A 562,102-nucleotide genomic window follows, 5' to 3' on the forward strand; every position below is an offset into this window, starting at 1 on the left:
GAGCGTGAGTTAGCTTGAATCAGCGTGAGTTGGCTGGTGGGCTGGTTGGCTGGCGATAAGACATTATTAACCAAACTTTGACATGATCATGAAATATCAACAAACAATTTTTCTTATAGATGTAAGTAATCATTTCATTTGTCTAATTTTTTTTTTCAGATCGTTCAAATCTGACGAATTCTCAACGCGCACATGTCATCAATGCAATGGATAGATAACTCCATAGCACAGATTTCAACCAAACTCGACATCATAATATAGCAACTTTAGCTAAATAAGTTTTGAAGATAACTTCTATAGATTTTTTTTGTAAAAATTTGTCGTGAGAATAAGTTGAATGTAAATGTTCATTTTATTCAGAAATAAATGTGATGCTGTGAAATTGTCTTTTATATAAAATACAAGTCAGTTACTAAGAATTAAACGTAGGTACTAACTTTAACCAAGTAGTTACAGGCTAGGTATATAAATTTATTATTTTTTAATGTTTTCATTACAAACGCTGACTGAACAGTAGGATATACATACTTAAATAAAATAATATAGTTCGAAAAACTTGTAAAGCGTGTTTTTAAGTTTTACAAACTACATATATTTATATTATGTAGAGCTTCACCGATTAACCAGCTAAGGACAGTTTACGAATTGTTCCTTACATCTACTAGGTACTCTTACTATACATAATTATTACCTGCATGCATGCTTATTTTTTTTCTAAATGTAATTAAAAACAAATTGTTTAAATGTTACATGGATAAAACAATTTTGAGTTTGAATATAATTAGAGCGCTTAAAGTTTCAACTCTGATTTTATTTGCAGTAGTTACATACCTGAATAAGTACCTAACTACACCATAGGTATTATGCTACTAAGAAATTAAGAAAAAATAAGAAAACTATTACTTAATGTATTGTTAATTAAAATTAACTATTTATTTCCCGAACAAAGGTACCTATTTATACATTTATATAAATTAGTACCTACCTAAATTATCATTCATAATATTATATCGCTTTCAAAATGATTTCTTTTTAAATTGAACATAGGTAGGTACTTGTGAGAATAATATTGGTTTATAGTTATAGCCAATACTTAAACGATCGTTCTAAACAAATGTTTCGTCCATAACTGACTAATTAAATTAATTTATCGCTATTAAAATCCTGAAATCAACATAAACGGGTGCATCGAACGACTTTCCCGCGCTATTCTAAAACCTAATAGCTTTCAGGAAATCACGTGATCGGAAGATTTATTATAAGTACGTACCTACTGTTTATATGACAATAAAAAGATTTTTCGATCGTCCACCGGGATACGCTGTCGTTTTCTAGAAATAAAAAATGAGGTAAGTCCCATTTTAATCGGCACGCTTTTAATTTTTAAAACGGTTTCAAAAAGATATCCTTTTAATAATGTATTAATGTGGCAATGAAAAATCTCAATTTGTTTTTTTTTAGATTGGACAGGATACTATTGATGGATAGATATGTATTAAAAATATTTTTCTCTCTTCTCTCTTGCTATCCGAGCGCTTCGCAATATAGCAATATTCTTTCGTGTATTATTTAGGTAGCATTCCTTCCCTTTATTTCTTATAAATATTGTTAATTTATTTAACCACACGTAGGCTCCTACAGTAGGTATCTACTTATTTCAAAACGAAAGGAACTTCGTTCAAATCGGGACACCTCAAACATTATTATTTTTTAATTTTCTGTCTTTTTTAAATTAATATTGTTGTACATTTGAAACGATAGATTTTTTGAAAAACTAAACTAAAACATATTATTAAATTGACATCATTAGATTTTACTATTATACTATAAAGTATAAACCATAAACCTTCTCAGGTCAGACAGTGAGGACTCCTCACTGTGACTCCTCACTGAGGAGTCACTGTATTAATTGTAATTATTGCAATGCAAAATACCATTTAAAAAATAAAATCTTTGAGCTTCCTAAAGTGGACTTACCACATTCAACTCAGTAGCCAGTTGGATCATTAGTCGGAATAAGTAGTTACGTCAATAAACACAATAACATCCTTTGGAGAGCGATGTCCGACCAAGTTTGTTTAATTTGGTTTTATATTTGGACTTAATTTATGGGAGTTCCTTAATGGCTGTGACGATTTGACATACTTCTCGTATTCAAGCTAAGATTTTTTCATGAACACTTTGTGCCGAGGCTTTCATAATCCTATAAACTTAATATAAGTACCAATATCAAAAGTAAGTACATTATCTATAGAATTCGGTATAAATATAACATATGGAAGGTGAAATTTTAATATGCAATAATAGTTGATAGTTGAATAAAAATGCATCTGCCTCTTCTCAATCAACTGTCATATTGGAATACATTTTATACCTTTATTATACCAACAAGATCACTATGCTATGGGATAACTATGGGAACCTAAAGTTGTGAACGATTCTACCTTCGATGGAAATTTATTTCATTATCATATAAACCAGTAATTAATATGATAATCATACATATATACAACACGATTCGATTTGTTAGTTCAAATAGCTACGAACAAATTACACATCCAATCCATTTATAAATTCTTTGTCCGTATATTTAAATCTCATAAATAGGTACACAACAGATACAAAACGCAATATTTTATTGAAAATAAAAAGGCTTTTATTACAAATACTAATAAAAATACGTATTATTATCACTTAGTAAGTATCGGGACCCGGAGCGATTACGTATATAAATCGTTGGCTCATATTGGATGTCCGTGTCGCAATAAATATTAAATATCGAAGCCGTTAAAAATATCCCCTTACACTTTACGAGAGCATACCCCAACATATTTACGTACGGGAGGAGGCAATCAATTCATTCCACCGCGTTTTTTACCTTCATTCTACATATTTATGTATTTTTTCTTAAGCACGCACGCTTTCTAAATATGCATAATCGTTTCCATTTGATAGACTAATTGATTGTGTTTAATTTATTGTTGAATTGCAAATTAGGGTATTTAGTAAGTAATTTGTAATACGGCCAATATAAATCTCGTATTTACACGGTCCGTTTCGGACAGACTTTAGAATTAATTTAATTAAGCAATGGCAATTTAGCATTTACAACATTTTAATAAGTAGGTACATAAACTTTGAAATCTATATTCACAATCTAGAATAATAATAATAATCTTTTAAACATTTAATGTAAAAAATGGAATAGTTGGATAATTGGTAAATTATAAAGGTTCCTATTAGCGAACATAGAATGTTACAAAATCTAAATTACCTAGTTCTATATAGGTATGTAAGTAAAGCAATAAAATTCTCTCATTTTATTATCATACCCCGGATTTCCATAGACAATCTCTATAAGAATTAAGAATTAGGCATAGAGCATACAACCCTTCACATTAATCACATTTCTCACCTCCAACTTACAGTATTGTGTTCACTAAACGGCCGCTAAGCTCATATAAATCGTCCAGCGACGCCTACGACCTCTCGAACACATATTAATATTTAATTGTAGACGCGATATCATCAAGAGCCGCATAACTAACTGTTAATAAAGTGTATTGTTGACGTGAATTATCCCCATAAGTCTGCTGAACGAGCGATCGACATGGACCACTATTCTCCAATAAAATTTTTATCTTATCTTAACGTTTTAATAAATCGTACATGTTAAATTTAATTTGTTTTAATCTTTTTGCTTTTAGCGTAGCGATGGTTTTATATTGAATCGCTACCTTTATTACCTACCTAATTAATATAGGTAAATGAAGGTTTTGATTGAATAAAACCATTATAATAATCTAGTAATAATAGTGTGTAAAGTAGGAAATAGGAAGTTGTTAAAATTGTTAAAATAACTATAAAATAAGTTTATATTGGAAAATTTATCATTATCTCTAAAACTCTTCATCATCTCCGATATCACAAGCAAAATAACATTTTTGTACAATTATTTTAACAGATTAACATTATTTTAGAATGAATACAAGCTTTTAGCTTTAAGAATGGTTATAACCAAACACATTTGACTACAATAAATATGTCGATAGTCGATACTTACTCGATACTAATGTCGAATGCGTTAGAAATAGACCCCGCGAACCTGCTGCATGTCGCCCCGGGAAAAGTTCGAATCCAATAAACGATGTAAATACTTAATATAGAATCGTGTTGTTCCCAACCACGGACACAATTGTCTACACATATATTACAACAAAAAATATACGGATAATCGTAGATCACTTTTATTACTACAAATTATGTCGGCCTTACGTTTTGATCGATTCTAATGCGCTGTTGTATTTTATTGTAATTACTTATATCGAGTTCTCGTGTGGCGCGCCCATCAAATCAAATGCTTAAACTGTTTATTAAGAACTAATCGTATTTGCATAATCGTATTCTATAACAAGCACCTAAGGAAATATAATATTAATCGCTAGTTAAACAAAAAATTAACCCAATACAGAGTTAATTATATTTTATAGAAATATGCTATCTACAAAATGACATTTACTTGTATTAATATATTTTTGATTTATATTTATTAGTTTCTGATATCCCATTATATATTTTACGAGTTTTTTATTGCAGCTTCATAATGTGAGACAGGAAATAAATGTTTATTTTGTGCCTTTTTGGCCAATATCAATAGATAAATATTCAATGAATTTTAAGCAAGTTGTCGTATCTTTTAAAATTAATATTACCAAAACATTATAAATCAATACCAACCTTCCAACTTCCAAACTACATCGTTCAAAATATAATAAAAATGGAAGTTATAAAACATTCTTAAATGTCTGGTTGGCCCATTCATGATATTGTTATTTTTTGTTTTGTTTTAATCAATTTATACTCTAATGAGGCAATTTTATGTGTCAAAACTTGCTGGAAAGGAGAAACAGGTTTGCAAACACATCGATGAATCTTTAAACTTTTCTAAATTACTAATATTACCTTCCTATAAAACAATAAACAAGAACAATAATCTACAAAAAATAGTATGTACCTACTTAATAATTGTAATAGGTAGGTATAATGAGATTCCTATTTATGTGAATGTTGCAATATCAGAGCATTCACCTAATACCTATTACCAAATTAATATTATATTCGGTTATTAATTTGATTAATATGCTTAACTAGTCTATGCGAAAACCTATATGTCGTTCTACAAGAGATCCCTGAGTCCCCGCTACCATGCTTTGGGTTTGGCCGTCGCGTCGAGGAGGTTTTAGTGGGTAAGAATCCCACATGCTCTCATTTTCCCCCACAAGAGAGTACCTACGTATCTTTTGAAGATTTCCTCCCCGTTACCAAAAAAAGAACGGTATAAGTATTAAACTATAGTTAATTGTTGTATATAAATAATATGTAGCTATAACAAGTAATGATAGCTCAGTGGTTAGAAAGTCTGTCTCTACCGTGGCCGGTGCGACAAATATGGTTTAATTATGGTTATGGTGGGAGGATTTAAAATGTGTTTCTGTCAGGAAGCCTTAATAACCTCACTTCTTCTGAACAACGGATTAATTGCATTTTATCAGAATTATAGATACCTAATAATATATTATGCAATGCGAATGCAACAGCAATAAATACGACATATACCTATATGCAACGCAACAGCCTTAAACACGACACACAAGTTACAACTAACCACCGTTACTTAAACACGAATTATTGGATATGTACATGCAAAAAAACTGTACAAAGGTTGTATGCTTATAAATCACAATAAAAGTCTCTCAAGACGCCTGTGAGGCCGGCGGAGGCTGCAGAGGAATTATGATTGCCGCGGGAAGGCTGTAAACTACGACAGGGTGCGCGATATCATTTGCAAACTTTCTTTTGTTATTGGACAGGGCCGGAACAATTAGATGATATAATTAGGTATTTTGTGATTGTGAATAACGACAGGATGTTATTATTTTCTTTCTTGTTTAAAATGGCTTGCTAAGTTTGTTCATGATTTTACGCAAAAGTAGTTTTTTACCATCAGGTTGCAATTGATTGTTAATTTCACTGTGTTCTTTAATATGTTTGGAAAATTTATATGAGTAGGTAAGAATATAAATTACGTTTATCCTTCCTAGTAGAATTTATGGTAAGTAAGTATCTAAACATAAATTTTATTTATTTATTTAGTTATTTAAATTAAATATAGATCTTTCTTTCAAAAACAACGTAAGTACATATTTTTATAAATATTGTTTTACAGATTCTTCTGTAAAAAAGAGCAAAATGTAACCAGCCAAGAAACCACAGACTATAGAAAACAATTGGCGCGCAAACGGCTCATGAGTGTACATGAGGCAGCCCTGCTAGCGTGGGGGGCGCGAGGTGTCCGGCGCGCGCAGCGTGCGATAATGCAGCCGCCGCGGGACTCCGGACCTCCAACATGGCGGAACAGATGTTGAGCTAATATGGATTATGATTGGACAAATTAAAAAAATAATCACTGATTTGACAATGTGTATTATTTTGAAACGATCATAATATTATCGACTAGCTCTACAAACATGCGTATGCAACGATTTTGCATTTTCATTTATTAATTTCTATTTTCTAGCTTTAAATCGTGTGAGCGTTAGTGTGCCGTTTTTGAAGATCGATTGTTGTGTAATGTGTTGGTAACCTCTACTAATCTACACCTTTTTAATTTTTATTTATTAAAGGATAAAAGTAATGTTTTTAGTGTTCGGTGCTGTAGGTCTATACAACGCAGAAGTCTATAGCATACTTCATACTGTAAACTGTTCATACTATAAATCATCACAGTTTTTAAACATAATCTACAGACGAATTTGTCTGGAAATCGTATCCACAAATTCTTTCGTTCATATATCTGGTGTCGGTCGCGCCGTGTAAATAATAATTAATTTTATTGTAAATGCTTATATTTTATTGCGGGATTTGTCAACAGAGTGCGCGATGTATTTTGTTGGCTGAAATATTTATTGTTAGTTTCTTAATGTTATGCCTAAATAGGATAAACGCCTATGTATGCGACCCTAAAACATACCAGTTCTTGAATAATATATGTACCTACACAAGTAAATTTGAATAAATACAGGATTGTGGCGGGAGGTGTGATGAAATATGTTCAGTTGGAAATATTAAATCATGCCAGTAACGGTAAACGGTTGCCATATTGCACAATATTACCTATTAAATTATTTGTGACACTTATCACAATTTTTTCTGAATATTAACTTTAATTTCATAAACAATAAAATAAATACAGATAGGTACAATTACTTATAAAAATATTCCTACGCGTAGTACGTAGAGTCTACGTATCAGCAGCAAGCTTGAGATCCTAATCTTTTTGTCTGAATAGTTCATATTATACAATAATTAATGCTTTTTCAGATAACTCACTATGCGATAAGTCTGAAATCACTGAAGCAGTAAAGTACAATAATCGTTAAAAGTTATGATTTAAAATATATATGTCTAACACCTATTTATTTTTGATGGAAACGGATAACCGTAGTAGGTACCTGACTATAAACTGGTAATAAAGAGGATAAACAATGTCCTCATTCAGTTAATGACAATCGTTCGACTGTAAAGTTGGCATGGCAATGAGATGTTTTACGAGGCGATTTCGTGAATTCAATTTTGTGAAGAGTGTCCCATCGTAAACCTTTGGCCTAGACCGGATGAGCCATCTACATTACATTCGGTTTATCGAATCAATAAGTATACAGTCAATATACATATATATTGCAAATGCTGAATCTAAATTTAATTATGTTAATTTATTTTTAAAATATATGTTAGACAAAAATTAGGCATAGAACTGCGTTTAATTATTATTCTATTTATAAATATTCTTGCCAACATATTTATATTTATCTCAACTCATCCGTTTCCAAATGTTTTAAAAATGTTACTTGCCATTGTAAATAAAACAGAAGCAAATATAATAACGTCAAGTTCCCACTAGCGAGAAATCGTTATTCATCACAACGCATGTGTGTACGAAACCTTATCTTAACCAACGGGGCTGAGGCCCGGTTATACTATATTTCTAAACGACGTTTACAGTTGCTATTGGTTCTTTCGGTTGGTAAACCATAGATAGTGTTATATCCGTTAATAAAGTCTGTTTTAAAAAGTTAACCTTTGCTGCTTTGTAATTATTGAAGTTTACTTCTTAAGGGGAGACTAGATCACGTCTTTTTATGCTTTATAGTTTATACATACGTATTTATTTTTTTGCGTTTTAAGCTTCGGAACTTTTCGAAGTAGGATAAATAAAAATTGTGTTTGCTTCAAAGGAATTTATTAATATCAGCTTGATTGTTTCCGATCCCTTTGTTTTAATCTAACGTTTAATAAAACTATCAAATCTACATATTTATCTTATGTAGTTAGAGCTGGTAAAATGCACAAACGAAATTGAAGATAATATTTCCAATCTTCTTGTAGCAAATTGTTGATTAAAGAAACTTGTGTACCGTAATATTAAAAAAAATCTACTAACTAATTCATCATATTTTATTGGTAAATAAGGTTTTACTAGAAAATTATTAAATATGTATAATAATACAAAAATGTAGAGTCCGGGTAGAAAGTACTTAATCATAAGTTAACATCGGTACTTCAACGCATTTGGTTCCACCGATCTATAAACAGTGGAGCTGAGGTGATGACAGACCGAACACAGATCGCCTCATTACCAAGCTCTTACAAACAAGACCGCATACTTACAACCAACCAAAATATCATAAAAACGCCACGTGTTTACACAAAAACAAACTTTAGCCACTAAAAATAGAGACCAATTTCCCGTCATAACACATTAAAGCAAATTTAAAACGGTAGGCACAATAGTATCTTTTAAATTTTAAACGAAGATACAGCTATTATTAGGTGTTAGCGTGAATATTTGACAGGTTGAAAACGTTTACAGATTGTAGGTATATTGCGGGGCAATCTGGCTTCCTGCTTTTAATGTAAACACTGTTTTGCTTGGCGTTGATTTAAAATAATAGCCTTCACATTATGTGCCGAATATTACTGCGATCAATTTTGCTCTCAACGTGCAATAAAGCACGGAAGGAATTTAGAAAATTTATACCTCCTTCATTGCATCAACACTTTCATGCAATAGAACTCCCATAATTTTCACATAATTGAAGAAATACGTAACAATATTTGAGCAGTTCTATGAACAAGTAATGAGTAAACACAGCTAATAAAAAGGCTGTTGGGCAACTAAAAATAAGAATTAAATTTATCTGAAAGTCATTAGGAAAACTGGCTTATAAATTTTAAGTTAAGACAGGCTTAGGGATTTTAAACATCAATCAATTGTTATTTTCATTCCATTTAACATAACCCTCACAGACTTGCAACAATGCTGAAAACATTTCTTCTGGCGGCAAAATCACTTCAGGTAAATTCTCCACCTCCCTCTTTCTCCGACCATATGATGCAGCGAACTGCGTTTGTGGTCGTTTTATGCCAGCATTTACAAAAATCGTCGGTTGTGGAGTTACCACGGACGTAGTATTATGTTTCGCCCTCATTGCATGTACTATCAAACATAACAAATATCCACCGAATGCCAAAAACGCCAATGTGGTCACTGACATTGAAAATATATTGCTTAGCTTACTGTTGCCTTCTTTCTTGTACAGTCCATCTTCATAGTCTGCTCTTTTTATGGGAGGAGCTCGCATGGCCATTGCTTGTGCCCCGAAATTTTCCATATAACTTGGTGTAGTCACTGTAGTATTGTAGTATTCTGTTGTCATATCCTTGAACGAATTTTTCAGTTGCAATAACTTTTCTATGGATAACTCATTCAATAATTGAACTTCTTTAGTCACTTCACTTGATATTGTTTTGCATGCTAGCAATAGTAGTAAAACAAATAACATGGTGACGTTTTTATTGTAGGACCTGGGTTGTAGAAATGAATATGCATCGTTGGTGACAAGAATTATTTTGGTCTACTGAGCACAACAGACAAACGGTCGTCTAACGGGATAGAGCTGTTATCATTCTTCATCTTTAACAGCCAGGAAGAGTGTTAACAGTTATTATTTTTTATTTTTTTGTAAAACCGTAATGTCCCTATCAATGGGTTAAGCGACTCTACATGTTTTAGCTGTACGTTGATCATATCGATCCTCATGAAATGTAATGTGTTCTTATTAACCGACTTCAAAAAAAAGGAGGAGGTTATCAATTCGGCCGGTATGTTTTTTTTATGTATGTACACCGATTACTCCGAGGTTTCTGAACCGATTTACGTGATTCTTTTTTAGTTCGATGCGGGATGGTGTCGAATTGGTCCCATAAAAATTTTAATCGGATAAGCCCAGCCCCCCTAGCCTTATATCGCAAATGCCTTCGCAAATGCCTTCGCAAATGCCTTCGCAAATGCCGTCGCAAATGCCTTCGCAAATGCCTTCGCAAATGCCTTCGCAAATGCCTTCGCAAATGCCTTCGCAAATGCATTCGCAAATGCCTTCGCAAATGCCTTCGCAAATGCCTTCGCAAATGCCTTCGAAAATGCCTTCGCAAATGCCTTCGCAAATGTCTTCGCAAATGCCTCCGCAAATGCCTTCGCAAATGCATTCGCAAATGCCTTCGCAAATGCCTTCGCAAATGCCTTCGCAAATGCATTCGCAAATGCCTTCGCAAATGCCTTCGCAAATGCCTTCGCAAATGCCTTCGCAAATGCCTTCGCAAATGCCTTCGCAAATGCCTTCGCAAATTTGAGGTTCGAAGACCTGGATATGACTTTGGGTACATATACAGTTGCTAGTTACATATTATTTTTTTATTGTTGCCCCACCTTGAGCCCATGGCTAGCTACGCCCATGATAAGACACAAAGAGTTATAAAATTACATGCATAGGTATTATTGAATGTTTATTATATTTTCTTGTGTTATGTTCAGACCTACAATTTTTTTTTCTAAAGCAATAAAAAATCATAGGTTCAATCAGATGGCGTTGCAACTTAAAGGCGTGCGCTGAGAGCACAGTTGTCTAAGTAAGTAGGTAGTGTATTATTTATGTTTTAACGTTTTAAACAATTTTAAGAAAATAAAGTAAATATGTAACATTTATATTTATCATTAGCTATTGTAGCTCTATTTTTGCCATGACAATGCGGTAGTTGCACTCAAATCTTATGTAATGAATAGGTTCCTATCTACAGTATGATTGCGAAGAAATGTGTAGTAATATTTTTTATCTTATGTTAATAATTTGTTTTCAGTCTTTATTGAGTTTTTTTTTTTATGTGTGCAGTGTGGATAAACTCAAAAACAACATTTTTACCCACATTCTTACGTAGTTAGGTACTAAACACTATCAGAATACCCATATATCTAATACTTAAGGCATACCATATCTGATTTGTTTTTGGTTCTTGGGCGTACCTGCAGGCACCATGTTTTCCATCATTGATTGGAGAAATTGTGTGTGCAGTTAAGGTGAAATGAGACTCAAAACAGACGTTTCGAGCTCACGGAGAATTATTTTTTTTTATCAAAAACTACCAATTTGATTTTTTTTATTTATGGGTTTGTTTAATATAAATATATATTGAAAAATGTATAATTTCTTTCTATGTAGGTACTACTCTACAAAAAGGATAATCGTGCTTTGGATGTAAATAAATTAAAAATTGATTAATTTATATTGAGTTTACAATAATTAGTTACATAAAATTAACTAAAATTAATATACTGCCAATTATGTAGAGACTCATTAAAAATATACACATTAACTTAAATAAATAATACCGATGAACCAATAAAAACGACGCACGTAGAAATTACTACATCATTACCCAATTCTGAATAACTAATTGAAAATTAGAGAATTTATATTATAATTTATTCAGGAATTGCATTTCATTTTAATTATGCTTCAAAACTCAATCACTCAATCATCAAACTGAAGGTAAAACTTTTGGGACCAACGCGAACGCTGTAATCAACCCGGGTCTGCTGAAAATTAGCGCTTTTGAATGGTTACAACACCTATTTACTTTTCAAGTGAAACTTCAATAGGCCCGATAAGAGTAAAATTTCAAATTTCGGTAAAATTCCAAAATCGTCATGGAGTAAGGCGACGATTTTGGTATCTTTGAATCTTCAAAGAAGTTTCACTTCTGACACGTGTGCTCGACAACATATTTTATCATTTAATATTTTGTTTCAAGACTTTTATTCGTACTATAACGTAGGTAGTTAGTGTTACTTTTTTATTAATATCAAAACATGTCGAAACTATAAAAGGCTCTTGGCTAATGTTTTTTCAGCGTACTTCTTTCTTCCCAATAATATTAGGTGTGTGCAATATTTTTGTCGGAAATACAAGTTGCACAAGCTGTCCCACAGCTGTCCTTTTGAGAAATGAATAAAAGTAGAAATTCAAACTACCTAATAGCGCCATCTGTTGTTGCGTTATAACATGTAGAGACACTTAAGATTCCTCTCAACGGTCAACCATCTCTCAAACTACTTTATTCTCAATACCAACCTAATTAAAAAAACATCTAAACCACTAATAGACTAATAATATTCTTAATTCTTTCTCAAATAAATAACAGCCTGTATTGTAATCTCTCGTTATTTTATGGTGCGATGGCTGCGCTTGCTATTAATTCAAGAATCGAAGCATGGCTGAACATCTCATTGTAATGTCGTACATTGTCTAAAGATGGCGTCGCTTGTGATATTTTTTATTATTTTTCATGTTGTATCTGGAGATCAAAATTTAAAACGTGAAAGTGTGATTGATCATTTGACTAATGGCATGAAGTTTGCTAAAGATTTTTTGGGTAAGAAAACAAAAAATGAAATAAATATAATTTTCATTATGTAGATAGGTGTAGAAACTCCCTGTAGGTAGCGCTGCTCTAGATAAGTAGAGTTATTCTTTCAATTTTAGATATTATTCAGATTAAAATCTATAAAAAAACATGTTTATAATAGTTATGTACATTTTATAAAAGTTTGTAGGTACGCTATTGTAGAGTTTATACAGTATCTTCGAATTGCTACATGCAATTAATTACCTATTCTATAGAAGGAAGACCAATAACCTATTAATACTTAATCTATTTAAGAGATAATAAACTTTAAGGTTTAATTAATTTGGTTAAATTTAATTCGAAAATTAAATGTTATTTAAATTAACAATTACAGGATCAGAATCGGTAGCAATGAAAGTGGCCGATTTCGTCGTTCGTGCATTCCAGCCTAAGAAAAATCCCACATCACAAAGAAAACATCCAATCAATGAAGAATATCCTTCTACGAGCTCTCTGCACTCAGAAGAAAATTATTCAAATGACAAATATCAGAATTATGATGTAAATGAATCCCCAAACCTTTTATCTCCATGGCGGCACTTGGTCAAGTTATTGGGCTTACAAACAAATCAAATCAGTGCTGTTGCTGTTAATGCCTTGATTTTCATCGCGCAAATGGTAAGACAATAAAATATTTAAACCATAGAAATCTTCATTTTTTACATAAAGTGTTTAGGTTTTTTTATTACTTTTTTCTCGATTTGAAATATTTCTGAATGATCCAACTTGAACTACCTAGTTACTAACGCCATCTGTCTTAAGTTCAGAAACTGAATAATGAGGCGCATGTGTTGGATTCATAGGTAAATGCTTATTTTCAAATATTTTTTTTTTTATTATATTTTAGAGAGCGAGTGCGTAATATGTTATTAGTAATATTTAAAAATTTCAGATAACGACATTTTTATCTGGTCCAAAACGTCCAAACAGACAGCAGCGTTCTGATGATTTATCAACATGGATGTTAAATAAAGACTCGAAAAAATTACAAGAGCTGCTTGCAACTGCGAAAAACGAATCATTGCCTGATTTACTAGAAGACCTTATACGGAAAGAGGAATCTGAAGATACTAGTTGCATTCAGCTATTGGTATGCAAAATAACTCCATTTGTGAACAAAATGCAAAAAACTGTGTTTGGGAACGACGAGATTGTAAACAATGAAAACGGAGGATCGACTGCATTATACCGCCATCTGCCGTCACAAGAAGAATTTAAAAGCCAGAGTCAGTTGTGTGAGAAACGGTTCAAAGAGTGCAATTTAAATGAATAACCTGTGTACTAAATTTAGTAATTCAAATATAATAAGTAATTGTGTAACTAATATAGAGCTAGATAGTAGGTCCTTTCTATCATAATGAAAACCAATCCTGCCTTGCCATCACAGACCCATACTCTGTCGATTCCTTTTTCTTTGTAATGTAGGTACAATGTTTATAAGGTTCTTTGATTTTTTTATTATTATACTGCTACCAAGCTTGATTTTGTTTTCATTCTACAATAAGCCACCGCTTCTAAAAACCAAATACTTTCATTGAATCTAACTTATGGAACATAATATGTAAGATATGATAGGTAGATAGTATGTGTAAGTTATATGTAATTTTATTTTTATATCTAAAATAAAACCTGTGAATAAAACAAATCTTTACCTTTATCTCTTTTTCTTCCTGCACCCTAGACCTCACGTAATTAAAGGCTACCACCATTCAACTAACTACTAGGTACCAAACATTCTAACTACCAAATATTCACCACAAAACCGCACGCAAGACTACAAAATTTTAGCGATACATTTTTATACATTTTACTATTAAAAAAAGCCTTCATCTATTACAAGTTCACAGATATAATTCCTTCGATCTTAGTCTAGAACCTTTAGTACAAACATGTTCCAGTTACATAAAAACAGTCAACTTTCGAATTTTACTCAGTCAACACGTACCTCTTACAAATAATGTATGTAAACGGTTATCAGTATCGAAGTTTGCCATAACGTTACATAATAAAGACCAATGACCGTGGGTGTCTAATGATTTTTTGTTATTAGTTATTACTTATTACATAAGTAATATGTCTGCGGTGTGAGACTGAGAGGCACGTGAGAAATTAGGTTTTTATTGTTAAATGTAAGGATGCTTCATGCAATTTATAGTACGTTCAGACGCGTGGCAAGCAGCCCGGCAAGCAGCCCGTGCGCTCGGTGCAAACAAACAAACACGGACGCATGCACAAACAACATGTGTACCTACATGCTTGCACCCGTGCTTGTGCTCGTTGAATGTCACTTTGAACAGAAGCATCTGAACCCACCATTACAAAGTGTGTCTTCTTGTGAAGAGAATTACTATAATCAAGTACCTATCTATAAGATTCCACTTAATATTATGGCAAATGTGATTTAGTACCTACCAAAAGGGGTATATAAAAATACCTAAAGTTAAGTTTTAATGGAACAGTTTCTGAAAGGAATTTATAGCTAAAGTACCTTCATAGGTGTACCTACATGCTTCAATAGCTACAAGAAAATTACGCATTTAACACAAATCACATAACATATCAATAGAACAACGCACTATTGTTCATTGTACATATTTTTTACACTATTGTCCATACAATATTTTTAGATAGTCACATTAATATTGTACATAAAATATTAATAGTCGACATGTAACTGTGAAACAAGTTGGACATCTAAAAACATTCAATCGCAAAAAATATTATGAGCCGATACGACAGTCAATATCACCATTTTGCATTTTTGTATAACCTGTGTTATAGCCTATCTCTAGAAAGACAGTAGTGAGATCCTTTAAAAAAAATACAATTAGGAGGCGTGATAAAACACTTAACACTATTAGATGTGATGTAGGTTTGAAGTTTTAAAATTGGGATGTTAAAGTGTATATTACCTAGAGAAGGTTTTTTGTTAACTAAGATGATGTAATAATAATTAGATAATAATAGATGGTCTACACTCTACAGACACAGAGAATGGTATTGCATAATAAAGCAAATAAGCAAAGAAAGTTCTGTCAGAATAATTCACACCTTCCTTTCATCTAGTGGAACTCACTCCGCTATTTAGGAATGGAATAGGTAAATATCAATTATTGTTGCATTGTAATTTACAATTGCCAAGAAAATACAAGAATTACATAATATTTTAGTACCCAATATTGTATAACATTTTAGAAGCAAAAATATAAGCTAGGTTCGCACGGGTTGTTAGTGGGTCCTTACTTCATCTATTCTATATTCTTTTCAGGTGATTGGACGTAATCAGTCATTATTTTTTACCTATATGTGCCATTATATTTGCTGTAGCTGTAAGTATAAAAACAATAACCATATGGTTACCTATATTAAATCCATAGGTACATTTTATTTTAACAATTAGGAAGAATTTTAAGTATAGATACGTACCTATACCTATTATAATAATACATACCTACTTTCTATAGTTTCTATGAATTCTACTTTTATTTTTAAACTTTTAATTAGTTACATTTCATAAGTAGTTAATTCGTATATCTTTATCATTATACTCAAGCAGATGTTATCATAAAAATATAATACATATTTTAATATAACAAAGTCGGACATTACGGTACCTACTTTTTGAGAAAGTAATATTTAGGTAAATATTTCCAAAAATTAACATAGTTATTAGTTAAAGCACATTTCAATCATTATACGTACATAGGATAAAAATAATTATTTAGGTACTCCGAAAAGATCGTTGACGAAAGATGGACATTTTCACGTTGGTCAAGTTCGCGGAGAAAGTGCATCTTTGTCTCACGGCAGGGCCAACCATAAAAAAAAAAACAACCGAATTTAAAACAAAAACAAGGTAGGTAACTATTACGATCATTGACCTCATGTCGCTCTCAAATTATTTAGAGACAGGTAATTTTTTTATGCAAACTTGCATTTCGATAATGTGTGTTCGATACAATGATAAAGTTTAGTGATTTTCTTAAACAACGTTTAAGTATTTATTATTTAGGAGATCGAATGTAAAAACTTACCTAGGAAGGCAATAGCATATCACCTTTCCCATGAGGGGAGTTAATACCTATCCATAGATTTTTTGGTGATACCTATCTCCCTTTTATAGATAGCTATAGATAGGTATCTGTTTTTATATAGGAATGTTACATTTAAATATTTGTCCCGAATTATTGTCTAACCGTAATAAGGCTAGGCATAAATGATAAAACTTGTAGTTTTAATATCAGACACGAATTAATGAAAGGAGAAGCGAGAGCAAAAGCATTTGTAGGCGGTTACAAATCCATTACTATAATAGCGATGAAAGCATATACCTATGCCATAAGTTTGTTTTCTTTATAATATACCTAAATACTAATGATGCGTTCTGCTTCACATTTAGATCAAGCTTTACTTTCTATACCGCGACATTGTGCCTTTTTGACAAACTTGGAGAAAATATGGCCCTTCTATATAAATTACACTTAAGATGACTAAAATGGTTGTGATTAACATATTTAATAGAGTAACTGTAATTAAATAAAATTAAAATATGTATAATAATATTTATATGTACCTACTTAGTTAGTTACAATTTACAAAAAAAAAAAATGTGTGCGTGTAACTACTAGTGTACACACGTAAGAAGTGAAACTTCTTTATGACCTTATTTTTAAAAAAATAATTTACTACTTATATGCAACTTTATAGAAATACGTCGCATCACGCGTGGTAGGGATAAGAAAAAGATGGCGCGAAACGAAAAAATAAATAAAATAAATAAATAAATATTATAGGACATTATTACACAAATCGACCTAGTCCCACAGTAAGCTCAATTAAGGCTTGTGTTGTGGGTACTAGGCGACGATAAATATAATATTTAATAAATACATATATAGATAATAACACCCAGACCCAAGAACAAATAATTGAGTTCATCACACAAATATTTGCCCTGACCGGGGATCGAACCCGGGACCGTCGGCTCAGTAGGCAGTTACTTTACCACTGCGCCAACCGTGTCGTCAAAAAATGTTACACTACTTATTTTTCCAACCCCGATAAAGAAGTTTCACTTCAAAAAAACATCATTATCTACAACTTCACCCAAAATCGAAAGGTTTAGTCATCTTTTCAATGCCCAAATATGGATTACCACCAAAAGTCGTAATGAAATGAGATTAGGTATACAAACCGACAATCCTTCACGGCCTATGACAATCGGAATGCGGCGTGTCCTTGTAGGTCGTTGTAACTCGATAACGGCCTGCCTTTGACCAGTAAAAGTTCAGCCACACAACCCATTTGATCTGGCTATCGATACAGACGAGCAAACCTCAGTATGCATGCATGTTAGCTTATATGGTGTAGTCTCAATTATTTCAATCAATCAATCGTAACGATAGATCGATCGATCACTCATCTTTAGCAATCGATGCGATGACCAGTCATATTCCTAGTTAGTATAAAAAAATATGCAATATAATTATTATACGTAACAAACGCTAAATAAGAATAAAAACTAATGATTACATAGAAAACTGAGATGATTACACAGATAACATATTTTTGATATATCTAGATAAGTATATCCTCAATCCTCATCTTCGTCGGCAAATAGTGGATGCATACCATCAGGTTTACACGATGCGTGTGGACGAACCATAATAACGAAAGCTAACATTTCGCTGCCCTACTGGCCCACTCTAACTACACACTCGATAACATTTTTGTTTACATCCATTTTTTTATTCGCAAACATATAATCTTTTAGCTGTATTATTTTGGCGGCATTTGTGTCAATTTCTCTTTCTAAACCGTTGTGGTGGAACGCTAATGTGTTTTTCAAACTTATTTTACAAAATAACGATTCAACTCGTTACTGGTTCAGTAGCTTCAGTTTGATTCTAATGAGGCAATAAAATATTGATGGATGAGCAAAAGATTCGCAGATTGTGCTAAAGTATCTATCAATTAAATGATTAACACTTAAACTTTGCGGCTTCCTATTATTATGTACTTAGATTAAAATAAAGAAATATTGTTTATAAATTATATAGAATTTAATAGCTACATAAGTACCTACATATCTATAATATTTGGCCATGCTTGCATAAGGTCCATTTTTATAACATGGCAAGCCTCTCTTTAGGTAATTTATTTGACCCTTTTGGTTTCCGTTGTAAAAAGATCAAAGCTCTTTCTAAAAGATCTTTATAAAATAAGATAAGTACGTAGGTACCTAATAATAATTATAATAATCTAATATGAGCAAGCCGATCTTGAATATTTAGAAATTATAGTTAGACTTGACACAATTCCTAAGTTCCGCTTATTATGAAATGCTTTTCTTTTAGATCCGCTATCGAGAAAATTACTGAAGAAAGTAAATATGTTTCCATTGTTATGATCTTTTACATATAACTTTCATAAGATAATAGATATTTTAAAAACAATGGGCACATTATAATTGCACATTGTAAACAATAATACATAGGTAATCATACTACGTAGGGACTGTTGGAATGTTCAATGATATATTATTAGGTATCTAATAATGTGTAACACAAGCTTCTGTCTTAAGTTTACAGTAGGTATTTAAATGTAAAATAAAAAATACCTATAAAAGGTTGCCAGGCTTTGAATAAATTTTTAGCTGGGTAACAAATGTTGATTCAAATATTGGAATTAAATTAGAACTAGAACGATAGCATAAACTACAATTTGTACAAAATCAGCAATGATGAAAGAACGTTAGTAACACAAGGGGAAAAATCAATTACTATCTCCCTGAGCAGTATCTATTGATTACATGAATCATGGACTTCGATTTTCATCCGTATTTTCTTCAAGAAAGCTGTTCACATTCCAAGTTTACAGTTACGAGCGCTATAGATGCAAATTGACAAATATATGCTGGTAGGTAGCCTGCGCTGGTTTAAAGGCAACTTCAGAGTTTGGTGTAAATTAAAGATAATTTAGAAACTTGGTATACATACCCACTAGTTCATTCTATACTCATGTGACAACAGATTATCAATACTATTATTACTATCCTACTGTAAATGAAGCAACATTGACCCGCGCTCTGTGCCCGCGCTATATGAAATGAAATGCTATGCAATATCTTCTTATATATAAAAATGAATCCCAAAATGTGTTGGTAAGCGCATAACTTGAGAACGGCTTAACTGATTTCGTTAATTCTTTTTTTATAATATTCCTTGAAGTTCGAGGATGGTTCTTATGTAGAGAAAACGTGAATATGTACCACGGGCGAAGCCGGGGTGGACCGCTAGTGTACTATAAACGAGGTGGGTTTTAAACAAAAATCTTACAATCTCTAAACTTGGTCGAAATTTAAGAGCAGTTAATGTTACATAATCAAATAATTAAAGCAAATTTTAATATTTTCCTCAATTAAAGTTATTAAACGTCGATGGGTTTTATTGCTGTAAGAGCGGAATTCCCCGAAAAGAAAGTTGTTGACTCGTGTTTGTATTATGTTGTTCTTCTCAATGCAAAAGACAGTGGTATGTAGGTATTTATATGCAACACTTGTATGTTTACTTCTATTTTAAGTACACGTATACTCTGTTGTAACTTGTAACTGTACGCGTACCTAGTAAAGTAGTATTTGTTTCAGTTTGAATAGCCTTCTGATAGGTTTTTAAGAACTATTTTTATACAAAGTTATTTTACGAATAGAAATATGAAAAAAAAAATTGTTTGTTTATTACATTACGTTTTTCTTCGTGAGTTTTTAAATACTTACATGAATATTTAGCATGCCATCTTTATCGTCGAAGACGGAAGAAGATATATGTGTAGATCCATATGTGTAGATATCGCTATCTATATACCTACATGCTATTTTAAAAAGTACATAAATATTATTCAAGTAAAACCCTAACAAGCGAAATAAAAATATTATGATAGTTGAAACAATTGGATCCCATAAAAATTAATTACTTTGTAATTAATATGAGAACTACAAGATTTATCATAGCAAAGAAATGAATCATTCTTTTGGTGGTTTAAATACTTTACTTTCGCTCAAGGCCTGTATCCTCATGAGTCATTGAAATCGCAAGTAAGCTATTATGCAACTAACAGGAGCTTATAAGTGTGCTTATAAGCCTAATCAGAATGTTCTCGACACGTCAATTTGACAGTATGAAGTGGAACAAGTGTCAATGTTCTAATACTAGAAGCTTGACTAGAAGGAAAAACTTGTTTATGTTTTACTAGCTGTGCCCCACGGTTTTACCCACAGTGCACCACTCCTGTTGGTCTAAGCGTGATGATATTTATTTTGATTATAGCCCTTCCTAAATAAATGGGCTATCTAGCCCCGAACGAATTTTTCAAATCGGACCAGTAGTTCTTGAGATTAGCACGTTCAAACAAACAAACTCTTAAGCTTTATAGTATTAAGTAGGTACCTATAGATATTGGTAATATTTTTTTATGATCATAGACATATGTGCAAGTTTCGATTTGAAATATTTGGGTATTCATAACTGGGTGTGAAAATAAAACAGTAGGTATTTTTTAAATATTGCTTTATTTTCAAGAAGACTTTGACCTACTTTGACACAGATTAGATATTATTCAAGACATGCATTTTGTATTTAAGTTAAAAAAATTTGGCAGTGTGCCTGGGCGTATTCAGGGCGGGACAAGTGGGGAAAGTTATCCCACACTATAGCATAAGTAATTTTGAACATTAATAATAATAAATTTTAAAAACTATGACGTATGAACTCAAAGAATCATAGGTTTCATTTGATTCCATTCTTAAGGTTGTCACTTGTCAGCGAGACGTGATTAAGATAGAGATTTCCTATTACTTATTTAGTATATTTATTTTTGTACACGCCTTTCAAATGCTGGATACGCCCAAGACAGCGCATACAGTGAATATCTAATAAACTAATATTTATTAATAAAAAGCTTTATAAATAATATATGTACGTAATAGGAAGTTAAAGCATTACACTTTTAATGTTCAGTTTATATGCTATGCTCTGTGTTTTGGTATTATGAAAACGTTTTAGTAATCAGTGTTAGTTTACTCACGTTTAAAAACACTCTTATCAGCTGCCAGTTCTTGAATTAGCATATTATGTAGGAAGTAGCGCGATGTATATAGTAGGTCGGTACCTGTAGATGAGAAATGCGACAGTAAAAGTTATAAATTATAATATAATATGATACCGATTGACATCTTTTTATGTATGATAAACTATTATATCACACATATTTTCATAGTTTATCATATAAAAAATGTCGATTGGTTTCGATTGTATTTTCAATAAATTATTATTAAATCTAAAGCAATTGCAATTCAAGTTTAAGTCTGACTGAATGAAACCATTCAATAAGTTAACTGTTAGATAAGTAAAAGGTATTAGATAAAGGTATCTCATATTTTACTTAAATTTAGTAGAAACAAACCCTGGAAGACATTTTCACCTCTTGAAGTTATTATGTGCGTGCTCTATCTACTTAAGAACATATAGCTTTCTTTTACCGACAGCAGAAGATCGATAACTGAGAAAAGAGTAGAAGATAACTGCGAACATAAATCTGCTTATTTGTCCTCGAAGAACGGAGACTGCTGCTCCTGCTCTACGTAGATTTTATAGTTCAGTTGAACCTAAAGAAGTTCTCATTAAAAAATATTTATGCAATCGCGTGCCCCCCAGACAGGTTATCTGAAATATGAAAAGAACTAATTATGTGAACTTGACAATGAGTCTACCTCAGTCATGGGAAACTGATGCTTTTAGGCCATTGCCTCAAGTCATCGCGTTGCTTTGATTTCCATGAGACTCAAACCATTTTCTGAGAAAAATTATAACAATACAAGCAATTGTTTAGGTTTCAGTGAAAATGCCGTAAAGTATGTTAGAAGCAAATAGATTAGCTTCTTATTTTTTTGTTGGCTGCAATCGAAACTCTAAATAAAAAGCAAATATAATTGATAACAAGTCGTAAAACAAGAGTTGATATTTGAGAAATGGGTAACATCGATAGCTAAGTGGCAACTCTATTATGTAGCTAACTAAAATAACATTTACAAGAATGAAACAAATGAAAAAGGATCACACTACTTGTACGTCTTTATGAATAATGACCTAAATTCATAAAGGATCTTCTAACTTACCTACATTGTTAGTCTCATACCGTTAGATATCTTCTAATTGCAATTGTTCAGTGATACGATGCGAGATAACTTGATTTAAGTATGTAATAATGCATTCCTTATGCATAGGAAATATCGTACATACCAGCCCCACATTCGGTCAAATTTATCGGTGTACCTGAAACAATACAAACTTCGATTAGTTATTTCATTCAAATTTCCTATTTAAACAGGACACAGGTCGATGTTAATCAGTTCTAGCGTCCTTGGCAAGGTCCAAAGGGAGCAGAGCGTCTGAACAACGGGATGCAACAGGTTGGACATGACAGACAGACCAGGTAGCACAGTTAACTATCAGTAACTGGGTCATCCTATATATAACGTGAAGTTCAAGGCGCAACACTCATTGCAAGTCAAACCTCCGCACGAGCCACACGCACTTTCACCGGTGATAGCTACCTCGTGGAAGACAAGTGTTCAGTGATTTCAGTGATAACCTAATTGGAGATAAGGTAAGATTTTTAGGAATAGCTCATTTTTCTGGGAGTGCGAGTGAAAACGTGCGAAGAAAACCCTGTGAAAGTAATCGGACGGGATGCTGAGTTATCGTGGCGTGCTCATATCCTTTCATCAGTGTTTCACTAGTGATTATTGGTGCAAACATTTGTGAATCTTATAAAATTTTTAGTTATATGTTTGTTTTTTTTTATAATAATAGGTCGCTTATCAACAAATTTGAGCTTTTAGAAGTGAAAGTTCAATGCGTTTATTTAAAAATATTTTGTGTTTATTTTACATGTATTACGTATCTATATTATTATAATAAAAATATGGAAAAGGAAATAATAAAATATGTACACGTACAGTTTTAATTATATAACAATTATTAAATTAACAACTAATTCGAAATGAAATTAATCTGCAATTACTTTAAATATAATAAGCATTTATTATAAGTAGTTTACTTTCTGAATTAATTATACATTACATTTTATTTACTAAAGTTACTAAAGTTTGGTGAACGAAGGTGAGAAGTCCTAATTAAAAATAAGATATGAGTAGGTCAACACTTGGACAATGCAAACTAAATAAATCTTATAATTTATGTTCCGAATCAGATAACCACAAGTAAAAAGAAAAAAAAAACGCAAATTTATATAGTATTCAAAATAGCGCGGAGAAAGTAAAGACCATCATCGGAGTAGGTAGGTATACGTAAATATTATCTTTTCCATCAAATTGAACAGAAGCGTATCACATGAAATTTGCCAAACAAAACGCAACTTAGTCACGAATTCTCTACAGCAATTATAGTGTCGTCAACATTCGTTCAGCTCTTCTCGCCAACATATTATGTACTCACATGTAAATGAAAACCTTCACTTTCTAAAATGTGAAAACGCATTATGGGACCCTGAATTGGATGTGGTCTTCGGTACCTACAACTAAAGATATTAACGTCCCGACAATACGTAGGTACTTACCTGTATTGTAAAATACTGAATAAGTTTTCCACAAACATATTACTAAAATTATACTTGTTAATTTATATGATAGTAATGATGGGCTATCAAAAAATATTAACGAAAGCGTACGTTCCTTTGATGCCCAATCATACGCAGCAAAGAAAATATTAAATAGGTAGGTTTCTGGCGGTGAAGCTTTGCCCACATTCGTACCCTGTTAGTTTATTAATTTTATTTATATTGATAATCAATATTAATCACAAAAAACTTAACTAGATATTAAATTGCGGTTAGTTTACAATCTTAACGGTTTACGCATACCATTAAACGATTAAACGATTCCGCAAATGGAGCAGAAGAAACATTTGATTTAGGTAAACAAAATAGTAGGTAAGTTAAAGTTTATCTAAAAATATTAATAAAAATAATTTATTAACAACACGTTATTGATGATTATTTAACATTATGAATAAAGGTTAAATATGGTTATACCTCTTTGTGAAAATCTAAGAAAAGCTTGTCGTAGCTGTAGCTAGTGAAGTTATGTCGTAAACGTCAAAAGTTAAACCCGCAAAACATTCAGAAATCAGCATGCGCATATGTGTTTGAGTAGAACTTTAATAACAATAGGTACCAGATAGTAATAATACCTATAATACATAAGCAACGTTCATTAAATTCCATTGGTTCGGAAATGCATTCAATTTCCGAGAGAAACTTCAATCTCAAATCGAAGTTCATAAATCATTTAAAGCCAATCTTATCTCGGTACCACGTTATGAATAGGTATCATTGGAGGGATTATTATGAGTCGTTTTATTAATGCCCAAAAAACTTTAAGTGAAAGTTGTGACGTTGTGAGAGGTCCAGTCATTCACCGGCCGGCGACGCGGTGTTGAGTAACCAACACCTTTCAAACAAAAATTATAGGTTATTCACTTGCATCCTGTATGAAAAAATGAAATCGAGTCCACGGTCGGTTAAAGATAATGAACTTTTGTTTGTGAAAGCTCCGCCATCATAAACGAGCTTTAAACATCACATTTTATTTGGGAAACGCGTTTGCTTTATCGTCACCAATCAATTTTTTAATATTCATTGATATACATAGGAAATGAAAAGACAAACGTGATGCATTAACTTAACGGCACGCAACTTCCAAGGCACGTGTTTACGAATTTCGCGCACGACCATACAATTTAGTTACAGCTACCGACATCGGCTGCAATAATGTCATGTATTGGAGGTAAACGGTAGTAGATTAAAACATCGATAGACCATATACATCTCGATTAACCGTTGAGTTAAAATTGAGAACATTAGAGCAATGTAACGGTTTGAATAAGAAACGCACGCATCCATGGATTGCGTTTGTGGAACATTCAATGGCATTCGTTGCATGTCGTGTAAAAACTAATGGTCCAAATAAAATAACGATACCAGTCTGTACAAATAAAATTCACGTAAAAAGTAATTCATATTATTTACATTAAGTACCTAATTTAGGCTGCACTTGCTAAAACGAAAAGTTACCTGAAAAAACTTACTAATATTTTGGATGCTTACCATCCAAGCCAATTTTGGATGCTTACCATTTATTGAAAGCGTGGTGATGGCTCGGTTATAAATAAAAAAAAGAACACAAAATATAACTTTATCGTATTGGGTATATTTATAGTATCTAAGATATTTATATAAATTGTTGTATGATGAATAAATTATTGTTTACCAAGCCCGTGCTAACATCCGCGTGCAAAACACGCATAGAAGACGGCGCGGTTTTAGAAAGCGGACTCCGATGGACCGGTCAACGAGCGAGCGAAAATAAGTCTAAAACATTTTAATAAAACTTATGCAATCCTCTTTATATAACTTAAACATTCGGCATCTAAAGATAAAACACATAATTGCATCACTCATGTGGACAATTTAAAATTTCGCGCGACGTTGGAATTTTAACACGAACTAGCGTTAAAATTCAACAGGAATGTTTCAACGAAAGTGGTGTTAACTTTTTTATATTATGTTATAGCTAAATTTGGTACGATCCATTTCTCTTCATGACGTCCATGGGCACTGCAACAACTCAACAAGTTTGCGATAATTTTTCCACGATGGTTTTCTATTGAAAGTTAAGTACAACAGGTTAGGCCCTCGCTCCGAAATTAGAAAAACGTTAACCTTGCACGGTAGTAGCACACACGCGACCGGCCGTCTTTGCTTTCACCTATCGCCATGTTTGCCTCGCCCAGCTTTGCTTACGTGTTGCATTCTGCTACACTCTTTATTATCACATAAACACGTCTATATATATAATTCATTAAGTAACTCATAAAATAAGTTTTGATTGTAATACACATTTGTGTCGGATTTGGTTGAAAATAGCTCGTCACTCCAATTTCCAGTCAAGTATTAGATGAAACAACCATTAAACTCCAATAGAACCGATTAATTAGGATAAACTACGTTTGAAGTCACGGAACACAAAGCATGTAAATTGTTTAACCGAAAGTAAAATTTGAATTCGCTATAATGAGTACACTAACGTACAAGGTTACTAGGCCAGTGGTCCGGGAGCCAGAAGCAGATTTTATGACCAAGTTCCTCTCAAGCGGTAATTAGTAAAATGCATCAAAGTATAGTATTATGAAGCCTCGTGAACGTCAGCTGGAGCTCGGTTGGGGGGGTGAGTGGTTGTAGCCTCCCACGCACGTAAGAAAAAAAAGTATATTCATTCATTTCCTCTCAGCTAAAAATTTGTCAAATTGTAGCTAACCCAATATCTCAACGAAAAATAATAATCAGCTGGTTACAGCATGGTGTATTATACGTCAGCTGGTGTCTCGAATATAACGAGACATTAACAAAATCATCGAGATACGTGGAATTCCATCAACATAAGTCCCCATAAAAGATAAGTAATAACTTTATTAATTATATATTATACTATTATTTTTTTAATAATTATAGTTAACTAATGTTTTTAGTGGGTTATTTCATATTTGTTACACTTTTAGGTAGTTATGTGAATTTGATAGTTATTTTTAAATGCAGTTTATAATATTTGTAAAAACATGTTTACCGATGTGGCTGAATGTACGTAGTACCCCGATCATGCGCACAACTAACCACCTCCAAGTATTATTACTGTCTATATTATGCTAGCGTGTGTTGCTTGAATTTTTAAAAATAACGATAATAATTTAAGATACGTCATTTCATCTCAGATGAAAATTTGTGAGCTGATTGTTAATATACTGATGCGATAAATAAAAAAATCAGCTAGCAATAATTCGAGGAAAACCTAGTCAGTTGATGCATATAAATTGGCAATAGATGCTTCTGTCTAACTCCTATGTAATAACTTTCAAAGTATCAGCTGACGGTTTTTCCACCCAGATACAGCCAGCTGACCTATATATATATCCACAGTTACATATAAGCTATCATCAGGTAAATTTTTGTTTGAGAGGAAATCACGGAAAATAATTTTATTTTTTTCATGTTCGAGACACCAGCTGACGTATAATACACCATGTTGTAACCAGCTGATTATTTTTTTTCGTTGAGATATTGGGTTAGCTACAATTTGACAAATTTTTAGCTGAGAGGAAATGAATGAATGTATTTTTTTTTCCTACGTGCGTGGGAGGCTACAACCGCTCATCCCCCCAACCGAGCGCCAGCTGACGTTCACGAGGCTTTATAATACTATACTCTGATGCGTCTGACGAATTATCTCTTGAGAGGAAATAATTAACCAAATTTGCACCTGGCTCCCTAACCACAGGCAGTTACGGCACATTAATTCAACCATAAAGCGATGTCACTTTCTTTACAAAAATGTTGACAGCTTTTACTAAAAACACAATCATCTCAAAAAATAATTATGTTTTTTAAACGCTCGTTATTTTCCGAGCCTTAGATTAGTCATTAGTTTATACTCATGCGAATGCACGATTGGGATTTTCCAATGCAATTTCCTGCTTTCTCCGGCCTACCGCTGCTACTTCGCAATGATAATAATAATTATTGGGTAAAGCATCAAAATATAGAATGGAAATTAAGCATTGTAGTTTGAGGAAAACTTCAACAAACGACAATTCTAGAAACGAGTTTATTCGTAAAGTTTGCCAGTTATGTTGTGCAGCATACATAAAACATAAGCGCATTATATGACTTGCGGCAAGTAATTTCTCCCGAGAGAATCTCGACGGCACACTGTCACCGAAGACCGGTCAAACACGAGAAACACGTCCGTAAAAAAATTCGTAAATAAAATACGCGATTAAAACATCGATATCAGAAAAGCATCGCCAAAATATTTCTGTCGTAATATGGACTAAGTATATCGGTCATAGAAAGTGTACAATCTAGGTGCAACGACCGTTACGGCTATACATTTGCGTCAATTTATATAACTTACACCTTATTAACGCAGGTGCGAGAGGTGACATCCAAACTACAGTTAGTAGAGACCGGGTCACCTGTATTCGATATTGTCGGTCAAACCGCTAACACACTTCCATACCGGATAGACTAGAAGACCGCACGCGTATCTCGTATTATAATTATAATCGATATGCACTTCTGTCCCACTTCAAATAGAAAGTTAAGTTTCTTAATTTAGTTACATAATGAAGAGACCGGCTTAACCGTCACTTTATTTAATAGTTCTACTCGGGTAATTATTTTAATTGAACGAACATCCTCTAATTAGTCTCAACATCCTCGTAAAATGTGAACGCGTCGAGAGGGGCCACTTTCTATGAGCAGCTCCAAACACAGGCAATCAATCCGCGCGAATCGCTCATCAGATCACTTTCTAATCGGCGTCCGAGTGAGAGCACAATTAAGAAAACTAGATATTTAAACAAATTATATTATTTTGACTTATTTTATTAACTTACCTTATACCTCCTTGTTCAGCAGGATGCATCAAAAGATGACCGGGTGGGCGTTTTTAGCCCTTATCAGTTCGTCGGCTATCCTTCACACGTTGGCGTATCCTCAACAACATGCACCTCTCATTTCACAAGTAAGTTAAATTTTTATAAATTTTATATAACTTGAGACATCAGTAATGTTTTATGTATAATGGTTAGTAGCTCTACTTAAAAGAGTTGGTTGAATGATAATATTAACGAAAACATAAAACTGATATTGTCAGTTTATTTTATGAAAGCGAGAAAGCATAACCGAAACTTGTTACTTTTCTCTACAAATTGAAATTTTGAAAATTGTATGTGAAAAGCGAATAATTAATAATTGAATAAATTTAATTTTCAGGCCACCAGTAATGTCAGAACACAAAATCCTCAGTATTATAGCAACTCGTTACCCCTGCCACATGAACAGATTGCTCAGGAACGAAAGTTTGCCGAAAAGCCCAACGCTCTTAAAAAAGTAGCCCTCGATGATATCGACGAAATACAGAACAATTCCATTTCCGATGGCGGATTTTCGTGGTCCAATATGTTAGGTGGGTTTTCATGTCTTACTTTCATGGACGTTTTTCCTACGTTTCATTTATATTTTATGTTTCTAGTTAAATGTTTTGTAAAATAACGGCATTTCAAAATTACAGGTATGATAATGCAAATGATTTTCAATCCTGGCACCACTGGACCCAATAAGAGCGACAACATCGATACTGAAGCCGCACCAGTATCGCCATGGGCCAATTTCATTACCATGGGTCTTAAAATTTTAACAGCTATTCTGGGTGGTGGAGCATCTAGCGACGGTATTGACAAGGTCGATAACGGATCTTCACCGATGCAGGTAAGATACATAATTACATAAAACATCAACGCATGGTTTCACACATACAGTAGTAAAATGCAAATTATAAATTTATTGTACAAAAACAACAATCATCAACACTATTATATTTACCATACTGATCCACTAACATCGTTCGTGTAGATACGCATATTATTATACCTATACTATTACGTATACGTATTTATTGGCATTCGAAACTGTAAAGCACCTCCATTTTATTCCTCACATAATTAGTAGGTTTTCCAATTCATAGCTATTAGATACCTATAACGTTATCCCACCGCACGTCAGAAGTATCTCAAAAGTAAACTTTAGCTCAATTCTTTTGAGGTAAATCTGGCTTTCAAATGTAAATAGTAAAGTTTGGTTATGGATATGGTGTCGCTTCTCGCTTGCTTCAGAGTATATTGGCTGCGGTTCTGTCGACGGTGCTCGGTGCCAAAGATCCCGACCAAGTCGCCTCCATGGCAAAGCAGGCTGGAGAGGTAGGCGCCTTCCCTTCCTACCCTTACTTAAAAATTCCGATCATATAATACAACAATCGTGTAGACTATAACATTTAGCGCTAAATATCAGCACTCAATACCGCTTCGTGTCTTTTTTATTAATATTTTGTAATTAAAAATTGATTGTTTTGTTCATACAGTTCATCAATATCGTGGTAAATCTCCTCGATGCCCTCAAGACGTCCTTCTCTCATCGATCTCTGACCGCGCGGTCCATGGGCCGTAAAGACTCGGTCAGTGACGCCGCTCTGGCTGGTATTGCCATGATGAAAACCTATGTAAGATCATTTGGAACAAATGACGACAAATGCCTACAGAAATACGTCTGCGATGCAAACAATGAATGTTCCGCTGATATCGGACCTAAGAGCGTATTTTGTCAACTGGGAACGTAAGTTATTTTTTTTTTTCAGTTAAATTATTAATTAATACGTTGAATAACATTTTATAAGTATTTATTGGAATTTGATATTTTCAGTTATGCGGCAAGCTTCGTCTTGGAAAGACAATCCAGCGGTACCTTCCAACAATTCTATGAAGCCGGACGTCGCGGTCGTTCTGGCATTGATTGCCGTGAACTTTACCTTCAATGCAACGAAGTGTAATCTCTTCTAAAATTTGAATAATTCGAAACACCACCAAATCTTATTTTTATATTCATAAAATTAGATATTCAACTTTTTTTTTAAATAATTGGTAACGTTTATGACTAAAGTATGTACTTAATTTTCTTAAAATGACAGACAAATTTCAGCAGTTAAAATAATTTGTGTCAAATATTTGCTGCGTTAGAAATTTACTCCACCTTAGGGGAGATAAAATAACATGTTCTCATAATTTATTTTAATTATTTATTTATTTAACTTATTACTAGATGTAACTTAGACATTTTAAATTCCACGAAATGTACCCCAGTGAAAACTTCCGTCCATGAATACAATAAAATTGGTAAAGAATTTATTTTGTAAATCCGCCAGTTTTTATTTTGTAATTAACGACTGATGTTATAATATTGTGTGATATGAATCTTATTTTATATCACCTCATAGATTTAGAATTGATATTGTGTATATTATTGTGATGGTATGAATGAGGACGTCCTTGTGTGATTGTGATTGTAAAATAAATATATAAAATAGAAATGTTTTTTTATTGCAATTTCCCATATGAGTGAGTGTCAACTGCGTATACCGTTAACATCATTCTTGACACATCTGAAGCACATCGAAGTAAACAGAGCGTATTAACAATGATTCTATGGGAGATGTGCAAGCGCACGTCTCAGTATTCCCTTGACATCGGTATAGTGCGTTCCAAGTGTCAGCACGATGGAAAACTTGATCCCATCCATCCCACAGATGGGTACAGTGCCGAAGCAAATGGTTGAGAGGTTAGTACTTCGATTCAGTGATGAAATCACAACAACTAAGTTTTACCTTTTAACACTTGTAATAAATGCAAATCGAACGATGCTCCTTTTCAAAGCGTTTTCTTATTACACGAAGTAATTATAATTTGTAACTTAAATAATCAACTGACTTATATGAAAATCAATTACTATTCGATTGTCTCACTTAAATTTGAGAATGCCTGGAGGATTTGGTTAATTTTGATCCAAGAATACCTATTCGTGGAAGTTAAGGGAAGGTTTGCAGTTTTAACGGGGGAACATTAATAAATAGGTGAGACAAAGTTCACCTGGCGATCTCTTTATTTAATAAATCGAATAGAGAATTATTCAGTTTTGAGCCAATATTTCTTTATTTATTATACACACCTCTGTTATTTGTTAAACATACGTAGAGTAAACTTCTGCGGAAATTTATGCAAAATCATATTTTTAACTTGAATTTATTAAAAAGGTATGCAGAATATCCCGCAACGCACGATCATCAACATTTTTACTATACATATGACCCAGCACCACATTCCCACGGACACGCATCCTCTTCCAAACAGTGAGTAAAATTAGTTTTTCTCTGTTCTGTTCAACAATTTTTTATCGAAGTTTACCGGTACCGTATTACCGTAAGATTAGTCTTTTACAATTTTTTTTTGTTACAGTGTTGGTGGCGGGTATAAGAAAAGCAACGCGGCAATGTCAGCGCTGACACTTTTAGCATTTTTGTTTTATTTACACATCCTGCAACAATGTCTTAAAGATCACATGACCGCAATGAGCACCCCGCAAGTAATGATCATGTCGAGCGGAAAAGAGGGAGACGAAAATATTGGTAAAATAACGCGTATAAAAACGGACAAATCCGGAATGACAAATACCGAGGCTGACACCGTAGAAGTAAACAAGGCAGCCGATATCATCCAAACTTCGAACGATCATGATGAATATTTAATGAAAGTAAAAACTTCGGACCACGAACCGCAAGGCAGCGCGCAGAAATTTAAAAATAATTATCAATACGATTACAAGACCTCAGGGTTCGTTAGTGCTTTTGATAAAAAGTAAACGCGTTCTTTGGTGAAGGATAAAGAAGTAAAACAAAATGTAGTTACTTTAAGTTTATTTAACGTACCAAATTGTAAGATTATAAAGACCATAACACGACTGACTCGAAAGATAATAACTTGAAAAATTTAGTTTGTTTTATTTGTAATTCCTATGTAAGTATTATACTTAGATAATTTTTAATGACATGCTTTTATATTTGTTTATATCAAAATAATGCGCAATGAATCAGGGAAAAGCCGAAAGTGATTCTAGATAATAAAATATCTAAATTCTATACTTTTATTTTAACACTAAAGTAGGCACCTATTATACACAACATTTTCGTGATGCAAAAATACATCTTTTTATTGCTTACCGTAGTACACTATGAATGAGTAATCTTACTTAAAATAACTCCAATCACATTTATAATCTAATGCCGAATATAAGGTTTGAAACAATATAAAAAAAAAACTTAAAATACCTACCTATCTACCAATATTAAATACCCTACTTTACAATCACTTTATGAAAATACATTTTTATATATTTTACGCATTCTATAATACATCGACTCAAAATTCAAAAATGTTCAGCATTTGCTTTCCACAAATGAAAAATCTGTGGACTCAACAAAGAGAGCTACCGTTCAATATAAAATTGAACGGCAATATCTTAAATGCACAATGTTGAAGTTTCAAACTTGTAAAGCGCTAACACGACTATAAAGATTTTGCGTCAACATATTCTAGAATCTTCCATCATAGAATTCACAGAACGTTCACATCAATTGCGTCTAACTCTCTCTATATATTTAGTCTGTGTGAGTGCGCTGGAGCCCAGCGTGGGGTCGGTCATACGATTCCAATCCGTTTGACCGACAACAAAACCGATGGCGCGCATCTTCTCTTGCTGTCTTCTCTCTTCGATATCAGCCCACCGTACCTGTTTTAATTACAATAGAATGAAACCGCGCATCTTTCAAAATAATGCCTCGATGACACAAAAAAGTAGCCGAGAATAAATATTTTCAAGGTAAAAACACAGATATTGAATTAAGACTTCAATAAAATCAATTGATTTTAAATCAAGAGCGATATTATTTTCGCACCGCATAATAAATATAACATGCAAGATAGAATTAACTTCTGACTCCGGTCCAAGCTCATAAATCGCTTAGAAAATGTAACAGACATGTATTTAAAATTAAATAAAAACATAATCTTCAATACATACTACCTGTTACAATGAAGTAAAACATGAGTTAAAAACTCAAGACAAAACAAATTGTAATAAGTTATGTAAAAGTAAAATTTTACCGTCTTTTTTCTTTTTTTTTTTTATCGTGTGAGTAAATCCCAAAAATGTAGAAAGTATAAGTAGTAATAAATGCTCAGTTTAAATAACGCTTATACGTACGGACGTTTAAACCGAATAAATAATGTGCGAATAAATGGTTGCGAGAATTTGTTAATGATGCGTCGTTGCATACATTTCCACAACATCACCGCAACATTCAGAGAAAGTTATAAAAATTTTAGCGCATAACCAACACACAATTTTTAGACTAAAGTAATTATTCTAATAAAAAATCAAGGCATACTAACAGTTTTCTTCCCAGGTTTAGCCTGGTTAGGAGTCCAGTCGTCTAACTGAAGGTAGTCTTCCATTGATAACTTTGACGGTCGAAGCGGTTTGCTGGTGCCGTCGAGCCGCGCTGAAACAATACGTCAAACAAATTAAAATAACGTCATTACATAGTGTTTATTATTTCCCAATCGGCTTACATTTTATGTGAGTAAATACACTAATTTATAGTTTTTAAATAAATTCGTGATAAACACCACTGCAGATAAATTAAAACACTTGATTTCTCTACAAAGTTATATCATAAACGTTATAAGTTATAACATAATTTCTGATATTGAAAACGGTAAAAAATATAAAAACATCAAACTACCCTCTATAATAGAAAAATACTTTTATATAATACATTACCTCGAAAGGACGAAATATGTATTCAATAAATTACATCAACTAATATAAAACATGGTACACAATACTTAATTACAAAATAATAATCAACCGATCCAATTAATAACCTACCTAGTTGATTCACATCGTCCATTCTCTCCCATTTCGACGTAAAACTATTTTCGACCTGTGATGGAACAGCACTTGGAAATTAAGGAACTTGGCTGAAATAGAATTCATTAACCCTATCCTATGGCAAATAAATATAGGGATTCTTAAATTGTATACACCAATAATTTAGACACTTTGATTATAATCGGCTAACACAGACAAAATAGTCGAATACAACAAAAACAAAACTCGCATGTGTATAACAGAACAAAAGAGAAACAGAATAAAATAATAAACTAAAATTTATATAAAACTAGTTATACATTACCCAGAAACTAAACATTGTTCATAACCATTGTGGAAACATTGAAAAACGGTCAACTATTTGTATTGATGCGTTTTGACGTCAAAATAACATCTATGACGTTAGCAATAAATCCCATGTTCCTTCAACCTGTAACTATCGACATCTCACCTCAATTTCTTGTGCGTCCTCCATTGCTACATCGGCATCTTCCATTTGCACTTCAGTAATAGCAGCACTTTGCAGTAATGTGGTAGGATCCACGAGGATATGATGATTTGGGGTTGGGAAAAATCTAGAGCATATCACTTCAATATCTTCCAGTTTGCGATTATGTATGTTCCTCTTGAAACATGTCTGTATGTCTAGGCTCATTGTACAAATATAAACCTAGAAATTCAATTAATAAATCAATTATTAGGCATTACACATGAATAAATATTTAATTCATTCCTTATCTTGGATATGTAAATAAATATAATTATTATTAAAATATGAAAATTTAAATATTTTCTTGATTTTCGATGCTAAAATATAATAGAATAAGTGCCTACAATTGAAGTACCAATAGGTGTGTCAAAATAATAAAAGGACATACTTGGAATCCATATTGTCGAGCATAGTTCCAAATATCTGCATAACTTTTTAATTGATCATTAACAGCATCAAATATTATAAACGAGAAATATCCATCTGTAATACTCCTCTTAAGAGCTCGCTTCAGCGACAAAGTATATGACTCTTCCAATTTTTCATCGTATTCATATTTCAAGGAAGGTTTTTTTATCTGAAAATTATTAAACATACATCGGATAAATTTTCTAAACAATTAATTTTAGTAAAACATATTATGAATTGTTAAAACAATAATTTAAAAGTGCAAAACATAAATAAAGGCCGAAAATGAAATAGAATAGCGCTAATCAGGAACTAATAAACCTATTTCAAAAATTATTTCACCATTGGAGATGTATGTATTAATTGAATGCTATAAAAAGCTATAAATTATTTAGCACGGGCAAATAACAATATATATTTAACAATATACAGAGTCACTTTTAACAAACCATCTTTCCCGTTGTAGGATCCCTCTCCTCAATTTCCCCTTCTTGCATGAAATAATCGTCAATTGACATAATTCTAACAGTGCCACCGTGTTCAGCTTCTCTGTCTCTAATCAATTTAGCTAAATACGATTTTCCACTTCCCGGAGGACCTACAAGCAAGAAAGATTATTGAGAAATATGTAGACATAATGTCTATATTTAAGAATAGCACTGCAAAAATTATAATACATACCTCTTAAGATAATTAATATTTTCTCTGGTCTCATTTCTCTACCTGGCGTTTCCAATAAATCATCAATCATGACAACATGCTTGGGTTGCTTATCATCTCCTTCTTTTTTTCTTTTACTATTTGAGGAACTACTCAATTCGCTATCTAAGCTGGTCCCACGCTTACGACTTTCCCTGTCGCGACTGTGACTACGATTTTTATCTCTTAGTCTATCTCTTTCTCTATCTCTACCTATGTCCTTTTCCCTACCAATATCTCTATCTCTACTCGAGACCCTGTCCCTTCTGTCCTTTCCTAGATCCCTATCTCTGCCTACATCTCTATAACTTCCTACATCTCTGCCCCTTCCATAATCCCTTTCCCTTCCTAAGTCTCTATCTCGACCAAAATCTCTCTCCCTATCTCGCATTACGTCTCTATCTCGCAATGAATCTCTATCTCTTATATTCCTACTCGTATCCAAATCTCTTTCTCTATAATCTTCTCGTCTATTATATCTAACTTCCCGATCATCGCGTCTATCAAATCTTTCATCTGCTCTGAGTCTTTCATCTCGATATGGGTGAGGATATTCCTCTTTCGGGGACCTTTGCCTAAACTCATCTCGTCTGTCATAATCTCTTGAATATGGATCTTTAGAATATCTTCCGCGCTCATTTTCCTTTTCATATGTTCGTGGGGCCCTTGCAAACAAGTCTTCAACTTCTTTTTCAAAATCCATCTTCTTAACATCACCATCTTTTGATTTGTGATTGTAATCAAAAGTATGAACGGGTTCTATAAAATCACGAGCTACAAATAAAAAATAATTGTCAATTTATAAATATGGTTGCTGTTCACTATCACTACAATTAATGATACATTAATACAAAAAATAAAAATAGATAATATATAAATTGTTGCTGGTTTTTTTTTGCAAGTACCTAAGCAATTCATACCAAACATTTACTTTTTCTTTACAATATCAATTTTGCTGACAAAAAATTTAAGTATTTACAATTTGCCACAAATTTTTGTATATGGATAAAATATTTTTTTTTGAGAAAAATTATTTTTAATTCTTTAAAGTTGGAGAAGGATGGCATTGACATTAATAAGTTTGTGGTTTAGTTACTTAAAAAAAGCATATCATATTGTTTAATTTTATTTTAAATACTATTTAACCTGAAACAAAGTGGATCAATTAATCAATTATCAAGGGTTAGTGTATTGCTATAGGCGTTACTTGTATGAATTACTAGGTTGAACACAATTATAAAACACTGAAAACATTTTGTAGACTATAAATTTGATACTCTGTAATGAATGTCTTAACAGTTATATCAATTACCTTTCAATCTCAAGGGCTTGTGCTCATATTCAACAATAATGGATGGGGTAAAAAGTGGTTCTTCTACCCATTTAGGTTTAGGAGGTACTAAAGGAACACTAACATTTTCTTGCAAAGGCATCCTATTAAAACCTCCTGGGTAATCTGTATTTTCTGGAATAGGATTCATGGGCCTTGGTGGTCCTGGAGGTCTGATGGGTGGTCTTCCTCCTCTGGATGGCATGTTAACATTATCAGACTGATCATAGTTATTATGAAATTGTTGTTGAGGATGATCAACAAATGGTGCATCTTTTTCATTGTAGTTTTGACCAAATCTATCCTGTGTAGGTTCAGAATATGGTTGTGGTCTCTTTACACCTTGGCCAATTGGAAAATTAACATTTTGCCTGTTAAATGGCATATTTTGTCTAGTATCAAAATTATTGGGCTGATGCCTATCTTCAAAACCAATGCTTTGTTGACTATTATCAAAATGATCATTTGGCTGACTATCATCATAGTTGCTAGGAGGCTGCCTAGTAGCAGGTTGTCTGTTATGAAAGTTACCTGGAGGCATTCTATCATCATAACTAGTAGGAGGCTGTCTATTATCAAAATTTCTAGCAGGTCTTTTCTCAAAATGAGTTGGAGGCTTCTCGAAATTACTAGGAGGATTTCTCATATCAAAGTTACTGGGAGGATTTTTCATATCAAAGTTACTGGGAGGATTTCTCATATCAAAGTTTCCGGGAGGATTTCTCATATCAAAGTTTCCGGGAGGATTTCTCATATGTGCCTGTCTCGTAGGTGCCTGTCTATTATCATAATTATTTGGTGCCTGTCTATTATCAAAGGTATTTGGCGCCTGTCTATTATCATAGTTATTTGGTGCCTGTCTATTATTATCATAGTTAGGACCTGGTGGCTGCCTTTGATCAAACTGATTATTGTAGTTATTATTTCGGTTCCAAGGAGCTGCTTGAGGAATACTACTAGGGTTACCTGCATATGGAGCACTGGTTTTTGGAAGATTATCACTCTGATTGCTCTCTATATTAGGGTCAGTAGGCTTTTGGTTCTGCACCATTGAAAGAATATTCATTATTTTCTCATCACCAAGGATGTTATTTATTCCCTTTGAAATTTTAGAATAATCAGGTGGAAGAGGACCAGCGTTTGGGCGTGGTCTCATATCCCTATTATCTTCTGTAATATCAATAACATCTCTAGCTTTTTCTGCATCAGGGACTAAATCTAAACCTGGTATTCCTTTTGAAGTCCCACTAGTAGGTAAAAAACTAGAATTATCAATATTCTCTGGTGAATAGTCTTCCATCCTTTCCTGATATGATTCAAATCTGTCTTGTGGGTCAACATTTTTATTGTTACTCCTATTATACTGCTGGTATTGTGATGTATTTTTAAGTTGATGATAATTTTGAGCAGGTTTGCTAATCTGATGGCTTTGTTTGTTTGCATTTTGTTGGCTAAAATTTGAATTCTGAAGTAGAGGAGGAATAGTTGTTGATATATTATTACCTGTGTTAGTAGTGTTGGTAGATTGTGGAGCATTATTTAACAGGCAATCTCGTTTTAACTTCATCTGTTGTCTTCTTTCTAAGAGCTGAGCACGGCAAGCTTCAAACTTCTGTTCATATTCACTATAAGCTCTTTTATCTGGATGGTTTACATTTTCTTCTTTCCACTTCTGTATTTCCTCTTCCCATTTCTGAAATTGGATATCAAAGAGACGTTCCTCCTCTGCTAATTTTCTTAACGCCTCAGTGTTAACCGAGGGTACAGGCTGGGCTGCTGCAGATGCATTGTTGCGGGTATCTGTTTTGTATGGCCAATTTTGATTGTTACCTGTATTTATGTTGGTGTTATTGTCACTGGGTTTTGTATAAACTTGGGTCTGGGAGGGTGTAGGATTTTTTGGTTCGGGATTGCCGTATAATGGTTGATCATTCTCATGTGGTGGAGGAGGTGGAGGTTTATCAGGAGGTGGGGGAGCAGGAGGTTGGACATTGTTCACCGGCGGTGGTGGAGCTATACCCATAGCTTGCATTGCTTGCATTTGCTCTGCATACTGAAAAATTAAGATTAATCATTTCAATGTATCTATTTGAACGAAGTAATACATACATAATACAATTATACATAATTCATTAAAAATCTGTATCTTATTCATTATTGTTTAATTCTTAATAACAATGAATCTATTATTTTGTGTTTACAGACATTCAGCAAATGTTATGAATTTAGATTGATGATAAATTAAACAGAAGTCATCCAGAGTCCTTAATTTATTCTAAAGATTTTATTTTACTAAATAAAAAATTAATTTCATAGTGGTAAATTATATATTATAAGGCACTACAAATTGTGCCTTTACATTGACATTATAAAAAGAGAATTACCATTTGTATTTGGAATTATAGGTAGGTCTGAAACTTAAGACAATTTATTAATTAGGTAGTCTTTGCTTTGCTCTGTAGATAGGTACTGCTGCAAAAAATATTATGAAAGACAATATTTTTCCAGCCTCTGTCATTTTCTAGGTAGGTATTCTTTTTAGTCTTGATGCTTTGAATGTTCAATTTAAGACATGTATTATCACGAAATAAGAGATTATAAAAATAGTCTTAGTAGTGTTATAATCAATTGAAGCAGTCTATTCCCAAACGCAACATGGTTGATCTGTGGTAACTAGATAGCTCGGTATTTTTACACATATTTATTTTATGTCATATACATTTTACTCATAGGTATATCGTGAACATAAAATACAAACATTATGGTAAAATGATGATGAATAATAGAAACATCAAATAATTCAGTTACCGAGTTTATAGGTTTGTATTTTGATAACGAGGCCTAGTGTGTGTGCAATAAATATTTATACATTTTTAACTGGAAATATTTTGCATTTAACTGCAATTTAAAACTTTGGGAGACTAATTAAATTCTCTCAAAGCTTTAATAAGGCTGATATTGTATTGTTAAATACTAGTCTAAAAGTAACATTTAACGGTAATCGTTTATTACTAGATAGTTTCAGGCAGATATTATTTTTGTAACTTAGGTACCTATTCAACATTGGTCTCTAATTATTATGAACACTATGAAATAAATAATTTTACCTTATCGCCGTATTGCGTTTGCCACTGAGCATACTGTTGCTGCCATTGGGACCACTGCTGCCAATTTTGCTGTTGCATTAAATTCCATTGCTCTGGGGTATATGAACCCATATTCATGCCAGGAACATCAGCAGCCACAGCAAGGCCAGGATTCCATTGACTTACATTAGGTAATTGCCAAGCCATTTGTATAATGAATCAAAAATCATTAAACCGCTAGCACTGGATTCATAAAGTGGAATTAAATAAATAACAAACAGCCAAGTTATAACTTATAACAGTCCCATTCAATCAATAAAACATGGCAGCCATTTTGATTTTTGACTATTTCACAACGCCAGCCGCCATGTTAGTTTGCTCCAGATGACAATGTGGAGTATAGTAACGTAGTGACGTGCAAATATCGATATCGTATTTTAAAATGTATTATCAAAAATAAAATTTGGCGAAATCAAATCATTGTAATTTATATAACAAAGAACATTAATATTTTGGATGATTTCAAAACAGAAAAACTTTGGTGTAGGATATGTCACAAAGACCTAAGATTTTCGGCAAAATTTAACTACGGCTCAACATCTACGAACACGTCCAAAGAACCTTAGCCAAATATGAAAGAACACAGGACATCACATCATCACTAATGCTGCAATAACACATTCGTATTCAATGTTAAGTACAAATTACCGAGATTGTCGGTAAAATAATGTAAATGATGATCACGCTGATCATGAAATGTTTTTATTTCTTAAGACCTTAAAATGAGCTATTTTTGAGGCTGAGTTATTAAAATATCACAAAATTCTCCTTAGATTTTGAGATAGGTTTTTGATGCAATACCAAATATCCCTAGATTTTGTTGATGTGTGTTTATAGAGATGCGAACAGTACCGTTAAACAAACAGTTTGCCGTCAATACCTATAGGAAAGTTCTATGAAAAACAAGTTTTTGCGTGTTTATAACGGCAAGTACCTATTTTGTAACAATTCGAGGTTTGAAAATCAGTCGCAGGGCGCTTGGCTTTTTTGTTTCAATCACAAAATCACTCCTAGCATCGGTATTAGTTGGATTATAATATCATAATGTCATCAAGAACCCCTCGGTAGTGCGGTCAAAAAATCGTTACTTATCTGATTTGTATAAAAAAAAAGATTAATATCGATTCGGGGAAATTGAAATAAAAGCGAATTTTGAAGTAAATTTCAAATATTTACTGTTCAGTCTTCGATGTATGTTTTATAATTGACTATAATCTTAAAATTATGGACTTAGTTCTATTTGAAGCATAATATATTTTTTGTCAAACCTGGGTAACGTCTAGCCTCTCGGTCTACCTTCGAGTTTCTTCAACTTTAATAATTATACATATTTTACTATTTTAGTTCTACTTTTTCGATTTTATGAGCGTAAAGGGACACCCCATTCCACATTCAATTGAGACGATAAACCAATAGGCTTGTCGTCGCTACAACATTTTTCAATGATTACGATAATAAATCGATGGAAGTGGTCTCTGTTGAATTTAATACTTATTTAGATTTTATAACATTGAATTGCTCCGGGTTGGAAAAAAGGCGAGTGTTCGAATCACGATTGATTTGTTCCTTAAAAAATTCTCAGATAATCTTTCTTTAGTATCGAAACATCTGCTCACATTTGTTTTATTTGCAAGGATGTAGTTCACACATGAGGCTTTACATCGTATTAATAATTTAAATAGTTTATTTTAATTGATAGGAATTATTCATTTTTAATTTTATCGAAATCTATTGTAATGTGGGACATCACAGTTTATCGATTTTTTATATTTAGGACATCACTAAGAGACGCCATTTTTCAGTGATTTGATAGTGACTGTTGTGTGTCGTTTGTGTAATTTTGTTAGAATTTTAATGTAAATTGAAATTTTCATTCGCATTTATGTATATTTCTCGAATGTAAAATAAAAAAGCTTTTACATATACCTATTCTTGAAAATAAAAATTGTTCACTTGTGTAAATATCGCCTGCGCGGGAAATGTGGCTATCTACGTTCTGTATTCTTCATATCTAGAAGGTTTTTTAAAGTTTAAATTAACTTGGAAAAAGCATAAAAATGATTGCAACTAAAAAACGAGAATCTAAACGAGCTAAGAGTAAATTGGCGAAGAACCTGCAAATACTTTATAGAGAAGGAAAATGCCGTGACTGTTCAGTGGTGGTAACGCGTATGGACTTTGCCAAGATACTCGGTAAATTTACAAAAGTTAAAATTCAATATGAAAGTAATTCATCGCCAAAAACTCCGAAATCCCCAGAGGTTACTAATTCCAATGTGAATACTAGACTTAAAAGCAATGAGAATGGCATGGTTCTTATTCGTAGAAATGCATACAATCCTCACCCTGCCAAAGAACTGAAAAATGCTAAAAAGAACAAAAATAATGTCACAGAAACAAAGAAATTATTAATACCTAGTTCACCCAAAAGTAACATATTAAAAGAAAGCAATAATTGCAAAAAAACAAACACAGCAAATAAAATTGTCTCAGGAAATAAATCAATACACACCGATCATAAGCAGTATGCAATTATATTTGTTAATCCTACAGTAAATGGAAATAACGAATGTAAAACAAAATTAACATTGGCTGACTTAATACCAAATATCAAAAGACACATATTACCTTCTGATGAATGGTGTATAGAATATTTTCCTCAAAGTATGGAACCAAAAGATGAAAAAATGTATAATAGAATAGCTGCAGAATTGGAGGACCTAATGTACAATAAAATAAATATTACCGAACCTTCAGAAAGCAAATGTGACGAGTTCCCTTCTATCATGGATATTCTCAATGATAACGCAGCAGAAGCTTGTACAGACACAAAAGAACAAACAAATATAGCAGAACTTAAACCAAATTTGGAATCCAGTGACGTAGAAGCAATGCTTCTAGGAAAACCTGATGAAAAAGATCTAAAAGCCATACCAATGGATGTGGACAGTTCAGATGTTAGTAAGTTAATAGAAGATGTCGTTCAATTGGCCCCTAATTCAGAAGTTGATAAGAGCCTGACTAGTGACGAAGTAGAGAATCCACACAGTCCATCAATACTTGATGAAACTTTACAAAAAGGTATTGAAGAGCATTTACCAATACCTCAACCAGAAGAACAAGACATTAGCACAAAAGAAAATGATAACACTATCAAAACAGACTCATCAAATAACAATGATATTAATCAAGTAGATATGAAATTAGAAGAAAAAACATGTGAAGGTAATGATGTAAGCAAAACTAAAGATAAACGACTACCAGTAAATTATGATGAGGTTACTGAAGTACGATTCAAAAAAATTGTAGATGGTAAATGTCCAAAGTTAGTGACATGTCTTAAAAGTTTGTGTTATAATATTAATTTAGAGGAAAAGTCTGTCGAACTTTTAGGTGCTCCAAAATATATAACTAGCATAGATGATATTCAGGTATTATTGCAGATTGTTAATGAGAGTACACTGGAGAGTTTGCATGTATTACATACAAATGTGTAAATAAAACATTAAGTTTGTATTTGGACAGATATAATATATATATATACATATAATATGCATAAAAATAATGCTTTCACATATAATTTCTGGTTAATATGGTAAAATATAACTATTGTTATATTTTTATCTTTTACTTTGATTGATTGTTTGTGACAGTTAATGTTGCCATGAATTTTAAAAAATTCCTTAGGGAATACTTTATCACTATAGCAATGGATATGTTGGGTGTAGAAAATCATATTTATCAATGACTAGCTGAAACTGTAAGAAGTAATCTGTGCTAAAAAACATACATCATTCTTACAAACTTTCATTTGATTGAATAAGTGCATATATTTGGATATGTGTAAAAATATTATCACATATTATAAAAGACCACATGCTTTATATAACATCTTATATAGCTGGAATATAACTATAGAAATTTTTTAAATCAACAATTCAGTAAATTATAGCTGAAAGCATTATCTGTTACAAAAAAATTGTAACAATACCTTGAGCTCGACCTTTGTTATACCAAATATCATTGGTAAAAAATGTTAATATTTTAATTAGCATGAGTTAATTATGATGTAAGTAATATAATCTAATAGACTTAATCTTACCCAAACAAGAAAAAGAAGTGCATTTTTATTTATGTAAATTAATTTTAATAACTACAATTTTTAAAGAGACAGAAATAAATGATAATAAAGATATTTGTTATTTTGTTTGCATAAATACTGTAATTTGACTCAGGAAAGTTTTATTTTTATTTTGAAATTTTGGCAAAAAAAAATTATTTCTATCTAGCAACACTAAAAATTCAGAAACCTCAATACCAGATATAAGTAGTACCTAGTATATATAAATTAAAAACACAAAAAGATATACGTTTTTATCACTAGATCTGTGTTTTTATCTTAATTTCGTGACATTGTGTCCTAAATTAAAAACATACTTCAAAAATTAAACTTATTTGATATTGTTATTAATGCAAAAACGAATTTTTTTTTTCAACTTTATGACTTGTTATTACATAATGTTATTACAAATCAACATTCTAATCAATACATAATCAAATTTATTGGTACTTACTACTTACTAACATAATTTTTTCGACGGTAATTAAGGGTATGTACACACGGTTTCATTTTTATAGCTCCTAGCGACGGATTTCAGAACTATATAAGTCGGCACGTTACTGTGGCGCTATGTTAAATGTGGAAGGGATTAACTTCTGCGCAGGTTCGGACCAGGGCTTAAGAAATTTGCTGCTTTAAACAAAGCCGTAACAATATTTTATAAACTACCTACATATTTTAATTTACAGTGATTCCATATTTTTCACTTATTGCCAATTGCCAGATATAATATTGTTTATCAATTTCTGTGTCTAGTCCATTGCATTGGTAATAAATATTAAAAAATAAACAATAAAAGTTGTTATAATAATTTTGTGGTAACTGAAATCATCAAAATTTTACACGCTAATAAACCGAACAATCGGATTTTGGATCATTATTCATTATATAAATTAAATACATTTTGAAGAACATTATAATATAACGAAAAATGTAGCGTTTGGAGAAAATACATCATTATAAGATCAGTTAATCAAAACGTTGATAGATAAACTTAGGTATTGATCGAAAATGATGTTGCGATCGCGATAAAGATCTCGATCTAAATTCTAAATTTTATTGAATAGGTAAAGAAAAACTAAGGGTAGGTACGAGTAATTTATAAATTTCTTTTTTTTTATATAGTAATTTTATAATGATAAGTCAATAATATAAGTGTCGTAATGTCACAGCTCACAGTAGTAGTAGAGACGTCTCATTGAAAGTTTGGGCGGCTATTTTCATAGATTTTTGAAGTGAAACTTCTTTAGGGCGCGTTGAGAGAAAAATTTGTAAGGTCTCGTCATTGCAATATCGTTACGTCGTGGAGTAAGACGACGATTTTGGTATCTTCGAATCTTGCCAAAGAAGTTTCACTTTTGACACGTGTGCTCGGCACGTACGCTCTTTTTTTATTGCTTCAATTAGATCATACTTCAGTCCACACATACACCCCTGATACACCCTTATAAATACTTGTTATTAATATTGCATAAACTAGTTGCAGTAATACTAGTGTCTGTTGGTTTAACACCTATATTATATCTGAGAATAATATATAAATCCGTAGAATACTGGAGAGCTGACTCTCTCAGGCTTACATAAGTTGTTTGCACATTTCGTAGGTTATGTTTATCCTAAGTTAATTTCTTGTAATAGATTGTTTAAGGTTTTCAAAAATAAATAAACGCTAAGATAAGATTTTAGTTTTATTTCAATTATTTCCCATTTTTTAATATATTATGAAGTTTTTAACATAATTTTACGACCTACAGAACGATGTAATTATAGTTTTCATGAAAGGTATATTTGTTGGGAAAACTTGTCTGTGTGCCTTCTATAGTAACAGATTTACTGGCAACATCACACGCAGCACCAATTATTTGATGTATGGGGCGATCCTTTTGTGTTACAAGAAAAGTTGCTAATGCTCCAACAAAAGCATCGCCAGCACCCTGTAAATTAAAAAATGAATTAAGTAGGTATTCAAAATTGTAAAAGTATTTTAATATAGTACTTATTATGATATAAAACATGGATCCACGTGAAACTATTACGACCAAAAATATACACGACGCGACGAATATAATAAAAAACATGAAGGTAGTCTCAAGTAGATATATGATATTTAACGTTTTTTTGGAACGAAATTCCTTAGCGCGCGTTGCGAAAGGGAGCTAGACGGAATTAAGACCAAAAGTTGTAAAATAAGGTTTAAAGTTAATATTTTTTTTCAAACTCCGGTATGTCCATCGACAGTGGTTTATCAAACTCAGGTAAGTCCATTTCGACCAATCACAGCGCAGTATGGCACTAAAATGGCTGCCATTTCTCTCAATTTTGTTGAAGCTAACATGTGTGACCAATGCTTAGAAATCGTTTTAATTGATAAATGATGGAAGAAAACAGTTTTACTATAGAGGTGGTGGTTCTAGACAAAGCAAGGAAAAAAACAATACCAAAAGCTAAAACAGACAAGGCTCAGAAAACAGCTAAAAGATAAATGAAACTGATGCACAGCACACGCACAGTAGTTATTTCCAGCCATGAAGCCCAGGGCCGTACTGAGATTTTTTCAACCGTTTTGATTTATTGACCCCTCTCTTTGCCCAGCAGTGGGATGATAAAGGTTAATAATAATAATAATTTGTATCTTTTAATTTACATATTTTATTTTAATGTCCTATACTTACAACGCGACAAACTATCTACCCATTTCCACCACCTCAGTACGTCCCAAAACTGAGTTCTATCAAATCCCTGTAAGTCCATTAGAGATTTTTCAAATTCCTGTAAGTCCAAGACGATGTTTTTCAAAACCCGGTAAGTTTTGCTGGTATTTATCAAACGCCTGTATGTCCAGATTTAAATCTAATTTTGTGGCATAATCATCAAGTAATACATTTCTTTTTCTTCGTAAAAATAATTCTAATGTATTATATTATATCCGTCATAAATTATAAAGCTCCAAACATATTGTTTTTTTAAGTTATTAAATACCTCGATTCCCACATTTCTGTTAGAATGGACTTACCGGAGTTTGATATGTATCGACTCAATTATTACACTTATTAAAAATGTAACTACTATTTAAAATTAAAATATTTATATAAATATTATATATAAAAAACGGCAATTTTATTAGGAATTAATAAATATACCGCACAAAATTATTTATACCGCAGTATAAATAGATTCGTACGTCTATAAAAATCATATTGTCACCCGTGTTCCAGTATACATTAGTGATTAGATTAATATAATTAAAAAGCATAATATTTAAAACCATACCGTAGTGTCAACAGGTTTTACTTTTTCACAAGGAATATGAATACATTGATTATCATCACTGCTGAAATATGCTGCTCCTTTGTCGCCCAAAGTAATAATTGCAAGTTTACACCCTGTATCTAATAATTCCTTCAGGGCTAATTTAATATTTCTGTAAAAATCAATATTTCATAATATACGAATAATAATAACATACCTTAGGATACAATAGAATAAAAACCAGTATTTACATATGTATTACTTACGATAAATTTACTTCGAAACCTACTAACTGAGAAGCTTCAGGCTCATTTACACACAACACTGTACATAACTCTAAAAGACTTTTAATATCCGTTCTCATTGGCGCTGCATTTAAAAGCTTGATCTGTAAAAAAGACGACTTATGGGTAACACTGCTCTAGAGTAAATATTAATAAATAATAATAATTATTGATATATGTATAAAAAAAAACTTACACCATTACACAGCTTAAAGGCTTGGTAAGTGGTATCGTCAGGTGTTTCTAGTTGACTAATTAAAACATCAGCATTTTTTATTAATTCTTGAGCATCTTGTATGTCTGAGTTATTAAGGTGATTATTAGCACCAGGCACAATGACAATTTGATTTTCCCCATTAGATGCAACAGATATTTGAGCAATTCCAGTCGTAATATCTCTTGTGGTCTTTGTGTGAGTGACATCAATACCGAAGCTTTTGAGATTTTCTATATACTTAACACCCCAGTCATCATCCCCCACCTACAATAGTTTTATTGTATAATCATATTATAATAGAGCAAATAATCTTTATTTTTTTTACCTCACTAAAATTTCTACTTACTCTGCATATCATATAAGTTTTGCCACCTAATTTAGCGGCTGCAACACATTGATTAGCTCCTTTACCTCCAAAACTTGTTGTAAATTTTGTACCATGAAGTGTTTCTCCAGGGTTAGGAAGTCTTGGAGCATAACTATGTAGTATAAAAAAATATTTTAGATAGGTAAATAAGAAGACTTTAAATATTTAATACTTAAGTACTTATTTCGTATCTAAATGCTGGCGTCCTTTAGGGACGGATCGGGGCGGGTCGCATTGGAACGGGCCGCAGCGCTGTTATGCTCTTGCGTCCATCTGAACGGGGCGCGACGGACCGCCTTAAGTGGATTTAATCTAACAGACGTGTTTTCGTACTTGGACTGACATCGCGCTCCGACGAATTTGGTGAATACCATCATTTGTTAACCGATTTGAAGAAAGATCCAGTCAAATTATTCGAGTATTTTCGAATGTGTTTTGGAAAATTTGAAACATTGCATAATATATTACGTGAAGATTTATAGAAAAAAAAAAACCACAAAATCCGCCTGCCTGCGTCGACTAGACGGATCGGCGGGTCGCAGCGCACCGCCGACCGAAATACGCCTGCGAAGCGATCCGCCAATGCGTTGCCGCCCGCCGCGCTCCGATCCGTCGCTAATGAACGATGTTTCATACAAAACATAGGCCGGCCTATTTTTGCGTTGCGATGCGGCCCGACCCGATCCGCCTAGTGGACGCCAGCCTTTAGATGGGTACCCAATTATTATTTATTTAGTATTTATAAATACTTTAAAGATAATTAATACTTTATCACCTATTCAGGTAAGTAAATAAATAAAAAAATAACTTGAGAGGTGTCAAGGGACTCGGATGGAACAGTTATAGAGGTCAGTGGATGGAACGAAGAATGAAATATGTGACTTGAGAGAGAGAGACAGACAGACAGACGAATACGTGCACCGGCGTCCGGCACGCAACATGGCTTACAACTGGCAAAAAGTATTGTTACAACTTTTTGTCTTAATTTTTTCCGTCTAGTCCCCTTTCACAACATGCGTATTGGAACTTCGTATGGTATTCCCGTATTCGTATCACATTATAATAATACGACATCTCTAGACTCTAAGATATAATTTAAAATATTGAATTGTGGAGTGTGTTCCCGTCCTAATGTTGCGAACAGATTGGAATTTGGAATCATTGCATGAATAGGTATTTTTTTTTTGTAAATTCGAGATTTAATTGAAATAGAAAGTGCAACACATGTACCTACTGCAATGATATTCTAAATAAAATATAATTTTAATATGTACCTAGCTCTTAAAGTAGGTACCGTTCAAAATATAAATTCATGCGGGTTATGAGCAAATTTCAGTATACATACGTAGTGAAATCGACGCAGCAGGATCCAACAACCACAATTTTTGGTAGACTTGACATGCTTGTATTGTATAATACTTTGACGACTAAAATATTTAATGAAACGTTTAGAATAGTTCAATAAAGATGACAATATACTTTATAGTTTGTATTCCTGAATAAGGATTCAGTAGTAATTATTACAAACGCGATGTTATGTAAACTGCAAATAACACAATCTACGATAAGTACCTAACTAGATAACCTACAACACGAGTTGCTTATTGCTATTGTTTAATAATAATTGCTATTCAGAATTCACATTACTGACGATATGTAATGAAAATTAATTTGACGTTATACCTACCTAAGTATATCTAACTAGGTAGTAACTATTCGAGATTATTGTTAACTTATTTGTTAAATTGAAAATGACAATTACCAAAAGTAACCAATTAGAGACCAATTAATTGAGGAAAGGTACATAACATTATTTATTTTTTCAGTGTATGGAATATCTTTTTTAACTTTTGCAAACAAGTATCTAAGTATATTTCTCATACTTATTAATAAATAATAATATAGGTACAGGAGAAAGTTTTGATTGTTTTTTTTATGATGATTTAACCGAAACACTACTCTACTGATTAAAGATATCTTGTATCTTTACCCTCTAACATGTTATGCTACCTCTATGTCTGAGTTCAACTCTGGTGAAGCCAGTACTTAGTACTATAATTGGTTAGTTAGTAGTTACTATGATTGTGTCTTATGACATTACCTATATTATGGTGGTGTTGTAATATATTATGATAGAGTGCTATTATTTACCATTTATAATTTTTACTATGGTTATTATTCACCGTCACCATAATTTTAATAAAATAATGTAAGAATAATTGTAAAGATTTATAATTATATGAAATAAAGTTTAAGTTGTATTTTTTTGTTATTACTTTCCTCTGTTCACCTTCCACTTAGAATAATTTATAATAACCATGAAATACTCTACTATTTGGTGCTCAAAGGCAAATATTATATTGCATGAATAATATGTTTAAATATTTCTCAGCTAAATATTGAATAATAAGCAAAACAATATGGTTTATAACTTAGTTGTTCTTCAGAATTTTTTTTAAATAAAAAACAAGTAATAATCTATGCAATACACTATATTCTATTACTTAAATAATAAAGATTAATCAACAAATATTGTATTAGTTTAATCTGTAGTTTTATTTTCTTTCGGCTGGTTTTCTTCAGATTTAGAAATTTTCTCTGCCATTTCAGCATACTTTGCTTGTCTGTAATCATACTTTGCTGCATCAAGAAGTACATTTTGAAGTAGTTGTCTATTGTTGGATTGTTTATTTTGTAATGATGGAAAAGGATTCCCTCGTAATTCTAAGACAGCTTTGTCTATATTTCGTCCATATGCAGGACGTGGTGCTTTTAACATCCTAGTATAAGCAGAGTTACTATTTTCAAAACGAGGAACTAGAACTTTGAATAGTTTATGAACTAATTCTTTTTCAAGTAGCCAGTAGTTAGCCATTTCCATAGTAGACTTATGACAATCCCCATGATTGATTGCTTCTGCAATTAACTGTAAATAGAATAATATTGTGTAAAATATATGATATAATATGATAAAAAAATGAATTTTACTGTGACATTAGAATAGTTATAAAATATAATATTAACTCTGGTACTGGTAATAAGATAGTATTATATATAAGTAATAAGTATACCCGTTCAGCGTACTGGCGCGCTTCATCAGCTCTATTATAATTAAGCTCAATTCTCTCATATTTAAACAATCCAGTTACAGTTTTACGAAGTTTATTTATTCTTCCCTCGGGACCCTGTGGATCACTGAGCCGGCGATGTTTAGGAGGTATCTTGATTCGTAACTTAGAAACTAATTTAGTAACATCAGCCTGGTTCATCTTTGATTATTTGTAATAAAAATAGTACAATTTTCCCAAACTTGCGTTCATTAAAAATTTAAGGTTATTTTTACGGACATTGACATTTGACAGCCTGAGTTGACAGCATATTGATTGTCGTCTGTCGAGTGTCAACTGTCAAGACTCAAGAGTTGAAGATTTTTTTAAACCAGACTATCTGAATTCCAGGCTTTTAGTAAACTTTAATAAGATGCTTATATAATTCGACAGACGGTAGAGAGCGTCGGCTTCGACCCTAATAGATCATTACAGATGTTTCAGATAGTATAGTTGTCTAATTTTTGATTATTTTAGCGGGGGCTTTCTGGGTTTTTAACTTGGAAGATTTGATCCATCCTAATAGCAACAATCTTGTCACAAAAAAAAAAAAATGTCAAATATTCTCCTGTCAGTGTCACACTGTCACATTTTTGGATTTTTTGGAATGGCCCGGAGCTGTCATTATAAATGAAAAATGAAAATAACTAAGAATAGAAAAATAGGATGAGGACGTTATTTTATCAAAAGGGCAATTAATATTTGTAAAGACTGAAGGTGCTCGTTTATAAATATAAATATCTTTATCGTTTATAAACATACGCCTGAGTAAAACCGAAAAATATGTGGTTTTGGAGTTGTGAATTGTTATTTTTAAACAACTATTTTTAACAAAAAATACAATATTAGGTATATTGTTTACAATATCTTCACAATGGATGTTTCTAAAACCACCAATCACCGCTATGAAAATGCTAGTGTTTACGAGTTACTTACAAAATTATGTGAAAAAAATGCACAAAAATATTGTCAACAAACCAGAAATTCACCTAAACAACTTGCGGCGAAAATGCGGTCCCGTTCATATGAAATAATATTAAAAGGAACTTCGTCCGAGCTTTCATTGTCTGGAGGAGATCCATTAGTTCAATTACTTTCATGTCATTTTGTAATGCTGCAAAGTGCCAAAAATGTCGTTGAATACAAACGATGTATCGAGCTTAAGAAAACTATCACTGAAATAAGGAATTTACCAGAAAATAAGGAACATATTTATGGGGTTATTAAACTCCTTGTCAAACTACATAATGCTGTGCCTGAAGATGTCTCTCAAGAAATATTTCAGGTATTTATCACGTATAATAATATTTACTTGCACTGCTGTAGATATTATACTGTCTTAGCTAAATCCAACTTAATCATTTGTCACAAGTCCATACTAATATTATAAATGCAAAAGTAACTCTGTCTGTTTGTCTGTCTGTTACTCAATCACGCCTTAACTACTGAAACAATTTGCATGAAATTGGGTATAGAGATATTCTGACACCCGAGAAAGGACATAGGATAGGTTTTATCCCGCAAATCCCACGGGAAAGGGAACTATGCGGGTTTTTCTTTGACTGCGCGGGCGATGCGGTGGGTGGAAAGCTAGTATACTATAAAGTCTAGTCAAAGCTATTGTGGCTCTTGCAAGAGTAAATCACTTTTGCTGCTGACATTTACATAAAAATATTACTTTTTTCATTTTTTATTTAAATTTAAACAAAATTCAATATCAATACAGTAGTTGTTCAATTAAATGCATATTTTTTGTGCTTTAATTAAAATTTTCCTCAATAACAAGTCACAACTTTATAGTTGAGACAATTGCTTAGAACTGTATTTTGTTTACAGAAACCATTTACATTTGGGTTACTACAAGAAATGTTACCAAAGCCAAAAAGAGAAGTTTTTGGTTCTCAACCTTATCCATATTACCCGTCATACATATTTGAATTACCATTCAAACTAAAGAATGTTGCTAACAATCTGAACAACAAACACAGCTATATGGAATATACAGTTGAAAGTTTTGATTCAAGATCATGTAAGTATAATATATTATAAGTTATATTTTGAAACTATTAATTTGTTGCTGTCACCAGAAGATAACAAGATCGCAAATTTTGCTAAGAAATTTTTAAAATAATAAATTTATAGAATTCTAAAGATTTTTAACCCCTCAGCCCCTGGAATCACAGATAGAAAATCTATTGTGTCGCGGTCTCATTAGGCCGCTCGGTGGTCAATGGGTTAAAATTGGATTATTTAATATTTTATGCCCATATTAACTCTTCTTTTGAATCCTACGAAAATTTATAAATATTCTAGCATTTTAGGAAATTTATAAAATTGTGGATCTTGGTATCTTCCTGTGTCATAACTATTAAATATTTGTGTTGAACTTTTATATTTTTGGTTTTATGGCATTCAAATGCTTTATAAATATAAATTTATAAACTTGTGTTGAACTTGTTTTTTTTTTGTATTGCTTTTCAGTGCTTCCAGATGTTTCTTCCCAGCAGGCTGTCGAGGTGAAGACGTTTCTAAGCCCCATGTCTTTATCATCAATGACATCAACTCAACTCTCTCCATACTCCGACAGCAATATTTTCAATTTGCCAAGATTGACAGCTCCAAGAGATTTGGTCATACCAAAATCTCAGTCTGCTGAACCAAAGGTATATAATATATATTATATGCAAGTTTTTTTTTTTTTTTTTTTTTTCATTTTATCTGCAATCTGTGGTTTTCGCTATGAGCGGATGTGTTGTCAGGCAAGGTTTGGCATTTAGAGCGAGCCCTCCAGTGAGGACAACTTCTCTTCAAGTAAGTAGTAAAGCTAGATTATATCTTTTCTTTTCAGTCGATTGTGGTAGGACTTTTTTATCAGTTGGCTAGCTAGTTTGTTCGGATGTTTCTCCAGTCTGGCAACATAAGACTTAGTATGTGTATTAATTTCCTCTTTTATGGAACATATGTTAGTGTGGCTATGAATTTCAGCATTAGTAGTAAACCAGGGGGCATTGCTGAGAGTTCGCAGTATAGTATTTTGCTGTCGTTGCAGTAGCGAGATAGCGGATCCAAGTGTAGCCCGAGGTAGCGGACTCTGTCAGTGTGTGGTAGTGTCTAATCTTTAAGCTTTACAGGCGGGCAATCTTCTTTTCGAAGCGTAAAGGTGACGTGTACCGATTTTGAGGGGCTCGGTTTAATTATATGCAAGTGGATAAATTTTTATTTTTAATAATAATCTAGTCGTTATTGTTTAAAAATATTTTACAGTGCTAGCTTAGCAGGGAGCTCCCTTTATTCATGAAATGTAGTTTAGAATTTTGAGATCACAGTATCTAGTAGTCACCGAATAAATTTTTAAAATTATATAAGTATACACTCTTTTGTATTATGTAATTACTTCTACTTAATCTAATAATTGTTTTTATTTTTGTTTCTCAAAATATTATCTCGCTTCTCCTTTGCATTCCCCCTAATTGCCTGACAGAAATCACTGCATAGTGATAAGGCCGCCCTTTGTGCTTTTGTTTATTGTAGAATTCTTATTTTATGTACATGGTTTATTGCACAATAAAGTGTTAAATAAATAAAGTAAGTATTTGAATGCTATAAAACTAAATATTAAATTCAGTAGTTATCTGTTCACGTAGGCAGGTTTATATTTTAATACTACATATTTCATTGTAAACAAACATTTCAGATATCTTTTGCAAGCACTGAGGTAAAGGTAGAGCCTAAAGAATCTCCTATAGTAGAAATAGATGAGATAAATATTTGGGAACTAGCGTCACAAGTTGATAAAGATGTGCCTGGTGATATCTGGGATTATGTATGTAAGTAATAATATGTATATGAAAGTGTTAATAAATAAATAATAACAATTAGTATTTTTGTATTTAAAAACTAAGCATTTTTTATAGCATTAAAATGTAAAATCTTTGCATCATTTTATTTAGTAAATTCAGTTTCGTAAATAATTCCTAATTTAACTTTTTTTTAGGTAACCAAAAAGCCGCAATGAAATTAAATTTTGATCCAGTACATTTTTTATTTTTTTTCCAACAATACTTATGACGTAAAATATTTTTTAATACAAATGATTATTTGCAGCCAAACTACCACAAGTACATGAAAGGCAACTGATAGCAACTTCTTCGAGAGAAATGATGCTCTGGAGAGAAAGTTATGGTGGTGTAATGTCAGACCTCAGTATTATATCAGAGAAGCAATTTATTAGGCATATCATGTATTTAATTGGTATGTAATAAATAATAATAATTAAATATTTATGTAAATTAACTAAGTACTTAGGGGTACTTATATATAAATAAATAAAGGGCCAATTAAACTTGCTGGTTGTGTCACTGATAGTCTGTCCCTTTTTGAAGTAACTTTTCATTATTTGTCTGAAAGTATCAGAAGTTTTTGAAATATATTATGGCTTAAATAATATTGACCGCATCCTTGGTACAATGGTTGACGCATGTGCGTAGAACCGAGGGGTCCTGGGTTCCATTCCCGATCCCGGTGGAGACAAAGAAAAAAAAATGTCTCGGTCTGGCAGGACACAGAATGCTGATCACCTACTTGTCCCTAAAGAAAATCGATGAGTGAACAAACAGATGTATGAATAATGCCCCTTTCCCCACTAGGGGACATGAGACTTCATACTTAAAGAATATTAAGTGAGTTGATTCAACTTTGTTGTATTGTTAATTGTATCATGTATCAATTTTTCAGTTGGCATAGAAACTAAATCATTTCCATACAATAAGGATACGAAATATTTCTATATAAAAGAGAATTTAGTTTTAGAATGTATATCTAAGGAACATTTGCAAGGGTATATAACTCCATTGCTGCATATAGGCACATATTATAGACGATTATATGATTTTGCATTCAATCAAAGTGTGGATGACCATTTTCATGATAAAGGGCTTGTTTTTGAGGTTTGTTCATGTTTTTTTTTACTATTTTAATTTATTTTAAGATCTGATTTAATCAAGCTTGGTTCAGGTCAATATGAAAAATAATCACGTAAAATAAATATAATGAATGAATGAAATGAATAATCTACTTTATGTAAAAAAAATTGTCTTGTTCAAACTAGGCTATCAGAAACCTGTATGCAATTAATGGATTTCTTCTACTATATTTACTATTTTATATGGAATATTTTCCACAGGCTTCAAGAGAAATTGTAAGGCGATATTTATTAGAATTTCGATTAAAAGCAACGGACATTTTTGAAGAGTTTTGTAATAACAAGTTAGATGATCTGAATTGTATGCCAACTCTACTGAAAATACGGTATCATATGGAACCATTGAAGTATGAAATTGAAACAATTGCTTCCATATACAAGCTTAATAATACTGGTATGTATTTTATCAAATAATGTGGTTAGATATAATTTAATTATTAATTTCACTATTTTAAATGCTGATGGACAGTATCATCGCGAATTATTATAATTTTAAGACATACCTATTTTTTGTTATTTTTGTATGTTTATTTTTATACTGAGTCGGTTTGTGATTGGTTTGTTAAAATAAAAAAAAATACAAGTTTATTTACAAAAAATATTAACCTTCAACCAGCAAAACAAACTTAATTATTTATGTTTCAGATGCCAAATGCACAATACCATACGGCGCTGAGTTGATGTCTTACCTCTTTAATGAAATATCACTTGTGACACACAAAACGACGGCACTCGTTCTCTACAATTCCCTTGTTACTGTATGCACAGTCTATTTTAAGTATGTATTATCTTATAAGTTACATATTTTAATTCACAATTTTATTGCAAATATAGGTATCTGTTGTTGTTTTTTTTTAAATTTAAGTACAAAATTTTCAAAAATGAAATGTGTACTAGTTTTACTGATTTTTTATATGTTTTTGTAGGTTCATCGAAAAATTTATATTCGAAGGTGAATTGGATGATCGTTTCTATGAATTTTTCATAAGAAAAGATAGCCAATATGTAAACTCTAGAACAAAAAGATATTGGGATAAGGGATTCCATATTACACTGAGCGTGGCTGTACCAGATTTTTTGAGGCCTTTAGCGAGTTTCATACTGTTGTGTGGAAAGTCTTTGAGACTCTTGAAGTTGTGTAATCCTACTGTAAGTGACTTAATTCTCTTTATTGATTTAATATTTTCAGTTTAAGTTCAGTATTATTTAAATTAAAATTATTTTCTATACATATAAAAGAACCTTGCAATTATGAGTTCTCTATAAACATAAAACACTATAAAATTAGTAAAAAAAAAATCATTTTACGAGAGCTGCAACTTCTTTTGCACACAATTTTATTAAATTACAATAAAAAAAATATCCCCCTTAATACCAAATTTAATTCACAGGATCCTCTTGTCCTTCTAATATCATCGGATCACCCCTCTGTACGATGTTGCGCTAATTTTGATGATCTAGAACGAGAACAACAAATACTAGACGTGTACAGAACTAGGTGCCTGTTCGTCAGCGGTGAGCCCGTTACGTTTGATCAGATTCTGCTCAAGAGAGAGGCGGAACGGAAAGCGTTCACTGAAATGGCGTCTGTGAAACAAGCTGAGACTATGGAGAAAATCGTTGGTAAGTATAATTTAATTATAAGAATTGGAAAAAATAATTATTTAATACAAACTTGCGGTTCGCCCCGGCTTCGCTCGTGGTACATCTTTACGTTTTCTCTCCATAAGAACCATCCTCGTACTTCAAGGAATGTTAAAAAAAAGAATTACGAAATCGGTTCAGCCGTTCTCGAGTGTATATGCGCTTACCAACACATTTTGCGATTCATTTTTATAGTATAGAAAACTTTCGTAGAATTGCCGTTCAATGCCGTATTTTCTGTCATAAACAACATTTCTTCATAAACAATTTATATTAATTCAGTGTTATTAGATTTTTATTTTAAGACTTACACCTTCATCACCTCATATTTTTTGGTCACTTATAGCTGAACGAAAACGTCTAGCGCAACTAATTATTGCTGAAAAGCAGCATTCACTTCGAGTATTAGAGGCAGCTATGGCTGAAGCCAAAGCGGCCAAAAATAAAGCGAAGCAACGAGAGAAACAACGCAATGAGTTAGAAGAAGCCGCTGAAAAAGCCACAGAAGAAGTGGACTCTAAACTAAGAGATGTTGAAAAGTAAGTAATAACCCTCATATAAAATTTCAAATGTAATTTTTGAATTTGATATTAATGTGTTTTTTTTGTAGGAATAAAATGTTAGAATATTATTCCAAACTAAACATGGAAGTAGAGAAAAGCAAAATACACACAGAATGGAAGATAAAGCGTCTTCAATTAGATCAAACACGGATGCAGTTACTTTCGACTGAAGAAAGAAATTTGAAAAGGGAAAAGTTAGAGTTGGAACATCAAAGGAATGAAGAAATTATGGCCATGTCAATACAAAGTGATTTCAAATCAGAAGATGGACTAGATGGTGATAATAGTGAAGAAAATAAAGACGTTATTTCTGAAAATGACCCTAATATGGTGGAATCAACAACTTCGCTTGATTCTGAAGATGTCGAAGCACCTGAATCTGAACATAACATAAATAGAAATAAAGCTCAGGCATCAAGTGACGTATTTAGTGCCATATGCAATGTAGCTAAAAGTATATTTGGTGTCGGGAAGAAAGACAAACTATGTGATAATGAATTAGAGCTTGACACTCAAGGAAATATTATCAGAGATTTTGAAAACAATCATCATACATCTAAAGAAACTTCAAGTGACGTTATTGGATCGAAATTAGACGAAGTTAATGATAATTTACGATTTATGGAAGCAAGGGAAGAGGCATTGAAAAATAAACAAAAAGTTATGTGCCATGAGTTTGGTCAGACTGATAATGATAATAATCAAGTCAAACATCCGATAATACGTTTAACTACAGTTGATGAAGAAAATAATATCGAAGAGACACCATTTACTGAAGCTAGGCGAAATAAAATGAAAGTCCTTGGTGCAGAGTTCAATATCGTAAAGGCAGAAGAGAAAGATAGTTTTCAAGAACCGAGAACGGAAGCGCAAAGAGAGGCGTTAATTAATAAGCAAAAAGTGTTAGGTGTAGAATATAATTTGCCATTAGATAAAGTGGCAAATCGTGAGCCAGCTAATATAGCACAGGAAGAAGCTGTGCGTAATAAGAATAAAGTGTTAGGTTCTGATTATGATGGGAGATCGGAAACAAGATTTGATTCTACGAAGAAATCTGGGCTAAGGCTGAATTTGAAGCCGTTTAGTGAACCTTCGCTGAATATAAACGCCTCGTCTAATGGTGGGGCGGTGACACCCGGTGAATTGTTTCCACGGGTAAGTCAAAGTCAAAATTACTGCATTTCTATGCTTCAATGTAATGAAAAGCTTTTATTTTTTTGTTTTTCGACATCAATGATATTTGGTAATTAATTATTAAAGATAAAATGGGTTTATTTTTTTTAAATTATCGAAAAGAAAATCAAATTTAGCGCTGTCATTTTATCGTACTACATTGAAACTGTTTTCTTATAAAATACATTAATTTATTTTCACAAAATTAATTCACAGCTTGACTTAGAAACGCCAACCACAGCAGAAATGCCGGTCGACGGTCCAATGACGAGTGACATATTTACACCTAGAAGTGAAGGCAAAGATTTAGAAACAGGACCGATCAAACCAGACAAAGAATATTTAACCTCTGAAGGATTTAACTTCTCCATAATAGTTGATGATGAAACTGCAGCTTCAGAAGTACAAACTAGCCCAGATAATTCACCTACTAAAAGTACGGATATAATAAAGAGTTATAGGAAAACCTCGGTATTTAATGTGTTAGACGGGTCCTACAGTCTCGAGAATTTCGATCCCTTTGGATTGAAGAATTGGGACGGACAGTCTAAAAATTATTTTAGCAGTCAAATGGATTTAGACGGAATTTCATCTCCATACACGCATCCAGCATTTATCATGGAGGAAGTGAAGAAGAAACCATACAATAATATTTATAATTCACGATATAGTGAAGAAGAGGTTGCCAAGGTTGATTGTGATAATATAGCAACACTAACTGCGTGTTTACAAAGATCTGTGATGTTACCATTGACATATCAATTGGAAGTAGTCAATAATTCTATTCTAACATATTTCCTCGTAAATCTCGATATGTATGAACATCTGAGGAGTTTAAAAGATTACTTCTTTTTAATGGACGGAGAATTCTCAAGGAGTATTTGCCATAATTTATTCACGAAATTAACGAAAACTTTAAATCCACAAGAGTTGTTGAATTTTTCAACTTTACATAACATTTTGGATAAGGCTCTCGGATCGTCTATTTCACGTAAGATTTATTTATTTACAAGAATTAAATAAGGTATTTAATATTAAGTGTTCTTAGCATTCAAATCTATACTAATATTATAAAGCTGAAGAGTTTGTTTGTTTGTTTGAACGCGCTAATCTCGGGAACTACTGGTCCGATTTGAAAAATTCTATCGGTGTTAGAGGAGGAGGAGGCTATATATCATCACGCTAAGACTAACAAGAGCGGGTGAAACCGCGGGGCTCAGCTAGTGTTTTATAAAACCATAAATTTTTAAAGAATAGAAGAATTTCGATCAACATGTGGGATTCCAACCTGCGTCTTTTTGCCAAACCGGGGCAACACCTAGCTTTGAACTTGAAATAGTTGTTGTGACATTATCAAATGATTTAAAGCTTTGACATTAAGTTGTATTAAAAAAAAAGAAATATTATTATACTATATTAATAAATAACATATTTTTTTTTAAATTTACAGATGTTCATAAATTCTCAGAGAACTTATCGTTTACAATAACGGAATCTCCACTGAGCTTTCAACACAGTTCCCCAGATGTTTTGCAGTGTTTATCTTTAACATACACAGTTAATTGGCCACTAAATATTATTTTATCGCAAGAAGCATTATTACGATACGCCAAAGTGTTTCAATTTTTGATCAAGATGAGAAGAATTTTTTGGGTCTTGAGCGAGGACTTTGAGGTGAGTTTTTATTAAAAATAAATCCTACTAAATACGGAAAAGTGAAAAAATAATGGTTACTTTATATCAATGCCATGATTTTTCTTATATTATTTTTAAAATTAATTAAGTAATTGATTCGTTTTTTTTTTCTTGTTTCTTGATTGCCAGTTATTTTTTGTGAAGGTTACAAAGTGATTATCGTAAAAAAGTTATTACGAACTTTTTAAATATCTAACGTTTCCTTAAATTTGTATACTTTTAAAAACACAAAAAAATTCACCACATACAAAAAATCACTTTATTTACAGTCTCTGAAACTCTCCGTGAAACTATCGCGGGAACATTCGAGAAAGATCTTACGGTCGCCGCAATACATCTCCATACAGTTGTACCGACATATAATGGCGTCTTTAATACGGGCTTTGGATAATTACATAGTGACCACGTGCATTCTAACCTCGTGGACGGAATTCGAGAAAGATCTAAAGAAAGCCAGAACTTTAGACGATTTGTACGAATGCCACGTGGTGTACATAAAAAATGTACTGTTTAGATGTTTGTTGAACAACAGATCGACGCCCGTCATGAAATTGTTGAATGATATTTTCACTGTTATTCTGAAATTTAGTCGTGTGCTGAAAGCTGGGTAAGTATAGTTAGAGCAAAATTTATGTATTCATAATGTAACTAAAAAAGCTTCCACTTTTATTTACAAATTTATTTTATTCCATCAAGACACCGTGAGATTTATGTAAAATCTATTTTTTCTATTAACAATATATTTATCAAAATTCAAATTCAATTTTTTTAAATCCTTATTCAGGGTTCACTTTTATACGCTACAAAAAAGTCTAATTTAATTTTTATTTTTTACAAATTACAGAGAATGGCAGCAAAAGGAAGCTCACGGTTATTTCACTCACTCAAGCTACCCACAACTCGAAGAACTCTACCATTTGTACGAGAAACTAGCTAAATATCTCCACAAAGTGATAACAAAACTCATGGAGTGCGGTTACCAAAGACATTTGGTGGAATTACTGACTATGGTCAATTTGAATGGGTATTATGACCCGGAAAGAACGTATGATACTAATACGAGTATAAATTAACCCTGAAATTCGAGTTAAATGCATACTGTCTGTAATTCTTTTTTTTTTATTTTTTAAGCGGGAAAACTCAGTTAAAAAAAGAATAGGTACAAAATTGCTTTATAGTGACATAATCTATTCGTCATTTTTATAAACTACCAATTAATATTATAAACAAATACATATAGATATTCAAATTGCAAGTACAAATAAAACAACTCTAATTTTTTTCTCGAATATACAAATATATATTTTTTTGGAAATGTCAAAGAGAGGATAAACATTATATTTTAACTATCCGTCCATCTTTGACATTAACATGGCTTTTTATATATGAGAAAAAAAAAAACAAATTCATGTATTTTGAAGAATGTGGTTGAATGGAAATGTAGGAATATTCGATAAAAATCTCATATCCGTTAAATTTGTGATTTTATTCTCGTTTGTGATATATTATCCCACCTGTTAAATCATGACTATTACTTAAGTTTTTATTAATAATTGCTGATATATTGTCATTGAGCTATATAATTACTACGTATAGAGGAGACACCACAAAGAAAAACTGTGCGCCAAGCGCGGCGGCGCGGGGCGGCTAGTGAGTCATAGATTAAGCGATGTCATCGACTCACCGCCATAGAGGCGAAACTAAACAAAAAAATATATAATTAATCTAAAAAATAAATTATTAATAAACTTATCAATTACTTAAAATCTTTTCAATTAACACCAATAAATGTAACAAAAAAAAAAAAATTATACGTTGGTAATTTATTTTCATATTTTCATGTTTTAACTTTTCTTCAAATAATATCCACAGTACAATATTTTCTAAATGTGTAAAATTATTATTTTCCACTATAAAAATTTACATCATGTAATATTACTAACTTAACATCTTTCATACCAAATGCCATTTCTTAAATTTTGAGTCTATGACAAATGACGCAAAATGGCGCCCGCCAAAAATTTTGGTCGAACCAAGTTTTAAAAATGATTATCTTGTTAATTACCGATGAAAAGTTATTTCTTTGCATTTTGCCGCATTACTTGAATTATTAGTGCAATATCGTAACACACTCGAGGGCATATTTGATGAGTTTCATGGTTTTTTGCTTTATAACAAACTGTGTGTGTAAAGTGACTGAGTGCAGAGAGGCCATTTGACCTATGTTGAGCGGAACATAAGTGATGTGATGTGATGGCGGTGTCGTCTCCATAGGTAGTAATAGTATCTCAATGTATGTTGTATAGATTTTTATTCGACATTTATTGCTTTTAATGTCTTCATATGGTTATTTGCTAAAATTGTAAAACTTAATGATATATATGTATTTAGATTTTAAGAATTTGTTTCTTGTGAAAGTGGCTTGTGATATGACATACTTATCCCATGGAGCCCCGAGCGGCCCGATCTGTCCACGACACAATAGATTTTGGTTGTTGTTTAATTATTATTATCAAACTCATGACATTAGATTATTAGCTAATTTATTATGTTCAATTATACGTAGACTCATAGAGCTTTTAACCCTTAAAGTTTTTTAAGCGGAAATTTTTAATCTCCATTGGTTAATTTGTTGTTTATGTATTAGCGTTTTTAATAGCGATTTGTTAATTTGCTCGTTAATGAGTTTTTATATAATATAGTCCTACCTAGAACCGAGAATTTAGATTTTTATATTTATGAAAATTGTAATTGTATTATTCAAAGAAAAAAGGTTGAGAGAGATCAAATTTCGACAGTCATCTAGTTAAAATAAAAGCTTTTAGCTTCATTAATTGCACTTTTTTGCAAATCATGTATCAAATCGCATATTAATATTATTTATCTTGAAAACATACAATGTGTTCAAATTAATCTCAGATTGTATCTAATTTTCAATTTTTTCAGTTTTTGTATGGCTAGAATGTGTTATTGGTTTGATTGCCTAAGAATTTTAATAAATTCAAATAATTTTGCATTTATTAACATTAAATATATTTATAAAATAACAACTCCTGTTTTTTATTTTTTTTTATCGAATAATTACGAATGCAATGTTTGCACTGCCTCAAAATTCGAAAGATTTTAATAACAATACATATTATTAATTTTAATAGATAAAAATTTTGCATTGATTCTATTACTAGAGAATATCTGTCTTCTTAATTATTGTAAGTAAGAAACATAAAACCTATTATATAACTAATAATCTCTCTTAATTTTCATACCTGTATAATGTATATGTTACAGTCAAAACCCTGAACCAGTCAATAACGTTATTGACCGGTAAAATCAGTTAATAAGGATATTGACTAAGGGCGTCGGTTAATATCCTTATTAACTGATTTTATCTGATTAAACCAGTTAATAACTTTATTGACTAAGGGCATCGGTCAATATCCTTATTAACTGATTTTAAGTCGAGACATCTAGTCAATATAGGTTTTAACCGACGGTGCCCAGTCAAAACTCATAAAAAGTTAAGGACGTTAGTGAAATTATACTAGAAAATCATTTAAAAAGGTTCATAAAACTTTTTAAAGTGCAATATTTAAGACTTTTATGTTTTATTAACTAATTCGGGGTATTGTTTGTAAACTGCAACCGCGCGAGAATACGTTACCCAAAATATTTTTGAAGATGGCAATTGTGTTTTAATAACAACTAGGTTTCCGCCCGCAGCTTCGCCCGCGCAGTCAAAGAAAAACCGCATAGTTCCCGTTTCCGTGGGATTTCCGGGATTGCGTTAGTTTCTGATTTGATGGAGTGACCTGCAGGTTTACTTCGAAGACTGCTACTGGATCTAATAGACGAGTAGAGCTAGGTGTGCCGAGTTTGTGCTCGTTTTATTAGTTATGTTGAGACCTTACCTCCAGACTTGATGGAGTGACCTGCAGGTGTACTTCGAAGACTGCTACTGGAACTAATAGACGAGTAGAGCTAGGTGTGCCGAGTTTGGGCTCGTTTTGTTAGTTATATCGAGACCTTACCTCCGGACTTGATGGAATGACCTGCAGGTGTACTTAGAAGACTGCTACTGGAACTAATAGACGAGTAGAGCTAGGTGTGCCGAGTTTGGACTCGTTTTGTTAGTTATGTCGAGACCTTACCTCCGGACTTGATGGAATGACCTGCAGGTGTACTTCGAAGACTGCTACTGGAACTATTATACGAGTAGAGCTAGGTGTGCCGAGTTTGGGCTCGTTTTGTTAGTTATATTGAGACCTTACCTCCGGACTTGATGGAGTGACCTGCAGGTGTACTTCGAAGACTGCTACTGGAACTAATAGACGAGTAGAGCTAGGTGTGCCGAGTTTGGACTCGTTTTGTTAGTTATGTCGAGACCTTACCTCCGGACTTGATGGAATGACCTGCAGGTGTACTTCGAAGACTGCTACTGGAACTATTATACGAGTAGAGCTAGGTGTGCCGAGTTTGGGCTCGTTTTGTTAGTTATATTGAGACCTTACCTCCGGACTTGATGGAGTGACCTGCAGGTGTACTTCAAAGACTGCTACTGGAACTAATAGACGAGTAGAGCTAGTAGAGTAGTAGTTACACCTGCAGGTCACTCCATCAAGTCAGGAGGTAAAGTCTCAACATAACTAACAAAACGAGCCCAAACTCGGCACACCTAGCTCTACTCGTATAATAGTTCCAGTAGCCGTCTTCGAAGTACACCTGCAGGTCATTCCATCAAGTCCGGAGGTAAGGTCTCGACATAACTTACAAAACGAGCCCAAACTCGGTACACCTAGCTCTACTCGTCTATTAGTTCCAGTAGCAGCCTTCGAAGTACACCTGCAGGTCACTCTATCAAGTCCGGAGGTAAGGTCTCAACATAATTAACAAAACGAGCCCAAACTCGGCACACCTAGCTCTACTCGTATAATAGTTCCAGTAGCAGTCTTCGAAGTACACCTGCAGGTTTCTCCATCAAGTCCGGAGGTAAGGTCTCGACATAAATAACAAAACGAGCCCAAACTCGGCATTCCTAGCTCTACTCGTCTATTAGATCCAGTAGCAGTCTTCGAAGTAAACCTGCAGGTCACTCCATCAAATCAGAAACTAACGCAATCCCGGAAATCCCATGGGAACGGGAACTATGCGGTTTTTCTTTGACTGCGCGGGCGAAGCTGCGGGCGGAAACCTAGTTGTTATTAAAACACAATTGCCATCTTCAAAAATATTTTAGGGCACGTATTCTCGCGCGGTTGCAGTTTACAAACAATACCCCGAATTAATTAATAAAACATAAAAGTCTTAAATATTGCACTTTAAAAAGTTTTATGAACCCATTGAGATAATATTAATATGGAGACGATACCGCCTACATCACTTATGTTCCACTCAACATACGTCATGTGGCGTAACTGCACTCAGTCGCTTGCTCGCTCATTGGCGCGAACGTCACGCTCATTTTTTATTTGTTTTAAAGTGAAACGCATCAAATATGCCTACGTGTGTGTTACGATATTGCACAAATAATACAAAGAATACGGAAAAGTGCAAAGGAATAACTTTTCATCAGTAAGTAACTAGATAATAATTTTTAAAACTTAGTTAGAGCAAAATTTTTGGCGGGCGACATTTTGTCATAGATTAAAAATTTAAGATATGACATTGGGCATGAAATAAGTGTTGTTAGTAATATTTGCTGGCGTATATTTTTATAGTATAAAATAATAATTTTACATATTTAGAAAAGCATAGACTGGGTGTTAATTGAAAAAAGGTGAAATCATGAAATATGAAAATCAATTACTCAATCACCAATTTTTTTTTGTTAATTGATTTTAATCAAGTTTTTAATTGATATTGTATAAGCTACTGCCTTGAACGTGTAATTGAATTATTATTTATTTATCTGCACTAATATTATAAAGAGGAAAACTTTGTTTGTTTGTTTGATTGTAATTAATAGGCTCATTAACTACTGGACCGATTTTGATGAAAAGAGAATGCCCATTTTTGGTACTGGTTTTTCTCATGCATCAAGACAACAATACTATTAAAAAAAATCTCGGCAATTTAGAGGCCTTCTTACCATCGGAAAATATATTTTGAACAGGGAATGTTTTGTAAAATCTAATAAGACATGTAATTGTTTAGATCCGTTATTATAGATTTAGTGTCCATTACCGGTTACCACGGTAACCAAGCGGTAACTTATTACATTTACTATGGTAAATAGCTAAATGTATTAATATCGATTATTGTTTTCATTGAATTACAAAAAAAATCAAACAACAACAGCAACAACAACATGTAAACCGAATAAAAACTCAATTGGCATTTTTTAAGTATATATTTAGGTTTTCTTGAAATCCGTCCCGGAAGATTTCTGGTGCCTACCTACACTAGCCGATGAACAGATAGACTTTTTCTGAAAGCATAAGCTCTACGCATAGATTAAATATGTTAATTGAAAAATAACCTTTGGACGATAAAATGTTACCTAAATCACACATAAACCTAACTAAATCGGGGTTATTTAAGTTTTGAGGTTATTTCACATTTTTCTCAATATCTTGAAAACCCCTGTTTTTATCACAAAAAATCAATTGGTAAAAATCTTTTGAATATCGAAGAACCCTCCAAAACCACTCTGGCATTGACGCAACACTGTACTGTGGTCCATACTTTCATGGGCATTCTCCTTTGGCACAGACAATCTTAAGACCCTGAGAAAGAACATAGGCTACATGCATTTTTATAGCGAAATATGTGCCACGGGCGAAGCCGGGTCGGACCGCTAGTTCAGAGATAAGTAATTAATATTTTTTCTATTCAAGGTTTCCATGTCTGGGCCGTGAAGAAAGGGAAAAATTATTTTTTTTTCTAAAAAAAGGCTCAATTTGTAAGGAATAAAACTTCCCATAGCCCTGACTGAACCTAAAACACGAAAAAAATTAAATTATTCCATATGACGTCACTATTTACATCATCCTATATTATATGCCAGATATTGTTAGCCCCGCGTAGTAAAGTCAGTTTATACCTAAAATAAATATTAAGTAAGTACAAAGACATCGCATAATCTATGACTGTCTAGCCGTCATTCGCGCGCCCCGCGCCGCCTCGCTTGGCGCACAGATTTTGTTCGTGGTGTCTGCTCCATATTAATATTATCTCAATGTATGAACCTTTTTAAATGATTTTCTCGTATAATTTCACTAACGTCCTTAACTTTTTATGAGTTTTGACTGGGCACGTCGGTTAAAACCTATATTGACTAGATGTCTCGACTTAAAATCAGTTAATAAGGATATTGACCGATGCCCTTAGTCAATAACGTTATTAACTGGTTTAATCAGATAAAATCAGTTAATAAGGATATTAACCGACGCCCTTAGTCAATATCCTTATTAACTGATTTTACCGGTCAATAACGTTATTGACTGGTTCAGGGTTTTGACTGTAACATATATACTACATTCTTAATACAATAATTAAAACTATATCAATTATCCCAGTTTTCTGCCATTATTATTTCTTTCATAGAGCATTTACTGTTGCTTCACTAAACTTGCCACAGAAAGGAATTTCAATATAAGTAGGTAATGTTACATTTTCCTATTTCCTCATACCTAATGTTTACAGGATACGGTAAAATATGAGCTTGGAAAATTGCAAGTCATTGATTTTCTTCAATTTATAAGAACCAAGAAGAGGCCAATTTTTTCCAAAAGACGACGCGGACGTGACCGTTCGGTCTAATTTAAATTATTATTGCACTCAAGAATCTACATAGATGTCACTTTTCTAAATATCTAAAGCGCCATCTAGTAGTGAGTAGACTGTTACTATAATTAATTTATGATGACATCTCTTGACAAGTAGAAAAGAAGAAATAAATAAAACATCTTCATTGTACACGTGGAATTGCAATATATTTTTTTATATTTATAATTTTTTTAAGCTTATTTATAAATTAATCTTTAATTAGATTTTAGTTTGGTTGCTACATTGTGCTTTATTTACGAGAGATGCAACCATAACGGTTTACAGTTCAATCCGTCGCGACAGTGGCGCCGATATTTTCCTTATAATAAGGGTGTGTTTTCACGAATACTCATTCTGCCACAATTCGTCCAAAGGTGAACATCAGGTTAACCGGTTCAAAGGCAGTGACATTGAAGTGAAAGTCAACCTTTTCCCCTGTTATCTATACGTGTATGTGACAAATAAATACTACAACTAAATAAAAATAAAATCTATTCATATCAGTTAAAGGAAATCTCTACAAAAGTGAAAGAATAAAGATTCAGTAGAACATCTATCGATCGTTGAGTGAATTTCCGCGAAACACCAAGAGTTTTGCGCGACGCATTGAATATAGTACTAAAAACGTTAAAGCTCAAGAGCCACCGTTGTCTTCGCCGAGATGGCGTTCATGATGCCAGTAATGAAGAACGATTGGGACATATACAATTCCCAGCGGTCAAGACGGGCCTCGGAATCAGCAGACAAGGCCGGCATCGGCGGTCGGATGCGCAAGGTGTCAGAGTCTCGGTCGGAGGGGCCAGTCTTCTCCCCGCGCGCGGCGGCCTTGAGCCCCCACAGGAGTGCACCGGCCATGCGCTCCGCGTCGTACGGCCGTATGCCGCCGTCGCGGGTATCGCTACGGGCGCAGGACAGCCCCAAGGGCTCGGCTAGCCCGCCCAGTGCAGGACGGGACTCGGACAAGTTTCATAGCAGGTTGGTGGAGAAGCTAAAGCGGGCGTTCAGCCGCTCGGATTCCCGAGCGGAGGAGAGGAGCTCGTGAGCTAACCGGGCGTGCTTGTGTACAGGGCGCGCGCCGACTCCCCCGAGCGAAAGTGGCACTGTACCGCCTGCATGCCCTATCTGTGAGGCGCCCGCTGCGGCTGGCCGAAGAGCAGAGCGAGGCCGCCCGCGCCGGAACACCATCTGTGATATGTACGCGATAGTGCGCAACAGTTGAGTACTTGTGAATGTGTCAGCGAACGATCCCGAAAACCTAATTTTCCATCTATTATGTTATAGTTCGGTTCGCTTTTCCTAATGATTGCATGTTTTCTGTCACATTTTATATAAATATTAGGTATAAATAAGGTGAAGTATGAGGTTGTAATAGGTCTGTATGGTGATTGATTTAAGACTGCGATTAGTTTAAGGTACCCGAGGGCTTGTTTAGGCTATGTTTACGAGCTTTTGTAGCTTTTGTATAACTTCGGGGATAGATTGTAATGGCAGTTCGTGATTGTAATACGTTTTCTGTGATTTGTTTTATGTAAGATATTTATTTTATGGAGCGGTATATATGATATTACTGTCTGCCGAAGTAAAGCAATTAAATAATATATTAAAAGTAGGTAAACAAAATTTTCCGTCTCTACGTTGTATCTGGAAATTATTTTTGAAATTGTTCCATACCAATTGAACTACCAAATGGTCAGTTTTAGTCAAATTGTAGTCATACATAGGCAGTGATAGATAAGTATATAGTTATATTATATTGTACTAAATACTTATTATTGAATATGACTGGGGCGAGTCCCGATTGTACCTAAGTATAATTATATTATGTTACATATTTTGCACGATTTTATGTGATGTTAATATTGACTGTATAAATGGACCAGCTTTAAATAAAGAAGGATGAAAGTGTCAGTGAAACTGAAATATGAATGATGGCGTGTAATCTTAAATGATTCTAAAATATATGTAGAGCATATCTGTAAGGAAAGTATTAAATGAGATGGAAAAAGTATTATTTTGTCTGGTTTTGGAACGATAAAAAGTTCCTTATTTCTTTGTTTAGAACTGCCATATTTACCTGAATATAGATTTTATTTCTGAAGCTGTATTATATAATATAATATCCTATCTTTGCGAAAATTGCAGTAGTATCTAAATGCATGTATGCCACAATGTCTGATCTGATGTTTTATCAAAATACAAGTTATGCTTATTCAATATTATATACTGTTTTATTTACCGGAAGGAAGTTAGCGCGGAAAGTTTTTTTTTTTAATTATTAATATCTCAAAAAATTGCTCCTTAAATGCTCCATCAGAATCAGTAATTGCTCCACTTCTATAATTATTAGTTGATTTATAATTAATTTAAAAAAAAATCCAAATACTGAAAACTTGATTTCCCTATAGAATGAAAAATATTCACTTTTCATAAAAAATTTTTTTGCAAAAAAATTGCTCCTTAAATGCTCCATCAGAATCAGTAATTGCTCCACTTCTATAATTATTAGTTTATTTATAATTAATTAAAAAAAAAATCCAAATACTGAAAACTTGATTTCCCTATAGAATGAAAAATATTCACTTTTCATAAAAAATTTTTTTGCAAAAAAATTGCTCCTTAAATGCTCCATCAGAATCAGTAATTGCTCCACTTCTATAATTATTAGTTTATTTATAATTAATTAAAAAAAAAATCCAAATACTGAAAACTTGATTTCCCTATAGAATGAAAAATATTCACTTTTCGTAAAAAATTTTTTTGCAAAAAAATTGCTCCTTAAATGCTCCATCAGAATCAGTAATTGCTCCACTTCTATAATTATTAGTTTATTTATAATTAATTTTTAAAAAATCCAAATACTGAAAACTTGATTTCCCTATAGAATGAAAAATATTCACTTTTCATAAAAAATTTTTTTGCAAAAAAATTGCTCCTTAAATGCTCCATCAGAATCAGTAATTGCTCCACTTCTATAATTATTAGTTTATTTATAATTAATTAAAAAAAAAATCCAAATACTGAAAACTTGATTTCCCTATAGAATGAAAAATATTCACTTTTCATAAAAAATTTTTTTTGCAAAAAAATTGCTCCTTAAATGCTCCATCAGAATCAGTAATTGCTCCACTTCTATAATTATTAGTTTATTTATAATTAATTTTTAAAAAAATCCAAATACTGAAAACTTGATTTCCCTATAGAATGAAAAATATTCACTTTTCATAAAAAAAAATTTTCCAAAAAAATTGCTCCCGATTTGCTCTATCAATTACAAAAAAAATTATTTAATTTTGATAATTTTTACAATAATTAACTGAAAAACTATGTTTGCATAGTAAACTACTGCGCTGTGACGTCATCAATTATTGTCGTTGCGACGCATAAGGGCCATATTTACATGTATCAGCACTGCAGCGATATGTATAGACCTTAATGTTTATGTTTTCTTATTTATATTATTCACTAGATTTCCGCCCGCGGCTTCGCCCGCGTTTTCAAAGGAAAACCCGCATAGGTAGTTCCCGCTAACGCAAACGATAGCAACTTGACACCGAAAGATGAAACAAACGACTGAAACACAAATTAATTGATAATTACTTGAAGTTTTAATAATACGAATAAACGTACGAGTTTAGGGATGGGTAGGGAAATGTTTATAAAAATACCTATAATAAGAATGATTTAAATAGGTACATAATAATATCTGTTCCTTGAAATTTTGCTAGATGAAAACTCAATAATTAAAATATGGCGCCTAGACATTCTTAGAGTATAATTAATAGCAACATAAGGTAAGTACTAAGTATTAAATAATAATATTATTATTCCCAGCATAAAACTTATTAATGTCATTTTAAGGTAATTATTAATTAATCATATTAAATAGTTGCTCTTTTAAAATCATGTCAATATTACATAATCTGTAACTTATATCTAACTTCATAATATATCATTTTCATCTTCCATATATTCCTTAATGCTATAATAGGCTCTCTGAACTAATATATTTTTACATGAGTTTTACCTGAATTTAGCACTACCAAACTCTTTAATACAATGTGGAATTCTGTTGTAAAAGCGTATACCTAGACCCATAAATGAATTTTTAACTTTGGCTAACCGTTAAAATGGCATTTCAATTTTATTTCTGTTCCTTGTGCCATAACAGTGTTTATCTCCTACTCTTGTGTGTAAGTCGGCGTTTTTGTGTACATGCAAAATATTATTAAATATATACTGTGATGGTACAGTAAGGATACCAGTATTCTTAAAGAGATCTCTTAGCGAGTCCCGAGCACGTAAATTATATATAGAGCGAATGGCTCTTTTCTGTAAGATAAATATAGTTTCTATATCTGCTGCCCTGCCCCATAGTAGAATTCCATAGGACATAATACTTTTTATACACCATTACAATTAATCTAATATTGATTGTGTTCATTGGTTACATTTTTAAAATCTTCGTGTTTTATAAATTTATAAAGAATAGAAAAAATTCGATCACGAGGCGGGACTCGAACCCGCATAATTTCGTGATCGAATGTTTATATTCTTTTTATTTATAAATTTATATTTATAAAGCCAAAAATATCAAATTCAATCTTCGTGTTTTGTGAATTATTTAATAAATCATTTACGTGATTCTTTTTTTGTTCGATGCGGGATGGTGTCGAATTGGTCCCATAAAAATTTTATTAGGATAGGCCCAGTATTTTATTTTATGAGCATTTTTGTCTGTATTTGTAAATGTTGCAAGTGCAAGTTTGAAGTCAGTTGTTTTTAACGCAGTTATGTCTTGTATGTAAAACCTTTTGTCAAAAATAAAATTCTTTATAATTAGCACATATTTTATTATTTATACTCTAGTGAAAAATTTTCAGGTGATTATATAAAAGTAGGGCTCAATTTTTTCGCGAACCCTACTTCTAAATAATTACCACTCTTCAATAATTTAAAACTCCTTGACTGAATCCCTTCACACCCTAAAATAAAAAGTGCCTATTAATTTTTCTTATAGTAAACAGAAATTCAAATTCAATTATAAAAATACTTATTACCGATTTAATACTTTGATGATAATTGATAGTAGAAATATTTATTACTAACCTTGATATTGTTGTGGACATGATGAAATGTCTCCATATTATGTTATATGTAATATATACGATGGTATACAAAAATTATTATCATTCGAACCTGCAATCCTAACTTGAAGACTCAATAAAACAAAAATTATAATTATTTCTTATTATTCTTATCATCAGAACCCTTTAGTTTCTGTGATCTGTGATCAGAACCAAATAATTACATGATAATAATTAATAACCTTTTAAGTAATACCATCCTACTAATCTATACTTCTATACTAATATTATAAAGAGGAAAGGTTTGTGTATGTATGGTTTTCACGCATAAACTACTATACCGATTTTGATGAAATTGGGCACAGACAATCTTTAGACCCTGAGAAAGAACATAGGCTACCTTTTATTGCGAAATATGTACCACGGGCGAAGCCGGGGCGGACCGCTAGTAATATAATAAATGCGAAAGTTTGTGAGGATGTGTGTGTGTTTGTTACTCATTCACGCAAATACTACTGAACCGATTACAATGAAATTTAGCACACATATAGACCGTAACTTGGATTAACACATAGGATAGGTTTTATCCCGGTAATCCCACGGGAACGAGAACTATGCGGGTTTTCCTATGAAAACGCGGGCGAAGCCGCGGGCGGAAATCTAGTGAATAATATAAATAAGAAAACATAAACATTAAGGTCTATACATATCGCTGCAGTGCTGATACATGTAAATATGGCCCTTATGCGTCGCAACGACAATAATTGATGACGTCACAGCGCAGTAGTTTACTACGCAAACATAGTTTTTCAGTTAATTATTGTAAAAATTATCAAAATTAAATAATTTTTTTTGTAATTGATAGAGCAAATCGGGAGCAATTTTTTTGGAAAAAAATTTTTTATGAAAAGTGAATATTTTTCATTCTATAGGGAAATCAAGTTTTCAGTATTTGGATTTTTTAAAAAATTAATTATAAATAAACTAATAATTATAGAAGTGGAGCAATTACTGATTCTGATGGAGCATTTAAGGAGCAATTTTTTGAGATATTAATAATTAAAAAAAAAAAACTTTCCGCGCTAACTTCCTTCCGGTGTTTTATTTTAACCCTTTTCATAATAATAACTCATGAATTAAAATTCAAATGTTTGTATTTTATTTTAACGTCAGTCACCACTAATAGGTTATTTTGAATTACCTACAGAAATGAATATGGCCGCAATTATTGCATCTAAAGTAGTAATAAAGGTAATTGAACAAAATTAAAACTTGAAAGGATAAATAGAAAAATGAAAACAATTTTAAAAAGTAATCTTAACATTTATTACAAATTACTAAATATTTACTACATTCTACGCACATGAGAGTGCATTTGCGTAGATAATAGCGCCGCCCGTAGGGTTCTCCCCCGTTCCCTTCAAAGGCTCTAGAACATTCGAGAACCCATGAATGGCGCTCATTGAATCAACGCGAACAGTGAATTGTAAATTATGTTCAATGAATCGCTATAAGTTATAACCCGATGACGGCAGTCTATATACCTATTACACATTTTATGAAAATATTATATTAGTGGTACAACGTCCGTTAATGACTAAGTTTCTTTAATCTCTTATTGTAATTAGCTACCTTTTATACAATTGTATTATTGTCGCGTGTTTTGCAACGAAAGATTTGATAATTTTAATCTTTTACGATTTCGTATTTTGTAGAAGTTTGGACTAAATTTAATTATGATAAAAATAGTCGACTGTATAAAACCCATTTCTATACAATAGATAAAAATGAAAAGAGCTTAAAAGATTAATTTTAGATACCTATGTACCTAATTAAATATATTTTATTTGTGGTATCTGCGTACTCGTACATTTTTTATCGGTGATAAGAATTCAGTAATGCGGTTAAGGAGATATTTAATTACTTCCTATATTTTAAATAATACATCATTTTTGTTATACCTACTTATTTATGAAACCAAATTCCCGTAAATTGATTCTAGAAAAAAATTTGCCTAGATAGTTTTAGGTTTCATAAAGTGAGCCACAAGCCAATTTTATATAATATATAAATAGATTATGACAATGTAAACAATTGATACGATTCATTCCAAAATTACTAACATCTTACTTGTAGGTACCCGTACGAACTTAAATTGCCTTGGACTCTACATAGTGTGGCGCTCTACATTTTCACCGTCCATTCTGTTCCGTAATAAACAAACAAACTCTGCTTAATTTTATTAGAAGAGATAGGTACGAAGAATTATAAAATTACATATAATAGGTTTCTAACTGTTAAGCGATTATAAATATAACTGACCAAAAAGATTTTTTCAACTAGACTAGAAATCTCATAGGTACAAAATATCAGAATATTTTTTTTTCAAGTTGAACGAAACTTTACCGGTCATCCATCACATACTTACTTGTTATCGTATAGCAATTAATAGGAATAGTCTAGACTCTAAACCCAAGGTTTTGATAAAAAAAAAAATTTACAGCGTAATTAAAAAAAGCATAGTTTTATCAGATCGATAAAATATGACACATGGCTTACGTAAAATACACGTTATCATTATTTTTATCAAAGAAGCTACTTAGCTTAGCTATGAATTGGTTTCATTATGAGGAATTTTCCATTAAGTACCCACTGCAATTAACTTGACATATAATTTTGTCTGCCAATCTAGATACTCGTTATTAGATTGATATGAGCTGTATTTTCCTGTAATTATAAAGAAATAATATGTTTATTGGTACAATACTGTATAAAAGTAATATTTGTTGAAATATACATATATACGTGTGTGTTTGTAATGATATTGATGTATCTGTACATTTTAATTTTAATTTGTAAATGTTTTTCAAGCAAATACAAATAAATTCACTATGAAAATTCAAAACACACAAAAAACGGCACGTGCTGCTTGTTTTCATACATGAAAATTGGATGCGTGTCACTTGCATGTTCTAGTCATTTGAAAAATTGAGATCACTGAAATTATAATAACTAATAATAAATATGTGAATATACAAAAAAAACTTTATAAACAAAGTTGCAAAGTTATAGCCGATAAATATTATTTCATAAATATTGAGATTTTTAACAAGGCTAAAATGTAGTGTTTAATAAACGGAACCTTACTAGAACGGAACTTACATTATTTTTCGTAATTTTGTCATTGAGCATAGGCAATTCATTATTGCCTTCCTTCTTAAAATAAGAAAAAGAGTCAATATAGGTAATAAAATTTAGCACATACAATCCAAAAAAAGAAACTACTAAGCCCTTGTTATCATCTCATTGATAAGAAAACTCGTATTATGAGTCATTATAAATACCGCTAATGTTATAAATGAATAATTAAGCTTTATCAGTATTCCTGAAATTGCTTACCTTTACATTCTATAATAGCTTTGTGGCCTAGTTATCCGCAAATAACCCCTTGGTTCTGGGAAAAACTGGTTTATTTTTATGCGTAGGTAGTAGCTAGATATTGTAGAATACGTAAATAAGGCTTCTTTAGAAAATGAAATATGTCATAGACTTATTTTAATCCTATTATGCTCTCCTTGAAAACTACTTGGAACTACACGCATAGTAAATTATAACGCTTTCGCGATTGAATTTAATCTGATATATTTACGTATTGCGTATTACGATATTGTATGAGATTTTTCATGCATACTTAATTGAGGAATTCTAATTTTGAATTTATGACAGGATAATCTCAGTGTCTATAAACATTCTCTTATATAGTATCAACATGCACTGTAATAATACAAAATAATAGATAATAATGTATGTCAAGTAGTACTTGTGAATTTAAAAACAATTCATGACGACAGTTTTCGCTTTTTACTTGTGTTCTCTGTATTGGAATATGTCAAGCCATCTAATCATAAACTAAATTTAAACAGAATCAGTTCTGTATATTTTTGTGAAGTAACTAACTACCTACAAGAGATTTATAATTCTGCTCTACATGACATTCATTAACTTTTTATATGTGGACTCGTTTGTTTAATTACAAGTAAGGATGACGAGCACTTTGGTACGTTTCCATAATATGCCGGTCATCCCTAGATATATAAGGGAAGGGCTATCAAGCTTGTATACTCTTGGCTCATATAGCTATTATTATGATACTATTACGAGGATAGTATAAACAAATGCCGACGTGTCAATAAAGAAGCTGACGTCAATTGTCATCAAGCAAATGTTATTGTTGCAAACGTTTTAATAACAATCGCTGGACCAGACTGTTTCCGTGTTGCTTTTTCTCCCAATAAACTGGTTAGAATTAATTCGTTGTAGCACTAATGTGGATTGTTTTGTTCTGTACCAATTCTTTCTGAATTGTTCTCATTGATACTTGTTTGTATAAACATAAACATCTAGCTGGAGCCCCCGGCTTTTCTTGGATGATTTAAACCGTATGGCCTATGTACTAATCCTCAGACTGCTTTGATAAGGCCGAATCTGCTGATTTCGCGTGAAAGATTGACTCATTAACATACTGGATGTACGACGTACGTTGCTCTCACATAGTTTCATGTTTATAATATTAGTACGATTCAAATGAATTATAGTAAGTATTTCTTTTTTAATATATCGTATAAAGTAGGTACTACAAGTAAATCATGAATGCTTTTAGTGAACGACTTGGAAGTGATAATGAATTTAGACTTAGTTCATGGCTTGTATATTAGTAAAGTTTTTAAGGGCCTTATGTAAATTTCATGTTTATTGATTTAGTATAATAAATAATACGCTAATGCTGGAGTCGTGTCATGTAGAGTCAAAACCATTTGACGATGGTTGTCAATTTTCCTTAGGTAATTGATTTGATTTGCAATTGTATGTTAATTTAATTTAGTTTAATAATAGGGCAACTTTACTTCTACAAGTATCCCCGCATTTTGTTTAATAGAAGAACATAATTTTTATTTCAAAGCTTTCTTCCTATTATTATCTACAGTTTTTTTTAATTATTGTTATTGTGAGGATTCGACTCTTTGACACTGCACGATTGTTATTCGTTTGTTCGAAAAAAAACCATCATTAATATTGGTTTGAATTGTACTCCAAATGAAGTTACGAGACTTCACGAGACTAGAATGGCTCTTCTATCGGAGACTGATTGCCGATTGGGCCCATTTGTAATGGAGGTATTCTGAAATCTGAACAAAGTTTATAGTCTCTTAAAATCTCTATATATAAAAATGAATCCCTATTTCCCTTGGTCACGGTTTCACGCATGAAATATTTTTTTATAATATTCCTTGAAGTACGAGAATAGTTCAGATTATGGAAAGAAAACGGAAACATGTACCACGGGTGAAACCGGGACGGACCGCTAGTTCGCTAATGTAAATGACACTAATGTAAAGTTCAACGATTATACTACTTTATAATTATTTAAGTGACCTATGGTATATATAGTAAACTAGCTGTCCACCCGCGGGATCGCCCGCGCAGTCAAAGAAAAACCCGCATAATTCCCGTTCCTGTGGGATTTCCGGGATAAAACCTATCCTATGTCCTGGGGTAAAAAGTAGCCTATGCCCTTTCTCGGGTATCAAAATATATCTCTATACCAAATTTCATGCAAATTGGTTCAGTAGTTAAGGCGTGATTGAGTAACAGACAGACAGACAGAGTTACTTTCGCATTTATAATATTAGAATGGATATAACACACCTCGGTGATGTAGTGCTCTATCTTTTTATTGCAATTTTTTTTATTTCAGTACAAACCATGCCTACCGATTTATTTCAGGCGTGAAAATCTAACAAAACAACAGACAAGCATTTTTACGTTTATAACACATATGTAAGTATTTAGTAGGTAATTAATGGTCGGAATTAATAGTTTATGTATACTTTCGCTGTTCAGTTTTTTAATAATTTTATTTTTAAACACAGTAATTGATCATAATAATATGTATATCATAACTGTTCAGCACTAATGACTGAAAATATTGCTCTTACAAAGCAAGTCTGAAAATAATTTGTTTGCGATCATACGTGTTCACTCTTAATTGAGATCTATTATTCGGTCGTCATACAAAATATTTTGCGTTCTAACTTCTCCATCACGTAACAAGTCCAACCAGTTGGCAGTTGGCACTAGATTTGACAATAATCGTTAGTAATAATTGGTTGGAGTTGAGTTACTTATTGTTATGGCAATAATGCTGCAAAAATATTATTAAAAGATGTACAAGTATGATGCTAAATCTCATAATTAATAAATACCATGAAAATAAATGTAATTTATATTTGAATCTAAGCACATTATGGGGTATTTTATCGTAATTATTTTTAGAGGGCTTGTCTAAAATACACTGAAAAAGGTTGATTCCAGTGATTAGGAATCGTTTTATTTATAGACGTTTGCCTTTGTAATGCCGTTGAAGGATCAGAAATATTCAACTAAATGTCACGCCTCTTTGTAATTAAAATATAAAACATATATATCAAAATTAAACTTTCTATATAGGTACTAAGTACGAATAAAAATTTTGCCTTAGGTATGTAAGTATGTTTTAGTACTTACAGTCTACAGATAAAAAATATAAATCGCCGAATAAATAGCACTTAGTTTTCAATGTTACAGGTATACTACCTGTGTTGTATCTAAATCAATTTAAGAAAAAGCATATAATTTAGATTTGTATAGTAACTATGTATTTGTATTTAATTCATTGTTTAAATGCTTGCATTGTAAAGTCTGTAGAAGTTATTTGAGATAAGAAATTATCGATAACATTTGACTGGTTTACACTGGTTAAGTTAAACCGAATCGAAAATTTTTTATCAAATGAGCACGTAGCTACCAAGCACTTAATCTTTAGGTATTTAATATTTATCATACTAATGTAAGAAAATAAATGGCGTTTATAATTTTATGGAATTTCACAACTAGAGTCGTAAGGTTATAATATTATACTAGCTGTTCCCCGCGGTTTCGTACCTGCATTGCTCCGCTCCTGTTATATATATGTATATATATATATATATTTATATTAAATTATTATATTTATTAAATTATATTATATTTATTTATAATAAATATTTAATATACTTATTTATATTAAATATTTATTTATTTATTTATAAATATTTATTGCTCCGCTCCTGTTGGTCTTAGGGTGATGATATATGTATAGCCTATAGCCTTCCTCGATAAATGGGCTATTTAACACCGAAAGAATTTTTCAAATCGGACCAGTAGTTCCCGAGATTAGCGCGTTCAAACAAACAAACAAACTCTTCAGCTTTATAATATTATATGTAGTATAGATTATGAGAGAGTCATAAGATTATACTATATTACGACTTTTTTATTTAGTTTTTAACACGTGATGATTAAGAGGATTTCCAGCGGTGACATACCTACACTTTTGAAAACTAGGTATACTTTATGAAACGATCACTGTCACTGCAAACGGCAAACGCTCGTAGTCGAAAGGGACGATATCCAGTTGATCCAGATTCCGCCTGAAAAAAATCTGTTCTGTTACTCATTTATAATAATATAATACTGTATGGGAGAGAACTTTATAAATATTTTGTATCATAATTACAAAGGTTGTAAAAAGTCATCGTCATGATGGCGCCTTGTGTAGGTAAAACTATATAACCGCAATAACTCTAGAAGGATTAAAGGATTATCTTACTCTTGTTATATAATCATAATTTATTACATAATATAATGCAAACAATATATTTCCCATGAGTTTACAGGCTTTTGTTTAGGTGATTGTTTTACACAAGTACCTACCACCTTTAGTACCTACTTATCTATAATTTAGAAAGACATCGAATATGGTGTTTTCTGCGTTCACAATCCTAAATTTTCTACATTAAGCTGATCAGGATTGAGGAACCCGATAATCAATAATAATATAATATCTATATTAAATAATTATAAAATTAAATTAACTAAGAACTATTTATAAAAAAAACGGAGTAAGTATATATATCTCTTTCTATTGGTTTAACGATAAACTGTAATAGGTTTTCAGCATATCACAATTCACGACGTTAACATTGTACCTACTGTTATTAACTACTGTTACTAACACTTAAGAATAATAAGTGCTAAATAAAGATAAACTCGAGTAATTAGTAGAATAATATGCCCACATTTATATGACAATTAAATTATGTATAATGTGTCACAATTCACACGTAAACGTCATTCTACAAACATGTGACATTTCACAATAAACTACGTATTTCAGTGAAGACGAACCACTCATTGTAGGTTTGGATTGATTTACATACAAAATTATGCGACGTAATAATGAATGCGTCATACCTTTCATAATTTAATATAAGAAAGTATTTTTACAGTTGCAATATAATACCTATGCACTATAACGATTTGTAGAGTCAAAAGTGTTAAAATTGTTAATATTATACTCCTAATATAATGTGTACAATAATTGTAACTTATTCAAAAGTATCGGTCCACCCCGATTTCGCCTGTAGTAAATTATAAAGAGCCATCAGGAATTACGTACATATCCAACGGTGAAAGAAGTAATGAAATCGCTTCCGTAGTTCGTGAGATTATCGCGTACCTACTACCTACAAACAAATATATTAATCTACAGCTTTGTAGATTCACGTTGATCATCATCATCACTACAAAGTCTATATCGTATAAAACAAAGTCGCTTTCTCTGTCCCTATGTCCCTTTGTATGCTTAAATCTTTAAAACTACGCAACGGATTTTGATGCGGCTTTTTTTTAATAGATAGAGTGATTCAAGAGGAAGGTTTAAGTATATAATTTATTAGGTTTTAGACAAAGCGGGCGAAGCCTCGGGCGGTAAGCTAGTGTACCTATAAACCGCGATAGTTCTTAATTTAATACCTAGCCAATAAACATAGTCTCTAAGGATATTATTAATTGTCCACCAGGTTGTCTGGAAGAGATCGCTGTCTGAGCGATAAGACCGCCTGTTGTGCTCTTTTATTAACAATGTATTGTGTCCCTACTTGTACTTTTCTCTGTGGTGCACAATAAAGTATTTTTGTTTGTTTGTTTGTTTGTTTGTATTCCACATATTTAAATTCATCAACGATTACCATAACATAATGTTCTCATAATTTTTTATTCGCTCTACGTGGCATAGATCAGGTTACCACGAAGGCAAAATAGCTAAAAAATTTCCACTGAGCTTCCACTTTGCCTTGTTATGCAGAGATCGGAAAGTAACCATTGATTACCATAGCATTGTTTATTTTGCTTAAATGGAAGCGGTTATCACTAAAGTGGTAATTTACGTCATAACGGCAACATCATTTTCCTTTGTTTCATTTATAAAAGGTGTTTATTTATTAAACCTTTTTGCTTCCTTTTTGTATGATATAGAAAATAAAGATTTTTCTCACATGACAAAAGAAATCGAGCGATTCTTATCAACTTTGAAGTTTCTGTGAATTAGTTAATTGTTTCTTTTTAACAATCGGATGATTGTTGAAATCTATACTAATATGTATTATAAAGCTGAAGAGTTTGTTTGTTTGTTTGAACGTGTTAATCTCGGGAACTACTGGTCCGATTTGAAAAATTCTTTCGGTGTTAGATAGCCCATTTACCGAGGAAGGTTATAGGCTATATATCACGCTATGACCAACAGGGGTGGAGCCACGGGGGTGAAACCGCGCGGAGCAGCTAGTATACAAATATGTAGACGTCAGTCTCGGAGCCTGACGCCTACTTTTTGTATCCTGCATTCGAAGAATCACAAAAAAAAATGTTAGATAAATATTTTGTTTTGTCGTTATATCTAAATGAAACAAAAGAAATAAAAATAATTATTGCTATAGTGTATCAGTAACTCAATTTACTTACAAACCAAAATATTATTAAAGCTTAATTAAAAATGTTATTTACCGGCGTTTGATTGTAATATTTTTATCTTATTTCTAACCAATAATGGAAACATTATTACTAAAGCTGCTTTTTATGATCTCTATCTGCATAATAAAAAGCCGAAAAAGGCACCGATACTGATAAGATAAACAATACTATTGGGTAGTAAATTACTTTTGGCATTTGTATGTTTTTTGCACTTACTATATTGGAAACAATAAATGTAACCCGTGCCATATTATAGTAAATGATACGAGGAACAAAAAATACATGAATATGAGTAAACTGACTGCTTATGCATTTAAATTAAAGTATTGTATCAATTAACAATTTATATGTAAGTTTACAATTAAAATCTTATCGGAATGCTATCACTTCAGTCTTCAATATATTTAAATAAACATGGTTCAAATCGTATCTCTATACACATACCTATACCTACATATAAAATATTATCATTATCAATTTAATAAACAATAAGAGTCAATGATTTTATAACAAGTTGTATGACGTACTTATTTTACGATATAACATAAAAAATATTTATTGTAAGTCTGATTAACGTGGCGAATATTTTATTAACCGATGTTCCCAAAAGCACGGAAGGTTCTTGAGTGTGTTTATTTTTAAAGACACCAACAAGCCATGGGCCATGGTGTGTGTTCTTTAAAATTTCATAAATAAATGTCGTTTGTACAGCTACTTTAAAAACGATGTTAAAAAAAATCTTTTTTGAACTGTAGCCTGCACTTTGTTTTGTGAAAATTCGTAGGTTTGTACTATTTGTGTTAATAATAAATATACTCAAATATATTTAGCTGAAATTTTCTCGACCCACGCATCGGCTTCATCCGACCCGAAACTTTATTAATAACACATTTTATAATCCTAAAATAAACAAGTTAAAATACATAATCTAATATTATTTCGATCTAACAAAATGTTATAAATATTTTTATACCTTTTATTTTATTTCAGGCTCATTAAATCAATAATCACGTGTTTGTGTTAGCTGCAAACATTATGCACTAAAATTTATACCCTCCATTCAAGCTGTGACGTACAAGTTATTTTAAACCTTGTTATTCATGCCAAAGCTTTTCGTATTTCGCTCCTGAAAATGACTGCCACTATTTATAGACATACTAGCGGTTCGCCCCGGCTTCGCCCGTGGTACCAACATGTTTACGTTTTTTTTCATAAAAACTATCCTATCTCTCAAGTTGGATCGAACTGCACATGGTGTGCGAATTTTATTATAATCGGTTAAGTGGTTTAGGAGTCCATTGAGGACAAACATTGTGACACGAGATTTATTATATACTAGCTGTGCCCGCGACTTCGTCCGCGTGGAATAGTGACTGCATAGTAGTTACTAATTAACTTAATTATTGAGTAAACACGTACTACCATAAATAATTAAAAGAACTGATAGTAAAATTTATTACCGAACTGTGCTAAAAAATAAAAAAAATAAATGCCTTATTAATTTTCTATGTATTTCTTTTACATTATGTCATATTATTTTTAAGCACCAGGGGGGAGGCGAGCAAATTTCTTCCTTCCTTGTATGGATGTTATTAACAATGTATCGTGCAGCAACTGATCAGCTTAATCGATACTCAGTTCTTATAAAATCCAGCACCAAATCCAAATCAGATCTTTCCTGTCTCACGCCTGTAGTAACTAAACCGTTTAGACCGTGCAATAAAAATTAAATAAAAAAAAACCCAACGCAACGAAGAAAAGTGCATAGAAAAAGGAATAAATAATTTCACAAACTTCCCGACGATCTTTAAAAATAAATACCATTTTAAATATTTATAAAAAAAACAAAGTCGTCGGGGCTGCCATGCCAACATTATCATAATATAATATCATATATACCTCTATAAATATTTTTTTTTAGAATGGTACTTAATTTTTAAGATCGTCGGGAAGTTTGAAAAATGATTTATTCCTTTATCTTCGTTGCTTTGGGATTTTTTTTTTAATTTTTAAATTTTTAAACTTCTGTTTCTTATTTTCATGTAATATTTTCAAGTGAGCGAGACCGAACTATCAAATGTACATCCATATTACATTCCTACATCATATTGATTTGGGCCGTAACCGTGCCCAAATTGTAATGGACCACAGTAGCAAAAGAAGTGGTATATTTAGGAAAAAAAAATTCCAAGGGCCAGGCCTATGTGGCTTTGAGTAGAGTTCAAAATTTCCAGGGTGTGGCTATCCTCTCGCTCCCATATCTCCTCTTCTTTCACAGATTTTTAACCCTTTCCTTTCCACCCCTAGTAAATGGCAGAACCGATTTTGATGTAAACCATATCTATACGTAATTGTACCTATATGTACATTGTACACGTCATATCCTGTCGTTTGATGCTCCATTTGGTTTATTTATACCCACTGTCGCCCCTAAAGTGCCCTAAATGTAATAAACGGATGAACCGATTTCGATAAAATATGACTAATTGTAATTCACACTTTGCCCTTTCATATGCCCCGCTTGAGTATATTATTTGACCACATTCGATTATTGTTCATTTCCACTTTTACCGCTGTAATCTGATAAATGGATTAACCGAATTGGATAAAAATATGACTAACTGTACTACCCGTTATGCACTTTCATATTTGACAATATTCGTTTTTTTCATTCCCACTTTTACCCATATATAGGTATAATAAATGGATGAACCGATTTTGATTAAATATGTCTAATTATACTTTACACGTCATGCCCTTTCATTTGATATGTCACTTGAGTATATTTGACAAAATTCATTTTTTATTACCACTTTTATACCTAGGGTAGACTGGGTACGATTGAAACAAAGGACGGTTGAAACAACACGAATATCTCGCAAACCGTTGGTGGGGGGGTTAGGGGTCCAAGGGGAAAATGAAGCGCACAACTGTTCTAAACACGAACCACAATGTTGCGTCGATCTCCGCGCGCTTCAGCTGATTTTATAAGACCCTATTGTGTTTTTATGACCAAAAGTAAGTATTTTTGCTTTGAGATTTTTCCAATTATTGGCGTTTCTATTTTAGTGACAGTATTAAGTGTGCGTTTTTGTTTGAAGTGAATCTTGTGGAATATGACATTGTGACTAGTTTTTGTGTATCATTGTTGTTACAATTACTATAACTGTATTTTACCTAAAGTAGGAGTTGGGGACGGTTGAAACATTTTTTTTGGGTACGGTTGAAACATTGTTTTAATTATTATTTGTATTTTTAAATGCCGATAGTACGTGTAAGAGAGATTTCGGGAAGATAAATAGACTTATCAAAGTACAAAGACGCATATGAGGAAGTGAAAACCGGAGATCATTGCGAAAAGTGGCAGAGAAGCACAATTATTCGCTTCTAAGGTAAATTCGAATGCGAGATGACTCTGGCGAGCAAGAAAATAAAAAAATGGGATATAATAGAGGATATAACAATAGAAGGTACAATAATAGAGGGCGAAAACTTAGGAAATCTACTATTTACACTGACACACAAGATAAGGAAGAGATAAGAAAAAAGCAAGAATTAATATTGAAACGAACTAGACCTAAGCAAGTGAAGAAGCGATCGGATAGAGGAAAAAGAAAGAAATTTGATGGAGGAAAATGTAAAAGTAACACCGAAGAAGCAAAAAATAAATAAAATACAAGAAGAGATATCATAAGAAGATGAGGAGTAGTTACTTATGTCTTGTTTCTATGTAACCATATTTAAAGAGCAGACCTTATTGTAAAAGAGTTACTTAATTATTGTTAGATTTAAAATAAACAATCAATAAAACATATTTTAATGCTATATTTTGTATTATTCGCATATTTTTCAACTGACCCCAATCACTGTTTCAACCGTCCCTGGTATGGGGACGGTTGAAACAAATCGGATTTATTTTTTTAATTTGATCTATTTTAAAAAATAATACACATGGAACTAAAATCATAGCGCCTATTAGTAGACAGATACATGCTCTTTTATTTAACGTATATTTTTCATCGCTCGGTTTATAAACAGCAAAGTTATGGTCGTTTTAAGTGAAATTGTTTCAACCGTACCCAGTCTACCCTATATCAAATAAATGGATGAACCGATTTTGATAAAATTTGACTTATTGTTACTTTCATTTGGTCCTTCACTTTCATTTCACTTTTACCCCTATATACCTAGATATAATAAATGGATGAACCTATTTTGATAAGTACACTTTATCTAAGAACCAGCGTCTGAAAATATACTGCCTAACAAAAAAAACCGCATCAAATTCGGATTACCTGTTAGCGAGCTACGGTAGCACAAATATGTAATATACACATATAGTTGTCAAACACTCATCACCCATCTTTTTGCGTCGGGAGTTAAAAATATAATACGACAATCGACATAATTTAAAGGACATTTTATGTATAAAATTTACCTAGAAAAAACATAATTCTAATTTGACCCCTTCCCCCCTACTACTTCAGCTTACCCCTCTCCCCCCACCCTTGGGGACTTTCGATATGATCACCTGGACATTTATAGGAATAACTGTAACAGATAACTTATATCGTACACTGTACAGTGTAAAATAAATAGAATGCCTTAGCAAATGTTCGCCGTGAATACTTAAATGGTTATAACTTTTTTGTTTACGAACCGATTGACATGAAATAAACACTAAATGTTAAATGAAGATTACTCCAATATATTAGTGAAAACCGCATCTAAATCGGATAAGCCGTTTCTGAGATTAGCGTGCACGAACATACAGACAAACAGACAAACAGACAAAAATTTTTTGAACTACAGTTTTGGGTTTGGGATCGATTTAGTAATAACACCTGCTAATTTTTTTTTCCATATTTTCATTGTACAGACACCGCTTTTCTAGAATTTTATTATATGTATTGATGATGATGATTATAAGAATACTGCGATCTTATTAAAAAATATAAGCAAATGTTATCCGTCTAAAAAAACACATTGTCTTCATAAAGCAACCCTAAAATAAAATATGTCTTCAGTTATATCGTAATACATACAATTTTATCTTATTGATAACTGTAGGTAAATACTTATCTACCTACAGGTAAGGTTGCACTTATAAACGAATAATTAATGTTAACATCGAAGGACAATAAAATAAGACTCTACATAATAATTCACGTTGGCAAACGTTTGTTTGTCTATAAAAATCCTTCATTGAAGCTCTGTCAAGGATACTAATTACCTGATTTTTTTTTTATTTCTGGTAGGTAAACATCTAAAAATAATCATTTAACAATGTTATTTTTTCATCGAACATAACAGTCTACAAACACAACGTGTCTTTGCAATTATTATAAACTTTGTACCTATGCAATTTCTGCAACACTGTTCACAAGAAAAACACAAAAAGTATAAAATGGATAAAGCAATTAGAATCCATATATCACCACTGCTTCATTGTTTTACCGAAATATTCCCAAAAAGATCTTTCAGTTAGTAAGTTTCCGTGTGGACAATACATTATCAAAGTCAATCTGTGCTTGTGTATAATAAAAAAGTAAACGCTCGCTGGTCAATGACCTTTGCCTTGCGTATTTTTCACGATCATTACGGAAAAATACAAGACCCCTCTAGGCTCTACTATTTATGGTGGTGATAAAAAACGCTTATCGCGAATACTAAATAAGATTTTCAAGCAAGTTGGTCATATGACTAATTGACTATGCTATTATGGAAAAGTATTATGGAAAAGTTTACGTTGTTCGCTTGTATAAACTGTTTTATCTTGTTAACTTGTTAAGTTATTCAACAAAATAAAACTACTTAACATGAAGTTGGAACTTTGGAAGCTATAATATCTTCTGCAAATTACTCAAACAGTACTAATTAGTAATTATTAATATATGGAATTAGAGTATCTCATATACAAAGTTATCATATATATACAAGACGAAATATGCAAAGTTTACGTCGGAAGTAAAAACATGGATGGGTAACTTAAGTAACTGTACCTACTCTTTGAAAGTTTGAAATATAATTTATTGTAAATTTGTGTAGTGCGACATAGAACATCCTACGCATAGAACGTTCCAGAATAGCTCTGAAAGTATTGATTTTGTTGTAACGTGAGTTCGCTTTCTCTACGAAGGATTTGACTGCTATCACTAGAATAGTAAAAGTGTTATGATTAATTATTATAAACAAGATGGTCATTAATAATGACAAAGTATAACAACTGTGGTATAACTTATTAGTTTATTTGTCAATAGTATTAAAACCACTATTATATAAAGCTCATTCGTTTTGTATCGTTAATTATACATGTAAAAATGTTCAATCGATTAGTAAAATTGACACAAATAACGTGTGACTAATTGCCAACGTGTCTTCCACGATCTTAAGAGATCTAGTCATCAACTATATTAGTTGAATGAATCATAATGTGGAAGAGAAGAGATAAGGCCAATTATCTTAAGACCTACATACCCCACACGTTGAATTATCACGTTGTCTAGCACGACGCTAATTACTAGAGTCATAAGTGTAACAAAACAAACAATTAGATTATTTATTCAGTCTCAACAATAACAAATAACAGTAGCTCACAATGATGTTCTATTTCTTATATATTCATTTAACTTAGTTTACGATTGCTGTAAAGGGCAATTGTTTTTCAAAACATTTTTAACATAGAATTACAGGTTTCAATGTTTTGTTCATTTTAATACTAAATATAGTACTGACATGAATATGTACGATAAATTTTTTAAGAAACCAACTCAATTATTGTCAAATTCGTCTAATAAAGATATAGACCGTATCTTATTATGACGTTAGAAGCAGTGGTTATTCCTGTGGGTTATTCAATGCATATAGAGTCTAAATGCGAGATGTCAAAGGACAGAAAGTTAAAGGAACATAAAAAAATAAAATAAAATAAAAAAAAAACAGTAATATTCTTTTCCTTTTAGTTTCGATAAATACTTTGTTCTGGTATGATAAGTTATCTATGGACTCTGGATTTATTTTGTTGGTTCTGGGTCACAACTCCATAAGTAGAGCTAAAGAGTAAAGGTTATCAATGCAAATCATAAGAAAAACATCCTCTTCCACGAGTCAATACAAAAATAAATGTAATCAATATATTGTAAAACGTTTTATACCTTGATAAGAAAATCCATACGTATAATACGCCTAAACTACTGAACCAATTTGCATGAAATTTGGTATGGGGATATTTTGATACCCGAGAATTCCGAGAAAGGACATAGGCTACCTTTTATTGCGAATTATGTACCACGGGCGAAGCCGGGGCGGACCACTAGTGTTAAAATAAATAAACCAGATGTTCTTAAATCGAATTACTTACATTATATCGTTAACTGTACTAAATAAAACTTGAATGAGCAAAACTATTATAATATAGTAAATTAAATGCAAATAAAATAAATGCAAAAAAGACTTTAACGAACAAGGTAAATAACAAGTATTTCCATATGTAAACAAAACATACATTTATTTTATAAAAAATCCTTCAAACAAGGCGAAAGCTACCTTATAAATATTGTTGGAAAATTTACAGTAAATGTGCAAGAAATACTAAAACTTGGTGTAACTTTAGAACATGTTATATAAGTTTTAAATAACAAAAATGAACTGGATCCTCGCCAGTTGGGGTGGCTCACCCGACCTTGACTGTGTGACCTTTGACAAACAGGTTATCAGGTCAAGGATACACGGATACGATATTTCCTCAAATTATGTATGTATTATGATATGGATTGATTGTCACTTTCGAGGTCAACTAGTGCTGTAATTAGAATATTTTTTAGGGATTACTAGCATTAAAATATGATAGTTGTTAATTACACAATAACTAGAGGATATTTCATAGTAAGTAGGTATCATGTAATGAAATAATCTATTATACATTTAAAATGAATCGGTATACAGGGTTTAAACTTACCATGGCAATCCGCAATATACATTTTAATAGGAAAATGCTTTTTATTTATTTAGACTTTAGAGTATTTTCCGGATGTGGAATAACCAAATAATACATTATACATAATATTATTTTGAAGCATTATTGATACGCACATTTGTTGAAGCTATTTTGCGTTTCTATTTTTCACACAGTCAGGAAGTGAATTCTCATATAATTTTAGCTAGTGCGGTATGTGGGTGATTACTACGTTTATATAAATAAGAGAGGTTGGCACGCTTGCCTGTCGTACATCTTTCGAGGTCCCATTCGCAAAATGGAAGACAATTTGTGTAAAAATAAACTAACTCACGTGGTTTAACGTGTGCGTTGCCCGAGCTTCGTGCCATGCCATTATCGATAGAGAAAAAGCTATCAATTGATAGTTCTATTTAAATTTGCCGCGTTTTTTACAAATTGGTTTATTGACCCAAAATATTTTGTATCTGTTCTTTGGCTGCCGTCCATCGTATAAATATTATTTAGTTGATAGTGTAGCTTGTTGGCTTACTCGAACAATGAAGACTGCACAGTATAATATTACTTACGTAAGAATGTTAAGTATTTTTAATTTATAAACATTGTATGTACAGAAACCACAAACAACATTAAATTATTATACAAATTAACGATTATAATAAAAAAAGTAAAATTAAGTACTGTCTTTTAGCAAGGCAGAAGGATTCCCTTATGTTTCCACAGCTTTCATCTAAATATCACACAGTTAATATTAAGTATGTTCTATGAAATGGAATTAAATATACGATTGAATTTACCATGTACTAACCGCACTATTATCTACCACAAGAAGGAAAAAACTGATAGCACAATAATAAACTTTGGGAACATTGAAAAAGGTAGGAAGGTTGTATATAAATATTATTATTAACTATGTTATGTAAAACTATAATTATGTCATCTTCCGGGTTTTGTTTACTTATATTTATAGAAATAGAATGAAATGCGTGATGAAAAAAACACGTGTAAGATTTATTGTGTTTGGCGCTGATGTATTATATGTGCCAACAATTTTATGTTATTTTCAGAACACGATAAAAGTTAGATTGCACAGAACTGAACGTTTCCTGTTATGGCAATCTGTGGATAGAGTAGGTAAGTAGTCTTTTAAATTTCCTGCTAAGACTATTGCTAATACTAATAATAATTCATAACAACCTCAAACTATGGTAGAATTTTCCTAATATTTTTTCAATATAAACCCAGGTAGTTAGAAGTAATATTTTATTTTCATATTAGCAGAAGCAATATCTAACTTTAAGTCCTTGTTCTATATGCGTTGCATATCGTATATTATTGATTTTCATGTCTGCTCTAGGTTCTCGCACACTAACTACGTACTATGTAGCATACATCACTCACACAACAGTAGATGGATTACGGATTATAGATATTGTACCATTGAGATATACATATGGAGACGACACCGCCTACATCACTTATGTTCCGCTCAACATACGCCATACGGCGTAACTGCACGCTCATTTTTTATTTTTTTTAAAGTGAAACGCATCAAATATGCCTTCGTGTGTGTTACGATATTGCATGTTACGATATTGTAACTTTCATCGGTAAGTACCCAACTAGATAATAATTTTTTAAACTTAGAGCAAAAAAATGGCGCACAGATTTTGTTCGTGGTGTCTCCTCCATACGTAGTAATATTATCTCAATGTATTGTACCTACCTTTTCGGGGCAGTGTTGATAACAATATTAATTCTCTATTGCAGTATATTAGTACCTACAGCTTATTTATTTTACGAATGCGCTATGGTATTCTTGTTATATTTACTAATTTGAATACAAATATAAAATCTACATTTCCATAAGGAATCTAGGAAAAAAGCGGAAGGAAGAAGGCTCTTTGTGGTTAATAAATAAACCCCTGTAATAGCCAATAGGGAAATTGAAAGAACCATTTTGACTAACATGCGTGACACATATTATTTCCTTTAATTCTACTTTATTATCTACGCTATAACGTTATTTACAAATGAAGATAATATGGAGTTAGTAGTTAGTAGTTAGTAGAGTTGGAGTTGTGAAGTTTATTGATATCCAGTATTTTATATATTATGTGTGCCTGAGATGGCATTGTTATATAGTATACTAACTGTGCACTCCGGCTTTGCCTGTGATACAATCGTTGAGTTCGTACCAGCTGATGATCAATATGCATAGTATAAGATTCTATAAAAGGCTGAAAAACAAACGTTCATTTTTATATACATACATTTTTGTATATATTATTTTTATCCCTTTTTTATGTGGAATTTCTCATTGTCAAGGAGTAGACAGACAGACAACTATATACCGAAAACATTTTTATTTGCCAACGCGCAATCTTGCAAAAAAATAAAATAAAATAAAATAAATTGTCACACCCACACTTCACATGTACCTAAAAACGTGATCAAAAACGTGCGACATTTAATTAAACGAAGCAGTAATCCTCAAAAAAACAATTGCGTTGTAACTTCGTAACTGATGCTCCAAGCTATATTACATTAATTGGCTTCGCGCGAGTGACTGCATCAACCACCGACCAAGATCCTTGAATCTATAGATTTACGTCATTATTGTTATATTGACTGCATTTTCAGGGACGGGCAAGAGTGCTACATATACTGGATGCCTTTTTATAATACGCAGTTTCAGATACCTAGCTCACAAACATCGGCTATTTATAGAGAACGCTCTCAGTCAAAACTGATTATGATGCAGAGCGCACATTTATTAGATTTTGCAATTCAATAACGCACGCTGTATTGTGCTGTTTATAATTTTATATTCAAATGGTTTCATTTCAATTTCAGCCTGATATAAATCTGTAGGCATGTTATGACTTCATATTGCATTCTAATTTATTTGCAATAAATTTTAAATGAAATATGAAGTTTCGTTAAAATCTTATTTGAAAAAATAATAAACGTTATTTATCATACGATATTTGGGCTCATTATAACAATAGTGAATTGGGTTTGTATATAAATATAAATACGATTATGGCAATAAAATGCAATTTATATAAAACTAGCTTATCGCCCGCGGCTTCGCCCGCTTTCTCTAAAACGATTTGAGATTTAAACTATCCTATCTCTCAAGTTGGATCGAACTGCACATGGTGTGCGAATTTTATTATAATCGGTTAAGTGGTTTAGGAGTCCATTGAGGACAAACATTGTGACACGAGATTTATATATATAAAAGATTGGAATAACTGGCTCATATCTTCATAAATCCAAGTAAATACTGAAAATGAACGTGCTTGAATGATACGTATGCATCCATATATGTATTTTGAAACATCATGGAGACTAAACTTAAAGTATCAAATGTACCTATTTCATATGTAATCAGATTGAGAATGGGCATCAAAGTAATCTTAAACTAAAACGTTATATTTTATTCTTTTATACCTTTATAACACGTATAGATTTTATATTTTTATCTTATAATCTAACATTGAACACACGTTCTATTGTATTTTAATGATTATGAAAATTTATCTTTACTTTTCTGTGATTTCAATTGTTATTCCCCCGGAGCAAATCAAAAAATGTACTATAATTCATGTGTGTATCTGTGTATCTGTGTCGTTGCGTTGGCCGTAGCTCGCATTGAGGGTAGAGCTACAATAAATTATTTAAATATCTAAGTGATTTCAATTTTCTCCGGTCTACTTACAAGATGAATATCTATGAACAAAATGTATCTTGTGTACTTTATGTATTGTTTTGCCCTTACGATTTGGCGCCTAGAGTCATCGTTACATTCGCTCTACCCCGACCCTGTATAGTGTATAATGTATTATATACGTAGTCGCGCGTGTGCAATTAATTCATAGAAATTTTTAAAATTATAAGATTTTTTTATAAATTAGCCAAACTATTCAAAATTTGGATGCATGTTTTTGACCTGGATAAAAAAATTGTAGCTTAAAGTTAAATATTGATGAAGGTTATTGAGTTGATAATCAAATCTTTTCTTTCATTTGTGTAGATTTATTGTAAGTTACGTTATCAGTAGGTAAGAAATAAGTACTTTAACACGCTTCAGAAGCATGATAACGGCCTTGCTGCCAATATGCGTTTCATTTAAGTTCTTTGGAATATTGTCAAAATTGTTCGATCTATTATTTCAGACGTTGTTAGCTTTTTATTATCGTATATTATTGTTTATATTTATTTACACTCGGTTCTGGCCAATGTTCTAGCTACTAAAATATTATTATGATTTATTGTTTTCATTTATTTCAGAATTAAATTATTTAAGATTATTTTTTAGTTTAAATCCTATTTGCGGGTAGGTAAGTACGTGCCAAATAAAATGTTAAATTACTTACTGCATTTGATGTTGGTTGAGGCATCGCTATTATGGTTCAGACACAAAGCAGACAATTTACATAACCGCTTACTCCAAGTAATATCATTGGTAAAAGAAAAAGTATTTAAAATATATTGATATAGAGTTCATTTTACATAATTCTCTCAAAGTACAGGTGTGTAAAGCAGTCTATTTTGCTGCATTACAGAAAATTGTCTGTCTCTTTCATTTCGTAAGATAATGAGCAGGATAGAATATAGCATTCAGTTATAATAATGCTAAGTGTGTAGGATCGACGGAATTTTTTGGATTCGACCTTGTTCACCACGTGCTTAGAAATTTTGGCGCCCTTCTAAATTATTTGCACACGATTATAGATCAGATTTTTTTTAATCCTATAAAATACCTGCAATTTTGACTTTTTGATTTTCTTTGTTGATTGAGCCCCAAGCGGCCCGATCGGTAAAAGATTCAAATACTTTTGATAAATATAGCATACTAGTGGTCCGCCCGGGCTTCGACCGTGGTACATATTTCGCAATAAAAGGTAGCCTATGTCCTTTCTCGGGTATTAAAATATCTCCATACCAAATTTCATGCAAATTGGTTCAGTAGTTTAGGCGTGATTGAGTAACAGACAGATAGACAGAGTTACTTTCGCATTTATAATATTAGTATGGATAGGTATAATACCACAGACTAATAATAATATACTACGTATACAAATAATACATATATTAACTATACTAGTAGTCAGTACTGAATGTGTTCATTTACAGACACGAGCTAGCGCAGACGAAGCCACGAAATAGAAAGCGTGTGTCAACGAACTTAGATGTGATTTGCGCGACCACGTTAGAACAAACGCTCAAAGCCATTCGGATAAGTGTAATACTTTTTCACATAAAAGTCACCTTTTAGTATTTTTATTTATATATACCTTTTTTAATATCACGCTGTTACTGAAAACAATTGGACAGGATGATTGATTCTAATTTTGCTATAAGGAAAATGAACGTAGTGTAATTAAATATTGTAGAGCAATTAGTTTCAGTTATATTTCTATTTTCTACCTAAAAAAAAAACTTTATTGGATTATGCAATGGCAATGTTGTAATTGTGCTTAAAGATTGATATAACGTTAAAGAAACAAGGAAACATTTATTGGTAAAAACAAGGAAAAAACCAATTGAATTTGACTTCCTCTATTACTCTTTAAAATCTATATGTAGGTAGTGAGTGGTTTGAAGTAAGAAGTAAAAACTTGAGGACGTTTATAATAATGTAAGTTTTACTAGGGATAGATGAATCTCTCATTTTCCCGAATAAGACCACGGAGTGGAAATAAAAATAAGGCTTTAATAAATATAGATAAGTAAATGAAGAACATGAGTATGTAATGTAATCACACCATACCGGTATATCTTGACGTCAACATTAATTATAATCAGTGATGTCGCATATGTACTTACGTCATATTGCTTTATTATGCCTTATTTAGACAATAATTCTTCATTACACTAGATACTGACCTATATCTAAAAATACTTCCCATGTAATTCTTCTGGAAGTTATTATACATTATGTAATGAACTTTATAAGCAATCGTACATTTACATCCTTTTTTTAAATATGTAGTTACATGTAATCTGACATTCGTATTTCCATAAAAAATAGTATAATGTTTTCATTATTTTCGTTTTTTATTACTAACATTTGTATATATAAAAATATACAAGGAGTGTATAAATATAACAAAAAGACATGATAGCAACGTAATTGATTTTATAATGTAACAATTTAAATAATTTTGTAACCAAGTCTCAATTATAACATACGCCTCAATGTAGAGCCATCAAAAGGAAAATATATTTAGGGGTAAAATAAATGTATGTACACATAAATATGTATATTAATTTTATATTTTTATTAAAACGAGTTTACAATAAATAGCTACATTATTATTTTTAGAAGAAGGTAATTTAATTTCCACTTTTAGTTTTCCTTATAAATTTCTGTTTTTTTTTGTAATGTTTTTTTGTCTTCTTCATATTTACACTCTGATAACAAATGTATTAGATATATCTAAACGAAGGGGCTAGATGAGTTTGACCGTTAAAGCAATTATGCAAGTTTCACGGTTGCTTGAGACGGCTGTGCGAACCACGGAGCGACACACTGCCTCTGTCTGTAGTGACGCGCTCGCGAGGTCAATGTAGTATCGATATCGATGAATAAGTTTTATTTTTGTGTGGTATTTTTTGAAGAATTGTTAAAAACTAGGTTATATACATTACTTGTGATGTATACTAATTCATTATATAGGTTATAGACGTTAGATTAAGGTATATAAAATATTAAGGAAAATCCATTAAATTATGATTAATATTAGCTTCTCTGTTTAGAATACCTTAAATACAAACAAAAAAATACTTCAAAACCCTTGTTGTGCTCCATTTTATTCTGAATTATTTTTATATAGGGTGTCCCAATAAGAACGCAAGATTTAAATTTGACATAAAACGCAGATATTAAAAAAAAAATTGTGAAAACTATATTATATCGTAAAGTAGACAAGATGAGGTTATGTTTGGAACAATACATCAGGGAGATGGATGCCGCGGCTTTGCTAGCACATACGCGATCTTTTAATGAAATTTTCAATGACCGTTTTACATAAATGCTGTGGCATTTCATTAATACAGCGTCCAATTTCGTCTTTTAAGGCTTGAGTCGTCGTCGGCTTAATTGCATAAACCATCGAATTCAAAAAAACCCCTAAATCGCATGATCTAGGTGGCCAATTATGGTCCCCAAAGCTTGAAATAACACGACCGAGAAATGACTGATGCAGCAATTGTATTGTTTCTATGGCTGTATGACATGTGGCGCCGTCTTGTTGAAACCACATCCCCTCCATCATGCAAGACGCAAATCTTTCGTCAAAATTCGCTGCATAGTGGATTCGGAAGCACCAATTTTTGGAGCTCGGTGTTGAATTAAGATGGATGGAGTTTGAGCGATATCATCACGTACTGCTGCGATATTTTCGGTTGATCGACCTGGTCGAAGGCGCGTTGTTGTCTTTACATCACTAACAGACCAGTTTCAGCAAATTTTTCCATTAATCTCTTTTTACTGATCGCAATTTCTTTGATCGCAATTTTCGTACTGTAGCCGCAAAACTTTCACTATTTTGGTAAAACAAATTTTGCAATGAGAATGCGTTGATCCTTCGTTTAGCGTTCCATTTTTACTAACCTTATACCTTCTACTAAAAAAAATTACACTTGTTGATATGTCAAACAATGACACTTCGAATGGCGCCAAATTTAAATCTTGCGTTCTTGTTGGGACACCCTATATAAGAGCGGGCACTTGAGCAGGTTATTGGCCTTATGGTAGTAAAAGTGACCACCACCGTCCATGAATGATAATCGCAGAGGTGGCCTCTCAAAATGCATTGCTCGCTTATTAGGGATAAGAAAAAGATTGTCAACGATACTGAAGAAATAAACTGAAAAGAGTAAGAGTAAGTAAATAAAGTCGTTGCAATTCGTGCGGAACGTTACGTTACAGCTGAGTTACGTAGAGACCCGGAACACATACCAAAGCAAGCTTTGAATTGGAACCCCCTGGGGAAACGAAAACGTGGCCGTCCAAAGTTAACTTGGCGTCGGACTGTCATCGCAGAGGCCAAGTCTATGGGAAAATGTTAGAGCGAAATAAAACATGCTGCCAAAAATCGGGATACATGGCGATGTACTGTGGACGCCCTTTGCCCCACCTAGGGGCCTTAGGATATTAAGTAAGTAAGTAATTCGTGCGGAAACGTGCTTGATTTCTGCATTTGAGCTCAAATCTGTATATTATAAGATTATGTCAAATCTATAACCAATTTTGAATTCTCGTTTATCGAAATATCTAGGTTGATTATTTTTATTAATAACAATACAAATAATTGCAATACAATTTATTCTTCAAAAGGCTGTTATTTCAAAAGCAGTCATGCTGCTGTATGTTAAATAATAAATTTAACTTGATTCCTGTTACTTACAACGATTTTCTATTGGATAGTATTAAAATATAATATAAAATTTAAAGTATCGACAGAAATTTCACATCACCTGTGTTCATGTTTCATTGTCGGTAGTGGAAATTTCCATCCTAAAGCATGTAACCATCTTCTTAACCGCTCAGACACGTTGCTCGGCAAGTATTTCTTTCTCTTTCTGGGTTAATCGACGCAGGCGCTCTGACCTAGCTAGTGTATACTCCTCGCACAATATGGTTTTAAATTTAGCTATCTCTTTCTACCGCGGCAAGTTATTGTTCTATTTTACGAATAGCTCTCAGCTATGTATACTTCTCAGTCGTCAGGCAAATGATTTTTGTTAGCTGTCTTTCTCTAGAGCTTGAATGAAGTAAATTTTGTTTTCTTGATGCAGAGCTACAGCTTCAAATCCTACAAAATACTATACTACGAGCACGTGCTCGTAAGGTTAACGACTGATAATGGAGATATCGTAGAATATAAATAAACAATTGCAATAATTGTGTATAAATGATTAACAAAACTCAGATTTATTCATATTAAAAATGGTTTTCTTGCACAAGTATGTACACAAAACGAAATTACATGGTTGTGATTGTTTTATGAAGTACGAATGAGTTGATTTATTGAGAGATTTACTATGATTTTTCATACTCTCTACAACTTTGTGAATAATGTAGAGTCTATATATAAATATGCAAACTTTTCCAAATTGAAATACCATTAATCCTTTCTCTTTATTTTTGTTAATACATTTTTTATATTGGTATGTCCTTGTGATTAAGAACTTTAACATTTAATTGACTATATACGCACTTTACTGGGACAAACATTCTATTACGTCAAATTTTCAATTGAGGCTCAATTGATAAAATTGTGTGACGAATTGTTCATGAAGCACAGTCAAGAAAGGATTGAATAAATATTTTCCGATATGTTTATAAACACTCGCTTTGCGATTGATTTGTTTCAATTAAAACTTACTCAGATAAATTCGTTAATTAGAACATTTAACGTTATTCGATTAAAACTATGTATATTGAAAGGATCTATACTCGTCCTGCAAATTAAATTAATATCCTTGATTCTATTGATATAGATCATATATTGATTCCCGCTATGTCAGTGATAATATTCTCTACCTAATAAAGATTTTTTATTTCATAAATAAGTTAAACCTGCACACGCGTTGAAAACATGATCTAACATGCAATCACAATGGGATTTTCCATTGTGTTTAGTACCTACGTGCTTTTCGAAACTCGACCCATGTAGAGCAAGGTATTAGCTGTTTATGAACGACTTAGGTTTTTTCCTATCTATTAGGTAGGTAGTATTTTCCGCGGTTAGTTTTGTATGTAAATCAATTTCACAATAATTTATAAGTAAGCTATTAATTATATTGTATAATTATCACTAAATGTGTATGTTCTAATTATTTAACCCGTTATATAGATGACGAAAAGGTTGAAAAAACTTTCGTGACATTGTGTAAGGAGGGCTGGCGCCTGGCGCCGGCTTGTCGCTTTAAATTTATCCATACCCCAGGAATTTCATGTCTTGTATGTATTTAGGTATTTCCATACATCGTCAACTCGCTTCAAACGATGTTTAGCACATAATTACAGAATTGATTACATAACTTATTTATAGACACAACATGCACAAGCCCTATAGTTAATAATAGGAATAGATAAATAATACCAGCTCCATTATGCAGAACGAGCTATTTTTAGACAGGCAGTGCACATATCACTTACCTACCTCACGCTTTTCAAACGAGTTGAACAAGGAAAATTAATTTCCACGCCATAATGGAAGCTGCATTATCAAAGCGTTTACTTATAATAAATAATTATTATCTTCCCGTATATCACGTACATGATTAAATCAATATACGTATATGTAAAAAATGCTATTAAAATAGTAACCCGTGACGTCAAAGCTTACGTGCGGTAACTGAAACTTGGCACGGGACTCAAATTTTGTTTATCCCGTCTACCGGCCGTGAATTTTGGCAGTGATTGTTAGAGTTCACAGTCATGTTTATTTATTTACTTAATTGAAGGATATGGAGGTTAAGGTTTATTGATTGCACTCCACTCGTTATCATTGCTGTTGAAAGATTCAGGAAATTAGGACGTAACCTATCTGTTTTATTTGTAGCTTAAAATATTCAAGTACATTAAACGATCAGAAAATTTAATAATATATTGTCAGCAATTATTAATTAAAAAAATATTTTAGTGTAAATCCCATTATTTTTTTCAGTTATTTCCTTATTTTCATCCTGAAAATATGGATGATATTGCACCTTGCCGCCATCTGTTGGTGAATAGCAATAATTAAGTACACAGTACCTTACAAATCTTTGGAAATAGTACTGCTATTCCACAATAGATGTCGTATGCCATGAAAAGAATTTTAAACAGTGTACCAACAGAGGGCGCTATACTTAATATCTGTATATATAAAGTCTGCATTGGTGGCGTAGTGGTTTAGACATCTGACAATGAATTAAAAATCCAGGGACCAGGGTTCACAGCCAAGACGGGTGTGCATAAAATTTAATATGATTTTTAAATATATTTTTTTATGATTATGACCAGAATCGCTGCGTTAATCAGTGAAGATAAATGTGTTATCATGAAAAAGGATTCTTCTAGTATCGAAGGCGTAGATTAAACAAGAACAATGCAAATTCCCGTTAAGAAAATGATTAATATTTACAAAGGTGATGGTCCAAAAATGTATGGACCAAAAACCCAGAGTCGATTTACGGATTTAGACAAATTGGGTATCAATGGCTTTATTATATTGCACAATTTACCGCACCGAAAAATTAATGCCCATATCAATGGGGTATGAGAGCTATAGGCTAACAAAGTATATATGGAAAAATCATGAGTAGCTTGTTAGTTTTACCATTTTTTACAACAGCAGTATACTATTAATCCATCCATTAGCCGAAGAACGCCCACTGCTGGACATTGGCCTCCCCCAAGGTTTTCCACTGCGATCGGTCCTGTGCCACCCGCATCCAGCGGCTTTTTTTTTTTTCGTTGGGGCGGAAAGGTCCTCGAATGGCGGCCGCGAATCGGAGGACGTAGTGTTGGTAGGCCCCCCACAAGGTGGACCGACGATCTGGTGAAGGTCGCGGGTAGCCGCTGGATACGGGTGGCGCAGGACCGATCGCGGTGGAAAACCTTGGGGGAGGCCTATGTCCAGCAGTGGACGTCCTTCGGCTGATGGATGGATTAATAGTATACTGCTGTTGTAAAAAATGGTAAAACTAACAAGTTACTCATGATTTTTCCATATATATACTTTGTTAGCCTATAACTCTCATACCCCATGGATATGGGCATTAATTTTTCGGTGCGGTAAATTGTGCAATATAATAAAGCCATTGATACCCAATTTGTCTAAATCGACTCTGGGTTTTTTTTGGACCATCACCTTTATCTTGCCAATCAGTATTTTCACACATTGCTGCAATTAGCAGCAGTTCGTAAATCTAATTATCGCCCCTAAGCCCTAACTGTAGGTATCTATTACTCCCATTTGAGCATCAATTCCCAAGACGGCGATTCCAATACGATCTATCTGTGAAGACACGTGACCCGTCACCAAAGCACGTGCTAAACGAGGGATTAATCACGCCGATTGCAAGTTAGATGAATAATTTTCCATTGTAATAATCATGTGACAAATGTTTTAAAAGACATCATAATTTGGATATTATTTCAATTTTTTTTTCGTTTAGGTATACATTTAACTTTGCAGTACAGTTCCTAAGAATATTTTAAGTGGATTAAATATATTGTGATCAATAAGTAACAATTATATATTTTGTTATGAGAATTACATGCATGTGTGAAATGTGAATTTAAAATATATCATTTAAACGTAAAAGTAAATACATTTAAAAAAATACCAAAAATACGCAAATATATATATAATAATGTAGTTAGGTACATAATTAAGAAAACAAAATAAATTCATCCCTGTTATTAATACCTCTATGGAAAAATTGAATTTCAAAAATATGTACTCTATATGTATAAGTAAATAAAAAGATTGCGTTTTTGGAGGTTTGGTTATATATAACAATGTTTAAGTACCTATTGGGTGAATAATTCACAAAAATAGTATTTTGATTTTTGATACAGTCATGTGATTTGTTTCTGTGAATTGTTTAAACATAATTAGGAATGTTATCAGGATATTTGTAACAAAATTATTGTACCTACTATAAAGAATATTATGCATACGAGTTAATGATATCTTCTACATTGATTATGATAATTATAATTTTGAAACAAATATCTCACACCTGCGTTTATTAGCGATACGTTATCGATTGACTGCATAGAGCAATTCAAGGACCGAAATTATAAATTAGTGTGGCAGCTAATACCGTGGACAACCACACGCCCCACTCGTGGGGACTCCACTTTTTTTAAATTAAATTTTAAGTGAAGCAATCAAAATGAAGGAAACCTTAACATTTCTAGCAATTGTGTGTATGTGGAGTAGTGTGTCTGCAAGATGTTCTTCTCGTGGTGAATGCGCTATAATCGGTGGTCGTGTGAAACCATGTCCCGTGGATGAAGAACCCAAACCAATTTTTGACAATCTTCCAACTGACGAAAAATTGGAATTACGTGAAATTATTGAGCGAAGGTGTCCTCATCTTTTATACGATGAAGATGGTAATAGACTCCCAGATAATCGAGTGTTGACTTGTTGTGACCCCATCCAAGTATATACGTTTTCTGACAGCTTAAACATGGCTGATAGTGTACTCGCCCGCTGTCCGGTTTGCTTGAGGAACTTCATTCGACAAATTTGTGAAATGAACTGCTCTCCCGATCAGGCAAGATTTGTTAATGTTACTACAGATGTTACTGCTGATAACATTACTTATGTGGAAGAAATAAACTATAGACTTCATCATGATTTTATGATTAATGCCCACAAATCTTGTTCCGGAGTAATGGTGCCTCAATCAGGTATGCCAGCGATAAACTTAATGTGTGGAAATGCACCCGTCTGCGATGCAGATGCCTGGTTCGGCTATACAGGTGACACAACAAACAATCCGTTTGTAGATGTGCAGGTTAATTTTATAAGAGTTCATACAACAGAAGACTCTATGAACGTAAATGCTCCTTTATGTAATGAAACTTTTGAAGGTGATATACCATGCAGTTGTTTAGATTGTGCTGCCAACTGTCCTACTAGTGAAATCGAGGTTCCATCTATGTGCACAGTACTTTCAGTTAATTGTATAAGTTTTTCAGTGGGCATTACGTTCTTTGTAATTAGTGTCATTGTATTTATTATTTTAACATTATTAGAAGTGAGACGAAAAAGACGATCATCAGGAGATACTAAAAACATTGAAGAAAAAGATAACACTAACACTATCACAAAATTTTTTCAAAGTGTATTTGAAAAAATCGGCGAATGTAGCGCTTCTAATCCAATTATGATGATTATGGTCACGTCTTGGGTTGTATTTGCTATGGTATATGGCGTTGTCAATTTAAAGCTAACGGCAAACCCATTAGAGTTATGGTCAGATCCTGATTCACTTTCTCGTCAAGAACTTAATTATTTTAATTCAAGATTTGGACCATTTTATAGAGCTGCTCAAGTTTATTTAACAATGAAAGGTTTGGAACCATTTCAAGTGGACAATGTTACATATGGCCCAGCCTTTAGATTGGAAGCTATACAAGAATTAATAAAATTAGAGGATGCAATTTTAAATATTGGGCGTGACGACGGAACCGTGAAATTAGAAAATGTATGCTATGCACCTCTACGACAATACGGGGATGAAGAAAAATTAGAAGATTGCGTTTCTATGTCTGCATCAGCTTACTTTCCTGACAGAGTAGTAAATAACAATACATATTTGAGAAACATACAGAATTGCTTAAATAATTATCTGTCACCAATTTGCTTACAACCTTGGGGTGGCGGAGCTGATCCAGAAATGAGTTTTGGAGGATTCGAAAATGGTAATATTTTGGGCGCTGAATCACTCATTATTAACTATCCAATAACTAATCATTTAAGTGAAGACGACTTAGAACCTGTTTTAGAGTGGGAATTAAAATTTTTGAATCTACTAGATGATTATGAGCGAAATTGGAAAGCAGATTTTGTTGAAGTCGCATATGGCGCTGAAAGGTCTATTGAAGATGAAATTCAGAGGATATCGGAAGCGGAAATAGTACCTATTGCTATTAGTTATTTACTAATGTTTATTTACGTAATTCTTGCCCTTGGAAACATAAGACGATGTGGAACCTTTTTACTCGATAGCAAAATTACGGTAGCTATTGGTAGTATTTTAGTTGTTCTAGCCGCATTGTTTTGTGCAATGGGAGTATTAGGCTATATAAAAGTAACAATTACCCTGCTGGCTATAAATGTAATACCATTTTTCGTTCTATCGATAGGAATAGATAATGTATTTTTAATGGTAAATTCTATACATCGCATACAATCTAATCTTGATAAGTACAGTGATTATAAGGAAGGAATGAGTTTTGATAAAAAGCGACGGTTTATATTCGGTAAGATGATGAAAAGTGAAGGACCATCTATGTTTGTGTCTTCTATAACGCAGGTCACGTGCTTCGCTGTAGGGACTATTGCAAATTTTCCAGCTGTTAGGTCTTTTGCTATATTTGCAACTATTTCTTTGGCATTTTTGTTTATATTTCAAATAACCACGGTTGTTGCCATTTTATCACTCGATTACAAACGAGGCGCTCAAAATAGATTGGATCTTTTCTGTTGTGTTCAGAAGAAAGTACTTAATGATGAAGAACCACTCCATTCAGAGATCGCTTATGAAGGTATTACGCAAAAGCTAATGGAGCCTTATTCAAAGTTTATATTAAATTGGCGTGTTAAAATTATTGTTGCCATCATTTTTCTAGCATTTATGTCAATATGTTGTATTTTGATTCCAAGTCTGGACATAGGATTAGATCAAAAACTTGCAGTTCCACAAGATTCTTATGTATACAAATATCTGGACGCCGTTGACAATATATTGCCTATAGGGCCCCCAGTGTTTTTTGTGTTAAAAAGTGGCTTGAATTTTACAAATCCTGAGCATCAAAACGTAATTTGTGGTGGTCAGTTATGTAATGATGATTCTTTAACTATGCAAATATTTTTGGCTGTACAACAAAAAGAAATAACATATTTAGCTAGAATATCAAATTCATGGTTAGATGACTTTTTCGATTGGTCTTCTTTGCCAGATTCTTGTTGTAAGTATAACAGGACCGATGGTAGTTTTTGTTCGAGCGTGTCGAATGACCCCGAGTGTGAATATTGTAACATCCCACAAGGTGAATTTGCCAACGGATTAAGGCCAAGTATTGAAGCATTCCACTACTATATACCATTTTTCTTGCAAGACTCGCCAACAGAAACATGCAATAAAGGTGGGTTAGCTAGTTATTATTCAAATGTAAATTATGTTCTTGATTCAGAAGGTCGCTCGACTGTTCACGATTCTAACTTTATGGCCTATCACACTAATTTAAGAACATCGTATGACTATATAACTGCAGTTAAGTATGCTTATGAAGTCAGCGAAAATATCACGGCTGCTATACAACGTCATACAGGTTTAGACGTAGAAGTTTTTCCATATTCGGTATTTTATGTCTACTTCACCCAATATTTGACCGTATGGGAAGATACGTTTTCATCACTTGCTTACTGTGTTTTAGGAGCTTTATTAATAAATATAGTAGTCACCGGGTTCAACTTTACCATCACCTTGGCCACAATATTCACATGTATCATGGTCGTTGTAGATATGATGGGCATAATGTACATGTGGAATATACAGCTGAACGCTGTTTCGTGTGTCAATCTGATCGTTTCGATTGGTATAACCGTAGAGTTTTGCAGTCATCTCGCCTATGCTTATGCTACTAGTAGTCGCCCTGCAAATGAAAGGGTTGCAGATGCAATCAAAAAAGTAGGGGCAATCATTATTACGGGCATTACTTTTACTAATATTCCCATAGTTGTTTTAGCTTTCTCATACACAGAAATTATAGAAATTTTCTTCTTTAGAATGTTATTCACTATGGTTATTTTAGGTTGCCTTCACGGCATGGTATTTTTCCCAGTCTTATTAAGTTATTTAAATGACTTTAAATATAAGATTTAAAAAAAATGCAAAGAGATAAATGATAAGACATGTTACACTTGAACAATTGAACATTTAATTAATAAATAACATATTACATTTCTATAATAATTTTCAAAGATAATGTACGAAAACACGAAAAGAAATAGGTACTGTATAGGTAATAATGACGAAAATAAACATAATTCATAAAATGTACAAAATAAAATTTTATATCATATAAACTAAAAGCATTTTGAATTACATAATAGTGATATAACTTTGTTACAGTTTTATCCACTGTTTTATTTAATATAATTAAGAATGTATTTATTTTTAATGTTTGTATTAATGTTTAATGTGCGAAGGAATTTGAAGTTTCTGTAATGATAATTATTATTTTAAGTAGACTGTAAATAAATAATTAAGTAATAATGGCGTATTTTGTTTTTATCCCTATGCTATCCTAAATACATAGATAACAAATAAAAAATATGAATTCGTCTCATTATAGACAGTCCGGTGTTATACAAATATGTTTGTTGAAACTAATATTATTAGGTAATATATCAAATGCGTAACTAAGAAGATGGAATCGACGTTATTATGATATATAAAACAAGTCATACCTACATATGCATATACATTATACATTTAAATCTCTTTACACATAAATAGACATTGAGATCAGCGACTAGAAATTGGTAGTAGGTAATAGTAATATTTACAAATTGTAATTTAACATATTATGAATGCTTATCGGAAGTAATTAACAACCCATATCTGATACAAAATTAAAAAAAAATCACGCATCTAGAACATGGTTTAGATATGCGATGTAACATATAGCTAAGCGGAGAATTTCAATTTTGGACAGCTTTTTATCTGGTGGTAGGGTCGGCAGAAGTCTACGAAGTGACGCGAAAGCAGCATTGAATGCTTCAACGCGAATTCTTTCTCTAGTTGCGTGTGCTGTACGATACTTGAGTGTGGCTCGTCGTCTTCTTCGCCTTTCTTCTCTGGATAAACCGGCGTATGGAGACCCGGCTCCGCTGGATAAATACGCCTCCTCGGACACCGCGCAAGGCTCTAAGGATCTGTCACTGAAACGTCAAGCAATGTTAGTCATCGAAAACTGTACTTCAATTACCTAATCATATTATAACTCAGCTTATAAAGTACATATAATATAGAAGTTTTTACTAAATGATAATAGAGTCATAAAGGAAAAAATGCAAGTAGTATACGCTAATCTAATTAATTACTTACGATTAAAGATAATAATCAGTCAAATTTTATCTTAAATTTTTTCAGTCGAACATCTCGCATTATAAAGTTAAATATATTGTGTAATATGAATATATTCATTGAAAGAAAATTAACATGAACACATATTACGTATAAAATAAATAAAAAAAACAAATACCTATAGCTGTCGTACCGTTTTCTAGGTGCCATGTTCTCACAACCTGTTATAGGAAGCAGGGCTTCACGAGTTTCAGCGAGCATGCACGGCAGTGATCCATCCTCCATACCGCTGGCTTCTAACCAGCTCTTCATAGTGAGATTGGCAGTTTATCTAAAATATGTTATAACTTTAATCCTCTATTTTAAAATAGCTAGCATAATATGTAGCATAGTCAGTAGTCACATAGTAGGTACTCGTAGCTTCCTTGGGCAGGCTTTTAGCCAGTATAAGGACATATTATGGACAGGTTAATAAAATATAAGAAGATCACCTCGCCTCGGCAGACTACAGAAAAAAACATTACATATTCCAACTCCAAGTGGAGACACATAATACCATAAAAATTATTAAAATCCATTCAGTCGTTTTTGAGCTGTGTAACTAGCATGACTTTAGTTTCCAGATAACATTATTTACTAATAATAATAAAAAGCACGTTGATAAGCTCCAACTTATCTAGGTATAATCAATTTTACCATTTGCAGGTGTTCAAATGTTGTTTAAAATGTTAAACTAATGAATCCATTAATTATTCTCATCTATTATCTTACTAATAGATACTTATATATAAGTATTTATGGTTGTTTCTTTGTATTTAAAAAATTCCCCGGTTTTTGGATTTCGCTACATACCTATACCTAGGCGTTTTCTCTTTTTATATTTATAGTTAAATTAAGGGAAGGAATAAGCTAAGAAATTGTTATATTATAAACGATAACCTTTTCATATGTGACACAGTACTCAAATAAATAAAACAAGGCAGAAGAAACAAATATACGTATATCTTTATTTACTACTGCGCCTCACGTTTCCTAAGCCACTATTTGCAAAACCCTTTCAAGCCCGAGGCATGTTTTGATTCCCGATCAAATCAAATTTGCCGGCCGCAGGGGTAAAAGTGTTTCATATTAATAATACATTCCGCGTTCACACCTCGCACTAAGCGAGCTCTTTAGGGGATAATAAATCCGTATTTATTCTTTTTATATCGTCCCTAAGTCCCTTGCAACCCTCTCGTCTAATCATGTTTGGTAACCGTATCGAATCGATTGCATCGGCTCTTCAGTTTTATACTTTATTGAGTTAATAAATGTTGTTTTGAAACAATATAATGCATTATCTAAACAGGTGGAATAGGAAAAGTTTAGATAATTATAATAAACTTATACTTGTTTATGAAAAGACACCTAATTAAAAATCCTAAGTAGGCATGAGATACATAGAACTAGGCATGGAACTTCTATTAATTTATCTATCTAGGATAATCAGATAGCCAAAAAATTTTACATACGCGATATTTCGGTAAAACGTCGGATAACATTTTTAATTTTTGTTTCAATTTTATTTTTGTACTAGTTTGTAATATTATATTCGGGGATTTATTGTGTGATTTATTGGCCATTGGATGACACTGTCAGAGGGAGGTTGCAAGTTTGCCGGCGCAAAAGTCTCCTTTGTTTCAGTTAATAAAAAAAAATCGTTTAGTCGATCTTCTAATTTTTAGTAAACTAGGTACTATTTTTTTTTTCAAATATTTGTAGTGCAAGAGTTATTAGGATATTGTAAATTTATATGGGTGGATTGAGTTATGAGATAAGTAAAAAATATTTTTAATAGGGGAAAATTAGAACCGCACTGAATAACATATTCAACGATCTGACATCAAATAGCGTAAATAAAAAGATGACGGCCGTGGCGTTTACAATTAAAATCCTTGAGAATGAGACGTGTCATTAGGTATACAGAAAATAAGTCTAATATTAGACGAAAAATCTTTTTGAAGCCTGGCGACAGCTCTCCTTGTACGATTTATTGAATTGATACAAGCTAGAAGATCGTCTCAATTCGTTTACAATTGAATTACGTACAATTCCTTTCAAAGTGACCATATAATAGGGGAGAGTCTCATCAATGTGAATCTATTACCCGTGAATTGTTCAAGAAATAGGATTTAGATGTGTTGAATTACTTTTTCAATGATACAAACTCAATTTTTATGCTTCTTTGAAATAATGTTCAAACTTCAAAGACGATATAAAAATGTAGGTATTTATTGATAGGTATGTTTTAACTATCAATAAATACCTATTAGATACACATACACAGAGCCGGTTAGGTACATATTCAAGATAGAAATATTTTAAACTAGCTTGCTGCACGTGGCTTCACCCGCTTTGTCTTAAATCTAATAAATTATAATGTAGGTACTAAACCTTCCCCTTGCCGTTGCGAAATAAGATTTAAGCATATACCTATAGAGACATAGTGATAGCTGAGAAAGCGTCTTTGTTTTATACTATGTAGTGATGTAACTATAGACAAAAATACATAAACACACGATAATTACGAACGAATGAAACGAATTACGACGATTTTTTTTAAAAACTGTATTTTTTTATAATTTAAAGATTTTCAAGAATGGTGCCTTCCTAAATTAAACTCGTAGGTATTACAGGTTATTTCAAATACTAAAAGCTAACAAACTAAAAGCTAGCAAACTTATATTTAAAAAATGAAGTTGGCATGTATATATATAAAACGTAACTCAAAAAATTGAGTTATATATGAATTAAAATATGCAATAAAATACATTTTAATGTAGGTCAGCATTTTTTACTCACTTATAGGTATAGAAATATTTTCAAAGCCACAATTAGTCATTAACGATTGATTATCTTCATAACACTTCACTAGCACAGATGTAAACTTGCAATGATAAGCAACGAGATGTGTACTGGTCCTGAAAGCAGCATCCCTCAGTTTATATGACCTCCGAGAGGGGTTGGACTCTCAGGGGGCGGTGCTAAAAGTATTCGCTATTTTAACGGGATACGCCAGATCGTAAATGTATAATAAAAATTTTATTTTTATTTTTATAAGGAATTTTATAATAAATAAAAGGGGTTTTTGGGAAATTAAGCAATATATTATCTGTGCCACGATGAATTAATTGACCATTTCCTTAATTTTACTGTACCTAAATTTTTATAATTTTGAGAATTCATCATTTATGTGATATTGATACCTCGTTGTAAGTATTTATTTTTTCAATCTGATTGTGTACGGGAAGAGATAAAAAAAGCTGAACAGATTGAGCTGAAATTTTCTATACGGTTACATAATATTATTATTTACTATTATTAATTATTATTTACTATTTACATATCCGGGTAGTGATAAAACCGCATGTAGAAGAGATAGACACCTGCTTCGTTATTACTTATTAGTTTATCTTTATAATTTCATTTTCAATGCTCATATCAGTATCATACATTCGAAATTAATATTCCCTTACTCATAATTTTATCGAGCTATAACATTTTTTTAATTAGGCACTTTATTTATTCTATAAATATGTTATCATATTGTTATGAGAACGAAATAGCGGCTTAATTTTCTTAATATAAAATACGAATTAAGATGGACAAATGTTTGTCCAATACAATACACAATATTTTATGTCCTTTGTAAATGTACAACATTTGAAATAAGTATATATTTGTTTTATTTGAAACGGAAATAAAAATCTTAACACATCTGTACAAAAACAGTTAAAAAAATCTACAAAAAATAATACTAAAATTCCAAACAGCATCTGTACCAGGGTCCGCCCATTGAAAGCCCAGCCAATACCAGAGCGACCCCGCCTATCGATCCGGGACACAGGTGCTCCCGGGTAATGAACATAGCCTTTCGAAGTACCGCATTTGGAAATCGATACAATTTTAGCATATCGAAATATAAAGAAAGAGTTTTATTTAAGAGTGTGTCAAATAATACTGATTTGTATAGGTCTGTAAGCAGGCTGGAAAGCAGGATTATGGCTGACTAGTTACGGCTCTACATTTTTATAAATCGAGACTAGCATCCAAAACGTGAAAAAAATGCTTGATATTGTGATCTAATAGTTGTATTCAACTGCAAGTTATCTAGACTGCTCCAGTCGGCGAAAGAAAGCATAATTATTACAAAAAGGTATATCCAAGAAACCAAAAAGAAATACGTCATAACATCTTCATTCATCAATTAGTATCAACTAGTAACTAATCAACTTGGCCAGACCAGATTATGTTTTTAATTCATAACACAGGGTTCAGGTTTCCTTTCAGCAGCTGTTGCTGTATTAAATATGTGATAATGAAATTTTGTTAACCTAATATGTATCACCATTCAAAAGTCAACTTTAATAACCTATAGAACGATTTGTAGCTGAAAATTCAGGTCGTTTAACGCTGACATTTGAATTGGTTATTAAGATGGAAAGCTAAATGCTATTAAAGGCTGCCAGTCAGATCAAAAACCTTCCGTTCCTTTCATTAGTATTTGACAAAAGAGACAGACAAACCTAGGTAACAACTACTAGGCCGTCTAATTCTGCATTATAGACTTTTAGAACTTGGTATCTATTTTTGTTTTGTTTATTACCTGAAAAATTATTTTATTGAAAGAACGATATTTATACACTTCTTCAGTCAAATGTGTTTTTAGGATCACCATAAAAATACGATAAGATTGATTCAAACAAGTATTAGATTATTGATGAGTTATCATTTATGAATCATAATTTTTATTGCTCTTTTTGAGAATAATGTGTAAATCAAAATATTCACGACATCTACCTGTAAAGTTTTAGAAGTCACGTAGACCATTATGATTGATGATATTGCTTTGCTATTCTTAAGTTCCCATAAAAATAATATTAATTCAATTAGAGAAAAAAGCATTACCTACTCTTGTGTACCTTTGCTTTTGTCTTAAATAATAATTTTGCAAGATAGTACAGTCTTAGTATAGCTAATAAAATTCATTTACTGATTTAGAACTTGTGGAACTGCTGAAACTAGATTTACTTTTATAACCGACTTCAAAAAAAGGAGTAGATAGGTTGTCAATTCGGCCGGTATGTTTTTTTTTATGTATGTACACCGATTACTCCGAGGTTTCTGAACCGATTTACGTGATTCTTTTTTTGTTCGATGCGGGATGGTGTCAAATTGGTCCCATAACAATTTTATTCGGTTAGGCCCACTACTTACTTACCTAACTAGCTCTGCGACCCAAACAGAGTCTTGGCTTCCGACACGAGTTAATTCGGTTAGGCCCAGTAATTTTTATTTTATGAGTATTTTTGTCTGTATTTGTAATGTTGCAAGTGCAAGTTTGAAGTCGGTTGTTTTTAACGCAGTTATCACTTGTTTCTTTAAAAGAAGGTCTCAGAATTTGAGATTCTGTTATTCACTGCCTCACTGGTATAAAATACTCTATTATTTTAAATGATTATACATGATTTTTTATTATTATTAAGCCACGATTCATAATTTAGCCTGTCACTGAAAACTAGCGTTGCTGACAGTGCCTATGCAACAAATAAAAAATAAAAAAAAAATAAATCTTTATTTCACCTTAAAATATACAATATTGATTATGAGGCTCTGGCTCTCGTGCTAGGCATAGCCTGTGTTAAGAAAGCCAGTCCCTTCCCTTAATACATTGTGGTCTAGATAAAGGTTAAAACAAAAAGAAAATTTATACAAAGGCAAAAATTAAAAATAAAAGGGGGATAGCCAACCCAATGAATGTGTGGTGTGAGTGTTTGTGTGTGTGTGTGTGTGTGTTTGTGTGTGTGTACGTGTGTGTGTATGTGCATGTATGTGAGTGAGTGTGGGTGGATGTGTGTTTGAGTTTTTGTGGGAGAGAGGAATGCTGATGTGGGGACCATTATGGTATCATTGGAGCTTTGAATTTGAATAATTATTGAATTTTCTAACTGCATTTATCTTTAGTGCAATATAAAAATGTACATATTTATAAAAACTGCGAAAGAGTGGACTTTGGAACTCCATTCAATAGTATAACCCGAACCCACTCAGATATCCGACTCTTCAAGTCCAGAATGAATATGCTTCTTCTAAGCAGATATACCTACTTTATCCTTAGTACGAAGGTAAGTAATTAGGAACGCGGAACGCCCTCCCACGGCTCACTTTCCTACGTTAAAAATGAAAAGTTTAATTATAAGTAAAATTTGAAGAAGTTTCGATAACAAAGTACAATAAATGACCATCGTATTACGCTAATCTATACTAATGTTTAGTAAATTCTAAACATCAGTATTCTTTCAATTATATAATTTATGCAAAGAAACATGTACCGGGTCGCGACGGTCCCCGTATAATAGTTCTATGTCGTGTTCCAGTATTAATGCTATAATAAACAGTTACCTATACATATACAAGTAGATAAATTTGTAGAAGGTCATGGTAATGTTAATTTAACCACTGTGACATCGCAAGTCGCAACGGAACACGCAATTAAGCGTGTCTCAGCAAAGAAAATATATCCACGACCAAGCGAACTTGATAAAATTTTCAGCAGCTACAAATGAAAGAATTGATTGAGTAAAAATTTAATTATATATATATATATATATATATATATATATATAATCACATTACACAGAGAGTTATTACAAAATAAACTAATGTTAGAAAGATTGCATGTTTTTATTGCGTATAATTTGTTGTAGTACATATTATTATAATAAAATCTTTAATTTTTAATTCATTATGCACCACTGTCCACCATACTCAGCATTTGTCCTAGTCGATTGGGTTGCCTGGCAGAGATCTCTGTCAGCGATAAGGCCGCCCGTTGTACATTGTTAATTAAGTTATTATGTGTTTTAAATTGTCCTATATGGTGTACAGTAAAGAATTTTTCATTCATTCATTTCTACATAAAATGTGAAGTATTTTGAAAATACATTATAGATAAATCTTGCACAATGACGTACATTTTTAAAAACATCTCAGGTTATGCATGCATTAGCTTAGCAGATTTCAAAACTTTCTGAAAGTGGGTAAGTAGGTATACATACAACGATACAGTCTACTTACATAAAACTAAATACTTGCTTGCATTGCTTTATAGGTAGGTAACTAAATCTGTAAGCTTTGGAAGAAGCTTAACGTAGCTGTAGCTACGTTCTACGGCGTAGGTACTATGCTAAACATTTTTTCTAGTATTTTTTGGGAAATAATAATTACTTATTTCAATAAGCAGAATAAATGTCCTTAGTATTTAAATATAGTTAAGTATATCGTTTACCTATACTTAGCAGAGGAAATGATTTCTAAATGTTTCGTAGATACAAATATAAAGGTATCTACCGTATCTATAACACCTTTTATATTTATAACTTCCCCCAGGTATCGAAGGTTTCAAAGGCTTGAAATACGGAAGAAAATAATCACCATAGCGACAGCGTCGTTGGGCCAATAGTGTTTTCCACGTTTTCCAATTTTCCACAACTTTCCGGCCAACTACAGATATGTAAACTTTAAAAATAAATTTTGACGACCTTTTGACGCATATACAAAGTTTTTGACATGTTTAAATCGATTTCGATGACGCCTGTGATATTTTTGTGTAGATTTTATACCAGATTTCGAAGCTTTAAACTTTAAAGAGTGAAACATGGCTTTTAATTTCGATAGTGGGCAGGTAAGTTACGTTATTTCTATATAGATTAGTTTCATGTAAGGAAACATTGCCTTTATGAGCTTACTTTTGTATTTCTTAGCACGTTATAATTATTTATTACTAGGTTTCCGCCCGCGGCTTCGCCTGCACAGTCAAAGAAAAACCCTCATAGTTCCCGTTCCCGTGGGATTTCCGAGATTGCGTCATTTTCCCGGGATAAAAAGTAGCCTATATCTTTTCTCGGGTATCAAAATATCTCCATACCAAATTTCATGAAAATTGGTTCAGTCGTTTAGGCGTGATTGAGTAACAGACAGACAGACAGAGTTACTTTCGCATTTATAATATTAGTATGGATGTTTGCTTTAAATTGAGAATAAATCATATCATTATTCATTTTATTTACATTTTTGTGTGCATCATTGTCCAACTGCAGGACATAAGTCTAGTTGAGCCAACATCACTAATCCCATCTATATTTTAACACTACTGCACCTGCAACACCCATTATGCTCCCCTATTCGTTTTTTGCGCGGAACATTTTTTATTTGCCAACAAATTGTAATTCCTTTAATCCAAGTTAGATACATCCAATTACATGGTAAACATATTTAGATCCTTCTTTTTTGCAAAACTATAGTCTAAGCTTTCGCAACAAGGTTCAATTTTGCTTAACACTTTATTTTTTAGTAATAGCGGATCATTGAATAGGGGCTACAATCTATTGGAGAGAGGATGATAATTTTTCACGGTTTTGTGTATGATACTAATCCCTAGTTGACGTGTGTCTGTGGTCCTTAGTTAATAGTTAGCGTTTGTCTTAAAATGTTATTTTTGTTTAGTTTTGAGGGAAAAAAGTGGTGATGTCCAGATTCATTAAACTTTTTCTATCTAGTCGCTTTTATGTAGATATAGTGTATAAAATATAAATATAATTATTAATCTAATCAATAAACTGAAAAACAACATTTTATGAATACCTATGTGGACCCTATAGTATATTAATTTGCAATTTACAAATTATTGTTGTAAATTAAACTGTAGTTTTATTTGGTTCCTTTATGAACAATTTCCAAACACCAAAAGGTCATTCAAATCATGAAATGTACAAACTGACAAAAAAGATGTTGAACGACCACTTGTTGTCACTAGTTAGGTACCTATTTACTATTTAAGTTTCTTGTGTAAAATGTGTTAATGCAATTGTCTCAACTCTACATTAATATTCGCAATTTATTCATTTTTGGCAAGTTTACATCGTTGTAGCTTTTCGAGGCTAGGCTTGCGTGACAAATCCGGAAGTTTGTCGTGAGGGCACGATGACGTGACTGAACAACTACGATCAAACCTTCAACGCATCCACTGTGGGTGACCTTTCGCTTGCATACATCTTGGAATAACAAGTAAATTGTAAAATTACACAGCGGTTGCTAGCCACTTTTCTACCCGAGTACCTAACTCTCAATCAGTTTGTTTTTCATTACGAAATGTTAAACGGTTTAAAGTTTATTTTTTCGTAGCAAATCTTGTAGCTTAGTTAAAATTATCGATTCGATACGTAACTAACTAGATAAGTAAAATTTCTTTTCTCCATCCAACTTCATATTTTCAATTTTTGTATTCTATACTTACTTTATGGTTTAGGTGTGTTTCAAATAGATTGATTGAAAATTTATTCAAAAGTAAAGTATCAATCATAAAAATAGGATAACAATTAAAAAGTAAACACAGTAACGATGCATCTGAATTCTAAAGGATGCGACATTGCTATTTTTCAAGGGGGCTTGACAAAATAATTCTAAATTATGGCCAGTATTTAAATGAAAGCAAATAGGCGTGTGACGTATATGGGGTAAATAATTATTTGCAACCCTTTGTTAACTGGGGTATGATTATTATGACGCCTGTCACAGAGAGGGGACTTCGACACCTGGATAATAGATTTTATTCCTATTCAATTTAACAATTAAAATGTTCTAGTCATTTGGTAGACTTTCAGGTGCTATAAGAAAAAGAGAGCTCCTAAGTAAATCTTGCTCTTGTAATTAAATAAGATTTAGTTTATTAGGAACCTAATTATTATTGCTTCTACGTTACGTTAATATAAAAAACGTTAACCTTAATTCGAATTTCGATCCGGTTTGTTTCTTAGACTTCTTTAAAATACCTACTGATCTATAAAGAGCAAACGCGTTAGTCGTTACCTAAATAAAAAAAAAATAAACCACGATCTTGCCACAACAATTAAAAAATACATCATTGTCACGTGTGTTGTAGTCCCTTGTCAATTCATATTTTCACCACATTCCATATGATTAAAATTTAATTCGTTGTGTTTTGGCGCGTGCGTCACAATCCCATCGCGTGCCACCCTTCATCAAGTAATAAGAACTTGTGCGGCATTTATTATTTATGACTTGACGAATTTATAACCGCACATCACAATATAATACGCCATATTTTCTTAAGATATATTGTATATAATTTTTCTGTTATTTACATTTATTCCATTTTATAAATCAACAGTACTGGTATTTTTTCAAAAAATAAAAGAATATCCTACAACCATGCTTCTACCTATTTGACAAAATCAACTAAGCATTCAGTATTGTTGTTTTCTTTTCTATATAGTTCAACAAAGAGTCGACGCCAAAACGATTAGGCAACTGGCAAGTACCGCGTTGGGCGCCAACGCGAGCGCGACCCCTCGAAATGCGTCCAGACCCGAAGCCAATTTGCGACATAAATGGACACTTCTTGCCGGGCGCTCCCAGGGGAACGTCGAGGTGCTTCGGGCATTATACCGGCACCTGGGAGCTGCCGAAGAAAATAACAAGACAAGTCGGTATGTTGGAGCAAACTATATTCAAATATGTACCTATATTTGTGATTATTAATAATTGCTTATAATAGTTGTCTCAATCATTTCATACTTCATCGAAACTATTATGTTTGAATTTGTAAAAGCCAGGTAAGGCAAGGATTATGACATAAACTACTATAACATAAGGACTGCTATATCAATGTTAGTTATGACTTCCATTTTCCAAGGGCATATGATAACAAAGTACCTTAGCCCGCGTATTTGTCAACAATGTCGTAACACATGAAAATACGTCTTCAAGAAACTTTATATCGTGTTACAGAGTAATATCACAGTAATATCGATACGTGTGTCTATATTTTGGTAATGTCAAAGCTCAATGTTCTGTAAGAAATTGCACGCAAAATACTACCTACGTCCTACATTACTATACATATAGTTGGTATATACCTGCAGGCTGTAAAGGCAACGCACGCAAATCGTAACATGTAAGGTGGAAATAATAGAAGAATATCATTTGTATTGTGATTGTTTTGTTAGCGGAGGAATTGGCGAAGGAACCTCCAGCTGGTAGATTTCCTGATTGGATAAATCTACGGGTTCAAAGGCCGAAGGTGGTTCCAGCATCGCGCGTGCGTGGAGCGAAACGCGGCAAAGCGCCAAAGGAGGACACCACAGACAAAGATGAGCAGTCTTTCAAAGTAAGTTCGTCGAGTCAAGTTCGCGCGCTATTTTACTGCTATTAGTAAGTTCTAGATAAAACAAATTTAAACATATTAGTGATCACTCCAAATACAAGATGATATTGGAATTGTGAACGTTATAGAGACAGTAAATAATTCCGTAATCGTTTCGCCTTAGATTAAAGTATTTGATAGTTGGGAGCAATCATGGTTTATGTACCTATCTGGTATACCTAATCGGAATTTAGTACCATACAAATATTTTAGGGAAATAAAATTACCTAGTTATGTAGTTATTTTTTTTAGTTATTGTCTTTATTGTTAATTAATCTCTTAAAATACTTTGTTTGTTTTGGATAAAAAAAGATAGGTAATATATATATCAATGTTTCTAAGCTATATAAGCTTAGAAACATTGATAGGTATAGGAAGGGTATAGGTAATCCTTAATTTAGTTACCTAGAAGTCCAAAGCATGAATCCGTTATTTTGATAAATTCGGCGATTAAAATTGTATACCTACTGATAGTGCACCTGCACATGCTTGATAAGATAACTACATTGTCTTTGGTATCACTGATCACAGACATTGTATTTAAAAATAAGTATATAAAAATGTAGCTTTTAGACATCGGTCACGATAATCCAATTAAATGTCACCATACAAGATAAAATGTTAAATAATTTGCATGGAAATCAACAAGACCATGCATGTTAATGTATAAATAATTTGATAACGTTTTAATGTGACCCCGTTTTTTTTACACCCAAGGAGGTTTTTGGGTTTATTTTAAAATGTTTTTAATACCTAATTGGCAAATTTTTTTTAAGAAAAATGTTTAAGTAACTGTAGAGTATAGAGACTCTCTGAATAACTAGTCTAGAACTGTAATAACTAATAATTTAACAAATTCTAATTTATAAAGATTGGATAGTAGATAGGTAGTATTTTCTAAGTAAAAACAAAATCGTAGATGTGTGATTTTTGTTTGTATGATATTGAAGTGAATCTTATTAATTCTTGTGTCAACACTCAACAGCATGTCAACAGTGCTATAAAGTCTAGGTCATGTCTAGGTATAGGTGCCATAAATTAAAACATTGAATGGAATTGAAGTCTATAGGTAAAGTCGAAGTTAGCTATACAATAGAGGGGTATCCAATTAGGTTAAACGACTATGATTACCTACCGATTAAGTTTGTATATTTTGTGCTCGTAACATACTCAGTGATTTGTATATTTGCTTTTCAACAAATCAAAGTCATGGTCGTTGTTACCGATTGTCCGATTTCTAACTGTGTCAGCTAACATAGCGTGAAAAAGTTAATTTTAAAAAATAACGTAGTCCTACCACCTACCAATTTAGTAACAAATTATTTATTTTTTAATAGAGTATGTTCTATTATAACCTGAATAGAAATGTAATAATTAGATATTAATCTTTGAATTATTTTTTCAAGTATGGAAGAAATCTTTGTCGTAAGCTTTCTATGCCGTTCAATTGTTCAGCTTGAATAGTTTTTCAAGTGATGTTATCTAATATTGATCAATATAAGATTCCATCAAATATAGTAATCTGTGATAGAAATTCCTTTTTATTGGAAAAAGACAGTTTTCACAAAAGTTGTATGAAGACTGATAAGATGATTTAGAAATACTTGCAAAATATTATAAAACCCGAATATATTATGACTAATTATATTGTACGAATGATAATATCTGCATTACTTAAATTGTACCAATATACCTAATATACTTTCCTTGCTAATTTCAGCCTAAACAATGCCCGTTCCACGATCACAAACGTAAACGCACAGTTAAAAAATGAAGGAACAAGATGTAAATTATGTATTAATTAAAAAATTCTCGTCCAAATTTTTACATGTCTGTACTTAAAGGAGGATTTAGGGCTGCATGAAGAATTAAATAGTGGGAGTAAAATAAAGGTTGATGAAGAGGATTTTCAAAACAGAGACGACGACCCATTAGAATTAAATAAAAAATTGGAGCCAGTAGACAGTGACGGACACGGACCATACATACCAGGATCTGCCACAGATCCAGATAAACGACATGATAGTTACGACCTTCTGGTAAAAGACGCAGTTGAACAACTTCATGGTCCTCAAGAAGATAGCAATGATAAATTTTGGCGAAAAGTTGCTGAAAATGCACAGAAAAATGAGCAAAATAATATTGAGAATATGAAATACGCAAAGAAAAGCGCGACACCTAAATTACCGTACGTGAACGTTGCGCAAAATTTTAATTTTGCCAAAGGTATGCATGCGGGAAATTTAGAACATCAACCCTTACCGGACACGTTGGGGTACCGAAATTTAACTAAGGTAGGAGAACACAGAGACTCTGACATCGTAGTGAAACCATATGCTATAGGTTGGAAAGGTTACGGAGCTTCTGGTCCGACTTGTTGCACAAAAATGCGAGTACATAGACCGAAAACGTGTGATCCCAAAAAAAATGAAACAGAAGCAGACCGTAAGCAACGGCCAGTGACCTCAATACAAGATTTGGGTGGTCAGTATAAGAAGCCTTTGTCACTAATGGATTTAGCTATTTGTTGGGATTTTAAAGCGGATGATCCAAGACGAGAGCCTAAACCTCCGAAACACATAGATGGATCAAATGGATCTCAAGCACCAGCAGTTTTTACAATGGTGCACACGCCTAAAGAAACATTGGAAGACAATATAGCACCGGGACACTCTCAGTCAATTTTTAACCAGAACCGTATAACTCAAGATATAGGACATCACAGTGTGCCTCATTTTGAAAAAGACATGACGAAAGAGAAACGGAAAGATACCTGTGATGTGCAGCATTGTCCCCAGCATAATCATAGGGAAAATATTTCAAGATCTAAGTCTTCAAGCAGGAAAAGTTCTGCTCAATCACCAAAAAATGGTAAATGTGACGGTGTTAACGGGTGCGGCACCCCATCGAATTCAAACTCTAGTCACGGTTCTTCGAAGGCAGAAAATTTTAAAACCATAAAAGAAGCCTGGACTAGCAATAATAAAAACAATTGTAACGGAATAAATCGTCGAAATCACAGTTTAGAATCGTACGACAAAACCCCTTTAGCGCAAGGAAAACTGCATCAAAGTTCGCCAAACGATTCTCAAATATCTCGCTCGCCAAAAGAGTCGAGTGACGCGGGTAATAACAATACGAAACATAAGCATTGCATTTCTTGCAATGGATATAAAGCAAATAAAGATGTCAAACAAAAAGAAGATTACAAATTTGCTTTCAAAGCTGGCAATCCCAATTCAGTTCAAAGCCACAGTTCTAATGAGTCGAAAAATGTTAAAATGCCGAAAATGCGTCATCCGTACACAAAGAAATCCTATACCATTCCTACTTTGGCGCCGCCGTTTAGTATTTGGCGGGATGCGAATGCCACAGGATATCCAGAGCATTGGAGATTAGCTAGCGTTTACCAACACGCATATAAGCCACCGGAGCAGCGACGTAAACCTCTCATAAATAGCGTTTTCCAATAATCAAATTTCAAGGGTAATTAATTGTAATAATGACACATCAATAAATAGAATTTCTTTTATTACATCAATTATTATCGTTTCATTTGCGAACACCTGCGTATTTATCTCACTTTCCCGCTTGATAACAACATTACCGATTAAGGTAAAAATCGTTCATATTCTAGGAAAAATGTGCACTTCTTTATAGTTTCCCAAGCTCTGTTGCAGAAATGGAACCAGCCTTTTTCCGATAGATTTGGGACGTTTGTGATTTGGTGTCTATTAACTCCTAATAGCATCCATCGCAATCGATGGGCTAATTCTTCGAAAGAAGGATGGCCTCGGTAAATTTCTTTGTTACCTAAAAATGATAAATACGTAAATGATATTTACAATGGTTAACTTCAACATCAGCATCAAATATCTATGAACTGTTTTATATCAGTGTTTTAACATTTATATTATTGAAAACTTACCGTAATCGCTATAGACTTCTGGCAAAAGGAACAAATTGATTGGTTGACCACAACTATCGACATTGTATGATTGGCTCACACTATTTACATTGAGACCATTTCTGTTGGCATCACTATATAAGTACATGCCAGAGTTTAGTTGCAGATTTGATCTTTGGAATGCTTTCCTGAAAATTTTATAACTTTGTTAAAATGTTTCATATAAGGAAGAGGCATTTTCCATGTGTATCACTCATTTATTGTGTAAACGCTTCCTATAGGTGGAAACATTTTCGATTATTTTAACATTATTCGTATCCTGTAGTTGGAAAAATTAAAAAAATCTAACAGATTAATTTAAAATCCATTTTAATATTTGAACAGTATAAATAGGTATATAAAATGTTAGACATTGTTGAATTGATAAAAATGATAAGTAATGGAGATAATAATATATATCTAGTTTTAAATTTCATTACAAAGTTCATTAAAAAATATCATTTGATAGCATATACAGGCCGATTAAGAAGAGCTGGAACGTAAACACATTCACACATTGCACATGTGTAGTGTCTATGAAGATGCGCACGGCGTGACGTCATACTGCATACGCATCATGAAAAGTCTGCCCATCTCTCTCACGCGCAGATTAGCTTATGAGAGTGAAGGGGACAATTATTGTTTTTATTTTGCAATTGTTTATAAATACAGGGTGATGTAATCAAAGACAAAGGTGTTAAGTATACTACGAACTATATTTATTTATTTATTTATTTCATTAAGGATCACCAACATGACATACACTGATACAGAGATAAGAGCATTAAAGTAATTACAATCGTAGACATAGTGCTGTCACAATTATAGGCAACCACCACTAACAAATACAACATTAAATCCAAATCTAAGACACACAGTCTGCAGCTAACTGCAGATTAGGTAAAAAATACACATATACATAATACATAAAACATAAATCCAATTTTGACGGCAAAATAATCAAATTAATGTTAAAAGAAAACTACATTTGATCAACTGGGTTTTGGCAAAGGTTCAATCGAGAGCAATTCCTTTTTAAATTTATGTACAGTATTTGAGAAAATGTCAATAGTCTTATTTTTGCCAGAAACTATATTATTATATTCTTTGGTAAGGCGAGAAATGCCTGAATAATGGCCTAGATTACTATTGTGGAATTTTGTATGGAACGGCATATTATTAGAATTTCTAGGCAATCTGACTGGAACTTTAAAGTTAAGCTGAGATACCAATGACGCACAATCGATTGACCCATTCACCAATTTATGTAAAAAGACCTGATCCAAAACCTTCCTCCTCTGATAAAGTGTTCGTATTTTAAAATAATCAAGACGTTCTGAGTAACTACGAATTTTTTTGGCTACGTTGCAACTATACGCTAGATGCCACAAAAATCTTTTTTGAATGCGTTCAATATTGTTAATATGAATCTTGTATTTTGGATTCCATATTACGCTGCAATATTCTAATTTGCTTCTGACTAGGGCATTAAAGAGGGTAATTTTTGTGAGAGGGTTTCTAAAATTTTTACAAGTTCTCAGTAAAAAGCCCAACATTTTGAAACCGTTATTAATTATATTGTTGAAGTGGGCGTGAAAATTAAGTTTTGCATCGAAATAAACAATTGATATTCGACGAGATAACTACTTGGCGGCACGCGGATTAGAAATTTTTTCTACTTTACCTAGGATAAATTATGTAACAATTTTAATAAGTTTTGTAAACTAAATGTAAACGCAGTAAGTTAAAATTTTCATACATAGCTTTTATTGTAATTTAGCCTTATCTCTTACGTGCTAGGGCAGCTAGGGTTTCGCTTGTATTGTATTGGGAGTGAGCGCATGTGTTATTTGTATTGCTTATATCGTTATTTTGAATATGACATGAAATTTAATTATTATTTGATAATTGAATGATTATCAATACTATATTACAATATAATTGATTAGGTATGAGAATAAATAATTAAGTTCATCGATTGAGTTACTTTTAAATTGTAATTTTACATATAAGTTATGAGAGCTTTCATATTATCTACAACGCACCCATTTTACAATTCAAGTCTAGGTACACTAGAATCGCATTTATTTTTGAACATACTGTATAGTAAAATTGCATAAGTGTGAGTACTGCGAACATGCCAGCTTTCCTTATTGACCATTACATATTATGTCATATTAATATCTTATAGAGAATACACATGCATGACTTTTATTAAAGGTTCAGTAAAAGAACTTAAGAACAGCTGAACAGTTTTTAATAATTTTATGTTTGATAATTGAAACTCTAGCTCTACTCTATTACATATTAATATATTCTTAAGTATGAACCTAAATTTATTTTAAAGTTTCTAAAGTCTAAACATACCTATACAGATCTTGCATAGTTTTAACACTACTGGTAGTAAAATCTTCTAATTGACATCTATTGTGAAGTAAAAGTAAGTGAGGATTACATTCTCCAGACAATGTTGATTCTGAATTGTCTTGAGTTACATTTGTGCTTGCAGACAGTGAGGGTTTTAACATCTCTGCTGTTTGAATGTACCTAGAAGACATTAAATAATTGACTATTGAAAATAATGATACACATGAAATTGAGTAGTTTTATTATTTCAGTCCCCCTGTTTGTGTCATAAATTAAAAATGCTTTTCGCCCACGAATGAAGAACTTTTTACCATTTTACCCGAAGGAAAGCATCATTGGTAGAAACGATCAAAACTGTGCGGATCGGCAACGTCGCGCTAGCATGACAAGCGACTGAAGCTTCGTTGCCGCTCGTCTTGCGTTCGCTGTGCGGCACACACAGTTAGTGCTGATTTACACAGGGTCAGTAACTGACTACAAATTCGAGGCAAATCAGTGCTGACCCGAAAAAAACCCTGTGTAAACAGATTTGAAGTCAGTACAGAGACTTGAACTCAGCGCTGAGTTGAATATTCGGACACGAATATTTTAGAGTCAGTTGGCGCCCCCCGCTACCCGCGCACCCCTGCGTCAGCCAAATAAACCCCGTGTAAACAGACAAGTCAGTGCGTGGTTAGTCACTGCCGCTGCATTATAGAGTGACCACGTTTTTTTCGCTGGCGATAAAAGTGACCCGTAAGCGAAGACGAAACCTTCAAATTGTTGCAATTATATGGCAAAAACGAGTGTCTTTGGGATATTAAATCCCTAAATCCATTTTCTTACCCATTGTCGTTTATTTTTAGTTATATCTCATTTTCTACAATTTCTATTAACTCATTCAACAGCAAAATTGATAAATTTTTCAACAAATAATTAAATCGTCGTTTCAGTTGTTTTCGCGAATTTATTTTTCCCACTGACTTCACAAACGTGTGGTCACCGTGAGAAACGCACCACTACTACTTACTTCATGTAAACAGTTAAAGTCAGTCGCAGCGCCAATTTCGGCGCCGCGACTGACTTGTCTACTGACCCTGTGTAAATCAGCACTTACATTAAACTGCTCAACTGACTTTCAAGATGCTAGTTGTAACTTTTACCAAAACTGAGACAATATGTAGCTTGATCCACGATTGCTTAAAGAAATGGGGATGTAAAAAATATGCAAAATACGCCTATCGTTATTTGTAGGTTGCATTCATTCAATCATAACATGTGACATGTCCATGGACAATCGGCTTTATAGTTTCAAATGAATGTGGAATTATACCTTTTCGCTTTTTTTGTCAACAACGCCATCTATATATGATATTTGGTTCAATAAGATGGTGGAATCAATCATAACTTTATTAACATAATTTTTGTTAATTATTACTTAGTTAAGTATTTATAAATAATCTAAATTTTCCTATTAAATTCAGAATATGTTACTAAGAAAGGAACCTTACCTTATAAAGTTATAATCAGTAAACCAATCCTGTACTGCAATTAAAACATGGCAAATTGCCATCAAATATGACGCTATTTGCAAGCAATCAACTGTGACTATATTAGCACTTCTAGAAGTTATTGTACTTATATTTGTGTCAATTAAGCATGGCGACCAAAGGGGCTGGCAGTCCAGGAGTATAACACGGTCACTTGTTACATACATATCTATACCTAAAATAGAAATACAAGAATGAGAAGTTATATTACATCAATGCACATTTCTAAAGGAATTAATTCAGTTATCTGCTGGTGAAAATAGTTAAGAGTAGAGTTAAGAGGTTTTATTTGAGCCTAACCAAAATTAAATCGTTTTCCATATAAAATATTAGCAAAATTAAAAAATGAGAAATAATACACACCCCTAGTACATTGGCTGCCCCTCTCTATTTGTTCAATGTTTTGCATATTAAATATAAACGGACTAGTATTGCTGATATTTTCCTTTTTTTCCTTTTTATCATTATCTATAAAGTTCAGATTCTCCATTTGATTTTCTACACTGTTAACATTTGACTCAAAACCTTGATTTTCTTCTGGCACTTCATGTGAATGTAAAATTTCATGACATAGGTCATCAATTGGTTTGTTCTGGTTAATAAGATTCATTATTAAAGATTTACCCACTCCTTGCATACCTAAAAAAGAAGCAAGATGAAGCATTGAAATGAAGAATTCATCATTGACAGAATATTTTTACTAGAGGTCCGCCCTCGCTTCGCCCGTGGTACAAGAAGTTCTCTCCATAAGAACCATCTTCATACTTCAAGAAATATTATAAAGAAAGAATTAACAAAATTGCTTCAGGTGTTCTCGAGATTGGCGCTTAGCAACAAATTTGGTGATTCATTTATATAATTCATTATTATAATTCATAACAAGCTAATTTGATAGTAATTATTTAATCAATCATTAATCTATGAAATAATAAAGAATGATAATATACAAAATAGCTTTTTGATACATATTGAGTCATATGAAAATGTTATGAACTTGGTAAAAAATATATATTACCAATAACACCGATAACCAAATAATTTGTATTGTTATCATTCAAAAACTCAAGTGCTGCAAGGTTGAATTCCAAGTTTTCGTCAAGTAACTTCATTGGTTCTGTCATTACTTTCAAAGGGGGACATGGTTTATGCTCTGAAAAAGATAAATTAATAACATACTTACTAATTGATTACCATTTGAGACTAAATAATCTTTGTTTAACAGTATTTGGAATAATATAAGAATATCCTTGAATAATAAATGACTAGGTTAACCCTTAATTCACTATCTGAGTCCATTGGACTCACATCGAACTTTCAAACTACTATAATTTTTTCCCCTGGTGACTTATTTCCTCCACCGTCTCAGTACCTTCCTGCAGTGACGCGGGCACCGCGGTAGCGAGAGGACGTGCGTCTGCGCTGCGTAATAGGTAAGTTATTACGTCAAGTGAGTCCCATGGACTCATACTAGTGAATTAAGTAATATTTTATTTATTTGTTACGATTCTTAAATGTTGCTTATTTGTCGTATTAATGATATAAAAATATGTAACTATTTTTATTTTTGTTGTTGTTGTAGGTTTGTAAAATGGATCTAAAACAACATAAAGTTGTAAATATGAATGAAGACCAGGCGGATTCTATTTTGGAATCATGGATCACACAAATTATGAATGATGAAGATGCGAGCCACTCTGAAACCGAAGACAAGTTACCTAGGGCAGAAAGAAAGTATTGTTATCTATGTAATTACAAAAAGAGAACAAAGACTGCACATTTATGCACTAGATGTCTGAAGCCTGTATGTTTGAGTTGCTCAAAAAAGGTATGCCGTCGTTGCCTGTAATCGGTGGTAATACCCCATTGCACGTTTTATTTTTTTGTATAGAAGCGTACATTTTTGTTGTTTATTTTCGGTTTTGTATTCCTTTAGAAGTCTTATAAAATAAATAAGAGTTATTAGTTAAAAATATTTGTTATTATTGTAGGGCTTTGAAAATAACTCTGTTTTTTAAGACTATTAGAATAAGTTTTTTTTATTTTTAAGAGTATTTCAGAAGTTTATCCAGTTTTGTTATTTTTTTGTAATGCCTTAATAAACATTTAAAAATAATAATAAAAAAAAAATAATAAAAAAAGAGTTTTATTTGAAAAAACCACGCTAAGAAAATATATGAGTCCAATGGAAAGCTGTTTATGTTAGCAAATTTCACGTAGTGAATTGAGGGTTAAACAAGTATAGACAAATCCACACAGGTATATTAATCTCATATAAGTCCGGAAGGCTGTCCTTGTACTATAGTAAACAACTTTATTTAGGTATAGAAATAGATATACAAGTACCTTTTTTCTCCTTTGATTCATTTTGTGCTATTTTGTTCGGTTGTGGTCCTTCGTCTATTGATTGTGACTTAGGACTAACTGGTCTTTCATCCTTTGGGGCACTTTGCTCACGAGTTTTTAGTATTATTGTAGGTTGTTTTTCCTTGTCCGCTTTTTCTTTTTGTTCTTTTGTTGTTTCACGATCCGATTTCAGAATTACGGGTCTTTTTGCAATAGGTGAATTTATGATTTCCTGAAAATTTTCAAAGGTGTTTAAATTGATTTGTAATAACAATTATTTTATGTGTGTGTTAAACTAATAAAAAATTGCAATAAACCTTTGTTATAATGACTTTTTTTTTCTTTTCTGCCATCTCTTTTGGTTGTTTGTATTAAATCAGCAGAAATTGATAATTATTTTAAAATTAATGTTGATTATTGTTTGTGTTTTGAACAGTTTTGAAGTTTTCCAATCTCATGTCAAATGTCAATGACATGACATTTTGAGATTATTTTTTTTAATAATTTATTCATAACCATGGATACAAGTCCTTCAGTCGCAATCTTAAAGTAGGTACATTTTGGCTGTTTTCCAATTACAGAGCATAATGCGACTCAGTGGCGCACAATGCCGAATTATGCTGATGAAGTGATGCTAATTGGAACGTGAAACGTTTTACGTTCAGTGTTGAAAAAAAAAAAATATTCATAGAGTTAGCAATAACCTCATTAATGTGTAATTGGTTGAAAACTATTTACGGTTATTTTAAGTAATTTGGATTTTGATTATTTCATTAACATTTTTTTCAATGTTTGTACCTTCATCCATACTTATATTTATTTTTTTAACACAATTTGAATTAACTTTGATTATTTCGAAAAAACTACAATGAAACGAAAGCTTTAATTTTTTTCCATCAATTAATAATTACTAACGATAAATCTTAGACGATAAATCTATTGCACGCATCAATTCACGCGCATTACTTTGAGTGCTCGTTTGTGCGAAGCGTTGTTGTAGTTGGAACTTGGAATTATACCGCATATTGCGCTCTAGTGCTGTAATTGGAAAACACGGTTTGATATTATTGAAGTAGGTATTGCTGGCTTCAATGAAAAGGCATTTGACTAACGTTGTGTTCTAGCTACTGTTAAGCATTCTTGGTTGTGGTTTAAATAATGATAAATACAAAATATATTTTCAACACCCATCATCAAGAACTTCTTGAATGACAAGAAGTTTTAGTTAATCAATCTTGCATTCATTAAAATTATATAGACATTTTATTATGGTTTTATCGTGGATGCCAAAACTAGATAAAAATGGGACCAAATTGTGGACCAAATGGATGGAACTGGTGTTTCAGATAAATGAATGTTCTAAAGTATAGGTAAACCAGAATCTGATGGCAATTAGGGAAATCAAAATTTTGAGTGTGCAACCCTAGGGAAAATGGACTGAACGATCTTGATACTGCTTATTTTTTAGTTTATATCATTAGTCACATTACATAAGTGGACAATACTGTACTTAATAATGAGATATCCACTTAATATTATGTAGGTACATACTTACATGTATAATATACATATTACTTTTACACAGGTAATACATATTATTATTTACACATACCTATATTTGTATGTTCATTATCATTATGCCATGTGAAAATATCGATGTTATATCGATAGAAAACTAGACTGCTTATAATTTTTTTAAAAATAAAATAAAAGTAAAATAAAACTATGTTTATTTTCGTAAGTATTAACAGATACACACATTATAAAATTGACTTGGACATCTTGGACTTGACGAATAGCCGTATTGGAAACTCCTGTAATAAGTTTTCATAAAATTATATTCCAATCAACAAACAATATTATAGTTACCTACATATAATATTTTTTAATTAAAAGTATCAAAGCGGGTAAGTCCAATTTACCAATAAAATCTTCTAAATTGAAAATTGTGATGTGTTTGACCCTTCTTCATCAAATATTTTTCTATACACATTATAAACAACACCTCTTGCTTGTGATCACAGCGGCTTTTTCGACATTTTCGAAGATTTTTTAGACAAAATCCTAAAAATTATTTATCAACTGCAAAAAAGACAAATAATTTGACAACCAATTTGATAGTTGTCAAATAAGTTGCCACATGAAAATCTTTTATTTCTTAAATATAAATATGCCATCAGATTCTGGTAGACCTATAGCAACTTGAAATAATTTTATATCTATTTTTAGTAACTGGTAATATTGCTAGTCGGAAATCGGAACGTCGGAAGTTCTACAAGTCATATTTGTCATTAAATTGATATTTTTGTTAATGTCACTTGCCCTTCAAGAAAGAACTAGGAAAATACCACGAAAATACTTCGGAAGTTATTTTAGACAACTCTTTGTTCCAAATTTATGAATCGCAATTAAAATAGCAATACCATAAAATCACGGCGCTTAATGATTTAGGCGTTTGTTCAGAGTTTTTATTAGCCGTCGCCGTAGTTGATGCTCGCGTGCGTAGTTAGTGAGCATATTTCTTTAAATTACAATATCATTGTGGTTTCGAAATGTCTCGGTTGGAGTACTTGTTCAGTGTAACCCTTTTTTATTTGTTGGTGATATCAAATAATGTGCACACTCAAGATGTATGTGTTAAAAAGGGTCCGTGTAAATGCGAATTTTCTAATGGCACTGGTATCGACTTAGCGGCTGCAGCGAAGGCTACATTTTACACCACTCAAACGTTTGAGCTACAAATGGGTGGTGCTGAATATGTCCTTAGTACATATTATTACCATCCTTGTTTTGATGTGACGCCCAGTGTAAATAGTTCAAAGCCCGGCACCGGTTGCGACAGTCCATTGTCGGTAAGTTGAAAATCATTGAGACGTATCTATCTACGTATGCGCAATTTCTCTAAAGATACAATTGACATCATTACTCCAGTATTCTATTTTGTATAGTTGGTTCATAAAACTTAATTTTTATATTATGTTAGATGTGTAAAATTATAACAATATGTTGAATATTATGTTATATCATCATCATCATCATCATCATCATCAGCCCATATACGTTCCCACTGCTGGGACACGGGCCTCCTATGAGGGTACAGGCCATAATCCACCACGCTGGCCAAGTGCGTGTTGGCGGATGACACATGTCGTCGAACTTTTTAATTCTTCGACATGTCGGTTTCCTCACGATGTTTTCCTTCACCGTTCAAGCAGTGGTGATGTTACAACATGCGCAGATAAATTGAAAAATCAATTTATTTCCTGCGCGCTCGCCTGGTCTTGAACCACGGACCATGTTATATAAAACTAATCATTTATTAACCACTGGTTTAAGTACTTACATGCATAATATCTTGGAAACCTGATGTATTTATGCAATCTTCATCAAGACATTATGTGTTTTTCCGTAACTGTAGGTATATAATTAATATATAACTTTTTGTTATAATCGATTTTCAATTTGGTCACAAATTATGTTCATGTCAATAAACCGTCATGTTCATATAATGCCATTGCTCAATAAATAGAAAATGCTAGGGATTTTAAGCGCTATGTCCACAATAAACTGGTTTAAAATTTTCAGCTATGCCGTCATGTGGATAGGTTCAACTATAATATAACAACCAACACATATGTCGCAGATGGCGGTATATATGAAAAAATGGGTGTTACCAATCTATCTGATTTCAGTTCTGATGGAAAATCAATCATTTATACCAATCTACCATCGTAAGTTTTATCAATATTATTTTACACATATTTAGTTAAATATATCATTATCTAAAATTATATTATTATTAACTAGCTGTTCCAACAGATGTTGTTTAGTCCCATTTCCCCTTTTTGTGTTTTCTCTCCATAAGAACCTTCCTTGTGCCTTGACAAAAACTTAAAAAAAATTGCAGAATTGTTCAAGCATTTTACGCTTAGGAACACATTTAGCGGTTTCTTTTTATAATATAAATTGAAAACTATTTTTTTTATAGAAAGACAGTGAAGTACTCGCAGCTCTAGCTTGAAATGATTTTGAATTTTTGAATAAGCACTTTTCTGTGCATATCATAATATAAAAGTAGAGCAATTTACTAGCCATCTACTAATGTATAGAAAATTTAATTAACTCCATGAAACCTTTGCGTGTCTTCTCCTAATCACCATAATTAAATTAACTTTGCAAATTAAAAAATGTGTTACTAATTTCTGGAAAACTATTTGAGTAAAAGTAAAAGACACAAACATTGATAAAAAATTGGAATTCTTTTCCTTAAATTTAGGCACATTATTTAATACTTTATTATATAATTAATCAACTTGACCAAGTCACAAAATCAAAACCAGTTTCTAAGACACTTAAAGTGGGTGAAAATAATTATTCAAACCAGTTTGGACTCAGTTTTTTGACCTTCATTCTTTATGGTTTAGAGATAAAACTATAACATGTGTGGTAACATAGTGAGGGTTTATTATAATAGTATTCAAATAATTATGGAAATGCTTAGATACACTTGAATACTATTGTAACAAAATCTTTTAATATTTAAAACTAAATTTCTTTAAAGACATATTTTAACTTTTTAGACTAATAATACATATACAAGTTAACGTTTAAATCTGTGTACATGCATTTTCTTTTCTAATCAATTGCTTTGATGAAACTTTACATCATTAGCTATGAAGCCTGGTCAAATGAAATAAAATATAATGATTAGAGAATATACTGTATACTGTAGCAGTAGATATTTTTCTCTTTGGCTCTATAGTCTTTTTACAAAACAGTTGTTTAAACATAGACATCACTCAATTTTACATTAAAATTAATTTATTATTAGTTAAGTATATATATTTTTTTAATGGTATAACCTGTTTTTCATTTTATCATAATTGGATAAAATATGGTAACTGTTGATAACACAAGTGATAACTGCGTTAAAAACAACCGACTTCAAAGTTGCACTTGCAAAATTCACAAATACCTACAGACAAAAATGCTCATAAAATAAAAACTACTGGGCCTATCCCAATAAAATTTTTATGGGACCAATTCGACACCATCCCGCATCGAACAAAAAAAGAATCACGTAAATCGGTTCAGAAACCTCGGAGTAATCGGTGTACATACATAAAAAAAAAAAAAAAAATACCGGCCGAATTGATAACCTCCTCCTTTTTTTTGAAGTCGGTTAATAAATTAAATGTTGTTTTTAATTAAGTTGCTGCTACATCTAAATGAGTACATTATATTATGTGTAATATAAATGTATGACAATTGTAGGTATTTAAAGTTGTTTAAACATGTTACATATTCATCACATGTTCCAAAAATAGAAAAACAGAGAATCAAAAGGAAACCCATGACATATGTATCTCAAGATTATATAAAAATAGATAATTTAAAAATATTTTTTTTTTCAGATCAACAATTGTTATGCTAGTCTGTGCCCAATCTGAAGGTGAACTGAATGTGTACTCGTTAGCAGAACCTAATAAAATTGTAAGTATTTATTGACATTACTAGTTTCTGTTTGTTTATGTAGTTCATGAAAAAGTTATTAATGATAAAGAAATTACTTCGAAAATATTATAGAACATTAAATGTAAACAGTAAACAATTCATTATTTATAAAAAATGTGGCGCAAAAATAACATAAGCTACAGAAGTCATAAAGATTAGGATAAGATATAAAAGCATTAATGTATTATCACTTGCACTATGTATAATGAAAAAGTACTATCATATGATCTAACATAAACTGTATTATATCAAATTATTGTACTTCTATTAAAATATCAATAATACATATTGACATATCTTGCAGGAATGCATTCACAGAGAATTTTATTTTATAGGCTTGTTAGCTATCTCAAAACGCAAATTTCGATTATTTACAGGGTGTAATCGTTAAGTGTGCACAGGCGATTCATATTTCATACTTAATGTATGGGAGGGTTTAAAGATTTTTTTTTTTATATTTCTCGAAAAATTTATTACGGCCATTTTACTCATTAGGTTAAGTACTTTCGATATCAGTTTAAAGTTTTTTGTTATCTGTAATACTTACGGAAAAATCGCCTGTGAATACTTAACGATTACACCCTGTATATGTATAATTTACCTGCTTTTTTCAGGTACTCAGCTTTTATACAAGACATGCATGTTTAACATTGATTGAAGAAATAGGGAGGTCTTTGGGGTCAACTCTGTTGATAATATTCTTCTCCTGTGTCATCTTCTACCTGGTCCTCGGAGTTTGTACCAAGAAATTCTTGATGGGAGCTACAGGTTTAGAAGTTGTGCCGAACCTTGCTTTTTGGATGGACCTACCTACCCTTGTGAAGGTAGCTATTGAACCCTATCCAAGTAATATTATATACGCGAATAAGAACTTAGTATTGCCCTCTTTCATGCAAGAACTTTGTAGCAGATTTTGATAATACTTAACTGTGACGTAGCTTATGTACCAAAATGAAATGAATAACTACTCTAGAAGTTTTTTTTTTCAAGCGGGCCGCTCACTAGTGATACCATGTGTTTGAAAAAGTGTACATCAATGCAATTAGAACAACTTATGAACTGTCCAACATTTTTATATTTTTAAGCTTGCTTTTTCTTAAGCTTTTTTAAGCTTGCATAGCTTCTATCGCGGGCCTTGAGCGCGTGGACCGAATCGAGAAATTCCGTAACGAAAAAAACCTCACGCTCCGCACTCCGACGGGCGGAGGTGTGGCTTGAAGGCATAGCATGCAATAGCTTTACCGCGGCAGTCCCCGAGTGACACACGTCGTTTTTTATTCCAACTTCTGTACAAATTGTAATTGACATTTCATTATTTTCCAGGACGGTTGGGTGTTCGCGATCAACGGTTTCAAATTGCCCACGCGTGGCGCTGGGCCCGTGACGTCACCGGACCCGAACAGCTACGACAGCATATAACATCAGGACCTCACTGAGGGCCAATTGGTACTCATCGAGTAGACTGGACTGATACCGTGTGATATGTGGTGAATATTCTTAGTATTGCACTCTGTGGAAGGGAACTATGGTCCTCGATCTTGTGTAATATGTATCAGTAGTCATTTGGCCTTTTAAATATTTTTTATATGTTTGATTTAATAGAAATGGCAGTCGATTTGTAAATTAAAGATTTTAAACGCGATATATTCATTATATTATTTTTCCGACGTTTCGCACACTTTGCACGTTCTCCCCTGACCACACTCGCTGCAGTGATAAATTCTTTAATTTCTAAATGTATAATACTCGCGTAAAATCGAACAAGAACAAATAAGAACAAGATCAAGCAATAGAGATTTTGCTTAGAAGTAATGTATGTAATAAAGATTTTTTTCCCTTCTCTGATTGAAAAGGGACAATAGTTAAGTTCCACACAAATAAATGGATTGAAAAGACATTTTTTAACTTTGTAATAGTATTAATGTTTAATATACTCGTAAAGGCCATTAACTCCATTATTAGGAAATTATTTGCTTTATCATAGCGATTTTATTTGATATTAATAAAATGTTTAAATGAACAAACAAATTGTTATAGAATTTTCAGAAAAAAGTCAATGGTTTTACAACTATACCATTGATTTTTCGTACATATTATATTTCATACTAAGGATATTTACTTTGGCTCGTTGATCAAAGTTTTTATAAGATGTTTTTGTTTGTCCACCCGTCACTAGTCTAGTTATACGTATATTAGATTATCACCTCATTATATCTATGTATAGATTTATCGTTTCACTATAGATAGGTTTAATTGTTGTCTTAGTTTATATTCAGTTTAGTGTCCATCTTGAATGCAATGCAAATGTATAATAAAACGTTAGTAATATATGACTTGTTTTTCGTAAAAATATACATAACTAAATGACAACCATATCTATATGTAAGAAGTTTTTAAAGTATGCGTGCTCTGTGGTGCGAAAATTGTAATGCACCTAAAAATAGTTTATTATTTGCTTTGAAAATAAAATGTACCGATAAAGATGGTTTTTACTGTATTTTGTAACAGTTTATTAAATCTTTGTAAATTGCCAATGTTTTGCTCAAGAATTTTTTGGTATACTTTATTTTTAAAAACGATTTATATTTTCTAAGCTTCGCATACTATGGTATTACTGGATATACATATTCTAGTTTTTAAAGAAAATTCTCGGCAAATGAACAAAAAGCTATATAAATATTAATCTGTAGATACGTAAAACAAATATATTTTATTAAATACATATTTAAATAATACCCCAGATAATATAAATTTACGTAAGGCCTTAATGTGATCTAGTTCTATATATTAATATGGTTTGTAATAATGTGAGTCACATTCCTTCAAATATAAATTGCAATTTTTTTACAAATAAAAATTATAGTAACTACGTAAAATATAAGTATAATGTTACAGTTAGGACTAATTAATAGTAACACTGTAAAATGACTTTTTGTCGCATAAGCAATTTTATTTTAATTGGTTTAAAATAACACAAAAAAATTGGTTGTCTGTAAGGTCGGTTTACTGACGATAATTGAACGTGACAACGTCCGATTGTGCTTCTTTGTCGCTCTTTCCGCGCTCTCGCTCGCACTTCAAGCCTTACATGGAACGCCTCAGATGAGTCAGAGCGAGGTAACGCCGCATGAGTCATGTTTTTTCGTGCGTGCAGCCGGCTTTATCGAATTATAAGACGTTGTCACGTCAAAAATTCTAAGTATATGCATAAAATATATACTTGCCATTTGATTTGATTATATCGAAGTATTTGTGCCAATTGAAAAGATGTATATTTTTTGGAAAACTAATATAATTTCGTTAAATAATAGCTATCTATGCATAATAAACTAAATAATTAGCTAAGTGAAAGGAGATGTTTTCACTTTGGACTTGATAATACATCTTGTTTGTAGTTTATCCCGGATCAAGATTGTACGGTAAAATTAGGTTTTACGCTTAAAGCGCTGCTATATTTGTTTTATTTATACGTGTTGCCAATTATGAAAAATTCACGGCACCAATAAAACTTTAAAACACAAAATAACATCTGTAACGAACTGCACACATTTTACCCATTTTTTATACTGTCTGCATAAATTTTTGAAACATCTCCTTTGGAAAAGTTATGTTTTACTGTTTGTCTACTATTTATCTACTACGTATATTATAACCAATAAATGTATTGTTTTTACACATATCCATTTTTTACTGTGCGTCTTTGTATTACAAAAAAATCAAGGGTGATTACATTACCAGTTGTGCAATAAGATTGATATTTTTGTTTTATTCTTGCACAAACTAGTGTGAAAATGTTGTATTGAATCTCTCCTTGAAAATAAACTGTATTGAACATATTTTAGTTTTATTTACATTTCATGTACCTACTCTTAAAATTTGATAGGGTCTCATAATTTTAATTAATTCAGTCAGAAATTAAAGACTTTTTAACGGATTTTAAACGCGATTTATTCATTATATTATTTTCCCGACGTTACGAACACTTTACAGCGAGCGTGGTCACGGGGAGACAATTAATTAATTCAGTCAGTCAATCTTAATTCCAGTATTTCGGTGGGGGAAAGCAGTAGGTACTTATATTCTTGCTTACGGTTAGACTTAGACGGAGGTCTTAGAAAATTCCTATCGGAATGAATTCCTATTGGATAATATTTCCCCTAATTAAAATGAGTCCATTTCACTAATTAGCTTCCCAGTTATCTTCAGACACAAGCATGCTATGAAATCGTTCCATTGTGATTTGAGACAGCTGTATAGCTTGAAACAGCCATCTCTCAAATCTCTACTCAAATTGTATAAACAAACGCCCTTTTGAGAGTAGGCAGCGTCACGTGACTTCTTTTTTATAGATATTAGCATTGGTCTTAAAACTATATAATGTTGCCCAATATAACGTAAGTTTACGTGAAGGTAGGGATATTAAAAATCACGTATATTTTATCGTATTTTGTATTTATTGAGTGTTTGAATTTAATAACATTAAAGGAAAAAGATTTTATGTGAGGCATTAATGATTTCTTAATGTAAATAATAAAAGCACATTTTACAAAATAATAACTGTTGGGTACATCTCGGCATTTATTGCAGTAAGAATCCATTCTGTAATTGAAAAATGAAAGTGTTAATTTCAATACTATTTTCCTATACATGTTAATTTTAAAGGAGATATTAAAATTACCTGTGCTGCGTTATTAACTAAACACGTGGCCAGAAGTGAGGCCCTCTCGCAACCTTTTTCAGCATCATTAACTGTTTCTTCATTTACTGAAACGAACACATATACTTAAAATACCTTTAGAACAATTATTGTGTTGTGAAAACTATATTTTTTTCTACTTTCCATAGCCATTAGGGGTTATTGTGTAATGTTGCCAGAAATGTTAGTGTTGCATGTTTATTGTCATTTAGTGAAACCCAAATTGCGTAGTGTTATTTACCTTTTTTACACAAGTCGTATAATTTCCTTGCATTTTTGATTTTGTCCTTATCATCAGAGAACTCTTTAAGAGATAGCTGGTAAGCGCTCTCATCGTCAAACATACCCTTGTCGTCAATCTGAAAATAATTGTGTTGCTAGGTATAAGATATAGATTATAGAGTTATCTTTTTCTTGTAGCCGCAGACCTATGAAAAATTACTTTACCGGTTTGAAATTTTAGAACGTTTTAAAAAAGACTTGCAAGCAGGTAGGTATATTGGTATCAAGTAGCCAGTAGGTGACCGATATCGGGAATAATAATTCTAAATCATGGATTCAAAATGATATGTTTAGTTCAAAAGATAGCTTACCCATCCAACTTTCTTAAAAACGCACGCAAGAAGACACTTCGCGTTGTCGCTGCTGGGAATTTTGTGATCTTTCATCATGTTAACTTCATGGCTTGTGACTGAGTGCTCTCCGCTACACTCCATAGCTTTCTCCAAGAACCATGCCTTTATATCGGCTTCAGATTTCGCCTAAATAAAGATATTATGTGGCTTAGCATAAATAGTAATGGGCTTATTTTAATAACGGTTACTTTGGTGTACTTACATAACATGCACCGATAAAACAAAAACAGAATAGAATTTGTAAATATGCCATTTTCGCAACTTCGTAACAAACACTGGTGGTTGTTTTGGTGAAATATCATTTTATACCAGATGCTTTTATCATGTAATCATTATCCGTATTACACTAATGTTTTTTAAATTCGTAAATAAATTGTTTATAATCATGATTGTAAAATAATTTTGACCTGTTTTTTACTTGGGGTTGCTTCTTGATTGTTTTAAGATTTGACGACCTTCACTGCTGTTGTTTGATTTTCACAAACAGTTTGTCAACCGTTCATTAAAATAAGGCTAGTGTAATTTTCACTTGTAGTTATTTTTTTAGCGATATGAAAATCTATAGTTACTAATAATATTATAAAGCTGAAGAGTTTCTTTGTTTGTTTGTTTGAACGCGCTAATCTCGGGAAGTACCTACTGGTCCGATTTGAATAATTCTTTCGGTGTTAGATAGCCCATTTATCTAGGAAGGTTATACTTAGGCTATATAACATCACGCTACGGTCAACAGGAGTGGAGCTACGGGGGTGAAACCGCGCGGAGCAGCTAGTAATGAATATACTTATTAAAATTACTAGGGAATTCTTTTGTAATTTACGAGTGGTTATGTTACAAAACCTCCTTTATGTGGCTTAGCTTCGACTTGAAAATTATTGTGTGAAGAACATGTATTTTTTAATTCTCGTTTTAAATTTTCAAAAACATAATGGAGTTTTGTGATAAGTTGGTATAGGTACCTTACACAGTACCTAAATTAGATGTACGAAATATTGGGGAATATTCAGGAGTACCTAAGTAGTAAGTAAGGGTTTAACAATACTTATACCTAGTAGGTAGGTACCTAAACATTTTAACTCTTTTGCTAGCTCTATCCTTTTAAAGGTCACATGGAGAGTTCGTTCCACACCAGCGGCTTTACATGAAACATCCGTTTTCCATTGATGTATCTACTGTCCACGTACCTATAATTAATTTAGATTTGATTGATATCAATTTTATTTCAACATTACATTAATTCATTAAAAATACAATAGCAATGATGGAAAGCATGTCAATATATTCTGCATTTGTAATTTCATTTACACAGATATATACGGTAGGAACGGTACGATAGGGTGGGTACGTTTATAATAATTATTATTTACCTACATTAGTGCTTTCGGCTTTGGCAGTGGTACGTATAGGGCCTATTATAGACCGTAAGGGTTCACGTACGTTTTTGAAATTGTTCCAGTAGGTACCTAGTTCTTGAAATTAACACGTCCAAACACACAAATAAACTCCTAAGTTTTATATTATTGGTAACTATTATAGACAATATGTATAAACTAACTAACCTAAAGCTGCCTTCTTACTAATTAGGAAGTCATTAAAAGTAACGCTGTTTTAATAGTGACACTACGGGTAAGTACATACTATACCTACTATAGTAAGTACTTACCCTTGAGACGTTTTTATATGATGTATTTTTTCAACAATAAAATTGCATATAATTGTTTGATATGAGAACGACAGCCATAAATCAAAGGCAAATTAGTTTCATGGCGGCGGAAAAATCTCAACTAATAGCACCTTTTTGAATAAAGTAGTTTTTCTTAGAGCGGAAATAATTATTTGGCTGAATGCCTTCCATGATCCATCATACGTGTATCATTCATGATATGTACCTAAGTTATATAAGTATACTAGCGTTTCACCCCGGCTTCGCCCGTGGTACCTACATGTATACGTTTTTTTTCATAAAAACTATCCTATCTCTCAAGTTGGATCGAACTGCACATGGTGTGCGAATTTTATTATAATCGGTTAAGTGGTTTAGGAGTCCATTGAGGACAAACATTGTGACACAAGATTTATATATATATTAAGATATTGTATACCATGATATTATATAGTAAGCAAATAATTATTACCTACGCGAATTGTAAACTGGATCCAATACAAGGGCGGATCCAGCTTTAGTGCCAGGGGGGGGTCACATAGTCGAGGTCGAGTTACAAAAGCTATATTTTGATAAATTTAATTGATGAGTAGATAGTAGATTTAAAAAAACGGCCAAGTGTGAGTCGGATTCGCGCACAAAGAGTTCCGTACAAACATGTTTTAACTTTAAATTTTTGCTTTTTTGCAATTTTTCCTTTATCAGTGCTATAAGACGTAACTTTCAATTTTTTTTATAAAATTTCAAGATTCTGTGTTTACGGGAAGTACTCTGTAGGTTTTGATTCCTGGCGACATGACACTTGCAAATGTCGAAACGATAATTTGCAGCATAAACGGCTCTATCTTTTGATTACATTGGGTTATAAGTTTGATTTTTCCCCACTTGAAGGGACCGTAGATTTAAGTACCTATTCGATATTAATTTCAGCGTAGAGGTATCTACGTGTTCCTGAGAAAAAGGGTCTTAACAGACAGACAAACTTTAAAGTTAATACCTAAATATATTTTGTTTTACATTCTAGTCATTATTTTTTTTTGCAATTATTTCTTTATCTGTGCTACAAGATGCTGCTTTGTATCGAATTTCAAGATTGTTAATTCACAGGAAGTACCCTGTAAGCTTTGAATTTTGATAAATGATAACCTTGCGAATGTCGAATGCGAAAATATTCAGCACTAGCTGCTGCGCGCGGTTTCACCCCCGTGGCTCCACCCCTGTTGGTCGTAGCGTGATGACACATAGCCTATAACCTTCCTCGATAAATGGGCTATATAACAGCGAAAGAATTTTTCAAATCGGACCAGTAGTTCCCGAGATTAGCGCGTTCAAACAAACAAACAAACATACAAACAAACAAACTCTTCAGCTTTATAATATTAGCACAGACTAATAATAATATACTACGTATACAAATATTAGTATAGATTTACGGCTGTATCTTCGTAATCAGCGTTGACATGGAAATTCAGCTTAAAGATATGAGTACATATTATAATATGTGAATATCAATTTAATAAATTTAAGCGTTCATAGTTAAAAGGTTATAAGTTTTAAATTATTTTTTTTAACATAATGTCATTAAAAATTCGTATTTTTCGTAATTACTCCTATAACTGTGTTATAAGATGTTACTTTGTACCAAATTTCGAGGCTCTGTGTTCTTGGGAAGCACCTGTAGGATTTGATTTCCTTGCGAATGTCGAAATTTTCAGAATTTACGGCTGTATCTTTTGATTGCGTTGGCTTACACATTTGATTTTTTCACAGCATCAAGAGACCGTAAACTTTATTATTCCATATAAATTTCAGCTTGATACCTCCACGCGTTCCTGATTAAAAGGGTGTTAACAGACAGACAGACATTCGCAAGGTCATCAAAACCTGCAGGGTACTTCCCGTAAACACATACTCTTGAAATTTAGTTAAAAGTATCTTCTTATAGCACAGATATAGGAATAATTGTGAAAACCCTGATTTTTTAATTACATTAAAAAATATATATTTTTAATAATTTTTGACTTACAACCCCTTCACTCAGTATTAAATTGATATTCACATCAGAACTCAGGTCTATAATAACTTTAAGCTGTTATTTAATTCCACTTCTATGTCAACGCAATCAGAAGAAATAGCAATTAAAGCCACCAATTCTGAAACTCGCAACTACTTGCAAGGGAATCAAAACCTACAAGGTACTTCCTATGAACATCGAGTCATGAAATTTGATTAAAAGCAAATTAAAAGCAACGTCTTAAAGCACAGATAATGAAAAAAAATGTTTGAAAAAAATTTTAAGATACAAGTTACAACAAAAAAATAGGTTTGCTCGGAGCTCTCGGTGCGCGAGTCCGACTCGCACTTGGCCGTATTTTTGTCCTAATTTTACTGTATTTTCTATTGTGATTTACCATTTATTCATTTATTGACCTGATAATTATATAAAATTTGGCCTTGTTTAGTTAAAAATGTTTTGCTATTTTATGTCTTATCCACGAACTGGGATATTTCGATATTTGAGGTTTTGTGAGAAAAGTGTAACAGCAAAAGTTGTAGAAAATATTTTAATTACCTACAACTTTACCATTACAATTTATTCCGCAGTTATAGCCTATAGGTTTTTTCGATAATCGAAAAACCTGTTTTTTGTCCTTAAATTCCGACCCCAAATCGACCGAAATTAACTTTTCCAAAATTTTTGTTAGGTATATTCTCTTCTGTTTGTATTTGATTTCATTGTTCTATATTACTTTTATGTTTAAAATTATGTATTAATTTGTTAATTTAAAAAGTTAATATTAAATTGGTTCACTTAGGTCGTGGACCTAGCCCAGGGGGGGGTCATGACCCCATGACCCCCCCCCTGGATCCGCGCTTGATCCAATATAATATAATTTTATACCTATTATCTTACTATTGTTATAGCCTATTATTATATAGATTCTAGGTACTTATGACTTAGAGTGTAAAGCATTTTTTCGTTGCGTTCAAAAACAAAAAAAGATTCTAGGTATGCAATGTTCTAATACTGAACAACACTGAATTCGAGTTTTCGTTAACACCAAAAGATCACGAAAGAATGCTCTTGCTCTAGCTCTAGCTCTATGTTCGTTTGAACTTTGAAGTAAATGCACCGTAATATTGCAATGATCTAAATGATGAAAAACAACTCTAAAAGAAGTAATAATTTTATTTGTAAATTCATTACGGGAAAAAAAACACACTCGGATTATGGTTGTAAATACATTTCGTTGCGTGAAATGATGCTTCGCACAGATCTTTATACGAGTCAGCTGAAACAAAGTAAATTAGTTTTTATTTAGTAGTTAGGTATGAATAGACATTTAGACTTGCATAATAAAGAACTTCTTCGAATCAGAATACTTAGTCATGTTACTATTGAATTATGGATAAAAATATGGAAAAAAATCTAGGTCGAAAATTTCAAAACATTTTCTTACGAACAAACTAATCGTAAAAAAAACTGGGTTGTAATACGGTGCTGTCCTACAAATAGGTAACCATTTAAATTTCATGTAATTCTCGAATAATAGAGACATATTATAATACATATTTACGTTTTCCGGGATAAAATATAGCCTATACGGTTTCGGAAGAATCCCTCTAAGTAATGGTAAAAGAAATTTTGAAATCGGTCCAGTAGTTTTTGAGCCTATTCAATACAAACATACAAAAATACAAAGGTGTCCTCTTTATAATATTAGTATAGAATTAAAAATCAATGAACTCTACTTACCAACTTTTCTACAAGCAGTGATGGCTGCTTTGGTGGGCTCTTTTATTTCGTCAGGTAAAAGCAAATCAGCTTGTTTCATTGCCGCTTCGTAGTTAAGTTTACCATTTTTAATCTGTGGATGAATTAGAATATTATGAACCTACTTAGGTAATTATTTAGTGATTTTTTCAAAGCTTCAAGGGATTGTGGACTTGAGTATTCAATATAAATTTCAGCTTGATGCCTCAACGCTTTTGGATCATTCGTTCGTATGTACCTAGTTCTATAATAGCTATAATTAATATCATTTTAATGTAAAAGTAAGTACGTACCGCGTTAGCCATCTTCATAATACAAGCGATGTAGCACATAACTTCTTTTTCTTCGATGAACTGACCAGTCGCGATACCATCTATTTTTTCTAAAATATAAAAAAATAAACCGAAATGATTTGCTACTGACTCAAACGAATTATTATAATTTATAATATATAATTAGTTTTTGTTCTTCCGCTTAGTATTTAGATTAACTTTTTATGCTTATCCTAAATTTTACCTAAATCGTCGTATGAATTGAGCAAAACAGATGTCTCCATTATGGTGCCAAAGTAATGATCAAGTTATCCTTACTAATATTTTAAAATATTCGTTTGTTTGTTTGCCTTTCAAGTCGAGGATTTAATGGTATTATTTATTTGTAGGTATTTAGGTTTGAAGCGCTTTCTTACCGTCCTCAACATTGTTTTTGGGTTGACAGGATTTTCTCATCATTTTCCCAGTTGATTTAATTTGTTTCATAGTCATCTGTAATTAAATGAAATCTGAAATGATTTGTAACAGATTCTTGCGCTTTTATTTATTTAATAAACAAATATAAGTGTTGAGACATCGACTCTACATGAATCAACACAAGAATTCACCTCACCCCTCACCTCACAAAATATTTCCCCTCACAAAATATTTGTGGGTTTTATCTCATTTACTCTACATAAGAAGAGCACGGGATAAATGATATTTTAATGTAGTGTTTGAAGCATTTATACATATTTATTAGATATACAAACCTACTAAGCCAGACGGAGACAAAATATACAACAAACCAAAAATCGCTCAGCAGTAGGTAATTGAGTTATAATGTTGTACTTAATCCGACTAAATTTAAAGTAAACATTCCTAGAGCCAAATAAACAATATTGTAGAACATATTTTGCTATTTTAGTAAGAAAAAGTATATTAGAGATACTTACTGCATCACAAATAATGATGGTAATCAAAAATTTAAGGATAACCAGCAAAACGGACATGGTCTTTAGTCATGAAATATTTTCACGTTGTGAAACTTATATGCGAGAGATAATTGATTAATAGCTGTCGTATTTCACACCCATTTAAACTAAGTGTGCCCACAAGTTAGTTCATATTGGAATATTGTTTCTTTTTTTGAATAGGTATTTTCATCTTTTTAATATAACGTGTGAACTTACCAAATAATATACGTCCGTTCTTTCTTGTGGAAAGTCAAATGTGCAAACATTCATTATATTTTTATATGGTAGTTAACCTTTATATGGTAGTTACCTAAAGGTATTCGTGGACCATCTCCTTTCTCCTGTGACGTAAAAGATCCGATTCAATCGATGGTTTTTTCTTCTAATTATGTATGTACCTTGATCAAATGTATCCCTTTATGTAGTAAATATGGTCATACTATTTTCACAGATCAACGTTTAACACAATTAAAGGTTCTTGTTATTAATTGCTAGTTATATCACACCTTCCTTAATTGTTTATATTTCCTGTCAATCAATTCCTCAATCGTCTTTCTTTCGTAAGAAATTTTGAAACAATTATTCTTCTATAGCTTTTTACATTTACAAAAGAGAAATTGCTCATGATTATATTAAATTGTGGGGAGTTCACATTTATATCAAGACTAAGAAAAGGATTTACAGAACACAACATAAAACTAAACTAAAATAAAACAATACCTACTTGGCTCCATGAAATGCCTTATTAAGTTATCACGTTTATGAGACAGTAATAACTTACTTTTATCCGTTAATGTATCATTTACAATGCATAAGTGGCTAATAATTCTCTATAAAACAATGAAAGGCATACAATTCAGGTTAGTTTTTTTATTTTAGCGACACGTTTTTATTTTACTATGAGTTTAGAAAGACGGTTATTTATTTTGTTTTTTTTGTTGTACGTTATTTGTCCGGCTTTTGGGGTAAGTGCTGTTTTGTAAAATCCTATTAATTGAAGCTTAATGTTGTTGTGTAAAATTTCAAGAGCAAGAGCGAGCAGAGATCTATTTCGATAAGTTTTTGGGTAAAAATAAATAAGTAAAGTATAATGATAAGTTGTATTTTTAATCGATATTTTTATTTCTTCACTTTCTATCAAATTATATCGTGTTTTGGTATTGCTATGGAATAAAACAGAAGGAAGAAGACAGTTAGGTACATGACACACGGTGGAAGTTGGTAGAAGCCTTGGACGCGCCGATTAAAAACATGTTAAAATGTATTAAAACATCAAATTGCTCGAAAATAATCGTATTTTTTTAACATTTAAACTAACGAATTGTTAAAATCGTTGGTTTAATTAAAAAAAATTAAATGGTTGGATTAAATCTCAGTTATAATTATTTTCTTAAAATTCTGCGTTCCCTTAATTTCTGTAGATGACGCGGCAACAATTGAAGAATTCTGGAAAACTTATGAAGAAGTCGTGTATGCCTAAAAATGATGTGACAGAAGGTACTGTAGTAAAATTAATTTTAGTATGGTGAATAAATTAATTTAAATTCTATACTTTTCATCAACTTAGGTACCTACTAGTTAATTGAACGTAAAATGTTTAAAAAAATGAATAGAATTTAATAGGCCTACCTATTATAGTATTATTTTACCTGTGTACTGCATAGTGCATATTATATAAGGACTTTGTTGAATCTTCCTTCTTTCCAGCAGGAAAGTATGATAATATGTTACATGAACTTCTGTTATTTAGGTGAAAAGGTGAAAAAGGACTTTCTTTCTTCTAAGTTGTTATCAATGTTTAATTTACTGTTGTGTTGTTATAGATCAAGTTGGTCAAATCGAACAAGGGAAGTTTATTGAAGAAAGAAATGTTATGTGCTACATAGCTTGCGTTTACACTATGACACAAGTTGTAAGTAAATTAAAATATCAAAACGATAATAATATACACAAAAAATTATAGGTAATGAAGATGAAGAAATTAATCAATGGAATTTAGGGCGGCCGTACACGGACCGCTTCAAGCAGTTGAGACCAACCGCTTGAAGCCGCGACCGCGCGGTGAACTATAGGCATTCATTCACTGCCGTACACGTGACGGCTCGAGCCGTCGCGACCGCTTCAAGCCGTCAACTGTATGACGAAATTCCACCGTGCCGTTGACGGCTCGCGAGCGGTCGTGAGGCATACACTGACTGCTCGAGCCGTTGACTGCGCTAGAGCCGTCGACGGTTCCCTTCCCCCCTGAAAATCAATGACTTGACTAGTCAAAAAAATCAACCGCTCGAGCGGTTGGTAGCGACGGCTCGAGCAGTTGACGCCAACCGCTCGAGCCGTCCGTGTACGTCGCTCAGCCGTTAACTGCTCGAGCGGTCCGTGTACGGCCGCCCTTAAACACACAATTGTACGATTTACTTGTCGAATTGACAGTTCTTGAATCGTTCTTTCAATATTTTCAGCTTGTAAATAGATAGATACTTAAATTATTAGATCAAATTGAAGATATCTTGGTCGCACTACTCAATCTGTATAAATTATGATACTTATAACAAAAGGTTTCTCACATTTCTCATGTTTTGATATAATATATACGTTGACATAACGAAAATAAAGCCGATTTAAACTATTAAAAATTACAATATATCGAATCAAAAGGTAAAGAACAATAAACTGAGTTACGACGCGGTAATAAAACAAGTCGACACCATGTTTCCTGCAGAGATGAGAGATGCTGTGAAAGCTTCAGCTGCAAACTGCAAAGACATTAGTAAGTGTTCTGTATGTTTGTATTTATATTTGATGTATAAAAATTTGCTAAAGGACTAATGTGCTGTCTTTTTTGTATAAAATATTAATTGTGGAATAATAACAGAGGTAAAACCTGAGCTTTTACAAACATACAAAAACGTAGAGCTCATTGGTAAATTTAATGGAAGAGTCGCTTTAAAAAATTAACGTTGCATCACAGAATACTAACTACGCTAGTTGCATGACAGTGATACAAAAACTGAACGAAATGTTGAATTTCTATTCTTCTAGTGACCAAGTACCATAAATCATACAAATAGAATATGGCACATTGAATAAAAAATATTCTCACATTAATCTGTTGCAGGTAAAAAGTATAAAGATATATGCGAAGCATCTTACTGGACCGCGAAATGTATGTACGATTATGATCCAAAAAATTTCGTGTTTCCTTAAAAAAGTTATTGTCTTCAAAAGAATCTTTCAAAAATATTAAATCATTGCGAATATTGTTTCCATGCTTTATTTAATAAAAACACATTTATTTCTTTCTATAATCTCGATATACCTACGTCTAACATACAATATATTATATTATTAAAAAAAAGTTATCTAACAGCTATTTAAAATTTTCTACCCAAAGGTAAAAATCTGATAGAGCAATATTGTATCATTAAAAATAAACTAATAGCAAATCATTCCGATTTAAATGAACTGGGTTATTCTCGAAATAGGTAGGTACCATGTTATTTCAACCGTTTAGCAAATTACAGGATCAAGAACATATAATTTTGGTGAATTTGACGATTCGTTTAAATTCTTATTAGGTATTGTAATATTGTTAACATAACTTCACTTGTAATATTAATTTTGATGTTTGCACTACAATGGGGCGGACTACTACCTTGATAGTGATTTTGTTATGTTTTTTATCCTACACGTATGGGGTGAGTAATGAGTTTTGGTAATAATTGATACGAATGTGATGCCTAAAATAATTGATATCTAAAGTGATGCCAAAAAAATGTTTTTTCTTTTCACAAATCGACAATACTCACGAATGATTTTTTAATCGTAACGTTTAATTTAAAGATGACAAGAGTACAGTTGAAAAAGACGATGACCGTTATGAAAAACCAGTGTATGCCGAAACACAAAGTTACGAATGGTAAATATATTTTATTACAAGTAAATTATATCCAAAGAGAGTTAAATAAATTAATAAGGATTTTGTTTTTTCATAGACAAAGTTGGGCAAATCGAGCAAGGAGTTTTTATTGAAGACCACGATGTTATGTGCTATATCTCTTGTGTTTATAAAGCGGCTTTAGTGGTAAGTTTTTAAACAGATAATTATTTAAAGCCTGACTCATGTCTGCTACCTTAATAAATCAAGGAATTTTCAATGTAAATTTATTATATTATGTACCAGCAAAATATCTACTAGCCGAAACAGCAAAAAAAGTTATTTCTTTTGGTATCGTTAAAGTTATGGATCTATAAAATAATGTGAATAGCGATGCCGGAATTTAACGTGTTTATATTGTAGCTTGCACGCATGATACAGAAATAATGATTCAAGTCAACCTCTATGAAAGAGATAAAATTGTTAGGAAAATAATATGTTAAAAAAAGTAAATGATTGAAAGAATAATGCGCAAGCATTCCATTTTTTAGTAAATCCATACTTATATTATAAATGCGAAAGTAACTCTGTCTGTCAGTCTGTTACTCAATCACGCCTAAACTACTGAACCAATTTGCATGTAATTTGGTATGGAGATAACTGACATTTTAAATTTAGTAGACAGACAACCTATTTGTTTGATTCTTTTAAGTGAGGAGTAGGGAAAGGGTTTTTTAAAGGGGCATACAAATTAGCACATGCTATGCATGCAAATTACTCTAATCACAATAATATAGTACCTAACTACCTACCTACTAGTAACTAGATTAATCTGGTAAACATCATCATCTCATATACTTAATGTTTTTTTTTAACAGGTAAAAAACGAAAGACTTGATAAAGATCTTATATCAAAACAAATAGATATTCTTTATCCAAAGGAACTAAGAGCTACAGTTAAAAGTGGAGTTCAAAGTTGTTGTGATGTTCGTAAGTAATATTATACGTTGTAATAAAAAGACGTGTGGCTCTCGGGGACTGCCGCGGTAAAGCTATTGCATAGCATGCCTTCAAGCCACACCTCCGAGCCCGGGGTGCCTCGGGGTGGGCAGCGTGAGTGATTCGGTCCCAGCGCTCAAGGATCGCGATAGAAGCTATATGCAATAGCTTAAAATATAATTTGTTGTATTGTATTAGCCTGTTATGTCCCAAATGCTGAGCAAAGCGCTTCCATGAATCACGATCTTGTGGTATTGTAGACCAGTCTCTATTAAATTGGTCCAGTTCATCCCGCCATATTTTCTCCTCTTTTATAAATTAAATGTAATTATATTTTATATTGTACCTATTATTTTATATTACGGAACTGCATAACATTATTGTAATATTTTTTAGTCCACGTTTGAGCACACGAGTTTCTAATTAATAACATCTTAAAAATGTCTGGATAAATTTGATTTTAAAGAAATGGAGGAAAATGTAAAAATGACTGGTATAAATTTTGTTTTAAATGACTGACTTGTTTAACATTGTTTAGGTCATCTTCTCTTTAGAAGAGACTACACTCACTCTGTGTCTTTACATTTTAATACCTAATAATCTAATGTTTGTTACAGAGAATAAGTACGACGATGGTTGTGAAGGAATTTTCCACGCCACTAAATGCTTATATGAATATGATCCAGCAAGCTTTGTTTTTCCATAAGTATCTATGAATAAATAAAATCCTTTTTCTGGCAGATTTAGTTCTATTTATTTTATTTAACTTTACTCGCAATAAATAAATAAATAAATAAAAAATCTCACCTGAAAGATGGAAGAGTTGTGAGAGAAAAATAGTATGAGTACTCACTTAGTCTTTTATGTTATAGAGTTTTTGCCTGTTCATTTAATTAATAGTTTGAGATTGACTCGAAAAAGGCGGTCACAAGAAAATGTATCTACATTCTACACCAATTATAATTTAATACCATAAAGCCTCGATATAATCCAATTTAATTTTTCAGCATATTATTCAAGCATTCAAAACTTTAAAGAGGCATTTCCATATTTTACTCTTTCTACTTTATACTAGGTAGATATTAACCTGAACTAAATAAAATTTGTGAATATGTGTTATTCGTGTATTATTAATTAATCCTATGTGAAAAGCAGCACTAGCAGTTAACAAATGAGCGCTTTTGGGTAGTGCATAAGCAGCATAAGCCTATGGCTTCTTAAATTTCTTCACCAGCACTTAACGTTAATCGACACTATACCGTGATATACTGGCAAGAGATGGCGCAGAGTCAAATGGAGGCTCTTATTGTCGGAGGCCAAGACTCACTTTGAGTCCCTGCGTCACTCTAGTAAGTAAGTAAGTATACCGTGATATAAACACACTCTTATAATAATAAGAACTTGCTATAAATACACAGCCTCGTACTTTGAGGTATTCCTCCACAATTTGCAATGAAACTTCTTAAAATGTACGCTCGGTTAATTTTTTGTATGTTTTTAACGATTTTAACTGGAAATAACGTCTTGACGGTAAGTTGTATTAAAACCACGATGTGCTAAACAAGAAACAAAATGCTAACTTAATTGTGTAATTATAGTTGACTAGACAACAGATAAAAAATTCGGGGAAGTTGCTGAAAAAAACCTGTATGCCGAAAAACAACGTTAATGAAGGTAAGTAAATTATGCACATTGGGTTGTTTATAAATATACTAGGTATGTATTTTTAGATTTGAAGCTAAAAGGTTTTTTTCAAATTTAATGCTATAATTACACACATGTTTTTATAAAAATAAAATCCAGTTTATCCAAATGATAAAGTTATCATACTTTTCTGACGCAAATACCTATTTAAATTATGCTTAATTTGTTTTTAAGATCAAGTGGGTTCTATTGATCAGGGAAACTTCATTGAGGAAAGAAATGTTATGTGTTACATCGCTTGTATTTATTCAATGGGCCAAGTTGTAAGTATGGATATTTTTTTTTTTAAATTATGTTTTTACGCACATAAATAGAATAAAATTGATATTTGGTACATTTTTAACGAAGTCGTAATTTTTTTTATCATGTTAAATCAGGTTAAAATCTTATGAAAATCTGTAAAGCACTTCCGTAGAGCATTAACAGATAATGTATCTAATATTATTATTAAGTTTCAAGTTTCAAATGATCTCAGACAAGAATGATAGGATGCAAATTATGTAAGTGTAATTTTATGTAAATTGCATTTTATTATAGACAGGTTCCCATGATACACGTCATACATAAATTTTATTTCTATATCACGTTCACTGCGGCACCTAAAATGCCAAACTTACCGTTGTTGCGGCATGTCTTCCATACTTCACATCGGCAAGTTCACCACTGTGCGTCATGAGCCATTTTTATCACATCGCACCTTCTGACTTTGAAGGTTAATAATTTCATGAAATTTCAAGATATTTCAAAAATTTTTTTCAGATAATAGTATAATATATAGTCTAGTATATACCGCATAAAAAGCTTTTAGTTTGACCCAATAGTTTAAAAGATATGAGGGAAAATGTAAACCCCTGATTTTGTGAAAAATTATTTGCCATCCCGCACTGCGTTGATACGGCATGTTTACAGTAATAGCGATGGGAAACACTGTAAAATAAAACATCGATATCGATATAAATCAATTTTGTATATTTCAGTCTGTTTGTATTAACAGATAACGAGATCGTCGATACAAAAAAAAAAAAACACATATAAAACAAGGTACTTGATAGAGTACTATCAGGAAATTGTTCAGTAACTTTTGTTTTAATTTGTTCAGTAACTTTTGTTTTAATGTTTTATATTATTTTTACAACTGTCATAACATTTTTGCATTTATGCTTCGTAATAAAAGAAAATAAAGAAACTAAAGCCTCTAATTTATCAGTCATTTAAAAATTTGATAACGACGCGTGCGGTCCTGGTACATCACTATGCGAGACTGACACGCGGCGCGCTCGCAGTACAGTGCGGCATGAGGTGCTTGTCCATGGCAAAATATTTGACATGCCGCACATAAAAGAAACGGTTTATTTTCTATGCGTTGTGTCCAATATTTTGCTATACGATTTTTAAACGAAATTGAGTCCTACTTCAAACTCTGATCACAAAAATATATTTGTCTCTTTTCTAGTCATTGATTAACATATAAAAAACCTCGCCGCACCACGGTGAAAACTGCGATTTTGGGCGCCGCACTGTGGTGTAGTCGCTGATGGCCCGATACTGGACATGCCGCAGTGAACGTGATATTTATGCTTGAACTTGACCTATTATGAATTAACTTATAATGTAAGGGGTTTTCCACAAATAAAGGCAACAATCATATTAATAATATGATGTTATATAACATCGTCATGCCAACAAGTCTGTAATCATATAGGTCCATTTAATGTAGAGATATATTTTTATTAACATTTAACGTTTCTATATAATGAATTGTATTGACTCGTGACTCGTGACAAATACATGACTAAATAGTAGTTCATCAGTAATAACTGTTGTGAAGAGAGAACATTCTAACAATAGAGGGGTGATATTGTATGCAATGCACCCCTCTATTACCTACATAATACTCTATACCTACATAATAACTAGTTAAACTTAGCGGGAGCGATTTGACTTTTTAAAAAAAAAAATAAAAAAAAATAAAATTAAAATTAAACTTATTTAATTACTTAACTATAACAAGTGGACGATTTGGAGTCACAAATGTTAATGCCAGAATTACATGCATGGTACCATCGATACAATATTGCGAAACAAATGTTTTCCATTATGTGGAAATTGGAATGCTTATGTTAAATTGCAAGAACTCTCCGGTGGTCTTGCTGAGGCCAGCGGAAGGCTATTGCTCAACCTAACACAGAGGGTTGGGGTGGATGCGTAACTCCTCCCTCCTTAAGTGCGAAATTATCGGTTTGTTCATTTTTAATAACTATCCGATGATTTCGCAGACACATTACATTTAATATCTTATAACGAAGTAAGTAAAGTAAAAATAGAATTACAAGTACAAAGATTAAAAATAGAGACGTATAGCCTAAAGTAGCACTGAATCTAAAGTTTCTTTCACTGTTGACCATTTCACTATCACTGAACACTGATTGCTTTAATATCGTTGACATATATTTAACTTCGTCCAAGTTGATTCCTCGCATATTGAGTACACGTGTACTGGATAATATTGGAGTTCTATTCACAGGTAATTGCGGCAAAACTATAACTTTTGTTGGTTCTACAGGATCATTCTCAGTAATTTCTTGGTGAGGGCGAATCGTTATATTCTGGATCTCGATGCTACATGGTTCGTCGATGGTCATTATGTATGTGCCCACGACAGGATATTTGCTGACATCACCATTGCAAATTTGAGTCAGAGTATTTCTGTACTTTGAGAAAAGTATCCAACTTATAGATGTGATTCTTTGAATTCTCACATTCTCTATATTGATTAGCTGTTGTTCGCAGTGCATTGGGTTTCCTTCAAATTTAAGCAGTTGTTCTATGCAAGTAGTTTCAGGATAAGGCGTTTGATTTTGTTCATCGCATAGAAATTGTTCTCCAGCAGCGAGCGATCGGCACGGTTTTACGATCGGTAAGTATTTCATCCCCTTTGCCAACAGGTAAGGATATTTAGGAAAAATGGAAAGGGTTTTACTATTGGAAGCACGGTACATAGGTATAGAGTATAATTTGTAATAGTTATAAGTATAATTATCTGTAATTGGAACCTCCATTATGAACGTAATCTGGTTTTGTTTAATATATGATTTAACATTAATAGTTTCTTCTAGTTTTAGTAAATTTGCCTCACTCGCTTTAAACACTAAACTTTCAGTTTGAGATATAAGAACTAAATGTTGCAACAACTCTGTAGAATTAATAATGCTTTGATGTAGTATGGATACTTTACTAAATGCTAGAGCAGTCTCTACTTCCCCTAATTTTATAAAAATAGTACGAAAGTTACTTACAAATAAATTTAAAAGGCTTACAACATAAGTAGTATAAACCCAATGATTATCCTTAGATGCTAATTCCTTAATCATAGATTCTACAATTTTTACACGCTTAAGTATCTAATATATTAGAATTTTGATTTAAGACTTCAGTAGGATTGATAAAACTATAGAGGATTTTAGATATTAAAGTAATTTTATTTCTAATGATAGTTTGATCGTTTTCAAGTTTAGCTGTAAGTTTGTCGTATCTCGTTGCGTCACTATAGTCTAAATTTATTTTTATTTTTAATAGGGACCTTAGTCTTCCTTTTACCAATCTCTATCGGTATAACGTTCCTTGAACCTTGTCCTATAAAGTTGGTTTTATGGAGTATAGGTATACCGGACGATTCTACAATATTAGCTGAATGAACTGTATCCGATTTCGACGTTACAAATTGTGACCTTCTAGGAGAACTCAGCGCCGATAGAGTTTCAGGATCGGGAATAGATATCGTCTCACTAGAATCGCGTTCTGATATAGAAATTGTACTATTGTCTCTATCGCCTATATTAATAACCATAGATTCGTTTTCGTTATCGGAATGCGTAGCGTTAACCCTAATTCTAGACAAAGCATCTGCGTTTAAATTTTGCTTTCCTTTCTTATAAACTATTTCATAGTCATAGTCTTGGAGTCGAAGTCGCCAACGAGTCAATTTACTACTTGTATCCTTTTGAGAGTTAAGCCATGATAAAGGTTTGTGATCTGTATATATCATAAATTTCTTGCCATAAAGATAAGGCCTAAAATGTTTAATAGCCCAAACAATGGCTAGACACTCGCGTTCTATGGTGCTATAGCGTGATTCGGTGTCACTTAAGGTGCGACTTGCATATGCAACGGGTTTGTCGCTTCCAATGGGGCCCTGTGATAATACTGCGCCCAACGCAACATTAGACGCATCAGTCGTTAAGATAAAAGGTTTTTCAAAGTCTGGGTATTGCAAAAGTGGTGCATTCGTTAGGAGTTCCTTACATCTATTGAATGCGTCTATGTAATTTTTATCTAAAATGATTTTATTTCGTTTTTTCAAGCAAGATGTTAAGGGTTTCGTTACATGTGCAAAATCTGTAATAAACCGTCTATAGTATCCGATAAGACCAAGAAAAGATTTGATCTCAGTAGTTGTTTTGGGTATCGGGTAATTAAGTACTGCAGTAATTTTATCGTCATTAGGTTTCAGTCCATCTTTACGCCTCGCTCGTCTCGCTCGTCTACCTCAATTTGATGATAACCGCTTGCTAAATCAAGTGTAGTGAAGTAGAGGCTCTTACCAAGTTTGTCCAGTAAGTCAGTAATATTAGGAAGTGGATAACGATCGTCAACAGTCACATCATTAAGTCTTCGATAATCAACTACCATACGCCATTTTATTAATCCGGAAGCATCGCGCTTCTTCGGAACTAAATGAACTGGAGCATTCCACGGGGAATGTGATTCTCGTATTACATTGTCTTGAAGTAATTTTTCGACTTGTCTATTAATTTCATCTGCTTGCGCAGGAGCCTGTCTATACGGTCTAACAAAAATCGGGTCTTCGTTTTTGGTATTAATTTTATGTTTAACTTCGTTTGTAAAACTTAATGGGATTTGTTCGCAATAAAATATGTCCCTATATTCGTGACATAGTGCGAATATCTTATTACGCTCTATTTCACTAGTGTGGTCAAGTCTCAGCTTTGATAAATTATTTTTGAGTAATTCGTCGTTTTCGTTGTCGTTGTGTTTGTCGTCATGCACAAAGTTACAATCAGAAAGGTCTGATGTTTCAAGAGGTTCGTTAATTTTCAGGGTCATGGGTGATTCTACGCTATTCTGGATTATTGTTGTTGCATAGCCATTAATACAGTTAACTAGTGCTGAGGGCATTCTTACTCCGGGTTTAAATTCTTTAAAGTCAATTACTGCAACACCTGAGTGAAGGTCGGTAGGAATTCTTACCTTTTGTTCACATCGGGGTGGCAAGTGGATAATATAATCTAAGTTATTATAAATGATGGGGATGTCTGTGTTCTTGGTTCTCAGTAGCAAATGTTTCAGGTCAATTATTGCGTCTATTTTTTTTAGTAGGTCATTACCTATAAGTCCGTCATAGCGTTCATCTACGTCATACAAATGAAATTTGTGGTCGTCAGGGGTATTTAACGTTGGAAAAAGCGGAATTTCTATAACTTCGTCATGTTGACTGGATGCATGGGTGCTTATAACTTTAAAGGGTTCATATTTTATAAAATTCGGAAAATATTGGTAGGCAATTCGGGGGCTGATAAATGATCGCGTGCTCCCAGTATCAATCATAAATTTGGAATTAATTTCAGGAATATAAATGTGTGGCAATTTCAGACTTGGATCGCAATTTAACTCTATGATTTTTTCTTTGTAGAGGCTTTCGTTCGAAAATTTTCTTCATCAGACGGATGCACATTAATGTCTTGGGTATCGTCAGTGGGTGTATAAATCTCACTCTCATCGTATTCGTAATTCGTATCATAAGGATTACAGCCATAGTAATTCGTATAGTCGTAAGGATTATAGTCATCGTAATAATTGTCATTATACAGTAAGTCGGTTTCGTTCACTCTAAAACCTGGCTGAGTTATATTTTGTGGTCGAGGGGGTGCTGTCCTCATGGAAACGTCAGTAGTCTCAAAGTGGTTATTTTGAGGAGGTCTTTGACCAAAATTCTGTGGCGTTATACCAAAAGTTTGAGGAGGCCTATAACCAAATTGTGGATTTTGATTGAATGAAGGCTTATACCCGAACTGTGGGTTTTTATTAAACGGTTGTTGAGGTGTAAATTTAAAACCAAATTTTGCCTGCTGTGCATTTTGAGGTACATTTGGTATCCCAAAATTAAATCTTTGTTGAGGATTATTTTGTAAAAATTGGGGCACCGTAACGTTAGGCGTTTGCCTCGGCAGCGTTGTATTATTGTGGATACGATTGCGCGATTGGTATTGCTCGTGAAAATTAACTTCTTCTAAAACGATTTCTAAAGCCTGTTCTAATGTACTAGGTGATTTCAGTCTTACAATACGCACCATGCTTTCGGGCAAATTATAAAAGAAAACGTTCAGGGCTGTATGATTATAAATCGCAATTTTCGCGCGTTTAATTTCCATATCTACCGATAAATTTACCTTCGATATTAATAATGATCGAATATTCTGTATCCTATTACAAAATTCAAGGTAACTTTCGCCGGATTTAATTTTACAGGACTCGAGAGAGATTTTTATGCAATCCTCACTACGCGGATCACCAAAATGCTGTTCTAGTAATTCCTTTAAAGCGGGCCAAGTATTAATGTCTTCGCGCTCGGATAATAACGCGGCGGCATCGCCTATTAATCTACTAGTTATGGCATGTAAAACGTAAATATTCTGTTCTTCATGCCCTCTAAATTTATTAATTATATATTCACATTTTCGAAAGAATAGATTCAAAATTCTTTTGTCTCCACCAAAAAGAGGAATAAGCTTTAACATATCACTCGGAATTGTTATTACGTTTACGCTTTCCATGTTAAATAAGTACAGAGTAATTAAAGTTCTGAAGTCTTTAACCAATTACAATAATTTCGAATTATAAAAATCACACACACACAGAAATCAATTTAAAACACAATATAATAAAAATTATTAAAATATAGCAGAATAAAAAATTATATGTTATCAATTACTATAAAAATTAAAACTTGAAGTAAAGTGAATCACATATAAAATATAAAATTTCTTTATGCAAAAATTCATTTACTTTTCTTATGTAAAACTTTTATTTAAGTTACATTCTATAGCTAATTAGTCTGTGCAGAGTTTTATGCAAGACAATTCTTAGAATTAAATACGATATTCCTTATTGTATAAGTTATAACTAATTACTGATTTAATAGAATTTCATATTAAAACCAGATCCGTTATAGTGAGAGACGTTCAATCCCAAAATAACAGTAAAAAAAATAGTTAAAAGTCAAAATTACACTCTCGTGAAAAGGATATAGGAATATATGAGAAAGGATGGCAAAAAGTTTTACTCACCAACCGATCGTCGATCCCATGTCCTTGTCGTGGTCGTTTAACAAATTTATATTTCGGTTCTTTTAGGATAGCACGGCCTTTATAGCAATGTTCTAGGGCTAATTTTGAAGACCTCTAGACATGCAGACCTTATGTGGCTATCCTACCGGCTGCGCCAGTTAAACTTAGCGGGAGCGATTTGACTTTTTAAAAAAAAAAAAAAAAAAAATAAAATTAAAATTAAACTTATTTAATTACTTAACTATAACAAGTGGACGATTTGGAGTCACAAATGTTAATGCCAGAATTACATGCATGGTACCATCGATACAATATTGCGAAACAAATGTTTTCCATTATGTGGAATGCTTATGTTAAATTGCAAGAACTCTCCGGTGGTCTTGCTGAGGCCAGCGGAAGGCTATTGCTCAACCTAACACAGAGGGTTGGGGTGGATGCGTAACTAACTACCTTATAAGAAAATAGAAAATATTTATTTTTTAACTACAATAAATAAACTGTAAAGTAATAGGCACAAATCAATCATCAATAATGCTTTATTATTTTCTAGGTTAAGAATAATAAAATAAACCATGATGCAATGATAAAGCAGGTGGATATGATGGCTCCACCCGAAATGAAAGATCCTTTGAAGGCAGCGATAGAAAAGTGCAAGGGAGTTGGTTAGTTGCATTTAGGTTAATAATAAATATATAGAGATAAACAGCCTTACTTATAAACGTCTCTCAAATTAAAGAGCCCCTCTGTTTACTCCTTTCAGCCCGGGCGATTCTATAATCTATTATTTTTCTGACCCGTCAGTAACTAGGTATAAGAAAATTGTATTGAAATCTCGAAAAAATGCACAGCTTTGAGCGAAATCAGACTGTTTCAGTTAGCTCTATATTTTTAATGAGATTGCACAACTGATGTTGTCAATTTAAGTAGTAGTTCAGGATACATCGCCCATTTTTGCAAGTGACTACTATCAAGCTAATTTTCCGTTTGTAGCTTTATTTTGATGAGACGCCCAATAATTTCGTGTACGAAAGTCTCGATTGTGGTAGCTAACAGAGATAACAAGGATAAAAATTTTTGATTTGATGGTTCTCAAATATTTATTACTAACTGAATTTTTTTTTTGTTCAATCTCAAGATAATTGCCTAAATTATTCGAAAAAATATTTGTCCTACAAAATCTATGGTTTGTTCAAAGAGTCCCCCTTTCTAAAGTGTATCGATTACGAGGTCATCATAAATGATTACTAACAAGCTGATTTTTTTGTTTTCACTTAGTTAATGTTTATATAATTCAACAGACATAATTATTGTCCTACAAATTGCGTAATTAATATTTGAGAACCATCAAATCAAAAATTTTTATCCTTGTTATCTCTGTTAGCTACCACAATCGAGAGTTTCGTACACGAAATTATTCGGTGTCATTAAAATAAAGCTACAAACGGAAAATCAGCTTGATAGTAGTCACTTGCAAAAATGGGCGATGTATCCTGAACTATAGCATCGAATTGAAAACCAAAAACATTAGATAATTAATCTGTGGATAATCTAATAGGCAACATTTAAATAAATAAATAATCAGTGTTTTACTGAGATTTTCGATTCTTAATAGTTTTATTTTATTTTCAGCGAAAAAACACAAAGATATATGCGATGCATCTTACTGGACCGCAAAGTGCTTATATGAAGCTGATCCCGTTAATTTTATATTTCCATAAAAATATGACATTCCTACTGTATTAAATGCCTATTAAATCATGTCTCCATTAATATTATATTATTTATTTAACTCTATAACTTTAAAAAGACAGAACAAGGCTTAATATTTATTCTGTCCGATCGCGAATATAATTTTATGCAGAAATCAAAATTCTCCCTTCTAGTGGGAGAAGTTCTAGTTCTTCTTTTTCGAGGTAGATACCCTTGTTTATAGATATCTTTTAGGTAAATTATGAACTGGACTTTTTTGTTAAAAAAGGCCTACTGGATACTTTAAGATTGGTACATAAATGAATAAAAATATACGAACAATAGCGTCAGTCTTGGAACTATTTTAATTGCGTCTTTAAATTAATGAAGCATCTTGAATTTTAATTAAGTACTGCAAATCTAGTGATATCTGTCTTAAGACATGTTTACTTACGCAGTTGATAACTATCTATTACCAAGTCTCATCCTATAATCAAACTTCGTTATTTGCCTTTATATTGCTGAAGGAATCAGGAAATGGACAGTGTTTGGTCAGATAGTTTTATTACGATAATGGAACAAAGAGATTTTTCGCTACTGATTATAGTTATTGTTATAGCATGCACGGATTCAGTATGTATTATACTTTATATTATTAGTTTATATAATATGTAAATGAAAAAATATATTTAGGTGTAGAATTAAATTTCAAATAAAATCTGTTTGTATATAGATATTAAATCTCAAGTGATTTTTTATTTCAAGACAAGCAATTTGTTCTTTCTATTTACATGTAGGTACATGTAAATAGAAATAACAAATTGCCAGCTAACAACAATAAACTGCAAACTATAGGTTTTTCCATTACCTAACCAATAAATCATGTAGTTCTATAAATAATGCATAATTGGAAAATTTAATGTGAGGAATAATATATAGAAATTAATTATTACATGTAATTGCGAACAGATGACTCGGCAACAAATTAAAAATGCCGCCAAACTTGTAAAGAAGAATTGCATGGGAAAGAATAATGTTACTGAAGGTAAATAAACTTTATAATAATAATCTTAATGTGACGACCCCATCGCCCACGGTTGGGATATCTATTGTTTACGTGATAATAGATATTCCACCCGTGCAATCAGTCACCCGCAGGACACCTTGTGGCGGGGTGTCGGGGAGTAGCGACCCCGCGGGAACCGAGTGCTCCCGGGGGAGGCCCCTGTCTTCATCTCCGGCTTGCCTTCACCGGCCGGTCGGAGTGAAGCCTGACGAGGACAGGACCCCCACCTCTGGCTTGCCTTAACCGGCCGGCCAGAGTGGAGTCGCGAGAGCTTTTAGCTCGAAGGGTGGATGCGAAGCGTAAGTGGCGAGTGGGCACGTGATGCTGGACCCTCAGGGAGCGCGTGATCGTCGTTTAAAGTCCAGGGACGCCTCTCCACCCTTAGCTGCTCACAATATGTTGCCCCCTTGTCGCACTATTGCAGCGGCTTATTTCGGGGGCCCATACAGTGAGAGGGCGAGTCACCACCTGCCAACATATTTTTACTTTCTTTTAGTAGAAAGGCAGGTGCCATAGTTTCCAATAGTCCCCAAATACCGGCCCATTTAACATCCCTCTCCATAGCCCAGTTTATTTTGTTTTCCATATCTCGAAATAGTCCTACATCGGCCGCGGACTTGCCTAGGATTGTATCTCTATAGTGCAGTCATGGGCAGGCTGCGGCTGGTGTCCCACAACACAGTAAAGTTCTCTGAAGGGCCTCTGCGTGTTGGATCCGTGTCCCCACGTAAGCCTTCCAAAGGACCGGGTACCTTCCTTATGATGGTACCCGAGTATTATGGAATGAGATCTTAATATCTTAACATAATATATTACCTAAAGGCGAAAGTTTGTAAGTATGGATGTATGGATGTTTGTTACTCTTTCACGTAAAAACTACTGGACCGATTACAAATTACAATGAAATTTAGCACACAATATATAGAGGGTAACTTGGATTAACACATACGATAGTTTTTATCTAGTAACTACATAAATCTTATTTTAAGTATACTTTATTTAAATAAGTTATTCCTATAGTTAACTAGTTTTTATAACTACAGCTTAGCTCTATATTTTTCACTTATTGCCAATTTTTTCATTGAAGAGATTGTATTATATAACGTCGTGCCGTTGTTAATCGTCAAAATATATTTACTAACTATCAAAAAGCAGTGTACATACTTAAATCAGTTTCAAGAAAACTCTTGCTGATTACTCGTAAAATTATTTGATCAAATACCTACTTAGTACAATAATTTCTATTTTAATAATAAGTACCTAATACTATACTTGTTCAAATAAACTTTGAATCTGTAATATGATTATTCACTTGCTTTACAGATTTGATCGGAGACATAGAAAAAGGAAAGTTTATTGAAGAGAGAAGTGTTATGTGTTATATAGCATGCGTTTATCAAATGACGCAGATTGTGAGTCGTTAAACTGCTAATTTTTATAACAATTAAAATAAAAATATTAAAATACACAATTGTAAGACGATATGAATTACAAACAAAATACACAACCTAAAAACTCCTAAAAATAGAAGCTTAAAGTTGTTTATGAATTTATATCTTAATTTATGTATATCTCACTAACGTACATGCTTATAAAATGTGATTATTTCTAAGGTAAAAAATAATAAGATCAGCTATGAAGCGTCTATAAAACAAGTGCAGATAAATTATCCTCCAGAGATGAAAGAAGCGATGTTAGTTTCTATCGAGCATTGTAAAAGTACACGTATGTATTTAACGCCTTTTATTTTGGTTTAAAATCTTGCCTAATATTTTAAAGTTGATGTGTTACGGACAATTTGATAAGTCCCGGCACTATTAATATTGGCCGATCTGTATTCATAATGCCCTACTCAATTGGGCTATGTGATTAATATAACATGAATAATCACTTTTTCCCGGTCATTATGAATAATGCCCATCGTATTATGGGCAAAGTAATAACATAGGTGAACTGGAAGTGTTTTTATAGCATAGTCGTTGGTTTGGATAAGTTTGTTGGGGTTGGTTAGGTTTTTTTTTTGTCTTTTAATTTTTAATGTGTTATGATAAAGAGCTTATTGTTTTATAATAAAATGCTTATTTTTTTTCAGCTAAGAAATATAAAGATATCTGCGAATCAGCATATTGGACAGCCAAGTGCATTTACGAAGATAACCCAGATAATTTCTTATTTGCGTAATAAAAGAAATGTATCCTTAAATTGCTTGTTTAATTTTATACATGGTCATATTTTATACCTTATTTATACTATAAATGTATGCTTCAGATATTTTTCAGTGGAACTAAGTATATATTTTTTAGCAGGATTTAGTTACAATTCACTAATATATTAAATCTACAGGTAACGCAAAAAAGAGGGAAATTATAATAGTGTACGAGCACTACAATTTCCCTCTTTTTTGCGCATTATAATATTGATTCATATTTTCTTTTTTTACATTAGAGGTTACCTTCAAAAAAGATGCAAGTTGAATAACCTTAGATAAAGTAATTTGAATTTATATTATCAAAACCTGATTTTTTTTTAATAAGTATTTATAGGGACGTCGTAGGTACTAATGCTTGGCTCATGCCAAATTGTAGACTTTATAAGAGGGCTGAGTGAAGTGTGAACACATCAGTAATAATAACTTATAGGATCACTTCGTTGTACGTCCGTCCTTCCAGACCCTCGGGAACGCGTGGAGATATCAGCCAGCAACGTCTTATATCACTGATAAAGATAAAATTGTGTAAAAAAGGTAGATACGGAAATGACATCATAATTATAGTGATAGTAGTAACTAGTTCGGTCTTATAATGCCATAATTATAAAGATAAACTTTGAAAACCAAGGAAATAATAGTAAGAAAACTATTGCATAATGGGTACTTGCAACGTGTTTTCGCAGTAATAATCCAGTAGGTAATTATATACGTTTGATGGTCAGTACTCATATCAAGGTCTCTGATATATCAGTTGGATGCATCTGCAATTAGAGCATAATGACATTGATCTTCATCTCACGATTTTACGAGCTGCTGGTAATTATTCAAAAATATTGGATGGTTTTGTTTATATAAATTACCTACTTCCATTAAATTAAGAAGCTTTTCCTTCTGTATCTTGTGGATTAGGTATTTCTTTAAAATCAAACTATTATCTAGAATTTATAATAATTTATAATGTTAAAAATAGATAAAAATTAATTCATAAGAAAGAGGATTTATCTAATAATTCAGATTTATACAACTTTGAATCCGTGGTAGCTAAAGCCAATTGCCCGTCTAATCTCAATATGCATGAAATGTTCAAGGCTAATAGGCTTTTTATTTTAGGCTTTTATCTAGGATAGGCTTTTTATTTTAGGCTTTTATCTTTTTATTAGAGCTAGCTTTTATCTTTTTATTAGGCTTTTTATCCTTGATGGATAGTGATCCTGGAGACTTTTTTCGTAAATTACAGTTTTTCCTGTAGAGTTTTTTTTTTCATTTTTCGCTTCTACTGGCCATTGGGTACCTATAGGGTATATGTATTAAACTGCCTCTTTTCCTTGATGAATGATGCATTGCTCATTACCATATTTAGTTAGATTCAAAATATTAAGGAGAATATACCTATTGATGTAATGATGTTCCATGAGTGTTCATTCAAGCACGAAAGTGAATAAAATTGAAAAAAAAAAATTGATAACTTCTTGACTCCGGCTTCGAATGAATTGAACTGAGTTTCCTTCGAACCTTAATAACTACTTATGATGTTCAGATTCTGTTTTAAAGTAATAATATAAGTGTGCATATAATAGTCTAAGGTGTGTTACAAAGTACATAAAATTTCCGTGAATAAAGATGACTCGACTGGTTAAAGTGCATAGCTATGATGATTTAGCGTTATTTAGTACTTCTTAATTTTTTTAACTTAGCCAATTATTCTTTCAAAATAACACCGACAAAAAATACTTTGTCTATGTTCACGTTTTGTAGATTAGTTCTGATCGCCTTCTTTAAACACATCCTAGTAAAGGATATAACTAAATTTTTCTCTACATTTACAATACTGTGATATTAAATTCTGCAATTTAAAAAATAGGCTAGCAATTGTCATTTTTAAGAGAGAAGTTTAGGAAGTCAGACCTTAACAATTTAACTTTTATCTAAATGAGTATAATTAATATAGGACAGAATAAGGACAGAATTTATTCGCATTAAAAATCAAATACATAAAAAATACTTAAGAAAACTAAATTTTATTACGAAAAGTATATAAGTATATAATGTATTTAACTTTATTCAATTTTATTAAGTTCATCATAGTTCGTATGCAGTATGGATCACGAAAACTAATTTTTCTCAGAAGTTAGGACATGTATAAATCAAATGCTCTAGGTATGCAAGCAGTTTTATTTATAACCTTAATGATCTAAGTATATAACCGCTTGCGCAGAATTGATCAAAACAACTGATAAAATTAGATTTTTGATCAAACCAAAGATACAATTTTTATTTAATTAATTACGAAGACCAAAGGTTTTTTGGCAATTATGAACCTCCAAACATTTTCAACCGACTTCAAAAAAGGAGTAGATTCTCAATATATCTATACCTACCTAGTACCTGTTTTTTGGGTTTGTTATGCCATAATTTTCGACTGGTAAACTGATTTTGATGATTCTTTTTTATTTGAATGCTGGCTCTATGTTTCTATGACATCAAGAGTTCGGTTTGATATAGTTAAAAATAGTTATAGAAATATAATATTATTTAACATAATATAGGCAGTCAAAATATACAAAAATAAAAGCACAGGGTTCTTAGTTAATAATTATAAGTTAAAACGTATTCGCTACGAAAGGCACTTTTGCTTCACGTATAAAAATGCCCAATATCAATTGCATCGTTTCTTTCTTGCATCAGGTTATTTTTAGAATGTATTATCTCTGATAGCGTCAGTTATTTATGCGCTATAAAACTTCACGTCGCTATAGCAATTACCAACAAACGATTAGCGCATCCTAAAGCTGTAAAAACAATACTAATGTAAAGCGCAGTTCCGTTGACAAAAATTGCTTGAACAAAAGCGAAACAATACTATGGCAATTACCTCTTTTTGCTTGTATTAGCGTACACTAAGTTAAAGATAATTATCTTAGAAAAAATTGCTTGAGCATTGACGCTAGTATATAAGATGTTATTTTATCCTCACCAACACAGGTAGATACAAAATTGGGTGGATACAAGACGCCTGTGTTTAAATATATTATTTAAATAAATAAAAGCAAAAATGTTGGGATTCCGTTTTGCCTTGTTGTGCGTTGGATTTTTGGCAGCGGCTCTCAATAGTGTGGAAGTGAGTCTTTGTTTGTTTTCTTCAAAAAAAATATGTAATTTTAGCTTTAATCTATACTTTTTTCCTAAATGTTTATTTTTATATTCATTTATAAATAACCGTTTACCCGAAAAAGTAGTAGTGAAGTCCCATGTCCCCTAGTGGGGTAAGGGGCAGGTGCATTATACATAATATGTTTCACTGATCGATTTTCTTTAGGGACAAGTAGGTGATCAGCCTTCCGTGTCCTGCCAGACCGAGACATTTTTTTTTCTTCTTCCCGGGAATTGAACCCAGGAGCCCTCGGTGTTACGCTCACGCGTCATCCACTGTACCAAGGAGGCGGTCAAACCCGAAAAAGTGCCTTCCTATAAACTATATGCGGCTGAAGGTTGGAAAATGGGAAGTTTTAGATTGCGTTAAATATTTAAATTTATGTATAGTTACTACATTCAAATACAAACTGACTGACTTAATATTGTGTAACCTAAACAAATAACTAATTTTGAACATGGCATTATGTAGTATTTTTTTTATATTAGTTAATAAGCTTACCATTATTATTATGATTATTATGATACCACCAATAATACAAATATTACCTCATGATTTCTTATCGCATCTTTTTGTGTGAATTTTACCAATTTACAATCATTATTGTGATTTTTAGTGCGAAGAATCGGTACATCCGTTCATGAGTTTATTTTTATATGATCTAACCGTTTATAACTTTTATATTATTTTTACAATTTTTGTTGGTAGGTTTAACTACCGGAAAAAATGTACAAATGTGTTTTATTTTAAACTAGCAGTCCGCCCCGGCTTCGCCCGTGGTACATATTCACGTTTTCTCTACATAAGAACCATCCTCAAACTTCAAGGAATATTATAAAAAAAGAATTAACGAAATCGGTTAAGCCGTTCTCAAGTTATGCGCTTACCAACACATTTTCGGATTCATTTTTATATTACCTATAGATAATAAAACACATTAATAAATAACATAATCTCCATGCACTAATTTAATAATGCCTAGTACCTATAGATTCTATAAGAGGTCAATTAAAATAAAGTATAGATAGCTTTGGTATAGCCGAGTCAAGGTAGGTGCTACAACGGACTATAGTCGATAGTAAACATATACCTCAATAACAATACTGCATTTACATAGCATAATGCATAAACACATCACAGATACATATCTAATTCACAACCAAGCTTATACAATCAACAGATTTCCTAGAATACACGATTTATTCTTTATCATTTATTACTTTTTCAAGGCCATAAGTCAAGCTGAAAAAATGAAGATCTATGCCGTAATGTTGCCATCGATCCAGGAGTGTAGCAAGGACTATGGGGTCAGCGAGGATGATCTGAAGAAGGCCAAGGAATCTGGTAACGTTGATAGCTTGAACCAGTGCCTGTTGGCTTGCGTCTTCAAGAAGGCTGGAGTGGTACGTATATTGTTTAGAGAAAGTATTGAGGGTTATTAAAAATGTATCGCGATAGTTAAAAGGAACCGGGTTGGCAATTGGCATACAATTAAAATTGCATAAGGAATCTTTTAATCTATGCAAAACAAACCATATTATGTTTATTTATAGACTAGCGGTCCGCCCGTGGTACATATTTCGCAATAAAAGGTAGCCTATGTTCTTTCTCAGGGTCTAAAGATTGTCTGTGCCAAATTTCATAAAAATCGGTCCAGTAGTTTATGAGCCTATTCATTACAATCAAACAAACAAACAATCAAACAAAGTTTTCCTCTTTATAATATTAGTGTAGATAATATGTCTAATTAATATTACCTAGTGTCTAATTATCTCGAAATCAACCCGGCACATAAAATTCTATGATAGTGGACGAGTGTCTAATTAGATTATTTTGAAGAAAAATAAAAATACACTGCATTTTAATTCATAGAGATATACTTACATCAATTGCAGATAAACGACGCTGGACTATTCGACGTAGACAAAACTAAAGAGCATATCCAGAAATATTTATCAGACGCCGGTGATCAAGCTAAGGCCCAGGAAATCATCGGAAAATGTGTCTCAGGTATGCAATTTTTTTTTTTGTATTTTCATCTTTATCTTACCTATAAAGGAATTTCTATTTATAATACGAAAAACACTTACTTTCTACAATGATGAGCTAAAATTTAAAATATACACCCTTATTTAATACTTGTATATTGTATAATATAAAGGTACCCGTTTTCAGCGTTGTCAAAGAGTTTTTTTTTTAGTATCAGCTATCACATACAGAGTCAATTATCGGTCATTTGTTTTAAGCTCTATCTTTGTTTTAGTCTCTATTTAGCTACTCAATCTAAATTATTAATTTATGAACTTATTTAAGAAACTAGCTGCGCTCCGCGGTTTCTCCTGCATGGTTCCGCTCTTGTTGGTTTTAGCGTGATGATTTATAGTCTATAACCTACTCGATAAATGGGCTATCTAACACCTGTGCTAACACCGAAAGAATTTTTCAAATCGGACCAGCAGCAAACAAACTCTTCAGCTTTATAATATTATATTGTATAGGAGATACATACCTACTATAATATAAAATTATTTTGGTAGGATACTATAATATTTCTTTATGTTATTTTCAGTGAACGACAGCCCCGTCAGTGACAGCGATGGATGTGAACGATCAAAGATGTTGTTCGACTGCTTGATCCCCTTCAGGAAAGAGGTATGTGTCTAAATGCCGAAACACTTTTTACAAAATCATTTATTTTTCTTATAAATAATATTAACTTCTTATTAATTAATTAATATCTTTGTTTTTTCCACGTGGAATCTGTTAGTGTAGACTGTAGAGTTTGCATACAAAACCTAAATCATCATCATCATCAGGCTATAATCCACCACGGATGTCACATGTCGTCGATTCTGCGACATGTCGGTTTCCTCACGGTGTTTTATTTCACTGTTCGAGCAGTGGTGATGCAGATAAATGTCTAACAGATGATCCATATCAACTTTTAATTTAAATTTTAAATAATAACTCATTAAAAATAAAATAAGACTGTGATTTAATCAACCCTTTTCTATTTGTTTCAGATCGACCCAACCCGTTAAACCAAAGATAACCAATTTGAGTAGACAAAATAGCTTCATTGATTTATTACCGTTGTTAGAACATTGTTGCCGTTTTTATGATATTCATTAAATAAAATATTGTATTTATCATATATTTGTTTTATTTAAATCTGAGCTTTTTATCTAAGTTTACTTGAAATAATCTTAATGTATGGAGAAATATACCTATTTATACTAAAATAAATCAAAGTTCTAGAAAAGCCTATAATACAAGATGGAAGATTTCCATAAGGGTTAAAAAAAAGTCCAGCTTAAGATGAAATGCATTTGTTAACCATTTTCTTACATACTATGACATAATGATAACGATAAGCATGATATATTTTGAAGTAACTAGTAGCCTGTATACGTAGTTAATCTTATAGTTCCAAGCCAAACTGTAACAGAAAAAAAGCAAATTATGAGTCTGTTTGTTATGAATAAATCATGTTTTAGGTATATTTGGTTTTAAAATAAATGATCACCCATAAAATAAAAAGATGAAAGATCCTTTGGATAATCTCAAGCTGGAATTTATATTTGAAGTTAAGTATTTATAGTTAGTTTGGAAGTTATAAAAACTGACACCAATATTTGAATACTTAGCTCACTTACCTTAGAAGCATTTTCCACCATACACTTGTAGGATAGCATAGCGCGTTCGCAGCCTTTCTCGCCATCACTGACCGATTCGCTGTTGACTAAGAATAAATATTTTATTAAGTATATTTATTCATAATTCAATTTTTTTTCGATTACATATACAACTGGGTAAGTTTTAAAAAAGTAAAAAAAAAACAGCTCGTTCAAAACGATGTGGAATTCTTCAATTATCGTACTTACTAATATTTTCATCTTTTAGTTAAATTACAAATGTATACATTTGAATACTTAGTTGAAAATTTGAAAAAAATTCAGGTAATTGAAAAACTTACTATGTGAGCAGGAGTGAAGATAATCAGCGATAAGTTTCAGTTCTTCCTCATCATTGAACACTGTTTTCGCCATTTCCAGAGCAGTTTCCTTTTGAAGCATGCCTTTGTCGTCCATCTATAACAGAAGTAATATATATTATTTGTATGTTAAAACTATTTATAATGTTGTTTAAGTGTTAAAACTATTTATAAGGTAAAGGCTCCTAATACGGCGGTAGTCAAAATCGCTTCCTAATACGGTGGTATTTCTATTTTCGAGTTTTATTCCTGTTTTATTAATTTTAAGTACACCAAAACGTAAACTATTTATTCCAAATTTATTACTCCATGACTTAACTAACGTTTGCAAGTATAGCACATAGACAACACAACAAGATCAATCAATCTGTGTAACGGCATCGACATGAGAGGTGTTTCCATACAAACGCGAAACAACAAAAGTAAGTACACTAATATTTATAAACTAAGTTTTTCGTATTAATAAGCCGTTCAAGTTTGTATATGTATTGTTTATTGCATTTTCCTACTATTACACTCACTATTTAAATAGCTTGTTTCATATTTGTAAGTCATTTTCTACCCAAAAAATAAGAAATAAAATACCGCCGTAATACGATACAAATTTTATAGATTAATCCTAATACGGTGGCATAACTCCGAAATAGGAAAAATACTGGGCATGTTTAATTGTTTATAACTTTCATTTTATTTACTTATTGAATTAATTCCAAGATTAGTTGGAATAATTATTAATCTGATAAATTAGAAACCATATTCTGCGGTATGTTTTCTTAATTAGAAATCCAGTTAAATATGAAAACGGTTGAGTACAAAATGTTTGTTTCTTAGAAGGGGTAAAAATAGGAAGGTGTATTTTAATGTATCACAAATCATTTATTTTGTATAACTGTTGATTTGAGTTTTACACATCTGAGCCAAAAAACTGTTATCATTTGATTAAGCATTTACATTCTCTTGTTTATCGAATTTTTGATGGGTCAGAATTAGGATTATTAAAAACACGAGTAGTTTTCCTATTACGGTGGTAGATATTTCCAGGTAACTCTGTATTAGGTTATATATGATCTCCTATTACGGCCCTATTTCATAGAACTTAAAATTACCAGATTTAGGGTTGCGTAAATAAATAAGAAGTTTTGTGTCTTTTTTTGTAGATTCTTATTTGATATGCGTGTTTTTTTCCGATAAAACTAAAAGCATAAATGAAACACATTAAAAGTGAATCAACGTAATCAAACCAATGGTTAATGAATAAAAAACTTACAATTTACTTTACTTACACATTCCTATTATTTAACAAATATTATTTGTACGGAACTTCAATGTATATAATATCTGACCCTCCGTATTAGGAGCCGCCTACCGCAGTATTAGGCTCTGACCAAAATCATACCTCCGTATTAGGGAAAATCGACATGACTATTTAAATATTTTTTTAAAATAAGAAATATCATGAAAATAAACATAGACTCAACAGCAATACAAAATTTAAGTTCCACTTTTAACGATAAAGTGGTTTGGCACCTTTAGAAAGACTTACAAATGCTTATTTTTGATACTTACTTTCAAATGTTGCGAAATACCTCCGTATTAGGTGCTTTTACCTTAATGTGTAGAAAAATAATTTTTATTTTTAAATCTGTTATAATTGAGTAATTCATTACTGCCAAAATAATACCTTTTTTCGAAGTGAAACTTCTTTAGGAGCGTTGAGAGTAAAATTATAAGGTCGCGTCGTGGCAATAAGTTTCACTTCTGACATGTGTGCTTGGCACACACGCTCTTTTTATTTTTTTAGTTTCTAACATATATTTTTAACTTTATCAGTAGACAATAGCAAATGCTGCTTTTGCTGGGGATTTCACACAGTCGTTAGTTAAAACGTTTGGCAAAAACCCAGAGTTAATAATCTCTGATATTATATGAATAATTATAACTTTATAAATTGTATTGCAAAAATATACCTTATATACTTTTTAGGGTTTCTAATAAGTACTTACTGTGCCAGTTTTCTTCAAAACACAGGCGAGGAAACATGGCGCATTTTCACCGGTGGGCAATTTCTTAGCTCTCAAGTTGTTAATATCATCCGTAGAAATCATGTTATCTTTAATACATTCAGCACCAACTTTTTCAAAATGTGCATGTATCATTGCTTTTTGATCTTCTGACATCGCCTGTGGAATAATAAATACGAAATATAATACATTATTTTTCATTTAAGCGGTTTAAGAAATTTTTGTTGCTTTCATACTGTTAATTGATTAACATTTATCACTTGAATACAAATCTATTTATTTTCGTTTAACATAATAAAACTGGCCAATTAAAAGATAACTACTGCCTTCAATTTCATACATAAGTTTGTTAACTTAACCGTTAGTTCTGACATCTACATTTTTGTAAAATTAAAATGTCTCTTTCAAAATGCATCCTAAAAAAAAGATAATTTTATAAAATTCACTTACTAGAATACCTTGCGGCATTAAACTGATAACCGAAAAGCAGAAAATTATTGCTGATTTGTGAAACATTTTTAGTTAGGTATGTGTGTTTATTTATAGAAAGGAATCTTTCACACTGATAAATTTTATCTGTCCGAGGCAGATCTTAACTCCATAATATATAAGCATTTTTCTGATAAGTCACCATAATTAATTAATGACTGTATTTGGTGAATTTCGGCTGACATTGAATATAACAAGGTCCGCAAATTACCAATTTGCGAGATTTCCTACAGAAAGGAAATTCTATGTAATTTGTTTATGACCAATCAGTACTACAATGGTAATTCGACAGATTTATCAATGCTAATTTTAGTAAGGTAGGTACTAGTTATACACAAAATATTTTATGAAAACGCGTCAACCAAAAGCAGTGAATATTACTATCTGATATTATATGAATGCTCAATGTACATTTGGAATTTTTTTTTAATCTAAGCACTCTAAGAAACTCTAAGAACTGTCTCTATCTATGGTCTCTATCGTCTCTACAATACTGAAATTGTGGAAAAGCCTGTGAGCAGAAATGTACTTAGTAAATGTTAATAAGAATTTAATAATTGCATGACTCTTGATGTGAAGTAGAGAGTGCTCTATTATCGAAATACAAGATTCCCGCCCGCGGCTTCGCCCGCGTTTGCAAAGGAAAACCCGCATAATTCCCGTTCCCGTGGGATTTCAGGGATAAAAACTATCCTATGTGTTAATCCAAGTTACCCTCTATATGTGTGCTAAATTTCATTGTAATCGGTTCAGTAGTTTTTACGTGAAAGAGTAACAAACATCCATACATCCATACAAATTTTCGCATTTATAATATTAGTAGGATTAGTTATTATATTTTTTCGCATGTTCCTGTCTACCAAAAATATGTACATATTGTAAACAAAGCAAGGGGAATAAATTACATAAATATATAACTATTTATTTTCAAATGCTGACAATATAGAGTTGCAATATATTTTATTATTACTCAATTCTTTTGTGCAATTATGATAACAAGTGCTAATAATATAGGCGCTATGTATTCAAATCTAGTACAATAAAACTTATTTTTACCTACACATAATATTATGTAGTTATAATGCGTTATTTCCTTTATATGATGCAAATGCATCTAAAAATCATTTGTAAAATATCACTTATGGGAGTATTAAAAGGAACTAAATTTCAATGAACTTTATATTCCATTCATCAGTTGTTATACAAATAATTATTATCACAGGTAGTAAGGTGTTATAAAAACATATTTTATATGACACATCACACATTTTCAGTTTTACTCGGTCAGTGAAAAGTTAATAATGTTGTTAGCGGTACTTTTTACAGTTGTATCGTTTAGTGTTTTAGTACAGGTAACCTTTTTTCAATCTTTGTTCCTTTCTTACGTTTTTCAATATATGAACTGATTTACATGAGTATTCAATTCATATTTAATAATATTTATATTGATCTACTTGTTTCTTCGAGAGGTCTGCTGTTACTTTGCTAATAATACAAAAAAAAACTTTCTTAATAAACTAATGAGTAATTATTATTGTGTTCATATCTTAAAAATACTAGATGCAATTCTGTGCCTCCAGTGAATAAGGGAATAACTCAAAAACAGCATTTTTCAGGAGAGACAAAAAACTATATATCAACAGTTAAATCTTTATAACTTCAAATTTTTAAGCTTGTATGGGTAAGATAGGATGTTAGACTTTAGTTCTACATATGAACACATATTGTAACAACCCCATAAATATACTTTTTTCGTGTTTTTTTGTAGTTGTGGCCTTATGAACGAGTACTTCATGGAATAACTCAATGTATTCACATATTTTTTTTTTGCTCTTTGCAATATAACGACTTATGCCCTAATGCACTATGTTCATAATCACATAACACGACTTATATTATTGCCAGCTTTGGTTTTATAGAAATGATGCGACTTATTATGCTTGAAATTTGTGTACTTTATGACTCAATTGAGGCCTTTTAGTGGAACAACCATGCACGTAGCTTGAAAAACGAATGAAATCAACTGATTTTTTATCGTTATTAGATATAATAAAAACAAAATAACATTTAGGTGTTTATATGCATTTAACCCTAGAAGTCCAATCTACGTAAATTTGACGTACACCGCGGCGAAATATTTGTTTTTTTCTTTTCTATATTTACCATCGAATCGCTTCGAAATCCAGAACCAACTCATTAGCCGTCGAGACCTAGCAGTACATAGTTGGTTCATCCCGGTAAATTCCGCCATTTTATAGTAAAGATGTTGTACGTCATTTTGACGTATAATAGGGCTTTTCGTATTTTTTACGATTGTTTCAAATTTTTTATTTTGTGATGAAGATGATTATATGAATATTTTTTTTTTCCAAGTCACGTTTTACATGATAGAGTATTATATACATTATATTGAGTGTAAAATAGGATCCAGAAAACTTTAATACTAGGACGAAAAACCTTCAATTTTAGTAAATGACGATTATTGTCTTCCGCTGGATTAGGACTCCAAGCAAGAGGATTAAGTAGCTAAAGATGTTGTCCGGAGAAAAACCGAATATGTATGTCATGGTGGAGGATACAAGCACTATAAAGAGATAAGAGAAGCTCGAAAACCATATTCCTGTATGTTCAGTTACCTTACAGCGAAAGTTATAGTGGCGATATTTTACGGCAAATATGGAATTTCTATATCATATAATATCAAAAATACAATGAGCCGCAAAGATTTTATGAAAAAATTAAGCACTCATTTGAAGGTGCCTTGGATGCAAATACGAGTGCAAGTGGCACGCACTTTGAAGTATCTTGACAAATACAAGACTAGAATTTTGACAATATCCCAATTTTTTCAAAATATGTGGTACCAGAGTATCGATAATATGTTAACGATAATGCAGGGCCAAAAAAGTATCGATATTGCGGATTTTTTTTCCTATAAAAAAGGCAAATCACCAAATTACAGTGGCTAAAACGCTATATGAGAGTACAATATTCATAATAATTGTCAAGACCGGTTATAAAAAAATTTTCTATGCGACTATAATAATTATAGTATTATTTTAGTTAGATTAAATTAAAAAAAAGATTAAAAACTAGTTATTTTTTATAAAACTTACCCAAATATAAGAAGAAAATATAAGTTTAACATTTTTGTTGGCTTTTTTTAGATGATTCAACTATCGTTCTGTATTTATATAAACAAAGAGTATATTAGCACTTAATGTGTTAATTAAAACTGTATTTTTAATATCTATTGCAAAAAATAGTTAATTTCCATAGAAATATTATTAGTATCCCAAGTTAACTGATAAATAAAAAAAGATTGAAAAATATTATTAAGCAAAAAGGAATAGTGTCCGTTGTTTCCGTGCAGTATTCAAATAGACCAATAGTAACACGGCATTAATGCAAAACTGTCTCATGTCGTCACTTGAACCAAACTTGAACCAATGACACTAAGAGTTGTTCCTTTATGCTCATGTTAGAAAAATGACACAACTGCGTTTATACTAAAATAGTGTTAAGCACGGATGGAACAAAATGAATTAAGTCTTTATTCAAAAAGTATAACTACACATTATGTCTTTGTGTTCGTGGGTTATTTTGACTCGAGACGAATAGTTCCTTTGCGATTGCCTAAAATGATGGATAAGGTAACTTATACCGTTTATCACACCCTACTTATACCGTTTGGGTCATTCGAAAAACTGGGTTAGGATGCAGCTAGAGATATGACCTTTTGATATGTTGTGTATTTTGACGAGCTGAATCCAATGGTGCAATAAAAACCAAAGGGAATAACTCGTCTTACTCCCTTATTCACTGGAGGCACAGAATTTATAATTCACATTTTTATCTGTATTATTATTTATTTACAGAGCAATGACAAACTGGATGAGCTTAAACAACAATATTTACAAATGATCATGGATTGTTCTGCGGCCACACCTTTGACCGAAACAGATATTGAACAGTTGAAAAATAAACAAATGCCAGACAAGGAATCGATCAAATGTCTCTTTGCATGTGCTTATACTAAAGCAGGCATTGTAAGTAGAATATTTGGAATTTTTAATTTATTGCAATTCGTAAGCTTAATATATAGTGCTAGGTAACGGTACTTAACTATATATTATTAGAGCCAGCGCGCACGAGCAACTTTGTCTCCGCAACTATTTTGTCTCCGCAACTATTTTGTCTCTCCCACCCATGGTCTAGTATGAAAGTGCGCGCACGTAGCGACGCAACTCCCCATACAAATTGATGGGAGAGACAAAATAGTTGCGGAGACAAAGTTGCTCGTGCGCGCTGGCTCTTATGGCGCAGGACAAAGACAATTTTAGTTCTTACTTGACAGTCTCAACACGACGGAGTTTATCAAGCGTAGAGTATTTTTATTTGTGTAAACAAATTTACAAAAAAAAAGGTTAAATGTTTCAAAGCGTTAGGAAGAAGAAAGGGAGAAATATAATTAAGAATTTCGTTGTTTATCAAAGGTATTTGAATGTACATATTTTGTTTTTCGACGTAAAGGTAGAGCCAAATATGTGTTACTCTTATTATGAAGCTGAAGAGTTTGTTTGTTTATTTGAATGCGCTAATCTTAAGAACTACTGGTCTGATTTGAAAAATTTCGCTGTTAGATAGTCCATTTATCGAAAAAGACTATAGGCTTATATATCAGCACGCTAAGACCAACAGAAGCGGAGCAATGCGGATAAAACCACGGAGCACAGCTAGTATACGATAAATTAAGACAAAGCTTATTATTCTATACTTAAATATCGAACAACAACCATAAACAGTTTAATTTTTTCATCGAAATCATTGATTTTGTATTAAAAAATAATATAGGTAGGTACATATCAGTTACTACATGAGCTTCATCTAGTCAATATAATATGATTACATAAAAACAAAACAAGGTCACGCAATTACTATGTTCACAGTCCCCGAACAAAGCCGATTAGGATTTCCACAAAATTATGTTTAACGACCGCGGATGCTTAATTTAGAGTTCCCTTTCAAAATTTCGAAACTTTAAAGCCTCTATGTGAAAATGGTGCTGTTTTTTGCAGCGAAATTTTTAAATAATCTATGATAAACTTTCAGAATGATTATAGGCCTATTGTTAAGATATGCAACTGCTAATTGAATAATAAAAATATTATGTGACTAATGTAGTTTGTTCTCCTTCTGAAATTAATAGGAAGAAAAAATTCATTCTTGTAAATACATCATCTATGACATCTAGCATAGATCTCTATATTTTCTAATGTTTTAATTGATGTAGTACCACAGTGTAGTACTTTTACGTGTTTCCTTTTCAGATATTATATGCCAACGAATGGTAAACTTACGCTAGCGAAAGATGAAATACATACCCAATATATTATTATGCTCATTAGATTAGTATATTTCTGTCATTTGTTCATTTTATGTCTATGTTTCATTTCAGATGAGTGAAGACGGATTTCTTTCTGTTGAAGGAACAAACAAGCTTGCCCAAACATACTTAGAAAATGATCCTGAGAGGCTAAAACAAGCGGAGCAGCTGACAGAGGCTTGTAAATTTGGTAAGTTGCTTAAAAATTAATTCTGTTTCGTACCGTAAAATACAGTTCTTTTTCATATTAGTTCTTTTTACTTTTTTAAAGAATGTTTGAATTAATTTGAGTGTTTTGTTTTAGTAAATGACGAAAATATAGATGGGAATATAGCCTGTGAGAGAGCTGCTTTAATTTTCAAATGTACCGTGGATAGGGCTGAAGAGGTAGATATGTATTGAAAAAGGGTTAATAATTGAGAATTGTTCAATTTGTATTTAGAAATATCAATTTTCACTATCTCAATAGATTTGATATTTATAAGATCACTAGCTTTCCGCACGCGGTTTCACCCGCGTTTTCAAAGAAAAACCCGATTAGTTCCCGTCCCCGTAGGATTTTCGGGATAAAACCTATCCTATGTGATAATCTAAGTTACCATCTATATGTGACCTAAATTTCATAGTAATTGGTTATATAGTCAAGCATAGAAGAGTAACAAACATACACATACACATTACACATCCATCCAGGAAGTATTCAAACACAATTATTTTAAATTCATGTTGTTTCTTTCTATTTCAGTTTGATTTCGTGTTTTAAAAAGAAGGAAGAATATTTGGTGATACCTACTTAGTCCAAGATTTATTGTTTTTTTAAATTTATGTTATAAGTTTTTGTAAAAATGTGATACGAATAGGTACTTGTATTGTCTACGAGAAATTTAAAATTGATGTATCAATCTTATTGTGTGCAACTCATGATTTTGGCCACAGAATGCAAAGTTATCTGATAACATTGTATCGGTTATACCTACATATAGTTCTGTGGGTTATACTGTATACATATTAAATTGGTTTTGAACTGTTAAATCATTCACAGTTCATGTAAATATTATGTGTTATTCAATGTTAATAATATAAGATTTTAATAATGTAAATAAAAATTTAATTTTCTAGATTCTGCATGTGTATGATAAATATTTCAAAGCGAACCCTAAAATGATATTGATTTAATCTCAATATAAATATAAAGAATACAATGAAATAAATTATAATAGTTTAATGAGATGGAAAACATTAAAGAAAATAAGTGTCCAATTCCAAAACTTATTGTGATTGTATCAAAACTTATTAATTAAACCAATGTGATTTATTATTTGAAATTATATCAATTTAGATCATTTAAACGATATATTTGATATAAAAGTGACCGGTGATACTATTCTAATCTATTCTATAACGATGAATAATAAAGGTAGTTACGTTATTTGTTTTGTGTTTTATTTTGTTCTGCAAAATGGAAACGTTTTGGGGGTAAGTTTGTATATGATATCTATTCTCTATATATCTTTATGTTTCCTAAAAAGATTTTGGTTAATTTAGGAATTTACAAAGTATTGAATTATTTTGAATCAAAAATAAGTTGCTGCTCTGTTTAATAAGCAACATAATATATCGCTAAATATGTAGATATAAGCGATATCTATCAAAGACAACTATTGCATCAAACATGAGTTTTCTTCAAACTGCACAAAGAGGTTTTGTAAGTGCTATTGTATGGACTACAATAGTACAAAAAAGCTCAGAAACTTATATTGAAGAATAAACTGATTGTGTACTTTATTAACTATGCAAATTGCAAAGTCAATAAGGTCATACACTTGTACCTACTTATGTTTGACAAATAAGAATTTATGAATTGAATTGGAATGAAAAAAAACCGCATACCTACCGCGTTCCCTGTATAAGACGTAAGCTTTTATCCCTGAAATCCCACAGGGATAAAAGCTATGTCTTATTCTGGGTCATCAGAGGTGACATACCACATTTCATTGTAATAGTATTTGCGTAAAAGAGTAACAAACATCCATCCTAAACAAACTTTCGCATTTATAATATTAGTAGGAATAGGTCGTAAGTCCAAGAGCCGTAATGATCTAAGGTCCGCGGCGACCTGACCTTCGTTATTTCATAAAAGCTGAAAGTGTTTCAGTGTATAAGATAGGTAGGCACCTATTTGTTAAAGCAAGAAGCTCAATTTTTATATTTCATAGGGACACTGTAGAAATCTCATCCATTGCCCACAACAAAATATAACTTCATAATCACTGGTCGTTCTTACCTATAAGAGACATACACACAACACAGCAAAACTTTCAGCTTTTAAAATAGGTAGACTAATAAGCACCTCTAGATTTTTTTTCTCATTTACAGGCAATGACAGATGAAGAAGCCAAAGCAGATTTTGCGAAGGCGATAATGGCATGTGCTAAAGACGCATCCGTAGATATGAGTGATATTATGTCTTTAGCCAGTCTGATTGTACCGACAGACTATAAAGTGAAATGTGTTCTCGCCTGCGCGTATCGGAAGAAAGGATCGGTAAATAATACTTAATATTCTAATGATTGCTATAAATAATTACACATGAAATACGCTCATTGCCTTGATGATTCGTGTTAAAAAATTCCAGGGTTTTCATTTATAATGATTCCTTGTTATACCTACATAAAAAATCAAAAAACAATATTCTATCACTGACAATAATACTACCAAATGGGTATAACATTTTTAAAAGGCACTAGCATAATAGCATTTGGTACATATATGCCTTGCAATTCTTTAAATCCCCATCCAAGTACTAACCTAATTTTTTTGTAGTCTGTACCCCAATGTTGCTAAAACTAGTTTAAAGATTCTTCTTATAGGTACCTACGTCCTTGTTGATTTTAGTATTTCAAAAAAGGTAATGAAATTTATTTTGCAGCTGAATGCTCAAGGCATGTATGACATCGACGGGGCATATGCACTAGCTGAAACCATGATGAAAGGCGATGAAGTACGAATAAAAAAAGGAAAGGAATTAGCAGATGTTTGCGCCGCTGGTATGCAAAATGAGAAAATGATTGAGGATATTCTTATATTAAATACCAAGTATTTCTACATTTTTAATTATTTCAGTAAACGATGAGAAAGTGAGTGACGGAGAAAAGGGGTGCGACAGAGCTGCATTGATGTTCAAATGTGGTGTTAAAAATGCTGCTAAGGTTTGTATTTTATAATGTAGGTAGTTGTTAGAACTTTCAGCTGTTTGACAATATGGTATACGTACATACCTACCAATATATCAGCAAACTTAAAAATAGAATTAGAAAACGTAGCTAATCACAATGTGTTTGCCGTTTGGTCGCTTTCGTAACAAACATCCTCCAATGTAATAAACTCTGGCATTTGTATTTATTAAAATTTAATAATAGGTATGAATTAATATAAGTAAAAGTGCTAAATTTAATTTTCCCTTTTCAGTATGGCTTCAAATTATAACCAGCTAATACCCACCATGTCCAGTGATGCTCCACATGATTATAATAAAGTTTTCATGAAATAAAAACGCTGTGTTTTTACTTTTTAATTGCTTGCCTGTTTTTTTTAATCTACAATCTTGTGCCAATAACCCCTAAAAAGTTGTATTGGTATGCAAGGATGATAAAGTAGGTCTACTATGTGAGAATGCAAATGCAGCAAATTCTTTTACAATGAAAATTAAAATCTCAAATTATCAATTATCTCACACCACTTCCTTTGGTATGAGGATATTTTTATACAAATTAATTAAAATATCTTAGACAGAATTATTCAGACATTTTTTTGTTTCTTATTAAAGCGCCATCTTCAAGTTAATATGAGAACTAGAATACTCATCAATATGAAGTTGAGGATATAGTTCAAAACTTTTTACATAGATGGCGTTGAATTAAAATTAAAAATTAGAATTTAATTAATACAAAATGACAAAATTTTAAAATAAGAATAATTAAAATGAGGTATATTAGGAAGCGTAAATTATTTATTTATAAGTAAATATTTTAATTAATCTACACATTATATAGCAGAATAAAAAATGTATAAATATTAAATACCTACAGATTATTAAAACAAAAAAAAAAAGATGAAATAGGTATCTATAATCTGTGAGATATGCAGTTTTGTATTTTGTTTACCTACCTATGTGGCTATGTATTTTGTATTTTATTTACAGCAAATAATGGCCACTTTCGCTATTTTAAATTTCATTTCATCAATTCACAAGTTAAGTACCTAATAATAATTTTAAGACTTTATTTTAATTATTCATTTAAATTTAGAATGGAAAAGAACCCTCAACACACCCTCAACTATTTGTTGACGTGTGTGTAGGCTAGCCGTCGACACGTGCTCTTCACAGCCACACTGCACACAAGCTCAAGAGCTCAGAGCGAGTTTTTCAACACCCCTGCGCACACGCACACAGCGAAAGGTCAATAGTTAACCAACTTCATTCAAAGCAGTTTCTCGACCGGCTGACTTGATAACTTACTTCACTCGTCGTTTAGTCGGTCCCATTGATGACGTTTAGTGCAAACAATTGATCGTTTACAGTTTTGTTTTGTCAATAACTGTTGTGTTGCTTACGAGCAGATGTAGTTGTGTTTAATTTGTGCTGGTTCGATCGGACCGGTATCGATTGTTGTTTAGTGAAATTGTGAGTGTTTTGTGAACTGTAGTGCCCTTTATTCGTGATATTTTAGAGGTGAGTGTCTGAAAAATTTACAATAACAAATGAAATACCTAAGTAGTAGTTTTATTGAATGAAACGACAAATACATAGAAATTAATGATCTAGGAGTAGGTAGCAAACCGGACAATCAAGTAAGTAAAATTATCTTATTAATCATCTGTATTTTCTGTATGTATTTTGATATAGTTTTCGTCAATTTCTTCATTACTCATCGATTTTGTGTTGACGTCAAACGTAGAATGTTTTCTCTTATTTGGTAAGAGTTTATTTTTTTTTTTAATTGTGTCAAATCATGACATTTGTTTTTTATTTCGGCTTTATTCTGTGTGCCATCTTCTGACCATGGTAGATCTAAGTCTGGACCAGTGATTTCTTCAGTATCTCGTCTTCTTCGTTTCCCAGTAGCAACTCCCAGTTGAAGTAGAATAGGATTTGATACTAGAGCAGCTGCAGCTCCTAAGAGAGCGATACCAGCTATAGGCCATAACACTGCTTTCGCTGCTAATGCCTAAAACAATCATTTGCTTTTAATTACAATCCTAATTAGAAATTAGCATGAATGGGAAACCTTATAAGAAATATAGGTACCTACCTACCTACCTACTTCTCTGTTTATGTTACCTATGTCATAACCGATCCGTTAATACCTAGGTAGGTACCTACCTACCTACCTAGGTAGCAATTATTCTGTGGTTACACATAATTTTTGTTAAATTTTTCAAAATTACAATCTACATACTTACTTAGTTACTTACTTATTAACGTAATATAAAAAAAAAATCATTTTATTTAAATGTTTAACTAGGTACCTACCTACAAGCGAGATAAAATCATCGAATGTTCGAATTTTAAATTAGATATTTATTATTTAACTTTGAACATGTAAAAAAACACGTGTAAACAACATAGGTACCTACCACAGGTACCTACCTACTTAACTATAATAAAATAAATTATCTATAAGATTTGTTCATATTACATGTGCGTGCTTCTTATGCGATTTATTTTATAACTTCCTGTAAAATAAACTGTAGGTAATGCTATTCTATATTACATCGCAAAAAATAAATGTTTACATTTGTATTCGGGCGATTACATTTAGTATGATTTGCATAAAACGTTCGATTTTTAACCGACTTCAAAAAAAGGAGGAGGTTATCAATTCGGCCGGTATGTTTTTTTATGTATGTACACTGATTACTCCAAGGTTTCTGAACCGATTTACGTGATTCTTTTTTTGTTCGATGCGGGATGGTGTCGAATTGGTCCCATAAAAATTTTAATCGGATAGGCCCAGTAGTTTTTATTTTATGGGCATTTTTGCAAGTGCAAGTTTGAAGTCGGTTGTTTTTAACGCAGTTATCACTTATCATATTATTATAATTCTAGCGCTATCGGCTATATTTTTTCTACCGGCGTATCAAGGTGTTATTACATGTTAACGGAGTACGTGAGATATGCATTGTACTTCTAAACAATTGACTTGATATTATAGCATACATTAAAGATGAGGTATGTACTTCGATGTATTGGTTTCATATTTTATCAACAGTATGTTGATGTCGCAGATGTATTTCTATCTATACCTACAAGTTGGAGATTTTTTGTAGCCCAAGCCCCAACTTTTTTTTTTAGCGGCGATGTGGTCTACTTGGATGCACGTCTGCCTAGAAGAAGCCTGTTCACCCTCGCTTTGAAAAGGTCCAGATTGTATTGTGCGGGAAATATGGAGCTAGGGAGAGAGTTCCATTCCATTCCAACAACAACAACAACTTGAATTCCTATTTTATCATCCTCTTTATAACGTCAGCTTTTTATCCTTTTGAATATTAAAAAATAATATTACAATACTCTAATAATATCACTAAGTACCGTTAAAATCGATTTAGGTAGGTACTCACGTGTTACAGAGATAGACTGTGGATAGACTGTACCTACCATATAGAATACATTTCATATTATGCTTTTATACCTATGACAATAAAAACTGGGGCTATACGGATACGGGCTATACCTATAATTTAGCACAGATAAATTGATCACGCTTAACAGTAAGTATTGTAATAAATACCGTGAATATTTTTTACATACCTACCTATTTAACAATTCCAACTTCTGTCGTCCGTGAAACTAAAGAAACAGAAAAAGAATACGTACATGATTGTAATGCCTGTGGTGCTCAAAATGATGTGGTTCATGCCCATGATGATGATCATAGCCATGGCCATGGTGGAACGAATGATCATATGACGGTAAGTGATATTCGTGTTCATAGCCGTAGTAGGGAATTTCTTCGTAATCATGGCCTCTGTAACCTAGATAATTTAGAAGTAAGTCTTTAATTGATTTTGAAGTGTAATCGGATATTTTATGCTTACTTTATAGTTTATTGAAAAATGTAGTGCTTACAAATGCAATAATTAGTTTGGTTTTATGTTAAAATAGTGATTTTTTTACATGTTTTGAGTGAGAACTAAGTAACAAAAACATTGAGATACATGCAAAAGTAGTACCTAATATCATTGGGGTTTCTTTATTGAAAATATCAATGAAAATTATGTGGTACATAAATATATGAATCATAAAACATAAATGCGTCTTATTTTGTGATGCTAATGCCCGATTTCACCAATAACCCCTAAACAGTCTCCTAAGTAAGGGTTCCTTAGTTTAAGGGACCCTTCAAATCACTACCAAACCTAACGATTTAGGTGACACTTATCTGTCGGTGAAAGCAAATTTTACGTTAGGTATCCCCTAAATTGACTTAGGTGACACTTAAATTTTACGGGTTGTAGGTGAAAACGGGCATAAGTGTATTCAACAATAACTGGTCAATTTCTCTTCTCCTTGTGTAAATTGATGACGAAAGCGATATGTATGCCTCAGACCTACCTTGATGGTCGTGGGGAAACCCTCTACTATAGTCCGAACTCGATACATCATTATCAGGTGTGTTCTGCAAATTGAGACGATTAAAAATCATAAGCCTTTTTAGTTATGATAGTCTTGAGACTACCATAAAACTAAAAAGGCTTAAGTACATAAAATATAAAGTATCACATTGTCCTGAGATGACTACTACATTTTATTGAGATGACGAGAAAAATACTTAATAACCACCTGGACATTCGTAAGACATATTTTTCAAACTCTTATGGGCACATTAAAACATATAGAACATCCAATGCTTAGACTGTGGAACAAATTAAAATCAATGATCAATTACACCGGAGAACCAAAGATAAAATTAATTAAAGTAACATCGTGACCAAGTATGAATGAAAAGCGATCGTTGTCTTAACTTTAATTTGTGTCGAGTCTTTTTCTTTAGTTGAAATAATTAAATTCAATTAGACCGTTGTCAAGTCATGCTTGAATGCTTTGAGTCTGGGCACTGCCCTTTTTTTCACACGGCCCTTAATGTTTCTCTTCCGATTGAAGCTCTTATGTTATAATGGAATAAAATAGATCTTCCATAGTTGGACTGAGTGCATTTAATTCCAATTCACCGGCGACCCTGGTGGAACATGAAGCATGCATTTCCCTTCTTGTATTTATCGGTTTAGATAGTTTACAAATAAAGTGATCGTCATTTAAAAGCCTTTAAAAGCTTATGGTTATGCATCCTCTTGCGGCATTGAGGCAGTAATTATGAATGCCATCTTCAAAATTAAACTAAAAATTATCATAGTCATCATTCAAATAAATACGAAAAAAATTGTATTTTACTTACGAACTTTTTGCAAAATGAGAAACAGTTATATTCATCAAATTAATTGTTGCGGTTACATACACGTTATATCAGCTCTAAAGATTTACTTGGAAAAGAAAGATTCACATCTCTACACATTTCACATTTCGCTTCCAGAAGTGTGTGAGTCACGCGAGGTGTAATTTTTTCTATCCCATTTGTACAAGTTATTACCAAGAATGGGCTTCGCATCGCCTTCCTTCTGATTTATTCACGTATTTTATCTTTAGAGATGAAACTTTGAAAGTGTTTGATAAGATTTTATTATTTTTATTGCGGTCGATTACATATTGATTATTGGTTATTGATTTATAGCTCCTTTGTTTATAGTACTAGGTCCGTACTCTTGATAGTTGATAGTAGAAATTATAAAAAATGTAAGATATGGTTTGTTAGGAGTACCGGATACGTGTAATTCCATTCCTCTTACCTTGAGTACCTACCTGTGACGATACCCTCACCTGTCCTTCACAAGGACTGCGTGTGGGAAAGCGGTAACACCACAATAAAATTAGAGTCGTCATGGGAGAAAAAGCACTCGCTATGCCGATATCATTCGAAAGCAAACTACATATCCCATAGTCCATACAATGGAGAACATTTCAGCCAATGCTGGGAATTGTATTTTATCGTTCTAATTGATATGTGGTAAAAAATAAATGTAAATGAGTATCGGCTACTGACTCACGTTTCCGTTCTGACAAGTTATCAAGAATGTGGGCCACGCTAGCGATATTCCCACCAATGGCTCACATTTCCACATTTTAACTTCATGGCGCAGTTTGAATCGTTGCAATTTTAATTGCCCTAAACCTACGCTATAATTTGTTCAGATATAATCGAGCTGTCAGATTATGCAGGACTAATTGTAGGGTCTAGGCGTGTACGTGTTTTATAGATGAAATAATAATTCTTAATAAATTTATTAATATTTGAGTGAGTTATGAATTTTGAGGTTGGTTATTGTGTTATTGCTAAGTACATATAACAAAATAAGTAAGATACTAAATTTGTACACTTCAAAGTAGCATATCTTCAAAAACATACCTTAAATCTTACAAGATTATGAACGGGACCGAAATTAGTGTTTTTGCCAATGCCGTCCTTAAGTAGCTTCTTAACATTTGTAGAATTCTGGAATATAGTTAACAAAATTATTATACAAAATGATGTTTCAAACAAAATCCCCAGGAATATAACTTACAATTTCATCCTCCTTCAAAGAAAATTCCCTGACGTGTTCGTTGAAATTGGAATTCGTAATGGGATTACATCCAACGAGATTCGAGATGGTCACTAAAATAATCCCGGATAGAATAAATAATATATGAAATCGTACACACGTGGAACACCGCATATTCATGTCACTACACCCACACAAGAATAATCAGAATCTCATGGTATATTAAGATGGTGACAGGCGATGCGGTATACTTTATAAAATTGCATTTGAGGAGGGGTTTGGATGACAATTCGTTAGAGACAATGGTCTCCGAGGTGGTCACACTTAGTTGACTGTATTGCGTAGCAATTTCATTGTTTCTGGTAATAAAATGGAAATGTTGCAAATTGGTACACCGCGGGATGCACACCGCCTTTGACGGCGTCCGCTTAACAAAACTTAGCATAGCTACAGAATAATTGGCAAGGACAACTCACGAATTAATAAAATAGAAACTATTAGACAACTTTGTTCGAAATAGACTGGGCGGTTCGGTGTAAATTTAATCTTAAGTATCTCATCTTGCGATGCCTCATCACTCATGATGATAAATTTATATTGAGTGGTCAAATGTCAATTGAATCCTTCTGTATACAGATCTAATGTGTATTTTGAACAAGTTAAACTATGCAAAAGACAAAGTATTCCTTAAATTATAGTTAGTAGGTAAAAAAACACATTTTATAAATCTATACCTGTATGGAATTGAATATGTTACAAATGGATATATTCTACTTATGCGTAAACAGCCTGTTTTATTGGTTTAAATTATTTATTTCGCAGCAACAGATTTACGATTGCCACCTCGATATATCAGCAACCCACCAATAAAATTCAATTGCCAAAGATATAAAGTGAACGTTCTCACTTTTGTTTATATTTCACACCTAATATGTATGTATAAGTATGGTAGTTTATAATATTAAAATAAATACTAATTATAATATGCGTTGGTTTTTATAGTCGTATTAAAAAAAGTGTGATGTTTTGATTCTTTGACATTTACGATACTGAACTCTGCCAAAGAATTTGAGTAATAAAAATGAATATTAGTTCGTCACCAGTAATTCTTCAGTTGCAGTGTGAAAAAATATATCGATTAAATTTATGCTTGGATTCATAAGCGAAAGGATTTAAACGTCTGAAAATAAAGTTATATAAAATTATTAAAACTTCAAAATTCAAATAGTATTAAAAAAAACTTAACTCTTCCAGTAAAACTTGTTCTTCAGTCTTTAAAATTTCAGAGACCGCCTCGCCGATACGTTTCCTCCCCTTTTATTTTACGATCTTAAATTCTTCACGGAACATAGGTAAAAAAGTATTTGGGCCCATTACAATGGTGCGTCTTAGAAAACGTTGATATTGGATGAGGGTAGATAGCAATAAAGGTGGGATTAATGTCCATAATGAATATAAGTTTATCGCGGTTGTTGAAGGTAATGGCGATAGTTTTTGTTATTACTATAAGTTATAAAGAAATAATAATAAAATATTTATAATAAGTGGGAAAGTACCGTATTATATTATTGTATAGAAATATCTGATTAACTATGCTCTAAGCTTGAAAGAAAGCCGAGAAGTAACTACCATAGGCTATGGTAAAACTAAAAGATAAGGAAACTCTAAACATAATATTACAGTTAATTTAATATTTAATTTGACTGTCTTATTTCATTTACTACGTTATTTCACTTACTACCAGCAGACCTTTTTAGGTATTCCATGTTTCATACAAAACGAAAAACCATGTACTTTAAATCAAATTCAAAGCTTCGAAAGGTGAACATCGATCAACGTCCCGAACTATCAAATCGAGTGTCGGAGGTAAAGCAGAGGCGTCACCTGAGATAGATCGTGCCCTAATCTAGTATCAATTGAGATGAGATTTGTTATTGCATTACGTGACTTTGAGTGATGCTTAGAGAAATTAACGATCGCTTGAGATATGTTCGTTTGATATTGTGTGATGGATAGCTGGTGTTAGTTAGTGCTAGATACGGTGACGTCTGAAATTAATATACGTGGAACTTGTCACGTATTGGTACGGGAGATACCAACGTTTTAAAAAAAGTCATTTTAGTATAGTTGGGTTTTTGATATGCTGTTTCTCTTGCTATTTCGGTTACAGTCTGGGCTGTCTGGCTGGCGGTAGTGGTTGCGTTTATTAGTGCGCATCTTATCTGCACAGGAAGATATACTTAACTTTAGTCATTTTTTAACGCGTAATTTTTAATCTTTTGCCTTTAGATAGATCCATCAGACATAATTTTTTTTATTGCAAGACGTTTTATTCGTTGTTAAATGGGTGCCATACGCAATTTTTTATTTAAAATAATTAAAATGTCATCGAAATAAGTGAAATTACATCAACATGAGTCCGCATAAAAGATAAGTAACTAACAACTTTATTACTTATATTATATTATCCTTTTTTAATACTTATATTAAATAATTAGTAAACTAATATTTTTAATAGATGCTTTCATATTTATTACACTTTTGGGAATTAATATGAATTTGATGATATGTATTTGGTTTTTATCAAGTTTACATTTGACGTCCTATTTGAGGTTCGTTGGGAAAAGGAGGCACCATGGTAGATTGTTGCAAAAAATATTGTAAATAGTAAAATGAATATTATATATAGTATATGTAACACAGTGATTACTTATCCTTCACGGGGACTCATGTTGATGGAATTTCACTTATTTCGATGATATTTTAATTATTTTTAAATAAAAATTGCGTCTGGCACCTATTTAACAACGAAAAAAACGTCTTGCAATAAAAAATGTATGTCTAATGGATCTATCTAAAGGCAAAAGATTAAAAATTATGCGTTAAAAAATGACTTTAAATTAAGGATATTTTCCTGTGCAGATAAGATGCGCACTAATAAACGCAACCACTGCGGCCCGCCAGACAGCCCGGACTGTAACCGAAATAGCAAGAGGAACAGCATATCAAAGAACCAACTATACTAAAATGCTCACTTGTCAACGTTGCTACCTCCTAGAATATATAGTCAAAGGCCCTTATGGTTACAACGAAGGCGCATCGAGAATTTGATATACATTTCGGGCAAATTATGGATGTTTTCATGTTAGTATCTTTAATAAGAATAACTAATCGTTTAACTCAGTTCACTGTGAAGTAAATTGCATAAATATAGCACGTATTATTTGAACAACCATATTACTTAAATTGATTACACGGTAATTTGTTTGTGTTCTTAAAAAATAAAAGAGGGATCGAATACAAAATAATGAGAGTGAGCTTTAGCTTTTCTAACTAATCACAGTATTTTTTCTTATTGGAAAAGCAAACTGAAGACCCGTCAGTCTCTATTGTTATGAAAGGCGCACCTTTATTTGCCGTAACCTTCTATTTCTTCCATTGTGACGGCAAAGCGAGGACGATTCACTAGTGTTCAATAAGAGCTCTGAAAGCCTCAATGGGCTGCATGTCTTAGATGAGGGAACTCGTATGAAAAACATAATGTCCCAACATTAATGCATCTGAATATGCGAAGGGGTGCAAACGTGGAGACGCCGAGATTTAAAATAGAAATGTGGGGTGATTCCGAGACGACATGACGTATGAATGGAATACTTCTATTAATGTAAAAGTTTATAGAAAGGCTTCTCCATTCAGGTATGCTTTAAGTTTTCTTGCTTGAATTGAATGTGACTTTATGACTTTTAAACTCTTGTGCGATGTTTATTAATTTTCTGAAGTCTTATATTAAATTTGAGGTGTATAATTTAATAACAAAATTATTTCTTTTTGGATTTTCAATAAGCATTTGTTTTTAAAAGTTACTTAGTTTTAGATGTAATTACTGACATTAATACTTATGTTTTTTTTTTAAATTTTTTACTAACAAATGGATCTAGTTACGATATCCGAATTCTATGCTAAATAAAAACAAAATAAATAAAAGTACCTGAATAAGTTAAGAATTGCTCTTTTAAAGGTGCTTGATTATTTTCATTAGTTACCATAATGTATGAGCTACTGTAATAAATGCGTTGTTTTTCATTCCATGTCACCGGTAAATAAATTTAAAAATATATGGTGTATGAGAGTACGAGAGAGATTCTCGTTTAATATTCAGACATTATTAAATTTTTAAACTACAAGCTTCCAACTAAAATACGGAGGCAAATTTGAACGCAAACAAATTACGCATGCAAAATTATTTAACACGGCGTAAAAACGTTTTGAACCGCTACGTACATATTGCAAAACCGAAAAAGGAAAGCCGGTGGTTGCAGAAAAATTACACTCGTTAGAGTTCGAGGAATTGGCGTTAATAAAAAAACGTGTAATTCGGATACCGAGGGCGTTGACAAATGAGGCTGGGGCTAATGAGCCAGGCTGTTTCACCTGTCGACAGAGTGGAACGGATCCGCCGTGTAACCAATTTTTGGTTTTAAGTAATAGAAAACAGACTGAATGAAACTGAAGTTTCTATAAGACTGATATGTTTTCGAAGTATAATATAATCACTAATTGACACGGATGGTGTACCTAATATAATTTTGAATGATATCGTAAAAATTTAAAATACAGATTAAATAATCTATATTTTTAGTTTTTACCATTGAATAGTTTATTGTAATTGGATTGTCCTGCAGATGTTTCGATCCTACAATCATAAAAAATTGTAACTTCGTCTTTTCAAAATCCTTTGAGTCCATTTTTATCACAATACGTTACAACCTCAACTTCAAATTATTGTCCTAGCTATCTATTACTGCATTAAAATTTAAAACTTGCAATTTCCATTCGGCATACATAATCAAATATGACAGTAGAAAATATACGTACAGTTTTATCCCCAAGCCCCTCTGGTAGACATTAAATCACTGTCTACACCGCGCATAGGTATTGCAGAATCCGAATAAATCGCAAACGCAAAATGACACCCGGACAATCCTATAATCCTCACCTCGGACCAGACGCGGGATTTGCAGAGGCGCTAAGATGATATTTATGAAGGCTTTTGCATGTGCACTGTGCAGGCCAGACGTGCTAATGAACGCGTTAGATAGCTCAGCATATTTGGACTTTACCCGGTAAGCTGCGTTAATACGAGGTAATTGGTGCGTACTGGAACGTCGGAACATGTTGCTCTTTTCATTTGAGTAAAATAACACCTATTATAGTTAGCAGTACTTGCAAAACGTAGATGCTGCAAAAAGGTTTGATGATTCTTATTGATATAGCAGTTATCTGTTGTTCTTTCCTCTTTATAATCTACTTATTACTAGACATAATAAAGCATTATAAAAAGTCATTAAAATCATATGAATTGTTTACAAGCTATGAGCCAGTATCACTTAAATCGTTAATTCAAAATCGCTGTTAATTAAAAGTAATTCGAACAATAGTTCAATTTTAGCTGCACCACAATACACGTTTAATTTGTAAAGCGATGTGGGATCATTCAGTGTATTATATTGAAATCGGCACGTTCCGCCCTCGCTACCTATGAACAAATCCTGCGGTATTCATTTTGGGCAGGTGTTTGGTTCCGACATTTGTATTAATTTGTATCGCAAATTGTTCAATCGTACTGATATATTTTGGTCGTATTTAATGTTTGGGCTTTACATCGTGCGTATATGAGTGGATGATGAATGTGATGTGGTTTTAATTTATTTTCAGATATTTTATAAGGCGGTTTTTATTATTGAAATTCAGCACATCCTACGCCTATCATGCAAATCGTCTATCTGATTGACTTTTTTAATTTAGTTTTAATATTTCTTGCAATACATCTTGCTCTGGCCTAAACTCGTAGTTTAGTATTACTCGTAAATCATAATATTATACTATTTTCAATGTATTTTGTTTTTTATTAATATTAATGTATCAATAACAAAGCTAAACGAACCAGATTGCTTTATGAGGAATAGATAGATAGCCAGATATATTTATGATTTATGAGGAAATAATTAAGCTTTAATTTAATTAATAACATCGAAAATTTCAGACATATCATGATACTAATTAAATTTAAATACAACCCTAAAATGTACATATTTGTCGAGAGGAATACGTATGATTTTATAATACGTAATTAAATGATTATTCAAATGTTGTGTATGTGATAATTCATTATACTTACATCAAATTTAAGTGATAAGATAACTTTGTTCAGGTTAATGGTTTTTCAGTACATTTTTTCTATTTGCCATGTTATTGTTTGGAAAAAATGATACTTAATATGAATTAAGTTGTCTTTTGATCACTTCTTTAGAATGCGATGAGCGAGCAAACGAACAAAGAAGAAACACAATATTTACGACGATAAAAACACTTTGCGTATATTTTTGTGTTCGCCAAATATAAACTTAATCCAAAATATAAAATTTGAACCAATTGAAATTGAGCATTAGCTACGTGACCGAAGTTAAGTAGCTTCGTATAATAAACGCTCATCTCTTGAAAGCTTCCATCCCTTTATGTAAATCGTCGATGTTTATGGTGAGACTACATAATTCACGCGTACATACCCTACCCTTTTTGTAAATGACACTTATTTTTGGTAAGGAAATTGCGTACTGCTAACTAGAATGCTTAAGTGAGAGCAATTTGTTTATTGCGTGAAGGGGCGTTCAGCCATCGCGATTATGGAAATATTTGTATGTGTTATGTGGCTTTGAAATGCGGTTTTAAATTGATTTTAATAATTTTAATAAATACCTAATTGATTTCACGCGTAATGCGTGACATGATGCACTTTGCTCGATTCAATCATATATTTCTTCGAGTAGGTGTATGCCTTCAATATATTCAAAAGTGATCTATCTATATATATAGTATAAACTCAAACATTTATTTATTAAATTAGACTTCTTAAAAAAGCACTTTTGAATCGTCATAACATTTTTTAACATTTACTTACCGGCTACCACTTTTATAATGAGAACTTTTGATTTGTAAACCACCATGCTTTATTTCTTTATTCAACGATAGCTGTAATATAAATTACAAGTAAAATTTCAACAGCATCTTAGGTAAGTTTATTTGATCTCGCGTCTTTTGTTTACGGGAAGCGTAATTTTAGATTCTTTAAGAAACCATAAATAATACAAAGGAATACGGAAGTTGATATCCGTTTATTTCAAAACAAGTGTGGGTGGTGTTATTTTAATCCTGGCAATATTGTAGTTGAACTTCTTGGGCAGGTTTTCTAATCATGAAGAACCGTTGTAGGGTTAATTCATCTGTCTCTTTCTTTTGTTATGAATGGTATGCGATAGCTATATGTTTACTTTTATTAATAACCAACAATATTTAAGAGATAGGTTTTATTTAATTATGATGAATATTTGAAAATGGAATCAAGCTTCAAAGATTGTTTATTTTTCTTTCTCCTCAAAACATTTAAACTTGGAATTGTATAGATTCCATTGGAGTCGATATTTATTATTGTGAGTGAGTAAGTAGGTAGACATTTGATTTGACAATGATTCTAGGTTTGGAAGCACCTAGAAAAATGACAAAATAGGGATATATTATTATTAATACTTACCTATTGTTTAAAGGTAATGTACCTATGTTCCTTTTGCAATATTCGATGTATTAAAGAACACTGATAAAACCACACGATATACTTGCATTTTGTTACCTGCAGTAATTGTATTTATTTTTGTTTCAGAGTGCAAAATGTCAAATATTTGTCAACGATACATACGAAGGCACTGCGAGGAAAGGAATGGAGGATCCTACATGAAGGTACAAATACATTTTTTTATTAAATTATGTTTTATTTAGTCCTTAAGAAATATAAATTAGGTTGTGAATTGTCAAATTGTTGCCAGATATTCAAAAATTGACCATAAAATTATAATCTGAAAATAATTATAAAGAAAATTGTGACGGGATAATAAGTATATTTTACAAATTTCATTCAGATGCAGTCTATAACTTTGTTCTATAAATTTATATTTTGTCTTTAAGTGCTATAGAACATCAGACGTTTCATAATTCATTAAATGCGTTTTATTTGTACCTAAGTGATATTTCTAAATATCTAATAGTTCAGGATACATCGCCAATTTTTGCAAGTGACTACTATCAAGCTGATTTTCCGTTTGTAGCTTTATTTTGATGAGACACCGAATAATTTCGAGTACGAAACTCTCGATTGTGGTAGCTAACAGAGATAACAAGGATAAAATTTTTTGATTTGATGGTTCTCAAATATTTATTACACACTTTGTAGGACAATATGTCTGTTGAATTATATAAACATTAACTAAGTGAAAACAAAAAAATCAGCTTGTTAGTAATCATTTATGATGACCTCGTGATCGATACACTTTGGAAAGGGGGACTCTTTGAACCAACCGTAGATTTTGTAGGACAAATATTTTTTCGAATAATTTAGGTAAGTATCTTGAGATTGAACAAAAAAGAAAAATTCAGTTAGTAATAAATATTTGAGAACCATCAAATCAAAATTTTTTATCCTTGTTATCTCTGTTAGCTACCACAATCGAGACTTTCGTACACGAAATTATTGGGCGTCTCATCAAAATAAAGCTACAAACGTAAAATTAGCTTGATAGTAGTCACTTGCAAAAATGGGCGATGTATCCTGAACTATAACTACTTCTATGAATTACTAGGATAAGTCTAGCTAATAACGTCATGTAATTCAAATGTTTAGTTGCATAATTTCGCTATTACATTCTGGAAAATAGACTTGCGTGTTTGCACGCATTAAGCTTTATTAATGTTCTTGCATATGGTTATTTATTATCACGCTTATCTTAGGAAAATGAAAATAATAATGAATCTTCTTTGAATAATGAAAAGCAGCACATTTGCTTGACTTGCTTTCTGAATAAAGTTATAAACCTGTAATTCATAAATTCCAATCTTTGCTATGGTTGTCCATCTTTGAGTATTTTGTCAATATCTCGTTATTATTCGCAAAAGTTATTTTCTTTTTTTTTCTAACTACTTAATAGGTATATTAAGTTGGAATATAATATGTAAACAATATTAATGAAAGTTGAAACTATCTAAGTAGGAATAAGCTGAAACTTTTGACTACAACATTCATGATCATAACGGGCTTCTAGCATATTATATATTTTTTGCTTACATTACTGGTACGTAAATAGCTATTATAAAACAGTAATCCATTTAGACATTTTACAACGCTAAAGACGAAAATGTTACTCTGATTAAGTCAATATATTAGTCCTTAAGTAAAGACCAATGAGGGCTTTAAATTGAGAGTGCGTTTGACATTCTCATTTCCTGCCTTGTGTGGTCCGGTTTGTGGTCATACGCGTTTAGAAATCACAGTAATGAACTCTCGATAACAGATTATTCTGGAAAATGGAATGACAAGGGTTAACTTTAAATTTATGCTCTTACTTAAGCATGTTATTTTAGTTGAGTAATACAAAGTACTTTTACTTCAGGTTCAGAGTGTTATTGATTTCATGTTGTTTAAAAATGTGATATGATGCCGTATATATAAGTTTATCTTACCTACGTCCTATACTCAAAAATGAGTTTCCTATAGCGAAAAACGTCTATTAAATGTAACAATAAGATTCAATATTGCTTGAAATATAGATCTTCCAAATAAAACTGCACTTTCAAGTTAAATTGTAAAAATGCGATGTTAAGTTTTTTTCCATCAATTCTATTTAACAACGCCTGGTATTTTATAAAAGCAAATACTTATGTAAACATTTTGCGAATAGGACAGTAGAATTTGTACCTTATCGTTCAAACTTGTTTCCATTCACAAGTAAATGTTTATTTCATACTAATTTTCACAAACAACTATTACTGCAAAGAACGCGTGGCGCCGCTTTGTGGTTGGGAAGGAAATTGAATATCGTATCGAGAGCGGGCGGTTCTAACGCCTTTGTTTATGGCCGTCTACTGCCGGCGACTGGCCTGTGGTGATTAGTTTTCAATAATTTTGCGAATAAGTATTTGGTAGCTTTGTGAATATATTTTTATTTCGATAAATACCATATTTTTAAGTGTTGTAAGTTCTGCAAGATTTATATTTAATGCATACTTAGAGCAAAACGAAAGTTATTTTCTTAGTTTGTTAAATGTTTTTAAAATTTTAATTCTGAAATAAACGTATATATCGGCTTAACATAAATATAAAATTAAATCTTTTAAGTTGTTCACTGGTGTCACAGCACTGCTTTTCTGTGGCTTTTTCATAATACTTCAGTAAAATTGTTGTTTTGTGTAGTTGCGGATATATTGTATGCTTACACTAATTGATCATAATATCTCATTAAGTTTCCTTGTTACAAAGGAAATATTGCTGTAGTAAGTAGGTATATTAATATAAGAGAGTTCTCATTATAAAGAGAGCCGTTGTACGTTGCAAAATAATAAAAAAACATTGCAAACAACAAACGACTTCCATAAAAGTCTTTGTAAGTAAAAAAGTCCCCAGCTCGGTCTGCGAAGCCTCAAAATCATCAACACCGTTAATTAGAATAGTCGCCCGTTTGTTTGTCGAGGAAATTGTTCCAGTCAGTACTTAATGGACAATTTCGACGACTGTAAGTCAAAGTTTTAATGATCATTTTGAAACTTGGAACGCTTTTAAACTTTAACTTTATTGGATTCTTGAGAATCTTTGAAAGTTCTTATTGACTTATATTAGCTTATTATTTAAAACAATGATTTTTGATATGAGTTTACGTTTAGAAGGAAGTGTGTGTCTACTTGACATGTAGAGTTTTTTAATTAAAGATTTGGTGTATTATTACAATATTCGGTTTCAGTCTTTTAACTCTTAAAAGTAGACTTAAATATTAAGCGATATTATATTAACAATTACGTTAATTAATACCTACACATAAACACAACATCATGCATATTGAGTTATTGGTTATATGCGAAGATGAATGAAAAGCGCAAGCAGAAATAAACAATCTATACAAATGCTATTGGGAAATTCAGAAAATCCCTCGTAATTAGAAAAAAATACATTGTTTTCCGTTCGTGGATTTTCTACCAGACGATTCATACAACTTTCTTAATTTATACTGTAACAATGTTCGAAACATTTTGTTTTGACTGCTGTATTGTTTAATTACTGTTTGTTGAAGGGTTTAGCTGCATTTACCTACTTTTAATCCTATTAAGCTTATTAAAAGGGAAAATTATTGTATTAAGTTAGTTTGAGATATGTACATAATATACCTAAAATCTTAAAATGGATACTAAAATATTTCAAAATTATCACGTATGAATAAATCGGTTTCAAAATGAGAAAAACGTAAAAAAATTACTTCTGAAAAATGGGTTTATTTTTTTAAAAGATTCGTTTTACTTAGTAGGTATTATTCTATAGAACTACAGTATAATGTACAAAAAGTAAGTTTGTATTAAAATAATATCCGTATTTCTGGGACAAAGATTTCTTAGCGGATTACATTGCGGAGCTCAAGAATAGATTAATGTCATTCGTTTCCATCGATCTAACAGTGGCTTGTTATGAGATATCTTTACTGATGGGAATTATATATCACCATATGAATGATTGTGTGATGTGTCGAGTAATACCATTGTTTGTATCGACTATCGTGACTGTGTGAAAATTATAGACATTATAGGTCGTATTCTATTGTAATGTTTGATTAAATATGTTGTTTCTCTATATTATTTTCATTGTTAGTCGACTTGACAATGTTTGCGAATAGTGGATACATTTTTACCTCTTCTTGTTATTTTCAAATATACAAGTGTAGGTATAGAATATGTAGGTATTAATGAATTTGTTAGGTATAATTAGATAAGTACTACAAATTTAAATTGTATTTTGGCTTTGGCATCGGGAATATTTATACATACAGATACATAATAATTTTTTGTGCAAATATGAAAGAGATATTTGATGAAAACGACGCATTTTCACAGCTGTAACGAAAAACATTATTCATAATGCGACGCGCGGGGTGTTGAGCTGAGACCCGGGGGAGAGCGGTTTAATGTCAAAATTTGCATATAGTATGTTAATACCTGACAGATGAAACATATACTATGTTGTTATAGTTCATAGAGGTTAATTTAGTAATGAATTGAGACAGTGATGTCTCTTAAACAAATAGGAAAGATAGATGTTTGTTGTGATATTGTCTGATTAAATTGTTTCCATCAAATCAAAACATTTATGTGGATGAATCAAGGGGTGAATTAATCTCATTAGAAAAATAAATAAATCCATCGATTACTTTTATAGACTAAACAGTTTTCATAAAATGAGTTTATATATTAAAAGCTAAATCGAATGAAATATCTTTTGTAAAATTAGGTACTTTAAAAATGTTGTCAATCTATCTTCATGTTTTGCTTATACCGCGAACATGAAATATCATCTCATAACATTAAATGTTGAAAAGAAATAATAAGTTGAGCGGCGTCCCCGCTCGGGGCATTACGGGACACTTCCAAACAATTAGAGCTGCCTCGTTAGCTTTATACTCGAGTGCAGAATGAAGACGTAATTTAGTGTTTAAAAGTTTACTTCATAGTAATAATGTGAGACAAAGTAAATTTAATTGTAGTGTAGGACACCTACGATGTATAGCATAGAACGGGCTGTTTAATAAGTGATGATAAATTTAATAGTGGAGATGTTAAGTTTTGTATGTATGATAGATAAATTGTATAGACACTAGAAAATTAACGAATGTGTCAGGTTTGTTCATTCGCTCTGTTGTTTGATGTACGGTGTATACTTAATAAATTAATAGAGATGCTTATTTGGTTCAGACAACCTTTCATTTGTTAGGCATTAATCAATGTTATTGAAATAAACACCATAATATTATTATGTTAAATATAAGTAAGTAGTTAAACATAGCTAGCTACTATTAAGTATTCTGTGACATAGCTAAAGAAGATAATTATGTGAAGTGAAAGTAAATTGATAATTATTTCCTGGTTGCTCCTTTGTTTTGGTTTTTGGTTTCATAGCAACTGGAGTCAAACAGGCCAGGTCATTGACCTAGTTTTCTATCATCGAATCAGGTTGAAGAACTTTATCAATAGAAAGGTTCCTTTAGTAAAGCTCTAATGAAAAACAAAACATTCCTATACTACAGGGAATACATAATTGTTATTTTTAGCCGGTGTTTTTGGTTCATTATTTATAATTTTATGTACATACTTATGTTTCATTTGTCTATTATACGTCTATATATTTATTTTCCTAACCTACAGAAAATAAACTCCATCTTAAATCCTGTAAGGCATATTACTTATACGTAATAACGAACCATTATTGACTTCTTGCTGTGTTTCTTCTTGCGAAGACCTATTTCTCATCACGAATGTTACGAAGCAGCTAATTGCCTTTTTATAAACTTTTTCTGATACAATACAATTATGATTGATCACTTTTTTATTCATGAGTATTTCGCTTTGCTTTACCTCCGATAACTTTACAATATTTTCCAACCATCGCGTCTTAAAGATTTAACAGAAACCACTACAGATAAAGCGTGTTATAGCTTAATCAAGATTAACTATGCAAATTCGACGCATTCAACATGAGCCTTGAAATTATGGTAATTTGTCGTTTTATACCGAGTGAGGGAGGTGCCGCAATAAAACTCAGAGTCAGCATAACACGTGGGGCGTCGAGCGGTTTGACGAGAGATTTTTATTTGAGAAACTTTTTATGCTACCACCCCGTCCGCGTCTGCGAACTAGGCAAATAACTAACTGAATGTACACACGGGTGTAGAGAACGTGGGATGGGGAAGGTTTTATTAAGGAAACAAACGTTTGTGAGTGTAGCAACTGTTTATTTTCGTTAAGATATAAGTCAATTGTTTTACTACGTACAATAACTACCTACACACTTGTGCTTGAGTCTCTTTTTAATACCTGAAACATGAATTTATTCAAGCGCTTATCACAAACTAGTTAGGTCCTAAATTGTATTGTTTTATATGGTTTCAACGTACAAAACTGATCGACTAACTTGCGATATAACGGTTCTATATAGACTTATTTAAATCTGGAACTTCTTCATACACATTACCAAGACGCTATTACTGTGGTGGCTCTCTGCACTTAACTGCAGTATGTTAGAACATCAAATAGCTAAACCTGAAGCTGCGGCGAACACGGTTTAACTCATTTCCGGACGTTTTCCCATATGTGCCCAGGGGTGAATAGAAATCGAAGTACGCAGACCGCTTCAATAATAGGAATTAACGCGACATTTCAAACTATCATTTCCAATATTGGTTTCATAGTGGATGAATAGATGTGTAGTTTGCAAGAGAGATATGTATTTCTTTTAATACCGATATTGGTAGATGAGCCTTCATGTATCCAGAGCGAGCAATATTCACTCATTATATGAACGATTATAGGGATATGATGACGTTTGAATAACTACTGTAGTAATTTATGGAATGATGTAAATATATTTTGTTTTTATCCCGTCATCATACTAGGGTTAAAATTAATATAGATACATGCTAGAGCTACATGTCTCGAGTAAAGTCCACAAAATATCATCAACTGATTAGTAAACATTTTAATTTGACCAATATCATCTATAATATCATATCATATTTCATATATAATAATAATTATTATTTGTTTCAGTTATTGAATACACTTTCGACGGATTTGGAGGAGATGTTGACTGAAATATGCGACGATAGAAATATAAGCAGGTATGTATGAAGAAAATTCATTCATTTAGTAAACATACATTTTCAAGATTTCAAAGAAAGTACATTCTAAATAAATTTCGTATTAAAATTTCAAAGCTTGTCGAATGAGAATAGATTTTATATTTTATAACCTGAACATTTCATGATATTAAGCATTTTGTTAAGAACGTTGCACTTTGCCGAGTTAATAAAATTATGGCCCGGCAAGGGTTCGCCTTCACTTAAAAGGTACTACAGTGTTTAATGAATACATTATACTGTCGATTAAAATTAAATTTACCGTTAAATTGTGTCTGCAGTTTTATGTCTTTGCGAGTTTTACAGTTAGGTACTCTTTAAAAAGTAGTTGAAATGTAAATTATTGCATAATTATTTATTTTTCATGTAAATTTTGAAGTTCTCGTGATATCTAATTCGTTGGTTAAACAATCGGGTTTATTAAAAATTAAGTGTTTCTTAGTTGTAATTTTGATCTGTCGTTGTCGTATGCCGTAACTTATCAAAATAAAACAGATGTTTCACGCTTGATGGTACGATTAAAATAAATTGAAAGAACAATCACATTTTTATTAACATCTATAATAATGAAAGTTATATTCGTACACAATTAAATTCTAATCCATTTATTTCGTTCAAATTCTAATGGCGCGTGATAAAATTTCACCATTGTTTTTGTTCAGTGATAGGAAAAGCACAATTGTATTACGAATCACATGTAATCGAATGCGTCACAAATCACGCTAGTTCCGTTCATTTGAACCGACAAAGAGATGAACCTAAAACAATTGTTTTGAAACTCCCGTTCCGAGTTCTGCGGGATTGAATTGGTTTATTTATGCGATCTTTATTGTTAGTGAAACTGAAAAGGATGTTCTTATTTTAGTTAATGGCATGTTTATTGCCTATGTTTTAATTCTAATTTATGAAGTTAAATATTTATTGCGCTTTTTATGATTGTCTCATTTAACCTATTAATTAAGTACTATTACTTGAATAAATCGCAGTAAGTTGTAGTACGTAGGTATTACAATTTTTGCTCAATCAACATTTCAATTTATTTAATAATAATCTGCACCTAAGGATTTAAAGTGTAGCACCCCAAGTAGACAATGAGTTGTTTAGTCATTATAATATATTGTAGGTAGTTGTAAATTGGCTTTAAGTGGTGACGTCAAAAGCTAAGCGGTACCTATTAGCATAAATTTAACGCACCTTAGCGTCGCAAAACACCCCAGATTCAAGCGCCGGCTTTTGAAATGTGATCTGAATACAAAGCGTTCATAAAAACAATATCTCGTATTTCGGTATATATTTTTACACCTCCAGTGCACATAAAATACACACACTACGCAGATTTTCATATAAAAATCTACGCAAATCTACCCGACACACCATCACATTATGCGACCGGTGTGATATTATCATAAACGTACTCGTATATCGTGACGGTGAACCAAATCGTTGGAAATCCGATTATGCTCTCCACCGTTGTTAAAGGTGGTTTTTGTGTCGCCTGATTGTATAAATTGTATAAGCAATGTTAGATATCAACCATTCTGTTGTTCGACGGATACAATATAGCGCACTATTATCGTTGTTGCTATGGCCCTATGCTTTTCCGTTCGCTATTTATTTTATTGTATCATTAAGCTCGATAGCTTCTTTTATATTACTGTAACTACTCTATTTGCAGTTATAAAATAGACTCAGTATATATTCATGTCAAAAACAACGACATATGTCCACAACAGAAAGCGAAGTTAGAAACAAAGCGGTATGAATAATGAAATACACCCAGCGAGCCTCGCAGCTCCCCAATTGAAAGTAGTACGCACTCAAAATTTGTGGTAAAATCATCTGTGGGGTGTCGCGAGTAAAAAACTGGAGTGCAAAATGTTTTTTACGGCTTTAATACGAGTTTATTAAAATATTTAAGGCGGAACTTTATCGCGAATTTCCCAAAAGACAGTGAGAAGGTCTCCGCACCCTCTCAAATATAGAAGTTTTAAAAACCGGTGTGGGAATGATAAATTAAAAGCCCGGCGAACGATATCAGAGTGAATGGTTTCATGAGATGCTTTTTCCAGTTCTTGAACAGACGGAGAGATTTTGAAGCTTCGCCTGAACTATGAAAGAATATATTAAATTGTGTTTCATGTTTCGTTCAAATAAAGTTTAATGTAATTTAAACGGGTATGTATTTTATACATTTGGTTGCTGTGATTCTTGTTTTCTGGTGCAAAGAAATTTAATTGCTCATGTACTAGATGCACTTAATAACTTTTTCTTACAAAATAACCCTTTATTAAATGAAACATTATATTGATATAATCAATAGATAATAGCTAACTAGTTAACGTAACAGTAGCTATCAATATCAGATTGACTATTAAGCGCAGACACAGGGCTTGTCCATGGCAGGGCCATTGTCCATGAGTTCACTATAGAATAGTGATTAATAATACGTCAGAATTATATTATATAATTTATAGTTGTTTACAAGTATAACTGAGAACTAAGGGCTGATTTTTCAATCCTTGGTTAAAACGAATTCAACGAATAACGTATTTAACTACCATTTCAAAAATGTATACTAATTGTCCGTATATGACAGTTTACAGGTGACATTTAAAATGTTCGGGTAATACTTTATTGGACGGATAAATTTTAACCAAGGATTGAAAAAACGGCCCTAAGTTTAATTTCATTAGAATTTTTTTATTTCAGACCAAAATAATGTGAAAAAGTATAGTTTATAAATTTTTTTTATTAATTTACCAGCAGAATAAACATTATTTAAATATATAAAAGTATGAGTAACTTTATACTCACGCGTTACTCGACTTTATTATTTATGCACAATAAGAAATAAAGTCGCTTATTTGCAAATCGATAAAAATGGAAAAGTTCTATTGATGAAAACTATGATTAAAAGCCACCATTCAATGTGCCGCTGCTGAATATACTTTTGTAATATTCCTTTCATCATGGAAGCAAAGCTACATTCCTCGTGCTCTTTGTGTTTGTAGACATTGTGACGGAGGCCTTTTGTGGTTTCCTAGCCTAGCTAGGCAGTACATTGCGCTTTTAGTTCTTAAAACCACCCCTGTTCTACCCTATTCTTAGTTGGAACTAGTGATGTATAAGTGACCTAAAAATGTATCGATTTATATAAATATATCGATACATACTTGAATTTTTATCTATCTTCAATTTGTTCCAAGAAAAATGAAGCTATTCTATAGAACTTAATAACATTGAGTACCCTTATTCCATGTACCTATTACTTATCTTACTGTTCTTTATTCTTAAAAGTTAAGATTGAATAAGAAAGATCAAAGATACCATAAATATTCGTAAGGATACCAATATTATCTGAGAATATAAGCCCTAAAACATCGATAACCACGAGAAATAATCCGTCACTATTTGATATAGTACTTTTGAGTGATTGCGAACTTCACAAACAATACCCGGCGAGTCAATCACACTGAATACATGTAGATATCGGATATTGTATGGCTTGCGCTACCATATTGTTTATTTGGAATAGGCACGCTTGATGGATTCAGTTTGAAGCAAACACGGCATGCTTTCTGCATTGTAATGACAACAAAGGGTACGGTATTAAGAGTATCACTCATGTAGACTGATATATTAATTCTACGAAACGAAAGCAAGCGCTGCGTTTGTCGGAAAAGTTTACACGCCGAGTAAACTTCAGGGTGGTTATGCTGGACGGAATAAAAAGTTTTTAGTACTTTTTACTTCGGTAAGTTGCTTCTATGTTGCTAGATGGAAGAGTATCGCACCGTTAAAGATAATAAATTTTAAACTATGAGACAAAACCCAATTTATTACCACTAGAAAGCGTTGTCGAGTAAAATATAATATGAAATATTGTATTTCATAGCAACGGAGACATAAAAAAAATGGATGTAGTTAGTTTTAATTAGCTAAAAGAGTTATTATATACTAGAGGTCCGCCCCGGCTTCGCCCGTGGTACATATTTCGCAATAAAAGGTAGCATATGTCCTTTATCGGGTATCAAAATATCTCCATACCAAATTTCATGCAAATTGGTTCAGTAGTTTAGGCGTGATTGAGTAACAGACAGACAGACAGAGTTACTTTCGCATTTATAATATTAGTATGGATTATTACCACCTGCAGTGTATTTTTTGGAAGTAGAGATTGTTGCACAAGCATCTTAATATCTCGTTCACGTAGACATTTTATCATCAAGAACGCATTAGGACGTATCAGCCGAAGTAGAAATTTTTTGTCCAGTCTCATGGGGAGAGTTGTAGGCAATAATTATTTCCAAATTAACCGGAGGGTAACCGCCGGCTGCGCTAAATTAAATCGAACGACAGCCACGATGGACACAGAGCAGACCGTTTACCCTGCGTAATGGCAACATCAAAATCTACGGCAAAAATGTGTTGCAAATGGCCCTTTGAAGGGTCGTTATTTATATTAATGGAGAAATATTTCGTGATGATGGCTCTTGTAGACACTTCAACTTTTAATATCAGCGCCGTAAAACATCTAGGAGAATATTAAAAATATTAAAAAAGGCTCCGTTCTTAATAAATCTAGGACAAGAGTTTTCATTATGCGACCGTTGCGTTGTTTAAGACGATTGTTCTGAATTGTACGGGAAGATTAATTAAAATCTAGTTGCTTGGTTTGTTTGAATGGTGATTTTGAACGTTTATGTGAAAAATAATTTCCCTGTAATATAAATAAACTTAACCAGCGATTTTTTTTTCATCTAGGAGATTTTATTAATTTTTTTTAATCAAATTAATAAAATGAATATAATTGGATAAACGAAAGATATTTATAAAGGACACTAAAAGTTTCCACGAATTCAATCCGTATGTACCTATATCATATCTAATCAAGTAAGAAAACTTTTAAATGGCTCCCCTTAGTTCTATCGTTATCTATTACAAACTAAAAAGGTAACGTGGTAATAACTATAACCATAACACTTCACAGTCTGCCCTGTTCACTGCTTTCCTGTTCTCTAGAATACAACAACCAATTTATGAGTAACTTGAATAATTTAAACTACACCTTACGACAGTGAAATAGGGTTGAAAATACAAAACACAAGTGGTGCATGTATTATTGTAAGAATCTATTTGGTTAGCGATTTCAAGAGTCTGAATGGGTTTTCCGCTGCTCGCATCTCTAATGGTTAAGGATTCACCTATTATTGTATTCCCGTACTTTGACTATTATCTCATATTTCTGAAGAAAATATATAACGGCTATGTGTTTATGTTCGCAGTTTTAAGAGATAAAGATAATACGGAAGGCTTGGAGTAGTTGCAGAGGTTTGGAAGAGTTCTATGTTATGGGGATATTTATTTTTATTTTAGCTGTTTATAGTTTTTAACCAATTCTACTTTATAATTACAATACAAAAGGAGAATGCAAGATTATTATATATTTCTTTGTAAATTAAAAAATTGAAAAAATTTTTTTATTTTGGGCGTTAATAATAATTGGCCGTAATCGAGTACAAAGTAGGCTATAAATATTAACATTTTCCTCTAAATTACAATTAATTATAATTCATAAAAAAATAATAATAAACGAAATAAAAACGTTAAATTTTGCACAACATTTAAATCCAAGAACTCCCTCTTATGTTTCAATTTGTCCAAAATAAGTAAGGAACGAATAAATAAAACGTGCTTTTCCTTATTAATCTTATGCGGGGACTTGTAAAAACAATTCCCCGGTATAACCGTGATGTATTTATATTCGTAAAGCAAACAGCGTAATCCTTACCTTATCCCGTAGCATGAAGTATGGAAATATTCTCCATTGTCGAGGAACAGAGGTTTAACTAAAATAAACATTTAAAGAAGAATACTTGGTGTATTTTAAAAGTTTACTCATAAATTTGGACCTAACAGCTGCTGTTGTAATAATCTGTTTCGGTTTGTTTTATGGTTTATATGCGAACGAAATGTGAAAGTATAAAATAATCGGGAGTATTTCAGTATGTCATTGGAGGACAAAAAACCCGAATTCAGAAACTATAATAACATAAGTGTGGCAAGACAGTTGAAATAATTTTCTTCAAATTCGGCGGAAAAGCACGATAAAAGTGTATACTATAAAGACTTTACCAGCAGCTTTAAAGACAAGTCGTGATACAGTAAAATATTCAATCATTAAAAATGCCACGAAATCCATAACCTTTTTCAATATACATCGAATGCAGACCTATAAAATATCACGTACATAACGTATCGCGTATTCAATTTAGAGAGTGGTGTTTCCTCCGATCTGGGGGCACGGTAGTGAAAAGGAAAAATAAGACTTACCCCGCCAAGACTAGCCAAAGAAGAAAGCGAAGCGCACGGGCACTACCTATCTTTTCTCGAAGCGCTTCGACGTTTTTTTGAACCCTCATAACTTGGGTTTGGATTATGCTAGATCAACAAAATTTTCGGGATATATTGTCAATAGCGGACTTATTGAACATATTAAGTTTTAATTACATTAGCTTTTATATTTCAGATTTTATTTACATCTAAAAAACGCTAATTTCGTCACTGACTCACTGATGATCATCAAAATTCTTAAGGTATTTCCTAATGTCCTAGAAAGCTGAAATTTTGTATATAAGCTAGTATTAGCACACAAACAACAAAAAAATTATAAAACTTGTAACTTTCATCCCCCAACCCTTAAACTAGGGGATGGGAGTTTGTATGAGACATGTAATTTTAAATTAAATTTTGATGACGCTAGAGGTCTAATATAATAATCTAAAACTTGGTTCCCCTAGATATATATATATATGTACTCCTTGTTAAAAAAAATATTTAAAAATTTAATCGACATATATCGAGACATATACTTCAGATCAGATCATATAAATATGAATAGCTGGGTCCACACCGGACGATCCACCGCGATCCGATCGCGCGCGGCAGGCGCGCGATCCAAAGATGCGGGCGGTGTGGACGTGCCGCGCGCGATCCATGCACGCGTTTTGGAGCGCGCGCGCGGGCTCGCCGTCTGGAGACGCGAGCGCCGCGCCGCACCCGACCGCGCCAGCCAAAAAACGGACGTGTGTGTGCGCGCGTGGATTTGTCGGTGAACTTGTCAGTCATTCGCCATATACTTAATTAATTTTATAAGTAACTAGCTGTCCGCCTGCGGCTTCGCCCGCGTTTTCAAAGAAAAACCCGCATAATTCCCGTTCCCGTGGGATTTCCTGGATAAAACCTAGCCTATGTTACTCCTGGATAATGTAGCTTTCGAATGGTGAAAGAATTTTTAAAATCGATCCAGTAGTTTCAAACTCAAACTCAAACATTTATTTATTCAATTAGACTACTTTTAGTAGCACTTTCGAATCGTCATTACTTAAGTATTTTTAACATTTACCACCGATTCGGAAAGCAGTATCTATGGAGAAGAACCGGCAAGAAACTCCATAGTTGCTCTTTTAAAATCATGTCAATATTACATAATCTGTAACTTATATCTAACTACATAATATATCATAACATATCTAACTACATAATATGTTTATGAGCCTATTCATTACAATCAATCAAACAAACAAACAAAGTTTTCCTCTTTATAATATGTATTAGTGTAGACTAGCTTTCCACCCGCAGCTTCGCCCGCGCAGTCAAAGAAAAACCCGCATAGTTCCCGTTCCCGTGGGATTGCCGGGATAAAACCTATCCTATTTCCCGGGATAAAAAGTAGCCTATGTCCTTTTTCGGGTATCAAAATATCTCTATACCAAATTTCATACAAATTGCTTTGAGTAACAGACAGACAGACAGAGTAACTTTCGCATTTATACATAATATTAAGTATGGATTAAAAGAATTCATAAATCACAACGCATTTATTTATTTATGGTGGATTCTAGAAAAAGAAAAAAGGGTTCAGTAATCAGTTCTTTAAATCAGAAAATGTTTATTATGTTAAAGAATGGTTTATTAGTAAAATCAAATATAAAAATTACTCGTATCGGTCATTATTATTATAAATATTTTAATTGAAAAAAGTTAAACAAATGTGCAGTTCTAGTTCGTTCGTTCTTTTTTTCTTCGTTGTTTCAGCTATTCCTTTGCCCACACGCGCTTTTTTTTCTGCGTTAAAAGCATTGCACCGACTACTAGAGCCAGAGAGCTTTTTTTCGTGGTAGGATAGATACTTGCAAGGCTCACCAAAGTTCACAGTCGACTGGACTGCAACTCGGCGCTCGTGTAGTGTGTGGGCGATGACGGATTTGTCCACGGATTGGTACGGCTCGGGGCTCGGCTCGCGGTGCGTGTAGTGAATGCCGGGCTTAACACTACACGCCCTAACTCTACAAGGCCTAACTTCACAAACTCTACACCTTAGTCAAAATATGTGGCTGACCGACCACCGACACAGACACCGACACCGACACAGACACAGACACAGACACCGACACCGACTACGACACAGACACAGACACCGACACCGACACCGACACCGACACCGACACAGACACAGACACAGACACCGACACAGACACAGACACAGACTCAGACACAGACACAGACACAGACGCTGACACAGACACAGACTCAGACACAGACACCAACACCGACACAGACACCGACACCGACACAGACACAGACGCTGACACAGACACAGACACCGACACAGACACAGACACAGACACCGACACCGACACAGACTCAGACACAGACACAGACTCAGACACAGACACCAACACCGACACAGACACCGACAGAGACACAGACGCTGACACAGACACAGACACCGACACAGACACAGACACCAACACCGACACAGACTCAGACACAGACACCGACACAGACACAGACGCTGACACAGACACAGACACCGACACAGACACAGACACCGACGCTGACACAGACACCGACACAGACACAGACACAGACACCGACACCGACACCGACACAGACACCGACACTGACACCGACACAGACACAGACACTGACACAGAGACAGACACAGACTCAGACACAGACTCAGACACAGACACATACACAGACACCAACACCGACACAGACACAGACGCTAACACAGACACAGACGCTGACACAGACACAGGCACAGACACCGAAACAGACACAGACGCTGACACAGACACTGACGCAGACACCGACACCGAAACCGACACAGACACAGACGCTGACACAGACACAGACGCTGACACAGACACAGACGCTGACACAGACACAGACACCGACATCGACAACAGACAGACACAGACGCTAACACAGACACAGACGCTGACACAGACACAGGCACAGACACCGACACAGACACAGACGCTGACACAGACACAGGCACAGACTCAGACACAGACACCGACACCGACACCGACACCGACACAGACACAGACACAGACACAGACACAGACGCTGACACAGACACAGACGCTGACACAGACACAGGCACAGACACAGACACCGACACCGACACCGACACAGACACAGACACAGACACAGACACCGACACCGACACCGACTACGACACAGACACAGACACCGACACCGACACCGACACCGACACAGACACAGACACCGACACAGACAGACTCAGACACAGACACAGACGCTGACACAGACACAGACTCAGACACAGACACCAACACCGACACAGACACCGACACCGACACAGACACAGACGCTGACACAGACACAGACACCGACACAGACACAGACACAGACACCGACACCGACACAGACGCTGACACAGACACAGACACAGACACCGTCGCTGACACAGACACCGACACAGACACAGACACAGGCACAGACACCGACACAGACACAGACTCAGACATAGACACAGACACAGACACAGACTCAGACACAGACTCAGACACAGACACAGACACCGACACCGACACCGACACAGACACCGACACCGACACCGACACAGACACAGACGCTGACACAGACACAGACACCGACACCGACACAGACACAGACACAGACACCAACACAGACTCAGACACAGACACAGACACAGACTCAGACACAGACTCAGACACAGACACAGACACCGACACCGACACCGACACAGACACCGACACAGACACAGACGCTGACACAGACACAGACTCAGACTCAGACACAGACACAGACACAGACGCTGACACAGACACATACTCAGACACAGACACCAACACCGACACAGACACAGACACAGGCACAGACTCAGACACAGACACCGACACCAACACCGACACAGACAGACACAGACACCGACACAGACACAGACACAGACGCTGACACAGACACCGACACCGACAACAGACAGACACAGACGCTAACACAGACACAGACGCTGACACAGACACAGGCACAGACACCGACACAGACACAGACGCTGACACAGACACAGGCACAGACTCAGACACCGACACCGACACAGACACAGACGCTGACAGACACAGACTCAGACACAGACACCGACACCAACACCGACACAGACAGGCACAGACACAGACACCGACACCAATACCGACGCAGACACAGACACAGACACCGACACAGACACAGACACCGACACCGACACAGACTCAGACACAGACACCGACACAGACACAGAAGCTGACACAGACACAGACACCGACACAGACACAGACACAGACACCGACGCTGACACAGACACCGACACAGACACAGACACAGACACCGACACCGACACAGACACAGACACCGACACTGACACCGACACAGACACAGACACTGACACAGAGACAGACACAGACTCAGACACAGACTCAGACACAGACACCGACACCGACACCGACACAGACACCGACACCGACACCGACACCGACACCGACACAGACACAGACGCTGACACAGACACATACTCAGACACAGACACCAACACCGACACAGACACAGACACAGGCACAGACTCAGACACAGACACCGACACCAACACCGACACAGACAGAAACAGACACCGACACCGACACAGACACAGACACAGACACAGACACCGACACAGACACAGACGCTGACACAGACACCGACACAGACACCGACACAGACACAGACACAGACACAGACACAGACACCGACACTGACACAGACACCGACACCGACACAGACACAGACACAGACACAGACACTGACACAGACACAGACTCAGACACGGACTCAGACACAGACACCGACACCGACACAGACACAGACGCTGACACAGACACAGACTCAGACACAGACTCAGACACAGACACAGACACAGACACAGACACCGACACAGACACAGACGCTGATACAGACACAGACGCTGACACAGACACAGGCACAGACACCGAAACAGACACAGACGCTGACACAGACACTGACACAGACACCGACACCGAAACCGACACAGACACAGACGCTGACACAGACACAGACGCTGACACAGACACAGACACCGAAACAGACACAGACGCTGACACAGACACAGACACCGACACCGACAACAGACACAGACACAGACTCAGACACAGACACCGACACCGACACCGACACCAACACCGACAGACACAGACACAGACACAGACACAGATTCAGACACAGACACAGACACAGACTCAGACACAGACACAGACTCAGACTCAGACACAGACACCGACACCGACACAGACACAGACGCTGACACAGACACAGACTCAGACTCAGACACAGACTCAGACACAGACACAGACACAGACACCGACACTGACACAGACACAGACGCTGACACAGACACAGACGCTGACACAGACACAGGCACAGACACCGAAACAGACACAGACGCTGACACAGACACTGACACAGACACCGACACCAAAACCGACACAGACACAGACGCTGACACAGACACAGACGCTGACACAGACACAGACACCGAAACAGACACAGACGCTGACACAGACACAGACACCGACAACAGACACAGACACAGACTCAGACACAGACACCGACACCGACACCAACACCGACAGACACAGACACAGACACAGACACAGACACAGATTCAGACACAGACACAGACACAGACACAGACTCAGACACAGACACAGACTCAGACTCAGACACAGACACCGACACCGACACAGACACCGACACCGACACAGACACAGACACAGACACTGACACAGACACAGACTCAGACACGGACTCAGACACAGACACCGACACAGACACAGACGCTGACACAGACACAGACTCAGACTCAGACACAGACTCAGACGCAGACACCGACACAGACACAGACGCTGACACAGACACAGACACTGACACAGACACAGGCACAGACACCGAAACAGACACAGACGCTGACACAGACACTGACACAGACACCGACACCGAAACCGACACAGACACAGACGCTGACACAGACACAGACGCTGACACAGACACAGACACCGAAACAGACACAGACGCTGACACAGACACAGACACCGACACCGACAACAGACACAGACACAGACTCAGACACAGACACCGACACCGACACCAACACCGAATGACACAGACACAGACACAGACACAGACTCAGACACAGACACAGACACAGACACACACACAGACTCAGACACAGACACAGACTCAGACACAGACACCGACACCGACATAGACACAGACGCTGACACAGACACAGACACCGACACCGACAACAGACAGACACAGACGCTAACACAGACACAGACGCTGACACAGACACAGGCACAGACACCGACACAGACACAGACGCTGACACAGACACAGGCACAGACTCAGACACCGACACCGACACAGACACAGACGCTGACACAGACACAGACTCAGACACAGACACCGACACCAACACCGACACAGACAGGCACAGACTCAGACACAGACACCGACACCAACACCGACGCAGACACAGACACAGACACAGACACAGACACCGACTCAGACACAGACACCGACACCGACACCGACACCAACACCGACAGACACAGACACAGACACAGACACCGACACAGACACAGACACAGACTCAGACACAGACACAGACGCTGACACAGACACAGACTCAGACACAGACTCAGACACAGACACCGACACCGACACAGACACAGACGCTGACACAGACGCTGACACAGACACAGGCACAGACACCGACACAGACACAGACGCTGACACAGACACAGGCACAGACACCGACACCGACAACAGACACAGACACAGACACAGACTCAGACACTGACACCGACACAGACACAGACTCAGACTCAGACACAGACTAAGACACAGACACAGACACCGACACCGACACAGACACAGACGCCACAGACACAGACTCAGACACAGACTCAGACTCAGACACAGACACAGACGCTGACACAGACACAGACTCAGACACAGACACAGACTCAGACACAGACACAGACACCGACACAGACGCTGACACAGACACAGACTCAGACACAGACACAGACACAGACGCTGACACAGACACAGAATCAGACTCAGACACAGACTCAGACACAGACACAGACACCGACACCGACAACAGACACAGACACAGACACAGACTCAGACACAGACACTGACACAGACACAGACACAGACACTGACACAGACACAGACGCTGACACAGACACAGACGCTGACACAGACACAGACACCGACACAGACACAGACACAGACTCAGACACAGACTCAGACACAGACACAGACTCAGACACAGACACAGACACCGACACAGACACAGACACAGACGCTGACACAGACACAGACGCTGACACAGACACAGGCACAGACACCGACACAGACACAGACGCTGACACAGACACAGGCACAGACACAGACACCGACAACAGACACAGACACAGACACAGACTCAGACTCAGACACAGACACAGACGCTGACACAGACACAGACTCAGACACAGACACCAACACCGAAACCAACACCGACACAGACACAGACACAGACACAGACGCAGACACAGACACAGACACAGACGCAGACGCAGACTCAGACTCAGACACAGACGCTGACACAGACACAGACGCTGTCACAGACACAGACACAGACACCGACACAGACACAGACGCTGACACAGACACAGGCACAAACACTGACACCGACAACAGACACAGACACAGACACTGACACAGACACCGACACCGACACCGACACAGACACCGACACTGACACAGACACAGACACCGACACAGACACATACACCGACACAGACACCGACACAGACACAGACACAGACTCAGACACAGACACAGACACAGCCACTGACGCTGACACAGACACAGACACAGACACAGACACAGCCGCTGACACAGACACAGACTCAGACACAGACACAGACACAGACACAGACACAGCCACAGACGCTGACACAGACACAGACTCAGACACCGACACAGACACAGACACAGACTCAGACACCGACACCGACACAGACACCGACACAGACACAGACACCGACACAGACACAGACACCGACACAGACACCGACACCGACACAGACACCGACACAGACACAGACTCAGACACAGACACAGACACAGACACAGCCACAGACGCTGACACAGACACAGACACAGACTCAGACACAGACACAGACTCAGACATAGACACAGACACAGACACCGACACAGTATACTATTATATTTTTATCTATTATAATATATTTTTATCTATTATAAACACTATCTGGGGGCACGGTAGTGCCCCCGCCAAGACGAGCCAAGCGAACAAGCACGTGCACTACCTACCTTTTCTCGAAGCGCTTCGACGTTTTTTTGAACCCTCATAACTTGGGTTTGGATTATTTTTTTTTTTTTTTTTTTTTTATTTTATTAGTTTCCAAACAGCTTATACAACAATATGACATACAAATTATAAAAGTACAATTAAAAAAGTTCTATGTATAAACCTATTATATGGATACACAAAATATGTTTAGTGTGAAAGATGTCACTTCAAAATACTGTTACCATAACAATAAAAAAATAAAAAAATACAATAAAAGAAATGCTTATAACAAGATTCGGCATAAATCCGTGTGTTTCAGGTGCTACGCAGAGCAGTAAGTATTAAGCGACGAAAACTGGCTAGACTATTTGAAAATATGTCAATTGTGTTATCTTTATTAACTATTTCGTTATAACTTCGGCATAACCTATATACTGGGTTATTATAAGAAATGCATAAGCGAGTGGCGGGTATATAGAAGGGTTTAGCGTTCCGAGTGACACGAGCGTTACAATACAAAGAGAATCTAGAAAGCATATCGGTGTGAATTAGGTTATTGATAATTTTATACATATAAGTTAAATCAATGAATTTACGTCGCATTTCAAGAGAATCCAAATTGAAATATTTAAGTCGAACGTCATAGGTAGGCAAGGATCTCCTATCGTGAACACCTGTTCACGATAGCATAGAGAACGTAGAAATCGTTTTTGTACCGATTCGAGCTTGTCGATATGTGTTTTGTAGAATGGAGACCACACTGAGGAGCCATATTCAAGGGTGCTACGGACCAGAGATTTATAAAGAATTAGGGCACTATTTTTATTTTTAAAAGATCTGGACATTCGTAATATAAAACCTAAATTTTGATTGGCTTTTTTGACAGTAGATTCGACATGATCGATAAATGATAAGCTTTTATCGAATGTCACCCCTAGATCACGTATGGATTCTTTACGACCTATGATAATATTTGAAATTTGATACGAAAAGTTAATGCTGTTTACTTTATTAGTAAATGTGACAACATGACACTTAGAGGTGTTTAATTTCATTAAATTTCTCTTACACCAGGCATGAAGAGCAATTAAGTCTTCTTGAAGCAACTGACAGTCAGCAATATTTTCGACTTTTCTATATAATTTCAGATCATCCGCATAAAGTAGACATTTACTACCTATATTAAATCGTAAGGGTGCATCATTTATAAAAACCGCGAACAAAAGAGGGCCAAGATGGGAACCTTGGGGAACACCGGAAGGAACAGAAAAGGGTTCAGATAGGTAGCCGTTGACAGCAACTATTTGAGTGCGATTTTTAATGTATGAGATGATCCAACGCAATAAGTTCCCATGTATACCACAAATCATCAGCTTTTTAATCAGGAGCTCATGGTTGACTTTATCGAAAGCCTTCTGAAAGTCGGTGTAAATGACATCCACTTGTCCTTTGTTGTCCAAAGTTTCTAGGAGATAGTCAGCGTATTCAGTTAAATTAGATGTTGTTGATTTACGCGCGACAAATCCATGTTGTTCAGAAATAAGTAAAGGTTTAACGAAATTGTAAATTTGATTGTAAATAACACGTTCAAATATTTTAGCGAAGCAATTTAGTATGCAGATGGGTCTGTAGTTACAACAGTTCGATCTATCACCGGATTTGAATATTGGAATTACGTGAGCGATCTTCCAAAAGTCAGGAAAGATACCTGAAGATAGAGATCTATTAAATATTATATACAGTGGTAAGGTGAGTTCGTTATAGCAAGATTTAACAAAATGAGATGGAATACCGTCTGGTCCAGGACCCTTGTTCGGATCTAATTGTTTAAGAAGTTTATTAACATCATGCGCTTCAATTACAACTTTGTTAAGACAATTAGGCGAGTCGTTGTGGACGGGATCCTCAATAATGGCATTATTTTCATATACAGAATGGAAATATTTAGCAAATGTTTGACAGACATCACTACCCTTAGTGGCAATAATGTTATCATATTTAACTAGTTGGGGAAAACTTGAACATTTATTTTTACTCTTTACGTAATTCCAGAATAATTTGATGTTACCTTTATGTAGACACGATTCAACATCCTTTAAATAATTGTTATAACACTCCTTCATCATCTTTTTAGACCTTTTACGCAAAAGAGAGAAAGTGTCATAATCCCGTGGGTTTTTATACATTTTAAATTTATGATGAAATTTCTCTTTTTCCCGTAGGCATTTGATTAGAGAGTTACTAAACCAAATAGGTACTGATGAATTTCTTTGTTGCTTATAAGGTGTATTATTTTTAATGATGAAATTTAGAGTGCTATAGAACTGTGTTAGATTTTCATTTATATCCGCGGAGGAAAGAAGAACCTTCCAATCAATATTCCTGAGTTCATCTTTACATTTATTTATATCACATTTTCTAAAATTTAAGATTTTATTATTCTTACATGGTTCGAGGGACGGAAAATGAATGTCATTAACACACACCTCAAAAGGTGGATGATGAACGTCTATTCTACTAAGTGCAATTGAGGGTTCAAGTGACACAGGAATCAAACGGGCAAAAAATAAATCTAGAGTGCGATTATTTTTATTTTTGATAAAATTGTACTGGTTAAGGTTGCCAAAAGTCATAAAGTCTAAAATTAAGCTGACTTTAACGTCATTAAACAAAGGTCTAGGAGTAGCAGTTTTCGTCGCGTTACAATTAATCCAATCTAAGTTGGGAGTATTGAAATCACCCAGTAAAATAAAAGAATCATCGGATCTTGACAGAATCTCAGTAGTATTATTATAGAAAGCTTTCAGTTTATCTATGGAAAGATCCGGTGGTAAGTACACTAGACATATTTTTATAATTTATAATTATGCTAGATCAACAAAATTTTCGGGATATATTGTCAATAGCGGACTTATTGAACATATTAAGTTTTAATTACATTAGCTTTTATACTTCAGATTTTATTTATATCTAAAAAAACGCTAATTTCGTCACTGACTCACTGATGATCATCAAAATTCTTAAGATATTTCCTAATGTCCTAGAAAGCTGAAATTTTGTATGTAAGCTAGTATTAGCACACAAACAACAAAAAAATTATAAAACTTGTAACTTTCATCCCCCAACCCCTTAAACTAGGGGATGGGAGTTTGTATGAGACCTGTAATTTTAAATTAAATTTTGATGACGCTAGAGGTCTAATCTAATAATCTAAAACTTGGTTCCCCTGGATATATATATGTATAGGTACTCCTTGTTAAAAAAAATTAAAACTTAAATCGACATACTTATAAAATTTTGTTACAAACAACTTACAAAAAGAAATGAAATCCCACCAAAAACATTTTCATGTAAAATGTTGCCAAGACGAGCCCATATGACTCGCACTGTCAAAAAGTTATCAGATCTCATGTAGAGCGAAGCTTCTAACACTACACGCCCTAACTCTACAAGGCCTTACTTCACAAACTCTACACCTTAGTCAAAATATGTGGCTTGGCCGTTCGTTACTACAAGAACTATTGTATAACACAAAAGTAATGCACAGTGAATTAATTTTTCACCTTACGCCGATGTGAATGTAGCGAAATGGCTAAGCCACATATTTTGACTAAGGTGTAGAGTTTGTGAAGTTAGGCCTTGTAGAGTTAGGGCGTGTAGTGTTAGAAGCTTCGCTCTACATGAGATCTGATAACTTTCTGACAGTGCGAGTCATATGGGCTCGTCTTGGCAACATTAAACATGAAAATGTTTTTGGTGGGATATTTGATGTTTTCATATGTATGAAAAAATAATGCGATCGTGTAAATGCGATCGTTCATGTTAAGTTTATTAATAAAAAATATGTATTTACTATGGATTGAAAACTCAGAATTTGTAAATTAAGTAGACAGTGCATTAAAACTTTAATATTTGGTTTAATTTCCAACTACTACGATAGCACAGTACTACAATATTTTTTTAGGAATTATTTTAATACTGTGACGATAGTATAGTAATATATTATCTGTGCTACAATTAAATTTCAAAGAACTACCTACAAAAAAAAAATATTCAACTGGAAAACCTTACCTTTCATTTTCTTTATCATCAACTTTCTCAATGCAATTCTTACCATTTAACAGCCAATACTTTTCACATACACAGCTCGGCTCAATATATACGCCGTAAACTTATAGTGTATTTTTATTGTAAACAGTAACGTTAGTAAGTGGACGGTGAAATGTTCGCGTCGTTAATCGTGTTTAGAGCTTAATGCGAGAGCTGTGTTGGAAACCGCGGAAACCACAACGCTTGCAAATAGTAATTAATCGATTTATTGGCCTATAGTACATTTTGCAAGTGACTACTATCAAGCTGATTTTCCGTTTGTAGCTTTATTTTGATGAGACACCGAATAATTTCGTGTACGAAACTCTCGATTGTGGTAGCTAACAGAGATAACAAGGATAAAAATTTTTGATTTGATGGTTCTCAAATATTTATTACGCAATTTGTAGGACAATATGTCCGTTGAATTATATAAACATTAACTAATATAAATTTATAAAGAATAGAAAAAATTCGATCACGAGGCGGGACTTGAACCCGCATCCTTTCGCGCCATTCCGGGGCGGATGGCGCGAAAGGATGCGGGTTCAAGTCCCGCCTCGTGATCGAATTTTTTCTATTCTTTATAAATTTATATTTATAAAGCATTTGAATGCCATAAAAACCAAAAAAAAAAAATAAATTCAACATTAACTAAGTGAAAACAAAAAAATCAGCTTGTTAGTAATCATTTATGATGACCTCGTTATCGATACACTTTGGAAAGGGGGACTCTTTGAACCAAGCATAGATTTTGTAGGACAAATATTTTTTCGAATAATTTAGGTAATTATCTTGAGATTGAACAAAAAAAAATTCAGTTAGTAATAAATATTTGAGAACCATCAAATCAAAAATTTTTATCCTTTTTATCTCTGTTAGCTACCACAATCGAGACTTTCGTACACGAAATTATTGGGCGTCTCATCAAAATAAAGCTACAAACGGAAAATTAGCTTGATAGTAGTCACTTGCAAAAATGGGCGATGTATCCTGAACTACTAGCTTTGTTAAATTCGTACTGAATGCTCGGTATTAGGTACTTTTGTGCATTTTATCATATTGTATGACAACTGTATTATCAAATGTTTGAATTTGATTTTTCATGTATAAAAAGTGTTTAATTTGTTTGCTGTTTTTGAAAGATAAAAATAAATCAGTGGCTTTTGTATGCTTTTATTATTATTTCCGTATTGCAGGAGTCCTTTGTTATCTTAAAAATTACGCGTACAGTGTATTCCTTTGCACATAAGTATCAAAATATAGAAAATGTATAAAAAAATGCAATGCAACAATGTATAAAGAGAACCAAATAAGTTTTGTCAAACTATATAAACTAAACGCACATATTCATGTCAAAAACTTTGTTCAAATTCTAAGTCAATCAAAGTCGCAGCCACCCTTAGGCGGCCTGAGTGCATATCCCTGTTTGACATGAGACTCCGTAACTTATTTCTCGAAACAAACGCAAGTGCCTACTGTTTCGACTCGATACACGCTCAACTTGTAATGGAACCCCTTTCAGACAGTACAGAGATCGTTAATTAATTTCGTGTAATCACACGAAATTAATTAATTAATCAGATAGCGTATTGGGTCTGTCTTTGTTAATCATGATATATTTGTAACGGAAATTTTAGCATGATTTTTTTTTATTTTCAATAAATATAATTTAATTAATTAAAATGATATATATGTCGTGGCCATATCGTAGATTTGCTCATTTCTAAAAATGGTCAACATGGTTTGATCAGATCGTTAAATCGTCAACGTTTCACGATTTGGTCATCGACATTTGGCCAGTAGGCGTAGTCTCGACACTAATCGACATCGATATCGACCGAAATCGGTCGGTAACTAACGATTATCAGTAACCAATCAGTAACTATAGTATAGACCTAAAAAAATATTCCAAGAAATTTAGCTTAGTTTTAGGGAATAGATAGTAAATTAAAATTAGTTATATTAATTTTCGCATTATTACAATTGCAATTGCATATAAAAAAAGCAAATTTTATGCACAAAAAAACATGGCAGTTAATTTAATTTTAATCAAATTCGATATTTTTTATATCAATCGTTTAATTAATGTTCTATTAATTACATATTCATGGAATCCAAAATTCCATGTATGGCAATCTCTTTATTTACTTTTTTGACATTTGACATCAATCATCAATCATGAAAATAATATTTCTATCTAAATAAATATAAATTGTGTGTTTTCAAGAGGATAATTTTTAATAATGTTCTTAAAAGTCCTATAAATCTATTGGATAACAAATATCCTAAGAAAATATCAATCTGCGTTATGTTTTTATATTATGTATAGTTAAAGCTATTAGTTTTAGTTTAGTAATATTTTGTTATTTGTGAAGTGCAATAAAATTCTAATCAAAAGACTCCAAAAGCTCAACAAGATAGGGCTCCAAAAGCTCTCAATTCGAATTCTTTTGAGAAATCTTTAAGACATCATAGAAACTGACGGAACTAAAACTAAGGACGGAACGGATAATTTGTATCACTTGTATTTTTAGCTTGTATTATTATAATATATTATGTGCATCATAGTATATTTTATTACAGTTAATAAGCAAAGGATGCAATGCAATTGATTTAGCGGTTCACGGTTAATATTATTTATGTGTTAAATATAAATATTTATCTATAAATTTTATATTTTACAGATGAACAAGTTACTAGAATTATTATGTTGGTGAGGGATGATGGTTTTGAGCCAAATTTTCAACTACGCTATTATAAACTGTTAAATTAAAATTTTCTAATAAATTTATTTCGTAATTGGATCGTTTTATTTTATTTGTATTCATCTGTATAATTTTATTATCCTAGAAGTTCAAAAAGAAATTAATCGAATATGAATGCAATAATTTAGGCTGAATAAATGCAGACAGCAGTACACTATTTTAATATTTATTTAATATAATATAAGAGGCTTCTTAACATTTTCAATAAGATTTTGAAACCATCTTAAAAATAAAACATTATTTGTTTATTTTATTTTAATTGCAATAACATTAAATAAGAGAAAAAAATATTGCGTTAAATCATAATATAGCATCGGAAGTGTGAAATATCTTCTATTTATTATAAAATTATAATAATATATAATGTTTCCGATATTATCAACCGTATCTACAAATCCACACAAACCGTAAGGCCCTTCTCCCATTTCGATACTTCTAGAATACGATACTCGAGTAGAATACTAGTTAGATATTTGCTTGCTGCCCGATGCTCGCATATTAAGCGACTGAAAAATGACTAAATTCATCATTATTGTGCCTCGTTTTTGTAGACGGACGCTATGTCGAGCGATTCCAGTGACGATGTAAAAGTAGGATGTACTGGATTCATCCATATATTGAAAGAAACATAAGTAAATTGTAGAGTTTTTATAGCCGCACGAGAACTACAACATGATGATAAGAATTTTTTATCTTTCTTCCGGAGAGATACGCGCGAAACGCGACGCAAAAACGACCACCTATACTAGTCGCGGACGTATAGGATACCGGTAGCGTAATGGGAGAAGGGCCTTCGAGATCTTGTCGAGATCAAACGTCAGTATCATAACGATTGACAATGTCAAATAATAATTTGTTTTGACAATATTCGAATGTGTTGCAAAGAAATGATTTTCCAAATCCATGAAATCTATATTTTATTTATTTTTCATATATCTACGGAATTGAAATAATGATGTTATTAATTTAGATAAAAATGCATTGCTACAAGGCTATTATTATATAAATATTTTGACGCATAAAGGAAAGTTTTGTGAAGAATAAAAATTATAAACAAATATTGTATCCATTGTATGCTTCCATCAAATTGGGGAGAGGTATTAAGCGACATCATTTTCATTGCTGAAGACGGGTCTATAAATAAGTTATCGGTAATTACCGACTAATTTGTACAGACTACAGGGGCTGATCGTATAAAATATAGGTTAGGTTAGGTTAGGTTAGACTTTAATAAACAACGCGAAGCGAATCGCTTTTTAAAAAAGAAACAAAAATGGTCGCATTTCGTGAAATGGCCATCCATGACCAATTCGTGAATCGTTGACGATTTAACGATCTGGCCAAACTAAATTGGCCATTTCATGAAATGAGCAAATATGGCCACGACATATAGATATAGCCTCTAAACAAGTTGAAAAGAAGTGAAAATGCTTGTGTACCATGTGATTTTATCGCAGTGTACTATAGTCGAATCGTATTATATTTTATAGTCTTTAGACGCAAGTTTTGTCTATATTGATGTTATTCAATTACTACTACTATTTTGTACTAACCTATCTGTGTACCTACAATAACGTCATCACTTGTACCTAAAATAACGTAAATCTTGTGCATATTAACGTTGGAATACCAAATAGTCTAGAAGACAGGAAGAGAAGAAAATGTGTATAAAATCTTTTATGATGCGCTCTTTTAGCCTCAGGCGCCTCCGTAATTATTCAGAAGGCATTCAGACACATCTGCACGGCTCCCACTGAGCTATATTTTTTGTTGTCTTAAAAGTGTACCTTGGGTAAGGCTGTGCGCATACCAAGAACATTTTCCTATATTTTATGGTGTTTAAAATTTGTTCTCGATTTTTGCTGAAAAATGACAGAAAATGTGAAATTCGTTCTATTCTAAATTATGTTACCTAGATTATATTTTCTCAAAACTAAATTTTATACGAAAATTGTGACGAGACGCGTAAATTTGATTTATAATTTTTACGCTTATCCCATATTGATTTAATATTATTGAATCTTCGAGATATATATTACAGCCATAAAATAAGTCAATATGAAATTCGTACTCTTAATCGACATAATTATGGCTAGTGATATTTCAACGACTTAAAACTGCAATTTTTTGTTTAGTATACAACGATCCTTATATTTTTGAATAAAAATCGTCTACAACACGTCCTAAAGCCCAGAGGGGATTTAATTAGACAGCTCAACCATAGTTTAATGGAGCGTAAAGATAAAGACTAAGGGAGATTTGAAATGATTCATGAAACGAAAAGCTGTACACTCGATTTTTTTCACTTTCCCTAAAATAATGGAGTTTCAAAAGAATTTTCCTGGAGATTATAGCTCTCGGCGTTAAGTTATGAGTTGGCAATAAAATTATTATTTTTGAATTCATTTTGCGGTCGGAATCCGTACAAAAAAAGTTTAATAATTATGATATCAAGGAAAATGCCTCTTGTAGGTATTTAATATTGCAGGAAAAGTTCTATTGCAAGTTGCAACATTCATACACGAGAAAAAAATCAAATAGGACGTACCTACCTATGCTTATAGTACCTGCCAGAATCAATCACAGAGCTAAACAAGATCCCTAACACACAAATTGACGAAAAAAGTGCTCATTAGCATTTCCATCGAAATCTAGGTACTAATGAGTCGGCTTGACAATGCTGACAATGTGCCGTGATTGCATGCGCCTCGTAGGCTGCGGTGTGCGGACCAGACGGGGCTGTTTTATCGGCAAACTGGTCTAGGTATGTAATTACATTAATAATTCATTAAAAACTCTTGTGACGGTTACATAATTGATTGGGTGTGAATGTGTGGTGCGTAATGTAATGCGTGCGTTTAAATTTCCGGATCACAAAAGCATGCAAAACACATTTTTTGGGTTAAATTTATGGTCACTTAAAATTTATAATTTTAACGTAAGTTTCTACTTTAATATCAATTTATCTGAAAAACGAAAACGAAAAAAAAATTCTAACAACTTGAAATAAATACAGTCGTAGCCTGAAATACATACAGTATTTTAAACTAACGCTTACATTTTTTCTCTTTTTGTCTAGTTAAATCTGAAAATGATTTTTTTCTTCACTTTTATTGAACAGACTATTCAATACAAAGATTAATTTAAGCAAGGTTAATAATCGGAGGAAGCGACAATAGGTCCTGATTGCGTCTCGCTTCAGCAGCTGTGGTTTCACTCCCTCGACCACAACCGACGCTTCTGTTCACATACATATAACTACTATATAATCAATTCTATCTAACAATATATTCTACATATAGAGGTCATATCAATGCTATATATGTATTACAAGCTATCCTTTGAGAAGATGTATCACAAGATGAATAAGTTCTTGCACACAATTTTTATTCTCTGTAATTTACATAGATGATACTATCTGCCCCATTGCAGCCGGACAATTTATTTAATAAAAGGAAATTTTCTCACACACTCCAGACTGAAAATAAACGAAATTTCAAATACGTATCTCTTGAAGAGCCAAGTTCCGCCTCAAAGGCGATTTTTTTACAGACCATTCGAGCACTGGGGCTTGTAATTTAATTTATTGCGTCTACCCTCACTGGGAGCTTCTAAGCGATAATGCTATTTGATTGAGCTACTTATTGGTTCTTTACCTTTTCGTTATGGCGGCTTAATTTCAATCGAATACTGGGAAAAAGTTCCGTGATATCGACTTGTAAGGAATGAAAGGAGTAAGCTTCCAATGATACGTATTCTACGAGTACCTATACAAAAATACAATACAAAAAGAAAATAAAATTCTATTCAAATAAAATTTTGGTAAAACAAATATTTTTTGGTATCAATTTCAACAAATATTCGTTGGAATAAATTTTGTACATAAAATACCCAATTTAAAAACTGCTGTATTGTTTATGTTATAAAAATCAAAAATTTCTCATGTTTACCGTACCAAGCGTTTTCCCAGACAAAGGAGTGAATGGGTTTTTATAAACGCATTCGTGAATTTCGTTCTTTTGAACCGTGTAAGTACTTCAACAATAAAGGGGGTGCACAATAGAAACTTCGTCTCTTGACACGTAGAAATAGCGAGTGATGAATGGAAACATTTGCCTACAAAACTTAAAGGTACTTTGGATTCTGCGGTTGGCATACAGCCCTTCATTTCAATGCGATTAAAAAAGTTATGGAAAACTTTCTGTTTTCCATGAAAAAGGTTTTTGCTGTTTGACATAAAAAGATTTGCATGCAATTTTATATTATTTAATATTTTTTTGTTTTTTTTTCTTAACTTTAGCACATACAACATAAGTCCAAATAAATTAGGTTCTATATTATGAAAAAATAATCTTCGGATTTAACATCGATTAATATATGAACGAAGTTTAATGCTTTGAGTCACGACGGTTCCATAATGCAGTTTCTCACTTCCAGAACTATTTCCAGAGACTCGTACATCTCATTTCGATGGCGATATGATTTATGTCTTCAATTATAGAGCCTCCCGCTGCGTGAAGCCTTCTTTATGTGCGCCTTTGGTGCTTTGAAAGGCGCTCAGAATTCCTAAAAGCCATATCTTAATATGAATGGGGATAAGTATTTAATTAGTTTCACATATTGAATGATATTGGTTTAAATAATGGGATGAAGTGTTTAAAATAATGATGGAAAATGTGCAGACTTATTGTTAAGACTATTAGTAATTTTCTTGTAAATTTGGAAACATTGGGACGGTCCGTAGTCGACCGTTTGAGCATAGTTCAGGCTGTAAATTTTAGTCCGATCGCTTAGTGCACAGTTTCACGTTTTAGGTTGTAAGTTGTTTTCAACGCCAATGGTTTTGTCAGTTAGACAGTAAGGGCGGCCGTACACGGACCGCTTCAAGCAGTTGAGACCGACCGCTTGAAGCCGCGACCGCGCGGTGAACTATAGGCATTCATTCACCGCCGTACACGTGACGGCTCGAGCCGTCGCGACCGCTTCAAGCCGTCAACTGCATGACGAAATTCCATCGTGCCGTTGACGGCTCGCGAGCGGTCGTGAGGCATACACTGACTGCTCGAGCCGTTGACTGCGCTAGAGCCGTCGACGGCTTCCTCTCCCCCTGAAAATCAATGACGCGACTAGTCAAAAAATCAACGGCTCGAGCGGTTGGTAGCGACGGCTCGAGCAGTCAAGAACCGACGGCTCGAGCCGTCAACGACCGACCGCTCGAGCCGTCCGTGTACGTCGCTCAGCCGTTAACTGCTCGAGCGGTCCGTGTACGGCCGCCCTTAGTTTCTTGAATTGAAATGTATTGAATAAAGTTTGAATGTGTTTGAATAAGTTTTGAGCAGATGTATTAATATTAACAAATATATAAGTTAGTCAGTGCTTCATTAGATTTAAATCAGATAAAGAGAGGAGATGAGACCTATAACTAAACTGATGATTTTTCTATATTATCATCTTTCAATTATGAACCGACAGAAAATGAGATGATAAAAGGAAATAATGAAACTATAAAAAATCTTATAACTGTTACCACAGCGCAGCGTAACTATTAATTATAGCCCCGGTCAGTGGACTGTATGTTCTTGAATAGGGTTGAGGCGCAGAGGTTCCCACTTGTTGATTAAAACTCGCAGCGATTTCCAAGGTGATTTATTTACCATACAATATTTACAAATCTTACAGCTTAAGTACATTTCTATCCTACTTAAAACTAACAGTGGGTATAATGAGCAACTTGAGCGTAAGGGCACAATACGCCCGGCCCACTCGACCCCACTACCGCGGCTCGGTGCCGTTTTCGCTGGGTATAGCGCGCATCACGTTGGCGCGCTCTCCACTGCCCGTCGCTCGGCACCGCCGTTGTCCGTGTAGTCGCCGTCCGCAACAGCCTCCCCCCGGTGAAGTCCTCGGGACGCAGCCTCTTCAACGGGAAGGACGACGACCTTTGTTACCGGTCGCTTTAACAGGTGTCCTCTTGTTTCCACGATGACGCTTCTGACTTCCCCATCAGGTCCGGGAAATATTTTCATAATTCGTCCTCGTGGCCATACATTTCTTGGAAGCGCAGCGTCGGCAACAATGACAATATCGCCGACCTTTAGCTCTTGCTCGCTTCGTCGCAGGTGGCCGCGTGGGTTGAGTGTAGGTAAGTACTCGCGTACCCACCGCCGCCAAAACTCGTTCGCTAGCGCTTGAGCTTTCTTCCATGTTCTTTTTGTTACATGTTCACATGCGCCTACTAATGGCATGTCGGAAGGGCCACCCAACAGAAAATGGTTCGGAGTGAGTGCCTCCGGGTCCTCTGGTGTCACCGGCACGTGTGTTAGCGGTCGAGCATTGATCGTGTGCTCAACCTCCGCTAACAGCGTAATTAATATCTCCTCGTGCGGTTCTTTTTGGAAAAGTACGGCGAGAAGCGAAGTCTTTACAGAACGAATAAGTCTCTCCCACGCGCCGCCTTGATGTGGTGCGCCGGGAGTGATGTACTTCCAGTTCATTCGCTGTTGTAGGCCATAGTCTTTAAGTTCACTTTCCCATACTTCAATGGCTCGACGTAACTCAGTATCGGCGCCGCGGAAATTAGTTGCGTTGTCTGAGTACATAACTCGCGGCCACCCACGTCGCGCTGCCATACGCCGCATCGCCATTATTGCAGAGTCGGTAGTGAGAGCGCCGACTAACTCTATGTGTACAGCCCGTGTTGAAAGGCAAGTAAATAGAGCCCCCCAGCGCTTCTCTCTTCGGCGTCCTATTGTGATCGTCATTGGACCGAAATAGTCGAGTCCGCAATTTGTGAATGGTCGCACGAATGCCTCGGTCCGCTCCGCAGGTAGGTCACCGAAGTTCGGCATAGTGGGCGTGGCCTTCTTTATACGACATGTCGAGCATTCCTTCGCTACGGCCTTAACTGTCGGTCTGACTCGCAATATCCAATATCGCTGCCGTAGGTCATTAACCACACGCTCATTGTTCGCGTGCAGCGCTCTTTCATGTTCTCTTCGCACTAATAGTCTTGTGAAGCGATGACCGCCGTCTAATATGACGGGAAACTTGCATACGTTCGGTATGGCTGCGTGCTTCAAGCGGCCGTTCAGTTGCAGGAGGCCGTATTCGTCTAGCACGGGGTCAAGTTTGGCTAGTCTGCTGCTTCGACATATTGACTTTTTGTTCGTCAATCTTTCTATATCTTCCTCAAACTTGTCACGTTGTGAGGCTTTTATTGCTAAGCGTTCGGCTTCTTCTAGCAAATTAGCGTCGAGCGTCGTCTTGATTTTCTTCGCTCGATTTATAAACATAAGCACATAGGCGATCGCTCGTATGTAACGCTCGTATTTTGAAAAGCGTGTTACATCCGGTACGCTCTGTCGTATGTCGGCTCGTTCTGTGGCTGTGTGATGTTCAACAGCCGCCACTTCTAGCCACGGTGCTTGTTCGGGCCATGATTCCCTCGGTTCGCGTAAGAATGCAGGGCCGGTGAACCAACGGTCGTTCTCGTTCTTTTCTTCGTTATTGATACGAGTCGCGTCGTCCGCCACATTGTCGGCGGTAGGCACCCACCGCCATTGATTTATCTTCGTTAATTCGGCTATTTCACCCAGCCTGTTCGCCACGAATGGAGTGTGACGAGCTTTATCGTTTCGAATCCACTGCAATACGGTTGTTGAGTCCGTCCAATATGTGTGACTCGCCACGGCTAGTCTATGCTCCTTTAGTATAGTGGACGCAAGACGTACGCCGATTAGTGCGGCCTGCAGCTCGAGTCTCGGTATACTTTGCGTTTTCAACGGCGCTACTCGCGCTTTAGCAGATATTAGCGCTATGCGTACGTTTCCGTTCGGCTCTTCGGAGCGCCAGTAGGCGGCGCTTGCGTACGCTTGCTCGGAGGCGTCGCAGAAAATATGAAGTTCGACTTTAACTCCCCCCGTATTGCCGTACCATCGTGGTATTCGCAGCTTGGTGATGTCATTTAATCGTTTCAGCCAGTCATCGAAGTTAGCGTAGTCTTCTGCCGGTATGGGCTCGTCCCAATCAAGCTTCAGCCTCCATAAATTTTGAAGTATTATTTTGGCCGTGATTGTATAATAGCTTATGAGTCCCAGCGGGTCGAAGATTGACATCACCGTTCCTAGCGCTTCCCTCTTTGAAGGAGGTCGACGGCGCTCTTTCACGTCGGTGTGAATCCTCGCTAAACATGTGTTGAAAGAAAGTTTATCTTCTCGCGGGATCCACACCATTCCCAATGTCTTATTCATATCGTGGTTAGTGGCCACTAGACTCGCGGTCGCCCGTGTTCGCAGGTCGAACGGCGTGTGTTGTATCACCGTGTCGCGATTACTATTCCACCCAGCTAATGTGAAGCTAGCGTGGGCGTGCACATGTATGACCTCCTTGATTGTTTGTATAGCTTCGTCTTCGGTCCTGAAGCTATCGACGAAGTCATCCATATAATGGTTTTTCGTTATCGCTTCATATGCTAGCGGATGCGATAATCGGAAATCTTCAGCGTTCTTGTTTCTAACGCTGTGTGCGATGAATGGCGAACTACGAGCTCCAAATATCATTGAAGTCATTTTAAACGTTTTCGGAGGGCTCGTTCTATCATCGCCTCGCCAAAGGAAAAGCTGCGCGCCTTGATCTTGTTTTCTAATCTTAATTTGAAGAAACATTTCTTTAACGTCGGCCGTCACTGCGACTTCATTTTCTCTATATTTGTAGAGTATTCCCGGCAGTGACTGAAGTAAGTCGGGGCCGTCTAGCAGCTCGTCATTTAAGCAGACGCCCTTATCTCTTGCGGCCGCGTCGAACACTACTCTGAGTTTTCCCGGCTTGTTTGGGTTAACGACTGCGAAGTGCGGGAGATACCATGTAGTAGTCGCCGGTAAGTCATCGTTTGTTACTGGTGCGGCGTATCCCTTGTTAATGAGATTTTGAATCTCCGCCGTGTATGCACTTTTAAATTCTTCGCATCGATCCATTTTGTTCTCAATGGATTTTAACCTTTTTCTAGCCATTTCGTAGTTTAATGGCAGCGTAGGTTTATCGGTTCGCCATGGCAGGCCTACTTCAAAACGTCCGTTAATGCGACGTGCCGTTTCTTCGAATATGCGTATAGCGCGCTCGTCGACACTCGATTTTCTTTGTGTTACTTTTATACCGAGTGCGTCGATTTCGTAGCTTTTCTTCATTAGTTTTTCCAACGATTTGTTACTAACGCAGTCATCGTCGTTTTCATACGTATGTAACACGTTTTCACGACTTAATGTTGTTTTGGGTGTGGTGCCGTGTATGACCCACCCTAGTCGTGTGAGTGACGCTACGGGTTCGCCACGTTTGCCGGTTCTCAGCTTTCTTGATATAATCAAGTCCCAGTTATCGGACCCGATTAACAACTTCGGTTTGACTTTACCGATGACGTCTTTCAAAGGCAATCCTTTTAAATGATCGTATTTCAGCGTGTTCGCGCTTATTGTTTGTCCACCTATTGCTAGGTTTGTCATTGTTCGCACACGGATCGCGTGTGTCGCTCCATTGTGTCGTCGGCTTATCTTAATTTGCACCGATCTACTGTTCATAATGTCGCTTGACGCCCCCACCCCGCTTATTCGTAGGGGTTGCGTAGGTCCGTTTAATTCAAGCTCTCGTGCGAGGTCTTCGTCGATCAATGATATTGTTGATCCCTCGTCTAATAAAGCATAAGTTTTGATTTGCTTTTCACCATCCGATTTTATATACACCGGACATACTTTTAATAAAACAGCTTGGTTGTTGCTGTTAATAGTAGTCGAGAGTACAACTTCAGTCGGTTTCTCTTCGATCGCTATTTTTTCTTCATGTAACATCGGGTGATGCGGTTTATCGCACCCGTCTATGTCGCACCTTTTATGCTTGCACCGGGATCGCAGGTGCGTGCTAACAATGCATTGAAAACAGGCTCTCGCCTTCTTCATTCGTTCCCAACGTTGACTTAGTGACATATTTGCAAATTCTTTGCACTTTGGTGTTTCATGCTCGCGCCCGCAACATAAGCAACTTATCTTTTTATCATCGTTATTAGTCGCATAAATGTTCGCGCGGCGTAGCGGTCGACTCTCTCTTTTTTCAACTGTTGTTGTCTCTGTCTTCTTACTGTAGTTGTATGTAAGTTGTAGATCCGCTTCTTTGATGAGATAATTCGACAATGTGAGAAATATGGGCTCATATGTCGTGCCATGTGCTTGACCGTAGTCCGTCCACCGTGCTTGATAGTGCAGGCTCAGTTTATTTAATATTTCTCTGACGAGCATCGTACTGTTAACGTAGCTTCTATCCTCTATGCTGTTTAACAGCCAAGCTATATTCTGTACTTTCACGGCGAATTGGTTAAGTTCTACAGCCGTCGTGCCGGGTCGCGGCAGCTTCTTAATCTCATCCATTGCACGGTCGATAATTATTTCGGGTCGACCATAGCATTGGTTAAGCGTTCTCATTATTAGCTCAGGATCGTTCGTTGTGCTTAATAGAACCGCAACAGTGTCGCGTGCGGCTCCCGTTAAACAAGCACGTAACCTGGCTAGATTTTCAATGTTTGTATATTTGTACAGTCGCGTCGTGTCCTCGTACGCGGCCTTGAAGTACAGCCATTCTGTTACGTTTCCATTGAACTGAGGTAAATCGAAGCCTTGTCTTGGAGGCGGCCTTTGTCTCGTCAGCTCCTCAAAGACTTCAGTTAGCTTTTCTATCCCGCGATCTCGGGATCTTGCTCTCGGTGTTCCGATTTTCGTTGTGTCGTGTTCTACGACGGGTGACTCATCTCTACGTTGCCCGACCGTATCTTTAGTCCACGCGACTTGCCGCGATGACTCCCCCCGTGTTGGAAAAGGGGCGTCACCGTGTCTTTGTGGCATAGCGGTCGCTTCTTGGCTGTGTCTTTTGAGCCAGTCTTGTACTCGATCTTCTGACTCTATCGGTAGCGCGTCCGTTCTGTCAACAACGCTAGCGTCGTCAGCAATTCTCGCAATGTTCGCTTCCATTTCTTTTAGTATTTGTTCTTTTTCGAGCGCTATCATTTTCTTTTCGAGCGCTAGTAGCTTGCTTCCTGCCTCTGCTTGTGCTTCCTTCATTCGCGATCTCACAGATCTCGTCGTTCTGACTGAGGCCTGTGACTGAGTGTCGTCTACTCGCGTTTCCGTTTCTGCGGGTGCTGTCGTCGTCGTTTCACGTAGCTCAGACGGTGATGCGGGCGGTCTTGTGTGTGTAACGGCCGCTGCATCCGCCTCGTCTGTCTTCTTCGGTCGGTTGCGGGTCATCATCTTCCCTAACGTCCCTAACGTCCCTAGCAGCCCTAACAGCCCACGGCAAGGTGCTGTAGCAACAGTGTTCGCTCACCGTGAGAATGGAAAAGGTGGATGAGGTAGGAAGGAACTACCCAGCAGAGGACGCAAGTGCGTGAGGTTGCTCGAGGACAAGGAGGAACACCTTGCCCCGTCAGCGTGCCTACAGTCCGGCCCTCACACGATCTCGCGCCTTACCGGCGAAGTCGAACTGTACAGTCGCGTTGGATGCGAACTGGTGACTGCGTTCGAACAGTCACTCCCGCCTTGCGGCGTTAACTGCGTGCGCCCGTTTGGCACCGTTAGGTGGGCTAACACACAGCCGCGGTAAACCGCGTTAGATAAATCAGCCTCGTAGACACGCAGCGCAGTCGTCGTTCGGCTGAGTGTCTTGTGCTTAAGACTGAAGATACGCAACGTTCGTAGCTCGGCGTATTATCTTCTTTCTTCTTAATAAGCACGTCGTCTTCGCAGTGAAGTTTGCTTCAACAAAATCCGGCGCGTCGATGGACCAGGCACTATTAATTATAGCCCCGGTCAGTGGACTGTATGTTGTTGTATAGGGTTGAGGCGCAGAGGTTCCCACTTGTTGATTAAAACTCGCAGCGATTTCCAAGGTGATTTATTTACCATACAATATTTACAAATCTTACAGCTTAAGTACATTTCTATCCTACTTAAAACTAACAGTGGGTATAATGAGCAACTTGAGCGTAAGGGCACAATACGCCCCGCCCACTCGACCCCACTACCGCGGCTCGGTGCCGTTTTCGCTGGGTATAGCGCGCATCACGTTGGCGCGCTCTCCACTGCCCGTCGCTCGGCACCGCCGTTGTCCGTGTAGTCGCCGTCCGCAACAGTAACAAAGGTGTAAATCACACAAACATCGAAAAGAGAAATGAAAAGCCTGGTCAGGGTGGTAGAACAAAACGCTGACATATCTTTAACCGTAATATTAGTGGAGCATGTGTGGCTGAATTATGTCTCAATATAGCGTGACCCCAGCACCTGCCAGTTTTTATCGTCTATTGATTCATTGTTAATAGAGTTGGCACGCGATCGCCGCAGATTTTTGTTTGTTTTCGATACAAAATGCGATAGAGGCCGTTTTAGCTTGGAGTTATGGTAGGCTATTGCCTATTGGATGTTGAGGTTTACGAGTAATTGCTTGTTTTAAATTGAACGTAGGTGGAAAGGTATTGGTTACCTATATTCCTTAACGTGTTTGCGTAGCACCATAATATTGTTTATGATTTCTCCGATAATTATTATCCATCCGCTATATCCTTAGCCATATCAGAGGAAGGATTTTTCTTGTAATTATTGTGTATGGACTTACCATTTATATACACAATTAAATTGGCATAAAACAATTTTATAACAGCCATTCCTTAACTAATTCTATCTATTTATTTATAGCTGATTTTACGGCTTTAAAACATCGCTGATTTTTGCCAACAAATCACAAACGGTCCCTATTTTTCGCTAATGAAATTTGTCTGCAAACTAACAAACTGCAACAACGCAATACATTAATATTCCGCGTGGTGGGCTCAGTCGTGGCCGTTTATTTAATCTATCGTAGCTCGCGTGTTTGTTTGTTTGTTCACGTGACCCGCCTAAGTAAGCATTGCAGGGACACGGCTGGGTTTGAGACTGAAACATATGTTTCGTAGCTGTTAGCGTGCCTCGAGTTGTTCCTGAAAACGTTTAAGGTAAATTTTATACGTAGATTTTTCTATTGACTTGGCTTACTATAAAGGTACGGAGATTTAAGTTATAGTGTTTTTGATATGTGTTAATATAAATTTGTTATTGAAAAGCTTAAGGCCGTGTACGCGGTCCGTGCGCTGTTTGGCTCAAATATGTGATTTTTCAAACCAGATTGTCCATCAACCACTTATCTTACAAACATACGAATTACTAATAATTTTAGGAAATTTTATTGTCTATATAGTTAGTTAAGAGTTTTTTTCAATTAATACAGTATTTGTGAATACCATCAAGATAACTGAGCCGATGATTACTTGATTTCGCTTTTAGTGTCAATTTCGAAGCTAAAAATATCTGAAATCGCTGACAGATCTAACACACAATTTTTTTTAACTAACTGCAAAAATCCTTATTAAAATAGTTAGTTAAAAGATTTTTTTATTTTGGACTCCTAACTTACGAAATTAAAATCCGAACAATGTGAATTTTTTTAGAAATTATAGTCGACAAAATGATTATTTTCACCAAGATATTTGACTTAGTTTAATATTATTTTTACATATTGCAATAAAAGAACGTCTTACTTATAAGATAAAATTTAAAAAATCAACTAAGGTACCTCTATTATTTTTCTACAATTTTTTTTAAAGTACTATAAAACACTGCGCGCGACCCGATTAAAATCAGTCGGCAGCGAGCCTTTCCAGAGAGAGGACATGTTGCTCGGCGCTCTCCTGTGGACTTAGCTGTTCATAGTAAAAGTATAGCGCAAGCCGCGATCTATCGTAATAGATCGCGGAGATTTTGACTTGCGTTAAATTGAATAAGCCCTCTTAATTTATTAACTAAACACTTTTAATTTGCAACTATCCAAATACATATTACGGTATGATAATTTCATAATCGTTACTTTTTATTTCAAAAGAGGCTCATAACTCTATAAAGAATTTTCCTCCAGCTTTAAAATTAGATATGGAATATGGCTCACAAAGATGCAAATCTTTTCAAACGGCCTCTTGCAGTTGAAATTATGTCATCTCAGTGCTTAACTGGGGCGTACGAGCACATTTCAATGCAGGCGTATTTATAAAAGCTGGGATAAGAACTCGTTGAAACTTTTCAAATGAAATATTGTATGCAATATCGAAATGATACGTATATTTTAATAAATAAAGGCACATTCTTTGTGCTACTAGCTTTGGAAATACAACAATAGCGAGCTTTTCGAGCGTTTTTACTTTAATTGGATTGGATTTTCAGACTGAATATTTGAAGTTTTATTCGATTTTTGATGTTGCGTGGTTGGGAAATGAATTTTCATATTTTTTGAAAACCAGCAGCGTTATAGTTTTCACTACTATTGTTTGAATATTATTTTAATCAATTTGATAGAAAAACACCGTGTATTTTTCTGCCTTAAATTGATTATTAATAGAACATATTTTATTAAAACTTTGATTAGGTATTTTATGATTTCATGCAAGATTTGTGAAAAATGTAAGTACCTACATTTCAAAAGGTTAATACAGGAGCTACATAGCAACACGATCATTACAAAATGTACGCCGTTGAAGCAATTATTCAAATCAAAACCAAAACCAATGAATGGGAGCGGTATCTCAAAAGCCTCGGAGAGAGACTAGGCGCGTCACCACGATACTCTCGTCTCGTTAATTAATTAAAACAACAAAGTTTCAAGTGACTTCTCCGTTACGTCGTTCCAGTAATTAGATTTGCTTGCTCTTGCCGTTTTGATATTGTTTGATATTTAGGTTTCTAGTTTCATAGATAGCTTATTTAACATTGCCAGTTTATTGTTGTATCATTTAATGTTCTTATCAGCAAACTAAGAGCAAAGATGGCTCATCGTTTAATTTTTCTATTGTAATGTTACAGTGCCTTTTTTATGGTCCTATTAGTTTTATTTTCTGTGTGTGTTCATACATAGATAGGCACACACATGACACAAGTGTCATGAAACAGATGCGTTACCTAAGTACCTAAAAGAACTGAAAGAATTCAGGCATCTATAGAAGGAACGCTACGGTTAAAAAATTCAAGACTTTGCCATCTCACAAAAGGCACCGCATCGTTATTTAATTCTACATTTTGTAAGCACGGTATATAAGCGAGCGTAAGTTCTTCTAACACCACCAACTTACCTTAGAAAAATTTCAGGTCAGACGGTCCAAAGTATATACATTACAAAGGCGAAAACCAAGAAGTTCACCACACAGGACCACGCTTCCCAAGATTTATGTGCGGACAGTCTTTACGAGTCATTGCTCTAACTTTCTACCAACATCTATTAAGATTTACAACGGTCCAGACCCTAAATATCTCGAATAATTTAATGACCCGCCGATACCCTGTAAATGGGTTTTATGTATTTTGTTATCGGGTGTTTACTTTTTGAGAAAATCGATTTAATATAAATATAAGACGCAAGACCACCGAGAACCAACCGATATATCGAATACATGCAATATAAGAAATAAATAAAATTTGATAAATGCTGACCCATAACTTTAAAACGCCAATTGTTGAACAATGAGATATAGGTATGGTATTTCTTGAAGTTCGCTTTGTTTTGGTAAATAATATAGTAATATTATGTTTTCTTTGGGAATATTGTACAGATTTTTCGTCCAAAAAACATAGCCCTTCATTATACTGTTCAATGTTCATCCCTTTTTACGACGCAAGTAAAATCCAAGGAACATGAGTAAAAAGAACATAAGCCTGGTTATTTTCGCTAGACAACCTTGTAAAATTCAATAAGGTTTCTTACTTGATGCCTTTATTAATGTTTACGGTCTGAGTGGATTTTCATTATGGCACTCCTGACCTGGTAGAAGCGTACACCATACTTTTAAACTACCTATTATTTATCAGACAATTATTATTTATATTAGTAATATATATATCCCTGATCTCTACTCAATTCTTAACAATTCTGAATTTTATAAAAGGCACAAGCACAGGTCTTCTCAATTGATACTTAATCTATATATTACATCCGAACGTTGTACAGCAACAAAAGAAAATCGCTATAGAAATTGTGAATTTAGTTCATAAGTTTCGTTGGTCTTTCCAAGCTAAATAAAAGTATCAAAAATATTGCTCAAAGGATTGTGCCTGTCCTTGCAACATTCTAGTTTCAATTACTTCCCAAGACGTGGTACAAGAAAAAGGCGGGTGTGATTCACATAGTTGTGACACAGCGAAATGTTTTCGGTATTACATTTTGTAAAGCCAATAGAATTTATGTACTGGCGTAACATGTAATTAATTATCTGCCTAACATTTAGAAATATTATATCAGTAAAGGTTATGTGTGATTATAAATTGTAGTCGTATAGTGTCACGGATACCTTCTTTTTGCATAAAATTTTTATTTGTATGTAAGTATATCTATAATATTAGGTATGTTCCTACCTGTAGGCTTTTTTCTTAATTCTGTTTCTGAATCAAGCTAGTATAAATGTTTTTTGCTTGGATATAATACAATTTATTGTATTACCTTTTACAATCATGATCTTTTATTAATGTGGAATCAGGGCTGCCAATATTTTACTTATCTATATTTTTTTGTTATAGTTTGGTTTTTAATACCTATTAACTATTCAAATGTAGTTTATTTTCAACATATTTAGAGTCTGAAGATTAACGGATTCTGACATGGTTATGATTAAATAATATCCTGTTTGATATAGGGTTCGTTGTGTAGACAATGAGTAATGCTAATATGTAATTGTGCGCGGCGAATAATGCACAATATACAATTACTTACGTATACGATTTTGTATATTTGGCTTTATAATTTTATATTTACCATTTGTTTGGTGTTCTTCAACATTTCTATGCAAATAAGTCAACAACACAAAGAAAAAATCATTTACAAACATTGAGATATATTCCTACGTATGGAGGAGACACCACGAACAAAATATGTGCGCCATTTTTTTGCTCTAACTAAGTTTTAAAAATTATTATCTAGTTAGGTACTTACCGATGAAAGTTATTCCTTTGCACTTTTGCGTATTATTTGTATTATTTGTGCAATATACACACGAAGGCATATTTGATGCGTTTCACTTTAAAACAAATAAAAAATGAGCGTGCAGTTAAGCTATATGGCTTATGGTGAGCGGAACATAAGTGATGTAGGCGGTGTCGTCTCCATATGTACATCTCAATGTTTACGAAAAGCTATAATGTATTTATAAGATTATGAATTTTTGTTTCAATACTACAAAATACACTTTTAAAGCCCAAACTGATGCTAAATATGATACAAATATCAAAATATTGATTATTCAATATATCAATATGTGATCGCAAAAAGTTTGCAATTAAGTGCCTTGTGGCAACCCTATGTAGAACGGTGGCGTCCATCACGTATCAGGCGTATCTCGGAAGTAATTAATCACATCAGTGAAACACAGACTGACACAAGTCGGATTTACTTATGGCTTAGCAGTTAGCACTTACTGATGTTTAAGTTATGTGGTCGCTTCGTGTGTAGCGCTATGGTAAATGTACCTAACTTTAATAATAAATATCTATATATTATTATGGTTTTAAAAATAGACGAAACAATAATTTTTCTAGTATAGAGCCAGAGCATTGCATATTTTAGAATTAGGTGCATAAAGTCTTGTAATAGGGATAAAATTTTCGACAATATTGCTACAAAAACTAAGTCTCATTTGATATGACTGTGATATTATAACACAGAAACTTATCTCTGTTTTGAGTTATGGCTACATAATATTTCCACAACAATAACATTCAAATAACGGTAATCGAGACAAACCTGTTAAAGTATGAAATCCTCCCAAATGCTTCTCGCCAAGTTTCGTATCAGTCCTGAATAAAGATGAAGGGTCTTTATTTATGAACAGAACTTGGGTAATTTGTTCTGGTCAACGATAACATGGGAAATATTTGTTCTTGGTCGTAATAATTAATAAAGGTATACCGTTGCAGGACGGGAAAAGGCTTTAGGCTGTGTATTTAATTGTTTCCGCTAATACACGTTAATATAACACGATGTTTAAATAGGATATTAATAACGGGAGGTTCATATTTAATGTCGTTTGAAATGGTGATTTAAATATATGTTTTGGTTCTATGAAGCTATAATTTCAAAGGCTGTATTAATGTTGATTTTATTATTTAACGATGTCCGTAAAACTTGTTTTTCTGTTTCGTAATATATCTTACCGTTTTTCATTTGGATAGGACTATCTAAATGCGCAAGCGGTAAGAAGCTTTACATAGAAAATACCATGTATAATTTTTATTTGTTTATTTTTAACACTGCTGTTTATAATGCATCTTGTCTTTACTAATGATACAAAGAGGCATTGTTCGTTTGTTTATATTAAACATAGTTAACTCCTATTAACAAAAGCTATTTTTATAATATAAAACCACGCTCGTGAGTGAAAAACTTGCTCAGCGTGTAAAGTTTGTTTTCGTGCATTCACCCTACCGCTTACTCCACTCAATAGCCGGATAATAAACTAATTTATCACATACCCATCCATGTGTGCTTCCCTTTATCTGTCATTTTAATTTTACTAAAGTCTATAGAACAAAGCCCATTGTGCTCGTATGGGGTGAGATAATTATCGACATGGAAATGTGAGAGGATTAAATGTGCTAATGAGATCGTTAACGAATATGCGTAATTGTTATAATATCTGTTAGCTTGAATGTATGCTAATTTGTAATAGAGCTTTCACATTATATTCAGATATATTATACGTACGTACGTGTATATTACGTACATCATATTATGTGACCATGAAACCTGATTTGACTGTCCTCTTCGAATGGGTTGAAGTGGGTTCTTCTAAGTTTTATCCTCCTTGGAGGTATGCCAGTGTAAAATAAGTAGTAAATTACTATCTAAGGCGTCGTATTAGGATATTGCGATGATAATAAAATAAACTAATAGAGTATAAACTGTTGTAATAAAACTTTTTTAGTTATCTGGTATTACGTACATACCTATTATTGAGAAAAACATACCGTGTAATAAATACTTATTTATTATTATTATAACTGTAGGTATCTACCTAATACTTGAGTATAACACAGAACGTGATAGTTATCTTCACAATAATAACTGTGTATTGAAACATAAAAGTAACTCGCTTAGAATTATTGAAATACCATTGTTATTAGTCAGCATAAATAAGTTGTACAATGCTGTATGACATAGTCAAAGAGTCTCAAACTTAAATTAAATGAATCATATTTATTGTCCTGAATCACAAATCTTATAAAATGAATCATTAGAAATGATAAAAAAAAAATAATTAATAAACCTTTTAAGTGTATTTAATAGGACCATCAAAATTTAAATTCAAGTATCATTAATTAATTTCCCTAGTTAGTGTGAGTATGTTTCAGCTAAAAGTGGGTCACAATTAAACTTTGTACATGAAATATTTATTATTAATTCAAGTAGGCTTCTCTTTGAAGCGCCTAGGTATGAATCGAAATAACTACGAAGTTACGAACTACATTACACGAATAGGAGGAAAGTGGTAGAATGTAATTTTGAAGTGAAGCTCCTTTAGACGCGTTGAGGGTAAAATTTCAATGTCGCGTCATGGAAATACCGTCACGTCATGGAGTAGGCGACGATTATGGTATATTTGAATTTTGCCAAAGAAGTTTCACTTCTGTCTTATGCTCTCGGCACAGACGAGTCGGTTAGGTACGACAAAACCTATAATTAACGTATAACGTAGAATAAATAAATAAATAAATAAATAAATGTATTAGCACACTAATGCTGTATAATTTTATTATCTGTGCTATTATACGTTAACATCAATTTTTAACCGACTTCAAAAAAAAGGAGGAGGTTATCAATTCGGCCGGTATATATATATTTTTTTTATGTATGTACAGCGATTACTCCGAGGTTTCTGAACCGATTTACGTGATTATTTTTGTGTTCGATGCGGGATAGTGTCGAATTGGTCCCATAAAAATTTTATTCGAATAGGCCCAGTAGTTTTTATTTTATGAGCATTTTTGTCTGTAGGTATTTGTAAATTTTGCAAGTGCAAGTTTGAAGTCGGTTGTTTTTAACGCAGTTATCACTTGTCCAATGCAAGGAAGGGTAAATAAGAAAAGCTGTTGAATAAATGCTGATCATCTTATTACTCGTAAAGAAAATAGCAATAACAAAGACCTAAAAAATATTTGCCATATTACAAAAATACTCAACTCTTAAAGTATAAAATTATTAGTTATAAATGCCCAAGAAATAACATTACAACTCCCAGAGTAAATGGAGTGACTTAAGCAATGCGTTGACGTAGGTAACCTTTATAGGTATAAGTATATTAAGAAGAGCTGGAACGTCAACACATTTACACATTGCACATGTTAGGCCGGGAGATACTGACACAAAATTTCGAGTCATTTGTAACAGGATGGCGGTCTAGAGGGGTCTTACTTATCCGACGAGTGTGACTTACGCCCACGCGACTAGTCCGCCGGTACCAGCGTTCTGACCATCATTTTTCTTTTTGTCATTGCGTAATAAGACCTCTGTAGAACCGCCATTCTGTTACAAATGACCCGAAATTTTGTGTCAGTATCTCCCGGCCTATGTATGTGTCATATTTTGCAATTGTTTATAAATACAGAGTGATGTTATTGGTGTAGTACGAATATCTAAAAATCTATGAAGAATTTTGTGATACAGTAAATGGAAGAATTATAGACTATTTTACAGTATTTAATAAAATCATTTAATTTTTTGTTCATTTTCATTAGAAATGTCAATTTTTCTCACCAAGGTGGAAATTTGGATGATAAGGATCTTGTTAGAAAAATATACATTTTGACTAAAATCGGCATTTTTTTTTTCAAAAATCAAATTACTAATTAATAATCAGAGTTATCACCATTTACATTAATTTACAAACGATATCGGTTGTTCTTACTTAAAATTGAATACCAATGTCTTATAGCGGTATGTGTTCTTTGGAAGTGTTCGTAAAGTTGTTGATCCGTAATTAAATTTTGCGGAAAATCTTTTAGAGCTTTTAAAACCAATAGTGTGAAAATTATACAATAAACATGTAACACGTATTTGTTAGCGCGTATTGGTAGGTATTACGTACTTACTACAAATATAATATTTCTTAGATATTTTTACTCGACCAAAGTCAGGACAAGACTGCTCCGCAACTGCAGAAGACGTCCGTCATTTAAATCATTATCAAAACAACCATCCGTGTGTTGGGACTTGGGAGTGAGCGCACGTGTTATTTGTATTGTTTTTATGACCTGAAATTTAATTATTATTTGATAATTGAATGATTATTAATACTTTTATCCAATTGATTATTTTTAGAATAAATAATTAAGTTCATCAATTGATTTACTTTTAAATTATAATTTTACAGGTAAATTATGAGAGCTTTCATAATTATATTTGCATATATTTATCTACAACGCACCCATTTTACAATTCAAGTCTAAAATGAAACTAGAGTCGCATTTATTTTTGAACATACTGTAACTCATCTGTAAGTGAAATTGCATAAGTGTGAGTACTGTGAACATGCCAGCTTTCCTTAATTGATGATATAAACTTTATTGTATGGTGTGCCTTCAGAGTGGGCATAAAGTCAGAGAATTTCTAAAGTTATGGGCCCCGCCCTAGCGCGCCATGCCGCGCGCAATCATTCTTCCATCATACACGGCTCACCGTACTTACGTAAAGTTCATCGGACGCTAAATTAAACACAATATTCTTCGCGCGTTCAACGCGTATTTTCGGTAGTTAGTATACAGTGAAGTTGAAATCATGGCAAATTATGTAATATGATAATTTATTATTATTTTTTAATTTTTATTTATAACTATTGATAATAATCTATACGTATATAATAAAACAGTAAAAAAAGTGTATACGTATGTAATATATTCAAAAAAACGATATTAGGGATAGAGCACGAATCCGTAAAAAATTCTGTCTGTTTGTTTATGTCTGTTTGTTTGTATGATTTGAATGAATGTTAAATTGTTGTGTTTATACTTTATATTATATTTATTATATACTAGCTTTCCGCCCGCGGCATCGCCCGCGCAGTCAAAGAAAAACCCGCATAATTCCCGTTCCCGTGGGATTTCCGGGATAAAACCTATCCTATGTCCTTTCTCGGGTATCAAAATATCTCTATACCAAATTTTATGCAAATTGGTTCAGTAGGCGTGATTGAGAGTTACTTTCACATTTACAATATTAGTACAATATTAGTATAATATTAGTACAAGGTAAATTAGCTTGGAGAAATATTTGCATATCTAGTGGTGTGTATATTACTCAGATCTTAGAGCGCGTTTCCACTATAACGTTCAGGCCTATACAAAAATGTTTCGATATCCTTACATTACTATTTAATTTTATACTTATTCCTAGCAACACTCTGATTTTTGTTTTCAATAAAAACAAGTTTTTATTTGAAAGAAAATGGTTTTGACTTTATAAAAAAAAAATAATTATCATTCAATTTCACGTTCTTGAGCAAACGACAAAACGACTACCGTGAAACAATAAAATATCGTGTCCATAATAATTTGTTTCGTTATTAATATTTGACCGTAATAATTACGAAACAAAACAAATAAATAAATCGTCACTTGATAGTTGAAAGTGGAAACACGCACAAAACCAGAATAAACCAGTTTACGCTGTCCGCAGGTACCACGTGCAGTCCGTGAGTCGCTTGGTACCGTTAGAACATAAAGCACACATTTCATTCAAAAGTTATAATTATTACGTAATTGTTAAATTTTGTATTTGTTGATTGTTGTTATTATTTGTTATTATTGTTATAATATTTGTTGAAGTGTTTAATTTGTGTGTAAGTGTTGTAACTTTATATTGTTAATTGTTAATGTAAAAGTTATACGTATGTTAAATGTGCAAATATTAAAATAAAGTTTCATCTTTTTCAGAGGAGAAACACATATAGTTTAATTTAAAATCCCATATACAGGGTTATTTGTAAAACACCGGCAACCTCGCAGGACAAGATAGCTAACATCATAAGTAACATTTGTTCTACGACTTTTGGCTGTTGGCATAACGAAATAAATTATTTTTAAATGATTTTTTAAGCTTTTATTGTACTCTCCTAACGTTTGTAAGTCTATGTTCTACTCATCATCGAAAGGACAACCGCGACGCGACGCCCCCTTTCCCCTCCCGTTCGCTTCTTGTTTACGTAATTTTTGTGATGCGCGTAGAGTTTATAATATTCAAACGGAAAATGAAATGAACATTTATTTTTTTATGAAAATAAAATCTAACAAAATATCAAAAGTCGTAGAACAATTATTAATGTTGTTACTTATGATCTAAGGTATCTTGTCCTGCGAGGTTGCTGGTGTTTTACAAGTAACCCTGTATATATAATAAAAACTAAAAATAAAATGTTGTTTTTTTTATTTGCTGACCATACACTACTACAAACGCAAAAATTTAGCAAAATTAGAAAATCCCCGAATTTGCATTCGCGAGTGTATTCATACTTAGGGTTGCCAAACAGTATTCTACTGTTTTTCACTAAATTATACTTTTTACTGTTTAACAAATAAAAAGTATTTATACAAAAGACTGTTTTCAGCATAAAAGTGCAAACACATAATATAGACAGTAAAATGTGTTACATTTAGACGCTCACAATTTTTTTTTATTTAGTCAGAGGGCACACACTACAATAAATACTGTTTGTTTTGCTAAAATACTGTTTAATATTTTTTTTTTACACGGTCGTAAGAGACGCCATGGACAGAGACCGGTGGAGGCAAATCATCCGCTCCAGATGCAACCCTGATGCTGACCACGATCCTCAGACATGAGGGACCGACAAGAGAGAGAGAGAGACCTGAATAATGAATATACGTACTTTATTTCTTGTAAAAAAAGTTGGCAACCCTATTCATAGTGTTTGTTTATAATATAGGAGTGGCAAGGTCGCCGTCGCGTCGCGCGCAATTGCTGCTATCACCGTCGCTTGAAACCGGCGCTCCAAAAATGGATATTCCATCTTTTGATTCACGCGCAGGACTGTCGCGAAATTTCTCTTATTGGATTTCGTATGTAGGCATTGTACTGAATGTTGTTTCATATGAGCGCAATCGAGAGCGCTCCGTTTCGCGTGTTACTTATGAATGATATAATTATGTATTTTATTTGTAACGTAGTCTCATGTAGAGAAAACGTACATATTTACGTTTTCTCTACATGAGAACCATCCTTCATCCTTCAAGGGATACAATAACAAAAGAATTATCGAAATCGGTTCAGCCGTTCACACGTGATACCGTGACAACGCGAAACGGGTTTCATTTTTATATATACAAATATTTAGATGAGTAAAGTTACTTATTTTATTTAATTTTACGATAGATTTCAAATAATGAGCAGGTATAACTTTATAATTTACTAGAGGTCCGCCCCGGCTTCGCCCGTGGTACATATGTATTTCGCAATAAAAAGTAGCCTATGTCCTTTCTCGGGTATCAAAATATCTCCATACCAAATTTCATGCAAATTGGTTCAGTAGTTTAGGCGTGATTGAGTAACAGACAGACAGACAGAGTTATATTATATATATTATAATTATTTATGGGAGTTCACTGCACCAGTGATTATTATAATACAGATTGTGAATATATTATATTATATTATATATCTACTATTCACAACCTATTTACGTTATTTACTGGAACAACCATAGGAATCTACAAATAGGTAGTAGGTAATCATAGTAGTAATGGTAATAAGTAATCAATAAAAAAATATACTAGGTACATATAAATCTTTCTTGATTTTATTGATGTAACACTATGAATGAAATATTTGTATCCATATAATATATACCTATATATAATATGTTTGTATACCTAAGATCGTCGCGTCAATACTCAGCCCACGGAAACGAATTTATGCATTTGCATAAATTCGTGTGAGTGTGATTAGATATTACATATTTATGTAATATCTAAACTCACCTGCATAAAGTTTCTGAAATGAATCGAAAGTCGTATTTTTTATTAATACATATTAATAAATAATAATTATTATTATTTATTATAAATAATAATTAGGTATTTATTAATATGATTACAATACTATACTTATCTTCGAAAATTAGTTAGATATCATTTAAATATGAATCTCTTTTAGTTCTCGTTTCTGAAGTTTCAATGTTCTTTTGTTGTTTACCATTTTCAAAAAAACAATATTGAAACAATATTATTAAAAAATCGGCGCGCGGCACAGCAATTTAAGCATGGTCTACTCGTCTCAACGGAGCGATAGCGTCTGATGTATGAAATAGAATTATGTTTGAAGCTCCTAGAACGTGCGATGCAAGATGATTTCTTGCGTAATTAAAAATATAGTAAGCGCCAAAAGTGTTTTATCGTGATTAAATCATAACAAAAAGTAATTAGACAAAAGTGGTATAACAAAGTTCTCACAAATGTTTCAATATAATTGTTTATGAAAAAAATAACATAATAGGCATAACCATGTCAAGTAAAAAACGTCAAAGTGTGAAATTTAGAGGTAACTTCGTGAATTATTTCTATCGAGTCAATTTCAATATTTTATGTTTTTGATCAAACAGGATAATCGAAAATATCATCAAGTTTTACATATATTTTATTTTTTATATTTGGTCTTGAATATTACACGTACCAACTAAATGTTGATTGGTGATTTGACTTTAGTCGCGTTCTTCATTATCGCGTATTCATATTTGTGAATGAAAGATATTATGAATAGCCAACAAAATTAAGCCCTGAATGTTTGTGACACTTGTAATTTGGACAAAACCACGATAATTTTAACTCCAAATTAATGTTATAAGACATGTGACGTACCTATAACTATAAATTTGTGGATATATAGGTAACTGTTTTCCCGTTATCTCCTAAAGCCTACTAAGCCAACTAAATTCTCCTAAAGCGTACCTACTAAAATTCTACTAAGAAACAAATGTTGTGAATAGGCCCTGTATTTTTTTCTTTCAATTGCATCTAATTAAAATAAATTACTATTCTCGAAAGAATAGGTTGGGTGACAGCATAAAAATGATACTAATTCTCTGTTCATATGAGAATGCAAAAGGAATGCAATCACAGAATGCAATCACCTGATCGTGAATATTAATTCTAATAGAGCAAACATAAACTTACCCGTGCTTCTAAATATTTAACACGTAGCAAATATATAGAACTTCGAGTTTAACCGATCTTAAAACTGTGAACGTAGGCGAGTTATTAAGTTCTGCATAATGCACCTCTTTTAAGCATTTTCTGTACCGTTTTCGTGCTTCTAAAATGCAAAACGTGTCACTGAAAGTCACCTAGATACATAATGATTCAAGTCATTTTTTGCTCGTGAATTCTTAGTCGATTTTAACGTTGAAGCTCGTTCGTTGCATAACTATATTGCATACTTGGAAAATATGAAAAATAAATGATTCTGTGAATGCAAAAAAAAAAACAACATAACATGGCAATAAGCGTAAATTTGTGATACAATATTAGGAACCTTATATTTAAGTTTTCTTAACCGATGATAATTAAAAATACTAAAAATACGCGACACAATTACGATTGATGGTTACGGATGCTTACGGTGCATTTTCCGTTCGCACCTCACCTATCATGTTTTTTGTATGGTACCTACCAATCCTACCATGATAGTTTCAAAAAGAATTCGTAAAGAACATGGTTATATTATTCATTAAATACAAATAGCGACATTAAATAGCGAAGTTTGGTAGTGTTGGCAGTATTGAAGACGATTAAAGAATTTAATGGAATTTATTTAATAGGATTAAGGACTGTAATAATCTTCGCTTGTCCCCAATCAGATGAAGCCTATATTAATTCTTTGTATTTGCTGACGCGATTTTAAAATATGAGATACCTAAATAACAGTAACAAAAAGGACCATGCCATATTTCATTGAAGCAGTTCGAACGTCCTGGACTATTATCCAAGCCATTTCCCCGTCCCACCCAATCCGCCTCCGTATATTAATAAACTCTAAACATAGGACAGATGGTAGCCAGAGACAGATCATGTCCACGATTTATATAAACAACGTTTAATTGCCAGTTCTAGGTACCTTCCGCCCACGTGCTCGTGTCACTTCGGGAAACTGGCACGCGACTTAACATTTACTTTGGTAATTAATACAACTGTTTAATTGCTCTGTGCTTATTCATTTGTTTAAATTCTTCGGTTTATGACGTTGAGGTAACGGAAGCTGTTATTGTATTCGTACGGGATTTGTGAGCTAAGATAATAAGAGTTTTTGTCAAATCAAAACGGTCTTTTAGATATTTTTGATGTCATTTTTAGTAATCAATTTTGTTTACAATTTCCAATGGTATTTAAAAAATACCACACAATTGACATGACTGAAATAATTCTCTAACCTGTTAGCAATATTAACAGTTATAAATTAATTTATTACGACAATAACTCTCTGGATATAATTTCATAAGAAAATTAATATTTTTATTGCATCTCGGTTGTTTGTAAAATTACTGAGCGGCATCTTAACCAATTACAACGTTTTAGCGATTTTACGCTCGTCTTCATGCTGAATTAATTAAAAACAATGAAGAACTAAGAACACATAGACAGCACCAATACAAAATTATTGTATGCCATAATATTCATATTTTGTGTTAGGTAGGTAAAAACCGTAAGCAAAATTTCGTGTAGGTTGCGAAATTATATTTTTCACTTTTTAATCGCTAAACTTAGATTTATATTTAATCTCGCTAATATATTTTCGGGCAATGTATCAGAATTAAAAACGAAGATTCTATTTGACTAAGTTACTAAGCCTTCACCGACCCAAATTCGAGCTAATTAACGAAAAAAGAGCATTCTATATTTAGCTAGGTCTTCGCTTAATGTCTATAGCAAAGTGAAGAGCGGTGTAGATATTAATTATGCAGAATCATTGGTATACTCTAATGCACCAATATGTATTCATAGCCAAGGCTTCATTAGTCAGTCAGGAACCCTCAGGTGCCTCAGGACTGATACAATTTTCATTAGGTGCTCTAACTAAAGAATAAAGTGATTTTATACTGTTGAGACTTTGTTCAAAATGACCCTAGAGGGCGCTGTTTCAAACTTTTTCCTAATTTGGAATTGTTTTAGGAATTAATTAATCTTTTACTTTTACATGTTTTACAACAACGAGGTTTAAGAAGAGAGAAAAATACACATCTTATGAATTCTATGCAAATCTTTTAATTCAATCATTAATTAGTAAAATAAGTAGGTATCTATTTCTGTTAAATATCTTCGTTTTAATAGCTTAAAAAATTAATATTTTTAATAACTAATATTCATAGGAAGGTAAAAAAGACTTTTGTTTTTGTTAAAATATAGAAGTTGTTACGAATGGATAAGTATCTATGCGTTACGACCACTTACGACAACATAATAATTTAACCTTTGCAGATTAAGAAACGTGAATAATGTTTAAAGCAATTTAGTTTTGCAACATCGTTAAATGTAATGTATCTCTTTTGTAGATAGAAAATTAAATCACTCAAATTGGTTATAAGAAAATACCTAATTACATAATTTGTAATATGTATATAAAATTCTCGTGTCACAGTTTTCGTTGCCATAGGTACTCCTCCGAAACGGCTTGACCGATTTTGATGAAATTTTTTGTGCATATCGGGTAAGTCTGAGAATCGGCCAACATGTATTTTTCATATATTCCACGGGCGAAGCCAGGGCGGACCGCTAGTATAGTATGTATAATTGTATAATACCTATAGTCTATACAAACAAACTTGGAACACAATAAATAAAATTAAAATAAAGTCAAATAAATGATTTCGTTAAATGCGAGATAATTACTTTAAATTCTAAAGCTGTTTAATTCTGCCAACAGTTAACGGTATAACATTCGCATAACCAACAGTCCTAATTCCCTCATTTATTGAAACACATTTCCTCTACTGAGTCTTATCTTAAGGCTATAAAGTATTTCCCAATAGTCTTATTAAACGCATATTTTAAAAGGTGAAGTAATAAAGTACATTCATTTGTAACTCAGATTGTCCTGACAGTACTTCAACTTTCGCACCGTTAAATCCATCTGATAAATTTTATGTACCTACCGGTGAAAGTGAATATTGTCCTAAAATTAAATAAGAAACCAAACAAGGCTTTTTTATGTAATTTTATGAATTTGGTAGCATCTGCTCAGCGATTATCCATAAATGCAATGAATTTTAATCTTTTGGTCCTTTTTTGGGTCGAACTTAAAACGGTTTCTCGATCTAAAATATAGATGTATTGTATTTAGAAGTTGTTGAAAGATATTTGGTAGCAGATGATACGTATATGCTGTTAAATGATAATTATGCCATTTTCAGACCAAAACAGCAAAATTAATTTAAACCAAACGAAAGAGATCAGAAATTGTTGAAAAATAATTTTATTATTCAAATGAAATATTACAAGTTGTCGGTCCATAATCACATATACTTTTTAAGAAAAACAAAGACGAAGTTTATAAGTGTGTATAGTTCTCCTATAGTTTTAAATAGTAAGTGTATTAGTCGTATCGCATTAGGGTTATGTGATGAGGAAGAGCTTTCGATCGTCTTTTTACGTTTCGTAATTCGTAGAATACTATAAAAGGTTGTGTCCAGATAACTTTATCCACATTATGTCCCGAACCCTTTGAAAAGAAAAGTTGTTTAACATTTTTGAGACCGCTTCCATTTAGGGAAGAGGTTTATTGCAAAACTGGAAAGGGACTCGCGACTCGGACCGTCAAAGGGACAACTTCGAGTTTTTATTTGAGTGCAAAATTGTGACTAACGCTTTTAAATTGGAATCATTTCTGTTTGAATTTTCCAAATTTAGCTACTTTAAGCTGAATAAGGTATTTGATCAAAATTTTGAAGGTTCCAAGGTTTCTATGTAATCAAATGAGTGAGATTTGATTTTATAGAATACTAGCGGTCCGCCCCGGCTTCGCCCGTGGTACATATTAACGTTTTCTCTACATAAGAACCATCCTCGTACTCCAAGGAATATAATAAAAAAAGAATTATCGAAATCGGTTCAGCCGTTCTCGAGTTATGGAATTACAACGAAAAGTGGCATTGATTTTTATATATTAGATTATGGAAATTGTTAATCGAAAAGGGCAACTCCTATTGTTGTTGAGCAATCTTGTTAATCGATGTATATCGATTAAGTAAATAAATAATTGTGTAGTGCTATTTTGCATGTTCTATTTGTAGAGATATGCTAACAACCGATAATAAAATCAATGATTGTATGACGTTGTTTAATTTATGTTTGAAATTTGATAAAAATTATAGAAATAGACGAAATTTTATTGCAGATATTCGTTGTCCTTAAAATCGTAGAAACTTTTATAAAATAAAACATTCACCTTAATGTAAATTACGAATCCTTTAACAATTTCAGATTTAGCTTTTTAAAAATAAACATGCATTGCATTAAATAGATGCAAAATAAACAACGAAAGCCGGTCATCAATGTTTGGAGAAATGGTCACTCACCTTTCCCGGTATTCCAAATAATTAATTAACTTGTTCGTCCAATAAAAAGCTCAAGTGTATCAATCCGTCCTGGCGATACAGACACAGTATAGTACTTGGGTCTTGGAGTCAGTGCGCGGGCGCCGACGTATCCGAGCGGTTGGCTTGTTGCGAATATAGTGTGAACCAAATGAATTCGCACGTGCATGCGTTTACGGTATTTTTGTATTTGATACTATACTGTTATGAAACTGTGTTCTTGGTGCAATTTGGGTTGTATTCGATTAGCGTTTTGTGGGTGTGCTGTTTATGCAATGGTGATGCAGTTTAAAGGGCAACTGTTGCCAATCTACGGTATTGCGCTGAAATTAAAACAATGCGGATTTTTCTACCATTTGGATTTTGGATTTCCCTTTAAACGATTTTAATTAAACGGTTAATGCCCAAATATTATACAGTTATAAATAAATAAATTATCATTGTAAAAAAATAACGCTCATGCACTGTTAATAACAATAACGCACATTTAGGTATTTCCTCAAATAATTTTTTGATAGCGCACATTTTTTATATAAATTGTTTTACAATAAATTTTCAAGGTTCCTAATCTCGGTTAAGCCTATAAGGAACTGCTTAGTAAATATAAGTGATTCATTAGGAATTTGTCGAAATTTAAATGATCTAATCGACACCTACGATTATTGCTGTTTTGCTTCTGAGAATGATTTATGATGCGTAACTGAATTGTGTAACTCTAGAAGCAAATTACATTGTACAAGTAATCGTTTTAAACATCTTCCCGGAAATATTGCTCAATAATTAATAAATATGGTATAACTTGCACATATTTGAGATAAACCTACAAAAAGTTGCAACGTTCAAATTTTGATGCTCTACTAGATAAGCTTTGGAAAAATGTTGCGTAGGGACAAACGAATAAGGTTCATTTATAGCAAATAATATGTGATTCATTATATGATACTTTTAAATAAATAGGTAGGTCATTGGAGTTACTAGAAGGTACGTTTACTTTTTATGAAACAAAACATGAATTTTCAATTAGTGTAGTGTGGGCCTATTTTAAGGATCGTATTTTTTCTATAATTAGCTAAATAGTTACTTTAGGAAATACTTATAACAGGTGACTAATAAAAGATAAGGAAGTTTAAAAAAAAAATACAAAATAAATGAGTTGATAACAATTTGCACTGTGTTATCTATTATGTAGGTAACTAGAATTACTAAACTGCAAACTTTCATTCCCTAATTAAACCCTTTGTATATCGTGTATGAATATCAAAAACCCTTCCTAGGCAAAAGTTGGATCCCGTCCAACTTTGATGTTGTGATTTTAGTCACCTGCCTTCGATTTGCTATTTACATGTCAATACGTGCTACCTTTGGTAACATTTTCAGTGCAAATTTTCTATATCTAACTCCTCTCTATAAATGTTATTCCATTTTAGTTCAACGTTAGCATATTTTGCAATAAGCTTTATCTACACTAAAGCGAAAGTATGATTTTTAACACGTTCTAAAATTTATTTTAGTTTAAGTGCAGAGTTAGAGGTGCATAGAGTTGTTTGGAGCTTTGGTTAGGTACTACGTACATTATTAGCAGTCAGTGCTTTTCTAAATAAAGGAAAGTTTATTATTACTGAATCACGTTGTTTTTGTGACAAACAATTCCACATTTAGTTGAATATGATTGGAGACCAGGAGCAAGCATAATTTGCCGAACAAACTCGGTTATGGGAATTATAAAGCCAACGACGTTTTTGGTACATTTTCTTAAGTAGTGATGTAGTATGTAGTTGTGCTCGTAAAATGTTAGAAGGTACACATCCCGTTTTGAAGTAGCGTGGTTAATGATTGTGGAGTTAACAATCGCTTTACCGAGGTATTCGTTGGCTGCTTGCCATGTGCGAGGCCATCTTTGTCATTTTAATACATTTGACAGCTAATGAACGTTTGTCTTTGTACCATTGTTTATTACGGCGGTAACATTCTATGTGAAGGAAAGCATGTTTATTATTTTCGAACGTTTTGACTACGACTATAGGTACTGATTTTAAAACTGGATGCTTTATGTTGTATGCTTTATATATATTATCTATGTTAATTATACTGTATTGTTTCAGCTCTAAACTTTAAACGTCACCGGAACTAAATATCAAATGTGTTAATAACTTAGACAACTCTTTTAACAATTACTTTTAACTAACTCTTTTAACAATTTGACGACCGGGATCCTCTTGGTAGGGTTTTTAATAACTCAGGCATTTTTTTAAGTTGACGCTACGGTTGGTAGAGCGGTTTTTTAAACCGTTCGTGTTTGTCTGAAGGTCCGTGAATACACTAATTTCAATGCAATTAATACCTTTCCAATGGCAAAACCTAACCAATTACCAAGTCTTACCTTTAAAAAAGTACGAAGGAATTGCATAAGTTAACCAACCTTTGATGGTAATTAGTGCATAATCAATAAACATTCTGCAGAGGTATCTGTAGCCGACTCACTATATGCGTCAGCACTTATCATGCCTATAAAATTACCGACATACGAGGAATGGAATGCAATGCCTATCAAGTTGGAGGTGCAAATAAACAGATAGTCAAATACGAATGAATTATTCAAATGATATGTATACATTTAATAATTGCAAGTAAGAATTAGATTTATGTTTTGACTTCTTTCGAACATGATATGCGGTTGGTAACTTGTTTTGATTAATTTACTGAAGACAAAATAATGTTAATAATATAAAGAATGATTAAATTGAATTTTGAGATAAGTTTTGATTATTTGTTAATCTTGACAAATTCTATTTTATGTCCTTTTTATATGGATTAGAAATATAGGAAAAAAATCTTTATTCGTAAGCATTTTCCGCCTTAAACAAATGATCATGTATTTGCAGTTTAACGGTAGATGTACTCAAAATGTTATTTATCACTTAGGTACTTATTTCGACTAGTGTCGCTTGACTAATAGAATGTATTCTCACGACACGAATATATTAACATGTATGCTCGTGTGTTTGGTTAAAATTATTTGAAAGGTCGATGAATTATGGAAAACAAATAGATAGTTTTTTAATGTTAAATTTTATCTTTTTGAGATAACATAATTCGTACAAATTGTAAACATTTAGTTTCATAGAGCAGAGCAGAATAACCATGTAGGTACAATCTTAAGTGTATATCACATAGGCTCTGGAATTAAAATGTATTTGTACCTACTGCAATATCGTGCATGCTAAAATTCCATTTAAATTACGAAAAATATTATTTTTTATTTGCTACCTAGTTTTAATGAAGAGCTCTACATTATTTATTGTCTAACATTGCTTTTGCTACATTGCTGTGTTGGTTAAAAGCTTGCATATAATTTTCTCAATTTATTCAATTATGCTTTACATCAAAATTATTCACAAGTTATTGTACCTCGTAGATAAATCACACATTAATTATTAGATGTATATCCACTAATAAGTACATTCTGTTTGTTAGTCCTTGAATAAAATTGTAAATATTCTATGACCTATTACAAATGTTGTGTGTAATCGATGACCGAGACTGGTAAACACGTAGTTATCATACCCGCTTCGCCGTAAAAGGAGAAAAAATCCTGTTTAACCTCGAACTTGACGTTTATGCGTGTAACGTGGTTAATGTTTGTAGCTCCTATTGTGATACGTATTGCGAGTAAAGGTTACAGTTCATTTTAATTTTTTTATTGTTATCTACTATAGAGTAGGTAGGTACTTTATTGTTGGATGAATTATTTGTTTGTTATTGGATCTAAGGAAAATAATCGGTATTAAAAATTAGTAGTGTGAGGAAAACTCACGGGTTTCATTTGTGTGTAGGTACAGTGTAAGTAACATTGTCACACTTTAGTTTTGTATTATTAAATTTCCTATATACCTATCTGAAACAAAAAAAAAAAACATAGTCATAATTTAAATAGATTGTACAAGGGATTCTCACCTTATTGAAGAGGTGTATAAGTCGAACTTTTGATATTTTAAATATCATATTTAATACTTTTATAGTAATACTTATACAATGTATAAAGATCGGAAGAGTTCACCATTAAACGACAGTTAAGTGATGTCTAAAGCCAAAGGTCTTGGTCGATAGCGATCCGAAAGTTTTAATGAGGTTTCCCATACGTGATACTTCATCGTTATTTAAATGGAAAATATCATGCAGAACTAAAGCGAATAAATTTTCTATCTTTATATATTTCTGCTATTTGTCTTTAAAGAGTTTTTTATGCAGCAACTAGACGCCTTAAATATCAAATGTTAAATACATAAGGTACAGTATTCTTTTATATTTTAGCAATATTAAAGCACGTTAAATCTAAAAACCTAAATAATCATTATTTATCATAACAACTGTGTCCACTAACTTGTATTATGTCGGTCAAGGCAATATATTTTTTGTTAAATAAATTAAACGCATGATTTAGCAATGACTGCAAATCAAGATACAGCTTAGATAATATCGCTTTTCGTACATACTTATATCATTCAGCTTTTTATAAAGAAAAACATGTTATAAAATTCATTAATAGGTAGGAAAGTATATTTTTTAAAAAAGACATACTTTTCATGTTACTGAAAAGCTTACATGTTAAGGACTTAATAATAATAAAATATTATGAAACTCATATCTCATAGTATCGACTTTTTAATTACACAGACAAGCGAATTCACTGCAAACCATTATTGTAATTTTAATCAGCTAATCTCTATAAATAAAAGAGCAATAAAACCTAGTTACTAAACGTGCACGCTACTTACGAGTAACTGATATTAAAACCTCAAAGCATTTGAAAGTTAATGGTTAAATCGTAATGAAGCTAATAGTACCCTTGAGCTACGAGTAGAATAGCTATTTCTACAGCGTGGTTTATTTGCAGAATTATTGCGCCGGGGTCGATGACACCGGTGTTTTGTGTCGCTAATTGCCCTCACAATTGGTTGACTGCATTGATAGCTGTAAGTTGTGGTCATGATTATGAAACTGTTTGTACAAACTAGGATAAGATTGTTAAAAAAAACTTAAAATATATTTTTTATTTTAATTCGACGAAATTCTATCGATTTAAACTTTAATCACAACATATAATTCAAATTCATACATAAATTCGAATAAATAAACATTTTTTGCATAAACAGTTTATTGTGATTTGTGTAACTGTGTTCATCCTATGATTTATTGATGAGATTGATGCAATCCAACGGATATTGCAATTGGAGAATATCTTGATTGAATCGAAATAAATTGACATCGTGAATCATGACGTAATGTTTCTTCCAATTTACACGCCATCGTTTTGTATGCATGCTAATGGTTATACTGTTATGAAAACGAAAGGGTTGATTTTTTTATTTTTTATGCGAAATACGCGCAGAATAATTGAAAATTTTATGAAAATAGCGCTGTGTGAGCTCTGAACGAAAAATAATTTTGTTCAAATACATAGTTAATCATTTGGTTAACTCATATAATTTAATTTAACTTATATAAGTAATAAATTAATTCAACAAAATGTTTCAAATGCAAGTTGAGAGTGACAGGGTTGAAGAAAATAATTTAATGTAAGCGGTTTTTAACATGGGTCAAGTCGATGCGTGGGAGTGGGCATAATTCACAATATCCCGTTGTTATTCCGAGGGTAACAAAGCTGATGTTTGGTAGCCAACGTCGCGTGACGGCTGTGTCAGTTATTTACCTTGCGTCCCGGCATACCCACGTACGATCTTGCACCAAGGCACGATTTAAATTGCGAACGTAATTTGTGATTTGTGGGCAATCCATTGCCGTTTTTGTGTGACGCGTGTGATTTGTTCAGTGAGAGTGGTTCAATGAGTGAGGTGCAAATGTTGATAACGAAGTACACGGCGATACTCCTGGAGAGCGCGAGGAGTGTGGAGGTGCGAAACACCGCCCTGTCGAGATCAACCGATGGTGACTGGTCGTCCTTAGAGCGCGCTGCCCACACTCGGCGTCCGTGGAGGCGAAGGACTCTTGCTTATAGGTATTTGTTTTAAAGCTAAAATAATCTTTAAACTGCCTAGTCAGCGATCATTTTTTACTTATAATCTATATTAATGATGATACATAATATACATATGTATTTTGAAAACAATATGTGTTCATGGTATAGTTTGTCACTGATGTGAATTGTGAAGTACATAAATTTTTTGTCTATATGTAAAGTAAGTATGAAATGAATACGTTATGAATATAACGTCGCTCTATTTCCACATAAAAGTGGGCCACTTATGCCTTTATTATTGACTGTGTGTATGCAATACGCGTCAATGCTAGTCTATAATTATTTGCCAATGTATCAATTGCCAATTCAGATAGATATTACCCATCCGTTCTCTAGCTCTTATGATTATACAACATCTGGTTTGCGAAACGGCTTCATCTAGACTCACCTTCAATATTAAATTTTAACCTATATAAGTCAAGCTAACCTTGATTTTAAGTAAATAAATAAATATCGATTATTTCCTCTTACGTGTGTTCTAATAACCCTGTTCCGCTATGAATATTCATTGATAGAAAACATGGTAATATGCTGGTGTACTAATTAATTATTTATCAAATGTTCTTGTTTACAAAGCTAATCTATGTATGAGTATAATTACTTATATGTACAATCGTGATTAACATTTCTTTCAAAAACGGGTAAAGAATAACATCGAGGAGGAAGCCTTGCAATTTTTTCAATAATATAAACGTAGCAGTTACTATCTAGAAATAGCGCCATAAATTCTTCTCTAAAAGTCAAAAGATAGCAAATGTTACCAACAAAAACTTTGCATAGTTTAAAAACTTCCATAGACCATAATAAAGATTTTATTTTAAACTTAATTTACTCAATACTGAGGTAACAACACGTTTTAATAAATTACACTTGAGTAAAATCGCAAGTTTATCAGACATTAATCTTGTCATACAAGAGGGCGCAGACAAATCTAGCTATATTTTAAGCCTGTAACTGCTTAAGAATGATATTACCATAAACAGTAGGTCGCTTAAATAATCATGTAACTGTTCAGACCAGGAAACTAAACAGAACAAACAGAACTAGAACTAGTTGAGTAAGAAATGGGATTTATATAGACAAATCTCTCTCAGTTATAAAATACTTACTTAATAATTGTTACAGACGCTGTTGATCTGTTGTAAAGCCATATTGCACAATTTAAATTTATTTGTTTTGTTTAATCACCAATTTTAAAAAGTGACCTTCATTTAAAGAATACTGAAAAGGGGACTCTTCAAATAATCGTTTTTAATTTATACTCAACGGTTATACTAGCAATTAAATTTCTAATAGTAATCGCTGTCTGCATATAAGCTATCGCATTACCGAAATAAACCATCTCCCCAATGTCAAAGCGTGATTCAACGAATCCGACAGTCTCCTTCCGCCTCTGAGCAAAACGACTTCAACTCGCAAATAACATTAGTTATTCAATGAATGCATGAGCATTAAAGGGTAGTAAATGGTCGAGCCGTATTACGAGAATTGCATTTTTATTAGCTCCAATTGCATTGAGCCGCTCCGCTTGCCACGAGGCGAGTCGTGAGTGATTTTGAAACCGCTTCTCCAATTTATTATATTGAATTACGTTGAGATTCAATCTTCTTTGTACGCTGTCCATCTTGTTGGGAATTTTGTGTCATGCGGCTATCGAATTCATCCTCGCACTCACATTTATTGATTACGAATTGCTAAATGTGTTTCAATCTCCGTAATTGATGACTTATGATGATGGAAAAAGGTCTTACAAAAACAAAAGGGTATTGTTATACAACACATTTAATATACCTACGTAATGTTTTTTAACATTATAAACTGTCATCATATTGGGTAAATTTAATGTAAATTTATAACGAAAAACTAATAATAATAATATAAAAAATATGTACCTATATTTTCTTCCACAATCCTTTCCCAGTTTCGTAAGCGAAAGAGAGCTTTTTATCGTTCGTCGCAGCTATGGTTGTAGCATCAAGTGAGAGCCGTATAGTGGCCGCTTGAATTTAGTTTCTATCATGCTTGTATTTCTTGATAGTTCTTAATATATCCGTACATTATGTATGTTAATAATAAAGTTACTAGTTACGTAACTACATACACACAAACATATTTTTATTGCTCTTATTTTGGTTGAATGTTAGGTACCATATAAATTATTTCTACACATTTAAATCATATTATTACGTATCATTATTACATAAATATTTTTCAATATTGGTGGACTTTCAGTACTTACTACAAATATATATTTTCTCTACCATGCAGTATGCACATACATGTCTCAAGAAGTAGGTCTCCAGGTATCTATTACCATAAATCTTTCCTCATTATTCACACGCATGCGTCCGCCATTTTATTTTTTAGTAAAAAAAAACGAAATTCACCGGCTACTGCGAAGTCAATTATCCAGTGCACCAAGCCGTAATAAAAGAGGGTCGTCACCATTACGCGTTCTTTTTAAATCCAGTCATATTTTTTTAAATCACCTATTGTATGAATCACACGAAGCAGGATATATGGTTTCGCTTATGGTTTTAAAATATAGTGTTTTAAAAAAATTGCGCCTATGCCGGAGATTGTATCACTTACTCAACCTTCGGCATTTGCTTAAAATCCGATCTTCAATATTGAAACAATTTAAATAAATATAATTGAACTGATGAGACTTTACCTATGGTAACTTAAGTTGAATTTTTTAAAACGTTTATCTAAATTTATGAATATATCTAACAGCAAGAAATTTATACAATTGAAGTCGGGGAAAAGCTCTATCCTCTTATTTTAGTAACAAATTAAATTAAGTAACTTTCATTTCATACCAAACAAAGCCTGTACGTAAAAACATCAATACACTTAACAGTATTTTCAGATAAGCATATTAATAATAATTGTTATCTTTTCATCGGCCAGTTATAATCGTAATAAACATCATAATATATTACAGAGATACGATATTGTGCTTTCGCTAGATTACATCTGCGATCGAAGCCTATACTCGAGAGATTATTCCGCGATTAAATTTAAAGGACGGTATATTGTTATATAATTTAATGCGTTATTCTCGTGTTATTGCAGTATTGCATGTTCTTGTGTCGATATGCGAAATGCAATTTAATGGCATTTTGTTTATAGCATTGTAATTTGGTAGTTAATGAACGTAAATAATGAATAAATGGGTATGAAATCAATTTTACGTTTGATTTAAGATGGGATAGTAATTGGAACGTCGTATTTATATACGATGGATGGATGGATTATTCCATTTATTATATAAAAAACATATCAATAGACATTTACATAGATTTAAAGGTAATACCCCTTTCAATAAGGTTTGCCAGGAATAGCAATTGATTCACAATTTTTTTAATGTTTTCAGCACGTAAGAAGTAGGAAGGCATTACCTTTCTATGTGCTTGTTATTCATTCTACTTATAATTACTGCGAATTGTCTTAAAGCGACCCTCTATTCACAGTATCACTTAGTATTCCTTGACAGTACTCAAAACGCATTGTAAAAGATGGTGATTGCAATCGCGATATCCTAAAAATCTTTACCGTTATACCTTATTGTAACACAAGTAGCAAATAAAACGAACGGTAACTCTGTTTATCGCAAAACTTCGGTTTGAACTTAAATCGTGTCAGAAACTCTAATTTATATGTTATCGTTATCGTTTGCACAATTTACTTTTACTGATAATTTCTGTTTCGAACCAGTAAATGCATATTGAATTTTTTGTGATACTATTTAAGCTTTGATTTTCCATACAGGACACTGATATAATATTTAAGTTAGGTCAAACAGGAAATAGTACGTAAAAATACACGAGGAAAAGAAAAGAATGTCCTACTCATATTATGTTATTATGAACAATATCAATACAACGGGTAAGCAGCTTTATTTACCGAGTTTATTGTCCACTCAATTTTACTTAAGCTCAACTAGCCTTTGTCAATCCATACTAATATTATAAATGCGAAAGTAACTCTGTCTGTCTGTCTGTCTGTTACTCAATCACGCCTAAACTACTGAACCAATTTGCATGAAATTTGGTATGGAGATATTTTGATACCCGAGAAAGGACATAGGCTACTTTTTATTGCGAAATATGTACCACGGGCGAAGCCGGGGCGGACCGCTAGTGTGATATAAAATGTCATGTACACGGGTATTATGCTATAATTTGTTTTCATAAACGTGTCTGACAGACTTACAAACAGAAACACAAACCTTATCAATTGGATCGAATTTAAACTACAAATTATAATATTTGAAAGTTGTAAGCAAGGATACAATATTGACAAGATGTAGATATGAAATAAACCTGTATTTTGATACATTTTTAAATGAAAATTGTACTGTAAAAAATCAATACTTTTGCTTCTTAGTTAGGTATATGTTATATATAACCATATTTTTATAAATATTTAATGTATTATGTACAAATTATTAATAGAGCAATATAAAATTAGTATTTGTAATTTTCCTTTTAAAAAATTAGTTATGGGATACTTTTTTCAGTTTCGTTTCAAACTTCAACCATTTTTTAAATCTTATATTCTTCAAGCTTGATCTGGACCGTGTAGAACCTTCTTCTAGTGTATTTTTTACACATAAACAATTTTCAAACTACAGAACAATGGTTAAGTTTAAAGCGGTCCATTAAAACTTTACGAAACTCTTGGGTGTTATAGGTTTCTCTTTACATATAGTTTTCTCAATACTTGTTTCAAAGTAAATACTACAAATTGTGTCTTATCTACAATGTAATTTGTTTGTTTATTCATTGAAATATAATTTAGTTTTATTTTAAAGTTTAAGTAAGTATATCCAAATAGAAAATTTCAATGTTTTTATTGGTAGGTAGAGCAACAAAGCTTTTGCTCTTCAAAGTACACTTTAAAAACACATCCCATGTAAATCCCATGATTTTTAATATTACACTTTTACATATTTTATACATATACTTAGTAAAAACCGGCTACTAATTTCACAAAACTATTATTTTCGCTGTGTGATTCATTTTTAAAACAAATCCAAATGTTTAATTGAAACCCTTACTATTTCGGGGAAGTCTGTTAAAATATAAAATACAGTGGAGTCGCAATGTATTTGCTAGAAAGTTACTTCCTCTTCTCTTACAAACATACAGTAAAAACGACGAACATGTGCCTTCGTAGGAAATGAATTTCCCTTTGCTGTACGTTGATATAGGTTAATCAAGTTTTATATTTGTAAAACCAGTTACTATAGACTAAGTAATATAGATTTAAATATGTTCATACTTCAATTCAAACAGTACCTAATCGGTGTCATGGTTATGGAAATAAACTTTGAAAATTAATACTTATTTAATCTATAATACTATCGTTAATCGTATTTGTTCTATAATTTCGTATTTGTCGCAAAAACTTACTGAGAAATAATTATATAAATATTATAAAGCTGAAGAGTTTGTTTGTATGTTTGTTTGAACTCGCTAATCTCGGGAACTACTAGTCCGATTTGAAATATTCTTTTGGTGTTGTTCCCATTTATCGAGGTAGGCTATAGGCTATATATCATCACGCTAAGACCAACAGGAGCGGAGCCACGCGGGTGACACCGCGTAATTCATAAACAATAAAAAAAGTTTTACTTGATTAAGACAATATAGATATTGCACATAGAAGTTATAACCATCGTTACTCTGACTATGCTATGCTTTTCGTCGTTGTACAACAAAAGGAAAACAATGAAGCTTTTTAACTTTAAAGGGCTTTTGAGTAATTCGGTTAATGAGGATGTTTTTTGTTAAGTAGCAATTCATATCTATGGTCAAGGATAGTGTAAAAATGTCATTTTTTATTATTTTGAGCATTTTTTGTTTGTGTTTTACACTGGTAACTTTCAGGCTAATTGACTGAGATTTTTGGTCATATTTTTGAAAAGGCAAACATTTCCAATTCCATCTTAATTGGACAGTTCGAAACTTCGACACGATATTTTTATACGAACCGTTATTTTCACACATACAATATTGTGGTTCGCTGTAAATTTATTGCAAAGAAAGCTTTGTATTTGTGATAAAGTCAAATCCTCATAAAGCAATAAACAGAATCTCACAATATTCTCAATCGTAACAGCAAATATTTGGATCGGTTCCATAGCTCGTTCAATTTGTAAATGTTTTGATATTTACATAAACGTCACTCGATATTTCTAAACGGCGATTTATTTGTTTCAATCTTATACGCTTTTTAGGATGGTTGGATTGAGTACACCCATTGAGTGTGATATGAGAAGCAGAATGCAATTTATTTATGTAAAGTAGTTCATGTCTTTAAAGGATATCAAATTAAATAAACGATTGTCTTCATCGATGTTTAATAATGCCAACGTAAAGCCATAATTGTAATAGTTTATGTGAATAATTTTTAATATTATAACTAACTCTAGATATTGATAAAATATTTAAGAAGATTAAAGGTACTTATTTCATTAATTAATCAATTTATTTTCGTGATATAACTGAAGGAATACCGTAAAGTACAGCACAATAATTATAGTACTAGTGATATGGAACCTAATTAGCGCCAGTCTAATGTAAAATTAAATATCCGATACTAAAACAAAACTATCATTATTACGGTTTAATAGGTAAGTAAATATACCGGGGAGATGCACTCGCCAAATATTTGCTTTCATAATAAACATCGGTATACATTGCGGTTATACTAGTGTGGGGTAATGCGGTATGCGTCGAGGAATTTATATTACAAATGCACTATGCACTTTGCATTATATATTTATTGTATATGAAATGTACTATTTGTCTGGCTTAAAAATATAAAAGGTAGTTAACAATTGATTGCGTTTCGTCGGACTAGTTTTATTCTTCTAAATATCAGCATCTTTTATATAAAACTAGATTTCCCGCGTTTGCAAAGGAAAACCCGCATAGTTCCCGTTCCCGTGGGATTTCCGGGATAAAAACTATCCTATGTGTTAATCCAAGTTACCCTCTATATGTGTGCTAAATTTCATTGTAATCGGTTCAGTAGTTTTTACGTGAAAGAGTAACAAACATCCATACATCCATACAAACTTTCGCATTTATAATATTAGTAGGATATTCTCAAACTCTCAACTTCATACGGTCTTCGTCCGAATTAAAAAAAATCTGTTCCATCGTATATCGAATAAAACTGATATCATTAGCCTTACCTTACATATAAATTATAATATACCATTTCAATCATTTGTTAATTTGCTATACGATCTTGAACTATTATTTTTTTTAGAATTTCCACAACAATATTTTCCACATTTATAATGTAACAGAATTCTTCATAGGTTACAGTACAGTTACAGTTACAGTGCATTACACAAGGAAGTTTTTACGATTATAGCTTTTTAGTTGACGTTTAATACATCTAACTGCACCAAGCAATAAGACGTGGTGCAAGCGACACCCACGCTGTTCATTAAATTATACTTCTGATTACGAAACTGCTGGAAATGGTAATTTTGTTTACTGGCTAGGCGTCAGGTCTACTGTATTTAATGAATAATGATAAGATTTGTTATTTGAGATAAATGAAGACTAAAGTTAATTTTTTTTTCTATAAAAATGTAGCGCTAAATAATATGAATTAGTATTTAGCTATAGAATAACTTCGTATCAGTAACTACATACGTAAAAGTCTTTAAGATCAAAACTTGTCCTACTGTAAGAAAACGCAGACTGTGAGTACATAATATGATAATCGATGTAGGCATGTTATTTAAATTGATCTTTGTCAACTATCGAAACTTGAAACACTCCTTTTTCTAACAGCCTTATTAAATTTATGAGAGCTTTTTGATATTGAAAAAGCTTACCTTACTCAATGAAAAATAGTGTAAATAATCCGACTTTATAAATGTAAGTCTATCTATTAATGTATTTATATTCAAAACTTATACTGCGTATGGCGTATGCAAATATGAGTACTAAAATAGGTTTAGGTTTAAAGACATTTATTCCCATTAAGACATTAAGTCACTTACATGAGAAACTTAAATTTAAAACATAGGTATTTATAAAAAATATCATTCGTTAGTTAATTAAAAATTTAGAGTAAGTTACATACTAAGTAAGTTACAAACATAAGTTTAGGTTAGGTACTCATTCATTGCATTCAAAGTTTGAGCGTGTGGTCTTCCAGGATGTGTTTCGCTAATTGTTTTTTGAATACAATGAATGAGTTTACACTTTTTAATTTGCTTGGCAATCCGTTATAGAAACGTGCTCCCTCGTATGTTGCCGTTCGCCTTCCATAATTCGTTCGGATCTTCGGGAGGGCAAGATAGCTAGCTCGTCAAACTCAAAACTCAAACTCAAACATTCATTTATTCAATTAGACTACTATTTAGTAGCACTTTCGAATCGTCATTACATAATTATTTTAACATTTACCACCGATTCGGAAAGCAGTGATCTATGGAGAAGAATCGGCAAGAAACTCCATAGTTGCTCTTTTAAAATCATGTAAATATTACAATATATGAAACTTATATCTAACTACATAATATGCCAATGAACTGTCTTGTGGTTTTTACGCGACAACCCTCCATGGGTTTTTATCGTCCATATATTCCTGAATACTGTAGTACGCTCTCTGAACTAATACATTTTTTATATAAGTTTTAAATTTAGAACTACTAAACTCTTTAATATTGTGAGGAATTCTATTGTAAAAGCGTATACCTTGACCCATAAATGAATTTTTAACTTTAGCTAATCGGAAAAATGGCATTTCAATTCTATTCCTGTTCCTTGTGCCATAATCGTGTCTATCTCCTACTCTTGTGTGTAAGTCGGAGCTTTTGTGTACATGCAAAATATTATTAAATATATACTGTGATGGTACAGTAAGGATACCAGTATTCTTAAAATGATCTCTTAGTGAATCCCGAGCACGTAAATTATATATAGAGCGAATGGCTCTTTTCTGTAAGATAAATATAGTTTCTATATCTGCAGCCCTGCCCCACAGTAGAATTCCATAGGACATAATGCTATGAAAGTAGCTGAAATAAACCAGTCTAGCCGTATCTTCATCGGTGAGTTGCCTTATTTTTCGGACTGCATATGCAGCTGAACTGAGCTTACCTGCAGCGGTGTTGACATGGGCTCCCCACTGTAGTTTCTCGTCCAATGTTAACCCTAGAAATACAGTAGACTCAGTAGGATGCAATACCTCCCCGTTCAAGGTAATATCTCTGTTCAACTTTTTTACGTTAGGAAGTAAAAATTCAACACAAGTGGTTTTTTTGGCATTTAATAATAAATTATTGGCATTAAACCATTCAGATATGTGTAAAAGAGCACTGTTCACTTCGTCAACATTTGGGTCATGCCTATCCACATTAAAAATTAATGAGGTATCATCTGCAAACAGAACTATTTCACACCTATCCTGCAAATAATAGGGAAGATCATTGATATATACCAAGAACAAGAAGGGACCTAAAATTGACCCCTGTGGAACACCAATGTTAATTGACGCACCGCTAGAACGTTCTCCATTAACAACTACAGTCTGTATCCTATCATGCAGGTATGACGCTATGAGGTTCTGTGCTTTTCCTTTAATTCCATAGTGATTAAGTTTACGTAACAAAGTACAATGTTCAACGCAGTCAAATGCCTTGGAGAGGTCACAAAATATCCCCAGAGCATTTTTTGAGTTTTCCCATGCTTTATATATATGTGTTAGAAGTGCAACCCCAGCATCTGTGGTTGAGCGCCCCTTTGTGAAACCAAACTGTTTGGTGTGCAGTAAATCATTAGATGCAAAATGACTACTCAGTTGGTTTAATATTAACTTCTCGAATACCTTACTTAATGTTGGTAAAATAGAGATAGGTCTATAATTGTTACAGTCTTCTTGATCGCCCTTCTTAAATAGAGGTATAACTTTACTAAGCTTTAGTAAATTAGGAAATGTACCATAGTCACAACACTTATTAAATATAAAAGCTAAATTTTTCGCAATATTTTCTATGATATTATTAACTAAATTTACGGACATTCCCCAAAGATCACAAGTATTTTTTAGATTAAGCGTCTTAAAGGCAGTAACAATATCACTAGCAGTTTTTTTTTTTTTTTTTTTATGTAAGAGCAGGTAACTGAGCAGGTGGATCACCTAATGAAGTGACACCACCGCCCATGAGCACTGACAAAGTTACCTTTGTGAAGCTGTTACCGGCTGTCGAAGATGGATGTAGGCTCTCTTTTTAAAGGAATTTAAGTCATACACGTGCGGGAATACAGAAGAGGGTAGACTGTTCCACAAGGTGGTAGTGCGGGGTAAAAAGTGTCGCGAGAAGCGTACGGTACTCGTTTGCCAGCGGTCCAAATGGTGTGGATGGAAGTTTGCTTTGTGACGGGCGGAGCGGTGGTGAAATTCCGCTGCAGGTATGAGCTCGAATAACTCCTCTGAACACTCCCCATGGTATATGCGGTAAAAGACACACAGTGAAGCAATGTCTCGTCGCAAAGCAAGAGGGTCAAGCCGATCGCTAAGTCTTGGGTCGCCAATCATTCTAACTGCTCTACGTTGAACGCGATCGAGTGGAAGGAGTTGGTATAACGGGGCGCCGGCCCAGAGATGTGAGCAGTATTCCATGTGTGGCCGTATCTGAGCTTTATATAGTAATAGAAGATGGTCAGGCCTGAAATACTGCTTCGCTCTGTATAGGACGCCCAGTTTTTTTGAAGCTAGAGAAGCTTTGCCTTCCAAATGATCGCGAAACTGAACATTGTCAGAAATACTGACGCCAAGAATCGCGATGCTAGACTTGACGCTGAGGGGAGTGTTCATAAAGAGGGGGGCTGATTCAAATGGCTTTTTTTTGGCCGTAAATGCACATAGTTGTGTCTTAGTGGGGTTAAACTCTACGAGGTTTTTACGACCCCACTTTGAAACTTCTTCCAAAAGAGTTTCAATCTTGGACACCAAAGTGTTTCTGCACTCATCGACATTTTTTCTCGAGAAGTTAGCATGGCCAGGGTAAGAGGCGTCACCAGTACTATCATCTGCATAACAATGAATGTTACTAATTTGTAACATGTCATTGATATGCAGAAGAAATAGTGTGGGTGAAAGAACACAGCCTTGGGGGACGCCAGCGTTTACGGGCATAAGCTCCGAGCACGATCCATCGACCAAGACCCGAATATTTCGTGCTGCAAGAAAGCTGGCTATCCATGTGCGTAACTTCTCGGGGAGTCCATATGATGTTAGCTTCGATAGTAGAGCCCGGTGCCACACCCGATCAAAGGCTTTTGCGACATCAAGACTTACGGCTAATGCTTCCCCTTTACTCTCAATAGCCGCAGCCCATCGGTGAGTTAGAAAGACCAAGAGATCACCAGCCGAACGTCCATGGCGAAAACCATACTGATGGTCACTGATCAGCTGGTTCTCCTCCAGGTAACCTAAGAGCTGACGGTTGATTATGCTTTCCATGACTTTTGAGAGCAAAGAGGTAATAGCAATGGGCCTGTAGTTAGAGGGGTCTGATTGATCGCCTTTCTTAGGGATCGGGTGCACGGCGGCGGTTTTCCACGAAGCTGGAGCAATGCCGACATCATAAGAGTGCTGAAACAAATGCGCAAAAACGGGAGCCAATTCTGGAGCACACGTTCTCAAAACAATTGCAGGGATACCATCAGGGCCACTCGCTTTATGGGTGTCAAGAGAAAAAAGTACCTTACGCACTTCACGTTGAGTAAAGCGTACATCGGACATAAAGTACTGGCACCGCGAGATGGTAGGCGGTACCTTTCCCCTGTCGTCCAAGGTGGAATTGGACGCAAAGAGAGCGCCCAATAAATCGGCTTTCTCTTTGGGCGAGTGGGCTAAGGTATCATCTTCCCGGCGCAAGGGTGGGAACGTTGGCTGACAAAAGTTTCCTTGGATGGCTTTAGCGAGCGACCAGAAAGCTCGGCTACCGGATGGGAAACGTGTCAGTTTTTTGCCAATATCGCGTATAAACTCGGACTTTGCTATGCTCATTTTCCTTTTGTACTGCCTGGAGGCAAAGTTATATTGTTTTTTAAGAGCACTGGCATTCGGATCCTGTTTTAATAATGTATCTGCCCAGTTACGGAAACAATCTTGCTTCTGGCGAAATGCCTCTTTACAAAGATGACCGTACCAGGGCTGAGACTTGCCGCCGATGGGCACTACAGAACTCGGTATGAAAAGTTCCATTCCCTGCAGAACCACATCCGCGACAGAGTCAGCATAAGCACTAGGATCGTGTGCAAAACAAACTTGCTTCCAGGGATAGGATGAAAAGAACTCCCGCATTCCATCCCAATCAGCCGCTCTGTAGTGCCAAACGCGACGGCAGCCACCAGATCGGGGCCGCCTTGAGCGCAAGATTGGCACCACACTGCGGACCAGGCAATGGTCTGATGTGCCTAAAGGGGCAACAGTATTGACCTGATAGTTATTTGGATGGGAGGTGAGCAGGAGGTCTAACATGGAAGGGGTATGGTCCACGACATCAGGCAGCCTCGTGATCGAAGTCACCAGTTGTCTTAGACCATTAGCCAATGCAAAGTCGTAAACAGATCTCCCCGCATGGTCAGTAAGTCGTGACCCCAACCATTGAGTATGGTGGGCATTGAAATCGCCTAAGACGATAATTTCAGCAGAGGGGATCTGTTCTAGTGCTGCGTCGGCTGTGATTTGAAGGTGCTCTATAAGCCGATCGGTTTCAGCATCACCACTATGCGACCTGTACACGCACGCATAGACCCGTGGATGGTCATCGCAGTCTATACGGAGCCAGAGTGTTGACAGGTTGGAATTAATGAGGTTGTTGATGCGACGATAGCAGATATCCTCCTTTACAAAAACACACACACCAGCTTTAGGGATAAAAGTGTGCTCCAGTTTGTATCCTGGGTAGTGAAGGTGTGAAGTGTCAGGTGGAGGGCAAATTTGAGTCTCCGTCAGAAATAATAAGTCTGGCTTTGCCGTCTCAAGGTGGTGGTGGACGGCATTGAGGTTGGAGCGTAAGCCTCTCACGTTACAGAAGTCCACTGACAGCACTGGTGGTGGTTTTGATGACTTTTTGCGCCTTTTGCGCTTAGGTGGTTTTTTAAGCGGACTTTTGCCCCCCCCAGAGTACGTAGGGCAGCCTGAGTTTTGATTCTCAGGGAGGGATTCTCTAACGCTAGTGAGGTTAGTACCCTCCTGGGGTAGTCTAAAATTTAAATCCGCTGCCATATCTTTTTATTTTAAGAGGAGGATGTGAGGAGAGGAAAGGGTAATGGAATTGTAAAGGATTAACACGGGAAGCATAGGATTGGGATAGGTAGGAGAGGGATACGGGCCTCCGGTGCCCCCACTCATCGTACGAAACACAGTGGCATTTTCATGCCACTATTTCACGCCGATCTTCTGTGGAGGTGTGGTACCTTCCCCGGTGCGAGCTGGCCCAATTCATGCCGAAGCGTGCTCGACTCCCACTTAATAAAAGTCGTCACAGTTACGTGTCGTAATTCAAATAATGTACTGCACCCCGCAACATGGTCCCTCAAAAAGGTTTCTGCAAGTGCTGAAGACGAATTTAAACTATTAGTAATAGTAACAGGGACACTACTGAAGAATTCTTCAAAAGCAAGCGCAACATCAGCACTTTTGTCAATAACCCTGTCATTATTTACAAGTTTTATAGTATTACTTGATTTGCTTTTACCCATTTCACCATTAATAATAGACCAAACTGTTTTAACTTTATTATCCGTCGTCTATTAGGATAGTGGCGATTTGATGTTGAGAATATTATATTTGTATTTATGTTTTTATGTAGCGCTTTGTGGATGAACATACACGTATTATAAAAGTATAATTGTTTTAAATTCATTATTTTAGTATCGTCGTAGATTTTATTTGTAGAAGTTAAAAAAGGATATTTAAAAATGGTTTTAATAATTTTATTTTGTAAAATTTGTAGTGGCGCTAATTTATTTTTGTAAGCGCTACCCCATACTTCTATTAAATACATTAGGTGAGGTTTGACTAACGTGTTGTAGATGGTGTGGCGTAATTTATGAGGAATGCAAGAAGTGATATTACGCAGAGATCTAAGAAGTGCTGATAATTTATTTTTTAGGTGGTCGATGTGATAATTCCATTTTAGAGAGCTGTCGATTCGCAAACCTAGGTATTTCTCGTGGGTTTTATGTTCTAATACAACACCGTTAATTTTAAGTGGAGCGTGTGGTGGAATAATTTTGTTCTGAGCTTTAAATTTAATATAACACGTTTTAGATATATTTATTGTTAGTAGATTGTATTGAAACCATTTATTTAATTTATTTAAATCATTTTGTGCTTGCTTTATCATGTCATGTATAGAGGGACCAAAATAAAACAGACAGGTGTCATCCGCATAAAGTGTTAGATGACCATTTAGTTTTAAATCTTGTAAATTATTAATATAAATTAAAAAAAGCAATGGGCCTAAAATCGAACCTTGTGGTATGCCACACGTAATTGGTAAGGGAATGCTATTGTAGTTATCTATTTTAACGATTTGTGATCGATTTTTTAAATATGATTTCAGCATGTCTAGTGCTTTACCAGTAATGTTAATGGATGCTAATTTCTTTATTAAAAGTTCGTGAGAAACGGTATCGAAGGCCTTTTGTAGGTCAATAAATACTCCCAAAACTAAATTTTTTGCGTCAATGTTCTGTTTTATTTTAGTAGTCAGGTCTATAGTCGCTGACAGAGTGTTACTTTTTGGCTTAAAACCGTATTGACGCACTGAAATAAAATTAAATGAGTCTAAATATTTTTCTAATCTCGTGTGTAAAATTTTCTCTAATATTTTTGACAACACTGGCAACACCGAAATTGGCCTATAGTTACCAGGTTCAAATTTTGAACCACTCTTATAGATAGGAGTTACCTTCGCTATTTTTAACGAATCCGGAAAACGTCCTTGACTTATAGCTTGGTTGAAACAATCGCTTAAGGTATGATTCAATTTTTCTTTAATGCATTTAATTGCTTTTGTGGTAATACCATCAAGACCTGTACTACAGTTTGAATTAAGGTTATTTATAATTTTTAAAATTTCATTAGGTGTACACGGATCAAAAGTGGATAATTCGTACTTTTTTGATGGTGATTTAGGTAAGGTTGAGGAAGAGTTGGTTTGATATTGTAGGGGTATTAAATTTGCTAGACGAGATCCTATTGTAGAAAAATATTGATTAAATATCTGGCATATTTCATTTGGCTCGGTAATATATTCAGAATTTATAAGTAATTTAGTAGGTAAAGTACATTTTACAGTTTTGTTATTAGCTAATTTATTTACTAAAGTCCATAATTTCTTGGGTTTATTTATATTCCTTGTAAATTCTTGGTAATAGTAAGAATCTTTTGTGTCTTGAATAAATTTTTTTACCTTTATTTTTTGAGTGTTAAATTTTATTTGAAGGTTTTTATTTTTAGGGTTGTTTTTTAGTTGAGACCATAATAAATTTCTTTCGTTAATTTCTGTTAAAATTGCTTTGTTTATCCAGTCTTTTCGGGGCAGATTTAGAAATTTAGTTTTAGTAATCTTACTTTTATCTATAATAGATTTAATTTTATTTTCTAATATTGTATAATCTTTGTTTATTTCAGTATCAACTATGGAGTCAGACAGGGATGATAATCTTTCGTAATTAATTGCTTTATATTGAGTTTTAACACTTTTTGGGGGTAAATATTTTTTTAATTCTACGTATATGTGCTTATGGTCGGAAATACATGAGTTTATTATTGCGAAATGAAAATTATCATTTTGAAGGTTCGTACTTACATGGTCAATGATAGATTTTTTTGAAGAGTCTCTTGTGCTGTATTTTTTAGTTAGTTTATTGAGTAATATATGTCCATTACACTTAAGAGTATATTTGTATAGTTTGGTATTTTTATCTTTTGTTAACAAGTCGATATTAAAATCTCCAAAAATAATAGCTCTGTGCCTTTGTTGTAATTGCGATTCATACATTTCATGGAATTTTTGACAGTTAGTATAGCCCGGTTTATAGATAACGCCTACATCAATTTTACATCGTTCTAAACTTATCCATAAGTAATTGTTCCCTTCCTCGTATCGTGATTCAATAAGATTGTGTTTTAAATCGTTGTGGATGTATGCTGAGACTCCACCTCCTCTTGCGTCAGTCCGGTAGTTAAAATAATGTGTGTAATTATCAATATTTAATTCTGAAGCTTGCGCATCAGAATTTATCCAAGTTTCAGTAATTAGAATTACGTGGATAGCTAAATTAACTGAATATAAACTACAATAGTATGCAGTCTCAAAGACAAATTAACATACACAGGTATTTCAGTTCTCGTCTATAAATTTACCTTCGACTAACGTTTACTATGCAGTTGTCATATAAATGTGTTACATGAATACTAAGTGCCTAGGTATTTAATTAAGGGCTGTAGAGAAGCGTACCTTTGTTATCTCTATCGTGAAAATGTACCTAATAGTTTTAAAGTAATTCTTGTCACATTGTTTTAGTAAATTAAAAATTTTAAAGAAAATTATGTATCCAAATTATTTTTTATAAAATGGATGAGGTAGATACTACGCATCTAGAAAATGCTAAAATGTGGTTAATCTTACGAGAAGCTTTTTAAAGCTGAGCTTTTTAGTAAAGTAAGTAATGCATTTCATATTGTTTTTACTGCTTTTAGCGTATAAATAAAGTAAAAGAAGATGAATTATTTTAATTTAATAATCCGCAACTCAAATAAACATGCATTTTGGTATACCACGACTCTAATTTAATACTAATATAATTAATAATAATTAATAATAATTTATGTGAATAAAATATAAGTACCTAGATATTGTGTTTTTTCTAAGCTTTACGTATACAAAATAACAATAATAAACTATTACATTAATCTTTAAACGGTTAATGAAGTCGGTGCGGCGCCAAGGGACTCGTGGCCAGCTTACCTGTCTGAAGTTGTTGAAGTTGATTGTCTAAATAATTGGATTGTTGTGAATAGTTGTGCCCTAGGGCGTGACAGACTAGCACTTAGTCTGTTTACGGACTAGATGTGCTTAGTGTAATAAATTAAGAAATACACGGGCAGAATTGTTTAGTTGATCTTAGCGTTGCAAGTTCAGGACAGAAGGAATAGAGTTGGGAATAAGAACTTTGTTTTATATGTGGCATGTGCACTTTTATAATTCATCAAGAATGGCACACAATTAAAACCTCTATCTATTAATTGCATTTATTGATCGAAGGCTTAAGCTAAACTTCACAATTAATAGGTACTTAATGTCAAAATAGAACTCATATTCATACATCAACATGCAGCCGAATCCATTCAGAACCAGAAAATTCATACCCCCAATAAAAACTACGTACATAGCATACGTCTCATTAAAATGGCACACTCTGTCTCATTAGCGGCCACTTGTCGACTCGACTGCCACCTAATGAACATTTCCTCAATGGCGCTACTTGGGTCAAAGTTGAATTAGTACTTTCTAGAAATACTGATGACTAGTTTTTGCTCATTTGGGGCAGCTTTTTTATCTGGAGAACTCTTTTAAATAACTTCTCAAAGTTCAAGTAGCGAATCATAATTATTATCATAGCTAACCCAGCTGTCCATGGCCAATTTCAAACTTTTACACAATTAAAAAGTGAAGCTGTCTATGCTTCCTCTTCTTCTTTCTCCTTCCTTTCTAATTCTTATCTATTCGGTTTCACTAACTAAGGTCTATTCTTCTTTATACTGCTTTATTTTATTCACTTATGTTTAAAATTTGTTGCCCGGAATGAGGAATTCCAGCATTTTTTCAATCAAAGGGCTGAAGTAAAAGAAGGTTCAGTTTGAAACATCTTTATTGAATCCCATAAGATTAAGCTTTATTAAATACTAAAGAAAAATAACGTTGTTTAAAATACAATTTTATACGATAAATTTAAGTTTATATTCGTTCAAGAATCAGCGCTTTTGTAAAGAAAGTTTCTAAAGTTATTTCAGGCAGGTGCTCTGAAGGCCAAGTTCGACTAATTGCGCTTTATAACTCACGAACAGTTTTGCATATTTGACTTTTAATAATAGGAAAGGAAATTAATGATGGCCATCGATAAAGTTTGATCAAAATATAGTCTCCTAAATGGCAATTAAATGTGCAATATACCTCGGTAAATACAATACTTCGTTTTAAAGGCATGAACTTGCGAATTTGTAATAAATTAATTTTAAATTAATAACTTTGTTGTAAATAAATTTTTATTCGTAATAAATTACATATATCAATGTTATAAAATTAAAATCGAACTTGGTTTAAATTAAATTACGGAAATCATTGCCTATGTATTTATAGTTATTGAAATACATACGCTTTGAATGACACATTGAAATGCTTACAATTATTTTTTTTATTCATAAAGTTAACTGCAGAAAAGGTGCACTGCATGAGTGTGAATAATTGATATTTCTGCACGAATTGTGTTTCTATATGTCTGTTTGCCTATTCATAATTATTATGGCCCTGTTTGATAAAAAAAGCCAGCAAATAAAAATCTTTAATGAATATGGATCAGCAACACTTATTCTAACCACACTGACACATATATTTCTAAACGCATTTGATACATCTAAAAGCGATTGTCAATTCGTGTTAATAATTAAAAATTAAATAACTTATTAATTTCAATTAAAAGCAATGTTACAACGGAATTGGGTCGTGATTTATCTAAACGCCACTCTGAGCCCGTGAAGTTGATTGATTGTGAATAGGCTCTTTAAGGGACTTCTTGAATCTAGGACATTAACTCGTCTGCAATTTGAACACTATATTTATAACCTAGAAACGAAACCCGTAATCTATCGTTTACGAGAAATATCTTCTTTTAATTACCTACATGAAGCTATATTATGCAAGAGATTTACTATATTGATTTGGGTAAATGGTAGGTATTTTTATATGTATGTATAAGATTAGCGACAGTTCCAGAGTGGATTTCTTTTCATCAAATTTTAACAACCTACCTACACTAACTTCTTTAAAAAGTAGCGGCATCTTAATAAAATATTGAATATAGAGAATATAGGCTAATGACTTTATACGCCAAAGAGACTTTAAAAGCTAAGTCAATATTTTCTCAGAATACTAACCTTTATTCATAAAAGCTTTTAACGACACGTCTTTTTATATTTGATCATTATTAAACAGCCTTTCTTTGTAATTACTATATAGTTATTACCTTTTTATTGTATGTTTAAATATAAGGGAAAACGAAACCAATTGTATTAGAAATGATCGCAAAGCTCCAATAAACTCTCTGTTATTTTTACTGCAAATACCCAGACAACTTTCATAATAAGAGTCTAAAATGCTTATTCGAGATGTGAATACTATTCACACGAATCCAACGAAGGAGTGTTGGAACAAATATTTGTTTCAATTAGACGTCTCGGCTCTCCGACCCAAGTCAAACAAATCGTGATCAGTGTATTGAGAGTGACACGCACTACGAAGTGTGTGTTAAATATAATTAGATAAATATGTACGTATACATAAAGATATAGATGGTGCTAATAAAATGCTTCATACTTAATAATTAACATTATTCAAACTGGTTAAAATGCTGTTTTAGTGTATAGTTTGGTATTATAATTAAAGTATTGTACAAACAATAATAATTGGTCTAATTCTGCTACTATTATTTATAGATACGAATAGTTTTTTACTTTATTTCTAGTACCTACAACGGACGACGAAAGGCGTAAAATAAACTAAACTGCCTAATTAAGTTTATTAATAAACTCAATTCCCATGTTATGTCATCACTTGTAAACAACTAACCCACTGTATACATAAAATTAAATAACTCAACCTTAAACGTTATATTCCTAGAAACAAATTGTAAATATTATTATACTTATGAAAAATTAATTGCGGCCCACGACCGAAAGCCGGACGCGAAGATAAGGGTGCAATTTTCTTTCGTCTGACTTCTTTCTGATCGTTATTATTTTTCCGTCTACCAACTACCGTCGCGTCCCCTTGACAACCCGTGACCAGCCTCCGACAGCTTTAATTAAACGCGACTTAAGACTTTAATAGCTTTTTAAGAATTTTTTTCTTAACGCCTACAATTTAAATACCTAACTCGATTAAAGTCTGGAAAGTTCTGTAACATTCATACCAAATGTAAGATGTTGAAAACTCGAATACTTAATATTTATAATTCATGTAGGTATGTTCCGTATTAGGTATAGTGGTTACTTATGCCTGAATATTTTGAAAATGTTTTAGTTTACTTTCATACTTTGCAGTTTGCATCATAATTCATAATTTTAATTAGCTATTATAAGTTATAACATAATAATATCTGGAAAGTTTATTTTGATTTAGTCTGATTTATTAAGAGTATACACAGCGTGTACAGCGTGGTTAGAGCGCTCTTGAGTTTTGGATTTATCTTATTTTTAAATATACTTTATTTTTGCGACTTTATTGAAAATAAAATATAAAATATTTTAGCCATTATAAATATTATTCTCGATAATAGCCACTACTGTTATTAATTTTGCGACGCCTGACACCCATTATTTTCCTGCATAGGATGCGCGTCGTTGCTATGAATAGAATGACAGGCGATTCATTTTGATGTATCGACGGCGTCTAATGAAAAGTTGTAAGCTTCATTTTAGTTTCTAATTTCTATATTCTTATTGGATTTTTCTAATGATTAAACATTTCTACCTTTGTTGCAGGTAAATTGATTCTCCTGAGATTTGATTGTGAAGTAAACACAGGTATTTATTTTAAAGGTAATTAGTGTATTTACGTCAACGGTTTCTTACTCTTTATGATTAGGTAGATATTCATACAATATTTTAATTTTAAAATTATCAACTCTACAATTTTTATACAAGATTCTTCCCTTAATTGTATGGTCTAAGCTAATGATACTCTATCATATAAATTATCAGCCAGTCCAAGCAAATTTAGTATTTCATGCGAAGGTGTTACGTTCTATTCTAGTTTCTGTAAATTAAAATGTTAAGATGTCTCGAGAACACGTAGTTTGTTAATGAATTCACTCTCAGGTAACAAAGGATCCATTTAGTAGGTACTATTGAATAAGCGAATATTCTAAGTACGCTTCACTACGTTCTCGTGGTAATAAAATTAACCAATTTAAATAAAGTGACTGTCTGGGAAGGAAATCTGTTTCAAGTTCATTTTCAATCAAGAAATATTGTGAATGTAACTACGATCTAGTTACTACTTACTAAAAAATGTTGTTTAACTAAAAGTTATAAAGTTTATACTAAGTACTATTACTAGAAATATTTTCTGTTTTTTTTTTTTTGCAATGTTTACTATTACGTTTATATCATAATTTTAATACGTTTGGGCTACTGGCATTAAAATATGGTCCGACTTAATGCTACATTAGTCACATATGGAGTGCTTTTACATTGCATATAAAATTCACATGAAACTTTTATTGGAATGAGTGGTACTGAAACGTGTAAGAGCAATGTAATTTGGATCGTTCAACTAAAAGGTTTATTTTATTTTTATCCGATATTCTGTAAAACATTAAAGAATATCTAATATTTAATTTTAATAACACATTATGTATTACATATTATTATGTTTATTAATATTAATAGCGTTTAGACTTTAGAATAATTTTATTCTACTTGTATGATTAGTAATTGTAGCCTTTGTACATGGGCAAATTATTCGTAATCGCACTTTGCTAATACAATTTCATAAGGAACAATTTATTAAAATAATTCATGATATCTATTAATTATTATCATATATTTGATTGATATCAATTATTTTAATAATTAAATACGCATATTTTTCTTATACTTTTAAATAGACTAACATTCAACTATTGTCATTGACACTACACAAGTATATTCTAGAACAATTCTAAATAGACTCCACTTGTTTCAATAAATTATTTCAATTACAACAAAAAACATCTAATCTATTGGAAATTAATGAAATCGTTAATTATATGTATAAAGGTTCATTAACGACCACTACGTGCTCAAATAATATTATTGGTACTTAAAATTAATAAACTTCCGAGGGGTGTAATGTCAGGGCCCGGTACCTACTTAATATAATTTATATTCCATCCCTTATTGCCGTCGTTAAATTATAAGATATTTCATTACCAATTGTTAAAAATTCAGAGAGTTTTTCAAGTATTGATTACGCAGGGAACTTTGCTTGAGATATTGATTAAAACTTTTTAATTGTTCCAATCGTTAGCGAATGGATTTTAATTATCCAGTATTGATTGAAATGTGTTGATTGATACGATTTTATAAGAAATTGTTATCCAAAACCTATACGTTTTCTATATGACTGATGCCTAATTTTAAATTTAAAAAACAACCAATGTGTAACAATTCGCAATACAGATAGTTATAACAAAGATTATACTTGCTATCTATTATAGTATTACATATATTATCTGTGGCTGTATATTTATTATAATAACACAATTATATCGACCCTCTTGCCCACAGCTACTTATATGCTGATAAACCTTCAGTTTTTTTCGTCAAAGATATTCATTTATGAAGGTCCTTTTCACAATAAAGAGCGGATCCACAAAAATTGCGGACGGTTCCCAAATCCTATTTCTTTTTCCATAATCGTATTTATATTTTCAAGTTCCTGTCAACGACCTCTGCTTTCAGGGTGGCGAAACGCTCAGCTTTTTTTCCTAAAAAAATATATTGTCCTCTTTATTATATAACTGGTAAGTCTGTGGGTAACGATAGTTGTTACAAAGTGCGCCAATTCGGCAAATTTATGACATGGCTCGCTGCCTCCGTTTATGGTTTTACAACATATTTATCGTTTTATGGCTTAATGGGGGCAGTTTATGATAATTCCGGAACGACTATGGACGACAATATTTTTTTAGAAGAGCAGCTGAGATCGAGGTTCAGCATTATAGCAATGTTTTGACACAATAACAATAATTTGCAATCAGCTATTCGTATTCTTCTTTATTATAATTATTATATTGAATATTTAAAATAATAAATATTAAAGATACCTAATTAATTAATTAATATTACCTCTACGTGATATTATGAAAAAATGTACCTTTGTGTACATGTGTGTGTGTGTGGGTTTCTAAAAAATTACAATTCCTAATACTTTTATTCCGCTGCACCGAGCCCTAGAAGGCTCCAATATGTTTTAAACAAATATATTTTTCGTCTGTATAATTGCGAATGGACAATATTTTCTATGACTATGCAAATATACAAAAATATAGACAATATCATTGGTATACAATCATAAAGGTCTCCCCATTCCCCACATAGTAAAATCTTTGTATTTGAATTGCTCCGATAAACAGACGTAAAGTGCGGAAACGTTATTGCATAGAACTTTATTATGAAAGTTACGACTTCGAAGCCTTAGCGGAAAATACGCAACTGTTCTTTACATTGATGTTTTACAAGGGCGAAGTAATATTCCTGCAGGTCAAACAAAGTAATGGTTGGGATGTTGAAATGAAATTCTCTGTATAAGTACCATAATATTGATATTCAAGCTAATATGAAAATGCTTGTGGAAAATGCATTTGCCTTGTAACTATGAAACTGCGGTTACTATATTCACATTGTGTGCATGCAAAATTGATGCGTGTTTTATATAATATATACTTTAGACTCTCGCTCAATCTTGCTTCTTTTAAATGTCTTTCAATATGTTTTATAAGGACTGTAATGAGATTATTTCGTAGGTTATTATTTATTTTTGATGAAAAGAGGTTTAAAAAAAGGGATTACAAATTGTAAATTAAGTGTGTTAAGAACAGTATGTAATATAGAGCTCTCAACATTTATAATAATTACTGGGCAAGATAATCAAAATCAACTTTTCCATAAATTTTCAATTGAAAATCACACACATAGTACAAACGTTGTTCTATAGCTTTCTAGAACAACCAAAGATAGACAAATACACTAGTCACTAGACCATAGACATAAATAATAATATAGAGTTGGTATACCCCATCCCGTATTCAAGGACAGACGTACTTATGCTATTAACATAACATACGATTCTCTTCAATGTCAACTTGATCGTGATTGAACTTTTAACGCAATACCGTCGAAACTGTTAAGTTTTGTAATATGTCCCCGAATAATAAGGAAAAATAAAATTTAGATTTATTTATTGGTGTTGTTTGGAGTTACAAGTTGTTTAATTTATCGACTATTTACTCGTGTAAACATAATTTCACGAACAGCCTATGAAAAATTATTTTCCGTAGTTCTTTATAATCGAAAGTGCACAAAAATAATTTCATTGAACTAGGTACTCCGATTTTTATTTGCCCATCTATTTTGGTTATTTACATTTCTGCATAAGCGGTCTTTTTAAAATAAATGTTATAAGTTTACTTTTAACTAGGAAGTACAATAGTACAATTTTCTGTGAGCGCTCATGTTATCGTACTTAGTTGGAAAAATGTAGAAAGTGTCAGTCAGAGTTAAAGGTCATTTACACCACTCTGTAACAACTTATATAACAGGAAATTTTATAACAAGTGTGAGCAGTTAGAATTACGTAGCCCGGTAGCTGTGTTATTAAGATGAATAATATATTGTGGTAAAAGTTCGTAGAGTGTGTATTTAATACTAGCTGCTCCGCGCGGTTTCACCCCCGTGGCTCCACTCCTGTTAGTCGTAGCGTGATGATATAATATAGCCTATAGCCTTCCTCGATAAATGAGCTATCTAACACCGAAATAATTTTTCAAATCGGACCAGTAGTTCCCGAGATTAGCGCGTTCAAACAAACAAACAAACATACAAACAAACAAACAAACTCTTCAGCTTTATAATATAAGTATAGATTTAAAGGTACTACTCTACAAATAACATTATGGATCCCATTATAGACTACTTTGCCTTCTTTTATAGTACTTATTTTCCATTTTTATGTTTCTCAAACAGGTTAACCTAATTCAAGATTCAGATTTTGAATGTTATCTAAATTAAATTAATAGGTACTGAATATACATATAATACTGTATACATATATGGGGAACGTTCCTTGAGGATAGTTTACTTTGGTTATTCAGAACAGAAACGACTTTCCAACGTATCTCTAAACTTGGAAGTTTGGGAACAACATTAAAGACGTTTGTTTCATTCATGGATTCATATTTAGCAATTGTTATCTGTGGATAATGAATCGAAAGAATGTCATGTTCATGAGGTTTATTTATATTATACTAGGGATCCGCCCCGGCTTCGCCCGTGGTACCTACATATTTCGCAATAAAAGGTAGCCTATGTCCTTTCTCGGGTATCAAAATATATCCATACCAAATTTCATGCAAATTGGTTCAGTAGTTTAGGCGTGATTGAGTAACAGACAGACAGACAGACAGAGTTACTTTCGCATTTATAATATTAGTATGGATTAATTAATTTTGGTAGGTGTTTTAAATGACAATTGATTGAACTATAGATATCTATATCTACCTATTAGAAGCTTCCGCTACCGACATATCAATTACCAATTATATGATGTAACTGTTATTTAATACGCTCATTAATCTTGTTTATTCCACTAGGTAAGGGACTAAACTTGTGGATTCCGGTAGGTAAAGGACTAAAAAATAAAATTAATATAATATTTACACAGTTATTAATTATTGTGCTACGTTACTCGTAACTTCCTTACTTTAGTACTCGTTGATCTTGTTTATTATAAACCTGTGGATTCCCCTGAGTAAAGGAATAAAAAATAAAATATAAGATATCCACAGTTATTAACTGTTCTACGTTTTCTAGTAGGTAGGTACCTTCGCTTTGCCTTCAATAGGGCTGTAGGTTCGATCGTGATTTCCAAATTAGCGTTACCAATCTACATATTGAAAGTGTGGACTTCTCCCATACCTCCCATTGTGTATTGTAATTGAGTCGGTGACAATGTTCACTTTCATTGCAGTCCCATATGCGATATCTAGTGAAAGTGACATGAAAGTATTGAGTTACCTATGTACTAGGGATTATCGTGGGTAATTTAGTAATTAGTTTTATTTAAACATGTTTGTATGATTAGATTTTTTAAGCGCAATGGTTTAGGTAGGTACGCGTTCATAGAGGTCCGGGTCATCAGATAGAGGACCTTAATTTTGTCCGCGATACTTTTAATAATACTTTTCTTGCTTAATCATAATAATTTAACTTGACTCTGATACATTTCTTAGCTTTGAAGATTACACCAACAAATAATGCTATAGATTATACTCTAGAAATACATATCCGAAGAAATTCAATGGTGCTTCACTTATGCGGACTTAGTACTATAATGACGGGTTTTTCTGTTTTATTTTTTATAATATACCCTAAGGTTTATTAATCTGAGAGCCTACTTCGATTACTTACTTATTTCTTATATAATTATTGGACTTCAAAAAATATAATAAATCACTTCATTATCTGAACTTGTTTCAATTCTTTAAGCATTTTTATTTTATAATTACAAACAAAATATTAATTGCTTTACTGGCAACTCTATATGTCGCAAATTGAAGTGAAGCATTGCATTTTTTGATAATTATTAATCGTCAATAATTAACAAAAAATGTTGATTGCTTACGCTTATTAAACACATTGCGAAGGAAGATATAACTACACGATAAAAATATTTTAAGTAACTATATTAATAAAAATATAGGTAACTAGAGGTCCGCCCCGGCTTCGCCCGTGGTACATATTTCGCAATAAAAAGTAGCCTATGTCCTTTCTCGGGTATCAAAACATCTCTATACCAAATTTCATGCAAATTGGTTCAGTAGTTTAGGCGTGATTGAGTAACAGACAGACAGACAGACAGAGTTACTTTGGCATTTATAATATTAGTATGGATAGATTCAAAATTCCAATAAAAGCGATGTTATGGCCGATTCTACACGAAAGTAACAACGGTTATCTTTCGGTGAATTGGTGAATTTTAAAATAACTCTATTAATAGCGCATTAACATCTGATTAGTGATTCTGATTATGTTAACAAAAGTCATAAAAACAGGTAAAATAGCACACAGGTGAATTCTAAAGGGGCATTATTATTTTTTGCGTAATCATTTTAAATTAATGAAGTTTCACCTGACACGCTTGCTATTCAAAACATTTGTTGATTTTAACAACTTCCACAAAAAAAATCGAAACAGGTAGGTACACTTTTTGCTCGAATTAAAATCCCTTCGTCCCAAATTACCTTAAGTAACATAAAAACCCAGGTGCAAAACGAGTTTCGTGGTTGATGTTGCAATCTGACCTTGTGCATGTAATCAGTACTTTTTTAATAAGGGTAAATATTATTTTAGTGCATGCAAGGGTCTAGTTCCGGACATGCGTATTGGAAAGAGATAGAGCTAGCTACTGTATTTGCCGGCACAGCCGTCAGTTGCCTTTCGTTCGCCGTGCGTTGTGGTTCGCTGTGTTTTTATCTTACACATATCAAATTTCAACACGAAATTTTTGATATCGTCGTATTGTGTTAAGTGCTAAAGTTCGCGGGTTCATTGGTAATTTTTGCAAGTTATTATTTTGTGCTTGTTCAGTTATAGTGTTTTTATTTTGCTTAGTGATTGCAACAGTTTTAGTACGTATTATTTTGTTTACATTTTTTTTTATTATTACTTATCTATGAATTGTTCGATTCATTTTATTTTTTTATAGATGTATACGAATGTCCTTAATGATATCATCAACACAGTTGCTTTATCAGCAGTGATAAGACTTATCGACTATTTAAGTATTGGTTATGCGTCTGCAATGCACGAAGGTAGTTTGTTATTATTTAGAACATCCATATCTAATACATGGATTTTATCATTATCAGTAGATTTATTTTATATTCGTTTTCTATATAAATATATAAACATAGCTGTAACTACATTCCAACTAGGTAGGTGAGTACTTTATTGCAATGAATTACACATAGCTTGTGCATTGATCAATAATTGACAGGCGCCTACAGAATGAGTGTATGAAATGAAAGACAAAAAGGGATTTGAATATAAGGAAAGGGGACCCTTGAAATTGATCGGCATAGTCCCCAAGTTCTGGTTTACCGTACCCCTAATATGAATTACTCCTAATTCGCTCCAAATTTGATTTTGTTCCCTGAACACAATTATTATGCAGAGGAATTGGTAGGTTAAGATTAAAATAACTGTACCTTCTGATTCAAAGCCTTTTTATTTCCGATTGTTATGATTTTTTTTATTAGTCTTCAATGTAAATATTTAGCTACCACATTATCGCTACTTGCTAGTAGTAAACGCACAAAAGTATGTTATTTAATATAAGTAAGCGATTATAAATTACTTCCTAAGTCATAATCCAGCTTCTTAATATAATTTTTTGCCCAATCCCATTCAGTACTTTGATGGTGACGGAGAAAAAATAACCTTCCAAAAAATAGTAACAATCGTAGGTACCTACGTTCAGTCAGTTCCACGTTGATTATACTAATAATAAATATTTTTATGTTTATATGACATGATTATGGCAATAAATCAATTTAATACCTATTGTAATGAAATCCGGTGCATACAGAATTGCGCACGCGTCGCAGCTCACAAGCTTTAATACGTTATCAGCATTTGTTGACCATCGAGCACCAATTGTTACGTCATAAGACCCTTTTTGTGTTCTATTGTTAAGACCACGGGGTGTAGGTCGTTGACATTGGCCTTCCCCCTTCCTATTTTGTATTGGCAACTAGTTTTTTCTACGAATTTCGCATTAACAATACATCATCTCTTACTGGCCTCAATTGTGGATAGGAGCGATAATCCCTTACAAGCTAAAATACAGCGGAACAAATCATCAGCTTTAGATATTAAGGCTATAAAATTATTACTGGTGCGCTGTGAAATACGAGAATTAATATTCCATATTGAAATAACGACCAAAAAGAAATATTTAATCGTTGAAAGTTGTGTAAGCATAGATAACAAGCGATAAGTAAATCTTATCTGTGATGTTAACGTTATTGTTTGATTTGTTTTTATAATTGCCTTCGTTACGCAAATAAAGCAAATAAGGCAAACAAAAAGTTCTCTTATTTGTATTGTTACGAATGGCTCCTGAGTATCATATTCTTGAACGTTTATTTAATAAATGGCTCTGCTTTCTCACACAAAAAACCGACAGACAAAATTGCTTATTCCTCTTTATACACTTAATAAATGATAGCCAAAACAATGCGGGCGCAAAACGTCTTGTACCGTTAGAGAGAGGCGCGTTAGTTATTTGAGACATTAACTTGTGAGGGCAACAATCTTTGATAAATGCTAGTTGCCACTGCGGATTACGCAAGCGGCCTACTTATCGCACGTGTTGTCAATAATTTTGCAACAACGTTTCATTTACAAGATACTGTAGGCAAAGATGAGACACTTCCTGAAAGCAACGTTACAAGGAAATGTTAATTAACCATTGCGACGAGTTTGTCTATCGGTTTTACTTTAAGTGCCGTTTATGTCGAACCAGACTAGAACGCTAGAACTAAATCACCATCAAAAGAGTATATTGAATCAGTAAATTGTTTATAAGTCTCTATGATCAGTAAACTGTGCAGGTCTATCTTAGGGGCGTTGCACTGCGCCGCGATGGAATGTCCGATTGTTACGAAATGCCATGACTCCGCAATCAAGGTTCTTGTATCGAATGCACAATAATATTTGAGTTATTAACATCGATTCGCTAAGGTAATGATGTTTTGTAGTTTAATTAGCGTACGAACGTTTTCTTCGAGCGTTTATTGGTCTTTCGCACTTTCATGAGTTTTTAATGGCGCCGTCGGATGTGGCGGAACATTCGCTAATGTGTACATTTAAGGTCGTTCCGGAACAACGATGCCCATTGTTCTGCATTCCATATATTGCACATAGCGGTTTGTCTTCAGAGCTCCCGACCGAAACTCGATGTGGCCAAATTCTGAGAATGAGAGCTGGTTTTAATGATCCTGTTTTGGTTAGTGTCTTTAATATTAATAAGGCGCAGTTGACATACGGCACGTTGCATTCTATGCTAAACAGTTTTTTGGTTGTTTTCCACATAATAAGATTTTAAAAGATAATTTTATCCAACACAAAAGTTTAGCAATATGAAATTGATGAAAGAAAGAAGAAGTAATAATCGCACCAGAGGACGATGAAGATTTTATCGTTTAGGATTAGTTTTTCATTATGCCAATTTTGTTTGGGGAAGCAGTATCCAGATAAGCCCTAATTCAATTTGTGTAAAATCCTACTCTATAATATTTTTCTACGTTAAAAAATCATACACTACAACATCATATTTGAACATTGTTATAACAATTCGACTAAGTATAGTTAAATGTGCCATTGCTATAACAATAAAGACATAATGCAAACGAATTAATAATGCTCCTCAATCTCTGTTAAGCTTTGAAAAAATAAACTCCGTAGAATAATAAATGCTCTCTGAAAAGATGAGAATAGCGTCTCGTTATTTTCTTTTCAATGATTAATAGCGAGCTCTTTTCCGGCAAGTTTCATCGCTTAACAAATTGTGTTATAATTTTTTGAAAGTTCTCATCTTTTGGGGAAATATGATCTATCCAGACCAACAGATTGAGAGGGTATTAATTCATCTTTTTAGCTTTAATGTTTTACTTTACATTAATCAGCACTTTTCTCTTTAAAAATTCCTGTAAAAATTGACTATCCCAGTCACATTTATTGAACTTGAACAAGTATTTAAGCTAAATTTTAAGATAATTTGGACTCGAAACCATAAATAATTTAGACACTTCGCGCTTCCCATTTTGTGTACATATAAATTTAAATGATAACAATCTCAGTTTCACACATTACACACGTGGACTTGTCATCATCCCAAAACAAGATTGGGGTCCGATGAGTATCAATAATAGAAATATTACTGGAGAGTCGGATGTCGCGAAACACGTTGTGGCATTTGCCTTCCTGCGTGCATCGTGACTTGAATTCTGATAAGCACTCCAGTTGATATTCTTTACTTAGGTAAAGAGGCCTCAGGACCCATATAGCTGTCAACTTTGTTTTGTTTTCTCAAAACACCGTATTTGGTTATTCAATTTGTTCGGTCGCGCCCAATTGATAAATTCGTCACGTTCGCACAATTTTTGGATATATACTTACTCGTTAGTCTGTTTGAATTATTAACGTGCTTCGCTTGTTTTTTGTTTGTTAATTGGTTTTGTTTTGCTACCTGTTTATTTAAAAGAGGGACAAGTTCTTTAGACATTTCTTGGTTTGTGTTAAATTTTCATATCTCGTTTCTAATACATGAAATATAAATGTAGATAATAGCAATTAACCAAAAGAAGACTGTTTTTATAAAAAGATGCTATAAACTTGATTTCACACCATTAAACAAATTTGGTTCAACGTTTAATCAGTTATCTAATACTACTTAATCGTTATTCTAAAGTAACGTTGAACGCATTTCCAAGTATAAATGTGTGTTTAAATGTAAAAATTAGGTAAATAACATTGACACCGACATTACCGGAATAAAAATTAGAGCGTGAAATATATTCAAAAGATTACAAGTTTGGCGTAAGTCGTAATAACGTTCATTGATAAACTAACTTGAAGTAAGTCACGACTGATGAATGAATTGTGAAACAACTCGACTTGGCGCATCCATTTAAACAGAAAATAGTTTTTCGCTTATGAATTGCTCACACTCTCTTCTTTAGATGAGTTATTGCAGATTTACGTTTGTAGATAATAACAACTGTACAATGTATGAGACAAGAAGAATAATTTGAAAGTTATGGGGAAATAATCTAGCTGTTCAACTTTTAGGTAAGTTTTGAGATAAACAATCATTGCATACTTAGATCTTGCGCATATATCAAACTTCGGGTACACACTTACAAAGTACGAAACTTCTAAACATACAGTACGCAGTAAAAGTAAATGGAAGAATTCTATGTCAGCTATAAAATGAATTTCTATCGTAGTTTTTCCTGTGAATGATTATTGATTTTTGTTCCTTTAAACTTATGAATACATTTCGAAATGGCTGCAAGGGTTGTCTGGTATCAACGAGATTAAAATTACTCCCATTAGGTATAGATCGGTAAAATAAGTGTTATGATCCCCAGATTGCAAATTAAAAAAATATCACTAGATAATCTTATTATTTTACCTACAAAATATTAAAATAAAAGGAGATGTAATACTGTGTTTGTAAGCAAAAAATACGTTAACATGTGCATGCTTTTAACAAGTTTATAGCAGCAATAATGCATACGTTCATAATTCATGTAAAATGTGGCGAGATTTATGTTATAGCACCTGCGTATTCACGGTTTATTAAACTTGTATCATAACTATATATATTTGGTTCAATTGTCGCATAGCGTTGAATGAATCATGATAGTACCTGGCAATCTAGTCTAGCCTGATCCATACTGTGGACTAGGGGCGGCTTTCAAACATTGAGGTTCAAATCGTTAGAAATATATCGGTTTTCACTTTATAACGGCTTATAACAGATCTTTTTAAGAAGGTAACATATCTATTACTTACTTAATTTTTATTTCAAACCTATAATGCATGTTTGTTTTAGTATTTTAGTCATGAATGTCGCCATTCATTGTTATGTTTTAATTTTGGACGTGTTTTGTTTCCAATCTTAATTTAGTTATTGTAATCACAGTAAATTTAATGCCTTATGCCTGATAATAATTATGTATATATAAGTACATTTACAAGTACAATCTTCAAAATACTTTGTTTGGAAATATATTATATTCATTAAAATTATAAAAATAAATGGTCCTTGGCTTATTATAAATGCGTAAAATTATATAACAGTGTCTTATTGCAATTAGGTAATGCATTAAAAAACTCCGAATGCACCTGCTCACAAACCACACAGGCACACAGACAGATGTTGCAAACACGTTGTTGAACATTTGACCTGATACACCTTTCGATTTTGAATATTAATGTCCTTTTAAAGGTTGTTTGTAAAACAAAAACAAACTGGTGCGAGGTATATGCGATGAAAAACTTTCTGCTAACATCTCGATGATTGCTCGTAATCATCGGGGAACTTTTTATTGTTTTTCTTAATGAGTGATTAACGATTACATTTTATTTACTTTGTATCGTTAGTTTTTATTGTAGCTCCATTTATTTTAGAAATAAACTCACATCTTGTGTTCACTTTTTATTCGGTATATCTATATACATATAATAAATCTGTAGAAGGGTCAATTCTATACATTGAAAATATTGAAAAAATAAATAGCAGGGGGTGTTACTGGATCGATACCAAACCCAAATATGTGATTAAAAAAATTTTTGTCTGTCTGTCTGTCTGTATGTGAAGGCATCACGTGAAAACTAGCGGTTCGATTTCGACGAAACTTGGTATAATTATACCTTATTATCCTGGGCGTAAAATAGGATACTTTTTATCCTGGAAAAATACGTAGAAAAAAATTAATCTTAATTTTTCAGTTTTATCCATAGACGTTGTTCCGTAGAACCGCGAACACACGTTGCGTATTATTATAGGCCTAGCCGTATTTGGGAATTGGGTCCAATAGATATTTATAAGATGTTAGTGTCAGAGGTAGGTACCTACTCTAAATGGAGAAATAAACCATCCACGCGAAGACCGACATCCGCGCGGACGGAGTCGCGGGCGGAAGCTAGTTTGAAATAAATGCATGTAGGTATAATTTTATAAACTGTAACCGGTTTTGCTTCGACGTGATCAGGTAAATAAAAAGGATTTATGTTTTTAATTATAAATGAGAATAATAATTGAAGCAGACTTAAATGTCTGACTTTTCTAAATTATTTACGCTTAGCTGAGTGTGATCCCGTATCCTGTGGATTTCTATCTTTAATTGATGACTTTGATTAATGAATTGAATGAAAAATATCTATTTAATAGTAATTAATAATTATGTATTAAACTGCAACAAACAATATCATTTTTATTTCTTTCTGTTAATTGAACAAACCAACCAGTTAAAATTCTTAAAAGAATCGGTTTGGTATTTTCACTTTTGTTCAATTTCGTTCTCTTTACCTTTGTACACATTAAGAAGGAAAACAGTGTTTTACTACACTACAACATGAATATAAAATGCATCACACAACGTGCGTAGATGCGTTTTCAATTGGCGCCAAGAAAACCTCAAGTATTCCACCCCATGCTTTTAGTCAGGTTGTGGTAGAGACTATGAGACTAGAGAACGCAACACTTGTAAAATTCACGCGTGCGCAGACTGCTATGCTTCAATTGTCCATGCAGATAGAAACGTCTAGCCTTAGGAATTTTTAAACATGTTTACTGAACCGTATATTGTTGGATAGATATATTATGTTGAACCTTAATTTTAGGTAAATATTGAGTTTTTACTGAATGTAAAACGCGAAAGTTCCTGGACACTTAAATAGACATAAAATTTAAACTTGCTCACAATTATTGTGACTTTACAATTCCTAAAAACTTATAAGTACTACTTCAAATACAAAAAAAGACGTGTGGCACTTGGGGACTGCCGCGGTAAAGCTATTGCATAGCATGCCTTCAGGTCACACCTCCGAGCCCGTCGGAGTGGGGAGCGTGAGGTTTTTTCGTTACGGAATTTCTCTATTCGGTTCCCGCGCTCAAGGCCCGCGATAGAAGCTATGCAATAGCTTAATAATAATGAACATGCCTTACATATTACCTTTACGAAAGTCGCAACTTAACACAAAAACAACCCACAAAAACTTGTATGAAAATATTTTTCTTCTATTTCGGTTAGGCAATCTAAATCTAATCTTTGATAAACGATCGACTGCGCCAAGATATTTATTTTTGTTGGATTATTATGCTATAACGCTATTCAGTAGTGGATTGCGAAACTATTGAATGTGAGCATGACTAACACGTAAAACGCGTAGAATTTGATAATCAAATGGAACTTAAATTTTGTGAACTGAACGTGCTTTTTCATAAAATGGTAAAAAATAAATACTTACAACATTTTTAAAAGCAATATCTTTTAAGGAAGAACGAAGTTTTAAATGTAGAAAGTGTCAATCTACTGGTGTTAATCTCCAAATCTTTCTAAAATTTCCAATTAGATAAGCGTATCCAATAGCAACAAAATTAAAAAGGGATAAATTGAGGATGGCTAGCATAATTAATTATGATATGACGTTTGCAAAAAATACAATCTACTAAGTGCATAATTCTGATATTTACACTATCAAATTATAGAAGTGGATCCTGTGTGGAGCAAGAACTTGGTACAGTTACGTCTATGTTCACCAACAGGAAGTTCAGCCAATGAAAGATTAATGTAATTGCAGGCTGATTGCTTCGATAGTTATAAATTATGGAACGACGTTATCTTAGGGAAATGAATATTTATTCCCATACCTAATATTTAAGAAGGGTTAGCAAGGTATACGATAAAAAATATAGAAGTGATTGAGCTTTTGTTTTTCAAAAGAAGGATCAAATTATCAATATGAAATGGTTTAAAAAGATATGATGTGCCAAAATATACATCATATTTATTTTTCTAGAGAGATGTAGTACACATTAAATTTAATAAAAGAACTGGTAAGTTCTTGTAAGTGTCATTACACCATTGGGTATCAATTGAGCTGGATTGATGAAAAAATAGTTTTTAAATCAATATTCTGGAATGTCCGTAAAACTCTTATGTTATCAAACAGTATACAATAAATCAAAGAGACCCAAATTAAACGGAACACCGGCGCAAATCACAAAGAAAGAGAAATTATATAAGCCAAGTTATGACACAATGCTTATATAACCTCAAGATGTTGACGCGTGAGTGGTCAAGATGCAAATTGGTTGTGTCCGCACCAAAGACTGGGTCAGAACAATCTTGTTAGCTTTTTGTTACCATATTAGGAACGTCTTTTCTCTGTTGAATGATTATAAGATTTAAGCTCGTGTTAACAAAGGTCACATCTGGTTGCTAAGATGAGAATTAACTCATTAGAATGTAGCTTACGGAAGTTCTTATGAAGACTGCATTTGGTTTCATACTACAAATAATTCTTAGTCTAGTCTAGTCTAGTCGGTAATTGGTTCGTTTCGATTTCTTCAATTGAAATTTTTTTTTTATTTGACTTCTAAGTGCTCACTATTACTCAACGTATTTGGTGGCTCTTGTAGAATTTATTTTTCGTGGATAAATTAAATTGTCTGTATAGAATTGACTTTTAAAAGCTCTGCGATAGATATTAATGCGTCGCACATGAACATTAGAAAAGATAATTATTTTACGAATTTGTTTTAAAAGTAGTCCAATGTGCAATTGCGGTTACGAAACTGTTTTAAAAAGAATGCTATTGTCAACAAAATAAAAATTTCAACAGCAATTAGCGTAATTACTGATATGAATACAATGTTATTCAATGCTAAATGAACTAGAGTGCTCAAGGTTACCGATGCTTTTATCCATCCATTTAGGTACCACTCTACTGCAGTAAACGATAGCGTAACAAATCGAAAAGTGGTTTACAAAGAGAAAAGGAAGCATTAACGTTTGTTTAACAGTTAGTTACTGCATTAGTTGCAACAACCCTGATAACAATAACGGTGTCCGGTGATTATTTACAACATCCTCTTACTGTGTCTTAGAGTATATCTATCATAATGTTCAATCGCGATTTACGTAGAAAAACGTTTCTAACATTATTTGCAGTAAATACTTATAATATTGAGAACAAAATGAACTCTATGGAGTGTTAATTTTGGGCAGGTCAATTATTAAAAAAAATGGGAGCAAAATTAAAAAGAACCAGTGGTACAAAACAGAAATTTAAATACGCCCAACAATTTAGTGCAAGGTTTGAGTATTAAACAATGTCAATTGGGCAATTATTAATGCTGATCATTACAACGTTGGCGCTGTGCTCTTGTTGTAAGGAATAAGAATTCCTGCCTTCATTAATGTCTTTCGAACTCATAAATCTTGTTTGCTGTTAAATACCTTCATTGTCTGTTAAGACATCTGTCTATTATTATTTTGCATTGTCAGAGCTATGCAGAGTTATTGCTTTGCTTAATTTATTAAACATGACTCATGATTGACCTAAATAGTGTCAAGCTAGGTTAATTCGTTCTAGGGAAATGTAACTGTGTTGATGGTACCGTTTATCTTTGTCATACAACTTCGCGATTCTAACAACTGGTTTGTTTTTTTACAGACAAAATGTAGATAGAAAAAGTAGGTTGCGTCTACTTTTACTAAAAGTACGATGTCTGTTGACCAGGCGTCACCATTGGTGCCTATCAAGCCTCAGATCGCGTTGCAGAACAGCTCGTTCATAAAGAATAGCCATAACCGAAGTAGTTTTTGTGGTGCTACACCGTCGCCGACGAATGGGAATAGAACGTTTAAAACTTTCGCCGTAAATCGAAAGAGTTGGAGTGGAAACGTAACCCTTCCACTTCAGCAGTTTTCGCTGGAAGAGCCTCCGCAGCTGGGCACATTTCGCTCTGGCACAGGAACTTTTCCGAGGAACCGGGAGCGAAACAATAATACTTCGAACGGAATATTAACACCTAACGGGAACTCAGTGCAGACGCTTAAAGGAAATGAAGTGAGGAGGAGCGGATGCTCTAACGGCCGCCGCTACGCTGAGATCGGAAACTGGAATAAAAGGTGAGTCTGCGATGTAATATTTCATCCATCATACTTAATAAGAACCCGCTTAATCCCTCTGAATAGCCAATTTGTATTCTTGAGTGAAAAGTTAATCTGCGAACAAAATTTTTGATGGGATTATTCAATGAATCTGTTGTATTGCCAAAGTGTAGGTATATCTCATTATCTATAGCGTATTATTGTTTTTAATCCGAACGTACGGAAATAAACATCATAAATTATTCCCCAGGTAAACAAGAGGAGCTTATCTGAGCACGTACCTTCAACTTTTCTAGGCTTTATTTATTTTCTTTTTCATCTCGAGTAATTTTGTAACAAGTTTTCCAATTTCATTCTCTCGTCGCTTTCATTTCCTCCCGTTCGGCGGGCCCCTTAATATTACTTTTATTAGCTGAAAACGCTTAACAAACATTGGATTCTGAATCTAATAAATACTACAAACGATTTCTACAAGGGTGTGATTTAGTTTCGTTCCGAACTTTTGCATGAATATTTTAAATGTGATTATGGAAACTAAACATCTTAACCATAAACTGAAAGTGGATTAATCGCGCTCTGTTGATTCATTGGTTTACGTAATTTTATTATTAGTCAACATTGGGTCCATACCATGTTTACAGGATTGATCTAATCGGAATCCTCATTATCTTTATTCGCAGTCGATAGAAAGTTTGTCCATAATTCTCGTCTGCTCAATTTGGGGCAGGCTTAGTTGTTGATAAGACGTTGTCTTATAATCTGGCTCTTAGTACTACCGGTTTTATTAAGGGACAACTTTATCGCGTCATGATTTGACGTCACTAACATTAGCTTTATCGCTCTATTTAGTGGTTCCTCGCTCAAATAGTTTTATTACGTAACATTTTGTTTCCCCAACCTTACGAATGCTTTGTCTCAGTTTGTTAATAACGAAATATTCAGCAATGAATTCAAGGTCGTGTGATTTCAACAAGCTATTGTTTTGTTTTTTTGTTTAACTGTACTTATTATGAATTTAGCTACAACTAGCAATGGTTGTCAATCAAAGTATCTAAATATAGGGTTCAAGAAAGGGTGATTAAAAATATGGAATTAATTTATTTTCAAACATAGGTATCTCACGATCAAAAAGTACACGTACAATCGCGCGGCGATTATGATGTAATGGTGAATATATAGTATTGTTGTTAGTGTAACAAGGGTATTTGAAATATAAGCAAACAAAAATTCATCATAGTTCTTCATCACTATTATTGTTTATAAACATTGCTTTATAAATGAGGCAATACTAGATAGCATAGTCTGTCGCCTAGGCCCTTTAGCATCGTTCTCTAAGTATAAACAATTGAAAAATAAACTATACGTGGAACAATCACTATACTAAAGTACGCATTCTAAAACAATTGTATCTTAAGACTTATTTCTTAATTATACATGCACTTAACTTGCACATAGTCAACGGAAGTATACGTCTGTGTACGTACAGATAAATCTCTTTCCGTAACAATGAGGGCTATCTTAGTTCTCCGTACCGCTAACTCTGTTGTTTTATGCAACTACATTGTCTTTTCAATGTGCCTGTTAATAACCATCACGACTGCAGCGTAACAAAAGAACTATTTAGAAATATAATTGTTTTTTTGTATCATTATTACATTACTCATATTATGTTTATTTCTTTATTTATTTATTACTCTTTAACAAAACCATACATGGGAAACTTATTGCTAATTTATACAAAACAAAACAAGAAAAGTATAGTTTATTAGGCGGCCTTATCACTTAGAAGTGATCTCTTCCAGGCAACCTGGGCAAAAGGATGTATGTATGTTTCTTTAAATTCAAGCACTTGTTAAAAATCTCATCAGCAGCAGCAAAATAAAATAAATAATATTAATTTGAGGACTATAGTGATGAATGATAACAACTCTTAAATTATTTTTATAATCAATCAACATCTCGATTATCAAAATTACAAATAGGTAGATTCGATTACACCAGTTTACATATCATTTTCTTTATTCGCGTTTTTTATGTGATTTTTTCTGTTTCATTATGCGAACTCGTCACAGCGACCTTATCTTCTCTATTGTGATGGGCCCAACTAATAACAACAGCCTCTCCATCTAATAAATATACCTACTGCGCAAAGTTTGTAAAAAATGTCAAAGAAAAATATTTTTTTATTTTTCTAAGGAATTTAAATATAAATTCGAAATTCAAAATATGACGATAAAAAGTTTATTTAATGGGGTATATTATTCATATTCAGTCATCAATTTATTTAAAAATTACTTTTCTTGAACTGATAATTACATTCAAAGTCCCCCATACCTCGCGCTTACTGACATCTTCAAAGACCTGTATTTTGAAAACTAAGCTTCTAAATGCAAAAATTTTTCGTATACATACCGAGGATATATACAGGTGTAACATTTATTTATTTATTTATTTATTTTTATTTATTTGACCCTGAAATCTGTGTCCGCTTCGCGTGAAATGCCCCATATGTACTTCTAACGTTTTTCATAATATGCTTAGTACTAATATTTTATATAATCTTGTAGAATTTATCAGTCATGCGAGGTGTAAGGATAGCGAATAGATGATGAAAGTGAAAACGCATTTAATGCAATACAAGATAATTTCTCGTAAGATGATAAAGTAGAAATCTCTGATTACGATGTTCGCATTAGAACGATTATATTTCTTAGTAATCTTTCTGTATCCATTGAATGGAAATTATTATTAATAGTTGAGTGTTACATAAGTCTAGTAGATAACTATTTCTGATCGTATTTTCCTGCTCCTTTGCTTGAAAACTTGACATAAAAAAAAGAAACAATTTTTTTTTTTATTACAATTTGTCTCGCTTGTCAATTATTAAAATAGCCATATTCAAATAGATAGCAAGATAGAGGCAACGGGAAAAATAATTTTCTTCCGCAAGGGGACATCTTACACTATTCACAAAGGAATCCAAAGCCCCTTTTCATAAACCTCGAGGCTATTAAATTCTTCCCTTTTCAGAGGACATTGGTTCACATGCTTTTGTGTAACTTTAATTACTTTGAACAATACGTTACAGAGAATATTCTAAATGTAAAAGTTTTGTATTTTTAATAGTTTTTAAATGAATAAGTAGCGCGATTCTATAAAAAGGATATATTAAACCGTATCTTTAAAATAACAAACAATGTACCCATACACGTTGAAAAGTAAGCCATACATCTCCTTTATTGAAGTCCCGAATATTCTGTGATTTAAATCGAGCTGAGAACTGTGATTCAGATAATATTCGGTACATTGAACACCACGTGCGTTGCTCGAAAATTGAATCCTTTCGCTTACGTTCGATGTAACTAAAATTATTGATCTTAGGCACAAGTACGTGCTGAGCCTACTTATTGTGTATTCAGGGCGCATGGCAGAGCATAAATATCCCCGTCGCACTCATTACAATAACTTCGTCTCGGAGAAAGGATCCCAAAGGCGACAACGGATCTTCTATCCCGTGGGACGTCACCCATTTAGGTAATGAATTCTCGATCGGTTATGGGCGATGGTACAATTATTATGACATGATCAATAGTGGAAAGTAGGATATTGAATCCTTTTCAAGTTGGCATTGATTTAATGTCCGTATACGTTTTAGGATTATCTGATTAATAGACATAAAATAATGTAAGGCTTGTTTAATTCAGAACAATTAATTGGAATGAGAAAACTGTTTAGCAAACGGTGCCTACCACATATTTTTCGTGAAATCAACTTTTTATGATTGATAATTGACATTATCTAAACTTTTTAATCATTATAATGCAGTGAGATGTTGTTTGTACGTCAGTTTTTATGAACCGCAATTATGTACATGATATACGATATACCTAATGATCGCGTGAGATTTTGTCGGTCGTTATCATGAATAAAATGTAATGCGTTACGTTGACAGAAACGTGATAATGTCAGCATTTTCTAGCGTGAAATTTTACAAGAAACTAGACTAAAATTGGGTGCGTTTGAAAGTGGTGGCTACGGTCTGGCGAGCACAGCTCGTATGGACGTGCATTTGATACCAAACGGGGCCCTATAGTATTTGTTATGCAAATATGCACTATGCACATTCTCTTCGATATCAAATCGATATATGTATATTACCTGTTTTACCCGTATTCTTGCACGCTTGATAGTGTCAAAGCTTTTATTTAGAACGGAATGGGTTTTACAATTTGACAGCTATGTCCTGTGGGTGTACGACAATGCCTTTGATATCATGTTGTCCCATAGATAGCCGGGTGAAAACAAAAAGAATTAATATAGCACATCTGTTGCATGTTTTGTAGTTTGTACATAGTTTTATGGTCATGGAATCTGCATTGTGTAAGTTTGTAGCTATTTCTACTTTTAGCTGGCTTGGTGTTTAAAGTTGAACTATACCTAATTCATTCATATGAATGTACCTAATAACAATGACAATATAAAGAATCTTAACGCAATATTCTACACTCTGGCTGACTTCCAAATATTATTGTTTGTCGAAGTCGTCGTCGTCGTCGTCGTCGTCGTCGTTGGCCTATTAAATCTATGGTAGATTATATATGCAGTTACATTTTAATTACTAAGTTAAAATTCTATTAATGCAGCAATTTAGTATATTATATAAGTTAATTTAATTAATTGTAATATGAGTTATTTTATTATTGTTATAATTTAGGGCAGCGTCGTTCATGGCTGAAGAGCCCGATTCTGGAGCGACAAGAGCGCCCACAACTCCTGCACTTATATGTTGATGATATGACTGGTGATGAATTATTTCTTCTAGTCCGACGATCACGCAGAGCGTCGAACCAACTGCGATCGTGTGCCTTACAGCCCTCATGAACAAGACTACGCCAAGATGTTCGGTTTTGGGCGAGCTTTTCCCAGTCTGGGGGGTTGATCTTGAACGTTGACATGTCACGTTTCACACTGTCTTTAAAACGCAGCAAGGGTCTTCCGATGCCTCTTTTAGCATGTGCAACTGCACCAAGCATTACTTGCCTCGGCAATCGGGAAGGTTCCATGCGGTGGACATGTCCTAGCCAACGCAACCGACGCTGCTTAAGCAGGGCTCTAAGACTGGGCAACTGTGCAATCTCTAGGACTTTTTCATTAGTTATTCGGTCTTTCCATGTTATACGAAGAATACTACGCAGACAGCGCATGTTGAATGCATTCAGCCGATGTTCTTGTTTAGCGTACGAAGTCCAGGTCTCAGCCCCGTATAGGAGAATGCTAAGCACAGTAGATCGATAAACAATCATCTTCGTTTTGGTTGTTAAGTGATTATTCTCCCACACTCTATCACGGAGCTTCCCAAACATCGCTGCAGCTTTGCCGATGCGACTGTCAATCTCGGCATTCATGGAGAGATTACTCGTAACAGTAGATCCGAGGTAACCAAATTTGTCGACTAATTGTAATGGAGTTCCATCCAAAAGGAATGTTGGTCTATCAGTGGGCCCCTGAACCAAAACAACAGTTTTTTTAGTGTTGATGGACATCGAAAACAAAGTGCAAGCGCGAGAAAATTTATCCAAAATTGATTGCAATTCCATGACGGAATTCGCAACAAAGGCTGCGTCATCTGCAAATAAAAGCTGGTCCACAAAGAGATCTAAACGGTGTCGCTTAGATCTAAGTAGAGAGACGTTAAAAAGTTTACCATCGGTCCTGGTGTGCAGATGAATACCTTGCTGATCGTTTTTAAATGCAGTGTTCAAGAGCAGTGAAAAAAATATACCGAACAATGTTGGTGCCATAACACAACCTTGACGGACTCCTCTACGCGCCAAAAAGGGTTCCGAAGTTTTTCCATCGTACACGATTACTCCTCTCGTCTCTTCGTGAAATGTCTTTATCATTGAGAGTAACTTGGGCGGACAGCCAATATGTTCCAAACCAGAATACAACCCCTCCCTGCTAACTGAGTCGAATGCCTTATTTAGGTCTACAAAGGCAATAAACAGGGGTGTTTGTTGTTCTCTGCACTTTTCCTGTAGCTGTCGTAGGGTGAAAATCATATCGATTGTGGATCTTTGAGAGCGAAAGCCACATTGTGCCTCAGGATAGACGCGATCTGCAAGCTTCAGGAGTCTGTTCACGATGACTCTTCCGAATAGCTTCCCTACGATGCTCAAGAGGGAAATACCGCGGTAAGAGTTACAGTCGCCACGGTCACTTTTCCTTTATATAGAGTTATGATGTTAGCATCGCGCATATCCTGTGGCACTTCACCCTGATCCCAACACTCAAGAAGCAAATTATGTAAGACAGGCGCCAAGCATCTCAGCTTAACTATTTCGGGAAGAATGCCGTCACATCCAGGTTTTTTCTTACATTTAAGCTGAGTAATAGCAATATCTAGTTCTTTGGAGGATGGTGGATCGTCTAATGCGTTAAACACCTCTAGCTTTGGCAAATGATTTAAGACATCCTGATCTATGACGGCAGGTTGCGAATATAGCGCTGTATAGTGTTCAACCCATCTTGATAGTTGGCGGTCACTATTCGTAATGAGAGACCCATCTAATTCTTTCAGAGTTCCGGTCTTCTTCGGTAGGGGTCCAAGAGCCTTTTTTATTGCTGAGAAAACTCCATGAAAATCGCTTACTTCTGCGTAATGTTGGATGCTCCGACAGAGTTCGCACCAAAACTTATTGCTAAAATAGCGAGAAGAACGCTGCAAATTGGCTTGGGCATTTTTAAGTTTCGCTTGAGTAATTCTGGAAGGTTTCATTCGGTGACATAAAAACGCTTCACGTTTCGCCTCCACTAATGGTTTGAGCTCCTCTTCGTAATCGGTAAACCAGTCTTGGATCTTTACTCTGCGACTTCCAAACACCTTCTCCGCACTGTTAGTAAGCAGGTCTTTCACTGTTGACCATTTCGCATTCAAGGAGGAAGCCAACACAACGCCTTCAGCTTCTTTTATCAATTGAGAATATTCTTCAAGTTTTTTGTCATTTTTAATGTTCCTACAGTCGATGCTTTGCCTACCCAAAGTATTACGAGAATGAATCTTTTTCTGTATAATTGCGACCCGAGACACGACTAAAGAGTGGTCTGTATCGCAATCTGCACTATGAAAGGCTCGAGTGTGCAGTATTTCTGCCAGATTCTTCTTCTTGGTCAGAATAAGATCAATTTGGTGCCAATGTCCAGACCTAGGATGTTTCCAGGATACTTTACGGCAAAATTTACCCTGAAAGTATGTATTTGTCACACATAAGTTGAACCTAGAGCAAAGTTCCAATACACGTTGTCCATTTTCGTTACAATTCCCTGTTCCGTGAGCACCCAGGCAATGGGGCCACGCATTCGTATCACTGCCGACGCGAGCATTAAAGTCGCCCAAGATAAAGAGACGGTCACCTGTACGCGTAGCGCGAATAGTCGTTGAAAGTTCATCGTAAAAAGCGTCTTTTGTTTCTGCTGTGGCGCTGAGGGTTGGGGCATATGCTGAGATGAGTGTAACATAGCCACTAGAGCTCTTTATACGCAGGACCATTACACGTTCTGACACTCCTATGGGGGATTCTGACAAAGCGAGGAGATCATTGCGAACAGCGAACCCAACACCATACAATCGCTGCTCACTTTTATCTTTACCTTTCCAAAAGAACGTGTAGTTTTGTTCACGCAGAGAGCCCCCGTCGGGTAACCTGGTCTCCTGTAAAGCGCAAATAGATATGTTTAGTCTCACTAGTTCTCTATCGATCAAAGCTGTTTTTCGTAAGGTCTGCGTATCATCCGTTCTGTCGGCAGTTGTCTGGATGCCAGTAGTCATAGTGCGCACATTCCACGTGCCAATTCTCATACTATATCTGTGATTAGTTTTTACTTTCTGTGTTATTGCAGGTGTAAAATTATACGGTACCGGCAAATAATTGCTCCCAACACCTCAGAGAAGCATACCAATACCGGGACGGATCAGTACCTTGGTGGCTGGGGGCTGCCCAGCTTAAAGCGGGCGGTAACTGATCAATGGGCCTACGATGGACCCTCCCACTGTCGAGGATGACCCCTGGCGTCCGCGCTTACGCCCATGTACGCAAACTTATAACCGGTAGACTGCCATCCTCCGTGTTTTTGTCCATAAAGCTAAATAGCTGTTATGAATGGAGTGACCTCTCCATGTAACTGCATTGCCAGGGATAAATTAAGGAAGCGTGGGGTCTCCCAAGACCCACGTCACCCTCTCGGCGTCACTGACTGAATCCATAGGAACGAGTACTCATTACGTATGGAGTCGGTTAAGCTGCAGGAGTCTGCCGTTCGTTTGATTGGATCAAACATCCGCCTTACGGAGGCTCCAATTCCGGGTTATATTTCGGAGTTTTCCTTCTCCTATACGAAGCGCAAACCAATGCTAACGGAGTCCGTCTCTCCGAAAAGAGGGAATGCAGGAAGGTAGGAATTTGAGAATGCGTAAGGATTGAGAAGACGTGAAGGGATAAGGTTGTAGGACACTACTATTATAGGATAAAGGATAAAGTAATAGTAGTGGCTCGGGGTGTCCGGGGTCGCATACCCGTACTTTCTGTCCCAGACAAAAAGCCCCCTGGACTCTGTTTGTTTGTCGAAGTAACGTTTAAATTACCACAGATTTGACACATATATTAACCTATATTATAGGTAATGTTTGATAAAAGCTTTGTATTCGGAAAATTCAAGCTTAAATTAAAAGCATTAGGTAACTATTTTCTGAGCACATGCATACATAATATTGATGAGCACTGTATTCTATCGGAAGTGAAATAATTTTCTCTTTTAACAAACTGGTGTCGATGTATTGTTATGAATGCGATAATTGGGCCTAATTCATTTAAACTGTTACTTTAAATTATACGCCTTCGTATTATAACTACCGATAATTGTACCGAAACGTAACGTAAAATAATGGGTAGGCATAATTAGGTGCACGATTGTAAACAAACGAACTTTCAAACCGAAGGTGAAGCCATTGTTTGAGGATAAAGCCAAATAAACAAAGGAAATATTTTTCATATTTTTGTTTACCTACAATACCACACCTAAATAAGAATATTGTACTTACATAATCATTTTTCTGAGTTCACGATTCAGTTACAAATTCATTGCTTCTGGGCTAATATTAAAAGTGTAAATGTATTGTTCAATCTTTTTCCATGTCTGGGCAAACGGATTGTATGGAGATAGTGTGACGTTTTTTGTAGAGATAGTTGCAGGGCTGAATGCCTTAGGCTACTTTTTATCGTAACAACAAAACATGAACGGGTGGATACGGAGGTATGAAATTCGAATGAGAGACGAATATCGCGTTAACGGAGTTTGAACGTGATAGCACAGGATGAGAAAGCTTGTATTAAGGCCTGAATCGGGTAGAATCCCCTTTTGATACCGAAAATTAACTCTAGTTATAACCGTTTTTCTTCTTAGATTCTTTATGTACATATCTAAAAAAAATGTATATTATAGTTTCGAATATGATAAAGGGCATGGTTGTTTTAATTTGTTTATTTTACAATCAGGTTTTTTGGAAAAAAATCATGAACTGAGGTCGATTTTTGTACTTTAAACCAAAACGCTAAGTCAATATAATGTCAATTATTGTAGTGTTTTTACAGTGTGTTTATGAAATTGAAACACAGGGCATGGTTGTTTTAAATTTTGATTCAATATCCAAATATCTTTTTAAATAATTTTTATACGTACTTTTACTACGATAGATTCGCGCCGGTCCCCCGATTCCGCCTAGTAAATCGTCACCAAGGTCGCTAGCCCCTATTAACGCCTTAATACCAACATTTTATCATTTAAATCATAAACTATACCTGTAAATATAAACAGATTTTTATTCAAAAAATACATACCACATGTTCGATGTTCTTAGTCGACTCATTCAGTCCGTTTAATCAGCTGCTATCGTAAGCTTTGCGTGTGGCTGTTGTCGTGTTCATTGACTCGCCAATTGGCGCCGTCACTAATTGTTCCAAAGTGACCGTATCGCATGAATGCTCTTAAATATGTTATATGCCTACTGTTGTGACGTCATCAGTTTAAACGTTCATCTTGTAATTGGATGAATGCAAGGATGAATGATATGTAAGTACTAATGTTTTTAAAACATTTAGTCTTTATAAAGTCTTTAGAAAAATTTCGGGACTTATTTTTATCGCCAATATTTGTAGAATTTTCCGTCTTCTTCGCAACAGTAAGGTTTTAATACCTTGATGTTGTATAAGTTACAATTCATCACAAGTAACAGCTTAAAATGCTACAAAGATCATATAAACAATAAACTCTAGATACAGATTTTATTTGATAAGAAAAGAGGAAAATTTTTCGCTTTTGACTCATCACTGATGTTTGTATTGATACGGATTCACGGGTTCGCGAAAGCATGAGTCGTTCTTACTTAGAAGTTAGAACTCTTTTCAATTATGGCAGGATCATTTTCTTTGTGAACCCTTATAAAAAACATGTTTGTACCTATGCCCTTTTCTACTAAGTATTTCTGAGTCACGTTATCCAGAGTAAGGAAAATGGGTTCCTCTTTATTATATTGACGCACTCTTTCCAATTACCTTCGTAAAATATTCTTTACACGGTAGATATTTTTAGAAGGGGTTTTGTCGTTAATTTATTTATAGGAAGATTTTACAACAAATTCCAAAAAAATACGCTCAGACGTATATTCTATTATTATTATTCATTGTTCGACTGTAATCGTTCAAAAATATTGAAATTCATTTAAAAGCAAAGAACTCATTTTCGCTTTTAAAGTCTGTTGTTAAATTTTACATTCATCGTTTTCCAATCAATTCATCAAAATTGCTACACATTGTTTCAGTCAAACGCACATGTTTACTCCCTTATATCAACATGAACAGCATACAAATAAATCGTAGCAAGGGTCTAAACGATACATGGGGAAATGGTATCTAATTTGTTGGAAAAAGGGATTAAGCTTGCGTGACGGGTTAAATACGGATTTTTGCATAGTACAGTGATGATGCGTAGCGAACGACAGGTCAATCAAAAGATAAAGGCCCGAGGTGGAATCGCTTCAGGCATTAATTAAGAGCAATATAAGCTTGTGTTTGGAGATAATAGACTATAGTAGACATTGCAATATTGAGTGATCTAAAACATGAATGGAAATTAAACTGATGTAACCGTAATATAAATGTATTATAATTACCAATTCATATAGAAGTAGAATAAATTAACGTAAGTCAAATATGTATTATTAAATATTTCGATAGCAAATTCTTTAACCGACTTCAAAAAAAAGAGGAGGTTATCAATTCGGCCGGTATGTTTTTTTTTTTTATGTATGTACACCGATTACTCCGAGGTTTCTGAACCGATTTACGTGATTCTTTTTTTGTTCGATGCGGGATGGTGTCGAATTGGTCCCATAAAAATTTTATTCGGATAGGCCCAGTAGTTTTTATTTTATGAGCATTTTTGTCTGTAGGTATTTGTGAATTTTGCAAGTGCAAGTTTGAAGTCGGTTGTTTTTAACGCAGTTATTTGTTTATTTTGTTGCTATTAGTATTGGACTGTATTACCCGCGAATGCATTTAATTGAGATCAAAAAAGTAGTTATATATCGAATAATATTTACTGTCCCAAATCACCATACATTATCATAATAAATGAATCGTTTCATATTATAGCTCGTAACCTACTTGGATAAGGATGACTATGATATGAATAATATTTGAGTTGAACTAATTAACATAGGTATTGTATGCTAATTAAAGGTGCAGTTGGAGCGGGACTTGCTGTTAATGATTCATATTGGACCTACTTAATAACTCATATTACCATAGCACGTAGAGCCACGCAGTTTTATGTTGGGAAAACTGTTTTTACCAAGCCATTTATTCAACGTTCTGAAAAATACACATCTATATTGGTGTAGTACCTACGTATACATAGTATACCTACTCATAGGTACATAAGTAATGTTGGTAAAACGATTGTTGAGTACTTGTATTTTTTATTACGGATAATGTACGACTGTCAATGACGCACATATGAGTACCTAATAATTTTCTGTTATAACCTTGTTATAACGTATACAATAATGTTAATAAGGTAAGGGTGGCTATATACCTCCCGCTATCATTCTAGGTGTATAGTTTGTGGTATATATTGAAACCTCAGTAGATCAATGTTATAACATGGTATTAGACAGTAGTAAGGGTGGCTATATATTGCCTTCGACCACTCTAAGTGCAAAGTTTGCGCTATATTTACTAAATGCACATACAATAAATCACTTTCCATTACGAAATTTACTCACTAAATGAAACATACAAGCAATTGAACCAATATACAACAAGTCCCATATTTAAGAGAGCTTGTCACGAGTCGTTCTTGTTAAAAATTGATGACTCGCAAATAAATTAAACTGGAAGCCTTTTCCAGTCGATTAGTTAATGTCATCCATCAAACCAATTGATGGAGTGAAGGGAATTCGTCTTAGCGTCCATCAATTTGTTTTTAATTCATTTTGTTAGTTTCTTTAGACTTGGCCTATTTTCCCATCCATTATCATAGTGATTAAACGAGAAAGCCTACTTTCATATATGTTAATTATGCTTCTGGAACACTCGCTAATTAATATAACCTTTGAAAATGTATTTTATTATAGGATTACTTAGCTTTACGATATGCTATAACTAACATTAGACTTAAATGGTACATTGTCTAACCAGAAAAATTGAAAAATGAAAAAAAATTACACAAAACCCGAAAGTATAGAAAGAATTGTTATTAAATTCGATTTCCATTTTCCTCGTTTACGCTTACTATAAACCGATTGTAGTGGTGTGAGTCAATACAGTAAAAAATAGTTCACGAGGTTGCAAGCAAGCCATAAGCGAGATTGCATACATATTCTAGTAGTATCCCAGAATAGAAAACAAGTCGAATTCTAGGCTTCTATCGACCTGAGGCATCGTCTAGTCTATTTTAGTCATTGGATAACAGCATCGTCTTAGGAATGCGTACGAAATTTTCTATGAATTTGAGCTTTTTAGTTAAGATTATATTCATAACATCTAGGTACTCGTGAGTGTTTTTCTATGAAATTCATATGTATGTAAATCAAATGATATAATTTTGTATGATATATTTGTTCATATAGTAGCCGATACTAAGTAGATTTAGAATACAAACCCAGTACGTATCAGAATTTCCATTACGCGCTCATAAAATTAACGAAAGCAAAAAAGCTTCTCCCTTACGCAATCGATGTATTTTGTTCCCAAAGAGGGCTTTACTTTCATTCAATCTGTTGTTAAAACGCCTAAAGGGCTAATTTGGAGCGGCCATCAAATTACCCCTTGAAGCTTTGTGTATACTTAAGGAAAGATTTATTAAAGAAACGACTTTTGAATATGTTAGAATTATGTTTCATTATCGTCGAGGAATAGCAGAAAATCAATATCTGTCGCCAACCAGTGCTTATAAAGTTTAAATTTCGTTATTTATTGTTAAAATACGAAGGACACTATAAATTTCACTTAGAAGTTTACAGAATAATAAAAATAGAAATAGCTCGTACTTACGGTACAAGGGATGTGAGGGGTTAGCAATAAACGAATGCACTTTACTCGAATCCTAGACCGAAGCGATCAGAACTAGCCACTGTTCACCTAAACGCCCATAACTTAAAGTTTATTTTATTACAGAATCGCTTCCCCTACAATAGTGCAGCACTTACATCGCTTTATAATAGTCGTACGGTAGGACGTTTATAGTCGTCACAGCGCCTTAAGCGCTGCAAAGGGTGCCGTTCCATCCAGTATTAGGTTTCGAAGAGCTAGAGGCTAGACAAGCGAAGAATTTTTGTTTTATTTTTTATCTTTCGTGACTTAATTGATGGCACACAGACGCAATTAGAGGTCTGTCTGGTTTAGAGATATATTGAAGTGTGCGTTTAATTTATTTCCAATGGCATTAGTTGTCCTTTGTAGTGTTGCAAATACTTCTCTATAGATATGAACATTGAACGCCTACGAAGTACAATACATGAGAGTCTTCAAGTAGAGGGAGTTTTAATAATTATTTTTATAGCGAGTCGAGTGCAATACCTATAGCTTCAGAAAACTAAGCTATACCACAGACTAATAATAATATACTACGTATACAAGCTATACCTACGTATAGTTAGTTATTAGCTGTAGTAATTTATTTGTAGATATTATCTACATCTAGTATTCGGTAATTTGTTAGTTTTGGTACATATGTTACACTTTTATTTTCTTTTTTTTTGTTGGTAGAGTTACAACCGCAGTCCGCAATGTATAGTTACCCCTTCATTGCATATCACAATACATTGAAAGAAGTCGTAAAAATATTTACAAGTACACAACATATGTGATTAACCCTTTGAAACATAATTTCTCTTGTAACACAAAACCTCCAACTTATAAGCATTCATATAATCCCGATATTGAATACCATTCCAGGGCTGTCCCTTCCGGTCAGTATCGCATAACCACATCTGATTGACAGCTTTATTCCCGAGCCATTTGGTCTTTGGACAACCCTAATTGTCTGGTCGCCCCCATATTACGGGATATTTAATAAACATAGCTCAGATCTCCGTGCAGTTTAATAATGTTTGGATTAGTCGCGGCGGTGATTGAAATTGCATACCGGCTTCAGTAATTTAAGCTTTGTGGACCTAATTAAAATACTGATTTCAATTTACGTAATTTACATGCATTTCAAATGTAATTAAGTCATAACTGAACGACTGTAATTTTGTTTTACTCAATTTTGTCCGAGTAAAATATGTTATAAGACTATAAGTCGTATAAATTGCTTTGCATAAATATATTAAACCAGCATTTAACTTTGATTTGATTAAATCTAAGATTTATAATTGTATGTTTTCGTTAACGGGGTCTTAATGATTTTAGCTACTTCATAACTTTTATATGACCTACCTCTAATATCTTTCTTTATAATCTGCTATACGGATAAAAATATTAGCGTTAGGAAAATACATTCAGCATTAAGTCTTAGCAACTGCTAAAAAATTGCAAGCATAATCAAAATTATATAGTTTGTACAAGGTATAAATACTTACACGACAATAATAATTAACTAGAGCTCCTCCCGTCTCCACCTACGCGTACGAGCACTTCAATGGTTGAAATAAAACCCGACGTACATAGGTACAATAGAAGCATGCGAGTAGAAAGTTGATTCGTTTTGGCGTATTATCCCTGGAGTATACCCAAATACATTTCACGGATTCAATATCAGCCCCATAACGAAATTGCACTTTGAATGCTGCAGTGATTTTGATTATTAAATCAACGTTCATGTTCGCAAATTGATATTGCCGTTTTTCCCAAGCTCTGTTTTGGTGTATTATAAGCGTTTCGAACATCTGTTTTGGACGTCTGTGATTTGCTTTGTGCTACGAATATTCTAGACATTGTTGGTAGTCGTAGTCCTAAGTTTTCAATAAAAACTGCTTTATTTCGACTTTAAGTTTTTGTATCCAGAAGAGGATACAAAAACTTAAAGTAATCAAGATCGACGGCTTTTAGCAGAATGTTAGATATACTCATTTATATTTTTTTAACATTGGTATCTTTCCTTCAAATATACAGAAAAGTTAGTTTTAATATTTTATATTTTTAGATCGTATAATAAATTACAAACGACCGCGTAAAAATTGGCATAAACTTTGAAACATTATACTTGAATACCTATTCCGGTCATTGACCTCAAATTTTGTTTACAAAACTGCATGTTTATATCCATCAATGCCAGAATGATAAAGAAATTGAATCAAATACATCTGTGGGAAATGGGAATATCCCGTTACGCCCTACCCTCATTAGACACTATTGAGAGCATGAGATTAAGTGCGTCTGTGTTATCGTACGTTTCTTAATCGTAAATCAAATTAAATCTGTTGAAACCACAGATCATAATATGTTTAGCTCCTCAGCTTGCAGGTTTCAATATGGTTCTATAATTACTTTAAATTTTAAGGTGTTTCTAATAGCATTACTAACATTTAGAGTATCTACATAATGTGTCAATAGTAAAATAATGTTTGCAAATATGTATTTGAGAACCATCAAATCAAAAATTTTTATCCTTGTTATCTCTATTAGCTATCACAATCGAGACTTTTGTACACGAAATTATTGGGCGTCTCATCAAAATAAAGCTACAAACGGAAAATTAGCTTGATAGTATTCACTTGCAAAAATGGGCGATGTATCCTGAACTATTACTACTGTAACCATTGTATCTTGCCTATTATAACGGTCGGTGTTAAGATCGCGAATTTACAACTACTCTAAATTATTGAGAATCAACGTTCATTATACATAATCATAAAATTTTATGCTCGTGTGTTAATTATGTACTTGGAAGCACCATTTGTTATTACATAGAACCATTGTTCGGAATATCAATTAGCTGGCAACTCATTATCATTAGATCTTAAGTGCCTCTTGCATAACTGTAGCTATATGATAATTTGAAGAGATGTTGCAGTCTGCTGCATAATTTATCCGTACATATACCGTGAAAATGATACAGATATTGTTTGGCTTATCAATTAGGTATAGTGTTCCTTAGTTTTTAAAACTGGTAATAATCCAGAGGTCAAATATATTTTCTCTGTCCAAAATAATATTCTAACCTAGTATGAACCAAATCTTAGATTGGTGAATATTATATTACTTACATATTTGACTCTTGAGATTTAGAAACAATAGGTATACCTCTATTGTTTATTTTAATTAATATAGAGTAAAAAGTATAGACTGGATGTTTTCCTTCTTGTCTTTGAACCAGAAATTCCTCACAATTTGTTATTACAATTCAGCATACAAAATCAAATATACGCCATACGGAGAGGAGGATTTAATATCCATAATGTTATTCAGAAATCAGAATCAAACGGATTTATTGGATAACCGGTTGTGCCCATTTGTATATTTTGGGGAATGTAGATAATCTTCTTACATAATTCAATCAGAATGTGGCTATTTCTTGTGTCATTGGCCTATAGAATTATATTATAACCTAACCTTATATGCCCAAATTCGATGTATCCTATCTGTATTTTATACACGAGTATATTGTTACTGCGGCTTAAATAATTAATGAAAATTTTAATTTTAAGCTATTGCATAGCTTCTATCGCGGGCCTTGAGCGCGGGGACCGAATTGAGAAATTCCGTAACGAAAAAACCTCACGCTCCCCACTCCGACGGGCGGAGGTGTGGCTTGAAGGCATTGCATGCAATAGCTTTCCCGCGGCAGTCCCCGAGTATAAATTGCAGTTAATTCGCTAAATTAATAAAAGTCCTCGTAATAATAGTTATCACTAGAAACCTTTATCCACGTAATGATTTATAAATCGAACACTGTACACCGACTTTTAACGGAAGCCTTTTATTTTTAATCCTGTAGCGTTTGCATAGTTTTTATCGCAGTTACAATCGAATGGGTATAAATAATGTATACGTAGTTCGACGGGACTGTTGAAAATTTTTGCATGTTAATGAGACAATGTAACACGAGTCCACTTGTGTTTAATTGTATTCTGATTGCCCTTTCCGTAATGCATGTTGTATGTTTGGAGTGTGTTGTATGAGTGGAGTTATGCTCTTTTAATCTATACGAATATTATAAAGCTGAAGAGTTTGTTTGTTTAAACACGCTAATCTCAGGAACTACTGGTCCGATTTGAAAGATTCTTTCGGTGTTAGATAGCCCATTTATTAAGTAAGGCCTATAGGCTACAGGAGCGGAACAACGCGGGTAAAACTCTATAAAAGCAGCGTGTTGAATGTTTTTGTGTCGTGCGGTTAGAAGTCATGTTTATTTATAATATTAAACAACATTACAATTTTAAATGATTAACGATCATATAATCAGCTTCCTGTGTTAAATGAAACCGGTCATAAATTAGTTTTAATTCGCTTTGTTTGATATTAAGTTACATAGATAATGAAACGAACATAAGAGTTTAAAATAAAAATCATGTGGTTGAAACAAAACGATCAATTAATCCAATTATACAGACAGGCTAATGGAGATTATGTTTTATGAATCTACCACCAGCGAAATCATTTTGTTTTTTCTTCATACCTGTGCGACAAGGCTGTATTCTGTCTTTGTTGGCATGAAGGCTTTTGAATAACAGGTACAGAATTATCCCGTTCATTTTCAAGTGCTTCAGAAATTCCCTTATCACTTTTCATTCGAAGCGTCATTAGCATTTTATCAACAGGGACTTAATTTTCCAAGTTTTCGTAAAAGTTGTAAAAAGTGCCATGTTGACATAATATACTTCTTATAAAAGCAATATATTTGCAATAAATGGCTTATCGCAATGCTTTTACGTATATTTCCTTAAATCATATTTATTCATGCATAATTATATAATAATTGTTCTAGTTTACTTTACTGCATAATCTATTCCACTTTCAGACGTGATGGCATTAATATTTAAAACGAGTCTCGTAAGTTTAATAGGTATTTAATACAATTTGCATAATAGTCAACGATCAAAGCTACACGGCGCAGACACATTGAACATCAGGTGTTCCTAAATTGTAGGGGAAGCGTAAATATTTAAATCGGCGGGGTAATACCTCGTCTGGGCGCGCCTATCGGACGATGCACGCAGTCCATTTCCATAAAAGCCTCTTCAATCTCCAAAAACGCTACGGGAATTTCAATTCACGCTTAGCATTTTTTCGGTCCTCCTTAACGTTCTTAAAATAGAATTAGATTTATTTGGTTTGTGCTAAATTGAAATCGTAGAATGTCAACTCACGATCTGCTGATGGCATATCGCGATATTTAAAATTCAAATTTGTTTCAAAGATTTAGTGATCTTAAAGTGCATGTTTACGTGACTTGCGCTCTTGCAATATAATATGAAGGTAGATATACATGTAGGTATTATATGAATAGATACCTACTTTATATCTAGAAATTGCTAAAGCCTAAAATGTCAAGATTTATGTCGCTACGACATTTTTATTTGCATAGGAATTTTCCATCAAATCCATTTAACTGCAGCATATCCAATATAATATAGTACTTAATTATACTGACAGTAATAGGATAGTAAAGCAATAACACTGCTTTTAGTAGTATTATATCCTGTATCTATGGGAAGTACTTTATTTGCATAATATTAAACATAATCCTTACACTTCCTTGGAGTGTGACGGATGTATCAGTTTCATATCAAGTCAGAAATGATTACGTAACACCGATAAATACATAATTAAAAGAGCAAACATGATTAATTGATTTTGTACTTTATTCCCTTTTGTTTAGAAACGTTATTGCATATCGCTGATGTTATGATTTTATATGCTGATAAGGATTTATTATAGACTGCAAGTTTTTGTAGCAAAATTAAAATGCATGTATGATATCCAAGCGTTGTCTAGACTTAAAAATAATCGAATCATTTTAAGATTGTACCTACTTTTATTAACTTGCCTAAAAATGACTTTTGAACTTTAGGTATAATTAAGGTTATTGCATAATATAGTACCTAAAGTTTATATAACATACTTAAAAGTCTTGCTTGTAAACCAAAAAATCCCCCAAAAAGTATTAATTACAAAAAAATCTCATAATAGCATTGTTAAGATAGTACGTGGTTTTCCAAAGAATAATTGTGAAGTAACCTTTGAAAATACGGACCCGATCACTGCCCCGCGTAGCCCTCTTATTTCCGTAGAACAAACAAACGCATACTCTTATCAATAAACTATTAAGCAATACAAAAAGCTGTTTCACAATGTTTTTATCTATACCATTATACATGTTATCGTAACCCAGTATCAATAAGAACCACACGCGACGCTAATCCACGGTTCACGGAGCGTATCGAAACGATATTAAGAATGTGTGCACGCGTAAGGTCGATGACCCCATGCGGGCTGAATTGGACATTAATCGGATGTCACTTGTCTTGAGTTAAGAAGGGTAAGGTGACGGTGAGGAACAACCGCGTCGTGGACGTGGGTAAAGGATTGAGGTAGAGATACAACTTGCGGAAAATTAAGAAAATACAGAATACAAAACGTACATAACGTTCGTCTTGCTTTTATTTAATCATTAAACATTATATTATAATGATATATAAAACTTTGTTGCAACTGAGAAGATCACAAAATCCAGCTAACTGTGTCATGAAAACACGAGATAAAATTTCTAAACAAAAAACGCTCTAATTCAAATTTATAACAAGGAACCTTTCATCAGTTCCCATCACATCGAGCTCTCATCAATATTAGTAAACAAACATCAAAAGATAAATAGTCCAGTGCCCTACAATCACTTCATATAAAGAGCATATAAATCTTCGCAGAGTTTTTACGCGTGATTGCCGCCTTGCGTCAGCCATCACGGCTGTTAGGCGGGTATTCGCAAAAAACGGAATTATTTAACCGTAAGACAAATTCGCTGAGTCGGGGCGACAGAAATGATACTGTTGACACGCTTACAAAAATAAACACATTTTGTTTGGAATGCTTCGAGTTTTGAGATACAGCAAGAAGTAATTTAGAAAATTGCGCTGACCTCATTATGAGAGACCTAATATTCACTTAAAATACTCCCGGGAGAGTCCTTCATAGTGTAAAGGAAATTTCAAGTTTAAGAGTAAATAAGAAAGCTTCCGTTGCTTCAAAATAACGTTTTAAGAACATTTCAGAATAAAATATGTTCAGCAGATATGTATTTTAAAGTGGTACTTTGCAGAATTTCCATTTACTCCCTTGTTTGTATATATATAATATCATTGTTTACTCCTTTATTTAGCTCGGTATATTGTTATTCTACTATTGCATTTTATTTGTTTCAGGTAATGCGGACCTCTTCAAACTAGAGGTAGAAATACCTACAAGAATTCGAGTTGTTTTGATAATGCAAACAGGTTTGATTGTGATTTAAATCATATATAAGCGTTACTCAGATAAATATGAACATAAAATTCTATTTTTTGTATATTGTGCTAATTATTAACGTGTTAAAAGATATGGTTATAACAAAACTAATTTGCTCAAAATTCAGCTATATTTTTCTTAATTGGTTTTTCTCATAATACATTCAAGGAATTATAGTTATAAAGTTGTATATAATAAAGCTGAAATTGGTATGAAAATATTTTCACAAAGGTAGCCCGATAGAATGTCGTATAGATGCTCATAAGAGACTAAAATAAGTCCTCTGATGTAGCAAGTATGTAGGAAATGCGTCCACTTTATGAGATCGTTACTTATAGCGACTTATCATTTTATGGTATCGAATATCCGCCATATTAGATATCCCAGATTTTTTGGTGTTAAATATGAAATAGAAATAGAATTTTGAGTATGATTTTTACTGCTGTGTTGATATAGTGTTATGGGCAGGTAGCTTTTTTATACATTGCTATTAGACATTTAAAAATAAATATGATTATTGTTTCAGTTTTATATTGAAAACACAATATGTTGTTAATTGTAATCTTATCTTATCTTATCTTATCGTATCTTATCTTATCGTACTTTCAATACTACTTAAGAAACTAAAAAAACTGTTAGAAACAGGATTTCTAAAAGATTCTATACATTTTCATTTTTCCTTTTACTATGATTGCACTCTTAAAGTTCATAAAAACTCATTGTAGACTAAAGTAGGTTTCACTATACTTGTTCTAGCTGCAAATTATAACCGTCAGTAAAAACTAAAACCTACATTAATTACATCATTACTTTATATAGTATATAGGTAGGCACTCTATAAGAAGAATTTATACAATTTTACCTATTTTGTCTTGCTTTGCTAAATGTTTCTTAAACTATACTGTTGTAACGATGATTTAATAAGGTTTAGAAAAGTGTGTTTTTTTTCTTTATTTTGTTATGTTATTTTTGCAATCTATTTGCATTTAAAAACTCCGCTAATTCCGCCGCCCAAAAACTTATAACACTACTAAATAGCTTTTAAAGTAATGAAAATTACAAGTAAAGTTCTTATATGCATAATATGCGAGAAATAAGATATCCAAAGTGATTTACGTAGCATGTGTGCAAAGTTCTGTGAACTGTGTGATATGAAGTTAATTGGTCCGATCACTTCCAGTAGCGTAAGGAAATTCATAGAAAGTTGTTGAGACGCACTGCATTCCGACATACGATACTTGGCAATTGATTATACGATCAATGTACATTTTATTATTTATATATTAAGCTGCATTTTAGCTTTCCATATTTATAAACATGGTTTAAACGGGCTTATAGTGAGATATAGAATGTTGCTGAATTTTTTATTGATAGTTTAATATTTGGAAAATATTATGTCCAAAATATTTCTACACATATTTTAGCTACGGAAGATAATTTATATATAACTATGTGAAGGTCGTGTTGCTGAATACAAGAATACGATCCTTCAATATAAGGTATATTTTGTAATATCTCTTCATACGCCCACATCTGCTCTAAATAGATAACTTGAAAATAATACAAGAAGGTTGTCTAACAACCCTTCAAATAAAAAAGCATACTTAGAGCTGAAAAAAGATTCTCTAAAGCAACGCTGACAAAGATGTTTTCCTTAAGATTCTTTTGATACACTGGTAATAGCGACGTTCCGCCAACAATGTTTAGCACAAGAAAGGGTCAAAAGCTGTTTCATTATTATGGTAATTTTTATTGTGCCCGATATCCTGAGGGACGGGACATGTCAAAAGAGTTTTCGCAGTCCTCCGAAATGTAGGGAACATCGGACAGTTAACATATTGTAGAGATGCAAACTTCATTGAGACTTCATTCAATATTTACTCGTTTATTTGTGTGTAGAGACCCAAGGAAAGTTCGCATGTTGGATACTTACTTCCTTATTATAGAAATAAATTAGTGTTGGTTATTTGAAGATGTTATTAAGTATTTCTAAACTCTTCGATCTTATTTTGTATTATTTATTTATTTCTATGCTTAGGGTAATTTAAATAAATGAAATATTTTTGTTAACGCTCTATTTTAAGAAACACTTAATAAAAACAGAACATCTCGTGCCATCTCTATGAATTAATTGCCAATTATTTTAATTAAAGACAAATGTTAAAATGTCAACTGAAACTAATTAGCAAGCATTTTATTTCAGATTTAAAAGTATTTGAAACATGTAGTATCTTAACAATATTCATGACCTAGTCTCGTAAAGATTAAATCAATGACCTCAAAAGTAACAGCTTTCAAAATAATTATATTATGCAATGCCATAAAATATCGAAATTAAAATAAACTTATATATTATATAAGTTTGTTATAGCGACTGCTTTTTCATTGAAATTAAGGAGTAAGTTTAAACCTTTAACTACGACGATGTGACTTTTTTTCATTGTATGTATTTACCGAGATAAATGTTTCTAAAACTTTCCAGCATGGTTGCCGACAGTTGCTTGGACCCCTAATCCCTATGGAGATAATATTTTGTAAAAACATTGATATTGCCATTAATTATATTTTTTTCTCTTCAATAACTTAAAAAATAAACTACAGGTCACCTCTATTTATAGTTTAAGTATAATTACAGCCGACGGCTATTGGTTTACGATTCACACAATTCCACGCCAATCCTTTGATATTTGCTCAGCTTTACTTTTCGTCAAATAAAAAATCGATTCGTTTTTTCGGCTTCTGGAATTCTTTGAATTCTCATAGCCCGAAGGTCCAAACATTCCCCTGTATCTTTGACAGATCCCCAAGCCTTTTAAAATCTATTTGTGAGGAGATGAGTACATAATTTTCCCCTAACATGAAGTGATGCGGCAGCGTTTTTGATTCCCTTCTGGCTATGCTCCTTTGAATGTGGATTGTGGAAAGGGTGGTTTTGATTCATGGAATCTTTCTGTCTTTGAAATATATAAATGTGCTTATGGTAATGCGTTATGGTATTCGTTTGGGCACTAGAATAAGATAATAGTGGTATTAATACTCTAGAGTCTAGATCGAAAAAGTAATGAAATTTAATTGTAAAATTTTATAATAGGCAAAGAAAGTATTTATTTACAAAAAAATTGTGAAAGCATTCTCTTCTTTACCCGGAAATATTGGAGAAAGTCCGAAAATTGTTTGTAAAAATTGAAATTAACTAAAGCAAAAACAGTAAAAGTTTTTGTTCGTTCGACATTTTATTGGTAAGTTTTTATAGTCTAAACCTTCGTAGGTTAATGGACCGGATTTTAATCGACTTCCTAAAAGGGCGGAATCTCGTAATTCGTATAATATTTTTTCATATTTCTTCGTGTGTGGTCCTCAACTATTGAAATATTTCTTTGTTTGGGATTTGGGTGAAGGGTGCTCTTAAATATTCCGTTTGAGTTTTAATACGCATATATATTACTTTATCTGTACGTATAATATAACCGACTCCTTTAGACTCGATTTTGACAAACTTTAATTCAAAATTTTTTTTCACTGATCAAGACGTGAAAATACAATACTTTCATCTTATTTTTACATTTACATTTTTTTGAGTTTTTTATATGTAGTATATTTATTTAAAATATTACGAAATCTACATCTGTCATCGAATTGAACGTCTTTCAGAAAGAAGAGCAATTTGTGTTTACACATTCGGTCGTTCACCATTGTTGCGCATACGCATATTTAGGTCACGCCATTTTATTTTCACACATTAATGTCTATTATGAGCAAATATGTAGAGCACGTGCAGCTTATTTTTAATATGGCAATAATATATTCTGTTTCCTTATAGGTTCATTTTATTACAATGCGATGTTACAGTAAAATTATATCGCAGATTATAAGTATTGTATTGTTCTAGTCCTACTAATATTATAAATGCGAAAGTTTGTATGGATGTTTGTTACTCTTTCACGTAAAAACTACTGAACCGATTACAATGAAATTTAGCACACATATAGAGGGTAACTTGGATTAACACATTGGATAGTTTTTATCCCGGAAATCCCACGGGAACGGGAACTATGCGGGTTTTCCTTTGCAAACGCGGGCGAAGCCGCGGGCGGAAATCTAGTTAGTTATATTATTATCTTGTGTAAATAAAAATGATTTTAACAATTACAAAGATATTAGATACCAATTATATATTATAATATTCCAACAAATAAATAGAAAAGTAGGTTAAAATTTTAAAATATTGCTATCGTTATTGATATAGCGCCCATTTTATACGGAAGCAACACTTACAAAACAACCCATTGATTTGAATTATAAACAAACACATAAAATCTTAAGAAAAATATCCGTTTACAAATAAAAAATAGACAAGCCACTTATCCGTCGTAAATATTCGTCTCGTTATGAGTTCGCGCATGTTGATGTTTCATAATGGAGCGTCTATCGTATACGTTTTAAAACATTGCGCGATAAAAGAAAACAAACAGATTGATTTATTTCCATTATTATAAAGTTTGCTTTCGTAACACAAATCACCATAGAATTTAGAAATGTGTTTACAAAACGTTGAGATCTTGGATTAGGCTATTTCATAAGCGATAAATTGAAGGTTGGCATAATTAGTTTTTTATCAACTTAACGGATAAAGCTTGTGATGTTTTTGCTAGATTAGCAAGAGATTGATTGTTTTTTTTGTTTATACATATTTAAATACCGTACTTTGAAGTTTCCGTTTTTTAAGTAATCTTTAAAATTGGGGATATTTATTTAAAATGAACGTGACTCACTTTAATCAATATTATAGAAAGAATTTCCTTAATTAACACATAATCAAACTTCTTAAAACATCCTTTATTGATTAGATATTTTGATTATGTGTTCAATTATAAAATTCAGATATATAAAAATAAACATACGGTACGAATTGAGAACATTTCCTCGATTTGGAAACGTCAACAACCCAAAAACATTCAACAACGGCCCACAACTTTCATATTCATACACTTAATTTGAATGCAATGTCGAAGTTTTCCCCATGCCCTTACTTATATTTTTAGCTCGTTTGGCACTTGGACACAGACATAACACAGTAAACGAAATATTTTTAAGTCTTGGCTCAGTAAACATACCAAATAACAGCTCTTTCATGAGACGTGACCAATTTGTAAGGGATTTACACATCACGAAACAGTTCTTGTAAGTATAAGGACGACTGCATGTTTTTTTGGAAAATTGTATGTTGTGTGTTTGCTTTGCGATTTGTTACAAGGCAAATCAATTGTTATGTTAATTTTAAGCTCATATTTTATATTGTCTGAGATTTTATGCGTATGTTATAGGAAAATTGTTAAATAACTATAGAAGGATTTAAAATGCTATTTATATCTATTTACGATCTATCTTGATTATTCTAGTAGGTTTATTTTTCATTTTGTTATAGAATCACAGCTTCACTCGCTATGTTTTTATGCATAGTAATATAATATTTACGATGTGTTCAGTTAAAACGTAAAATATACAAACGTAAAACTATTTTATTCATAAAATTATCTTTAGAGCGTTTAACTGACTGAATTAAATACGAAATAAATAAAAAGTTTCTTTGTTTCTTACCATAATCTGTTATATAAAAAGAAAGTTATTTTAAAATAGAGATTAAAATGCCTCTTAAACTCAAATAAGATTTCAGTCAAACGATATTCATTCAACATGAGTCAGGTAGCCTCGAAAGCAGTTGCCAAACAATTTTTTGCGGTCGAGACGCTCTAGTAATCTTCAAGGTGATTACCGATATTATTCAGATAATATACACTGTAATCATAATGTAAAAACATCATAATCGTTTGTTATTTCTAGCTTGCTGTCTTGTTCATCAATTTGTCTACTACACTAATATAATGTTAATTTTCGCGGGCTTTTTTTTCAATTTAATCACAACCACACTATATATATTTTATGTGTATATAAATGTAACATTTTTCATTTAGAAATCTACTTTAGTAAAAAGTTATTCCATTTGCGTATTAGGAAACTAAAGACGGATTCTATCGTTCAATAATACAGACTATTTTCTTCGTTGCGACATCAATCAGAGCATGCTTTGAAAAATTATTAACTTGCATATTCGTTCAGCTACGCTCTTTGAATTTAAATCACATTCGTATATTTCATATCACTCTTTAACGCTTACAAAAGCAACGGAGTTGTTTGTTATATTTCTTTGGCGGTAAATCTGGAAAAAGCAATTTTTCTTTCTTTCTTGAAATGTCTTTTAACGATTGATTCCAATAAAATATTAGATTTAAAGGACTGTATTTAAATTTATTTCCTAAACTTTTATTTAAGTATAAGTTACTAGCTTTCCGCTCGCGGTTTCTCCCGCTTTGTCTAAAACCTAATAAATTATATAGGTAGTAAAACCTTCTTCTTAAAAAAACCGCATCAAAATCCGTTGCGTAGTTTTAAAGATTTAAGCATACATAGGGACAATAGGGATGTAGGGATAGAGTAAGCGACTTTGTTTTATACTATGTAGTGATTTCTATTATTCCTTTTGATTAAATATTATGTTTTTTATTAACACACACTTTTCTTTAAGGTTATTTCTCTCAATGAGTCGCAATCTATGTCACTGTGTGCACACTTAAACCCTTTTACTACCGACACAATTAACTTTTCAACGCCCTCATTAAGTAATCAACATTCTCGTAAAATGTCCACAGACTTTTACATATGTCAGCAGATTTTTTGTGTCACTGCTCTACTTAAACTATTATCATGGTAATATAATTAAAACAATATAAATCTATATTGAAATATTCGACCACATGCCTGTTTATTATACCTACTATTCTTGTAAAAATTATTTATTATTTAAAACAGACGTATCTACCTACGTAACGTTTTGCATGATTTATATTAAACAACGATGTAACTTTCATTTAATTGCAAAAGCTTTTCCTAATTTTCACACTTTTCACATTTCCCTTTTCAACGTACATAACTATTACACAAAGCTTTCATACTTCTGAAGTATTGACTTGAGTATGTCCTAAGAGCAGCTAAAGTAGAACGGAAGATAGAAGCATATTTGCTTGATGATACAATATGTCGCGTATTATTTTGTAGGCTTTTTCACTTTTCTCAAATTACAGATACGTTCACAAAAAGGGACGTTTATCGTTATTAAAAACATTTGCCTAATCATTGTTAAATAAACGTGATTACTTTTAAAATATAACTTCTATTTGCAACATACGACGTTAATGTTCAACATATTTTGTTTAATAACAAAAATATTACACGAGTACATCGACCCGACATACCTCATTGTGTGTATTTCTATTCAGTGCACTTAAGCCTTTGTTCACAGTACTGTTTTCACTCAGGCTTAGTGCGTTATCTATATCACGTCCTTGGTGAATAAATCCGGTTTTACGTTTTTTGCTGTGTGATTAAGCCCTATTCACATAATTTACGGGAGTATTGAGGTAAGATGCATTAATAATAATTTAATATGCAGTATAAAAAATGATGCCCTTTCTATGATTTACGCTATACAATTAAACTAAGAAATATGTTCCTAACCGGCAAATAAGAAGCTTTACTTAAAACATTAATTACCACGTAGTTACATAAATATTACCAATAACAATTGTAGAGTTTAAATAAATATCTTATAACATTCTGCCCTAGATTTAAGGTTTGTTATTGGCTATGTAGTTGTGTGATAAGGCTCTGCACATTTGTTAACGCAAAAAACTAAAGTCGTGACAGTGGCATAAAAATAATAGAAAACATTTTTTCGTTTTTTCTCATGTCATTATATATGGCCGTTCTGCCTTGGAATTTTTCGTCACGGTATTATTATTTAGCCAACACATTTCACACATAGCATCAAGGTCATACTATAATATCATATTACTTTGATTATCGTAAAATATTTTCTAACAAGTTCACGACTATCAGAAAAATGTCATAGGAATCATGTAGCGGGCTCTACGCCGTGAACTTATTTAGTTAGAAAATTTCTTTGATGTTATAGGTACTTTGTATTGTTGTATAATATAACATTAAATTAAATTTTCAATTATGCAGACGACGATATTAAAACTATTCTGCAGCATTTAGAGCTTTAAGATTCCGTCGCGCCTCTAAATAAATTGAGCGTAATCATTTCGACTCTACGTTCCTCACTAACAATTTCTGTTTATAATACAGATTACATAAATCAATACATATAATAAAATTCTAGAAAAGTCGTGTCTGTACAATCAAAATATATAAAAAAAAATTAGCAGGTGCTATTATTAAATCGATCCCAAACCCAAAACTGTAGTTAAAAAATTTTTTGTCTGTTTGTCTGTTTGTCGGTTTGTCGGTTTGTCTGTTTGTCTGTTTGTCTGTATGTTCGTGCACGCTGATCTCAGAAACGGCTTATCCGATTAAGATGCGGTTTTCACTAATATATTGTGGTAATCTTCATTTAACATTTAGTGCATATTTCATGTCAATCGGTTCGTAAATAAAAAAGTTATGACCATTTAAGTATTCACGGCGAACATTTGCTAAGGCATTCTATACACTGTACGATAAAACGTAAGTTATCTGTTACAATTATTATTCCTGTAAATGTCCAAGTGATCATATCGAAAGTGCCCAAGGGTGGGGGGGGGGTTGGTCAAATTAGAATTATTCTTACTTCTAGGTAAATTTTATACATAAAATGTCCTTTAAATTATGTCGTATTATATTTTTAACCCCCGACGCAAAAAGATGGGTGATAAGTGTTTGACCGCTATGTGTGTCTGTGTGTGTGTCTGTTTGTGCCAAATCGGTTCATCCATTTATTTAGTATAGGTATAAAAGTGGTAATAAAAAAATGAATTTGTCAAAAATATACTCAAGTGAAATATCATATGAAAGGGCATGACGTGTAAAGTTTAATTAGACATGTTTTATCAAAATCGGTTCATCCATTTATTATACCTTTTTATGGGTAAAAGTGGGAATGAAAAAAAACGAATGTTGTCAAATATAACTATTAACTACCCAAGTGACATATCAAATAAAAGTGCATAAACGGGTGAAGTACACTTAGTTATATGTGGGAATAGGATAAAATATTAAGATGTATTTCATGATTACTAGTTTTATTTTTAGTCTGTGTTTTTCTATTATTTAATCTGTGGACATGTTATCTGTAGACTGTAGATTTTTGGTTGTCTATGACTTGACTTTGTGTTTTTTTGGTACGATGTAATGGAGGATTGTAAAAATGTATTTTTGATATGTAACCGGTGTCTGGGAAATAAATCGATTGGGCGAATTTGGCTTTTCATTTACACCATCCCCACATAATTTGGGGGCTCGTCCGGGATACGGGATGGTGGAATAAAGAAAAAACAGACGAAGACTATGATGCCGGTGATTTAACCTGATTAAGAATTTACGAATTACGAACGAAGACTAAGATTTAAAGAAGCTTATGATTATACGATTACGACTTGAAGACTATAAAACTTTTTATTTACATTATTCAACATGCCGCCGAAACGAGTAAAAGATGATGATGATTGTGGTGAACCATCGCCGCGTATTTCCTTCAATGACTTAGAGAAATCAATGACGCCATTTTCGGGTGATGATGCCTATGGCATCGAAACATTCGTAAAAGATTTTGAAGATATTTCCTCTTTAATGCAATGGGGCGAAATAGAAAAACTCATATTTTCGAAGCGGCTTCTCGCGGGAACCGCCAAGCTATTTTTACGTTCACTAAGTGGGACCACCACGTGGGATACACTTAAGTCTGAGCTCCGTGAGGAATTTGGTAAGAAGTTGAACAGTGCAACTGTTCACAAGAGACTTTCAACTCGCCGGATGAAGATGAATGAGACTCATCAGCAATATTTTTTACATATGAAGGAACTTGCAGTACTTGGGAATGTTGAAGATGAAGCCCTGATGGAATATGTCATCGACGGTATTAAAGACAGTGAGTCCAACAAAAATATTTTATATGGCGCTTGTAACATTAAAGAATTCAGAAAGAAATTAGACATTTATTCAGAAATTAAGAAAAAATCATATTCACCTAATAAGATTCAAAGTAATTCAGTATCAAAGTCCATTGGCATGAAAATTCAAAAAACACTACGAGTAAAGAGATGTTTCAATTGTGGAGATTTAGATCATGAGTCGCCTAATTGTACTAAAGGCATTAAATGTTTTAAATGCAACTTGTTTGGCCATAAATCAACTGAATGTTCTAAAAGTATAAAAAAGAGTTTGGAAATTATGTCAACTAAAAATAATATTGATGTGAGACCTTTCAAGAAGCTGAAAATAAATAATATTGATGTAGAAGCCCTGATTGATACCGGAAGCGATGCTAATTTAATAATTATGTCTTATTTTAGGAAGATTCAAGGTGAAAAATTGTTATCTTATAGTTCAGGAACAACAGAAACTTTAACTGGAATAGCTGAAAAGGAAATTTATACAAAAGGATCTTTCACAGCAAAAATTGAAATTGATGATTGTTATTTTGAAACTTTATTTTATGTTGTTGATGATGGCGCTATCCCTGTCAACATTATATTAGGAAATCCTGTACTGAAAGAAGTAGAAATCAATTTTAAATCTGGAACTATCACTGCAACAAGAATATTACACCTTACAATGCTAGAGAATGAAAATGAAGATATCACAAATATTGAAAACAAAGAATATAAGAATAAAATACAGAATATTATAAAAGAATATAACCCCAAAAGATGTACTAAAGCATCAAATGTAAAACTTAAAATATTATTAACCGATGATGTACCAGTTTATCAGAATCCACGACGATTGTCACCTTTGGAGCTTAACATTGTTGACAAACAGATTAAAGAATGGCTTGATGAAGGAATAATAAAAACAAGTAAGTCTGATTATGCTAGTCCAATTGTGCTTGCAAAAAAGAAGAATGGAAACTATAGATTGTGTGTTGATTACAGGAAATTGAATAAGAAGATTATTAAAGAAAGATATCCACTACCACTCATTGAAGATCAATTAGACAGATTAACTTATGCAAAAATGTTTACCTCGCTTGATTTAAAAAATGGATTTTTACATGTGAATGTTCATATTAATAGTCAGAAGTATACATCATTTGTAACACCACGAGGTCAATATGAATTCATTAAGATGCCTTTTGGCTTATGCACTGCTCCTTCTGTTTTTCAGAGATTTATTAATGATATTTTTCAGGATCTTATTATGGATGGTATTGTTCTATCATATCTTGACGATCTCATTTTACCATTTCAATCTGCAGAGGAAGGATTTGTTAATTTACAAAAAGTATTTGACAGAGCTGAAGAGTATGGTTTATTATTTAACTGGGATAAATGTTATTTTATGCAAAAAAGTATTAATTACTTGGGTTATATTGTTTCAGAAGGTGAAATTAAACCTTCAGTGGAGAAAATTGCCGCTGTAGAACATTTTCAGACTCCTCACAATATAAAGTCACTTCAAAGTTTCCTCGGACTAACAGGTTATTTTAGAAAGTTTATAAAGGGTTATTCTTTAATAGCAAAACCTCTGACTGATTTACTAAAGAAAGGTACTGTTTTTAATTTTAACTTAGACTGTGAAAAAGCATTTCAGAAATTAAAGTTTATTTTATGTCAATCTCCAGTTTTGAAGATTTATGATCCGAATTTAGAAACAGAACTACACACAGATGCAAGTGCTGAAGGATATGGTGCTGTATTATTGCAAAGGAGTTTAACAGATAATAAGATGCATCCCGTTTACTACATGAGCAAGAAGACATCCGCTACTGAAAAAAAGTATCACAGTTATTATTTAGAAATATTAGCTATTGTTGAAGCTGTTAAAAAGTTTAGAGTATACTTGCTAGGTATTAAATTTAAAATTGTTACAGACTGCTCCGCCTTGACTATGACATTGCAGAAAAAAGACTTACCTCCGAGAGTAGCTCGCTGGGCGCTCTTACTTGAAGAATATGACTACACGATTGAACATCGGCCTGCAGCAAGGATGAAACATGCAGATGCTCTCAGCCGACAGCCTATAAAGAATATAATTGTACTTACCGATACCGCAGCACGCCTGCGAAGAGCTCAAGATGATGATCTGCAAATAAAACTAATAAAGAAAGTATTAGAAAAGGAATCTTATGATGACTATGTTTTAGAGAATGGAATGTTATGGAAGATTAAGGATGGAAATAAATTAATGGTTGTACCTAAGAAAATGCAAAATGAAATTATAAGAAAACATCATGAAAACGGACATTTTGGTTGTGTTAAGACTGAGGAATTAATAAATAGAAATTATTATATGGAGAATTTAAAAGAAAAGATTAAAACAAACATTGATAATTGCGTGGAATGTATACTTAATTCAAATAAAAGAGGAAAGAAGGAAGGATTTCTACATGTAATAGATAAAGGTGATTTACCATTGTCTACTTACCATATTGATCATCTACGACTGTTGACTCATCTGGGACAGATGATTCTGCAGGATGACCGTGTGGGAATAGGATAAAATATTAAGATGTATTTCATGATTACTAGTTTTATTTTTAGTCTGTGTTTTTCTATTATTTAATCTGTGGACATGTTATCTGTAGACTGTAGATTTTTGGTTGTCTATGACTTGACTTTGTGTTTTTTTGGTACGATGTAATGGAGGATTGTAAAAATGTATTTTTGATATGTAACCGGTGTCTGGGAAATAAATCGATTGGGCGAATTTGGCTTTTCATTTACACCATCCCCACATATATTTTTATCCAATTCGGTTTATCCATTTATTAGATTACAGCGGTAAAAGTGGGAATGAATAATGTGGTCAAATAATATACTCAAGCGGCATATCAAAATATGAAAGGGCAACGTGTGAATTACAATTAGTCATATTTTAACGAAATCGGTTCATCCGTTTATTACATTTAGGGCTTTTTAGGGGTGACAGTGGGGATAAATAAACCAAATGGAGCATCAAACTACAGGATATGACGTGTACATATAGGTACAATTAGATATGGTTTACATCAAAATCGGTTCTGCCATTTACTAGGGATGGAAAGGGAAGGGTTGAAAGTCTGTGAAAGAAGAGGGGATATGGGAGCGAGAGGATAGCCACACCCTGGAAATTTTGAACTCTACTCAAAGCTACATAGGCCTGGCCCTTGGCAATATTTTTTCCTAAGTATACCACTTCTTTTGCCACTGTGGTCCATTACAATTTGTGCACGGTTACGGCCCAACTTAAAAGATGTCAAGGAGCAACAAACTTATAGATATCAATATGATGTAGGAATGTAATATGGAGGTAGAGGTAGGTCTCGCTCACTTGAAAATATTACATGAAAATAAGAAACCGAAAGGAATAAATAATTATTTTACAAACTTCCCGACGATATTTAAAATTAAGCACCATATATATATTTTGATAATGAGGTATATTATGATGATGTTGGCATGGCAGCCCCGACGACTTTGTTTTTTTTTTTATAAATATTTAAAATGGTATTTATTTTTAAAAATCTTCGGGAAGTTTGTGAAATTATTTATTCGCTGTTTTTTTTTTATTTAATTTTTATTGCACGGTCTAAACGGTTTAGTTACTACCTACAGGCGTGAGACAGGATTCAGGAAAGATCTGATTTGGATTTTGTGCTGGATTTGATAAAAACCGAGTATCGATTAAGCTGATCAGTTGCTGCACGATACATAGTTAAAAACATCCATACAAGGAAGGAAGGAAAAGAAATTTGCTCCCCTCCCCCCTGGTGCCTAAAAATAATATGACATAATTTAAAAGAAATTTTACGTAGAAAATTAATAAGGCATTTTTTTTGTATTGTTTAGCTCAGTTTAGTAATAAATTTTACTCACAGTTCTTTTAATTATTTATGGTAGTCTGTGTTTACTCAATAATTTAAGATAAGTAGTAACTACTATGCAGTCACTATTCCACGCGGACGAAGTCGCGGGCACAGCTAGTTCCAAATAAACAGCAAAGCAATTGAGCACAATTTTGGTAATACATATATATTATAGCCATTTCAAAAATCTCTTATAGCGGTGAAACATGGAACAAAATTCAATAAACCGCAATGTTATTGTACATATTATATCGATAAAGTGGTAATATTATGCTAGTTAAGAACAATTTCAACAATTTCGAGCTTATTTTTGTTATTATAGTAATTTCCGCTCACGATCTACTGTATTGAGTTTGCAGTGTAACTCCAATACATTGTGTTGAATTTTCGATATATCCACGTGCCACCGCAGTATGTGCAATGTAATATATTCGAAAGCCATACAGCTTGGTCGTCACGGCTGACGGGAGCGATTTCCGAACCACCTGGTGTCAACGCACCGCATGAGTTGCTATGAACGCGCCATATGTCCATTGTTTCGTCGCTTATATCTATATTATGGAGCCAAAATGTACTATTGCACACGTCGTAAATAATAAATAGACGGACAGTTTGAAGTTCTGTATTTTGGTTAGGTTTCAGGCAGTTTTTGACTTTGAAATACGTATTTTAAACATGGATGGCTGGTAAAAGTTTGAGCTCTATATAAAGCAAAATTATGACGATTACTGTGAGTCAAGCGCAATTTCTATTTAATGAATAGTTTTTACATTCAGCTTTTCAGGCGGAGTTGATGCGGGAATCCAAAACCTTGGAATTCACGCAGTAATTATAATCAACATGAATATGGTTTACGGCTAAAAGTTTTAATTAAGTATCTTTGTTCAATGTTCGTATTTGTTTCGCTACAAAACAGGGTCTCTAGTGTATACCTGTACCTATTTCACCTAACCACTATATTTATACTATATAAAAACGTGTATTAACGAAGAAAAGATACATGTTATCATGTTATCTCATAATATTATTCCAGTAGTAAACTTTATAATTTAAACTCATAAAATGCTTAATTATTGTGCTATAAGAAGTGTGGTAATAACACATACCACTGTGCGAATTCTCATCTATTAATAGTATATGCAATACATAACATTATACTCTTTTATCGATCGTTACCCCCGTACATTAACTTCTACAGAAGACGTTGCGTGAGAGCGTCTCCAACATCGCACGTTCCCGTATTTATTTCTACGTTAAATATTTTCGGATACGGAAATATAGCACTTATAGTATTTAATTTAAGACATATTCTAGCGACAAGGGAGCGTGTTTAGTCTCGTGGCTTGGTTAATTACTCGACAGTGACGAATAGAGACTGCGTGCCGTGCGAAATTCCTAGGAAATCTTTTATTCCGTGATAGTCTTGTGTTGTTCTTCCAGTGTAATACACATTTAGTGTATGGGGTTATATTTTAGAGACATTGGAACATTATAATTATAAAGTGACGCCATATGCATAAAATTGTTTTGTTCTTTTCGCGCTAATCAGTGTTTAACTAGCTGTTACGTTGTTTTGTAATCAGGTATGTAGGTTTATTACACAAGATAAAAACAAATATCTTATTGCATGGTGGATACTATCAATTTTGATAAGAAGACGTTGAATATTAATAATTTTATGTACATATTTTGTTTTCAATTATTTTTTCTATGACGAAAAATATATGATATACTTTGTACAGCAAAGAAATGTAACTACTGTGTTGTATCTTGTTTTTAATCTAAACATATATATTTTTTAATCTATCCTCTGAATTATTATGAATAGATAAAGTTATTTAATCTGATTGTTAGAAATATGTATGTAATTAGCAGTTACTATGTCATTCTCATTTCTCTTAATAACCTTCAAGAATCGAGCTAAAGACAAGTCTAGCATCCTAATAGATGGCTCGAACGTGCCCTCTTCAAGTTATGATGGATGTCTCTTAATCTAACTACCTTGTAAATTGAATAACTTATAACTAATTATTATCAATTTATGAACATCGAGATTGACGTTTAATTACACGCATGACTCCTTTGTTTTATAATTAATTATTGTTTCAGGTAATTACAGAGACGTTTGGACTACAAAATTGTAAGTCAACTGTTACAATTTCCTTTCGGAGCACACATTACATAGGTATCTGTTTTTTGGACTTGTTTCATAGTCTTGGATGTCTTGCTGGAATAAACCGTATAATTAGTTTCTATTAGAACGCTACGCCTTCTTTCTCTTAATGGTATTATTCTTAGCTAACAATGCCGCAAACCCTTTGATAAGAGATGGAATTTGAAGCAATATATCATACTTTATAATATCGCTGAGAACCAGTAGACGTCGGCGAGCGAGTTTACATAAATATTTGCAATTAAAATTAAACTTCACCACCCTATCCGAGCTATTATTCAAATTGCTCGCCACGGGAGACCTCAGAAAGTTTCAAATTAATTAAGAGGCCCATAAGACGGCCCGTTAAGGAAATAACAATGCTAGTCCTGCATCCTTATTTATTGCTGCCATGAGTGCCATTAGCTCGCCCCAGCCATCTTGTGGCTTTTAAGGCTTTACCCCTTTCATATTTGGTAATGCATACCCTTGGAATGCATTTGCATGCTAGCCTTTGGTGTCAAAGACAAGAATTTGTAATAGAGCTCGGAGGGCACTTGAGAGCGTATGACTCCGTGCATACATCGTATTAGTTGAACTATTTCCCATTATACTATAACTTACGATATAGGAGTATGTGTGGCTCGTTTGATTACAATACCGTGCTCTAATCGATGATTGTTGAGTGAATCCGAAAGAGCTGTTTAGCTCGTCGTTGATTTATATTCTGTCGTCGGAAATGGCATGCAAAATGTGTGCTGCACAAGTAAAAGACTACCAGTTTTTCTTTGTCAACAGTCGCTCGAGGCCAGCGTTTGCTAGACAAAACGCATTCTTCTTGCAAGATTGCTGTCTGCGAAATTTCATACCTTAGAGAATTATTGCGGAGGAATCTCTAATATTTTTACGAGCTCGTTAGAGCAATATGAGTTATGAGGATAATACAATACGGCAGTTGTATATGCTATAATCGTTTTATTAACTTCTGTTTAATAAATGTTTAACGTGTTGTATTTTATGGACTTTTAAAGGAATTAAGATTTTTTTTTACAGTTGAACACAAGTTAGAGTCCCAAATAGTTACTAAAATCAATGGAAACCTAGCTAATAAACGCAATTTTGTACCGTTATGAAATTATTTCTTTATAATAAGTATTAAGTATTTATACAGTGACATAACCTCTTATCACGGCTCTATTAGTTTTTGTGTCAATGAACTATTGATAATGTAGCGAGGTAGGTTGACGATGCAGCTCGAGTTTATAAACTTTTATCATTCCTTCATTTATAAGTATATTTATATTATTTATAACTACCAAACATACAAACCTACTTTATCATTGTTAAAAAATTACATTGTATTAATATTTTTCTCACATAGAATTAGTTCGAGAGCGCGCAATTAATTTGCTTCTTATTTTTGTATTTATTAAAAAAAAATATTGTCAATTTGCTTTATGTTTAAGCTTGAATCAAAGTATAATATTCCATACATATTTAATACTGATTACTATGTCGATGAAAGCCACATGTGTTAACTTTACGATCCTCAGTTAGACGTAGTACAAATACTTGCCGTAGTTTATGTACGCCATAACCCCAAGTGACTACAAGGATTCCACCAGGCGACTTGCCAGCACTATAAATCGTACCTTAGTCTTATATTTACGTTCTATAGAAATTGCGACCGATCCTCTAGCAATAGACTCGAGTCTCGAACGTTATATAATGATGAATTTAATTACAGAATCAGAGCTTATTGACTTTACAATCAATATCATCTATTCTATGTATGTAATATGTACTTCATGTAATTAATGATATTGTCAGATGTATCCACTAACTGTTGTGATAATCCAATAATGAAGGATTAGTAGCCAGTAGACAGCGATAGTCTTATCAAAATGTATTTCGTCATTCGTGTGCACAATAAAATTGGATTGGTAGTTGTGGCATTAATCTTTATATTACCAAACAGAGAACATAATAATTGTATGTTTAACTTATTTAATAATCTTAATTTTAATTGAAGAGCGCCAATCTTCAGCCACATCTCGATCTAATCACCATTATCTAATACCTAGCTCTTATGTCAGGACATTAATCTCTTTGACCGGGTGTCGCGTGTCACACACGCCGCGGCTCAACCTTGCACTCAAATCGTAAATATTTATATGCGAATGTTTGTAAGCCCAATGTGATAAGTGAACGTTGAAATTGAGGTCAAGATACATTTTGACTCATATTTTGAATAAATATTGAAATTACGGGAATGTGAGAGATTATTCCTTATCAGGATAAGGAGTTAAACTGTCTAAAGCTTTGTTTTTGCTAGCGTCCTCTGAGTAATATTATTGAATTCCGCCCAAGACTGAATTAAATGTGATGTGTACTGTGGTCAATTTCCCCTGATAATATTGTTTTTCAATGTGAGCCGAGTTTTATTTACACGAATTAATAAATAAGTTATCATCTGTTGCACAATAATTACAATATCTCGTTTTGAAACAGTATAATAATTAGTGATGTAAAGGCTTCATTCGAACCCCAATAAGGGGCGTTTTATGTCTTTATAACTGACAACCCGCAATCCAATACGCTATAATCTTTTAAAAATTATAATTTACGTAATCCTTTACTGCATCAGTATCTATAATTACTCAGAACATTCACACTTAATAGTACTAATTATCGCGTCAAACGAGTTGAATTCTTGCACGATCGCTTCAGCAATTTAACTTCCTTCCTTAACAACTGTACCGCTTCAAACTTTTCACACAATGCTATAGCAATTTACAGCAAACAGTCTGAGTTTGTTTTGCGTAAACAATATATCTACGTGATTGTAATAAGTTCGTTCACCCTCGCGGTTATGACTTTACTATAACATTTACGTACTAAATAAATTGTTTGAACAGATATAAATATACGATATACATACAGATTATACGGAATACTAGAAAAGCTGTTTTAGTCATATTGTAGTCGTGAAAACAAACTCTGAATCCGTTATAGTAGATTGCAATAACAAAATCTTACATTTAATTTTCTTTTATTGCAACTCTACATCGTTGCGTAACATTTATTTAAACCAACGATGTTATTCGGAGAATTTTGCTATTACTTAAGCTGACATTTTGATGGGTTACATTATATGTTCGGTTACGTTATACGAACAACTCCGAACCTTTTAAAATATTTTCCTTTCCGCCGGTTATTATGAAGACAGAATCATTTAATCTGTTGCAGTAAATAAAACAGGTCATCCAAAATGAATAAATGAATGGAATTACTACTTTCGTATTGTTAAACGAATTTTATAACTCAGTCCTTTATATTTCCAAGTTCAACTGGCAATATTCTAAGCAAACTACTCAAATAGATAAACACGCTATAAATCTGCAGCAAAATAGCGATTAAAGCTTATCTATCCCAATATAAATAGAGCATTTGAGTTCTATTTAGAAAATTGACTACATATGTACTAGGAAAAGCTTGTGTGAGTTGTGAGGTCAATCATATTATTGTATAGCTGAGACGTGTAGCAATCACAAACCTATGAAAATGAGTCACGCACCTTATGAATTCAACTGATGCTTGTATGAAGGTAATATTTTATTCGTCTAGTTTGGCGAAAGTGATCCGTTTGGCTGTTTGCCAGAAACACGTATGCCGGGACAGACAAATATTTTGGGGGCAATACATTTCGGTTCTACGGTATAAATTAACCCGTTATTTATGTTGCATATATGTATTTGTTTTAATATAAACGTTAAACTTTATTGCACGCGTTAATGTAGTTGATTCGTGTTCCCATTTATTAAGATGTTAATGGCTTCGTCAAAGGTAATGTTTATTCTTTATATATCTATACTAATATTATAAAGCTGAAGACTTTGTTTGTTTGTTTGAACGCGCTAATCTCATGAACTACGCAGTGAGGAGCGCGGCTAGTTGGTAATAAATACATGGTGGTGTAAAATAAATATCGATTCTTACCTTTAGCAACTTTTAGCAGATATTAACTACAAAATAATTTACGCCAAATCGCTTTCACATATTCACTTGTATGTATCTTCTTGTGTAGAATATATGTATTCAGAAGTAGTAGGAAATACATAGTTTATGTATATAGGTAACAATTTCGTAATAACTGGTAATAACGTAATTGGTTAGAGCTATAAAATACAAGGCCGTACGAATTAACCATTCATGAAACACAATAGCTACAAGGACATTATAAGATTGACACGTATTGAGTTCAATGAATTTGTTTCAACTGCCATCATTAACAATTAAAATCCGTAAAATTTAGTGGTCTTTATAGTACGGGAGCTAGCAACGTTTAAAAAAAAGTCATTTTAGTATAGTTGGGTTTTTGATATACTGTTTCTCTTGCTATTTCGGTTAGAGTCCGGGCTGTCTGGCTGGCCGCAGTGGTTGCGTTTATTAGTGCGCATCTTATCTGCACAGGAAAATATCCTTAATTTAAAGTCATTTTTTAACGCGTAATTTTTAATTTACACTTATTTCGATGATATTTTAATTATTTTGAAATAAAAATTGCGTCTGGCACCTATTTAACAACGAAAAAAACGTCTTGCAATAAAAAATGTATGTCTAATGGATCTATCTAAAGGCAAACGATTAAAAATTACGCGTTAAAAAATGACTTTAAATTAAGGATATTTTCCTGTGCAGATAAGATGCGCACTAATAAACGCAACCACTGCGGCCAGCCAGACAGCCCGGACTGTAACCGAAATAGCAAGAGGAACAGCATATCAAAGAACCAACTATACTAAAATGCTCACTTGTCAACGTTGCTACCTCCTAGAATATTATATATATTATGTTACTTAGGTATATTCTTTTGGACTTTTTATGGAATATCAAAAAATACCACTTTGTATCTTACCGCTAAACCTTAGTGGTTATAGTGGTCGTAATAACTATTCTGATATACATATTTTCAAAACGTTAGCCGAGATATTTTAATAACACGAGAAGTTTACTAAAATTTTGTTTATTTCCAGAATACGATGCCAAAATACGGAAATAAATATATTCTCATAGCCTAAAGAAATTGCTAGCTTTTCTAGTAATACAGAATCGTATGGTCTTGAAAAATGCAAAAACTCCTTGCTAGTTCCACCCTTCGAAGTTTTACGAGCACATAACTCGGCATACAAATATTGCTCTAGTTTCTTAGCCTGTATAAATAATGCATTTTCCTCTGTACATTTTTAATCTGTTGGTATGAAATTTCATTACTTAATGCACTTCTGCTAAGCGAAATCGTATTTACAATATGTTTATAGTCAATGCATTTTTTATAGTCTATTGTATAGTATTAAGCGAGAACATTACAAGTAAAAAGTTATCCATACTGAAAATTGATAAGTGAAACAGAGTAAAATGAAAGATGCATTTTTCCTTCAAACGTCTAAATAGGTCATATCCCTACTCGTTTAATGGGGCCATCACTTACACTTTTATGTCTTATTATCAATGTAAGTACTATATTATAGTTAGTTATGTATCTTTTCCCTTCAAGGAAGTAAATCAAATATTCGATTTTATATAATAACAAAAATAATATAATATTCAATATTTTATAGAACATGGAAGTTACTAAAATCCTTCACTACTCGAGCTTTTAGTGCTCTTGGCTATAAAAGCCACACAAAAGAGTTCAACATATTTTAAAAATGCAGAGGGCACAATATTCAGATACTGCGAAATGCAAATAACGGGGCAGGTGCGGTATTTTGTTACAAAAAATGTATGTAAGTAAATATTTTACAAGTCTGCCGTTTAGAACGTCGCGTGTGTGTTGAAAGTATTCCCTTCGGTCAAATAACTGTTTTGTTTTAGTAATCTGCGCAATAGATTAAATGTGAGCTGTTGAATTATTAATGACTCTATAATATTTAAAGAATACTTTTTACAACTTTTTTAATTATTTCATGAATTAATTTGGAAAACTTAATGTCATACAAAATCTACATCATGTTCGTTATAATAATGTTGTTATTAAAGCTCACAAGCCAATTTTCTACTTCTTGCCCTTTATGAAAAGAAAGTGGGACAAAATATCTAATCGCTTAGATTACAAAATAAAAGACAGATGGAGCGTTGCCGAACTAAACCGAATGATTTATCGTCATTTTCAATAAAGCTATGTGTGCTGTCATTTCGCCGCTGCACTGTACGTACACGGTGCTTCTGTGTGCGAGTAATGTTACCGGATATTGAAAAATTTCCCAAATTTTTCCCCGACTACGGAAAAAAGAGGGTTATGTTTTTCGAGTTTATGTATGTATGTATAATATTTCTTTGACACGCCCTGCAGTATAAACCGTTGGACCGATTTTGAGACGTGAGGTTTCATTGCAATCATCTAAATTATTATGTTAGTGGCGGTAGTGACGTAGGCTATACTTATACATAAATTAGCAGTCAAGTTTTCATTTTTATTTTAATATAATTTCGGGTTTATGATATTTTTTTTATAATATTTTAAAAATTCTTTTATTATATAAAGTACCTGTCTACTAAAGTTATATATGGACAAAATAATTATATTCAATTTATAATTAAATAAATCACATAAAAAAAGTTTCAATATTAACTATAATAATTATTTTTTATTTTTCAAAATATATGAATGCGAATAGCGGTAGTTTTTAGTCGAGAATACGGGACATTTTATTTTCATGGAGTTCACATAAATTAAATCGCTAGCGAAAACGACTATGACGTTTTTAAGCTTTATAAAAGTAACAAAATAATGTATTATGCTTATTAAAATAATCTAATAATGATCATGAACCTTTAGTGCACTATACAAATAATCACATTCACGATCGAAAAATCCAACAGCATTACCCTGAAGATCTTTTAACCAATTTACCGTTTTACCAATAAAAATGGCAAATTCATTTTCAAAATACTGGCAACATACGTTGAAGTTTTGTATTCCTTTATATCTGTAAAATTATTATTCGTTTAGAGAAATAAATCAGCCAAATAATCTACAGAAAACCTGTGAAACGATGTTTCATGTTTTTTTTTGTTTTCGGGAACAAATTTTACAGCGTTTTATTATCACAAGACGGCATTTTTTTACTAAAATTGCAAACCCTTTTTGACGTATTGCATGACACTATATGCGCTATAGCACTGGTGCAGCGACGTATTTGCTTTTGATTTCGTATTTTCTTTGACAAGGGCGACGGGCGGTTGTCATGCTCCATCTGTACTTTATTTTGTAATCTAAGTCTAATCGATTTTCGCCTTATGAATCCGGCACTATGTTATTAACTTACATAATTATATACGAGGCCTACAAGCCAAATATTTGACCTACTAGGCACGAACGTTTTATGTACTATGGTCGCATCTCATACAGATAACAATCGTTAACTAGATTAATGTATGATTTAACGATCGCAGCTTGACTTATAGCTTATGAGAAACATTACATACAACGAGGAAGGAACAGCTAATAATATCTGTTCTAGATTTCTCTATCCTTCCTCGGCGGTGGACGCGTGATTTTATAGTATCGTAAAATCTTTTGTTTTACTACAATGCTTTGATTGTGTGGTCATAAGGATTTTGTTAATGTTCACTGCTTTATTAGAGATTTTAAGAGGGTAAACATGTGATGTCTTTATTATGTTTTATTAACTGTCTAAATACAGACATTCCGCACTATGAAGAAGAGAATTTTCTTCGCCTAATCGTTAATCAGTCCGCCTAAATTTTAACCCATTTTAATTTTATTTTCATACCAATGCTATTTATAAATGTTCGTATCAATCAATATCAAATTATATGGTAATAATAAAATAGAGATTAAATTATAATAGTTTATTCTCAATCGTCTCAATACCAACTAAGAAATCGCAGAAGAGAAAAAAATTGGAAAGGCATGCCGTAATAAAATTTTCCATTATTACAATATGCGGTTTATTGAATAAAATGCATACCGCAAGGAACATCAAAGGGTCTGCAATTGAGATAAAAACGAACATCAAGGGCGTTTCATTAAGTCAGCGGAGCCGAAAACAAATTCGTACTTATAAGGCTATTGAGCTCAAAGCCTGTTTACGGTAGCTTTAACCCACGCGTCTCGTAGACAGGATCGCTTTGGGGAGACATCCCTTCCATTAGGAATAAAAACACTTCAGATTTGCACGCTTTTCCTAGTATAGTAGGTATGTGAAGTTCTTATGATAAGTATTCGTCTAGTATGTGTATCTAAAGTTGGTATATGTAACTATTAAATACGAATATTTACATATTTCTGTGTCGAACACTTGATTGAAATTTATTATTTATAATTTATTTATTTAGGTAATAAATTTATTCCATGAAAATAAATTTAAAAAAATCTTTTCACTATACACACGTAATAGTTCCATTTGTTTCTTAAAATAATATTTCGATAAGCAACGGAATCTATATTATAACGTGTTTATGTATTTAAATCCTTGGTCATTACCATGAGACAATACATCAGAAATAAGTACAATATATTCCTAACAATTCGACTTGTATTTCCCTTTTCCTTACTCTAATACGTCATCTCGTGACTCCATACAGGTTACCCTTAAGATTTGGGGATTTGTCGAGGGTTGATAATGAATCCCACTGTACATCTTATACGGGAAATGGAAATAAAGTGTTTTTCTACTGAATTGCAGGGGTGTTCTGGAAAATATTATTGCTAACAATTATTGTAAGTAATGGGGATAAAAATGTTTATTCGTCCCATTTAACTATATAATTGGATGAAATAAACTATTTATTCGAAATATGGATACATCATTCTTTTGTATTTTTATTTTTGCTTTGTTTATAAAATTTAATAGCCTAGGTAGTGATTATGCCAAATTCTTTAAGATTTAATAGTTATTTATACCAAGCCTATCAAATTGCAAGCTTTACAAATAAAAGCTTGCACTTTGATTGGATTTTATGTCAAATTTTTAATTCAAATTATAAGAAAATTTTATAAGAAAAATTAAACGTAAATGTTATGTGTAAGTCTTATAATAATTGCATCTATCACTTTAAACCAAAGTTTCAATAAAACCTCTTACTACCTACTTGGTAAAAATCAAAGCGTTGAAAACTATCAGTAAGATAGATGTTAGAGTAAATGAAAACATTTCCCCGAAGCAATGACCCGGCGCACTTTATGTTCTGTGAATAAAGACGTCCCTGCGAGGGACCGTGTGCCTAGTGCGAGTTTTCATCGAGTACGAAACGTTACTATCGCGTTTGCGTCACAGCCGAATTAGTATGGGAAATCGAACAGCGCCCCTAGCGGACGTATGGGAAAGCTTTGATTCCCCATACAAATTTCGCTGTGACGCAGACGCGATAGTAACGTTTCGTACTCGATGAAAACTCGCACTAGGCACACTGATTACAAAAGGGTGTCGATTATCGTACTCGCTGTATTGATTCTGTTATTATAGATTTAATATGAAAAATGGCAGTAATCATTATATATTACGTACTTGATGAGCAAAGAAATCTTTTTGAAGTGAAACTTCTTTATCGGGGTTGGAAAAAAAAATTAGTGTAACATTTTTTCGTTACGTGTGACATTTTTCCGTACGCGCCATCTTTTTCTTATCCCTACCACGCGTGATTCAACGTATTTCTGTAAAGTTGCATATAGTATATTATTTTTTGAAAAATAAGGTCAAAAAGAAGTTTCACTTCTTACGTGTGTACCTACACCACGCACACATTTTTTTTTTTCACTCACGCTTATACGAGTCACCGAAAAATGTGTGCTATGAAGTTTTCAAGAATAACGAAAACACAAAAAGTAAAAACACGAGGATCATTTTAAAAGATAGTTTTTTTTGTGTCGATAACATTTTAATGCTTTGATGATAATAAACTTTCAGAGATTAAATCTATACTACTTAATATTATAAAGCTAAAGAGTTTGTTTGTTTGTTTGTTTGTTTGAACGCGCTAATCTCGAGAACTACTGATCCGATTTGAAAAATTCTTTCGGTGTTAGATAGCTCATTTATCGAGAAAGGCTATAGGCACTATCATCACGCTACGACCAACAGGAGAGGAGCCAACGGGGGTGAAACCGCGCGGAGCGGCTAGTTACCTAATACAAATTGCGGATATTTCTAATGAAAGAATTGTGGTTGAGCATCTTGTTACGGAATGAAGACTCAATCTAGTATTATTTGTTCTTTACAGATTCAAGTGGATATGCATTGATTCATATATCACGAAAACGCATTATTTGGCAGTCAGTTCAGGCTCAGATTAGATCAGGTTAGGTTATCTGCAGAAAATGTAAGCTGTGAAACTTATATCGAAATGTAGGATAGCTGTTATTCTTATGAAGCTCAAAGCATAATAAATCCGACCAAAAAGTAAATCCCTGCAGTAACAAAATATGTGTATGAAACTCTCGTGGTTGATTTTTATATACCAACGAAATTATAATGTAAATAAATAGAATTTATAAATATTAATGATGTATACTAATTGGAATTCATTAGGTTGCCATTTTGAATACAAATAATTCATTAAATATTATATAATGATACGAACGTTAAAATATAAATACTAACAACTTTCACATGAACATTTCCTGTTTATACTTACGTGATATACTTAATAGTGTAAATAAACATTTGTATGTATTTAACTTTTTATATTTCATGCGTCTGTCTTATCACTATAATATTAGGTATATCTTATCTACTAAGCACACTTCTCATTTTAAAATCACTTGAAGTACATTTGAAATTATTTTGTCTACCACATTGTCCTTTGATCTAAGACATTGTCTTCTTTTATGCAAGATCTGATTTTATAACTGCAATATTTGCTAATGACGGGGAAAAATATTGACTTAATATAACATATTATTAAAAAAAATCGAATCAATTCTGCGTGCAAATATTAATAATGTAAATAAACGGTATCCGTTTCGGAAGTTCGAGTGCAATGTTGCGTAAATTATACATCGTTACCTATACCTACCTATATATTTTATCAAAATAATAAATTTTGTTTATTAATAGTCATGTTGTGTAATTTTAAACGCAATATACATTTAGAAATTAATGTCCTTATATATAAATGAATTTCTTGAATTTTTCTATTTATAATTTTCATATTATTTAACCTGATGAAACATGAATAATGTAGTATCTATATTCTTAGTTGTTAATACCATACATATTAATAAAACATATATAGTTATCAGCCTAATTATTAGATACAATAAGTATCGTGCGTCAAATCTAGGTAGGTACCTACGTTATAAGTTCTCACTATCAAAAGAGTTTCATAATGGAACAAATATCTCCTAAGATAATGAATGCGTTAAGCACTTGAGCTACAGCAAAAGCCTGTATTGACAAAACAGCATCGACTATCGTACACAAAAACACGTGGCCCATGAAATAGGCATGACGAAAGATTTTGAAATCCTCTTCCATAATGTGTGTATACGTTTACTATATAAGAAAAACCCTATATTTCGGTAATATACTTAAATTTAACGAAGATAAAAGCCATTTATCAAAAAATATTTACCAACTGTGCCAAAACAGCTCGGAGGTGTCATGGCGTAAGCGTGACGTCACTCTTTAGTAAATACGTAATTATTTGTATGTATTGCGAAGAAAATTAAAGAAATATTTATTTAATATGTGTTATAGAAACGAATTTCAAAGTTTATAAGTGGTGTGTAGTATTGCAATGTGAATCCACATTAAAATAATACTCAAAAATGTGTTAGTAATTATTTTAAGCGAGAAAATAATAAGAAATGATTGTATAAAGTTGGCGCGGAGAACCCCGAAACCACGTATTCGTGAATTCGCAATTATATTTCTGTTCTGAGTCGAAAAAGCATACGTGAAACAATAGAAAATAAATAAAAATGCGTATTCTCAACATATTCATAACAACAAAATACATCTGACGTGAGTTGTTTACTTAAGCGTGACGTCACGCGTGTTTTAGTCAAAATGGCCAACTGCAGAATTTCAATAATAATCAGAATTTTATTGATAATCTCATTAATCTTAGTGTTTTTAAGATTTTTAAGTCACTATATTGAATTTATTTATCATACATTTTCCCTTAAAAACACTAATACGATCATTTATGGATACTGTCGTCATGCCTATTGTAAGTGGGTCAGAACAATACAGAGATAACGCGGGGATTAGCGTGGACAATTTCACTGATTAAGTTACGACATGCGGGCCATTGTCGATACAACGGGGATAACAATCTTATAGGTATTTGAATTTTTCTTTGATAGCTGTTATGGACAGTGGTTATAATGTGGGCTTGTTTATTTGTAAACAAATTATACCGTAGTTTGCGAGTAGAAGTGGTAGCTATTTTGAAGGCCAAGGTCTAGTTTGATTGCTTTGATTAGAAGTTAATTCATATTTTATAGATATAAAATTATGTTCACAGTAACTTATTTTATATGTAGTAGATAAAGTATTATACGTAGGACGTAGGTATGTACTAACTACGTATGTAGGCTGTACTCTACATAATCGTAGCAATATAATGTCCATTGTATTAACAAAGGTATACCTAAAAATTAGTTCATAATTAATTACCAAATCTATTTTAAACATTAAAATAGGGTTCTCATACAAAATATAGCGGTAAATACTAAATAGTACTTCGTATCCTAACGTATCATTTAAAAATCTCAGCGCTCAGGTCAAAGAAGAAATATTGAGCCTTTGTTTTAATACTGATTTATGGAAGATGTTGCGTCGACTGACAGCAGTTAACAGTTTGATTTATATACAGGAAGGGAAGACTTTTGATCTTTACATTTTGTATGGCTAGACAATTTTACCATTAATACTTTGTGTGGAATACTATGAAGCTGTTAGTAGTGTTTAGAGTCTTGCGGAACTGTAAACGCTTACAGTATTAGAATTTATTATTATGACTAAAGATGCGCTTCTAAAAGAGGTCCTGTAGAATAAATACCTACGTATTATGTTAATGCTTTGAATCTTTCTAATATACCGTACGTACTAGAACTCTTTTTAAACTATTTGCCAACAACCAGATTAAAAAGGAAACTGTTACAATTATACAGAAATCATATTAATGAATTACGCTAATAAGGGTACTATTTCCTATATTATACCGCTATTGTGCCATATAATCATATCCTTTACCTGTAATCTATGCACTAATCTAGCCTATACATTAATCACCGTTTGTCATTTCATATGACGGTCCGTGGGAGAAACAATCACAGTGAGTCATAACGATTGCCTAGTATCGTACAATATCATTTAGAGAAAGGTATAAACACGCTTTACAGATAACAAGTTTAACTGATACAATTAACAGGGTTTAATGAGTGTTGAATTAAATTTATCACTTAGAGAATGCGTAAAAGCTTAGCAATTAACTACATATTTATGCTCTCTCCGTATGCGGGTAGGGTAATTGCGCTGGTTTGCCGTCCAGCTTCTGTTTTCGTCCATTTGACTGACCTGCTACAATCACGTGCGTAAAACTTGAATACAAACCTACCTTCCCGCGCAAGTTTGCACTTTTTACGGTCCATAATGTTTAAGCAACAGTACTATCAACATTAAAATTTGATTTGACAAGAAGAGAGTTCAAAAAATTAACGTAAATGTGGCCGCTTCGCATACGTGCCTTGCAGATGTCATAGCGCGAGAGAAAAATTTGCCGGCGAGAAAAGTTCATGGTAAGGTAAATCACTGTTTTAGCTAGTTTACGTAATGTTTTTGGTACGTATGTTTATTTATAAGCATAATAAACGCAATTATAAGTGTTTATCATACATTTTTATAATACTCTTCGAAATATTAAGTGGACGGATACTAGGTTACCAAATTCTCAAAATATTTGGTTTTCGTCCAAGTGGACGGAAACTCAAACAGCTACGTGAATATTTGTTAGGGTCATTTTACTTTATCGGACCTTTAAAATACTGAATAGTTTCTCCCGAAGTGATCTTTATTGCTATTAGTTTAGTTTTTTTGGTTTCCGTCCACTGCTATGTCAGTGCTGCCATAATAAAAAAATATTTAAAGAAGTGGACGAAAACTAAATTTAGCTTTAAATGTTTTAGTTTTCGTCCATGAATGAGTATTGGAGTATCCAAAAATTAAATATAGCCATTCTTTTGCATTACTTTTCGTCTATTTTTACGTATTGAAAAGTTTTCTATTCAGTATCTTCCTTATAAATAATTGGTGAGGGCCAGAGTGTTGTAGGTACCTAATATTGTCATTCATTCAGTCATGTATTATTCTCCTTATGTGAAGTAGAGTCAATTATTCGTAGCATAAATGGGGGTAGGTCAGACATAATACACTGTATTTTTCTTGATTATCATTCACTTGAGTATCATCTTTTATTCTAGGTCTGTTTTGCCAATGCTACTGCAATAAAAAATACTAAACTAATACTAAAAAAATACTTTTTTTTATTATACTTACTCAACGTATCCTCAGAAAGATCTTATTGTTTTTAGATGGCCTCGAAGGAGTCTAAGAAATCTAGAAAAAAAAGACGCTGCGTACACTGAAGATTCTGTAGCTAAAACTTATTATTATGGCTTTGTGTTTATAGTACGTTTCATTTGATAAACAAAGTATTAGAATGAAAATTTTTGTTGTTAGAATGAATATTTCTGTTTTTTGATGTTATTTCTTAGTCCTGTAATTATTACTTGTTTCATTTACATTGTAAGGAACGCATTCCTTTCTTTATTACGAATGATTATACAGTCATCACTAACGCCTATAAGGACTGCCAAGTGCTACATAGATCTCAGTGTTGACTAGTTATATTGATTATTATTAGTAAAACCACAAGTAAAACTAAACCTGGGTAGTGAGAAATTGTAATGTTAATTAAATAAACGTATATATTTACCTGTAATTGATTTTAAACTTAATAGTTGACCTACCCTCCTTTTTCTACACGGTGGTCGAAAACTAGCTTACACTAGGACGAAAACCAGTTTTTTTGGACGAAAACTAGCATTTACCCTACTTTTGCAGAAAATAATTTAAATAAAAAGATACATCAAAATGATTTATTTTCCCTTAATATTATCTTAAAGAAGACTATATAAGGACTTAAAAAAAAAATTATATGCTTAAGGAAGGGTGCTCCAAAATATTTATTTCGTATCACAAAGTTGGCAACTCCTATAATTGGACGAAAACCAGCGCAATGACCCTATTTGAAAGCTTGATTTTGCATTATTTTAAAACTATTTCTAAAAAGTAGGATGTTTTTTGGTTGTCTTTGTTTTTTTTATGTAATTTGTAGTCTATGTTTCATATCTCTTTTGGAGTTAACAGCAGTCGTATTGAGCTTTATTTGGAACTATTACTTACCTTAGGTTTTTTTAGAGGCTTTTTATAAAGTTCTTAAAACAAATAATTGCTATTGAAGGCGAGGCATTAATCAAACACTAGTTAGTACTTACCTATTTTACCTATATTAAAACATAGCTGCTAAAGTTAATAAAATGCTAACTCTAGGAAATAATGCATCTGCAATTATCTATTTCTGTGAATTTAATATAAGAACTCTGCACATAAAAATGCATACGTTCTACAAATGAAATTCTATGAGAAAATGTATTAAAACAAAACGCAGCATGTTTAATCGTCTCTACTTCACACCCGTGTTACTTTTAATTAAGTTCATAGTCCGTGAAGATTGTTGGAATATTCACGAAATATGAATATATTTAATATATTCATGTTTGCATAACATTACAGTTTTATTTAACCTTTGCAAAGTTAACGTACTACTAAAAGACTAACATGTAGCCATTTTGAAAAAGTTGAAATAATAGACACAATAAAGATTGAAGGTAGCTTTGTATTAATAGTCCAAAGAATAAATAGTATAAAAAAACGATTTCCATTGGATATCATTTTATATAAGCTTCATTTATTTAACCTTTTCAAAATGCACCAACTACTAATAAGTTAGAAAGAAACCTTCGTTTGTATTTAAATAAAGGAAAGGCTTATAAATTTTAATTATTATAAATATTAACATTACAAGATTTAACAAACCGGTACCACATGCAATTCAGTTTGTTTTCATTGGGCCCGCTTAATCGAGCGGTAATTGTCTAAATTGCTTCTTATCTTCGATTCACAGTCGACATAAATTGGGCCAAAACCGCTACCTAATCCACTTTGCAATTTAAGTAACACATGCGTAACAAATGTCGCTTAAATTTGTGTGAGACTGAACCTAAATTCAACGGAGCTGGGAAATATCTAGACCAAGTCTTTGTTTAAATTCTGATTAGCAATAGAATAAACATTGATTAGTTTGTATGTATCTTAATTAAATAGGGACACAGCAATAAACACACAGTATGAATATAATACACTCTATACGGCCTACAGATACAGGCACGCTACTACGGCTTCAATCGCTATTTTATTTGACAAATAGTTTTTTTTTACGTTTCTAATACTTTTGTTAACTAAGTACTTGAGTGAAAAATCCGTTAAAGTAAGACATCATTAAAATTTCCCTCCAAATCCAATCTCTATTTGAAACCGAAATGCAACGCTCATAGCGTTCATTGAATACTTCTAGCTCAATAAAATGGTTCGTAAATGGTTCGAGCATTGTCCCCAACTGATTCTATGGTATTCTCTCAGAGCAACTTTACCTTACACTTAATAATGATCTTTATTCAAAGCTAGTAAAGTCGAAAGTATGATAATTCGATGGTACTACACTGGTTGAGCCACCAAATGTCTTACTCGTCTAAGATAAGGTTCGTATTTGCATAAATTATGTTTTCAGTTATTCCGAAAACTCGGTATTGGCGGAACTATTCCAGCCGAAACTTTGAGAGATTTCAATGGATTTTAATGTTTGAAAGCTGAAACGGGAATCTAGAGAATAAATTTTATCGTGTTCTTGCATATTTTAAATACTTTAAATACCGCATTCTATCTATAGAACTTCTTGAATTATTCAGGAGTTGAATAAAATGGCGACACATTAATTACTTAAACAGTACCTTCTTACTTCTGGTTTTAGCTTTTAATTTTAGAACATTTACTAGGTATAATAAAGTATGCTGATCTGATTTAAAATCGAAATGAATAATTGTTTCTAGCAATTCATTTAAAATTTTATGTTTATACCTCTAAACCACCTACCTAGCATTTTATATACCTGGTTACCTTACATTCACAAAATGGAGTTTCTATGATAAATATAAAATATGTTCCATATAAATTACTTTTCATAACATTAGAAGAATCCATTGAATACATTTGCTAGCTCTTATCTTGATAGCGTAATATGTTTTTATTTGAGAAAATGTTGAAGAACGTTAGAAATGTGGGCACCATTCGGTTCCAATTATCGTCATTAAACCAACAAATGTGGGGGGATAATAGCCGAGCCCTTTACATTCATTTTTTACTTGACGAGAAGCGTAAGTTCTGAGAAAGAGCTCATTTAAGTTATCATAAAATATTTAAAATTCTCCTTTTTATAGAATAACCTTGAGAATAACACACTATTTAATGACAGATACTAATTATATTTTTATTGCATCATGATCAGAAAATATTTTCTTCTTTTTTTCTGGTTCACTGTATTATGGTTCATTTCTGAATTTCTCTTTTATGTTTTTATCCAGATAAATAGTACAACAGCAACCAATACAATTTTGTATTGTTGCCAAATGTTACACACATAAATATGTAATTGTTAGTATTATTTATTTATTGGTATAAGTTTACTATTTCTAACTACATACTTCAAATATCTCTACATATTTAACTACGTGGGAACCGACAGGGATATGATTGTGTAAATGAGATCGCAAACAACGTGCGGTTGGAATCGATTACATTAGTTTTGGAGACAAGACAATATGTACAAGGCTATGAGCGACGAGTTAAATTATTGATACATTCAAAAACTCCTGATGTATTCGATCATTATTTTAGGTAAGCTCTACATTGCATAGTTACTTTAGCTATATTTGCTTCAATAATATTATCATATTTTTTCAAAAGTAACTATCGTATAATCATTACGTTTGAAATCTTCTTCGCGAAAGTAACTCTGTCTGTCTGTTACTCAATCACGCCTAAACTACTGAACCAATTTGCATGAAATTTGGTATGGAGATATTTTGATACCCGAGAAAGGACATATAGGCTACCTTTTATTGCGAAATATGTCCCACGGGCGAAGTCGGGGCGGACCGCTAATACGTATCTATATATATTATGTGAAAAAAAGGAGAATTTTTTTCAATAAAAAAATTTCGGCATTTTTTCTTTCCGTTATTTTCATGTTATCGTACAATTGTTCATACAAAAACTATCGAAAACAAAAGGTCCAATTATATTCCCACCGCTCGTTCTCTGGCCATTTCGGGTGCGGCGGCTGCAGACCGAGCGACAAATTGCTACAATCAAGCCGCCTCGCGTCCACTGTGATCTTTTGCTCTGTTTAATTACGTGGAAAATCCTGTGGTACTTGGTTCTAATGTATGTATGGATTCTAGTGGCTAAAAAAGTAGTTTTAACTATAATTACAAATTACATTAATTGACCGTGAATTGAAATAATCTAATTTAGGCTGCTGGAATAGGAATAATTACGACTTAGGTACATTATTAATTGATTAAAACAAAATTGATCGACAAACTTCACTAATTATAATGAAGTTACAATTTATATTATAAGATTAAGTTCTTCAAAGAGATTATGATTATGACTTGATTATGTCCGGATGTAAATAAAATGAAAAATGAAATTGTTAGAGATTAATTTTACTCTCGTTTATTCTAATTAGGTATTTTCATGCTTGAAACACCTGGTTGATTGTTCCTAAAACCAAAAGCTTAACATTTGACAGTGAGATCGACCTTCATCAAATCGCAACAGGGACATAAATTCGTCGTGAGTTTTCATATAAATTGTATTTTCATTAGTTTCTGTAAATTTATCCTTCTATCTGAATTTGCGCTATTCTTCTTACGGTTTAAACTTTAAAGTATTTGTTACTTATTGTTCAACTCTAATATAAATTAATGTATCGAGTATCTATAAGATTGTATTATATTGTCGTTATTGTATTTTTGTTAATTAATGTGTTTCACGACTCATAAATAGTTTCTTCGTATACTATCCGTTTAATCCCGAAATTAATCGAATCCAATCCAATATATTATTAAAGCTGCTGCGTACGGCATAATAAGATATATTTGTATCCACATTTATTACCAATGTTTCTCTAAGTTTCATCAATATAATACAACCTAATTTTCTTTTTCGGTCACTGATATGTAACAGTCACGTTCCGTAAGAACTAGTAAAGTTGTTACACTGATAAACTAAATTACATCCGAATTCATATATTGTATTTATCGGTAAAGTTGTAGATTCCGGTAAAACTTGCGCCAATACAAATAATAATGTTATCTTTCAAGTAAAATATAATATGATTTACATGATAGAAATAATATAAATAGCCAACTAACAATTGTTAAAAACAATTTAATTTGTAATATTATCCTTTACATTTTATAATATTATCACAAAGGAGAATATTAACATTTAAAGAAAATTTCTCCAAATTACTATTCCCTTACCGAAAACGTTTACACATCTGCTAAATTAATGTAAATAGAGGTACAAAATGGAGCTTCATTATATATTAACCAAAGGGATGTTCTCATCAGTGCCGGCTTTAAAACAGTCGGCGCCCTTTCTACTTTTAAAATTTAATTTTACATAAGTACTTGAACAAGTGAATAAAATTCAAGAGTTTTCTAACTTATTTTAGTTAACTATAACTGCTTATATAAAAACGATTTCTTAATTATTGTTTCACTTCACCTTTATAAAAATCTGAAGAACTACGAAATAATGTTATATTTACGTTATTCATTCCATAACATCTGTCTAGCATAGAACTATAAAGATTGTAGTAGTTTCCAATATAAATAGCTTTGTTGCCTTAATACGGCGCCCTTTTCCAACCTGGCGCCTCAAGCAAACCTCCAATCACGCGTCACGCCGCTCCTGTCCTCTTGTCTTGCCTCTCTTTGATCGACCCTCAGCCCTAAGCCTGGGATTAAGGAGCTACCAAGTCTCAACTTTGCATAATTATTCGCTGTATCAGGTTTAAAAAATCAATTTGTGTTTGTAATCTTACGCTTAATTTAAATAAGTGTTAAATTTTCACAAAGTAAAGTAATTTTTGTCTTAATAGGTGACAAAGTTATTTTATCAAGACCTTATTTTATCGTTACGTACACGGCATAAATGTGTTGCCCCAAAATAATTTATGTATTTCAGAATAATATTGCTGTTAAAAAATTGATGTACATAATTTAAAGACATTAATTTTAATTTATGAATTGACTAATTGTCTTCCAAATTTTGTAAAACAAATAGAATGAAGGCACTCAATGCTTTTGAGACATTTTCAATCTCAACATTTACGTCTTTAAATTATAAATGAATTTACTACGACGCGGACGTACATAAATAATAAGTGTTTTGTTTGAAGCCAAGGAAGTTATAGTATCTTTACAAATCACTAGAAGCAAGGGCTCGAAATATCGTTAAGTCGACAACCGTTTGCCTTAGAGAGGCAATCTCTCGAGTTAAATAAGTTTATCGAAGTATTGGATAGTCGATTGGCAGTCTAGATTTACTTTACGATGTTTGCTGGAGCTATCATTGGCTGGTTTATGTGGTTTAACTTAAATATAAACTCGTACAAAGTATGTTTGACATTGTAAGATGCAGCTTCTCTTTTATGACACTATAAAATAGTGTTTATTATATCAATAAAATAATATTGCTACTATTTATTAAATGAATAATTTAAAATATGTAATCAATCCGTCGAGATATAGGGTATCTCGACAAATGAGTCAAGTCTTGTTTGACAATTTATGAAAAGATTTTTGTATAGTTCTTTTTCCACAGACACAAAGGTACTTCTATGTTTTCAAATGTTATTTTATTTAATTATGACTGAAACCGTAAATTGTTTCATACAAAACGGGTTCTGTATAATAATATAATATTTTTCTTGAGTATATCATTAGAAAACACTCTCAGCTAACTCGTAATTTATATTTGCGGTGTTGATATGAAACCTGTCATTGTAAATATAAGCGTTTCCTGTAGAAAGCGAAAATTATTCTGCACAAACAGATAGAAACTCGTTCAACGACAAATGTGCATTGATAACGGGCCGTGGGCGTAAGTTTAATGATCGATTAATAAGACAAAGCTCAATTCGTACCACAATGTCGTTGTTTTTGAAATATTACCTCCATTTATTTTCAAGGTATCAATAACAACTCGTCGAAATAAATTATCATCAGACTTTCATCGTTTTTTAAATATTGCATTTTAAAGTTAATTAACATTGTATCAACTTGCATAGAGATATTCAATCTTAAAACTCAAGCGGTTGTGTAAGGCTTAAAATCCAGGCTACTCTGAGATAATAAGTTAAAATCTCGAAAGGTTAACATGACAACGCAAAGGTAATGTAAAACCAGTAAAGCGAACGTTCGAGTAGTTTTATTTCGAAATGGCGATAAGAAAAGAAAATGAGGACAGTTACTGCTTGATATTTAATTTGGTGATCGTTTAATTTGGTGTAAAACTTTACGATTACACGCTCCTTGTAAACGTTATTGTGAAACATTTGCTACACATAAAGAACAACAGACAATAAATATTATTACAAACTGTAATTAAATCTAACATAAGGTAAGTAATTAGTATAAGGTAAGGTTATTAAAAATAAGTATTAACTAATAAGTACCTAGTAATTTTTATTAACAATGAAATATATGATTCCTTTAATTAAACCCTCAGACAGAATACTTAAAACTATAACAGGATTGTAGTTTTACAATTCCTTGGTTTTTTAATGCAATTTGCTTGGAGTTCCGGATAAGAGGTTGGCTTATTATAGCCACCGCTGTAAGAAGCCGGCTTAGTGGAGCTAAGGCTTAAGTCGGTGAAGCAATTCCTGTCTGAACTTGGCTAGAGATAATATTTATAGTTGAAACATTGACTTTCATATGAACTTGCCACATTACATGCTTGTGAGAGAATATATGATATTGCATGAGCTTTTTGTGTAAGTTTGTGACATTATCTTTATATTACGGCATCACTCTAGCTTACTTCTTATCAATAATTATGCCATCAGCATAAAAATCCTCGATTTATTCACAGCATAAAAATCTTATTTTCTTTTTGAAATAACTAACCTTTTTAACAACACAAAATTTTCACATATCCTGCTAAATATGTTGCAATCCCAACTCAAACAATTTAATCCCGTATATTTATCCGACACCACGAATTGCATTGTGAATATTTGAAAATAACTATAAAAATATTTTTATATGCGAGAATATCAACATAATAAACACTTAAAACTAAGCGACGCAGCTTCCAGCTAAAATAAACCGTCGCTACATAATTTAATTTCGTATGGCATTTAGTCGAAGCTAAAACGCCCGTAGAACAACGTCACCGTACTAGACTACACTTATAATCGTATTAACTAGTGCTGTACGTACGTTATATTATAAGCCTGGAGAAATCTGTTTAAAGTGCATTGATGTATGAATTATGATAAGTATTACCACAGTATTACGGACTACGGTGCGTTGAACGTCACTCGTATGAAGACTTTCATAATACAGTCTACATATCAATGCGAAAGTTGCATTGATCACATTGAATTATGTAACAACTTCGATTATTATAGTAGAGCCATTTTAATAGGCAACATTTGACAGTTCAACAAAACTCAACAACGTAACCTAGTAACGACGACATAGAATAACATGATATTTCGTTTTGTTAGAACTGCACATTTGCTTAACTTTTTTCAATTATGATTATTGATTACATATTTATAATAATAATGACCGATACAAGTAATTTTAAGATTTCATTTTACTGATAAACCATACTAAACATAATAAACAATTTCTGAATTGAAGAACTGACGTCGCTACAATTTTGTGTCAATAAACCTTTTTTCTTTTTAAATACCAGAGACGTTACTCTAAAAATCGAAATCTGACATCTAGAATCGAATGCATTGATTACTTGTGAATAAAAATCATCATAAATTAATAAATTCGATTGACAAATGTTTCAAATCCGTATCGATTAATTCACTTTAATCGATGTTTTTAAGCAGGTTACCTCTCTTCGAAGATAAAATTGATAGACGTCAAATGTTGCCTATTAAATTGGCTCGACTATAAATATAACAACATCTCAATTGACATTTCAAAATGCTATTCATTAAGCAAATTAATATGCATTATACAAACAAAAATGTATCATTCACTCGTTTTAAAAACTAGCTAGCTTACTTTTGAATTTCCAGTTATACACAATACACATACAGTTATGTTTTTCTAGTTATTAATAGACACACGATATGTTAATAAAATATAATATTATATTTTCAAAATTCAAGTTTCCGTTAGTTTTAGCTGATTTTGTTTATGTGATATTGTCAGCTAACAAGCTGCAATATTACATAGATACAAATTGAGAATCCAGCAAAGGAAAGGCTTACTATATACTATTACTCCGTGTTTATCTCCCCAATAAACTAACGTCTGGATAAAAATAAAAGCACCACAAACGGCACTTGATTGTAACCAAGTGTGGATCAAATTATATATAATAAAGTAGATACGCCTTTGTATCGTTCATTGCCAGAGTTACAAGTGGCCGTAATCAGTTCACGGCTCGAGTGACCGTCAATGACACAAAGTGTGGGCTCAGCAAGTATACCTTAACTAATCATGTTATAATAGCTATATATTATAGGAATATTTTCAACGTGTTAATATATTCAATAGTGTGCACGTCAATGTTTTAGAGTGAGAATTAATTAAAATTAGTGACAATTACTTCTTAATAAAATATACTGAAATTCCACTTTGTAGAAGATATTAATAATATCTACCCTACATGTATTTTGATCAGTGTATAATTTATTATTACAATTTATACGCATATTATGAAACATAATTGCCTATTGATTACAAAACAAAAGTCTCAATGATTTCGCGTCCTTGCAAAGATGTGAATTATAAACCACGAATCTCCTTAAATTACTTTTTATTTAAATAACAAATTTAACACCCAAGATTTCTACATGATTTCATTGTATACTAAACAAGGCAAATCAAGGACTCAAATCGCGCGTTAAAATTAAACTACTTAGTTTTTACAAAGAAACACCCACAATTAAATTCGTTACCACGAAATTTAAATAATGATCTAAAGTTTGTAGATTTCTTTTTAAATATGATTTAAACGATATGATTTTTTGTTTTTTTTTTATGTAACATACGAATGCTGCTCAAATAATTTGAGCAGGAATTTTCAAATTTGATTGAATATTAATACAAATCATAAGTGGTGGTGGTATAAAAGGTATGATTATCTATACATATAATAAATCTGTAGAAGGGCCAATTCTGTACATTGAAAATATTGAAAAAACTAGCTTCCGCCCGCGACTCCGTCCGCGCGGATGTCGGTCTTCGCGTTGATGGTTTATTTCTCCATTTTGAGTAGGTACTGACAATAAAATCTTATAAATATCTATTGGACCCAATTCCCAAATACGGCTAGGCCTATAATAATACGCAACGTGTGTTCGCGGTTCTACGGAACAACGTCTATGGATAAAACTGAAAAATTAAGATTAATTTTTTTCTACGTATTTTTCCAGGATAAAAAGTATCCTATTTTACGCCCAGGATAATAAGGTATAATTATACCAAGTTTCATCGAAATCGAACCGCTAGTTTTCACGTGATGCCTTCACATACAGACAGACAGACAGACAGACAGACAGACAGACAAAAAATTTTTTAATCACATATTTGTGTTTGGTATCGATCCAGTAACACCCCCTGCTATTTATTTTTTCAATATTTTCAATGTACAGAATTGACCCTTCTACAGATTTATTATATGTATAGATAACTAGCAGGGGGTGTTACTGGATCGATACCAAACCCAAATATGTGATTAAAAAAATTTTTGTCTGTCTGTCTGTCTGTCTGTCTGTCTGTATGTGAAGACATCACGTGAAAACTACCGGTTCGATTTCGATGAGTTATCCATAGACGTTGTTCTGTAGTAGGTACCGCGAACACACGTTACGTATTATTATAGACCTAGCCGTATTTGGGTCCAATAGATATTTATAAGATGTCATTGTCCGAGTTACTCAAAATGGAGCAATAAACCATCCACGCAAAGACCGACATCCGCGCGGACGGAGTCGCGGGCGGAAGCTAGTTCAGAAATATTTATGTAATTCGATGCGACTCTATAATTAATTACTACTCATTCGACATTGCATTGAATTATCATATTATATTTTCGAACAATATAATTAAATCTCAATTGATCTCTCAATAATTTAATTAACGTCTACATAATTATATAAACCTATATACAATAATATATCATTAAGTTGTATTACCTTGCTAGGCAGATTATAGTGTAGGAGTAAAAATCAATGAGCCATAAATTGTCTTATATAAGTAGGTATTTTATTACAACAACTTACATGGATATAATAATATAATATTATCATAGTTTTTGTCTCAACCAATTACTTGTAATAGTTTAGAATAAAAACGCATTTTGGTCGTAAATACATATATTACTCATTTGAAGGAAGGTAAAATATGAAATATAAAAATAGTGAATTCATTCCACTATTATAATTGTTGAGAATTAAAAATAGAAGTCAATAAAAATAAAATGTATATTTAATCATTTATAAATGAACATATTATTATACAGATAAATAAAGCATTCACTGAATGAATCGTTCTTTTCAGTGAACTCTGTTCAATTTAAAAGTCATTCAATTCCCAGTAGTAATTAAAAAACAACCCGTTCATAACCTAGATTGAAAACAGGGTGGAAATTTTTAAAACTATGTCAAGCATATTTTAATGAATACGTTGGAAATAGTCAACTCAGCCCTAATTAACATCTGACCTGGCAATCTTTTCATATTTTCGAAATAAAATTAAAAAGATCCTATCATCATTTAAATTTTGTATTCAGACCTTTAGGTCTTTAATAAGAATTAGGTTTTTGGGAAAGCTTTTAAAAGGAATGAAAAAACCGTTTTGGAATTTAATAAATGTTGTCCAAAATAATTAGAAAACCTTACAGACTAATTATTAAATTACATTTTAAAAATATAATGGTACTCATTTCAAGATTGTGTCTTCCTCTTTCTTGCAATTGTCTTAAGAAAAAAAAGACAAATATTAAGATTGTTGGTACCAAGAGACAACACAACAGATAAACATTAAAACATTTCTCCCGAGTGTAAATAAAAATCGAGTCCAAGTCACTCTTTATTGCTACACTGGAAGTGGATAATTATTATTTTTAATTGTTGCTGAGAATTTTTCGAAATGGAAACAATGGCGTCTGCCAGCCGGAGTGTTTTGATTCTTTTGTTTGTAAAAAGAGATTCAGCTGTACTTTTTGAGTTAGTATTAATAAATTGAGGTAGGTATTGCTGATAATACCTATGTATAATATTACCTACAGAGTGATTATTGACGAAAAGAATAGCTCCATATGCAAAATTTTATTTAATATATTCTGCCATTTTTATATGAACTTTCTGCTTATTTTGCAATATATATATTAGATTAACATGTTCAGTTTAGTATAACCCATAAATGTATAAGGTATCTTTCAGCATGGTTTCGTCTAACTTTTACAAATTACGGTATCACTTTAAAATTAATTATGGGGTTCGTTAGTCCACCTGTGTCCTGACTCCGAGTTATGACGTATTAATAATTAATGACGGATCAGACTGTGATGACGTCACGCCGCCATAACGACCGGCGACACATGTGATTTGTGAAACATGTCAAAGGCCCTGTACTACCTTTCTGATTAATTTAGGACCCATCAACGAAATGAAACATGATTTTTAAGCTTGATTGCGAACTAAAGGGTCGATAGAAGAGATACACCGACCCTTCAGTTCGCATCTTTAAAGTTAGTGACGACTATTCCTTTATCGCAAAACACACATTATAGGTTTTTAATATAACATCTATAAACTTGTTTACGTATTAAAATAATCCATTTATTCCAAACCTTTGAAGTGTTCCTTGAATGAGATAAAGCACGCGAGAGAAGCTATTAACTGCAACGATTACTTGAATCTTGTTTACTGACATATTTATGTGAATAAGAATTTTTTAAACAAAATATATAGATAGATAATAGAAGTTACATAGATTCAACGCTATTTTAAGTATGAAAAAATCCAATTTAATCCTTCGTTCTGATTCAATATATCGCCGGTCTGTTGCCAAACATTGTATGAGTAGACGCGGACATTGTCCACGGCAGATTTTAATTAAAATCAAGTTAACCCGTGATAGATGAACGGGTGGCCACACGATATTCTCGTTATCGTCCGCCCTTTAGACAAATTGAGTGTCACCTCCGTGTCGAGCCATTATTACTTTTTGATACCCGACCAGACAGATTTCGTTAGAATTGTAGGTAAACATTTTGGGTATATTTTCTTTGTTAATTGAACAGTTCTACGAATTATTAATTTGAAGTTGATTGAACGCCGTTTATTGAGACATGAATAATTGCTAGATTAGTAGAAATATTGCTATTATTGCGTTCATTCTATTGTATTATAATTTATAGTGTTTATAACATTGGTACTTTCATTTCTAAAGGTTCTCAAAATATTTTACTGTGTAAACTCACATTAATTGTATTGGAAAAACATGAACTGTTCGACAATATAGAATTTAAGATGAACATTTCAAGCTCCAATACTTTTAAAATACATTCTTTGTTGTGTAATTTTTTCAACATACAATGCACTCGACGTAATGAAAAAACTACAGTTGCAGTTTTGGTGTAAAGCAGGTGCGAAATGTAAAAAAGTACTTTTACATTAAGCACCAGAAGTATAATGAGAGCGGGAGTGAGTGGAACCGTGACATAAATCTTAGTTAATGTCCCTTTAGTCTGGTCAGCAGCGCCCATGTGTATAGAGATTCCAGAATTACTGAATAAATGGTTTAGTTCTGGAATCTATTGCCTGTGTAAGGTAGATCAGTAGGCACTTAGTAAGCTATTCCTATAAATCTAATAGCAGTCTAGGTTTTGCGGACGAAGTAATGGGAGTTGGCTCTTTATGTCTTTGTAATTGTTATAGTTTAGATTGTTATTGTGCCATTTGCGTATGTTAAACTGAGATGTATGTTGAAGCATAAAATCTAATACGGTGTGGAAATCAAACCCAGTACTATTCGATGAAAATCTCCAAACTTTCATCTCTATTTAAAAAAAAATAACATTGAAGAATGAATCTATTTATTAAATCTCCTATCATTTGTTCCAGAAATGCAACATTCCTCGAGCCTCACTTACAAGGCGTAAGGCGCCGTGACAGTCGGAGCTCCGACTCTGACCATGATGAGCGATCGACTGAAGATGACGAAAGATCTCTCATCAGAAGTTCCCCCCGCACACGGCTGCCCCCGCCCCCTCCCCCGCCGCCTGACGATGAGCCGCCGCCGATGAAACCTAGAGAGTTCTTCGAAAGACTACAGAGTCAAGCAATGAGAGAATCGCAGGACAGAAAGCAGAGACGGGATCTTGCTATCAAAGAGGCGAATCAACTCTTCAGACCTTTGGACACTGACGGCAGTTTGGGAGACAGCCTGAGCCAGGTAGAATATAATAGATAAGATTTTAAGATTTATGAGAAGCTATTGAGTTAAAGTACATAACAAATAGGCACCTTCAGGCCAATACGTCTGTAATCAGTAATGTGACTAAGTTAACATTACAATTGATGCCACATTTCACGAATATTAAGTACAATAATGATTCAAACTTCGACAAAATCAATCGAGTATTTCATTCACATCCTAGTAAATGTAAAGTTTATCGCAAGTGGACTTTTAGTTTTTAAACTAAACAAATAGAAGAATTTCGTCGTAAAAGTTTCGTAATGAACGGCTCACTGCGTTCACTAAGTTTTTTCAACCAGTCGTCTATTTACATGGCAAAATTCAGAGCAGTACCGTTGGCGAATTTGATATTGAAGTAAAATTACGTTCAGGGAGTCTATTTGTGTTGCTTTCAAATGGTCCGTTTGAATGCGGGTTGTCGGAACTGTAAGTTCACAACTTCCTTCTATTTTGCTTCCATTACCATGTGAATAAGCCGCGAGTAACGTTACATGAGTGCCGTGTCTTTCAATTCCATCCGCGGAATTAAATTTTTGCTTTTCAATGTGAGCGCGTTTCGCGAAATGAGGTATTACAGCCCTTTGTCGCGTGTTTTTATTTAGAATGTCGTCTTAAGGAAATTCAGGGTAAACTTCGTTATTAAAGATTCTGCTCCCGTTCTGCGGTCTTTATTAAATTTGTACAAAAGAAACGAATAATTCTTTGTTTGTAAATGATCCGATTCGCTCGAGGCTATTAAACGTAGACACAACATCATCGAGGGTTAAGAGCTTCTGTTGAAACGAACTGAATATTGTTTACAGTGCATTTGGAATGATAACCGGGAGCCGGCATAATATTTACCTACGCACAGAACGGCGGCTGCACTCCAAATGCACTTACGGACCGTGACAAAAGCACTCTTGAGGTGTACGGCTAGTCAATTGCGAGTGTTGCTTGAATGCTTGAAATCCTACCGAACCCTTTCAGTTGTTGATGCGTTTGAGCAAAGTGTTATATTTTGTCACGCTGTTCGTTGTGATGTCATTAAGCTCTTAAACATTTCAGTGTGCCTAGTGCGAGTTTTCATCGAGTACGAAACGTTACTATCGCGTCTGCGTCACAGCCGAATTAGTATGGGAAATCGAACAGCGCCCCTAGCGGACGTATGGGGAAGCTTTGATTCCCCATACAAATTTCGCTGTGACGCAGACGCGATAGTAACGTTTCGTACTCGATGAAAACTCGCACTAGGCACACTGATAACCACCACCACTCATCACCACTCATAGGTGAAATATTTAGGATCAATGAATTAGAATTGACGAATACTGCACACACTTCTAAAATTCAGTGAATACTTTTTTAATAAAATAGAATAAACATCTTCATCGTTACTGATTCAATAATCTTTGAATTAAATCTAACCTATTATGAATATAAATGAGTTATTCCCGCAAAAACGTTACCAGCATGAAATAGGGTCCGACTGCGAAAAAGACAATACGGGTCGGGATGACCCAAAATATTCATTACACTTCACTTATATATTACAATGATAATTAACCCTCAAATTAGAGCTCTGTGCTCAGAGTTAAAAGCCATTTGTGGCGTATAAATGGCACTAGTGGACAATGCTGGCATTTGCTTAAATTAATGCGTTATTTTAATGTCTCCCATAACTATCAGACGATGCGGTCTGCAATTTAAGTTCAAAACGTGGTTAATATTTTGTGTTTCATATTGAATTACTTTAATAGCAGTTAAGCGGTTGTTTTATTATTAAACTATAAAATAATAGAAAAGAGATGTCATATATCACACAGTTATAGACATACAACTCCACACTAAATGCAGTTAATGACTGGCTAATTTGCACCATTGTTAAGGAGTCATTTTTTCAGCACCGTCAGTTTCGCGCCCCTGCAGTTAATCGTCGAAAAGAAAAACCCTGGATAATTTTCGTCCGAGTGCAGTCGATTCACTGCTTCCTGTGCACTTTGCATGTAACCACTCGCTATATAGCGTTCAATGTATAGCGAACAAGAGGGACATTAAAAAGTTCATCTGAACTGATATTAAAATTAAAAAGTAGCAAACATACCTACCTTTTATATATTTTTTTCTTTTTATTAATAAAATGTTTTGTTTTAGGCAATATAAATTAATATTTTTTAATTCACAAAATTAATACTTTTATCGTCTATCCGATACAAAGTACAATTTTTTTTATTTGTCACTTGGTCTAGACATTTTTGACATATTGTAAGGGTTGCCTATAAATAAGTGGGAGATGGGGGACGTCAAACACGTCAGCTTAATGATGAGCTTTTTACTCAAAATCAGTCTTGCTTGCCATCGTGTAGTGTGATTGATTTTGTGATTCTATCAACCTTTAAGGAACCTTATAAAAGTTTTGCTTGTTATATAAAATCATATAAAACCTCTTGCTCAATCGTTTCCCAGCTTGTAGAAGTTACTCTTTCACCCGGTTTCCGGGTTTGCTATGTTTAAGGTATAAATATGACGTATTTTTGTTACTATAAACTAATAACTCTACAAAATGCATTAAAATTTTTCCCTACTTTACATGATCATTAAATAACATCACTCCTCCTAATAGATGTTTAACAATAACGATTATGCTAAATACCAAATTAAAGCCCCAACGGTCCCTTTGGTAACAGGACAATCGAGCCTGAATCAGCCGCAGTTACATTGTCACATGTCAAGTAACTCTCCAGTGAATATGATACCCTATAGTCCCTTACCCTTTCCTAAATATCTGTATTATATAACGATATTATGTGTATTTATAAAGATTGTAGTCAACGAGATAAATGGTATGTGTATTATCTACTACCCCGACTGTGTCTCGAGTTGACACAGGATAAAAAGTTGAATATAATCTGTAATAAAATAGCTTTCTGTTGGTATAATAGTTGAAAAATCGGTTGTTTTCGAACTTGCTTGATATAAACTCTAAAACAAACAAAAGCTTAATAAGTTAAAACTACATCCAGTAAGAGTGTTAATTTTTTATGACGTAATAATTATTTAGTAATCTATGCTAATAGTTACTTTATTTAGTTCCTCCAAGTAATTGTTATCTATGAACATTATTATATTCGTATTTGTGGGACGTTTTACGACCAAAGAATCATAACATAAATGGGTCATTCATATAGATATCCTTAGTTCCAACTACATGGCTATGAATTCATAATATTGTCATGCCGAGAATATCCTTTCGCTATATCTGTTTAAGTGTAAAAAAATGTCCATATTAAATCAAAATGAATAGAGTAGGTATTTCATACAATAAATCCATTTCATTATTATGTTTATATTAATTTACACAATATCGTCGTCAAACTAATTTACGGTTTAAGAATTACTGTCTCATGTTTCATAAATTGTACTAAAGAAGTAAAGAGCAATTAATTTTCAATTGTAAGTCAGTCAGCGTTATCTACGATTCTACGGAGCTGTGTTTGAAAATCAAAAGTTTTTATCATCAGCTCTTGTTTGTTGTTTGTAATATCAACTTTTCATATTTCGATAACAAATTTTGTAACGTTGAAGTTGCGTATATAATTGATACTCGTAGATCATTATCTTTTAATATATTGCTTTATTATTGCGTTCAAAAAAGTAGCTAAAGTAAGTTTACTTAGACTATAAATTTTAACAAATGAATTTCAATTTATAAATCAAACTTTCGTTAAATTTAATCGCATTTTAATTATCTCTACAATAAGTATTAACCTACATGTAATTAAAATTATATAGCTATAATTGACTACCTAATTCCCAAACGAAAGACAAACATACTTATTTATATTACCACTCAGTAAACCAACAAAAATTGTCAGCGGAGAGCAAAAGAGAAATTAATTATAGTTAACCATAAAAACGTCATTACAATCCGTACCGTAGGGCGGCGACTTATTGATTTTACCCCGTGAGTCATCCCGCTGCATCCCCGCTGCGTCCCTTGGACCACAAACATTGTTTGTTCTCTTTGATTGAACTTGAAGAAAACTAAAGGGTCTAAGTTTATTTGAGAACTTATAACTTGATCTCGACCAGCGACGGTTTTTGCATCCGTGTTTATTTTTTTTTTTACCCGTCTGCACTCGATTCCGCTCGTTAAAACTTTGCCGCTTTGAGCTGGCTTGGTTTCTAGTATTTTGCTAAATAAATTGTGGATGTTGTGATACTTTTAACGAGTGCTTCATTAGATTCGTTGCAATTTTCATTTGAATTTTTAATTTGTTGCGTCATTTTCATTTTCGCGTTATTAAGCTATCAATCTTTATGCAAAGTATTTTAAAAATATGTGGACGAATAAAAGAAAAGTAGATAAATTATAATCCAAAAAATCATCTTATTAATTAAAGAATAATGATTTCGTCGACCCACAAATCAAAACTATTAATCATAACATCGAATGAAGGCGCAAATCATAAAGGCTATCGCATTCCAATTGACCGTTATATCCGCCATTAACCTAATTAAAAGTACCCTATTCTTAAAGTTTCGGTAGCAGGTGTCTTGCGTTCACTCCTTAAACGTCTGTTCCATTTGCAGTACTAGAGCACGTGTGACCACTTCGCACTTACCAAAGTCGAGTAAAGCTGAACTGTTATGCGACACTAAGTGTCAAGAGTTGTATATTTTTATGAGTCTCGGTGATACACAGCTGCCTCTTAAGAGATTGAGGGGGGTTTGAAAATAGGGGTCTTACTTTTCATGACATCGTTGATTCGACTCTACTTATAACTTTCGCGAAGTTTTCCCAGTAATCCCCGATTATTGGTCATAAATTTGTTTACATCAAAAGTTTTGAGTTGTTGGCGAATTTAAAAATGTATCTTATATTTACAGCTTGGTAGTTTTATTTTGTTTTAGTTTGAGAGCAATAATAGAAATTTTACAAACAACACACATAAATTTGCTTAGGAGTAAACGTTTGAATGAAACTGTAAATACCTTATACCAAGATTTGATAATTAAGTGCATAAAAATACGAACGAAACCGCAAAACAACCTATCATAAAACAATAACATGCCATACAAATTACAACCACCATAACAAGACCACGAACAATCCGACAAAATTAATGTACCTACAACACACGTACAAAACCGTCGTTTAGCGCCATAGAAAACTAATTGCAATCCAACTTTCCCCATAAATCTGTACATAGATGCTATAACTTCGCTATAAACGTTGCTTTGTTTCAGGATTTAACACCTTACCTGTCGCCGGCCGCGGCGGCTTTTGTTATATGATTCATAGCACTCCATTATTGTTACCGATTTGGATATTAATTTCCCGCGCAATTTAATAGAAATGTTAACGCAAATTACTTAATTAATTTTGCGATCCCCACGTTTATACTTTTGCATTCTTCGTGTTTAATTAAACGGTTATTATCATTAGTTGTTTCGGTTATCTTTTATTAGTTTTATTATATCATTAACGAAATATATAATAAAAAAAAAAATAAATATAATAATAAAAAATTTATTTTTCAAGAAACAGGTACAGCATTATGTTCAGACCCTGACCTTCGAACTAGTGGTAAACTGTGTTTCGAAGGCCAGTTTCTTCCCAGTCTTTATATCTATATTATATATGTTTCTGCAAACTCACAGTTTTAGGTTTAAACAGTAAAAATAGATAAAAGGAAAAACAAATATATATATAACCTTTGTTTATACAAAAAAAAGGACAAACTGAAGTTAATATTTCAATTTTAAGAAGTCATTCCCGTTATAAATATTGTGTGCTTGTATCTGTTCGCATGTGTGTGTGTGTGTGTGTGTGTGTGAGTGTGTGTGTGTGTGTGTGTGTTTGCGTGTGTGTATGCGTTTGTGCATGTGTGTGTTTGTGCAGAGCATGTGACTAAGTTAGTACGTATGACATGTGGGAGGGTGGGTGAATACGTCCTAGTGATTTACCATCATTAATTTTTCTGTTTCTTCGTAATCCATATCTTTTAGCCAATCTTTCACAACTCGTTTAATTTTATTATGATTTATAACCCTAACGTTGTATTTACTATTTAACAAATTATACAATTTTGTTGCTAAGAATTCATATTGATGTTGAGCGAATTTGGATGAGGTTGAGGGTATAGGTAGCCGATTGAGTCTTTTTACCTCTGTATTAGAAAGATCTATCATGCGATGTTTTCTGCGGATGCACTGGTAAATATAAGATTTTCGAACACTAAGAACATTTGATTTGATGTATATATCAGTTGTAGGATGTTTATAATTAAGGTAGAACATAACCTTAAGAACAGCCCTTTGTGCCCTTTCTACAGGTAACATTAGAGTTTTGCAGGCTCCTCCCCAGACAGATATACAATAAGTTAGTATACAGTGGCAAAGAGCATTGTATACCTGGATGAGCAGAGTAGTGTTGGCAATAGATCGGAGATTTTTGAACACGAATATGAGTCTTCTGATTCTTTTTACTGTGCTATTTATATGTTGTTCCCATCTTAATTTGTCATCCACTATAACACCTAGATATCTTGTTTCATTGGTTCTTTTAATTTCTTCACATGTGCAAATAGTATTCTGAAGAGTTGATGTTAATGTCCTATTGCAGGGGAATGAATGGAGAGTAATTTTGTATTGATTACCAGGAATGGAAGAAATTCTTTTACCGAAACAGATGAAGTTAGTTTTTTCAACATTTATTGACAACAGGCTATCTTCCAACCAAGCAGTGATTTTGCACATCTCTTTTTCAGTTATCAATTTCAAATCACTCCACGATTTGGCGTGGAAGATAACTACTGTATCATCAGCGTACATGATTGTGTTTGCAGAATGTAAAGGGAGACTACATAACTCGTTTATGTACGCTAAAAACAACGTAGGTCCCAGTGTGCTCCCCTGTGGAACACCGTATGTGCAGGCTGCTTTGCTGCTCGTTAAATTATCAAGGCGCACCACTTGCTCTCTATTAGTCAGATAGTCTTGCAGCCAGTCAATAGCTACACCTCTTATACCAAGGTTTTCAAGCCTTGAAATTAAGATAGGGACCGACACCGTGTCAAAAGCCTTACGCAAATCAAGGAATACACTGAGACACTTGTAACCATTATCCACATAGGATGTGATTAGTGATGTAAGATGCAGGATTGCGTCCTCGGTTGAACGGCCCTTGCGAAATCCGAATTGATTGTCGTTTAGGAGTGATTTTCTTTCCAAATATGTGATTAATCTATTATTAAAAAGCTTTTCAAGGATCTTCGACAGTACACTTAAAAGAGATATTGGCCTGTAGTTAGTTGGTTCAGATTTTAATCCACCTTTATAAATGGGTACCACAACTGCTTTTTTTAAAGTCCTCGGAAAAACTCCAGACTCAAGACTTAAGTTACAAACATATGAAATTGGTTCAGATAGATATATTTTAAACTCCTTAATGAATTTAGTGGTGATATTGTCGTGGCCAGGAGCACTGTCTACTTTCAGTGATGATATTAATTTATTTACTTCTTTAGAATCAGTGTTTGTGACAACCATTGAGTGAACCGGTCCTGTGAGGTGAGAAGCTTCCCGTGCCAGATCTTTTTCGTTCCTTTTCAGGTTATGAAGGATTGCTTCTGCAAGCTTACTACCAACTGTTGTAAAATATTGGTTAACAGTGTTTAAAGACTCCAACGGTGTGCTATGACAGTTTAAAAGTTCAGATGATAGTTCTCTCTTAGCGTTTAGAAAGCAGTATTCTTTTATGACACTCCACGATTCCTTGATATTTCCCAAACTCCGTTCTAATTTATTTCTAAAATAGTCTTTTTTAAGTTTTTTAATTATCTTAGAGCAAATATTTCTATACCTAGTATAATTATCCTTCAGCATCTCATCACTTGGATTTTTTTTAACTTTAATGTGCATTTTGTCCCGTTTTCTTATACACTTTATAATACCTCTCGTAATCCACGGTTTAATTGGTGCTTTTCTTTTTGAAATAGTAATAGTAGAAGAACTGTCTGCGATTATTGTTTGTAATTTGGATATCAGCAACTCAGTAGCAATATTAGTATCTTTGACCTGGTAAAGATCATTCCAATTAATTTTCTGAATCAGTTTTTGGGCTTTATCATAATCAATACGTGTAATTTTTTTATTTAATTCAAGTTTTGTAACATTTGTTTTCGATATAAATAAAAGAATGGGACAATGATCCGTAAACGGTGGAAAGATGAATGTTTCCAATTTATTTTTTGATTTAACCATGAAATGATCAAGGCAGGTGTTAGATCGTGTTGGCTTGTCAATACATTGTAACAGTCCATGTGAGGCGGTTAAGTTTAAGTAGTCAGTAGAAAATCTGTTATTAGCGTTGGGCATGATATTTATATTAATATCTCCTGTTAAGATAACTGTCTCTGAGTTAATGGTTCGTAATAACAGGTCAAGTGATTCTAGGTAAATGGAAGCATTCTGAAAACACGGGGGTCTGTAAGTGCATATCAGAGATATCGATGGGTTAATTTGTACTAGGAGGCAGTTACCCTCTTCGAAGTTAGGTTCCATGACTACGGCGGGGATCTCATCTCTAACAAATACCATAACACCATCGTTTTGGTTAAAACTTTTTTGTGTGTAAAATAAATTGTAGTTACTAATATTAGGAAGCACTGAGTCACTATTTATCCAACATTCTGTACAAACAATAATGTCAATTTTAACATTGAGACTACTGATAAAAACTAAAAATTCGTCCAAGTTGCGATGTATACTTCTTATGTTTATCGTTATTATACACAATGAATCAAATATATTATGTGGAAGAATAGTTTTAAGCAGATTTGTATTGTCTAACAAAGTACATTTGATATCATTCGAGTAGTCAATGTCGTTTATGATATTTAAATTATTACGATCGAATTATGTTTATGTAGGTATTAGGTTCAGTTTTATATGAGACATAAAATATAAGAGGAACGCTATTAAAATATACGCAATATTTATTTCGCCACTTATACATTTGAAATATTATGTGATGCAATAATATAATAAAATTCAATCCGCCCATACAGAATAGTTTTGCATAATCAAAAGTTATGAATTCACATGAATATTTTGATAGTACAACAGAACTATATAGGTAGATAATTTCACTGTATTCCACGCAATTGCAAGTTAAAAGTAATTTAGTTGTAGTTACGTAAGTGTGTAATAAATTAATAATACTATAATCACCCGTTGCATATACACTCACGGAACAGAACATAAACAAAATAATAATATTATACTTACATATTTGTCTTTCAGAGTTTGACTCAATATTATAGTTATAGCCACCACACAAAGATGAACTTACATTTTTTATTATCACATACGCGTACGTTACGCAGAGGGTAGTTGTGCACTGAGTATTATTATGAGCTTGTAGTGTTTGTAATATTGTAAGTTTGTGAATAATGGGAATTGAATGACTTTTACAAATAATATAGATTGTAAAAATTTTTTTTATGATAATATTATATGTAAATTTAGTAACATAATATAAGTAAGTAATCTTCCTTATCGTACATAGGTTTAAACTAAGATTAATTATATAATGTAAACATAAGCAAAACAAGTGTAGAAAATAATAATATGATATCAGGATTAGTCATATCTGACTGGAGAGATTTTTCAGGTCGTCCTCAGATTCGATTTTTATAAGTGGAAAGCCTTCTTGCTTACGCATATATACTTTCCCTTTTGAAATCCAACAGTAGTTATAGTTGTTTTGTTTTCCAAAATCTCTAGCCAGAAAGTAAATCTTTTTCATTTTTTGTGTTAGATTCTCGGATATGTAAACCGGACGTGGTTGTCCCTCAATTTGAAGGTGATTCGTGTTAAGTTTATTGTTGGCATTGTCCTTGTTAAATTTCTTTATTCCATACAGGATGTTTTCTTTGAGTAATGTGGTGTTTAATTGGGCTATTATAGGTTTATTTGTTGAATTTTTGGATGGAATACGGAATATGTCAGATATATCGGATTTCTGAATGTCAATTTTTAGCGCCTTCCCAGTATTAATAGCAATTTGTACCAAGTCATTTTTTGATTCTTGTGGCTTCATAGGAATATTGCGAATTTCTATACTTGTATTCCGAAGTTGTTTTTCTAAGTTTTCAATTTTTGTTTCAAGCATTTGCGTGACGCAACGGTATTCTTTATATCCCTGTTCCAAAACGCCTATTTTATTATGTATTTCATCATATTTTTCAGAGAAGAACTCAACAGATTGTTTAAGTTCGGCTAAATTTGTGGTCAAATAATCGACGCTGGCTTGTATAAGTGACAGCTTTTTGTCCTGTTGCGATTTGAAACTATTCATTAAATCAGAGATTTCCGATTTCAGATTTCCAAACATTTCCGTCATGTCGCGCCGCAGCGTACCAAGATCGTCCTCTCTTTTACGTTTTTGACGTTTGGTAATACCGTATGAAGTTTGTTCATTGCTTGGGTCCGAATCATATCGCTCTGTCCCTGTCTGTCCAGTTGAAGCTTCGGATGTACTAGCCGCATCGAGTTGCGGTGGTGTTCGTTTAACAAACGGCATTACTCACTCCGTCAGGTACCAGGACAACAGCGATGGAAGAAGTAGATCACGCGATATAGTTTACTCGCTCACTTGCCGCGACGATGTACATACGCTATGCCCGACTCTTTTACTCTTATACGGTTGCACTGACACTGACACACTCTGAAGTTTATGAAACCCTAGTATGAAAGTTCGTATTTATTTTATAATTTTAATTAAATTCACCAATTAATCTATTTATTTATTAACACACGATATCTCAAATACGTCTGCACTGTACAGAAGTCCGCGGGAAGAGGGGAACGAAACGATTAATATTAATTATTAGGAACTTCATTCTCATTTAGTCACTGTTTTAATTGAGGCCTATAAAAGCGTTCTACTCAGAACCATTCTACCGCCTGTACAATGGGGAGTGTTCCGAGGAACTTTTTGGCTTAATACCGGCTGCCAAATTCCACAATCGCACTGCACGACACAAGCTCAAGTACCATCCGCACCACCTGGATGAGTGGCTATCAACAACTGTGCGTTTTTCACGGCATTTTCTGCCCCGAACAACAAAATTGTGGAACAGCTTGCCTTCTTCGGTGTTTCCATCTACCTACGATATGGATGTCTTCAAAAAAAGAGCCTACGCGTCCCTCAAAGGCCGGCAAAACAATCGCAAAGTTACCTAACGTTGCAATTGCTATGGGCGGCGGTGATCACCCTCATCAGTACACCGCCCGCTCCTTTGCCGGTTTTAGTATAAAAAAAAAAAAAAAAAAAAAAAAAACCCATCTCTAACCGCTATTGATTCTATAAAAACACCTATACCTACCAATTAATTTCAGCACATAGAAACATTAACTCGCATGCAAATAGTAACTTTCATTACAGTTTTATTAAGCGTCGAATGCAGAATCCCTTTCAATTGATTCGGCAGAGATACGGCGTGGCTTCCCCGCGCAAATGTTGGTTCACTGAATCGTTTATTTGCCGCAGACCATTAATTTATAGAGCAATAACGACGGCTGGTACGATTTTTATTTATTTGCAAATGTACGCGTATTTGGCTAAACCACCATGCTTGTTTACACAGCCCGTGTGCACGCGGAGCACGTAAGAGTGAATTTTACAACCATAAATATAGTGTTCCAAGATTTGGAAAGACACTGTTTCCAGGAATTGCTATAAATTTTTTGCACGTTTCTTGAAAATACACATTTGACTTTTAACTTCCTTACTGTAAAAGTAGGAATCCAGTACCTAAATAACTTTTTCTCTTACTAAGGTTGTAATTTGGCAAGGTGAAGGCAAGGCGAGATACTACTTCCAGTCACCCCCAATCAATAATAAAAAAATTAAATCAGAACAATACGCAAAAAATTATACATAAATATAATCATATAACGTTAGTCAAAACCACAGCTACTTTACTTGATAATGTGAAAACATTCATTTCACAATTAGCAATGAAATGCAGCATCAAAACTAATTGTAACAAATGTGTGCGATTTAATTTTGAAACTACACCACGTTTAACGTGCGGTATTATGCAAGGAAGTTTGTCTCTATTAACGAATATGACACCCCCCTAGATACGTTGCACAGAGTTTTAATAAAACATAATTATTTAATGCGTATAATGTTAATATAATCTCTAGATTGCTTGTCTTTCGTCACTTAAAATTAAATAAACGTAGAAGATTAATGTCGCATATTAATTTTAAAAAGTTCTTCTCTTCTTCAAAATGTGTGTATTTTGGATATTTTTTGCAATTAACGCATTCATAATATCACTTTAATACTAATATTTTAAGTAAACGAAGAATTATTTTACTGTTTACCTTTATCTTTGCTACAGTACCGCGGCCAGCGTATGTTTCCTACGCTCACAAAAACCTTTTATAGAATTATTAAAAAGACTTTCCTCACATAATGAGGAGTATCATATTTCCGCAGGCTTTATCTTTATGCGAGGGCTATGACCGCACAAAAAGGGTAAAAATAACTTTCACCCAAACAACGAGACATACGCGAGCCAACGAGAACGAACGATCGTAGGAAATTGCCGCCTTTGTGCCTCAAACCTTTGCGGATGAATCGAGAAATAACATTTCCAAGTCCCTGAACAAAGCCTTCTTTCTGTTTGAAGTGAATGTTCTGGAAATTTGTCGCGAAATATCTTCCCGTCATATGAAACGTCGTATTCAACGGTTTTATTGCGGTGCAATATGTTGAAGGGATAGATTTCCGTTAAAAATTCGCTTGTGTGACCCCACATTTTAGCTGAAGAATGTTCAATATCAGATAACTCAATAAATACGTATTATATCTACTTCTATCGATTGTGATTTAATTTCTGGTAGATACGGTATAGACGTTATGTGATTCATAGATATATTATTTTATGTCTCGGTATTTTATTTTTTATAATTGTTTCAACGTGACATGAAAAGATGTTAAGTTAACAACATAATTTTATACAAAAAATAAATCTAGCACCTAATATATATTTTCTATACTATACATATCTGCTGCTGCTTTACATCAAGTTCATTGACCGGCAAACGAAAGCTCCTATACATTATTTCCATATAAAATTTAGAATAAGTTTACAACAAACCGAAACAACGTTAGATGCTCTAGAGACTGCTACAAGAAATAGCGACAGATTTAATCATGAGAAAACATAGGAAGTCTGCGAAGTTGAATCTACCTAATTCCCTTGCTTACGACACGGGAATTGGGCACCGTGCCCGAATTGCAATTTAGAACATCGTATCTTAAACATTTATATTTTACATTAATTGGTTAGTTCTCCAATTTTGCGATCATATTACAAAGTCTGACGGATTACTTCCTGAAATTAATTATGATTTTTCTTCAGTTTAGTTTCGTTTTATTTCAAATTTTGTTTCTTTTTTTGTGTCTTTAAATCAACTACTTTCGAAATTAATAGGATAATCTAATATAAAAGCTTAGGACGATCTTTGAAATAGCAAACTCAAAACAAATTTTATTAATTTTGCAAACACCATTTCAATAAAATATTAATTACAAACCTATACAATCAATACACCTGAATCCATGTTTAATTAGGCTAGTAGGAAAGATTACCTTATAAATTCCCGTCCTCATTTACATTGACTTTAATCTTAATAGGCTGTGTACACTTTAAATATCAACACGGTTCGCAAACATTTACTCGGTCCCTAACCCACTCCATGTTTAACTCTGCTTTATTATGTTTAAAATAAAATGTAACGTTTGAAAATAAACTTTATTCTATTTACAGCAACGTATAAAATAATTCGTTGTTTATTTTATTTAATAGAAACATAAAAGGATACGATGCTTTCAAAACTCGTAATGCAAGTGTTTGTAACGAACTAACGAAGTAATGAAAAATTACTATTTTGAACTTTAAAATTCTGAATTAATTTTCATACTTTAGAGTTAGATAATACTCATTGCATTTTGGAATATATTTTGATGTACATATTTCTAAACTACTAGTTTCCCGACGCGATGCTCTTAACATATTACGATGTCAATAAGTTTAAAATATGCAGATCCATTAGCTAAGATGTGAGCTGGTTGCGAGCGTATGATTAATTAAGTTATGTGAAATATGTTCTTATATTTTATGCAAAATGCAAATAAGAAGAAACATCCACATATACCTCATTTTAGATGGACTTTTGTATTCTGTGTTTTTTTAATAGATTAGACATCAATATCACAATCTTCGGTGTTCCATTTATTGTATCTACCAATTAAAAATGAGTCGACTTGGTATTTCAATATTCCTTAAATCATTACATAAATATTTAAATCAATTGAACAACGAAGACGTAAATTCGAGTTTGTTTCCCGCAGGACCATCACACCTTTTCTTTTTTCACAGTTCTAATAATGTTTTCTTAACTTTTCAGAGCCGAGAAAGTCTATCATCAGATGGAGAAGGCGCGAAAGGAGACTGCTCGTCTGTCGGATCTTCAGGGTCTGACTCCGAAGAACAGCCACCATGTGATATTGGCTTGCTGGAGAGACTGATCAGAACCCACCCGGTTTGGTTCCTTCCTGGGATCCAGCGCGCTGGGGCCTTTCATCTATTGCAAGGGAAGGAAGAAGGGGTACGTTAGCGTTGATATTAACTATGTTGTACTCATATATTATGTGATTTTATCGTTATTCAAGCATGTTTAGGAATAGATGTCGAGGGTGTAATATTTTGAATGCCATAAATTTTTAATTATTTCTTATTTAAGGTAATATCTTTGTTAATTTAATTGGACATAACATTTCTAGCATTTGCCTAGCAGCGTTTTTATACAAATCTTTTTATTGAGGAAATCATCTTAAATGTAATCAAACAATATATTTTTTCGATTCTACATAAATTATTCCAACGTATCCAAATTTCACATAACACAGGCAATAAATTTACATTCGCAACGAACGTTCCAGAACTTCGTGGTGCGCCAGTCGAGCCAGCCGGATACAATGGCAATAAGCGTCCGCCTGCCAGCTGACAAGGGCCCTTACATCGAACACTACCTCATTCAGGCCTCGGGCGGTCGCATCGGCCTCGAGACCTCGCACAACAGATTCGACAACATCCCCGAATTGATTGCGCATTATTCACAATGTTGGTGAGTCTAGTTGCTGTTCAGTTCAGTTCAGATTTTTGGAACCAAGTTTTGAAAAACCAAGAAGCATTATAATGTTCAATGTTCTAAATTGCTTGGTTTAATTGTATTTATATTACTCAGTAATTAGTGTGAAATAAAATCAACAAATAATATTTGATTATGACACAAATTAAATGATAATCGCATTAATTAATAAACACATTGCGTAATTTGTAATTAGCAGAAATAAATTTGGTATATACATAATTGATATTCGTAATGATCGAACTATGTATTTCATTTGCAGTGATGAGTTACCAGTGCAGTTACAACTACCGAGACCTCTCAGAGAAGCGAAGAGTAGACACCAGTTAAGTTCCTTGGCTCTGCTTGGACAAGAGTTCTGGGGCTACCCGATGGCGAATCCAAAGAATAACCCGAACAATCTCCTGTCGCCATGTCAGCTTGCAAATGGCGTTGTGCCAATGGCTGTCACACCCTCGGATACGGGATCTAGTCTTAGCAGTTTTAATGCGAGTAAGTATACTTTATTCAGGGAAATATGTAGAACATGTGTGAAGATTTTATAAGACTGAAAATTTAATATTTAATAATAGGGAGGAAGTGCTAAATTCTTTTCCAAAAACAAATTTTAAGTGATTATTATAATTGTGTGTGTAAATTGTGTTGATTTATTGAAGTCACAGACAAAAATTACTTTACAGATACGAGCCACAATTCAAAAGAGCATATATTTAGCACAGATAAGGATCAGAACGTTGTTTTAAAAATGTCTCCAGTTGAGACATCTGGCTCCCCACCAAGCCAAAGCCAAAGCCTAAGTACATTTAAAGGGAAAAATGCTCCATCACCACCGGCAAAACCAAACGGAACCTTTGTACGAGCGCCTCGACCTACCCCACCTAACACACTAAATCTTATGTCTAGTACGGTAAGTGTTTCCCTTATTCAGCTTAAAATACCAAGAAGAATAAACATGGCTTAAATTTTTATTTTACTATTTTTTATTTATTATTTTTTTATTATTATTACTATTTTCGTAGTTACCTATTGCACCATCTTTATTCTTCAACAAAAACGATACGTAATGTTGTACAATGCTTCTCTATTCTAAAGCGATAATTAATATGCTTAACATATTTCCAGGCACACATTACACAACCTCACACATTTCCTACAACGAATCCACCCCAACTGTCACCGACACAAACTCACAGTATTAAATCCACCCCTCCCCCGCCTCCACCGAGGTGGGCCAAACCACCTTTTTCAAAGATCTCCTTATCTCCTAAATCCGACGCTCTATTCAGCCCAATTAATAAAGTTTCGAATGGAAACATAACCGTCACTACGACGGTTACGTTTAGCGTCAATAACACACAAATACATAACCACCAAATAAACGAGAATATTCAGAGTGATCGATTGCAACTAACGCTTGCGTCTAATTCAAACAATAATACGAATGTGTTCAGTATAGACACAGGGAAACTTAATGAGCCTAATGGAGATCAGGTGAGACAATTCGCATTTCTTTTGCATGGTGTGCGTGTGCCGGTTGCATGTATTTAGCATTTAGACAACTATAACTGTATTTGCTTGAATGCATATCCATACTAATATTTATATGTTGTATAATCACTCATAAAAATTATTCTTGTTCCTGTATAGAACATGTTGCATCGTTTATCGCCAGAAGGGGAATGTATAAGTACAATGACTGCTAGTTTACACGGAAGCTTTAAAAGACAGATAGCTGAACAAAACAATACTGAGCCCGAATCGCCAAATGAACAATCTCAGACAAATACATCCGAATCAATTGATCCCGTTGTTAATACGTGTACAAAATCCACAAGTAGCTTCGCTCCTAATCAGCTCGTGTCGCCGAACGGTACTAATTCTGTCACCAGTGGCATATTTTCTCCAACAAGTCAAATAAATTCACCCGTTTCTAATGACACTATTTCCTCAAAAAGCGGTGTATTTTCACCTCTGAGTCAAACTAATAAGAGTGAAATATTTTCTCCTATATCGAGGTCTTCTCCTGTGTCTAACAAAAATGTGTTCTCACCAATATCAAATCAATCAATTCTATCACCAATAAGTGGTAGAGACAAGTTGTTATCTCCAAATTCAAACACGACAAGTACAACGCCATCTGGTAGATCGAGAAGAAGTAAACACTCCCTTCGAAAGGAGTCCAGACATTATCAGGTAGGGGTATACTGAAGTATTTGCCTAGCATTATACACTTTGGAAATGCTACATTTTGAGCTAAATAGATATGTAAGAATAGCAAAGAATTATAAATAACATAAAACTGTATAAAGCATTTTGTTTGAAGTGTATTAACAGCATGAATAGATTTAGATAATATAATATAACAACGTCATAGTCCTTACACATACATAATATTATAACAGAGACTAGCATCTATATGTACTGAACTATTTTTTAAATGTTTTAGGAGTCTGACATCCTTGAATCGCCGGGAGTATATTACCGTAGTTCATTAATTGATAAAGTAAGTGATTACGAAGACATTTGGGGACCCGAGGGTAACAATTGTACCACATTCAAGCCTCTGAAGTCTGAAAATGACAATAATGTAAACAATGGGCTAATGAAAAGCAAACGACCGGACTTACTTCCAGATACACTGCGTAAGCAGTTTTTACTTTTAATAATTTCTATATTAGCATATTAAATTTCCATTTCTTTTTAATTAATAACAATAATTTAATTTACAGCTAAATTAAATAATGCAAAAAGTACGCAATCCGTTCTAGAAAAAGAAAACATGATCTTACTGAATTCATCAGAAAGCTTAAACGAAAAGAAAAATCTCTCCGATAACTCTCTTAAAAAGAGTTTCAACGGATCAAGTGAAATAATAGCTACAACAAACAGCAAAGGTGATGTCGTGGCTAAAAGACCAGACAAATTAAATATTGTACTAAATATGAATAAGAAATTGACTGAAGAAATTGAGGCTGCTCTAAAAAACAGGGAAAATCATAATGCAGAAAGTATGGAGACTGTTAAGCTAGAAGACGATTCTTCGAAGGATTATAATGGGGAAGATTCCGAAAAAGATAATGCTGGAAGTCCCTTTTACGCTGATCCTGTTGATACACTGAAAGAGGTATATTATTAAAATTATATTTTTCTATTAATCGCGAATTGATTTATAAAATTGAATTCTGCAATTTACCTTATAATTTAAACACTCGTTTTAATTTGTTTTAATTCCAGGCTGCAATGTTACCAGTAACTAGACGAAAACTATTAAGAGTTAGTGTGAATCTCTCACAAAGATATTCTGAACCTCCAAGCCAGAACCATCCTTACTACCCACTCCGAGATATGCATAGCATAGAAGAACTGTCACGTAAGATTTAAATCCATGTATTTTTTTCTGTGGCTACATAATGATATCGCAGCCGAATATTTTACTTAGATAAATCGCGATGTTATCCAAAAGTGCAACTGCATCTTAAGGCAGACTTTTAATTACTGTTCTTTAATTAATTGACTGAATGATAGATCCTGCAAGATATTTGAAGAACACTTTATAGTTTAGACATATTATAACAAACAAAATAATATTCATAATTTTACAGCGTCATCACCCAACACATCAACATCTGTGGACAATCTAGTGTCACTCAGAAGTAAGCCCAAAATGAAACCAGTGGAGCCACCACGAGTTGGCGGCAAACCGCCAGCAGGCAAGAATGAACAGACTTGGGCTGTTGATTCCAGCTGGCAGTTTATAAGTGAGATAATTTTTTTTATCCTAATGAAGATAATATTAAAAGTATATTAGCAGTAATTGCTAATAAATGCTCAATTGCTTTAGTCAAATCCCAGAATATAGTCTTGGATGCTTATTCTATGAATTTTCAAATATTTTATTAGATTACAATTTTATGATTTACGTTTGTATGTTACCCTGTTGATGGAACTGCATTTTATAATTTACATTTTTTTTAAAAGCACACAAATCAATAGTTCCACTTTTATTTACTTTTAAGTTTAAAAACCAGATTACAATTAGATTGGATCACGGATAGTAACGTCAATAATTAACCTTAATTTTTATGGTTTCAGATAAGAACGATGAGTGTTCAAACAGTGAAAATGGCACGTTTCCTTCACTGGCAGAACAAGAAACTCGCTTAAGTGGTGTGGATGATGGAGGCCATCACTTGACAGTACATCAAGTTGTTGCGCAAAGGTAATTGGATCTATGATAATCACATACTTAGTTTACGGACAATAATTTTATAGTGCTTGTCTACTTATTTCATTACAGAGCAGTCTGAATTGGGATTTTATTTTCAAAATAAAGTACGAATTAATTGATGATTTATTAGGTATAAAAGTCTCTCATAAGTTGTTATCTTTAGGATTAGGATGGGAACGTCTACATTGGAAAAATTGAAATTGAAATGTTGAATTTAATTTTTTTTTTACATATTCATTTACATAGTACGTGTAATTATTGATTCTGTTTCATAATTATCTATCTGCATAGGTTCCCAGAACTGCATCTAACATCAGATCCAACTGCGTTACCTGAAGAAGTTCGTTCACCGCCTCGTGCTTCATGCTATGATAATGTCCATGATCTCAGACCACTATCAGAACAGGTATATTTTCATATCCACGTCTTCTATGAATAAATAAGATACAATTTTTATTTTTATTTGAAATTTAACAACCTTTTTTAAATTTTTAGTTGAATTTTTGCAGCTCTACATTTTAAAAAAGTATAAAAATTTAATAAGGAAAAGTATAAATCTATTTCAGACTTCTATTTCAATACATATGTTGACATAAAACCAAATTATTATACTGCATAATATTGAATAATATTTTTTTGCTTAGGCTAGCGATGATGGCACAGTATTTTCGGAGCCATGGGATAGCTCGCAGTGGGATGGCCTCTTACCGCCTAATGGACAACAAAACTACGAACCTGTAAGTATAAGTAATACCTACATGTATTATGCAAAAATACAATGTAAAAAAAGAAGATAGAAGAGATTTTAATATTTAATTTTCTGTTAATCTAAGCACAATAATATCTACTTATTATGATTTTATCTCAATATGCATAGTATAAGCCTAGTATATAAGCATAGTATATTAATTAGATCATATTATGATATTAATTTACCCAATTAGGAGGAGCCATGCGATTGGGAATCCCCGATTCCCAGGAGAGGGCCAGCCGCTGCGACTCGAGCTAAAAGCTTCAGGGATAGACTTGATCCATTGTTAGGTGAGCATAAACTATTTACTTTATTTATTACTTTATGAATTATATACCTATTTTCATAACAGCAGTTTTTATTTCCAAAATAGCTTCATAATAAAGTCTCTTATTTCTAAATATGTATGCGTAAAATCAACAACTACAAAATAATATTCTTACTTAAAAAATAATACTAATACCTACATTGTTCATAACATGTTCAATATTCGTCATGTTCAAATTTAAACACTTATTATAATTGTAGTGTGTAAAACATCATATTAAAATAGATGCAATGATAGGTCATCACAAACACATTCCATATTTTTCTTGTACATACGCAGTACACAATCAGTGTTATCGACCCCACAGACCTATAATGATTTACTTTGAAAGGCGTATTTGTCACAGTACGAAAGATAGACGATAGTCTTATATTAGAACGGAATATACACGTGCAATATACATTCACTAATGTTATCTCGTTAAACGACAAAATGACGTAATGTCGGCACGTGCAATGACGTGCAAACAATTTTAACTTTTGTTGCTATAAATGCCAAAGTATGTTTTTTGGCCTCTTCATCGAGTCTTAACGGAGATATTATACTTATTGTATGATTCTTATGTCTGGAGATAGTTAGTAGGCTAGAGAGTGATATAGGCTTCTTTTTACTGTGGTCAAACATGGCATATCCATAGGGATTTCCTTTGAAAACGCGGGCAAAGCCGCGGGCGAACATCTAGTTATTTATAAAATGTTAAACCTTCACAAAGTGATATCAGTGATGCAGCTGTTCTCATGGTTATGTCACCTACAGATGTTATTTAACAATGTGTCTGACATTGCCTTATCTCTTTCGACTCGATCATAATATGATGCTATTCTTAACAATATTTATTGTAGACGGGAGAGTTTGTGTCAATATTTGTATGTAAGATGGATCTTATTGATCAAGAAACGAGTACGTATTTGAAAAAAAATCTTGTAATGCAAGTGCCTATTTTAGAAAGTATTCATTAAAAAAAGTTACTTTTTTAAATTAATACTTTCGAAGCTTATCCTCATACCGGCCATGTTGATATATTATGTATTATCACAACAACATTTATAATAATTCATACTATTTTGATATATATTATTGGAAACTAGAATGCAATAAGTTATGTGTTATCTACATTCGATGTATTTATAAGTATCACTCAAATGATGTCTTTCAAATGTGTCGATATGAATTATATGGCTATAAATAATTTTATTACTGATTTTATTACCTGCATATAGCTCGTAGTAAAACTTACTATCATGTCACCGACATTATGTGAATGAATACATTAAAGTCACGCCACTAATGAGTTTTCATTCAATATTTGTTTTCACATAAAAAGCAAGTAAACAAACTAATTAAGTTTTAGCTGTCAGTTATGTAAACAATCAATTAATTGTTCAGATAATTTAGGTATAATGATCGTTTCGTGACAGTCATATCATTAGATATCATTATGAAATTAAGTTAATGTCGATTGACATATGGTTATAATAATATGCCTGCATTAATGTGATACGCGTATAAATTCAATACAGTAGAGTCATTGCAACATGTGACAAAAGTTTTCTATGATAAGAGCAATCAAAGCAGATTCGCACATCACACTCGTTGCATACAGATAAAGATTTTATGACTCATTAGGCGCAATTATTTAAATTAATTATTCTAAATAGGACACGAACAATGGCACCGCAACGTACAGCTGTTATCAATTATTATAAATATTGACGGAGTAAATAAATTAATTATGGTTAAAGGCTAAAGGTCTGCGCGTGCTACTAGTTTGTACTCACTCCCCGATAGAACACGCAGTGATCTGCCAACGGCCTGTGTTTAGTCTAAGCTAGTTTGAATGAGAACTCATTGCTTTAGATCGTTCGTGGTAGCGGGAAGAAACCGCAAGGATATCAGTCATGAAGTGGTTCACAAAATTGTTCCAAGGAAGATCAGGGAAGGAAAGTGAGCGAAGTGTGAAACGTGAGACGTGCTTAAAAATATTCGACCCAGAATTGGGAGATTCTCCGTTCAAAGCAAGGAAACCTGCACCGATAGATGTGCAAGTGCCGGTAGGGGAGGAAGTCTTCGCTTTGACGACGATCAAGAATTTTCGGTGTGATTCCATCAGTGAGTTTGTGTTCGAAAGTGATTGGGTGTTTGTGTCTCGTGAAAAATTGATGCAGCCGAAGTTCCAACACCACTTGGCAAGAACGGATGCGCTAACAGCTTTGTGTAAAACGTTGAGTGGGCGGAGTGAGTGTAGGAAAATTACAATTGTGGCCAAACCTCCAGCTTGTCATTGTGCAGATCTGGCTCAAGAGGAAAATGAAAAGGAAAAGGCTGAATACATTAACCCTTTCCGACGTTTCATAAACACAGTATGCAACCTGTGGAAAGGATTTTGTAGAAAAATCAAAAAGGTATTTTACGCGGACGAGGAACCTGTCCAAGTTGACGAACAAGATTTCGATATAACAAATTCGTATCTGTGTAGGTAAAGACTTGTTTTTCATTTTTTTATTCAATATTTTTAATAGCATTACAAGGTTTTTAAGTCTTTATGGGAAACACAGCAGAATTATGGGCGTAAAATTTAGTTGTACATAATACTTTCGTTTATGTATTTATAATTTATATTCTAACAAATGAACATTTTCATCATAACTTCTTTCAATTCCGTTTGTACAATGATTACCCTCTAATATCACTGTTTAGATATAAAAGCTAACTAAGTACTTGAAGTTATCTCGATATCAATATGTCTGAAGTGGCTTTTAAGATTGTGCTAAATGTTTTAACCCACTAAAATAGAGATAGACTGATTCTAAATCGACCTTAATTTCTGTATCTAGCTAGTAGGTATCAAGTAGATAGGTTTTTTTTTTAATTTTCACATTGTTTTGATTTTATTCATGAAGTACCCCGCTATACACAGTATTGTTAAAAATACGCCTATACCAAAAAAAATTAAAAAAAAAAGAATTTTTGAATAATCGAATTTAAAACATAATTGTATTTCATTCAAAAAGTTCACCATCCGTATTAGTAGGGCGTTTATCTCAACTATGAAAATTATCGATTTTCTTAGTAGAGATCAATGCTCTATTAGCGAGGATAATCTAGTTAATACTGGTAAATACTAGTTATTAGACGACGCATTCTTCTTAATGTCACACATTAGACCTCACAACTGTAACATGTTTTCCAACAACACGTGTCACATAATAAAAAAAATATATAAAATCGTGTGTGCTGAGCACTCGTGTCAGCAGTGTTCTTTGTCAAGAGTCAAAGATACCAAAATCGTTGCCTACTCAATGACATGACGGTATTGCCATGACGCGTCCTTGAAATTCTACTCTTAACGCGCCTAAAACTGCACTTTAAAATACACTTTTCATCTTTATTATAGGTATTACACTATTACAGGTGCAATTTTGTATATAATTTAAAATTTTCTTAATATATTATTCGTTTTCAAGCAGCAGCCGGTCGAGTGCGGGCGCTCCGTGGCGGGCGCACGTCGCGTGGTGCGGGCGCGGCGCTGCGTGCGTACGCGTTGCATCTCGCGCAGGATAAGAGCACCACTTTCGCACAAAACGTCGACAACTTTATCGCTTGCACACTGGACTCGAAGGAGACTTGCCCACAGGTAACAGAAGTCGTTAATTATTTAAAAATAATAAATGAGTTATTTACCTACTGACGGTGTTATATTTGTTGAGATAAAAACGAAACCGGATTCAATAGTCCTAATCGTCATAAGCAGTAAAGCAAATATTTTATTGTATGCTGTTCTTATCTTTTAAAGAATTTGTTTTATGTTTTGAATTCATGAGATGTTTTATTTCCAGGTTATGATGCGAAATATGAGACAGTTTATGTCTGGCATGAAGAACTACTTGGTGAAACATGGTGAGAGAGAGTTCGAGAAAGAAGTTGAAAAAGAGAGGCTTAAGGTAACTTTTATTCTAGTATCCTTTCTCCCTCTTAAAATTAAATACACGCTGGCCATTGCCTTTCATAATTATATGTAGTACAGGAATTGTATTAACTTACTCAACCAGAATTGGAACTCTTATTAATATGAGAAATTAAATGGTATAAACTTAATTCCTAAATATTAATCGGAGAGGCAATTTGCTTCTTCTTCTATTTGTTTATGGTCCCACTCAATTGAAGGTCTTCTCCAATATCCAGTAGTAAATTAACTTTTATCTATTACAGTTAAAACCAACCGAATTTCTGAACATCGACGCAATACTAGAAGGTGTGATGCACCGTCTGGTAGTGCGGCCGTTACGCTCCAAGCTGTATACATTGCTGGCGTCGTGGCACGCGGCCGACGTGCGCCAGCTGCACGCGGCCATCGAACGCGCACAACACGCCACGCCCTTGCAGCTCGGAGTTAAGGTACGTTGCTATTTCTAAAATTTTAAAACTTACAATGTCGGTAAAGACAGATCGTACTTTATAAATTTGTTACACTTATAGTTAAAATCAGTAACTCTTAACTTACGTTTACTCTCAGTACAGAATATTAGTTAATTGTGGTGTCTGTTTAACTTACTTAAATTCTAAAACGGAATATTATTTTATTCGTAATTACATCATTTGAAACTTGCTTGAATGCTGTAGAAATATTATATTATAGAGGTATATTAACCACACACACACAGACCACAGTTAAGTTTGTCCATACTTTAACTGTACCCTTTTTTTGCAGGAATCTACCAAAGTACCATCGTCAGCTGTGCTGGCTGTAATTTCGAAACATTTCCTTAAAATGCAAGAAGCGGATTCTCCTTTGGACAAGTTGGAAAATCTCCTTGCTGCCATATCTGTTATGTTTAATGCGGTTAGTATATTATCTACATTATTATAACTTTTACCAACATAAAGTTGTGAAGCATAAGGACATTCCTTCTTTTATTTGCTGAGCTTTATTAAAAATATAATTATGAATTTAACAATCAGAGTAATAATATATGTAATGCAATTGTCGTCTTTTTATTTTCTGATACGTATCTTAAACTTCCAGTTGTCATTTGCAAACCTATTTCTAAAATTATTTACTATTTTTAAGGTTCCGTAGGTACGGAAAGGGTAAAATTCCATTATAAAATAATATATTTTTTCTACTAGATAAGAGGAGAGCGCACGCTGGGCGCGGACGACTTGCTTCCAGTACTGGCGTGGACAGTAGCTCGATGTCGACTGTTCTGCGCGGAGTTAGAAGCAGAACTGATGGCGGGGCTTCTACCGGCTGCGTTGTTGGCGGGCGAGGGGGGGTACTACCTCACTGCGCTGTTCTCTGCTGTGGCTGTGCTGAAGCGACTGGCGCCGGAAACTGGCCCGGATAGTAGTGGTCCGGTAAGTGACTATGTGGTGTACCTACTTAATAGCAAGTCGATTATATTTCTTAATACATTTTTTGAAGTAAAACTTCTTTAGACACGTTAATAGTAAATTTTCAAGGTCACGTCATGACAATACCATCACGTCATGGAGTAAGGCTACGATTTTGATATCTTTGATCTTGCCAAAGATGTTTCACTTCTGACACGTGCTCTTATCTTTGTCTTATTGAATGCGCTTTGATTCTATAAAAAATTTAAAAGTAGCTCATTAAACATATTTACAGATTAATATCAATTAGTAATAAAATTAACTTCATTATTATATCGGAAATCATCCTCATCATGAGCCCATTACATTCACACTGCTGGGACACGGGTCTCCCTAAAGGTGTCGAACCATAATCCACCACGCTGGCCAAGAGGGCTGGCAGATATCGGAAATATAAAATTACTATTAAGCGCGTCACACACGGTGAAGATACTATAATATTTTATATACCCGAAACACTGACACAAAATTTCGGGTTATTTGTAACATATGGCGGTCCTACAGGGGTCTTAGTACGCAATGACAAAAAGAAAAATGATGGTCAGAACGCTGATACCGGATACCTTAAGATACTGTAATATTTTATATTAGAGAATTTTAACATAAAATATTATAGTATCTTCACCGTGTGTGACGCGCTTTACATATATCGGAAATATAATATTATCAATCTTTTTCACAGTGGCGTCGCGGTTCCGCGGAGGGCGGGCGCGAGTGTGCCGGCGTGGCGGTAGTACGGGTAGCTCTACCGGACGAGTGCCGCGGCTCCATCCGCCGCGTGGCGCTGCCGTGCCGGCCCGGCGCGCGGGCGCGCGACCTGTGCAGAGCGCTCGCACATGCAGCCGCCATCACTAACCCGCAGGATTACGCGCTCTTTGCGTTGCATGATGGACAGGGTGAGTAATAAGTCGTCATATGGGTAGCTTTAACGGACGAGTGCCGCGGCTCCATCAGACGTGTAGCGCTGCCGTGCCGGCCCGGAGCACGTGCCCAGAAAAGAGCGCTCGCACATGCAGCCGCGATCACTAACCCACAGGATTACGCGCTCTTTGCGTTGCATGATGGACAGGGTGAGTCTAATAAATAGGTCATACGTCATACATTATACATACATAATCATACATAGTGACGCACGCTCGCACACGCAGCAGCTATCACTAACCCGCAGGATTACGCGCTCTTTGCGTTGCATGATGGACAGGGTGAGTCTAATTAGCCGTTATACATATAGACCTGCCTAACGCGTTATTTGCGATGCATAATGGACAGGACGAGTCTCGTTGTAATCCAGTTAAAATACTCTTTGGATCCGCCCTTTTGCTGTTGCGTTAGGTGACAGAAGCTGTGACAAAAAGTTAAACTTCAAGTTAAACTTTTACACCCAGGGGAGCACATTCATATAAAACGTATCATTTCAATCGACTAGTAATTGGTACCATAAATAAGATTTGTCAAACATATTTTTTTTTTGTTGCAGAAACGATGCTGAACGAAAATGACTGCCCTCAAGAAGTGATGTCAGAGAAAAGTGGACAGAACTTCATATTGGCGTACAAGAGAATAGATGCGAAAATCGCATGGCCGCAGCAGGCGCTGCTTTCATACCCGTAAACAAATTAGACGCTAGTTTTAGCTGAAATCTCACTTATGAAACTGAATTTAAGTAAACGTAAGACAATTTTGTAACAGATCTTTCATCTTGCTCATTATTCATTAGTGTAAACGGGATATAAAATTCTATTTTTATCATCGAAAATGAAACGATATTTTCTACGATATTAGTCACTTCATTACTATTATAGCTTAGAAGACAAATTTTTGCTCTTAATCATTTTATACCCATTTAATAACGTAGCTTTTATACGTAATTAATATGTAACGTTTTGTATAACCTGACTGAAAGTTTCAGCCCTAATTTGTACATTTCCAATTATGTTTGTATGTCGTAGCGTACATTCGGTACTCCTTATCATAAGTCACCAATTCAGTTATTTTATTTGATAGTCAGGACCTTATGAAGGTTATCATCGGGTGTACGTATGTATATGTTCCTAAAATTCGAAGTACCCTGAACAAACTCACCAAATTTTTAGCTTATAAATATTATAGTACTTTAAAACTTTCGATTTCTAAAAGATTTTCACTTTTGTCGGTATTCTAATGTTTAACGCTGACTTGTTTATTGAACTGTGATGTAATTTGTATTAGTAACGTAAGATTTGTATTAATTTTGTATATTCGTAGAGTTCTTAATATAATTTATTTATATTTAGCTTAAAATGTACGACTCAGTGCGAAATGGGTGATGAATGAATATTGGCATTGATCTTATCGATTCTTCAAATCTCTTCAACATTTGAAGTGGTCTTCAGGCCTAGAAATAAGTCAAAGTTTGTTCATCGAAATGTTTTAAAATGATTTTCTGCTAAATGAAATAGATCTTTTTATTTTTAAATTTTATATATTTCTATGTAATTATAAGTTACGCTTTGTTAATAAAATTAAAACTAATTTAACTCCCTAAACATAATCCTAGTCACATATGTTTTATTAACTTATTTTCGTTGTTCAAAGTAGTATAATAATTTACGTATATTTTATAACTTCTTTGCCAATAATGTTTGCTTGTCTTGTGAAAGAAGATATCGTGTATACGAGGCTTAATTATTTGCTCTGAATTAAATAAATTGATTAATTAACATTAGTACTTAGTTTTATACAGTACTTTCTTAGCCGAGAAATTAATATTACACTGTGGTTTTATCGATTAAACTAAATTTATGCATGGAAGCGGACACTGCCTTTAATTATTTTAAGTGTAGATAATTATTTTAGCGTGCATATTATGTTTTTTAACTTCAAAAAACGAGAAAGGGAAATTGTTAATTCTTGGTGGATGTATTTTAATTCATTTTTAATAGCAAAACTACAGTGTATACTATGTGTATTTATTACCTTCAGTCTTGTATTTTAAAGTAAGTTGTAACACGTATATTGTGTTTTCATAACAATTTCAGTCATTGTGAAAATAAAACGGATTTTTACCAATTCATGTTTTTTATTTCATCACCACCTATCCTCACCTTAAATGGGTTCGTCAACCTAAAAATATTAGTTTGTTTCTATACAAACAAAAAATACTGGACTGGACGGATTTCCAAACTACTTTTACCATTAGAAACAAGAACACTTACAATAGTAGGTAGTAACTTTATTACTAGAAAAAATAAAGTATGCGTTGAAATCCCCTTTTTATCTAAACAGTCATAATCTTGAAAACTGCACTACCCTTCAATCTTCCTGCGTACCAGATTTAAAAGGCACTAAACAATAGTTACTATGGTAAATAAAAACATCCACAACTATATTTCAACGCATTACGTAGCCAAGGCAATACTGGTAATCGATTCAACATATTAAAACAACATTACACTTTACAGTACACGTTTAAAATTCGTTCGATAGTAAAAACTTTTTGTATTAAAAATGCATGCATCTTATCCCAATAAAAGGACTCCTATTCATTGGGACAGATTAAATTTAGAGTACCCCGTGAGACAATTTTCCGATACTGGAGTATCTAGTGAAACAATAGCACGTCAATGGAAAAGTATCCCAGAAACTCTACATAGTGTGGTACAAAATGTATTTTTTTGTTTATTGTTAGATACTTCAATATTACGTAGGTACATGTTGATTCACAACCATGACGAAATTATAGTGTTAACACATATGATGTGAATCATACAAAATTATAACAAATCGGAAGTGTTATCGCACATAGTAACTTTATAAATTAATGGGTTTTGAAGAAGTTTTTTTTTTTCATATATTATCCCTGTATTTTCTGTGTACCTAATACTTAGATATACGATTTAGTATTCTAAAACATGTTTTATTTAATTAAATACTCAATAATATTCTGCAGAAGGAACCTATTCAAGAGGAGAAAAATTATAGCAGAAACTATAACATCACCAATGAATTGACGAGATCACAAACAGCTTTGCACTATGGGGTAAAACAACCTGAAAGAGAAAGATACAGTAAAAACACATCATGCACGGAAAATTTATACATCTATCCTCCTCCCAGAACGGTAAATTATTCATTTCTCACAATAAGTTTTAATATACCAGACTTCAGATTCTTACATGGCGGAACTTTGATGGTGCTTATTAATTAAGAGCTAGCGCGCAAGAGCAACTTTTGTCTCCGCAACTATTTTGTCTCTCCCATCAACTCTATGGGGAGTTGCGTCGCTACGTGCGCGCACTTTCTTACTAGCCCATGGAGTTGATGGGAGAGACAAAATAGTTGCGGAGACAAAAGTTGCTCTTGCGCGCTAGCTCTAACACGACGCATGAAGAAATATTATCCCATCATTTAGACAGTTACAAAGGAAATGTCAAATAAATAGTTAGATATATGATGTAGAGCCAATGCCTCCAAATCTTTCGCCTTAACTTCACACTCTACTCCTTTACTCAAAATATGTGACTTCTATGTGGTTCCCTACTAATATGACACTAACACTGATAGTAATATTACTTGGTACACAGTTAACAGAACGACCACCGTCTCACAAAGCACACGGTATCACAGAAACTCAGAGATCATTCGTAAAACAAATAATACCCAGTCGACTTGTTACTGCCAAAGAACACTTTCTTCATCCAGCTTCATTGCCTTTAGATCCGGTAAGTGTTTAACTAAATATTTACAAAAACATATAAAATTATTATGAAAAGAAGAAACCTTGACGTCTAGCTATAAATATTTAAAGGTATGACGAAAGAAAAACACCCGTCAAGTTTTAAGTTTTATCCTCCTAAATTTTCACAGTTCATAAGGAATGTTTGCAGATACTAATTTTTAAATTAAGTATGAAAATATTTTCAACACAGCCTTCTATAGAACCATTTAACAAAGGGATCGAGCCTTTGGACACTACCCACGAGGGCTTCGAAAAATTATTGGATCCGTACCTAACCACTAGCAGGCTCCACCATCGACCTTTCACTGCTGAACAAATGAACAGAATCTCCAATACCAATGATATTATGACTTATTACACATACTCCAATACTCCTTGGGCAAGTATCATATCTTAGCTATTTCCTAATTCCTAGGTAGATAACTACCTACTTAACACTAACGTATACAAGTAAACAAACATAAGCAGTTACCTGTTATATTTTAATATTCATATACATACCATTATAAGTATATATTTATTCCTATGTTAGCGTAGATACATTTAGTAAATAAGGTACATTAGGTATGCCAGTAATTAGTTCTAAATGAAATATTTTTCATTTATTTAAGTCTATTTTCTTCAGTATATATGCACATACCAAAATACAATTTGATAATATCACGAATCAAGCTGTAGTTAACGGATCCAAGTAAAATATTATCATTAATCGGTGCCGCAATTAAAACGTGTTGTAGATTCGATCGCCAAAGCCATCTATTGATAAATGGCGTCTACCTCTAAGCCGACCCAAATCGATGTACGATAAATCGAAGTTCAAGGAAGTTTTCCGAGAAATAAGAACGCATAATAAATTGCAATGGACTCCTAGGTGATTTATTTAAGTAATGTTTTTGAAAGATAATAATTTCTATCTCTAGTAACTAAGTACATACCTATCTCTTAACCGATATGACCCCTTAGAGCAGTTTCAGAATTATTTCAAAGAACTAAAGCTAGTATGTGTAATATACCAATCCTATCTATAAACAGAATATTATGTACTTAATTCTAAAATAAATCTCCATTTTTTTTTCAGTTCATTCCGTACGGAAACAAGAGACAACTTCAAGACTGTACAATCAAGACCTGAATCTGAAGTTTACGATTTTGAAGATAGGATAAGGAATTTCTATCAAAGTTCTATAGCTCACTTACAGTCAAATATACCAGAAGAACAATCGCTAATACAAGCAAATTATTGTACAGAAAACTCTACAGTTGGATCAAGAAAACCTTTATGTTCTGTATTTGACCCTTATACGGAGAAGAATAAACGTGTAGTTAGAAAGGGACTTTGAAATTTTGCTTTTTTAATTTCAATTACATAACTACTATATTGTATTTTTTTTTTTGTCATAGATCTGACTTTTGATACCTAGAGCTTTTAAGTTATAACTACAAATTACAATTGATAAGGGTTTGAACTTGGTTTCAAATGTAAGAGCAGGATTTTTTGTTTTTGTTTCGAGTTCACAATACAAATTTTAACTTTTACCTTGTTATTTCTACCAAAGTAGAATCGTCATACTTTTGTATAAATTTTCCTTTTAAATCGCTCTATTTGAGTTTTAATGAAAACCTCTTTGAAATCCGTAGGTGTCGTAGGTGGTATAGGTCTACCAGAATCTGATGGCATATTTCTAATTAAGAAATAAAAGATTTTCATATGGCAATGTTATTTGACAACTATCAAATTGGTTGTCAAATTATTTGTCTTCTTTGGAATTAATGAATAATTTTTAGGATTTTGTCTAAAAAATCTTCGAAAATGTCGAAAAAGCCGCTGCGATCACAAGCAAGAGATGTTATTTATAATGTGTATTGAAAAACATTCGATGAAGAAGGGTCAAACACATCACAATTTTCAATTTTGAATATTTTATTAGTAAATTGGACTTACCAGTTTTGATACTTAAAATTAAAAATATTATAAGTAGGTAACTATAATATTGTTTGTTGATTACAACATAATTTTATGAAAACTTATTACAAGAGTTTCCAATACGGCTATTCGTCAAGTCCAAGCTATCCAAGTCAATTTGATATTGTGTTTATCTGTTAATACTTACGAAAAATAAACATAGTTTTTATTTATTTTATAAAAAAATTATTAGCATTATCTAGTTTTGATCTGCATTATCATTACATCCATATTTTTACATGACATAATGATAATGAATATACAAATATAGGTATGTGTAAATAATATGTAATATGTATTACATAGATAAAAGTAATATGTATATTATACATGTATGTATGTACCTACATAATATTAAGTGGATATCTCATTATTAAGTACAGTATTGTGCACTTATGTAATGTGACTAATGATGTTGAGGACAAAATAAAAAATAAGCAGTATCAAGATCGTTCAGTCCATTTTCCCTAGGGTTGCACACTCAAAATTTTGATTTCCCTAATTGCCATCAGATTCTGGTTTACCTATACCTACCTAGATTTAAGATTATAATAGATAGCCTTGTATAATTAATCTATAGTGACTTTGTCTAATACTTAGTAATGTCTAATGAATGTCTAATGTGCCCACATGTACCGTACCATGTAAAGATTATGATCAAATAGTACCTTATAGATAATACCCTAATAGAAACATATTGTACATTATTTGAAATAGATAGCATAAACATGTACATTATTTGAAATAGATAACATATAATCACTAAATCACAACATAGATTAATATTTACACCTATTACGTAAAAATATCTAGTAGTAAAAACATTTCATAATCTTTAATATTTGTTTACAAGATGACGCCTGACGACACAGTCAAAATTTAAAAATGTCATCACGTTGAAATACGTCCATACCGTACAAATTACAAATATATACACAAAATGCCTGTGAAAAATAAATGGAAATTTTATATTTCATAATCATTATTATGTTAATTTCTTATGCAATATATTTAATACAACCGTATTGGATCTTCATATTATCATTTGCTGTTATTTACACAGTTTACGTCCAAATATGTATGATATTTTGAGAACTGAATAGTAAGAATAAATTAAATAAACCGTGGAAAAGTAAGTAAAACTGTTATTTATTATACTAGGTAGGTAATGAAGTATTGTTTCGATCGACACGTTTCGATCGGAAAGAGTAAATAAAATATTGTAGCCAGAATTTAAATACAACTCGATGGTCTCTTTAGTTTAGTAGTTAGAAATTATAGGTAATATTATTTCCTTTGAATATTATCTAACTCTTGCAACCTCCTGTGTTTCTTTCCCCAAAATATTACAATATAAGTATTTGTTCCAACTTAAGATATTTATTAGTCTCTTAACAAGATAAATGGGACAGACAAGAATAATACTTAAATTAAATAAATACACGGTATTTAAAGTAATTTTAGGCTTCTAAATTGCTTTCAAAATCTCACTTCACACAATTAGCCAAATCCAATTTCTATAAAATATGATTTTCGATTTGAAGTCGATCACAAAATATATTATAAGAATGATTTCTTATTATTATGTATTACAAAAAATATTAAATAAAGAAGTTCTCTTTCATGTGCCTATTCAATATCCAACAGTGCACCCATTAAGCCTTGTATCGCCTATCGACAGTGACCCTAAAGGACATTACTGCTGACCATAACGATCGATGCTAGTCTACTTATCCTAATAACATAGACTTAAATTAAAAGTAACATGATTTCTAGCCGAACCAATATCAGTTCTTGCAGTGCGGACAAAGTGTTAACACGTATAAATATTAGTATAATACTATAGTTATTTACACAAATGAAAATATCTCAGTGAACAGTGCAATTTTACTGCAATTTTTTTTTTATGAAACATGATGCGTGCATTTACAATATATCTTGTGTCAGTGACCCTATTTTGTTTTAGCGATGCAGCGGGACCTCATAAGGTAATTTCCAATTTATTCCTGAAATAGGAGGTACAAGGACGAAGTACCTACCTTTGATTTCTTTTACATGTTCGTAACATTCGCATATAATGTAATGTAAAATTGACGGACAATTAATAAGTATTACCAAAAATATAATTTCCTATAGGTATAATTATTTATTTAGAGCAATACAATAAACTACAATTTTAGCTTCAGCCGAAAGAAAGGTTTGTTTTATTCAATAATGAAATTTTAAATAAAAATCTGCTATTAAAATATTTTTACACTTTTTATAAATAACCAAGATGTAAAATATTTCTAACGTCGACTAGGCAGTAAAATTTCGATGTTGACCTGAAATATAATTTCTTTAAATTAAAGCAGATTATTCCTGTAAAATGAACCATATTCTGTGGTTATAACTAATTCATATAATCTAAGCGAGTAACAAGTCCATAAACAATTAACTTTGTAGAACATTTTTCTTCGCTTCGATGCTTCTGTAAACAGTTAATACAAACGCCTGACTGACTATGAAAATTTACCGCCAGAAGTTATGTATGAAGGTTAAATATATGAATAGAGTAACGAATATATTATAATACACACAATAATGTAATAAATAAACAAACAAAAATATTGCCTTGAGTTTTAATTTCAGCGACACATAATTTGGTAATTAACAAAAATAAGAGTTTCACATTGATTTAAATATTCATATATATGTATTTGAAGTATTCATTTTAAATACATGAAATAGCGTATTAATTTGGTAACTGCATGTATAATTATTTCCATTGAAGGAAATATTACCGATTACCTATAGGTATATAATTATCTAGTTACACAAATGGCTGAATATTTACACGAAGCAATTTACTAATATACCTGAACGTTATATTATATTTAATAAGTAAATAGGGTCATTGCGCCTGTTCGCGTCCACCTGCCTATTCGCGTCCATTTTGCGGACATCTTTTAGAAAATTCACGAAAATAAGTATACTTTAAGTAAAATTGTAATAAGAAAAATTTCCGATAATACCTCAATGTATAAGAGACATGCACACATATTCAAAATATGCCTGCAGACCGCCTATCCTATTTAAAAAAAATAGTTAATTTTGGCTATTAAATGAGAGAGCTAAAACGCGCGGGATTTTGAAAAAAAAATAGTGCGCAGCGTCGCGTTTGACGGTAAGTATCTTATTGTTAAATGTGAATTTTTGAATATGTAACTGTTTCTTTACTTTGCTAACAAAACATGGAATAGTATGGATTATAAATCAGCTTATTTCTTTTACAATTAATAGCTAAAATAAGGTGGACGCGAATTACTACACCGAATTTGTACAACTTCCATTTTGCGTCCACGGTGGGCGCAAACTATACCTATAGTGCATAACAATAGAACATATTGCGTCCACATTATTTTTCATTACGTAGCAATGAATTGTTTGTTAAAATATGTAATTTAAAATAGATTGTAAATTTTTGACTAAGACCACAAGTTGATAATTTAAATTTTCATTAAAATTAGCAAATTTTGATGCTATTTTTTCATTTTAAAAGGGGTATTCTTTGAATGAGACTTGATCATCAATTTGATATCCGTCCGTCAGTATGTCCGTCTGCCGGTCTTTCTTTCTGTCAAGACCCTTTTTCTCAGTAACGCGTGGAGGTAAAAAGCTGAAATTTATATTGAATACTCAAATCTACGGTCCCTTGAAGCAGTGAAAAAATCAAACTTATAAGCCAAAGAATTCAAAAGATACAGCCGTTTATGCTGCAAATTTTCGCAAATTTCGTCATTCGCAAGGGAATCAAAACCTACAGGGTACTTTTACGTGAATACAGACACTTGAAGTTTGGTACGAAGCAACGTCTTATAGCACAAATAAGGGAAACATTGAAAAAATAATCATTTACAGTTAAAACATACGAAAAAAAACAGGTTAATACGGAAGCCTCGATGTGCAAGTCCCACTCGCATTTGGCCGGTTTTTATTAAATAGCTATATTCGTAAATAAATAATTCATTAAAATCTAATTTTTATTTGCATTTATCTGATAAAATATCACCCAAAACACTCTTAATTCCTTTTCTAAGCTGGTGGACGCGAACTGGTCCACGGGTGGACGCAAACTGGAATTTTTGGACGCGAACTGGGAAAAACGCCTAATTCTGCTATTTGTCTAGATAAATAAAAACCACATGATATTTCCAACACAATCGAAAGTAAATCTTAAAATAGACTATGTAATGAACACGTTACATAAATTTTGCGTTGAAATTTGTTCTGGAACATTTTTATTTTCTCCTTCAAACTTTCCAACTGCACTAAGTGGACGCGAACAGGCGCAATTACCCTATATCAACAAAATATTATGTATTCTCTATTGTTTAAACATAACTGTAATTATAGGGAAAGTGAATTTGAACCCGCGCCGTGATGGTACGCTGGATGTAGAAGTGCCTAGAGTCTTTGAGATTTTTTTTTAATTTCTATAAAGTGAGCAAAAAATTAAATTCCTAAATATTAAGCTTACATCTGGTAGTAGAAAGATATCGTATTGCAATTTATAATAAGAAAAACCGGTATTTGATATAAGAACGGTGAGGTCAAAAATATATCTACATTTTATGTGGGTCAGTAAAAGTGGTTAAACAGGCCTATTCGACTCTATATTATATCACTCTATGTAGAGCTTTTATGTCGTAATCATGTACATTACTGGATTAACTTTACTAACTTTATTTTATTTTATGTTTTCATGGATTTCTTACTTTTCGTTTAAACAATAGGTAGAGGTATATAGAAAAAATGCGCAATATAATATAAAAACACTGAAAAATTAATCCCTAGATTAGAATCGGACTATCAAAAAAGATTGATAGATAATTACGAGATATAATTAAAAATAAAGATAATTTTTAGATCTACCTAGATTTTATCGATTGTAATGTTATCGATTCAATAAACTCTTAAACGAGCCTCATTGGAGCAGTTATTCCTAAATAACTAAATATATTTACTTATTATTTTGTCATTTTCCAGTTACGTCTAGCAGTATACTATGAGAGCGAGTGTCCCGACAGCAAAAGTTTCATCCTCAGGCAGCTCCAACCAGCCATACACTTGCTACATAGTTATGTGAAGTTGCGCCTTATACCTTTTGGAAAGTCCAGGGTAAGTCAGCGTATGTACTTATATTTAAATATTTAACAATTCAGTAAATGAATGACCGCCTCCTAAGAACAGTGGTTAACGCGTGAGCGTGGAGGCCTGGGTTCGATTCCCGGTGGAGATGAAAAAAAAAATGTCTCGGTCTAGCGGGACACATAAGGCTGATCACCTACTTGTCCCTAAAACCGATCAGTCAAACAGATGTTTGCATAATGCATCTACCCCTCACCCCACTACGGGACTCGGAACTTCACACTTTAGTAAATGAATAGAATAGGTAAGATCAGTATTAGTGAAGGAAACCTTATGATAGTCCATGAAACTAGTTTCTTAGAAAGCTATGAATAGCGGATAAAACAAAATGCTTAGGTGTCTTTTATAATCTATATTATTATGCGTTTCTTTACTTATCTACTTAATTATATAATTTTCACATTTGTAGAGGTCATTACTAATTAATAAGGCCGTCATATAAGTTTTACTTAATTCATGTTCCTAATAGTTGTGAGTTTTCTTGAATGTAGAAATTTATTGAAACATTAACTAATTTAATGAATAAATCATAGTATCACAAAATTAGTGAAATAATTAAAAGTATATTTAATGATAAACGATAAACTTTACAAATTATAAACATTTTTCAGAGTATAGACTACGGCAACGACGGTTTCGAGTGTCAGCATGGTTCAGGGGAATGTCTCGGCAACATGGTCCAAGACTGCGCTTTGAATATGATGAAGAAACAGAGCGACAAATTGAAAGTTGCGTATGTTGCCTGCGAAATGCAAACTAGAGCTGGAGCGCAGGGAGATCTGACCGTAAGTTGACTATTCGTTATTTGTATTTTGTTCGTAGTATGCTGTAAACTGTCGGAGTTAAGGGATGTCGTTGAAAATTTTATTTGCTTACTAGGAGTGTTCCAGTCACAAACTAGTTTAAGACCAGTAAATGAAAGAAATAGATAATTTAAATTTTAAAAATATTTTTACGTAACTAAATTCCCGAAAAAAATCAAGAGAATACTAAAGCTTTGATCAATAAATGGTTACAGCAGACATTTAGACGTATTTCGTAGAATATTGCTTACAGCAACTCGTATAGCGTTTAACGAGATCCACATTAATGAAATCCTTTGAAAATCCTTAAATCTTAGTATAGTTTTAGAGTTTTACTATAACGCTCCTAATTTTTTCCTTAAAATGTTTCAGTGTGTGCAAAAAGCAGGACTTCCAGCAAATAGAGTGGAACATTGCGTCGTGGGTAACGAGGGAACAAACCTACAGCTGCAAAGCGAATACTATACTAGTTTGATCGCCCCGACCTTCGTGCCGACCGTCATTGTTAATGGAGTAAGTTATTTAATAATGTCATATTGCACGTATCCAATCAATACACAAACACTCGATATTCAATAGGTACGTTTCTATAAGTTTTTTCACATTTGTGTGTGATTTTGTAGGTAGTGAAATTTTAATATTATTTTAGTTGTTTTATAGTAGGTACCTTATCTAATCCATACTAATCCCTACTATTCCCTACTAATATTATAAATGCGAAAGTAACTCTGTCTGTCTGTTACGCTTTCCCGCTTAAACCTCTCAACCGATTTTGATGAAATTTGGCACAGACAATCTTTAGACCCTGAGAAAGAACATAGACTACCTTTTATTGCGAAATATGTACCACGGGCGAAGCTGGGGAGGACCGCTAGTGTAATAATATAATGCTTTAATTGAATGATTAGTTTATAATATGTTTCGAGATAGATTCTTAAGATGGATGACCATCCACCCTAGTAACGCAAAATATTCCATTATATCTACACCTTAGATCTTAATGACATGGATTTTAGAGCAGTTTTATAGGAGCAATGATGAAATGTAACTCATATTTATAAATTTGTTTTCAGGAATTCGATCAAAACATTCAGGACAATGCTCAAGTGGACCTCATCGGGACTCTCTGTTCGATACTCAAGGAGGCGCCGCCGTGCGCTGAACATTACAACAATATGGCTTTGACTTACGTTTTGGTTAACCAACGATGAATAAATATTGAAAGAAATTGTTGTTATTATTATTTTTATACGAAACGTTACCTAATACGTAAATCCTTAACATTTGCAATGAAAAACATTGACGCGGAATGCAAATAAACGCTCGCAGCTTTACTTTTAAGCACGACAGTCCTAGGGACTTTTCGTGACCAAAGTTTTTTGATATCTGTAATAGTTACGGAAAAATCGCCTGTGCACACTTAACGATTACACCCTGTTTTCAAAGATCAGCTTTTTTCAAAGATCAGCTTCTATAATGGTATCTATGCTAAAATGCTAAAATTAAAATTGATTCCGTCCTTATGGTGAACATGAATATTATGCTTTAGATATCTAGGAACATACAACGTGCAACAAAAACAAGTTATGAATAATTTATCACTTTTTATTATGGCCCTTAAATATTGCTTAATATATTATGCACTTATAACTACCTACTTTACGTTATTGTTAGAACATGAAGGTGCATCTAAATGGGACATTTACTTTTAAATACACAATTTATTAAGGGTGTGTATGTGTCTCCAAAAAAATTGATTTTAATCTAACTGATTGAATTTTTTTTTTTACATCACTACTTAAAATATTTTAAAACAATGAAAATATTTCCCATTTATAAGCACCATGCGTATTTTAAGAAGGTGAATTATCTATGATCCATTTATAGTAATGTGCAATGTTTGTGTAAACGCTCGGGACGCCTTCGCTGCCGCAGTTTTCTGAACCAAAAGAGACTATTCCAATCTGAAAATATAATTGAAGAAATTAGGTACAATAAATGAAAGAGGTTTATAATATTATGATATATGATGATCATGGCATATATCTTCATTGCCATAACAGGGTAGAGAAATTAAAAGAATTCGTAATGACATGTTATATTACTAATATTAAATATTTTACATTGTTTTTAAATTAATTATCCGACTTGTGTAGGCGAGCGAAAGAGATGTTAGATGTTTGTTGCGTGAAATTAAAAACGAAGATGTACAAAGGGCCGTTGGGTTTTAAAAATGTTGGCACTAAAAGCTATCGACGACTTACCGCTCTGCTTGAATTGGCATCACAATCGACGACTTATTTTTAATTTTCAAAAATAAATTTGAAACTCCTGCGCATAGTTGCCCTTCGCGTATCGGCAGGAAGTCTTCTTTTACACTTCAAACAGCTATAACCTTACAGCTATAGACTTACCTCTTTGCTTGGAACAATTGACGCAAAATCAGTAACTTTTTTAATTTTCAAAAATAGAATGACAACTCACTTGTACAAAATGTCCATCCCGTTTCAATATCAACGGTGCTCCTCCAAATCCCGAACACGCGTCTCTTCCCTCTTCTCCTCCCGCACATAGTTGCCCCTCATGTATCGGCACAGAGTCGCCGAAGATACGCTCACATGTTTCTAGAGGTACTAGAGGCACTTCTAGTAGTTGTTGACGGCTTACCTGTGTAGTTTTGATTGGAATTATAGGAGTTTTGACAGAAATATGGAGAAATTCAGCAAAAAAAGACTAGATTACATGAGTTCAAGTATATTTTCGACATAATCTTTGAGTACGAGATAACTTCCAGGGAAATCTCCGCCTTAACATGCATTCAAAAAGGAATGCACGTCAATACACTTTCATATTTAAAATCCTTAATTAAAGCAATGTGAACTTAGTTGAAACGGTAAGTAACATGTAAATTCTTCGACAAACAATGAGCCTAGTTGCTAGTTAGATCACAGGGCATCAGGATCCCAGGGATAAGATTGCAACTAAAGGTTTATCTCAGAATGGCTGACCAATAACACTATAGCCATAATTTAACTAATTAACTCACCGAACTGGTCTGTCCAGATAATTTCCCCCATCCGACAAGCATGGCCCGCTCGTTGATCACAATTTCCGGCTTATCGTTCAGACAGATCGGCGCGGCTGTCACTGGAACAATTACAGATTTGTGATATACAGTGACCTGGTGAAGGTCGTTTATACCTAAATTTGTAAAATATATTGGGTTCCCAAAATTGCAACTGGTATACTCTATACCTATAATCTACATATTTCAAAAGCATGATTCACGATACACTGTGCCGGAGCCTGGAAAGAAATAAATCCTAGACTATTGATGAGATTTTTTGATGAGCATTTTACGAACTATTTGATAGACGCAAGCTAAAGGGGTGAGTAGTGGAAAATTTAATTTTTAGTTTTTGAACATACCTGAATATTTAATTTCATCCTTCAATATAACAAGGGCTATATCATGTCGGAATATCTTCTGCTCATAACCCGGGTGAACTGAGACGCTCTCCACTTTTATCATTTGAGCTTTGGGAGCGCAAAAATAGTCATTGCAATCTGTACTTCTTTCAGTGTCCCATTCGCCTACTACTACTGATGACCTGAGAAAATTAACGTGTTTGCTTAGTACCTGTATATTTTGTTTCTGTCAAGGTTTTTTGTAAAGCGATGGGACATGGAAAACAGACTAATATGGGCGAGATAATATCACCAATCTAATTAATAAATAGCTACATTAAATTAACGAATGTTGAGATGGTTTAAAAGTTAATATACATAACTAACCAAAAATAAAATTTTCTTACAATTTGTATCCTTCAGGTTTTGCCAGCGCGCAATGAGCAGCTGTCAAAACAATTCTCTTTGCTATGATGGAGCCGCTACAAGCAAACCGCAATGCCTCTTTATCTTTGTCCGAACTCCCGAATGATGTTTCTGAAATAAATCTTTTAAACTGTATACCGGAAATAATAATTAAAACAAAAAGAGTCGAGGAAAATCTTTCGATAAGTTATTCTTTGGCATTACTTTATTGTTAGTGGTGTCGCATAATATTTCAATCTATTGCGTACCTACATGCGGGAATGTTGGAGTGAATGCTGAGACTTTATATAAATTGAGAATTATTACATCATACAATTATTATTGGAATAAGTAAAATAATTTACTTGTACTTACTAGTAAACCCGACTCTCGCGACCCACGGATGTGTTCCCATACCGTTATAGTCCACCCCTCTGACCATGCTCTGCCCACACTCTGGTTTCCCTCGCTGGTACACCTTGCCACAGTCGCAGGAAGGACAGCACACGAAGTCCTCTTCGTTCGAACTACCGCATGTCAACTCGTTGAGGCGGTGGAAGTACCTTTAGTACAGAATGAAAGTTAGGGTATTGATACATTTGTTTAGGTGTTAAAATTGTTGAGATTGGCACGAATAAAACAGAATTAATATCTTAATATATATAAATCTCGTGTCACAATGTTTGTCCTCAATGGACTCCTAAACCACTTAACCGATTATAATAAAATTCGCACACCATGTGCAGTTCGATCTAACTTGAGAGATAGGATAGTTTAAACATGTAGGTACCACGGGCGAAGCCGGGGCGGACCACTAGTGTTATATAAATTAAAATATTGAAATCCATTAATAGCGTATGAGTGTAAGTTAACTTTGAAAATTTGTGATCCACTTCAGAGGATACAAAAATATCGTAAGATAATACGTATGCTATTTTTTTTATCCCAGATTGAATCGGGGCGACTGTCCCATAAAAATATGAAATTGCTAATTCATTAAAATAATACGAATACCTACTTGTCTGATGAAAAACACGAGTAATCAAGTAAATCTTCTAACAATGGACAAGCGCTCATCGGAACACACGTGGTATTCGGTGGACATGCTGCCTGAAAAAGAAAGTCCGAAAATAAATACATAAAACAATTTCATAGTATCCACGTTTAGGAGCAAAACATATCCATACTTACGCTTCCAGGATCTTCATCCACATTTTGACGACCGCCTACACTTATTGATATACCTGAAATATAATTAAATTTATTGTTTAAATAATCTTTATAAATTCTATTAGTAAAGGTTGATGGTTGGATGTTTGTAGCTTTTCACACACAAACTGCAAACTAATTAAAAGTAAATTAAATTAGACAAAAATAAGGATAGAATGGAATTCTTTTACACATGGTAAAGTAAGAAACATTTTATTATCAGAAGTAATCGAACGAAATCTATGTTATTAGATACTTATCTCTATTTTGCCTACTCTTATTAATATTTGGGCTTCCAATAGCCTGAACAAAGCCTGAACAATACCAATGCCTTAAAACATAATTAAATCTCTATTATCATTGATTTTTAGTGGAAATCCCATTAAACCAATGTTGCATGAGCCATCATCATTACTGATGACCTTGCCTCTGATAGATATGATCTGGTAATGGAGGCTGTATTGAATGCATTATGTATGTAATTATTCTATAGTGATGTCAGACATGGTAAATGTCATCCAACAATACCATTAAAATTGGGTTAAAATTTAAAGGTAAGTTTGTCTAAAGGTAGGTATTTTATTAAGTAGAGCACTAATTACACAACAAATTATTATTGTTGGCAAAGCCTTAGGATAAAATATATGGCGTCTTAAAATCATTATTTACTTAAATATTAAATCATCATCATCAAAATCTAATAATATAAAACTGAAGAGTTTGTTTTTTTGATCGAACGCGCATATCTCGGGAACTACTGAACCGATTTCTAAAATTATTTCACAGTTGAATATGCATGTGATCCCCGAGTTTTTTTTACTAATATAGGTACCTAATAAATACAAAAGAAATTCTGTCGGTCTGTCTGTATCTAACTTCTGCACATCTTATCCGATTTGGTGTTGGTACAAAGATAGTTTAAGAACTGAGAGAGGACATAGGTCGTAGGACGTAGATGCACTTACAACATTATTTTAATATAAAAAACAGCTAACATAATATTTTGAGATCTCGTTTGTCTGTATGTGTAGGTTTGCTTTGTAACTCAGTTATTTTATACGGGTCACACACAAACCAGTTGCCTAAATAAAGATCAGCGCAACTTTGAGTGCAATTTTGAATTTTTCAACAACTTTTATTAATAAATCCTTATGAGTAGGTTCCTACTTAAATATTAAAACTACTTACTTCCGAATTGGCCGTTAACCAGCTTAAAAACAAAAACGAAAATCACAACAACCGTGTTCATATTAACTAATTTCCGTATACACATGTTTATCACATCACCTTCACACAATGTATTTGGTACAATGAATTATATTGTGGTCACATGTTGCAATGGCGGTGTGATCACAGCATAAATGATACGGTACAAAGCCTCCGATAGAGCCGGCTCCCTGGTGCAGGGATACTCAACCTTTTGATACAGATTAAAAGCTCCTGTTGGGATCTTTGTTAGACTTTTTATAGGTTTATGATATTGAATTGCTCATGTAGCAGCAGGTTGCAGAAGATAGGGATGGAGATATATCCACTAATAGGGAGATTTATCTTCTAATAAATTACTGTCACTTGTTAAGAAGAATATAGTGGAAAAAATTGTGCCATTTTAAACGGTATAATAAGTTAGTTGTATTATGTGATATGGCGTCATAAATAAACGTCGTAATATATGGAGTAAAACCTTTTGAGTACCTACCTAACGAATTAAAAAAAATAACCATAGTCCTATGAAATAAATTTCTCGGACTATAGGTGGGAACGATATGTTTTAAATAATTATAATATAATAGCTACATATATAAATAATAAAACTTAAAAGGTTTAAAGCAGTAGAAGAGATGAATCACGTTCACACGTATTTTATTTAAATGTAATTAATTAAAGGCATTTGATTGAAGATCTTCCTCTTTAAAATGTGAATACTACATATTTTATGGAATAATATCAAACATTATACTTAAATTATATAATAAAAGTTATCTTCATTTTAAAGTCCCATCTCTATTATAAAAGTCTGGTTTGAATCGTATTTAATGTTGTGCATGTGTAGTATTATTGAATTCTCATAAATGGAACTAAATTATATATTTGACAAAAACTATAAGTAGTTAGGTACACATACAAACATCGAAAATATTATATTTTTATAAAACAGCGAAAAAAATAGCTAAAAATGTATAACCCTTAAGTCCAATAAGGTCAAATTAGATCTGTGTTATTTGTTTCAACGTACCCACAAAAGAGAACAACATTACATTCAAGTTTTAATATTACCTACGTTGTGACGAAGACATAGGCTATAAGCTCTGTATATCCAAGAAAAGGACAAGGTACTTCATTCATTATAATTTACAACCCTCACTAGCCAGGTATACGATAACAGCTTATTAAATACATACGAAGCATCATTAATAGTTAAAGGCTATAAAAATAATTGCTCGAACATGAGACGCGTAGAGCGTGGCCGTTAATCTTTTGCAAAATCAGTTTTTTGTTATTCCTTTGTTGAATTCTCTTTTTATTTGACGCGATGTCATTCACACCTGGCCGCTGGACGTTACAGTAGTTAATATGAAGAATCTTCGTACATATTTATTTATTTTTAGGATATTTATAGCGTTCAGATGTTTTAATGGGGTGATCGCAACCCGTGATATAAACTTGACAATTAGATAACTTTTTATTATTATTGATTGATTAAAATGTAAATAGTATTCCAAACTCCAATCTCCTGTTCAATTAAAACAGGTAGGTACAGTAAGGTACCTTACATACCGATGCTAAGTACCTACCTACACGCAAGTAATTTTATAGATATCAATAAAAGTGCAGGTCAGCAGGTGTATAAAAAGTAATAAATTTAGGTAATTTATAGCGTTTCATAGTATCTATGGATATTATGATAAACAACAATTTCATAAGTACCATTAATAGCCAACTTCCACATTCCCAAGCCACTAAAACCAAACCATGACGGTGACTGACAGCACTTCCTAATCAGATAATTATTCTCCCATACAATGAACCAAATTAAATTATAACCATTAGAATCACGTGTAGATTAAAATTAACGAAGGTCTATATCACAAAATCAAGTGTTATTAAGAAAATGTTTGCTCGCTTTTGTGAATAAATATTTGTCCTTCTATGAATTCACTTTAGGTAAATACCCAAATTACTTATAGTACCTAAATAATTAATCGTTCTATCCAAAATGCACATATGCGTGTGAAGACATGCCGAACCCACAAAAAATCATATAAAAACTAAACCTAACGAAAAAACCAAATCAAAAAGGATTTTCTACGAATTTTCTATCACGCGACTCCCAAAAAAACTAATTGAATGACGGTTGATTCAAATTGATGTCTTTTTGATTGAAGTTGTTGAACCATGGCGTAAGAAAAATTATATCGTATATTATATATGCTATTCCAATGATGGGTTTCAAATTCCCTGTTCCATTACATCTTTTTACAATGAACACGCAATAATAATACATAACATGAACTCAAATAACCAGTACCGCAATCGAGTCAGAACAATGAAGTTAAGGAATAGTGCTTCGGATCAGAACGTATTCTTCACTTATGTATGCATGGTCAATGACGTGAAACCGATCGACGATGCTGTCCACGGCCAAAGCTCTCTGCAGGGTGATAATGATCTAACGGTATTTTGAACAAACTTATTGTAAGCATAATAAGCAAAAAATATTGCCATAATATGCCTGTACAAGGCATATTCTGATTTGGACCTATTCTTGAGAAGTCCGGATTTCTTATGTATATTTTTTGGAATTCTCCGAACATGATTTCCGCAATAAAGGGATTAAAAATAACATATTAAATTTGTACTTTATAGATGAACGAGGATCGTCCAATTCAAGTAGAAAGGTCCAAAGCCCTGCATGAGCTAGTGGAATCTCATAGACACGACGAAGACACCTTTCTGGGAGCTACCGCGGCATATGAGGTTTAAAAATACTATGTATTAATTTGTTGTTCGTCCAAGGTTTCAAAATAATGATTTGTATATTATAATTAAACGCACAATTAGAACATGAGCAATTTTTGAAGGTTTTTTTTAAAAAGTACCCTCATTTTCTTTAATTATTTTAATTTATGCGTTTATTATAGAAAATATCAAACGGAACTAGTGATCTACAAGGCATCGTCGAGGAAGACGTCGAGGACACAAGGAACCACGCTAATATTTTAAAACTGACCAAGATGAAGTGGCTTACGGAAGATCAAGAGGGTTATGCAGAATCTAGGTTGGTATTTTACATTTTTAATTATAGTTCTCACCGCGTCTATCATCCAATAAATAAATATATTTCCAGAAACATAAACGCACTAACGGGTGCTAAAGTGCGAGATAGGAGAAAAAAATGAAGCTAGAAGGTTTTGTCACAACATTATATTCGATAACCAAATGGAATCTTGCAAGAAAATATTGAAAATGTTCGTTCACTTTGCTCTATCTCTGTCAATATTAAATGGGAACTATATTTTCTATCACCAAAATTTATATTTGTCATCAAGTTGTATCACCTAATAAATAGATCTATCACCACGAAATATTTTCGTTCTCAGATAAACAAAAATTGTTCCCAGGTGTGAATTATCAAATTAATGTTAATATGTGTGTAAAATAAGAGATCGATAACCAATAAAATAATATTGCATTACATGAATATAAACCTCGTTCTTATAATAACAGTTTTATTACTTAAATAATAGCTCTGTGCTCAGAATGGTAGATCTGTCACCAAATAAATCGATTATCGATCCCTGACTGCGACTCCTTTTTATTTGATATTTTGTCACCAATACAGTAGTAACATTTTATTTCGTTCAGATATTAAATTAATAGTATACGTTACCAATTTAATACATCAATTTATAATTTAAATGAAAAAATGATCAAAGGGGCGGAGACAAATTGGCGCTCTTTAAAAATTGACATATTATCGGATTAGCCATACAGCTTAAAGCTGACCAACCCCCCACCAGAAGCAAAAAATGTGCTTATCGGCCAGAAAAGAAAAAAGGGGCGCCCTTCGAAATCCAAACCAGCGCTGATTATTCAGTGATTATTGTTTTTTAACATTATTGTTATATATATTGATTATTTTAACTTTAATTAAGTGTTTTATATACAATTATGCTAACCATTAGCCAGCTATTAAACCAGAGCTGATTATTCAGTGGTTATTATTTTTAAGAATAAATATTGATTATTTTAACTTTTAGTAACATAATATGATTTATTGGTGATCTCTTTAAATTAGTTTGCTCAAATACTTATTAGGACACACCTATATAATACATACAAAAACATTTATTTGGTACTAGACCTTATATCTCAGGATTTTAAGTGATTTAATGTGGAACTGATTTTGCATTGTTTGGTGACTACATTTTGGTGACAGATCTACTATTTTGAGGACAAACCCTATTATTTAAGAAACACAAAACTAATTAGATTGGTGATAGCTTAAATGATACCCATATTAAATTATGGAATTATTTCGGTACTACAAGTCTTATATTTAGCCTTAAAATAAATTAACATCTCTTTCCTTAAACATGTATTCCACTTAACTTTCTTTCATACTTTCAAGTTCTTGAATCAGTAAATAAACAAACTTATTACATTTTCAGTTCACCATCAATATCACCGTCAAACTCAACAACTTCAACCTGCAGTCGAGAATCTGATGACGTCATTGACCGTCGTCTCAGCTTCGGTGACAAATGTCTATCCACTATCCTACGCTTGGACAGAGAGCACAATATGTTTGGAATGTCGAACATTGCCATCGTTGGAAAGAAAACATCGAAAAGAAGTCGCAAAGATGAAAAGCCAGTGTTTCCACAGACTGCCATTGTACAAATATGCTGTGGTAAAGGCTGTTGTAGGCATAAGGTATAAATATTAATGTAGTAGTTGTATACGTAGTATATTATTATTAGTCTGTGATAGTAGTATACATAACACCTAGAATTATAATAACTACCTACAAATTAATACGAAGTACATACTAAGTAAATATTTCTTTATTTACAGAGTAATAGCGACTTACCAGCATCTTTAAAGGTATTTATTTATTTAGGTATAAACGTAAGTATTAACTTGATTTAAAAAAAAATACTTACCTTCAATCTGTTTATAGTGTGGAGGCTGCAACGGATGCACTGACCCATGTTGTCCGATATGTATAGGACCTCCTTGCGTATGTATCTAAAACAATATACATAATATGTAATTATTAAATAATAAATTGATAATAGTTCTTATCAAAAGAAGAACAAAATAAATATGAGAAATCTATATTTTTATACTCTACAATTCAATTATCTAACAAGAGTTTCATATTATTATTTTAAATAGTTTGGTGCCCGCTATCCACACAGCAATACCATTAAAAAAATGTATTAAACATTTCAGGATAATCCGCCGTGCCCACCAGTTGTGAGTATAAATTTCTAACAATAATTTAGTGTTTCGTTACAATTTCCTCAGATGCTAAAAAAATAATTATCTTTTAGTGTTCATCCTGTCCTAAAGGAAAATGCAGCTGTAAGGTACGTAGATGTTTTGTAAATCCAGGATAGAAATGAATTTAATATATTACATAGGTATTAGTTACCTATACCTTACCTACCTATTTAAATTTAATTATTATCTATTTTAGTCTGCCCCGTGCTCGCCATCTAAGTGCATGGTTGACTGCAGTAATTGTTTTGGTTTGAAGGTAGTACCAACATTGTTTTTATTTTAGACAAAATATAAAAAGAGAGCTCAATATGATAGGTACCTAATTAAATTTAAATAGTCTGTCAATGAGGAGACTCATTGACAGACTATTAAAATTTTTGTTTTTCAGATATCACTAAAACGAAAACCAAAATACGAACCTTCACCGGTAAGTAAAATTAATATTAATCTTGCTTTATTTTACTTTATCTTGTACATATATTAGTTTAAATAAATGTTTCTATTTTTGTACAGATTGAGTTAACACCTCGTTCGAGTTGCGTTTTACAAAAAGTAAGTATCTATAACTACTATTACGAATTCTTATCATATCTAAATTGATATATTAACTTGAACCGACTAATAACTACTAAATATACCAAATAGGATTTATATAGTAAAACATATTATAGGAACTACGTTTTTCTAAGAAGCTAATTCTTTCACATTTACTCAAACGCTACAAAAAAAGAATCAAAACAAAATAGGTACCCCATCAACAATCACATCAACATAAGCCATTGCGCATTAGCCCCTAGCTGCCCGTTCTTGCCACCATATACCCCACTGCGTGCCCCCATCGTCCTGCTTCCCGTACTTGATGCCTTGCTTCTGGCCCGCACGAGCCGGGGCCCCCTGCAACGATCCTACGAGATGTTTCCACAACCCACCGTGCAGGGCGCCGAGGAAACGACAGGGCCCCAAACCACCGGACGAAATATGCCCAAAGGTTATTTTATTTAATAAAGAATCTTATAATATATTTAGATGCAATGTTAACCGAATGTTTATGATTTTGAACTCTTTATTTTTAGTATGGGAAATGTAATGACAACGAAAAAGCCAAATGCCCGAACCTAACTTGCCCTGGAGTAAGTAGTAAATTTTTGAAATCTATTAAACTAGCTTTCTAGATGCTTTCTTCAGCTAGACGTCTAACAAACTAAATGTTTATGAATAAACAACGTTTCTTAATATTACTTATGAAATTAAATTTTCAGAACAATCCTTCAATGAAACAAGCAATTGAAACTCGTTTTGCCCCTAAAAAGGCTTAAAAATAATGGTATTACCTGAATCTCACGCTCTAGAACATAAGAACTGCAATTGTTCAGAAGTAAGCTGAAAACAATTATGTTTGAAGTATGTAATGATTATTGTATAGTTTGTTATGATAAATTATTTGTTTTACAGAACAGTAATAATACTAATTTGACGGACCAAGAAAATTCAGTGTTTCAGGAACATAATCATAGCGCAAAAAAGCACAACAGAAAACTTTTTAACATAGTCTCAATTCACGTAAGTCAAAATTGTAGCGTCTGCAGTTTCGAATATAAAGCATGTTATGCTACTAATTATGCTGTATTTTTACAAGTTCTTCCTGATATCGCTTAGACGCGACTGAAATCTAATGCGAAGGGTGGCCGCTTTTTGGAGATGAAATAAATTGGAGATATAAAACTGTTTCTGTTACGAAAGTATTCGTAATTTTTTTTCTTTTCTAGAAAAAATCGAAAGCCACATGCGAATGCCATTGCAATACATGCTCAAGTTGTTTTGTTAGAAAACCTACGGTAATTGCACACATTAATTTGATGACGATTTTTTGATTGTATGTAATCATTTCTGAAAAATGCCTGTATCCTGAATAAGCAAAATTCTCAATTTTGTTTCTGGTTTCAGCCTGCGATTTCTTCAGATCAAGCTACTGAAAAGCAGTAAACATGTGCGTAAATTTTCTAACCGTAGACCTGGAAATTAGTATCATCAAAATAATGGGAAGGTATTAATTATTTTCAACAATTAATAGTATAAAATGTCTGCCTCAAAAATATACAACATCTTGTAAAATGCCTATAATATATTTTTACAGGTAGAGCCAGTTGGAATGACAACATGGAATAAAACATAATATAAATACTTATCGTGTTTCATTTGCCTAACCTTGAAATCTTCTAAGCGTATATTCAAATAAAACCATAATTCAAACCATGTTAATTTTATTAAAACACCAATCTAAGGCACAAAATCCCTGGAAACTATAAATCTATTGGCGCAAGGCTTATGCGGTTTCCTTTGATGTTTCAACTGGTCTACAACCGTATAGGGTGGGGTGCCTTGCGCTATGTGACAATAGTCACTACAATACATAAATGGGGGGAGGTTGGTCTGGTACGGGTTGGGCGGGAAGGGGGCTAGGTCGAACGACTCCCCGTGATCCCAAGACGCTAAAGATGACGATGCGAAAGGAATTTTGTACTTTTTCTTCATTTCCGATTCGAACACCCTGAAATACATAACTAGAATTGAGTATGGATAATTACAATTCCTCTGACAAAAAATATTAATATTATGGCTAATTCAAGACAATAGAATTATCTAAATATTGTTTGTAGGTCAACTTATTTTAGAAACTGATGGATATATTTTTAACACAGCTATAATGTCCAACCCTTTTATGTTGTTAACTGGATTGTGACATGCAGCGACTTCTTTGTACTCCTTCTTTACGTGGATTCTGTCGTACACACTTCTGTGCACTTTTGCTGTTAGCGGCATCCAAATTTCTTTGTGCCTTGGACCAAAACCTCGCACCTAAATTATTATCATAATTTGTATTAAGAATTTGGTGGTTTATCTAAATTATTGTTATATCTTATTCGTGGGAATAACTTCTAAACGACCTGAAAAATTACGTGCCTAAATACGAAAATAACGGATATATCTCAATGGAGTATACCTTACCTTAGGTACATTGAACTCTGAATAAAATGTGATCTGGTCTTTAGCGCCGATCCCGTACTGGTCCTCCACTGAGAAGGGCTTATGATACGCTCTATAAGTTGAGACATACGGATCCAAAAGTCTTCTGAAGCCACCAGCATTGTCTGGTATTACTGGAGCTTCATTTCTTCCAGATGCTACTACCTAAACACGGAAAAGATATTAATTTTTAAATTTTCATGTTTCTTTTTTCTTTGAACCGTTTGTCATTGGTTTTGAAGGTATTTATTACTTTCAGAAGACTTGTTTAAAAAAACTAGTAATTATTTAACTCTAACAATGTTACTTACATCAAAAATATATTCCGGATCTGGTGCTTTGACAGAAGCCTCGGGTGGCGCTGTTGGTGTTTTTGTTAATCCTCTAAAGTTGTCTTTCATTTCCGATATCATTATTGGTTGTACAATGCTTTTGCTTTGTATCTAAAATGTACAAGGGATAAGAATAGTCAGCAGGGATTTTTTTTATCTTAATGTTATTTAACAAATTCTAACCCTTTTCTCAACACCGGTCATGAATATAACTCTTCGACAGTTGATGGCACAATCTGCTCTCTCCATGGCCTTATTGGGGTTTGGTTTAACGCAGTATTCCCCTGTTGTTGTTTTATACGACTCCTTTTCGACCACCATATCGCGTCCCGTAACTCTTTCTGGTAATGGATCATCTATTTTCTATGAAAACACTTGATGTATAATAAAATGAAGACATATAAATAAAATATTTACAGTAGATTGTAACTAATATGAAAATAAATAATAACCAGTTACATATTTTCTGCTTAAAGAGTTAGAAAAAAGAAAGCACTAGTAGCAACAATTTACCCTTCTATATGTTAGAGACTACGAAACCGATCCAAAAATCCCAAAATAATATTTTAATCGTGGTCGCGTGGAACGTGGAGTGGTATGCTACATATCAAGTATCACGGGCAAAGCCTGGACGGACCACCACAGTAATATCAAGAATACAAAGACTACGTACACAATCCAAGCTATGTGGTATTGCTGGAATATGCCTATGAGCAATACTCGCCGCAGTCCTCGTTTCATTGCTAGACAGTCGCAATGGGATATTGTATTGAACATTTCCCCACGTGTTTACATTTTTTATTAACAACTCATTCAATACAAGCGGTTTCGCAGCTTTCGGCTGTGACATTATACAATTTTATTTTTAAAATTAATACAAACAAAATGTTTACAAAATTATAACAGTCATAAGTGACAATAGGTGACAAAATTGTTTCAAGACTTTGATTGAATCGCTAATAGACCCAATGACGATACCTTTCTCACTTACACAAGAAAGAGAGCGAAAATACCATAACAAATGCATAAGACAAAGACACAAATACCCAATTTTTTGTCCCTTAGTGTGTAACCTGTTTTTCAAGATCCGCAACTTGAGTTGCGAAACAAACTTTGACAGTTCGTGCCTTCATCGTGCTTGGTGTTCGAATTTTGGATATTATTTAGTAAAAAATCGATACGAGTACATTGAAAAGACGGTGAAATTATCTTAATATAGACATCGAAGTAAATAGAATGGTGCGTTGTCGTGTTATTGCATGTATAAGCGATAGTGAGAAGAAAATTGCCGTTGTGTCTTTTCACGCGTAAGTACGACTTTATTGTCCTTATTTATAGTTTCTCAGTGATGATTATTTATACTTTAGCCTAAAGTAACAACAAGTCGCGTTAAAACAAGGAAAATATTAGCGTAATATCGATTTTTACATTCAATAACCTATAAACATCAACAAGTAAGTGTTGCCAGGGTCGGGAAAAATAATACCCCGATCATCAATAAAAAAATATTGATTTGACAATATGGTGAAACTCGAAAGTAAATGAATATGAAATCCCATAATAACCCAGTGTTTCGGGAAGACTTCGGCATCGAAAACATATTATGTGTCTTTCTAAAACACACAGCGTTGGATGAAGAAAGCAGTCTATGAATCCTATATATCTCTATGCAAATTGGGTCACCTTACCAAATATCGATGGATCTTTCACCTCACTAGCAAGAGCGCGTCCCTAGTATGGCATCTGTCATCATCGCCTTTGACGCGCTGTCATCTTCCAAGCTCCATAGCGTTTATGAATTCGTGCGCAATAACATCGCGCAGAATATAATTCTCGAATTCGAATATATATAATTATAATTCTCGAATATTAAGTGCGATAAAACACACACGCGTTAAATTTTAGTGTTTTTCTAGTGAAAAACGGAATTAGTTCCAATACGAAACACAAAAGACCACGTTGTCGGAAGGAAATTCGAAAACCGGTGCTTTGATAGGTATGTATAATAGTGGCGGGAACTCTTTTTCGTCCTCGGAGGACGAGAGAAGTAATGGTTCGTCACTGCCCAAGAGACCGGGAGACGAGAAATTCCGTAAGTACAATCAAACTTGTCAGAACATGTCCGGACTCGTGCATAGATTTTCATCCAGCACGTGGCATACATTTCACAGTATTTGACACAAATACATCAATATTTAGATGTAGGTAATTAATAAAACACAATGCATGCCTATAATGAGATCACTACATTATCATCGGGTTTCTTTATCATACACAGGCACATTGGTTACTGTGTCAAGTATTGCTTTTAACCAGACTTGTGAAATAGCGTTAGGCTACCTAGGTAGAAGGTACTTAGGTATAAGGAATCCACCGTGATCCCCTCTGGCTAACGAGCCCCAGCACTCAGCAGGTAGTGAGGCATCTCAATCACTTAGACCATTCAATTGTAACTACCTCAACAAAAGTGAGTACCTACTACTTAGTGCCCACTGACTACATAAATAATTCAAGACAATTAAGATGTACTTAGATTTTAGATAGTTAGTTACAAAACCTGTCTATCACAATATTCTAAAGAGAAGAAATTGTTAATTAACTATTTTAATATTATTTCAATATTGATACATGTCACATATAGATTTTACATTACTTATTATAGGTTATGATATAGAGTGTATAATATGAGCAACAGTCTCACACAATATTCAGTAAGAGCTACTTATTACTGCAAGTTGAGATTACCTAATTTATCTTATGGTAAATAATTCTTAACATAAGGAGCTTATTTTCATAGCCAATTGATACCAGAATAAGCTTTGATTCTATGGGTACTTATTTGAATAGTAGTGAAAAATCATAAGAAATAGACATTGCAGATTATAAGAGGTAGATATGTTTATATACATTATCATCATCAAGGACCCATATTTACTGTATCCCCGAACAGTTGAATGAGATCATTCTTGGTTATAATGTTACTGATGATAATGTTGTTTATCTAGTTCCTTTCTTACTTAAGTGAAAGAGCTTGCCTTAAAATTAACACTCAGGTGTGATAACAATTCTATAATATCAACAGTAAAGTAACCAAAATCTTTGTATTTTTTATTTGTATCTTCTACAAAAATATGTACTGAAAATATGTACAAGGCGTCCTTAGCCATGATTAGCTTAGTATGGTTATGCTGAAAGAACTGTGTCCAGAAAGACCCAGAAAAATATATGCCATACTTACATTCAGATATGCTTCTGGCAATAAGAGCTGATGGCTCCGCCAGGTTGATATTCAACCTGAGACACCTAAACACCTAGGTATTAACCAGGTAATTTTGATACAGATCACAGATTATAACGGTAATTAAACATTTTATCATTTTACAAAGCCAGGATTGTCTTGTAAAATTAGACATCATTGGTAACAGTAATGAGATTCTCACAAGGTCAGGATTGGCTTGTACAATCAGGCATCATTGGCCTATTTTCTGCCTGCATATGGCAGCCATTTCAAATGGTCGCGGAGACCCTACAGGCTGGAGGTGCCCTCCTTCTGTTTTATTTAAGCTATTAAGTTTTGGTCTATTGAGACCGTTGCAAAATTAACTTCACAGGTCTTGTAGACTGTGAGGATTTTGGAAAAGCTTAATTGGCACTACAGCCACATAAAGTGCCTTCTGATTTAGTTGGACAATTATCTTTTGGGTCTACCATGACTAATCCAATTTAACTTCACAGGTCGCGGAGACCATGGAGGTTTTGGTAAAGCCTGATTGGCAGGACTATTCCAATTCAACTTCACAGGTCGCGGAGACCATGGGGGTTTTGGTAAAGCCTGATTGACAAGACTATTCCAATTCAACTTCACAGGTCGCGGAGACCATGGAGATATTGGTAGAGCTTGATTGGCACTCCAATCATAAAAAGGGCCACAGCCCTCTGATTTAGTTAAACTATCAGGATTATTCTAATAATTTAACTTCACAGGTCTCGGAGACCATGGAGATTTTAGTAAAGCCACAGAATGAGCTACAGCCTTCTAGTTAGACAATTATCTTTTCGTCTACAAGGATTGTTCCAATTAACTCTACAGGTCCCGGAGACCATAGAGATTTTGGGAAGGCAGGTTTGGCACATCAATTACAAAGTGTACATTGTAAGCCTGGATACTTGTGCCTCATGTGTAATACTATAGAAATGTCTGTGTTATTGCCAGTCCCAAAAGCCTCAAAGATAGAGCATACTGTGGTAGTCATTAAAAGGACCATGTCTTGCACTAAATAAGAGTTGCAGACAGTTCTAGACATCTAACACTGAGAGGACTGTACAGTTGTCGCCTCCAGGTATTTCTCTAGAGTTTCGCGCACAGCAGACCAAGAGAGAAAGGCTTTCCCTCTACATGCTATACAAGACTTAAGAGTTGTGGAAAAGAAACATAGACAGAAATGTAATAGTCTTTGTAAAAGAACAAGTTTCTCACTTCCTAACTACAGATACCGCGGATGCGGGCTGAGTAGGACATCTGAACAGTACTTACCTGTCAGAGAAATGAAGAGGGAAGCAGGGGACTTGGCATTAGAACTTCTGACTTAGATGTCGTGTACCAGATATGCAATAAAAGTGCTTCTGAGTAAATTGCAAGGGGTGCACATCCTGTAGCCCAAGCTATCAATCAGACTTTGGTCGCCCACATACAAAGGTTGCTGACTCTCTTAGCTCTTACAACTGAGTAACTGTACCTAGCTGAAAAGTTGAGAATAACTCTTGGCACGCTTCCAGGACGCCTAAGTGGCCTTTGATTTAGATTGCCTCTCAAGAAATCAACCTGTACCGGAGTGGCTTCTCCTACCTTGTACAACAGGAAATATAATATTTCGGAAGCTCCTGATATGGACCATTTCGCTACCCAAAGGAATGCTTTAGTGCCAAGGCATATTTGCCAAAGCCTGCTCCGAATTTTGCGACATCTGCAGTCGTTGATGGAGCTGACGCCTAGACTGAATATTCCCTTTCAAGGGTAATCCTCCAAGTGCACTAGCGCACCTCGCACCCCGGGACCGGGGCAGATACATAGCACCCAAGGGTGGCTTATGGTTGATATAATAAATAATAATAATATACGGGCATTTCTCCGCAACTCAATGTCAAGCGCCTAAAGATGGCTTATGGTTATTGACTATTATGGTTATATATGGTTATTGACCCGGAAGTCATGAGCACTCAGACCATTGGTGAATGGCCTTACGGCCTTATGGCCCCCCAACTGCTCAGTCAGAAAAAGGGGGGGGGGGAGGGGAGAAAACAGCCCATTGTAAAGCAAAGGAGAAAGAGCAGTTAAGTAGTGGTGCCCCTCCACAGTGCCAACATATGACCCTCCAAGCAGGAGGTGACTTTCATAATGCAATGCTAAAAAAAAAAAAAAAAAGAATGCATGTAATCTAGTACACAGGGATTCTATTTAATTGGCTTAAGTCTATCATAAGCAAGCTCAACCTGTTCATGACATGAACATGACTTCTGAAAACCTCAAAATACAGTTTTTTATCACAGCAAGATAAGATTATAACCTGACCAGAATTTGGATACTAAATGGATACAACAACACATTATCCATCAGGTGGTCGGTTGTGAGGAAACTCAGACACATAGATATGCCCAGTGACCCATGTGGAAAGGTTGGTTCAAGTAACAAAGGACTGATTTTCAATCTTAAAAGTAGATAATTGATTCTTATCTAAATTATATAAAGGGGCGGACCCTTTAACCTTGCAACACAAACCTTTATCTCTGGCTAGTTAAGGTCCCTCCAGATCTTAAAGACAGTAAACATAGCAGCCCTGTCCAGCAGTGGCTTCAAGAATGTGGTAAGGGCACCAACCCGTGGAGGCAGTGGAAGGACCATACAGTCAATTATAAAAGTTTTACTGTCAATCAGTCAATTTAGCCAGTGCCAGTGAATCTGGTTTACTTTAAGGTAACCTGAAACTGTTTAATTTATTATTTAATTCAGTGTAATTAATTTAAGATCATAGTAATGATCAATGTGTAACAAACATGCTTAATGCTTAAGGTACAGTTGTGTTAACATTGCTTATTATAGTTATTTTATATACAGATGTTATTTACTGTAGTATTTAGCCTTAGAGGCTCCATTGTTTATCCTTGGTGACATTGATCTTCCTTTGAGTTATAATTTTTAAAATTTTATTTTTATGTTATTATTTGAACTTTGATTTGTATCAAAGATATAGAGAAATAATTAAGCAGTTCTTAGGTTCTAAGACTTAGTTCATTAGTATTGGCTTATTGAGAAGATTATCTGAGGAGAATAATTTAAAATTTAGAGGATACCTATATGGTTAGTTCTTACAATATGAAAGAAAAACAATTTTTGTTGTTATTACATAACCCCCTTGTATTGTTTTTAGAATTTAAAATATAACTTTATTTTACAATACAACAGGTTCATTTAACATTCTGTAAGGAATGAAATTTAAGTTGTTAATACAGCACTTAGGTATTACAATATTAACAAGATAATTTATTTTCAACATAGCGTTTGTATGTCTTTCTTCACCAGCAGATATCAAACACATCTTCATCCAACGCTGTGTGTTTTAGAAAGACACATAATATTGATGTTTTGCATTAAAACAAAACATGTATTATGTGTCGAATAAAACACACAGCGTTGCAGTTTACTGCTTGCTGATGAAGATGCTATGGAGCTTGGAAGATGACAGCGCGTCAAAGGCGATGATGACAGATGCCATACTAGGGACGCGCTCTTGCTAGTGAGGTGAAAGATCCATCGATATTTGGTAAGGTGACCCAATTTGCATAGAGATATATAGGATTCATAGACTGCTTTCTTCATCCAACGCTGTGTGTTTTATTCGACACATAATACATGTTTTGTTTTAATGCAAAACATCAATATTTTAATTTATTATTTCTCATAGTAATAATTGTGATTGACATAAAATTACACTTATAATTTTAGAGAACCTGAACTACCTGCGAGCATTAAGTATTATTAACCTATGTTTATCGATTTGTTTCCAGATGATCCAGACCTACGTAATAAATGGATCGAAGTGGTAGAAAAGATTGGATTCTCACAAAATATTGTAAAATATGAACAAGCCAATGAAAAAGTAAGAAATGTGTTTCGTCATCAATAATCAATCTGCTTATATTTTTTGTATCTACTAAATTGATTATAAAGACAAAAGAAAAATCTCATAACTGGTTTTATTTAATTGCTCCTAAAAATATTTACCCTTTCCAAAACATCCGGGAGCTCGGATACTGTGGCAACATTCAACTTATACATTGACAAACTATCTTTGTCTCAGTCGCGGTTACAGAGTACCTTTGTCTATTAGTTTCTCAGTCTACGGTCATAATATTTTTTATGCTTCTTATCATAGAGAATAAAGCTCCGTAGGCCATAGGAAAAAACTTTTTCAATTTTCGTGCTAGATTTTTTTTTAATTATTGAGCTTTAAGTATCTTGTGATATTGATAGGTCACTTTTTCTCTCTGAATATCATTTGATTTAAATAAACGGATAAAAAAGAATACATTTAAATACAGTTTATTGAAACAAACGAATTTAACAAATAGCAGCCAGCATTTTAACAACGCTCCTTCTTCGCCTTCTAAAGGTGGGGTTTTTCTCTAGATCGTGCGCATATGCAGACGTTTCCGAAGGCTGTAAGTACATGGGCAATAGAACATCGTTCTCAGAAACCCATTGTATCACGTAGTTCGTGATTGCCTCTATGTGCGGAGATTTTTCGAAGCTATTACGTAGCTCAAGCTTCACTTCATATGTAAGCGACTGAAAAGTAATATTGTTATATTTATTAGGTAGGTATGCGATTAAATTATGAATTAAAACACAATAGGCCTACATTTTAAGTTGTCTATTAAATATTTAAAAATGTTACAAAATATACAAAAAACTTTGGTCTCGCTATATCCATTTATTTTGTAGCTCGTATAAAGAACAGCCAAATTGATTGACTATTATTAACAATACCTACCGTTGAATCTAACTTGTCTACTGCCACTTTTAGCACGTCTTTAATCGTTTCACCCTTTGCTTGGCCCTGTATAGAATCAACAATATATTTAATTAGTTGTTGTGTTGCGTTGTACGAAACTACTGGAAAAATCTTTTAAAAGTAGATTAAGTACCTACCTACTCTATATTATATATGAGTACCTAGTACTCAATATACTATGATGAAAATGATATATTATCTTGTCTAGCTACTCACCAACGGTACTAATTCCTTGACAATTGCAAAAAGCTCGTCAACTTGATCGTGGTACAAAAAGTGCGCCCAAGGCTCTCGGAAAAACTTGTATAGATTATCGAGTCGCTTTGTCTAAAAATATTGTTTTATACTATTACTTCAACTAACTAAATCATAAGAAAATTGTAGAATACAACAAAAACATAAAATTATCTAGTAGTAGTAGTAGAAAAAGATAACATAAGATACCATATATCGTAAATGAACGTTACTAAGCACCGAGCTGGATAAGCCATATAAACGCTTAAAATTTTCCAACGAATATTTTTCTGGCGTCAAACAAGTTATTCCATCCACTATGAGATCCTTGTTGAAATGTATCTTAAAATACCCCTCTTTAAATGTTTCTATGATGTAACCCTAAAAAGTTGTTAATTTGGTTTAAATCTATCTTTTCAATATTTGAAAGCATGTCTAATACATTATTATATTGAAGAACTACTGATTGCGCTTTTCTTTCTTCAATCCCAATAGTATACACACAGTATTACAATATATAAACTTATCAGACAGTATTATTTTTGGGGTACTTTCTGAAAATATTTATTAGGTACCCTACGGCCTACACATACTAGACACTAGTCAATGATGTTATTTATTCTTTAGTCTTTACCTTGTTCACGCAATTAATTAAAGTTAACACTTTATTTCCAAGTGGTCATACAAAACAATATCAAAATATTTACAATAACTGGGAGTAAAACCCAAGGTAAATAAAAGGTTTCCATTCTACGCTCACGTGGTATCCATTATACCAAAGACGAACGATTTCTATAGATGTAAAAAATAAAAATTCTTGTGTGATGCTACTAACATTGTAATCCAAGGATTGTACATAATGATGCGGCACTTTCATGCCCGGCGAGCGAACTTCTAAATACTGCAATCCACCGGGTAAAGTGCAACATTTCACTATGGGCATTTTGAAATCTGGCACGCTATGGAATTCTGTATCTTCCTCCTTGCTACATTTAAAGAGTGATAGAGAGATATTTATACACAACCTACGTCAGAGACCAGAGCTTGCATTTTCAGCATTGTCGCATGTGTTTATTGCATAAGTTTATTATAAACTACAATTTGTTTGCAAAAAAGCCAGAATAATATTTTATAACGTTTTAAAAAAAATAGAATTAGGCAAAAAATAACCCATATATCTATTAAGTACTCACATTTCGTACTTGGACTCGGTCATACAAGTAGTTTTATTTTCATTAGCTCTATCATTCATATGATATTCCTTTGCTGGTTCATTAGACTCGTTAGTGAAAAGTGGATCCAACTCGTTCCTGATTATTGCTCCTAGCTAGAATTTGATGCTTTTATGTTAACAAAAGCTTATTAACAACAAGCGATTTCCTTTGAACAACATTATACGTTCGACAACTCTACATTGTAACACGAAAACTACAGTAATATGATACCTGAAAGCATTAATTAATGATTCACTACTTATGAATAGTACCTATATTATAGATAACGAATGGACCAACATGAATAGTAGTTACCTATGTTCTAGATAACGAACTAAACTAGAACAAAAATATTATGTACAATAATGAAAGGTGCGGGTAAATATCATAACTAAGCATACTGCACACCATACCAGGGTAATAAAGTACCTTCATTCCAATTTCATAAGCATCATAGTACTTGTGTCGCCGTGTGGCTGCGTAGTAACGCCTATGGTATCTAGTGATGGGCCCCGCCGCGTAAATATTAGGATCGTTTGTTCTAAAGTTATGGTCTATGACGATACCACCATCGTACGCCATTCCGCTTTTATGTATCGCTGTATTTGAATAACAAAATATTTTCCTGATTGTTCTAATGTAGAATAATATATTATGTACTTAAAATTGTTTAAATGGTCAATGTCCTAATGAAATGTAGTTATTTGTTAAAGCCAACGGAAGCGCCGCTATAAATCGTCCTGGATGTTTTTGTTCGCGTGGGATATTATGTTAAAATTATTTAAATTCACACTGGTGAAATTATAAGTTCAAAAAGGATATGTATTACTACCCTACTTTTATACATTTTTTATTATAAAGAGTTAATATAAATACTTGTATGAAAAAAAGGAAAATTGCAAATTTTTCAGTTAGGTACATATTGACAAAAATTTTTGTTAGTATATAATATATAAATGTTAAAAATAAATTTATTACTTGTATGCAATATGCATATAGCTGCATTATTGTTTGTTATTTATTTTTCCTACATATTCATATAAAACAAAATATACCTACCCATAAATAATTGTTCGTTAACGCCCTTACAACCATAGTAGAAAAACGCAGCGCATTCTAGCCGTACAAATCGATAATGCGACATAAACTGCACATGTGACACATAGTCCTTACAATCTAATAGCCATGATTGGAAATAATATGTTCGATACACTTTTATCTTTAAATTGGAGAGTACTTCTTGCATCGTTTTGTCCACCTGTAAGATGAAAATGTGAAATGATTAAAACTACTGTTATAAGAAGGTTGGAAGCTACTCCAATCAAACAACTAGGTAATTTCTTATGTATTAACAAAAAACTAAAGCGCATTCAAATTTCTTAGAACTAGACAAAATTTCAATGAGACCAAGGCTCTAGCTTTCAAAGAAAAAAATAATCATCAAAATCACAACACCCGGTCGAAAGTTTCGCGTCGAATTAAAAATCTCCTTTTTTTGAAGTCGGTTAAAAATATATAGCAAATACCTACCTAAACTAAATTACAATAAACTAACGTATGTATTACAAAAGCTGGACACTCTTGACGCTTTCGGATCTTTAGGTGGAAAATTCTCGATAAATATAATATTTTGTGGCGGAACTTTCATTTCTAGTAGCGTTGCAATGCAGCAATAAACGTTTATCGATGATCCATAAACTAAAATCTTTCCTAGAACATGTTTATTATATTATTTAGTTTCATTCGACTGCCAAGATAAACTTTAGAATATAATTTGGTGTAATAATTTAGATCTTTTACAAAAAGAGAAGCACACATCCATCCGTAGTTAAAATCTTTGACACTTTTATATTACTATTGTGTGTAATTAATTAGTACCTATAGTTAATACGACAACAACATTTAATAATTGTAAACACAAACCGCTCGTTTCCTCCCAAACAATACTTCTTACAAAGTTGAGCGCCTTGTTGGCGTCCGTGATGTTATTCACAATGAAAACATTGCCTGGTGTAAAATTATCTGCGGAAGGTTCTTTAAAACTCTGTGGCACATCTAAGGGAGTGTATTCCATTATACCACTTCTGCAATAAAATGAGAAAATCTTAAATAAATTAATATTTGAAATAAACAATTTAACTGTATGGCGATAATATATTGATACTAAATTCAAATTCCATTTACTATTAAATTTAAACCCATAAGTTTTGCTTGAATCTATTTAAATAATATATTGTGGTCCGCCCCGGCTTCGCTCGTGGAACCATCCTCATTCTTCAAGAAATATTATAAATAAAAAGAATTAACAAAAACGGTTTAGCCGTTCTCGATATTTGCGCTTAGCAACACATTTGGCGATTCATTTTTATTATAATAATATATCGATTAAGCGAACAAAATTGGACAATTTTTATTTACGTATGATATAGTTTTTATAAATAAATAAATAAATAAATAAAATCTTTATTTTGCTTTAAACATGGTATTCAATGGTGATACAATTATATTAATAAAGCACAAACATGTTCAGCCAATACAAGCATGCAAAAATAATTAGGTACCATAAAGGAGTTAATGGTCTGTTCGGGTTGAACTTTCCATGAACTCCTTTATGGTATAGAAGTTTTTTTCATTAAGCCAAATAAGAAGATGTTTTCTAAATTTATAATCATTACACGTCTTTAAGTTATTTGGCAGATGATTGAATATTTTAACGGCCATCCCCACGCAACTTTCCCTGTATTTGACGATACGAGGGTTCTCTCGTAAAATTAATTTATTCGGATCCCTTCGTGATCTCGAGTTTAGTTGAGAGGATGTTTTAAACAAACTGCTATTTCTAAAAACAAACATACACAGTTCAAAAATATATAAACAAGGTAGGGGTAATAAACCAAGCTTTTTAAATAAGGGTCGACATGATTCAGTGGGTGCTATTCCACAGATGGCTCTCATGCATCGTTTTTGCGCAATGAATGCCCTATCCCTAGCAGTACTGTTACCCCATAATACTAATCCATAGCGAAGGTGTGATTCAACGTAGGCACGGTATGCTGTCACGGCAGTCTCTAAATTTGTGGTAACTTTAACCCGTCTAAGCGCGTAAACGAATCTATTAATTTTATTACATACATCACCTACATGAGCCTTCCAGTCCAAATTATCATCTATTGTAATACCTAAATATTTAATAAGGTAGGTGTGTCAATTAACGCCCTCTGTTAAATAACGCCCGATCTTCAAAAAACCCACTTATATTCAATAGACCCGCATCGTACCTCACGCACACATGAATTGCACCAATAGGAACGCGCCTAGCGCGGTTGCGTAAGTCTGGAGTCGCCATCTTGGCCAGTAGCAGCTTTCGTTTCAAGAGCGTTAGACGTGCACCGGCTGTTATAAAAATTTCTTCTAACGAAACTGTAAGTATTCAGTTGTTTTTGAGTTATTTCTTGGATTATTTTATACTTTGGCAGTAGTATACTGAACTACACTTCATATTCTGTACATATTTTCAAAATGATTTGCTTAATTACTTCAAAATTTAAAAAAAATGTCAATAACGCCCAGTCGCGTAATAACGCCCAGTAAACGGACCTTGGGGCGTTATTAGACTACGTGTAGGCCACGTGTGGGCGCTATTAACCCTTGTGTGGGCGTAATTATATATAGGGTGTAACAAAATTAATTAGATATACTTTTAAGGATTTAATGTAATAGCGTAAAAATGTCTTTTTTCCGAAAATCCAAAAATCTAATAATCTTTGACTGATCATAGACTTTTTATTGGTAGAACTAAAATTTTTTTAGTAGGTAACTAAATTGTAATTCGGCTAAACATTTGTATGAAATAAAGCTTAATTGCCAAAAAAATTCTCATTTTTCACATTTCAATAATCATCCAGTAAATAACTTTTTTTGTAGAAATTTCTTTTTTGATATTTTTTGGTGATGATATGTTTATTTATAGCCCTAAAAGTTTATCTAGATAATTTTGTTGGACCTTATAAGTCTTGAAATAATGCGTATGTTATGTATTAAATATGAGTTTCTTTTTCTTTGAACATTTCGATTTTCTGAATATTTGTTTGTTCTTTTCTTAGGCCAGTAAAATGCCACCAACGAATCGGAAGAAAAGAGGAGAGTCTTGGACAGAAGACACAATGAGGGCTGCAATCAATGCTATACAAAGGGGCCAACTCACACAGAGAGCTGCCTCTGAAAGGTACAATATACCTCGTAGGACTCTTAGAGATCACTTAAAAGATGGAAATGCTAAAAAACGTTTTGGAAGAAAACCTGTTTTTTCTGAGAAGCAAGAAGCAGACTTAGTCGCAAGAATAATAAGGTTTGCCAAAATTGGTATGCCTCTAACACCAAAATTTATAAAAAAACAGGCTTTTCTTTTCTGCGAGAAAAATGACATTAAAAATATGTTTAATGATACAAAAAGAACTGCTGGGACAGATTGGCTCAGATCTTTTTTAAAACGGAATCCGTCGATTAGCAAAAGGAAACCACAGATAATGAATCCAGCCAGAGCACAAAAGTTAAACAAAGCTATTGTGCAACAACATTTTGAAGTAGTAGAAAAGTTATATGATGATTTAGAAATCCGAGAACATCCTGAGAGGCTTTACAATATGGATGAGAAAGGTTGTCGTATAACAGTACATAACCAGCACACCGTTTTAGCTGAAAAGGGTAGTAAGAGAGTTCACCTCATTGCTCCCGAACACGCTGAAAACGTCACGATAGCTATGTGTGTAAATGCCATCGGTACGGCAATCCCACCGATGATACTGTTCAAAGGACAAAGGAAAAGACCTGATTTAAAGAAAAATGTCCCAAATGGAACATTAGTAAAAATGGCTCCAAAGGGGAGCATGACGTCAGACTTGTTTGTCAAATTCATTAAGCACCTAGCAAAATTCAAGGTTGTTGGAAAATGTTTGCTGATCTTCGATGGTGCTAAATGTCACCTATCAATAGAAGCACTTGATGAAGCTGAGAAAAATGATATAGTTTTATATTGCCTCCCCTCTAACACCACACACGAACTACAACCGTTGGATAAGTCTGTAAACAAGTCTTTCGAACACCACTGGGATGAAGCTGTCTTAAACTTTTTGTACGAAAACCCCAATGAAAGATTAACAAAGGCCACATTTAACCAATTATTTACGAAAGTCTGGTACAAGTGTATGACATATAATAATATCGTCAATGGTTTTAAAGCAACAGGTCTCTTTCCTTTCAATCCGGAGGCAATTCCTGAAGAGGCATACGCCCCATCGGTTTTGACGGAAATTCCGTACCCTCAGATCGAAGATAACTCTGTGCAGAACGCAGGTCCTCCAAATCAAAATCATTCAACGCAGGAAATAGATCAGTCAATGCAGGACATACGAGATAATGACGAAAATTCTTACAATCCATCATATTTTTCATTCCTTTCATCTGATAAGCAGCCTGTGAACTTTGACAACTACCAACATAAACCAGGGTTTCCTAGTTGTGAACAGCTCAGTAAAAACCCAAGAACAGATTACAATTTTCCAGTTGAGTCGTGGGATGCCGTTCGAGACAATAGTGGAGAAAAATTTCGTCTTGTGGATTATAGCTCATCTACAGAATTTTCAGAAGGGGAAGAAACAAGAAAGGAAGAACATAATGTTCAATGTGCTTCATCATCTTCCATCTTGCCAACTAGTTGTTTGGAATTAAAAGCAAGTTGTTCAGGATTACAAAGAAACAGAGAAATTAGCCCTGTTCCCAGTTCTGAAAGTTCCGCTACAGATGAGGATTTTATCAATCAACAGCACAAATCTAAGCTTTCAGTTGCTGATGTATACAGTGGTCCGTCATCTGAAGAAGAATTTGAAAGTGAACATGTTAGGTTAAGTAGAGGTAACGTTACACCAAAAAAACAACCTACTAATTATTCATTGCCAAACTTTAACAGAATTAGTTCTGGTGACTCTACTTGCTCGCATGAGAGTGAAGACAATCTTCCATTAAGCTCACTTAGGAAACAAAATGACAAAAAGTCATTTCAAGAACTTTTGCCAACGCCAAACTACGCAATAGTTAAAAATGCACGTCCGCGTAAAAAGGCGATGAACTACAAAGGCCAAAAAATTACTAAAAATCTGTTTATGGAAAACAAAGGAAAAGAAAAAGGGCAAAAGGCGAATAAAAAGAACAAAACAGAAAAGAATTATGGAAAAAATGCAAAGAAAATAAAAAAAGAGAATAAGAAACCAAATAAGAAAGAAAAAAAGAAGATTTCTTCCAAAATAAATGATGATGCAGAACATTGGTATTGTCATGCATGCTGTGAAAATGAAATGTTAGCTATGCGACAGTGTACCATTTGTTTTAAGTGGTACCATGAAGACTGTGTTGGTCTTACCAAAGAAGATAAAGAGTTTGTTTGCTCAGACTGTTAAACTGTGTGTCATAGTAATTAAAGACTGATAGAAACGAAGATTATCATTATTATTAAGCCGTCGATAAATAAGCATTTTTATGTAGTTTCTAAGTTGCCAGATCTCACTATAAGATTTTGTTTGTTGCTTTTAGTGGGCGTTATTGATCTTACTCCTTAATTTCTTCGGGCGCTACTGCACTCTACAGTTTAATAACGCCCAATGTATGGAAAGAAAAAAATTAGTTTTTTTTTGTTTAAAGTATGGTAGAAGATTACTTATGTTAACGTTGATTAGTTAAACTAAAATAAAAAAGTATAAAATCGTTACAACTAGAAGAAACAAGTCACTTTATGTGTGTTACGAATTTTATAGTTTTAATACTAAATTTTGTTTCCTAAGCTTCTTTTATTTTTAATAAAGAAATTTTATAACGTGTTTTTTTTATTTTACTTAGCAGAAATTCTATAAGAACGTATTTTAGGCATACACAATTTTCTTTCATAAACGGGCGCTATTTAACACAGTATTTCTATAAACGCCCAAGAAAAAGTTTTTAAAAAGATGTCTTTATGTCATGAAACATAAATAGTTTCACGTTTTAATTGGTATTTTTCGGTTTAGAAACAAATATCAAACCTACTCGTCGTCCGTTTATGTGCTTTAAAGTAGTTTTAATAAATAAAAAATTTGATTTTTGTTAAGTGGGCGTTAATTGCCTCTTTTACCTTATTTTGTAATGCGTCAATTTTGTTTATGTCTAAAGTAATGTTAAATTTTTTATTGGAAGATTTATTAAATTGTATGAATTTTGATTTTTTAAGGTTAATAAATAAATTTTTATTTTCAAGCCATCGTATCATTTTGTCAATTGTGGAATTAATGTCAATTTCATGATCTTTAATAGTGCAATTAATTTTATTAGATGTCACAATAATTGAGATGTCATCTGCAAATAGTATACATTTATGTTTTATAATATTAAAAATGTCATTAATGTATAACAAAAATAAAATTGGTCCCAAGACGCTTCCTTGTGGTACTCCATATTTAGTTACTCTTTCTCTAGATGTATATGATGTTATTTCATTATTTTTGTCAATTTTACTAATTCTAACACATTGTTTCCGATCTTTTATATAGGATGATAGCCACTGGAGGGTTAATCCTCTTATTCCTAATCTGTCAAGTTTTTCTAATAGTAAGTGATGTGATACACAATCGAATGCTTTTGATAAGTCAAAAAACAAGCATGTTGTCAGAAAATTGTTATTGATTCCAGTTAATATTTCTTGTATCAGTGAAAAAGTGGCTAGAGTAGTCGATTTCTTTTTTTGGAATCCGTATTGATCCTTGTTAATTATTTTACATTTATCGCAAAAATTTCTGATTCTTTTGAGCATACACTTCTCAAATACTTTAGATAGAATAGGTATAAGTGTGATAGGGCGATAATTCGAAATTTCTTCTTTATTTTCTTTTTTGAAAAGAGGTTTTACAATCGACTTTTTTAGTTTTTCTGGAAACGTTCCTGTTCCAAATGATAAATTAATAAGGTATGTTAGAACTGAAACTATTTCATTTACACACTCTTTTATTATTTTAGTATTTATGTCATCGTAACCTTCACTATTTGTAGCGTTTAATGATAAAATTTCAAATTTGACTTCATTTTCTGACATAGGCATTAGAAACATCGTCGTAGGATTTATACTATCATCAGATAAAGCCTGTTTTATGTGTTCATTGTCTGGTGTCATATTATCAATAGATTCGATATAATAATTATTGAAAGCGGCGGCTATATCTACCGGATTCGTCAAAATACTGTTACCAACCTTTATGCTACTTATATCTTGTTTATCATTCATATAATTAAATTCGTTTTTAATAACCTTCCACGTCGCCATACATTTATTTTTACTATTATTTATGTATTTGATATTTGCAATTTTTTTAGATTTAAATATACATTTTTTTAATATATTAGAATACGAAGTATAGGTGTATTTATTAAATGAATTTTTATTTTTATAATAACAAAATCGTAGGTGACGTTTTGTATTACAACTTATTTTGAGTCCCTGACTTATCCATTTTTGTTTATATTTATTTGTTTTTATTTTGATACGAATTGTAGGGAAGCAAAGATAATAAAAAAGACAAAACAAATCATGGAATTCGTTAAATGCTGTATTAGGATCATTTTCACTGTATATTTCAGACCATGTAAGCTTTCCTATGCAATTTTGAAACTGTCGAATGTAATCTAGGTTATAATCTCTTTTGTAAATGAAACATGAATTACCTTTATCTACTCTACTTTTAACATTGAAGCTTAACATTTGTGCAGTATCGTGGTCTGATAAATGTAGTGGCAATACTGACGCAGTCGCTTCGGGTAGGTCACTTAGTATATGATCAATACAGGAGCTCTTACGCGTAGGAACGTCTATATGAATTTTTAAGTTGTAATTTTGACATAACTCGATCAATTTGTTTGTTATTAAGCCTTTTTTAAATGTATTTATATTAATATCACCTGCTATAATTGTGTGGTATCTAGAGTTATATTTTTTATTTAGGTCGTAGAGTACACATTCTAGTTTTTTTAAAAAGATATTAGGATCACAGGAGGGTGTTCTATATACGCACAATATTATTAATCTATTTAAAATTACCTCTATGCCGCAGATTTCTAGGATGTTCTTTGTTGCGTGATGTTTTAGCAAAGGCAGTAGGTCTAGAGTTAACAATCCTTGTTTTGCCAATATACATGTACCTCCTCTTTGTTGATCTCTGCAGAAGCTAGCCGAATTCACATAGCCATGAATTTTTAAATAATTTTCATAACCCTGTTTTATAAAAGTCTCTGACAAGCATATTATATCGGGCTCATTGTGCATTTCATGTAATTCTTGTAATGTGAGTTCGAATATTTCTTTTTTTGATAAAAGACTTGCAATATTTTGGTGAAGCAATTTAAAATTATAATTATATGCTGGTAAGGAATTTTTAATAGGGCCGAAAAAACAAATAATTTTTTTTTGTATTACTTGACGTTCTTGTGTTATAGTAGAGCCATTTTAATAGGCAACATTTGACAGTTCAACAAAATTCAACAACGTAACCTAGTAACGACGACATAGAATAACATGATATTTCGTTTTGTTAGAACTGCACATTTGCTTAACTTTTTTCAATTACGATTACATATTTATAATAATAATGACCGATACAAGTTATTTTTAGATTTCATTTTACTGATAAACAATCCTAAACATAATAAACAATTTCTGAATTGAAGAACTGACGTCGCTACAATTTTGTGTCAATAAACCTTTTTTCTTTTTAAATACTAGAGACGTTACTCTAAAAATCGAAATCTGACATCTAGAATCGAATGCATTGATTACTTGTGAATAAAAATCATCATAAATTAATAAATTCGATTGACAAATGTTTCAAATCCGTATCGATTAATACACTTTAATCGATGTTTTTAAGCAGGTTACCTCTCTTCGAAGATAAAATTGATAGACGTCAAATGTTGCCTATTAAATTGGCTCGACTATAGTAACTGTTGATACAGAATCATGAGCTGTGTCGATTATAGAACTATTATTTAATTGTATTGTTCTATTTTCTTTCAATAGGGATGATTCATAATTTAATATGCTAGAGCTTGGTTTATTACGTCCTAATCTATTTTTTAATATAGCAAAACTAAGATACTTCTCTTTATAGTCAAAATAGTCGATACAATAGTTTATGGTTTTACATAAATTACTTAATTTATAATAGTGCTTACTACCACTTAAAAATGTACAGTTTTTATATTTCTTACAAAGGTTTTCCATGTCATTATTTAATCTATTAACATTTAAATAATTATTTTGCAAGACATTTAATACAATTACTTGATTAGAATTAAATTTGTCCAAAATATATTTTAAGTAGTACAAGACAGATTTATGCATACTTCACTGATCTTTCCTGCTCTAGTACATCTTTCAAATAGTCAGGATGCTGGTATTGCTTTCCACACAAAATGAAGAGACGATCATAATAATATTTGCTGCCATTTGTCAATGTTATATACTTTTGTCGTCTGAAACAACATTTAAAACCAAGATCTTATATAAGAACACTATTTTCAAATATGAGTTTATTTTTTACTAGCTTTTCGCCCGCGTTTTCAAAGGAAAACCCGTATAGTTCCCGTTCCCGTGGGATTTCCGGGATAAAACCTATCCTATGTGTTAATCCAAGTTACCCTCTATATGTGTGCTAAATTTAATTGTAATCAGTTCAGTAGTTTATGCGTGAAAACCATACATACATACATACAAACCTTTCCTCTTAATACCTAATATTAATATAGATGTATTTATTCAAGTATGCATATCCAAAAACTACGCTACTATTAATTAAAATTAAGTATTTTTATTCTTCAGCATTATATCTATATGCTTGTAAATAAATACACTTTAAATAGATATTTGAAACAAACATAAAAGGTAATAGTGATCACCGTACTTATTGATTTCAACCATAGAACTCTGTACGGTATTCACGTAGTAAGTGTAAGGAACGCTTTTGAGATATCTTTCAGAGCTTGTATGGTACTTCATTAACATCATTTCTGCGAGTGTCTTTGAGTTTCGGACATATGGCAATCCTTGAGGTGATATGAGCGTTACATTTGTGAAGAATAGGTAGGATGAAGTGTCCCTGAAGTAATGGATTTTACTTTCAATACAAATTTAAAATATTCAACGAAAAATATTGTATTAATTAAGTTCAACTCAAAACGCTATTTCGTTGGTAGGCGAATAAATCGTTCAATAAACAAACGCCCGAGACAACTTTATGTATGTTAGTTAAGTTGAAATAGATCGACTTTTGTTTTTCGTTGTCTTAATTTGGTGTTAATTAATATAGGTACCCAAACAGAAGTGTATTCAAAAATGCCATAGCTGTTCTCGAAGCGCCAACGATAACCAATCTAGAATCCACGGTCACTTTCGGCACACTGGTTGATTTTCTACTAATAAACCAGCAACTAAATGCCATTCTGAAAGTAACATAAATATTATTATTTTTATATAAATCTTTTGAGCAGTTATACAATACAAGTCACACCTACAAGTAAAAAAAATTTCGAGAGTTATTTAAAATAATATATAATTAAAGTGATGAGTACACACTTTTAATTTCACATTAAACTTTAAAATATAAATAAAAGAGAAAGTTAAGTTTCAACGTGAAGACGGCACTTACAAAGAATTGGATAGTTTATGTAATTTATTCAATTCCGGTACTGGCGCGTAATCCAAATCAGACATACGCGGTAAAAGTGGTATCATCACCGAGGCGAATGAGTTTAACTTATGTGCCATCTGAAATAATATATAAAATTATTTCTTTTATGTTTTATTAACTAAGTTACGGATTGTCAATATTTTACTTTTACAGATTTTGTTATTCGAATTTAACACACATACCTATAAGGTAATATTTTGACCTTTGGGTGTAAAGAAAGCGTAAAGAAATAGTAGACTTGCAATAAAAATCAGTTCTTACTGATTATATTGAAATCTTACTATAAAACTATTTGAAGAATATGAAGTCAAAAATATTTTACCCACCCATTTATTCCTATAAGCTGTCAACCAAATCAACGAGTGTATTCCGGACTGTCGCATCATATCCCTAACGAAGAATCTATAATGCGGTTCAAAAGCGGGATAAATAAGCACCGTCTTCAATGTCGCAAAACCAGCATTATAGTCTTGATCCTTGACGTGGTATTTGTGAATACGATGCGCGTCTATGTTGAATTTCGCTCTGATGAAGTCTATTTGTTCTGGAGGTCTAAAGGAAAAATATTATATTCACATTACAATGTTATTATAAATTAGTGGTAAAGTAATATTTAACATATCCTATTAATATTATAAATGCGAAAATTTGTGAGGATGGATGTACGTGTGTGTGTGTTTGTTACTCTTTCACGCAAATAATAATGAACCGATTATAATGAAATATAGCACACATATAGAAGATAACTTGGATTAACACATAGGATAGGTTTTATCCCGGAAATCCCACGGGAACGGGGACTATGCGGGTTTTTCTTTGAAAACGAGGTCTAAGCCGCGGGCGGAAAGCTAGTAGAATAAAATTCTAAATCGGACAAATCAACTGAGCAAGTTAAGTTCTTTAAATATGGTCAACGAATTAACTTAATTTGCGCATTGTATAATTATGACGACATAATATTTTCAATATATTGTAATACGAAAGTAACACTCAAAATCATTTTTAATAACAATAAAATTGTTACTCACTCCAGAATCCCAATGCCAACCACAGACACGTTACTCAAGAAAACATAAGCTTCTAGTTCATTCCGTCTTAGTATAGTATTTTCGACAGACCACATCGTCTCTCGACCATCCAGACTGTACAACAATTGAGCTATTTGCGGTATATCGATTATTTCAGCTCGTCTCACTCGTAGTTTACTGAAATAAGCATATATTTATTTCCAATAAAATAAAACATCGTAATCAAAACAACATTCAGTACTGAAATGACTAATATTGATATCGATAAACTAAATAAATGGCAATGAAATGTGATGCTATTGCTACAATACATTCTCGATTCTGTCAGAATCCTACAACACCAACACTTTCAATGGAATATTGAGTTACGTTCAAGATATTATTAAACAGTTGAATTTAAGTTTTTTAAAGCATTATTTAACATACCTAAGAACAGAACATCGATGTGCAACATACAATGCATATTCACAAGTTATATGATTTTTCGTGGGAACAAACTGCAATTAGTTATTTATGTTTTTAATGTTAGCACTCTCTTTTCTTTTAGTTAAGTTACATCTATTTAGTTGGAATCTTACAGCAAAGTGTTGTAACAATGGCATGCTTTTTCCTGAACAAGGAACTCTAATAATGCAATAATCATAATCCTTCATTACTTCAAATGCTGCTTCCAATAAATCGAATGCATGTCTAAAATTTTATCAACGAATATTAAATCTATGAAATACAATGTTCTCAATTTACTTATTATAAAGTTTATTTTGTTCTTATAATTTTAATTTTATTTAACCTGTCATCTACGTCTTTATGGAATCCAAACAGCTCAATCATAAATGCATTCGGCTCTCCACAAAATTTTACATTTTTAGTTTCGTTGACATCACGAACTACCCTCATAGATGTTCTACCTAAAATATATCAACACACAATAAATAAATACCACAAAAACTTTATATATTCTAATTATAAAAGAAAACATACGTTTGTATTTATTTCCAACATCAGGTACACTCGATTTTCTACTTTCTTCGTGTTTTATATTCGCGCTGCAAAAATAATGTTTTCTAAAGTTTATAAACATAAGGTCTAAAATCCTATAGCATGATACATAATTTTCGCACACGCTATAAAATCCTATAACACTCACGGCAAAAACTCTCTTGAGAGAACCTCTGGCACCGTTAACAAATGGTGATCAATATTAACGATCTCATAATCAAACGGGTCTTCATCTAATAAACAATCCACAAACGTAGTATGGGATTGAACGGGAGTTATAAAGACTTTATCACTATAGTCATCTGAAGTTTTGCTATGTAAGTATAGACAATCGAAGCTGTATCTCATTGAGGAACGATGAGCAAAATTCACCTTGCTCGGACTTCTTGGTCTGAGACTTACGTTGTCGGTGGACTGTTCCTGGAATACATGAATCTATCTAATGATGTCGCATCATGTAATATTTTATAAGTTTAGTTATTGTGAGTTACTTAAGCTTATATTTTCTAGGGATAAAGAAACTTTGAGTCAAAGATTTAAAAGAAACCTCGGATTAAGACGGAAAAAAGGGAATTCTTACATCTTGAACTTGTTCTTGTTCTAAATGAGGGCTGATATCGAAAGGACTCCATTTACCAAGCATTATTGGTTCACTGAAAATTGTAGTGTAATTAGATATTATTTTGTAAAAATTAACGACTATTAACTTCATTAATAGAAGTGAAATAATAATTTAAAATTATCAACTATCAAGCAGTAGACTCTATACTCACCCGAAAGTACGCAAAAGCATATTGCCTCTTTTATTCCGCTCTCGTTCAATTGCAGTAGATTTTTGAAGTCCATGATATGAATCCAGCTCGTAGGTATTTTGGAGCATAGCATAATTTATATCCGAATTTAAACACATCACGCCACTTACACCATCAAGACCCTTTGAGAAAATATCATAAAATATACATTGGTTTCCGTAAAATGAAAAATGTCTGTCTGTTCGCGATAATCTCAAAAACTTTTTTATTTTGTTCATCAATATTTATATTTGTTCAAGTTTTATTCACTCACCTCGCTAACAATGATCTTTCTTTTCATCTCAGGATGGCGGCCAATAATTTCGCTTATGTAATAATCACCATACAATTCTCTCAATTTCGGACAACTTTTTTCCAGAATTGCTACTACATCATCGTTATCTTCTTCACTGAATAATTATTATATATTTAGAGTTACGAGAATAATAAAATAGTTTTTCTATGACACTATTAACAGCCTATATAATTTTTAATAATAATTATGTAATAACTAATAAGTCTCAGTAAGGCTGTAGTAACAAACGTAAAGCTACTCACACAGCCCTTCGTATTCTCAATTTAGGGCAAAAGTCTTGTCTAAGGGCGCTATAAAAATAGTGGTAATTGACATCATCATCGTCCGTGCGTTTTGCTTTATTCTTCATGTAATTGTGTTTTTTAATTGTCTGATATTTTACAATACACTCTGAAATCGTTAAACCATTATGTTGGAAAGTGAAAGTTAATTATAAGATATATATAATTAATTGTATAATGAATGATTAATTTAAAAACCTCTTGGGCAATTTGGTGGCACCATAAGTATAACTTGTTGTAGATATACATCGTTATTAAAAAGACTGATCAAGGCTTCTTCCAAGAAATAACCAACGATGGAGTCGGTGCAGCACATGGCGTGGATAAACAGTGTATTACGCGATAAATAGAATTTCCTGTCAACAAAACTTTTAGTAAATGAAAAGAAGAGATGGACACTATTGAAATTTATCTTGATATAGATAGGTTACTACCTAAAAATGCCTTTCATATATTTTTATTCGTATGTACTTGTGCTTTACTCGGCCAAACAGAAGAAGTTCTGTCTAATATATTTATAACATACATAATACCCTCAGTATTAGTAAAAGTAGTCTATGTTCTAATCAACTATAATAATCTATCCCTGTACAACACAAAACTGAACTGCTATGCGTGAAAGAGCTACAAATATACATCCATAATTCAAACATTCTTACAAATTTTGGCAATTATAATATAAGTAGACTACTACATATTAATGATACTCCTAATGACTAACTTACCGATACATGTTCCTCATCCACGTTTCCCAATCAGCCGGGTTGACGGCGGGTATATCTGGATAGTCGCATAAGGACATGAATCCTATGACCTCTTGTTTATCGTTGATCATGCATATTGATAGAGTAGCCAGCTCTCTACAATAAAAATGACCATGTATTTCTAAAATAAGTTTGAATAATCAACAATTTATTAAACTTGAAAACAAGAATACATAGTCTTCTTAATATTTAATAATGAACATAATTAGTTTTTACAAAGGGTCTTTCTACTTTAAAATAATGTTGGATACTCACATTAAACTTCCCACATCGATTTTACCAAATATTTTTTCGGAGTCATTATTTTTTAATATAACCTCTATTTCATACTTATCTTCTTGCACTGCTCTTCTAAACCTTCTACCGTTAGGACGAACATGAAAATCGAAATATATCGACATACTGTAAAGCCAAACTAAATCTATAGAGCCATGAATAAAACGCCAATTTTAAACTATGAATAATATATTACAACCATAATTTACACATTGCTTGTATTACATAATTATATATTAAAATTAAATACTATTGGTGCGAAATTCAAAACCCAAAGTGCAATAATCAAGACATTATCATTTCAATACTGATCATTTTAAGTACATGCAGCAACTTTAGCTGCCAACCACAATATTTGAGCGTGTCGAAAAGACTTGAATCACGAGCATGTAAAATTATCAATATACTTAAAAATAAAGTCAAAATAATTATTAGAATTAATGTCGCAATAAAATTAAATGCTATATTAAAATCTTTTTAAACGCTAATGGTTAAACCAATAAAAATATGACGGAATTAAACGCACTCAAAATAATAATAAACTAAATTAATATCGTATGTATTCAAATTATAAAAACTTAATCTACAAAAGCAAATACTATTCATAATCATAACACAGTCGTAATTAACATTAAAAATAATAAAAATAGTCATTATTATATTGAAGATTGGACTTTTCAATGACGCAATCCTTTTGGTCTTCATCAAAGGCCTTTGCCTAAAAAACTATAATTCCCTTTCCATAACCAGATATATACACAAAACTAACGAACCGATAATGAAGAATTTGTGTAGTTTTTAAATTAACAAGTAAATTATTCGATGGGCTGGCGTAAAACGAAAAGTAAACTTAAATAAAAATAAAACAATTAATTGAAAAATAACTTATTGTACATTTCTACGGCATATACAATATACATACATGGTCAGTAAAAACATTGAAAATCACATATGAGCGATATAATCATAAGGCGATTTGCTAATAGTTATGTAAGATATCATAAAAGACGGAACCTTTTAAGATGTTATGTTAATTAATAAAAACAGTGCATATAAATATTCAAAGGCACATTTCTCAATTCCAACTTTTATGGTAACGCGTGTTACATAAAAAATAATGTCGAAGCATTATTTAAATGCTCGGTTTCGTATCTTGGCCGGAATTATAGTCTCTCATATGTTTATATAGACAGGTACTGAAGTATGGAGTTATCTTTATATTTGAACCATTTCAATATACAGTACAAGTCAGTTGTTCCATATGGCTAGCACACATAAAATACATTACACCATCGATCGGACCGAGAAATCTTAGATGAGAGGCGGTAGATTTTTCGCTCTGATGAGATGGGAATGTGATTTTGATCTGCTAACATTACCGGGCGTAGTTTTCACCGCCATGTTTGTCGCCGTGTTCTGACGTTGGAGGTTGGCTTTGTTCGAGCTTAATGGCGTCCTGGGTGTAGCAAACCCATCATTATTGAGTTTTAGCGCCGATCTGGTTAGTCTTGTGGGTGTGAATATGAGATTCGTGGGGGTAACGGGCAGGTTGTTCTCTTTGCCTACTTTAGGCGTCATTTGGAAGTTGCGCGGAGGTTTTTTTGGGGTGTTTTCTGTTACTGTTACGGTCGGGACGATGCCATTAGGGTTGCACGCCATCGAACTGCGGCTCACTTGTTTTTCGTGGATGCCATCCTGAAAATTCAATGTTAAACATAAGCAACACTATAAAAATATATTTATTTTTAAGTAAACAGATAATTAAGAGATGAAATATCACCCTTAAACCTTACTGTGTACATAATATAATATTATTTCAAATCTTACGGAAGTACATATAGAATTTTCAACTAATCAATATCCCTATCAAGAAGCGTAGTGCGTTATGTCGCATATGACATGACCTTCAAACCTTTTCAGATCGAGATTGATACACGACCTATCTAAATAAATAAATACATTCATACATTATAAATACTGTAAGAAATAACACGCGAGGTCGGGTTAAATATTAGTTTGAAATGTAATAAGAATGTACTGCGATTCTACACATCTACCTAATAGATGTAGGTAGTTGATAACAAATCGCAGCTCAACGACTATTGTGAGGGTAGTTGGGTCGAACGTTGTATAAACAACGTCCGAGACCCTAGGCACGATTCGTGCGAATGCGCCACGAGTCAAAGGAACGCGGCAATTTATAGCATGCGACAGCTAAGCGTGTTCGGACAGGAAACAGTGACAACTATATTGACAACTATTTATCCACAAAAATATTAAATCAAAAGTTACGTCTAACAATACATCAAATTGACTATACACACAACATCTACCTACAGTAGTACAACCGACAACTTTACAAACACAGACGCCTATGGTGTGAACCTAGAATCTACCTACACTACTTACAATACAAGAAGCACCCACATGCATACAAGAACTGACCTTAAAGTCCGTATAGGTGGTGAGCAGCGTGGACTCGGTGAGCGGGTCGCGCGGCTCGGCGCCGTCGGTCGAGCGCGTGGCGTTCAGCGAGCGGCGGGTGCTGCGGCGCCGGCCCAGCGACTGTGTGCACAGTACTAGAGGGTAGTGGCTAGTGGGTAGACGCGGGTTCGAATCCCGCCTCGTGATCGATTTATTTCATTTTTGTTTTTAAGCGACCGACCGAATCCAGAAATTGCGTAACGAAAAACCTCACTCTCCCCACTCCGACGTGCGGAGGTGTGGCTTGAAGGCATAGCATGCAATAGCTTTACCGCGGCAGTCCCTGAGTGCCACACGTCGTTTTTTTTTTAATCTTAGTTTTCGGTCTTTCTAGACTATTGGTATATGGCAGTAAAGGTAAAACTGTAAATTATAGGATGCCTAATTGATAGGTGTTTTGTTGTGTATAGCTATGGTCCTATGGAACCCAAAATATGAAATTTCAGTTGACGGAAATTATCGGTTTTTGAGTAATGAATTTTTTTTAAATATTCAGAAAATTACTATAGTTAGTCCATTTTGATTTTCATGTAATTTTCTAGTTTTCAAAAATTCGTGACTTAAAAACTGATAATTTCCGTCAGCTGAAATTTCACATTTAGGTTCCATAGGACCATAGCTACCCACAAAAAAATAACGCTCAACACGACGCGGACGTCCTATAAAGTACAGTTTAGCCAGAGTAAATTCTATGAATTTCTACAAAACTTCTACGATAATCAAATCAACAACTACTAATAATTAAACTTACTCTTTAATATTCTATTCTTTTTTAATAAATACAGATAAAAATCTAATCATTAACTACATTTTATTTATAACTAAAACAAAAAATTCTACTGATCACATACTCTAAACAACTAATTCTTCTATACTACTATCAAATACTCACGGGTCGCTTATGTTTCAGGATGCTGCCGTTGACAATAAGTTTGGGCGTCTTCTTGCCCTCTTCCCCATAGTTCAGTTTGCGTTTGGCGTTATCCCCTACACCATCTGCGGCGGTACGTGCCGCTAGCCTTCCACTTATACGCCTGTTAAATATCATATCATTTTTGAATACCTAATGCTTTTTAACAATAAATTAAAAAGTGTAAGGGTAGTAATCAGGAAGCATGATCATAAAAATTAAAAATGATGAAATCATTTAAATACTAATTTATATAAAATGATACGTAATCTTATATATAAAAATGAATCGCAAAATGTGTTGGTAAGCGCATAACTCGAGAACGGCTGAACCGATTTCGATAATTCTTTTTTTATTATATTTCTTGAAGTACGAGGATGGATTTTATGTAGAGAAAACGTAAACATGTACCACGGGCGAAGCCGGGGCGGAACGCTAGTATTTAATATAACTGTTGTGTTAACTTATTAATTTTTTTGTTTAAAATAACAAAATTTAAGATTTCATTTATTTTTACATTAGAATATGTAAGTACCATATTTTTATTTCAAAATGTTACGTTACTATAATTATTCACAATAAAGAGTCAATCAATAGATCCACTATAATTTACAATTTAATGAACTAATTAAAAAAAATTATTTTCCTTACATTGCGCATTGTTGTCTTTAAATTTCGCAAGTATCGTGACATGCAAGATTGTAAACCCATTGCCAATCTATGTACTTATAATAAATCGGAAAGAGATTAGACCTATCTTGTTGAGACACATTAAAATACAAATTATACGATATTCAAATACGCCAATAGCATACAAACAAAAAACCACATCAATCAAAGTTCTAACAACTCTACTACACCAATATCTAAACAACAAAATATTTCAACGTTCGATACACATTACGCTAACGCCAATGTATATTGCAATTCAAATAGCTGCTATAATTAAATAGCTCCAATCGCAATTTGTCCAGTTACTTTTACTGGCCCAATGATCTGTAGCAACAATAGTTCCCATTCCTTCTACTTATGTAATGTAATTAATGCTTTCGCTACTGTCACTAATCACACTTGCCTCGGATGTTGAAATTGTGTTCACTTCATTAGTTTCATAAACGGGCACTGTAATTATGGAAGGAATGAAAATATTGCATTCTTTTTCGTCTATTTTTACTGGTAATTTGTTTGTTATAATGATACATTGTTGTAATTAATGAGAAATTATGCTTAGTGAGTACTTATTTATTGTAATTCATGTTCTATAATTTAGCTATTAAAATATTATTGAGTAGTGAGTTAATTTGATGAAAATATATGCATTATGCATGCATAAGATAAACTAGTACACATAGTTTAATTGCATTTTAATTACCTATGGATTGGTTATTAATACTATCCATACTAATATTATAAATGGGAAAGTAACTCTGTCTGTCTGTCTGTTACTCAATCACGCCTAAACTACTGAACCAATTTTCAAAAATGACGAAAATGATTTTGAAAAATGACGCAATCCCCGAAATCCCACGGGAACGGGAACTATGTGGGTTTTTCTTTTACTGCGCGGGCGAAGATGCGGGTGGAAAGCTAGTTGTTCATAATTAATGTTCGGTTACTAATTCAGCCACATAATGTGTAGTACTTAACTAAAATAATACAGGGTGGTCCATAAGTCCCTTGAAATGTAAAAAAAAAATAAAAAAAAAACTAATGACATTATGAAAAAGGTTTTCATTTTGTCATAAACCTTATAAAAGGGGAATTATTTTTTGAAAATTACATTATCTAAATGTAATCCGTTACGACCGCGGCACTCCTGTAAGCGACGTTTAAAATTATCCATCATTGCGCGGCAAGTAAGCTCTGTAATGTTTGCCATTTCTCTTTGGATATTTTTCTTCAGGGCGTCAATTGACCGCGGGTTGGTTTCGTACACTTTAGTCTTAAGATAACCCCATAAGAAAAAGTCCATTGGGGTCAGATCTGGATTACGTGGTGGTCAAGGAATATCTCCTCTTCGAGAGATCACTTTACTAGGGAAAAGTTGACGGACGACCGGCATAGCGACGTTAGAAGTATGTGCGGTTGCTCCATCTTGTTGAAATCAGGTCTGCGTATTGAAGCCTGGAAAATTCTGCAACTCTGGTGTAAAAAAGTTCTCGGTCAATGCACTGGAACGCTTACGAGTAGACTGGGTGGGATTATCACGAATTGAGTGTTTCACTACATCGATGTTTTCTTCGTCTGTGATGACCTGACCGTTGTTTATTCAACGTCGAACCACTTCTCTTCGAACTTAATAACCCAGTTCTTAATCGTTTGAACACTTGGATTGTCTTTAAAGTTGCGTAAATACTGATATTCTCTAAATTTACGCCGCGCAATGGTAGCCGAATCATTGTTTCGATAAAACTCGCGCACACAAAACGCATGGTCCACACTGGTGAAATGCTCCATGGTGACAAAGGGGTTTGAAACTTTTTGTATGGACGCTGGCATATCGACCCGCCGCCATTTTGATTTTTTTTCATAATCGCGGCGCACGATTTAAGTGGTATGTATGGATAGAGGACACCTAGACGAACAAAAAATGTCTAATAAGATAGTACCCTAAAGCGTCACATTACCGAGATATTTGGAGGTAAATATTCACTTATGAGTACGACAAACACTAAAAATAGACTTATTACGTGTCTATATGCATGATATTATCTCCAAATAATCACTCCCAGGTAGATTATTATTATTACAGGAAGAAAGTAGGTATTCATTACATTACTTGCATTTTTATGTAATGTATGTATGTTTTTATGTAATGAATCTACCTACTTTCTTCCAGTAAACTGTTATTTACCTCCAAATATCTCGGTAATGTGACGCTTTAGGGTACTATGTTATTAGACATTTTTTGTTTGTCTATGTGTCCTCTATCCATACATACCACTTTAATCGTGCGCCGCGATTTTGAAAAAAAATCAAAATGGCGGCGGGTTTGATATGCCAGAAAGTTTCAATGCCCTTTCCCAGGAATTACATTTCAAACGACTTATGGGCCACCCTGTATATCAAATTTAATAAGGTAATTCAATAATAATATTATGAATATGACCCTGTGTGAATGTGATACATAATAATATTATGAATATGTGAGTAGTAGGAGCAGTGATATGATGACTAAAAGAATTTTCATTAGATACAACAATAAATAAAATGTATTCTAAATATACCTCTTAACAGTAGTTATCGCCGATCTCTTGAGCGCAGAGAGGTTGGACGCAAACGTGGAGGTGGCTTTCTTAGCGCTACCCGTCACCAGTTGTCTCTTGATGGGCAATCTATCAATTGGAAACACTGCTTAAATTCTTTCACATGTTATATTTTAAGCATATCAAGCAAATTTGTAATTGGTTATCGAAGCTAGAGCGATAAATATAAGAAGGTACAAAAATAGTCACATAGTATTGATTTTATTCTAATTAGAAACTTGTGTACTTGTTTTTTTGTACCAAATTAGACATCAACTGTGCAATCCTGTATATTCTACATGTGAGCCTTTTTAATGTCGAGTTCGCTTTGGCATTAACCAGTAGTGTAGTATGTAAATGGAAATGCTACAGTTTAATTCAGTTTGTGTTCAAAAGTACTTCTAGATTAAATAAAATTGAATAAACAAATGTTAAAGTTTGCAACCTAAGGAAAATAAATAAGTATGCTAAAAATACATAAAAAAAAACTACGCAAAACAAGCAACAAAGCATCTGTAAAAATATTATAAAGCTGAAGAATTTATTTGTTAGTTCGGTTGATTGAAAGCGCTCATCTCAGGAACTATGGGACCGATTTGAAAAATTCATTCAGTGTCTCCTTTTTATCGAGGAAGACCAATATGAGCGGAGCAATGCGGGTAAAACCGCGAAGCACAACTAGTATAAGAAATAAGTACAAGAATCACATCGCACAATATCATATTGATTATGTATATCCACATAATAGAATTATAGAAAATTTGTTTGAAAAGTATTTAATTGGCAAAAATACTATAAACTCTTTAATCAAAAATATATCAATTTGAAATAATTGCTGTTTCAGTATGAAGCTACGGGCGGAAAGCTAGTTAAAAAAACATTCTAAAATGTACAAAAGAGTTATATCACAAATTAAAATAAACAAATAAATACCTGTGTCGGTCGGCGGTGTGCGCGAGTCCGGCGGCGGTGCGGTCGCGCTTGCCGAGCGGCGACGTGGCCAGCGAGCGGAACGACGGCGTCGTCGGCGTCAGCGCCTGCTTGCGGGCTGACACCTTGTTGTGCCGCTCCTGGGATAATGACATGTTTTAGTTTTGATGCCTAAGCCCCCGGAATCACAGACACAATAGAAAATCTATTGTGTCGTGGACCGATCGGGCCGCTCGGTGGTCAATGGGATAAGAGGAGGCTCCCTAACATAATTTTTGGCGCTGAAAGACCGGTTAGACCGCTACGGTGCTAGACGCTAACACAACGGTAATAAAGTTGAATATTATCGCGTACGCTCTTTAGTCGCGTTCGAGCTCGAAACTAAATCACGTAAGTCTCAATTCTATAAAGTAATAAATGATCTAGAGAAAAAATATCTTGGGATTGGATAGTTAACTATATTTTCTTGCTGTTAACATTTATTTTAGACATAAAGTCCAAGTAAATCTTTTAAAAAATGTAATAATCCTTAAAAAAGGCATAATTTTCGAATAAAAAATGAATGAAACCGCGCGGAGCAGCTAGTTTTAGATAAAGCTAACTAAGCCACAGGTGAAAAGCTAGTTGCTACTAAACTTTGCTGTTGACAGCAACACCAAAGAACATGATAAAAATAAAGTATAATATATATAATATAACCACCATTAAAATTAAAAATCATCACTCTTTTACTAAGCTACAACACCTAAAAAATATAAAAAAAAAACTATATATATATATAGTCAATTTAGTTTCATTATTTTAAAATAGAACTTACTGCTTTTCTAGTCTCCCATTCGTCTTGCATCAATTGCAGAATAGGTTTCCCATCGACAGTGAACTCCCTGCCAGATACAGCTTCATACTCCATGACCAGATCACGAATTTGTGCCTCGATTTTCGGTAACTGTAAACATCATTATGTTTTATATATACCGGGTGTCCCACCGTCGGTATATTAAGCTGAAAGGAGGTTATAGTTTTACCATACGCTGAGTACGTAAAAAATACTTATAAAATTCCAGACGCATTTTTTTCTTCAAAAAGATGAATTCTTAAAACTCTATGTGTACACCCCTAACAAGCATTCGCCCAATCTTGTCACCCGCACGTGAGCTATTGTTTAAGATTATGTTTTCATAGATAGAATGCTCACATTAGCGAAGCGGTATAATATGCCGGCTGCGCGAAGCTAGAGAAGAAAACATGGATTTTAAGGAAAAATTTAGCGAAAAAATTTTGACGTAATTTTGTTGTATAAGTATTTATTACGTGATCAGTGTATGCAAAACTACAAGTCCCTTCATGCTTAGTACACCGATAGTGGAACACCCTGTATATATATATTTTTTATGTTTATTTCAATATTGTAAAAGAATGTACTAAATAGAATACTACCAACATTTCAAACAAAACTTTAACACCGCAAAGAAAGCCTATTGACATTAAACTAATTTTGCTCAAATAATAAATACAAAAATTAGCATTATGCACATTCAATTTATATGAATTTTCAGAATTTCATTATTATCCTAAACATGTTTTACGCATTAAGAATTCCTCGCATTAAGATTTTTTATATTTTTTCCTTTTCAAAACAACGACAAAAATACAAACATTGCTAGCAATAGCCTTCCTCTCCTTCTCCTCCTTGAGCAGTTGCCCTCCACGGTTGTTATACCGTCCCGGTTCTGACGCACGAGCTTCCAACTCCGTCATCTTGAGCCATAGATTCTTGCGGGTTAATACCAGATCGAAGATTTGCCTGTTACATAAGTAATAGAATGTTCTAGTTAATTCATATCATAAATAAGTTACCACAGAAATTTAGAATAGCATGCTGTCCTGACTCCTGATATCAATATAAGCAAAGACAACAAGAATATGAACTTAAAAAAAATAGTTAAAGTTAGTTCTTTATTATACTACTTACTTATTTTCATTGTAGAACTTGGTAATTTTATCCAAGTACAATTCATGTAATGTAAGCGTATCTTCAGTGAAAATGTCTTCATAGTAATGCACAAACTCTTCACGCTCTTGCCGCGAGTACATGATGTTGTCCCACATTAGCTTGATCTTTGTGCGGACGTTTGCTACAAATACCTAGTGAAGAAAAATACATAATGAAATCTTTTTATTCTTGTTCACTTATTAATTTTCAAAATTTTTTTTCACAGAACTTTATACAGGCCGAAAGGACTAGGACTAGATACATTGTTTTTCTTTAACAGATTAAAATTAGAAAATTTACATTTTTATATCCACTGATATTATTTTCAACTGTTGAGACTTTTGTCTACTTGTGTCTTTTGTCACTACCTTAATAAATTGATATAATATCTCAATTCAATAGATTTAGTCTACAAAAAAATATTTAACTTGATATGGATGCGGTTAAATTTCATAAAAGATGTATTTTTTGGTACTTACTGAAATCTTCTGGCGTTTGATCTGATCACATCTCTTAAGCTCCTCCTTGATAGCATTCTCAGTATGGGGATTGCAACCAGGGTGAGCTTGCAAGAAATTGTCTCTGTAGATTTGGTCTTCTTCCAAACAATCCCACAGCTTGGCTAGACGTTCACGCAGCTCCAACACCTATTTAATAAGGAACTTGTTTTAAAACCAACCAATATTATTTTTTTTATAATTTATAAAGATATTATGTATAAAGTATATGTTGTATTCTTCTGGTTGAATCTGCTATTTGTTTGAATGATCAGTGCATTCATTGAATGAGGACATTTAATTGAATGAATAAAGGACAACTTGTCAAGTTGTTGAATGTAATGTTCAATGTCTTGCTGTAAAACTATTTTCACTAGTTATTTTAGAAGGAGTGAATACAATACTCCCAAAACTTTGCATACAAAGAAACATACAAACAAAAAGCAGCATTCATTCCTTTATATTATGAATATATAAAACTAAAAGGTGACTGATATAGTGATCTATCAACGCACAGCCCAAACCACTGGACATATCAGGCTGAAATTTGCCATGCAGGTAGATGTCATAACGTAGGCGTCCCTTAAGAAAGGATTTTAGAAAATACATCCCCTAAAGGGGTAAAAGCGAAGCTGCGGGCAACAGCTAGTTATGAATATAATGAATATAAAATGTTCTAGTATGTTCAAATTCTTATTTTACTTACCCTATTATTGGTCTGCTCGTATTTCTCTTGTAAGTCTTGCTGTAGCTTAGCAAGACGATCCATATTCATGTCAGTCACTCTAAAGTCCACAGACAATGAAGTAACCACTGCATGCTCAAATTTGTTCTGAGGTTTGATTTGCAATTTATCTGCAAGAAGATAAAATACCTATCAATCCATCAAATTTAATTTGAAAGTGTTAAACAGGCTATCGGTGACTTTATCAGCCAGTTGTGCAAGTGGCCTTAAGTGTTTTGTTGTTTTAATAATTGTAAAACACTAATTGCAAGTTTCACAACAAAAGCAAATATGATTTTCGTGAAAGATTAAATATTGAAGTGTAATTAACATAAAACACGAATAAAACATTTTTACAATACAATAAAATTTAAAATATTTTTGTTTACATCTCTGTATACCATGTTTTTTTGGCAAATAAATGAATATGAATTTGAATTTGAACTGAAAATTCTTTAGGCGTGTTGATGGTAAAAATTCAAAGTCGTGTCAGGGCAATACCATCACGGCATGGAGTAAGGCGACGATTTTGGTATCTTTCAATCTTTCCAAAGAAGTTTCATTTCCAACTTGTGTGCTCAGCACACACACTCTTTTTTTTAAGTCTGAAAACTTACCCATTATATCCTTAATTTCGAATTGAGTGTTCAGAAAGGTCTCTGCTCTCTTGTCCCTCTCCGCTTGCAACATCTCCAAATGAACCTTGAGTTTGTTAAGCTCATCTTCAGACGGTAGAGGTATCTCCTGCAACTCCTGTATGGTGACACCTAGTTTATCGGCCAGATCGTTCTGCCATTCCAGTAGTCTTTCCATTTTTGTCCTGCGCTGCTCAACTTGCTCTCTGTATCTGTACATATAAATTACACATTGATTATTTTATCATAAATAAAAAAATAATAATTAGATAAACACATCAAAACAATGATTAAGATTTGAATGCGTTTTATGATGTAGTATTCATAACATTTATGTTCATTAACTTGATTGAAAAGCACACAGTAATTTAGTTTTCAAAGTAGATTTTTAAAATATAAAAAAAAGTTATGTTTTTTTATAAATAGTTATGTTCTACTGTGAACTGAAGCTTAATAAGCTTAACAAATAACACACAATAGGTACTTAAGATTACTCAGATATATGCCTTGACCAACAAACATAAAACTTTAATGAGCATTAATTAACTGGTTGGAGTCATCTAATTCATGGGTCATGGGGTCATTCTTACACAGGAGTGCATTATAAATATGAACCTTAACCTTAATCTGTACTGAACTTACCCATATAACAGTTCAATATAAGTTCTTGTGTCATTATTGCCACACTTTTTAATTTACTCTTTTACAGGTAAGTTCTATAGATTGTATTTAAATAAAAGAATTCCATACTAGTAAAAAGTAAAAAACTATCTACTTACCCTGCAATTTGATTTTCCAACTGTTTTTTATAGTCTATTAACATCATATCTTCTTTAAAATCTAATATACTGATATCAACTGAGAGGCATCGGCTGAGTTCTTCAGTTTCTTCTTTAAGTTCTAAACACAGAAAAGGAACAGATATAATTAAGTAAAGATATTTTGAATTATAAACAACACAATTCACTTGTAATTACATACAAATTTTACTTACTATCAACTTGTGCCTGTAAAGCGATGAGCTTTTGACCAGTCTCAGAGATGATATCTCGGTGGAACTCCTTTTCTATTTGTACCAACCTAGTGATGTTACTTATTTTCGATTTTTCATCAACACCCAAATGAGACCAGGTTACCCACAGTTCCTCCATCAATGTACGAACATTCTGAGAGATTTCTTGGAGGACCTCCTCACTATGAAAGAAATTAAGAAATAAAACATAATTACATTTAACTAAAACAAGTGGTAATTGAAATTCAATTTCTATTTTTTAGGTGATTTAAAGTGTATAATGATTCGAACGTATCTAATTTAATGTAGACGCTACAGATTTGATTGGCAATAAATAACACGGATACATCGGCTAATATTGTAGCTTCGTGGTAATATTGTAAGCTGAACTGATTCTTTGGTAAGAAATCAAGACCCAAAGTTAAATTATGCGAAATATGTATCTGGTAAGTATGTAGAAAAATGTAACTCATACAAATTTAAACAAACGCATTATCATTTGGCAACAATATGATAAAATATTAAGTATTTATACCGGTGTAAATTACATAGTATTGTAGTAAATTAAATTAATGGAAAATTACTCACAAAACCTTTCCGACGTCTTCTGAAAATGCAATCATTGTTTCTAAATACACCACACTCGACACTAATTCTGTAATATTTTCACATGCGTGAATCAATTTTAAACTCAATTCTAAATAAAAAATATAAGTTTTGATGAGCAACGACCAAATTACTTTCAAAATTATAACGACACAGTCAACTTCGTAATACCTAGTGCACACTAAAAGTTTTGCGTTGCGGGCCAACCATAAATGTTAGAATTTTGAATGTTATATTTTTTTAACTTAAGAAGTCTCATTAGCTGTAGAAAAAAAAATTTGGCGGGAAGCGCTTGTCAATTGTTTTTTATCTCAACTTGAAGTTCGTTGTCCATAGCAAAAATGGAACTAATACGAAACAATTTTAGGACGATGATTTTTTATGATTTTAAAAGTTCGCTTTCTCCGAAAACTTGCACTGCTCGCCTTTAAAATACTTTTGGGAGGGAAGCACCTCAGTTGAGGACTGTAAGGCATTGATATGCTGAATGTCATCGCGGCCATGTTTCTCTCCATGATGACATTCGTGAAGGTCAACCCTCAACTGCGATCACGGAGGAAAATATGGCTACCGTCAGACGACTAATTTAAGAAAATTGCCATATCACTTATTAGGAAATTCGAGGACATTTGGGGATTGGTATGAGCCCGACTCAGAAAATTTTACATGAACATTTCAAAGTTAGGAAGCTTTTTTGCCAGTGGATTGCTCACAAACTCACTCCAGAACAAAAACGACATCGAGTAGATTGATGTAAAGAAATGCTATTAAAGTACAATCACGGACATTCTAATGCTGTGTATAATATCGTAACAGGATATGAAACATGAATATATTGTTATATTCCAGAAAGAAATCAGCAATAATTCTTTTTGGGTGTTTGAAAGTGACAGCAAACCAACAAAATTTAGGCAGGCGAGAAGGGTCGACAAACAAATGATTGCGTTTTTTTTCTCTAAGACGGGTTCTGTCTGCACTATCCCACTTGAGCAACAAAATACTGTTAATGCTGAGTCGTACACTACTATTTGTTTGCCCAATGTCTTAGAAAAAATGAGGGAAAAGCGACCTAGAAGTTGCACCATGACAGTGCTTCGGCGCACACCGCGAACAAATCAAAGTCATTTTTAGCTTCTGAAAACATAGAGCACGTGACCCATGCCGCACGCAGTCTTTACCTAGCACCGTGCGATTTCTTCGTTTTCCCAAAAATCTAAGATTCAATGAGTGGTTCGACATTTACGTGGCCAGAAGAGGCCGTGATTGCTTTCAAACAGCACGCAGAAAACATACCCTCGGACCAATGGTCCTCATGTTTCTAGAAATGGTTTGAACGGATGAAAAAGTGTTTTAAATGTAACGGAGAATACTTTAAAAAGTAGTAAATATAATATTACTCAAATAAATTGTTTTACATATGAGTTACGCAAAACTTTCAGTGTGGCCCACGTATGAATTATGAACGGTCTCGATTTCATACGTTTGAACTTTGAGTTTTAAAAATTCAATCGTTATTCGTTACAGCAAAACGTCCAAACACCGCTTCGTGATTGGCTAAATTTTTATACAATGAATCAAGTGTCACGTCTAGGCAAAGGTCCTTTCACTGACAGCCAGTGTTATTTTTTCTTCTGGCAATATTTACGTGTAGGTATAAAAAGTTTTCAACACCTACTTTAATTCGGTCGCCGCACTCAAAGTCTGAGATAAAAGCTATGCAATAGCTTAAAAAAATATAGCACTATTTAATAATAAATACAAATCGGAGATAAATAATGCTCTAAGGCCGTATTCAGAAAGAAAGCTGGAAACTTATAAGCGCTGGTTCGCTCTACACAAAGGAAGCAGGTTGAAGCAGACCAAGACAAATTTTAAATGGCAGCGCCCAGCGCTGCCCAGCGCGTGTTGAAGCTTGTCGGTACTTGTCAGCACCGTTCAGTGCTTATCGGCGCGTGTTCTTATTATAATATTTTCCTGCGCGGGTTACCAGCGCTGTCAAGCGCCGGTAAGCGCTTATAAGTTTCCTGCTTTCTTTCTGCCTTCTTTCTGCATACGCCTTAAGGAATTATAGGTAGGATGATACTTTTTAAAGTTGAGATAAAAATGCCTAGCAATGGCGTTTTGTAATCATTGTATTTTATTGTTTAAAAATAAAATTAAGTAGACCGTGCCACTCTTGTATAAACACTAGTTTAGACATAGAGATAATATTATGTACTACGTACTAGAGTGGCTATTCCTTGGGCTATTCCAAACAAAAACATTCAGCGCGCGGCCGATGTGGTGGGGTACGTGTGGAACGAGCGGGCCGTGGCTTCAAGTTCAAAGATTAAGCAATGCGCGCAGATGCGACACATTGTGCAATCTGTTTACTCGGTACTATCTGGTGGTACTGATACTAGGGAATTAATAAAAAGAGGATTTTATATTAAACTATGTATTTTAATTTCCTTTTAATAATATCAATTTAGTAAGCTAATTTAGTAAGCAATGACAAAAAGAAAAATGATGGTCAGAACGCTGATACCGGATACCTTAAGATACTATAACGTTTTATATTAGAGTATCTTAACATAAAATATTATAGTATCTTCACCGTGTGTGACGAGCTTTAGTCCATTTGACAAGGATATTGGGTAAGATACCTATTGGAATAATTTTATTATTATGTATGTACTTATTAAATCCGTAAATAAAAAAATTTAGTCGCGAATATAGAAATTGGGTCGCATTTTTTTAATCCGCGAATAGTGAAAACGCGAATAAAGGAAGCGCGATTAAGTAACTTTTACTGTATTAGTTTCTGTGAATGTTGTGTTTATTTGTAATTGTTGTGCATAATAATTTATAAATCCTATTGGAACAACACCTGTTGATGAACCTTTTTTTAATAAATAGGGGACATCCATAAAGTACGTCACACGTAAAGAGGGGGGGAGGGGGTCGACAAAGTGTGACATGGTGTGACATTTCAAAATCTAGAGGTACTAATCGCGTAATTTGAAATATAAATAATATAAACTAAAAAATATGTCCAACTCTATCTTTAGGTCGGTTTAAATTGTTTTGTTAACAATTTATATTTATTCGTACTTAATTTAAATGGAAATAAAACTAATTTCGGAACTGCTGTTTTAATTTAATAATGTTTCGATGCATGTGACGTCACACTAGGGAGGGGGGGGTCTTAGAAATGTGACCACCTGTGACAAGCACGGGGGGATACTCAAAAACTCATGAAATTAGTGTGACGTACTTTATGGATGGCCCCATAGCAATAGGTAAATAAATAAATATTACTTAATATAACTTACCGTTTTACTTTGCGTAGTCGGGTAAAAGTATAAATATTTAGGTACTACACCACGGTAATCTTTCCTAGTAGGTATATATTGTATATTCATAGTTAAAAAATCCAGTTACATTTTTTTAACAGACTCATCGATAGTGTCACGTCTGTGCTGTTAGTCTATGAAAAATGGCGCGAAACGCAGAACGCGTGGTGATTTTTCGCAAAATGATAACAATATTAGTAAAATGCATGACTTACTCATAATAAGGAAACTTACTGGTGAAAAGTCACTCCTCGGGCTTTGTTTGTATTATAGGAACTGTTAAAACAATATCTTAGCACACACGAAGGCATTTTGAACAGAGCAATAACACGTGTTGACGCGGCAAGCGTCCGGCACAGACTAATGAGACTTGTGACTTTTGCCTCTAGCTCGTGTTGGAGAGAGTGTAGTAGCGATGGCCTCTCTAGTACGTAGTACATATTATCTCTATGAGTTTGGATTAATAATTATGCAAACATAAAAAAATGCAACCACCTTGTGGAGAAAAGTTTTCGACTTAACATCTTTCTTTTCGATACTCTTAATCTTCTCTTAATAAATAAAATAAATTTTCATACCTACTCAACACCAACCAAACCAACAAAGAAACTGTATTGTTTCTATAGAAGACAGAAGTCATTTATTTTTCTACAGATTTTTCTTTGTGTACCTACATGCTGACTTCATCAATTCAGCTGTTGTCTTCTATCACCATCTCTATTCTGATACCCAGATCTTAGAGCATTAGGTTTAATGCTCTAAGACCCAGATAGTCGATAGATGACACAACATAAATATTTTGGAGATACCATTTAAAATACAGGTACTAGATATATATTTCTTTCTTAATATATATAAATCTCGTGTCACAATGTTTGTCCTCAATGGACTCCTAAACCACTTAACCGATTATAAAAAAAATCGCACACCATGTGCAGTTCGATCCAACTTGAGAGATAGGATAGGTTTTATCCCGGAAATCCCACGGGAAAGGGAACTTTCTCTGAAAACGCGGGCGAAGCCGCGGGCGGAAAGCTAGTATATATTTAAATCTTATTATATGTCCTATGTTTAGTACATATTATCTAGGCTATATCAACTAGCTACTAGCTTTCCGCCCGTGGCGTCACCCGCATTGTTTAAATTTAAAACCTAATAAATTATATACTAAAAGTTAAAACCTTCTTCTTTAATCACAAAAACCGCATCAAAATCCGTTGCGTATTTAGTTTTAAATATTTCAGGACAGGACAATTTTCACACACGGCACGATCTGATCCCATACTAAGTTTTCGTTTGTGTTATGGAAACCAGATGGCTGATAAACATACCTACCTATATAATTTTAAATAAATACTTAAATAGATAATTAACACCCAGACACAGAGCAAACATCTATGTTCATCACACAAATATTTGCCCCGGGTGGGAATTGAAGCCACGACCTCTGGCTTGGAAGGCAGGGCCACTACCAACCAAGCCAACCGGTCAGTCAGTTTTAAAGATTTAAGCATACATAGGGACGGAGAAAGTGACTTTGTTTTATACTACTTAAGTAGGTATGTTAGGGATGCCATTATATCGATCGATAAGTATAATCTGTGAGTATAATATACTGGCCTATAATATTACCTATGATCATGTTTAAGCATGTATCGTGTTTATAGGTTTATGTAGTGCATCAAGGTGTTCACCTGCATATGTATTTGAGAGGTGTTATGTCCCAGTCACAGAATAATAACTAGTAGCTAGCTACAGAAGCTTTTCTTCGCAATGGTTTTCAAAGAAATATGTACTCAATCTTATATACAATATTATTTAATTTAGCTCGCATTCCAGTCGAAGCACGTGTTCATTTACATACCTACCAATTTTTTTTTTGAGGGAATATAGGCCTTAATTCACGGGACAACGGTTCATATAAAGTTACTAGCTTCCGCCCGCGACTCCGTCCGCGCGGAAAAATTACGATTTATTTTTTTTCTACGTATTTTTCCGGGATAAAAAGTATCCTATTTTATGCCCAGGATAATAAGGTATAATTATACCAAGTTTCATCGAAATCGAACCGTTAGTTTTCACGTGATGCCTGAACATACAGACAGACAGACAGACAGACAGACAGACAGACAGACAGACAGACAGACAGACAGACAGAGAAAAATTTTTTTAATCACATATTTGGGCTTGGTATCGATCCAGTAACACCCCCCGCTATTTATTTTTTCAATATTTTCCCTTCTACAGATTTATTATATGTATAGATATTATGTGGTTATACTTTTGTACATATTATTGAAAAAGACGCGGACTAGGGTTGCTTGACTTGTGTAAAAATATCTGGAATTGTTTTTGTTTCCGACGAATCATCAAAATTCTTATGTGGATGTTTCTTATCCGATTTTGATCAAATAGGAACATAATGTTATCCAATCTAAGTAGATTTTACCTGTCAGCGTCTTTAGGCAACCAAAAAAAGTTAAATTTCCATCCGATCCTTATTTAAACAACTAAATACTGCACAGTATCTTTTTCCTTTTTTTTCGTTTTGTGTCCATCTTGCAATTATCGAGAAAGTTGAAGGTCGAACAAAAAGTGCGCGCGCGTGTCTTCTTTCGCTTGCGGCAGCCCTGCCCCCCTAGCCAAGTGGATTTCTGTTAGCGTAGCGTTCAATAGAATAGACTACGAATGTATGAGATTGACGTAGGCTGTAGATACGTTTATCTACAGCTTATAGTCCAAGATCCCAGAGCGATAAGACATACTTAACTTATTTTCTAAAAGATGAAACTTTAAGTTCTCAGTAGTGTCTCGTGTACTTTGTATACCTGCGGGTTTGTGAAGTTTGCCCAGTGACACCTGGGAAGGTACCAGGTGAGAAAGGTGACTAAAAATAAGAGTTACTTTACTTAAATTTAGATGGCTGATTTTTAGATATTATATTTTATAGAATATCATTCTCAAATGGTATCGCAAGTATCAGACACTTTTCATGGACCAAAACTTTAGTCAGACGCTTTAAAGCTCCACCAAAATTAAATGAACTTTACTTATTTTTTAATGTCTGATTTTTTAATATGTTATCAACATAACTATTACAAAATTATATTTAATCAGTCAGACAAATTGGAATGACCAAAAATCCACTAAACACAAAAAATATTCAGCCGTGAATACGAACGCGAGAGCACTATGCGCATGCGTGTCAGAGCGAAGAATGTAAATATTCCAAAAAGTACTTACTGCTTTCGATAAAATATTTCTGCATCTCTTTACAACATTAAGATAATAATTAATAATTATTAAAATTAAAATAATTTATTGCAAATATTCGGTAAATTAATTTTTAGCATAGAACCTCCACCTTTTTATTTTAGGATGAAAAAGAAAATAGTGTGACAGGCTTATACTTAGTGCTTGACAAAGTGGTAAAGTCACGTATCGATAAAAATACAATAACCTTGACTTGATTGACCACCGAGCGGCCCGATTAATTACGGGGGCTGAGGGAATAATTATAATATCTATCTTTTTCTTCCCTAACATTTACGCAATTATGCACATAAAACAAGATTTTTTAAGGTTTCCATTTTTTTAGATTTTTGTGCTCTTCTAGATTGCGTAAAAAATAGATGCGATCTTTAAACAGACTGGACTCCTAATAGGCTAATAGTGACTATTTGTAGCTATCATTTTGGGAGAAAATATGTCAACATAATTTAAAACTTATGCTGCCATATCTATAGAAATTTAAAAATAGTCTCTTTTTAACTTGTAGTCAGATACGGTATGTACAAATATATTTATTGAAAGGGCTACAAACTGAAACAATCGATATTTATTTAATGTGAAATGACATCACTTTAAACTTTTTTCTATACTACGTATCTTTGTTATTCAAAATCTGTGGATGTGTCACCCGCTACTATCGATCCCCCTCAATAGCCTGGATACTCGTAAACACGCTTGCTTGTGCGCGTGAGCCATTTCGGACGTTTTGTATGAAGTTTCCTAACTGTATGTATCTGTATATTGTGTTACTATGGACGTCTCACTCGCTCTGAAACGCATGCATAATGCTCTCGCGTTCTACTCACGGCCGAATAATTTTTGTGTTTAGTGGATTTTTGGTCATTCCAATTTGTCTGACTGATTAAATATAATTTTGTAATAGTTATGTTGATAACATATTAAAAAATAAGACATTAAAAAATAAGTAAAGTTTATTTATTTTTGGTGGAGCTTTAAAGCGTCTGACTAAAGTTTTGGTCCATGAAAAGTGTCTGATACTTGCGATACCATTTGAGAATGATATTCTATAAAATATATCTAAAAATCAGCCATCTAAATTTAAGTAAAGTAACTCTTATTTTTAGTCACCTTTCTCACCTGGTACCTGCCCAGGTGTCACTGGGCAAACTTCACAAACCCGCAGGTATACAAAGTACATGAGACACTACTGAGAACTTAAAGTTTCATCTTTTAGAAAATAAGTTATGTCTTATCGCTCTGGGATCTTACTCTATTACGTCAATCTCATACATTCGTAGTCTATTCTATTGAACGCTACGCTAACAGAAATCCACTTGGCTAGGGGGGCTGGCCAGATTGGCCCTCGCCTGTAGGTATGTTTTTAACACCTACACGCGAAGATACACATGCCTGTCCGGTGTCCCAGTGGTGAAGGTGACAATGGGTATGGTATTATGTACTTACCCATTTATACCTATAGAGCTCTTCCAAAAAGGCTCTTATTATTACTTTTGTTTTATATGAATAATAAAAATTAATATCCAGTTGATAGCCCATTTTTATTCACATTCCATTTTATTTAAAGGTTGCGACTTTGAGAGATACCCCACAAATCTCCATACAAGCATAATTTTGTTACTAGGTACCAGTTTTATATGTTCGTATACCATATAATATATGTGTAAGTGGGAAAGCCTCCCGACAGGTAAGACGTAGGTAATTCGTGACGAAGCATTTATTTCTTTCATCAGATCATACCTACTAATAGGCAACTAATAGGGAATATCTTAGTATGTAGATAGTTATGAACCTACCGTCAACCGAGACAGGTGATTGCCATTTGTTCGTCAAATAATTGAAAATAATAACAATTTAAAACACATTTTTAAATTAATATCTAATTATATGCAAAGAGGACTATTACAACACAATTGTTACACTCAAGCAGTTACTTATGACGCGAAGTTCGAATGAAGTAATGCAGATATGTAACGATATTGTGTGAGATTTAGTAAAAATAACACTCACGTTTTATAATCGTGAACACAGCATAAACAAAATGACCCAAATTCAAAATAAAGGTAAAAAAAACATTTTGTTGTAAAAATATTGTCAATCATTTATCCTGATATGATGACTCCTATGGTTTTCTATTTTCAAATTGAACTCTTCTTAGGGACTACCCATGGGAGTTGGGGTTACCTATCTAATGGGTAACCTATCACTCATGTTTGTGCTAGGTAGTTGAGAAAAACTAAAATAAAAATACCTATTAGGTATGTAGGTAGCACAATTTTAAATTTAGGTACCGACTTATATGGTTATTAAAGTTTGAATTTGAGATACAATTTCTGCTACTTAGAATATGTAAATTGTAAACTACTACATGAGATGATAAGATAAGTACCTAATATACAGGGTGTCCCACTATTGATATACTAAGCGCGAAGGGACTTGTAGTTTTGCATACACTGATCACGTAAAAAATACTTAAACAACAAAATTACCTACGTCAAAAAATTTTTGCTAAATTTTTCCTGAAAATCCTTGTTTTCTTCTCTAGCTTCGCGCAGCCGGCATATACCGCTTCTCTAATATTATTCGAGCATTTTATCTACGAAAACATAGCTCGCGTGCTGGTGGCAAAGTTGTTCGGGTTGCTTGTTATGGGTGCACAGTGTACACATAGAGTTTTAAGAATTCATCTATGTATTTAAAAAAAAATGCGTCTGGAATTTTATAAGTATTTTTTACGAACTCAGCGTATGCAAAGCTATAACCTCCATTGAGCTTAGTATACCAACAGTGGGACACCCTGTATAGGTACATCCCATATTAAATCTTATAAGTAGGTATTTCACGTATATGGTGTTGCAATTATTTTATCTAATAAATAGAGTAATAAATTGAGTCGATACATATCAAACTCCGGTAAGTCCACTCCCTGCCAAAATTGAGATAACAATGGCGTCAATTTTGAATTGTAAAACTAAACCAGTCTGTATTTTTCAAAGTTAGGTAAGTCAATCGTATCTCTATTAAAATAAGGTTTAAAGTAAATGTTTTTTTTTTCAAACTTCGGTATGTCCCTCGACAGTGGTTTATCAAACTCAGGTAAGTCCATTTCGACCAATCACAGCGCAGTATGGCACTAAAATGGCTGCCATTTCTCTCAATTTTGTTGAAGCTAACAGGTGTGACCAATGCTTATAAATCGTTTTAATTGATAAATGATGGAAGAAAACAGTTTTACTATAGAGGTGGTGGTTCTAGACAAAGCAAGGAAAAAACAATACCAAAAGCTAAAACCGACAAGGCTCAGAAAACAGCTAAAAGATACATGAAACTTGACGCACAGCACACGCACAGTAGTTATTCCCAGCCATGAAGCCCAGGGCCGTACTGAGATTTTTTCAACCGTTTTGATTTATTGACCCCTCTCTTTGCCCAGCAGTGGGATGATAAAGGTTAATAATAATAATAATTTGTATCTTTTAATTTACATATTTTATTTTAACGTCCAATACTTACAACGCGACGAACTATCTACCCATTTCCACCACCTCAGTACGTCCCAAAACTGAGTTCTATCAAATCCCTGTAAGTCCATTAGAGATTTTTCAAATTCCTGTAAGTCCAAACCGATGTTTTTCAAAACCCGGTAAGTTTTGCTGGTACATATCAAACGCCTGTATGTCCAGATTTAAATCTAATTTTGTGGCATAATCATCAAGTAATACATTTCTTTTTCTTCGTAAAAATAATTCTAATATTATATCCGTCATAAATTATATCTAAAGGTCCAAACATATTGATTTTTTAAGTTATTAAAAATACCTCGATTCCCACATTTCTGTTAGAATGGACTTACCGGAGTTTGATATGTATCGTCTCAATTGCGTGCTAGTTGAATATAATATATGAAGTTTCTTTTAAAAACAAAAACAAATTATCTACGTTATTTAACATTTGTTAAGTTTGAATAACTCTTTAAAAATGTTAAAAAAACTTGATTCTCTAAACAAAAGTATAAAATGTACATAATTATTAGGTAATTAGACTTTTAATTCAGCGCTTATTTAACAATAATATATATTTTTTAATTAAAACTTTCATTTCACTTCGTTTCTATTATTCTTCTTAAAATAAATCATTTGAATTACTCAAATGCAGTTGTGTAACGAATGCATTGATCGAGGAATTGAAATTGTATATTAGCGGTAATCCAAAACTGAGTAAACTAGATTTGATTTCACAAAGAGCCGTCAAAATTCAAATGCTATTTTTCACTTTTAGATAATAATGCAATATTGAAATTAAAAGTAAGTACAATATAACTCAACGCTTAGTACCTTATGGCTTATGTGCAAATGTTCTTTATTTTTCTCTTAACATAGAAAGTAAACGATGAATTTTACGTCATAATCGATATCATCAACTTAAAAAAAAACATAATGGCGAACTTAGTGAAACCGTATTGACAATTTTCTGGTGATCAAACACTTTCTGATCCGTCACGACAAACGTCTTTGCCTCGAAGTGCAAATTGCTGATAATAATATATAATGGTATTAAATGAATTAAGAGCAATGCGGAACGCAATAAATATTTTCCCAGTAATATATTTCGTAAGTGCATTAAACAATGATGTCGGTTTAATCGCCATTTTCGTAATTGTGTTTGTTTGGATCTTATCTTCATCTTCTGCGCATTTTGTTTCAGTATTTGCTGTAATTATTTTAATTATTATAAGGCATAATTATTATTAATACGGGTGGCTTGATACCTATAGGTAAAATGTTGAGAGGTGGTGCTGAATAGGTGCTTTTGAATCAGTTTTATATCATGAATGAATTAATAAATTAATTAATTACTCACATAGGTAGATACATAAACATTAAACAATTTTTATGGAAATCCTGATAAATGTGAAATTAATGGCATATAACCTCCTTAAAAGGATTTTTTGTTCGTTCGTTTAAAGAAGTTAGACAAAAAATATACCTAGAAATTTAATAAACTCTACATTTCTTCCCTGAACTAGATTACATTTATGATTACTACTCAACAAATTGTTACCTTATTTTAATTAGTTAGATATTATGACAAATAAAATAGGTACTTTTTTCGATGTTAACTTTTAAGTACAAGTTTATTTCCGGTCATAGGTGAATCTTAATAAGGTGATTATCGTGAGTTAATAAATTAGTAGAGTTTGAACCACATATGTAATGAACTAGTTTTTATACGTGCGAAACAATTATTGATTGTAGGTATTAAAGAACGTTTAATCGAAGTTTATTGCACTTTGAGTTATTTCATTTTATTTTTCTAAATAAATTCGTAATCCAGTAATTTATCAATTAATTGGAAAATCCATAGATGTTTCTAATATATTTTCAATTAGATTTTTAAAGATATTTAATAACAAATATTCAAATATCTCTACACAGAATAAAAGTTTTGCTACCTACGGGATATATTTTTATGTAGGTAGTTTATTTTTCTTCGGTATAAGAGGTAATAATATTATGTAGAATAGAATCGGTTAGCCCATTTCTGTTAGCTTTATGTATATATAGAGCTATACTGAACTCCATGCTTACTTTGACGTGCTTTGGCTATAGCTTCTTTGTTTCAGCTATCGTAAATTTTAAATTTGTCAAAACAGGTGAGATACTTATATTATGAGTAAGAAATAAAAATAAAGTAATAAAAAAATTGTCATTTTATTATTGCTTGAAACTACTTTCATCTGTGTCCAGTATAATTAATTATTAATTTTATGTAGGTATCCTGTAGTAAACTGAAGATACAATTATATCTACAAATAAACCTGCTCTTCCATAAAGTATGTGATACCAATATTTTCTCAAGTACCTAGTTTGGTGTCTGTCATTTTCATAAATGATGTTTTACTTTTAAGGTAAATGAAAGTTATACATAATCATATCTTATTAGACTGGGACAACATTTTATAGTCTTTATGAGAATCTTGTGATTTCCTCGCTACAAAGAGAGTTGTAATCCAATATAATATGTTATATAAGTTTAATTTAAATCACACATTTTATGAATCTTGTAACCAAATCAATACTTATTGTATTCATTTAAAATCCAGTGAAATCTAACATTTGGATGCATTTGTTGACTTCTCTTAAACTTTCATGAACTTTTCAATTACTTTTTTACTTCTAATTTTAATTCCTATTAGTTTCTATCTATTGTTCTTAAGACGCGATCAGCTTGCCAATGTGTACTGATCGTACACGTAACAGTAAGCAGAGCACTCACACGCCCGCACTTGAGTGAAACGAGTATATAAGCGATGCAAATAGCAATTGCTAACATTATCTACCACCCTCTTGCAGAGACCAGTAGACTTACCAAAATGAAGTACCATGTGCGTAACTTGTGTTTTGTGATTGTGTTATTACATAAAAAAGTGCTTCCTAATTATCATCGAATAAAATCCAACTAGTGTTTAATTTAATTTCATCAATTATATAGAACAGTGATTTACCTACATTGAACATGAATTCGATGAAGCGCCACTATTTTTTTCTTCCTGATAAATTGCTGCAAATTATAAGCAAGTGTTACAGGAAGCCTTTCTCGTTACTTAAGACACTGTCAGGGTTCCTCACGCTATCTCTTAGTGAAACTCGTTTCATCGTCTATTGACGATATCAAATTACATGAAGCAATTAAGCAACTTCCGTCATAGATCTAAATTCGTCCGTTTTTACACAACACATATTTGATCTTGGACAAACTATAAGACAGTCGATGTATTTTTACACAATTAAAAATTTCTTATATATTTTCAGATATTCCTTGGACTGTTTGCTGTGGCGGCAGCCTACCCTGGTTTCATCCACGAAGAGGCCCCACAAATCGATCATCAAGCACTTATCTCTGAGTCAGGACATCATCATCAGATCCAACACGAACACGCTAAGTCACATCAGTCAATCAAATTCGAACATTTCCATCCAGTCCCAGTATACATCAAGAAGGAACACAGCCATCTCTTGAAGCACCCGCTTGAAAAGGGACAGAGCGAATCAAACTTGAAGCAAATTCACCCTGAAACCCAGCAAGCACATGGTCATGGCTTAGTGCTGGAAGACCACAGGCTGAATACCGACCATCATGCCGGACTCGGTCACGGAGGCTTCGAGCACGGTGGTTTGGAGCATGCGGGTTTTGAGCACGGAGGTCTTGAGCATGGAGGTCTCTCTGGAGGTTTGGAACATGAAGGAATTTCTGGTGGATTAGAACACGGTGGCGTCTCCCAAGGCATTGAACACGGAGGATACCAACACGGTGGCTACGAACAGTTCGCTGGTGGTTATGAGAGCGGCGAAGGCTTAAAAGCATACGCTGAATCGCATCAACCCGAAATTCAGGGACATTATTACGGAGAACAATCGCAAGGCCTCGGTGGGAGCGAAGAAGGTCACAATTACGGCCACTATTAAAACTTAAAAAATATACTATAATAATTTTGGGCATACAATGTGAACATACCACATAGAACTCGATTATTTAATATTTGTTATCTTGCCTGTTGGTATTATTATTATGATAAGTTTGGCTGATTTCGAGCTGAGGCTTTTGCGTCTTTTGTATGAAACGTACCTGACGTAGGTTTAATGTTTTAATTTTTTGAGTGCACAACGATGCTGCACCTTATTTTGGCAATATAAATTATATGTGAATGAATGATCGAAAACGTGCTAACGTCGCTTTCACTTATATTTGAATGTAGTGTGAATTTGCTTGAATATCGAGAATAGTATGACCATGGGCTGATGTCGTGTCCCAGTGAATTTGTGATATACCTATTAATAAAATGTTGAATATTTATTTACGTTGTATATTATTTAATGTTCCAAAACGAAAGCATTTAAATAATTACTCTCAACAGCAAAGGCAATTTGCATAATTGCAATAAAACTGCCGGCATGTTTGTGTTCATAAAATTATGTAGACCGTAATACAAAGGCTTATTACGTTAACGGCTCGCTGGTCTTCACAATATAAATCCAGGTAATTACATAATGCAGGAATCGTATCGTTACACTTCGATCTTATCTTGCTGTAAACCTATTTCATTTCTCAATGTTTACACATAAACAATAGTTATCGAACGGAACATCATTATTAAGCATGCGTCTGCCACACATTTTATGAGGACACATTGCTTCAGATGCTCTGATTTAAGATATTCTCAGTGATTATGTTAACGAGGACTGAGTCATTATGCTGGCAACGTGTTGCATAAATCGTAGTCAGAACAATTTCACCAATAACGATTGTCGACATGATCTAATTGAAATGCTATAAAGTAGATAAAGTCACGATGTATAGCGCAGATCAAAACGTTGCTCAACCTTAATATTCTTCTATTGTTACCTTCTTTGTTTGAAATTCTATGACGATATCTAAAAATGCTTATTAAAAATGTTGTTTACACTCTAAATAACACACTTAGTATCTACTATTTAAATTAAAATAAAATGGTTAAATACATATATATGTATTAAACCATTTTATTTTAATTTTGCTTAAGTAACACTCAAAAAATGTATACAACTAATTGAAATCAATATTTCAAAATATAAAAGCATATACCTAAACTGTTAAATTTTTGTCAAATTAACTCTATACTTATAGTAGGTAGGTATATGACATGTACACGCGCGCAGTACTTATTTTTTATGAGGATAATAAATTGCCGTATATACCTACCTACTTAGATAGCACTTTATATATAATTGTAGATACCTACATAGGCAGATACCAACTTTTATTTCAAACTTGTGATATTACCTATATGCCCTTTGCTCACCTACTTACATCTAATTAAAAAAATACTTAAAATAAAATTACTATGGAACTAAAAGTATAACATACCTACTAATTTCTAGCATTTCTTTCTAGCATTCTTTTACTTTATATCACTATGATAATATAGTGGTATAAAGTAAAAAAACAACTATTTTATTTAATTATGGTGCAATAATAGTAGTGTGTATTCCGAAATATCGAAATCATTGCTTCCTCGTTCTGAACTCAGCGATTTCGTATTCAAACAGTTACCGTTTGCTTTCTAAATAACGACAGGCAAAATTCTAAACACATTCTGCTCAATTTTATTGAACCTTATTCATTTAAATACTTTCTTGTTTCGTTTTACATTTTAATAATTTAAGTGCTAGAAACCACTCCACATCACATAACTCCATATATCTTTACAAGAAATGCGGCTGAAGTCCCACTTTTAATTATTATTAGATAAAAAATAAAATTTAATGAAAATATTTTAACAATTCTTCATGAAATGTTCATATATTATTATAGATCTCTCGCACTGTACGGTTAAGCGCTTAGGTATAATTATGTAGATATTATGAGATCAAGCGGTAACTATTCATCGCGCTGGTTATCTATTAATCTTTATTGCCATGAAACATGCACGATCTTGAAAGAAATATTCATAAGACCACTAAAAAACATATAAAATCAATAACTTTACGTAAGCTAGGACGGGTACTTAACAAAGATTCCGTATTTGGTAACTGAATTATAGTATTACTAGCGGTCCGCCCCGGCTTCGCCCGTGGTACATACTTCGCAATAAAAGGTAGCCTATGTCCTTTCTCGGGTATCAAAATATCTCCATACCAAATTTCATGCAAATTGGTTCAGTAGTTGAGGCGTGATTGAGTAACAGACAGACTACTTTCGCATTTATAATATTAGTATGGATAATGTGAAGTTAGCAAGTAATATTTTAGTTTATTAGATAAACATCGAAAAGTTCTTCTGTTTTTCCATCAAATTGAATTACCTAGGTACCTAGTTACTTAGTTTTGTTTTTATTTAACGGAAAATATTCGCAAATCATTCTTTACTTTTCCAATTCTTACCGCTATATTTTAAAAGCTTGACTCTGCATACTTTATCCATAATATAACAATGGCTCAGCAGCTGAACCGATTTCGCTATTTTATTTTTATTTTTTTTTAATATTCCTTGAAATACGAGGATGTCCGGAAAAGCAGAATGAATGGCAGAATAGCGTCCACTTGGCTAGTATAGAGGTATAAGATAAACAATTTATTGATTGTCTGCACTGCAGCTTTCTTTACGAAATAATAACATAGCTTTTAAATTATATGAGGTAATAAAATGGGTTATGTTGAGTTTTATTATATTCGTTTATAACCTACTCATAGCAAAAACTATGAAAGTAAATAAAAATAATATAAAAATAGCTTTATCTCTTCAAAAAGCTACATAACACCTAACTTCACTCCACTTAATAGATTATGGTAATGCGTCACCGTTCCATATGTTTAGTGTTTACACTACGTGAGCTACTTTGTCTCATTCATATAATTAACTAACTAGCTTTCCGCCAGCGGCTTCGCCCGCGTAGTCAAAGAAAAACCCACGTAGTTCCCATTGCCGTGAGATTTCCGGGATAAAACCTATCGTGTGTCCTTCCTGAGGTCTCCAGCTATCTCTGTACCAAATTTAAAGTAAATCCATACAGCAATTTTTGAGTTTAGCCCAGACCTACATACAAACAGACAAAAATTCTAAGAACTATATTTTTGGTTTCGGTATCTACTGAAGATCACGCCCTACGCATTCTTTAAAAAAATCAATTTATTAGGCTTTCTTACGATTTTATTATATTATGTACAGATTAATGAAGATTGTAGAGTACCTATACAATGAAATTAATTATTTTTCGATAGATTCGATATTAATTTCCAAGCTCACTGTCGTTTTTCGGAATCTGCATTTGGATGTTTAGATCAAAAAATACATGGTTATTTTTGGAGTAGAGCAAATATTTTGAAAAGAGGTATTGCGTATACATGCTACCAATTTCAACAGCATTTTGAAAATTTAAATTTATATGTTTGGTCCCAATTAGGTAATACCTAATGATGGTTTTAAGTATCAGAATAATTTTGTCCTAAATTAGAGTTTTAATTTTCAAGGACGTCCAGTTTAATTATATCGTCCCGAATTTATGGTTTTATCTCCCATTTACATGTGTAAATTATTATTGTTTAAAAAAAATGTAGGTAGCCTATTAGTTGAACCTAACATTGATATTATCACCATAAAAAATCACCATTCTGACCAGTGGTTTTTACGTGATTAAAACACATGATTAAAAAAAGTGTAAGTACATAAATTGCTTGATTATTATTATATTCCATCTATGATCTATACATAGAATGGACAAATAATATAAATCAATACATAACAACAATAAAAAATAGGAACATATTGTCGCATCTACTTAAACTTTACTAGATTAACTTACTAACCTACATCAATAGTATATTAGCCAGTGTCTGAGTTGCATAATTATTATGAATTTATTACATTTATTTTTAAAACCTTAGGAAGATATCTTCTTAAAGAAACGTAGGTATGTAAATTATGATATAAAAAATCGCTTTAATTATAGATTAGCTATTTTCCACTACGCATAAATGTATATAAAAAGGTGATTTTTAAACTTCAAATTAGACGCTCGATCGTTTCCGTTGAGACCTCATCTCTTAACTATCCAAAATGTTAACTCAGGTCAGTTAAATAAAAATAATAATAAAAAAAAATTCTTCCTTCAAACATCATCTTTAATATCGTTTTCTTTTTTTACAGGTTACTCTTATCTCTATTATTTTAACATCAGTTGCTATTCAAGCAAAGCAATTGGACCGAGGACCCCAAACCTTTACGGATACTAATGATTCGTCGGCAGGAGCAGCACAAAATCAACAGAAAAGATTTGCCAGTAAGGGTATAATAGTCTATTTAACTGCAGATCAAATTAAAGAATTTCAAGCTGGCAAGATGGAACTTCAGTCGCTTTCCTCAGGTGAAACATCTATAAGTCGACGACCAAATGTACGAAAACTGCAACAACAAAATTCCCAATCGAGGTTTAATTCTCACCGTGAAAACCTTAATATTTTGAAGGCTCCGCTTGTGCATAAATCGCAGTTAGTTGACATTGAACAGGAGCAACAAGGTGAAGGATACGTGAATGCACCAAACAGGCTACCATTGAATCGCGGTGGACTAACACCACAATTATTGTTGTTCAGTCCAGACAATCAGAAACCAGAAATTCAATCCAACAAAAAAACTCAGCAAAGTAATAAAAATGAATTGAGCCCAAGGAATCCGGTAAATCAAGAAAACTCAGAAGAACAGTATTTACAAGAACAAATTAAAAAGTATTTTCAGAATACTTTTGAAAACAATAATTATAAACAAGGAAAGCCAGTCTCAAATGTTCAAAGGAATCAGCCTGAGAGTAGCAATCAAGAAGCACAACAACAACAACAAGAGGTCGCTAATTATAATTCCTTGTTGAATGCCTTAGTTCGCGGCAATTTGCTACGCGAACAAAACAACGCGACAGAAAACCAACAATCGTCGGAACAAGAGAATGCTCTTGGTAATTTATCGCCAGTTATAATCCAGAAGGAGGTACACATTACGCAACACAAGCATGTGCCTGTTGTGAAACATGTTAAGGTTCCCGTCCCAACACCAGTGTTAGTTCCTATTCTTCATCCATATGAGGTGAGGGTACCCCAGCCTTATCCTGTACCAGCGGAAGCAAACGCACGCGTGCCCACACAAGAGAGGAATGCAGAGAGAAATGTTCAGGAAAATACAGAAAGAAATGTGCAAAGAAATAGCGATAGAAATGCAGAGAGAAATGCCGAGAAAGATGCCGTGAGAAGTGCAGAAAGAAATGCCGAGAGAAATGCCGAGGAAAATGCCGAGAGAAATGGTGAGAGTACTGCCGAGAGCACTGCTGAAAGAAATGCTGAGGGAGCCGAAGTCCAAAGGGTGCCTTTTGAATTGAGACATCACGGCAAAAATGTTTACATTAATGTAGACAGTCCTGCCTATCTCCAATTGTGGAAACACAAATAATATGACTGATAAGAATAATCTACTGTTAATTAATTTTAGAGGTATAAGTTTTATGCCAAAATTGAGGCTCAACCAAATAAATAATTAGAAATTACAAGCTATTTTTTATACCTATTCCACAAAGTAAAATTGAGCAAAAATAATAACTCCGATAACCGTGAGAGCTTTAGTAGAATATAGCGGTTTTTATTTCAATATATTTAATTACAATTTTTCTTTTCCCTAAGTTGCAGTTAAAAATATTTACACCATTTCTTTCTCAAATTGTACCCGACATCGTTATCTAAAATCATAAAGTTCGAACCAGTACTTAGTTAACGTACATTTAACATCCGATATATTATAAATCATTAATGTTAATAAATCTTCCTTCGGCACCTTTCGGCATCCTTATCAATTAAATCTGGGTTGATAGTAGGTATTAACTAAAAGATTTTATGGACATATTATAATAAATACTTTTACTTAATAAAACAACTATTTAGCTCGTAGTTGACGGTAGCTTTATATCGGAATCTTATACTCTATCTATATCTAAAATACAACGTTTTTATCATCTAAGTACAGTACGTTTGTTAGTACAAGTAAGTTTGTTTACATGTAATTTTAGTTGATTTTTCTTCTTTAACACCTAAAACAAAAATCTGACTACATCTCATATTCATATCAATGATCATAAAATAATCTAAAATATTGTTGTCAACTTACAAAATGAAACATCATCAACTCGTAGAAGACAATGGGAATTTACGAAATATTATGTCTTTTAGTTAAAATGACCTGAATACCACTTGTGACGTTTACATAAGAAGGTAGGTATGTAAATAAAATGATCTTTTCAGTTCAACTCTTCTAAAATATACTAGGCATGATTTTGAGCCGAATTTAGTAGAACCAAATATTGAAACCAGCATGGGATAAAAATGAAAGTCACATAACTGGTCTCATTCCTAATAATAGGTATGAATTTAAATTCTCTTCAAATATACCGTATGGAATTTAAAAGAGAAGTATCTAGTTTCACAACTTTTGGATATGTTCAGAGCTTCCTGTCGCTTAGGCTCAGTAGAAAGGATTCTCAAGGAGTACATAACCTAACATTTCGCATCGCTGAGAATTAAAAATAATAATGACTGTTAAAAAACACTTGTAAAGAGACTTGTTCCATATGTAGCCAAGCAATAGCTTAGCTAATGAAATATAATATTATAATAACATATGAAAAAAAAGCTTTATGGATTAGTTTTGTATTCGGTAAATAAAATATGTTCCTTCGATTAAATTAATGAAAATCCAAAGGTTCATGTTTATCCTAATTATAGCGGAGATATAAATAAAACTATATATTATATGTAAATAATTTGGCAAACTAATTAGTAGCAAAAAGATACAGCGAAAGTTTCTGAGATACTATAGCTACCGCCCTTACCAACAATTTACATGTGAGTATTGTCTGGTGTCTGATAGTACACGAGTATTTAGTAATTAAAGACTTTTTAACGGATTTTAAACGCCGTTTTTTTATTAACACGACGCGGACATTTCGATAACTACAGCGGGCGTGGCTATGGCGAGAGACTTCCCATTTAAAATTCTTCAATGTCATATGACTCTTATTTCCAGCAAGCCTAAAAAGCTCCTATTGATATACATATCTTCTTATATATAAAAATGAATCGTAAAATGTGTTGGTAAGCGCATAACTCGAGAACGGCTGAACCGATTTCGATAATTCTTTTTTTATTATATTCCTTGAAGTACGAGGATGGTTCTTATGTAGAGAAAACGTAAACATGTACCACGGGCGAAGCCGGGGCGGACCGCTAGTATATCTATATATATATGATTGAAAGAATCTTAGACAAATCACAAAATAAAAGCACACATCACTAGATCATTAGCCCTGTATGACTAATGATTATACACCCTTATCTATGTAAATGATTGCTTTAAAATTATATACTACTTCATATAGTTAATAAATCATATGTCCTAGGGAATGAGATACAAAAACTCGAAAAGTAAATGTGTAATTTGTACCAAATATCTCAAAGAAACTTTAACTGATTATACAAAAGCTTATTCAATGGAATCAAAGAGTAGGAGTACGACTGACCTACTACTTCAACAGTCCAGTAAGTTAATTAATAACGAAATCTAGGCAGATTTAAATATTATTCTCACGTGATGGAGAAAATCTCAGAGAAGTTTCAAGTTTGTGCCTAAAAATAGCAGAAATATTTATTAATAGCATACTTACATAAATTAAAATGAACCAACCAATATTTTTGAAATAACTTTTCTTTAATGCGAAAGAATAAAATAAAATAAATAACATATGAAGACAAAATCATAAGAGAAAAAATCTTTCAACAATGCAACTAAGTAGTTAATTTCAGAATTTAAATAAAGACAAGAAGCTCTTTAATTACACAAAAATAATATTTTTATTCCATAAGTAATGGTATTAATTCATTTATCATTAATTAATCCTTTGTAGGCCTTTTGTAGGTTCTGAACCTCAAAAGGAAAAAACGGAATCGTTATAGAATCCCATTGTTGTTCGTCTATCTGTCTGTGAAAATCCTTTTTCTCAAGGACGCGTGGAGGTAGGTATCAAGCTGAAATTATTTATATTGAATACTCAAATCTACGGACCCTTGAAGCTGTGAAATCAAATTTATAAGCCATCGCAATCAAAAGAAGCAGCTGATTACGCTGCAAATTTCGACATTCGCAAGGGAATCAAAACCTACAGGGTACCCCGTTAACACAGAGTGAAATTTGGTAAAAAACAACGCCTTATCGTCAGATAAAGGAAAATTGCTAAAAGCATTAATTTTTTTTTTCGGAGCCCTTGGTGCGCGATCCTTGTGTCCCATACAGGGTGTAATCGTTAAGTGTGCACAGGCGATTATTCCGTAACTATTACAGATATCAAAAAACTTTAAACTGATATCGAAAGTATTTAACCTAATGAGTAAAATGGCCATAATAAATTTTTAAAAATAAAACGAGAAATATCTTAAAAATTAACTTGAAACCCTCCCATACATTTAGTATGAGATACGAATATGAAATATCCCATGTACATGGGTTGATCCAAAAGTAATGATAATCAATATTAAACAAGGTCATTACAGTTATAATAATTATGTAGTTCTCTAGATATTCTTCTAACTAGAAAATATACTTCAATATTTTTTTCCTAAACTTAAAAAAAAAACTTTGACTTCATCCACGAAAACCCCTCCACGCGGCCATCACTTCGCTGTCATCTTAAAATAATTTATTGCTAAGAAAGTGTTTCTTGTGCCGAGGAAAGAGATAAAAGTAAATAGGAGCTAGATCTAAAAAATAGGGTAGGTGTTCAAGCATTTGGAATGCCGATTTTTGAATGGCAGCCATCGCAACTGACGCTTTGTGATCTGGTGCGTTGTCTTGGTGAAACAGCGTTCAGGTCCGCAGTTTGCCATGTCTCTTTTCCTTACTAACCTACCGCAATCTTTTAATTTGGTCTTTTAGTGAGAGCCCAATAAAGTGGCTACCTTTTTAAAATATTCCACCATAATTATTCCTTCAGCGTCCCAAAAAACTACCGCTTTAATCTAACCTACTGATTTTCACTTTGAATTTCTTCATCGTCACTTTGGAAGCTCGCATCCAGGACATTGATTGTTTTTTGGTTTCAGCATAAACATGGTGAACTCGGGTAACGTCCATGATTACAAAACGTGACAAAAAATTATCCTGATATCATTAAAAATTTAGAAATTTACCCTCTACATGTCGAATCGTTGTTTCTTCTTTTCGTCGGGAAACATTCTGGCACGCACGGTTCACATTCAAATTAATGTAAATAATTGGAAACGTGGCCTGTTGATATGTTTTTTTTGTGATTACTTAGTGAATACATGAGCAAGCAAAAAACATTTATTTTATATTTATATGTGCACAGGAAATAACCAATTATCATTACTTTTGGATCAACCTAGTACATTTAATATGAAAGATTTTAGCTTTTTCTTTCTTTTTTTAGTTTTCTGCTTTAATTACTTCGCAAATTTGAAGGGAAGTTCATTTAGAAACTGTAAATAGAGCTCCTCATTGTATTGCATAATGAGGACATCACTTCGAAAATCTGCTATAAGTACAAAATGTATGGGAAATAAAATGTATGGGAGCGTTTAATGTAACATTTTTGGATATTTCTCGTTTTATTTTTTTAAATTTATTATGGCCATTTTACTCATTAGGTTAAGTACTTTCGATATCAGTTTAAATTTTTTTGGTATTTGCAATAGTTACGGAATAATCGCTTGTGCACACTTAACGATTACACCCTGTATATAAATCTCGTGTCACAATGTTTGTCCTCAATGGACTCCTAAACCACTTAACCGATTATAATAAAATTCGCACACCATGTGCAGTTCGATCCAACTTGAGAGATAGGATAGTTTAAACATGTAGGTACCACGGGCGAAGCCGGGGCGGACCGCTAGTAGGATAATAATTAATAAAAATATGTGATAGGTACAATAATTTCCCGTCCCGTCTTGATTAATATTTCTATTTTCTACTCAAGTTAAAATTTTATAAGGTTTAGGATTAATTATTAATATGACGTCCTTATTTATGATATAGGTACGAGTAGGTACAGTACACTATACACTAATGTTTTACAGTATTAAAAAATAAATAAAACTAACATTAATACTTCAAATATTTTAACATAAAGTCCTTCCAGCTGTTCTATTTTACGTAACCTAAATCGAATGCAAGAAAGCCTAAGTCTATTTTTAAAATTTTATTTTACATTTGAATTGCTTAATTATCTTGAATCCATTTAAATATGCGTGTTTTGATTCAAAAAAACCATGTATGTAAATTTCGGTATAAAAAAATCGATTTATTTTTAGATAAGCTATTTTCTACTATAACAAAATTCATATATAAAGCTGAATTTTATATTCAAAATTAGACGCTCGACAGTTGCCGTTGAGATATCTCCTCTATATTATCCACCATGATATACCAAGTAAGTTAAATAAGTTAATAAAAAAATTGAGTAGATATAAATTATTAAATAATTATAAATCGAATAAATATATATTTTTTACTTTCCAGGTGACCATATTTTCTGTTATCATAGCAGCATTCGCTATTCAAGCCAGACAATTAGATCGAGGCCCTCAATCCTTCAAAAAGCTTAATTCATCATTGGCTGGAGGAGCACAAAATCAACAAAAGAGATTTGCTGCGAGGGATATCGTTGTTTACTTAACGCCCGATCAAATTCAAGAGCTTCAAGCAGGCCAGATGGAACTCCAATCACAATCCTCAGGTGAAATAACTCTAAATCAATTGCAAAATGCTCAAAGAACTCAACAAAATTCTCAACAAAATTCTCAACGAAATTCTCAATCATTTAACTCTCGCCGTGGAAACCAAAATATCTTGAGGACTCCTCCAGTTCAGGAACCCCAAGTAGAAGAACCAGAACAGCAACAAGAAGCTGAAAGATACTTCAATGCGCCACAATTGTACCTTTTTAATCAAAGAAATCTGAGACAAGAATTGCCCCAATTGCTTCGCGGTGGTCAAAATCAGGAAAACAATAACAATGCATGGAATCCAAGGAATCAGCAAACAGAAGGTAACTCAGAACAACAGTCTCAAATTAATGCACAACGGCAAAACGGCGGTTTATCTAACCAGCGCGAAAATGGAATTCCAGAAGCCAGACAACAAGAATACATTCCTAATTATAATCGCTTCATACCGGCCTTAGTGTACGGAAATGCTTTCCGCCAGCAAAATAACGAGAGGGAAAACCAGGAAGCCGTAGCAAATGACGATGCTTCTGCTGATGAATCTCCAGCATTGGAACAAGAGGAGGAAAACAATAACAACCAAAGTCCTGACGCGAATCAGGAAAATGAACCGGTCCAATCTGAAGAAGTCCAAGAAACACCTGAACTTGAGCCCTATGAATTGAGGGTCCGACAGGGTATTCCTTCACCAGTTGAAATTATAAAGCGCCTTCCCGTGCCTGAAGCAGGAAGAAACGAAGGGGGAAAAATGTTGAATTATGATTCCAGAAAACACACTAATGGAAAAAATGTCTACATTAATGTAGACAGTCCACAGTATCTACAGGTGTGGAAACACTGAGATAATCTTAATGGCTAATGTTAATTACTTTTATTAGTTTTAATTAATTTTATGCCACTGAGGCTAAACCAAATAAATATTTTATTCTTTGAAAAATCAATTCTATTTATTTATCTCTATAAGTTATAAACTATTTCGGGGATAATTACACAAAAACTGACATAGTTACATATCATAAGGTTAGAGAGGTAGAATCCAGGTAGACTTTTTAACCTAAAAGCATATATTTGTAATATGGTAATTCACAAATTAAACGATAATGTATTCAAAGTTTAGCTCTTTTTGCATGATTTAATAGTAAACATGCAAACACAAAAACTTTCACATTTAAAATTAGTAAGCTTTTGCTTTATGACCTATAAAATATCTCAGATACTTTTTAACTAATTTCATACTTAATAATGGAACGTTTCAGAGCTCAGAGAGGCATATTTCGATAAAACCAAATATTTCTATATAAGATTCCTTCTTTGCTTTATTATCAATTATACTTTAATAATTGCTTATTTGTTTGTAAGCACTTATCTCATTTATGGACGAAGGCTTTGCAGGGATAATCTAAAACAGAAGGATGTACATTGTACAAAATAAACGATATTGAAATTAGGTAAGTACTCAATATGAACACGAATCATTCAATTGTGTTTTGTTTTTTGAAGTGTCAAAAGGCGGTTTTTTTATAAGATTAAGATTCTACACATATTATTCAAGTTGGATTCACAAAACCAAAGTGAGAAAACCATACCTAGCAATTAAAATGTTTAATTTGTATCTACAGCGGTAATCACAGAGTGAATAAATGCCATGTGGTTTCCGAAACACAAGCAAAAGCTCAGTATGGGATCAGATCGTACCGTGTGTGAAAAATGTCCTGAAATATTATATAAAAAATGCAATGAGGCTTGGGGATATAGAGGACGAAACCATCAGAATTATTAAAATATTGTCATATTGTCAATTATAGTGTACCCTCCATCAAATTTTCTTTAATTGATTTTAAATCACTCAACAGTTACCCATGTGCGTTGCAAATAGCCTCAGTTAACTTGAGAAGTACCTATAGTTTTCCACCTAATTGACATTAGGAAGAATTATTATTATTATATACATTTTGAGGACATCAAATTAACTATTTATTTTTCAGGATTTATCCCTATATTAGAATGCCCTTCCAAAATAATGTCACGAAGTTGAAATCGCTGCTTATTCGTATACATGCTCTGTAATAGTGTAAATCTACAATAACATGAAGTTTGATTAATGTGAATGTCGCAGTCATCTGGTTCTGGTTTAAGCATAGAAAGACTAGCGCTGAATATTTGAATGATAACATTTAATTGAATGACTAAAGGACAACTCGTAAAGTTGTTTAGGTAATGTAACGTTCAACGTCTAGACTGAACGTCATTTAGCACAGTCGTTGGTTTGGATAAAGGGGTGGGTTAAGTTAGGTTCGTTGTTTTCTTTTTAACTTCACAGAAATAGGAGCTCCACGTAACGGGGCTCTGTCGGCTCGCAACCGTCTTCTTGCTGACGTTTGCAAAAGTAAATTCTGTCATCATTCAATGAACGCGCTAGCCATTTAACAATACACCGAGTGTTATAACTTATATCCGCTCTGTCCAAAAGCACAAAGTTGGACGATAAGTGACGCTTGTAAAATTCACGTTCAGCCTAGTCTTTGGAAGTATTTCTTTATTAGGATTATAACTATTTAAAATTTCAAATATATCCGAGCGCAGCCGGGGTGAACAACATTGTGTAGTTTGTGTAAAAAATTATTTATTCCAATTTACAATATAGTATTTTAGAATACCAGTAGGTAGGTACTTAAAGGTACCTATAGGATATCTTTGGCATGGTTTCAGATGGAGCTTGCTTTTTGAAATTAAAACGTTTTTGTAAATAAGTACATATAGTTCAGGATACATCGCCCATTTTTGCAAGTGACTACTATCAAGCTAATTTTCCGTTTGCAGCTTTATTTTGATGAGACTTCCAATAATTTCGTGTACGAAAGTCTCGATTGTGGTAGCTAACAGAGATAACAAGGATAAAAATTTTTGATTTGATGGTTCTCAAATATTTATTACTAACTACTTTTTTTTTGTTCAATCTCAAGATAATTACCTAAATTATTCGAAACAATATTTGTCCTACAAAATCTATGGTTTGTTCAAAGAGTCCCCCTTTCCAAAGTGTATCGATAACGAGGTCATCATAAATGATTACTAACAAGCTGATTTTTTTGTTTTCACTTAGTTAATGTTTATATAATTCAACAGACATATTGTCCTACAAATTGCGTAATAAATATTTGAGAACCATCAAATCAAAAATTTTTATCCTTGTTATCTCTGTTAGCTACCACAATCGAGAGTTTCGTACACGAAATTATTCGGTGTCTCACCAAAATAAAGCTACAAACGGAAAATCAGCTTGATAGCTGTAGGTAGTCACTTGCAAAAATGGGCGATGTATCCTGAACTAATATATATATCCTGATGTTTTAAAAAATATGATAGGCATTTTAATTATTACGTTGCTATTTCCCGATGAATTTAAACAGGGTGGATATTAGAGAGTATTCTAAATACTGTTAAAATTTAAAAAATAGTAAAATAAATCAGTACACTATTTTCAAAAAACATGACTTTCATTCAAAAAGTGAACTACATTCAAAGGATTCCGTAAATACGCTGGTCACCCTCTGGAACAAAACAGGTTAATATTTCTTAAAATTACACCCTGTGTGACCCTGTGTAGATTTGGTTTTGATGGTTCTCCCACATTTGATTTATCAAGTTTCTTAGAGAGATTTCTGCCTTTTAATTAATTGACCATAACAAATGATACAATGGTGTAATTGAAGCAAATTTTTGGAATCTATGAATGCAGTTTTCTTTCTTTTCAAAATTGATGGAATGTTTCCATTCAGTAGAATTATGTATTATTTCAAAATTTCTTTTTAAAGAAATGTCTTATGGAGCACATTAAGACATGTTAAGACTTTTTATTAATCGAATTATACGTTGCACTAAGCCCCAAAAAAAAAATGATTATTTCAATTTTATCTAATAATATTTATTTGGTCGAGCCTCAAAGATTTCATAAAACTAAAACATAATATGAACTAATTAACAATAGTCAATAAGATTATTTTAGTTTTTCCACAGTTGTAGGTAAGCTGGACTATCGACGTTTATGTAAATATTTTTGCCAGGAATATGATTTCTCAGTTCATAAGGCACTGCTCTTTCTGCTTCGGGTTTTTCCGACACCGGTGGCACGGGTAGGTCTGTAGCTGTTTCAGCTGGCACGGGATAAGGTTGGGGCACCTTGACCTCATAAGGATGAATAACGGGAAGTAAAACTGGCGTTGGTACGGGCACATTTACGCGTTTCACGACTGGAACGGGCTGGTGTTTAGTAATTTTAACCTCCTTGTGGATGATTACTGGGGGCGAATTAGCAATAGCCTCAACTTGGGCCAAAGCTCTTTGCTTTTCTACCTGGTTGTTATGCGCTCGTAATGCATTCTCGTGGGCTAAGGCATATATAAGAGGATTGTAATTGATCAAAGGTTGTTGTTCTCCTTCTTGATTGCGGTTTTCTTGCTGGCTGTTAAGACCACCGGTAGCGAGTTTTTGTTGTTCAAAGCTGTTTCTTAAACTCTTCTGCCATTGTTTTTTAATTTGTTCTTGTAAAGATTGCTCCTGTACAGACTGCTCTTGTGCGGCCTGCTCTCGTAAAGCCTGTTCTAAATTTTTCTCCGTGGTAGGGTTAATTGGAATCCATCCATTATCATTACTCTCTTGACTTGGATTGTTAGGTACCAATTTGGGTTGTTCTGGTTGTTGACTCTCTGGGGTAAATAACAATAATGAAGGTGGTGCTTCAACATTCTGAATGGATAGGCCACTGGGTAAGTTAAAATATCTTGCTTGTTGCTCCTGTTGCTCTTGTTGTTCTTGTTGTTCCTGTTGTTGTTGTAGCTCTTGTAGTTCCTGTTGCTTGAGAACTAACTGCTCTTCTTGAACGAGTGGAGCCCCCAAATTTTCACTCTGAGGATTAAATCTTGACTGAGGATTTTCAAATGGCAATTGTTGTGCCTTTTGCAATTTGTTTATTGTTATTTCTCCTGAAGCGTGTGATCGAAGTTCTGCCTTTCCAGCTTGAAGATCTTTGATCTGACTGGGAGTTAAATAAACAATTATGTCCCTAGTTGCAAATCTCTTTTGTTGATTTTGAGCTGCTCCTGCCGTGGAAGAATTAGTATTTTTAAATGATTGAGGTCCCGGAGCTAATTCTTTTGCTTGAATTCCTATTAGTGCTATGAAAGCAGAGACGATAGCCACCTAAAAAACATCAAATAATTTAATTCGGTCTATTCTGTATGCATGTTGAATTCTTTGGATACTTTGTAATACTTACTTGGTACAACATTGTGGGTTGTATAGTGAAGAGGCCTCAACCAAAACGATCGAGCGTCTAATGTGATATATCAAATTCACCTATTTATATACATTTATGCATATTGGAAAATTGCTAATCATAAATGAAATCTATTTATAAAATTAAAATTTACATAGATTACGATTTGAACCAAATCTTACTAAACTAACTAAGTATTTTAATAATTATGCAATTCAAAACTGTGGGTTGTCGACAAGATATTAATATGCTTTCGTACTATATAGAGGAAGTAGGTTAAGTGAAAAAAAATATGGTGTAACATAATATAAACTTGGAGAATAAAACTGCCGAAATTGCCACAAGATCCAATTTCAGGTCAATATTGTCACATTTTATTCAAATACATGCAAATTATAATCATCGCCTTAATGTTATTAATTGTTTCTTAATAGAAAATTTAGGTAAGATAGTAATAACTATTAAGGAAATGTTGAAATACGAAAGATCAAGTACTTACCTACACTGTATTTGAAAGTATGTACTAATCTATCTGTTGTTAGGTATTTAGGCAATGAATCAATAAGGAATGAAATAGGTACCTATACATTACAACATATTATTATAGCAAGATATATTTATAGACGGTATGAGAAAAGCACTTAAATATTTAATCAATTTCAAAATATTAGATATATTGCTAGATTTTTATGAGTTTTATTTTTTATTCAAAAGGTCAAAACTCTAAGCAATACTTAAGAAATACCTAATCTATCCGAAAGTAGGTACCTAACAGATAAATCATGGTACAAAATGTGGTATAAAACAAAGTCGCTTTCTCTGTCCCTATTTCCTTATGTCCCTTTGTATGCTTAAATCTTTAAAACCACGCAACGGATTTTGATGCGTTTTTTTTTTAATAGATAGAGTGATTCAAGAGGAAGGTTTTAGTATATAATTTATTAGGTTTTAGACAAAGCGGGCGAAGCCGCGGGCGGTTAGCTAGTAAGACAATAATTTCTACATTATTCCTTTATTTATTGAGCTCCTAAATCCTATAATATACAACAATAATAATAAAATACAGTTTTCTTAAATGAAAAGTGATGCCTAATGCTAGAATTTTAAATGAGTATAGACTATATATATATTATCAACAATCGAATTGATCTATCGCAAGAAGCTTATATCCTCTAATACACCTATCGTATCGTCTGAGACTTATTTACATTGTAACTGCATTAAAGATGCATAAATGTCATAATATATTTAGCGTTCTAGTCATAGAATGGTCTATAATAGCCGTTTGGATGAGGTATAAATTAATTCTGTCGAGATTCTTTATCTCGTTATCTTGATTCTTGATATGATCATAAGAGATATGCCGCTTTAGAACGATGACATGATTTAATATCTTTAAAGATTTATGTATTCATAATATTATATTATTGTATGTTGGTATAGTAGTAGAACATAGTATTATAGTAGTACTTGCCCGCATAAATATATAAAACATTGTAGATTTCATTCTTTAAATAAAAACTTTTACCTTCTCGAAAAGGTTTATAATTTTTTAATTCCATTAATTAAACATTTATGTTGCAAAATAAATAATTAAATATAATAAGATGTAACAACTATAACTACTTACTTACAAAAAACGTGTATGTAAGTACCTAAATCTTACGTCATTAAAATAATGTAGAGGCGTTGCCTGTTTAAAAATACTCAATTATTAGGCCCATTTATATTGCACTAAATATAGATAAAATCTCGTATAAATAATCTAACTTGTTACTAATCTATCTATATAATATATAATAAATCTGTAGAAGGGTCAATTCTGTACATTGAAAATATTGAAAAAATAAATAGCAGGGGGTGTTACTGGATCGATACCAAACCCAAATATGTGATTAAAAAAATTTTTGTCTGTCTGTCTGTATGTGAAGGCATCACGTGAAAACTAGCGGTTCGATTTCGATGAAACTTGGTATAATAATTATACCTTATTATCCTGGAAAAATACGTAGAAAAAAATTAATCTTAATTTTTCAGTTTTATCCATAGATGTTGTTCCGTAGAACCGCGAACACACGTTGCGTATTATTATAGGCCTAGCCGTATTTGGGAATTAGGTCCAATAGATATTTATAAGATGTTATTGACAGAGGTACTCAAAATGGAGAAATAACCATCCACGCGAAGACCGACATCCGCGCGGACGGAGTCGCGGGCGGAAGCTAGTAACTAAAATTACTTTTGGTCATTCAGTTATATCTTGACCCACTTGAAAAGTTATACAACGCATGATCATGGTGTATATATACGTACCTATTGACCTCACTGTATCGAATATTAACGCCATCTGCTGATCATGGAGAATATTATATTTCAATCGGTACTCGCTCATATATATAGCTCTCATCGCTATACTTTTACTCTATAATATTATATAGTTAAATCTTGAATGTTCTCATGTCGATAAGTTTCAATTCTGGTTCCAGAAACTTCTAATAGATGGCGTGATTTAAGAAATTACTGTTAAAAATAATGTGAATTAATTATATATTAGTATATATTTGGTATATATATTATAATCACTACATAGTATAAAACAAGGTTGCTTTCTCTGTCCCTATGTCCCTTTGTATGCTTAAATCTTCAAAACTACGCATCGGATTTTGATGCGGTTTTTTTCAATAGATAGGGTGATACAAGAGGAAGGTTTAGTTAATACATATAACTTATTAGGTTTTAGATAAAGCGGGCGAAGCCTTGGCGGGAAGCTAGTTAAAAATATAGTAAAGGTCATATTTTTTTTTTTTACTTATTTTGTGTCATATAAGTCTTGACTCTTGACTATAAAATTTAAACTTATTTCCCTTCATATAAAAATTAGCAAATTTACTTCTGTGCATATTTTTGTCAATGTCCATAAGATATTTTGATTTCTAAAAGAATTTACGAGAAACCATTTGCCGCACACTATTTGCCGCAATAAAATCTTCGAGCTATTATACACGCTTGACGCTATCCATTGGTGTAAAATGAAAATAAGAATCAATAGTAGTTTTTGAGTTTAGGTGCGACGGTGGACTTTGTTTAAATATACATAGATAATAAAATATAAAGATAATTTACATTGTACAACCCTAGTTCTTGTAACTCTACGGCCCACCCTATACGGCATTTTGGAAACGATCATTAGCTTCAAATTATTTTAAAGTAAAACAACGTTTATTGATAAGCCTAATAACTGAAATAATTAGTAAAACTAAATAAGTATGGTTTAGGTTATGTTGAAGCTGAATATATGTTTGTTTAAATTCACCAGTGTCGCTAGTGCATATAAGGGCGGTGGTGACTTAAAATTAATTGGTTCACGTGCTCCTAATAGGTACCTCTCATTATGAGCGACAAAAAAAACTGAGCGACTGATGGTGAGATACTGTTTAAAAAACTTGAGCGGTATGAATTTGAGTAAGTGACAAAACAACAATACTAGCGACGAATATTGGTTGATAATAAAATATAGATACTTAGAGCGTACTAAAAGAGGATTGTGATTTATTTTATGATATTAAAATTTTAAGTGAGATACTAAATTACTGAGTGAGCGATTGGAAATACTAGAGGAGAATACATTGTTTCATTTAATTACCCTTTAATAATTAAACAATTTACCGGCTTATAGTATTCCAGCAAATATCTAATTGATATTATTGTCAAAAAAATTGTACTCATAGTACCTACTATCTGCCCATTATAGTATTTTTCAAAGTGATTTTCTATTTGAAACACTGCATTTAATAAAAAATGCCACTCAATATTGAAAAATCATATGCCAAATAATGAAAAAAAAAATCAGCACATAATGTCGACACTCAAACAAAAATTAAATATCATTTTGTATTTTAAGTAACTCAAATTAATGTTTGTACTAATGTGTTCGCATTGTGGTCACCTAAAATTTAGTTTACAGTCACTCGTTTAAATAATTCCCCTTAATTATTAGATTCGCAATAGGCATGCAGCAGGATTTCTTTTTCTGATTTTACATCATTTTTGAACCAGCATTTACCCTGAGATAAGCACGTAAATCTAACCCGAAAAACAAAGTCTTCAGCTTTACAATATTAGTATATACTTAATTTTGATTAACACCTTTGTGTATTCCCTGAGATTATTATTACCTACTCTATAATGATCTGTTCCAAGTTCAGTAGAAAATTACATAATATTATGTCCACAGCCCTTAATAATTGTATCATCATAGGCAACAGCTAAAATATGGACCAAAGCGTGCCGAAGCACGGGTCTTGCTGGCATGACATTATAATCCTCAATTTTTTAAGTCGCTAAATTATAACCTTTTCAGATTGTAGATGTGTAGTCATTTGATATAAAAAAAGAAAAATGCAATCATTCTTGTAAAAATGTTTCTTTTTATTTTTATGTATAAAATATGTACAACTAGTGACTATCATATTTACAGGCTATTGACTATTTGGCACGAAAACGACTCAATTTCTCCTTTTACCAGCAGCAGCTCTTTTTCTTGTAGTGAGTGACGTGTTTGATGATGTGTAATGGGTATGGCTTCCAGACGGGAACTGGTACTTCGACGTGCTTTTCGACGGGCACATGAACCTTCTTGATGACCTCATAGGGCCTCTCTACGGGGACGGGGACTTTCCTGATGACCTCAAAAGGCACTTTCCTGACAACTTCAACTGGAACAGGTCTTTCAACTTCAACGTGGTGTGTTTTGTACACTGGGTAAGGCACGTGCTTCACAACATCAACGTGGACGGGGTAGGGTTGTGGAACTGGCACTCTGACTTCTTGGCGCACTGGAACAGGTACGGCCTGAGGGACGGCAACTTGGACGTGACGGGTAACTTCAACAGGAATACGGCGGACGATGTTCTGAACCACGGACTGGAGCTCGTACCTCGTTGAAGCAGCATCAGGGCGACCAACAGTCACACTTGTTCCGATCACTCTTGGTGCACCAACAGCGACGTTAGTTACGACACCGGGCCCAGATAATCCTTGTCCAATAACAGCACCACCGTTGACTACAGCAGGACCAGAAATGTCAACTGGTCCTCCGACAGGGCCACCTCCTACAACTGGGCCTCCAATAACTCCACCTCCAATAGCTGAACCACCGAAATCGGATCCAATCGAAGAACCCTCGGGACCAGAACCAGCATAACCAGAACCGCCTACACCAAATCCTTGTCCAGAAATAGCCCCACCGTCGACTGCAGATCCAAAGTTAGATGGAACAAATCCACCGTTCAAGGGACCACCAACAACACCGCCGTTCAAACCGGAGTTACCGCTGAAGCCACCGTCAATAGGGCCGTGGTCGTGGATAGATGGGCCATGGTCGTTGAAAGAAGGACCATGGTCGTTAATAGCTGGGCCATGTTCGACGACAGAGTGATGGTGCTCTTCTAAACCTCCGCCAATGCTTCCCGGGCCACTAAGATCTGCGCCCGAAGGACCAGGACCTGGTGGTCCATAAGATGCTGACGGTGGTCCGTATGACGCAGATGGGGCATTCAAAGCTGATGATACATAGGAGTCAGAGCCGTGACCGGACAAATAACCAGCACTTGCGCTGTATGCCAGCGCGGCGAAAAACACTGTCTTAACCTGTAACAAACATATTTTTCCATTAGGGATTATCCATATTACAAAAAATAAGTAGTCTCTAATAAAATGTGTCCATAAAATCCGTAGACTGACTTAAATATCGTTAAGTTGTGACAAGCTTTATTACTTAACGTATAAAAAGTACCTATTTAAAAAAATGAAACTTTTTATATTTTATAATTCGAATTGTATTGAAACAATGCCCGCTAATTATTTAAGTCATTTAACTTTTATCAATCAATCTGTTATCAATCGACTGTTAGTGTCATAAAGAATCCTTGCAAAAAATTATCCATAGAAGGACTTACAACAAACGCCATGGCTTTTAGCTAATCGCCAGTAGCCACCTCAGAAGCTGCTTGTTTTCTGTTCCGAGTTCGGGTGGTTTGTGATTTGATAACGTAACGAAACCACATATTTATACAAGTGATAGAGCCAACTCTTTCGATACGACGCCCATGAATAAATTATACAAATGACATCGATAGCTTTAAGTTTTGCCAAAAATTTATCTTTATAATGGGCCAGATTAAGTCTACTATCTATGAAAGCGAAATTTAAAATAATGTAATTTAAAATATACAACGTTATGATCGAATAGCATTATATTTTAATTTTTTTTATCGATAAAAAATATATTACAATTATTCGTTTAAATGTTTAACAAAAAGATAGATAAATAAATATTACATAAAGAAATATTATCAAACTTTAAAATGTAAAACGATTCCTATAATGGCTTTAGGAAGAAAGCTTACACATTTTTGTTGGTGCTACATACGTAAAGTAAATATAATTAGTAAAAAGTAAATATACTAATTATTTAACTATATATATTGGAAATATATTTTTATATGACAATAAACTAACTTTATTGGCAAATGGAAATATGCATATTGAAACTATTAAATCCATCCGTGCGCACTCTACTTAATGCTTTAATGTTCCTTTCCTTCCTTTCTTGATTACTTAAAGTATCCCAAATTAATTCAGATGAAATATAAATTTATATTACTAATTATTATACTTGAGCTAAAATTTTCTCCTAATATTTCCACATCTTATAAAACAAGTGATGATTAAGCATTATTTACTTAAACCTGAGTAAATAGATATTAGAAAACGTTTTACCAATTTTTTACTTCCTTCTGTGTTTGTATGACATCACGTTACATAAGTTCATTAGATAATTTATTAAAATTAAATATTGATCTGAATTCTACTTTCGTTAAATTCCAACTAAATGAGGCATACTGCATTATCCTTATGTAACATACGATTCTGTTTTAAGCAAAATCATCCTCACTAGCACTAGCAGTATTTTATTACATTAGATATCTATTAATGTATTTGTATCAAACGTGATTTTGATTTCGTCAATCATCCATATTCATAATTTCAAGATTTCAGAAGTAGCTATCAATATTTTATATGCTATCATATTTTATAATACTTATAATTTAAAATTTCGTTCAAATTGAACACTTTCATTATAAACATTGAGTAGTATTTATTAATTTGTTAAAGAAACGAATTTTCTTATGCGAATGAAATAAAGAAACAATAAAATAAACAACAAAAACGTATGCTTTTGTTGTTTTCGAATGTAGAGCGTATGCTCTACATTCGAATTACTACTGAATTTATTAGCTACATACTAATAATTTAATTGAACTAAACAATAATAAACGTAGGTACGTATATAAGTAGGTTGTTGCCTAAATCAATGGCTAATAATAATTAAAATCTTTAACTGAAATAAGAAAAGTCCTTTTCCCCATTTTGTAGTTTTGAACTACATTTTACACATAATGCGCAGTTAGGTATTTCGCCAGAAAAATAAATTATACTCTTCCAAAAAAAATTATTCATTGAGAAACTAAAAAACCAGTTGCGAACATACTTACTTCCTAAGTGTAAAATGTAAGTATGAATGATATAACATGATCTGACATGGTAGTTTTCTTGGTAAAGCTTGATAAAACGAAATTTTTGTATTGTTAGTCATCAACACGTTTATTTCCACTTTTTTAAGGTAAAGTATCATATGTTTCTGACGAAATAGGATGCAATTTTCGGCTTTCTTATCAAGATCATTACGTGAATACTTAAATGTAAGAAGTGAAATGTATATGAGCTTTGCTTGTGGGAATTCGCATGGACCATTTTCAATGCAAAAAAAATATATATTATGTATAATTATTTAAAAGCATTATATAATTTTGTTTGCATATAAAAATGATAATGAGGCGGACACAAAGAAGTAAAATTCGAGTGAAATGTTCTAAATATAGTAATTGGGCCAAGCTTACACCGCCGAAATGTAAGCTTACTACGAGCATGATTGATAGTACCGGTATCAACTTCCGATCGTACAAAGCATTTTCACGTGGGTTTGTTTATTTTATTTATCGTGTCTAAACAGATGTTTTTTTTTTCTAATGAATGATGTTTTTTTTTAAAAAAACAATTTTTTTAAGTAAATAATTATCTACTTATAAAACTTAGCCAGATGTAAAACTACATTAAAAATACTAGTATAATAATAAGTAATCAATATGATCTGTGATAAGAACATAAGGCTTTACTCGAGATTTCATCCTTGTCCTTTGGTACCTACAAGAAAAGCTTTTCGAAATGACCTTATCGTGATATTGAAATTAATCACCTCACAGATCAAATCTAATCGCAGAATATGGATAAACATTTAACTACTTATTCAGAGAAAAAATGCCGCCTTCTGCGCAATCTTTATGAAACGTTTGACTTTTAAGAATATTTGCATTTAGCATATGCTGATACAGATTACTTGTCCCTTTACAAAAAAAAAGATATAACATCCGACTTACACGTAATGTACTGAAAATTCGGAGAATTTTACCTACTGTGAAAGCTATCGAATTTGCAACCAATAATCATAAATAACGTTTAGCAATATGCAATAAAATTAGCATCCGAAATATATTAGTTACAGTTTTGATAAACACTTCATCTTCCATTACGTAAAAGTTTTGTCATAATATGACCCTTCATTGAGTAACATTTTAAATGTAAACCTGTTTTTGTAACTATATTAATTTCACCTGGTCGCTGGGAATGTGATGATGAATAATAAAATACCGTTTGACCGATATTATTAGTCACTCCTTCCGGTTTTATTCCGGGTCAAGCTTTACGTAATTTTGGTGCAAATCTTTTAAGTGTAGGCCGGTCTTGTTTATGGTTTTTGTGATTAATCATCTAGGTAAGTTTATGGTTGTGTGCAATCGGAAATATACAAAAAACCATTAACAGACCCGTGAAACTGGATTGAGTGATGACATTTATTGAATTAACGACAATTTCATGGAATAAGTATAACATTAAATTATGTAATAATTGCGTGCCGCTTTTAGTTACTAATTTAAGCTTTTATCAGCTTATGGCCTTATAAAAAATAGTTCGATAAATCAAAAACATACTCAAAGCAAGTTTTATAGGTAAGAAGTAGGTGTTTCTCAATTTTACAGGAAAATAAAGCTCGATAAGCCTTACTACCTACATACTAGCTGCTCACCCGCCTGGCTCCGCTCCTGTTAGTCTTAGCGTGATGATATATAACATAATATAGTCTTCCTCGATTAATGAGCAATCTAACTCTGAAATAATTTTTCAAATCGGCCCAGTAGTTCCTGAGATTAGCGTATTTAAACAAACAAACTCTTCAGCTTTATAACATTAATTCTTCAGCCGATAGTTTTGTTTGATAAATTCAGATTTTAGAAAAAGGATTTGTTACATAACATATTGTTATATTTTACATAATATATTGTTTATACCTAAGGAAATATTGAATGTTAAACAATTAAGCCGACAGGTAATACATATTAGAAATATCCTTCTTATAATAATTAATAATTATTATGCTTTTATATTTTAAAGTTCTGGCTCTATACTCGAAGTATTTAGTAATATGGTTAACTTATTAAATAGGTCTATGTTGGGATTAAACAATGAGGTGTTAAAGATGTTTCTTTTACTTTTATGGTGTAATATTTTTTTATATTTCACTCATAATTTACTTTACATTTGTAAAATGTTTTAATTACAAATGACGTCTAAATGACAAAAAAAAGATTTCTATTTATTTACTTGCGGTCCGGCTAGTAAAGGCTAGTCCGGCTTCGCCCGTGGTTCATGTTTACGTTTTCTCTACATAAGAACCATCCTCGTACTTCAAGGAATATAATAAAAAAAGAATTATCGAAATCGGTTCAGCCGTTCTCGAGTTATGCGCTTACCAACACATTTTGCGATTCATTTTTATATATTATAAGATTAAAATACGTTGGAAATAATTGTCCTCCTTTTTGAAAGTCCGTTTAAAACAGGTGAATTATATAAGTATTTTTACTTTTTTATAAAAAAAATATATATTTCGAAATGTGCATTTAGGTAAATGATGTTTGAACTAGTTTTTTCATTAACATAATCTTTGTTGATATATTATATAACAAGATCGATAGTTTCATCGAAATCAATAAATACTTAACTATTTAGCATACATTTTACTGGGAGATACTTATGTAAGATATCTCTATTTTACATATTTTTGGACAAAACCTCTACTACTCTTTACATATTTTATCCTACTAATATTATAAATGCGAAAGTTTGTATGGATGTATGGATGTTTGTTACTTTTTCACGTAAAAACTACTGAACCGATTACAATGAAATTTAGCACACATATAGAGGGTAACTTGGATTAACACATAGGATAGTTTTTATCTCGGAAATCCCACGGGAACGGGAACGGATTTTCCTTTGCAAACGCGGGTGAAACCGCGGGCGGAAATCTACTATTGTTATAATATTACAAGAACAATGTATTAAATGATAGGCTTGTATAGTTTTATCTGTGATATAAGTAAAGAACATATATTCGGCAATTATATTATAGGGTAAAAATTTAAAGAGGTTGTTCTTTGGAGGATCGTTTATTTAAAGTAATCATTCTAAATATTACTTACTATTTACAAAACGAAAATATTGAATACACATTGTGTTCCTAAATTAATGACTTAGTTATCACCCTACGTTGCAGCCTCTCGATGAGCTAACGACAAGAAATATTTACAGAAGAGTAGACTAGCCAATGGTGAATGAGGTATTTTATCCAAAGTATTGAACTTCTGTTTACCAGCCGTGACCGTGTCCGTGACTGTAACCGTAACCATGGCCGTATCCGTGTCCGAGATTGTGAATGAGACCGTGGATGTTAATGCCATGGCCATGTCCGTGGCTAACATGAGCTTTGTGATGCACAGTCTTCACTACTGGCACTGCGTAAGTCTTCACGACTGGTACTGGAACCTTAATCAATTTCACGATGGGCACTTCAACAATTTTTTCAACGGGAACTGGGTGGTCGACGGGCACTTCCACAACCCTTTCAAAAGGCACTTTCACGATCTTCTCCACTGGGTACGGCACGGGCTTGTCAACTTTCACGTGTTGAATCTTAACAACGGGAACTGGGACGTTTCTTACGACTGGGACTTGAACAGGGTAAGGTTGGGGGAATGGAACTTGAACGGTTTGGGGGTATGGCACTGGGTATGGCTGGGGAACTCTGTGTGTGACTTCACGGAATACTTGGTAGGGCTCCTCACGCACGCGGTACTGAATAGGCGCTCCGTTGCTGTTGGCGAGTCCGTGGATTTCGTCAATTACAGGAGCTTTAGGACCATTGGGGGATGATTGACCGTTGAAGCCTCCAGGTAAAGAACCACCAGCGAGAACAGGTGGGGCGATGGGAGCTCCAATTAAACCAGGTCCAGACAAAGGACCGGAAAGAGCAGCGCCACCGATGCCTGCAGATAAACCAGGTCCTCCGAAACCAGGTCCACTGAATCCAGCTGATCCGATAGCAGCTTCAGTAAGGCCGGCTCCACCATATCCTAAGTTGTGTCCCGAGATTGATCCACCTCCAATGAAACCAGCTCCAGAGTAGCTGGCAGATGGCAGAGAACCAGCTGGGAAAGAGCTGGGTGCGAAACTAGAGTAAGATGGAGCGTATGAACCCGGCGCTGATAGACTGGCTAGGGGCGCTGGAGGATAAGCAGGGCCATGGTGGTCGTGGTGATCATGGCTGTGCAGGTCGTGATGCTCATGACTATGGAGATCATGGGAATGGTCGTTTCCATGGAGAATACCAGCGTAGGTGCTGCTTAGTAGGATAGCTAACGTCGTCAACTTTGTCTGAAAGTAAAATTAAAAGTTATAGTATTTGATAACCTAAATCTGTACTCATATCAATATCATTGACCATATTGTATTGATTACTTACAATAGTAGCCATTCTGATTAGCTAATCGCTGGCCACGCAAATGAAGTTGTTTCTTCAACAACTATCTATGCTCGTTTGTACGATTTTGGATATTTCCTTCAAACTTATATATCGGTGTCATCGAGCCGCAGGGACGACGTCGAAAGTGACGGAAGAGGCCAAAAATTCTCCTTCCTTTTCTAACCAGTATAATATTATGTATCGGAATTAATTCAACGGTGAGTTACTTAATACTTGTCCCACTGATCGCTACCGCTGCATCGTTATGAATATTTTATACATTATTATTTATAATAAATTGTTTATACATTTTTCAATTTAGTTTGTTTACATCTAGCAACATACAATGAGAATAAATACATAGAGTCTTTTATTAGACTTAAGTCTTTACCAATCTAAAAAACTATATTCCTTATATAAATATGGTAACATAAATAGAATGTAGTTAAAGAACAAATTGAATAAATAAAGAAATATTCAACTTAATCTGTCAAAAAACATGGAATAGTTAATTCACTACTTATATGATACAAAGCATGCAAAGTCTATTAATGTTCTCCGACTCTGTATAAATCATGTTTTTTTATTGACGAAACAAGCACTAACACGTAAGAACAATTATTATTAAGCACTTAATAAACTGGATTAAGATATAGATATCAATACTGATTAAATGTAAATCAAAACTTAAATACTATTTTTTATACTCAATACACAAGATTGATAAAACCAATAAATAAAGAAGCGTTCATATTTTACGCTAAATTGAATGTTCAAATTGATTGATTTCTGCAGAAGCATCGTAATAATTATGTTCTCTTGTGAATTGTATGGAATGGCCGCGAAAACAACAGCTAAGCAGCGGGATCAGAAAGCGAAACACACGCAACTCTTATCTTAAACAATATATCATATCAAATTAGTTTTATTTATCGTTTTTCTCACCCCAAGAAATGGAAGAAATTAATTTGTGGAATGCACTCTAACGCACTTTGCACTTCTGTCATTTGTTTAAGGTTAATATTGTAGTGAAATTTTAAATTACAGGCTAGTGTAAAAGTTACATTTTCATTGCATAAAAGTATTAAATCGAATAGGAAATTTTGGAAGGTCTAAGCGATGAGCAAGATAAATTTTAGTTATGCAAAGAAAAATGTTTTTTACAAATATATATACTACTACATACTATGTGGCGTTTGATATATAATATGTTTGCTCTTTGATAATTCTACTAATGCTTCAAGCATAATGCAAAACCTCAATAAACACAGGAATTTTAGATATAACATCATTAAAAATTCATTCGTTTATTTATCTATGTACAGTACATGAATTGAGTATAAAATAATATATCTTATACCGATTCTAGACTTTATTATTTATGTTAATTGTAATAGATTCATTAAATAAGATTGATTTTAACAGCTTATGAGTAGGTTTCAAAGAATGATTGAAAACATAAGAAAATTCTGTAGTTTCTTATATTTAAATAATGATCCAAAAAATAGTTTCAAAATTTTATTGAATAACGAGCTCAAAAACTTAACAATTTAGGATAAATCAACAGTTTGTATTGATGTACAAAACAGCTAAATGCCTTTTTATTACAATATAACAATATAATATTTACAACTTACATACTAATTTTAAATTTATTTTTAAACACTTTATTTACAGAAATAACTATCCTACAATGGCAGAAGTATAATGGAAATTATTAAAAGAATTCATATTGTCATAAAATACAAATAACATCTTCCACGATCAATATCTTAAATAATGGACATAAATATAATCTATGTGTCCTTCTCTTAATCACGCCCGGGCCCTGATTTTAACAAAAGCTCAAGTTAAATAAATAGTAATGTTTATACTCATAGTAAAATCAGTGAAATATACAATATGTTTAAGCGACAGTATACTACACTTTAATAGAAAATAAGTTATTATTGACACACATTCAGATGATAATTTACAAGAGTTACGTCTCTTCTATAGGGTTTTCCTCCTCGTCTACCATATCTGATTTATCCTCCATTACGGGTGGTGGTTTTAATAGCGTTGAAACAGCTGTTTTTGTTTCTCCAACATCAGATGCATTTGCTTCATAAAGAGCTTCCGTCTTAAAAAATCTGAGCGATTTAGGCTTATTTACACGCCTCTTTCGACTACTTTTATCAGAATGGTGAATTACCTTGCTTCGTAACTTATGTGGGGGAGGTGGTTTTAACAAGGGATAAGGCTGGTCTACTGAACTTTTTGGATACTTTCTTAGATAGGCATGGCGACCGTGTGTCAACGAACTGGTATGTCTATATCTATCACCCATTGTTCTTCCATTGGTAGAAAACATTTTCAGAGGCCGATCCTCATCAATATTAGTTTCAGTGTCTTCGTCTGTTTCGGTCAAATCTGTATTGTCTTGACCGACTAAAGAAGTGTCCTCTTCGACCACAGCTCCTATTGGGTGGCTATTTGATGGTTCTGCAATCGGAATATTTTCTGGTCCTTCCTCACTGCGTGAATATTTAATACCTTGAAAAGGATAATGATTATTACTAAAAATATCGAAATAAGAGCTAGGAATAGTCCCGATACTGGAGCTTAATCCAGTATTATCATTTTTCAAAAGAAGCTGTTGTATTTGTGGTATGTCAAACTTTATTGGTTTTGCGTATTGATCCCTTAAAGAACTTAATTGACTGTCATCTATAATTGGTTTTCCTTTCAGCATTTCAGCAACTAATTTCAAATCAATATTAAACGGATTAGCCACTTTAAAACCATTGATAGTAGATAATAAATTACTGTTTTGGGACTCAGTTTCTTGCCTATTGTTGTTTATATTATTTTGTTTACTAGCGATCAATTTATTCAGTATATCGGTTGCTACATCGACATGATGGTTTTCAAGATTTTGACTTAATCTAACTGGAAGCGGATTGGGCAATGGATTTTGTTCAAAGTTGTTATTTTGTAATCTAAATGAGTCAACATTTAAGTTATGTGTGAGACGAAGAGGAATATCATTAAATTTCATAAGGGTCGCTATATCGGATCCTGTTAGTGGCTTACGCTGTAAAATATTCTGTTGTATACTATCTGCAGATAAAGAACTATCTTGATTACTAGAAGAGTGACTTCCATAGTTGTTTAGTTGTGACGAATCATCAACATATCGTTTATTCCCAGAAAATCCTCCAAACCCAAAAATAGCATCTGATGATTGCGACTTTCCTTGGAGAGAAACAGAATCCTTCTGTTTCAAACGCTCAGCAATAGACATGTATTCTTCTGGTTGAGATTTAATTCCAAATGAATAAACGTTGTTTTTATCTTTATAATAAGTCTCGCTCGTCGGTCGATTAGCTTGTTTTAAGTTTTGTTCAACTTGTTCTTTATTATAAGACGTTAAACTGTATTTATTGTTTAAATCCAAGCCATTGGACTTCATTTGAGCATTAGAGTTTTGAACAACATTCGAAACATCTATGGGCACAATATTTTTTATAGCACTATCATGATCAAAGGACTGCTTAGGTTTATCTACGTAGTTTTCCCTTGAAAAATATTGAGACGGAGAATTATAATCTGTTTGCATTGAGCCACTTGAATATTGATTAGAATTTTGATTTTCGTATTTGTTTCTAGATTTATCATTGTTTGTATAATAGGTATCACCATTTGAATAAACATTGTTACCATATTGATGGTTTGCTGAAAGCCGATCAGCTTCTAGTTGTTGTTTTAAATTTTCGTGAGCTTTTGCAGCGGCCCTTGCAAATTCTTCAGCTTCTAATTTTTCTGTACTGGATTTTGATATTTGATTATAGTTATACGGCCTACTAGTGTCCATGTGGAAATTAACTTGACTCATAGCTCCGCTATTGTCTGATTTTGTATTATATAACTGATAGCCTGAGTAACTTCCCGTCGATACATCTCCCCCATAGCTAGGAGACCTTCTTTCGTTAAGTTTCCATCCGTAATCACCGTGCGAATAACTAGGTGTTTGTCCAAATTGTTGATCTACTTCCCTAACTTGAACTTTATAGTTATTTTGTTGTTGGTTGTCAGGATTGATGTAATTGTAATATACATTATTTGCTGCACTTAAAGCACCGAAACGACGGCTATCTTGGTTAATATTGTCGTAGTTATTATCTATTTTTGTGTCTTCTTGGTTATTATATCGGTAGTGTGTGTTTAGGGGATATTGTGACAGAGATAAATCTTGACTAGACTTAGGCAGGGCCAAACCATTATTGTAATTAGAGCCAGAACTCTGCCAATTATCTCTTATTTCTTCCGAATAGGGAGATGATACTGGAGATATAGTCGATGAAGGATAGTCATTTTGATATTGATTCTGTGAATTTGTTTGGTATCTTAAGTTGTTACCATATTCCATCTGTATTTTTTTATTTAACATATTTGTATCGTAATTTTGTAAGCTATTGCCAATTGTAGACACCCTGTTGCTATTGTAATCTACAGTGCCTGTTTGCGTATTTGTATAAGGAGATGATACGTATGGTTGTAAGTTAGGTGGGCTAGTTATGTACATGGGTGAGGCGCTAGAAACAAATGTATTTGTAGGTGTACCAATGTTATATTGATTACTCGGTGTGGATAAAAACGAAGGCGCTGGGGTGCTATGCGGAGTATCTAAATTATAGCTATTAGCAGTATTATATTGATACGTATTTTGGTTAGAATTATACATCGAGTTTAAAGACTTTTGTTCTTGCATATTTTGAAGGGGTTGATTATCGTAATTAGAAGCAGTCATGGTTGAATATGAATATTGGGGCTGAGGAGTAGCCGTGTATGAATAAACAGAAGCTTGCGTGGATAACTGTTGCTGTTGCTGGTGTTGTTGCTGCTGTTGCTGCTGTTGTTGGAGGTATTGATTTTCCGCTCTCATCTGTTGCAAGAACTCCTCAGGTGGAAGGGAATACTGCATACCAGCATACTGGTTACTAGCTGCAGTACCTGTATCTTGAGAATTGTTACTATCCATTTGAGTTTCATCTCCTTGTGAACCTTGGAAAGGATTTTTGATACGATAAACTTTCCTTGTTCTGCCGCGGTCGCGGTTAAAATCGTAATTGTTTGCGTTATTTTGCATCTGGTATTGAACGTTCAAGGAAGACATTGATTGACTATTTGGATCATTTTTGCTATAGCCTGTAATCGTTTCGATGTGTCCATCATTGCCCACTTGTTGTACGCGCAGGATGTCTTGATTATTGAATCCATCTTGGCAGTGCGTGTTGTGGACTATTACGATCAGCACTAGTATCCGTATCTGAAACAAAAATAACAATTAAATACAGCGAATTGTTTGGTAATACGCGCCGCTCTATCGGTATAAGGAAAGCTTTCGGTTTATTATATTTAGATAAAATTGAGCTGTTTCTTAAAAAATATCAATATTTTTTTGAAATGGTTAATATATTTTTATAAGTGAATAGAAAATAGCGCATGAATAATTTATCGTTTATTTTTAAATATGCTGCCTATATGAATATTTTATGTTAGAGCTCTATGTTATAGCCTATGAAAACTTGATAAAAACACCGCTACTTATTTCACGAAATGTTCTTATTATATTAATATACAAATTAAACTAAAAACAAACTCAGGGCATATAAAATTTGATACTTTGAAATAAATACGAAATAAAAATACCTATTTTACATGCGCTGATGTTACAATCATTTGAGGAAATAAGCTGTAGGCGGTTGAGTTAGGTATAGATAAAAAAAAGTATAGATACCTATCTAAATCTTACTGCCTCCTAAATTTTATATCAATTGTAAGTACATAAATTGTTTAGGTATCAATAATCTTTTCTCAGTTGAGTAATCCGCCTATTTTAAAAGATGTATATTATCATTCAATATTATTTTTGTTCTGCTTACTACAATCACAAACTAATAATAATATACTACGTATACAACTACAACTTTACGCCCCTGCTGTATAAAAAACACTGGTTATGGCAATGTTAAATTACTAAAAACCATCTCGACGTCGCCTGAAATACACGAGTTTTGTATAACTAATGTATAATATGTTAGTATATTATGTTGTTTTGAACACGGCTAGAATGATCGCCAAACTTAACATATATTTGCATTTCCAATTAAACAAAAATATTGAAATTGAGTTAATATATCAACTATCTTATCTACAATTAATGTATAAAATATACTAAGTAGTGATCGATGCAAAATATTTAAGGATACAAACACTTTCTAACCCACGGTTCGCTTGAAGCTTTCAATTCGTTATGCATACAAAGCGATTGTCCGGGGTTAAGGGGCAAAAGATAATTCTTAGAGAACAACATTGAAACTGAGATGGGTTGTGAATTATAAACGGTGCTTTTAAGTAATGAGTAAATTCAATACTTCTTATTAAATCGCGCAAAGCTTTACGCGATTTAATAAGCTATAATATCATGTATGTCGATTTTTTATTTATTATTGTTAGAATCAATTTCAGATAACTTTAGATGTAAAAAATAATGATACACTTATACTACGTTATAAGTATCAACTGTTACTTAGAATATTCGCTCGATAAAAATCGTGATTTTAAGTTGTTCTTTAAATTAATAAAAGAGCTAAAATATATAATGGAACTTTAAATTATTCATGGCACCCCTGTAATTTGAAGAAATAACTATATTCTCTCTACAGCAACAATCGATACGATTATACTAATTACTAGCTTACCGCCCGCGGCTTCGCCCGCTTTCTCTAAAACGATTTGAGATTTAAACTATCCTATCTCTCCAGTTGGATCGAACTGCACATGGTGTGCAAATTTTATTATAATCGGTTAAGTGGTTTAGGAGTCCATTGAGGACAAACATTGTGACACGAGATTTATATATATTAAGATTTGAAAAGATTCAAAATAATAGACTAATAAAAACAGTTGTGTTTATCAATCAAACCGTAAACCGTAAAACAAATCAATAATCACACGCCGAAATATCCTTCAAAAGCTCGCATACTAGGCAACCCCTTACTTAATAATTATATCCTTACAAGGTAACAAAACTTAACTGTTTAATAATAACATTAGAAAGTGTTGACATTCTATTGAAGGGTATTAAACGTTTAAATCAAAGCCAAAGGTCACGCGACAAGATCTGTGGGATGTATTTTCTCTGCCCTTACGTTGTGGCCTTTTAAAGAAGTTTCACTAGGAATTCATTGGGGAAAGCGTATAATGTCGCATCGACTACCTGTTTAGTGTCTTACGAGGAATTATGATGTTTCCGATAACATTGTATATACAGTACTTGACGTAATAGCTAATTGATTACACATCTCCCTTTCATTGTATATTTGATGTAGCTGAAATTATTTGTCAAGTTATATACTCACATACCGTTATGGAGCTTCATTTCGAACCGTAGCGTATTCTCGGCGCGGTGGCGGTGTATAGTAGACAGTAGTTGTGTTTATATCATTTTATTGAGTTTGTTTTTAATGTTAAAAAATAAGCTATAATTAATTGAGTTTGACTGTATTTAAAGTATTTATTATAATTTTTCTGAACAGATAATCCATACTAATATTATAAATGCGAAAGTAACTCTGTCTGTCTGTTACTCAATCACGACTATACTACAGAACCAATTTTCATAAAATATGGTATGGAGATATTTTGATACCCGAGAAAGGATATAGGCTACTTTTTACCCCGGTACATAGGATAGATTTTATCCCGAAAATCCCACGGGAACGGGAACTATGCGGGTTTTTCTTTGACTGCGCGGTCCAAGCCGCGGGTGGAAAGCTAGTTCTTAATATAAAAGAAACAGAAATATAGAAAACGGAATGTATAGAGAAAAATATTCAGAATATTATTTATAAATATTTATTGACTAGTCTTAAGATTTCTCTGAATGAAATCGATTCTTATAAACGGTTTTGTTCTAAATTGGATAAATTTATAGTTATGACATTACTATTTACTTAACTGTGGTTATGCTCATATTTAGACATAAAAATTTACGGAGGATAAAACATGTTTATTTATATTAAATAAGGAGAAACTTATATTGTTAAAGCACGATTGAAATTTAAAAGATGTAAAGTGTATTTTTTTACATAGGTATTCATGAAAATTTCATAATTTGTATTCTTTAACTAAGTAGATATATTTTAATTCTCAAATGCGACTTATACCATTGTGTAGGTAAGTAGGTATCTAATTCAAAAATGTGAGTTATAAAAACTCTACATATAATAGCTCTCCCTAACATTATTAGATCTGCACTAGGATTTTCATTTTCATCGCATTTCAAAATTATTCATATTTACAACTGTAGTCGGTGAGCCAAATACTAGTTTTAGTAGCATACCATAATATATTTAAAAAGTTGAAAATTTTCCTCAGTAAAGAGCACTCCGTCCATGACATATGCATTCCTATTAGCCAAGACCAAAATGAAATACAATATTAGTGTTATGGCGGTGTGGTGTAAACGCACCTTTACCCTAGTTTACTTTAGACATAAATTTATAACGAAATACATGGACTGCCATGTTGTGATGTTTGCCAGTTTTTCGTAATTTTACTAAAGAGCAATAAATTATAACTTGAAATAGCAGTCGAGATTTGAATTCGTTTGTGTGTTTTAAATACCTAATACAAATACAACATTACAAAGTACAATATAATAAATAGTGAACTATGTAAGGAAAATAGTTCAATATAAACTACTTAGTGTTATGTTATTAATGAAATTCAAAATAATAGTAATTCAACGAATAAGTCAATTTGTCTATAATCATAATTCATAACGATTACAACATTCCTATAATGCCATAACACGATAATCCGCATTAGGTATAATTAAAAAATGGGTACATTCATAGGCATACGTAAGTGACCAATTAAATAAATAAAAAAGGCTTCATAAATTTAGAAAGTGGGAACTAGGAAGTCTTTTAAACGGAAACAAACCGTCCATAATTTATGAAAAAACGTCGCGCACTAATCACCTCTATAAACCAAAACAATGAACCGAATACGTTTCACATCCCATTACACACAAGAATATTCTTAATTCCATTCATCTCAAGGTTAATTTAGCCAAGTATTTAATAATTACATAAGGCATTAAACTCACGCAAAACCCAAAGCGTAACAGACACGCGAACTTTCATACGAGAAGACATTGCACTCAATCAGATTCGCATCCCACGTCGGTCTTATTACTAATTGCCTTTTAATTAACGTTACGTCTTGTCGTTTATTTTTTGTTACTATGAAATCGAAACTTGATCAATACAATTAGCATATCTGCTAAATTCGGTTTCATTTCATTAATTGTATTCAATGTTGTGCAGATTTTTCACATCCGTGTGTTTTGTCTTTTCTTCTTGAATACGTAATTATCAAATACGGTAATATTTAAATAAATATATAGAAGAGCAGAATAAGGAAAATACAATAATAAATACACAAAGGCATACTTTGTTAAATATAAGTGAATTAGACTATGTACATGCATCTAAACTAATATAAAGCTGAAGAGTTTGTGTGTTTGTATGAAGACGCTAATCTCAGGAACTACTGGTCCAATTTGAAAAATTCTTTCGGTGTTAGATAGCCCATTTATGCACCAACAGGAGAGGAATACTGCGGGAATAACCACGGGGTACAGCTATTAAATTATAAAAACGTTCTCATAAAGCTTCGAAGCTTTCTGTATTCTATTTTAAACTAAACTTGTAAGATCGTAATTTCTTTCGGGTAAAAACTGTTAATTACTTGTTACTATAAAATAAATAGTTCGTGAACATAATAATATGTTTACTAAATACTCTTTATTAGATACTATAATAATTTCGAAACTAATACCGTGCCTGATTCGTAAGGCCTACCTAATTTGGCCATGTATCATATTATATAATACTATATAGAAAGTGGAATACATTATATTCCGGCAACGGAAGAGATTAAATTGATTAATAAATACCTTATGAACAATGGACAGTTCCTTGGCGACAAAAGTGATGAATGTTATCCAAACAATACGGTAGTAACGTTTAACAAAACAAAGGAAATACCTATTTATTAAGTGCAATTTGTGTTTTTATTAACTGGTGTAGAATTTGATTATTTGTTTTATTAATTATCGTGGTAGAGCTAATAAAACCCAAATCTAGATTGCACACTGAAGACCCATTAGTGATAAGGTTTACCTGCATAATTCATAATAATATCAAGTATTATTAAACTTGGAATACATAATATTTTACTTTGTAATAATTGGCACTCGAGAAAATTTTTCTAATACACTTTTTTGTTTCAATTTACAAATGCCTCCGATTATATTGAATTTTGTTACTTTCATAGCTCGAACTTCGAAATTTCTTTCGTTAACTACACTTTTAAAAACACATTGCTTATTCTATATGCAACCAATATGGGACCATTTATTTAAAGGCTTTAATATTAAATGGCCATATAAATTCCATCCCCACACAATTATTTTATTTAAATTTAAAAGACTAATATTATGTACGTTTGCTCTATAATCTTTATTGAAAACTTACCGTTTCGACCGACTCTAACTCCACCTACGTTTCTCAACATCTATAGATTAAATATTTTTAGGATTCGATCGAGAATAGTATCTCTTGTAAATAAACTTATGAAAATATATATTACACTAGCTTTCCACCCGCGGCGTCGCCCGCGCAGTCAAAGAAAAACCCGCATAGTTCCCTTTCCCGTAGGATTTCCGGGATAAAACCTATCCTATGTCCTTTCTCGGGTATCAAAGTATCTCTATACCAAATTTCATGCAAATCGGTTCAGTAGTTAAGACGTGACAGACAGACAGACAGAGTTACTTTCGCATTTATTATATTAGTATAGATACTCAATAAGCAAAGATTGTTTATAGTTTCGGGTCTACATATACTCTAATTAAACTAAAAACTTAATAAAAACCACAAATGCAAATGTGTCTACCGCATGATTTTATTACATCGTGAAAATCAAGTACCTATAATATATCAAACAATGTAGTGCGTTTTAAATTGATACTATTTTTTAAGAGTTTTCCAATACGCATCAACATTATTCAATATTCTTTAATTAATTTGTCAGATCTTCAAGTAATTGAATATTTATACGACGTATATAATGTTATTAAGAAATTAATATCTATACATATAATAAATCTGTAGAAGGGTCAATTCTGTACATTGAAAATATTGAAAAAATAAATACCAGGGGGTGTTACTGGATCGATACCAATCCCAAATATGTGATTAAAAAAATTTTTGTCTGTCTGTCTGTCTGTCTGTCTGTCTGTCTGTCTGTCTGTCTGTATGTGAAGGCATCACGTGAAAACTAGCGGTTCGATTTCGATGAAACTTGGTATAATTATACCTTATTATCCTGAGCGTAAAATAGGATACTTTTTATCCTGGAAAAATACGTAGAAAAAAATTAATCTTAATTTTTCAGTTTTATCCATAGACGTTGTTCCGTAGAACCGCGAACACACGTTGCGTATTATAAATTATTATAGGCCTAGCCGTATTTGGGAATTGGGTCCAATAGATATTTATAAGATGTTATTGTCAGAGGTCTCAAAATGGAGAAATAAACCATCCACGCGAAGACCGACATCCGCGCGGACGGAGTCGCGGGCGGAAGCTAGTACTTAATAATTACAATATATACTTTAGCTATCTTTTACATTTTATAGTGAAGCAACGATTTAAATTTTTAATAACTTGTAAAATCTGTTTCTGACTCCCTATTTGTCGATATGCACTTCCACTACATTTTTTTTTATTGCATTAATTTTATTATTACGTGTTAATAAAATAAATAAACCATACATCATATTTGAAATAGACGGAAAGTCCCCAATAATGTATGCCGACTTTTAAATATTATGTTCAGATGACTCAAATGACTTGCGATTATGATGTAAAAGCAATAAATTGAAAAGAATATTTTCTTCGTGTTGTTTTTCCGCGTTCATTCGGTTATGCACATATTACGTGATAAAAGGCGCGTTTATCGACATAGGTTATTGTATTAAAATCTGGACAGTACCAGAGATTAACAGAAAGATAAAAATTCGTAACTTAAGAATTCTACGCCTGAATTTAGTAGTTGCAAAAATAGTGATACCTATGTTATTTTTTTAAACTAGATGTGAGCATAAAATCACAATATAGGTACTTTAGAATTTTATTATTGATAAAATTGTATTATTATTATTTTAAAGAAAAAATTACAATGTCTCTAAATATTTATTTTTCTTATTGACTCCCTTAGTTAAGAATTTCTTAATAATGCGATAAAATGTACACCTTCAACGATTGCTTCACTTGTTAGGTTTATTTTAATATAACTATATCATATAACTTTTAAAATGTGTGCTTTCATAAACTGGTGACTTCTGTTTATTTAACTCTTTGACCCAGTATTGGCCTCTGACACGATATTACACCACTACTTAAATTATTCATGTTATAAATGTATTATGAGGCTAGATCGATGTATATCAGCTCGTTATAAGTATAATGAGTTTAAATTGATTCATTACATAATTGAGTGATTAATTAGGATTTCTAACTAATAAAAATGTTACATTAATATTCTTTTGACAGCTGATTTAGTTCTTTTAGGTCATAGTTAAATACGTAAAAAATCACAGATAATTAAAACTCACCGTTTGCAATACGGCTCTCATTTTGTAACAAATTTAACACAAAATATCACAGTTCCTCGACAACCAATCACATATTTTAAACACACACACAATCCAGAACGCAGTTAAGATATTACAACTGAAGGGTGGTTTTCAATGGTCGATCAGTGTTGAAATGAAGTTCAAGGATAGTTAGAGATAGGTTTATATATGGGGGTAGCGGAGCGTGGCAGTGTGTGTGTCTAGGCGGTGCATCATGCACATGCATTGTGAGTGCACACTAATGCAGGATGGCTAGTCAAACTAGGCCCTTAGTTCTTGATAGAGGTGGTAACGCGTGACTCTATGCACTTTAAATTATTTGAATGTACATTATGGTAACTACAGTGGTGCAATTTTTTTAATAAATTATCGAATTTTAAAAAATAACATCACCACCACTATATTGTTATCAACCGTGAAAAATCCTAAGGTTCTATAAGGTTAACTAAAATAAGTTTGTTTATGTCCTTAAATCAGCATTTAAAGAGGATGTAAAAGAGTACTAGTATTTTTAGCTTACTTTTACACTTGCTTAGAGGTAGGTATTAGACTTATAAATAACACATAGGTATAAGTAATTTCAAATAAAAAAACGATATAGTTTTCGATATTATTATAATTATAACATTTTACCAAGTAATAGAAATTATAGGAACTGAAATACTTTTACATAATACAAATGTTAGATTAATTCTCCGTAACAAAATAAAGGAGTGCCTGCGCATCTCCGTGCACTTCCTTAAATGTTCCCACATAAATTCTGCTGCACTCAGTAAATAATGATGCTGGCTTTAAAACATATTTACTTTCACTACATTTTACAATATTAATAAGGAGATATATGCTGCGGATCTGTATTTAAATAATTTAATTTATTTGCAGCATCTCTCGTGACTTTTTGGTTTATGTAAATGCAAATAAAAATAATATGATTTTAATAACTCTAGTTTAGACTTTAGAGTATTTAAAATCTACTGTGTTTTTTTTAATTGAGTAAAAAAAAATCTTTATACATTTATTCTTTAAACTGCTATTCATTGAGGTACTTCATTTATCAATAACTGAACATAATCGTAATAACTCAGCCCCCGGAATCACAGACACAATAGAAAATCTATTGTGTCGTCGTCAGATCGGGCCGCTCGGTGCTCAATGGATAAAACTATTATCATTTTTCTCGCCTCGCATTTGAACATAATAAGCATAATATTTCTTTACTAAGCTATTTCCTCAGTAATTTGGTTCGGCGTTAAAGTGCGGTTTACAAAATAACGCCTACAGCAATAAGCGCAGTTTTGTCTTGTTTATGAGTTTTAAGCTGTCGATAATACTACGGCGTTTTAGAATCATAAATAATAAACAGAGACAAATTGCTTTTCATGTTCGTTGAAAATAATAAAGCGATTTAGCTTTATTAAATGCCCTAATAAATGTATAGTTTGCTTTTAATTTTATAGAATGAAGTCCTTAGCAAAGTGCGTGTTCGTAAGTATTGGATGATGATATGATTCTTAAAGTTAAAGGTTTTCTGTTTTTAACCGACTTCAAAAAAAGGTATGTACACCGATTACTCCGAGGTTTCTGAACCGATTTACGTGATTCTTTTTTTGTTCGATGCGGGATGGTGTCGAATTGGTCCCATAAAAATTTTATTCGGATAGGCCCAGTAGATTTTATTTTATAAGCATTTTTGTCTGTATTTGTAAATGTTGCAAGTGCAAGTTTGAAGTCGGTTGTTTTTAACGCAGTTATGACTTGTCTTATATAGAGAATATTCAAATGTATGCTAGTAAAATCCGGTGCAAAATATAGTTTAATTTCTTAGTATTCACAATCTATCTTTTTACTTTATCCAACACTATATTTGAAATATTACTGCACAAAGAGTATTCTCTAGATATTTCTGTTTATTTTTACAGAATACGTGTAATTATTCATACAATTATTTATTGTTTAAAATACACAGTCTCTCTGTTCACAAAGATAACTCCTGTCACTGTAATCTCGATCATGAACAGATAATATGTATATAATTTGTTATTCGTTTTACGCACGCGAATTGTGTGAAAACCAGTAAGATTGTTTAATTACAAACATTTAAAACGATTTATTGTGTCATGAAAATAAATGATACGCTTTTTAATCTTACGTATTTCTGCTGTTGGATAATATTAATTAAGATTAAACACATTTAATAACAAAATATTACACTTGTATTTTTAAGTTAATGAATGTTATTTAATACTGTTTTTTTTCAACTGAAACATGTGAAAATCATTAAAAATTTTAGAATAATACTATTTTTTATTTTTTATTTGTGCATTGTACAATTCGTTACACGTAGTTCATGTATTTCTATTAACCCAATTATTAATATTATTGTATTTCTCTCTCTGTTATAATAAATTATAAAATCCATACAATTAACCCGGAAGGACAAATCTAAACAGCATGATTAACTACTAATGGTCTATAAAACTTTATGTCACACTTACGCAACAATACTTTCCTAGCCTAAGCTTTAGACAACATCCAAAAGAAGTAAGGTTTTACTTTCCCCGCGTATTTCCTTCCTGATCGTCCGGTCCGCATTGCTCTGCGGAATCAGGAAAGGGCGCGACTAACTTATCATTAGTGACACTTGATTCAGGAAGCCGAATTATGTATAACTAGGTATAAATAGATACATTTACATTTAGGTAATAAGGCAGGAATCTGAGTGGTTAATTTTTTTTTTTTTTTTTTTTTTTTTTTATATGAAAGAAGGCAAACGAGCATGTGGATCGCCTGATGGTAAGCAATTCCACAGCCCATAGGCATCTACAGACGTGTCCGAAGATGTGTTGCCGACTTTTTGAGGTGGAGGTATATTCTCTTTTTAAATGCCTCGATGTCATAGGCGTTCGGGAATATCGCCGAAGGCAGGTTGTTCCACAATTTGGTTGTGCGCGGAATGAAGTGGCGGGTAAATCGCACCGTACTAGAGCGCCAGAGGTCCAAATGGTGAGCGTGAAACTTGGTCTTATGCCGTGCGGTACGGTGGTGGAATTCCGCGGCAGGTATCAGCTCAAACAGCTCCTCAGAGCACTCCCCATTATACAGACGATAGAAAACGCATAACGATGCAACGTCTCGTCGTAAACCCAGAGGATCAAGCCGATCGGTAAGTGCTTGTTTGCCAATAATTCTGACGGCTCTTCGTTGCACGCTATCAAGTGGCAGGAGCTGATATTGTGGTGCCCCGGCCCAGAGATGGGAGCAGTATTCCATATGAGGCCGTATTTGCGCTTTGTAAAGTAGTAATAGATGTTCAGGCCTGAAATACTGCTTCGCTCTATTTAGGACACCCAATTTTTTGGAAGCTAGTGTAGCTTTGCCTTCCAAATGATAGCGGAACTGAATGTCATCAGAAATACTGACACCAAGAATTCCGATACTAGACTTGATACTAAGGGGAGTGTTCTCAAATAGGGGTGCTGTGAGAAATGGTGCTTTTTTAGCTGAAAAAAGACATACTTGTGTCTTGTCAGGGTTAAATCGGACAAGATAGGTTAATCAAATGTTATTTTTTTAATACTTTTTATTAAGTATTGTTTATCTCTTTGTATTTAAATTAATATAAGTATCTTTTATGATAGAAAGACAATTTTATTTAAACTAAAACAACTTATTATGTGTGTGTGTGTATTAACCGACTTCAAAAAAAAGGAGGAGGTTATCAATTCGGCCGGTATGTTTTTTTTTTATGTATGTACACCGATTACTCCGAGGTTTCTAAACCGATTTACGTGATTCTTGTTTTGTTCGATGCGGGATGGTGTCGAATTGGTCCCATAAAAATTTTATTCGGATTGGCCCAGTAGTTTTTATTTTATGAGCATTTTTTTCTGTAGGTATTTGTAAATTTTGCAAGTGCAAGTTTGAAGTCGGTTATTTTTAACGCAGTTATCACTTGTATTTAATAACTACTGCATATAAAGGTAAAAGTAAAAGTAAAGAAAGGTAAAAGTAGTTTTTCAAACCTTTTCACATTTTAATAGATATTATTTATATCTTCATGATTGCTAACTTAAAAATAGAAGGTTAATATTTTTACCAAATTTAAATATTCGATAATAGCGTTTGAATGCATCAATAAATAATTTAAAAATTATTTATTTAAAAATCAAATCATCCCACATCAACCGACACATATTTTTGTAAGCTTATCCGTTTTAAAAGTAACTTGTGACATTTTTTGTGTCAAATATCTGATGAATTTATGTGCGAAGTAATTAATGTACAGAAACGGAAAAAAAATCCAAGAACATAGAAGGTACCTGTAGATAGGTAAAAGTGTTTTATAACTACTTAATAATACATAGAAATAAACACTAAACAGCTTTGCTGGCGTGTCTAATAATAAAATATAAATCAGCACTCTATGATCTGTGACTCTATCTAAACACAAAATTATTAATTAAATTAAATGCTTATTCGTGAGGCCAATAGTAAAGAATATTCGTTTATCTTTTGCATCAAAATTTCTAAACTTTAGTCATAGTTTGACAAACTGTATCTTTACAAACGTTTGGACCGTCTCATATATGGAGGTCAGAGGTTAAGAGGATCAAATACGCTCTTATATTGAAAAATTTTCTAAGTTTTTTTTACCATTATTGCTAGTCTTAAATATTTGAAGTTTTTTATTTATATTTAAATGATGTCCTAGTTTTGTTGTTAATGTATTGTGTAATGTAACCATTATTTTTATTGTCTTTCTTTTATATGTAATATTAAATTATCGGATTTTTAAATATGAAATTATTGTAATACGCTTTAGATAACTTTAAGCTGTATCCCATTGTAGTATTGTAATTGTACACATTTTGTTGGGTTGCGATCTGCTCGTAAAATTGATGTGGCGCCTATGGACCCGGCAAGATCGTGGCCTGTTGTGTGTATTTAATTTGAATAAATAAATAAATAAATATTGAACTATTTTTGGTAGGAAAATGAATATTCTAACACTCTTATGGAATGATTTTAATTACAACCTCAAATTCAACTACAATTGTTAAAATAAAAAAAATTATACCGGCCAAATTGATAACCTCCTCCTTTTTCGATTTCGAAGTCGGTTAATAATATCCCTTTGGTGAGCTCATAGATAGACTGCTCTCAAAATAGTATTATAGTACAAATTGTTTCCCCGTCGCGTCCCTTTATTATGTTATAATTTTTGAGAATTTATATTATTATGTGCGATGATTGAAGAATAATATGAGATCAAACAGATTATCAGTTTGTTTCGAGGTCTTCGTGTCCAGAACCATTGTTATAATCCTAAATGGTCAAAATTGAAAATATGAAGCATCATGTAGAGTTTATACGTGTATATTAGATTGCAGCATAATACTAAGTTGATTAGCTGGTAAATTATATGGTATTTGTTTAATATATCTGATTATAACTCTAAAAGAACCTAAACTATGAATTAATAGCAATAAATATATTAGTTATGTATGAAGGTAAGCCAGACTTTATATAGATAGAATGTAAGTTAACGAATACAGTCCTACTTTTCAAAATGTCAAACGCATTTGTATGAGCCAAGTATGAGCCATTCACTTAGAACGTCAGTTTGATCCATTTTATATCTGTTTCTGTTGCATATTTTTATGCTTTAAATGCATATAAAATATCAAAATTTAAGACCATTTGAAATTGTAATTAAACTTTTCTATTAAGTTTATCTCTTTGTTATAGGAAAATAAAAAGTAATAAACATTTTAAATATCGTTTTATTAAACAATAACAATTAACGTCTCATTTAATCTAATTTTTAAAATATTGCACATTTTAACAGTCAGATGCTGTCATTTATACTGACGTAAAATAAATTAATTCTTTTCAATATAATTTGAATAATACTCTTTCAAAGTTTCATACTTTTTTATATATTTTAAAGTTTAATGCAAAGCCTTTCTTTTGAAACCTTTGTCAAATGTGTTCACTATACACTACGAGTATAATTGATATGTTAGTTGGTACTTATTTAATATAGAGTCAGTTCTGACTAACTACAAATTGATTATTTCCAAAAGTAGGTTTAACATTTTATTATAATCTTATGCTATCGTTAACAATTCACTTTTAAGTATAAATATGACATTACTCTGACTACATTTAATTACCATCTATATTTACAGTTCATTTTTGCCACAATTTTACATTTACGACGACTTCTTTTCACTTCTCTCGCTTTGTTTCTTCACTGCTACTTTCACAGATGATTCCATTTTATTGTCTGGTTTAGACATTCTTTTCGGAAGAGAGTGGTAATTACGAGAATATGAAGGTTTGCTTGCTACTGGTACGTATTGTGAACTAACTGAATATTCTTCTTCAGGATTTAGATCTTGAGTATAACGCCCTGCTTGAAGATAATGCATCGAATTGACATAAGAAACCTTTTCACTCGAGGGTGATTTGAATACTCTTTGTGGTACCATGATTCTGAATTGAGATTGATATTTTGCAGATGGCATAGGAGTAACATAGCTTACAGTTTGAACGGTTTGTGTCGGCTTCTGCGGAGCATTATATGGATACGGAAACACTGTTGCTATTGTATGATCTTTGCTTGGGTAGTTTTCGGAAAGCGTAAATCCTTTTGGTGTCTGACTTGCGGCGGCTTGCGATTGGTAGGAATATACATCTTGACTTGGATTACCCCCACTGATTTCTTCATATTGTTCAGTGTGAATAAGACGTGAGGGGTAGACTGACACTTCAGCATCTTTCTGACTTGTTGAACTTGATGAATATGAAGATGGAACTGTTTTAGCTAGGTCGTAGTTTGACTGTACTGCCTCTTTGGAATACCCTACGTTTTCTCCTTCTTCTTCGTACTGAGCCGCTTGTGTATCGGCTGAGGAATAATACGATTGACCTGACTGAATATTACTTTGTTGCTCTACACTAGCGGCATCATAGCTTGCTGGCAATGCTTCTTGGCTAGCCGCTTGTGACTTGTACTCAACATTGTATGATTCTGGAACGTTTTCACTCTGCTGAACAGTAGTGTGCAAGGTTTGGTACTGCTGTACATGTTCCGGCTGTTGATATTGAGGTTGAACGTAGTGATGGGACGGCCCAGCCATTTGTGGTACGTATTGATATTGGTACTCATAGCGTTGTTGCGATGGTTGACGATAGAGAGATTGAGACTGTGGCACAAAATATTTGGGTTGATTATTTGTTGAAGGATATCTAGCCATTACTGGTTTAACAGCAGAATACTGTACGCCTGAGTAATCAGACTGGGTGTATGAAGGTTTTACATATGGATTAGCGTAATGTTGTGGCTCGCTCTCAGTTTGAGCCACTGGAGAATTTTGATAAGCCATGATTTGAGGAGCGAATGAATAACCATGTTTTTTGAAATATTGATTTACTAACTGCTGTAAATTGACATTATTAAGATAAGATGATAGTGGATAATTATTAGGCAAATTTGCATAAAGCTCTGCTGAAGGATTCTTTATCGAAGAACTTGGTATTCTTAAAACTAAAACAGGTACTATTCTTTGACCTAACTGAGACTGGTGTGAACTTATTACGTCTTGGGTTAATCCTGCATTTTGATATTGGGGATTGGTAAGTAATTGTGAGGGGTTAACAAAGTAATTCGGCATTAAAGTAGGAAACTGCGCACTTAAGCCTGAGAATTCTTGGCCATTGTATGTAGTGTACAAAGTTGATGTAGGTGCATCATTTGATTTTTGTGATACGGGTGGAGAAGGAGTCTTGAATTCAATCTCAGGTTTCTTATAATCATAAGATGAATGCTCATCTTTAACAGGCACTAGTTCATAAGCTTGCGATGGTTGAATTTCTACATTTGTTGTCGTTTTTTGATACTTGTTGCCAACTTGCATGTAGTCAGAATTATAGATTGTTTGATGTCCAGGAATATCTTCTTGTGAATAAGGATAAATCATAAACTTTCCTTTGTCTTGCGCTGATTTACCAAAATAACTGTAAGTATATCCATTATTTGTCTTATAGCCATACCCTAGGTTGGCATCAATTGTTCTTTTTCCTTTATATTTAGAGTCAGTATCATTGACTATTTCAATGGCAATTACAGCGGGGAAAGTCAATTTTTGTTCTGCAGGTTTCGTATCATTACCACTCTTCTTTATTTCTTCATCTTCTTTTATTTCTACTTCTCCCTTTTTCGCACTAGGAACTTCAGACTTTACACCAAACTTTTCTTCGACTTCTCGTAAAAATTTTCTTTCGTCATCACTGAGTGCATCTGTCTTTTTATCTTTTTCCACTGCGCCTGGCTTGTATTTCTTGGGTTCCGGATCGGCAATTGTTATAGCAACCAGCGTGCAGCATAATATCTGAAATTGAAAAATAATAATAATTATTATTTTGCAAAATATAATTTTTCGTAAATCCCCAGAAAACAGTGCCCCATTTGCTTACTTCTAGACTGCTAATAATATTATTAAGTAATTTATAGATACTTTTTGAGTTATCATGTTATTATATCATCATCATCATACACACAATATAAAAATATACTTATTGTGTATTATAAAACTATAGTTATTGCACCCAGTATTGCGTGTCTAAGTATAATAAATAGCCTTTAATGGAAATACTTTTCCTTTCATTGCTTGAAATCTGATATTGCCGATAAATAAATAAAGCTTCCAGGCATTCTGTTGTAATGTGTACAAACACATAATTTTATATAATGTAAATCTTGGCAATAAGTCATACGGTAGGCTTAAAGATGAGAAATTTTAGTTGCTTCACAATTTATGCAATAAAAGTAACGTTGAGTTAGCTCATAATACATTACACGGATTTAAATATATGACAGAGTTTACGACATACTGCGGTACGTTTATAGAATGCCATCTCAACCGTCTAATGTTATACCTACATAAAATTAAGCTGACGCAATTTTAGATAGGTAATGAGAAAAACCACAAAAAGACGATTGCTATTTTTGGCCTATTTCATATATGATTAACATAATTAATTTCATCTTAATTTGACACAGTTAATAATGAAAAACCTATGATTTTTAACATGCTATTAGCTTCACCTATATGTTTGTACGTAATCGACTTTTCGTTTTTTACCCCCTTTAAATGGGCAGTTTTAATTCAAACTTTGCATACTTATCAAGTATCAAAGACAATACATGAATTTCATGAGTTCAAGCGGGTTTGATTAGTTTTTTTCTTAATTTTTTACCTCATAAAAAACCTTGAGAAAAAGAATGACATGTAATTTTTTATCTAACACAAATACGTCCATGGGTTGTGAAATCGGAAATTACTTAATGTAAATACCACTCATTTTCTCTGCAGAGTAAACTTATAATATTTACTTTGTGAAAATTATTTAGCATTTGAATTTTTGATCCACATTAATCGCAATATTATGTGATGTAAACTATACAATGTACCTACTTAGAGATCAGGTCAAGCACAACGTAGTAGATGCCTGTAATAATACAAACTAGCTGTGCCGCGCGGTTTCACCCGCATTGCTCCACTCGTGTTAGTCTTAGCGTGATGATATATAGCCTTCCTCGATAAATGGGCTATCCAACACCGAAAGGTTTATTCAAATCGGACCATAGTTCCTGAGATTAGCGCGTTCAAACAAACAAACAAACTCTACAGCTTTATAATATTAGTATAGATAAATTTACGTATATCCTATGCGTATTAAAATATTTATTAGATTATTATTCGTTTAAATTCAAGTTTAACAAGAATGTTACAAAATATTATAAAACAAAATATGCCTAATTTATACGATCGATTTGTTTTCACGTAGATATAAAAAATTATGCCCACTCATACAACCTCATTTATAAATGTGTTTATGTAATCATTTTCTCAAGTTATGAATACCACCGACCCGGCTTGCCCTGTGCTTTTCTACCTTATTAATTCACTCACATAATTAAAATTTAAATTAATTCATAGAGCGCATGATATAATACGTTTTGCGTATTGGATAATATCTATTTATATAACACATTCTTCCGTTTTTTATACGACTCGTTAAAGCTAATTAAAAAAGTTTGATTTGCATGTTTTTTACGTTGCATGGTTATATGGCAGGGCCGGATTTATACACGACTTTACTGTTACACAGAAATAACAGGAAAATCATATACTGTACAAAATACTTAAGAAATTATTTAAGTGGTGGTACTGAAGTAAAAGTGTGTAATGTCATTGCAATTTCTTATTAATCGTTATTAAAGAATTTCTCTACAAAACAATTAAAAATTTGAATTGTCTGTGGCAAATTCAGTTTCATTTAATAGTTGTAACTTATTAAATACTAATAGCTTACCAGACTTCATAACGATAAAACAAAAATTACTACGTTACTTCTTGGTTAAGAATCAAGTTCCATTTTTCCTACAACACTCTACTCTACTCAGCTTACTGTTAATTAGCAACTGATTAATTATTATAAATAATATTTTTTTCTAATTTTACTTAATGAAAAGTCTCGCGCATTTAGATATTATCTCAAATAAACGTAGATCATATTCGTCCAAACATGCACAAATGATGCACATTACGTGTTGGAATAGCGAGATGAAAGTGAGTTTCGCGATAAATCGACATAAAAGAGAAAGTATCCAACGGGATTGCAACTGAATAATATATTTCCTGCCGTAATCCTAGTGATATGTCATAGAACATTATCATTATCTACGATCAAGTGGTCATCGGTGCGATGACAGCGGTTAATGCGTGTTTTTTCAGATAGGAAGAGAAGGTACGAGTTCATGATAGTTCACACTTTTAAGGCCTAAATCCAGTGATACAAAAACATTTTTTTTGTAATCAAAATATATACACGCTTAACAACGAGCAGAATGTCTAAGAACCTATAAAATTTGTACCTCAGCTATATTATAACTACATACTAATATAAGACAATTTGAATTTGAATTCATAATGTGTTAATAATTTTTCTCAAACTTTTTACATGTGAAAAACCAATAAATATTGGTTTCAAACACAAATGCTTTTTTATCACTATGAATTTATTTCAAACGTCGAATTAATTCAATTCATTTTTTTAAGGTATTCAAATAAATACTTCCTTCTGTCCAATATATATAAAACAAACAAAACAAGAAAGTAAAAAGTCAACTTTAATAAAACTCTACCATTCAATCACTTGTCAATATGCATTGTGAATTTACGATCGATTTGTAAATGAGTAAAAGTACAAATCCAAGATTAAAAAAAAACGTTCGTAAAATATCATCGATCGTTAGAATTCTAGCAGCATTGTCGATTCTATTTATAAACTTGCAACACTCACATTTAGTAGAAATAAAAAAAATCTTTATTGAACATTTTGATTTTACAATAATAGAATGAGGCTTTAAAGCCGGTGTCAAAAGAGAGCCAAATTGAAATGTAATGATATCAAACAACATGACTTTGATATAACAGTGATGTACAACATATTATATTGAATTCAATGAAGCAATACGCCCAAACAAATGTCTATTGTCTGGTTTAAGTGATTGCAACCTCAATCAACACTACCATTCAAAATAGACTAATATCCCATCATTGTTCGTTACGCAATCTTATAATTACTATAATTATTTTTCTCCCAAAAATGTAGGCCGGGAGATTTATTATTAGGTATACTTTATTTGATTACATGACGCCTATTGTGATTTTTTCTGAGCAATGTAACAATTTCTGGTATAAGTTTACATGAACAAAATTATATGAGACTAGCTTACCCGCGGCTTCGCCCGCTTTGTCTAAAACCTAATAAATTATATACTAAAACCTTCCTCTTGAATCACTCTATCTATTAAAAAAAACCGCATCAAAATCCGTTGCGTAGTTTTAAAGATTTAAGCATACAAAGGGACATAGGGACAGAGAAAGCGACTTTGTTTTATACTATTTATGTAGTCATGATGATACTGATTGAATGACGCACTAATAATTGTAAAATGAGTTTAATAATTTTATTACCGACTAATAGTACTACCGCGACCGTCTGTAGCGTATGGCAAGCAGATGGATGTAATGTAATGTGTCTATTTAATTTATGGAGCAATTATGGATTTTCCTTGCAAGTATAACTATTTTCATGTTACGTATTTATGTATTATCTGGGTCAGTGTGAAACAAGATTGCGTTGGAACCAAAACAGATAAAATGTCAAATCTAATTGAATTGCAAATATTAAAGTTCAATATAATTACTATTTCCTCTAAGTCTCTATATCTTGTATTCTATAGAGTAAATTGTTTGTATAAATAATAAGTCATTCAATTTAATGTACTGTATAAACAAAAATAGTTTTGCGATCATGACAAAATACATTCTCATTTTTAAATAGTAAAAGAAACGATACATAATATGTACCTATAAGGTTTTCTTAATAGACATTTTTTGCATTTACCTACGCTATTATTAGGTATTAGATTACTTATATTCAACTTATTACTAATTTACAGTAATATCTGTAATATATAATAATTTACAGTAATCAGTACACTGAAAAGCTACTTAACCGATTGTGATAATTCTTTCATCCACATCCCGGGCACATCAGTATTTTTATCTATTAGGAATATGAAATGAACTCTGACCATTATGCAAAATATTTTGATATATTTTAGTTTAATTTAATATATCTGTATGTAATAAAAATTAAGCGCAAATCTCGAGAACAGCTGAACTGATTTCGTTAATTACTTTTTTATATAATATTCCCTCGAGTGAGGATGGTTCTTATGGCGAGAAAACGTAAACATGTACCACGGGCGAATCCCGAGCGTAGGTACCGCAAGTTTTTCAATAAAGTTCGATATGAAATCATATGAAAAATTCAACTAAAAATCTTTGACCATCTTTAAAGAATGGAAGAATGATTAATACCTACCCATATTTGTAAGCTTTGCTATTACTATAAAATATAATTTACGCTCTACATCAACAATATACAGTCTATAAAAATACACAGAATGTTACAGTACTTCCAATAAACTTGTATCTCAAGCATACTATGTATCATACATACTACATACTATGTAGGTATCACTTGGTACAGTTCAATCGTGGAATCGGTTATAGTGAAGCTAGATTGCATACAAAAATGTAGGTGAGAGATGCAACTGACTGCTTTTTGACTGTCCACGTAGCGTTTAGACCGTTATTCGAAGCCGAAAATGATTTCTCATATTGATGAATTTTATAATGTCTATTTAGCAGTAACAAGTTAATAAACAATTAAAAGTTTTTTCTATTTATTACAAAACTATATATTCAAGAGTTTACTTGATACTTAATCTAAATTATAAACTCGTTAGGTACTTAAGTAAATTGATGTTTATGTTTTAATTGCTCTAGCCGTCAGATAAACCGCAAATGATCTATTCTAATCGTTATTTTTTAAATAAACAAGACCTTCCTTTTTGAATAGTTCAAGTGATATTAATTAAAAGGAAGTCTATTTTGTACTTTGTGTATCAATAAGTTTTAGAATGTATTTGTATTGTATTAAAGGTAAATTAAATATCGATTCTATAAAAATACAATTAATGAGTATAATGTAAACACTTGATTTTATAATTTCACTTTAGTTATAACTTTGGTGACTCATAAATTAAAGTTACTCTACGTTTATTCGTAAAAGCTTTCAATATTTATTAGAACAAAAAGTGACTATTCTATAAAAAAGTTTAAATTCCATTGTTCTCTCTATAATCTAACTATAAAGTTGTAAAAAAAATTAAGACATTACCAAAGTAATCCACCGCATCGTTGCTACCGGATAATAAAAGCCGCTTCACTTCTGTCAAAAGAAAACAAACTTTGAATCACTACACTGCACCGCACAACACTATCACACCATGCATCTGCATGCTACAATAAGCTGTATCCTGTATACAAAAAGCTCAAAATCGATTCCATTATTTTAGCATACAAGATCACCGTACCTGATTTCGTGTTCCAGTGGTCGAATACGTAAAGCAATGGGTTCGTGAATCACTATGTTACGTTCTTTTATACCTCGGAAGAGTTCACAAGATGCGCTATCCGAAAGCACGCTCATACTAAAGCGAACTATAATTTGTACGACAGAAGTAATTGCACACTTTCACTCGAACTTGGCAGGACAGTCAGCCCTTGAGCGAAGGCTAATGCAATTTGTGGTAAAATAAGAAGGAAAGAACTAGTTGCATTATGTGGAAATGTATTTGTATTTAAATTTTTAACTTTTTGTTTAAGAAATAAATATAATCTAACACATATTAAATTTTTATTACTTGAATAAAAACTATTCATTTCCATTTTCTCTGTACATTTTCACCTTTTTTAACCTTATTATGATTGTAACGAAATCTTACATTTTACTGATCTTTTCAATGATTTATTAATAAAGTCTATTCTTTAATATTTTACCTAAGTATGGTTACGAGATAGAATTTTATATCTACCAAGAATGATATCAAATGTCGCACCCTTATTAGTTGAACGTATAACTTCTCATGACTTGTGGCGCTTTCAATTTATTTGCATAGACATAGATGAACCAATGCAAGAATCTCGCCTATTTATAAACTTATTTGCTAAAATAATATTTATTCGTAATGAGATAATTATAGGGTTAATAAGTATTTAAAATTAAGCTGAACATTATGTGTAATCATGTTATATTTTATCCGAAGTAATGTGTAAGTGTAAATGAAATTCGGATACAATAGAATTTCGAATTGTAGAAGATGTCATTAGAGATATTATAATAGCTATCCTATTGAGAAAATTATCGTTTTAAATTATTTTTGTTCTAATAAATTATTTATACACCTAAAGATAGGTAACAATTAACTGGTATCCTATTATTGTGTTAAAAATTAATTCACATTTCCATCCCCAATGAATCTTTACTGGATCTTATTTATAAACAAAAACAATCTTAACAAGGCATTTCTATAACTCTATGTAATTGTTAAAGTATTGATAAAAACGTTCATTCGATAAACAGATCTGCATCACGTATTCTCTTATTAAGACAACTACAAAGATGAGAACCTCCCGTGTCTTCTTTCAAAAATTACACTATTATGTACTATTACAATGCTAGAGACTGTTTCATCCGAATTAGTGTTGTATAATCGTTTATTTTAAATTAATTGGCCGGAATAACTGTGGTTTCTAAAATGCTGTTAATGTTTTTGTATTAATTTGGGCGTGCTTTACGTGAACTGTGATAGCTTTCTCTTGTGTGAATTATTAAATTTATCAGAGATTTGAGTGTATTTTTATATTACTTATAAAATTTGATATAATGCTTCAATTATAGATACCCGTGATGTAGTACAATTTGTTAGAGTCCATTACCTTGCAGTAGATTACACCATTGACATAAATTTGTCAACGTTATATTAATGTATTGCTTGACTTATAAAAATGATCAAACCAAGGGCCTTAGCCAAACGTCAAAACGCCAAGGAATAGAATACGCTATCGAAAGAAATTGACATAAGTGTATGATGTTTTGCATAAGGATTCGGTCACCCTACCAACGACAACGACGACCACGAACAAAATTTTCATCCAGTCGCAATTAAATAAAATTGTGCAAAACACAATTAAAAATGAAATTAAAGAATTTCCTGTCGTATTGGTGTTTGGAAAAAAAAATTTTGAGATCAATGGATAAACAAACAGGTTTTTCATAGAAACGGTGGCTCCTAGAAAAAAATGTATTTAACCTTTTTTATAGATAATTAGATTATTTACAATTTTGGTTCAGGTGATTGTATGATAAACTTACCGTCTCGGCGAAAATCGCAAAAAACCCTATTTCTTTTTATTAATTGACCTCGAATTTTTTTATCCCTGAGTACCAGAATGACGGGAGATTTTAATATTGATTTTGAACAAATTTCGGCAAGATTGGAACTTTGGTTGTGGTCGTCTGCGTCGTTGGTAGTGTGATCGAACCATTACCAAAATGTCATGAGCTTATGTCAATAATTAGCGTTAGCAGTTTCTATTCCATGGCGTTACGTACGTTTGTCTAAGGCCCCTAGTCTGCGTTTATGATCAATAATTTTATGCGAAGGAATTGCATATGCTAATTTCAGATTTATAGCTAAATAATTGTCACATTAGATTGAGAAAAATATTTTCTAATAAATAAATATTTGAGAAATGCTTCACAGCTATCGTATTTAATGAAACGTTTTAATATTGATTTACTGATGTTATGGTCCATATTTACAAAACGAAAAAAATACATTCAATTCGGGCATGATTTAAGATTCAGACAAACTGTATAAAAGATTTTATTAAACCTTAATTAGTTTAATTATGCCGACAACTCCATATAAATATATACAACACTAAGTTATAATAAAACAGAAACTTGAAGTAAAAGTGCACCTTTTTACTTGCAATAAGCAAGTAACAATCTCTTCTTATGCATTGCAACTAAGTATTAAAGATGATATTACGATTTAAAGATGATTGTATTTCGATGCATAATCTATACCTATCTATACAATATTATAAAGCTGAAGAGTTTGTTTGTTTGATGTTGTCTGATTTGAAAAATTCTTTCGGTATTAGATTGCCCATTTATCGAGGAAGGCTATAGGCTATATATCATCTCGCTAAGACCAATAGGAGCGGAGCACTGCCGGTAAAACAGCGGAGCACAGCTAGTATAGTATATATCCATTGACATAATATTATTTGATTATTAATTTTGAGGTTATCTCATTTGACACTGATTGCAAAATACTTCCTACTCGCTTGCCGGATGGCATTCTTATTTCCCACACTTGCCTCTATAGATATGGAACTCTCACGGTTTAATAAGATTATTTTTCAATAGTACAATATAAACTAGTTGATTTAGTATGAGAAAATATATGCATAACGCAAGTCATCCAAATTTGAATATTCGCTAATGTTTTATGTCGGTTGTCATAATCAAATCGTTGTAATAATTTTAAATTACAATCGTTGCAAATGTTAGAATTTATAATATTTTTAATTGACATTTGACACTGTTATAAATCAAAAAAACATATTTCTCCTCATGTTGCCCAAACAAGTAAGGAAATAAGAATGCGTCAATGTAATTTAGTGAAAATAAACTGTACGTAAAAATAACATACTATTCTATTGTATTTTATTTCTTTTTGAGCATTTTTAATTTCCCTATCTTCTTAATCCTCTTAAAACAAACGCTAAACAGCCTACTACACATGATCACATGTTCCTCTTCTACTAAACTCCACTGTGTTGCTTGAGCCGCTTCAATGACGAAGTCGTGGATATTGTTTAGAATTCAGCCACGACCATGAGAAACTACTACTCAATATTTTCTTTTCATAGTAAAGTAACACCTCTAATTGCTTAAATTTTAGCTTTTTCTGCTTATCTAATATTTTCTAGACTTGTACTTCTCGCTATGTGTCGAACATACAAACCACTAGATCAACAAGGCACTGATGTTTAATCGTAATATAATTTTCAGAGCGTGCAATATATGCAAAAATGGGCAAGTTATACCTCTAGGAAGTACAAAAACAGAAGGAATTCTTGATATATGGTTTGAATAAATTCGCGGCACTCGACGAATCTATACTAATATTATAAAGCTGAAGAGTTTGTTTGTTTGTTTGAACGCTCTAATCTCAGGAACTACTGGTCTGATTTGAAAAATACTTTCGGTGTTACATAGCCCATTCATCGAGGAAGGCTATAAGCTATACATCATCACGTTAAGACCAACAGGAGCGGAGCAATGCGGGCGAAACCGCGGGAACAGCTAGTTGGTGATATTCATTATTAAAATTCAATTAATTGTAGAAGACGTATCGTTTCCATATAAAAAATTGTTGACATTTACCTCTAATATTTTGATGTATTTTCAATAGTTATAATGACTAGAATCGTGACTGAGCTGTCTATCACGTACATATAATTCAGACGCAATATGCAAAGTAACTTTCATAATTGAATTATAAAAGAGGTATTTTTCAGTTTTATGTAATTTTGTAATGTTTCATCATTTGCGAAGTTCGTAATTATTCGTTATTTACACAACCCTCGATGAATTTATAATTATGTTAAATTTTTTGAAAGGTATTATTCACCTAGGCTAGTGCTAAGTAACACTCGTATAATAACCAAGATTCAATTACGAGACGTGAGTTAAGAAATATCAATTAATTGTTTATTTTGTCAAACATACTATTAAAAACTGTCTGAGAATATTATCTAAATAACACAACAATTAACTACAAATGTAAAAAAAAATATTTTAATTAACCACGATTTCATATCTATGTCTATAAGTACCTACCCTACTCATTTTATAAACGGGTAAACTATGTCAATTTAAAAAAAAAGTATCATGGGCTGATTTTCTTTTTTTGTTCATATACCAGGTCAAACCGGGTGTAGCAGAGACAAGTAGCTAGTATTCCTAAAACTGGGTTATGTTTAATAAAGCACCTAGCTCGTCCGCCTCCTTGGTACAGTGGTTTATGCGTGAGCGTTGAGGTGAGGGATGAGAAAAAAATGTCTTGGTCTGGCAGGACACTGAAGGCTGATCACTTGTCTCTAAAGAAAATCGATCAGTGAAACAGATGTATGTACATTTGCCCCTTACCCCACTAGGGGACACGGAACTTTACTACTATCTGGCTCGTCATCCTCGACTGCGTGAATCTAAGAGCAATAAGCGTGAATCTAACATTAGAGTCATAAAGCACAGCTTCAGCAGAATTACGTTAGCAACTTAACTAATAAAGCAATTATGAAGAAACAGGAAATATTCTTATTGGCGGAAAGAGTGTTTTTTCTTACCGTAACCGTGATACTTGTATAACAACATTTACAATTAATTTCTTTTACCCACACAAAGGCGGAAACAAAACCAATAAATTTGACCGGTTTTTGTTTGAAGAAAAGCTCTCAAACTATAATTATTAAAGTATTGTTTAATTTTAAATGCAAATAGTTTATTTGTATTGGTGTTTATGTTTAAAATGAGTATGGTAATTATTGTTATTTTATAAATACCAAATTACAAAGAGTAGATACTTATTTAAATGTAGATTGGAATGTATTTTCACACATTTGAAAATTGAGCACATTTTCTTTTATACAATAATATAAAACCTAGTAACCCTCTTCCTGATAACATAAATATAGATCTTCTAAATCAGCATTTCACCGTTTCTTCTCCTATTTTAGATAATAATACAAAATCAAACTCTCTCCAATATATTTCTTCTTTACCAATTCCTGATTTCCCCCCGTTCCATCTGAGCCAATTCGCTGATGGTGATGTTAAGAAGAGCATAATGTCAGTATCGTCTAATGCAGTCGGTAGTGACGGCATTAGTCGTAACATGATCATCCCTATCCTTGACCTCATCATTCCTATCGTAACTCATATTTTAAACTCTTCCATCTCCTCGGGTACTTTTCCCTCTGCTTGGAAAAGTGCTCAGGTTATTCCTCTCCCTAAAAAGTCCAAACCCTCATCCCACAGTGATTTCCGACCAATTTCTATTTTACCGTTCCTGTCAAAAGTTCTTGAAAAATTAGTGCATCAACAATTCAGTATTTTCCTTAACAGACATAATTTATTCAATCCTTTCCAATCCGGTTTCCGTCCTGGTCATGGGACGACTACTGCTCTCACCAAAATCACCGATGACATTAGACTTGGCATGGACAACAAACAACTCACTGTACTTACGCTACTTGACTTCAGCAATGCTTTTGGCTCTGTTGACTTCGAGTTACTGCTGGGTTTGCTACGTTCACTTAACCTATCGCCATCAGCGTGTAATTGGTTTCGTAGTTATTTATACGGGCGCCGGCAGCGAATTGCACTCGATGACATTTCATCGTCTTGGCGCAATATCAATGCCGGCGTGCCTCAAGGTTGCGTCTTGTCCCCACTTCTCTTTGCAATTTTTATTAATACTTTAACTCACTCTTTAACTTCTCTCTACCACATGTATGCCGACGATGTCCAGATCTACACCCAAGCGACTCTGGAAGACTTGCCCGATGCAATCAGTAAGGTCAACAATGATTTGTCTACCATCGTAAACTGGAGCAGGAATTTTGGACTTTTACTAAATCCATCTAAAACACAGACAATTATCATTGGGAGTGCGTCATACGTGTCTAGGATTGATTGGGCAACTCTTCCGGATGTTTTGTTGGACGGCATACAGATCGGTTACAGTACCCACGTTAAAAACTTGGGTATTTTAATGGATCAGACCCTGTCGTGGGATGTTCATCTGAAGGAGGTTAGTAGGAGGATGTTTGCTTCCGCTGGCTCACTTCGGCGCCTGCGCAACTTTCTGCCTATCCCAACAAAAATAATGCTAGCTCATTCCCTTCTCCTTTCCCACCTTGATTATGCTGATTCCTCCTACCTTGATCTTTCCGAAGTCCAGTTGAGTCGACTTGAACGCCTTCAGAATTTTTGCATTCGCTTTATCTTTGGCTTGCGTAAGTTTGACCACGTGTCAGACTATCGCAAAAAACTCAACTGGCTTCCCATCCGCCTCCGACGTAACTCCCACATTCTTCATCTTCTTTTCTCCGTCCTGTTTGATCCTAAAGCTCCTCACTATCTCAAAGATAAATTTGATTTCTTTACCTCTCCTTTCCCTCGTCCTTCCAAAACTTTACTTTTGCGTGTCCCTGTCACGAACACCAAATTTTATGGTCATTCCTTTGCTGTTCGTGCTGCCAAACTCTGGAATGAACTTCCACTAGAAGTACGTCAAGCGCAATCCTTAAGGAGTTTTAAACACCTTCTTAAGTCACACTATCTTTCTCTTGCTTAGCTTCTTCCTCTTTTTCCTTACTGTTATCTTATTTTCTTTTTTGTCATATACCTACTACTATATATGTATTTGTTCTATATGTTATATTTATTAAATATTTATAATTATATTTTCTCTGGTTACCTATATACTTCTACTATATATTTGTTGTATGTGATATATATTATATACATTGAATATTTATAATTATTCTTTCTTTTTCCCTAACGCCTTATTTTTTGCTCACCCACCTCCTTTTAATGTCTCTCGTTACATATTATTACTTACGGTGGCCTGGAAGAGATCGCTATCTAGCGATAAGGCCACCGTTTGTACACATTATTTTAATCTTATCTGTACTTTATGTGTCTCTATTTCTTTTGTGTGTGCAATAAATAATTAAATAAATAAATAAATAAATAAATAATACTTTTAAATCAATATACATAAATGTAAATTTAGTATTAAATAATATATTGCTAATGTAAATGTTTAGATAGAATGTTACTAGTTAAAAGCTATTCCAGGAAGAAGGTACATAAGCTTATGAAAAATATTATGAAACACGTAATATTACGTCTTATAAAATATGAAATTTAAGTATATTTTTATTAATTTAATAAATTACTAATAAATGAACAGTTTAATATCGCTAATTTATAGTAAAATGTTTGCATAAGTTTCGCCTATAAAAGACATCAACGCATTTAGCGTTCGATTTGATAACATAAGAAGTTAATTTTGTTTGTATGTATTTCCACTATTTTTCTCCTTACATAATAGACCGTTTTTATAGCATTCGGTGTATCAAAATTAAAAAATGCGTTTTTAATCAAATGTTAATTAATTAATTATAATTGATGTATATTATATACGATTTCTGTTTGAGTTTTTTTTTTTTGCGTAATGCTATCCAGTTAAATAAATATACTGTACAAATACATTTTTAATTGTTTTTACACACATTTAACATTGCAAATTGCAATGCAGCTACCTTGATACTCAACATATTTGACAGTTTCTACCGACCTACTAACCCGGACATTTTGTATGCTTAGATTATGTACAGAAACACATATGTGTAAAATATTGAAATTTATGGACTATCATGCAATATTATTACCTATGTATTGAGAACAGATCACTTGTTATATATTATGTTAAATAGATAGCGCTTTACGTAGCATTATACTAATTATATATTGGATTATTCTGATCAAAAAGTTTAATTCCTAAAGAAACTAACGGTGAAATACATTTTCTGTGTATACCACGTTTACTTGCAAATAAACGATTTTTTTATTAGTTTTTTTAATAAATATATAATATTGTGGCCATTCATTACTTTATATTACTTATAATTATTAATATTACCTATATAGCTGAAGAGTTTGTTTGTTTGAACGCGCTAATCTCAGGAAGTACTGGTCCGATTTGAAAAATTATTTCGGTGTTAGATAGCCTATTTATCGAGGAAGGCTATAGGCTATATTTCATCACGCTAAGATCAACCGGAGTGGAGCTACGTGGGTGAAAACGTGGAGCACAGCTAGTTTTATATAGTTTTATTCAATGCCAAACCGTTACAGACATATCAATCAAGAGGTCAATGAACATGCAAATGTCGGTTAGAAAAAATTTACTAATTCGTTTCGCAGAAATACAATGCAGTTTATGAATAATATTGGAATCTTTTATTTCATTGCCATTGTCAAGATATTATGGTATTACGAAAGCTTATTTTCTGGAAACTGGAAATCTCCACTGACGATTCTAGAACAAGAAGTGTAAAAGAAAACAATGTATTTAAAATAAATGCTATTTTTATAGAGCCATTAAAAACATGTTGAGTTTTCTAAATATTATTCATTATCTCACTAAAAATAATAATATAATAAAAAAATAAAAATATAATCTTATTCATCAAATAATAAATTATTATTACATCAATGCTTTATCAAAAAATATAAAACATTCTAACTAAGTAATTAAATTATAATAAAAATAATATCTTAGCTTCATATACGTACATGTACTGTTATGTTAAATGGTGTGGTACAATAAATCCATACTAATATTATAAATGCGAAAGTAACTCTGTCTGTCTGTCTGTTACTCAATCACGCCTAAACTACTGAACCAATTTGCATGTTTGGTATGGAGATATTTTGATACCCGTGAAAGGACATAGGCTACCTTTTATTGCGAAATATGTACCACGGCCGAAGCCGGGGCGGACCACTAGTGGTTAAATAAATAAATACATGTTGACGTTTAATTCTTTACACATAAAATATAACCAAAGCACTCATTACCAATTAATAACCATAGATTAGCCTCTGGTAGTCTCGTTGTAATAGCCTCATTACATTGAGCACATTATACAATCAATACATCATCATAAGTAATTAATGAATATCTATAATTGTTACACAACATATTACTAAATCATGTATCAAACACGTGGAATATTTACGAATTCCAATGTACCAGAAACCCGGCTCTGAGTGCATCAATTATAAAGATGTATAATTATTTAAATTATATAGGAGTTATTTTTAAGCGTGACATTCTTAGAAAAGTGAAATTAATTAATTAATATCAATGTTATGTGTTGAATATCCGCAAATTTTTTAGTATGTCATAATAATCATCATGTTCAAAATCGGAAGGCTTTCGCTCAAAAATATTTATAATCCTTTAACGCTTAAAAGTCTAGCCAATATTCAAAAGTGTTTCAATTTTATTAACATAGTTATAATTATGTCAATAAATAGTTAGAAGTGATTTATGTAGTAGGTGCAGTCTGTGTTTATTTTATTTCCGTTTGTGCATTAAATACATTACATTACAAATTAAGTTTTGGTTTTATTTTTGCTTCCTTAAGGTATATACATCGCTAAAAATCCTTAACCTTAACTCCTTTTCCGTGCTCAATATAAACGCAGTATATATTTACAACTCTTATGTGGTATTGGCATTAGCAGACTAATCTACATACACCTAGGCAACAGACTTCAATCAGAACAATGACGCGCGCCAGTTTTCACTTTTACTCACAAAAGAACCATCGCTTAACATGCATGAATTCGGGTGTAATAACCGAGGAGATGTTTTCTTTGCATTATTAATGAGCTGTGCTCTTGATCTCACTAAATCGTCACGTTAACTGACCGTGCGATTATGTAATTGTATGAGAATTATTCGTAATCGGGTGCTCTAGTTGTTTCAATCGTTTATATTTTGATGATGAATGATGGCGTCATTAATGAACTGTCGATTGTATTACTGCTATTTTGTTTGAATGTAATTGGGTCAGTTAATAAAAAGATTTCTATCGTGTATGGAATTAAAAATATTTTACGCAATATAATAAAACATCGGTAGTGAGAAATACAATAAAGCATTCTATGTTGATGATTAGGTACATGCCAAATCTTAGCTATTGTACAGATTTAAACTTTCATCGATTAACAAAATGTAGAAAGAAGTAGAAAGAATATAATTTAATTATCCATACTAATATTATAAATGCGAAAGTAACTCTGTCTGTCTGTCTGTTACTCAATCACGCCTAAACTACTGAACCAATTTGCATGAAATTTGGTATGGAGATATTTTGATATTGATATTTGATTTGTCCGATAAAGGACATAGGCTACCACGGGCGAAGCCGGGGCGGACCTCTAGTTTACTATATGTTTTATAGACATATCCGAACAGGAACTAATAGTTTGTGCAGAGTCGTGCAACTTTAAAATGTAAATTAAGTGGAAAAAGAGAAAATTACATGTTTAAGTTATCTAATATCATCAACTCGGTTGCAAAAACATGATATAACTTTGAATTAAAAATTGAATAGGTAATTAAATTTGTTATTTTTATCATTCAAAATTAATGTTAAATAATTCAAGGATGTTATTTTTATAGATGTAAATGCCATTGATTTTTTGTTTATTTTAGAAATTTATTAAGGTATTCAAATATTTTGACGATGTTATTTCATACAAATTGTATTTAAAAAAATGATGTCTGTCTTTTCAGTTTCAGTCGGAAGAGCTTGACAACGATCTCGCCTAATGGCAAGCTAAAATCCCTAGTAGGTACTTGTTCAGTGTTCTGTTGAAGACATTCGTAATATAAGTATTAATATTATGTAAAACATAAAAAAACAACGTTTGAAGTCTTTGAAAAGTGAAATTATTATTTTTGTAATCAATCAACGCGTCAAAATCACACATTTGTTACATTTGTCACAAGATTATGAAATTTTCTGTTTGGTTTCTTACAACAGAAAGATTCTAATTTTGGTGTCTATTTGCTGGTTATCGCTATACAGTTTTTTTTTTTTTTTATAGTGGGGAAATCTTCCAAAGATACCCACGGCCCCCGGGGAAGGAGCCGTGGGTTATGTCGGATTCTTACCGACTAAAACCCAACTGTGTTCCGTCGAGCCGCTTTAATGATGGGGCCGCGGGTATTGATTAGAATTATTCTTCCGCGACCATCGCTATACAGTATATTATTGCAATAGATACTATTATAATCAATATATTATCGCGATGCAAAACTTTAGGTCAAAATAAATAATTATTTCATTCCAACCTTAGTCAAAGTTGCTATTTGCATCGTAAATATTTTACAACCATCCATTTTATATTATTAATCCTCATCATGTATATCATCTTATGAAATTAGATGATATTTTTTAAGAAACAAATTGTCAATTTACTATTGGAACCGGAATAAACATGGAAACGTGTCTGGTAAAGGAAGAGCCAACACTGTTTGCGTTTTTATTCTTTTTTTTTTAAATGCTTTTCCAATAACGTATTTTAAATTTTTGTGGTTTAATACCTTTTTTGTTTAAACTTTTACCTACGAGTAGTTTACAAAAAATATAGAATTAATGAATAACCCTGATGATATGAAATTGTAAAAAATTTAAGACATCTAAAGCCTCCTTCTGCAATCATTAATTTCATTCATAATAAACCTTTATTTGGCAACATGAAATTGAAAACTAAATCCACGTGTTGAGGTATGTTGCTGATAGTTGTATTGCAAAGTTGTTGAAATGAGGGGCAGCAACATAGTTCAACCACAGACTAATAACATGCTAATAATAATATACCTACTGTTCAACTGTTATTTTTATTAACTGCGCAAACAATGTTAACAAAGGAGGCTGAAGAGTTTTGTAAACAGTGACACCTATTAGCAATTCACTGCTTCACCTGACGAGAAATGAATAGCTGATCGAAGAAAATGGAAAGTAAAACTTACGGACTCGGTAAATGTGCTTGGTAGACTTGCGATGTGCAAAACTTGTGCAGAAGAAATATCATAGATGGCGCTGCACCTACATTCTCAAATTTTAACGTCTCAATTAATATTTTTATAGTAAGTTAGTATTTTTATAATTAATATTTTTATAATTTTTAATTCTATTATGTGCAAAAAATCCAACACCACTCATACATGATATCTATAATTGCGATATTTATCCTGAAAATCTGTAAAATTAAGAATGGTATTTAATTCGCCTAACTACAATTTCAAGATAGCAATCATACTAATAATAGATATTGTGACAAAACATACGCAAAGGCCGTTCAATTTTATTGAATAATATTTTTTATGATTTCATACATTGAAATCTAAATTCTTGTTAAACGCTTTTACTGTAAAATTTCTCATAGTAGTAAAAATTTTAATAATGCTTTGGTGGAGAATGGTCATCCATGAAATGTAGGTACGGTAAACCTCTGGCCAGCTCTCTGGCATCATTATTATTTAAAAATTGAAAATGTATAAAATTTGTGTAATTTTAAAAGAAAACCTACAGCATTTGGGCAGTTCTGCTTTGTAACAACTGCTTTCCTCGCTGGTGCTGGTGGTAAACAGTTTCATTCGGTATTCTAATGGTTCATAAGCCAGTAGTCTAATTAAAGAAATCAATAATTAAGTTCGGGTTTGATTATTAAAATAAAAAAATAAATAAATGATAATTACGATAATTACATATTTGTTTTGAAATGGCTCTATGTCCAACCATAAGATATTTTTTCTCTCATTTTTAATTAAAAAGTATTTATTAACCCAATCAAATGTTTTTCCTATTAAATAATGAATATAAACCAGTGGCTAACCTTTAAAGCAACGCTAATTTCACTCTTCTTTTATTGTTTAAAACCACAAACCGCATTTTTATTAAAAAATTACCAAACTGGCATGCGCTTATAGAATTATTGAGCCATATTTTTCCTTTGTATATTTTTATTTTACATTAACTGCTTACATGTAAATAAAAAGTAATAGTAGAGTAGAAAGTTATGTAGAGTATAAATATTAACATAACATTTTTTCATGTAATCGCATAGTACCTACATGTAGAAAAATCTATACTAATATTATAAAGCTGAAGAGTTTGTCTGTCTGTTTGTTTGAACGCGCTAATCTCAGGAACTACTGATCCGATTTGAAAAAATCTTTCAGTGTTAGATAGCCCATTTATCGAGGAAGGCTATATATCCATACTAATATTATAAATGCGAAAGTAACTCTGTCTGTCTGTTACTCAATCACGCCTAAACTACTGAACCAATTTGCATGAAATTTGGTATGGAGATATTTTGATACCCGAGAAAGGACATAGGCTACCTTTTATTGTGAAATATGTACCACGGGCGAAGCCGGGGTGGACCTCTAGTAGGCTATATGTCATCACGATACGACCAACAGGAGTGGAGCCACAGGGGTGAAACCGCGGGGAGCAGCTAGTACCTATAGGTACGATAAAATAAACCACTTCTTATTTAATTTGATTGGGCTTTTTAATTTAGTTGAATAGAATATTTGAATCGGTAGATTAATAGCAATCAGAACAGAGAATTGGTACATTAACAACAATTAGAAATTTTATAAGTTCAACAAATCTGAAATGTTGAAAACCATTGCATTCGCACCAATATCTTACTAATATTACAAACACGAAGGTATAAGAAAGTGGGAATGTATGTTTGTTACACTTTCGCGCAAAATCAGTTGGTCAAATCTGTATGAAATTTGGTACAGAGATAGATTATAGTCTGGATTAGCACATAGGATACTTCAACCCGGATATCACGCCTGCGACGCACGCTTTTGACCACAATTCTAAAATAAAGAAAGACTTGAAAACCTAAAACATGCTTTTAAGGTATTACTTTTATCTGTTAAGAGTTTTCCAACATTTTCTGAATGAATTTTTGTTTGTCGACTTTTTTATGACTCAATGATCGAATGAATTTTTTTATTATCTATTTTTAGATTAAACATTGTCCTAGATTAGGATTTATTTTTATTGGTTTTTTTGGCAAATAATCGTTAAGAGCAACTTTTATTTGACTTTGTTAGGTAATTCTAAAGGTCTTTAATAGGTATTGAATATTATAAACATAGACGTGTAAACATTATAACCATATATCTACAATGGAGATTGGATAATATTATTATATTCAGCTTCCATAATTCTATAGATGATCGGCGCATTAAGCACCTCCTCCTTCTAATCGTTGAAATTATTTATTTTAAAAGCATTAACATAATATAAAGGAATCAAGATATGGACAGGAATTTGTGAAAAATATCATTTGAATGAAATAAATTTAAGCATAAAACATCGACATAACCATCAAAATTATATATTGATAGCAATAACAATAATACAACAAAAAAATACTGACCGAATTAATTTTACGTAATTTCTATCATTACATAACATCTTATTAAACATTCTAATAATATAATTTAATAAAACATATAATCTCAACAAATATTTACAGAATATACTACAACATACAACATGTGACTAATTGTTCTTAGATTATGATTTAAAGCTATACCTAAGATTATAATAAATACTTTACAATGTGTGTGTTTATTTACTTAAACAATTTCGGAGCTCTCTTATGATGGCCAAATGTAACACCGCCAGCCGCTGTCTGATACATTTGATTCGGTAAAAATCCTCGTTCATAATATCTTGGTACCGGAAATACAGGTGGGAAATTACGGCCACTAGATAATGCTTCATATGTCGATGGGGGGTCCCTCGTATATCCTCTTTTCAAATACTCAAGTTGCACGCTCGAAGGTATGTACGAATCTAGTAATGAGTTCGGCCTCCTTTTATAAGGAACTCCGTACGCTTCACTGGGTTTAGGAGTGAAAGTATTGGAAATTAAAGCATTTCCACTCGCATAGATAGGCTTCGATAAAGGTCGGTAGATTGGCAAAGCTTTCGGTATATGCGATAAGTGTGGCGGTGAAGGTTTCAACAAAAGCGGACTCGGATGAGGCAATTCAATAGGATTAGAGCGATAATCATCTCCAACTGGTGCTCTAGAATTGTAATACCTTGGAAACTCTTGCTGTGAATTATACGATATTTGAGGTTGTGGTGTATACTTTTGTCCGTGTATCCCAGCACCGTGGTCCGCAATTGTGTTTGATTCATATTGAATATTTTGTTGATAATTTTTTAACGGCGGAGCAGTTAAAGCAGTTGGAAAGTTGACAACGGGCGTTTGATAGGCAATAACAGGAGTAACACTGGGTTGAGGTGGAGCTAATGTAGGCTGTGCATAGCCAATATACGCCACTGGTGTCGTGTATGGTTGGATAAGTCTATTCCCTGCTGGTACGCCGTATGTTGTTGCTATGTTGTAGTTAGGATGTTGTTGCACATTTTCAGGAGCACTTGGGTAGCTTGAAACTTGAGGCGCAGGCGGGGCTGTATATTGCACTCCGTGTTGAGTATTAGCTGATTGTTGCACTGGCTCGTTGTAGTACTGAGGTACTAAGTAAATTTGCATTGGAACATTTGACAAATAACCATACGTCTGCTGAGGTGCTTGTTCATATTGTGGCTTGGGACCAGTTTGTGGACCTTCGGGAGATTCTGTAACCGCATACTGTTGAACGTATCGCGGCTGTTGCGTTGTGCCTGAAGGAGCATCGTAATATCGTATGAAATTATTTTTTAAATATTCTAACGGTACTGAATCAGGGGCAGTACCACCACTTGGCCCTTCTGAGCGAGGTTCAGCCGGCCCATAGTCTTTTTCTCGTTCACTTTTCAAGTTATCCTCTTCAATATCTTGTAGTTCTATCTTCTTTTCAGCAGTAACCACTAACACCAATAAAGCCGCCGTAGCTACCTGTAATTAAAAGAAATGTTGTTAGTAGCGGTAAGGTGGATGTCCGGTTGTGGTCACTGCACCAATCAAGAATGGCTAAGGTGTGGCCACATTGAACACGCATTTAAGAAACAGGTGAGCGGCAAAAAATGCACTAGCCTATTATGAAACCGGTTAACGGCGGAGGCGCTTTTAAAAGGGAACGTGCTAGCTTTTACTCTTATTTCGCGTGATTATCTAACTGCATTCTTGATGGTACATCTAAATTACAAGATGATAGAATCCGCCTATATGAATGATGGTTTCAAAATAATGATTCACGAAGAACATTGATGTGTAAATTTTAACCTAAAAAGTTTTAAGAACGTAATGGCCTTTTGTTTTTTGTTACGTTATATTTTAATATGTTGATTTAGTTCTCATCATACAATAAATAAAAGAAACTTCCTCACAACTATACGAATTTTATTTCTAAAACTATATTTTATTCAAAAGCCCTCAATGACTCTCTACAGCATTTTGTTACTACTGATACTGTTATGACAGATCGATTTACAGTTTAACTTAATTAGCCAAATCTAAACAAATTATGTTTTAATATTTAATTTGATACTAATGAATTGTATTATGTAACATTGCCATTATTATTTATAAATTAATAAGCAATATTAATTGACCTTTCATATCCACATTCTCATTTGATTAAGAAATAAGAATCGGTCCAACAAAATATTCACCTTTTCCATCAATATTGTCGGCTGAGATCCCGACTACTTGAAATTACGTCAATTATAAACGTTCATCTAAATAATTATCAACGCGGTTAAAAGGTGATCACGAATTTCGACGATTAGATACGATTATTAGGAAGAAGTATGAAGATTATATTATCACGCACTTGAGATATTGTCAGAACTATTCATTGAAAGTCCGCTTGCCGTAGTTTCACGCAAGTTCTAAAAGTTTGTGTTATTAACATTGAGATATACATATGGCGACGACAACGCCTACATCACTTATGTTCCGCTCACCATAAGCCATATGGCTTAACTGCACGCTCATTTTTTATTTGTTTTAAAGTGAAACGCATCAAATATGCCTTCGTGTGTGTTACGATATTGCACAAATTATATGGAAAAGTGCAAAGGAATAACTTTCATCGGTAAGTATACCTATACTTACCGATGAAAGTTTTGATACTAGATAATAATTTTTAAAAATTAGAGCAAAAAAAAGGCGATTTTGTTCGTGGTGTCTCCTCCATACGTAGTAATATTATCTCAATGGTTATTAACCTATTCTATATCTATTTTAAAATAATCGCCACGATTTTGTTCAGAAATTCCTGGCAATATTAAAAGTTCATAAAAAAATTAATTTCTATACAGTTTTTGACAACTAACAGTAAACAATGTTATCTAATCTTATCTAATACAAAATCGTAGATATTACCAAAACATTATTGATTCGCGAGAGTGTACGCCTTTCTTTATCCTTATTAAAATAATTATTTCCGCTCAGTTTAATGAGATACCTATGTCGCAGTAAACATAAATAATAATCATACTCATTTGAAAATTATCCTTAAATAGAACATATTATATAATTCTTAGTGTTATTAAAATAATGTTAGTGTAATTCTAACGCTAGGAATAAGATTTCAACTAAACCTCCTGAACATGCAATACAGAGAAGTGTCATTAAAATTTGTAAAAAAATTGTAACACGTGGTGAAATAAATAACAAATCATTATTAAAATTATTTAAATGCCTGTGAATATAGCTCAATGTCAACACAAAAGCATTCCAAATGACTCGCATTCTTGAATATGAAATATGAATCTTTAAAAAATGTCATTGGTAAGAATTGTGGTTTCTTACACCTTCGCAACTTGTACTGCAATCTTAAATTATTTCTCAATTCATTGTTTTAATTCGCCCACCGTTGATACACCCGCGTTTAGTAGAATAGGTATTAGATATGCTAATAAACGGCGTTTAAGTATGTTAAAACCATGTTTTAGGGATCATAAAAATTATCATGTTTAGTCGATCAGTAATGTGATCCATATGTTTATGGAAATTATATGCATTATATTTGACATCCATTTGATAATATAATAAAATTAAACCATTTGTTAATAGTTGCCTAAAATGACTTTGATTAAAAAAATATATATCTATTTATCCTTATATTTATCTTAATATCTTAATATGCCTGTCATCATAATAATTGCAGTACTAGCACGCCGATACATCTTTTAAAATTCAACAAAATGTGGATGAAACAATAAACTATTGCAATATTCATATGTTGTAACGGTTAATAAAGCACAATAAAAAATCACAAAGCCACCGTTCACTTTTCTATAAAATGTAGAAATTATGATTTTAAAATTGCACAGCACTCGATAACAGAGTCAAAAGAATATTTCGAAAGACAGGGCATAATAACAACCGAGTATTTTAAACTGGACCGCACCATATGTGTGGTAAGGTAATCGCTACTTACGAAACATCGTATACAATTTCGACTTTCCTACACATTTAAGTACTGACATATATGTACACTATAGAGAAAATAAACAATAAATAAGCACTAAACGTAAGTGTTATTTCTATGAGAAGTAAATAACAGATTTTGTTTAGCGAACTACTTAAGAGATGCCTAAATATGGACTAGAGTGAAGCAGATACGATTACATCATAATGTAAAGTTAAAGTAACTGTAGAAATTTGGGCATTTACAAAGAAAAGTAAACAAAAATCTCAAAAAAGCCCTTCGCTCTTATTCATTTTAAAATAAGTGTGCAAAGTTATTTGATCCAGCGAAAACTACAAGATGATAAAAAGCAAGAAAATCTTAAAATAAACTGTTTAAAAAAAAGTATAACATGACACACAAAAATCTACTAGGGTAATGTACCACAAAGCGTATATATAGCGCTGGGTAATAAGTATGCAAATAAGCAAGCAGCCAACTGCGTAAACGACGTTTTAATATCATCCGTAAAGGGTATGCAATGAGCGACCACATTATTCTCGTCTTTTACCTAAAAAGTGAATATAAATTGTTAAGTGATCCAGAAGTTCTAGAAAGATCTCGGCTTTGACCTAGCTTCAAGAAACCGAGCCAATGTTTCAATAAAGTTCAATTGATTTGTATGTTCATAATAAATTACTATTTTATTTTTCACAGCATGATAGTGTGGTTGGAAACAATATTACAATTGGTTCAACGGGCATTATTTTAAATCGGCCGGTTATTTTACACGATTAAATTAGATATATTTTCTCTATCCTTGTAGAAAACATTTATAATATTTTTATTTTTAAACTATCTTTTCTCTGGTTATTACTTATATTAACTTATGTCATACTAGCGGTCCGCCCCGGCTTCGCCCGTGGTACATATTAACGTTTTCTCTACATAAGAACCATCCTCGTACTTCAAGGAATATAATAAAAAAAGAATTATCGAAATCGGTTCAGCCGTTCTCGAGTTATGGAATTACAACGAAAAGTGGCATTGATTTTTATATATAGATATTGTATGTAGCAGCTAACGAACTAAGCCAATTTTTTTTCAAGTTGTAGATAATATAATAAGTAGCTAAATATAATTACACTAATTTTATTGATGACTTTTTAGAGTATTATTAGACCTTACCGAATTATTGTCGTCATCTTTCTTTTAAGGATATAAACAAGCTAAAGTGTAATAAATATATAATTAAGTTTACTTGCAAGTAAAGCCATCTGTGCAAAATTGGAACGAGACCAACACGACACTGACGAATAACTATGAATATGGAATCGATCACTAAACTATTTAACTAATTAAAAGCGGAATGTACCGTTTATGTACAATTTGCAATGTCAATTTGGGTTTGTTCCACCAAAGATATAATATACTTAGATTATTTTATAGAGAAGACTAAGCTTATGGGCTTTCTTTATAAAAAAGGGATTATGTGGAAAATCTTTTATAAAAGTGAAACAATCGCAGAAAATAGTGCCACGTATTTTAAAATAAGGTTTGAGCATTACTATTTATGTAAATAGTAAATAACTATTTATGTTTACTTTAGTATAATTATTCATTCTGTTTAAGTGTCTAATTAATTATTATATGTTTATCCTTTTCCGACACTGGCACCTTTTTGGCGGATTCTTAGCTGACATTTAATAGGTACTTGCATCTGGGCAAGTTTTTACCTTGTATTTTATGATTGGTGTTTTATATGGTTTCTCGTATTTTTCCAGATGTAAAATCACATGTTTCTATGAATCAGATTTATTGGTACTGATCAGGTATCTGTAACTACTAATTTTTTTGACAGGTAAAAAATATATATCGGCGGCGGCTGGATTTTAAAACTATGTGGGCTGGTATTATCCTATTCCTCTACATTGGGCGTCTTGGGTAACTTCGAGCATCAAAAGACATAAACGGAATCTAACACTGATACTAATAACCGAAATCACTTATGAACTGAAATGAATACTTTGTATAGCAAATCTAAACTCAAACTAATATAGAGACTGATATAGACTCGAACAGACAAGTCCGCTCGGCACGAGCTCCAACACTTGAATGCTCGTCCGCTACCACGGCCATGTCCAAGTGCACTTCGTGAGTCATGCGCTTGCGTTCGGTAATATCAGGGGGGGGATCTCCGACACGGCCATCTCTGACGATCACACGTCCTCGTGTGAGGTCTCTGCAAAGACTACATACTCAAAGTATCCTGCTCGGCCATACTGATTCTTGTCAACCATTTTAGGTCGTCACTAAAACAAACAATAATCATTACTGATCTATCAGCGCCGCACCAACAGCTCTCCTCGATTTCGCACCTACGAAACGTAATAGCTCTGAATAATGTCGCACCAACGACTCATGTCGTTTTGCACCAACGAAACGAAGACAACACTGAATAATGTTGCTACAATGACTCACCGCAATTTCGCATCAACGAAATAACTAAAGCACTGAACATCGTCGCTACAACGACACCACAATTTCGCACCAACGAAATGAGGCTAACACTTAAGAACGTCGCTACAACGACTCATCTCGCGTTCGCAACAACGAAAACAAGGATATCTCGAAAGGTCGTCGCTTCAACGACTCATCTCGTTAACGCACCAACATAAACAAGGATAACTCTAAATGTCGTCGCTACAACGACTCATCTTGCTGCACCAACGAAAGCAAGGATACCCCGTCGCTACAACGACATTACTCGTTAGCGCACAACGTAACGAAGAACAAGGCAAGAGACAAATGGCAACTGCATCTACTACCACTCAACAAACGGCACTACAATGCATTACAAAATCCAGATAAAACATTTTACATCTCCCCTTTTACACAAAGCTCTTACGTCATTTTAACTACTACCACTACTAGCTACTACTAATAACCTCATGGTCGGATATTTTCCTGACTGTTGTGAGGATTTGGGAATTGAATGATTTGAAGCGGCACTAATAACCATACCTCAACAATTTTAAGCGTACCCTTGAACTTCAAGCTTTAATTTATTTCCTCAATTTCGAAAAGAAGATTATCACCAACATTAAATTTCCATTCAGAGAAGCTTTACTTTTACCATAACTAGATTAACTTCATTATCAATTATTAATCCCAAAGTCTACTTTAACAAATAATAGCTCTATCAGCTATCTAGCTTTTGTAACACGGTTTGTAGTGAAGTTCATTGCCAGTCGTACGTCACCTAACGCATCTTGACAATATCGATGTTTGCTAGACTCTACCAAAGGCTGATGATGCTGATGATGATGACGATAAGGACTTCCATGTTCAACAGTGACTACAAAAGGCAGATGATGTTCCCGATGACGATGATGATGACTTCTAGCAGTGTACTACAAAAGGCTGATTATGTTGACGATGACGATGACTTCCATGTCCGGTAGTGGACTATATCGATGACGATGATGAATGATGACTGCCATGAGCACACCTTTTCAGCGTACTCGTCACTATCTACCTAACCATTAGCATGACTACCCCCCGGTGGAGACTACTATCTTAACTTTTTTTTTTTACAAAATAACTGAGAAAACATTTACTTTCTAAGCACCTGCCTGATCATCAATACTGGCTAGGTAACTGAACAAATTAACACTGGCCTCTAGTGCCGTTATACTACTTCTGCTACTACTAAACCACTCTACACCTTTTTGAAAGTAATAGAGCAAAACATATTGGGTAAAAGTATCAATTAGACTAAAACATACTCCTTAACATCATTCTTCCAACTAAATTTCCCCTGTAGCATCAATGTGCACGAAATACTAACTTGAATTCTACCCGAGCTGGGCTTAGAGATTTACATCATCAGCCCATACACGCTCCCACTGCTGTCTGCGAATGGCATTCACACGCAGGTCTCATTCAGACTTATTGATAGCACACAGTCAGCGAAGCAGCCCTGTTACGCCTCGCACTTGTCCTGTAAATGTCACTAATTTGCGGAGCCCTTCACCTCATAAAGACGGCTGCCCGGAGCTCTCGCTGCAGCAATCCTCTGCAACAATCTCAGTAGCAAGGGCCACGCGCTGCAAACGCTTGTCAAACCGTGAAACATGCGACAAGTTGAAACGACAACTTCCTCCACGCTCACATTATGCCTTTTCGAAGCCAATGACGCACACAATCCGACGGCACACACCGACAGGCACTCGCCGTTGCTTGGCTCGCCACCCTGCAAGTAAATAAGAGCAGCCGCACGGGGCTCAACATAGTCACATTACGGTACACAATATGATAAACAATTCTCATAACTGCGACCACTGCTAATAGAAAATGAATTTAAAGAGACATAATCGACATTGCGAAGCACTAACGTACCACAAATAGCAAATACTAACAAATAATAACTTTAACGGCTTTTTTCAAAACACAGATCAACGGACAATGGCATTACATCACGCACGTTATTGTTACACTTGTTGTATATTGTAAGCACTCACAGTTTTCTTACGGCTACAATTAAACGTCGCATGATACGATTTGCACCTCCAGAATAATTTTATAACGTGTCTACATTACCACATGACGATTGTAAAAATCACGTTTATTCTTTGTGCTCAAAGCAATCCCGCTTCTGATATCGGCGGCGGCTGGATTTTAAAACTATGTGGGCTGGTATTATCCTATTCCTCTACATTGGGCGTCTTGGGTAACTTCGAGCATCAAAAGACATAAACGGAATCTAACACTGATACTAATAACCGAAATCACTTATGAACTGAAATGAATACTTTGTATAGCAAATCTAAACTCAAACTAATATAGAGACTGATATAGACTCGAACAGACAAGTCCGCTCGGCACGAGCTCCAACACTTGAATGCTCGTCCGCTACCACGGCCATGTCCAAGTGCACTTCGTGAGTCATGCGCTTGCGTTCGGTAATATCAGGGGGGGGATCTCCGACATATAGAATATTTTTTTATCCAACATGAAAATATTTGTAACGTTACCTACTTTTTCCTGTTGCTAGCTCTAAAATTTTAAAAGGACCCAGTGGTCCTTTTACATCATAATACTTAACATATCATAATATTTTACAGTTAATATATTATGATAAATTAAATTAAACTTTCTAGGAAACGAAAAGCTTTATTTATAATGACTAAATTGACGAGAATATGGTCACGAATAATGTTTCCTTCTTACTTCTGTCTCTCCTATGATTACTTGCGAATATAACAGAGGATATCTCCTTAATCTTGAACTGACTTTTTGAATTTGAGCTTTAGCAAAAAGTGGGTATATATGCTATTTCATTTTGGTCACAAGAAGAGTATGAAAACATGCATAGCAAAAAAATTATGCAGTAGTGCAGTCAATTTTAAATTAACACATAGAAAATAGCAATAAATAAATTATTTAATTTCCATTATAATATTAATCAAGTATTGGACAAGTAATCTCTTATGACATAAGCACAGGAATAAAGAATATACTTAGTTTAGAAACCTCTTTTGAAAAAGCTATGATGATGGCAAAAGTTTTAAACTATTGAGATACAACATTAAAAGCCAAGGTTTTATTTTCGATGTAAAATACACAACAATTATTAAGTTTACCTTGAACAACAACATGATGAATCTTCACTCTCTATTCCCAGAGACCACAGAGCACGAAAGCTTCAAACACAGTACTGTAACTCGGAAGAAAACGTTTCAGTCATCGCTATTTTCACAACCGTCTCCACTGCGCTATGTTGCACTCTGCATGCCCCACAACCTCCACACAATGGAACTATAATTGAAACAGGCCAATGGTTAAACTCTTACTTTACTCTTCACTTCCTTCGATAATTATTCCTACGTTGGAAAGTTTTGTATGTACCGACAAATTATTATTTATTCAGAATTAATTTGTCTCCAATTAATAAGCGGAGGATACAAGTATTCTAATTTACATTTCAGTTAAACGTTGTATTTTATGGTATTAACTATAAAGCTGTAATTGTTTTTTATTTGTAATTAATGTAAATACAAGAAAGATTTACTTGGAACTTGTACGCGAAAACCGTTCAACCGTCAGTCCGTTTGGTACCTAAATGGTCTCGCGTATCACTCGCTGGTTAGTTAAATACAAGAGTACATACGTATCAACGGAAAGGTGTAGCAAGTCATACAATACGTACGTCCGATTCTGTTGAGAGCGAAAGTGTGTATCGGGTTTATAGAGTAATTCAATATGCGTAGAGGGTTTTTTTGTCGCGACCTATGACAGTTTTTTATGGTTTACTTTACGGCCATAATGCCTGTTTTGCATTTTGAATTATAGCATTAAGAAAATAAAAGCTTACAGTTAGGCTTTATAATCTACCTATCCTACCTATACTTTTTATTAATGATCTTATTACTAAAAAGTGTAGGTAGGTGTACACAAGTAGGTGTTGAAAAAGAATATAAGAAGGCTAACATAATCATGTGCTTAGTCTGAAATAAACTTTAGAAAATACTTTATAGGTAGGTTGCCATAAAATAATATAAAATATACCAAACCATCAACTGATTATTATCTATGTTTAGAATAAAAACAGTTAACTTTTTATTTGTTGAAATATTTAAGTTTAAAATTACATGGCTCTTTACTTTGTTCTCAAAGTAAACTATAGATAAAATGGCTACAAATTTAAACTTAACATATTTGAATATACATACATCCTTATTCATAACTCTCTTACGAAAAAATCGTTGATCGAATACATTAATATGACATTGTGAGAACTTGTAAAACTTACTGCTTATTATGTAATACATAGATTTAGATAATTGTTACTACTCAACCGAGTTCAAAATTATTTTACCTATACAAAGCCTATATTATATTTTTTATCCATTTCTAAATAAGTAATGATGTACACAAAACTTAATAATAACATTCCATATTCAAAACTCTACGTATTAGTTATTTCGCGAAGGCTATTTCCGAACAAAAATTATTTGTAACAATTTTAGAGAGCTTTTGTGTTTTTCATAAGTTAACACTACTTGGAACAAAACATTCAAAATTATATTAGTTAATTAACTTTGAGATAGGTGCATATTTCCAATACTTTAATCTAGTAAATAATCACCAAATGACCATTCAGAGATGCTTCATTCCATTCCAAAACGTGATTTTATATTCTTAAAACAAAGCTTACTAAATATATTCATTAAAATACCAATGCCCACTACAAATTTTCGAGAAAGTAAATTGCCGGCTCAGTCTCACCCAATATTTTAACATTAAAAATAACAATAGAATAATCATATTATGAGATCTTATGTAAAAGCATTGTGATAAGTGAAATAACGTTTTAAAAGCGTATCATCACGTGCGAAGAAGTTATTATTACACCGGATGAATGGCTGGGCTACTCAACAGTAATATTTGGATGTGTAATTATTTCTGACCCAGCTATTCCGCCGGTAATAACACACCAGCGATGATGTTCATTTGTTTTTTTGGCATTTTGACACTGTGGTTAAAGTGCTATTGCATATTATGAAAAAAGTTATCCTGACCGACTTTCGGCTACAGAAGCGAGTCTCAATTAAGTCAACTACATTATGTACATTGTACATATTAGAATTAATACAAAATTGCACATGATAATGGCATGTGCGAATGATTAATTGAATGAAAATTGATTTATGATTGTTCTTTATACCTGTGCTCTCATATTATATCTATCATACTACCCAGCCGTTGAATACTTGAACTTTTGTAATAATTATCAATTTTCCATATTTTTCTACTTTTTCCAGCCTTGAACCAATTGAAACTTGTTGCTACGCCCATGACATTAATGTCAGACCTTTTTGCTAAAGATACACATTGAAGTAATTGCCATAATGAATTAACGACTAAAAAAATCCAAATACCTACATAAAAAATGTAATAAATTCTCTGACACTTGGCATACGATTTTTTTCAATTATATGGAGTAACTTAACGGTCAATAAACTCACAATTTTAATTTTATAATTAAACCGCATATATTTGAAAACATTTTAATTATTTTTTGTACAATATTATATAATTTTGATATAAAATGGAATAAGTTATATAAATGAACAAGACTGTTTCGACATTTACTATTTTGAGTTCAATGTACGCATAAATATATTTTCAGAATCCTTAAATCTTAAATAAGTAGATATTTTTATATGGCTAACTATATAAACTTTTTTATAGTTTTCTTATCAGGCTAATCCTTATATTTCTCGTACATCTTGTTCTAAGAAGGATCGTCATTGTTGCGTACAGATGTCAGCTTAATAAAAAAGTGCTGTAAAACATGTCTATAAATCACATCAACCTCAACACATCATGTGAAAATACAAGAATGGTCAACTATATTAGTATTACACGCATTAAGAGTATTAAATCTATATTTTACAATTTCAAGATTTATATGAAAATAAAAGTTAGAGGATAATGACTCCGCCCTTTGCGTAGTATCGACTTACCGCGTCACTTTCTAAGCTAAGTGGATTGCCCGATATTCTATACGATCTCTCTTTCTATTGAAAACCAGTGTAGCCATTTTCCTATCCTTCTGATATTTTCTTTAAGTTTGTTAATGTAACGCCTCATAAAATAGCGAATTATATATTTTGTAGATAGACTTTAAATATTAGTCTGTACATTATAACATTATTTGTCCGTATTTAAGCAAAAAGGAACCAACCAGCAAACACGCACTTCTGAGATATCAAAGGATTTACAAAAACATTTGCAGCTCTGTTAGATGAAGTAAAATTAATATTTATTTTATTTAAATTCATTGATAAATTACTTATTTAAGTATGTGTATATAAATTTGTTCTGAATACTCTTAAACTTTCTAGATAATTAAGAAAATGTGCATGTGGTTCCTTTTAACATTTATCAATTCATAGGTTTTCTCTTATACAAAAAAGAACCACAACCCAGGGATTTAATGATATAAATGAAACTATGTATTTATAATATCGTATTATAGCTTTTATTAAAAAGATATATATAATAATACATATAGAGGATGTTTATTCGACGTTATCATCAAATTGGATTTCGAAATCCACCGTGTCTAGTCCATCTATGTGGTCTTCTATTGCATCATCACTAATAAGATTGTTATAAAAACTCTGTGCATATTGTGGAATGAGATGTAATATGGCCTGAATATCGCTTGAAGGTGAAGAAAGCTTCTCCAGAGGCATCGACGTATAAGGTTATCTTCTGTAATAAAAAGAAAAAAAGCTTTAAATCAAAACAATAAAGCCGCGTGGCTTTTATACGTAGATATATGGCGACAGCAAAATATAATTAGTTCTTATAAAGCCGTGTCCCTACTAGACGACTAAGTATGTTGTAGGTACATGCGCCATGTACAAAAAACTGGCTAAGTGCGAGTCGAACTCGCGCAACGAAGAGTTCCGTACCATTATCTAAAAAAACGGCAAAAAAAATCACGGTTTATTATATGGGAGCCTCTTAAATATTTATTTTATATCTGTTTTTTAGTATCTGTTGTTACAGCGGCATCAGAAATACATCATCTATGAAAATTTCGACTGTCTAACTATCACAGTTCATGAGACAGAGGATCAGACAGACAGACGGACAGCGGAGTCTTAGTAATAGGGTCTCGTTTTACCTTTTGGGTACGGAACCCTAAAAATCACACGCAGCAGTGGCCAAACCTAAAAAAAATTAAATAAACTTGTTAAAATTTTCAATTTCGCGGGCTAGGGCCCTGTTCCGGTCAAAACAGTGGCAGCGCGACTTTTAAAATCAAACAAATTATTATATGCGCTGAATGTACTGAATCTGAATCTAAACGTTTTTTACCAAAATAGTAGGTAGGTACCTAGATCATCGACAGTTGTTTTTAAAACAGGGTTTAGTAGTTTCATCTCACAATGACAAATTAATCGTAACAAAATGACTCTTAATAATTCGACTCGCCTTCGTGAACAACAAAAGTGTCGTTAAAATACGTAAATCCACACAGGATTCCTCTTGTACTTACTAATTAATGAACTAAGTATCTTTTTAAAATCACTCCACAATCGGGAATGAATCAAAAGTGGATAAAGCGTACCTGCATCTCAGATTCAATAAGTACATAAATGCATTAAATAAAACTACTTACCCGTTGTGTCTTCATTATTATCTTCGGTGTTCGTCTCCAATGCTTTTCTTTCCAATTGCTTCCTTATTTATTTATTACTAAACATTTTCACATTTAATTTTAAAGGTAATTAACAAAAACAATAGAACTTACTTCGCGGAGAAAAAAAAAACGGCCGTCACGTATTCGAAATACTTCGCTGAATGTCACCTATATTGACAGATGTTCGACGTTTTACATTAAAAATTGTAGTTTTGCACTTTGAGCTATTTAAGACGTAATGAAATACGTTGTTTAAAGATGAGAAGCATTCTGCATTGTGCGAATTATATATTTTGTAGATAGACTTTAAATATTTGTCTGTACATTATAACATTATTTAGTTAAATTCGCAATTTACAAGTACATACGAGTACATCATAACTAGCCTAAAATCAAATGTACGTTAACCGCATCGTGGCAAAAAATACAAAGAACAATAAATCTAGTCACAAATAAAATCAAGAACACTAATCTACAATTTGTATTGAATAATTTATTAGAGAATATAGTGAAACAAACGGACATATCCACCATTAAATTAACCATGAATTTCTGATTTATATGTGCGTATAAAACATAAACATAATATATGGATGACGGAAGGAGTGATGAACGATTGAGCGCGGTCTCAGCTCAATTATGAAAACGAGGCGACCGTTAACAATTTAATACTATATATAGTATACCATGGATACGTAATACTTTACTACGATATATAAATTACCTTAGACTTTTCGATCTGTATTACATGGTTGCAGGTTTTTTATATTGCATAAGACAGTGGATTAGCTGACGTTTTGAATGATCTAATGTTTAGATCGACAGACTTTAACATCAATAATGTAACCTCTTACATCAATGTAAGGACTTTAATATTTATTGACGTGGTCAATTACGTATTTAACAACATGAAGTGCAGCAATGAATGTTGAAAAATTGCATAATTCTTCAACAAATTGACATTTTATCTTATCCAAACATTCACTTTGTCTCATACAATCATAATCTTATGATTTACATTAAATAAATAATTAACTGAAATATATGTTAATAAATAAATATGAAAAATGTAAAACAATTAAGACCGTACGAGAATCAAAATGAAATAATGTTGCAGATTGCGTGCTGTCACAAAAAGCTCTTCTCTTCTCTCAAAAGTCAAAACATAAAGCGGAAAAAAGCATATAATAATATGCTTTTGAAATTATTTATCCATTAACGAAAGGAAAGAATGAAAAGTTTTATTCGTTATAGTACGTTTACATAATCTTTTCACAGATTTAGATACCATAGTAATATAATACTAAAAATGAGAGGTTTAAACTTGAAAGCTCTATAAATTTGAACGCGTTACTTAATAAATATTGGTCAGTAATACGTAATACATTAATCATATTCCACTAT

The 562,102-nt window shown here is 33.1% G+C and overlaps 40 protein-coding genes and 2 long non-coding RNA genes across 65 annotated transcripts; 23 read left to right on the forward strand and 19 right to left on the reverse strand.

The window, feature by feature from the left end:
• Positions 1-9,326: 9,326 nt before the first annotated feature.
• On the reverse strand, positions 9,327-9,902 carry LOC123697580. Its single transcript, XM_045644122.1, has one exon. The coding sequence runs from the start codon at positions 9,900-9,902 to the stop codon at positions 9,327-9,329; it is 576 nt and encodes a 191-aa protein (XP_045500078.1).
• A 2,802-nt stretch (positions 9,903-12,704) lies between these two features.
• LOC123697386 lies at positions 12,705-14,375 on the forward strand. Its single transcript, XM_045643882.1, has 3 exons — positions 12,705-12,825; positions 13,193-13,476; positions 13,751-14,375. Exons 1-3 carry the CDS (start codon positions 12,705-12,707, stop codon positions 14,129-14,131), a joined length of 786 nt encoding a protein of 261 aa, XP_045499838.1. The 3' UTR covers positions 14,132-14,375.
• An 8,011-nt stretch (positions 14,376-22,386) lies between these two features.
• Positions 22,387-41,716, reverse strand: LOC123697116 (YLP motif-containing protein 1-like). Of its 5 annotated transcripts, XR_006752181.1 has the most exons (10): positions 41,360-41,716; positions 38,235-40,305; positions 36,905-37,696; positions 36,673-36,821; positions 36,204-36,392; positions 35,777-35,995; positions 35,323-35,377; positions 34,824-34,933; positions 23,030-23,186; positions 22,390-22,577 (listed from the first exon to the last, which is right to left on the reverse strand). XR_006752181.1 is itself a non-coding variant. In XM_045643523.1 (9 exons), exons 1-9 carry the CDS (start codon positions 41,543-41,545, stop codon positions 23,175-23,177), a joined length of 3,783 nt encoding a protein of 1,260 aa, XP_045499479.1. In that variant the 5' UTR covers positions 41,546-41,716; the 3' UTR covers positions 22,388-23,174. The 5 variants fall into 5 exon arrangements, 4 of the variants coding, with proteins under 4 accessions (XP_045499481.1, XP_045499479.1, XP_045499478.1 ...); XM_045643523.1 differs by having other exon boundaries at positions 22,388-23,186; XM_045643522.1 differs by lacking the exons at positions 22,390-22,577; positions 23,030-23,186 and adding an exon at positions 33,275-34,161.
• Positions 23,397-31,909, forward strand: LOC123697118. Of its 3 annotated transcripts, none has more exons than XM_045643526.1 (7): positions 23,397-23,520; positions 29,404-29,512; positions 29,764-29,956; positions 30,062-30,258; positions 30,663-30,746; positions 30,908-31,158; positions 31,246-31,909. In XM_045643526.1, exons 2-7 carry the CDS (start codon positions 29,408-29,410, stop codon positions 31,370-31,372), a joined length of 957 nt encoding a protein of 318 aa, XP_045499482.1. In that variant the 5' UTR covers positions 23,397-23,520; positions 29,404-29,407; the 3' UTR covers positions 31,373-31,909. The 3 variants fall into 3 exon arrangements, with proteins under 3 accessions (XP_045499482.1, XP_045499483.1, XP_045499484.1); XM_045643527.1 differs by having other exon boundaries at positions 29,407-29,512; XM_045643528.1 differs by lacking the exon at positions 30,663-30,746.
• On the forward strand, positions 31,981-33,333 carry LOC123697119. Its single transcript, XM_045643529.1, has 3 exons — positions 31,981-32,157; positions 32,630-32,725; positions 32,832-33,333. The coding sequence occupies exons 1-3, from the start codon at positions 32,096-32,098 to the stop codon at positions 33,232-33,234; spliced, it is 561 nt and encodes a 186-aa protein (XP_045499485.1). The 5' UTR covers positions 31,981-32,095; the 3' UTR covers positions 33,235-33,333.
• Positions 41,717-43,198: 1,482 nt separating the features above from the next.
• LOC123697180 lies at positions 43,199-47,198 on the forward strand. Its single transcript, XM_045643601.1, has one exon. The coding sequence runs from the start codon at positions 43,456-43,458 to the stop codon at positions 44,893-44,895; it is 1,440 nt and encodes a 479-aa protein (XP_045499557.1). The 5' UTR covers positions 43,199-43,455; the 3' UTR covers positions 44,896-47,198.
• Positions 47,194-51,261, reverse strand: LOC123697182 (ribokinase-like). The gene is made up of 6 exons (XM_045643602.1): positions 50,981-51,261; positions 49,615-49,747; positions 49,248-49,532; positions 49,034-49,155; positions 48,789-48,939; positions 47,194-47,452 (listed from the first exon to the last, which is right to left on the reverse strand). Exons 1-6 carry the CDS (start codon positions 51,034-51,036, stop codon positions 47,267-47,269), a joined length of 933 nt encoding a protein of 310 aa, XP_045499558.1. The 5' UTR covers positions 51,037-51,261; the 3' UTR covers positions 47,194-47,266.
• An 848-nt stretch (positions 51,262-52,109) lies between these two features.
• Positions 52,110-52,983, reverse strand: LOC123697265 (39S ribosomal protein L17, mitochondrial). The gene is made up of 2 exons (XM_045643724.1): positions 52,707-52,983; positions 52,110-52,561 (listed from the first exon to the last, which is right to left on the reverse strand). The coding sequence occupies exons 1-2, from the start codon at positions 52,902-52,904 to the stop codon at positions 52,178-52,180; spliced, it is 582 nt and encodes a 193-aa protein (XP_045499680.1). The 5' UTR covers positions 52,905-52,983; the 3' UTR covers positions 52,110-52,177.
• Positions 52,984-53,388: 405 nt separating this feature from the next.
• On the forward strand, positions 53,389-63,931 carry LOC123697282. The gene is made up of 16 exons (XM_045643749.1): positions 53,389-54,027; positions 54,579-54,771; positions 55,224-55,405; positions 56,437-56,569; positions 56,847-56,993; positions 57,477-57,688; positions 57,925-58,117; positions 58,369-58,501; positions 58,650-58,872; positions 59,115-59,346; positions 59,714-59,906; positions 59,978-61,085; positions 61,320-62,094; positions 62,554-62,777; positions 63,068-63,405; positions 63,643-63,931. The coding sequence occupies exons 1-16, from the start codon at positions 53,617-53,619 to the stop codon at positions 63,869-63,871; spliced, it is 4,926 nt and encodes a 1,641-aa protein (XP_045499705.1). The 5' UTR covers positions 53,389-53,616; the 3' UTR covers positions 63,872-63,931.
• A 6,965-nt stretch (positions 63,932-70,896) lies between these two features.
• LOC123697287 lies at positions 70,897-72,781 on the forward strand. The gene is made up of 2 exons (XM_045643753.1): positions 70,897-71,537; positions 71,630-72,781. Exons 1-2 carry the CDS (start codon positions 71,224-71,226, stop codon positions 71,688-71,690), a joined length of 375 nt encoding a protein of 124 aa, XP_045499709.1. The 5' UTR covers positions 70,897-71,223; the 3' UTR covers positions 71,691-72,781.
• A 33,616-nt stretch (positions 72,782-106,397) lies between these two features.
• LOC123697581 (NPC intracellular cholesterol transporter 1 homolog 1b-like) lies at positions 106,398-110,111 on the forward strand (the record flags this gene model as incomplete). The annotated part of the gene is made up of 1 exon (XM_045644123.1): positions 106,398-110,111. A coding segment is annotated over exon 1 (3,714 nt), but the record flags the coding sequence as incomplete, so codon positions are not given.
• Positions 110,112-110,806: 695 nt separating this feature from the next.
• Positions 110,807-111,655, reverse strand: LOC123697314 (helix-loop-helix protein 1). Of its 2 annotated transcripts, none has more exons than XM_045643784.1 (2): positions 111,523-111,655; positions 110,807-111,184 (listed from the first exon to the last, which is right to left on the reverse strand). In XM_045643784.1, the coding sequence occupies exons 1-2, from the start codon at positions 111,639-111,641 to the stop codon at positions 110,887-110,889; spliced, it is 417 nt and encodes a 138-aa protein (XP_045499740.1). In that variant the 5' UTR covers positions 111,642-111,655; the 3' UTR covers positions 110,807-110,886. The 2 variants fall into 2 exon arrangements, with proteins under 2 accessions (XP_045499740.1, XP_045499739.1); XM_045643783.1 differs by having other exon boundaries at positions 111,508-111,655.
• Positions 111,656-118,859: 7,204 nt separating this feature from the next.
• Positions 118,860-124,381, forward strand: LOC123697316 (protein Flattop). The gene is made up of 4 exons (XM_045643786.1): positions 118,860-119,052; positions 121,663-121,876; positions 122,396-122,556; positions 124,313-124,381. The coding sequence occupies exons 1-4, from the start codon at positions 119,026-119,028 to the stop codon at positions 124,364-124,366; spliced, it is 456 nt and encodes a 151-aa protein (XP_045499742.1). The 5' UTR covers positions 118,860-119,025; the 3' UTR covers positions 124,367-124,381.
• Positions 124,382-124,723: 342 nt separating this feature from the next.
• On the forward strand, positions 124,724-126,065 carry LOC123697315 (uncharacterized protein DDB_G0283697). The gene has a single exon (XM_045643785.1). It carries the CDS (start codon positions 124,743-124,745, stop codon positions 126,063-126,065), a length of 1,323 nt encoding a protein of 440 aa, XP_045499741.1. The 5' UTR covers positions 124,724-124,742.
• Positions 126,066-126,106: 41 nt separating this feature from the next.
• LOC123697317 (protein SMG9-like) lies at positions 126,107-133,247 on the reverse strand. 2 transcript variants are annotated; one of them, XM_045643787.1, is made up of 8 exons: positions 133,095-133,247; positions 132,778-133,009; positions 131,450-131,584; positions 130,798-131,073; positions 130,396-130,609; positions 128,906-129,085; positions 126,521-126,687; positions 126,107-126,405 (listed from the first exon to the last, which is right to left on the reverse strand). In XM_045643787.1, the coding sequence occupies exons 1-8, from the start codon at positions 133,128-133,130 to the stop codon at positions 126,203-126,205; spliced, it is 1,443 nt and encodes a 480-aa protein (XP_045499743.1). In that variant the 5' UTR covers positions 133,131-133,247; the 3' UTR covers positions 126,107-126,202. The 2 variants fall into 2 exon arrangements, with proteins under 2 accessions (XP_045499743.1, XP_045499745.1); XM_045643789.1 differs by lacking the exon at positions 133,095-133,247 and having other exon boundaries at positions 131,450-131,586; positions 132,779-132,920.
• A 1,825-nt stretch (positions 133,248-135,072) lies between these two features.
• On the forward strand, positions 135,073-139,921 carry LOC123697173. Its single transcript, XM_045643590.1, has 5 exons — positions 135,073-135,629; positions 136,363-136,508; positions 138,192-138,270; positions 138,906-139,115; positions 139,615-139,921. Exons 1-5 carry the CDS (start codon positions 135,330-135,332, stop codon positions 139,708-139,710), a joined length of 831 nt encoding a protein of 276 aa, XP_045499546.1. The 5' UTR covers positions 135,073-135,329; the 3' UTR covers positions 139,711-139,921.
• Positions 139,922-142,724: 2,803 nt separating this feature from the next.
• LOC123697176 (general odorant-binding protein 19d-like) lies at positions 142,725-144,109 on the reverse strand. Of its 2 annotated transcripts, XM_045643595.1 has the most exons (4): positions 143,581-144,109; positions 143,229-143,346; positions 142,970-143,055; positions 142,725-142,890 (listed from the first exon to the last, which is right to left on the reverse strand). In XM_045643595.1, exons 1-4 carry the CDS (start codon positions 143,701-143,703, stop codon positions 142,870-142,872), a joined length of 348 nt encoding a protein of 115 aa, XP_045499551.1. In that variant the 5' UTR covers positions 143,704-144,109; the 3' UTR covers positions 142,725-142,869. The 2 variants fall into 2 exon arrangements, with proteins under 2 accessions (XP_045499551.1, XP_045499550.1); XM_045643594.1 differs by having other exon boundaries at positions 142,725-143,055.
• A 4,348-nt stretch (positions 144,110-148,457) lies between these two features.
• On the reverse strand, positions 148,458-155,983 carry LOC123697174 (general odorant-binding protein 72-like). 3 transcript variants are annotated; one of them, XM_045643593.1, is made up of 5 exons: positions 155,969-155,983; positions 149,749-149,824; positions 149,354-149,442; positions 149,043-149,154; positions 148,458-148,578 (listed from the first exon to the last, which is right to left on the reverse strand). In XM_045643593.1, the coding sequence occupies exons 2-5, from the start codon at positions 149,822-149,824 to the stop codon at positions 148,490-148,492; spliced, it is 366 nt and encodes a 121-aa protein (XP_045499549.1). In that variant the 5' UTR covers positions 155,969-155,983; the 3' UTR covers positions 148,458-148,489. The 3 variants fall into 3 exon arrangements, with proteins under 3 accessions (XP_045499549.1, XP_045499548.1, XP_045499547.1); XM_045643592.1 differs by lacking the exon at positions 155,969-155,983 and adding an exon at positions 150,268-150,540 and having other exon boundaries at positions 149,354-149,433; XM_045643591.1 differs by lacking the exon at positions 155,969-155,983 and adding an exon at positions 150,268-150,540.
• On the forward strand, positions 151,179-156,116 carry LOC123697582. The gene is made up of 10 exons (XM_045644124.1): positions 151,179-151,253; positions 151,710-151,785; positions 152,112-152,200; positions 152,944-153,055; positions 153,404-153,489; positions 153,882-153,983; positions 154,129-154,204; positions 154,281-154,369; positions 155,041-155,152; positions 155,779-156,116. The coding sequence occupies exons 1-10, from the start codon at positions 151,188-151,190 to the stop codon at positions 155,865-155,867; spliced, it is 897 nt and encodes a 298-aa protein (XP_045500080.1). The 5' UTR covers positions 151,179-151,187; the 3' UTR covers positions 155,868-156,116.
• Positions 156,117-156,519: 403 nt separating this feature from the next.
• On the forward strand, positions 156,520-166,044 carry LOC123697425 (general odorant-binding protein 19a-like). Its single transcript, XM_045643941.1, has 5 exons — positions 156,520-156,691; positions 156,760-156,835; positions 157,040-157,128; positions 164,780-164,891; positions 165,859-166,044. The coding sequence occupies exons 1-5, from the start codon at positions 156,614-156,616 to the stop codon at positions 165,945-165,947; spliced, it is 444 nt and encodes a 147-aa protein (XP_045499897.1). The 5' UTR covers positions 156,520-156,613; the 3' UTR covers positions 165,948-166,044.
• Positions 166,045-166,480: 436 nt separating this feature from the next.
• On the forward strand, positions 166,481-169,186 carry LOC123697264 (general odorant-binding protein 72-like). The gene is made up of 5 exons (XM_045643723.1): positions 166,481-166,551; positions 166,888-166,963; positions 168,308-168,396; positions 168,598-168,709; positions 169,077-169,186. The coding sequence occupies exons 1-5, from the start codon at positions 166,492-166,494 to the stop codon at positions 169,163-169,165; spliced, it is 426 nt and encodes a 141-aa protein (XP_045499679.1). The 5' UTR covers positions 166,481-166,491; the 3' UTR covers positions 169,166-169,186.
• Positions 169,187-171,996: 2,810 nt separating this feature from the next.
• On the forward strand, positions 171,997-175,496 carry LOC123697311. The gene is made up of 5 exons (XM_045643779.1): positions 171,997-172,311; positions 173,574-173,747; positions 174,240-174,354; positions 174,914-174,996; positions 175,368-175,496. The coding sequence occupies exons 1-5, from the start codon at positions 172,246-172,248 to the stop codon at positions 175,383-175,385; spliced, it is 456 nt and encodes a 151-aa protein (XP_045499735.1). The 5' UTR covers positions 171,997-172,245; the 3' UTR covers positions 175,386-175,496.
• Positions 175,497-175,765: 269 nt separating this feature from the next.
• Positions 175,766-178,827, reverse strand: LOC123697583. The gene is made up of 5 exons (XM_045644125.1): positions 178,810-178,827; positions 178,342-178,518; positions 176,321-176,435; positions 176,001-176,086; positions 175,766-175,783 (listed from the first exon to the last, which is right to left on the reverse strand). Exons 1-5 carry the CDS (start codon positions 178,825-178,827, stop codon positions 175,766-175,768), a joined length of 414 nt encoding a protein of 137 aa, XP_045500081.1.
• Positions 178,828-180,127: 1,300 nt separating this feature from the next.
• On the forward strand, positions 180,128-187,760 carry LOC123697584. The gene is made up of 8 exons (XM_045644126.1): positions 180,128-180,200; positions 182,727-182,897; positions 184,307-184,424; positions 184,539-184,621; positions 186,611-186,778; positions 187,164-187,281; positions 187,358-187,443; positions 187,703-187,760. Exons 1-8 carry the CDS (start codon positions 180,150-180,152, stop codon positions 187,718-187,720), a joined length of 813 nt encoding a protein of 270 aa, XP_045500082.1. The 5' UTR covers positions 180,128-180,149; the 3' UTR covers positions 187,721-187,760.
• A 941-nt stretch (positions 187,761-188,701) lies between these two features.
• Positions 188,702-399,705, forward strand: LOC123697243 (protein sprint). 10 transcript variants are annotated; one of them, XM_045643689.1, is made up of 25 exons: positions 188,702-188,966; positions 201,606-201,682; positions 208,574-208,644; positions 370,386-370,716; positions 385,216-385,416; positions 385,751-385,935; positions 386,222-386,451; positions 386,640-386,866; positions 387,082-387,450; positions 387,607-388,152; positions 388,406-388,601; positions 388,689-389,083; positions 389,194-389,329; positions 389,562-389,717; positions 390,052-390,178; positions 390,479-390,593; positions 390,832-390,924; positions 391,132-391,228; positions 394,731-394,900; positions 395,103-395,207; positions 395,476-395,661; positions 395,975-396,106; positions 396,394-396,621; positions 397,340-397,553; positions 398,135-399,705. In XM_045643689.1, the coding sequence occupies exons 2-25, from the start codon at positions 201,614-201,616 to the stop codon at positions 398,266-398,268; spliced, it is 4,713 nt and encodes a 1,570-aa protein (XP_045499645.1). In that variant the 5' UTR covers positions 188,702-188,966; positions 201,606-201,613; the 3' UTR covers positions 398,269-399,705. The 10 variants fall into 10 exon arrangements, with proteins under 10 accessions (XP_045499645.1, XP_045499644.1, XP_045499643.1 ...); XM_045643688.1 differs by lacking the exons at positions 188,702-188,966; positions 201,606-201,682; positions 208,574-208,644 and adding exons at positions 261,043-261,122; positions 266,621-266,960; XM_045643687.1 differs by lacking the exons at positions 188,702-188,966; positions 201,606-201,682; positions 208,574-208,644 and adding exons at positions 261,055-261,122; positions 266,597-266,960.
• LOC123697246 lies at positions 189,003-194,093 on the reverse strand. 2 transcript variants are annotated; one of them, XM_045643694.1, is made up of 5 exons: positions 193,913-194,093; positions 193,756-193,842; positions 191,850-191,913; positions 191,112-191,269; positions 189,003-189,462 (listed from the first exon to the last, which is right to left on the reverse strand). In XM_045643694.1, exons 1-5 carry the CDS (start codon positions 194,069-194,071, stop codon positions 189,163-189,165), a joined length of 768 nt encoding a protein of 255 aa, XP_045499650.1. In that variant the 5' UTR covers positions 194,072-194,093; the 3' UTR covers positions 189,003-189,162. The 2 variants fall into 2 exon arrangements, 1 of the variants encoding a protein (XP_045499650.1); XR_006752214.1 differs by lacking the exons at positions 193,756-193,842; positions 193,913-194,093 and adding an exon at positions 193,139-193,591.
• Positions 399,706-400,143: 438 nt separating the features above from the next.
• Positions 400,144-402,714, forward strand: LOC123697585. The gene is made up of 6 exons (XM_045644127.1): positions 400,144-400,209; positions 400,586-400,756; positions 401,220-401,357; positions 401,565-401,753; positions 402,112-402,245; positions 402,453-402,714. The coding sequence occupies exons 1-6, from the start codon at positions 400,144-400,146 to the stop codon at positions 402,712-402,714; spliced, it is 960 nt and encodes a 319-aa protein (XP_045500083.1).
• Positions 402,715-405,109: 2,395 nt separating this feature from the next.
• LOC123697270 (GILT-like protein 1) lies at positions 405,110-410,553 on the forward strand. The gene is made up of 5 exons (XM_045643731.1): positions 405,110-405,325; positions 408,366-408,497; positions 409,139-409,312; positions 409,703-409,843; positions 410,404-410,553. Exons 1-5 carry the CDS (start codon positions 405,251-405,253, stop codon positions 410,539-410,541), a joined length of 660 nt encoding a protein of 219 aa, XP_045499687.1. The 5' UTR covers positions 405,110-405,250; the 3' UTR covers positions 410,542-410,553.
• A 366-nt stretch (positions 410,554-410,919) lies between these two features.
• On the reverse strand, positions 410,920-425,154 carry LOC123697619 (CLIP domain-containing serine protease 14D). Its single transcript, XM_045644163.1, has 13 exons — positions 424,892-425,154; positions 424,402-424,581; positions 424,198-424,329; positions 423,869-424,051; positions 420,520-420,604; positions 414,335-414,387; positions 414,162-414,253; positions 413,519-413,706; positions 413,146-413,275; positions 412,760-412,941; positions 412,377-412,477; positions 411,815-411,997; positions 410,920-411,294 (listed from the first exon to the last, which is right to left on the reverse strand). Exons 1-13 carry the CDS (start codon positions 425,066-425,068, stop codon positions 411,184-411,186), a joined length of 1,797 nt encoding a protein of 598 aa, XP_045500119.1. The 5' UTR covers positions 425,069-425,154; the 3' UTR covers positions 410,920-411,183.
• LOC123697620 lies at positions 417,743-420,154 on the forward strand. Its single transcript, XM_045644164.1, has 5 exons — positions 417,743-418,028; positions 418,220-418,330; positions 418,495-418,631; positions 418,701-418,761; positions 420,025-420,154. The coding sequence occupies exons 1-4, from the start codon at positions 417,861-417,863 to the stop codon at positions 418,750-418,752; spliced, it is 468 nt and encodes a 155-aa protein (XP_045500120.1). The 5' UTR covers positions 417,743-417,860; the 3' UTR covers positions 418,753-418,761; positions 420,025-420,154.
• Positions 425,155-425,180: 26 nt separating the features above from the next.
• LOC123697623 lies at positions 425,181-431,460 on the forward strand. Its single transcript, XR_006752253.1, has 2 exons — positions 425,181-425,525; positions 431,281-431,460. It is a non-coding gene; the product is annotated as an uncharacterized LOC123697623 (long non-coding RNA).
• Positions 425,817-431,156, forward strand: LOC123697622. 3 transcript variants are annotated; one of them, XR_006752252.1, is made up of 2 exons: positions 425,817-426,214; positions 430,796-431,156. It is a non-coding gene; the product is annotated as an uncharacterized LOC123697622 (long non-coding RNA). The 3 variants fall into 3 exon arrangements; XR_006752250.1 differs by lacking the exon at positions 425,817-426,214 and adding an exon at positions 426,222-426,310; XR_006752251.1 differs by lacking the exon at positions 425,817-426,214 and adding an exon at positions 426,222-426,310 and having other exon boundaries at positions 430,799-431,156.
• Positions 431,461-431,623: 163 nt separating the features above from the next.
• Positions 431,624-449,741, reverse strand: LOC123697586 (cilia- and flagella-associated protein 61-like). The gene is made up of 27 exons (XM_045644128.1): positions 449,632-449,741; positions 449,105-449,262; positions 448,868-449,015; positions 448,584-448,719; positions 448,292-448,452; positions 448,099-448,171; positions 447,667-447,938; positions 447,501-447,565; positions 447,310-447,427; positions 447,098-447,209; positions 446,946-447,016; positions 446,520-446,696; positions 445,818-446,043; positions 445,450-445,568; positions 445,115-445,243; positions 444,706-444,900; positions 444,149-444,277; positions 435,659-435,819; positions 435,291-435,445; positions 434,795-434,993; positions 434,165-434,334; positions 433,715-433,848; positions 433,357-433,546; positions 432,732-432,902; positions 432,504-432,614; positions 432,267-432,332; positions 431,624-432,061 (listed from the first exon to the last, which is right to left on the reverse strand). Exons 1-27 carry the CDS (start codon positions 449,739-449,741, stop codon positions 431,834-431,836), a joined length of 3,984 nt encoding a protein of 1,327 aa, XP_045500084.1. The 3' UTR covers positions 431,624-431,833.
• A 1,078-nt stretch (positions 449,742-450,819) lies between these two features.
• On the reverse strand, positions 450,820-464,452 carry LOC123697424 (protein regulator of cytokinesis 1-like). Its single transcript, XM_045643940.1, has 15 exons — positions 464,435-464,452; positions 462,965-463,152; positions 462,359-462,558; positions 462,144-462,264; positions 461,347-461,576; positions 460,712-460,860; positions 459,988-460,155; positions 459,488-459,660; positions 459,172-459,319; positions 458,333-458,461; positions 457,519-457,655; positions 456,568-456,675; positions 453,323-453,464; positions 452,392-452,511; positions 450,820-451,641 (listed from the first exon to the last, which is right to left on the reverse strand). The coding sequence occupies exons 2-15, from the start codon at positions 462,997-462,999 to the stop codon at positions 451,258-451,260; spliced, it is 2,244 nt and encodes a 747-aa protein (XP_045499896.1). The 5' UTR covers positions 463,000-463,152; positions 464,435-464,452; the 3' UTR covers positions 450,820-451,257.
• An 11,432-nt stretch (positions 464,453-475,884) lies between these two features.
• LOC123697485 (glycine-rich cell wall structural protein) lies at positions 475,885-477,441 on the forward strand. Its single transcript, XM_045644014.1, has 2 exons — positions 475,885-475,972; positions 476,400-477,441. The coding sequence occupies exons 1-2, from the start codon at positions 475,898-475,900 to the stop codon at positions 477,051-477,053; spliced, it is 729 nt and encodes a 242-aa protein (XP_045499970.1). The 5' UTR covers positions 475,885-475,897; the 3' UTR covers positions 477,054-477,441.
• A 3,709-nt stretch (positions 477,442-481,150) lies between these two features.
• On the forward strand, positions 481,151-482,653 carry LOC123697434 (transcriptional regulator DEF1-like). The gene is made up of 2 exons (XM_045643952.1): positions 481,151-481,191; positions 481,270-482,653. Exons 1-2 carry the CDS (start codon positions 481,180-481,182, stop codon positions 482,557-482,559), a joined length of 1,302 nt encoding a protein of 433 aa, XP_045499908.1. The 5' UTR covers positions 481,151-481,179; the 3' UTR covers positions 482,560-482,653.
• A 9,186-nt stretch (positions 482,654-491,839) lies between these two features.
• Positions 491,840-493,205, reverse strand: LOC123697389 (putative uncharacterized protein DDB_G0271606). Its single transcript, XM_045643885.1, has 2 exons — positions 493,171-493,205; positions 491,840-493,094 (listed from the first exon to the last, which is right to left on the reverse strand). The coding sequence occupies exons 1-2, from the start codon at positions 493,180-493,182 to the stop codon at positions 491,898-491,900; spliced, it is 1,209 nt and encodes a 402-aa protein (XP_045499841.1). The 5' UTR covers positions 493,183-493,205; the 3' UTR covers positions 491,840-491,897.
• Positions 493,206-497,640: 4,435 nt separating this feature from the next.
• On the reverse strand, positions 497,641-499,199 carry LOC123697367 (glycine-rich cell wall structural protein 1-like). Its single transcript, XM_045643858.1, has 2 exons — positions 499,128-499,199; positions 497,641-498,819 (listed from the first exon to the last, which is right to left on the reverse strand). The coding sequence occupies exons 1-2, from the start codon at positions 499,137-499,139 to the stop codon at positions 497,689-497,691; spliced, it is 1,143 nt and encodes a 380-aa protein (XP_045499814.1). The 5' UTR covers positions 499,140-499,199; the 3' UTR covers positions 497,641-497,688.
• A 4,583-nt stretch (positions 499,200-503,782) lies between these two features.
• On the reverse strand, positions 503,783-505,218 carry LOC123697356 (chorion protein S38-like). The gene is made up of 2 exons (XM_045643843.1): positions 505,151-505,218; positions 503,783-505,062 (listed from the first exon to the last, which is right to left on the reverse strand). Exons 1-2 carry the CDS (start codon positions 505,160-505,162, stop codon positions 503,998-504,000), a joined length of 1,077 nt encoding a protein of 358 aa, XP_045499799.1. The 5' UTR covers positions 505,163-505,218; the 3' UTR covers positions 503,783-503,997.
• Positions 505,219-506,654: 1,436 nt separating this feature from the next.
• On the reverse strand, positions 506,655-518,096 carry LOC123697492 (putative uncharacterized protein DDB_G0282129). The gene is made up of 2 exons (XM_045644024.1): positions 517,887-518,096; positions 506,655-510,461 (listed from the first exon to the last, which is right to left on the reverse strand). Exons 1-2 carry the CDS (start codon positions 517,905-517,907, stop codon positions 507,132-507,134), a joined length of 3,351 nt encoding a protein of 1,116 aa, XP_045499980.1. The 5' UTR covers positions 517,908-518,096; the 3' UTR covers positions 506,655-507,131.
• Positions 518,097-523,993: 5,897 nt separating this feature from the next.
• On the reverse strand, positions 523,994-532,047 carry LOC123697233. Its single transcript, XM_045643673.1, has 3 exons — positions 531,931-532,047; positions 531,735-531,785; positions 523,994-526,303 (listed from the first exon to the last, which is right to left on the reverse strand). Exons 2-3 carry the CDS (start codon positions 531,750-531,752, stop codon positions 524,123-524,125), a joined length of 2,199 nt encoding a protein of 732 aa, XP_045499629.1. The 5' UTR covers positions 531,753-531,785; positions 531,931-532,047; the 3' UTR covers positions 523,994-524,122.
• Positions 532,048-546,481: 14,434 nt separating this feature from the next.
• Positions 546,482-556,706, reverse strand: LOC123697445. Its single transcript, XM_045643965.1, has 3 exons — positions 556,688-556,706; positions 556,122-556,296; positions 546,482-548,015 (listed from the first exon to the last, which is right to left on the reverse strand). The coding sequence occupies exons 2-3, from the start codon at positions 556,134-556,136 to the stop codon at positions 546,738-546,740; spliced, it is 1,293 nt and encodes a 430-aa protein (XP_045499921.1). The 5' UTR covers positions 556,137-556,296; positions 556,688-556,706; the 3' UTR covers positions 546,482-546,737.
• Between the last annotated feature and the right edge of the window lie 5,396 nt (positions 556,707-562,102).

This window comes from Colias croceus, chromosome 14 (assembly GCF_905220415.1).
Source record: "Colias croceus chromosome 14, ilColCroc2.1".
NCBI classification, from domain to species: domain Eukaryota; kingdom Metazoa; phylum Arthropoda; class Insecta; order Lepidoptera; family Pieridae; genus Colias; species Colias croceus.

What these genes read in the sequence shown, in the direction of transcription:
- LOC123697580 (XM_045644122.1), bottom strand. Translation starts at nt 9,902, where the DNA reads ATGTTATTTGTTTTACTACTATTGCTAGCATGCAAAACAATATCAAGT.
- LOC123697386 (XM_045643882.1), top strand. Translation starts at nt 12,705, where the DNA reads ATGGCGTCGCTTGTGATATTTTTTATTATTTTTCATGTTGTATCTGGA. An exon ending in GTTTGCTAAAGATTTTTTGG is followed by an intron (nt 12,826 to 13,192) that starts GTAAGAAAACAA and finishes TAACAATTACAG; the next exon opens with GATCAGAATCGGTAGCAATG. An exon ending in TGATTTTCATCGCGCAAATG is followed by an intron (nt 13,477 to 13,750) that starts GTAAGACAATAA and finishes TAAAAATTTCAG; the next exon opens with ATAACGACATTTTTATCTGG.
- LOC123697118 (XM_045643526.1), top strand. Translation starts at nt 29,408, where the DNA reads ATGCATCAAAAGATGACCGGGTGGGCGTTTTTAGCCCTTATCAGTTCG. An exon ending in ACGGATCTTCACCGATGCAG is followed by an intron (nt 30,259 to 30,662) that starts GTAAGATACATA and finishes CGCTTGCTTCAG; the next exon opens with AGTATATTGGCTGCGGTTCT. An exon ending in GTATTTTGTCAACTGGGAAC is followed by an intron (nt 31,159 to 31,245) that starts GTAAGTTATTTT and finishes TGATATTTTCAG; the next exon opens with TTATGCGGCAAGCTTCGTCT.
- LOC123697119 (XM_045643529.1), top strand. Translation starts at nt 32,096, where the DNA reads ATGGAAAACTTGATCCCATCCATCCCACAGATGGGTACAGTGCCGAAG. An exon ending in CCGAAGCAAATGGTTGAGAG is followed by an intron (nt 32,158 to 32,629) that starts GTTAGTACTTCG and finishes TTTATTAAAAAG; the next exon opens with GTATGCAGAATATCCCGCAA. An exon ending in CACGCATCCTCTTCCAAACA is followed by an intron (nt 32,726 to 32,831) that starts GTGAGTAAAATT and finishes TTTTTGTTACAG; the next exon opens with TGTTGGTGGCGGGTATAAGA.
- LOC123697116 (XM_045643522.1), bottom strand. Translation starts at nt 41,545, where the DNA reads ATGGCTTGGCAATTACCTAATGTAAGTCAATGGAATCCTGGCCTTGCT. An exon ending in AAACGCAATACGGCGATAAG is followed by an intron (nt 40,306 to 41,359) that starts GTAAAATTATTT and finishes TTAATTTTTCAG; the next exon opens with TATGCAGAGCAAATGCAAGC. An exon ending in CTAAACCTGGGAAGAAAACT is followed by an intron (nt 34,162 to 34,823) that starts GTTAGTATGCCT and finishes TAATTAAAACAG; the next exon opens with GTACGGTGGGCTGATATCGA.
- LOC123697180 (XM_045643601.1), top strand. Translation starts at nt 43,456, where the DNA reads ATGATTGCAACTAAAAAACGAGAATCTAAACGAGCTAAGAGTAAATTG.
- LOC123697182 (XM_045643602.1), bottom strand. Translation starts at nt 51,036, where the DNA reads ATGTCAAGTCTACCAAAAATTGTGGTTGTTGGATCCTGCTGCGTCGAT. An exon ending in CCTTTAAGCTGTGTAATGGT is followed by an intron (nt 49,156 to 49,247) that starts GTAAGTTTTTTT and finishes TCTTTTTTACAG; the next exon opens with ATCAAGCTTTTAAATGCAGC. An exon ending in TAAAACCTGTTGACACTACG is followed by an intron (nt 47,453 to 48,788) that starts GTATGGTTTTAA and finishes TTTAATTTACAG; the next exon opens with GGTGCTGGCGATGCTTTTGT.
- LOC123697265 (XM_045643724.1), bottom strand. Translation starts at nt 52,904, where the DNA reads ATGAACCAGGCTGATGTTACTAAATTAGTTTCTAAGTTACGAATCAAG. An exon ending in CGCGCCAGTACGCTGAACGG is followed by an intron (nt 52,562 to 52,706) that starts GTATACTTATTA and finishes TTCTATTTACAG; the next exon opens with TTAATTGCAGAAGCAATCAA.
- LOC123697282 (XM_045643749.1), top strand. Translation starts at nt 53,617, where the DNA reads ATGGATGTTTCTAAAACCACCAATCACCGCTATGAAAATGCTAGTGTT. An exon ending in TCTCTCAAGAAATATTTCAG is followed by an intron (nt 54,028 to 54,578) that starts GTATTTATCACG and finishes TTTTGTTTACAG; the next exon opens with AAACCATTTACATTTGGGTT. An exon ending in GACTATGGAGAAAATCGTTG is followed by an intron (nt 59,347 to 59,713) that starts GTAAGTATAATT and finishes GGTCACTTATAG; the next exon opens with CTGAACGAAAACGTCTAGCG.
- LOC123697287 (XM_045643753.1), top strand. Translation starts at nt 71,224, where the DNA reads ATGGCGTTCATGATGCCAGTAATGAAGAACGATTGGGACATATACAAT. An exon ending in TCGGACAAGTTTCATAGCAG is followed by an intron (nt 71,538 to 71,629) that starts GTTGGTGGAGAA and finishes GCTTGTGTACAG; the next exon opens with GGCGCGCGCCGACTCCCCCG.
- LOC123697314 (XM_045643783.1), bottom strand. Translation starts at nt 111,641, where the DNA reads ATGAAGAGCTGGTTAGAAGCCAGCGGTATGGAGGATGGATCACTGCCG. An exon ending in AAACGGTACGACAGCTATAG is followed by an intron (nt 111,185 to 111,507) that starts GTATTTGTTTTT and finishes TTGACGTTTCAG; the next exon opens with TGACAGATCCTTAGAGCCTT.
- LOC123697316 (XM_045643786.1), top strand. Translation starts at nt 119,026, where the DNA reads ATGGCTTTTAATTTCGATAGTGGGCAG. An exon ending in TTAATTTCGATAGTGGGCAG is followed by an intron (nt 119,053 to 121,662) that starts GTAAGTTACGTT and finishes TTTTCTATATAG; the next exon opens with TTCAACAAAGAGTCGACGCC. An exon ending in AAGATGAGCAGTCTTTCAAA is followed by an intron (nt 122,557 to 124,312) that starts GTAAGTTCGTCG and finishes TGCTAATTTCAG; the next exon opens with CCTAAACAATGCCCGTTCCA.
- LOC123697315 (XM_045643785.1), top strand. Translation starts at nt 124,743, where the DNA reads ATGAAATACGCAAAGAAAAGCGCGACACCTAAATTACCGTACGTGAAC.
- LOC123697317 (XM_045643787.1), bottom strand. Translation starts at nt 133,130, where the DNA reads ATGGCAGAAAAGAAAAAAAAAGTCATTATAACAAAG. An exon ending in ACTGATTATAACTTTATAAG is followed by an intron (nt 129,086 to 130,395) that starts GTAAGGTTCCTT and finishes AATGTCTTCTAG; the next exon opens with GTACATTCAAACAGCAGAGA. An exon ending in AGAAGTCTATAGCGATTACG is followed by an intron (nt 126,406 to 126,520) that starts GTAAGTTTTCAA and finishes TATCATTTTTAG; the next exon opens with GTAACAAAGAAATTTACCGA.
- LOC123697173 (XM_045643590.1), top strand. Translation starts at nt 135,330, where the DNA reads ATGTCTCGGTTGGAGTACTTGTTCAGTGTAACCCTTTTTTATTTGTTG. An exon ending in GTTGCGACAGTCCATTGTCG is followed by an intron (nt 135,630 to 136,362) that starts GTAAGTTGAAAA and finishes TAAAATTTTCAG; the next exon opens with CTATGCCGTCATGTGGATAG. An exon ending in ACCTACCTACCCTTGTGAAG is followed by an intron (nt 139,116 to 139,614) that starts GTAGCTATTGAA and finishes ATTATTTTCCAG; the next exon opens with GACGGTTGGGTGTTCGCGAT.
- LOC123697176 (XM_045643594.1), bottom strand. Translation starts at nt 143,703, where the DNA reads ATGGAGTGTAGCGGAGAGCACTCAGTCACAAGCCATGAAGTTAACATG. An exon ending in TTTTTAAGAAAGTTGGATGG is followed by an intron (nt 143,347 to 143,580) that starts GTAAGCTATCTT and finishes AATTATTTTCAG; the next exon opens with ATTGACGACAAGGGTATGTT. An exon ending in ATACGACTTGTGTAAAAAAG is followed by an intron (nt 143,056 to 143,228) that starts GTAAATAACACT and finishes TGTTCGTTTCAG; the next exon opens with TAAATGAAGAAACAGTTAAT.
- LOC123697174 (XM_045643591.1), bottom strand. Translation starts at nt 150,324, where the DNA reads ATGTCCGTTTTGCTGGTTATCCTTAAATTTTTGATTACCATCATTATT. An exon ending in CCATCATTATTTGTGATGCA is followed by an intron (nt 149,825 to 150,267) that starts GTAAGTATCTCT and finishes ATTTAATTACAG; the next exon opens with ATGACTATGAAACAAATTAA. An exon ending in CACTGCTTGTAGAAAAGTTG is followed by an intron (nt 148,579 to 149,042) that starts GTAAGTAGAGTT and finishes ACTTTGTTTCAG; the next exon opens with CTGACTCGTATAAAGATCTG.
- LOC123697582 (XM_045644124.1), top strand. Translation starts at nt 151,188, where the DNA reads ATGAGTTTAGAAAGACGGTTATTTATTTTGTTTTTTTTGTTGTACGTT. An exon ending in TTTACACTATGACACAAGTT is followed by an intron (nt 152,201 to 152,943) that starts GTAAGTAAATTA and finishes TCGAATCAAAAG; the next exon opens with GTAAAGAACAATAAACTGAG. An exon ending in GAAACACAAAGTTACGAATG is followed by an intron (nt 154,205 to 154,280) that starts GTAAATATATTT and finishes GTTTTTTCATAG; the next exon opens with ACAAAGTTGGGCAAATCGAG.
- LOC123697425 (XM_045643941.1), top strand. Translation starts at nt 156,614, where the DNA reads ATGAAACTTCTTAAAATGTACGCTCGGTTAATTTTTTGTATGTTTTTA. An exon ending in CTGGAAATAACGTCTTGACG is followed by an intron (nt 156,692 to 156,759) that starts GTAAGTTGTATT and finishes GTGTAATTATAG; the next exon opens with TTGACTAGACAACAGATAAA. An exon ending in AGAAAAGTGCAAGGGAGTTG is followed by an intron (nt 164,892 to 165,858) that starts GTTAGTTGCATT and finishes TTTTATTTTCAG; the next exon opens with CGAAAAAACACAAAGATATA.
- LOC123697264 (XM_045643723.1), top strand. Translation starts at nt 166,492, where the DNA reads ATGGAACAAAGAGATTTTTCGCTACTGATTATAGTTATTGTTATAGCA. An exon ending in AAAGAATAATGTTACTGAAG is followed by an intron (nt 166,964 to 168,307) that starts GTAAATAAACTT and finishes CTTGCTTTACAG; the next exon opens with ATTTGATCGGAGACATAGAA. An exon ending in CGAGCATTGTAAAAGTACAC is followed by an intron (nt 168,710 to 169,076) that starts GTATGTATTTAA and finishes ATTTTTTTTCAG; the next exon opens with CTAAGAAATATAAAGATATC.
- LOC123697311 (XM_045643779.1), top strand. Translation starts at nt 172,246, where the DNA reads ATGTTGGGATTCCGTTTTGCCTTGTTGTGCGTTGGATTTTTGGCAGCG. An exon ending in CGGCTCTCAATAGTGTGGAA is followed by an intron (nt 172,312 to 173,573) that starts GTGAGTCTTTGT and finishes TACTTTTTCAAG; the next exon opens with GCCATAAGTCAAGCTGAAAA. An exon ending in CATCGGAAAATGTGTCTCAG is followed by an intron (nt 174,355 to 174,913) that starts GTATGCAATTTT and finishes TGTTATTTTCAG; the next exon opens with TGAACGACAGCCCCGTCAGT.
- LOC123697583 (XM_045644125.1), bottom strand. An exon ending in TTTTGAAGAAAACTGGCACA is followed by an intron (nt 176,436 to 178,341) that starts GTAAGTACTTAT and finishes CTTCTGTTATAG; the next exon opens with ATGGACGACAAAGGCATGCT. An exon ending in TCTTCACTCCTGCTCACATA is followed by an intron (nt 176,087 to 176,320) that starts GTAAGTTTTTCA and finishes ATTTATTCTTAG; the next exon opens with TCAACAGCGAATCGGTCAGT.
- LOC123697584 (XM_045644126.1), top strand. Translation starts at nt 180,150, where the DNA reads ATGTTGTTAGCGGTACTTTTTACAGTTGTATCGTTTAGTGTTTTAGTA. An exon ending in GACAGAGGCTTGTAAATTTG is followed by an intron (nt 184,425 to 184,538) that starts GTAAGTTGCTTA and finishes GTTTTGTTTTAG; the next exon opens with TAAATGACGAAAATATAGAT. An exon ending in CGTATCGGAAGAAAGGATCG is followed by an intron (nt 186,779 to 187,163) that starts GTAAATAATACT and finishes TTTATTTTGCAG; the next exon opens with CTGAATGCTCAAGGCATGTA.
- LOC123697246 (XM_045643694.1), bottom strand. Translation starts at nt 194,071, where the DNA reads ATGAATATGCGGTGTTCCACGTGTGTACGATTTCATATATTATTTATT. An exon ending in CTTTGAAGGAGGATGAAATT is followed by an intron (nt 193,843 to 193,912) that starts GTAAGTTATATT and finishes ACTATATTCCAG; the next exon opens with AATTCTACAAATGTTAAGAA. An exon ending in GTTTCCCCACGACCATCAAG is followed by an intron (nt 191,270 to 191,849) that starts GTAGGTCTGAGG and finishes TAAATTATCTAG; the next exon opens with GTTACAGAGGCCATGATTAC.
- LOC123697243 (XM_045643685.1), top strand. Translation starts at nt 304,389, where the DNA reads ATGTCTGTTGACCAGGCGTCACCATTGGTGCCTATCAAGCCTCAGATC. An exon ending in ATCGGAAACTGGAATAAAAG is followed by an intron (nt 304,796 to 370,385) that starts GTGAGTCTGCGA and finishes CATTTGTTCCAG; the next exon opens with AAATGCAACATTCCTCGAGC. An exon ending in GCCCGGATAGTAGTGGTCCG is followed by an intron (nt 396,622 to 397,339) that starts GTAAGTGACTAT and finishes TCTTTTTCACAG; the next exon opens with TGGCGTCGCGGTTCCGCGGA.
- LOC123697585 (XM_045644127.1), top strand. Translation starts at nt 400,144, where the DNA reads ATGCATGCATCTTATCCCAATAAAAGGACTCCTATTCATTGGGACAGA. An exon ending in GATTAAATTTAGAGTACCCC is followed by an intron (nt 400,210 to 400,585) that starts GTGAGACAATTT and finishes AATATTCTGCAG; the next exon opens with AAGGAACCTATTCAAGAGGA. An exon ending in TCTATCCTCCTCCCAGAACG is followed by an intron (nt 400,757 to 401,219) that starts GTAAATTATTCA and finishes CTTGGTACACAG; the next exon opens with TTAACAGAACGACCACCGTC.
- LOC123697270 (XM_045643731.1), top strand. Translation starts at nt 405,251, where the DNA reads ATGATGCGTGCATTTACAATATATCTTGTGTCAGTGACCCTATTTTGT. An exon ending in ATGCAGCGGGACCTCATAAG is followed by an intron (nt 405,326 to 408,365) that starts GTAATTTCCAAT and finishes GTCATTTTCCAG; the next exon opens with TTACGTCTAGCAGTATACTA. An exon ending in TACCTTTTGGAAAGTCCAGG is followed by an intron (nt 408,498 to 409,138) that starts GTAAGTCAGCGT and finishes AACATTTTTCAG; the next exon opens with AGTATAGACTACGGCAACGA.
- LOC123697620 (XM_045644164.1), top strand. Translation starts at nt 417,861, where the DNA reads ATGAACTCAAATAACCAGTACCGCAATCGAGTCAGAACAATGAAGTTA. An exon ending in AGGGTGATAATGATCTAACG is followed by an intron (nt 418,029 to 418,219) that starts GTATTTTGAACA and finishes TGTACTTTATAG; the next exon opens with ATGAACGAGGATCGTCCAAT. An exon ending in GAGCTACCGCGGCATATGAG is followed by an intron (nt 418,331 to 418,494) that starts GTTTAAAAATAC and finishes CGTTTATTATAG; the next exon opens with AAAATATCAAACGGAACTAG.
- LOC123697619 (XM_045644163.1), bottom strand. Translation starts at nt 425,068, where the DNA reads ATGTCACAGCCGAAAGCTGCGAAACCGCTTGTATTGAATGAGTTGTTA. An exon ending in TACCACATAGCTTGGATTGT is followed by an intron (nt 424,582 to 424,891) that starts GTACGTAGTCTT and finishes GTGTTTTCATAG; the next exon opens with AAAATAGATGATCCATTACC. An exon ending in ACACTATAAACAGATTGAAG is followed by an intron (nt 414,388 to 420,519) that starts GTAAGTATTTTT and finishes ATTATATTTCAG; the next exon opens with GTATATCAATAAGTGTAGGC.
- LOC123697586 (XM_045644128.1), bottom strand. Translation starts at nt 449,741, where the DNA reads ATGATCAACGATAAACAAGAGGTCATAGGATTCATGTCCTTATGCGAC. An exon ending in ATGCTTTTGCGTACTTTCGG is followed by an intron (nt 448,172 to 448,291) that starts GTGAGTATAGAG and finishes TACAATTTTCAG; the next exon opens with TGAACCAATAATGCTTGGTA. An exon ending in CATAAAGACGTAGATGACAG is followed by an intron (nt 447,210 to 447,309) that starts GTTAAATAAAAT and finishes ATAAAATTTTAG; the next exon opens with ACATGCATTCGATTTATTGG.
- LOC123697424 (XM_045643940.1), bottom strand. Translation starts at nt 462,999, where the DNA reads ATGATTGCATTTTCAGAAGACGTCGGAAAGGTTTT. An exon ending in CACACCGCCGACCGACACAG is followed by an intron (nt 456,676 to 457,518) that starts GTATTTATTTGT and finishes TCCAATTGATAG; the next exon opens with ATTGCCCATCAAGAGACAAC. An exon ending in CCACCTATACGGACTTTAAG is followed by an intron (nt 451,642 to 452,391) that starts GTCAGTTCTTGT and finishes TTGAATTTTCAG; the next exon opens with GATGGCATCCACGAAAAACA.
- LOC123697485 (XM_045644014.1), top strand. Translation starts at nt 475,898, where the DNA reads ATGCAAATAGCAATTGCTAACATTATCTACCACCCTCTTGCAGAGACC. An exon ending in TTACCAAAATGAAGTACCAT is followed by an intron (nt 475,973 to 476,399) that starts GTGCGTAACTTG and finishes ATATATTTTCAG; the next exon opens with ATATTCCTTGGACTGTTTGC.
- LOC123697492 (XM_045644024.1), bottom strand. Translation starts at nt 517,907, where the DNA reads ATGAGAGCCGTATTGCAAACG. An exon ending in TGAGAGCCGTATTGCAAACG is followed by an intron (nt 510,462 to 517,886) that starts GTGAGTTTTAAT and finishes TTTTTGTTTCAG; the next exon opens with ATACGGATACTAGTGCTGAT.